The 415,944-nt window shown below is 46.0% G+C and overlaps 14 protein-coding genes and 1 non-coding gene across 21 annotated transcripts; 6 read left to right on the top strand and 9 right to left on the bottom strand.

Annotated features, from left to right (window-relative positions):
• Positions 1–105,049: 105,049 nt before the first annotated feature.
• On the bottom strand, positions 105,050–105,123 carry Trnas-gga (transfer RNA serine (anticodon GGA)). The gene has a single exon. It is a non-coding gene; the product is annotated as a tRNA-Ser (tRNA).
• Positions 105,124–105,533: 410 nt separating this feature from the next.
• On the top strand, positions 105,534–133,935 carry LOC119387893 (multiple C2 and transmembrane domain-containing protein 1). Its single transcript, XM_037655457.2, has 15 exons — positions 105,534–105,754; positions 106,570–106,957; positions 108,269–108,399; positions 113,276–113,468; positions 113,669–113,723; positions 114,649–114,790; positions 115,894–115,990; positions 116,785–116,886; positions 117,869–117,946; positions 119,011–119,130; positions 121,811–121,849; positions 123,037–123,140; positions 125,126–125,235; positions 129,362–129,468; positions 133,596–133,935. Exons 1-15 carry the CDS (start codon positions 105,534–105,536, stop codon positions 133,698–133,700), a joined length of 1,992 nt encoding a protein of 663 aa, XP_037511385.2. The 3' UTR covers positions 133,701–133,935.
• Positions 133,936–139,984: 6,049 nt separating this feature from the next.
• On the bottom strand, positions 139,985–144,567 carry LOC119387894 (60S ribosomal protein L36). Of its 2 annotated transcripts, none has more exons than XM_037655458.2 (4): positions 144,520–144,567; positions 144,197–144,291; positions 143,983–144,117; positions 139,985–140,128 (listed from the first exon to the last, which is right to left on the bottom strand). In XM_037655458.2, the coding sequence occupies exons 2-4, from the start codon at positions 144,287–144,289 to the stop codon at positions 140,024–140,026; spliced, it is 333 nt and encodes a 110-aa protein (XP_037511386.1). In that variant the 5' UTR covers positions 144,290–144,291; positions 144,520–144,567; the 3' UTR covers positions 139,985–140,023. The 2 variants fall into 2 exon arrangements, with proteins under 2 accessions (XP_037511386.1, XP_049269685.1); XM_049413728.1 differs by lacking the exon at positions 144,520–144,567 and adding an exon at positions 144,488–144,511.
• Positions 144,568–144,758: 191 nt separating this feature from the next.
• Positions 144,759–158,840, top strand: LOC119387895 (pentatricopeptide repeat-containing protein 2, mitochondrial). The gene is made up of 10 exons (XM_037655459.2): positions 144,759–144,865; positions 145,128–145,220; positions 145,973–146,111; positions 147,604–147,721; positions 148,077–148,256; positions 150,194–150,307; positions 150,950–151,024; positions 154,240–154,356; positions 155,700–155,883; positions 157,890–158,840. The coding sequence occupies exons 1-10, from the start codon at positions 144,778–144,780 to the stop codon at positions 158,000–158,002; spliced, it is 1,221 nt and encodes a 406-aa protein (XP_037511387.1). The 5' UTR covers positions 144,759–144,777; the 3' UTR covers positions 158,003–158,840.
• Positions 158,841–161,039: 2,199 nt separating this feature from the next.
• On the bottom strand, positions 161,040–163,509 carry LOC119387897 (peptidyl-prolyl cis-trans isomerase B). Its single transcript, XM_037655460.2, has 5 exons — positions 163,206–163,509; positions 162,913–163,035; positions 162,741–162,849; positions 162,004–162,188; positions 161,040–161,389 (listed from the first exon to the last, which is right to left on the bottom strand). Exons 1-5 carry the CDS (start codon positions 163,422–163,424, stop codon positions 161,255–161,257), a joined length of 771 nt encoding a protein of 256 aa, XP_037511388.1. The 5' UTR covers positions 163,425–163,509; the 3' UTR covers positions 161,040–161,254.
• A 636-nt stretch (positions 163,510–164,145) lies between these two features.
• On the top strand, positions 164,146–169,858 carry LOC119387898 (uncharacterized). Of its 2 annotated transcripts, none has more exons than XM_049413729.1 (7): positions 164,146–164,821; positions 165,137–165,203; positions 165,324–165,409; positions 165,646–165,788; positions 165,899–166,010; positions 166,478–166,594; positions 168,010–169,858. In XM_049413729.1, exons 1-7 carry the CDS (start codon positions 164,375–164,377, stop codon positions 168,202–168,204), a joined length of 1,167 nt encoding a protein of 388 aa, XP_049269686.1. In that variant the 5' UTR covers positions 164,146–164,374; the 3' UTR covers positions 168,205–169,858. The 2 variants fall into 2 exon arrangements, with proteins under 2 accessions (XP_049269686.1, XP_049269687.1); XM_049413730.1 differs by having other exon boundaries at positions 165,902–166,010.
• Positions 169,859–170,365: 507 nt separating this feature from the next.
• LOC119387899 (coiled-coil domain-containing protein 124) lies at positions 170,366–179,972 on the bottom strand. Its single transcript, XM_037655463.2, has 4 exons — positions 179,769–179,972; positions 178,606–178,759; positions 176,365–176,482; positions 170,366–171,517 (listed from the first exon to the last, which is right to left on the bottom strand). Exons 1-4 carry the CDS (start codon positions 179,952–179,954, stop codon positions 171,316–171,318), a joined length of 660 nt encoding a protein of 219 aa, XP_037511391.2. The 5' UTR covers positions 179,955–179,972; the 3' UTR covers positions 170,366–171,315.
• Positions 179,973–180,522: 550 nt separating this feature from the next.
• On the top strand, positions 180,523–223,682 carry LOC119387900 (GON-4-like protein). Of its 2 annotated transcripts, XM_037655465.2 has the most exons (24): positions 180,523–180,791; positions 181,569–182,062; positions 182,928–183,083; positions 185,670–185,789; positions 189,546–189,665; positions 190,267–190,435; positions 190,668–190,784; positions 192,575–192,674; positions 193,338–193,494; positions 193,691–193,777; positions 195,503–195,683; positions 196,866–196,998; positions 199,771–199,942; positions 202,393–202,506; positions 203,003–203,371; positions 205,358–205,636; positions 206,859–206,996; positions 210,038–210,190; positions 213,582–213,763; positions 216,032–216,263; positions 218,255–218,386; positions 220,769–220,842; positions 221,545–221,641; positions 223,340–223,682. In XM_037655465.2, exons 1-24 carry the CDS (start codon positions 180,731–180,733, stop codon positions 223,409–223,411), a joined length of 3,909 nt encoding a protein of 1,302 aa, XP_037511393.1. In that variant the 5' UTR covers positions 180,523–180,730; the 3' UTR covers positions 223,412–223,682. The 2 variants fall into 2 exon arrangements, with proteins under 2 accessions (XP_037511393.1, XP_037511394.1); XM_037655466.2 differs by lacking the exon at positions 205,358–205,636.
• Positions 223,683–226,072: 2,390 nt separating this feature from the next.
• LOC119387901 (nucleolar protein 58) lies at positions 226,073–227,802 on the bottom strand. Its single transcript, XM_037655467.2, has one exon. The coding sequence runs from the start codon at positions 227,689–227,691 to the stop codon at positions 226,078–226,080; it is 1,614 nt and encodes a 537-aa protein (XP_037511395.1). The 5' UTR covers positions 227,692–227,802; the 3' UTR covers positions 226,073–226,077.
• A 3,891-nt stretch (positions 227,803–231,693) lies between these two features.
• LOC119387902 (tudor domain-containing protein 1) lies at positions 231,694–303,794 on the bottom strand. 2 transcript variants are annotated; one of them, XM_037655468.2, is made up of 23 exons: positions 303,678–303,794; positions 302,584–302,721; positions 293,253–293,316; positions 291,425–291,516; positions 283,820–283,955; positions 283,370–283,454; positions 283,138–283,175; positions 279,054–279,330; positions 277,814–277,910; positions 276,714–276,855; positions 275,944–276,099; positions 275,134–275,223; positions 272,299–272,496; positions 267,100–267,373; positions 263,522–263,855; positions 260,742–261,270; positions 257,603–257,787; positions 256,795–257,200; positions 254,761–255,054; positions 251,039–251,344; positions 246,736–247,077; positions 245,418–245,687; positions 231,694–232,329 (listed from the first exon to the last, which is right to left on the bottom strand). In XM_037655468.2, exons 2-23 carry the CDS (start codon positions 302,712–302,714, stop codon positions 231,805–231,807), a joined length of 4,971 nt encoding a protein of 1,656 aa, XP_037511396.1. In that variant the 5' UTR covers positions 302,715–302,721; positions 303,678–303,794; the 3' UTR covers positions 231,694–231,804. The 2 variants fall into 2 exon arrangements, with proteins under 2 accessions (XP_037511396.1, XP_049269689.1); XM_049413732.1 differs by lacking the exon at positions 303,678–303,794 and having other exon boundaries at positions 293,253–293,312; positions 302,584–302,705.
• An 8,366-nt stretch (positions 303,795–312,160) lies between these two features.
• LOC119387903 (methyltransferase-like protein 25B) lies at positions 312,161–322,710 on the bottom strand. The gene is made up of 12 exons (XM_037655470.2): positions 322,575–322,710; positions 322,374–322,486; positions 322,035–322,159; positions 321,349–321,464; positions 320,519–320,683; positions 319,711–319,839; positions 318,039–318,083; positions 317,777–317,904; positions 316,396–316,532; positions 315,297–315,426; positions 313,403–313,590; positions 312,161–312,310 (listed from the first exon to the last, which is right to left on the bottom strand). The coding sequence occupies exons 1-12, from the start codon at positions 322,698–322,700 to the stop codon at positions 312,195–312,197; spliced, it is 1,518 nt and encodes a 505-aa protein (XP_037511398.1). The 5' UTR covers positions 322,701–322,710; the 3' UTR covers positions 312,161–312,194.
• A 1,611-nt stretch (positions 322,711–324,321) lies between these two features.
• LOC119387904 (serine/threonine-protein kinase 16) lies at positions 324,322–331,747 on the bottom strand. Of its 2 annotated transcripts, none has more exons than XM_049413733.1 (7): positions 331,376–331,747; positions 330,497–330,762; positions 330,079–330,221; positions 326,894–327,014; positions 325,948–326,043; positions 325,039–325,163; positions 324,322–324,918 (listed from the first exon to the last, which is right to left on the bottom strand). In XM_049413733.1, the coding sequence occupies exons 1-7, from the start codon at positions 331,515–331,517 to the stop codon at positions 324,792–324,794; spliced, it is 1,020 nt and encodes a 339-aa protein (XP_049269690.1). In that variant the 5' UTR covers positions 331,518–331,747; the 3' UTR covers positions 324,322–324,791. The 2 variants fall into 2 exon arrangements, with proteins under 2 accessions (XP_049269690.1, XP_037511399.1); XM_037655471.2 differs by having other exon boundaries at positions 330,497–330,731; positions 331,408–331,744.
• Positions 331,748–331,969: 222 nt separating this feature from the next.
• LOC119387906 (dynactin subunit 2-A) lies at positions 331,970–345,827 on the top strand. The gene is made up of 13 exons (XM_037655472.2): positions 331,970–332,122; positions 332,295–332,369; positions 332,611–332,701; positions 333,552–333,619; positions 335,361–335,453; positions 336,566–336,726; positions 337,225–337,339; positions 341,709–341,774; positions 342,548–342,586; positions 342,906–343,055; positions 343,423–343,525; positions 344,503–344,594; positions 345,734–345,827. Exons 1-13 carry the CDS (start codon positions 332,087–332,089, stop codon positions 345,818–345,820), a joined length of 1,176 nt encoding a protein of 391 aa, XP_037511400.1. The 5' UTR covers positions 331,970–332,086; the 3' UTR covers positions 345,821–345,827.
• Positions 345,828–345,941: 114 nt separating this feature from the next.
• LOC119387908 (60S ribosomal protein L27) lies at positions 345,942–356,459 on the bottom strand. Of its 2 annotated transcripts, none has more exons than XM_037655474.2 (5): positions 356,328–356,459; positions 355,919–356,002; positions 355,395–355,564; positions 346,156–346,266; positions 345,942–346,030 (listed from the first exon to the last, which is right to left on the bottom strand). In XM_037655474.2, exons 2-5 carry the CDS (start codon positions 355,997–355,999, stop codon positions 345,982–345,984), a joined length of 411 nt encoding a protein of 136 aa, XP_037511402.1. In that variant the 5' UTR covers positions 356,000–356,002; positions 356,328–356,459; the 3' UTR covers positions 345,942–345,981. The 2 variants fall into 2 exon arrangements, with proteins under 2 accessions (XP_037511402.1, XP_037511403.1); XM_037655475.1 differs by lacking the exon at positions 356,328–356,459 and adding an exon at positions 356,255–356,273.
• Positions 356,444–386,785, top strand: LOC119387907 (ceramide synthase 6). Its single transcript, XM_037655473.2, has 9 exons — positions 356,444–356,668; positions 365,748–365,978; positions 367,643–367,700; positions 369,187–369,237; positions 371,550–371,642; positions 373,206–373,334; positions 379,096–379,202; positions 383,355–383,511; positions 384,284–386,785. Exons 1-9 carry the CDS (start codon positions 356,484–356,486, stop codon positions 384,395–384,397), a joined length of 1,125 nt encoding a protein of 374 aa, XP_037511401.1. The 5' UTR covers positions 356,444–356,483; the 3' UTR covers positions 384,398–386,785.
• Positions 386,786–415,944: the final 29,159 nt, after the last annotated feature.

Below are 415,944 nucleotides of genomic sequence, written 5' to 3' on the forward strand. Positions count from 1 at the left end.
CAAAATTTCTCAAAGGTACAAAGGCATACTCATCTCTGTTTTTGCTACTAATTTTTCAACAGTCCATTAATACAGGTGAAATTCCTGACGACTGGAGAATCGGGAAGGTGGTTCCAATCCATAAATCAGGTAACAGCGCTTCTCCATACAACTACCGCCCGATATCATTAACCAGTATCTCGTGCAAAATCTTGGAGCACATTCTTTACTCCGAAATTTTTCATTTTCTTGACTCAAACTCGTTTTTTTCACACGCACAACACGGCTTCCGAAAAACTCTCTCTTGTGAAACACAACTAATTGCATTCGCTCATAAGCTTCATCTAATTCTTGACTGCCGCTCACTCGCCGACTGTATCTTCTTGGATTTCTCAAAAGCATTTGACAAGGTTTGCCACAAACTGCTTCTCTCAAAACTAGCGCAACTTAACCTTAGTCCGAAAATACTGACATGGCTAGAACATTAACTCTGTAAACGATCTCAGTTTGTAACTTATAACGATCATACTTCACCCAGTAGCTCAGTCGATTCTGGAGTGCCTCAAGGGTCGGTCTTAGGACCCCTTCTTTTCTTAATCTACATCAACGACTTACCTCAGCGCGTAACTTCTAACATTTATTTGTTTGCTGATGACTGTGTTGTTATCCGTGAAATTACTAACGCCCAGGACGTAACCACATTGCAAACTGATCTTAACGCTATTTCTGACTGGTGTAACGACTGGCTAATGACATTAAACAACAATAAATGCAAAGTCTTACGTGTATCCCGCACTGCATCTAATCCACCAGCATACCAGCTTAACAACACCATCCTTGAGTCAGTAACATCTTACCGCTACCTTGGAGTACACATAACATCAGATTTAACTTGGTCTCTTCATATTAACCACATAGTTAACAACGCTAACCGAACACTCGGATACCTACGACGTAATTTCTCTTCTGCACCCGCATCACTAAAACCGCTTCTTTACAAAACCTTAATCCGCTCCAAACTTGAGTACGCTTCTGCTGTATGGGACCCGAGTACTGCCAAGCTAATCGATTCACTTGAACTTGTTCAAAATAACTCTACCCGATTCATTCTCCACAACTACAACCGAACTGCTAGTATCTCCTCCATGAAACTAACTCTCAGTCTAGCGTCACTTGCTTCATGCCGTTATTTTTCTCGTCTTTGCCTTTTCCACAAAATTTACTTCCATAACAGCCAACTGCGTAATGAACTAATCGCTAAACCATCCTACCACTCCGTTCGCATTGATCACTCCCACAAAGTTGGAATCATTTCCTGTCATACTGATCACTGTTGTCATAGTTTTATTCCACGCACATCACAGGATTGGAACCGCCTTCCCGGAAGCATCGCCGCCATTGAAGACCATCAACTATTTAAAACAACATTAGCTAACACTGTATAAATAGGAGCCGAAGAACTTGTATTTTCCTTACTGCTTGCTGCATTTTTGTTTGCTTTTACTTGTTTTATTTTTACTCACTCCCCTCTGTAATGCCTTTGGCCTTGAGGGTACTAATAAATGAAATTAAATGAAATATGCTTAACCACTATGTCCTCTTAAAAGCCGTCATAGAAGACGAGTGACAGTGTACAAAAAGAAGAGAATAATGGCACGCGCGTTTATTTTTTTATTTTGATATGTTCGGGCTACACCCACAAAAACCTTATACCAACACAAGACGCAGGCCGTGCCGCAATGCCTGGAAACTTCGCCATTCCTTCAGACTATTCTAATAAGATTACAGGCAGGACACGAGTAACGGAATTTATTCTAGAGCGTACGCGAGCACCAGCGATAACGCTGGAAGGTTGGATAAGGCATGCATATAAGCAGACGAATTTCACAGACGAGCAGATTACCGACGGCTGACGACTGTGATCGTCGCTACCAGTGCACAAAGTGCATTGCTTGTACGTTGAGTTAGCTTTTTGGGCACAGGTTCGCCCAATAATGAGTTTCGTCCCTACAAACGTGACTGCCGCCATTCGTCACCGTCACTACCATGTGACAATATGATCGCAACAACTTTACATTTGGACACGACAGAGATCATGTATGTTACGGGTGCTCTGCGCTGAACGTTTCAATGTTTTTATTTCTTACGCACGAACGTGCTTACCATTTACTACTGATCATTGTCTTTACAATTACAGCGTGAAAAGCGTATTTGTTTGTTCCCCTTGTCTCAAAGAACGAAACGTTGCATAGAGATAAACGTGCCGTTTACTGCACGTCAATTGCGCACGCGCCGTGTTGATTATACACAGTTTACCGCAATGCACAAAGACATCGCTTCTTTTCTTTTTTCTTTAACTTCCTGTACGCGTCGTGCATTTCTCCACTGATACTGTACCGCGTCGCTTGCAAGCACTCACATGTCCTTGACCCACAGCCTGGGATCCTCGATTCCAAAGTGCCTTATGAGCCGGCAAAGGCGGTACATCGGTGTAGTAGCCACACTGATTGGCTCCATGCCATAATGTCGACAGTGATCCTCGGCAACATAGATGGCATAGGCACTGGTCACACTCTCAAGGTGACAGTAAGTGTGCGGCGGCCACTCCATGAAGTACACTGCAAACAATGTCCAACCATCTGAGCAAGATATCTCAACATTTTTTAACACGAAAGTGTTTTATGCCGGGGTCCGCTAAGACTTCACGGACGTATTTCCGTCCCGGATAAGACGTTGCAAAATATACACTGACAGTGACAAAGAAAAAAAAGTCGCAGTTTTGCCTCAAGAGCGAAGCAATGAATGCGATAGCAAGAAATTGGAATATCACAGGAAACCTGCAAGCAGCTAGAAACTTGCTGCGTGCTGCTCAAGCATTAAGGACGCAGAAGAAGAAAACACACAAGGGAAGTGCGAACTAACAACTGTCACAGCTCGACACTTGCAGCGCGCTGATCAAACACAAAGAAGGAGCCACGAAAAAAACTCACAGGTATACATAGGACGAGCGCGAACTGTCACAGTTGTTGCTTCAACTAACCCCTACTTGGGCTCTTCTAGCTAGCAGATCACTCCTTTCGCAAACGCGGCCGTAGTAGCGAACAAAGTGACCTACATGTGGTCTACAGCTTCAACGCAAATTTGCTGTGAAAGCACAAGACATACAAAACTCCCCCGCAAGAGATAATCGCGCGAGCATGGTTGACCAAGCCGTGTATGTCAAAGTAGAGGTCGAAGGCGCACATCCCAGCTCCGGCGAAACACTATAGACAGTTTTAGAATTGGGGGCCCAAGAAATTTGCGAGCCGCCAGGACGCATGCGCAGAACGCAAGCCACTTTCTGACACTTCTGCTCGCAATGTCCCAAGACGCTGCAGCGCCTTCTTTTGGGCGGCAAACAAAACGCAGAGCGCGCGACCTCAAGAGAAGAAAATAAAGAAGGCGCTTGGCAGTGGCACGTGAACCCACAGCTGACGTGGCTTCAGACGACAAAGAAAAAACTAGAAGAAATATTATGTGGAATTCTAGGGATTTTTTGTGAACGTTTACGCACCTTACTACCCTAGGGCCGCTTTGAAAATAGCTGTCTAACTATTCGAAACCTATTCGTATAATGTTCTATTAGTATTCGATTCGGTTCTTAGATTCCTTACTCTCACTCCTTTATACAGCTGAACATTTAGCGATGCATGTCCAGTTTTGCGCGATTTACTAAAAAAGCATGTAGGGAAGGGCCTTTCAGCTCCACTAACGTGAAACTTGTGGAGGGGCGAAGCATGCAGTGCGCGCTGGCGTTTCCCAAAGCGAAATCACTGCTAATGGGCAATGAGAGACAGGAGAGATATTACACACAGAGACCCGCAGTCCGCTTTTAGTTAACGTGCACGCTGCGAATCTTTATTGTTCAACTACGCACAAGAGATATCTCCCACGGGCACTACATTGCAGGTCAAGATCCAGTGCCTATATATACGGGGTGGCCGGTGAACGGTTGTGCAGCGCGAGCAATCAGTTTTAAATGCGAAGCATTTCTTAGCGAACTTCTGCGACTTTGAGCGTATCTATCTATCGATCTATCTATCTATCTATCTATCTATCTATCTAGCCGCCTACGACTTTGTGCTCTCCTAGTCGCTTGGTTCATCGAATGTGCACCAAAATTGGTATGGCGTAACATGACTGTATGACGAACATAAATGACAAGTCATAACATGAAAATCATTACACGCATGTCATGTACAGCATGATTTACATGCTACGCTCATGGTGCGCTGGCGGCCGTTTCGCTAGTTTGATATACACCAAAATTGGTATCTTGTGACGTGACTGTGTGACGAACATAAATAACACGAGTTAACATGAAAATCATGACACGCATGTCATGCACAGCATGACTTACGTGGCACGCTCATGGGGCGCTGGCGGCAGTTTCGCTAGCTTGATCTACCCCGAAATTGGTATAGCGCGCCGTGACTGTATGACGAACATAAAAACTCGAGTTAACATGAAAATCATGACACGCATGTCATGTACAGCATGACTTACGTGCCACGCTCATGGAGCGCTGGCGGCAGTTTCGCTAGCTTGATATACACCAAAATTGGCATCTTGTGACGTGACTGTGTAGCGAACATAAATAACACGAGTTAACATGAAAATCATGACACGCATGTCATGTACAGCATGACTTACGTGCCACGCTCATGGGGCGCTGGCGGCGGTTTCGCTAGCTTGACCTACCCCGAAATTGGTATTGCGTGACGTGACTGTGTAACGAACATAAAAACACGAGTTAACATGACAATCATGACACGCATGTCATGCACAGCATGACTTACGTGCCACGCTCATGGGGCGCTGGCGGCGGTTTCGCTAGATTTATATACACCAAAATTGGTATCTTGTGACGTGACTGTGTAACGAACACAAATAACACGAGTTAACATGAAAATCATGACACGCATGTCATGTACAGCATGACTTACGTGCCACGCTCATGGGGCGCTGGCGGCGGTTTCGCTAGATTTATATACTCCAAAATTGGTATCTTGTGACGTGACTGTGTAGCGAACATAAATAACAAGAGTTAACATGAAAATCATGACACGCATATCATGTGCAGCATGACTTACGTGCCACGCTCATGGAGCGCTAGCGGCCATTTCGCTAGCTTGCTCTACCCCGAAATTGGTATTGCGCAACGTGACTGTGTGACGAACATAAAAACACGAGTTAACATGAAAATCATGACACGCATGTCATGTACAGCATGACTTACATGCCACGCTCATGGGGTGCTGGCGGCCGTTTCGCTAGCTTGATATACACCAAAATTGGTATCTTGCGACGTGACCGTGTGAGGAACATAAATAACACGAGTTAACATGAAAGTCATGACACGTATGTCATGTACAGCATGACTTGCGTGCCACGCTCATGGGGCGCTGGCGGCCGTTTCGCTAGCTTGATCTACCCCGAAATTGGTATTGCGCGACGTGACTGTGTGACGAACATAAAAACTCGAGTTAACATGAAAGTCATGACACGCATGTCATGTACAGCATGACTTCCGTGCCACGCTCATGGAGCGCTGGCGGCAGTTTCGCTAGCTTGATCTACCACGAAATTGGTATTGCGCGACGTGACTGTGTCACGAACATAAAAACACGAGTTAACATGACAATCATGACACGCATGTCATGTACAGCATGACTTAACGTGCCACGCTCATGGGGCGCTGGCGGCGGTTTCGCTAGGTTTATATACACCAAAATTGGTATCTTGTGACGTGACTGTGTGACGAACATAAATAACACGAGTTAACATGAAAATCATGACACGCATGTCATGTACAGCATGACTTACGTGCCACGCTCATGGGGCGCTGGCGGCGGTTTCGCTAGCTTGACCTACCCCGAAATTGGTATTGCATGACGTGACTGTGTAACGAACATAAATAACACGAGTTAACATGAAAATCATGACACGCATGTCATGTACAGCATGACTTACGTGCCACGCTCATGGGGCGCTGGCGGCGGTTTCGCTAGATTTATATACACCAAAATTGGTATCTTGTGACGTGACTGTGTAGCGAACATAAATAACACGAGTTAACATGGAAATCATGACACGCATGTCATGTACAGCATGACTTACGTGCCACGCTCATGGGGCGCTGGCGGCGGTTTCGCTAGCTTGACCTACCCCGAAATTGGTATTGCGTGACGTGACTGTGTAACGAACATAAAAACACGAGTTAACATGACAATCATGACACGCATGTCATGCACAGCATGACTTACGTGCCACGCTCATGGGGCGCTGGCGGCGGTTTCGCTAGATTTATATACACCAAAATTGGTATCTTGTGACGTGACTGTGTAACAAACATAAATAACAAGAGTTAACATGAAAATCATGACACGCATGTCATGTGCAGCATGACTTACGTGCCACGCTCATGGAGCGCTAGCGGCCATTTCGCTAGCTTGCTCTACCCCGAAATTGGTATTGCGCAACGTGACTGTGTGACGAACATAAAAACACGAGTTAACATGAAAATCATGACATGCATGTCATGTACAGCATGACTTACGTGCCACGCTCATGGGGTGCTGGCGGCCGTTTCGCTAGCTTGATATACACCAAAATTGGTATCTTGCGACGTGACCGTGTGAGGAACATAAATAACACGAGTTAACATGAAAGTCATGACACGTATGTCATGTACAGCATGACTTGCGTGCCACGCTCATGGGGCGCTGGCGGCCGTTTCGCTAGCTTGATCTACCCCGAAATTGGTATTGCGTGACGTCACTGTGTGACGAACATAAAAACTCGAGTTAACATGAAAGTCATGACACGCATGTCATGTACAGCATGACTTCCGTGCCACGCTCATGGAGCGCTGGCGGCCGTTTCGCTAGCTTGATCTACCCCGAAATTGGTATTGTGCGACGTGACTGTGTGACGAACATAAAAACTCGAGTTAACATGAAAGTCATGACACGCATGTCATGTACAGCATGACTTCCGTGCCACGCTCATGGAGCGCTGGCGGCAGTTTCGCTAGCTTGATCTACCACGAAATTGGTATTGCGCGACGTGACTGTGTGACGAACATAAAAACACGAGTTAACATGACAATCATGACACGCATGTCATGTACAGCATGACTTAACGTGCCACGCTCATGGGGCGCTGGCGGCGGTTTCGCTAGGTTTATATACACCAAAATTGGTATCTTGTGACGTGACTGTGTGACGAACATAAATAACACGAGTTAACATGAAAATCATGACACGCATGTCATGCACAGCATGACTTACGTGCCACGCTCATGGTGCGCTGGCGGCCGTTACGCTAGCTTTATACACACCAAAATTGGTATCTTGCGACGTGACCGTGTAACGAACATAAATAACACGAGATAACATGAAAATCATGACACGCATGTCATGTACATCATGACTTACGTGGCACGCTCATGGGGCGCTGGCGGCAGTTTCGCTAGCTTGATCTACCCCGAAATTGGTATAGCGCGCCGTGACTGTATGACGAACATAAAAACTCGAGTTAACATGAAAATCATGACACGCATGTCATGTACAGCATGACTCACGCGCCACGCTCATGGAGCGCTGGCGGCAGTTTCGCTAGCTTGATATACACCAAAATTGGCATCTTGTGACGTGACTGTGTAATGAACATAAATAACACGAGTTAACATGAAAATCATGACACGCATGTCATGTACAGCATGACTTACGTGCCACGCTCATGGAGCGCTGGCGGTAGTTTCGCTAGCTTGATCTACCCCGAAATTGGTATTGCGCGACGTGACTGTGTGACGAACATAAAAACTCGAGTTAACATGAAAGTCATGACACGCATGTCATGTACAGCATGACTTCCGTGCCACGCTCATGGAGCGCTGGCGGCAGTTTCGCTAGCTTGATCTACCACGAAATTGGTATTGCGCGACGTGACTGTGTGACGAACATAAAAACACGAGTTAACATGAAAATCATGACACGCATGTCATGTACAGCATGACTTACGTGCCACGCTCATGGGGCACTGGCGGCGGTTTCGCTAGCTTGACCTACCCCGAAATTGGTATTGCATGACGTGACTGTGTAACGAACATAAATAACACGAGTTAACATGAAAATCATGACACGCATGTCATGTACAGCATGACTTACGTGCCACGCTCATGGGGCGCTGGCGGCGGTTTCGCTAGATTTATATACACCAAAATTGGTATCTTGTGACGTGACTGTGTAGCGAACATAAATAACACGAGTTAACATGAAAATCATGACACGCATGTCATGTACAGCATGACTTACGTGCCACGCTCATGGGGCGCTGGCGGCGGTTTCGCTAGCTTGACCTACCCCGAAATTGGTATTGCGTGACGTGACTGTGTAACGAACATAAAAACACGAGTTAACATGACAATCATGACACGCATGTCATGCACAGCATGACTTACGTGCCACGCTCATGGGGCGCTGGCGGCGGTTTCGCTAGATTTATATACACCAAAATTGGTATCTTGTGACGTGACTGTGTAACGAACACAAATAACACGAGTTAACATGAAAATCATGACACGCATGTCATGTACAGCATAACTTACGTGCCACGCTCATGGGGCGCTGGCGGCGGTTTCGCTAGATTTATATACACCAAAATTGGTATCTTGTGACGTGACTGTGTAGCGAACATAAATAACAAGAGTTAACATGAAAATCATGACACGCATGTCATGTGCAGCATGACTTACGTGCCACGCTCATGGAGCGCTAGCGGCCACTTCGCTAGCTTGCTCTACCCCGAAATTGGTATTGCGCAACGTGACTGTGTGACGAACATAAAAACACGAGTTAACATGAAAATCATGACACGCATGTCATGTACAGCATGACTTACGTGCCACGCTCATGGGGTGCTGGCGGCCGTTTCGCTAGCTTGATATACACCAAAATTGGTATCTTGCGACGTGACCGTGTGAGGAACATAAATAACACGAGTTAACATGAAAGTCATGACACGTATGTCATGTACAGCATGACTTGCGTGCCACGCTCATGGGGCGCTGGCGGCCGTTTCTCTAGCTTGGTCGACCCCGAAGTTGGTATTGCGCGACGTTACTGTGTGACGAACATAAATAATAGGAGTTAACATGAAAGCCATGACACGCATTTTCCTCAATGACATACAAGACGATGTATGCAGCTCTTTGCTGGCTGCTTCGCATTACATCGATTCCCACAATGCGTGGGATCTGCCGGCTTTTTTTTTTTCAATCGAGAAACTCGCTAGGAGACGCAGCCCGCGTCGGCGTTGCCTCTCGCGGGCCAGGGCGCGTTTTCGTTCCTTGCGAGCTGGTAGTTCAGCGTTCATCGCAAAAAGAACGTTTCCATGGTCAAAGCGCACCGTTCGCTCTCTCGCCACACGGCGAGCGCGAAGGCGGTGGCGCCTTTTCTTGCGCTCAAGCAAATGGAGCAGACGACGATGCACGCCGCGACAGAAGACGACGATGCACGGTGCAAGCCGACACGCCGAGACCCTAAGGTGCTTCGCCCCTAAAACTTCGGTCACCGGGAATCGAACCCACGACGCCTCTCTCCGGAGCGCGCGGCGCGAAGCGACTCGGCCACAAAGCCTACTTTCTTTAGCATACTAACGGCCAGCTATTTATATACACCATCAACCGCTGGCGGTGCGCAGAGCTCGGAGGCACTTATCTTTGTTATCAACAGCGAGATGGCGGTCGTCGCCCCACTCGTTGCGATGCGCGCGCGCCCCCACCTGTACTTTGCCCCATAGAGTTTCCTAAAATTAACTAGAGGGGACTCTGGCGCTGCGATCGTTCAACCAACAAGTTAACGGATTTGCCTAGTCTTCGTACTTGTGGGCTTCGGACGCACCTGTGGCTTTGTTTATTGCTATGTTTTGGTTTTCCTTCGGATAAAAGAATGGATCGTTGTGAACTTCGTGACCAGATTTGAATCGGTGAGCCTAAAGAAGTTAAAGTGGTGAAGGGAAACTGCTGACTTTAGCTGAACTTTGTTTTGCGACAAAGCGGATGCAGGCAACGCAGAGCCAAACGGAGCCGAAAGAACGAAGTTTAGACAAATCCGTGTACTACCCATCATTCCCATGCTGACTAAAGCGCCATGCGTTGCAGCTCCCATAGACACTAGCGCCAGAGTTCCCTCTAGTAAGTATTGTATGAAACTCTATGCTTTGCCCTACAGGGCGTGGTCGCACGTGCGCGCTTTATCTCGTCATGGGGGCGGTTTGTACGACTTGTACTTTCACCACATGTTTACGTTGAAGTTAGAGTGCACGAAGGTCACTTCACTCGCTACAGCGGCCGTGTTTGCTAACGCAGCGCGCTGCTCACACACAAAGAAGTAACTGTGACAGTTCTTATATTTCGCGCTCGTCCTGTATGTGTTCTTTCCGTGCGTCATTTGTGCTTGAGCAGCACGCTGCAAGTTTAGAGCTTCTTGCTGTTCTTCGCGTCACATTCCAATTTGTTGCTATCACATTCATTGCTGCGCCATTGCGGCGAAACAATGCACAATAAACGCTCAACTACCTCTGTGAAGACACGTTCCCGTCTCATATTATACCGATTTCTATGACGGAGAGATCAGCCATGTTTTTATCGTTACCTTCAGTTTGGTTAAGTAAAAATTGCGAGGTGTATTATCTACGTGATTTAACTTAAAATTGGGGGAACAAGCCATTCTGGTATTAAGGCATTTCAGCACATTGACTTGTAAGGATGTCTCGCAAATGTGTTCCATTCTTCATCGGACAAGTTTCATGAGCGATCGTTTCTCTTTCAAACGCAATTAATTGGTGTCCTTGAAGCCTCACCTAACGATTAGCAAGCATTGTGGCAGATTTGTCGCTAATTACACTGCGTGCATGCGTGACCGCTACCTATTGGCAACTGAGAGAAAGGTCCTTTGGTCAGTGGCGGCCGTCTGCCACTCCCTTCTACAAATCGAGTACGCGCCGCCATCGCCTTGACGAAAAGGGCGGTCTCATAGAACAGTACCACGAAGTCTACCCCATTCTTCTTGAACCGTTTATTCGGCTGTTAGGACCGTTGAACCTCAATGCACGACGTCCTCCCTTTAAAGTGCGAAGCACTTGAGGGACCCGGCTTCTCGACGTCCGTATGTCTGTTGCAAAGTCACGCTCAAAATCAAGTAGCAAAAACAGGCCTAAACGAAGGCTAACATTGCTCCAAACCAGTTCAATATAAACTAACACGGTTCATAATAATTTAAAATACAGCATTAACCAAGGATTAACCGCAATAGTTAATTGAAAATTGCTAAAAACGCCTCCGAAATCTCAGGGCTGACACACTCGCCACGCAAGTGAAGGTGCCACCGCTTCAACAAGCGCGCGATTTCTCCGCCCACCGGCGCTTCTCCGGCATTCAGTCATGCCGGGCAACGCATGCAACGGAGCCGCATGCAAGTAACGCGATTTATTATTGGGGGAATTTTGGCATCTAAGTCAATGGTATTGTTATATTCGTACCTCTGTTTATTACGTCCTTGATATGTAATATACATAATAAGTACTAACAAAAGGAACTGAAAACCATGTGCTACGAATACACTACCTTCTTTTTATGCAGTAAATTCAGTCGATTTGTATTGCCCCCAAAGTAAAATAATGCAATGGTGGGACTAAATTTCAAAAAAATATTTCTTGACTAAAACAAAAACTACTTCGATTAAACTTTCTGTGGACGAAGTTGTTAAAATTCTCAATCGTATGCGCTTTTCTGCTTATTTTTTATTGGACCACCTTAGGGTGCTACAGACGTCTGAACAAAGGCCAATGTAGCGTTTTTTCCAAGTTCAGGATTTTATTTTAGGGCCGGTGCGCCGAGCACACGCTAAACAAAAACATTAGGAGATAATACGTTTTATGGAGAGTTCTATAAAAATAATGAATGTATTTGGTCTACAATCATCTTTTGTAAAAAAATTCCTGAAAACATTGCAATTTACTTAATTTTACCTAAGCGCTAAGGAGCGAAAAATATAAAGCTACTCTAAGCAACTGTCCTATAATAAAAGCGCGATGCTCTAAAAACACAAAAAAGCAAGTTTCGAATGAATGCGTGAAACGGTCCATTTATAGCGAATTTTTCTTTCGTACCTGGTTTTCCACCATATCGAGAAGTTCAAATGGCGCTCACGTGCCCGAAAAATTTTTGCCGCTCAGAATATTTTGGGGAAATACTGTAGAACTAATTTCGATATGTGCGTAATTTTCTCAGATTTTTTCAGAGATACTGATTTTTGTCGAACGCCCCGGCTGGGACAGTTGGCATGGAATGACCCAACTTCTTTCTTCCTCCATGCCGAAAATTGGGCCTTCATCAACGTGCTTAGCAGCGCGACACTCCTGCTTCCACAGGCAACAACGATGGTCGTGCATCAAGCGATGAAACGCAACGCTCAAAGGCAACAGTGAAATGCGCCAGCGTGAAATGACCATCGACCTCGATGAAATACCAGATTGGCATATGTCAGAAACGGCTGGTCGCCGACAAGCCCCACGATTCAGAGATCATGGATTACTGAAAAACGGCGCAGACAAATACGCACGTCACCGGAGCACCTTCGGGAGCTTCACTTGCGTTCACCCGCGTTTCTGTACAATCGCCGGCGCCATGTTTTCCCCGAACTATGCCGCCGCTGCCCCCGCCGCCGAAATCTAACTCATGCTCAGAAAGAACTAATACGTACACTTCGGCCTCGTATAGGTCTGCCTTCTTTCTGGTTTCTCGTCTCTCTGCACGTGCCATCAGCCGTTAAAGATTTATTCAAGTTATCCCTAAGGGCCCTTGGGTTGAGGTTACTACGTAGGGGGCAGGTACAGATGCAATGCATGTACAAATACAGGCTTGAACAAATTAGTTAAACAATTAGTAAGATACAAAAAGAGATATAAAAATTGAAACACTGCATGAAAAGGCACACAAACGAATAAATCACGCGATTTCTTCGTCGCGGATATAGAAAAACATACAAGAAGTACACAACCAAAGTAAAACGTGCAGAAACGTTAATAAGATTACGAAATACAATTGCGCAGAGTGGAAACATGTGAATGTTAATCACGGGTGGTTGGTTGAAATTTATCCCAAATTAGGTCTTGAAACATGCTGTTGTTAGTCTCTGTAGCGACGTGGTATGCTAACTGGTTCCAATCCCTTGAATTGAGCGCTGTGAATGATTCAGCATAATGTTTAGAAAGGCACATTAGCTCTTTTACTTTGCTAGGATGCTCAGTGCGAGGAAAGACATAGCAGGCTAGTTAGAGGAAAAAGTCGTCATGTAGTTATGGGTGATGGTACAGTTTATGAAAAAGGAGCAAACGAGGAAGTTTACGGCCGATGCGAATGTTCATGTAATTGAGCGCGATTTTTAATGCAGTGACACTAGCGAAAGGTGAGTGTTTCGAGTGATTAACAGAATACGCCCATTTTCAAGGGCTCCGATATGATTAATCATGCACTCTATATAATGCTCCCAGATTGCAGATGCATATCCAATTTTAGGTCGGATTAACCTAGTGTAACGCAAGTTTACGAAGGAGGCTGCGCGCTCGTTTAACCTTCAGGAATGCCAAGAGGGACGATTAGCAGGAGCAAGAGCTAGTGTTAATAAATGTGACTTTTTCCCCGCTCAGTCACAACGCGGCGCATTAGCCTCCTATAAACCTGGTACGTGTGAAACAACACGTTACACACACGATATTTTCTATCGACGTCGTAGCCAGCTGTACAAACCAAATTCTTGCACCGTTGTACGTATACAATGTAGCATCAGATTCGACTACGATGACTGCATATTTACGGTACTTGTTCTCTTTCACTGATTAAAAACATCGCTAGCGTCCCACATATCCTTTAGACCAAACGAACTGCACTCAATCGCAAGGACTCGGGGGGTAAGCTGATGCGCTGGGCACTTTCCTTATTTCGCGCACAGGGTGATGCCAGTCTTGAATGGATTCTCCTGCATTTCAATAAACCATCTTAAGCAGCATGGGCAAATGCTCATCATAAAGGTACGGTTGAGTGAAGCACGATAGGGTAGCAACAACGTACTCACCACATTTGACTGTTTGTGAACTCGTCGTATCCCTTCCGTATCTCCGAACCGGAGACAAAAGCGCGCCTTTTGTGACTTGACGCTGTTGAAGATCTGGCAAATGGAAAAGATGTCAAACATAGGCGTCGTTTCGCTGGACATCTGGTCTTATCGAGCGTAGTCGCTGTAGAAGCGTCGCGACGCGCCCGTCCTCAAGAACGTGCAGTTCACCTTAGCATTGATTGATTGATTGATTGATTGATTGATTGATTGATTGATTGATTGATTGATTGATTGATTGATTGATTGATTGATTGATTGATTGATTGATTGATTGATTGATTGATTGATTGATTGATTGATTGATTGATCAACGTACATTCCCGTTCAAGCTCGGCGCCGCTCCGAAGGGGTGACATCTCGTAAGCATTGGCCTCCACGGTGTCTAATTGGGAGAGCAATGCCACTGCGAATCCCGTCAAAGCCAAGGCGAACAGCAATCCGTGATCTCTGACCTGCAAAACCAGGGAGGCCGAAGCCGGACGGACAAGGCCGAGGCGAGCGTTTCGAGCAGGCATGTCTTCCGTGATTCAGCTTCGATTTCACTACGCGCGAGGAATGGCGTCAACGAACATGATTATGATGATAATGATAATGTCCCAACACCGCAGGGCACGTACCCACAACGGGCGATGGGCCAAGAATTGGGTACCTGTACTTTTCGCTAACAGTTTGAAAAAAAGAAAGCAATGATAAGAAACCACTGAAATCATATAAGTGCGCATGATTATAAGGGTTGTGCAATTGGGCATCGAGACTAGACAAATGTACAGTTAAGCTTCAACGAGAAATATACATCACTGATTGCAGAACTTACAACGAAAATAATTTTTATTGCTAACAATATGTGAGGACTGCAATCCTAACTTGTATAAAGTTTGTCGCTTAGATCAAAAAGCTAACGGTATCATTTGTGTCACTTAGCGGTTATGGCGCTCGACTGCTGACCCGAAGGTCGTGGGATCAAATCCCGGCCGCGGCGGCTGCATTTTCTATGGAGGCGAAAATGTTTGAGGCCCGTGTACTTAGATTTAGGTGAACGTTAAAGAACCCCAGGTGGTCGAAGTTTCCGGATCCGTCCACTACGGCGTCTCTCATAATCATATCGTGGTTTTGGGACGTTAAACCCCAGATATTATTATATTAATATTACTGTGGCTAAAATTTAGTAACGAGGCAGACAAGGCAAGGCAAGCAGCCAGCTAGCTAGCTAGGTAGCTAGAGATAGATAGATAGATAGATAGATAGATAGATAGATAGATAGATAGATAGATAGATAGATAGATAGATAGATAGATAGATAGATAGATAGATAGATAGATAGATAGATAGATAGATAGATAGATAGATAGATAGATAGATAGATAGATAGATAGATAGATAGATAGATAGATAGATAGATAGATAGATAGATAGATAGATAGATAGATAGATAGATAGATAGATAGATAGATAGATAGATAGATAGATAGATAGATAGATAGATAGATAGATAGATAGATAGATAGATGTACAATGACGAATTAATAGATGGCGCTTGTCAGTGTTTCCTTCCCATTATCCTGTTTAGCACAGTTTATTCTTATTTGCGCGAGTCTGTCTTATGGCGAGAGTTAATTGATTTCAAGACTGTTGGCCTGTCTCCGGGATAAAGTTCATGCTGCTTTAACTGTGCAGAAGAATACGTCATCGCAGGACATCAGTCCCGTTACACTGTAGACAAAAGTTATTTTACGGCAACTTCTCGAACGTGCCCTCGTAAGAGATTTCTCCCTCAGGGAGCAGAAGTCGACGACGTTGTAGCGTGAACGCTGGAGAGCGCTAACCGCAGGCCTATAGCTTTTGCGAGCCCTTCCACAACTATTGTCGTTAATTCCGGAAGCCACATACGAGGTCTCTTAATGAGGGGCCAATCGAGTAGAGGCAGACGCGCGACGATGTATTACATACATTACATACAAAGTTATAGCAGACATCACGATGCGACAGGCATACCCCGACGTGAGCCAGGGCACTCGTGCAATTCCCTCTCGCCTCTTAACACCCCCCCCCCCCCCCAATGACCTCATCCGCTCGCCCACATCGCCCAATTTGAGCTCGTATCGCTTCGGCGCAATTAGTGACCGGTCATCCGTTTGGAAACGGGCGCTGCACGACAAGTAGACGTCGCTGCTTCTGCTGCACAAAGGCCACTTCTTTCCCGTGCAGTTCCTCTACACAGTTACCTGGTTACGGTCGACGCACACCTAGCCGCGCTCGGCACACGATAGAGTGCTCAGTTGAGAATACGCACTAGGTGCATTCTAGCCGTCACATAAACTAGTATCTACAACTCAATCATCGCATTGTGTTTGAATAAAGGGAATGCACTTTAGATGTTGTCGCGTCGTATTTCTTATTTTCTATTCGTATTAGCCTTCTTCGTCCATATTTTAGTTACTTTCTTTATTTTTGTTTTTTTGCGGAATCGAAACGGGAATTAGGAGGACAGAATTGGAAACCATGCGTCTAAAGCGGAAGTAATTAAGAACTGGCGGTAAAGACCGGAACTGGGCCGGAACAGGAAATGCGCAACCGGATGCCAGTTAAACTGCAGCAGTCCGGTTTTGGTTATTTGTTCTGTTCTGTACTGTTCTGTTAGAACTTGATTGCTGTGAAGATACTGAGGTAAACAGTAGGCCGGTTATCGCTTATTTCTTTATCTGTTCTTTGTTTAGTTATCTTGATTTTCCGAATGTTTCGCTCAGAAAACGACATCGCACACAATACGTCGTTCCAGAATATCGGTAGAATAACCACCGAATATTCAGTAACCCACGTAACTCAAAATAAGAAGCGCGACCTGACACAGATCGCATACAACTAAAGGACCCACTTCCATGCTTGTAGAATAGATGCGCCAAATGTCTTTTATTCCTAAGGCTCAGGAATTGGAACAAGCAATTTTTCCCTCTTTATCTCACAGACCTAAAGGGGCGGGGGAACTTAATTGTTACCAAATGGGAATGGGATAGACACTCTATTTGCACGCAGGTGACCTCTCTATATATGTGGCTCTTCTTTTGTGTGATGTGGATTGCTGCCTTGTCTGTAAGCAAATACTGGTTGTACCAACTGGTCCAATTTTCAACATCACTGTGTGCATGTATGACATACAAAAAGTTCATATCAGGTGCATTATTATAACTCAGCAGCAAGAACGAATTCGAAACGTGAATCAACTCGTCCAGAGTTTTATTTCAGCAGAAAAAAAAGTATCCCATCTGCTATTTACAATATACCGGCAATAAAGTCTCAGATGAAAAATAACTTCGCGCTGCTCGTGGCGTACTTCGCCGAGTTCTTCGGAATATTGCGTTCGGTTTGCCGCGACGACACTTACGAGCTTTAAACTGATGACGACGGTAATGACGATGATGACGATAACAATCATGACAATAGTAATTAGAGTTCACTGGCATTCCGGTAATCTGCAATAAGGAGCTGAAGAGCACGTGCAATTACGTTGTCACGCAGCTTCGCCAGATCTGGCCCGCAATTTCTTCGAGTCTTTGCGCGTAACCACGCATATACCGGAGCCTGCAATCATTGCTATAAGGCCTCAAGAGTCGGTGCTTTAGCTGCATAACGACGATAGGTTTGCGTGCACCGTGAAGAGGTTGCAATGGCTGTGCGTGCGTCACTGGAAGAGTCATGCCGCGGTCTGTGGAAAAATAAAAAAGAAAAGAAAATGTTCCACGCCGCAGAAGTCGCTTAAGCCCGCTGCTCGAGTGATTGCAAGTTGTAATAACGCAATAAGGTTCGCGTCAGCTCTCTTCCGTCAGTACAGACAGATTGAATCTTCGCAGCATCGGACAGCAAAGCTGGCAGTTAGAGATCAAACGAAAGCGAATATGGACATAACAAATAAACATGATTGCGTGTAAGTCGCTAGTGCTTACCTCCGCTTCTTTATATCCGGAAATGAAAGAGGGGTGAGCAGGAAGGAGGTGGGGGGTGGATGCGTGCTTGGCCTGCTTATAGTGGGTTGAATCTTCGATTTTTATTATGATCATTATTATTATTATTGCGGAGACTCAAGGCATCTCTCGAGAACCGCTTATGTTACTGTTCTTGCCATCTTCAATCGCCGTTCAGACTGAACCTGTTGCTGGACGTTAACGTTCAGGTTAGATTACTAGCTGTGCCTCATGAAGATATCATGTCATCGAGGTATCAAAATAGCGAGTAAACAACTTACTGAGACGTAATAACACCGTATCTTTATCTCTTATTTTATTTCTGTATTTGGCACACATGTTGGCGGAACGTCATCAGCCACAGAAAAGTAAGTGCATCCTGGGAAGTCATTTTAGTGTCCGAAGCCGGCTTAATGAAATCTCGAATCTTAAGTGCGTACGGACTTAAAGGCTGCATGATGCGCATTTGTTTTGTTTTGTTTTTCCTTCATTAGTCACGATGAAGTCACGAGTCCTTCTCTGGCGAAATTAATGGGACGCTAAATAGAAAAAAAAAAACAATTTTTCTCTTCGTATTAAACTTATTAAATTACACATTCGCAGTACCAAAAGCACCACTCCTGCCGCGAGACGTTTTAGAAGGAAAAAATGCACAAGAAGAAAATACAGGCGGCGACGCTCCTTTGAGGTTACCGCACCAAATGGCAGTGGCGTCATACATATTGCAAGCTTCTGCCAGAACCCACATAATTATATGCCGGTAAAAACTAATTATGTTGGGCTTATATGAAGCCAGTTGTTTGACTTCGGAAGTTTAGGGAATTGTTTTTTTATCTTTTTGAGCCAACGTTGACGAAAATTCGAAAAAAAAAAGAGTGAAATCCGTGACGTCACGCTGGCATTCAGGTGTCGAAGTATCGCGCGATATTCAAAAACTGAACCATGACCTTCGTTTGCTCTTCTATGAACCTATAATAATGAAAATAAAAACAGTGTGTAAATTTATTTGTTGTTTCAGTTTAGTGTCCCGTTGAAATGTTGGTGATTTCAACAAACTGTCTTTGACAGGGGATGTGCGCAGCGATCGACATCAAACTTGCTCGTTGTTGATTCAGTTGAGTTGTGCTGAACGTTAGCCACGTGTGTTTGCCGTCATGATACAATGTAAACTCGCCAAAATAATAATTTCTCTCCCCAACTAATTTCGGAGCTCCACCTACTTCCCTAAGTCCTGTAGAACCTTACGAGAATTTTGACCGTAGACTAGAAATGTGGTGCGACTCTCTAAGGCGAAAGAGGTCTCATCAAATACGAAAGTTGACCGTCGGCGTCCCGCGGCGTCGATGTCAGCACGAGTGATGCAAAAAACCATCATCACGTGATTACGTCACCACATGATGTCATCATGACGCCACAGGTCACCAAATTTGTGACGTCATCATGACGTCATTACGGGACGTTATCATGATGTCATTACGACGTCACATAACGTTACGTCACATGAGGACGTCATTACGTGACATTGTCACTTGGTCAAGGGTGGGCCGATCACGGAGGCAGTGCAAAACAAGGTGAGGTGCAGAAAGCTTGCAATGCCTCTAATCTTGTAGGCAGTGCAAAGCCACGTAAGGTGCAGAGAGCTTTCGGAAGGGGGCGGGGGAGCATCGAGGCATCGACTGAGAAGAAGAAGATGGCTTTGGCCTTCGAGTCGTTTTAGGCGAATGCATAAAAAACTCTGTGAGTTTTTCTTTCATTTATTTTTTTTTTTTTTTTGCATGGCAATGATGAGCGGTTTATGTATGCCCTTGCCCGTACTGACAAACTCGCAGGAATGACATCCACGGAAAAACAATTCCACGATAAATTCTCAAATGAATTGAAGACAAAAAATTAGCACAGCTTGCACCAAGTCGCGCAAGGCTGGGTCACAGCATAGCTGGTGGGCACCTGGCTGGTCTTGGCTTGGTTAGGCCTCTCACCTCTCTCTTTACCATTCATTGCTATACCACACTATACATGGCTTTGCTTGCTTTTTTGTCTCTGTTTATTTCTATTTCTTTCTTTCTCTCTCTCTATCGATTTCTTTCTCTTTCTTCCTCTTTCTTCCCTTTCTTTCTATTTCAGTCTTCCTCCATTTCCAGATCTTTCCTCCTCAACCTCACTTCCCTTTCCCACCCCCTTGCTTCCCCCAGATAGCCGGCTGCGATTCTTCCTAAACATTCATGCCTTTCCACCCTTCTATCTCTATCGCGCTTATTCATTCCAGTGACGGCATACGCTTATGCTGTCACTACGCTTCTTCCGAAAATGACGCGTAGCACGTTCGGCCACGAGAGCATTATTATGCCTTGCATACGCAAAAGCCGTGGAAAGCTCATATGGATTTTCATCTGCGTCATCACTGCCTTTCTCGGTACACAGCGTGCGCTGCTCTAGTGCTTTCCGACGCACTCCTAAAGCTTCGAGAATAGACGTTATAGATGCTTACACGAGACATATGGCTGCTACAGCAGCAGCAGCAGCTGCGGCGGCGGCGAATCCGGGAACCACAATGACGTCGATGAGCTTGCAGTTCCGCTAAGTCTTCTGAGCGCCAGCCCAGCGACCGAGAGGCCCTGGCTTCATTTCCGGATCAACCATCGGAGCTTACAGGCATCTGTTTTGCTGGCGGCATATATTACAAACAATGTCGCCCCATATCTATTATATTCTCGGCTGTTTCGCTGAGTTAGGGGTATTTGGACGTCCCCTTTGAGTCCACGCGTGCGTTAGATTGATCATAAACATCTGTAGATTCAGTAAAATATAAATAGAAAGTTTTCATTACTCTTAAATAGCTCGGTTTAACGCTTCAGTGTCACTTTAGCGTGACTCTAAGGGCAAAATCGTGGAAGGGTGTTGTACGCGTACAGAGGCCGTCACGAAATAATAATAATATTATAATAATAAAAGCTAATGTTCTGTTGCATATACGGTATATAATGTTCTAGTTGGCCCGGGCTTTTGTTTCGCGTTGTTTTTGCACCCTCACACCCAGCATGGAAAGTCGATATGTAGGCCAGTGGAAGCCATCGACAACTGAGGCGTCAACAAACGTAAAACTGAAAAAAGAAAGAAAGCTGCTCTAATAAAGACGTCGTAAAACGCGCGCAATTATCTGCAGCCAGTGTAGCCTCGACAAGAAATCATTTCGCGGACGATGGCTAGGAAAATGTATTGCCGGAAAGTACAACACGCCCCTCTACATGACCCTATAGCTGTTGAGACGTTGTAACTTTTTTTTTCTTTGCGCGTTGCTTTGCCAGTCGGGGTGCCGAGCTGCGATGTGCGCGACAATCACGAAATGCGTGTCCCATGCAGAGAGCGCGCACGGGGAGAGCAGATGCAATCTAAGCGGGGAGGGAGCGCTTCCATTAACAGCGAAACTATCGCCTCCTCGTGGCCTGACCGCTCACTCCATTAAGGTCGCTCGCGGTATTAATTAACGGCCTCGCGCGGTGTCGCAGCCCTGACCCCGAGCCCCGGCAGGCTGGCCGGATTCATTTGTCATCCCTGGTGGTGGTTGTACTATATGGCGGTGCACTGCCGTCGCCGCGGTCGCGTGCCTCCCGCGATGACATCGTCCGCACATCGCGTGTGCGCCATGCGAGCGGCTGAAAAACTGCATCAGACTTTATACCGGCACCTCGCCTCATGGTCGGCTCAAAAGCCGGCGCTAATCTCTTTTACTATTAAAGCGTGATCGCATTAGTAAGAACTCCGCCTTGACACTGAGACATAAATTTGCTGCCCCAAATGGTCTACATTCGCATTAGTTTCGCAAGCAGCGAACCGGAAGCCATCGCAGATTAGAACCATGCACTTAAATCAAAAAGGAAAGAACATGACTGTGGTCTTTAGTAATACTTGCTACTGGCCTTTGTTCGTACATGCTTACCGGAATGCACAAGATGCGCAACCGCAACATAGGCAAGACGATACGCCCCTTTTTGTCTTGTCTACCTTCGACGGTGATTGCGCTCCTTGTGTATTCATGTGCAGTTGTGCGTCTTGTGCGCATCTTGTGTATTATTGTGTAAGGCTGCAGTCCTAACCGAGGAAGAAAAACCGGCATAAAACGGTTCTCTATTAGGAATACTCAAGTGTTAAGCTCGTAAGCCTCTCGTTTTATTATCTCTCTCTAAGCTCGTAAGCGAGTTAATGTGTAGCGAAGTTGTACATCGAACAAGGAATGTCTCTGAAGCAGACGTTTCGACGAGGAAGCTTGTCTTCGTCATGGGCAGCCCTGACGAAGACAAGCTCCTCTGTCGAAACGTCGGCTCCAGACTCAACCCTGACGAAGACGTGGCCCTTGTGGAAACGTTGGCTCAAGCAGAATTTAAGCTTTCACCTTCCCTGAACTTCCCTCTTAAGGGGGTGAAGTATCCCATTGGAGACCAGACTAGGCGCAGAGACGTGCCTGAATCGGGACGCCGATACTCGCAAAGCGTCTGTACCACTGCATTTCTGTCACGCCAGTTGATCGATGTTTGGTCTCGTCTTTTGCCCTACTATACGTGGGTTGCTGCGTTGAAGAATACTTCAGCTTTTCTCTATTCGACGGTTAGCGTCGGTTACCCACAATATTTTCTATGAAGCATATATTTCGATACGAGATTCCTCCGGGTAATTGCAAGCCCTAAAGAAAAGCTGAAGAGCCCTTGAAGTAAACAATAGGATGGGTGTATCTTTTTTTTTTAGCCTTGGAATACTTGTGTCCGGTGGAAATGCCTAATAATGTGGGAGAATACGAAAAAGTTATTGACTATGTGACCACAGGTGATAATTTTCTAACTGCTAGGCACTATTATATGTAGATCATTATTTCATACGTAAAACACACATATACAAAGGGCAAAGAGTAAAAGAGGGACTAAAATGACGACTTTCACTGGGAGGCGCCTAACACCAGCTACTGATTAAGAAGGAAGCTAAACTTTAGTAATCAAAATAACACCTGTGTTTAAAACAGCAACCCTGGAATGCGCAGCAAGACCACAGGAAGCAAACTCATCTATGTTACTTATTTACAGTATAGAAAGCCGTGGGAGATGCTCCTCACTCGGACAGCGTTGGAGGTCCAAAGAGGCCTCTTGAACCAGGCGGAGCTTGTAGCAGGATCACTGCTGTCGTGCAGTAGGGACTCACAAAGAACACTCTAACCCCTTTCTCTTTTTCCTATTTCCTTGCCTTGATTAATCAAAAAAGTTTTTCCACCACTACCACATTCTCCATTTTTAAACGGACTTCATTGCTTATTCTTCGAGGTTGAACACATACAGCGCATAACAGCCAACGTGCGGCTGCCACATTAGCATGCTGCAACGGAGGTGATAAATCAGTCCGTGGTTATAGCCGACCAAATTTGCACGAGAATATCGTGATCGAGAAAAAAAAAAAAGAAGCGTACAGAGCAGAGAGAAGATAGGACACGGAGTCTTGGCCAATCCCCCAGAGTGAGTAAGTGCCATAATTTTGAGGAAACGAAACGAAACGAAAGCTGGTAAAGCTCCCGAATCGAGTGCAGATCTGCCGAGCGCTGAAGGGTCGAGTGTCGCGGGCCACCTTTTTTCATCGAGAAAAAAAAACAAATTCAAGGGGACGGCCTTACGGAGGAGTTGGCTTGCCATAGCTTCAGCCGCGTAAACGTCATAAATATCCTTCTAGTTTCTTTCCTCCTTCAATGCCTTCGAGGCTGAGGCTTCACTCGCTCACCACTGAGGTAACAAGCACTCATTCCTATCACGTCGAGTGTACGTGCCGAAAGAGCGCGCCGTTCCGGTTTTGCACATCCGGGCGCGGTCCAGGAATTCGAGCGGAATTTAAGAGTCCCACTCGACAGGCGGTAGCAGCGACGTGCGCTGCGCCGGATGTCCGATCGATGCGCGTAGTGTGTCATCGCAGCTACTGCACAGCGCGTATCGTCGTTACGACGCCGTGCGTTGTGTCATCGCGCCACACTTTCGTATGAAATTAAGAACAAAAATATCGCTTACAACTCTACTTTAGTGAGCTACTTTCCCTCTGGTCCTTCTACCCCGCCAACTACTCCTATTTCAGCTCGTTTTCTGCAGTTTACGCAGAAAACGTTTCGCACTGCCTCCGCGATCGGACAACCGATCAGGAAGCTTGCATTGCCTCCGATCCTGGAGGCAGTGCAAAACCACATTAGGTGCAGTGAGCTTTCGGAAGGGGGCGGGGGAGGATCAATAATAATAACATAATAATAATGCATTTTATTTCTTCAAATAAAGCAGTACATGTGGCTAGGCCTGCCAAAGCCAATTGGTGGCTTGAGTGGCAGAGCCTGGCAGACAGCAAACAAACCGAACGCGTTACAAGGTTGTAGTTCATGGCATAAGAGGGATGATAGGACAAAAAACAACGTGCACATTAGATCAGAAGCAACAGGGCAAGAGGCAACAATAGATCGACCGAATAAAAAGACGAAGATGGCTTTTGCCTTCGATTCGTCTTAGGCGATAGCATTAAGAGACCCTTGAGTTTATATTTTACTCAGCTTGCGAGATCGATCATTGATTGATTGACTGATTGATTCATTCATTCATTCATTCATTCATTCATTCATTCATTCATTCATTCATTCATTCAGCGTGTCACACTATCCATCCAGAACAAACATGCGACGTGTTGCCATAAGTTTAGCGAGCCTGAGACAAGAAGCTTGGTGTCTGTCCACCAAAACCCTCTAGCGCTGGACGCGAGATAAAATTTAAGCCAATTTTTATATTGGGATGATGAATCGGACGACTTGGTACCGATCCAGCATCGCCAAATTGAAGACAATCACAGCACTTATCGCGTCTTCATCTTGCTTAGTCCGTGTGTTAAACTGGTGCTGTACATGACGCTTAATTAGGCAATTCTGTCGTTGGCCGAATAGTTAGTGAACGCGGTCAGCCAACGGCAAAAAGAGATATACTTACGAAAGAAACACTCTGTAAATTTGCCCTCTGTTATTTTCCATCAAACGGTACTACCGGCTTCATGAACTCTCGAAGTAATACAATCTGTAATTTAACTACACATTTACACGCTGTTAGGCAATGTCGCTAACCAAATAGTGATTTGATTAAATTAATGTCTAGCTCATGATGACTGAGGCGCGCGAGAAAACGGCACACAACGAAAAGAAGTACACGGGACGACGCGCTACTAGCAACTGGAATATTTTTATTCAGGAAAGACATATTTATAACGCAGTGAAAACAAATTTAACCCAACGAGTCGACCTAAAAAACCATATGCTCAGGAAGGAAGGAAAACGGGAGAGAGGAAAGACAGGGATGTTAACCAGTTTGGCATAACCGGTATGCTACCCTGCACAGGGGGAAGGGATGGGGGAGATTGAAAGAAGAGTAAAGAAAGAGAGAAAGAGAGGGGAACACACACGCACACACATAACTTCACAGCGCAGAGCGGCAGTCTCAAAGCTTTTAGCTTAAAGCTTGTTTTCTCCGCAGAAAACAAGGTGGGCCGCATCTGCTCAGCGGTTGGTAAGAAGATAGGTAGGCAAAAGCAGTGTGAAATAAGAGCATGTGCCATTAAGCACGTAAGGCAGTTCGTTCCTTGCGCACGTGGTGTTGTGTATAGAATACCACTGTCGTGCGGCAAGGCATACATCGGGCAAACTGGCTGATGCCTCAACGTGCGTTTGCGAGAGCACAGCAGCTCTTTAATAGGAAGGCCGTTCACGCATCTGGCGATGCATTGCAGGGGGTGCGATCAGGGTAGCTGCAAGCCTGCATTTGAGCAGACAACTGTAATCTACAAGCACAGGGGCTCCGCGGAGAGGGAGATCGTAGAGGCCTTCGTTCCAGAGGGAGGGGCTGGATTGCATCAGTCACCCCTCTATCAGTCTGCAGGAAGGGGAGATAGCCTATCTACAACGTTACTTCACGCAGGCATGCTGAGCATATGGCTTTTTTGGTCGACTGGTTGGGTTAAATTTGTTTTCACTGCGTTATAAATATGTCTTTCCTGAATAAAAATATTCCAGTTGCTAGTAGCGCGTCATCCCGAGTACTTCTTTTCGTTGTGTGCCGTTTTCTCGCGCCCCTCAGTCATCATGAACAAATACCAACTCGCCCAACTTTTTACTTTACTAATGTCTAGCATTCTCTTTTTCGCAACTGGAGCCATATGTGTGTGTGTGCGTGCTGCGTACGTGCGTGCGTGTGTGCGTGTGTGCGTGCGTGTGTGTGTGTGCGTGCGTGCGTGCGTGCGCGTGCACACGATACACGAATAAATCAGAGTAAAAACATTCATTACAGCATTTATTCTGACGTTCCGACAGGAGTACCGGCCTTTGACAACGATCTTTGAGAAAGGCCTTTATTACGGTCTAAACGTCAGAATAAATGTAATCTTTGTCACTGGGGCTTGTTTTTCATATCCTTAACCGAATAGCCAGGAACCGTCAGCCTGGAGGCTATGACGGTTTTCTTCAAAGAGACTTGTCATCTTCGGAACAACTGCTGTTTTTCTCAGCAGTGTTTATACAGCGCACTGTCGCCTCAGGGGGCGAGGATAATGGACTGGCACGGAATAATAAGGTCAGAGATGGGTATAGAAGGGTAAACGTTAAAGAGAAGGATCACTTGTGGTAAAATGAATAGGTAGCGGAGCCTTTGCAGTTTGTTGTGCACGTATACACATAGAAAAAGAGAATGGAAGGCAACCGTAGCGTTTAAGCCGACGTTGACAATCTGGTGCACTGTTTTCTCAGAAAATAAGTCCAGCGTGTAGGATAACGATAGTTCAGGACAAGCTTATAAATAGAAAGACTGAGCAGTAACTGGAGACGTGCAGTTAGGAGGCGAACTTGCCGACAGGAGCACTCAGTATATTAATACATCAATAAGTTTATTTTAACAGCGCACAAAAGGGCGGGACAAAGGAAGCGAAGCCGCAGGGCAACCACTGACGTATCCCAACAAGCCCGCGTCTAGACGCTTCTACAGGTCAGTTAGATTTACTGAAGGTTTTGACAACGAGAAACTAAAGGAGATGGGTCAAATATAAAACAGCCCTTAAATTGACATAAATGCGCTAAATTTCAGTGAACAATTATCGCAAATTTCAGAAGATAAATGAGCGAGAACTAACTTCATTTGTAAAAAAAAATGTGTATGTGGGCTTGGTTGTGCTCCTTCGTGTGAGTGCAGGCCTTTATGTGCGTGTCGTGTTTACCTCCATGTATACACGCCATTGTGTGTGTGCGTGCCTGTGCATGCGCATGTGTGTCTGCGTTGTATATGTGTGCAGCGCGTGTATATGTACCATGTGGTGCGCGTGCGTGTGTGTCCGTGCCTGCGTGAGTGAGTGAGTGAGTGAGTGAGTGAGTGAGTGAGTGAGTGAGTGAGTGAGTGAGTGAGTGAGTGAGTGAGTGAGTGAGTGAGTGAGTGAGTGAGTGAGTGAGTGAGTGAGTGAGTGAGTGAGTGAGTGAGTGAGTGAGTGAGTGAGTGAGTGAGTGAGTGAGTGAGTGAGTGAGTGAGTGAGTGAGTGAGTGAGTGAGTGCGCGCGCGTGCGTGCGTGCGTGCGTGAATGCGAGCGTGCTTGAGAAAGTGAGTGAGTGAGTGAGTGAGTGAGTGAGTGAGTGAGTGAGTGAGTGAGTGAGTGAGTGAGTGAGTGAGTGAGTGAGTGAGTGAGTGAGTGAGTGAGTGAGTGAGTGAGTGAGTGAGTGAGTGAGTGAGTGAGTGAAAGCTAGCCGTCTAGAGTTATTAGCGTATCCGAGACTCCATATCTTTTTGTATAGACGATTTTCTGCGGCTGGATTGTGCAACTAAAATGAGATGGTGCCACCGGCACCGTGGCCTTGGACTCCCCGGAAGGTGGCCTTGGCCAGCGCTGCTGAGTATTTCTTCATCCGCGTCTTGCAGGGGCGTAGCCAGAAATTTTTTCGGGGGGGGGGGGGGAGAGGGGGTTTCAACCATACTTTATGTATGTTCGTGCGTGCGTTTGTATGTGTGGCGTGTATACATACGCAAGCAAAATGAAAAATTTCGGGGGGGGTTTGAACCCCCCCCCCCCCCTTGGCTACTACCCTGGCGTCTTGTCATCTTCTCGGCGTCCCCATACCTCTGTGCGCACGCGTTGGGTGAATAACAGCGAGCAGACGGCAGCGCCGGAAAAAAATACAACATGGTGGCACCCGTCGATGCGGGTTCCTTCGTCTTCGAATTTATCACATCGTCCTCGTGCGATGTGTGGCCTGTAATTCGAAGCCTACGCTCGTATTTGCTTTATAATTGAGTCCTGAAACTTTGGAAGAAATGTACTATTCGGCACTATTTTGCACTATCTGCATGATCTACTCTCAAATCCTCGGAGACAAGGCTTGGCAGGCGTGGCTGAACAAACAGCTGATGTCTAAAGACAAAACATGCCTGATACCTCAACCCCTAAATACACTCCGTGCCCGTAAAAATGTTCTCCGGCAGGACACACGCGCTCTTATCCCACCGTGTGTCTGCTCTCTCCCCCTTCACCTTACCAGGGCGGAGGAAGTCGTGCTTAGGAGGCTTCGGGCAGGGGTGGCCCTTACACCAGCTGTTCTCTCAACATGGAACTGGTCGCATTTACCAGTTGGTGCTACATGCCCGTACTGTTCTGTTCCGGTGATGCAAGCAGATGCATACCACCTTATATGGACATGCCAAGGATTACAGTCGGAACGCTCCCGTCATCTCCTGCAAGCTGGTCTTCGCTACAGTGACGCAAACAGTTATGACCGATGGATACATGGCAACACATTCCACAAGACACTTCTTCACTTCATACACAACACCGGCCTAACGGCGCACATTTAACACAAATATACATAACAAATATCATGCCTTAAGGGCATGTCTATGTCGCAAATAAAAAAAAATATACCTGATGCTTCGTCCTCAGCGTGAGATGACACAAAGCGATAACTGATTTCACCATTATTTATTGCTGTCAAGATGGTGGGCAAATAGCAAGCGCGAGTTCAGATCGGAGCGGGCGGTCGCGTCCAAACGGGTGCTGCCATGATGATTTGTAACCGCAGTAACTGGCGGTTACTGATACAGCAATTCAAGACATACGAAATAAATGCGAAGTAGAATAAACATTATCGCGTATCGCTTTGGTGTAGTACGTGCCAAATAAACGCAAATGTCTAAACCTTGTCAACTTTTACGCGATTACATGTAGAACCATAGGCGTATCTACCGGGGGGGGGGGGGGGGCAAGGGGGGCGCTAGCCCCCCCACTGAGAAATTCTGATTCTGGGGGGGCGGAGCCCCCCCCCCCACTTTCGACAGTGGTTATTGTTGGCTTCAGACTAGGAAACTAACAAGTCAGGCAAAGTTTTACTTGAATGCAGCAATAACGTAATTTTTAATAAAATTTGCCCTACAATCCTGCTGTGACGACTGTCCTCCGTGTGTCAGACTAGGCACTGTAGGATACCTGCGGTGCGGGCTGCCTATCCCACGCTTGTGCGTCTTGCGCTGTAGCATTGCAGAGGAGGCTATCGCTCAGCAGGGGCTCTATAACACTACAGCAATCTGTCATGATTTTATTTTGTCCTGCCTGGCTGTTGTGCCTAGCCAGGACAGCTAAAATAGATTCCCACTTTAGTATCCGCGATTAGCCTGCTTCACTTGGCTTATCATATGGTAGCCTGCAGCGATCGTGGTGGCTTATAACAAGGCAGAGGACTCGAGCACATTGAGAAGCCCAGCCTTCAAGTTTGCCCCGTTACTTGATTTACCTCACCAGGGAGATGATCAGCGTCCACGGTTTTCTGGACTAAGAAGGCTGCCTACCTGCAAAAGATTATGTCTGTTCCTAATAATGTTTATTTCTCTCTCTGCCTCTCTGTCAGCAACGACGAGTTCACAGAGAGTTGTACACGCGCAAAAACAGCACAACACCTTACACTACAACTGAAAGTATCTAATATACACATATGAATCCATCTCGTCCGCTGCTATAAGCAGCCGTTGCCAATGTGATTGGCGGGCAGCCTTCTTAAATTACGTTCAGAAAGAGACACTGCATGTCTGGCTATTCCGAAAAAAAAAAAAAGTTATTGTTCAGCACAGTAATGTGCTGCTTATTGTGAACACTTCATTTTAATGCCGCGAGTTTTCGCAGACTTGTGGCGTCGCGTAACAAGGAGGCGATTTTATGGCACATTGAAAATTTTTTACGGATAGCGAAGAACCAATGATAAACAATACGCCGTATTGAAAATAGTTCATTATTATTATTTTTTACGCAGTCATGCATACGTGGTAATTACGCGGTGGGTCATTTATGCGTTATTTGTTGTGTCGTTTTAAGAGCAGGTGCTGTGAGCATGACCCAGAAAATTTCGACCAATCATGAACAGCTAACGACCTATACGGAAGGAAACAATGCGGGGTAGTTCATCGTTATAATCGCCCACATTTTTTCAAGGAAAATTTGAGATTACACAGTTTACGTAGGCTATTTACTTAGGAGGAACTGGAGGGGAGGAGTAAAGGGCCACTTCGCCGCTTTTCCGTCCACCCCCCCACCCAAACTGGGAAAACTAGGAGGGCAAGGAACGACACCTAGTCTATAAGTTCGTAGTCATTTATAATCTTATAACTATACACAACCTGCTCAATGTGGTTTGCTTAAGTATTAATCGACTGAACTTCTTCTTCTTCTTAAGAAAGACTTTGTACTAGAGGGCTCTAACAGTAAAGAAATTGGCACTCGGCTCATCCTGAAGACTTCTGCGAAGCACCTTGCTTTGTCAGCCACATGTTTTGTTTAATAAGTGAGAACTTAAGGTACTAGAGTCATAGCAGGTTCTTCATACTCACCGTATCTACAACGCCAAACTAAGACTGCGAAGTTTGCTGGTGGAATGCTCAGATGATCAGGTTAAATTTGGGTGTACTTCTTAAAATTCACGGTAATATTTCCAAAATGTCATTAAACACTGCTGTGTGGGCGGCCCAGCCTGCATAATCTGATTATGTAGATTCTTCCTTGATTTGAAACAGTTTTTGAAAGCAAGCCATCTGATCAGCTCTATGAATATAAAAAATCACCTCCAAATCAAATAATATATATATATATATATATATATATATATATATATATATATATATATATATACGGCGGACAGAGTGAGCGACGCCAGCCCCCTGCGCAAGCATGTGACTCGCTTTCACCCTGCTGCAACCAGCTTGTGTGGTCCTGCCACGGCTACTTCGCTGGCCCAAGGCCAATCATCATCACGTGATCAAACGTGGCCGCGCCCGTGAGCCGCTGCAGAAAATCATGCATACTTACTAGAGGCACATGCCCAGTAGCTCATTCTCGTTTTATTAAAGAATATCTGGCAGTGTCAAGAATTGCGGATAATTACTGGAACGGCATAACATATCATCTGTATGCATTGTGCTCACAACAGCGTTTAAGCCTTTTTATGTTTCGTAGCAACGATCACAGGCGTGCACAGGGTTTTGCGTAAAAGGCGAAAAGGCACCATATAGCCACCACTCTACACCACATCACCATTAGTGCGCTTCACAAACATGCATATGTATTTCGAGTGAATCATGAATGTCAGGTTATTCTACTGCAATTTCTCACAACTACCCCCATGAACTACAGCGAAGCGCGTTCCCCAGCTGGATGCCTAACTCATGATGGCCATCATCATCATCGTTTGAATATTTGCACATACAAACTATGAGGATTACCCAAGAACCGGAGGATATAAATAGTATGATTTTGGAAATGTGCACAAACTGAAAGTTTTCAGGCTCTTCGTCATTTCAACTGAGATACACGAGCTTCCGCCTGCAGCGTGCAAAATAATCAAAGTTAGAAAACTGAATTATCCGTCTACGGTGGGGGGAGGGCGGCTATTGTTCCCCTGGTTCGCACAGCGCGCAAAAGATACAAGTGCAGAGCGATACTTAGAGCTTGTGATCGCAGGCGGCCAGACAGAACCACTTTCTCGGTTTTCGCTTATGCGTATAACTGAGGAAAGCCGCTAGCCTAAAATTTAAGAAAGAACGGACGAAGAATTGATGCCCGAGAAAGAAAGTGAGAACAGGAAAGTTTTACGCGCAAGGCAGCGGCGACAGCTTTTATTGAGATAAGGCTTTCGGTTTCGCGAAGTTTTCGTGTACGTAGCGCTCAGCCGACGGTCCACTAACGACCCTTTCCACAGCTCTCCGCCTAATGAAAAGACTCGAGTGAGTTCGGCTCGTTGTTTTGCGCTGCTGCTAGTTAGCTCGGGCATAAAACAAATCATAGATAGTGCGTGGCCGCCGCAAAGCGGTTCTCCTTTTATTTTACGTGGTTGCTGCGCAGTAATGACCCCGTAATGGCCGTGTGTACATGCTGTGAACCGCAGAACTAACTTTTTTCTTTTCCTCTCTCTCTCTTCCTCTCTGTCTCTTTCTTTGGGCCGTGATTTTTTTTTTAATTTTGCCTATCACACGGAGTATTGAGTTCACATAGCCCCATTAAAGCGAGACGAATGGCGTAAAGTTCGTTCAATGTGTACCCATGTCACGTAAAGTCGAGTTAAAAAGTTGTAACATAAACTCTGTCCCACAAGACCTTTTTTTGTTTTTATTTTCTTTCCATGCTGGGAAAGGGGCACGTGAGATCGAACGATGACACTGCACTGTCCTAGTGGTGTATTATCAGAAAGCGATCAAGGCCGTCAGCGCGTGTTTCCACTTCGATTTTCAGAACACGTTTAGGTCGTTTCAGGCGCTAAACACCACAAAGTAATGACTGTATAAATCATATTACCGATAATGTGATGAGGATTTACGTACTGAAAACAGCACGCCATGCATATGAAGATATGTATGGAAAGAGGACATAAGAGTGATGGAAAGAAAGAAAGAAAGAAAGAAAGAAAGAAAGAAAGAAAGAAAGAAAGAAAGAAAGAAAGAAACAAACAAAGAAAGAAAGAAAGAAAGAAAGAAAGATAAGAAAGAAAGAAAGAAAGAAAGAAGAGAAGAAAGAAAGAAAGAAAGAAAGAAAGAAAGAAAGAAAGAAAGAAAGAAAGAAAGAAAGAAAGAAAGAAAGAAAGAAAGAAAGAAAGAAAGAAAGAAAGAAAGAAAGAAAGAAAGAATCGAATGTTGTCACAGAAGTGGTCACTGAGGTCTGTCGAATTAATAATGCACAATAAGGCAGGTGTGCCTCCCTGGTAATTCAGGTAACGTAACAGTGGCACTCTGAACAGAAGCGGACAGCTAAGACTACAGTATACAAACCTTTTCAAGTCACAATATAAGGACAGCTGTCACAGCTGTCCTCGTTGTAACAGTGCTTAAAGTCGTTGCAACAGAAAAAGAGAGAGAACAGAGGTGAAGTCGTATAGGCGGTCGATTAGTTCGCAAAGAGTCACATATCAGGACTGTCTCTTTTTACGCTGATTTAAGAATAATTTCACCGTAAAGAGCGCTTCTGGTGCGCAACGCAACCAGTCGCAATATGAATATAAGCACTACGAACATGACTCTAAGTGAAACCCTGTGACTGCAACAAACATGCGTGTAATTATTTCAAAAAACACTTTATACAGTGGGAGGGGCGCAAGGAGCCAAGCGGCAGCAGTAGCAACAATAGCTGCAGCAACAGCATATGCTTTTAATGAGAACTAACAAACACTAATGCCAAGGAAAGTATAGGTGTTATTTGTAGAAATTACGATATAAACGTGAAGAAAGTAAAGTGCACGAAAAGAACATGTGTGTGTGTGTGTGTGTGTGTGTGTGTGTGTGTGTGTGTGTGTGTGTGTGTGTGTGTGTGTGTGTGTGTGTGTGTGTGTGTGTGTGTGTGTGTGTGTGTGTGTGTGTGTGTGTGTTGTGTGTGTGTGTGTGTGTGTGTGTGTGTGTGTGTGTGTGTGTGTGTGTGTGTGTGTGTGTGTGTGTGTGTGTGTGTGTGTGTGTGTGTGTGTGTGTGTGTGTGTGTGTTGTGTGTGTGTGGTGTGTGTGTGTGTGTGTGTGGTGTGTGTGTGTGTGTGTGTGTGTGTGTGTGTGTGGTGTGTGTGTGTGTGTGTGTGTGTGTGTGTGTGTGTGTGTGTGTGTGTGTGTGTGTGTGTGTGTGTGTGTGTGTGTGTGTGTGTGCTGACAAGCCTTCACAACGGTTTCGTACTTTGCTGTCACAATTTGAGCCGTTGTGTTGCTAACTTTGTGCTTGCCCTGCATATGAGACCAAGTGTTTCGGCCACCTTGCTTGTTCCCAGCATCAGCAGCCGAAGCCTATATGCATATGTCCACAACAGGACGAAGGCCTCTCCCACTGATATTCAATTTATCCTGTCTTGAGCGAGCTCGTTCCATTACATGCCTGCGAATTTTATTTTACCACCACGCCACATAACTATCTCTCATCACTTGCTAAAGAAAAATGATCCATGGCCACAGACACTCTACACTCCCACATACTGACAGCAATGGTTACTACAGTGGTACCATGGATCATGCAGTAACCGCGATTAGAAAGCTGCAGACAGCATACACTCAGTAAACGAAGCGATAAAATGGGTCACGCTTAAGAATCAGTGGGAACATAGCACAACTGTCGGTAATACCGTGATCACGGCTAAGTGACCGAAACGATGTAGCAAACAAAAAGAAAACATATTGATGTATGGGAGTAAGAAGTGAACCAACTGACGTGAAAAGCAAGAAGTAAAGAAAACGGCTCCAGAACCGGTAATGGCCAATCAAGCATACGATAACACCACGGCACAAAACGATCGGGATGACGCCCAAAAAGAGAGTGCGTTAGGCACGCTACAATGATGGTCCTAGCAGGACGAGACGGCCGCAGTATATAGATGTCCAAATGTCCCAATAACGGTAGCGAAAGAATGTCTTACTGTCGCAGGCTTTTCCTATCACACCGTGATGGTCTTTCGTGCCGACAACGCTGGTCAGCACAGTCGATCGACCGTCGTTGTCCTAGAGATTGTTCGCTGAGCCAGAATATCGCGCCAAAAGAGGTCGTCAGCGTGTTCGCGAGTCAACCGAGCTCCGAGTTATTGCTTAGGTGTACCGATTTTCTTTTGCTCGAACGAAAATTTCGTGACGATGTGCACGCGGTATGAGGTGCTCGAGCTCTCCAAATAGTATCCAACAACATAAATTTGAGCTAGTGGCTAGGGATTCTTCATGAAATAGGGTGTCGATACGGAAACAAGAGAGCAGAATCAGGCAACAAAAACACAAAAGCTGTTGTTGCCCGATTCTCTTCTCTTGTGTCCCTATCGGAACGCCTTACCTTCTTTCGTGGTGATTTCCGAATGGGCAGTAAGCAATAGCTTGAGTAGACCAGCATTTTCATCCATTTCTGGTGTGATGCTGCGGGTCTGATAGAACATACGACCAGGACGGTATCCGTCCCGATCTTATCGCACGCTGGCCGCCAGTGTTCACTCACCGGCAGTTGTGACGTAACCAAACCAGCAGCCTCTACGCCTGGCTGCACCGACAGAGGACAACCGTGGTCAAGATTACGTATGCTTGCTCTAAACGTGAGTGCGAGAGTAAAAATGACCTGGTCCTATACCTATACGATGCTCACAGTGATAATCGTGCAAATTTATTTGCACAGCAAATGTGCCAAAGCTAGTGTTGTTTGCCCACGTCAGTACAACCGACTGATAAGGAAAAGATGGCCTTCGCCTTCGAGTCACCTTAGGCAAATACATAAAGAACCATGTTACTACTTTAATAACCTAAGATGTGTTACCAGCTAGCCCAACAGCAAATCCTTTCGGATATGTTTTAAACACCAAACAAGACTGCATAACTCAAGCCTTAAGGCGTTAAGGTGTGTTGCGTGGTTATCAACTTATGACATACACGCATCCCTTCTTCATGTCCTTGTCACCGTCCGTTGATGATTCTTTTTTTTTTGGGGGGGGGGGGGACATTTTACTTGCTTCTGCTGCTCCAGTACAGATTAGCGTAGCCCTTCATTGCAAACTATCATACGCCGACTTTGCTGCTTTACCTACAATAAATTATTTCTATCTGCAACCAGAGATACTAATGTGAGGTCGAATCGTTTATTATTGCGAGTATGATCAAAGAATTTTTTTTTCTTTTTCATTATTGCGCTTAATATTATAAATGAAAACAAACAGAGCATTCTGACACCGCTACAGCCGCGTCAGCTAGAGAAGTAATTTGCGGCGGGTATGGTATACGTGTGGTATAGAACACGACATATTTCAGTGCTGAATTGCGTCACAAAACGTAAGCTCAAGCACGAAAGCACACAAGTAGTGCCGGTCGGTTCGGTTACTGACTACAAAAGATGTTACAGAGATAGATCGCGCGTGCAAGCATCGCTGTTATCGGGAATGAAGCGAGTCAACGCACTATGACATCATGACACCTGTGACGGCGCTCACGAAATTAAACGTGACATGCGATCTTTAAGTATATAACAACTGGCATGCGCAATTACTCACGATAACCAAGCCATGCCAATATGAATACGGCCGCTAATGCTGGTGTTGGCTCTTACGCAAGTACTAGTAAGAAAACGGCCCGATGGAAAGAGACGAAAAGAGTGGCACCCCCACAGGAACACAAGCGCCAACTCACAGCTGAAGTTTCGTTCGAAAGCGCAGAAAGAATATATGCACGCACGTGGCTGCACACAACAAAGCAAAAACCAAGCACAAAAGCCAAATGAAAAGATTACCCACTACTCCCAAAGATTACCCATTATTCAAGGCAGTTCAGTGTATCTGAGGCAAAAAAAGTGAATTGGATGGGACAGTCTTCAGAAACGACGCTGTACTCATAAATTAAAATTGTTTCATGACATCTACCATTCACGTACGCGAATCGACCGCACGAAATATTTGCATGACCCTGATTACGTGTTTACGAGAACGGTCTACGATTTAAAAATAAGAGATATTCTGTAGAAGTGCCATGCATAAGAAGTCCTTTTTTCCCAGTACAATTACAGCCTGGAATCGGCTACCATCAGACACGGCGAGGATAAGTTCAAATGCAGCGTTTGTCCAGGCGCTCCATGATGTTATTGTATAGGTGTAACAATGTTGTGATGTACTACCATAGTTATGATCATGTTTTTCTGTTTACGCATGTAACCCGTAATTTTGTATTATGTACTTTATGTATCCCCCCCACCATTGTATACTGCCTATGAAGGCGCTGTGGGTATTTGATAAATAAATAAATAAATAAATAAATAAATAAATAAATAAATAAATAAATAAATAAATAAATAAATGGTACAATATTTATTTATGCTGCAAGGCGACCAATGGAAAACTGATACAAGAATTTTTTTTTTTATTCTGAACATGCCATGTCTCGATTACTTCCCAAATTGTCGTGCCATTACGTTTAGCAATGATACTAGTTATGTTGGCAACCTAACTGGTATCATTCCGTGTACCTTCATAACGCGTGTAGGTGCGGAGATGCAAAAAGGGAGCGTAACTTGGTTCCGCTTACCTCAGCAAGCCAACCTCCTCTGACGCCGCTCCTTCCGCTCTCCGAAGCCCAGTGCGTGGTGCCTCCTGGGTAGGATTAGGCCGCCGCAGCGCCCGCAGCCGATGTAACCAAAGCAAGCCGACCAATATGTTCGCTTGCCTATCACGTGACTGGGGCCTAATTCGCCCTTGATTTTTTTTTTCTGCGACTAGGCTACAAGATTGTCACGTGACGCTTCCTCCTAGTGTTTTCCTACCTCCATGCTTGTAACCGCAGCGGTGTTACAGTGGTTACGGTGATCGGCTGCTGACTCGAAGGGGGTCGCGGGTTCGATCCGGGCCGTGGTGGTCGCAGTTTCGATGAAGGCGAAAATGCTACAGGCCCGTGTACTTTGATTAAGTGCACGTTAAAGAACCCCGGGTGATCGAAATTTCCGGTGCCCTCTACTACAGCGTGCCTAATATTCATGTCGTGGTTTTGGCGCTTAAAACCCCAGCAATTATGCTTGCACGTTACGAAACTGAGATGGTTTTGACTAAAACAAAATAGAATAAAGTGCTCAGGCTGCTCCGATGCTCTTCAGCATTTTGCTGCGGCTGGGAGACTTTCCATCGTTCTATAATACAATTAAAGAAATATAGTTTAAATGAAAACAACAAAAATGGCGAACATTGCACTAAGTCGCGCAAGGCTTGAAACAGCGGGCTGAGCGATTCTGAAGTCTAATCGGGTTGCTTCTAGGTTGGTGCTAGGCTTTAGCTATAGGTGGTGCTAGGTTGTTGCTTCTGGGCTGTTGGCTTCAGCTAGGTGATGCTAGGAGGTTTTGAGGTTGCTTCTCAATGCAGACAGGTTCGAGTTAAACGACAGACTGTCACCGACACGACACGGACGTCCAAACTCCAGAGACAGAAACTCGCGCTGACACCGAGCGATCGCACCTCTCTCATAGATCTACGGGCACGTCGTCGTTCGCGTAGGGCTTCCATTGCTCCGGGGTCTTCTCGCAGCTGCCGTTGCCTTTCCCGTTCCCTAGTATTCTCTCGCTGTACGTACCGCTGAAGCACTCAGTACAGATGCTTCAGCGAAGCTGAAACGTGCGCCCACGGTGTTTATCGCTGGGTTAAACCCGATGGTTTATAAAAGCTTTTCTGAATTACCGGTTACGTCGGTCTAGAAGTCTTCATTGTCGTTTTCCGCCCGTCTGTTGCCTTCTTCATTTTTAGTGGACCAGCGGTGAGTGGTGGGATTTGCCCTGTGGCACATACTCGTTCATGATGATCACACTTTTTCGTACAGACTTGTACACACCGAAGTTTGTACGGCCGGTTAAAAAAGCTTAACTGTTAAAGAGGAAAGAAACACCCGAAAGAACGCGTGAAGAAAAGAGTCGTTTAATTTGGGAATGGCTATAACAAAGGGGTTGTCAAAAATTTGGCATGGGTCACTGGGCGTGGCAAATTCGCGAGAGCGCTTACATAAACGAAGCATCATCGGGGAACCGGTGTCGGTCCGTATATAACGTTCGAGAAGTGGAGTGGCGTGGCACCGCTTTGAAAAAAAAAATAAAGAAAAATGAAAGAACCACAAGAAAGAGAAAAATACCTCTGAAGGAACGAACGAAGCGGCCGGTGATTAACGATGCTTCGAACTATCTTCGCAGCGATTGCTCCACATTGAAGATAGCCGGACGTCATTAGTCATTCCCGAAACGGGATAAAAGCGCGAACCGAGTTTCCGGCCCCGAGCGCGAGAGGGCGCCCGCTTCTTGCGTTGCACCTGCCCTGCAGAGATGCGGGACCCCTCGAGCTGTCTGTGGACCGAGGTTGGATCATGACGTATAGTCGGCCGTCACGATCCTGTAAAGTCGTTTTTCAAATGCCGCTTCTGCACTTTCCCGCTCCGCTGACCTATAAATGATCGACGAGCGGCGTCTTCCGAGATTCGCCCAGGTTTTTGTTGCGTCAGCCCCGACCTACCTTTGGGCTTCCTGGGAGGGCGAGGCGCTGAAGCGAGCGAGAGGGCGAGGAATGGCAAGGGTTCAGCACGAGAGAAAGGACAAATAGACAACGGAACGTTATGACGCAGAGTAAAAGAAATATCCGGGGAAGTCGCGAGACAGATATTGCGGGAAAACGAAACTAACGTTAAGGGCCTGCGTAATGACAAAAGTGTCTTACACTGAAAGTTTCATTCGCGATAGGAAACTTCAGCCAATCATGACGCTGGGCATGTCATTAGGGAAGCTGGTTACTGTCAATGAAAGCGAGCACTTATGAACGCAACTCGCTGTGAGCTGAGCCCATCGTGTACTCCGTCGTCGGTTAACTAACTGTAGTGATCGGAGACCGCAGCGTCGCACCCTCGGATAGGATTGGGGTTACCTGGAGTGGCGTTTTTCGCTAGAGAGAGCTCACTGGTAAATGTCCAATTGTTTAAAGCGAGGGCAAGTTTAACGAGCAAACAAGAGGGGGGAGCGCACAATATCGAGATCAGAAAAAATTTTCAACAGCAGATCACCAGAAGGTCCAAGCAGGCTTTCGCCTTCAGTCTTGGAAAGATCTATGCATTCCCCGATTTTTATTTTATTTCTTTTGCGCATGTTAACGACGCAAGGACGACCTCATGAAGAAGCGGTCAAGCAGCTCGGGTTTTCTATTTATTTTTTTGCTAACGCGAACGCCGCAAAGGCGAAGTGAGCGAAGTACATGCCCAGTTGGAGCGCTCACTTTTTTTTCTTTAACATTTATTTTCGGCATCACAAGACCTTTCAACAGACATTTAAGTCTTTCGCCTTAAGACGAAGGAATGGAGCTAAGAAACAGATATTTGAAGCCATGCAATGCGCAACACCGATGAGATTCCTGCAAAGCTCTACGACTATAGTGAACAATGTAGTGGAACGAAAATTCCTGCTGAACTTTGGTAAAGAGAGACATTCTTTATGACCGATGTTGGAGCAGGCCATGCCTCTAGTGCACCTGCTTCCAATTAGGTATAGGATGGCGACAGGCGGCTCAAAACTGGAGTTATTAAAGTTCGATGGAACAGGCCGCCATCCATGGGTGGTATCATAGAACTGTCAGCTATTGCAACAATGCCGATAGGGATTTCACTTATGGGATTAATGTACTACAGACGCTTCGGAGTTCACTTTGGCATGCAAGAAGAGTGACAGCGAAGACCCTCTAACGAAGACAACTTTTATGCACGCACTGTTCGCAGCTAAATGGTACTTCGTCGGTTTTATTCACATAAGCGACGAGAAATACCGGTGACGCAATGTCACCAAACAATTAAGCTTGACCAGCGCCATGTCACGTACACAGTCCTCGCAGTCACGGGTATCACGAGGCCTTGTATTGCAGACGTGGAAAATACTCGGGCGATTGAACCGTTGAACGCACCGTTCAATCGACCGTGTTATATCTAAACCTCACGATGCGACCAGGTCTATTGCGGTACGCCGTCAAGAAGCAGCGTAATCAATAGCGGTAGGCAACAAAAGTTCAACAATGAACACCATAAATTACTCATTACGGCTAGATACGTGAGCACTGCTAAGTCGTCTAAGCGGCATGATGTACAATAATGAAAAGCACATAAGTTGGCAGCAATGTAGTTCTAAACAGGGTCTCGCTTTCATTACACTAAGTAAAAATGCCACGTTTTCAACCAAAGAAGTTGCACTTGCTTTCCGGGTTCATCCTCGATCCCACCGTGCAATTAAATGCGCTCGCGAACGCGGCAGAGTTGCGCATGGCCTTGTTGCAGTCGGCAGCGAACGGATTCGGAAATCCTTCGGTGGCGCACGTGACGTAGCAAATGGTCATGAAGAAAACCACCATTTCCGGAAGGTCTTTCCGGATCGACAGCGGAACGCTCTGGTTTTTCAAGGCGCCGAGGAGCGAGGAATGCGCAATCTCCAAAGCCGGCACTTCCGGGAATATGCTCGCGCTACCCTGACTCCTCAAACAGCTGTCTTTGAACCGGAACTCGCTCGTCGAGGCCTGTGAGAAGATCGAGTCGACATGGTTTCCGTCCGGATGCCAGCGCAGGCCTACGCTGTCCAGCGCCTTTACCATTTCCTTGGCCATCAGGAAGCCTAGGCCACCGTACAACATGGCGTCGGTTCCCATAGGATAGTACAGGGGTCTGTCTATAATTCCGACCTGCACGTCCATGCTGTTCAGAATGTAGTCATAGTTCACGTGCGCGGGGATGTAATTCGTCGGCAGGCTATCCGCGTCGCGCACTTCAGCCTTCCTCGGCTCGGACATTAGACGGCGGGCGGTTACCCAATACTCCCTGAACGACTCGCTTCCGCGCGGGTACTCCTTGTAATGCTTCTCGAGCACATCGTTGTCCATGTACTCCGAAGGGGGCCACACTCGCACTCGCAGCGACGACAGCTTGCGCGCAGCGAGAGCCTTGCTTTCGTGGTCCAGCCACTCGGAGCCGTTCATCATGCGAACGGCCGTCGAAACGAGAGTGCCGTACGCACGTTGGATAAACTGCTCGTCGTGCCGAGTCAGCCGGGAAACGGTGGTCAGGCTGAGTATGAGCATCTTGTACACCGCCTCGACGTGCAGTCCGCAAAAAACGGGGCGGTACGGAGAAGCGCGCGATTTGCCGCCGTACGTGAACCAGAGGAGGCCGCTGTCGAACACGGGCGCGTACATCTGGACGAAGAGCCACGCCAGGTGCCTCCGGAGTTGGCGCGTATCGTACTTGCCCAGTAATCTGTCGATGGTTTCCAGTAGTTTCGTGTCGCTCACGAGGATGCCATCGTGAGGAGCGAGGCTGGGATTCATGTACAAGTATTTTTGAAACGCGCCCATCCAATCGTCGCTGGGGATGTTAGCGGTGAAATTGCCGATGTCGCCGAGCGGGAACGAGGCTGGGTTCTTCATCTGGGAGACGAAGCAACTGTAAAGCTGTTCCAGGATGTCCCCTTCCACTGCCCTCGTTTCCTCGATGAAGAAAGCCTCCGCGTGAGTCGTATCGTCCTCGCTAAGCGTGCCGTAGAACCCCTGCAAGTACTTGGCGTAGTCGCCGTCCAAGATCACGCGCCGGTGATGGTTCCGCGCTATGGCTATGTAGTCGCCGGGCTTGATCAGCAGGCGACCCCTTGTCGAATCTGGTGGAGAAAGGATACTGACCGAGATCCAAAACGGCACCTGCCACTTGAGCGACAGTTCCATCAGCTGGTCGAAGAAGGACGGCGCTTGGTAACCTTCCGGTTCTTCCGGCCAACTGAGGCCCAGGAACTGCAGGATGAAGCTCAAGCGCTTGATGTTGGCGCCACCGTCCTCGAAGTATTCCTCGCACAGTTCGTACATTCGACGAGCCTTCTCGCCCGCGGGGAGCACCACGCTGCCGTCGCGCAGAACCGCGCTCAGGCCTTCGAGGTGGGAGAAGATGACGCCGTCCATCACCGACGTGACGTGCTCTCGGTACTGGCGCCGCGGCGACCAGGCCGAGCAGACGTAGGCGCGAAAGTCGTCGCACGGGTCCAGGCTCCGGTTCAGGGCGGCGGTCAGGATGTCCGCGTGCACGGTGCAGTCCTCGGACGAGCACAGCGGGACGCGCTGCTCCGCCTTGTCGCGCGCGACGAACGAGTATATGAGTGTCGCGGCAGTGAACACAATGGCCACAAACACGGCCACACAGATTGCGGCGGCTGCGCGGTAACATTCTTTTATCTTGGCGGGTTGCGAAGGCCGCTTCGGTGGTGACAGTAGCTGCAAAGGGGAAAAAAAACCTTTTTTTACAGGTCGCAAAGCAGATGCAAGCTGGTAATGAGCTACAACGCGCGCGTGTACGATCGCATTCGTTAAAGGAAATCTCAAAGGGCCCTCTCTGGCACCAGCGTAAAACGAGCATAAACTTATCCCGGAACAAAAAGTCAGTTTCACCGCAACGGCGAAACTGTGAATGCGATAGCAACAAATTGGAATGTAACGCGAAGAACAGCAAGCACCTCCAAACTTCCAGCGCGCTGCTCAAGCACAAAGGACGCATGAAAAGAACGCATACAAGGCGAGCGCGAACTAACAACTGTCACAGCTCGACACCTAAAGCGCGCTGCTCAAACACAAAGAAGGACGCACGAAACTACCGCACAGGTATACATAGGACGATCGCGAACTAACAACTGTCACAGTTGTTACTTCTGTGTGTTTTATCAGAGCGCTCCTTTCGCAGACGCGGCCGCTGCAGCGAGCGAAGTGACCTTCGTGCGTTCTGTAACTTCAACCTTGCGGTGAAAACACAAGACGTACAAACAACCCCCATCACGAGATAAGCTCGCGTGCACGGGCGACGACGCCCTGTAGGTAAAAGTGCGGCTAGAGTATACTAGAATATTTTGAGTGGCGCAACCGAAGCCGGTGCACCTTGCAAACCGGTGTCCCCTTTTTTTTGAAGAAATTAGCGGCGGCGCTGGCGTCGCATAATCTTGAACACGGCCGGGGACGCGACACGCGCAAATGAAGGAACGTGCGCGTCTCCCGTCTTCCCCGGTCGGGCCGAGGTATGTTGGCATGCTCTGACTCACTTGCGTTCGCGTCTGCGAGTTGCGCCGCGTATCAGTGACCTAAATGCAATAAAAAAAAGAACAGCGTTTAAATCACTTCTACGCGCCCGGGTGCAATAACGCCCGCATGAACCAAGGCCACAAGATATCGTTTTTTAAAGCTCCAATTTTGTGTGTTTCGATGTGCGGAGAAAGCGCGCATCAAAGTACCCTACTCCCGATGATAAAGAGCGACAACTTCTGTGGTAAAGAAATTTGTGCCGACTTGACAAGCCCCTCGGTGCCGATTGCACTGTGTGTGAATATCACTTTGAGCCTCACTTCATCGAGAGAAACTACGGGCATGTAATTAACGGAGTGGAAGTTCGAGTGCCGAGAGAAAAGCTGCATATTTGACCTGACGCGTTGCCGACAATTTTACCGAATGCACCTTCATATCTCTCCGAGGAAACACCGGCGCTGCGGCCTCGGACAAAACGGCTTCAGCTTGCGTCTGACTATCACAGTGAAAGGAAACGACGTCGCATCGAGCAGGGCACTGCGTCGTCGCCCGACGAATGTTCAACAGTCGTTACTGCGAACGAAGGCGGTGAAACGTAAAGTGAAACAGCGGGTGCGTCGTGGGCTTTGCTTTTGAGCAAGCCGCCTCCGTTGACGACCTGCACAAATTCGCCGTTCCATTGACAGTGGGCAGTGCTTGAATTCCCCGAGCTTAACGGTGTATACGTTGCGTACAAGTTGAAGCACTGCTTAGAGCAAATTTAAAGAAACGGCAGGTTCACAACCGCGTTTTCTAGAACTACATTATTGTCGCGCTTCACCACAGCACGACAAGGTACAATCACTCTGCGCGTCGTTAAAGAAACAATGAAGAAAAATAAGCAGTTGTTCTGTGTACGAATACTAACGATGAGCGAAGCTGCTTAGAAATGGTACGCAAACAACTATGTACGTTTTGAAACTGTTTATCTCTGCCGCGCGCCTTGTTTTTTTTTTTTTTTTTTTTTTTTCGCCGCGCTCAGCGTTTTATTGTCTTTTTGCGCCGGCGCCGCATCTATGTTGCAGAGAGCTTCGATGGCGATGGCGGGGTGCGGGCCTACGGAGCTTCATTCCTTTTTAAAAAAAGAAAAAAAGACAGAAAACTCGACTCTGCCAGGGACTCGCACGGCGCGTATTAGTTGTAGCCGGCACGTCAATGTAGTTCAGTTGCGATGGAGCGTTCATTTCTACGTTCTTTTTGTTCTATCTTGCCGCCTCTGAAACGCACCGGCAAGCAGCCACCTGCGATGCCGGGGGATGCTTTCAAGAGTAGTCGACTGCAGCGCCGCCGCTTTTTTCTACACAAAATGGGCCGCTCCACGGCAGCCGGTCGCACCACTCAAATTATTCTACTACACTCTAGTACAGCTGTATAGAGGTAGTAGGCGCGTGCGCATCGCAACGAGCGGGGCGACGATCTTCAAAGCGTGCCCTTCGCGCCCTTCGATTCATCTCGCTAAAGATGGTGATCAAGAGAACATGCTGAAGCGCTTCCGAGCTCGGCGTACCGCCCGCGGTAAACGGCATATATAAATAGCTCGCCGCTACTATGCTGAATGACTTACTCTCCGTGGCCTATTCGTATAACGCCGAGCGCTGCGGTACGAAGGGTCGCCAGTTCGAATCCGCGCCTCGGATAAATTTGTCTTAATTATTTTTCTTTGTGGCTTTTACATATGTATACATACATACATACACACATACATACATGCATGCATGCATGCATGCATACATACATACATACATATACGGGACATGACGGCAACGGTGACGGCAAAAACCAGCCGAGAGTGTCTATATAATTGCTGTCGCAATAAAAGATGTGTTATAAATGGTGTGGCCTCGTTCTAACAACGTTCCATTTTATTAAATCAACTTTTATTTTAAATGACAATAGGGAAAAAAATAATCTACAGGAGTTCATGGTACACATAAACTACCATCGCAAGCAAAAGTCAAGCACAAATCTTGGCGGCTAACTTGGATTACGGCTAAATCTTCATCTGACTAAATGAAGTTGCACTACACTACGTCCCTTCAAGCCATGCTAAATTCTATAACCGCTACTGTTGCTAATTTCGCAAGGCTGTTGCTTGCATGCGCGTTATCGGGCTAACAATTTTGACAGCCCGCCGGTAACGAGACATCACTCACGGAATCCTTCCAACATAGGTCAGCACTAGGCAAAGCCATGGAGAACAATGGCGCTGCGATAATCGTTCAGAGGGTACGTACGTACACAGGAACGTATAGAGGAACTCCATGTTCAGCTTTTGTGGGAACTATTCTTAGTCCACGAATTTCTCTCATTCGACTGCTTGAAGTGATTTCGGGTCGTCTCGCTAAGGTTAAAATCTCGACAATTGTACCACAAAGAATCCAATTGGCAAGGTACCTTGTCTTAAGATCTGCTCCTGCCGCAATATTCATTATTCGACCAGCTCCGCTAATCGAAACACACTGCAGATTAGGAGCCGAAAATTGTTATCCGGCACCTACGGTAGATAACATTTTATCCGGTGTCTACATTTACTACCGCTTATGGGCGAATCGCGTGTTCATAGAAGTTCGTACAAGACGGAACAAGGACTCACGATGTTCGTGAAGTCGAACACGGCTTTCGGGTCGCGTTTGGCTTGTACCGGAGGCTCCGGGGAACCGCGGCGAGATCTCAAACCGCGACTGCCGTCCTCGGGGCCGCTGCGCATGCTCTCCGGTGCCGACGAAATGGCCGAAGACACGCCGGCGGGTGGCGACTCGGGGCGATTGTCATTGCTCAACTCGCCAGAGTCCATGCTCAAAAAGGTCGACTTCGAGGCGTTCGACTCTCGGCGTGCCGTCGACAGGGACCGCCGCGGCTCCAGTAGTGCGGTCGCTGTGGCGCCACTGGCAACGCCGTCCGTGGTCGTCGACGGCTTCGCAGCCCGCGGTTTCCCTGGCGGCTGAGAACTGGTATCTGTGGTCGAGATTCCGCGCCGCTGCACTGTCTCCGTCGTTTCTTCTTGTGACCGGGGTGTGTCAGCGGTGGTAGCGAAAGTCACCAAGCGCGGCAACGGGCATGCCTCAGAATCGGAGGCAAGCCTAACAGCTTCATAGACCGGCATCATGGTGGCAGGCACGGACGCGCCGACGTTGTCCTCCTCCTGGGCGACCACCTTGACTTCAGCCTTGGAGGCACTCCTTGAGGTCTGACCTGTCGCGGCCACCTCAGCGACGTGCTTAACTTCCGCCTTGGAGACCCTCCTCGAAGTCTGATCGGTGGCGGCCACCTCTGAGACGACCTTGACATCCGCCTTCGAGGCTCGCGTCGACATGTGATGTGACAACGAGACTGGCAAGGAGAGCTTTCTCGAAGGCTGATGCCGTCGTAAGCCCGTCTTGGAGCCGGAGTGCGTCGTCTCTCGTCCTCGGACGTCGTCGCTGGCGCGCCGCTTCGCATTGCTGTCCGCAGCGGTCCTAGATGGAATGCTGCCGACGCTCGCACTGCGACTTTGGCGTCTAAATTTACGGCTGCCACGTCCGGGCGAGTCTGGGCCGCTTCCAGTCTCAGACTGGACGGTCGCCGGCCCGACAGTCACCTCCCAGACTTGGCCTGTAGACATTAGCGAAGGGGTTGTCCCGTCGGCCTCTTTCTTCGTCGAGCGAGACGACGGCCCTTTACTGGAGGCGCTGCTGGAACTCTCGTCGAGGGGCGACTTGGACATGCTGCCGACCGAAGACAAGAAAGCGGACACGGTGGACGTGTGGAGCAACACAAGGAGGCGTCCGTTCCCAAGCAAGCACCGTTCTTCTTCTGGTCACAATGCACGCGCAGTCGCGAGCTGCGCATGCAGTTGGGATGGTAGTGATGATGATGTTACTACAGAATTGCACGTCCCACTTAGGCATAGGCCAACACTCGGGTGGACGAAGTCGAGTGTGGCGTGTCGGCCAGAGGAGCACCTCTTTCCTGCGCCGTCGTTATAGGCAAAAATATTACCCAAAAATGAAACTTTACGAACTTCGGGACCAGAAAAAAGCGTCCTTATTTTTTTCGTTTAATAATGCACCTATAAGAAGGTAGGCTACGCCATAGCCGGCTATGCCAAAATGGATTCCTTACTAAGCTAACAAAAAAAAATGAAAACGAAAAAAATCAAAAGTGCTACGCAAATGCGAATACGGCTGCACGAAAATACCTCTACGGGGACATAACACCGGATGCGTGGTCATCCACGCACCGCTGTTATGCATATAGGGTGGTCATCCGACACACAGCTACGTGATTAATGTAAGTGGTCTCATGAAGGAAGACCTGAAGGAAGATGTAGAAAGATATGAATAAATGCTTTCTATCTCAAGAGCTGATGTGTTGTCTTGCCCCATGGTAGGGTGCCACGTCGGCATAGACAGCCATCGGTAAATATATATATATATATATATTGCTGCCGCACGGATACCCAGCTTCCGCTGGTCTTCCAGGCTTCAGCTGCGAATGCAACCTATCACGACTCTGCCCGTCACGAAGACGGGAGCGGGCGTCCGCATCCCATCTTGACAGGGATGAGCAGAAGGTTCAAATCTTTGCACGTCCTGTGTTCTCACCACTCAGTTCGCGTTGAAGCGATAGACATCACGAAAAACACACCGCTCGCTGCAACGGCCGCGTTTCCTTACGTCAGCGTTTCGTTTAGTTACGCCAGGTCACATTCTCAAGGAGTTAGCTACTAGCCTTACTTTGTAAAAGACTCCAATAACCTGCTATCGCATGCATTTTTTCGCCCTTGCATCAAAACTGTGACCATTTTTTTCTATGCCAACTGATTTCACTTTAATGAGGGGGGATTCGTTCCTCACTTTCGTGTGTGTGTGTGTGTGTGTGTGTGTGTGTGTGTGTGTGTGTGTGTGTGTGTGTGTGTGTGTGTGTGTGTGTGTGTGTGTGTGTGTGTGTGCGCGTGCGTGCGTGCGTGCGTGCGTGCGTGTGTGTGTGTGTGTGTGTGTGTGTGTGTGTGTGTGTGTGTGTGTGTGTGTGTGTGTGTGTGTGCGTGCGTGCGTGCGTGCGTGCGTGCGTGTGTGTGTGTGTGTGTGTGTGTGTGTGTGTGTGTGTGTGTGTGTGTGTGTGTGTGTGTGTGTGTGTGTGTGTGTGTGTGTGTGTGTGTGTGTGTGTGTGTGTGTGTGTGTGTGTGTGTGTGTGTGTGTGTGTGTGTGTGTGTGTGTGTGGCATGCTTTTTCTGGGTAAGAACATACCATGGATAACCCAAATTTTTTTTTCTCCCCAAACTCCTGCGTCGCCGACATGCCGCGTTGGACTTTAAGAACAGCGCAAAAGACTGGAGATCAGTGGAAACGGAAAGGAAGAGAGGAGGGGGCCAGGCGCAGAAACATTCTGCGTTTCTTCCCACAGTAATATATATACATCACTCGCCAAACACGAACAATGTTTCATTTCCGCTGCACACACCCCAAGTCATTTTTCCTCAGTTTTGTATCTGTGAGATAGACGGCGTGTATATCGGTTACTCGCGCTAGTTGCAATGAGCGCGGAATTATTGCATACTTCCGTGAATCCCCCGGTAAAAACGGTCTCTCTCTCTCTCCTGTTAAAGGCTCTATTGCAAACCCGACTGCACAAAGGCGATAAAAATCTTAAACGATAGGCTTCTCGGCGCGGACGCCATGCCTCCTCTTCTTCCTACTTCCTTTCGGAAACGAGATCAAAATCGAGCGGCCCCTGGTTGCTCCATGCTTTATTATTGCGATAGCAATTACATGGACACTCTCGGCGGATTGTTACCGTCGCTGTCATGTCCCGCATACGTATATGTATGTATATATAAATAAAAGCCATAAATGAAAAATAATTCAGAAGAAAAAAATCCGAAGCCTGCGACCGGGGATTCGAACATGTGTCGCCGCGCGCCGCACCTCGCAGCCTTAGCCATAATTCTTCATCGTCATCAGTCGTCGCGTCAACAAAATGCACATAATGCCTTACAGACGTGTAGCTGGTGCCTCGCTTCCCCGCAGAATGACGAATAATGGCTTAGTAGGTGCTTCCCACCTTCCCAAAAATTGTGATTTATGGCGTAGTGGGTACCTTGCTAGTGTACTTGTATTAGTAGCCCCAAGAGAGCTTACAACAGGCTCTAGAAACGCCGCTCTTCCAGCTTTCGCTGTGACTATGCTGCGGTTTCAGCGCAGGCCTGGCGTTTTTTCTTTCTTCTACAAAAAGACAGGCTGTTAGCTTCGTATAATTGTCATCTTTCGTGGCACTATTCGAATACTCTCTTCCAGACGTTGCAATACAACGTACAGCGCCATTGGGCGACGCCACGCACTACTAGCGAGTCACAACTGAACTTCTGCTTCTCACTTGGCTCTGCGCTTGCGGCCACCACGTCATCATCTTTAATCAAATTTCCTCGTTCAGTCAGATCCCACACAGCGGGTGTCTCGGTCCAATGCTGCGGCATTCACCTCGAACACGCATCACGGAATCCACGCTTTTATTTTCTTTCTTTCCTTTTATTCTCGTCGACCGGGCGCTTTGTTTGCACTTCCGCGAGAAACGCACTTCGTTCCGTGCAAGGCGGCTACCGACGCGTCGCAGACTCCTGCCCGATTCGAGCAAGGAGGCAAAATCTGAAACTCAAAGCCTTTGAGAAGAAAGTTTAGTGCTTAGCAGCGAGAACAGAATGATGACATGTGCATCCCTGTACTTTTCCTCGATAGCCAAGGCGGAATGCTTTGCCATTGTCCTTGCGATCAAAGAGCAAAAACGGAGGAAGGAGCCACAGACGATTATCATCTCCAACTCGCAGGAAGCGTGCCTTTTCTTTTTAAAAGGCCGCCTCCCGGTAAGTAAATTCCTACGCTGGAGATTGAACAACAAATGCAGGCTGATCTGGTGTCCCGGACACACAGGCCTGGAGGGAAAGGATAGTGTGGACGCTCTTGCTCGAGGGCTCACGAACCGAGCAGAGCCTCCACCGCACTCTCAGTCTCCTCCCCAAACATTCCAGGAGCAAAACAAACAAGGAGGACAACCGCCCATCCAGAATGGCCACTCGCGAAATTCTTGCACACCAGCGAGGCACGCGACAAAAATAAAGCGCCCTCCACAAATCAATAGATGGAAAGGATGCCATAGAGAGAGAGACATAACATTATTTTTTTCCTTGCTGGGGTCAAGGGAGGCGGGGGCCGGGAGACTAGCCCTAACGGAGCCCCCTTTCCTCAGGCGGCGGCCAGACCTTGGGTCTTGGCGGCGTCTTCGGCCAGCCGGACTGCCCAGAGTTGGTCATCCGGGCACGCGCTGAGCAGCATATCCTCCCACTGCTCAGGCGTGGTTATCTTAAGTTTCGGGTTCTTGCCGTGTTTGAGGGTGTGTCGCTGCGGGACATGTCGGGACATGCCATAGACCTCCGTGGGATTCAATCGGGGGTCTTTCCGAACTTACAAAGCAAAGTTTTTCCAACGCTGTATGGTCACATCTATCCGTGTTGTGGCGGCTCGCCATCGCTCTAGTGGGGATGTTTAAACCGACCACCAAATTCAAGTTACATTTTAGCTCAGTTTAACTTCTCTAACACAGGAGTCGGCAACCTTTTGAGGCGAAGGGCAGCATTGCATGAAGTAGACACTGTGGGGGCAGGACCACAATTCGGGGGAAGGGGGATCTTCTTCTTCTTCTTCTTCTTCTAAGCCTACCCGAATTTTTATTCTTTTACGCACACGAAGACCGCAAAGTCGAAGCTGACGAAGCAGACCCGTAGCTCGCGCGTTAGCATGCGTTTTTATTATCTTTTAAATGCGAAGCATTTCTTAGCGAACTTCTGCGAGTTTGAGCGTATCTATCTATCTATCTATCTATCTATCTATCTATCTATCTATCTATCTATCTATCTATCTATCTATCTATCTATCTATCTAGCCGCCTACGACTTTGTGCTCTCCTGGCCGTTTCGTTAATCGGATGTATACCAAAATTGGTATGGAATAACATGACCGTATTACGAACATAAATGACAGGCCATAACATGAAAATCATGACATGCATGTCATGAACAGCATGATTTACATTCCACGGCCTTGGGGCTCTTGCGGCCATTCCGTTAATTTCATATATACCAAAACTAGTATGACGTGACAAGAGTTCATGGCGAACATAACGACAGGTCCTAACGTGCAAATCATGACACTCATGTCATGTGCGGCATGATTTACATGACATGGTCTCGGGGCGCTCGCGGCCGTTTAAATGAATGAATATGTACGAAAACTGGTATGACGAGACATTTCGACATGACGAATATAACTGACACGTGGTAACATGAAAATCATGACACGCGTGTCATGCACGTCATGATTTACATGCCACGCTCATGACGCACTCGCGGCCGTTTAGCTAGGTTGATATACACCAAAATTGGTATTGCGCGATGTGACTGTATCAAGAACATGAATAACAGGTGGTAACATGAAAACCATGACATGCATGTCATGTATGTCATGATTTACATGCCACGCTCATGACGCACTCGCGGCCGTTTCGCTAGGTTGATATACACCAAAATTGGTATTGCGCGACGCGACTGTATGACGAACGTAAATTAGAGGTGGTAATATGAAAATCATGACACGCGCGTCATGCACGACATAATTAACATGACACGCTCATGACGCACTCGCGGCCGTTTCGCTAGGTTGATATACACCAAAACTAGTATTGCGCGATGTGACTGTATCAAGAACATGAACAACAGGTGGTAACATGAAAACCATGACATGCATGTCATGATTTACATGTCACGCTCATGGTGCATTCGCGGACGTTTCGCGGGCTAGATATACACCAAAATGGGTATTGCATGACGCGACTGTATGACGAACGTAAATTAGAGGTGGTAACATGAAAACCATGACATGCGTGTCATGTATGTCATGATTTACATGCCACGCTCATGGTGCACTCGCGGCCGTTTCGCTTGGTTGATATACACCAAAATTGGTATTGCGCGGTGTGACTGTATGAAGAACATGAATAACGGGTGGTAACATGAAAACCATGACATGCATGTCGTGTATGTCATGATTTACATGCCACGCTCATGGTGCATTCGCGGCCGTTTCGCTGGCTCGATATACACCAAAATTGGTATTGCATGACGCGACTGTATGACGAGCGTAAATTAGAGGTGGTAACAGGAAAACCATGACATGCATGTCATGATTTACATGCCACGCTCATGGTGCATTCGCGGACGTTTCACTAGCTTGATATACATCAAAATTGGCATTGCGTGACGCGAATGTATGTCGAACGTAAACGACAGGTGGTAACATGAAAGCCATGACATGCATGTCATGTATGGCATGATTTAAATGCCACGCTCATGGTGGACTCGCGGCCATTTCGCTCGTTTGATATACACCAAAATTGGTATTCTGCGATGTGACTGTATGACGAACATAAATGACATGTCCTAACATGCGAATTATGTTATGCATGTCATGTACGGTATGATTTACATGACACTGTTATGGTGCGCTTCCGGCCGTTTAGATAACTGGATATATACCAAAATTGGTATTGCATGACAGGAGTGCGTGATGAACATAAATCACCGGTCATGCAGTGTATATACCAGAATATACGTTTCATTGGCATGGTATATACCACATTGTGCATGCACGCGTGCATGGCAAACATGCGATATATGGTGAACTAGATGCCATGGCATGAATGATTTCATTCGGCTCAAAAATAAACAAAGCGACGTATGCAGCTCTTTGCTGGCTGCTTCGCATTACATCGATTCCCACAGTGCGTGGGATCTGCCGGCTTTTGTACTTTATTTTATAGTACCCACTTCTAGACATAAGAAGGGCAATGCCTCGTCTTTTTCATTGCGTCCTGTATTTTAACATGACGTGAATCTTAGCTCGGTCGATTTAATGCTACAAATTTTGGAAGACAAAAATTTCGGTTAGGCTATAGTTATGTGTTCTTTTTTAAATGAGAAGCATTTCTTAGCGAACTTCTGCGACTTTGAGCGTATCTATCTATCTATCTATCTATTTATCTATCTATCTATCTATCTATCTATCTATCTATCTATCTATCTATCTATCTATCTATCTATCTATCTATCTATCTATCTATCTATCTATCTAGCCGCCTACGACTTTGTGCTCTCCTGGTCGCTTGGTTAATCGAATGTACACCAAAATTGGTATGGCGTAACATGACTGTATGACGAACATAAATGACTAGTCATAACATGAAAATCATGACACGCATGTCATGTACAGCATGATTTACATGCCACGCTCATGGTGCGCTGGCGGCCGTTTCGCTAGCTTGATATACACCAAAATTGGTATCTTTCGACGTGACTGTGTGACGAACATAAATGACACGAGTTAACATGAAAATCATGACACGCATGTCATGTACAGCATGACTTACGTGCCACGCTCATGGTGAGCTGGCGGCCGTTTCGCTAGCTTGATCTACCCCGAAATTGGTATTGCGTGACGTGACTGTGTGACGAACATAAATAACAGACGAGTTAACATGAAAATCATGACACGCATGTCATGTACAGCATGACTTACGTGCCACGCTCATGGTGCGCTGGCGGCCGTTTCGCTAGCTTTATATACACCAAAATTGGTATCTTGCGACGTGACTGTGTAACGAACATAAATACTACGAGTTAACATGAAAATCATGACATGCATGTCATGTACAGCATGACTTACGTGCCACGCTCATGGGGCGCTTGCGGCCGTTTCGCTAGCTCGATCTACCCCGAAATTGGTATTGCGCGACGTGACTGTGTGACGAACATAAAAACACGAGTTAACATGAAAATCATGACACGCATGTCATGTACAGCATGACTTACGTGCCACGCTCATGGGGCGCTGGCGGCCGTTTCGCTAGCTTTATATACACCAAAACTGGTATCTTGCGACGTGACTGTGTAACGAACATAAAAACACGAGTTAACATGAAAATCATGACACGCATGTCATGTACAGCATGACTTACGTGCCACGCTCATGGGGTGCTGGCGGCCGTTTCGCTAGCTTTATATACACCAAAATTGGTACCTTGCGACGTGACTGTGTAAAGAACATAAATAACACGAGTTAACATGAAAATCATGACACGCCTGTCATGTACAGCATGACTTACGTGCCACGCTCATGGTGCGCTGGCGGCCGTTTCGCTAGCTTTATTTACACCAAAATTGGTATCTTGCGACGTGACAGTGTAACGAACATAAATACCACGAGTTAACATGAAAATCATGACATGCATGTCATGTACAGCATGACTTACGTGCCACGCTCATGGGGCGCTGGCGGCCGTTTCGCTGGCTTGATCTATCCTGAAATTGGTATTGCGCGACGTGAGTGTGTGACGAACATAAAAACACGAGTTAACATGAAAATCATGACACGTATGTCATGTACAGCATTACTTACGTGCCACGCTCATGGGGCGCTGGCGGCCGTTTTGCTAGCTTGATGTACCCCTAAATTGGTATTGCGCGACGTGACTGTGACGAACATAAAAACACGAGTTAACATAAAATTCATGACACGCACGTCATGTACAGCATGACTTACGTGCCACGCTCATGGTGCGCTGGCAGCCGTTTCGCTAGCTTGATATGCACCAAAATTGGTATCTTGCGACGTGACTGTGTGACGAACATAAATAACACGAGTTAACATAAAAATCATGACACGCATGGCATGTACAGCATGACTTACGTGCCACGCTCATGGTGCGCTGGCGGCCATTTCGCTAGCTTGATATACACCGAAATTGGTATCTTGCGACGCGGTTGTGTGACGAACATAAATAACACGAGTTAACATGAAAGTCATGACACACATGTCATGTACAGCGTGACTTACGTGCCACGCTCATGGTGCGCTGGCGGCCGTTTCGCTAGCTTGATATACCCCGAAGTTGGTATTGCGCGACATTACTGTGTGACGAACACAAATAATAGGAATTAACATAAAAACTATGATATGCATTTTCCTCAATGACATACAAGACGATGTATGCAGCTCTTTGCTGGCTGCTTCGCATTACATCGATTCCCAGAATGCGTGGGATCTGCCGGCTTTTTTCCTCACGCGAACACCGTAAATACGAAGTGAACGAAGTCCATGCGCCGTTGCAGCGCTCTCATCTTTTTCTTTTAAAGACGATATTAAAGACGATAGTCTTTCTTGGGATACTTAAACGGAGAAATTTTGGTCTGTCTTTCTGTTTGTCGGCACGTCACTCGATTCAGTCACACGGCCAAAGTTGAACCACTTGCGCAAGGGCCAGCCATCTTGAACGGCTGACTAGGTTCATACTTGTGTACATTGTCGATCAAAAAGCAAACATTCCGCATATCTGAGGCGCAACATTACTAGGTAAGTATTAGGTGGTGTGTTCCTTTAATAGAAAGTGCATACATACGTAATTCTAAAGACCCTAGTTTCTTAAGCTGCGCTGAAAATGCGACTGCGCTGAAACTTGCCTTCCTCCGTGCCCTCTGCAAGAACTCATTGTTGTGTTTCGGTTTCGGTTCTGTATTGCGCTGTATACGAATGCCATGGGGCGCCGCTCTGGCATTCCTGTTTTACCCAGGCGACGTGTAAATAAAAGAGTGTGTGGAGAGTACTCGTTGAGTGCAGACGTTTCTTCTGCTTCAGCGCTTCGCGCCAAACCACGTGTTCGGGCTGGCTGGCGTCCCCGCCGGTACGGCCGGTCTTCGCCTGCTGCTGCGCCGGGACTACCAGCCCGCAACACAGCACTCATGTTTCCCGGTATATTGCCAGATGGCGTCCATATCTCACGCAGCGCCTCATCTATCGTCTTTAGACGACATTTGCAGCGAAGCGCGCAGATACGCGGCCAATTTTTTTTCTTGCCATTTGTTTCGGACCACACGCGACCTTGAAATAGACACTGAAGGCTTTCGCCTTAGTAAATAAGACGAAAAAAAAAATTCGGCGGATCCCACGTACCGTGGGAGTCGATGTTATGCGAAGCATGCGGCGGGAAGGTGACTGTGGTGTAATTTTTTTTACTGAGTGACACGTTACAATATGACGCTAAAGATTTGTATAAATTTTATACGGACACATATATGTTGAAGAGCCGCATATGTGTTATATAACCAGTTGTTCAGGTTTGGGTAACACTGCCAATGGCAACGTGGGTATTACGAACACCAGAAGCGGTAAGCTGATATGTAGTGCTTATACTTGTCCCGAGAGGGCACGCACATTTCACGAACCCGTGAGCATGTGTGGAAGAAGTTCTTGACAGTTCTTGAACAAGGGCATCATAACCGCGATTAGTGAGCACCAGCAGCTGGTCATGACTTGTTATAGGATCCGGTCGTGATTGTGGTGACGAGGGGTCTATGTGTAGTGAAGTATGTGGTATAGTAGAGCTGTTGGAATTCGTGGATGCCTCGGTCATTTCGTCGACAAATTGTATGTCGATAGAGCCAGCGACATGTCGGAACCTGAAGCCACCCTTCGCGTTGGTTAGGTATAGGCCGTCGAGGCTGGTAGGCCCGGATAGTGCTACGTAGACCAACATCAGTGGATGGTGCTTGTCGTATTCGTAGACTACCTAGGCGTATGTGGCCTACGTAGCCTAGTCTACACAGCGGCTGTCAATTAATCTGGCATCATCCTCGGTCAGCATGAGGCCATCGCCCAGCCTCGTAAGAAATGAACAGGACACTGCCTCGTTCTGGCGGACGAAGTGTACTTTACGGTGCGATGATGTGAATATCAGATGCAACTTTCGTTAATCTATCCCTCCAGGGTCGAGCAATGTTTCAATATAGCTTGCTGAATCATAGGAATACAAACGTAATGTTTATTAGACTGCTATAAAATCGGTGCCAACATTGGAACCACAGACGCTAATCTGATATGACGCCTGTATGGTAGAAGTACACATCGTAGGTGTATCATGTAGTGTTTATTGCTTTCTTGTAAAATTGGATAGTAAGCACCACAACCATAATTGACGTTGCACCGATATTACGCCTGAGAAGGCTGTTTTTCCAAACCTGTTTATGGACCTGGCGTGGTTGAGTGGTAGAATACCGGATCGCTACGCAGAATGCTTGGGTTCGATTCCTGCTGGGATCACAATTTTCATTCTTTCCATTCATCGAGTCAACGCTGCCGATGTCGGTTTTCCTTAATGCTCTAGCATTTAGGTTACCATTGTCTGTTCTCGCCGTCCCTGGGTAGATATAAACTGTCGATCAGCTGTGGCGCATACCCGTACACCACGGCTTGTGGTAAACAGGTATGTGCCACACGTGTCTAGTGGAAAGGGTTTGACGACGTACGCGACAGGATTTTCATGTTATTCATACCATGACCCGACAGTCATATTCGTCAAATCCTCTTACCCTCCCATGCCAATTTTGGTCTACACCAAGTTAAGGAGGCGATCATGAGAGCACCCAGACGTAGGCGGCTAGATAGATAGATAGATAGATAGATAGATAGATAGATAGATAGATAGATAGATAGATAGATAGATAGATGCGTAGATAGAAACACTCAAAGTGCCAAAGGTTCGCCAAGAAATGCTTCGCATTTAAAAGTCGGTTTCGCCGCAACGGCGAATCAATGAATGCGATAGCAACGAATTAGAATGTCACACGAAGAACGGCAAGCAGCTCGATACTTGGAACGCGCCGCTCGAACGTAAAGGACTGGCGAATAGAACACACACAGGACGACTGCGAACTAACAACGGTAGCAGCTCGACATTTGCAGCGCACTGCTCAAACATAAGGAAGGACGTCAGCAAAGTTAGAAATTGGGCTAGTTGGTTGTGCATGTTGGGAGGGAATTGCATTCGTAGATTGACTGTTGTCCCCCTTTCATAGAATATTTTCGCCCTTCAATGTTCTTTTCAATAAATTTAGGTTGATAGTTTGCGCTTGTCGTGTCCATTCCGTTCGTCCGTCCTCTAGCTTTGTTACGTCCCAGTTAGCTGTAGCGCAATTCCCTCCCAACAAATAAGGAAGGACACTCGAAACGAACGCACAGGTACACACAGGACGAGCGCGTACTAATTGTTAAGGCCAAACCCCATATGCGCGAAAGTATACGCGATATTGACGAGCGATGCTATATGAGCGACGAATCGAGCCGTTCGCGCGACGTGTCGCGTGGTCGATATCTGGCGATCGCTCGGTTTTTCAGATTTGGAATCCGTCGCTCGTCGCCCGGAAGTGCTGTGCTCAAGCATCTAATAGCAAAACACCCAAACAAGATGCATCAGTGACGTACTGCTGGTTGCCGCCACTTGCTTATCGACGGGCACCAAAAACAACGTTCATCAACATGGCCAACGGCGACGAGCGCAACGTTGACGTTGTTGAACGCAACGCGCGTTACGGGACCTCGGGGACGGGATCGAACTAGAAGTCCCGCGCCGTCTGTGACGCGGCTTGGCGGCACGTAGCAGCCGTGATGGGGTCGAAGAAAATACTGCAAGACAATGATAGACATTTTGAGCAACATTATGCAACAAAACATCGTATTTTACATTGCATACCGCTAACAACGGGCCACACTTGATACGAGTAAACGCCCTCATGCCAGCAACCGAGATTCATTCAAAGTTCGATGGTATTAGTGAATGTAGTGGAACGAAAATTACTGCTGCGCTTTGGGCGTCAGAGAAATTCTTTCTGACCGATGTCGCAGCAGGCCATGCGTCTAGTGTAGCTGATTCTACTTAGGTATAGGATGGCGACAGGTGGCGCAAAACAGGAGTAATTAAAGTTCAATGGAAGAGGGCGTCACCCATCGGTGGTATAACAGAACGATGTCAAATATTGCAACAATGACGATAGACGTTTTATTTATCGGATGAATGTAGTGTACACGCGTCCGAGTTCGCTTAAGGCCCGAACACACGTACGCGTTGACGCGCTGCAACGCGTACGTGTGTTCGGGCCTTTAGGCATGCAAGAGGAGTGACAGCAAAGAACCTCTGACGAAGACAGCCATGCACGCACCGTTTCGCAACTAAATGATACTTCGTCGGTTTTAATCACGTAAGCGACGAGATATACCGGTTACGCAATGTCGTCAAACAAGCAAGCTTGACCTGCGCCATGCCACGTACACAGTCCTCGCAGTCTCGCGTATCACGAGGCCTTGTATTGCAGACGTGGAAAATGCACGGCTATTGATGAACCGTAGAACGCACCGTTCAATGAACCATGTAATATGCAAAACTCGCGATGCGAGCAAGTCTCGTACGGTACGCCTTAAGCAGTAGTGTAATAAATGGCGGTCGGCAACAAAGTTGAACAATGAACAACATAAATTACTCATTACGACTAGATACATGAACATTGCTAAGTCGTCTAAGCGGCGTGATGTACAAAAATGAAAAGCACATGAGTTGGCAGGAGTGTAGTTCTAAACAGGGTCTGGCTTTCATTACACTAACTAAAAATGTCACGTTTTCAGTCAAAGAAGTTGCACTTGCTTCCTGGGTTCATCCTCGATCCCACCGTGCACTTAAAGGCGCTCGCGAACGCGGCAGAGTTGCGCACGGCCTTGTTGCAGTCGGCCGCGAACGGATTCGGAAATCCTTCGGTGGCGCACGTGACGTAGCAAATGGTCATGAAGAAAACCACCATTTCTGGGAGGTCTTTCCGGATCGACAGCGGAACGCTCTGGCTTTTCAAGGCGCCGAGGAGCGAGGAATGCGCAATCTCCAAAGCCGGCACTTCCGGGAATATGCTCGCGCTACCCTGACTCCTCAGACAGCTGTCTTTGAACTGGAACTCGCTCGTCGAGGCCTGTGAGAAGATCGAGTCGACTTGGTTTCCGTCCGGATGCCAGCGCAGACCGACGCTGTCCAGCGCCTTTACCATTTCCTTGGCCATCAGGAAGCCTAGGCCACCGTAGAACATGGCGTCGGTTCCCATAGGATAGTACAGGGGTCTGTCTATAATTCCGACCTGCACATCCATGCTGTTCAGGATGTAGTCATAGTTCACGTGCGCGGGGATGTAATTCGTCGGCAGTCTATCCGCGTCGCGCACTTCAGCCTTCCCCTGCTCGGAAATGAGACGGCGGGCGGTTACCCAATACTCCCTGAACGACTCGCTTCCGCGCGGGTACTCCTTGTAATGCTCTTCGAGCACATCGTTGTCCATGTACTCCGAAGGGGGCCACACTCGCACTCGCAGCGACGACAACTTGCGCGCAGCGAGAGCCTTGCTTTCGCGGTCCAGCCACTCGGAGCCGTTCACCATGCGAACGGCCGTCGAAACGAGAGTGCCGTACGCGCCGTCTATGAACTGCTCGTCGTGACGAGTGAGCCGGGAAACGGTGGTCAGGCTGAGCATGAGCATCTTGTACACCGCCTCGACGTGCAGTCCGCAAAAGACGGGTCGGTACGGAGAAGCGCGCGATTTGCCGCCATACGTGAACCAGAGGAGGCCGCTGTCGAACACGGGCGCGTACATCTGGACGAAGAGCCACGCAAGGTGCCTCCGGAGCTGGCGCGTATCGTACTTGCCCAGCAGTCTGTCGATGGTTTCCAGCAGTTTCATGTCGCTCACGAGGATGCCATCGTGGGGAGCGAGGCTGGGATTCAAGTACAAGTACTTCTGAAACGCGTCCATCCAATCGTCGCTGGGGATGTTAGCGGTGAAATTGCCGATGTCGCCGAGCGGGAACGAGGCTGGGTTCTTCATCTGCGAGACGAAGCAACTGTAAAGCTGTTCCAGGACGTCCCCTTCCACTGCCCTCGTCTCCTCGATGAAGAAAGCCTCCGCGTGACTCGTATCGTCCTCGCTAAGCGTGCCGTAGAACCCCTGCAAGTACTTGGCGTAGTCGCCGTCCAAGATCACGCGCCGGTGATGGTTCCGCGCTATGGCTATGTAGTCGCCGGGCTTGATCAGCAGGCGACCCCTTGTCGAATCTGGTGGCGAAAGGATACGGACCGAGATCCAAAACGGCACCTGCCACTTGAGCGACAGTTCCATCAGCTGGTCGAAGAAGGACGGCGCTTCGTAACCTTCCGGTTCTTCCGGCCAACTGAGGCCCAGGAACTGCAGGATGAAGCTCAAGCGCTTGATGTTGGCGCCACCGTCCTCGAAGTATTCTTCGCACAGTTCGTACATTCGACGAGCCTTCTCGCCCGCAGGGAGTACCGCGCTGCCGTCGCGCAGCACCGCGCTCAGGCCTTCGAGGTGGGAGAAGATGACGCCGTCCATCACCGACGTGACGTGCTCTCGGTACTGGCGCCGCGGCGTCCAGGCCGAGCAGACGTAAGCGCGAAAGTCGTCGCACGGGTCCAGGCTCCGGTTCAGGGCGGCCGTCAGGATGTCCGCGTGCACGGTGCAGTCCTCGGACGAGCACAGCGGGACGCGCTTCTCCGCCTTGTCGCGCGCGACGAACGAGTATATGAGTGTAGCGGCAGTGAACAGAATGGCCACGAACACGGCCACACAGATTGCGGCGACTGCACGGTAACGTTCCTTTATCTTGGCGGGTTGCGAAGGCCGCTTCGGCGGCGACAGTAGCTGGAGAGAATAAAAAAAACTCTTTACAAGTCGCAAAGTATACGCAAGCTGCTAATGTGGTACAGCATGCTAGTGTACGATCGTATTCATTATAGGAAATCTCAAATGATCCTCTTTGGCCCCAGCGTAAAACGAACATAATCTTATGACGGAAGAAAGATATGCATAGTGAGACCTCGTTCTAACAACGTTCCATTCTATTAAATCAACTTTTATTTTAAAGGAGAATATATGAAAAATAACCTATAGGAGTTCAAGGTACACATAAACTGGCATCGCAAGCACAAGTCAAGCACAAATCTTGGCGCCTAACTTGGATTACCGCGAAATCTTTATCTGACTAAATGAACCTGCACCACACTACATGCCTTCAAGCCATGCTAAATTCCATGATAGCTATTGTTGCTAATTTCGCAGGCTGTTGCTTGTATACGCGCTATTAGGCTATCAATTTTGACAGCCCGCAGGTAACGAGACACCACTCACGGAATCCTTTCAACATAGGCCAGCACTAGGCAGAGCCATGAAGAACAATGGTGCTGCGGTAATCGTTCAGAGGGAGCGTACGTACACAAGAACGTATAGAGGAACTCCATGTTCAGCTATTATGGGAACTATTCTTGTTGCACGAATTTCTCTGATTCGACTGCTTGAAGTGATTTCTGGTGGTCTCTCCAAGGTTAAGATTTTGACAATTGTGCCACGAAGAATCCAATTGCCAAGGTACCTTGTCTTAAGATCTGCTCCTGCCGCAAAATTTATCATTCGACCAGCTCCGCTAATCCGAACACACTGCAGATTAGGAGCCGAAAATTGTTATCCGGTACCTCCGGTAGATATCATTTTATCCGGTGTCTATATTTACCACCGCTTATGGGCGAATCGCTTCTTTCCAGAAGTTCACGTAAGACAGAACAAGGACTCACGATGTTCGTGAAGTCGAACACGGCTTTCAGGTCGCGTTTGGCTTGTACTGGAGGCTCCGGATGACCGCGGCGTGACCTCAAAACGCGACTGCTGTCCTCGGGACCGCTGCGTGTGTTCTCCGGTGCCGACGAAATTGGCGAAGACGCGCCGGCGGGTGGCGACTCGGCGCGATTGTCCATGCTCAACTCGCCAGAGTCCATGCTCAGAAAGGTCGACTTCGAGGCGTTCAACTCTCGGCGTGCCGTCGACAGGGATCGCCGCGGCTCCGGTGGTGCGGTAGCTGTGGCGCCTCTGGCAACGCCGTCGGTAGTCGTCGACGGCTCGGCAGTCCGCGATTTTGCCGGCGGCTGAGAACTGGTCTCTGTGGTCGAGATTCCGCGCCGTGGCACTGTCTCCGTCGCGTACTCTTGTGACCGGGGTGTGTCAGCGGCTACGGCGAAGGTCACCAAGTGAGGCAACGAACATGCCTCAGAATCGCAGGCATAGACCGGCGTCATGGTGGGAGGCACCTTTGACGCCCCGACGTTGTCCTCCTCCTGAGCGACCACCTTGACTTCAGCCTTGGAGGCTGAAGTCTGACCTGTTGCGGCCACCTCAGGGACGAGCTTAACTTCCGCCTTGGACAACCTCTGCGAAGTTTGACCGGTGGCGGCCACCTCTGGGACGACCTTGACATCCGCCCTCGAGGCCCTCCTCGAGGTCTCACCTGACAACGAAACTGGCAAGGAGAGCTTTCTCGAAGGCTGATGCCGTCGTAAGCTCGTCTTGGAGCCGGAGGGCGTCGTCTCTCGTCCCCGGACGTCGTCGCTGGCGCGCCGCTTGGCATTGCCATCCGCAGCGGTCCTGGATGGAATGCTGCCGACGCTCGCACTGCGACTTTGGTGTCTCACTCTACGGCTGCCACGTCCGGGCGAGTATCGGCCGCTTCCAGTCTCAGACTGGACGGTCGCCGGCCCGACAGTCGCCTCCCCGGCTTGGCCTGTAGACGCTAACGAGGGCGTTGTCCCGTTGGCCTCTCTCTTCGTCGAGCGAAACGGCGGCCATTTACTGGGGCCAGGGCTGGAACTCTCGTCGAGAGGTGAATTGGACATGTTGCCGACTGCAGATAAGAAAGAGGGCGGGGTGGACGTGTGGAGCAACGCACGGAGACGTCCGTTCCCAAGCAAGCACCGTTCTTCTTCTGGTCAGAATGCACGCGCAGTCGCAAGCTGCGCATGCAGTCGTGATGGTAGTGATGATGATGTTACTTCAGAATCGCACGTCCCGCTTAGGTATGGGCCAACACTCGGGTGGACGAAATCGTGTGTACCATGTAGTGATGCAGAACTATCGTTAAATTGACTATCGATAGCATCGATAGTTTCTTTGAAGCTATCGATAGTGTAAACAAACTATCGATAGTGCTACTATCGACGAACTATCGTTAGTCCAATCGGTAGTACCATCTGTAAAATTACTAGCGATATTACTGCCACGCGTGTTTATTGCTTTGTTTTGATGTATTCGGGTTTCACCCACGGACTGCTGTTTGACGCAGACCATTGTTTGAGAAGCATTTTGAGAAGCGTTTGAGAAGCGCTATGCAAACACGAATGCAGAGAGAGAGAGAGAGAGGCAAAGGAAAGGCAGAGAGGTTAACCAGGTTGTACCCGGTTTGCTAACCTACATGGGGAGAGGGGGAAGGAGAGAAAAAGAGTATTGAAAGCAAGGAGGAAAGAGCGATACGCGCACACACGTATGCAGGTGCACGAAAATACCTCTACGGGGACAAAACATCAGCTGTGTTGTGTAGAACATGCATGTCATCCGACACACAGCTATGTGGTTAATATAAACTTTCACACAGTATTGGCACGAAGTAATGAAAGAGAAAGACCTGAGGGAACATCTAGAGAGATAGGAATAAATGTTTACTATATCAAGAGCCCATGTGCTGTCTTCCCCCATGGCAGGGTCGCACGTCAGCTTAGACAGCCATTGGCATATTTTGTTGCGGCACGGTTACCCAGCTTCTGCTAGCCCTCCAGACTCGGCTACGAATGCAACCTCCCGCGACTGTTTCCATCACGCGGCCGGGAGTGGGCCTGCGCATCGCATCTTGACAGGTATCAGCAGAAGGTTCAAATCTTTGCACGTCCTATGTTTTCACCAGTCAGTTCGCGTTGAAGCGATAGGCATCACGAAAAACGATTAGCTCTCTGCAACGGCCGCGTTTCCTTACGTCAGCGTTTCATTTAGTTACGCTAGGTCACATTCTCAAGGAGTTAGCTACTAGCCTTACTTTGTAAAACACTCCAATACCCTGCTATCGCATGCATTTTTTCGCCCTTGCATCAAAACTGTGACCGTTTTTTTCTATGCCAACTGATTTCACTTTAATGAGGGGGGATTCGTTCCTCACTTTCGTGTGTGTGTGTGTGTGTGTGTGTGTGTGTGTGTGTGTGTGTGTGTGTGTGTGTGTGTGTGTGTGTGTGTGCGTGTGTGCGTGCGTGCGTGCGTGCGTGCGTGTGTGTGTGTGTGTGTGTGTGTGTGTGTGTGTGTGTGTGTGTGTGTGTGTGTGTGTGTGTGTGTGTGTGTGTGTGTGTGTGTGTGTGTGTGTGTGTGTGTGTGTGTGTGTGTGTGTGTGTGTGTGTGTGTGTGTGTGTGTGTGTGTGTGTGTGTGTGTGTGTGTGTGTGTGTGTGTGTGTGTGTGTGTGTGTGTGTGTGTGTGTGTGTGTGTGTGTGTGTGTGTGTGTGTGTGTGTGTGTGTACGAACATACCACGGAAAACCCAAATTTTAGTTTCTCCCCAAGTTCCGGCGTCGTTGACATGCCGCGTTGGAACGGGAAGGGAGGGAGGAGGGATGGAGGCGCACAGACATTCTGCGTTGCTTCCCACAGTAATGTCTATGTACCACTCCCCAAACACGACCAATATTTAATTTCCGTTACATATACCCGAAGTTATTTTTTTTTGTCACTTTTGTATCTGAGCGATAGACGGTGCGTATATCGGTTACTCGCGCTAATCGCAACGAGCGCGGAATTATTGCACACTTCCGGGAGCCCCCGGGTGAAATCGGTCTCTCTCTCTCGCGCGCGTTAAAGCCTATATGGCAACCCCGACCGCATAAAAGCGATATAAATCTTAAACGATCGGCCTCTCGGCGTTGACGCCATGTCTCCACTTCTTCCTCCCGCTTCCTTTCGGGAACGAGATAAACTCCAGCCGCCACGGGTCGGTTCATGTTTTGTCTTGTTTTTGAAATTGCTCATTTGTGCGTTATACGTGTCTATGTTACGTCCGTGTCCAGTCAGACGCTTTTTTAGCTGTTCTTCTGGAGACGCGTCGCATTTCGTGAATATTTTTTTTTCTCTCTGTCTTTCTTCTCCAGTAAGCTGGCCATTTGATCTTTTCTGCGGAGCTGCAGAAATCGAATGGCCTCACCACATCGAGGCACGACGACCGCGCTTTGGCTTTTAGCATTGCAAAAGTGTCATCTTCGTGGCGCTGTTCAAATACTCTCCTCGAGACGTGACAGCACAAAGTGCAACGGCGTGGGGTGAGGCCGCGCACTACATGCAAGTCACATCTCAACTTCTGCTTATCCCTTGACTCGGCGCTTGCTGCCACCGCGCCACCATCTTTAATCAAACTTCCTCGTTCAATAAGATCCCACACAGCGGGTGTCTCCACCGAGTGCTCCGGCATTCGCCTCGAACACGCATCACGGAATCCACGCCAGCATCTCTTCATCGTTGTTTTTCATTTACTTTCCTTCCTTCCTTTTGATCTCGTCATCCGGGTGCTTTGTTTGCACTTCCGCGAGAAACGCACTTCGATCAGTGCAAGGCGGCTACCGACGCGTCGCAGACTCCTGCCCGATTCGAGCAAGGAAGCAAATCTGAAACTCAAAGCCTTTGAGAAGAAAGTTTAGTGCTTAGCAGCGAGAACAGAATGATGACATGTCCTGTAAGAACACGTCCAATTGAAAATATGGTTATAAGTGGCCCAGTGTATCTGTGCGCCTAAGCTTAAAAATATTTGGTGGTAGTGCTGTTCCCTTTCGGTGCCCTTCCTTCAAACCTATCTTCAACAATCCGTTTTCCCGCGTGTGCGTCACTCTTGGTGTTTTACTTTTGTCGCGACAGCAAATTATACGGACACTCGTGGTAAATTTTCGCCGTCGGCGTGATGTTCTGTGTAAACTCCAAGTGTGACGGTCCCGGCCGCCGTATGCAACAAATGTGAGTCGGAAAAACAAGACATACGGCGGTGAGACGAGAACGCGCGTCATTCCTTACGGAAACATTCGTTATGCCGTCCCAATATTTCAATATATTGGGCTTTCCGAGTCGCCCCTGAGAGCCCTAATAAGGTTCACTGTCTGTCTGTCTGTCTGTCTGTCTGTCTGTCTGTCTGTCTGTCTGTAAGATTCTTGCGAATATATATTACAAATATGGGTAAAATATGTGGATGCCGTAAGGAAATAGACGGAATTATTGGGTTAGAATACGGAAGGTTTAAGCGGCGACTGAAACGTCACTTACGCGCTTCACTGTAAGGGTCGCGTAGTTAACACGCTTAGGATCAAAACTACCGCTTGACATATCCAGCTGTCCAGACGTCAGAAATCCATTCCGTCCGAACTACGCTTGAAAGGCGTGTCCCGTCTCTCCTCCCGTTCCCGGATTCTGTCAGATTTTTCGCATTGTTGTTTTAACGCGATAGCGTTAAAGTGCTCGCTTCGCAGAAATTCTGGTGTCGGTGTCGGCTTCGCTGCTTGTGAGCGAAAAATCAGCATTATCCGTGAGCGAAAATTGGAGTTAGATGTAAATAAATAAACAATAGAAAACGTCGGTTCGAGTGGGAATCGAACCCAGGCCTTCTTCGTGGCAAGCACGTGCTCTACCACAGAGCTATGCCATTGCTTTGTAACTGCGTTCGAAAAGAACCCTATACGAATGTCACGTAATGCGAAGAAGTCTCTTTAACCATGTAAAGTTGCGTGGCAGAAGCGTAGAACCGCGCTAGGCGTCAAGACTTTCGAATTGCACAACGAGTGAGGAATTTTCAAGGCCCACCTATTACAAAGCGCTCAGACATATTTATTCACCACCATCAGCAAAAGCATGAACACAGTTATCAGCTGCGTAGTTTCGCGTGTTGCATTACGGACGCGTAGTATAGGTACTTCACTGATACACAAAAGGAAGAATTATAGCGTAGTGGGCACTTCGCAACTGTACTTGCAGTAGGCATTCTAGGATAATTTTAAACGGCCGATGTTACTCGCACAGGCGTTCCTTTCCTTGCGGCCCGGTTGAGCTGTCCACCGAGAACAGAACACCGAGAAGGGAAGCGAGGCTACCGATTGAGAAGGCAATACGAACTGGGGCCCCATTACGCTGTCGCGTTCTGCTCTTGAGGCGAAGTTCAAGCGCCTGACAATTTTTTTTTTCCTCTATCCCGGCCTGGAGAACTCGGCTACATCTTTATAGGAGTCCCTAAACTGACGTACACTTACGCCACTATTAAATGGAACCAGGCGTGTTTCGCACTGTCGTATCAGAACTTCCCTGTTTCATAACGGCCTGATCCTTTCCTTAGGCATTTAGATCATGCTGCTCCTCCCTCTTGAACGCAGTTTGCAATCATGACCGTTAATAGGAAGCTTTTTGGGATTACCCCTACTATTTTTGTCATTTATATACAGTGAACAGGCATGTTCCCTTTTATGCCGAGCGTCAAGTTGAAATAAACTTGCATTGGGTGATAGAACACACAACTGGCTGCTCGCCGGAATAAAAAACAAAAATAGAGGACGCTCGAGCTCCGCCTTCAAGAGTAGAACGCGACAGCGTAATCGGGCCCCGTACGCATCGCCTTCTCAATCGGTAGCCTCGCCTGGTTTCTCGGTGAACACCTCAACCATGCTGCAAGGAAAGCAGCATCTGTGCGAGTAACATCGGCTGTTTAAAACTATCCTAGAATGTTTACTGCATGCACAGTTGCGAAGTGCCCGCTACGCCATAGTTCTTCCTCTTGCGAAACGGCGAAGTACCCACTACGTGTCCGTATAAGGCAACACGCGAACCTACGCAGCCGCTCACTTTGTTGATGCTTTTGCTGCTGATGATCATGATTAAATATGCCTGAACGCTTTTTAATGGGTGGGCCTTTAAACCCCTCACTCGTTGTGCAATACACGAGTCTTGACACCTGGCGCGATTCTACGCTTCTCCCACGTACCATTGCATGCGTTAAGGACACTCCTCGCATTAGAAGACATTGGTAAAGGGTTTTTTTTTTTTCTGAAGCAGTTCCAAGCAATGGCGTGGCTAGGTAGTAGAGCACCTGTTTGCCACGCAGAGAGCCTGGTTCGATTCCCACTCGAAGCAAAGTTTTTTATGTTTATTTATTTGCCTCCGCTGTTAAAAACAAGGGCGAGTGGGGAACTATCAATGTATTGTAGCAACGCTACTGGGACCAGAAGTGAATAAGAGAGATAAGTGAAACCTCGGTGATACGAATCCCACGGGACCACCAAAAATATTCGTATCACTACAAATTCGTATCACCAGAAAGCATGGAAAATTAGCATGCGACAAAAGAAAGCTGGCGTACATTTTCATTTATTGTTTTTCAGGGCGGCAGCAATGTCAGGAAGAACCCTGAATGATTGTCAGTTGAGTTTTTAGATGTCGGCAATCATAATAGCACTCGTAAATATACGGCCCGTACGCGCGTACTTAATTAATGGACCAGGGGCCTTGTGACCCGCAGTAGCCCCTTCATATTTTAGTATGCTTTTTTGCATGACAACAGAGTACTGCAGCGAACGTAACGAAAGAAGCGCTTTGACACGATTGATCAAGGCCACAAAATTGCAGAACCACGGTCCTGTGTTATGATTTTGTCATCGCGGTTGTGTTGGGGATCTCTCTTGGGAAATTTACGGCCGTGCCCGCACAAGTGCGAACTCAACGATCGCGCATGTTGACGTTGTGAAGCCTGACTCCGCCAAGACCGTCCTCGCCTTCTTTCCGTCCTCGTCCACCTTTCATAAGATGTCTGATGCACGAGGCAGGCACGTGTAAACACAGTGCAACGACAGCAGCCCGCGTCGACGAGTTAGAAAAAAAAACATGGCGCTAATGTCCTCTAAACGCGAAGGCACACAGAGGCACATAAGAGCCTCAAAGATTCGCGCACACAATCTTGGAGGCCGTGACGCGTCTCTGAAGTTTTATTCTGACCGTAAGAAAAGTGTTTTTCTTATACCGTGACTCTGACAATTTGGCGGGGCGGAGCGCATGCCCACGCTTGCGTTCCTGCGCTCGCACGTGCTTGGTGCGTCTTCCGCGACAGCGCGGACAGCACCTATTCGTACCTGGGCGTTAGCGTACGTTCGTATCAAACGTCGCTGGGTGAAAATCGGTTCGCAAGAACCGTACTCCATTACATTGCAGGCCAATGGGCTTTGGCCGGGACCAACGAAAAATTCGTATCACCCCGAAATTCGTATGAACTGTGATCGTATCACCGAACTTTTACTGCATATATTTGGTATGCGGAATGCAGGGAGGTTAGCGCAGAGATAAACAGGCATTTTGCTACCCTGCACTAGGGAAGGGGTGAGGGCTTAGACTAGCCGTTCTTGTAGTTCGCGGCATGTCAGCAGAAGTTGGTGCTGCGTTCGAGCAGCGTTGTGATATACTGTTCTCAGTGACGTTCCACAATCAGCTGCGTCGCGGCACTGCGGCGTTAGTTTTCACTGTGGCAGCCATGCATACAAACTCCTATTTGACTCCCCCCTTCGGTGGCGGCATGACGGGAGAAACAATAAATACGGATTACCACATGTTAAGAGAAACCGCGAAGCTCTCCTTCGAATACGATATACGAAAGGTAACTTAAGATAAGAACACCCGCAACCCCACAAGAAGCTAAATAGACCACTAGCGGTAGACTGCAGACGTCTACAAACAAAGGCATCCCAAAACCCAGTACACCTCAATCGCATCCATACCGACTCTATCCCACACATACTGACACTGCCCCAGAGCCAATACATCTCAACGTCATTCGCTAACATACTTACATAGGAGGCCTCGGTTGCGAACCTGGGCAAAGCAACCTCCTCGTGGACAACTCTGCTTTACCATACACCCACCACCTTTGGGGAGGTCTTCGAAACCTCACCATAGAGCTCGGACCCGGGCATGGATTTGAAAATTGTTTTCCTCTCTCTCTCAATCGCATCTATACCGGACAGTTTCCGAACGCTATAGCTGCAGCCTCTGCAGACACGAAGACGCCGACATAGAACGCACCCTCTGGAAATGGACATCACAGCGAAGTACTTTGACCATAAAAAACCGGACCTCCATGGCAAACGTTGGCGCGTCGCTTTGACTATATCTCAGAGCTTCAAGACCAAATCTTGGTCATCCAGTAGGCCCGTGAAACAGTGGAAAGGCAAGGCATCTCCACGATCATCCGGTTGGCCTATGGCAGGCCGACAATCCGCAGGTTTTCAATAACGTCTTACCACCCCAGCCGCCAATTTTTATTTCATAGTCATTTTCATTACGTCTCAAAGCAATTTCAATATCGCTACAGACATTGCGTTGCATTCATGTTTGATATCAACCACTCAGTGGCACGCAGCCTTTTCGGCGCATCAAAGTAGCAGGAAAAATTAAACCCTCAACAACTCTGCAGCAACAAAAAATTTCCACCCCTTTTATACAGTGAGGACGCCACAAAGTTAGACACGTCTGCCTACTAAGAGCTTCCATCAGGAAGACGAACGTTCCCGGACTGAGAAGCCAACTCGTGCAGCTGTCCGATCACAAGTCCCACTCGGGTCTCAAGTCTTCCAGGACGAATAAAGAAGACGCAGCGCCACGGGCTCCGGCGAAGTCCAATAACCGAGATAGTATACGCGTGATATAAAAAAAGAAAGATTTCAACAATGTAAGGGAAGAGACGGCGGACGACTAACCATAACGGGCGATAGGCGTCTCCGTTGACAAAGACGCATCGACGCCAAGCAGGAAGTGAATTGATGGACGCGCGCGAAAGCGAATAGAAGGAAAGAAAGTTGCCAACATTTCCTCGCGGGTTTTGTGCCGAGCTGCACCAAACCTAACTTTTCCGCACACAGGAAACCATCGTGAAACTTCGACCAAACTTTCGCACCCCCCGGCGCGGTCGCATCCGACTTACCTTTTGCAAAATTCTGGCGCCTGCTGCCAAGGGGCCTGTAGGCTCTCGCGTGCAGCTGCGTCTAATCTTGCCTCTGGGCAGGGACGACAGAAATTGAGTGAGCGAGCTGGAGCCCCGCAGATAAAGGAAAGGAGAAGAGATTCGCTGCGCGGTCACTGCATGAGAGTTCGAAGCAGCGAACAATGTGCTACCGTGATATACGTGCACCCTTGCCTCACGAAAAGCACGCCGTGTTAAAGTGACAGCCATGCGCAGTGAAAACAGCGCACGCCACGCAGTTGCCACTGTTAATTGCGAGCAGCGAATGGTAGACATGTGTAATAACAACGAGGTATCGTACGTCCTCTATCCATTGTTTATGAAAATCGCAGGCGGTTACAGAAGATATCCAGCGAGTCTCGTAAAGCGAAACATTATTGTAATGAAGAGAAGGACGGTGCATATTCGTTCATAGCACGTCCAGTATTTTGATAATTGTAGGCAGGATTAACCTCCTTCTTCTCTCATTCTTTCTCCATATTCTTTTTTTTTTCTTGGAGAGATGAGTCGTGAGTTCCATATACAAAGGCCCGTGATAAAGCTACTTAAATAAAAGCAGCCAACTTCGACAACTCCTTCGACGCAACACAACTACGTCGTCATCCGCTGTGGTATACTGACTGCTGGGGCCTCCCAAACACTGAAAGAGACGACAACCCGAAAAGAACGCTAACGCTGAGAGAGAGAGAGAGAGGAATCGTGTTTATTCCATTCTTCAAAAATGACAGGGGAGAAGGCTTTAGCGTAATACCCCGTTCATACCTTTGTCAGCCTGAGCGATAGCGCAACGTTTAGCATGGGAAGCAGCTTATAGAAACAGGCGCTAATGAAAGAAAGATGCTTTTCAAGAGAGAAGAAGAAATAGTAGAGAAGGAAAGGCAGAGAGGTTAACCAGTTTAGGAAAACCGGTTTGCTACCCTACACATTGGAACAGGGTGGGGGAGATTTAAAGACGGAGAGGAAAGAGAGAGAGAGAGAAAGACAGTACATAACACAGCACACACACACTGTCAGTCACAGTCGGTCACTCTTGCGTGGTACGCGAAATTAGGTCACGTGCTTTTCAAGCTTACGGTAATAGCAAGGTTGATCGCCTGCTGGCATGTGACACACTCTTTCACATCTATCTATCTATCTATCTATCTATCTATCTATCTATCTATCTATCTATCTATCTATCTATCTATCTATCTATCTATCTTTTTATCTATCTATCTATCTATCTATCTATCTATCTGTCTGTCTGTCTGTCTGTCTGTCTGTCTGTCTGTCTGTCTGTCTGTCTGTCTGTCTGTCTGTGTGCGTGCGTGCGTGCGTGCGTGCGTGCGTGCGTGCGTGCGTGCGTGCGTGTGTGTGTGTGTGTGTGTGTGTGTGTGTGTGTGTGTGTGTGTGTGTGTGTGTGTGTGTGTGTGTGTGTGTGTGTGTGTGTGTGTGTGTGTGTGTGTGTGTTGAAGGATAATTGTTGTTTAGTAGAAAGCGATCACACCAGCAGTGGGAACACGTAACCCCACCCCCCCAGACCCGCCGCGGTGTTCTAGTGGTTATGGTGCTCGACTGCTCACCCGAAGGTCGCGGGATCGAATCCCGGCCGCCGCGGAAGCATTTTCGAGGGAGGCGAAAATGCCTGAGGCCCGTGTACTTAGACTCAGGTACACGTTAAAGAACCCCAGGTGGTCGAAATTTCCGGAGCCCTCCACTGCGACGTCCCTCATAAACATATCGTGGTTTTGGGACGTTAAACACCAACAATTATTATTACCCCACTCCCCACATACAGGCACGTACGCAACAAAGGCAATACATATTTCTTCCCTCTATACTGCAGTGAGAATCGCTTAAATACTTAGTTCATACAACGCTTACGGCTTCCGTCACGGTGCACGGTTTAAAGGAGGCCCATGAACGCCGGCTGAACCATAACGTGTTTGTGCCACAAGACGGCTTCCTCTATTTTCTTTCTTTTTTTTTTAATTTGGGAGTTTTTCTTCTTTTCCCGGAGCTAATCGGGTGAGGCGAAGCGAATTCGCCCGGGAGAAAGAAGCGATGACAGAACTAAGGAACAAGAGCAATAAATCGGCACCACTAAACTTGGAATGCAAAACGTTTTGTCGTGTTATGCCCCCCGCCTACGCTTAACGTTCTTGGCTCCCGAATGCGCTGTGAGATAGAACGGACGGCCTCACGAATGGAATGTGTCAGACTGGAGGCAAAAAAAAATGTTCTTCTATACGCACACCCCATGGAATGCTGAACGAGCCACGCGGTAATTTTTTTTTTCTTTTCTTAATCTTTCCTGCCTTGTGAAATTGTATCCGCGCGAATGGTCGTCTCTCGCCTCACTCGATCGAGCTCGACGACAGGCTCCCGCGGAATGAAGGAATTTTCGTGGCGCGCCGTATACGTGACTATACAATACCACCGCATCATAACTTGCGAAAGCGATTTGCGTTTGTTACCTTTGTGTAGTTGTTATTTATTTGTTTGTTTGTTTTTTCCATTTTCGCAGCATCGAGGAGGAGATGACACAGGTTGGCTTAGGAGATGAAAGTTATACTAAGTTTCGTCGTGAGCCATAACTCAACTTCTTGCGGTAAAGTGCGCGTGGGCGAATGGGCCTACGTGCGTGTGTTCGAGAATAAGGCTACGTGGTCCAATGCTACGAATGTAACAATTGAAATTGCCGTGTATTCGAACAAGCAAACGTGGTGATTTGAAGCGCGCAATAATAAATGTGAGACGCGAACCCTGTCCGTATAAAATTGTAATTTCACGCCTTTCACGAAAAAGAAATTGCGACGTTGCAACAGTGCATCCATAGCATCTGTTGCAGATACCAAGGACTTTGCCAGCACGTCAACCCGATGTTTGCAATTCATTTCTGAAAAAAAAAAGAAAAGAACGAATTCCGGTATTTTTTTTAATCGATACACACTTGTTAGAATTTCCTGAATGTCAAGTTTTTTCAACCGATACACACGTGTTCGACTTTTCTGAATGTCGTAACTCTAACCGGCCGAGTGGCGCAGCACATTAGCTAGAACCTAAAGTGCACTCTGACGTCACACTAATACGTTCATCTCACTCGTTTCGCTTCAGACGTGTCGCACGGTGGTTTTTAAGCGCCTAAGCACTAATATGTGGAAGAACTTAAAACGGCGGCACGCAAAAAAAAAAGAAAAGAAAGAAAGAAAGAAAAAGCTCCAACGATTCGTTTGTGAAACGTCAGTGCGTATTCTTAAAAGAACGGTTATCACCACGCCTCGTATTCACTTCATTGCACGTACAAGCTGTTGCAGAAAACGCGCGCTTGCGTACCACGGCGCTTACGGACCGCAAGTACACAATCATGCAGGGTATCATGAAACGCGTCCTTCGTAGCGAAAAACAAAACGCAATATGTTCGAATCGTTCGAATCGGTGCGCATACAAATTTGATATTAAGTTAAAATGTACGCGTGACAATGCTGCCTCAGAAGAGAGGGGAAAAACGTGCGTGCCACGGAAGAATTTATAAGCACAGCGAGGGTCAAAAGAGAACAAAAAAATTGACCGCTCTCAGCAGCTGCGCAATCTTTCCCGGTGCCTTTGTTTGGTGAGCACGTCCGAAGCTCTCGATAGGCCGCTTGAACGAAGTCCATTCGAGCGGAAATAATTTGTAAAGGCGCGCAAGATGGTAATTACAAAGCAAAAAAGTTGTGTAGCCAGCAGCAGCCGCATGCACGCCGCATAAGAAGTAGCACACATCAGTCGTATGTTAAATTCTCGAGCTTTGCGCGGTTCGTCCCTTCCTTCTTTAGCTACCGACAGTGCAATGTGGACTAAAACACGAACATAATAACGATATGCTTATGAGGGACGCCGTAGTGGAGGGCTCCGGAAATTTCGACCGCCTGGGGTTCTTTAACGTTCACCTAAATCAAAGTACACGGGCCTCAAGCATTTTCGCCTCCGTCGAAAATGCGATCGCCGTGGCCGGGAATCGAACCCGCGCCCTCGAGCTTAGAAAAACCTCGACACGAGAACACTGAACAAGCGCCGTCTTTTCGTGTCTTCCTGTCGTGCTTTCGCTCAACTTGCGCTGTCAGAAGCTGTGAGTCAATACCAAGTAGCGCAGTCTCGGTGCTTGCTAAGTTACATGTCACCTTAGTAGTCGGGAAGGAAGAGGGGGGGGGGGGCTACCCCTCAGATTTTTTTTTCAATTTTGCATGTACATATATACACGCACACGTAGAAGCACACGTACGAACAAACACAAATGGTGGTTGAACACTCCCAACCCCCGAAAAAATTTCTGGCTACGCCCGTTGCATTCCTCCTTCTTTCTTTTCCTTTTTTCTCTTTTTTTTCCAAGAAGAGAACACGAAAGATGAGCGGAGAAACACTCCGCTGGACCGAAAAAGCCGGCGGTCTCGACAAACTGTGGCGAAAAGAACGCAAGCGCCTCACGTGAAGAGTTCGCTAACAACCGTGAACCGGCCAGCAACGCTTGAGCGACGAATTCGTGTTGTTTGGAGGATAGCTGACGTATAGCCAATGCCTTTCTTCGTTTGCATGGCTAAAAGAATTAACGTGTTAAGTGGAGGTGGGCACCAGACAAAGAAAGAGTGCGTTCTATCTAACATGAACATATGTTATAATTCACACAGTACGTAAAAGTTTACTGGCTCTGACATGAACGAAATTAGGCAACATGCGTTGTTGCTGCCACAGGCGCTCTTCCTGCCCATTTCTTGTCTTGGTCCTTTCCCCTTCGCGCTCGAATGTTCAAGTACGTTACAGTGGTTGTTGTTGTTGTTGTTGTTGTCGTTGCTGTTGTTGTTGTCGTTGTTGTTGTTGTTGTTGTTGTTGTTGGTCGTCGGATGCAGCAGCAGTTACCGCTTTGAGATATTTCTTTCTCCATCAATACCGCCCTCCAAAACCATTGGGAATGGTAGTACACTTGTGTATATAAGGAACAACAGCGAATAGGCGATGCGCAAAGCGCCGACCACGCCATCTGCCGCCATGGCTCGGAAGCGCTCGCGGGGTCCGGCGAACAGTGTTTCAGCGAGCGTCTACGCGAGTGCACGGATGGATGTGTTTTCCAACGTGATTTACCGACTCTCTCGGGCTTCAGCGATGTCGAAAAATAACTGCTGCGTTGTCGGCTGCTCAAACACATACAAAAACTCGCCAGGAACGCACTTCTACATGTTTCCGGTGCTATTTCATGAGCGAGAGCGACGGCGACGGTGGATTGCGGCTGTCCGACGCAAAAGGTAAGCAATCGCGCTTTGTTTAGGCAGTGTTAGAACGATTACCGTGCTTTTATTTCTCCATTTATGTCGCTACGTCTTCAGCGAATGCTACTACGTTTACATTTGGTCGCCTCGCCTGCATTGTAGACGCTACAATGCACATGAGGTTGTTATCACTGATAAGACGCGATGCCTAGGCTCTCTTGAAAAACGAATGGCGCGAAGCGCTATGCCAGAGAATGTGGGGCAGGTGGCGGCTCCTTTACAAAAGCGCCGTGGAATCACACGTGTGCTGCACGAAATGGGCTGCATTCTACCTAATGATGGCACTGGAATGCGATCACCGGTGCAGAATGTTCGCTGTGCGCTCGCCTCAACTGTATGCACATTGGCTGTAAAACATGGCACCTGTTCGCACTGAAGGCTTTTGACAGGACATTCAACCGATTCAACCTCCCTTTGAATGCCTCGTAACATGACTTCATGCTAATAAAAAACACCCTTGATGTATCCCACTAATACTCATTCGCTTTACACAAGCTGTGTTATGAGTGGGGCCATAGGCGTGCTCACGGGGCGTGGGGGCTTTCCTATTTGTCTAAGAGGGGGGGGGGCGCAAAATCTGCCCCTTCTGCCCCATCTGTCTGTCTGGCGCGGCTAAGACGCCACTCCTCCTGAAGGCGCACGCCAGAAGAAGCCTCATCCATCAGAAAAACCGACATTTTGTGCCAGAACTGTTTCAACCGCTTCAAACAGATCGCCGTAGAGTCTCTGGATGCATCTCATTCTGACGAAAATTTTGTTCCCGAACAAATTGCTGTCGGAGAGCTAAACGTATTCGTGAAGACAACAAAATATATTTTTTTCAGCGAAATTACAGGGGGTCGACGGACATGCACCGACGTTCTTCTCTGAAGACACCCAGCAAATACGTAGCCAAGCTGCTATGACAAGCTAGGTGACCACCAGCTCCGCAGTGACTCAGTCCCGCGCCACTAGCGCAAGCTGCCGAGATATTTTTTCGCAAGTTTATCGTGCTGGTTTCAAAGTTTTACCAACGCTGACCATTCGCGTGGCCGCACCCGTGAAATCCATGCGCCGGCGCGGCAGCGCTCCCTCAAAATCTACTATATAAACACATGGCACGTAAACGAAGCTACTGTGTCGAGAAAAAAACGTTTGTTCATGCGTCAACGCATGCAGGCATTAGTGATCGGGACGTTGTAAAGAAAGCGGTGTACTTACGATGAGCTCCACTTCGTAAGGAAGCTTGTTGACGCTTGTCTGTGGCAAACACTTGGCGCGTATAGTGACATTGTCGTCCCACACAGCTGTTACATCGGACACATGTCCACTATTATAAAGCGCGGCTCCTTTGCGCACACTATCGCCGCAAAAGTAATTATCAGGGACGGGCACAAGCGGCAAATCGCACGCGCGCACTTCCGTCATGCTTGCAGTGAAAGGAGGCGTCCGCTACGCGACCCGTGTGCGGTTCCAACGGTCGCCGCTACGCGGCTTTCAGTGGCGCCCCTATAGGCGCTGCGCATCGCGAATAGGGTGGTTCTTCGAGAGTCGCTTTACGCTTCCGAAAAAAAAATGAACACGTCATTGCTCCTCCCAATTACTACAGCTCCCCTCATGCGCTCCGATTCTATAGAAGCGAATGTACAAACTAGCCGAAACATTACGTGAAGTTTCGTGAGTATAATGTCCGCGATACTGAGTGCTTTCACTGATATGCTTCCTAGGCGCGAATGCTAATATTATTATCTGGGGTTTAGCGTCACAAAACCACGATATGATTATGAGAGACGCCGTAGAGGAGGGCTCCGCAAGTTTTGACCATCTGGGGTTCTTTAACGTGCACCTAAATCTAAGTACACGGGCCTCAAACATTTTCGCCTCCATCGAAAATGCAGCCGCCGCGGCCGAAGCGCGAATGCTTACAACCGGGGTATGATTTGTTCCCGTCCTTTGCTGTGATGCCGCATCCGGCGAAATGCTTGGCCCTCGTGGAAAAAAAACAAGTTCAACAACAGAAACAACAAACAGAACCGCGGTCTCCCGTACTATAAAGCTGTCCCAGCAGGCGTCCCACAAGTGACAGAGCTGACCTATTTGTTGTTTCCCCGCCGGTATAGTGACAAAGTGCCTCGTACAGAACGCGGTGACAAGGGCTCGACCGCTGATAGGCAAGGAAAGTGCTGACACACTCAGCCTTCAGGTCTTGCCGTGTTTTTGTTTTGTATTTTCTCTATCCCAATTTCTGAAGAGAGGCAACGTGCGTAAATCAGGAAAGCAAAGCGCGTGACGCCTATTCTATACTCACTGTCTCTTTACCTTTCCCAGCCTGATGTGTATAGTTAAAAACAAACAAAACACAAAGAGCGTAAGCTTGCCTCAACAGCGAAATGATTGATTGTCGATTACGCGGTGTCTCGTTCTATGGACACTCGTCCCATTTGACACAGTCACTGTTTGACGCAACAGCTCTGCGCAGCGTGTTAAGGGCCCCTAAACTACTCCGAGTTCAAGGACTAGAGCAGTGGTTCGCAGCCATGAATGTTTTGGTGACCCCTTGTGAACCGGCGGAAGGGATGAGGGACCCCTTGCAGTTAGTAAAAAAATAATAGGGGGGGGGGGGTATTGTCAGAAATTAACACAACATGCATTGTGAAATAGGTGCCTTTTGTTTCTCCTGGGCAAAGAATGGTCAAACTAAAGTGCCACGCCAATTCGATCTCGACAGCTTGTCAATACGTTGTGCGTTCTGCAGCCACATTCAACCCGTTTGTAGCTATGTTTGCTCTTCAAATATGCAAGCCTGGAAAAAGCATGCTCGCGTGAATATGTCGTAGAAAGCTGTAACAAACGCTTTACAGCCCAAGTTCGCTCTATTGCTTACAGCCATCTCATGAAAAAGGTGAAACATAAGTCAGCTCCGCCGCAGTACAAAAATGTTATGCGGTGAAGCCTACAAAAAAAATTTAGAAGGGGTCGTTGTCATAGTGTGGCTCCAAAAAACGCGTTTATTTATTGCGATAGCAATTATATGGACAGTCTCGGCTGGTTTTTGCCGCCGCCGTCATGCACCGTGTAGGTATAAGTGTGTATGTATATATATATATATATATATATATATATATATATATATATATATATATATATATATATATATATATATATATATATATATATAGAAGTATAGAAGTCCGAAAGAAAAATTCAGAAAAATGCTTCCGAATCGCGGACTCGAACCAGCGACCTCTCTTCTCCGCAGCGCGTGGCGCTAACCACTACGCCGCAAAGCGCAGACCCTTCAGGTAGCTAATGGCGAGTGTTATATACACACCCTTTTACCGCTGGCAGGACTCAGAGACGGCAGGCGCTTATAAGCGTTTCTTCATTACCAGCGAGATGGCGCGAGGAGCGCAACGGGCGCATTTAAAAGTCGTCGGCCAGCTCGCTCGCTTCTTCTAATATTTGCGCAGGGGGAACCTTGCCCTTCCGCTGTCTGCTTGCGCGGTAGTTGCAGCGTAGCAGCGCGTCCATCCCGGGCCGCTTTTCTCGCTGTCGCATTCATTGCTTCGCCCTTGCGGCGAAACTGTGACTTTCTTTTTTCGACGAAGGGTTTCACGGACCCCCAGAAATGGCTTCACGGACCCCCTGGGGTCCGCGGACCCCCATTTGTGAACCACCGGACTAGAGTGTGGTTTCTTCCACTAATTTCTTCATGAAACACGTGGACAATGTCACTGAGCGTTGAATTTACCAGGATTTCGCGCTTTTCGGCCACACGCCGTTATATCCTCTTGCGCTGTCGAAAACGCACAAAACGAAGTGAAATCAGTTGGTTGCGCACGATGGTCATGCGAGACGAGGCAGAACGAGCATGCGACCTGGCAAGCGCAAAACTCCATTCTGTGCACAAAAGTTGCGGCTTGAACGCTGCACCGGCCAAGCCGCAAGCTCTGCGCAAAAAGGCTACGGAGCTATCGCATCCTTCTGGCGCTGAACTGCTTGGGATGAGCTCTACCTCTACCACGCTTCCTGCCCAACGTATTCTTCATCAACTATTATTTTTATTATTTACGATATCCTCATTGTCCGGCTGGCACTAACTTATCTCGTTGGTGGTCAGGAGACAGAATAATTAACCCACTCGCGAGTCCGGCAAACCGGCAGCCTAATTAACCGACATGTGGGGCACGTAAACACGCGTGACTCGCAAGCATATATAGACTTTCACAGTGTTGTTGCCTTAATCTAAGCGGAACCTTGTTTTCCCGCGTATTAATCAGCCTCGCTAACCACCGTAACCTCGTTCAGTTATAGGCCGCATGCAGGGTTTCTCTAATTACAGCCAACCTAACGAGACCTAACGTGTTGTATAAACATAAACTTACCATTGTTCCGGGATCTGATTACGTGCAAGTTATGCGCTTTTCCTGTTGCCTTCTCCGTCTCGTATCCTGTTAATTTCGCCGCCCTCTGGGATACCTGAGCCCGGGTCATCAAACGGCAGGACACTCAGAGTTTTTACCAACCAACCAAATCTCCTTCGTCTGGATCCAGACTGGTGTCTCGTGGATTCATTGCATCAACTTTACTTTTATTTTTTTTTCTCAGATTTCTGCGCTGCTCTGAACATGGGCCCACCTATATGCATAAAGAAATTTATCCGCTTCGTTTATTTGGCTCGATACCTTTCTCCCTTTATAGATGTTTTGACAACTATCATCACTGCATTTTGTTTCCGCAACAAGCTGCACTTTCCCTGCCTCACGTCAGATATCCTCACGTCACTCTGTCAAAAACGGTATTTACCTGGATATTGTTTCTCTATAACACAAATTAAGCTGACTTTATGTAACGTAACTTCGATTGATTGATTGATTGATTGATTGATTGATTGATTGATTGATTGATTGATTGATTGATTGATTGATTGATTGATTGATTGATTGATTGATTGATTGATTGATTGATTGATTGATTGATTGATTGATTGATTGATTGATTGCAAACTTACAGTTTCCTTCAGCCGAGACGTTCAAAATACCTTCAGAACTTGAGAAAGTGCACGCGAGTATATTAATCAGAGTTGCTGTAAACAGCGAGTGCAGTGCCGCACTGCACTGCACACGAACCGCCTTCAATAAGAGAAACTTCAAAGTCCCGTGAAGGACATCAGGATTTTTGACAGGTTGCCTGGTCTTATACGGCCCGGGTCTACATGATGTACCTGCTTCTTAGCACATGTTCTGCATCCGCCACTATATAAGGCGGCTAGTGGCGCTGTAGTAGTAATCATCCGAAAATGTGAAGAGCGGCGAGACTGAGATGGTATGCCATGCAGGCCAAATTTTTAGACTGAGAACATGTATCGGGCATGAGCTTGGCATCGATTATCTTGGATAGTCGGGCCGTCCTTCATCATTCGTTCCCCATCGCTCCGTAGTCAGCGAGCAACAATATGAATAACTCAAGTTACCTTCTATTTATTTAATTTTAAAAACTACACGAAAGAAAAAAAACTCACAGGGTCCCTTATGTATTCACCTTGCGAGAAGATGGCGAAAGCCATCTTCTTTTTCTTCTCAGTCGATGTGTTTATCCTGCTCCGCCACCCCCTGAAAGCTTTCTGCACCTAACGTGGTTTGCGCTGTCTCCAGGATCGGAGGCGCATCGGCTGGTTTTGCACTGCCTCCGTGATCGGCCCACCTTTGACCAAGCAAGGATGGCATGTGGTGACGTCACCAAGTGACGTCACGTGATGTGACGTCACAGTAATGTCATGATGACGCCACACATTTTTTCCACTTGTGACGTCATATGGGACGTCATCACGTGACGACAATATTTTTTTGCATCACTCGTGTGGACGCCGTCGACGGGGAACGCCTTCGCGTGAAGCCGGTCAATTTTCTCGTTTGATGAGGCATCTAAGGCTTTCGCATTAATAATTTTCCCCACATCTTCGCTTTCCGCTGTGTACCTATAGTCGGGTACAACTTTAGAAAAAAGCGGCAATTGCACCTCAAAGGCGGATGCACACGCGCTTCCACCAATGGGCGCGCGCTCTAGACTGACGTCACGAGCCGGACGGCCGGTGCCTCCGCTCAAGGAGAAGGAGCGGGACTATTTCTTTGCCGCGGAGGCAATCGGCTGCCGCGCTTCGGTCATATGGGCGGGGCCTCTCCTTTTTTTTAAAGTTGTACCCGACTATAGACACCTATATTCACAGACATGGCGGCAGACGCGCTTTGTTTGCAATGACCGCGCAACCACCTATGGTTAACGTGCCCCCTTCGACAATCCGCGGTGCTTCCCGGGGGCCCCTCCTTATATGCAGGCACCGAGGTGCAGAGGACAGTGAACTACCGATCAAGAGAGAAAGTGCATTGATCGACGTGGAACAAGCAGCTGGCGTCTCCTATGGGGCCCATTTCACCGCATAGCTCGGTGACCTTCAGCGTAAGAGTGTGCCGTCCGTACTGCACTTCGTGCTCAGCGGTGCTTTGCAATTCTAAGCAGCGGTGGCCCCGCACTGCCCGAGTTTGCTCTAGACAAACACCTTCGCGATATACGACCAACGTAATGCCTGTTGTGCACTGTAAAGCGGGGAACTGCTCCTGCTACCTGCATTGCATAAGCAAACACTCGTCGTCACCTGTGAGAACTCAGCCAAAAGGAGCCGACAACGTTGGGACGGTAATAACGCCACTGCGCAAGGTGGATTAATTACCTAAACAGAGCTGCGTTAATGGAATGCATGGGCGCACCACAGTGTTTAGACAGGAGGCATGCCGAGTGGTGAGTGGGGTATAATTCCATACTGTTGACATCGAAAAGTTTCACCGAGGTGCACAGGTAGGATTGGATGAAACGGTGCGCCAGACCGGATTCCTTGGTCCTCACTGGTGTGAACGGTCGAGGGTACATTAAAAGAAAAGTTCAAGTGCATTCCTGGCGATTCTACTGAATACTTAATTCAGTAATGTCTGCATAATTCATGTGCTAATTGAGACATCTACGCAGCGCGCGTCAGCCGCAGCATGCCTCAGCTTTTCTCTCCTTCTTCTTTCCCTTAATTTTCTTCTTTCTCTGCCTCTCTTTTCTTCCTGATGTTAATATTTTGTTTTTACAGCGCTAAACATATATTATCAACGGTGAAGAAACAAAACAAGCAGTTAAGCTGGTGAAGACTCAGTTATTTATTGGGCGAACAATGTGAACACTCAAAGTACAAGCTAGTAACGCTCGCAGTACAACGATAACGGCGAGCACGGCCGTCGGTCGTCGATAATCTGATCGTCGATTAAACACGTTGGCTTTTATGCACGAGCGATCGTACGCTTCAGCGTAATCGCTGGTCCTCGCGTTAGTTATAGGAGGAGGAGGAGGATACAACTTTATTGACGCCATGAAATGGGTCAGTAGAGGGGCGGGGGGGATGGGTGCAGGGAAAAGGTAGCCGATGGGCCCTCGGGCCGCTTTAGGTGGCCGAAAGTCCTTGCGCTTCGGCGACCCCCATGGCCCAGCACACTATCCGGAGTTGGTCGTCCGGTCGTGAGCTGCGCAAAGCAGCCTCCCATCGCTCCTGTCACTCAGCCCCCTCAAAGGGGGGATTTGGCTTGTTTGGACAATGGCGATACATGTGATTAAAGTCTCCCACTTCATCAATTCCCAAATTCATCAGGGAATTGTCGTCCCTACCTCATTGTCGTCTCTGCTCGAGTTCGCGTTAGTTATAGGATGAACTACATTACGCGCGTCGCGCGCACAATTTGATTAGAGCATTAGCAAACACTCAAGAAGGTTCCACTGCATTCAGGAGTGACTTGCATCTAGCGATAACACATGCGAGAGTTTTAGCTCGCGAAAGCCATTCATAGCGAAAAGAAAAGGAAGCAACCGTGTCATTATGATAAGCTCGCTCAGAGATTACCGATTTTTGTTTCCGTGACGCACACACACACACACCACACACACACACACACACACCCACACACCCACACACACACACACACACCAACACACACACACCACACACATATATTATATATATATATATATATATTATATATATATATATATATATTATATTATGTTGTTGTGTTGTGTGTGTGTGTGTGTGTGTGTGTGTGTGTGGTGTGTTTGTGTGTGTGTGTGTGTGTGTGTGTGTGCACGTGCACTGAAAATAAGCATTTCCATTGAAAGTCATGTGCCCTCCACACTATTTTTACGACATGGGTGAATTTCTTTTCATGATAGAGTGAGCAGAGAGAGAAAAAGAGGTAGGGCAGGAAGGCTAACCAAGTTTTCTATCACATTGGCTCATTGTTATTATTATATATTTTTCAACTGACTTCTAGTCGTTTCTCTCAATAACGAGGTATTGCAAAACTATTTATTTCTGAGTCTATTTATCTTGTAAGTCTATTTACATTCCTAAGCAAGGTACCGTCCATCCAATTCATGACCGATCGACTGAGGTTGGTTGCACCAAGCAGCTGAGGAACAAACAGGCAACCAACCAACCATTGTTCCGTGGTGCGTAAGTACGCTACGAGATTACTTGAAGAGAATTGGAAGGAAACAGCGTGAAAGACGAAAGTCCAGGCAGAGAAGGACACATACAACAGCGCTGACTTACAACAACAGTTTATTCGTCAAATCACACATTATATACCTGCGCAGTTGAAAACGAAAAGAAGAAACAAAACATGACAAGTTGAAGATAAAAACTAACAGAACCATCACCAAAAAGCAAGCTCATTGCGCGTGCAGTCTGCGCAGGTATAATGCAAGGTTTGACGAAAAAACTTTCGTTGTAAGTGAGCGCTGTTGTATGTGTCCTTCTCTGCCTGGTCTTCCGTCTTTCGCGCCTGTTTCCGTCCAATATGTCGTACCAACTCGCCCAAGCAACCACTTTAGTTGAAGAGAATTGCTTGCGCCATGAATCTCAATCTGTCGTGAGCTAATTACCGAAGCTTCGCTAATTTGCGTATATTCATTTCGTGGCACGTGTTCGGACTGCGATATCGAAGCCGAGCAGTATTCATATTAAGTCAGCGAAAGTTATGCGCGTAGCGCGGGTTTTTTTAGATATACGTCGCCGAAATTTTCGGCGAGGCGCATCGCTGTTTCATTTACGACCGATCAGCATTTGACATTTCGGAGTTCTGAGAACTGTCGTGAGGCACTCATATCAGCGAAACATTCTCGTTGAAAACAGTTAAAATTCTCACCATTGATAATTAAGAATGCTTTAGGAAAATTGCCTCATTCTTACTGGCAGCAACAGAGCTGTGCAATCAGTCACGCAACTATAACGCAACGTCAAACTCGCACATCAATCCCTATGCCACGATTCCATGCATGCTTTCGCATTCTGTCGAGCTAGGCTTTCGTTGCACCGCATACTTCTGCCATGACAAAAGAAATAAATCTCCCTAATTCACCGTGGTTTTTGCACCCGCTTATCGCACGATGCAAAGCAACGCGAATCGAGATCCGCAAACAAGCAGTTGGCCTACCCATTTACGATGCTTCAAACTTCGTTCACATCTTATATTTTTCTTGTTCAGCGTCTGCAGATTGACCGAGCACCATAAAAACACAGCTTCGCATGGTTTCGCGTTAACACCAACACACAAGATGGCGACCACATGCAGACACTGTAATGAAAGTCATGCGCACGCCGCCGCTTGACGCTTCGGTAAGCCATTTCCCACGTGGCGTCCTGCATTTTCGTCAAGCCACGCAGCACTCTCTCGTTTATCCTGGTTTGGCTGCGGCCCGCCGACAGCGTGACTTGGTGAGGTGCTAATTTAAGGGGACGACGCCATCGTGCTTCGTTAAGGTGCTCTTTCCTTCCTTTTCCCTTGCCCTGTCGCCATCGGAGCTAAGCTCGCTTCGACAGAGAGGCATCCCTTGGGTCTCCCTCTGGTCTCGAGCCTAAACAGCGGTGACAGCTCGCCGCGTTCGTGACTCTTGGGGGTTACATCGGTCGTCACAGAGTCGCACCGTCGTGAGTCGAAGTGTGCCGCAAGCCGTTGCGGTCCATGGGAATTGGAAGTCAGTTGATGTGTGTGTACACTCCGGGAGCTCGGGTGACACTGCGAACGTCGTCTGCTCTGGTAACTTCTGCTATACCGGAAGCTCGGATAGTGGGTTGACTTTCTCCTTTGAATTAGAGATGTCGGTCTTTTTCCTCGTGTACTTCTTTCTGTCTTTTTTTTTCCTTCGCTTTCTATGCTTACGTACAAGAATATTTGTTTTTCGACCACGTCAAGGCCGTAGTCTCACCTTGACATCCTGCGCACAGCCTGCCAGCCGGTGATTGGTCAGCTGCCACCTCGTGCAAAGTTCACGTGCCACCTGACCATGGGCGTCAGCAGGATTTTGTCTTGGAGGGTGCAAACCTGTGTTACATTGCTTCTTGGGGGGGGGGGGGGGGGGGGGGGGGAGAGCGTTGGTGTAGTTTGGGTCAAGGGAAAGTGCACCTTTTGCACCCCCCCCCCCCCCCTAGCCGACACCCATGCAACTGACGCCATCTGGCAAAACGAACGCTCCACACTTCCGGCCTTGCCTACGAGCGGCGCTGGCTAACACTCCAAGGAATTACACGTACAGAAATACCTAACGAAGTGGACGGGGAAGCGCCTTCCGTCGTTTCTCAATTGCGTGGTAGAACATCGCACGCAAAATTCGAATGTTGTGGGTTCGGATCCCACCGACGGAAAAGGTGGTTTTTCGTTCACTTTAATTCATTTCAAGTTACGTCATAATTACTACACTATAGTTAGAGACAACAATTATAGTCCCCAGTGCTTTCCTTGGCCTAATTGTCTGTTAGATTCATGTGGTTGTGTCAAACAAAGAAACGAGCCCCATGAAAAAATTGCATGCCTCAAAATGATATCATGGTTTCGGCTCGTACGAACCTCCGAATCACATTCTTTGTCTATAGTTTATCTTGTAAGAAACGTAAGCTTGACACCGCAATAGTGAAGTGTGCTGAAATCCGAATAGCTAAAGAATTTTCAAGTTAATATCAGTAACTGTGAAAAACAGTCATTATTGTACATTCGTCCAAGATCTTGCTTGGAATGTCTAAAAACACGTCGCCACCTTCATGGCCCGGTTAGCGAGAGAGATAGAAAGGGGTAGAAGTCGTTCCTTCACAAAATGCTCTATATGCCAGCCAATTCATAAGAAGAGCCAGTACTCTTGAAAGCATGACAACACATTCTTGAAGCAGCTGTCATTACTAGTATAACGTTGGGGCTCAGAAAGAAAACGTATCTGGCACTCCCTTTACCTCAAACGGCGGTGTGTGAATGCTCTCTAACGAGCTGCTTCCACTCGCTACTTGGCGAGATCATCAAGCTAAGGACACCTTGCAATTGCGAGCGTCCTGTGCCGCCCGCTTCGTTTATCCTCTACCTGCCTGTTATTCACAATGTTTTTAGACCACCGTTCCGTATCCCATTCAACGTCTATATAGAAGCCACCTACGGTCTCTTCCGGGCAGCCACGGCAAATAAACCTCAGCGAGCACTCGGTTCACTTGCACACACGAACGCCGTTCCCACGCGCTCAACTTTAGAACCAAGCAGAACTTTAAAAGTTACTCGTATTTTCCCTCACAGAGCGCTCCGGGTGTGCTTGTGAACATCATGTCCACTAAGCACTCGCGTAGCGTTCGTGTTTGATTACTATGATTCGTTTTATTGAAACAGTGCTTCACTTTGCCGTTCGTTTCTGTGATGTGCAAGCGTGCCGCTACTGTACGGCGTCGATCGGTTTAAAAAAAGGAAGTACAGGGAAAGTGCAGGAGTGGTTCCTGCACTTTCCTACACTGGTGGTATCGCCAGTGCCGATGCCGCGCACAGACTATAGTATAAGTAGCCATGGCAGGTAGGAGACGATTTCTTCGTCGTCATGGCGCACAGGACGCCGCCGTAAGAAATATACGACCGTGATGCTGACGGAAATCGCGCCGTTAATCGGCAACCAAGGCACACACGTCAACTAGAGATGACCCTCGAGAGAATACCTAAAGAGCGTCGTCATTCCTAACGCAATAACACGAGGAGGATGAATGTTTGCTGCAGACGGACCTAGCCTTGCAAACTGCATTGATCCACACATTTCAGCGTTTGCATCCTAACCCGGTGCCACGGAGCAACTCGAGGAGGAGCCGAAGCACATCTCTCAGTTGTCACTGCGGGAACAAGCTGTGACTTGTAGTACATGAGTGTGTGGTCATCTTGCGTTATGGTCTAAAAATGTTTTATCCTCTACGTCGAATTCACTATAAAAGAAGACATGGGCACTAGAGAAGGGATCAAGGCAACACCTCTCTCGAGTATGCGCCATCACGCCCACCTTGTCTTATCATGAATCCGTACCAACTAGCTCAACTTTCTACATGCCGTTCAAACCAAATTGATGACGTATGTGGTAAGTAATATTCGATGTCACCAATGTCACCGGCCAAATCCTTGGTATCGCAGATGAGACACTTCTGCAAATCTTCGGCAATCCGCAACAGTCTACGTCGCCGCGCCGCATTTCACCTGGCCGTTGACGACCGGTACATGAGTGAGAGTTTAAATAAGAGTGCGTGTGTGAAAGTTTAAAGGCGACTAGATGCGAGCACCCAAAGGTATTGCGCATCGTCCAATATGGGACAATTAAAGCGAATGACACAAACACACGCGCACAGCGCTATGTATACGTGTCTATGTCTCATTCGCTTCGTCCCGCCTTGGATGTGCTATAACTTTACAGATGCCATGAATCACCAACAAGGCCGCCGTGCAACCTCAGATGCGAGCGTTGCTGTGTGCGCCTACACAGCACGCATATTCAAGTTTCCCGTTTCTGCAAAAAGAGCAGCCACAAAGCTTGTGTCAAGTTGTAGTCTACGACGTTTCATGGCTCCTTCTTATCAACCACGACGAAGATGGCGCTGCGTTCAGCTGTTCTTCTTACTCCTGAATAACGAAAAAAATATTACGATGCATTGGGGAAATTTTATCGTGTTATTTTGCCCATATAGTGTCACCGACAGCGTTCCTTTGTTCTTTTTTTCTCTTTGTTCTTTTACTTTTTTCGTTGCAGCAAGAAGCAGCCATTCTGAAAGATCCAAGGAATTCGATGCGATTAATCTACGGCTGTCGCATCCGCGCAGAAACGAAGCGCAGCTCTCTCCTTATCTTTGTAATCAATGAATAAAAACCAACGTGAAACAAAGCAACGTGAAACAAAGCATCCGAACTCGTCGTTACACATTACGTCCCTATGCGGCCCACACATTATTTTTTTCTCTCTGCGTGTAAACGGAACGCTATATCGTGGTGGTGGCAATACTTCGAACGCGATCGACGTGTCAAGAATAGACGCCGCACACTATCCACAGTGCCATTGTCTTTTCTTCCTGTGACAAAAAAAATGCTGCATTCTTTTCGAGTACGAAGCCAAAAATTGCTCCATTTGTCTCTTTTACCTCCCAGTGCAAGCACGAAGAGACCAACCAGCGTTGGACCAACGAGCGAGTGGAATGTATGCGGCGTGCTATTGACAACATATAACGGTGCAATCGCGCTAGCTTGACAGCACGTCACGTTAAGGCCGTTAGGTTTGAGTCAGAGAATGTATCCATCTCCAGAGAATGTATTCCGAGCTGTATGCAAGCGGTATACAAGCGGCGCAGTTACATGTTTAGCAGAACTGTGCAGCATAGATCGGCATAGACCATGTACCGACAACAGTGTGCTCACAGGAATGGAAGACAAAATGAGTGACGTGAATGCTACAGAAAACGTTTTATCTTTTTTTTCTGCGACCGTGCAGCGCTGACAAGCCCGTGGGATGCAAAGTTCGCACGCTAACTCTGAGATCACGTGATGCCCAGGTTCCCAGTTCTTTCACGTTTGGCGCACTAAATAAAGGATAGCTCAACTCACAAACACGACGTTCATTTTTTTTTTCAGTACCCATCGCAAAGGCGGTGAACATGACGAACACATGAACATCTCTTGAAACTGCTCGCTTTTACCTGCCTAACTGGTACGCACCATGGCCACGCCCGGAAAATATTGCCCGATGGAGTGTCCTTCACACAAATGTTCATGTTAACTGGGAATATACCTCTTCCCAACGGTAAAAGACGCAGCCACAACTCAAGTCAATCACAAAAGTCCGACACTAAAGCTGCGCAGCCTCCGGCGTTGCCACGATTACATATTGACGACATGCAGGAGATTGAGATACTTCCTGACTTCCAGCCAGCAGTACTCGTTCAGGTCGACAAGTTGTGCCTTTCCGTCGCTCCGTGGAAAGCACTCGACTCCGTGCTTAACGACGCCGGCCATCTTCATGAATTCGTCGAGGCTGTCGTAGGTCTTCCTCGCGCGGCTGATCATGTCCACTACTCGGGAGGCGTCGACGTTCGCTTCCTCCTGTATCATCTCCACGAATACCGGGCAGTATAACATTAGCTCCAGAGCGCGCGCGCCCCTCGGATCCCGGCGTCCCATAACGAAGCGCGTAGCTCGGCTGAGGTTGCTGTAGTTCCTTTTTGCCAGGTCTTGTACCGCCAATGTCATCGCTTCGCATCCTGGGACGCTGGGGAGCTGGACGCGGATCAAGTTGTAGTTGCTTGCCATCAGCGGATTAAAGTAGTCGAAGAAGGCGGGGTTGAATGCGTCCCAACTGACCGGAACTAGAAGCTCGCGAATCATAGGCTTGAACAAAACCAACTCCGAAAGCGCCTGGCAGTCGGCGTCGCTGAGGGGCATTCGCAGAGTGACGCTCTTCAAGCTGCAGTGATTGGCCAGAGCCATGAGAAGGAGACTGTTCCGTTCCTGAGGGTTTGTCGCCAGTGATTCGTAGAACCTGCCTTGAAGAGAAAGCCTGAGGTTCCGCAGTGTCGACGTGAGCGTTAAGTATATGTACATGGCCAACATCACGTGATCGTCCTCCTCGTCAGCGTGGTCGATTACGCTTAGCGACGTCACCTGGGGGCAGTTCACGAGGACCACGAACACCCGGGTGAAATCGCGTCTGCCTATTTCTTTATAGTTTATGGTCACACTCGTCACGAGCGTGCAGCCGTAGAACGCTCCGATGTTTTCGGGAGTTAACTTGTGATCTTCGATGACGACCCTCTGCGCCAAGCCTGCGTCCTGGATCACAAGACATGCCTCCCTAATGCCGGGCCCTTCCGGAAAGTCGCAAACGGACACCCTCCGAAGTGAGGCGTTGCGTGCCACTGTTCGGAAAAGCTCGAAGCACTCCTCTGCTCCGAATGCCGACAAGTTCATCGACAGTTTCACCACGGACGAGTTTTCTGCTATGGCCGATAGCCAAGGTTGCATGGTTCCTCCTCTTTGCTCCCACGAGAGGTTGGCTGTACGTGCTTCCACAATGCGTCCGCAGCATTTCACCCGAGCAAATTCGACTCTGCGCAAGTTCCGGTTTGCAAATGTTTTGGCTAATATGGCCATGTCTTCGGAGCACGCGAGCTGCATCTCCGCGACGAGATCTTGAAGGCTGTCTGCCGCCGAGATGGCGTCAACCAAGTTGGTCAACGCGTTCGTGCCAACGGGACGAGACGCCTTCAGCGTCAGACAGCGTAGAGTGGCATTCTCCTTCACCAAGTATTTCGAGAACGCTTCCGCCGAGCTTGTAGGACCGCACGTGAAGATGCAAAAACTGACGACAAGGTGGGTGATGGTGGTGTTATCAATAAGGGCCTGCGTCAGCGTCATTGAGTAGGCCTTGCTCGTCTCTAAGTGACCAATGTCGAGGCTGGTGAGGTTTGCAGTAAGTCTGAGCAGGTTATCGATCGACCGCAGCTCCAGGTACACCGAGTGCAGCTTGTTGGAGATCCTCAGCTCGCTGATGTGTTTTAGCGACGCTACTGCGTCGCAGACGCGACGTACGTCTGCGGTATGAATAGCTGACAGTCTGCGCACGCTTACACTGCTCAGCGTGGGCATGTTTGTAAGCGCCTTGTGCAGTAAACTGGCGGCGATATAGTCGAGGTCGACGGCAACAACGCATTTGTGCGACCTGAGAAGACTGTCCAAAAAGCAGACGATGAAGCCCACCTCCGAAAGGCTCAGTTCGCTTTCTCTGGCATCCAGGAAACGCCTTCCGGGAATGCTTACTAGCCGCAGGTCTCCTGTGTCCTCATGGTCGTGTTCTTCAAGCTGGACGCCTAACCTACAAATGAGTTGGTTACAAACACTCAGCTGTTCCACCAATCGGCAAACGCGGGCTTCCCTTGTTCTTGTGCAGCGAAACCGTAAATGTAACGAAGCGCCGCTGCCGTCACCGGGCTCTTGCATCAACCATCGACGCGCCAAGGCATCCCAAGGATCCTCCATGACTCGACTCGCACCAGTGGTTCAAGTTCGTGCGTGGACTTCGAAAGAATGCTGGCTTCGAGCACGGCTCTTTGGCTCGAGTCACTGATGTCCAGCTGAGGGCTTTTCCAAACGGTTTGACGTATCGGTAACAACAATGGCGTCTCGGAACAGTCACCGAATCATCACGGAACAAAGGGGGCTCGCTTCAAACGGTCGAAGAATAGAGAAGATCAGCACTCACGGTCGGTTGAACAGGCTGTTTCCAGAATGCAACGCTTAGACGGCTCTTCGAAGCTGGCAGAACGAGTACGTAAGACCAATCGGTAGTATACGACTCGCGTGACTCGCGCGACAGCCGCTCTTCGTTTACGTCTTCGTCGAGCTGCGCGTTTTTTCGTGGCTTCCGAGAACGGCGCTCGTGCGCACCTTGAAATGCATTTCTACACCGTGGCCTCCGCGATGGTTCGTGGGCGCCAAGGAGGTTCAAAAAAGAATACTGGAGTGGAAATTATGTCGTGAAAGCGAAGCTAGACCTCCGTCATCTTACTTCAGGCACAGGACAACGTTGCATATGTTGTTAGTGGGCGTCTTGGTGCTGCTAGTTTTCCTAAGAAACTTCGAAATATAGTGAAAGTTTATTAAAGATCACGTTACCAATACTCATCCGGAGTAATTATTTTCGTCGGGAACAGCGATCTCTAATATCATATTTAACCTAGCGTTTACGTTCGAAGAACAAACTCACACTATTTGTATTTGGGTATCGCATGAGAAGGCCACGTTTTTAACTGGCAAATGATGACTTCACATTTGCTGCTATACTCCGTTTCATAGATCAGGTGCAGCGCTGTAGAAAATATATGCAAAAAGTTCGGTCAGTGAAATGCGTAAATCCGCGCGTCTCACGCTTGGCTTTCATCGTTGTAAACGCTCGCACGAGCTGAGCACGAGCCTGCGCATGAGGCGCCGCGACGGCATGCAAATGAAACACCAGAAAACGAAAACAAAAGACGCTAAGCGATCCAGCAACTGATAGACATCTGCATAACGGAATTTGTTTGTTTCTAAGGCACAAAGTACCTTCATTTTTTACTCAGCCTACGAACGAAAAAAAATCACATTACGGGTGGTAAAATCATTGAACTATTCCTTGGTGCGAACGCGTCTACTATAATAAATCTCGCTAGCCTGCACAGCGTTGCACCTTATGTATAAATCGGAATGTAACGTGCTGTGAGAGCTTCCACTCCGGCGATCGATCGCTGAGGATATGTTCACACTTCTCAAATGCAAGATGTTCGCGGACCGTGCTTCAGGCCTGCTCATGGTGATAGTAACGCGTTTGTTTCATTCTTATTTTTTTTTAAGCGACGCTTGTATTGCCTCCCAAGCTGGCGTTGTAGGTGTGACCGCAAAAAACAAACAAAAAAATTGGGGGACCCTTAAGCTTCGCCTTTAAGAGTTGAACGCGATAGCGAAATGCGGCCCCTAGTGCGCACTTCAAGCACTAAGTGCATACTTATTAATGTGTGTTGTTACACACACACGGACACGCACACAGACACACGCGCGCGCGATGTACCTATAGTAATGGTACAGGTTTTCGATCTAAAGCACTTCCCTGTGCTAGAGTCGAGGCATATTTCTCACAATGTCTCACAGATGGCAGCACATTATCTAATGTTTGCCGTTTGCTTGATTAACGCCTCCTCTAGAACGGAGGCGTTGGATTGATATGTTTTCCGCTAGATGGACATGGTTGTCCATTTTTGGAGCTGTTTGAAAGTTCGTGTGTGTTTTTAGCGGCGATGGCTGCACTAACCCGACTTTTTTTACGCATGGCGTCGCGCAAAAAACGTAGTTTGATGGTCTCGCCAATGCGCCTACAAATCGCCGAATGGGCTCATTTTCGTCGTAACACCTGCCGAACAAAATGCGTTAAGGAGACTCCTTCCGCCACGTGGCATTTATGTAGGTTTTTTCCCGCAGCAGATGCAGGTAACATCGTGGCTTTGTGGTAGGACACCTGCTTGCCACGCAAACGGCCCGGGTTCGTTCCTCAATGGGACCAAAGATTTTTATAGTTTATTTTATTTGCATCTTTCTCGATTCCCAAGAGACGAAAAACCTCATTAAGAAACGTCAAGCTATGAAAGCCTCAAATGCAACAGACAAAATAGAGCTGGCGGAGCTTTCGAAGTTAATCAATAGGCGTAAAGTAGCCGACATAAGAAAGTATAATATGGAGAGAATTGAGCATGCTCTAAAGAACGGAAGAAGCCTCAAAGCTATGAAGACAAAACTGTGCATAGGCAAAAATCAGATGTATGCATTAAGGGACAAGGAAGGCAAGGTCACAAACAATATGGATAGAATAGTTGAGGTAGCGGAAGAGTTCTACAGGGATCTGTACAGCAGCCGAGGCATTCAGGATGATAACGTAAGGAGGAGTAATAGCGCAGAGGAATATGACATCCCACCAGTATTGACAGGAGAAGTAAAGAAAGCCCTAAAGGGAATGCAAAGAGGCAAAGCAGCTGGTGAGGATCAGGTAACATCAGACCTGTTGAAAGACGGTGGAGAGATTATGTTAGAGAAACTGGCCACCCTGTATACGAAGTGCCTCTCGACGGGGAGGATACCAGAATCTTGGAAGAATGCCAACATCATCTTGATCCATAAGAAAGGGGACGTCAAGGACCTGAAAAAAATTACAGGCCCATAAGCTTACTGTCCGTTGTCTACAAGCTATTTACAAAAGTAATTGCTAACAGAATTAATACGACATTAGAGTTCAATCAACCAAGGGACCAGGCAGGATTTCGTACAGGATTCTCAACAATAGACCATATTCATACTATCAATCAGGTGATAGAGAAATGCGCGGAATACAACCAACCCCTATACATAGCCTTCATAGATTACGAGAAGGCATTTGATTCGGTGGAGACATCAGCAGTCATGCAGGCACTGCGGAATCAAGGCATCGACGAAGCCTATATAAACATAATGGAAGAAATCTACAGCGGATCCACAGCCACTATAGTCCTCCATAAAGAAAGCGACAGAATCCCAATAAAGAAGGGCGTACGGCAGGGAGACACGATCTCTCCAATGTTATTCACCGCGTGTTTACAGGAGGTTTTCAGGGCCCTAGATTGGGAAGAGTTAGGGATAAGAGTTAATGGAGAGTATCTCAGTAACCTACGATTCGCTGACGACATTGCATTGATGAGTAACGCGGGAGACGAATTGCAGCTCATGATTACTGAACTGGATACGGAAAGTAGAAGAGTAGGTCTGAAAATTAATATGCATAAAACTAAAGTAATGTGGAACAATCTTGGCAGAGAACATCGCTTTGCGATAGGTGGCGAGACACTGGAAGTTGTAAAGGAGTACGTCTACTTAGGACAGGTAGTAACCGCGGAGCCGAACCATGAGAGTGAAATAACTAGAAGAATAAGGATGGGTTGGGGCTCATTCGGGAAGCATTATCAAATCATGACTGGTAATCTACCACTATCCCTCAAGAGGAAGGTATATAACAGCTGCATCTTACCGGTACTTACCTACGGAGCAGAAACCTGGAGACTTACAAAGAGGGTTCAACTTAAATTGAGGACGACGCAGCGAGCGATGGAAAGGAAAATGATAGGTGTAACCTTAAGAGACAGGAAGAGAGCAGAGTGGGTCAGGGAACAAACGGGGGTTAAGGACATCATAGTTGAAATCAAGAAGAAGAAATGGATATGGGCCGGGCACGTAGCACGTCGGCAGGATAACCGGTGGTCATTAAGGGTAACTGACTGGATTCCAAGAGATGGCAAACGCGTGAGGGGGAGACAGAAAATTAGGTGGGTAGATGAGATTAAGAAGTTTGCAGGTATTACGTGGCAGCAGAAAGCACAGGACCGGGTTGATTGGCGGAACATGGGAGAGGCCTTTGCCCTGCAGTGGGCGTAGACAGGCTGATGATGATGATGATGATGATTTTTTGCTCACGGACAATTTTTCGCTCACAAGCGACGCCGACACCGACGGCTGAATTTCTGCGAAACGAGCTCTCTAAAGCATAGGCGTGCGCAGGGTTCACCATTAGGGGGGCGAAGGTTCATCGCAGCGCCCCCCCCCCCTTGTAAGTCAATGTACGCGGCAGATGTTGCGCCCCCCCCCCCTGTTAGGTGACTAGGGGGGGCGTCAATGTATGGGGCAGGTTTTGCGCCGCCCTCTTAGGTTATTAGGGGGGCGGCCACCCCCCCCCTGCCCCCCCTGTGCGCACGCCTATGCTCTAAAGGGCGAGACAGACGGTACGATTTTCCATGCGATGTGCCGGCCGACGCGGTGGTGAGGGAGAGGGAATGGTGGCTGTCCGATGCTATGAAGGGTCACCATTCCGGTTTCCCCACCGCCGTGTCGGACGTCGCATCGCATGGAAAATCGTACCGTCTGTCTCGCCCTTAACGCTGTCGCGTATAAACGGCGGCCGCAAGTGTACAGAAATGCGGTTGTACACAAATGAGGCCCTCGAAGCTGCGCCGGCCACGTGCGCATCGCGCATTTGTATGCGCCGTTTCCTAATAATTTATGTTCTCTCGATCGTGGGCTTGTCGGCGACCAGCCGTTTCCGACATGGCAATGTGGGCCCGTATTCACAGAAACGTCTCACGCTAAATATTTTCGTAAGAGAACATTTCAGCCAATCCCGATGAGGGACATATCATTAGCGAAGCCGGCTGACCAATGGGAAAACGCACTTGCGAAACAGAAATGTGAATCCGGCCCCTGTTGAACTTTTATCGAGGTAACTTGTCATTTCACGTTGTCACATCCCATAGTTGCCTCGATATGAATGCATGACCGTCGTCGTCCCCCGTGGCAAATGACGTGTTGCGCTGCTGAACACGCGGATGACTGTCCCATTGTCGGCATGGAGGAAGGAAACAGTTAGGAGGGATGATTGCGCAATGCTATGGAAATAAATAAAGAAATAAAGAAATTGTTGTCAGATACGCACTATTGGTGCGAACACTGAGGAAGCAGCGAAGCTGGTGGTGTTGCCCTCCTCCTTTCGCTCCTCCTCGCACTCACTTTCCTTTTCCACCCATTGCCGTACTATATTATATTATACTATACTATACTATATTATACATGGCTATGTTTGCTCTCTCTTTTTTGTGTCTTTTCTTTCAATCTCTTTCTTTCTCTGTATATTTGTTGCTCTGTCTTTCTATCTTTTTCCTCTCTTTCTTCTTCTTCTTTTTCTCTATTTCTCTCTTTGTCTTCCTTTCTATCTCTCTCCCTCTGTACTCGTTCTCTCATCTTCTATCTTTTTCTCTCTTTCTTCCCTTTCTTTCACTCTATTACTCTGTCTCTCTTTCTTTCTTTCTTTATGTACTCCTTTTCTCGTCCATCAGAGTTATCGCATCCCACGCCGGACAAATCCGCGCACGTGTTCTGGGAGCGAAGCAGAACATGAAGAAGAGGACGAAGAGACCGCGTGCCGGTTCATGACGATGATAGTTTTCAGGTCACGCCACGCGGCATACCGTGAAGCTTAACCGCTCCGCTCTAAAAGAAAGAAATAAAGAGAGGCTATTGGGGATAGAGAGCTGTCCTGCGCCACCGGCCACTATATAGGCTAGCGCCTACAAATTTCCGGCTTGAACAGAACGCCTTATTCTCAGCCGTCCTTGAGTACGCTTCTCTTTTCTTGGCATACTCAGACGGCGACATACGAAGTGCCCAAAGTTCACATAACCGGCAGTGACAACAGGATCAGGTTTTCTTCTTTTTTTAGCTGCATGTATAAGGTACACGAGAAAGCCCTTGGAGTCCTCGAATAGCATACGGGTTGGCGTCAAGGGGAACCAAGAGAGGGCGAGGCTCGAGAACTCCCTAATGAATAAAACTCCCATTAGTCACTGAATTGTGCAGTGGCGGCGCGGGCCCGCGGGAGCGAAGGAAAATCATCGGCGCCTAATTAGCGTCAGCGAAGTGCGGGATATTAAACGTACCGAGAATATAGCACTTCGACTCCGGGAAACTCACTGTAATCGGGTACGCCGACATTCTCGCCCCAAATGTAACAAATAGGCAGTAGGATACCGGTAATGTTCTCACGACTGCTCCGGCATCAGGACAGCGACGAACAAGAAATCCATGTTGTACGTGGGTGTAATAAGGGGCGATGATATCCCTTAATCCTGAGCCAATGATGACAGTCGGAAGCCGGTCACGCACGCTAACTGTAGCTGCAAGGTAGCCCCGTCGTCATGACAGTTGACACATGTAATCTAAGTAAAGCCTACACAGAAACGCGCCTCATTATTACACCGCGTTCTAGTATAGATTGGTATATTGTGGCATATTAACAGGGGTGTAGCCAGAAATTTTTTTCGGGGGGGGGGGGGGGGTTCAAGCATGCTTTATGTATGTTCGTGCGTGCGTTTGTATGTGTGCGTGTATATATACGCAAGCAAAATTGAAAAATTTCGGGGGGGGGGGGGGTTTGAACCCCCCCAACCCCAACCCCCTTGGCTACGCCCCTGCATATTAATATAATCAATTTTGTATTTTTGCTGTCACGCTCAATGGCCATCTTTTGTTACATCAGCGCCTCGGAAGCGCTGGTTAAATCTACATAAGTACTTTAACGCGTCCTAAAATGTACCTTGACATATCCTAGGACGCGTCAAGGTACTTATATAGCTTTGGGCAAAACATGACTATTTAGCAAGACCACAAATTGATTGATTGATTGATTGATTGATTGATTGATTGATTGATTGATTGATTGATTGATTGATTGATTGATTGATTGATTGATTGATTGATTGATTGATTGAAGTCACTATTATATACCCTAAAGGCCCTCTGCTAGACGGTCACACAGTGGAGGAAGGCGGAGGGGGTTCACGCAAAGTATTGAAATTCAAGCAATGCATACAAGAAGCAGTCGTACTCCGCATACGCTGCGGTAAGGCATTTCTGCAGTATAGCACCTAAGGTGGAACCAGAAGTACCCTGCCGGAATCATGGAATGGTGCGTCGTGGGAGTCGATGTCAGTGAGACGCGGCGCCTCTGATTCTTTGCTTTTTGGGCTTGTTGGTTAAATGTATGAAAAGGTGTCACCGCGCTAACACACGCGGACGAGGAAGACACAAAGGGACAAGCGCCCTCTTCGCGGACAAGCGCGCTCTTGCGCTTGTCCCCTTGCCTCTTCCTCGTCCGTGTGTGTTAGCGCCATGACACCTGTTGATGTCTCTGATTCGTTGTATGAGACGCTGCTCTTCTTGGCCCCTGCAGACTCCCTGAAGCGATCGCAGACATTGCACGCAATTCGGAACGGTTCTCGCGAAACGGTTGAAGCGCCATACTCAGAGAAAACGCCACTCATAAGACAGGGGCGCCACGCTTTGTCACAAATAAACATATCCCGAAGCTCGCTAAACGCATTCTCGGATAGCAGCCGAGGTTGTTTCGCTACATTCTTTCCTAGCTATAGTTTATCGAGAAACGAGAGGCGAAAATTGGTTCTCGTAAAGTATACAGGCGACACTTGCCGACTTTCCGGGAGAGTCCGTGCACAAATCGGGGACTGCCCCCTGGGAGAAACTTCTCACTCGCTGCGTTCGTATATCTGCCGCGACTCGAGCGCTTTGCCGAGTTCCGAAGAGCCTGTTCGGGGTAGATAAGGCGGGCACGGCCGCAGCGCTTAGCTAAGCGGAGCGTGCTAACAGAACGCCAACAGCGGCGCAGTTAGAGTAGTTAGTGTGTATATACCAGCTCAGTGCGCTCGCGGTGTCGCGTGCTGCTAACGAGCAGTCTCAAGAGAACGTGGCAACGCGCTTGACGCGAAGCTTGACACGAAGGGCCAAGTGTTTCTATCGTTAACGTTTTCTGCGCAATCGAGCAATTATACACTTTACAGGTCATCTGTCAAGCTGTCTAACGAGTTGACATATCAGGCGCCGGCATGCCGCACTGTGGAGAATAGTTTTTAGCGTTCTAATGCCACGTGCCTTGGTCTTTAATATTCTAGGCCATGCTTGCTTCAGCTGCGAACATCATGCAGGATTATCCACATTTTCCTTAGTCCTGTACGCTCAACGAGCGTTAACGACTTCTTGTGCTTGCTTTGTCTTCGTTGCCAGTGCATCACTTGTTTATTACAGTTTCGTGACCTTTTTTTAGCTTTTTTTTATCGCATGTGGCACATAGAATCATTCTATTTTTTGGCCGGATTTGCTAAAGAACCTACCATTAGCTGCACGACAAATCGCAATGCTCATTTAATACTTCAGGAACTGTTTTTCCTGAATTGCTTAATTGTAACGGTTTCGTCACTGATGAGCTTCCACTTAATTATTGCAACGTCTTCCAATAGCAATTTTTTTTAACAGACATAATTATTGGAATGTGTTAGCTGGCAGCAATTCCATAGGGAGAGAAAGACATCGACAGTTGTCCCTCAAGTAACATCTCTTTAAATCGTCCACCATATTCAATTAATGCGCCTGAAATGCTGGTTCAGGACAGCAAGTTCAGGTCTCTCTATCGCGGTATAGATAGCACTGTAGGCTGAACAAAGTGAAACAGTCCGAATAAAATAACCTCAGAAGCGTTCCAGCATTGCTGAAAAGTCAGCATTGGGAGAAATGCTAAATGACACGCTACAGCGACAGGACAATGCGCGTCGAGAAGTGTGAATAGAAATAGAAATGAGAGCAAGCAACCAAGCACACTGAACGGTGCATTTGGTTCAAGTCAACAGAGAGATCATGGAGCTGAACGCAATCGTTCCTGTGGCGCAGCTAGGTAGTATATACTGTCCAGTTCGAACTCTCGCGAGAGACAGGAGCGATGGGAGGCTGCTCTGCGCAGCTCACGACCGGAAGACCAACTCCGGATCGTATGCTGGGCCATAGTGGTCGCCGAAGCACAAGGACTTTCGGTTGGTTGGTTGGTTTCTAGAAGAATAACTCAACCCACTAAGGAGGACCGGCCGTGAATTGCGCGGCAGAGGATTTGTGAAAATAAAAAATAAAAATAGACAATCCTAAAAAGATAATTTGAAGGCAAGCAAAAATATTAGCTGTGTTTACGCCACCTAGAGCGGCCTCAGGTCCCATCGTCTTCCTCTTCCCTGATCCCAACCTCTTTCCTGACCCCACCTTACTTGCTTGCTTGCTTGTTCCTAGAGGAATGGCACAACCCACCACGGGGGATCGGCCACGACTCGTGCGGCAGTAGGATTTGTGAATGAGTAAAAAACAAAAAAAGGGGGGGGGGGATAATTCTAAAGAGATAATTTCATAATTTGTAGGTAAGCGAAAATATTATTTGTGTTTACGGTTTCCGAATTGGATGCTAAAGAGATAGAAGAAAAAAAATAATCAAAGGGAGAGAAAGAGTGAGTTAAATGAAAGAATTAAATAAATAATTAACGATAAATGAAATAAATCAAATATGTATGTACTAGAAACATTAGCATGGCAGTCGTTTTGATTCTTTCATATAGTTCACTACCGCCGCACATATGTCCCTGTTGCAGTGCCCCAGTGCCGACGCCCAGAGAGAGTAATGCCGTTACGGAAAGCTCAAGCCCAAGTTTTCGGAAAGGAGGCTCGAGAAATCTCTGCCTTAGATGTTGATATCTGCGACATTCTGTGAAAAAATGCTCTATGGTTTCTGCTTGCGAACAATAACGACATTGCGGGGAAGGAACAAAGCCAGGCCTGTGTAAATAAAAATTTAGAGAGGGAATTCTGCATCGCAATTTAGTTAATGTAACTTCTAATTGTCTTGTGCCACACCATGAGCTATGCCATGGAAACCTAAGGTGCTGAAAATCTACCTCGTTTAGGACAGAAGATTTTGTGTGTTCCTCTCGAATACAAAAATATCGAAATCGTGCGATAGTGTTTTGGGAGGAGGGCCTTACAACCTTCAGGACCGGGCCCTGAATTGATGCTATCCATTTCATGGTGTCAATAAAGTTGTATCCTCCTCCTCCTCCACGCGACCAGCGATCAGTGTAATAATAATTGCTGGGGTTTTACGTGCCTAAACAAGGGTATGATTATCAGGCACGCCGTAGTGGAGGGCTCCGGAAATTTCGACCATCTGGGGCTCTTTAACGCGCACATAGTACTCCCGATTATTTTTCGTATTCATTTATTCGTTCAAGTTTTTCTTGCTTTTGTGTGTTTCTTCAATACTACTATAATGTTATTGCAAATCAGTCCTGCGAAATCCCACAAGGCGGCGAAAGGGTTCAGAAAGGAAAATTGACAACCACCCGTTTGTAGCACAAAGCCACAGGGAAATCCGTATGTATTTCTCAGAAAGAAAGCTTCTTAGTTGCCGAAAAATTCGTCCTGGTCCGGGGATCGAACCCGGGACCAACGCCTTTCCGGGGCGGTCGCTCTACCAATTGAGCTAACCAGGAAGCTAGCAATTGGCAGCGCGAGGGCGAATTCATCAACACCTTAAAGCACATAGTCTATGTTCTTTGAGTTGTCAAAGCACATTTACAAGAATCTTTCATAAACCACGTCATCTTTCACCTCTACACCAGTGGGGTCAGTACAAGGAGGATTGGGTCAACGCCACCGAGTGCTGTCAGCCGCAATTTAAAGATTTGTCTAGTATCATTGGTGTTTACCTTAAGCATCCTGCCGCCCGTTTCTTGGCCCATCCCCCTTTGTGGGTGAGCGCCATCAGGACGAGGACATCATCATCATCAGCAGCGGCAGCAATGACATCTTCCAAGCGCGAGCCTCGTTTGCTCGCGAAGGGCGGCACAAAACAGACAGAAGCCATCTTCTTCACTGAGCGGAACGCGGTGCAGGTTCCTCAATGCTGGCCGACAAGAGGGACAACATCATGGCCTGGTTGCAGGCGGTGCGGAAGCCGCCGTGGATGTCCGACAGTTCGACACCGTCCGTGCCTCCTGTGCCTCCTGTTCCCCCGGTGCCACCGCTGTTACGTCCCTTCCCGGTATTCAACGCCAACGATGTGAATCGCGGCCAGCCGTTGCCTCCGCCGAACGCGGCATCGGGGTACCAGCTACCGGACAGGTATGTTGAGTAGACCTGACCAGTAGCATAGTGACTGTCCACCTCTGTAGTACAGTGGTGACGACATAGGCGTGCGCAGAATTCTCCATAAGGGAGGTGGGAGAGGGAGACAAGGTGTCACTGCAGCGCCACCCCGGCTACCCCCCCCTCCCCTTTGGGCTTGTCCGAAAGAAAACGATCTTCGCAAATGATGCAGAAATTAAAAATGAAGCCATGACGTACTGCTCACGGCGGCTTGTCCTTGGTACCAGGCTTTTCGAGGATATAAGTGGGAAGTTAGCAGGGCTTACAATGCAACATCAGGGGCCCTTGGCAGGCATTATCGTTAAAGACATGCGTGGTCATAACCCTGCATATTAAACTGTGGTGGGCGGCGGAGTAATGATATGGGACTGACTTGGCGCCCCCCTCAGGTGATTAGGAAAGGCGGCCGCCCCCCTGAAGTCGTTATTGTTTGAGCCGGCGTTTCTACAAGTGGCCTTGTCTTCGTCAGGGCAGCAGCTTCTTTCCTTGGAGGTGTTCATTCCTACACCCTCAATGGGAAAAAGATTAGGAAGAAAACATACTTGTGCTTATTTTCCTCGTGGAAGAAGATCTGTGTACTACTGCGTATGTTTATATATGTAGGAGGAAAGAGAGACGAAACGAGATCACTTGAATCTGCGCATGGCTTTGTTTCGTTTTTATTTCTTCAAGTGAACTTATTCATTTTATTTACTTTTGAGGTGCCGAGCCCGAACAAGTTTCCTAGAGAGTGAAATTCAGACCAGGGATTGTTGCTACACTATAGCAACAAATAAACTTATCACATTCAGCCCGTACGTTTGTCTAAGCAGGCAGGGCGACCGGGTCCGACCGGACGCCGCCTCATCCAGTAGTTACTCCGCTCCCAGTGAAGCGGAGGCCACAAGACAACAGATGCCTTGCCCGCCGACGCCAGCGAAGTGGCCTCTTCGTCCAGTGCTCAAGAGCGCGCAGGCGTACCGGAAGCAGGCTGCAGACGCGGGCAAGCGAACGCAGCAGCAGCAGCCGCCGGGAAGAGCCCCGAAGCTCGGCCCTGTGCCGAAAGCGTTCGCCGCCCGTGAGGACACCGTGGTCAGGTTCCTCTTGCTCAAAGCCCGGGACCTGGACCCCGTGGACGACAGGGAGTCCTGCTACCCTTACGTAGTCTTCAAGCTGGGCAACGAGAAGTACGTCAGCAAGGTGAGTCGTATGTACAGTACCGTCTACTCTTAAAGGGAACACAACACTCGAATGAGCATATTTCATATTGCTGGCCTCCTAACTGCAAGTGCATGCGGTAACATCTTTCGTGCAAGGCAAAAGGTGTCTGAACTGTTAACCACCAGTAGTCTAATGCAAATCTAAGCCACTGTTATTTTGCAAGAGAGCGAAATCTGGACGCGCCCTGCACTTAAGTGTTCCCTTTAACAGTGGAACCATCTTTACCTCGCGTTAATGGCGTACGGTGGTTCTTCGATGGGCAGGCGAGCCCATCGTTGTGATTAAGCTTGAGGTCAACTGTGTGGGGGTGCTATCACCCCCTGTAAAGTTGTTTGCGTCTCATGGCGCACGCGCGCCTCGCGGATTACCCGCAGTTAGCATTAACAGCCGCCGAGCGAGATGTGGCACTGTGCTCGCACGATGTAGACTTAGCGCGGTGGCGCCGGCAGCGCCGCCTGGGAGGTTAGGCCGGCGTGCAGGAAACAGCAGCGAGGCTATTTGGGGTTTGGTAGCGTGCGCGCATAGACGTCTCCCGCGGTGGGTCCGTGGGGAGCGATACCGCGGCTCGTTTCCCGCAGACCCCTCGTGGTGAGTCGAATGTCGGTGTATTGTCGGTGTATCTGTGTATTGTAAAGGAAATTTCAAGAGCCAACGATGAACTACCAACTCGCCCAAACTCTCACGTTAATCTGTGTATTGTATTGGCATTGTATAAGGTTACTTAGCGGGTTACTAGTTATGTATTAGATTCGGCTGTTGAGTTCGCCGTGATGTAAAAGCAGTGTTTAATAAATGTACGCGTGTCGGTTCCACGACCGCGTGGACTGCCTCCGTGTGTTCCGAGAGTGGCTCATCTTCAGACCCCACAACTGTAACGTGTGAAAAAAATATGAAGTAGGGTGCAGCTTTATCGATTCAAACGCTTCAACGGACCGACAACCGGCCAAAACGTGTGAGTAGGTCCTAGTGGAATTTTCCGTGTGCCATGCATTAGTGGAGAAGTGAATGTTCTGAAGGTAAATACATACTCATATGGCGAAGCAGTTGCAAGGCAAGGCACACAAGGTACTACATACGGTTTTAATGCATTCGTACACTAGACGTTTCGCGTATTTTCGGAGATCACATTTGTTGTTTTCTTGCACCGACGTTTGTACTTGCAGTGCTTTACTTAAGCGCTTAGTATTTAACATTCTTCTCTCTATATATGTATCGTATAAGGCAACTGGAAACGTTTGATTTAAGCAGCATGCCTGGACAAGTGTCGTTACCGTGCGCTTGCCCTTGCAGGTCATTGAAGACACTAATGATCCGGTGTGGAATGAGCCGTTCGACATTTTCGTGCCGGTGGGTAACAGCCTCCTCCTTCAAGTCATGGTCATGGACAAGGACCCCGCGGCCACATCCGACTTCATCGGCAGGTTAGGTCACTATTTTGATGAGCCTGACTAAATCTACAAAAATTCCCAAGAACTTCCTGCAACTTTCGTCGCTATAGCTTAGCATCAAATTCCGTTCTAGAGAGCGAATTTGTCTGCTTCCTTAAAGGTTTCAGGACCGCCAATTATGTATCTTATTGTCACTGCTCTGGTGTTTCGAGTTGGCCACCGTTTCTTCGCGGAGCTGTCGAGTACTTGCGTCCCGGTTGGCGCATATATTGTATATATAGCGACGCTAATCATTCGCAAAACATTGTTACGTGAGAGCAGACCCGCGCTTCAGTGGTCGACCTAGTCGGTGTTTTAGTGGACGCATCAGTAAAAATGAACACAGTCGCACTGATCAAGCCCAACTCGGGTCACAGATAATAATCGGCGCTTGTAGTGTCACTGAGCGAAAAAGAGATATACCAGCAGAGCGTGATGTCTACACATGTCGATATGGGGCCTTTCGTGCCTTCAAGCATCATATCCAATTGTGTCAAGGATATACATGCCACGTCCATGAGTTTAAAGCATTCACAACGACACACCTCATCGGTGAAAACTGTGGACTGCACTAGCTGCCACCATAGTGAACCGTTAATACTGCACATTGGGATATTACCTCTATTGAGCAGTGTCCAGAGACACTTCGTGAAAGTCAGAAAGTAAGAACGAAAAAAATGTAAACAAAGAAAAAATTGGGGGCGACCCTAATCCTGGACTTAGGTGCCTAGTGGTGGCACTAGCACCTCGGCGTTCGTGTGCCCAGGTATATTCCTTGGGTTAACGGTGTTTCGTCGCACTTCCGAAGCTGATCACGGAGGCCACGTCGAAAGAGGCGCGTGGTTGAGATCAGCTCCGCCAGGTGCCGCAACGACCCCAGCTGCTCACAAGGAAACCGTCTGATCTTTCTATGAACTCATTCAATTCGTTTTCGTTAATTAACCTGACAGTTAATTGGCCCCTCTCTTAAATCAACTTATGTTCCGACATCATATGTATCCGATGTAACCCCTGAGTCAGAACCATAGATTTCGTACCAGTTTTATTTTAGATGCGAAGCATCTTATGGCGGAGTTCAATCCGGTGGTGGTGTGCGGCGTGACCACCCTTACTGCGCATGCGCAAACCCTCTCCACACACCTTCCCTCCACTCCCCTCTCAATTCCCCCTCTCCACTGCCACTCTCCCTCTCTCTACTCCCCCTCTGAAACGCGGGCTCGACATGCCGAAACGCAATCAACACAATCATAAGGAAAGCATTCAAAGCAGCATTGGGGATTCCGAAAAATGCCAAAACCGAGAGGGTAGAGAAATTGGGCATATACAATACCTTTGAGGAGTATGCGAATGCGGTGCATTTATCTCAAAAGGAAAGGCTCAATTCAAGCTATCATGGTAGAAGAATTCTGGAAAAGATGGGATACACATTGCGACCGCTATATTGTGACGAGGAAACGGTGCTAATAGATGCGGAAAAACGCACACATTTAACTGTGGCACCTATTCCCAGAAATATGCATCCGACGTATCACGCAGGTAGGAGGAAAGCAAGAGCAGACTCCTTACGCAAAGCATTTCAAAATAGCCCGGAAGCCGTCTTTACAGACGTGAGTAAAGCGAGCAGAGGGACACATGTAGTGGCAATAGTAGAACAAAATCACACCACAATGGCGTCGGTAAAAACGTGTTACACACGAGTGGCAGAGGCGGCGGCAATAGCCATAGCCATATCCAACGCAGAAATCAGGGGAGAATCAGTGGTTGTGCTCTCCGATTCACAGGCGGCATGCCGAATGTTTCTCCGAGGAACGCTACCTAAAATAGCGTACAAATTTTTAAATAAACCCATAACAGGAGATCATCACGTTATATGGTGTCCTGCTCACGAAGGATTGGAGGGGAACGTCATGGCAGACCGTATAGCTTGAGGCATCTCCAACCGAGCGACGCGAGGCCATGACGCTGAACCTCTCTCCAATTCGCACGATATCCTTCTCCAACAAAGGAAGCAAAGAAGGGAATATGGGCTTCCACATAAAGACTTGGATAGCCAACAAGCAGGGATGGAGACGCATACAAACCAATAGCTTTCCCAATTTGTACCATCTAAGTAGAATGTATCCCGCAAGATTTAAAGATACCTGCCTGTGGTGTTCACAAGCACCAACACTCAGCCACATAACATGGGAGGGCACCCAGAGGCCCAAACACATCGACAGCCCACACATCACTGAGCAACCATACATGTTTCACAGGCAGTGGGGCATGGCTTGCGCACGAGGACAAGCAGAGCCAAATAGCTTTGCTTGACCAGGTCCAGCGAGCCGCTCGTGCCAGCGGAGCCCTGGACTGAGGGCCCGACCAAACTGCCGGCATTTAATTTAATTTTTTTTTAATTTTTTTTAATTTTTATTTTTTCTGAATAAAGTTTCTTTCTCCTCTTCCTCCTCCCCTTTAGCGGGAGATGGTGTGATTTTTAAAGAACATTTTCTGAATATTTGGAAAACGGGAAGTAAGTGCTCGACCGCAAGTGCTTGGAAGTGAAACAGGTGGGTCACTCGTTGCTCGCTCCACTTAAAGTTGTATAGCACTCAGAACCATAGAGTTTCCTACAATACTTACTAGAGGGAACTCTGGCGCTAGTGTCTATGGGAGCTGCAATGCATCGCGCTTCAGCCAGCATGGGAATCATGGGTAGTACACGGATTTGTCTAAACTTCGTTCTTTTGGCTCCGTTTGGCTCCGCGTCGCCTGCATCCGCTTTGTCGCAAAACGAAGTTCAGCAAAAATCAGCAGTTTCATTTCACCACTTTAACTTCTTTAGGCTCACCGATTCAAATCTGGTCACAAAGTTCACAACGATCCATTCTTTTATCTGAAAGAAAACCAAAACATAGCAATAAACAAAGCCACAAGTGCGTTCGAAGCCCACAAGCACGAAGACTAGGCAAATCCGTGTACTACCCATCATTCCCATGGTGGCTGAACGATCGCAGCGCCAGAGTTCCCTCTAGGTCATTTTAGGAAACTCTATGCTCAGAACATTGCAATAGAAGTAGGCGGAAGAAGTGGTTATATCCGTTAAACGAATAATTTCAGGGTAGATCGAGGCAGTTAGTGTCCCGACATCAAAGGTCCGAGGCAGTTTAAAATGTGCACGTAGAATGGCGTAAGTTCTCCGAGTCAATTTGGCAAGATGTTTCCGCGACAGGAAGCCAAGAAAAAAAGTGTTAATGGCGCTGGGAACCATGAAGACAAAGTAACAGCAACTACAAAGAAGCTTTCACTAATTTTGAGTCCATTTCTGTAGACAAAATACAACGACTAACAGACGTGAGCACAATGATAGACTAATACGAAAGACTTTGGCTTGTCCCTAGTCTCTCTCCTTCATGCATATTTGCTGTTTATAGCTTGTTTCTGAACACGCATAGTTCGTTCGTTGGCCCTGGAAACCTTCTGACGCCTTCGAGAATAGTTAACGAGCCTTAGAAAAGAAAAAAGTTCATTTTGACCAAGAGCCTCAAGAGATCCGTCATCCTATTGGGTGGCCGCATCTCAAATGACTTTTCCTCGAGGTGAAAGGAGACGTTTGCATGATAAAAAAAGCAAAGTGTCTGGCGCAAGAGTGATTTATCCACCACTTTTATTAGCAAGTGTCATTCAGAACCGGGGCTAAGGCGCGTAAGGGAAGAAAATTTACATATTAGCCGCTTTTGTGCTCTTGCTGTCAACGTTGCAGTAATGAAACGCGTGCGCTCATGCAGTGACGATATTAAATATTGCTTGCACATGTATGTATGTATGTATGTATGTATGTATGTATGTATGTATGTATGTATGTATGTATGTATGTATGTATGTATGTATGTATGTATGTATGTATGTATGTATGTATGTATGTATGTATGTATTGTCACGTGGTCGTGACGTCGACGAAGGCAGCAGTCAGCACGTCACAGATGAAACTCTTTATTTGGCCGAACTTGTGGCCGGGAAACTGAAAGGCAAACTACAGCAACAGACTGATAGCGGCGAGCAGAGCGTCGACCGTCGATCAACTGACAAGCGGTGAAGCGCGTCGGCATTTATACATGCGCCGTCGAATATTCCAACGTTATCGCTGGTTGTCGCGCAAGTTCTAGAATAAGCTCGAGTGTTCGCGTCTTGCGCGCAATCTTAACAAAACGATCTACAATAATCGGGAAGCTTCTCGAACAATGAGGCGCAGTTTGCGCTGAGCGTTGCTGACAGTCTTTGTGGGCGAAAACCGAGTGCAGCAAAAGTGATAATAAGAAACGCACGTGGCAGTATGTATGTATGTATGTATGTATGTATGTATGTATGTATGTATGTATGTATGTATGTATGTATGTATGTATGTATGTATGTATGTATGTATGTATGTATGTATGTATGTATGTATGAGGCATCTTTCCGGTGTCACTCGTGAAGGCGGACTTTAAATAAAGTGACTCGAAACGGTGGTTAAATTTCTAGTTAACCGCTCTGTTTGTTCAATATTGTTCAATTTTGTCCAACTTAAAACATTTATGAAACTGCTTTGCACAGTATAGAAAGCACTCACTGTCATCGTTTTATGTGTTCTCGGCTAATTAAAGAGAAAACGTGAACACACTGAAGGAGTTCGACGAGCTTCATCATGCGCATGCAACAATTATGTGTGTAGGCGCCGCTGAATGCACCTAAATCAGTGACTTCCTGCTACCTTACACACCTTTAGAAGCAGTCGCCCATGCTTTCTTGTCGTTGGTATTCGAAGAAGCCAGTGAGCGCCTCATAACCCGCCTTCCCAACATCATTTGTTCCGGGTTGCAGTTCACGCGTAAAGCTGGCATTCGTCGCGCAGGTTCAACATAAACCTCGCCGACTACCAGTACGGCTCCATGTACGAGGTGAAGCAGGACTTGGACGACAACGCCGGCATGATCAAGTTCCGCATGGCCTTGGAAAGAGTGGGCGTTAAGGACTTCGCCGAGGTCTGCGACATCCCTACACGGGCGACGCTGGCACTCATTCGGAAACGCATCTCGGACGTCTATGTGAGTACAGTGGGGTCAAATCTCTCTCGGTCTCCTATACGTCTCATTCGAACAAGGTTTAGCGCTTAGTGACCATACGCCTAGGCGCCTCGCGACTTCCCTCCAGATAATGTACCTCGGTAACGCTTCCTGTAAACGATTGCAGTAAAACAGGCGTATATAGTATAAAATCTTTCCGCATTTCTTTCGATCATTCGCAGGAACGTTGGAGCGTCGGAGGCGAGGTACATGACGTCGGCGAAGTCATCGTTTTAGGTACGCATGTATTCGAGCATGGTCGCAATAAGTGATTGACGTCCTCTGCTCTACGATAGACGACGCCCACGTCAGCAAATAAGCAGTGTGGTATAGACACGCGATGTGTTTAGCCACTCCTAAAACAACTTGTTCAATGCAAAGCAGCATGAGATGACTCGTAAAGAGAAAGACTACGGCAATAACATTATTTTTAAATCCCAATTTAGTTTGCAACTTTGGTATGTCTATGTGTGCTCACTTCACTCGTTCATTTTTACTTAGAAGAAACAGGGGCTTGTTGAAACAGACACACGAGGTGTTTGCCCGCCTCCATCCGGTCCAAAGCGCCCTGGTGCATTGAGCTACAGTTTATCTACATACTCTATTAGTACAGATGGTTCCACAATTTCACATTCTGATCAGTGTCCTATAGACCAACGCCAGTAATACAAGGAAAATGAAAGTACTACACAGTTCATTAGGGTGAGGTAAAAAATTATCTACGTCGAATTGATGGGGATGCGCTCCAGTACAGTGCATTCCCGGTGCTTCGTTGATCTGCTTAGAAAAAAGTAATTTTCGAGTCCTCGTTTATGTATATATTTTTTTTACGTAGATCAACTAGGTAACAGAAAAAGATGCAACTGCTTTATTTAATAAAAAAATTAAGCAGCGATTCTGCTTGATCTTTAAGTGAGCAGGTTGCTTTTAAATTTAGGATGCATGGGAACAACGCAAGAAAGAAACAAAGTTGAATACAAGAAAGGTGGTGTTCCCGTACCATCTCGTGTAAACCCACTCGCTCAACGTCGCATCCTCTTTAAGACCTCCGAGGACGACAAAAGGCGCTCAGAGTTATTGCGCTGCCGCTTTACAATTCGCATTCTGCCCGCCCAGTGTTACGGTGTTCGTTCACTCACTGCTTCGATCGTTCACTCTTTAGCGCACCGGGCCAGCACCATTGCGCCGCCACACAGCGAAAGCAACCTGAATGCAATCTGCGTGGTCGAACTGTCGCCGAAGATGCTGTGGAACAAGGGCGACCCCAAGACCGTCAACCCCACGTGGAGCACCATGTACCGCTTGTAAGATGGACAAATATGTCACTGAAGTGAAATGTGAAAAATGTTTGAACCCGGGGAGTAGCCGGAGCCAACCTTTCCACGAGTGTTCTTGTATTCATCAAGGCACCAACTGCCTACATTGGTGCTTGTATGAGCACGCTTCGTATACTCTCTCCCCCAACCAAAACGAGAATAGAAGCGGAGGGCAAGTGTTCAAGGATTTCTCACTTCTTCAAGCTTCCTTCATCCCCTGAACTTCTATCTTATTTGAAGTTAAATATGAACTTTCCACTGTCATCGTCAGTACATATAACAATGAGCAAGAGTTAATGGGAACACTCCCCGCATGTTCAGATAGTCATCACGCACGTTGCAACGCAGTAGAATACATAGACGACAACGGAAAACGATGAGACGTGCGCTGCAGTGTATACGTGACGCCGTAGCAACTGGCCTATCAGCTTTTCCTTAAGGAAAACTATAGACAGACATCTTGAAGTGACCGAGTGGCGCCTCCGAGACTGCGAAGCGCTGGCAAAGGACGACAAACGTCGCATCATGCTGCGATATCTTACAGAACGTTCTCCAAAGTGATCTCGATTGTTTCACATGCAATTTCGAAAAAAAAAATCATTCTTTAACAAGTATTATCAGCTGTCGAAACGTGTGGCTGCGTGTCAGGAGTGGGCAGTCAGTGCCATATAAGACCACAACGACGTATCTATGCATCGCACAAAATTGAGATATCAACCCGGTTAATATAAACGGCGCAAACGTAAACACCGGTATTTTAAGGATGGCCTCTATATATACGTTGTTTTATTAATGTGTTTAGGTGCCGCCATCTTAGGCTGTTTTAACGTTGCAGTCTTCTATATGTAAGAACTAAATGAACAGTACTATATAGTATATTCATACGTCTGAAAGCGGTGTGAACCGTAATGTAGTTACTGATGCGGTAGCAGCACCCCGTCACATAAGGAGCTTCTCTAACGAAGTCACGCCATACAAGTTAAGTGTGACTGTGACACGTTCACTAACCAGAAGGTGGCCATCTCAATGCCGCCATAATGCACCGGCATGTGTTGTCCGCAATTCCAACCTTCGCCATCCTTCGAATGCAGGAAGGTGACGGACATCCACGCCGTGCTCCAAGTGACCGTGCTCACGGACGTCAAGAAGCAGGAGTTCCTCGGCACCGTGGCCTTCCCACTGATATCGGTGAGGTGCCATGACATATCGACATCGTCGAGAAAAGAAACAGGTCGCGCAGCTTTACGAAAACGGCAATATAAGAAACCGAGAAAGATCATTCGAAGCCTATAAAGCAAAGGTCGTTGCCTCGTTGCCTCACCTTTTTGTAACTGGATCTGGCTTCCTGAGGCCAAAACATATACTAGTACAGACGTTCGCGACAGGTTGAGGCAACGTTACTCGAGGTCTGTGTCTGCTGCAGTAAAATCCGGAGATGGCTCAGGACGTTAAGAATAATGTGAAGATATCCACACAGCAGACAGAACCTTATGAACCTTAGAGAAGCGCATGAGTTGAAAGATGTTCACAGCGTTAAAAAAATGCGTCGCTCCGGCAGTAACTGCGAACTTCGATCAAACGGGCGTCGTCGCGCGCGCGCGCTATCTCGACGGAGATTAGCAGGACGGCTCATACCTTAAAAAGGCTCATACCTCTAAGGCTCGTAAGTGCTGTGCTCTCACTGCTTACTTTTCGTTGGAACGATAGACAGCACGAAGGACGCTTCGCTCCCTGGAGCGGCCGTGTTCCCTTACGCCAGAGTTTTGCAGAGCTACGCAAGATCGGATCCTGAAGGAGTATCCCGATAGCCTTACTTTGTATAACGTTCCAATTTGTCGCTATCGCATTCATCGCTTCGCCCTTGCGGCGAAACTATGGCTCTTATCTATTTAGCGTATTTCTTAGAGCAGAGATGTGTTCTGATATAAGCCAGCTTCAAAAGAGCCTCCCAGTACCGAAGCTGTACTTCCTCCTCTTCCCAGGTGGACTCTGGAAAGAAGCAGTGGTTCGCGCTCAAGGACCAGAACCTCGACAAGACCACGGGAGGATTTATCCTGCTCGAAATAGACCTCATATACAATCCGGTACGTGTGATCCCTCTACATTAACTAAGCTATGCGGCTACTGGAATCATGTCAAGTGCTTTGTCTGTACAGCACGAAAATGTGTTGATCTATCCGGACTCTGCAAAGTTCGTGGAAGTTGCCATTCTCAAAGACGGCAACGTTTTGTTGAGGATCTACTACAGGTCTTGAAAGAAAAAAAATCACACCATCTCCCGCTAAAGGGAACCATGAGGCGATGCGAAGCAGTGTTTCGTCATGTAGAGCCCGCGTTTCAGAGGTGGAGTGGTGAGGGAGAAAGGGGAGAGGGGAAGTGGAGAGGGGAAATGGAGAGGGGGAGGGGAAATGGAAATGAGAGGGGGAAAGGGAAGGGGAGAAATGATTTGGAGAGGGAAAGGGGAGAGAGGATTTGGAGAGGGAAAGGGGAGAGAGGGAGTGGAGAGGGGAAGTGGAGAAGGTTTGCGCATGCGCAGTAAGGGTGGTCACGCCGCACACCACCACCACCGGATTGAACTCCGCTATAAGATGCTTCACATCTAAAAACTGTTCAGGATGTTTCCTTGTGTGGTGCGTATCAGAAGCCTTGTACCCATGCAGGAGTGGCTGACAAACGCAGCTACCGCGTGGATTATTTCGACTGCAAGAGATTGCGTACGGTTATCGTGTGACACTACATTAATGTAGTTCCTTTTTCATATACAATGTATTCTGAGACCTATGACGTCCACGATAGTGTCGACGATAATTTCTGGCTGAACTCAAGATGTCTTAAGCAAGCTACCGTACTTTTTCATTTACTACCAGCATTAGCTAATGTCAACTGGCAATTGGTAATGTTAGTGAAGCTAACACGTTAGCTAATATCGGTTAATTTTAGCTATATCTACTGTTACAACGGCAACATTGTCTTTTTCTTATTTCACTCTCGTTTCAATGAATAAGTTGCCTGCACATTTTCTTCAATAAAGATGGCGGCCATGATTATCCCATCTCATTTCCACAGATGAAAGCTCTGATATGCTGTTTCAAGGACAAAGGTCCCGGTCCACCGGCGCTCAACGACACTGAGCTGACGAGGGCTGTAAGTATTCCATACATTGAGATCTGTACTATATGTGTGGCATTAAGTTACTCTAGATGGCTACGTTAAGCTTCACTGCTAGATGAGAGAAAGAGAGGGCATTCTAATGGGTACTGGAGTGGTTTCGCCTGACTACGTCATGCCTATACCGTAATAATGCGCATGGGCATGATACTTGGCGTTAAAAAATAAGAATAAGTTAATAATCTAAACGCCACAGCGCTGAACACGACTAAAGTATACCTCAGCGAGACCAGTTCCTCGGAGAACGATTAATGTACTGCCACATTCCTTGCATGAGATGTGGAGTCAGCGTTTTAGTCCGTGGGCCAGGAACGTGTCTCAGCTTGAGAGATAAGTCTTTTACAAATACCGAGTGTTGACGCTAAGGCTCTTCTTTCTAGAATAAATAGTCTGCGAGCGCAGATTAAGTGGCTGCGTCTTCCCGTATGCTGCGCGCAGATCATACACGTATGTGCATAACTTTACCCATTCGCGAAAACTTCTTGAATCATCCGCTTGAAAGCTTTACACGTTCGTCATGCACAATGTTATCCAGTTCGCTGAGATAACTGTCGTGCAAAGTTAATATTTCGTCTGAACGAAAAGGAGAGGGGGGTTAAAGTGCGGCGAAAGTTTGAAAGCTAAGCTAGTTGATATCTGAGCGTACAGTTCTCTGATACGCTTGAAAACGGTTGTTCTTCAGATGCATTCGATGCCCCATCACCTTCTTTATTTGATGTCACAATATATAACAAAACTCAAAAACCATACGTACAATAAGAGCGCAAGATGACGGCGTCCATGAATCAAAAATAAACTCGTCTATATACAAAAGCGTTTACAGCGCAATGTTGTTGGAAATACCGTTATAGAATGTAGCAGTTGCTGTATGATATATACCTCCGCTATCCGTCTAACCGTCTACGTCTTATAGAGCTTGCACGCACATCTAGGTTCCATCTATGTTTCGCGGGACTTTTGTTTTGTGTCGCGTGTGTACAGTAAAGTCCAGCAACGATGACTCGTTTAGCGGTGAACGCGAGTGCTGGCGAAACACGCAGGCCCTGACCCGGAACATGTCACGTCTGAAGGCGCTGTACGAGCGCTACAAGCGGATACGGGATTATTTCCTCGGCTGCTTCAACTGGGAGTCCATCCCGCGGTCCATCATCTCCCTCGTGGTAAGAAGCCTCGTTAGGAATTACAACCTCTGCGAGGCGTGGCAGGTTTCTTTTAACGCTTTAGCATTATAAAGGAGCGTAGAAGTGACAAAGAAGCTGCGTGCATGTAATCGCGGTGAAAGCGGTCGTGTATAAAAACAAAGATTTGCGCACTGCTCGAATCGCAATGCACTACCGTGTGAAGATGTGCATAGCGAGTAAATGGCGAGTAGTTCGAAGTGTCCTTCCAAAATGGACGGTCTTTTGTCATTCGAACAACGCTTAGCCTCTACCGCGCGAATGCGGCTCACGTTCATACCCTTAAAGAATGGGTCTAGTTGGTGCACGTTCATGCTGAAATGCGCTTAGTATGACAATTACTGATGGACTCAAAGACGACGAAGACAGAACAAGTGAACGTACAGTCGAGCTGCAGTATATATGACTTGCAACAGGAGCGCGTGGCCTCACCATGCTCAAAAATGGCGTATGACTTCAACTTCCCTTCATTTCCCTAACAAATGATATTTTCTTATTTGGGATCAACGCGAAGAGAGAACAGCCTCTAGTTGAGGAAGTAAAGGCCTGTGGAAGTCATGCGTTTTCTTTTAGTTCGTTAGGCCACGCGCTCCCGTGTTGCATTGAGCGCGACTGTACATGGCGCAAGTGGTCCTATTGTACCAAGTATACGTCCACTTGTTGTTCCTTCTTTGTCGTCTTTTTGTCCTTCAGTATCTGTCATGCTAAGCGCATTCCAACGCGAACCCTCTCGCCAGGGGCGTAGCCAGGGGAGGGGGGTTCAAACCCCTCCCGAAATTTTTCAGTTTTGCTTGCCTATATATACACGCGCACATACAAACGCACGCACGAACATACATAAAGTGTGGTTGAACCCCCCCCCCCCCCCGAAAAAAATTTCTGGCTACGCCCCTGCCTCTCGCGTTTCGAAGAATCTCAAAATGTGGCTTTCGTTTCAAAATCCTTACGTAGCGACTTCGTGCCACGCCATATACGAGTAAGCGCGGACACGTGCATTCAGATTGGCTCCATTAACTATAAGGTTGTTTCGAATCCCGCGTAATAATCTCTTCCACGCGCATGGCGCGCACTGCAGCTGCTCACGTGGCTGACCCTGCAGGGCGAGCCGTACATGGTGCCCTTGATCGGTGCCCTGCTCTTCTTCGCCGAAATGATCGCCGCCATTTTCATCCCTCTCGATGAGGAGAGAGAGGTACGCAACGACATCGTCACGCAGTGGCCAGGTCCACTTGGTCGCTTTGATGTGCCACCACGTATCCGGTGCAGGAATTGAAAATACGGGGCCATCGTGGGCGGAAGACATATTTGTAAATGCTTTCGCTTCACGATGTCTGGATGATAGACAAAGGCAGCAGACGGGACAGGACTCTTTTCGTCTATCGTCCAAACATCGTGAAGCGCACACACTTACAAGTATGAATCCCTGCTAACTCGCTCAAGCTTCTTCTAATGGGTGGGAGAGTAAGCCTCCCCAATTAGCTGGAGTGGGAAGGATGGTCGGGAGGGTACAACAGCGTCACGCGAGCACCGGAAAAAAAAAGTGAAACGACGATGCCTGGCAACTCACTGGTGCTTTACTTCTTGCAGCTGTTCGTTTTCCTATCATTATCGGTAATGCTTATGCATGAAGTACGGTACTAGAGGAGTGAAACGCACTATCATTTCTTTTTTCTCTAGCATAACGGCTGCTATGAGCAATTGCTCATGATAACCGCATTATGTCGCGGTGAATCTTGCCGCTAAAGGTAATGTTGGCTCTGATGCGAGTGTTCGAGTCAAAATTACTTCGAGGTGCACGTTAAAGAACCCCAGAGGGGCGAATTCGTTTCCGGGGCCCTCCACTACGGCGTCCCTCATAATCATACCATTGTTTGGGGACGTTAAACCCCAGCTATTATTAATGAGTCAAAATTACGCCTTTCTGACACACTATATATAGACGCTAGAAACGAAAGTACGCGCATTTCTTAGCCGTAAATTTTCGCGTTTAAATCCGTTAGTGTACTGTGCATTGCGACGTTACTTGAATGTAGTTGCCAGGGCTAAAGGAGATGTGTCTGATAAAATTATGCGCTCATCACGTATAGTGCTCGCTTTCTCAAATGTACCACGTCTTCGTCATAACCATCATCACCGCCACCGCGAGCGATTACATATATGCGAGTTCAAAACGTGTCCAACACTGGCCGAAAACAGTGGTGCGCATGTCTGCAGGTGCACACGAGTGCCCTGCGATTCGGGGTAAAAGCTCGCACATAAAATACGCATCGTCGCACCGGCCAACTGTTGTGCAGCGTCACGCAATATAAAGTTCGAAATACTTGCAAAAAAAAAATCTTTAATGCCATACATACTTATTTTTAGATACAAGCGATGCATCAGAAAAAAAAATCATAATATACAGGATATATGCGGTTTGGTTGGCTGCGTATTTGTAGGTTCGTAATCGGCGGTATTGAAAGAGAGCAAAAGCGCGCTTTTATGGTAGCATGAACAACACGAAGAAACGAAGGAACATGGGCACGTTTCAAGGAAAGACAAGTGACGAGGGCTCGTTCCAAACTAATGTTTATTACTCGCAACTGGAATTGCAAAGGGACGCAAGAGTGAATATGGCACGCGATAGTTATTTTTCTTTTCTTTTTTTTTTCTCAACTTTCAGTTATTTCCAGACGACGGCCAGCAGAGCGAAGAGGACAGCGTGAGTCTTTCGTTCTCGCAATATGCAACATACCGAGGGACAGCGTACTCACAGAGCGTCTCGTAACGTGGCTAACTTTACCAATTTCTCGATGCCTATTGTCATGTGAACCACAGGACGTGAACTACGGAAAGAACCTCGTTGTAACGAACACTGATATAGCGAATTATCGGCTACAGCGAACTAAGTACGAACCTTGCTTGGCCACGCTTCATTTAAGTGACATTTATGCCTTCTATAACGAAACCAAAAACGCGAAAGCCGTTTATCGTACATTTCGATTGCTGGGATAATGTTGCTCAGAACGACGTAAACGTTCCACTAAGTGTAAGGCAGCGGGGATATGAGCGAAAGGTCGGCTTATTTTTGCCGGGATCGCGACAACGTGAACGCGTTATCAGGGAGTCAGGTTTAAAACCGAAAACGCAGTCATTAATCTTAGTTCCTGCTGACGCGGACACCGCTCCTCCTCCTCCTCCTCCTCTGTTTAAATGTCACGTGCATCTCGTAACCCTTACGCGACATGTGCTCATATATCATACGGAATGGGAAGCTTGTGCATATATTACCCCTTGGTATAAAGTTTGGCTACTGTATGTGGAAGTTAATATGAGGCAATTTATTTTTCGTTTTTGTTGTCTTGCTTTTTTTTTAATACAGTAACGTTAATTTCACCCAGGAAATTCTTTTGTGATTATGTTTCCAAGAACGGCGAGAAAAACCGCGGCGAACGCCGATATGGTTGAGCGGCAGTTTTGATCATATCACCAAATTGAACAAAAAACAAAACAAAACAAAAACATCGAATGATGAGAAAGCGCGAGCCGCGGGTTTTTTTTTTTTTTTTCTCTCTTTTATGGATGCATATCTGGCGCAATTGTCTAAGGGTGCCGCAAGCGTATATATAGTACATTTATTCGGATAAACTTTTTCCAAGTCTTCATAAACGAATTCGGGGCTTTAAAATTTAATGATCTTGAATGAAGTATCACGCTCTGTCTACGATTCGCAATGATTACGCACGCGCAGTGTTACGGCATCTCGGGGGCCATGCTTATTGAGTGACGTATGAGATAGTGCGATGGTACGCGTTTTAGCTTGACGTGCACAGATGTGCGCGAAAAAGGGAAGCAGCGTGAAAGACTCTTCTTTCCCCTCTTTTTTCTTTTCTTTCCAATATAACGCAGTCTCGGCAGTCTCTCAAGGCCAAGCTGGTGCGGCTCCAGGAGCTGGCAGCCACCATGCAGAACACCATGGGCACGGTGGCCTCGTACGGCGAGCGGCTGCTCAAGTCAGTGACTGCCAACACCTAACTACTATACTAGTACTGTCTAGTACTGTCTTTGTGGGCTAGTGCAGTGGATTCGCAAATATATTTTAGTTTGGGAACATGCACTCTTGATCCCTTCGCCGACACGAACTTACGTTTCTCTTTTCCTTCTTTTTTCTTTTTTTGCAATGTGAAAGTAAGGAAACATGCGGAGATTAAGAGGTGAGACCTGATGTTTGGGGGTAGGAGGAGGAGATTCTGGTTCTGGTTTTGCAGGGAGGGGGGGGGGGGGGGGGGGGCATGGAATTGTAGGAGTGATGTGACACATATATGTAAAGAGGTAAATTTCGTAAATAATTGTGAGGAGGGATGAAGGGAGGGGTTTTCGGGGGGGGGGGGGGGGGGGTGCATAAATATATTTTATTGCGCCCTCGCTTCCGGAGCTCCTGGATGTAATCGTCGCGATAGAGCTTGATTTTCGCGCGACTTTCCGTAAACGGGAAGCAATGACAATGCAAAAGTGAATGAACAGACGAGAACAAAAGAGGCGTCGTTTTGTGCTCTCCTCGTCCGCTTTTACATCGCCACTACTTGTCTTTTACATCGTCACTACTTGTCACGCCAACAAGGCTGAATATCAGCACTCGGTAAACAGAACGCAGCATGCTAATCCAGAAATGATACTCCACCCGCCATGCCGAAACTGCAATGTGATTTTTTTTTTACACTATACGTATTGGTAGTGAATTGTTTAATGACTGGTACGTCGAAACGAAACTGTACGAAATTCGTCAGTAATGCTGTATACGTTCGTACCTCGAGCGGTTGACTTCACATGTCATTCTGCCCGTGCATGTGAGCAGTTTCTCAAGATCGTGTTAAACTAGGAGGAGGAAGCCATCCTTGGACATCCTGTCAAAGGAGATGCAGTCACCGTTCTGACGCGCACCTTCATCTTGTCACCGTGCACCAATCAACTTTTACCACGTTATATTTAGACAGTCATCACCTTGACTACAGAAACAGAGCGAAGAGACAGGACATCATCGATGGTCACACGATGGCGCTAACAAACAATTGTTTGTTCTTTCAAGCAGCATATAGTATACCGTGGTGCACCACTTGCAAGAAGAAATACACACGGGCCCTTATCCATTTGCCTAAGACGACGCGAAGGCGAAAGCCATCTTTTTTTCTTCTCATTGGAGTGTACTGATCCCCCCCCCCCTTCACACACCCCACCCCCCCCCCCCCAAAAAAAAGTAAAATTGAAGGAGGCTTTGTAAATTTTAAAGTGTGTTCGGCGAAAGCCTGTGGCCATTCGACTGACTATGCCATGGTATCGGAGGAATCCACATTCTTGGGACGCTTCTCCAAACCGCTTGCCGTGGAATTATCACCGGGCCTCGACTGCTGCAACGAGACGTCTGACGAAGCAGCGTTGGCCGCTGTGCCATCACGTGATTGCTGAGTGTGAGGGGGAGAGGCCACAGCTGGCACCGTTCCAGGGCACGGACGGACGGACGAACTCGAGTATGAGACATTAAAGGCTTTCCGCCTTGAAAACTTTCTGCACTCAACGTGGCTTTGCATTGCCTCCGGGATCGGCCCACCTTTGACTAAGCGACGATGTCATGCGATCACGTCATCACATGATGTCACGATCACAAATTTTGGCGACTTGCGACGCCATGATGACGTGATCATGTGATGATGATTCTTGCATCAATCGTGTTGACGTCGACAGTCACTTTTCGCGCTTTATGAGGCGTCTAAGGCTTTCGCCTTAAAAAAAAATTCCGGAAGGGGAAAGCATGTGTATAAGAGTAAGATGAAACAAATCACCTATGTAGGAATGATTGTGGGTGTGAAAGACTTGAGATATGGTTGTTGTACACTCATTATGATACATTTTTATATTATGGTGCGATCAAAATGCAAAAAAAAACTTTTCATTAGCACCCCGACAGTAAAATACGAAGTGCGTCTTTCTTTCGCTCCCTCAGCACAATCATGTTCGCCGATCCGTTCGTCTCGAGGATGTTCCTTGGCATGTTCCTGGCTGCAGGCTTCGCGGCCTACATCGTTCCGGCACGCTACTGGATCCTCATGTACGGTGAGCAGGACTAGTAGAATAATAATTGTTGGGGGGGGGGGGGGTTGTACGTCCCAAAACCACAATATGATTATGAGGGACGCCGTGGTGAAGGGCTCCGGAAATTTTGACCGGCTGGGGTTCTTAAGCGTGCACTTAAATGTAAGTACACGGGCCTCAGGCATTTTCGCTTCCATGGAAAATGCAGCCACCGCGGCCGGAATTTGATCCCGCGACCTACGGTTCAGCAGTCGAGAAGCATAAGCACGAGACCACCGTGGCGGGTGTGAGCAAGGCTCGTACACACGTCGATATGAAAGTTGTTCTTAGAAATGTGTTCGAAAACCCTCAAATATGAGGTAACTGGAATATTTGCGCGTTGATTTCATAATTGCTTTTTTCTGTAGCAACAGACATCCTAACATGACTAGAGACATCAATTACGGCGCTAATTAAAATAACGTTTAATAATTGGAGACAGGCGGTAGGGTCCAATGGGAGAATCGAAGCCCTTCCTGCGAAGAGGCCATTGCCGCTTAAAGTGTTCGAAAAAGCGGCCTCCGGTAATTATTGCGGAGTAATGATCATCATCAGCCTGTCTACGCCCACTGCAGGGCAAAAGGCCTCTCCCATGTTCCGCCAATCAGCCCGGTCCTGTGCTTTCTGCTGCCACGTTATACCTACAAACTTCTTAATCTCATCTACCCACCTAATTTTCTGTCTCCCCCTCGCGCGTTTGCCATCTCTTGGAATCCAGTCAGTTACCCTTAATGACCACCGGTTATCCTGCCGACGTGCTACGTGCCCGGCCCACATCAATTTTCTTCTTCTTGATTTCAACTATCATATCCTTAACCCCCGTTTGTTCCCTGACCCAGTCTGCTCTCTTCCTGTCTCAAAGTTACACCTATCATTTTCCTTTCCATCGCTCGCTGCGTCGTCCTCATTTTAAGTTGAACCCTCTTTGTAAGTCTCCAGGTTTCTGCTCCGTAGGTAAGTACCGGTAAGATGCAGCTGTTATATACCTTCCTCTTGAGGGATAGTGGTAGATTACCAGTCATGATTTGATAATGCTTCCCGAATGAGCCCCAACCCATCCTTATTCTTCTAGTTATTTCACTCTCATGCTTCGGCTCCGCGGTTACTACCTGTCCTAAGTAGACGTACTCATTTACAACTTCCAGTGTCTCGCCACCTATCGCAAAGCGCTCTTCTCTGCCAAGATTGTTCCACATTACTTTAGTTTTATGCATATTAATTTTCAGACCTACTCTTCTACTTTCCGTATCCAGTTCAGTAATCATGAGCTGTAATTCGTCTCCCGCGTTACTCATCAACGCAATGTCATCAGCGAATCGCAGGTTACTGAGATACTCTCCATTAACTCTTATCCCTAATTCTTCCCAATCTAGGGCCCTGAAAACCTCCTGTAAACACGCGGTGAATAGCATTGGAGAGATCGTGTCTCCCTGCCGTGCGCCCTTCTTTATTGGGATTCTGTCGCTTTCTTTATGGAGGACTATAGTGGCTGTGGATCCGCTGTATATATTTATTCCATTATGTTTATATAGGCTTCGTCGATGCCCTGATTCCGCAGTGCCTGCATGACTGCTGATATCTCCACTGAATCAAATGCCTTCTCGTAATCTATGAAGGCTATGTAAAGGGGTTGGTTGTATTCCGCGCATTTCTCTATCACCTGATTGATAGTATGAATATGGTCTACTGTTGAGAAGCCTGTACTAAATCCTGCCTGGTCCTTTGGTTGATTGAACTCTAACGTCGTATTAATTCTGTTAGCAATTACTTTTGTAAATAGCTTGTAGGCAACGGACAGTAAGCTGACGGGCCTGTAATTTTTCAGGTCCTTGACGTCCCCTTTCTTATGGATCAAGATGATGTTGGCATTCTTCCAATATTCTGGTATCCTCCCCGTCGAGAGACACTTCGTATACAGGGTGGTCAGTTTTTCTAACATAATCTCTCCATCGTCTTTCAACAGGTCTGATGTTACCTGATCCTCACCAGCGGCTTTGCCTCTTTGCATTCCCTTTAGGGCTTTCTTTACTTCTCCTGTCAATACTGGTGGAATGTCAGATTCCTCTGGGCTATTACTGCTTCTTATGTTATCATTCTGACTGTCTCGGCTGCTGTACAGATCTCTGTGGAACTCTTCCGCTACCTCAACTATTCTATCCATATTGGTTGTGACCTTGCCTTCCTTGTCCCTTAATGCATACATCTGGTTTTTGCCTATGCACAGTTTTGTCTTCATAGCTTTGAGGCTTCTTCCGTTCTTTAGAGCATGCTCAATTCTCAATTCAGAGTTTCACTTCAGAATAGAGGAAACCGACCTTAGCGTTGACGCAATGAATGATAATCTGACTAGTATTGCGGATTAATGAAATCCGACCAAATCCACCGGCGAAACCGAAACCAAAGTGCAGATGAGCGCCGCTAGCAGACGACCCGAATGACATCATTGTTCACGACAGCGACTGCAGGCGCGCTAGTTCTTCTGCAGTTGTTAACTTATGTGCGCCATGCGTGTTATAATCGCAAGCACAGCCCGCACACACACGCGAGGCAAAGTAAATGCATGGCTGATCACGTAACGACTCTCCGCCATTCCGGGCGTCTCGGAAGAATCAAAACGGCAAATTGGGCGGGTAGGTAATTAAACATACCTCTTGCGATATGGGCAGCGCGAGCCGGACGGAGGAATAAAAGGAACGGACACAGACGAGCGCTAACTGACAACTGGTTTTATTTCTTTCACACATGCGGTTAATCAACACTCAAAAAGAGGATCGCGTGCATGTCGTAACAGGGCGTAATTTGATTACACAATTCAAAAATTCTGTTTCCTTTTCGCGCAACGCGATAGAGGTCTGGCTGACGCACGCACTTTGATCCGCATGCATGTGGTAAGTTTCTACAATCTCTCGATTGATTTGGTTACTACTTTCATACATGATCCTTGTTTTATGAAACATCGGTTCGCAATGACACGTTTTGCAGTGGGCAGCCAGGTTCGTGGTGGCGTAGCGGAGTTCTTTACAGCGGTGTGGTGCTCCCCATAAAACGGGCGTTAAAGGGACACTAAAGAGCAAAACGATTTTTCTCGCATTAGTAAAGTAGTCTTCCACGATACCAAAAACACCATGCTTGCTGCGAGAAGACGCTCAATTAGCGAGAAAACGCGTAAAAAGAAAATACAAGTGGCGGCGTCACCTCGGAATTCCCGCACCGTTTGCCGTGACGTCACATATTTTTGATGGCGCCTGCTTGGGCCTACGTGGTTCCTAATCGGTTAAATCGAAGTACATTGTCCTCTAAGGGGGCCAAAGACTTGACATAACGAGTTTGTGGAAATTTCGTCGAGCCAGTGGCGCCAAAACACGTTAAATGCTCTTTGAAATCTTTTACGTCACGAATTACAAAGTTTGGCGCGAAATTTAAAAATGAAACTTTGAACTTGGTTTTCTCCTCTAATAATAAACCTATGGTGGTGAAATAAACTACACAAGATTTCTCCGAGCACACTTTATCAATCTAAACCAATTCATTGTTTCTCTTTAGTGTCCCTTTAAGGCAGCGCCCCGACTGCCCGAAGTACTTCTTACCACATGACAGTGGAAATTCTTAAACTACTCTTATTGAGCATGGCACGAATTGCTTCTTGTGCTCGGAAGAGTATGGCAGTGGCGCTTTTCCGCGATTCGGTTTCGGTTTCGCCGGCGAAATTAGTGATGATTCAGCACTCTGCTGAAATTGCCAGCGTCCGCTTTTTGTAAGTCTCGAGGTGCCAGTGGGCTCTTCGTCCGAAGGTCTCCAGCTCTCTCATTTAAACTGTCCGCCTGTCTCCACTAATTATAAAGTGAACTTATTTTTTTTAATTACTTCCGCAAACGACGTCTGTAATCATGTTACTATGTCTGCCGCCACAGAAAAATTAATTGCGAAGGCAGCGAGTAAATATCGCATTTAGCTTATATTCGAGAGCTTTCGGACACATTCCTTGAAACGCCCTGTTAATAGGAGCCAGTTTTCAAGATCGTGATCCACGAGACAATTGGGGGTTGATGTTTTAACACGGCTCAACTGTCCAGGACGGCGTTTAACGTTGTGTTTCGTGACGGCGCAGTGCTCCGGAGGTATTCACGAGGTTTCATCATCCGGTTCGGCGGCGTCAAGGAAAGCGGCTATGACCTGCTCAACCTGTTCAACAGGACGCCCGATAACTTTGAGAAGGTAATGTCGAGCACTGCTTCAGAACACAAGCATCCTTTTAAATGCGAAGCATTTCTTAGCGAACTTCTGCGACTTTGAGCGTATCTATCTATCTATCTATCTATCTATCTATCTATCTATCTATCTATCTATCTATCTATCTATCTATCTATCTATCTATCTATCTATCTATCTATCTATCTAGCCGCCTACGACTTTGTGCTCTCCTGGCCGCTTGGTTAATCGAATGTACACCAAAATTGGTATGACGTAACATGACTGTATGACGAACATAAATGACAAGTCATAACACGAAAATCATGACACGCATGTCATGTACAGCAGATTTACATACCACGCTCATGGTGCGCTGGCGGCCGTTTCGCTAGCTTGATATACACCAAAATTGGTATCTTGTGACGTGACTGTGTGACGAACATAAATAACAGGAGTCAATATGAAAATCATGACACGCATGTCATGTACAGCATGACTTACGTGCCACGCTCATGGGGCGCTCGTGGCCGTTTCGCTAGCTTGATATATACCAAAATTGGTATCTTGCGACGTGACTGTGTGGCGAACATAAATGACATGAGTTAACATGAAAGTCATGACACGCATGTCATGCACAACATGACTTACGTGCCACGCTCATGGTGCGCTGGCGGCCGTTTCGCTAGCTTGATATACACCCAAATTGGTATTTTGCGACGTGACTGTGTGACGAACATAAATAACACGAGTTAACATGAAAGTCATGACACACATGTCATGTACAGCGTGACTTACGCACCACGCTCATGGTGCGCTGGCGGCCGTTTCGCTAGCTTGATTTACCCCGAAGTTGGTATTGCGCGACGTTACTGTGTGACGAACATAAATAATAGGAGATTAACATGAAAACTATGACACGCATTTTCCTCAATGACAGACAAGACGATGTATGCAGCTCTTTACTGGCTGCTTCGCATTACATCAATTCCCACAATGCGTGGGATCTGCCGGCTTTTCTTCATCTTACTAGGCATAGGCGCATATTCGAACGCTTGAATATTCGAACGAATATTGCAGTATTCGAATTTGATTTGTCCCGAATTCGAAAACTCTGAAATTTTGAAGTATTCGAAACGAACACATTAAATGTACAGGTGTAGTAAAAAATTCCCATGTCGCTAACCCATGTAACCCTGTGGCAGCGCGGCCAGGAGACTTGACCGCCCCTGTACATTTTACCACATCTGACATCCTTGAAAGGTTGTTTCACTGCATTGTATGTCGCTATGCCGTGAAAGCCTTTTTTCAGGGGAAATTCGCACTGCTGCGAAGTCGCACTTCAATGTTAAATCTACATATTACATGTAGCCGGATAACTTTTCTTTTCTCTGCATTTTTTTATTGAGATAGCAATTATATGGACAGTGTCGACGGGTTTTTGCCGTCGCCGTAATGTCCCGTATGAAGTCCAAATTGATAAGATCCCCCCGTGCATCGTATGTTCTACCGCAGGTATCGTATGTTCTACCGCGCGAGCGGGGGCGACGAACGCGGCCGAAGCAGAGATCAAACGAGCCAGCCCATTTCCGTCGCTCGGAGGGTGCATGCGATAACATCACCCCGCTCGGGAGGCCTGCCGTCGAAGCAGACAGTAAACGCCCCGCCCGTCTTTAACGAGCATGAAAAGACGCGAGGGGGGCGTGTCGCGCGAGCAGCAACTTTGAATCTAAGGGCGCGGTCGCGATCGCTGGCGCGTGCGCTATCTCGACAGTCATCACAGCTGGCGGCTCGTATACCCTTCTACGTGCTGTGCTCTCAACGCCAAGTGACTATGCGGACAGACATCTCTCCCTGGAGCGGCCGTATTCTCTTACACCAGCGTTTTGTAGTTACGCGAGATCGGATGCAAAACAGATAGCTGCCAGCTCACCTCGTATAACACTACAATTTGTTGCTATCGCATTCATTGCTTCGCCCTTGTGAACTTGACTTTTTTTAATTTAAAAGCGTATTATACTGGCTTATGAGGGCTAAGTATAGCAAATTTTAAAAGATAACGTCTTTTACCACATATAACTTGCATGCTACAACTGTTCAAATCCTGCTGCTACCCATAGTTACTTCCACTTTGCTTCGAACCATAACAGTGATATTCGCAATAGCTTATTTGTAACTCTTAAAATTTGTGCAAGTAGTTGGGTCATTACAAAAAACGTTGATTTTCTTGTATAACACGTGATGTACACTGTTCGAACTATTTGATTCGAAATCATTTGACCAAATCACTGTTCGCTTCGAACCTCAAATTTACCATTCGCCCATCCCTAAATTGTACCATATATTTCTCCCCACATCGGCTAAGGCAGTCAGAGCTGCCCCGTTTCGCATTGGTCGATGTTACCAAGAGGCGGTAATTATTAGTATGAGCGATTCCAGTATTCGCCTATTGTATTAGAATAGGCAAACTTTGTTTCAATACAGTCTATATCAGTCACATATCGTAAAACATGTACCTGCATTGCTAGGCTTTAGTTCGCAAAATGTCCAGCAGCAATAGATAGTGGATTAAGTAGAAATCTTATATGACTATAGCGCCACTTACAACACATCCGTTTACTAAACGTGCAAGAATATATGTGAAAAAAATGCGCATTTCATTGTCAATTTATTTCCACTTTTCATGTATATTATTGACCGAACTCATATTACAACTTATGAGCCCTTCTCTGCTCAAAAAAAAATGGTTCGGTTATCGTCATTTCTCAAGATATTCTTCACATACTGCAATTGAAAAAGGAACATCTTAGTGAGCCATCTTATTTGTCTTGTCATACTATTAATCACCGCCATGAGGTTGAAGTCCCCTTTTGTCATACTAACTTGCTTTCTCATTCATTCATGCCGAAGACAGTCGGGGAATACAACCACCTGCCCACCTCTGTCGTCACTATTATGCATTTAGATACGCTGTTGACAATTATTTTATTGTATGCACTAGCCGCCAACAATCGGAACAATCACGTATTACATTGTTTTCAGTCAACACTCCCTTGCGTAACGCCTTCAGTAAATTGGATATATTGATATTAATTAATTAATAACTGAAGCAGGCTTTCTCACCCATCTAATTTGCCCTAAGGTAGGCACGTCACAGCTTACAGCACTGTAGAAGCAAAGACACGAGTTTCGAATAACGTTTGGACGGTGAGTGGAACAGAAGGTGTCTGCCAATTCTATAGCCCAAGGCAGCTCTTGAACGCGAGACATTACAGCGTTTCAACGCAAGTGCCTTTATAGCCAACGATGTCTATATTAGTATCATCCGCCATCTTGATTAGGTCCTGAAAAATGCCTGGAGGAGCGGGATGGGAATCGTTCCCCTTCAGATTTAGAACGGAATAAAACAGGACGTGTTGTGCTTTAACGTTCAAGACTCCATTCTACCCGCCCCCATAGAATGAATACTTGTATGCACTTGTATACGTGCGTATGTATGTATGTATGTATGCATGTATGTATCAGGGGCGTAGCCAGAAATTTTTTTGTGGGGGGGGGGGGGGGGGGTCAACCATACTTTATGTTCGTGCGTGCGTTTTTATGTGTGCGTGTATATATACGCAAGCAAAATTGAAACTTTTGAACCCCCCCCCCCTTGGCTACACCCCTGGTATGTATGTATGTATGTATGTATGTATGTATGTATGTATGTATGTATGTATGTATGTATGTATGTATGTATGTATTATGTATGTATGTATGTATGTACCCTACTGAAAGGTTCCGTATACCATTCCAATAATTCCATGTTTCCTTAAAATTTTCACGGAAACATGTGGCAAATATATGAAATATATGAAATCTGAAAGCAAACATATTAAATTATTGGAATGTTTTAGTAGGGTATGTATGAATGTTAATATGTGGGTATTCGTTTGCATGTATCTGTTGCCCATCACCAGGCAAGGGGGGGGGGGTGACCCCTCCCCCCCCCCTCCTTCTGCCCTCACGGCAGAAAACTCCCAATCGATCAAGTGCTGTAGGAATTTTATTCTAATTACGTACAAACTCAGCGCAGAGCAATTCTGCCCTTCATGTTTGCGCACATTGTACACTAGCATAACGGCATATACTATCTCTCGTCGCTCTCGCAGTCACGGTACAGCACGGCCCTGCCCGACACGGACACTGTTCCGAAAGGCACGTTCGCCGTGGAATCATCATTCTCGTTGAAGTCCCTGAAGCGCCTGTTTTCGTGACCGCTAAAAGCGCACACGACTGCGAGCCGCCAGCATGGTGGTCGGGCGGGGCACGTCTTCGGGACATTGAAGAGGGTCATCGGCACTTCGGGACACTGCACCGCGTCGTGTGACCGGACTGATGAGCCATATGTTTGTGCCACCTTTCAGCTGTGCTCTCGCGAGTTGGACAGAATATTAAGCGTTTCGTCCATCGACTTGCTTCCGCCTTTCTTTTCTTTAGCGATTGAAGAGACGACGCCTGTTAACTTCAATTGGTGGTACACGACCGCTGAGGTCCCGCACGGCGGCGGGAGCCTTGCAGCTCTCGCCGGAGCTCACGCCGGAGGTACAAGCACGCATTAACTTCAACCATAGGCTGACTGGATTCCAAGAGAAGGCGAACGCGCGACGGGAAGACAAAGTCAGGTGGGCAGATGAAATTAAAGGGACACTAAAGGCAAATAACAATTTATGTCAGAGTGAAAGCCCAATGTATGACAACTTCTAAAACGGCAATATTATCAACAGCAGTGCCCTACTTACCGAGAAATTAAGCTAAATGTATCACATGATGAGCGCCACGAGTGGGACATTTTCGAAGTGATCCCGATGACGTATGGAAGTCGGCCTACAATAAATCACTAGTAATCAAACTAGCAGCAGTAAAAAAAAAACATTCCGAGCATCAAAGGTTCCGTTTTCGCCGAACTGCGCCTCGCCCGTCTCAGTGGTAGTTTCGGGATCGCGTACTGCCGTGCGTGTTTTGCGCGCTCGTGAAAGTCGCTCTGACAGAAAGTTCGACAAAATGCCGCATGCGTGTGATATTGCCGGATGCCCGAATGGTGCACAACGCCAGTGCTGCAGCAGGGAAACCGGTGTGTCTTTTCACTGGGTGCCGCGGAATGAACCCTTACGCTCGAAGTGGCTTAGTGTCCTGCCATTGCGCCAGTGTGCTAAACAGTCAAAAGCTCTGCGTGTGTGCTCGCTGCACTTTCGTACTGAGGATTACGAGACCAACCGCAACTTGGTGAAGGCTTTGAATGTGCCCATCCGAGCAAGTCTTTGCCACAGCGCCGTTGTTGCTACTGTGGGTCCCGCTACTTCCGTTCGGCTGCTACTAGTGTCGGCGGCCGCGCAGTAAAAGCGGGCAACGTTGGGCACGGCAGCAGTGACGTATGAAAGTCGTATTTTCAGGCGGGAGATTTGAAGCGCGCTAACGCGATGCGGACCACTAAAAACGTGATTTTATTTCAAAATAAGCACTTCCTTGGCACAAAAGCAGCACTACGAGGTTTCTGGACCGCTATTTCAACAATCAACGTCGACTTAATATTTGCCTTTAGTGTCCCTTTAAGAAGTTTGCGGGTACAATGTGCAAGCAGAAAGCACAGGACTAGGTTGAGGCCTTTGCCCTGCAGTGGTCATATAGTCAGGCTGATGATAATGATAGGCGAGCGCACGAGGGGGGAGAGGCGGGGGGGCGCAAAGTCTGCCCCATACAGTGACTTAGTAAGGAGGAGGGGGGCGGAAGGAGGACCTCCACTTCATTGGCGTAACATTGGGGGGGGGGGGGGTCAAACCTCCCCCCATTCCGAATCTCTTTCAATTTTTCCATGAGCATATATGGAACACGCACACAAGAGCATGCGTAAAGGATGACTGAATGAGCCCCCCTCCCTCACCCCCGAAAAAAGTTTCTGGCTACGGCCCTGCTCCACTTGCAATAACTGTAACCAAAGAGTTCCCCAAGATGTTCTGAAAATCGGAAGATGAACCTTTCCGGCTACCAGGGGCGCAGCCAAGGGGGGGTTTGGGGGTTCAACCCCCCCCCCCCCCCCCTCGAAATTTTTAAATTTTGCATGTGTATATATACACGCACACATACAAATGCACGCACTAACATACATAAAGTATGGTTGAACCCCCACCCCCCAAAAAAAATTTCTGGCTACGCCCCTGCCGGCTACCTGCAAGCCGTTTCGGATAATCACGTCATACTTCTTGTCTCATTAGGCTAGCGTTCTTTGTGCCTCGTACACATACAATCGTTTTGCAACCAACTCCGTGCACTGCAGTGAATGATGCAGAAACGAAGTCTCGTTGCGTGTTCCAAAGAAAGTTCGCTCGTTGCGCACTAGCTTGTAACTAATCTATGCCCGTCGCTTCTATTCACTCAGGGCAATTATAAGAGGAATGGATGACACCTTATGGCTCAATTTCCTGGTTGGCGGAGGCGAACATGCAGCGCAGCAGATGCGTTTGTATCATGCGAGCTCTGCTAGGTACACACGAGGGAAATTGTATTGTTCATGCAACTATCGAGCAAGCTGGGCCATATATGTGCTTTCGAGACACATGTGCCAGCAAGCATAAATTCACTAACTGCCTACGTCCCTTCCATGACGATAACCTCTCGCACACTTTAAGATCTTGTTATTATCAAGGCTCATAGTCGTAGTCGTCAGAGAAAAGTAAGGTCCATTGCATCATGCATGCCATATGCCGGCGTATTGTCTTGCAAGTGCAATGCAACGAAGTAGTGGTTACTACAGCCCAGGGCCGTAACTAAGGGGGGGGGGGGTTGAGGGGGTTCCGACACCTCCCAAAATTTTCTCATGCTTTTAACTTTTTTCGAGTGACACTAAAATACTCGCATGCCTTCACAGCGACCACCAGTTGCTGAAGTTAGCCATTCTACGCACAAACACCCCCAAAAAAATATTCCTGGGTATGGCCCTGCTACAGCCTTTGCCCAATGTGTTTCCTAAATGCACATTAAGCAGCCACATATCCTGTTCTTGTTGTGTGTGGGCCCTGCTATGATAAGAGACATCTGCTGTCTGCAATCAGCACAGCATGTCAACACACAAACTTTATTATGGTAGTTGTGTTATCTCCTTACTATAGCCTTGTGGCTTTTGGCATTCTGGAAAAATTTCTAGGGCAACGAAAACTGTTTAGAGCAAAAACCGCTTCCGGAGCAGGGAAACCATGGTTAGAAGCAGGGATCAATTGGGATTGAACTGTATTTTAGAGCATGCTTGGATTTGCTATTCTTCACATGAACTATACTCGCAATAAAAAATGCCAAATTAAAATCTACTCAAAACTCCACTCCTCTTGCATATGAGTGAACATTTGCAGAGAAAAATTTAAATTTCAGTAAAGTGTCAAACAAGCCTAGAACTGAAACAAATGCTAACAAAATGCAGTTAGTACATATTAGTGACACAATTACGTTACATTGAAATGAATCTGCTGGTACCATAGCAAAATTGACAATTTTGAAAATTACATAAGCTACATTGCAGAATAATTAAAATATGAGCTCACGAGTTGGCAACAACTGTATTGATGACAAGAACTGCATAACACAGTTGCTGCTTCTAACAAATACAATAATGCTGATGCCGCACGATTACGTTATATGAACCTCTTTTGCATGCTACATGTAGCTGAGTCAGCATACTACATGTAGCATGCCGACTCATGCTACATGAAAATCGCATCGTACTGCAAGCAAACAAGTGCAAAATCAAGCTGTTTGTTCAATTATGTGTTAAGTGGTTGGAAGTGAGGTAAGATGTACTTATTTCCGTAACCCATAAGGGAGCACACCGCAGCATCATTAGGGAAAGGGGATAGGGATGAAAATTAGCAAAAAGGAGAGAGCAGCTTCTCAATGTACAAGTACCTACACCACTAAGTGCAAGCTTGCTGTACCTCTCTCCCCATTATAAAATCAGTTAAGTGGCCAGTAGCACTGGAAATTGAACCCAGTGCCCAGCCCAGGTCACACCAGTGCTGGTACTGTATCCACCTAGTCTTTCAGCCTCGCGCGAGTGAAAAAAAAAAATTTAAAAAGCACCTTGTCTACTTTTTCACGTCATTTTTTGCACCATTCACATGCAGCACGCATTAGGGCCATGAAGGTATGCGCCATTGCAATGCCAGCCAAAGAGCCTAAGCGAAACCAGTCTTGGGCAGTAACTAGTTACTAGTAACGCGTTACCGGTAACTAGTTACTTTTTTCAGTAACTTGTAACTGTAACTAGTTACTTTTAAGTTAGAGGAACTTGTAACTGTAACACTGTTACTTTTTTACGCAGTAACTGTAACGGGAAATACCGTTACAGTTACTTCCCCATATCCTATCCACCTTTCACCTTTCCACAGCACCGCTCCCCTCGCAGTTTGGGAGGGGAGGTCGCTAAGTTCAGGTCCGTTTTTTTTTTTCGACATATATATCCTTATGGTCACTTGAGCTGCTAGCTCTGCTCTTGGTGTACCGGTGAATCATCAGGACGCCAAGTTTAGTCTCCTTGGTCCGAAGCTCCGAGCTAATCGTGTTTGATAGGCGGCTAGAAAGCAGCAGAGCGCAAAACGGTTGAGAGTCAGAAATACCGTGAACTAGCGAATCATTTTTAAAACATCTTTGGAACTGATTCTAAGAGGTTAACTCCGACTCGCAGTTTTTTCTCGCCACTCAACTTCGTTCGCGAGCCAGCGTCATCGCACTGTTTAAGTCAAAGCTATGTCCACTTGTCCAGCAGTGTCCAACAAGCCCCGTTTTAGAACGCGTTGCATCAGTTGCTTTAGCAATATCCCGTTTGTCGATTCTTTCCTGCCCGTTTCGCCGATGTTAAGTCGCGTCGCAATCCCCGCATCGCGCTTGTAATTTTCACGAACAGTTGTTCTAAGGAGAGCTTGCGCTCAGCGGACGCAGAGCCCCCCGACCAGGGTCTGATGCACCTTGAACGTAGGCAATAGACACATGGGCGTTGTCTTGACTCGTGACGCACTCCCCGCTCCTTTTCGCATGCGCTTCTGGGTATCACTATAAACGTCCTAGGATAATGCTGTCGTTCCAGTGCATCAACTACGCTTTCCACTTCTAGTGTCCAAGGACGTTTATTATTTGCAAATAAAGTTCATTTTCACCAGCGGTGCATGAACAAATAAATTGATGCAACAAAATGAGGCTTACACAAAGAAGGCTGGTGTTGGGCCATCTTTTTGGTTTCCTTCGTCTATGGTTTTAGAACGCGCAATTGTGACTACCCGCGCATGCCGTCGTATTTTTTCATTAAAGGGGTCATGAACCACTTTTCCAAGTAATGATCTAATGGCCTCAGTATCGGAGTGTACTGCCTCCCGAATCGATTGCCGCAAAAATTTCTCGAATCCGTCAAGAATCAGCGGAGTTACGGGGGTTTGGCGCACGCTCCCAGCGCTTTCTCTCTTTTCTCGTGCCGACGAGCGCACTGGAAGCTAGACAGGGAGGGATGGCATGGGGGAAAGAAGTTACGCCAGCGCGCGTCATGAAACGCGATCGCTCTCCCGCTGTGATTCGCTTGCGCGAGTGCGGCTACCGTGTACTGAGGAGTGCGGCGCCGGCAAGTGGCGGCACCCCGCGGCAAGAAGCGCATCTGATCCGAACGCCGCTCTCGATTTACGTCGGCTATCGGCCAATAAGCATGCTATGTCTCTTGCGACGTACAGCGGACAGACGCCCCGCCCACCGACGAGAGTGAGAACCGGCCTCTGTTTGAAAAGAGGGTGCCTGGGGAAACGGCAACTTCGCGCTCCGCTTGTGGCCATTACGCGGCGCGCACGACTGTAATATTTGGCAGAGCAGTTCATAGCCGTGTCAGCTTTCCGCAGGATGTGTTTTTTCAATCAGCCCAAGGGGTGCTTCATGACCCCTTTAAATAAATCCTATCATTTGGTTTGTGATCTATTACATATTCTATACAGTAACGGAAAAGTAACGACGTTACTTTTTCAGAGTAACTGTAACTGTAACAGGTTACTTTTGGAAAATTTGTAACTGTAACCGTAACAAAGTTACTTTTTTGACTTAGGTAACTGTAACTGTAACACTGTTACTTTTCACTGGTAACGTGCCCATGACTGAGCGAAACGCTCGTCGCGATAAAAAAAGCGTGCTCGCATGTCCGCAAGCAGAATGTGCAGATGTTTTAAAACATGCAGCAACTCAATGCAGGAGGCTTGCCAACAGGAACACAAAGCGGAAGAACATAAAGCGAAAGCTGTTCGTATAGTATTCCAGCGTGTTGCTATCGCATTAATTGCTTCGCCATTCCGGCAAAACTGCAAACCTTTTTCGTATCACGCACAAACAAAGCACTTCTGTTCACACCATTTGTGTACTTGCCCTTACGCAAACAAACTCAAAACCTGTGCATGCTTTCGAGATTATGTTACTGTGTGTTCTGCCAAATTTTTTCTCCATCACAGCAGATGTGACAGGCATGTGTACAACAAAATGGGCTTGCGCATTCTCTTTACAAGTTTTATTACATGGCGCAATAGGGTGTTCACTTGTGCTCAGTCTTTTCCTTGTGAGCCTGTGCCTTCCTCTGGGCCAAGAGGACATTGCTCAGTTCATCACGCTTCCTCTTGCCACGCAGGTGGGTGCCCAACTGCAGAGAAGGACATACACATGGCATTAATAAAGCAGCAAATAAGCCATGAGAGAGATCCAAAATATCTAAAGATCAGTATACACTTCAGTCAGTTCACACACCACACACTCTTTATCACCTGCAGATTAAAAATCATTAATTTTTTTTTTTTTGGCATTCAAACATTTCCTATGTATTGCTATTTATCCACATAGTCCATAAATTTTGTCCTTTTCTTGCAACAGACGGACAGCAACATGCCCATTGCCATTTCTAACAATAGGTTTCATAGGACATTGTATTGTTTCTAGCAATACAAGCAAAGACAGCATTTCACAAAAACCTTTTTTAATTTATCAAGATGCAACAGCCCAGAGGTTTTTGTGAACATTCCCCATTAACAAAAATTTATGACAACTCCAGCTTCCGTGGAGCTTTCCAAGAAACCAGAGCACATAAATCTTACTGCACTCTTTTGGACTTCACTGAAAACATCTAACAATCCTTTGTCACATAGTGCGATGAAGTATTGCAGTATGGAAATAGCTGCTTTGGAGCACTGCATTAATCATACCCCTAACCTGCATCCTGAAGCAGCCTTTATTTATACACCATTAAATAGGAAAATCTATCTTATAAAGCCAATATTGATAGCTGTTTCCAAGTATAAATGAACGTATGCAGGCAAATAACACATGCAAAGTGACATCCTAAGCTATTATAAAGCGTTATTTTCTTTGTAGTAGTTTCCAGCTGAGCCAGTGCCAATTTGGCTGCTCTTAATACTACAAGCACATTAGCAATATACTCCATTATAAATTAATTGGATAAAAAGAAGCTACCAGGCTCCTTTACCATCCCAAAAGCAAAATCATTTTGGTTTACAAATGCATTTCGGTGGAAGCAAAATGCTAGAGGCCAGTGTACTATCGTGAGCAATATGAGCTCGAACACGCGAGCGCGTGGCGGATAGCCTCAAAACCGAGATAGCGCGATACGTGGATGGCGCTGCCAAAACCGGAGGGGAAAGCAGGGGCGCTCTTCCGCTGACTGTTCGCACACCCGCTTCGATAGCGTTGGTGCAAAACGGCAGCTGACTGCGTGCTATTGGCTGCTAGCAATGAAAACACACACAAAAAATATTGCATGAAAAACATTATTAAATAAAAAAGACGAATATCAATATGCTCAGCCAACACCACGTAGATATAATACAAGCATAGCCTGTGCATCACGGCAGGCTACGTCACCGCCGATATCTCAGGAGCTACATAGCTGATGGGTCATTGGGTGTGGCTGTGCGCGTTGGTGTGAATCCGTATCACCGCTAGCGATAACTGACACGTTATAAGCTGCCGGTCTTGCAGCAATGATATTGAGGCGCGAGTGTCAACAGCTAGTGGAAGCGCGGCGCCCTTCCACTTTGTTTCCGGCACTGGCCGCTGCGAATCAGCCGATGCAGAGTTCGAGGCTACTTGACACGCGCTCGCGCGTTCGAGCTCATATTGCTCACGATAGTACTGTGCGATATCAGTACACGTTAAAGGGACACTAAAGGCAAATGTTAAATCAACATTGATCGTTGAAATAGCGTTCCAGAAACCTTGTAGTGCTTGTTTTGTGCCAAGGAAATGCTTGTTTAGAGAGAAAATCGCGTTTTAACAGTCCACACAGCGTTAGCACACTTCAAATCGCGTGCCTGAAAAGGCCTCCTGACGCAGCATTTGCCTTGCCCAACGTTGCCCGCCTTTACTGCCCGGCAGCAGACGCTGTGATTTCTGCTGGGAAGAACACATTACACAACATCACACAGACACTGCATTTTGTCGAACTTTCCATTAGAGCAACTTTGATGAGCTTGCAAGGCACATGCAGCAGTACGTGATAATGAAACTACCACTGAGACGCGACCGCGCGAGCGCAGCCATGCGAAAACTGAACTCTTACAACCCACGCCGTTCTCCACTGTAATGTCAAGTTCTTTTTTCCGTGAATCAATCAGAAACGCACAAGCAGCATTTTATTAAGTCTCGCAATCTACGGAAAGTTCTTTTTTATATCATAAGTAGTTTGAATACTAGCGATAATTTGTACTCTGGCCTCTTGACGTCCCTGGGCTCGTTCCAAAACATCCCACTGGTGGCACATATAGTGTCCTACAAGTACCTTAATTTCTCAATTACTAGGGCACTGCTATTGATAATACTGATGTTTCAGACGTTCTCACGCATTGACCTTTCACTCTGACCTAAATTTTTATTTGCCTTTAGTGTCGCTTTAAAGAACACCAGATGGTCGAAATTTCTGGAGCCCTCCACTACGCCGTCCCTCATAATCATATTGAGGCTTTGGGACATAGAAACCCAGATATTATTACTTTGCTTTTTAAAAAAATGTGAAAGATGGATCTTTGACAAAGAATACAGTGCGAAGTCACACTGTTACAAATGCTGACACAAAATAACATATTCAAGGCATAGCTGGTCAGGCATCAACAGTGAAACAACAGGTCAATTAAGAAACTGCCCTTAGTAGCATTTAAGCATGAACACACCATGGCTGTACCACATAAAATGCAGCAATAAGTTAACACACCCAATTTCACGATAAAAATCTGTGAACATCTTTGCAAACAGCTAGTGCACTCTGAGCAGGAGGCAGCATAACATGCTAGGCTGCTTCTGCATTTAAACTGCGAAACACTGGATGCTAGGATACTGTTTTCCTCGCAGAATTTCACTTCACAGTTTTATGTAGAGCTGCTACAGTTTAACTAGTTTGTAGGTTCTGTGTAGGTGTTCAACCCTTGTACAAATGGCTCCCCGACAGCTGCAAAGAGCTAAATTGCACAGCTCAATTTACTGCAAACATTGTACTGGAGGGAAGCGATTAATGTTCACAACTTGACCATTTTGTGCTCAGCCTTCAGTTTAAGGCAGCAAGGAATCAAAACTGATCTGATGCTCCACAGCATAACGTCACAGCCATTTTGACAACATGGTGTACGGCTGCACAATACTGTTAAAAGGTCGGTGACTGCATGTCTGGCTTGTTACAACTTTACAGGCATTGACAACAGTCAACAGTGTTAAAAGTCCCTCCGAAGAAAGAAATCTTTTATAGCATCCCTTGTAAAATACTGATGCCATATTTCGGCTTAAAAAGGAATATGCCTTTTTGACGACAATGTGCTAATCCTGGAGAAATTATCTCGGTCTACTTCAGGAAACTAAAAAGATCACACTGCATTTTTCTTTTCTTTTTTTATCCGTGCAGAATGTGAGAAATGGCCGCATTGCACCATACAAAAATAAACAATGTTTCATTTTCAGGGGTACTGCCTTCACAATATACTTTTGCCCGAAAAAATTTTTCACTCGAAGCACATTTAAAATAAAACAAGCCACTGCAATGCCGCTTCCAGGTAACGCTAACGGAGAATTTAATAATATCTAGAGTTTAACGCCCCAAAACCACAATATGATTATGAGGGACGCCGTAGCGGAGGGCTCCAGAAATTTCGGCCACCTGGCGTTCTTTGTGCACCTAAATTTAGCTAACGGAGCATTTACAGACCAAAATAAGTAAAGTGATTAAAACGTATGTCGTTGTGCACAACTAAAATGTAATTCTGGGGTCTTTGACGCAACAGACCACAATATGACTGAGGCAGCGGCGACCGTGACAGGGAATCGAACCCGTGTCGTCGAGCTCTGCAGACCACTTCAGCAGTTACCACGGAGGTTGACGGTGTGCACAACTGCCGCTAAACATGCTTCTCGCGGCGTAGCGCTAAACGTAACGCATACGTCTAGCATGTCGCCATGGCAGCCTCCAATTATACACTAGCAGCGAATAGTGTCAGTGCTTACCCTTTTCTTGATGAACTTGAGGGCACGCTTATCCTTTGACACTTTCAGCAACTCCATGGCTCTTCGCTCGAAGGGTGCGAATCCGCAAACCTCCCGGACGAGATCGCGAACGAACTTTGTGTGCTTTGACAGAGCCTGGTCAAAGGAGAAACGGCTATATGTGTAACATGACCGAAGCAAGGAACCGGCACCTTGCAAAAGCAGCAATACTTACGCCCTTTCGTCGCGATGGCCTGGGCTTGGACTCATTTTTCGTGACCCTGTGGCCCTTCTCAAGGCCTACGGCCAATTTGTAGTGCAATCCCATCGCTGAAAAGAAAGACGAATGAAGAACATCAGCTACAGCCTACGACGGCGCGTAAACACAGGTTCGGAAATGCACCAACACAGTGCCAAGTTTCAGCCCCATCATTGTAATTATACGTTATTACAGAAGTAAGCCCTTCAAGGAAACTATATTTTATATGCTCTGCAACACTGTCACTTAAATATGCGCGATCATTACCGATTTTATTTGGTACCACAACAGATTCTCACCTGCTCAGAATGATGGAGACCGCCGAAAAGGCTTCTGGGATCGAATAATGTTAATTCAAACTAAAACTAGCAGCCGAAGTTAACGTATAAAATGTATCTTTTAGATTGTTTAAATATTTATTGAAATGTTAATAAGTTGTAATGAATTATTAAGGTAATATTTTTCTTCGAGTGCAGGAAAGCAATGAATATTTAGGAGAGTATTCCTACTAAAGTGTCGAGAAATTGTGCTCGATGTCGGCGGCTTAGCAGTTAAAAATGGCGGCTGCTCTTGCGAGACATGTGTCTGCTCGCGCGATATTAAGTTCAATTTCAAAGTCATGTATCCTATCTTTGAAAGCTCAAAGTAAGAATTTCCTTAGCCTTATGCATAGTTCACCGCGTAGTAGTTAGTTACCGCACGTCTTGTATGCCGATTGCGTTTTTGTACTCTTTTTCTCTCATAGGAGTCATTCCGAATTTTTAATTTCGTCTGCCGGTACTTGCTAAAGATGTAATAAATCAAGATTTGCGCTTTAAAGATCGCTTTATTTCGGCGCCCCAACTATTGAGCGTTGTGTATGCTTGATTAAAGGGTGTCAACGATGGATTTTCGTGTTTGTTTGCAGACTTGCGACATTTGTACGGCGCGGCGGTGCTGGGTTTAGACAAGTACTTGGAACAGAGAGAGAAAATGAAACATCAATTTGGCGACGCCAAAGGTACAGTAGAATTTCGGTCTGTTTCTGGGGCACGAGACTTCTCTTGAACTCATGTTTTCTGCTCCTGAGTGCTTAGTAACGTTACTTTATTAAGGCGACCGCGAGAATTTGCTTGATTACCTTATCTGGTCTGCACTGGCGTAGCCGCGTGGGGGGGGGGGGGGGGGGAGAGGGAGGAGGAGGAAGGGTTCAACCCCTCCCCCACCCCCCGAAATTTTTTAGAGAGAGAGAGAGAGAATTTATCTACAGAGGCAGAGAGGTCGGCCTGAGCTACCGTTTGCTCTGGCTTGCTACTCTACACTGGGGCGGGGAGACAGGGGAGCGAGAGTGATGAATGAATGACGGTGGTAAGGTAGGGAGATGAGAATATAGTCCCGCTACGCTGGGGCAAATTTTATTGTGTACATGTACACGCACGCGCGAACATAGATTAAGTATAGTTGAATCACCCCTCCCCCCCCCCCCCCCTCCCCAAATAAAAAAAAAAATAACGTGGCTACGCTACTGCTAGTCTAGTTTCTTCCTTACCTGCTTATGGATGTGAACAACCATTAAGCGAAGAGAAAACATGGCTAGATGGAAGGACCAGGTGCTATTCCGAGGTTATTCATTTCAATTATGCTTAAACTGTCCAGTTTTATCTCTCTTTTGATGGATCGACAATTGCATTAGTAGCCAACCATTACTTTGCTGTCTATAGTATGCACCCCGTGAAGATAGCAGTGTTACTCACGTCGTCCTTCTTATTTCAGAGAAGTTTTTCCAGCGAATCAGTCAGTACTTCAACACCGACACTCCAGGGATGGTGTTTACGGAAGACCTCAAGCACGTTGCCTACTTATGCGAAGACAAGGACTCTGACATTGAATTGGTGGTCAAGATGATGAAGAGGTAATGTGCCCTCTTCGATTTGAATGGCAGCTTGCGAACGTGCCTGCAGCAAGTTTAAAGCATGTTGCTGTCTGCACGTTAATTGCATCACAATGTTACTTACTGATAATTTTTTGTCAGTGTCATTTTGCGAACAGTAGCAGTTAGGCACAGTGTTTAATCTTAAGCACACTATAATCAGCCAATTTTTCTATTGCCAGATTTTATATTTTACTGCAAAATGATATAGACTAGTATTATAGTTCACTGCATTTTATATCAAAGTACCATTAGTGTTTCTTTCAGCATAGCACAAAGAATATGGAACCAGGACAACTTTTCCTCATTAACATATCACTCACCTGGTTGGCCATGATAACGCAAGATAAGCATGATGATCTTTAAAGGTGCTCCTTCTTGAGCAAGTGGGACAGCCAGGAATTTTTTTTTTTTAGATGCCACACCCTTGATCATAATGTGGGTGCTGGTTAGATGGGTACTGTCAAAAGATTTAAGATTCATACCACATGGTCGACAGAAATATGGAAGGGCACGTTCACTGTGCACCCCGCCCACCAGCACCCCTGTTCTACTAGTCCTCTCTTAAGCGCACCTCTGCACAGCATAATGATCTGTTCATTGCAGACTATTTCAAAATGAACCATTTGATTGTTGGTGCTGCATTTGATTCTTTTTCATATATTTGAGAGAGGGAGTATGTATCATCAGCTATGACGTGCACATATGTAGCGTCACTGTTTTGATAAGCGTTGAAGTTTATTGTGCATTCACTTTTATTTCTGATGTCGTTTGACCTTGGGGGTACTATAAACAAATGGGCAATGACAAGCGAAAAGATCTCTTATTTTTGTGTTGTGATTAAGGGTAGCATTGGCCAGTCGTTCACCTCCTTCTTACTAAAGCGACTGCAATTAGCCACACCTGAAATGTATAATAAGTGGGCCACCAGAAATGAGAGCATGTGCATTTTCAACATGTACAAAGAAGTGTCCAACATGATGGTTGAAACACTAGCACATTGGTAAAGCAAAAATGTGCTGCAGCATGAAAATAGGGCTGTCGTTTGGTGTCTCCGTCTCACCGGAGGAATCATTGTTTTGACCTGAGATATGATAGTTCAAAATACCAGTGTCATTATGCCTGCCGAAAAAACGGCATACAATGAGCAGTAAGCATTGATGTTTGTAAAGGTTGGCCTGCGGTCTCTTAATGTGCCACCCAGCACCAATTACTGATCAAGAAAGATTGTTTTCCACATGAGTGTTGTCATGTTCTAGGACAGCAGCGTAGTCAGGGTTTTATTTTGGGGGAGTCTTACAATCTCGTGTGCATAATAAGTTCTGTAAGTATACAATAGCAGCAAAAAATTTTCATAGAGATTGGGAATTCAAACTCCTCCCCTCGATGCCCTTTTACCATGCCATTGGACATCTTTGTACCCAACTGCAGGTCTCCATCTCTGACTAGCTGTTGATGCTATTTCACCCCTTAGGTTCAACCAGCAGAACAAGGAACTGCGCTTTGGAACATTCGTCTTCGGACCTGTGGCCCTCCGCCTGTTTTACCACTTGAAAAAACCAGATATCGTTTTACAACTGTTCAAAGACCAGGTTAGTGCACTCTTGTTCATTCAGTGTATTTTTTAGGCTCGTTAAGGCAGCTCATAAGTTTTACCACATTTACAAAAGTATCATGAACGACACCTAGATCAAACTGTATAACATTGGACACAAGTGGGATCAAGATGCAATAACACCAACATACATAGACTGCATGTTCAAGAATCCCAAGTGGTCAAAATTATTTCGAAGCCAGTGTGCCTCATAATTAGATTATGGTTTTGGCACAAAGTGTTTTTCCTAGCTACACAAGTATCAGCTGAAAGGAGAAATAAGAAATTTTGGTTTTGTTTTCTCAGAATGGATGTTGCCAGTGCTCCTTTCTGATTTCTCTCTATTTCCGCAGGAGCTGGATGGCTTCTTTGACCAGTTCTCATCGTACCAGATCGCCATGGACCTCCTGTTTAAGGAGCAGCGCTATCAGGACGTTGTGGACATCTTCAACAGCATGCAACAGAAGCAGCTGTATGGAACCAAGTACCCACGCGAATGCGTCGTCCTTGCCCTAGGAGCCTGCTACAAGTTGGTGAGTGTTGGCACCTTTTTTCTTTTATAGAACATGGCAGGATTTTCTCAGAATAGATTACAAAGAGGATTAGAGAGAAAAATGATTTCAGATGTGTGTATTAGTAAGTTGATTTCCCACAACACTGAAGAAGCCGCGGTGTAGTGAGAAGATGTTTGGTAAGGAAGAAAAGATACTCGTTAATATTTAATTGGTGACTATTGACACATTACTCAAAGAGAGCCAGAGACTGAATTCATAAAGATTCACATACTAGGAGAGCCAACATAAAATTTAAAAAAAACATATTTTGAAATATTCAGCATCACACTGATGCACTGGCATTTGAGTTACAGTGCAAAATTGCAAAAACATAGATTTGACTTCAGGGGCGTAGCCAGAAATTTTTTTCGGGGGGGGCTCAACCATACTGTATGTATGTTCGTGCGTGCGTTTGTATGTGTGCTTGTATATATACGCAAGCAAAACTGAAACATTTCGGGGGGGGGGGGGGTGAACCCCCCAACCCCCCCCCTGGCTACACCCCTGTTCGACCTTCATTTTCTTATCTAATAATCACTTGTCACCATGAAATTTATGAAATTAGAATTTTTAATGTATAAGTTATCACTTTTAAAGTAACTGCATTTTTTTGTTGGCAACACAGTTAAACCACTCAATAACAAAAGCCCTCAAGAACGATATTCTCATGGCAACGAAGAAATGTAGCGTTCTCGGCGACTGTCCAAGAGTTCAAAGCATTTGCCCCCTCTCAACAGCAAACAGATTTTAAAAAGCACTCCCGCAATAATGAAAGTTTCAGGTAGTGGCCCACAATATTTTTTGCAATCCATGAGCTAGTTGGGAACCCAGTTCGAGAATTGCAGCACCGCTCATTCGAAAAGTCGGTCACATACGTTTCGCCAACAAGCATCGGTGTGACCATTGCTGTTTACGTTCAGTTGGATGATCGTGATAATGACAAGATTTTTCTTTTTTTCTTTTTTTTTTTTCTTCTTTGCTGAGAACATTTCTTTGCTAGCGCCTCTGTTGGTAACTACATCGGCACATGAGGTTTCAAGTGACGACAACCGTGAAAGTCAGGTCATGCCGACAGACATTCCGTATACTGCCTAACTGCTTGCTGCCGCGCGTCTCTCCGCGTGCACGCTGAGATCTCCCGCGCTTTGCTCATGTGCAGTGTTGTTTGGCCTTTCAGAAAGATGCCGCCTTCTGTTAAGAAAGGCAAGTAAGTGTGTGCGAAGTTCTTTATGCTTTTGACATCATTCGCACTTTCCTTGGCGCCCATGACGACGAAGCTGTGAAAAGCTTATCAAGTCACGAGGCTCGAACCATTAAGCTCCTTCAAAGGAACGTGAAACAGAGCTAGATCAGTGACTTCTTTCAGTAAATTTTGGTGTTGAGAAGTAATTGGTGGGTGTATTTTTTCTATTTTCGCAACAACGAAATTCTCCCGAGAACGAACAAAAATCACTTCCCCGGCAATTTCGTTATTGAAGGGTTCGACTGTACATGATTGTCGTGATGCAGGAGACGAAAGGCTACATTAATGGCCACCTGACTAGGCGTAGATCACCACAATATGCATTCACCACACAACAGCATCCTTTTTGGTGTTCCGCACACCCAATACTTATGGTTTTTTTTTTTTTTTTTTTTTTTTTTTTTTTTTTTTTTTCATTGGTCAAGCTGGTTTCACCCTTCCCACCACTTTCATAGACGACTCATAGGTGCCCAGTGCTTGTCCGCTGGCGCATGTTGGTGCTTACTGTGAAATGATAACGTGAAAAGGTGGGCTGCTGAATGAGTCGACGCGCCACCTCTGTGACTGCACTGAAAGACCTATTGCCATATTAACGTGCAACAAGAAAAGAAAAACACTCGCATCATATAATGACCTCTTGTACACAAATACCACTCATTCCTCTTTCCGACAGAACACTCGTGAGTCGTACGAGTATGCGCTCAAGCTTATTCAGGATGCCCGGTCTGTGGGAGCTCTGGTGTTACGCAAGGGCCTGGCCTTTGCTGCTATGCTGGCTGTCAATCATGTGAGTTGTTTTTATTATTTTTACACTCTGAGATTTTCATTAAAAGTGTATTGTGACATCGCTGCAAATGTCTAGTGCAAAGGCAACAGAAAGGTTCAGTCTAAGCATGGACACACACGTATATGTAGTAGCTAGTTTCTCGGAATACCAGAATGGAACTGCATAGGAGCAGCAATTGTGAAGACACCTTGCGACTCTCCGTTCTACAGTAATGTATTTATCTCATTGCCTTGTGACAGTGTGTCCTTGTAACAGTTGGTAGAACAGTTTTCATGAAGATGCAAGCCTTTTAATGCAGTGTGTTCTTGACTTATTTCATTATATCTTATAATTCAAAAGATACATGCAAGTACCGAGTCAAAGTCAACATATGCGTACCTATGGTTCTCAGTAATAAAAACAGTAGCTCTTACAACATGAAATAGTAACAGCACGATATTCTACACGGGGACTCCTGTGTATCCCCGTGTAGAATATCACGCTGTTACTATTTCATAATGCAAAACCAACTAGCCCAAAGCTTCACTTTACTAAGTTATAGCACTTACAACTTTTGAAGTGCACTGTATATGCAACTACCAATTCAATTATTGTTGAGCATGTGCGAAAATAAAATGTGTCACTTGTTTTTTCTGTGTGCAGAATGAGCCTAAGGTTGCCATGGAGCTGCTGGCTCTGTCAGCACAGCTCTCTTACATCACAGTCCGCAACATCCGAGTAAGTCCCTTGTTGCATCATCATCATCCTATTTTCATGTCCACTTACTCCCCCGATGTTCCTCGTTTCGTCACCTAACCTTCTGCTATTCTTCTCGACAGCGCTTCTCATCTCTTGGTGCCCATTCCATCACTCTGACCACCATTTTTCTGTCGTACGCATTACATGGCCTGCACAAACCCTTTTTTTTTTCCTTCATGTCAACCAGGATATAAGCTACCCGTGCTGGCTCTCCAATTCATTCTGCTGTCTTCCAATCTCTTGATGTTACATCTATCATTTTCCGCTCCCTCGCACGCTGTGTGGTTCTTGACTTCTTCTTGAGTTTCTTTGTTAACCTCCCAGTTTCTGCCTCTGCAAAATGCACCGATTGTACAGAAAAGCTCCAGATGGGAAGAAAATCTAAAATGAATCATGCAAACCACTGCAGTAGCTCTCGTTTCCCTCAGCTCGCAGGTGGAAGTGCGCCATATGTTCTTGTAATGCCCTCTCGAGCACAACGCTCACCCATAGCAATATATTAAACTTCTGTTTTGTTTTACATTGTCTCATCTTTCCTGCCAGACCTCTGATGATCAGCCCGGTTCAAGCTCCAAGCAGACGCTACTGAGGTTTACCGCTTGCCCAATCCAGATAAATCTAAGACCACGTAACATACAGAACTGACTACAAGGATATTTCTGTAAGTCAGAGTGCAGCTGTGTGACATTAAGCTCAGTCAACCATTCATTGTATCCACTCACTTCACTCTTATGGTGCTCCATTTCCCGTAAATTTCACTTGACATACCACCTTCCCTTCACATCAATGATTACGTCATAAATGTTTCCAATGAAGCGAGGCTTCTTGGTGTAATGTTGGATACTGAACTAAAATTTCATGGACATGCCGCATCACTCGTTCAAAAGATTGCATTTGGAATCCATCATACATTCTTTGTATTTTGCCTATATTCATAGCCATATTTCGTATTGCATATCATCTTGGGCCAACACATATTTCACGCACATTGAACGTTTGGAGCGACTTCAGAATCAAGCAGTTAGACTAATGGCTTTTCGCCCACTTGATTTGTCGTGTAGCTTGTTATTTCCTAAACTTAACATACTCCCATTACGACAATTATTCTGTCATAGACTGTCCACTGTCGCCTATAGACTCATCACACGTGACATTTTCATTGTGTGTATTGATCATCAACACTTAACTAATAGCAGTATATCACCTGGTTTTCCCAGCAAAATAATCTTTTGCCTGCCGCAAGGATGAACTACGGCAGGTTCACAACCCTATTTTTTAGCATAGCTATTTGGAATTCATTTCCTTTAGAATTAAAATCATTGCACAGCATTCATGTTTTCATCTCGTGCAGCAAGAAATATTTTGTTCAGGGAATAATAAACTCATCTTAATTAAGTAATTAACTGTTATCAGTTTCAATATTTCTGCGCTATTTTTTAGGGGTGTGCGAATATTCGAAATTTCGAATATTTTTCGAATAGTGTTTGCTATTCGATTCGATTCGCACTGGAATTTTACTATTTGAACCATTCGAACTTCCCTAAGACAAATACAGTCAACGTCAGATTGAAAATGACCCCTTCAGATTTTCAATATGCTTCACCTCATTACACTCTCGTATTGCGGCAAAGCTGCCTTTCAATCTCCGTTACGGTCGAACTTTGCCAAGAGACAGTCAATGTCCGATTGGAAGTAGTCCCTAGATTTTCTATATGCTTCACCTCATTACACTCTCGTATTGCGGCAAAGCTGCCTTTCAAGCTCCGTTACGGGCGTACTTTGCCAAGAGAGAGTCAACGTTCGATTGGAAGTGGTCCCTAGATTTTCAATATGCTTCACCTCATTATACTCCGGTATTGCGGCAACTCTGCCTTTCAAGCTCCGTTACGGTTGAACTTTGTCAAGACACAGTCAACGTCCGATTGGAAGTGGTCCCTGGATTTTCAATATTCTTCACCTCATCACACCCTGGTATTGCGGCAAAGCTGCCTTTCAAGCTCTGCTACGGTCGCAAATGTTAACTCAAGAAAACGCTGGTTCCAACATGGAGATAAAAGATGTGGCAGAGGTGGGGGCTCAATTAATGCTGTTTTGGACCTGAAATTTGGGTAGGGAGTCCGAAAAATTGGAAGCCGAAGCTTCTTAGCATCCAAAATTTCAGATGTTCTTATATATCGATGTCTACAAGGCAGATTTGGAACTCCGGACTTGTAGGGAGCACACCCTTGGCCGCCACATCAGTTGGGCTTCCACAGAAGTTGAAAGAGGAGGAGAAGCTGAGGAAATGGCATCTTTGCCTATCACGTGTAAAGCGTTGTCGGCAACACTTTGGTTGTGCCAAATCATGTACATAAATAGAATTCGGTCTCTACATTGCCTCATTCTTGATAAGACAACTATGAAACACCACCCCGCCAGTGCCTCATCAGCCTAGCGAAAAGAAACACTTTCATGTTGCTATCTCTAAGAATATGCTTAGGAATCCTCTCTAACTTTTTTTCTGCAATTTCGCTTCGAAGTATTCGAAAAATATTCTAGAAATATTTGAGAAATATTCGAAAAATATTCGATTCGATTCGCACTCACACATCAATATTCGAATTCGCTTCGCACCTAAAATTTTGCTATTCGCACAGCTCTACTATTTTTGTATTCAACATTTGCTTTTGTACAACTGATGTCACTGATAATGAAACGAATGGCATTTGTCATATTGTGCTGTTCATTAATCTTGCCATTTGTTATGCCTGTTTTATCAGTTGCTTTTGATCGTTTTCATGTCATTTTTTTAATAGTGAGTATTACCATTAAGTTGTGTATTGAATTTTAGCGTACTCGTTATTATTCACACATCCGAATACTTTTGCTGTGTCTTTGTAATTACCCCATTCATGTACACACAGGAGGTCCCCTTGTCAGTTTCTCCGAAACTTTGGGACCTCCTGCTGTAATATGCTAACCATGTTACTCAACCGAACTATTCTAATAAAACTTGACTTACCTCCTCTTTCATCCCCCCCATTCAACCCTCTGCAGACTGCTAGGTCAGGGCACACAGGCCCAGTCTGACCGCTTCATGTTAATAAACTCAGATCTTTAGCTTTTCACAATATTGCTGCTAGTCCATCGCCTTGTGGTCCATGCGGCAGACCGATCGCGAAAGCTTCTCGTGACACTTCCTTCTGTGCTCACAGATGATGGCACTAGCAGACCTGGACAGAGTGGACGACGTCTTTCTGACTCTACGGTCTGTCATCCACCAAGACGTGCCCGTGCAGTCACGGACAGAGCAGCAAGTTTGCCAAGAAACGGTGAGTCACTCTAGTGCCATGGCATGCACCATGTAGCAATATTCAAACTTGTGTGCACGCCATTTTTGTGGCACCTGTAACTTAGGTGTAGTTCATTTGCATGAAGTGTACAGTGTATGCTGTGGCACAGCAGAGTTTTGGGTGATTCAAATGCTAGAGCGTCACTTAATTATGTAGATACAGGCAAAGATATTTCACCCTACATAGGCAATAACACTTCTATGCTAGGCTTATTAGCCAAGCACTTTATGCACAACAGAGTCTTTAGTAAACAAAACTAAATGAAAGCAATGATACACATAAACAGGGTGTTTTAGCTATAATGCACTAAGCACTAACTATTTTGCATGAGTAAGACAAAGTACACATTGTTTAGAACCTTTTAAATACAACTTCCCTGGTGGCTTAGTGCCTATGTTATTGCACTGCTAAGCACGAGTTGAATCCTTAGCCCCGGCAGCCGCATTTCAGCTAAGGCGAAATGAAAGAAATGCCCACGTACATAGACTTAGCCACGCATCAAAGAAATCCAGATGGTCAAAATTAAATTGGAGTTCCCCATTATGGTGTGCTCATAATCACATCGTGGTTTTGGCATGTGGAAGCTCCGAATTCATTTGTATTGGTCTCCTAACAAACTGCCAGTGAATTTCTAGTCACTGGTGTTCAATTAGTAAACAAAAGCAATTAACTAACTTCTTTCATTGGTGATCTAATTCTCAAGATGTTGATTTGCTGGTTTTAGAAAGTCAGAAGAGATAGAGCAATGAAGTGTTTCCAGTACACTACACATTGCAGGCTTCTTATTTTTTCCAAGCATATATTACTACAAAACCTGCTAAATATAAAACAGTACCACGTGATGGCACACTTGTGCGCATGAGATAGCAGCGCCATCATGGACATGCTGCTCCTTGCACTTCTAGAAACTTCGTGACATCTCATGGCACTTCCACCAACTGTTCTTCGTGCTTTCCCCACACGCTAGCCACTTGCGAATGATGATCCAGTCGGATGTAGCAGACAGGAGATAGTTGACACTCTACTGTGCGACTCAAATATAGCACAAGGTAGTTCTTCGTTGTGTTAATGAAAATCCAGCTAATCCATTTCCAGCAAGCTTTTCTCATCACATTCTGTTTGGCTATGGTAAAGTGAGAAGCTCCAGCGGAGTGGTCGCTCACCCCCAAGTTTTCCAACTGCTATTCCCTGCTATCGCTGGTTTGCCTGCTTTGGCTGCTCGACCAATAAGTGTAAACGTGCCTTAATGGCATGCGTGATACATGGAACATTTTTTTTGTGCGCATTAGTAGAGACATGTTGGGATGGTAAATCCATTTCAGGTGGACAAAGTCGACGAGTGCCTGGCCCGGTTAGGTGACAAGGAGAAGACGCACATCTTCGAACAGATGAAGCGGGCACTGCGTGAAAACAACCACCTTTGCCAGCAGTCTCTCGACGAGCTTCTCTGCCAGCCATTGCTCACGCGGCTACCACCTAAGGACCGGGATGTGGACCGCACTGCAGGTAAGCTGTTAGATCATACAATGTTCTTGAGACGATTTGAGCAATTCCACTCATAAATGGATTCGGCCTTTTATGTTGTAAAATTGCCCGTCAAATTCGCCAGCCGCTTGTCTCCGTTTGTTGCTTAACTTGAGCATCATACATATTAAAAAATGCCAATTTCGCGTTTACCTTGGTACTTGGGAGTCAGCTCGCAATTTGAAATTACCAGGTTAGATGTGCTAGTGATCTCAGAGGGATAAGTAATAAGGGTGTGATGAAATTAGCATTTGCTATCATTGCTTATAGATTGTTTTGTAAGTAATGGCAGCAATCTTTAACTGCCTTTTTGAAATGTTTCTTTCTTTCTTTTTTCCTCGTATCTTTTTTTTTTGTAAACTGAAGTGAAGTCTTTAGCTCAGCTCATCTGCCGTATTTTTTTTTCCTTCTATTAAGTCCTCTGTGCTAGAGGTCATACAGTGAGCAATCACTGCCCAGTACGAAAAGTTAACCATTAAAAGAGCTGAAGGCTCGCTATCAGTAAAGGATGCTAAAGTGTTCCTTCAGAACTCTACTTACGTTAATGTTGCAGCCATTCAGTTATTGAAGAAAAAACTTAAGTTCATTTCATTCTAAAATGAACTTAAGTTTTTTGATTATTTTTGATTATTTTTTTGTAAACTGAAGTGAGGTCTTTAGCTCAGCTCATCTGCCGTATTTTTTTTTCCTTCTATTAAGTCCTCTGTGCTAGAGGTCATACAGTGAGCAATCACTGCCCAGTACGAAAAGTTAACCATTAAAAGAGCTGAAGGCTCGCTATCAGTAAAGGATGCTAAAGTGTTCCTTCAGAATTCTACTTACGTTAATGTTGCAGCCATTCAGTTATTGAAGAAAAAACTTAAGTTCATTTCATTCTAAAAATTTTGTGCCAGAACTGCAAACCAAAGTGTCACTGTGACATCACAGATTCCAAGTTTCTTTTTTCCCTCTTTCCCCTTTTTTTCTATTTAAGGTGCATTTAGGCTGTTGTAGGCCAGTAAAATCTTTTGCAGCTTGCAAACTTCACTCTTATGTATTTATTTAAAGTAGTACCAACACGAAAATTTTACGTCTTGTTTTTGCTGTTGCAATGAGTCGCTAACAACAGACTTATTACGACTGGAAACCTCATTTGGTTGAGCGTGTGACAGTTAATTATTTGGAGACATTTTTATAGCGCCTAGTCACAGTGTTCCAGTTTTGGAGAGCATCGAGAGAGGTGGAACCCAGTGTGGATTTTTTTTTTAAACACAGCTGGCCACATGAGTATACAAAACACTGACGCACTCGCAATGAGCGTGCCATCGCGTGCACATGAGTACCTCATTGAAAACTGCAGGAAAGAGCACACACAAGGAGCATGGCAACCAACACAAACTCGTGATGTCAATGTTGTGAGGTACTCCATCTTGCATGCAGTTATGCGACACACACGTTTTCAAGTTGATTTAAATATGCTCTGGGCTATATTAATTGGTGATTATTTGCAGATGATATGTGTCCACACAAATCTATCTCACAAGTTATCTTGCATTTTCAGAATCCGTGATGTCAGGGCATGCTGGTGCACGAAACTTGAGGTGGTGTCACTGCCTGTCTTTTATTTTCCTCTCTTTCTTGGCCTACGAAGCTTCCAAATGATTTTTCTCTCCAGTGTCTCTCTAATGCATAAAGAGATGCTCTTTTATGCAGTATCAGCTGGCGCACTGTACACAAGTTGCCACAAAAGCCTTCAGAGTGCGGAAAATAGAAGAGGTTTTAATTTACTTTCAGTCTCAGCATACTGCAAAGGTTCCTCAAGCTAAAGCGATCACCATCATCGCATTACACCTCTCAGTTCCACCTTGAACATCGAAGTTATGAGGGAATTGTTTTTTAAATGCTCGTGTTCTCTTAGAGAACTTCAGTAGTCACCCTGTTCTTTTTTTTTTTATGTGGTTGTGGTGTAGTTAGTCAATCTGGTGTGACCCTTTCCTTTTGGACTGCAGGTTCCGGAATAGGAGGGACGTACACGTCTGGATACCGTGCTCCAATGAAGGGAGCTTCAGGTGTCCGCTACCCAGTTCGACATCGGCAAGGACTGGGAGATGTCGACGATTAGTCGTCACCACATCTGCGCTAGAAATGTTTAGCTTCGATTTGCCCCCAGGAGACTTCTTCCCATTTGTCTCTGTGCCTAGTGGCTTCAGAGAAAGGGCCAACTTTCATAGATTCTGAATTGCTTCAATCGTGAAGTTGGCAATGCATCAGTGTCATTCCCTCTCGAATATACATGCTTGGAAAAATACATGTACAGCTTGCTTGTGCATCAATCTGATGGCACGACAGACTATAATTAAACATTAATGACTGATCTATGAATGAGTGTTCGTAGTCGTTAATTGCGTCTGTATAGCTGGCGCGACACACTATCAGCATGCGTTGATGCATTGCACAGGCATATTCTCTAGCACTGCTTCGTGGCTGCATCGTATTGTAACCTTTGCAAACAGCTGATGAACAGGCAAAGTTATTAAACTGCGGGAATTCATCAGCTGCTACTCTTCGGAATTTTTCTGGCTTAGGAAGTTGTATAAAGCAATTCCAGGGACATTTTTATACAACTGTAGCTGCATAACATGGCAATTTTCCAATTCAGAAAGTGTTCAATACTAATTTTAGAAACTGCAGTATTTATCTTCACCCTCAGTTTTGCTCTTTTGCATTGAAGCTGCCATGAACTCGTTGAATGTTTGAGCTAGGGAGAGGTGTAATAAGACGTGGACAACAATCAGTGCTTTGACTGTGAAGCTTTTGTATGTGTAGTTGTGCTGTCGAGACCACACAAGCCATGCACCGACACGGCCGTCCTCATTGTCTGTAGAAATTCTGTACACAGAATGTAAAAAGCTTGGGCATAGATAGTCATAAAGTGGACGAATAAAGTGATTGCTCAGATAGCTCTCATGTCATTCTTTAGAACTGTCAAAATAAAAGACAGCATGCTAATCAAACAATTCGTTTCGTGGCCCTTCAAAAGACCTCAAGAAGCTAGTCTAATACTAAGAGTTGATCTAGTTGTACGACAGAATTGCGTGTGAAAGGATTGCCCAATCCTTCTGCAACTCGTGCCTCTCTTGACAAACACAGGCTGTTGTTTCGCCATACTGGCTGCCTCGGAGCTCATGTTCTGCCAGCCAGTGTACTGCCCGCTTTGAACTGGAAGACCACACAGAACTGGCTCCACACTATCTGCTCGCTGCAGAAGTAAAGTAGCAAAAAGAGGTGCTTTAGTAGAAAAATTCGATACAATTGGCCAAGCTACTGTTGTATCTCATGTTGAAACACTGCACACTTATATGGCAGAGGCATAGCCAGAAATTATTTCAAGGGGAGGGGGCAATCCAATACCCCTTCATATATGTTCATACGTGTTTGTATGTGTACGTGTACATCGTCATTTTCAGCCTATATTCTGTCCACTGCAAGATGACAGCCTCTCCGAATGATATCCAATCTATCCTACATTGTGTGAACTGATTCCACTTCATGCCTGCAAACTCCTTAATTTTGTCACTCAGTCTAACCTTCTGTAGTTTCCTGTGATGGTGCTGAAGCGCATTCATGAATATGGCTGCACGTAACAAACGTGCCTCCCAAACTATGAACATTGAAATTTGGAAAAATCTCACAGACACATCAATAAGGAAGAAACTGTTAACAGAAGGTATTCTCAAGTGCACGCAAGTTAGGACATACGTACCCACTTCATTAAAGGGATACTGACACGAAAAAGTGCTGCACTATAAAGTTTGGCTCGCGTGTTCACAGGAGGCTCGACTATCGATTGGCAGCGTTTTCTGACCATGCTGATGAAGTGTTGCAGGGCCTCTTTAAATGCCTTGGAACCCTTGTTTTGGTGCTACAGCATGCTGAATGCATGAATCACTGGAAAAGATGGCATTTTTTGCAGTCTTTTTAAAGGGGTGTTGACAGAAAAATTTTCAGTTGTCTTTTTTTTGCATCAACTGATAGGCCAAGCCCTCAAGAGCCTAGAAAATGTACTGCTAAGTGCGAGTGCACCCTGAAAAAGTAATTACAGTTACAGATTTGTATGGCAGAGTAAACTCATCTTCGAAAGATGGCGTCGGTACCCCTTTAAAGATGGTTTAGCTTCAGATGCAGCACTGTGGCAGCAACCAACTTGGAACCACAGAGAATGACAAGCAACTCATATTTAGATTGCAGTGTTAATTTCAGTGACTCGGCTGTTGCAAATTTGGCTTGCTTCAAGGACTTAGTAAATTTGATCAAGCAACTACACACTCTAGACTTCTTTTAGTACCATCAGAAGACACATCTAGACGTTTGGAAAAAAAACGTCTCTGCAACCAGAATTTTAATGGAAAACTAGCCCCAACTAAACAAACCTTATGGAAAACAAGGGAAAGATGGCAGGTTATAGGACTCTTTCCAAAGAATGCCAAGCAACAGTTACAGAAATGTAGCATTAGGAGAGCTTCTGCTGCATCTTATGCCACTATAACACGGCACTGCTCCAACCTCCAGATTAACCAACCCCATTATTCTATGTGCAACACCATACCGAAACAGGGCAATAACGCTCCAGACATGAACTGAAATATTGTGACAGCAGCTTTTCCATGCTTGTCAATCCCAGGCCCAGGCTCTCAGTAACAGGTCATTTAAACGGCATAAAGCAATCAATTAATTCAAGACAATTGCAATAAGAATGAAGCCAATGTGTTCAGAAAGCCCGCCTCGCAACTTTCATTTGCCAGATTGAGATAAAACAAAAGAACAGCAAATGTTTACTACTGCAACCAACAACTTGCGGCTGAGCATCATGGTAATCGACAATTTACTTGGACACTGAAGCAACAAAACAATGTTGACAGCTGAGCCATGGTTGTGTCTATCGCGTGAACACCACACCAACGTGTAGCGCCGGTGTCACTGTCGCACTACTACAGCCAAGACTTGCACAGGGCAGTGATATTATTTGCTGTGCAATTGTACAGCATGGCACTACCGCCACCATCACAGTTAAACCATTGAATCTTGTCGCTTGCTGACAATCGTGGAAACCGTAGCCTGCACTGGCATGGCCATTTGCACTGCAATAAACAGGCCACTCGTAAACAAAGTAACAAATTTATTTACACTGTGTTTTAAGAAAAAAAGCCCCAAAACGCCTGAGCACAGTCTTCACTTAACAAGCCTGCATGTATATGGAATGATTCAGAAATGGGGATTGCCGATTCTTAAAGTACCCTTTGGCAGTGAAAAGAAAAGAGTGCAGTAAATGAGTATGGGATGATCGAGCACTCTCTCCTTGTGGTCTTCCTTTCGCCTAGTCTGTGGCATCGGCACGAGCGGTGGGGAAAGGAACCTCCACGGTTAGCACGCCAGAGTCTACAATAACAACGTCTTTCGTTGGCCTGTCCCTGCTATCTGTGGAAAGCTTCTCCACCTTGCGCACTATGTCCTGTTGACAGAAAAAAAGAAGAGAGCACAAAGTAGTCAATCATAGCCTGCTTCAAGAATGCATGACAAAAAAAAACTAGTAACACATGACAGAGCAGTACAACATGGCATAGCTCCAACACCAAAAAGCTGAGTACTGCACAGAGATCATTCTCTGAAATCAAAATTGCCTGGTACCTGGAGGCCACATGTGTACAGCTCATGCTCGTGCTTCTAAATACAGTAGACTCTCGTTAAACGGAACCTGAAGGGGCCAGGAAAATGTGTTCCATATAACAGGAGTTCGGTTTACCAAGAGACGAACAGGGGTGCAGAATTCAAGTACGAAACCAATAATGTTAGAGTCAGTTGTTCCATTTAAGCAGCATTGCTGTTTAAGAGATTTCAGTTTAGTGAGTCTACTGCATGTTATCAGATCAACAAAAGCGACTCTATGCACACTTTAACCCATGTTTTAACCCAGGAGCATGAGTGTTCACAAAAGGACTTGGTGTGATCATCAAAACAGTATACACCAATTGTATGCACTGTCAAAGAAAATGTGAGAACAGAAGGAGACATGACTCATGGAAAACCATCACTCCAACAACCAAAGCCAAGTGCTCTCAAACTCACCATTCCAGCAACAACTTTGCCAAACACCACGTGCTTGCCATCCAACCAAGTGGTCTTCTTGCACGTGATAAAGAACTGCGACCCGTTAGTGTCCTTTCCAGCATTGGCCATCGAGACCCAGCCAGCACCATAATGCTTGAGCTTGAAGTTCTCATCCTCAAATCGCTCTCCATAGATGCTACGTCCTATAAATAATGCAAGAACGACAGTTTCAGTAAGCTTGTATAATATGCCCACTCCCTAGTACAAACATGCTTAAAGCACTTTATATAAAATAATTTAGACTAGATTGGTTATTACACACCTGGGACACAATATTCACCACTCCTGTGTGCCGTTAAACAGCACCAAAATTTCAGATATGGCAACATTACTTATTCCTATAACAGTTTCGACACTATTTTTCACATCTCCCTGCTTATAGTACACTGAACCGGTTTTTTAAAGTGCTGAATAAATACTTCCTTGCACAATCCTTCTCTTCATGCTACTTTAGCAGCTGCTTGGTAATGATCGAGAGAGTATGCCATAAATTACAATAAGTACTGTGATGAACTCTGTAGACGTATTGAATTATTTTGAAGTCGCACATGCAGTGAAAACCAACATTATAATAACTTATTTTGTGAAAATTGCTACGCTTTGCAGCTTCATGCTACACACGGGCAGACCTTTTATCACACAAGCGCAAAAATAGTAGTAAAAGCACCCTTTAAAAGACCAGCAACCCAACTCACCTCCAGTGCCATCTCCTTTCGTAAAGTCACCACCTTGGATCATAAAGTCCGCGATGACACGATGGAACTTGCTGCCTTTGTAGCCAACAAGGCTACCATCTTTGGATTTCTACAAAATAAGATGAAAGTTTCACGGCATGTGCACTACAAACAGAAAGCATTCACAGCTTACCTCGGTCTGATGCTTTTGGCACAGTTCCTTGAAGTTCTGGACAGTTTTTGGCACAGTCTTGCCAAACAGACCGATTTCTATCCGACCGGCAGGTTCGCCTCCAATCTCGATGTCGAAGTACACCTGAAAATTCAAATACCGTCGAGGTGTGCATTAGAGTTCTCGGCAAACAAAACTTTGGCGCTACGGCAGGGATGTGCTTGCACTGCATCAAATGCACCGGACGCGCTTACACCGCTTGCTGTATTACTCTATGCTTACACGTCGGCAGTGTGCTCACGCCCGAAGCTTACCTTGTCGGTAACTTTAGGACCTTTGACTTTTTCCTCGGCCGACCACACCATCGTGATGAGGGCCAGGAGGCCCAACGTGCCGATGATGAGGTTCATTTTGAGGCACTTAGAAGCGTTTCCTACGACGAAACGTGCGAGCAGTCTCTTCTTCCAGGCGAGCTTGTGACCGTCGGGGTCGCTGACGAAGACGGCGACTGACCTGCTGGCACTCTCTTTCATACGGCAAATCGCAGACTGATGCCGTGCGTGAAAGCACAAAAAGAAAGAAAAGACAGGAAGCGGCCTTCCGTGGAGCTCTTTGATTGGTTGATCGAAAGAGTGTGTGTGTGTGCGTGCAGCCGCGAGACTGGTGAAACAGCTCACACCTTGCTTGTGGCAAAGTTACGAGCAGCTGCGAAAGCTGTGGAAAGTGCGGGTGAAGACGTTAAACACTTCGTTGTAGCGACAGCCTGTACGCACAACCCAGCGCTTCTACTGATGTGCGAGAATGAAAAAACACAACTTGAAGGGGCGTGGCGGGAGGTTCGAAACTCGATTGCTTGACCACCTGGCTTGAGCAAGTAGCTCGCGTGTTTTTGGGCGAACGAGAAATGGTCCATCGCTCTCCGGCATGTATTTGTCTGAACTCATTTTGGAATGAAACCTGTTGCGTTTTTTAAAAGATTAAAGTATGGCAAAATATGCATTCCAGGCCGAGTTTGCCGATTCTTTCGTTGTTTTTGCCCTTGTCTTGGTCGTTGTATCACTCGGATTGCTGAAAACGATGGAGAGTTTATTACTTAGCTATTAGTTAGCTTGATGGTCTAAGAACTACTGCTGCCAGTCACGTGTAAATTAATCAATATTGCCACGTGTGCGTTCATTTTGCCGCCAAATGGACATCGACAGCAAACGCTTGCCGCGCTCTCTGGGAAAGCGTCTTCGAACTATTTCGCCGCAGGCAGTTCGCGCGCTTGTTTGTTTTTGACGAGCGTAAAGCACGCTAAATTAAGTTATTCGAAGTTGCGGTATGGTGGGCGGTAAACTTAGGCCAAAGAGACTCTCACCGGCGGTAGATAAGACGTGAAAGTCAAAAGTTATGCGGCGCGAACTCGTGCGAGCTGACTGAGGAACCTCATACAAGCAAGGAGTCGCTTTTCTTTCATCCCATCCTGACAGCGTACAAGAGAATGCGACTAACTCAGCGAAAGATGTTACCAGTAGTGCACGCACTACTTTCGGTATTCACGATCAACAATGTCGCTCACGCTGAAGACTTGCCGGCTCAGCGTAGTTCATCGATGAATGGCTTGTGCGAAGTGACCGATCTTGAGTTCGACGTCGGTAGCCACAGCTTGAATGCTCACGGTGCTGTAGCGAGCACGAACACATGTGCAAAGTTGAAGCCGGCGTGGGGCATAGAGGACGGAACTCCCGAAGCAAAGATGGACTCTCTATTATGCGATCAAGTTTTCGAAATCGGCTACTTTCTGAAGTTCCAAGCGCACCAGCCACCCGGAATGTTTCTTCGAGACGTGGTGATACCTCTTTTTACAGCTCTCTCCAGAAATGCATCATCAGAAGCCGCAGACGATCAAGGGGTAGTGCTGCCGGCAATTGAACGTGTAGACAGTGGAGTAAGTACGGTTCTTTAGCGTGCCATTTTGCAACAGGCGCTAAATTTTCTCGGGCACTTGCGAAGCAATGAAAAGAATTTGTATGGTTAACATTTCGCAGTGCGCCGGAAAAGCCATTTTCCAGTGTTTGCTAACAAGAAACCAGAACAACTTGCACTTCAACGTATTCTCGGCACACTGTGTAGTGTTGCTTGTATGTAGTCTTTCGAAAATTGTGAACAAGTAACAACCTTGATTGTTTGTTTTTCTTCTTTCTCAAAGTTGAACTGTGGGGAAAAGATCATGTATTCTTAGCACAGAACTTTTCTTTTCTAGGTGATTGATTGGGACACAAACTTCTTTCTTGAATCCTCCCGCATTAAAAACCAGCTGATACAGGCAAGTTCCACTCTCTTATTGGAAAAATAACTTGATCTCTCTTATTGGAAAAATAACTTGATCGGATCTGCTCTGCTTTTCCGAGCTAATTTATATTTTTCCGCTTCACTTCAATTGCAGGCAGTAGCACGTGGATGCAACGTGTTGCCTCTTGACAAGCGTCTCTCGGCTGTCAACAAGACGCTGTGCTTCCGAAAAGCCTACTTCGGGGTAAGTTTGCAAAGCTACTCCTACCACACAACCATTGACATGTGCTTCCCAAACTAGTATATACAGGGTATGCACATGACAGCATGGAAATGCTTGATGCACATACTTTTCGGGCTCTGATGTGCACAATGGAGCTCACTCGCATTTTGCCCCAAGTGTTTCTGTGATCCAGTACGGCATGTGTCACACCAGCCTCCGAGCTTCTCTTGAAGAGGTGTCTATTGGGTGTTTTGCAGGTGCCAGAGCTGGTTGACCAAGAAGCGGCCAATGCATTATTGGCATTTGTAGAGAGGGTCAAGGAAACGCTTGCCGTACACACGCCAAGGCCTGATCCGAAGCATCAGCCAAGAATCGGACTAGCTCTACCTCTTTTGCACTTGTAAGTATGGACTATAATCGTTTGTAAATTCCAGTGCCCACTTTCTTACTGTTACACTAACAGTTCTAATTAACATATCTTGTGTTTGTTTGTTTTTTCACCTCTGACAGCAGAACAACAAATCATGTGCTACCAGATTACAGACGTACAATTGCCAAGAAGATCTCCAGCTTCGCGAAGGCCGTGGAAATAGACTACAGTCGCTTGTCACTAAAAGAACAGGTGTGCTATTTTGTTTCCAATGAATTGATGTGTAAAAATGCTGAAGAAGGTTCTCCTCGTATCAATCAATGTACCGTGCTTCATTAGAAAGTGTCGGATGAGGCTAATTATGCTTCCATAGAGCGAAAATTGGAGGGTAAGAGAAAACAAGGTCACCCATTCACGAGATGATTAATGGTATTTTTCTGGCCAGAGGAAATTGTCTCGGTGAGCTTAAAAGTACTTGTATTAAATAAATCTCACTAGTGTTCATACACTCAATAGCGTCACCAGTAGTCAACAGTGACACTATGATACTACGCAATTTATGTAATCATTGAAATAAAACCACAACATAATAGCAAGTTTTAACTTCTCAATGATTATCTTTCTTAAAGTGGTCAGTAGGTATGTGGACTTTTTTACGATGCATACGTATATATTCCACATTATTTGTGGAACCTTATTGTCATTAAAAAATCGTGCAGGTGATGCAGACACAAGACCTTGATGTGGTGCTGGTTGCTGGCAGTGACATGATTTCACTGTCCAGTGCCCTTTACCTGCCACCATGGGGAGTGGTCGTCAGGTTTAACAAAGAAACTGTGAGTTCAGAAACTTCACATGTACAGAATCATTGCACTTGTATCCCAACTGTTACGAACGCCATGCTGTTGCATCCATAACGAGGTACATCAAGTGGCAGTTTTATTATGCTAGATAAACTCACTGGAGTTGGAAGATGCAGCAAGGCCTTACACAGTATCAGTATCGGGCGAGCTTTTGACGAATATTGGTAGTGGTTTATAATGCCAGGTATTGGTTGCATCAAGCTTTACTCTATTAGTTTCAACATTTCATGTAGTGTAACATCAGTTCTTCGTCCCTGTATGCCAGCCAACAAGATACAGACACTCCTGCTTGTATGTCAATCAGCATGAAAATGTCTTTCTATTCGTCTATGAAGTTACCAAGGCAACTGTAGAACACTAGATGCTCTCCACTTGCATGCAGCGACACGGTTATACCGGCTGTCCCAGCTATCTTTAGCCAAGCGTTGCAAATTGCTGACCTTGCGCAATACAGAAATATTTTGTTTGGTAATTAATTTGTTAATTAGAATTATTTAACTAAATTGCTAAATATTGACTTTAGGCAAGAAATGCGACTTGGAAAGTTTGAGAGTGTCTTCAGAAACCCCCCACTGCATTATTTGCGATAAAGAAAGTCTCACCTATACCATTTTTTCAAAGCTGCAAAGAAAGCCCGCGAAATACAAAAAGAATGTGTCTAGTGCATTCGCGCACAGCGAATATGCTGCTCTCAGCCATGGTTTGAGCGAACGAAATCAGCTGCGGCGGCGACTTGCCAGCTCCGTTGCAACGGTAGGCCGATAAGTTGGCGGTGGTTTCTTGGCTTGCGTGACGGTGCAAGTTGTAGCGAGCGCGGGCCAAGAAATCACCGTTAACTTATCGGCCTACCGCTGCAGCGGAGCTGGCGTGTCGCAGCCGCAGCTGATTTCGTTCGCTTAAACCACCGCTGAGAGCAGCATATTCGCTGTGCGCGAATGCACTAGTCACGTTGTTCTTTTTGTATTTCGCGGGCTTTCTTTGCAGCTTTGAAAAAATGGTATAGGTGAGACTTTCTTTATCGCAAATAATGCAGTGGGGGGTTTCTGAAGACACTCTCAAACTTTCCAAGTCGCATTTCTTGCCCAAAGTCAATATTTAGCAATTTAGTTAAATAATTCTAATTAACAAATTAATAACCAAACAAAATATTTCTGTATTGCGAAAGGTGACTGTCAGCAATTTGAAACTGATTTCACTCGCCTGCCTCTAACATTGTATTTTTTTAACCCTTGGCTACAGATAGCTGGAGCACCTGGTATAGTGCTACCAGTATACTTACACTTGTTCTCAGTGCTGGCAAAATTCGTTTGAGAAATCGATAATTACTGCAATTTGAAGTATAGTACTATAGTCAAACTCGTGCTCTTATTTGAATTATTTCTTCTCAGAGTGGGAAGAAGAAGGAAGACCCCTTTGAACACCTTTTGGAATCACGGGGTGTGCTGCTGACGACGACTGCATCTATGGAAGCTGGCAGAAGCCTCAACGACGTTCCGGTGTTTGGCGACAACACAATCTCAGATATAGAACACATCTTGCGCAAAGCGGTAGCCATTGTTCAGCATAACCTGCAGAAACTCTGACAATAGACCCTGAATTCCTTGTCCTGTGCCTGTCTCAATGGCAATAGGTGCTCACAGCAAGTTCGGTATCTGCATAATTCGAAGGAGGAGAACCAGTAATTTAAAACTTTATCCTGTTAGTGTCAATACGAAGCCAAGGAGAGCATAGGGGAAATCATTTGCTGTACTTGACGTGTCAGTGTTGAGGCAAAAAGAAGTGAAAGTGGACAAAGAACCAACTTGAAGGAGCTAAATCCACAACCTGTGCATTACCCGCAATGCTCTACCATCGATCTACATCATCATCTGTTCCCATACCCATATTCTTGGCTATTTATGTACATGTTCAAAATCTGACTTAGGAGTGTTGTTTTTCCAGCTTATTATGGGCATGCAGCAAGGATTCTGGAGCATGGCAATATTTGCTATTTTTCATGGCCTGTTATTTTTGTGCAATAACCTGCGTGGACTTCCTAGCTAGCTACAACTGCTGTTGCTATCACAGCTTAAACTATTCAGCTAGTTCCGGTGTAATGATGATGTTTTTAGTTTTGCATTATGTGCGTGTTAACAATGACACTGTCATTAATTTTATTACATGTGTGTTCGAACTATTACCCAGTGCAAGTATCAGTCTAAGGATACGAGTATACAATGTACCCTGCAAGGAGCTTTTGCTTGTCTGTTCACCGTTAGTGTTGCCTTACTTTTCGTGCTGTGATGTAAATCGTAGAAGCAGCACATGCTCGGCTGCTGCAGCCTGTTCTTGAAGCAAACTTTTAGCGCCACTGTTTTGGTGTAGTGCTTAAACTAAATTGTGGCGTTTAGCATGGGCAAACTGCCCAGCAGGTTATAAGGGATGCCGTAGTTCATGGCTCTGCAACAGTTCTAGCCACCGAGGGTCCTTCGTATATGCTGCAACGTTTAATCAGCGCATTCGTCTTCTTGCAGTGCCACAAATTTATCCCAAGTTTCATCCACTAACCCGAGCAATGACAGTTTGTGAACTATGCACACCTCAACCTCAGTTTGCCTTTTGCTAGAACCATAAACAAGTAGAAATGATAGCGGTAGTGTTGGTAGCAAAAAAAGAAGTGTCTGCTTGCAATAGAGCTCATTGTTACATGCATAATTGAAACTTCAAGACCTTTACATCTATGTGTTCACACTTGTGCATTAGCTCTGAAACAAATTGTGTTGTAGTGTTTATATAAATAAGATCACTTTGTTTTAACTTGGAAAAAGCAATCTCGTAGTTTTTTTTTATCTGTTCTAGATGGGAGCATACAATGATGTGACCTTGAACATGCTCCAAATGCCCACTAGAGAGAGGTTAACTCAAGAACTGGAGGGCTTACATCTTTTGCCTTAAGATATGGGTTCCTGTTTCTCTTCAGCTATCGCTTGCTATGTACGATACATCGTTCTACTTAACCACTTTTATCTAAATGTTGTGTGTGTTTGTGATCATATTTCTCATATTTTTACAGCCCTCAGGTAGTGTCTACACAAGCAGCATATCTCAGGGAATGTTTACACCCATGGCTTTATGCTCAGAACAGAGAAATATGCATTGTGACTAAGGAACTTTTTTACACCTCCTTAGGCACAGGCCACAATTCATTGGGACCAATTTTTATACATGCAGCAAGAAATTAAACTTGTATACTTGAAAGTGTCCTATCTCTTTTTCTGTGTGTGTTTGTGTGTGCAGCCAGCCACAGATGTTTGCGTGACAGAGGATTCACGAACAAGCTGAATCCACTTGAAGCCTTTAAACATGGCTTCGAATTCAAAGCTTCGGCTTGTAGATTTTGTGACCCAAGCCTAATTAAATTAGCAGCATGCCTTAACAGAACGGAAATTCGCATTCTTGTGGAACACAGTTCCACAGCCTTTCGCAGCCGTCTGTACATACCACAATGAACAAGCAAACACTCCACTTGCACGCACAGGTGTTAGGAAATCTGCGTGAAAGAACGCAAGGCAAAACAGAAAAGAGGACAGGACTTGTCCTGTCATCTCCCTGTCTTGGCTTGCATTCTTTCATGCTGATTTCCTTTGTCATGAATTATTAACTCGCCCAACATTCTATTCTTCCATGTTGGTGTTACTTAGAAGAATGAAGGAGCTAACCTTTCAAATAACACCAAGTCTCCAGAAGAAGTGTGTGCCAGATAGGTCTTGTTTTGCAAGGAAAGCACACGGTGCTCATGCCTTTATTTATCTCCATCACATCCATTCAATGAAGGGCTAAAATGAAGCAACAGCTGGAAAATCTGCTGCTTCTCTTTCCCAGACACATCACTTCAGATATTTATACTTTATAAACAGTGAACACATTGCACAACTGATTCCACCGTCATTAAAGTTGCTGTACATAACTAAAGCAAGACAAGGTCATCACAGTAAAGTAAATTACACAGCAAGAGTAAAAGTGCACATAAGTTAGGTGCCAGGCTTTCAAGGAGTGGTGGAAAACCTTCTCGTTCTATTTCCCAAAAGTATGTTCTACAAGCCAATAGGGAGAGAAAGCTGCATAGCTGGCTTTTCATTGGTCAATTTGAAAATGGGCTTACATTTCCTACTTATTACTTCAAATAACCTAGCTCTGCAATGAATTGCTCTCTCTTAATTCTACTGTTAATGGATAGGTTGACGAAATCCTAGAGTTACTAGTAGCACTATAAGCTCCACTTGAATCCAGTCACAGTGCTTTTTGCTTCTCTACAGCAGATTTTGTATATTGCCTAATTCAAGCATAACCCCAGCATAACCATCATGTTCGGTTTTATAAGTTTCGCTATCAAGATAACTTAATAAGTGTGAGCGGGCACTACCTTCACTCACTGAAGTTTCAGTGCAACAACCACAACAGAAGGCAAATTCATCAGTGTAAAGAAATGAAAGTTTTCAGACTAAAACAACTGTGCTTAAGTTTGACACTGCTGTTCTGAGAAAGTGCTTAAGAAATCCCAGCATCCAACGACTGAATCACGACACTGATGACATCATCTCAGCGGGACCGGTTTCGCCGCTGAGCAACTTGCACCTATTCAGCGAGAAGAAAAGAACCATGCACTTTCATCCAGACAAGCTAAGTGCAACTGAGGGATGTGGCCGATACTGCTGTCAGAACTTGCAGGCAGCCTGTATCTGGTTGAGGGGATTCTCGGGAGACTTCATCCAGTCCTTGCGGATCATCTGTTTTAGCTGGGAGAGCCGCAGGTTCGGGTTCTCGGCCTTCAGTTCGGGAAGCTTCGCCTTTTCAAAGGCGTCATAGGCAACCTTGGCCCTCCTCTCGGGATGCCTGTCCACTGGTGCATCATTCACGCTGTAAGGAGGAGGAATGTTTGCACTGTAGCGATAGTATCGTGATTTGCTTGCATGCAAGTGCAAATCGGAAAGTATGTCGACCAAGGTGGCCTTTTGAAACAAAATGCGTCTACTTCTTACTTTGTTTTTTACTGTGAAACTAACTACAAAGCTTACAATGAAAGGATCAAGGTCTAGCCACTCTTCCTTTATCTCACCGTGCTGCATCACAGCAGCCCTTCCACTGCCACTCTAGAAATAGCATGGAATATCTACTCTCTGAACATAGTGCAGACCTGTTCTGCTTTCCATGGAGAAATAATCTACCATACATTGAAATTGAGGATTAAATTTCTCTCAGCACATATGTCAATGTTCTGTCACATCCAATAGCATAGCCAGAAGGGAGAGTTCAACATCCTCCACCAGAAGTTTTCTTAAGATCCATTTTATGTACGTACTATATCGAAGACACGTGCATATGGATGTGTACACACAACCCCCCCCCCCTTCCCCCCCAAAAAAAGAAGTCTTGTTAAGACTTCTTAAGTTGTATCCCTATAGTTGGATACAACTTAAGAAGTCCAGAGAGGCCCCATGCAAATGACCGAAGCACGGCAGCTGATCCCCTCCATGACTAAAGAAACAGTCCCGCTCGTGCACTTGGCAATGCTCTCTGAAGGCGGGGTCACCGGCCGTCCGGCTCATGATGTCAGCCAGGAGTGCGCACCCATTGGTGCAGGCTTGTATATATCCGCATTTGAGGACAAAATGCCGCAGACTTCTAAAGTTGTATCCGACTATAGTCGCTTCCTATTGACAGGGCTGCCATGTTAAGCCAGAGGTGCAGGTCCATGCACATTTGTTAGAAAGCAGATAGCTCAGATGCAAGTTTCTCAACGCATTAGCCTACAATTTCATCTGCCTGATGTTGCCCTGGTCTTTCTTTGTGACTAATTCAACAGTTTTTTTGTTTTTTTCGTACAGTAGGTGGCTGTAGAGGAAGCAAATACAGTGACTAAAGTAAGAAGTTATGAGATGCTGAAAATTGCGTGCACACTTCGAGAGACACGTCTCGATTGGTGAATAGCATTTCAGCACTACCAGGAATTTCAGTCCTGCTGAGAGCGGACTCTTGAAAGCCAGAAAATACCTTGGTATGAAAGACAGCCTAGAAGCACCTGTGCTATCTGCACGTTACACGGGCAGCATCTACTCATGACTAGTCAATAACTTATCTAGAAACAAGGATTACATTGCCTTCCAAAAGAAAAAGATAAGAAATGGACATCTAGCCTAGTGAATCTTAAGAGTATTTTCTCAGCAACAAAATGGCTTTAACATATGAAAAAAAAAATATTCTGACATCCATGGCATACTATTATGCCAGTGGCAGCACCGCGTACATCAAAGCGAAATCAGAACATAATTCCAATGCACTCCATACAAAGTGTTACTATGAATGTTGAGAAGCGTGCCAGTTTTGCTGAAGCCACAGCTTCTCACAATGGTCAATGGAAATTTCATACCTCTTGTGTAAATCTGGAGTGCGCTATGCTGTTGTGTCGAAACATTATGTTCTATCTTTGTCAAGTTAGCTGAACCACCCCAAAGGACAATTTAAAGGGACACTAAACAGCAAAACGATTTTTCTCGCATTAGTAAAGTAGTCTTCCACGATACCAAAAACACCACGCTTGCTGCGAGAAGACACTTAATAAGCGAGAAAACGCGCAAAAAGAAAATACAGGTGGCGACGCCACCTTGGAATTTCCACACCATTTGCCGTGACGTCACATATTTCTGGCGGCGCCTGCTTGGCCCTACGTAGTTCCTAATCGGTTAAATCGAAGTACATTGTCCTCTGAGGGGGCCAGAGACTAGACATAACGAGTTTGTGAAAATTTCGTCGAGCCAGTGGCGCCAAAATACGTTAAATGCTCTTTGAAACCTTTTACGTCACGAATTACAAAGTTCGGCGCGAAATTCGAAAATGAAACTTTGAACTTGGCTTTCTCCTCTAATAATAAACCTATGGTGGTGAAATAAACTACACAAGAGTTCTCCGAGCACACTTTATCAATCTAAACCGATTCATTGTTTTTCTTTAGTGTCCCTTTAAAAAACAAGTTTCAAGCCCTGCATGTGCAAAACTAATGCCAATGCCATCTCACGATGCAGCCACACACGGGCATTAAGAGGATCTGTAGGTATACAGTGGAACTCCAATTATACGACTTTGAGGGGACCACGCAAAACTGTTGTATAATGCAGCCATCGTATAATTGAAAAACTAAGAACATAGGCAGTGACACTCACCCTTGCCCAAAAAAAAGAGTATAGACCGCCTGAATAAGCCCACGGCACGACCCTGTATTTCTCCAAGGAAGGTACATTAAATTGCTTTTGAAAATGACAGCTAAGCAATTAGTTGAAGGAGGTGTGATCGAATCTTTAGTCTCAACTTTAAAAAAATCGAATCCAACGTGCATCTTTTTTCCAATAAATCGAGCCTGAAAATTGCCTGCGCGTGAAAACAAAACCGAGACTGCGTTGGCAACAGCCTCCCGCCAGAAGAGTCAGATACAGTGTCATCGGCATCACATAATGGCAACGGAGAACATTTTGTTACGGGTTCCCATAGCATGCTTTCGTGCGCAACTGAGCTGTGCGTGTCACATTAGTTTCCTTGAGAAGTGCAATTGGTGATGTGCCGCTGTTATTATAAACGCTCACATCAAGGGAAAGCTATTTTGCATGGTCAAGATAGCTGTGTCGTGTCCTTTTGCGTGCTCTAGGCCCGTGACCTTAAGTGCCGCAAACAAAGGGAGGAGATCTTCACCTGTATATGGACCAGGAAAAGTTTCCACGGGCTGAAAACATGAAAATACCTGGATCTCAAAGATGAGCTTTCCAGCTAGTTGAAGCTAATCCATGTGGATAGAGCTTGTCTAGGTAACTACCCTGGATACGCATGCAATCGACGCCTATCCAGAAGCGATCTTAAAGGGGCCCTGCAACACTTTTTGAGCAGGGTCAAAAAGCGCTGCCAATCGGTAGTCAAGGCTCCCGAGAACACGCGAGCCAAATATTATAGCGAAGCGAGCGGCCTGGAATTTACAATAAATTCTCAAAGTCAGCTGAAAATCGCTCCCTCTTCTCTCGACAAATGATGTATTATTCCGCAATATATGACGCGATTGTCGGCAGTTCCACCATTGGCTGATGTTATAATCACGATAACACCCTCATCATTACCTTCGTTGTTAATTTTGAGTTCAATAAGTAGATAATATGTATGTTTATATTGTGTTATGCCGTTAAAACACCGAACAAACATTAATATTAGCACTTCCGGTCTCACGGACAGCTCATCTGCTCGTAGTTGCGTGGTTGCGTTTTCTTCACCATGCGCAGTGCCGAAATCGTGAATATTTCTGTGCTTTTGACCATCACCGGTTGCCGTTGAGAGTGGCAGCCGTTCGAGTGTTGCCTCGTCAGCTGGAAACTGCATCGTCAGCATGTTCTCACGACCGACCGAGGCAGTGGTGCAGCATTTCTCCGATAACAATGCTGGCGCCGGCTAGTTTAGGATACCTGTGTTCGCTGTATGGCGAGAGTCTCGTTCGCTGTCTGTTCAGTATGTCATCGAGTCGTACCTCGGCGTATCCTCCCCGTAGTCTCACGTTCCCGAGAAACCGCGACACAGCAGCCAAGCAGACTCGCATTTTCACGGTAGCTGCAGACAGCCGGGGGATGGGTCCGCGCCGGCCCGATGCCCCACAATCCTTTCTTCTAGTCTTTAGTTCTTTGTTGTCAGCCCGCACTCGCTGTGCACCCGCATTCGAAGAGCAAACCGCATCGAAGTACCGCCACTGGGAGAAGGGTGCACGCAGCTTTGCCGTGTTGAATACGATTCAAGCGCGAGCAGTGCGACTAGGCGGTGTATCGGAGTGTGGGTCGAAACCCATCTCGGCTGTCATTCGTTCCAAACGCGCACGCAGGTTTGCGTTCATGGTTGGCAGAGCGATGAAAACACTACGGCAGTTTGAGGTGCACACCCAACATTACCAAACCGACTCGCAGTTTTCAAGCACGCGCGATACACGGTGCGATGGGCTACGCTCGACGACGACCACGCAAGCCGACCGGAAGTGGCGCCACAGACCACGTGGTTGCGCCGAGACGCCAGAGAAAAAAAAATGAAGAAAAAAATGCCGCCGGCGCTGACGTAACTCTTCGGCGCCTCCTCGCACCCCCGCCCTCCCTCCCTTCACGCCCCACGCAGCTTTCCGCGCGCTCGCGCCGCTGAGTAGAGGGAGAAAGCTGCGGAACGTGATCTCTATAATTTGGTAACACCACTTAGACTTGACGGCTTCGAAAAATTTTTGCGGCATATGACTCGTGAAGAGTCATACGTCAATAATGAGACTATTCCAATATAACTAAGAAAGGTGTTGCAGGGCCCATAAAAACTGGGTCACAGAAGCCCATAAACTGCCAGGAGAATAAATTTTCCATTCTGAGAAGGCATAGTGTCCCACTCTCTCTACTTTTCTAATCGTCAACCTAGGGGTATGGAAGTTTTTATTTTGCATCCGCGAAAATTTGGTTGGCGTTAGACTCAGAGTAAAAAAGGTGATTTTTTTTTCCTGGACGGTATCGGAACGTCGTCGTAAGATGCGGTCCGGCATAAAATTGCATCGTATAATTGAGGTTTTTAATACGTTATTTCTATGGGGATTTTGCCAGGACCAAACCGATCCGTTGTAAAATGTGGGTCGAAGCAAAACGGGGAACGTAAAACCAAGGTACCACTGTACGTAGTACAGGTGAAAGAAAATGAGAGAATATATCAAAGCTTGCCTTAGCACAGCAATTGCTTCATCAACCGTCCGTGCTTCATTTTCGACAAAGACTCGGTTGATATTTTCTTCTAAGGGCTTCTCATGCAGCAGCACCTCCTGCGGGTCTTTTAGTGCCTCTGCAAGGAAAAAGCATGACTTTACTCTCACTAGCAGTTCAAATGAAAAAAAAAAAACACAAGTCAATTTCGAAATACACACGCTCGCTCATTCCTTATCAGACAAAGCAAATGCACCTGAGAACAGTGTCTTCCTCATGGACCAATTTTCAACACAACACCCTCAAACCCAGCCAGAACTTCTGGTGTCCAGTTCCTTTGGTACAAAAGGAAGTTCGGCTACCAGGTTGTATTCCAGAATTCAGACATATTCAATTATCCCTAAAGGTCCTCGTACTACAACGAGACGGAGGACAGACTAGTGTCATATCCTGTGTGCTTCTCATTCTAGTCCTACATCTTTTAGCACTAGTTAAACATGATTTAATTGACATTTCATATATGACAACATAATGTATGGTTGCAGCTGCAGGCAAAGCTAGAGGGCAGTTTGGAAGGGTTCAAATTCCTCCAGAAACTTTTCAGTTCGTATGTGTATACAGTAGACTCCCATTAAACGAAACCTAAAGGGACCAAGAAAATATGTACCGTTTAACAGGAGTTCCATTTACTCAGAGATGAATAGGAGTGCAGTCATCTGGTATGGAACCAATCATAGCAGAGGCAGTTGTTCTGTTTAAGCAGCAGTTCCGTTTAAGAGATTTCCGCTTACTGAGAGTCAACTTATATACACGTGGACATACTAACGTACATACATATAGAGATGCCAAATATTCCCTTCCTAAAATACAACAGTGTCTACACCCCCGACAGCAGCACACATCTCCTTTGCAGTAAATTAGTTGACAAGAAGCAGAATGTACCGCTTACCCTCCAGCAAAGAAATGGGTTCCGACAAATTTTTCTTTGAAAACACAATTAGAACTCAACTTTTTGTTAGACCATAACATACACATGTAAGCTGAAGTGTTCCCCCTTGCAGATTCACCTGCCTCTGAATTAGGCGTGGAAACCACCACAATAAATGTGGTCATATGAATAAGTTTTGTGCCTCTAATAAATCTGCAGATACTGCCGCAAATGGAAAATCAGAAATACAACAGTATTTTGGGCATGATTACTTTGATTTTTGGGGGGTGGTAGAGAAGTAATCTCTAAGAAACGGTTACATCCACAATAAATGGTCTTTTGCGATCATGAATGTATCTTAAAGCTTAGAATAACAGAGAGCTGAGCTAGTTGGCAAGTGCTCATTCTACAAAGACAGGGCACTTGTGGTGCCGTGACTTCTTTCTTGTGTCCGCGTTTGCACGCCCTGCCTTTTTAGCTTGAATGTATCCTTATATGAACATGAAACTATTTTCCCCTGTATAGTAGCAGTAGATAGGTTTTCTGTGTTGGCTGCAACCCACATACAAGCACAATAAGATTAGAAGCATCATGAAATGAGGTTATCGAATCATATACTAATGAACAAGTACAGACACAAAAGTACAGCTACAATTATGCAAGTTGTGCAGCTAGAAGAATATGTAACTTCAACAAAAATGCACCAAGATGGAGCTCAAGCTAGGAGGAAAGGCATAGAAATTTACAGTAGCACAATTTTCATCACAGCTCTCCTGCAACAACCTAAAAAGTTTCACTGGCTTACATTAAGAACTGGCTGTATGATATCTAGCACACCATTCAAAAGATCAGAACCAAATTTCTTGGTAGTAAGGTAAGAATTACACAAGATGCATATACAAAAGAAGGTCCTGCAGTTAGGACTGAAAGCAAGTGTTTGCAGGCATGAGATTTATTGCAATGTTTGCAGCCAAATTCAACGGTTTCTCAATTTATTAGTGGTTATCAATTTCACCTGCCAGATGTTGCCCTGGACTTCCTTTGCGACTAATTCCGCTATTCCATTTCTGAATTATATAGTATCGAAATGAGCGAGAATGAATTCAGAAATGCCATACCAATAAGCCCACATAACAACTTGAGTTAATTCCACTAGCATTTTTAATATCACAGGTGACTGCAGAGCAAGCAAATACAGCAACTAAAATAAGTTGCGAGATGCTGGCAATTGTACAGCGTCAACAGCAGTAGTTGCTCATTAATCTGTAGAAATTAATCGGTTCTTGCATTTATGAACCAAACACGCACATACAAACTCATTCTGGCAAACTTACTCTGTTGCCTTTCGGCTAAGGCTGCAATGTCTGCTCTTGTGACTTTCTCAACTCGTGCTTTCATAGACTTGATGCTGTTCATCTCTTCATCGTACATCTGCTTTAGTGCCGCCTTCTTCTCGAGCTGCTCTGTTTTCTTCTTGTCTCTCTCCTCCTAGAAAACAAACACCGTGTTGCTGTAACATTCTGCAGCAATGAAGGTTGCGTACAAACATATGGAAATAAGAGGAACATGAACCAAAAGGTTGAGACGCGCAATTGCAAAGGGGCAGGCTGGAATTTGGCACCAGCCATGATGGAGAGTGTGATCTTCAACTTTCGCTGCTACCACCATATTCCTTGCTTTATTCAAGAGCACTGCACAACCACTTGATAGCGTGCGAATTGGCTAAGCTGCAAAGGGTCAGTCATTACGCAAGCCAACATGCAGGGTTCGGTTCATGCAGGCGGCAAGTAATCCTTTCGTCCACTTCACTTTCTTCGCATTTATATCCTAATTACTACAAATAGCATCCCTTATACTTTCCGTGGCATTGTTGTCTGTTAGTTCTCATTAACATGCAGGGTGTAAGTCAAGCGTCCTGCAATTGTGTCGAGAATAGATGCATGTCGCTTATCCTATTGCTTTTTTGTCTTTGCTTGCAGTTATATCCTTCCTTTTCTGGTGTCATTAAAATTAGCACCAGCATGCGCAGGTTGTCGTTTTTACAAGCATTTGATGTAGCAACAATAAACATGCTCTGGTAGCACTGAATTTGTGAAGTAGCTTACACCACAGCAGCAGCATGCAAAAGCTCGCAGTAACAAAGATACGTATGCGACACATTACTAAAATACTGCCTTTCTCATTAGACTCGGTTGTGGAACAGCTTGCGATTGAAAGCCTACACATTCGGACACTAGTCAAGGAAGAGCTGTCGGCGATGTTGCACATTGGCGTCAGCAATTAAAACCGAAAGCACCAATGCGGGTGCCTTACGGCAGGCACAAATCAGGCGCAATGATGACAATGTTACGCTCACTCTTACAAATCGAGCCATGTGTTACCCTGTCGTAATCACGATAACTAGCATAAGCGAATCGCCGTTCTAACTACTAACAACGATTCAGAAGGATGAAGCAATAGTTCGGAGACAGTCCCGAATCGCTAGGGAATTCCTTACCTTCCTTTGTTGTTTCCTGGCTATGTGCTTGTCATCGTCCGCCCAGAGGGCTTCCTCGGCTTCTCTTATTTTCTTCTCCTTGTCAGCTATCTTGACGGCTTCCTTTTTAGCGCGAGCTTCGGCTGACTTCGTGTTGGTGCCAAATTTTTTCGGCATTGTAGAGGGATCGCTGCGAAGAGGCAGCATGAAGGTCGCTTAGAGCCCATTACGTAACAAAAGGAAACGAAAAGTAAGACGCAATACACGGTTCGTCCTAAAGATGGGCCTGCTTCTTAATAATATCATACAATCGTTACACAAGCCAAGCACGGATACGGAGTAATCATGCACACGAACCACGGACTGCTCGAAACGTAAGGCAAAGAACCAGAGCTTTCATTGTCACTCTGACACTCTCTGAGCTTACTTGGTGGGATGGTAGTCCTGTTTCACAAACACCCGTAAAATGTACTTTCTTAAACGAATAGAAGGTGCTAAATTTACTGAGATCTAATGAGTACGCCAATCATTATGTCAACTCAACCAACTCGACTGCTTCAACGCACCAACTATGGAGCTTACGACGCTAGCGACGCCCCTGCGGTGTGCAATTATTATTGATAGAAGCTTTGTTATTGAAATACAAACAACGCCGTTATTCCCGCCATAAGGTTTCCTATTATTATGAAACTTTATAATTTCTACTAGTCATCATCCCTTATTTTTCCGAGTTTTATAGGTGGCGCGACAGTTCCCAACACAACACACAGGGAGAGATTCTGCAAGTGACGCGAATATGTATTCGAATCGCGCGAAACACAATTATTCGCGTTTAACATGTGTGTGAGTTTTGCGTTCGGCCCAAGATTTACACCTGACGCGTGTGCATCACTGAGCATTCGCCGATCAAAGTCGAATAGCTCAAGTATCGCGGTAAAACCGCGGTTGGGCGCCCGGCGTCGGACGCGCCGGTCCAAATCAGAATGCCCAACATTTCCGACGACAGGCCGCGAAGAACGACAACGGGCGGCCCGTCAACTCCCGGTAATTATTAGACGCGCATCGCAACGCACTTATTCGAGTGTTGCATGATGTGTGTGCACTGCTAGAGTGTTTCAAATCGCTGCCTTACAGAGCGTTGTCAGCTGCTTGGCCCACAAGAATTGGCGCGAGTGTGTTTGTTTAGGGAAATTCTGACTCGTTTCCGGTATTTTGTAAATTGTAGATCATGCTTCGGTGGCCCCGGGGATGTGCTGTGAATTTAAAAAAAAATCCTGCGCTAATGTCATTCTTGTGTAGGTCTCGGTGTAGTTCTAAATCCTGCGCTTAATGCAGCTGCACTACCGTGACACTTGAGGAAGTGCGTAGCACGGGCAACCCGGTGATTCCCTTGGCGCTTGCCACCGCCTCGGCAATCACGCGCTTGCCGAGGCGGTGGCGCCCTCTCTTGCGCTGCACGGGTATCAGCCGGATGTGTCGGAAGCGTTTTCACGTCGGAAGCGTTTTTCACGGTAAATTGTTGCAATTAATTCCTGGTTGTTTCTGCAGTTTATATTATTTTAGACTTTTTTAGTTTATTTTGCACAGGTTTTAAGCACTGTTAGCTTTGTTTTAAGCTTGTATTGACCACTGCGTGACCACACAATATGAGACAGTGGGTGGACGATAAGCCGGGCCCCTAAAGTGCTATGCATTTAAAAAACAACCGTGGCACACGGCATTTCATTGCCTATGGTGAAACCAACACCGCGTACAAGTTCAGGCGCAGTATGTGTCGCACGAGTTCTGGCACACATTGTAAGCGTGATCACTTATTTACAGAGAAAGCACAGGCTGAGAACCCACTCCCAGAGACACCGGAACGTCCGCCAACGCCTGATCCCTACCGCAGAAGCCCAGCCTTGGACAGCACACCGCTTGTGATCTGTGAGCAAGATGCTTCGACTGCTCCGGGCGGTGCTTCGGATGCACCTCCCGATGCCGAGTATGTTTGCATACCGTCTTCTGACGGCGAGTACCGCCTGCAAGAGATTAACTTCGAGGCTTCGAGTCCGCAACAGGACGGAGACAATGGTTTGGGAGCGTCCACGGATGCTGCTTTGGAAAGCAGCCCTGCCGACGCCACCGGTGAAGCCACGACGTCGACGGGTCAGCGACGCAAACGTCCGAGAGAAGAGCGTAAGGGCAAGAAGAAACCAAAGAAGCCGAGGGCGGCTCCAGTGCAAGAGCCGTGTGATACGGAACTGGACAAGTTCCTGGAAGACACCGCCGAGAAGAACAATCTCACCGTCACGAATGTCAAGAACATCATACGGGTCTGGCACTTTTTTTTAAAGACAATAGTCTTTCTTGGGGAACTTAAATGCAGAAATTTTGGTCTCTCTGTCTGTCACATGATTCAGCCACCCAGCCAAAGTTTAAGCACTTGCTGAACTCCCAGCCATCTTGAACTGGTAGCTCTGTTTATACTTATGAACATTGTCGATCAAAAAGCAAATATTATGCATATCTGAGGTGCAACATCAATACATAAGTCTTAGGTAGTGTGTTCCTTTACTAGAAAATACATAGATACGTAATTTTAAAGACCCTAGTGTTTCTTAGGCTGCGCCGAAAATGCTAGTGTTTCTTAGGCTGTGCTGAAACGGCTGGCACAAGACTATCGTCTTTCGACGCCATTTGCAGCGAATCACGCAGATACGCGGCCAATTTTTTAAATTTTATTTCTTGTTATAGGGAGGAGAATGGAATTGGAATTATTTGTCGAATTGTTCACCGTGGAAGATGAGCATATTTTGACAGCAGTTCTTGTACGTAGCAGCAGCATTCACTGTAACAGCACAGTGATTCACAGGATACATTGATGGTGTTTGTATTATTTGTGACACATGGTAGCCCAAACCAGCTTCCCTGCTGGTTGTATGACCAAGTACTCCGATACGCATTGTCAGGGGGATAAATAATGGTGAGAGGTTCAGGCACAAACCTGGCTCTTGCACCACTCTAATGTTCATAAATCTTTACCTACATTCCGTTTACCTCTATTTTTAAAGAGCACATTACTGGCTTTTGTTGTGATGGCATTAGGAAAAAGTTTTCGACTTGCTTAAATCAATGTAAAAGGCACTACCACTTGGTGTTCCTAGTAGCGACTTATGTCAGTGCTGTGTTTTCTTCCAGAGGGTGGTGTCGAACAGCCGCGTCTTAGCCATGCTGCAGAACACAATGATTTCCCATGTGGCCGCTGAAGAATCGGGAACGGATCTCAGCTCATTGCCCTATGAGCCAAAGTTCACGAGGGCCAAGGCAAGGGAGATCATGGAGAAACAGCCACATGTAAGTAGGCAATGTATTGTATACAGTAGTGTGCTTAAAGGGACACTAAAGGCAAATATTAAGTCGACGTTGATTGTTGAAATAGCGGTCCAGAAACCTCGTAGTGCTACTTTTATGCCAAGGAAGTGCTTATTTTGAAATAAAATCACGTTTTAGTGGTCCACATCGTGTTAGCGCACTTCAAATCACCCGCCTGAAATCAGACTTTCATACGTCACTGCTGCCGTGCCCAGCGTTGCCCGCCTTACTGCGCGGCTGCCGACACTAGTAGCAGCAGAGCGAAAGTAGCGGGACCCACAGCGGCAACAACGGCCATCGAAGCTTGCCGCAATCGCCGCAATGGATGTGGACGGAGAACTTGACAACGAGACATTGGCTCGCGACACTGAGCTCCAATTCAGTGACTTGAGCCCCGATGAACGCAGTATGCTGCTGAGGGCTCGTAGTGCCGGTGTCGTTGCCATTTTGTCAAACTCTTTGTCAGAGCGACTTTCACGAGCGCGCAAAACACACGCGGCAGTACGCGATCCCGAAACTACCACTGAGACGCGACCGCGTGAGCGAAGCAGGGCGCCGGGCGAAGTGTAGTTCGGCGAAAACGGAACCTTTGAACCACGCATGCTGTTCCCCATGGCAACGCCACAGAGGTTCTTTTTTCCATGAATCAAACGGCAATGAACAAACAGCATTTTATTACTTCTTTTGATGCACGGAAGGTTCTTTTTTTATTGCTGCTAGTTTGATTACTAGTGATTTATTGTAGGCAGACTCTCATACGTCATTGGGATCACTTCGAAAATGTTCCACTCGTGGCGCTCATCGTGTGATACATTTAGCTTAATATCTCGGTAAGTAGGCCACTTCTGTTGATAATATCACCGTTTTCGAAGTTTTCATACATTGAGCTTTCACTCTTACATAAATTGTTATTTGCCTTTAGTGTCCCTTTAATGTGAGCGAGTTACTTTGGTACCTTGCCCATTATTATTGACAGTTCGTAACATCTCGCAATTTTTTCATGACAGGTTCCAGTTTCAAAGACACTATCATGACCATCCTTTTATTGTGCCTGTCGTCACTACTGACACTTCACTCCAAAAGGAATTGCTTTTAACAAGCTCATAGGGGCCTCTAACAACATTGCTAGTTCTGGACGCACAAATATAGTTTTACATGAAAAACAGCTACTTGGCTGGAAACAAAAACCAAATGACATTTATTTTTCAGCCTTGATTACTACTTGCAGACAAAGGAACATTTTTTTAAATCCTTGTATGTACACATATACAAACAGTAGATGTCAACATAGGAAATTGGTCAAGTATAAACACCTCAACACTCGAAAATCAAGTTGAAAGTGTGCTCAGAAAGCCCTCAGTAATACATCACTTGAACAGAATACAACACAACCATTTGAGAAAAGCAAAGAGGCGTTATTATTTTTTTAGGCCTTCTAAAACTGTTGTGCCCATGATATGGGGCACCCTTATGGCTTGCTTACTGCAGTCAATGTCCTTTATAAAAAAACTTTTTACATTCTATAAAACATTCACATTTATTGAAACAGGCTCTTTAATTACATTAAAAATTACTTAGGTATGAGTTGACAAGATGTGGAATAAACACTTTGGTATAAAAACTAAAATGGGCAGTCCTTGTTGCCCAGAAAATTTTCACTGCGGTCTGGTTTAGTACACTGTGATCCCAGTGATTCTTCAGGTCCATCAGGCTATATACAGGTTGAGCTCTGTAATTAATTGCAGCAGCAAATGTGTTGTGCTTTGCAAGCTAGTGTTGCTTTCTGATCTTTAACCTTACATGTTAAGCTTTTGTCTCCTTTAAACATTACTCTTGTACAAATAGGGAATCAAGGCATCATGCAGACCAGCAGTATAAGAAACCAGCAGAACCTTCAGAAATTGCTCTGAGAAATGAATTAGATATTCCGAGACTGTTTGAGGACTACTAAGGCAGTCAAAAATAAAACGTTAATGGTAGAGATGAGTAGTAGGCCTTGTGAAATCTCTGGTGGTGCCTGGCACTAAGATATGTGTTGCACATTAGAGACCATTTTGAATGTTCAAACAGTTTTGAAGATTAAAGCTAGTGCATCCTTTGGTATGTGATATTCTATTACACCTACCTTTGTTGTGCACTTTTGCAAAATTTTATGCGGGTGTCTCACTTCAGGCATCGTTTGCTCTTCACTCCACAGCTTCATTAATTTGTACCAACTGAGCTCATGCAGTAAACAGAATATTTTGGTGTGCTAGTTGCATAAGTCATGGCAACAAGGACCAGGTTACAAGGCTTCTTGCATGCTGGTTTTAAATATGGTGCTATTAAAAAAAATTCGGTTACAAAGAAGCAAACATTGATAGCATGGGCACCAGGCTGTCAATGTGTATCTTCGTCCCTGTTCTTTTCACATCACAATAACTGCACGAGTATGTCTGACTGGCTAGCTAAAACAAAAAATCTTGCACGACTTGTTTAGCAAATTACAAGCTGTTCGTGCGAAAGGAGAGTTTAGCATAAATAGCACTCGGCTACACATCATGAATTCCGGAACTTGCGCGTGTGCAGCTCCTGTGGCAAGTCTCACCGATGAAGCTGTCCGCACCTAGTGGCTCACAGCAGCTGCTTCAGCAGGAGTTCCCTGATGAGAGCAGCTCCGACGAAGAGTATCACCCTGCATCAGAAGAGGTACGTACTTGTACCCTAACATCTGGCTTCTAATTGAATGTCAAAGCATTTGGGGCATTCTTGATGTTGAGACCTTTGTGTGTGTGTGTGTAGATAGAGTTTAAGAGGGGGAGTCTGATTTCTAGGACAAAAGATTGCCGAAAAATCTGATTTTTTGGAAATGCATAACCTCACCAATTTTCATGCATCCTAGATCATTGTTTTAGCCATAACAGCCTTTTATATCACGTGAGCAACCGATGGTATTTTGTTTTTTGCTATTTCCACTGTTTCATTTTTTTTCATAACCTTACAACCTTCTGAGAAGCTTTTCTCTACTTAGGCGCACACAATTTTGATCATTTTTGTCTTACTGAAAAGCTGAGTGTTTAGCAAGTCCAGTTAGGGGCCAAAGATTGCTTTGGGAAGTTATTAGTTTTTAGAAAGGGTGTAATAAGAGGAGCGCTCTTTCTCACTCATTCAAGTGAGAACTTATAAGCTCCATAACTTTTGTTCTAAAAAGTCTAAAACTGTGAAAATACCCTTGTTACACTCATTGATATATGTAGAATCCAGTGACATTTCGTTCAGCAGGATCTAATGCTAGTTCATTAAAAGTGTGATCAAGTAAACTTTTTATGTATAAATAATAAAAAAATAAATGGTATAGTGTACATAAAAACTGAGGTATATTTGATATGAGCACATGAACATACGTAATCACCATCCTAGCTTAAATAATGAAGCACGTAATGCGTAAACCCTCTTCCCCCCTTAATGATAACTGAAGCGATCAAGCTGGCTTTACTGTGTTTTTGGAGAGAATGCTTGAGCATTGCAACTAAGCAGACAAATTGTTTGTGGTTTGTGATGATGAGCTCTAAATGCTGTTGCTTTGTATTAGCATTGAAATACATGCACTACAGCGGCAATGAAATGCCTGTTTTAATTCCTGTGCTGTTTTCAGTGCTGGATAAAAAATGTGCATTTTACTGTAGGGTGACTCCACGAGAGATCGAACATGCCTGTCCGGTCGCAATTTTTGTTTTGCCTGGGTTTTTTATATGTTTTGTGGACACATTCAAAGTGCACGGAACTGAAAGTTTTATTTCCTAGAAACGCTCCCAGCGCGCCAAAAAAATATTTGAAGGTGGCGGCGCGGTCCTCCTGTTTTTGCTCACTGCAATGTTTTCGGATTTCACGGCCGAAATTAGCGCGAACTATAAATGATGTGTCGAAAATTTTTTTTGCTGCTTTTAATACGCATTACTGTGAATTACATTCATGCTTTTTTTACGCCGTCCTCAGAAAGAAGAAAATGTGAAAAAATGGCAAACACGGCCGAAATAAAAAAAGAGTCCTAAGTTTGAGGCGCCTTGGCGCCTTTGCTATTACAAACAGAAACTTGAAAACAAGGTCAAATATGGAAAAGAACACTGAAAGCACCAGTGATCCCTTGTCTTTTTTTTTTTTAATTAGATTAGCCTGCTCAGTGCTTTGTACACCAAGCTTATGCACTGAAATGCAACACAAAGAGGGGCACACATGCATGATCACTGTTAAGGGGGGACCCTGCTTCGGAGACATGTTTCTTTGTTTTTGAGTACATTTTTATGAAACTTTCGCAGCTTACGTATTTTTATGTCCTGATTTCAAATGTGCAATTATTTTCCTAATACGCTTTGCTGCTTTCAAAATATCAAATATTTCATGTATATTGTTGGGAGCAAGACTTATTTATAAATTGTGAGAGTTATAAAGCAAATCAGCATACCACATTACTACTGTATGCAGTAAAACAAGAGTGGATGTTCCAGGCCCATTTGAACAAAAGTTATGGTATGTTGAACATTCCCAGCTTGATCCCAGTTTGACCCAGCTCGACATTGCTCACTTGCCCAATGTTCAACGAACCATAACTTTTGTTCAAATGGACCTAGAACATCCATTCTTGTTTTATTGCATTCCAGGTTATTGTGATATGCTGATTTGCTTGATAACTCTCACAGTTTAGAAATAAAGCCTGCTCCTAGCAATACAAAACTATTTAATAGTTTCAAAATTACATATTGTATTAGAACGATATAATTGCATGTTTGAAATCAGCACGTAAAAATGCATAAGCTGTGAAAGTTTCATAATGATATGCTCAAAAACTAGAGCTGTGCGAATAGCAAAATTTTGGGTGCGAAGCGAATTCGAATAATAAAGATTGAGTGCGAATCGAATCGAATAACTTCGAATAATTTTCGAATATTTCTCAAACATTTTTCGATTAATTCAAAGTGAAATTACAGAAAAAGTTGCAGAGAATCCCTAAGTATGTTCTTGTGAGATAGCAACATGAAAGTGTTTCTTTTTGCTAGGTTGATGAAGCGCTGGTGGGGTCATATTTCATAGTTGTCTTTCTTATCAAGAATGAGGCAATGTAGAGGCTGAATTATATTTATGTACATGATTTGGTGCAACCAAAGTGTTGCCGACAACACTTTACACGTGATAGGCAGAGATGCCATTTCCTCAGCCTCTCCTTCTCTTTCAACTTCTGTGGAAGGCCAACTGATGTGGCAGACAAGGGTGTGCTCCCTTCAAGTCTGGAGTTCCAAATCTGCCTCGTAGACGTCCATATATAAGAACATCTGAAATTTTGGATGCTAAAAAGCTTCGGCGTCCGATTTTTTGGACTTCCTGCCCAAATTTCAGGTCCAAAACAGCATTAATTGAGCCCCCAACTCTGCCACATCTTTCATCTCCATATTGGAACCAGCGTTTTCTTGAGTTAATACATTTGCGACCGTAGCGGAGCTTGAAAGGCAGCTTTGCCGCAATACGGGGGTGTGATGAGGTGAAGCATATTGAAAATCTAGGGACCACTTCCCAACGGACGTTGACTGTCTCTTGGCTAAGTTCGACCGTAACGGACCTTGAAAGACAGCTTTGCCGCAATACGGGGTTGTGAGGAGGTGAAGCATATTGAAAATCTAGGGACCACTTCCAACCGGACTTTGTCTCTTTGGCTAAGTTCGACCGTAACGGAGCTTGAAAGGCAGCTTTGCCGCAATACGAGAGTGTAATGAGGTGAAGCATATTGAAAATTTGAAGGGGTCACTTTCAACCGGACGTTGACTGCATTTGTCTTTGGGAAGTTCGAATAGTTCGAATAGTAAAATTTCAGTGCGAATCGAATCGAATAGCAAACACTATTCGAAAAATATTCGAAATTTCGAATATTCGCACACCCCTATCAAAAACAAAAAACGTGTTTCAGAAGCATGGTCTCCCCTTAACTGATTATCTGACTTTCAAAATTTTTTTTCTTATTTAACACGGAAGTGAAATCAGATGACGCTCATCTGTCACTGCTTACAAGAATACGTAAAAAAATTTAGTTCTTTTATTTTCATAAACATACATGAGGACTGTAGATCAGGTCTTTTTTTTTTTTTGCAGAGATCAAATTTGTAGGTTTATTAGATTTTCTTGGTTAGCTTGTTTCACGCAACAACACAACTTCCTGAGACAACAGCTTCCCAAGTTGGGTCAAAAGTGGTCCAGGCTGCCATGTGCCATGGTTGCATCACTGACGATTCTCTAACCAGCCATGATGTTGAAGAAAATGCTTTCTTGCAATGTTTCTTTCTGGGACATGGTGTAACTGAGAATATTTTATCTTCCTCGTTTTACCAGAAGCTCTGTTGTGCCGGTATGTCACTTTATGCCACGTTACAGTTTGCGAATCACCTCACGAGAACGCCTGGTGTCCGTTCTTTTATCTAGAGTGAAGACGACATCACAGAGCCACCCTCGTCAGTGGCATCAAGTGTACCGTTCTCACCACCTGCTTCAGATGCTTTACTGGACAGTCCGGAAAAGCAAGACCCCAGTGATGCGGGAGCTGTAAGTACATTGTCTGAGTATGCAAGCATCATTTTTGCCGTAAAGCCTCGTATCTCCTGATAGTGGACAAGCAAAGTAGGCAAAAGGGTTTTCATTGATCTGAAAGCATAATTTTCATGGACATGAAATTGGTGCAAAAGTACGACAAAGGTTATCCCCGCAGGCGCAGTATAGGCACAAAACACGAGAGCTTGCGTAATGCAGCAGGCTATGTCTCTCAGAGAACCAGACTCTACTGTTTACACAACAATTGTTCGCACTTGATGAGAAGTTCTGCACATGTTAACAATTTGATTATTTGTTCCGGATGCTCCATTTGTGGTTCTGATGGTAAAATTATGGTTACTAGGACGGGAACATCGCGTTACATTAACCTAAAAACGACTTCTGACACTATTTTATTTGTATTTGATTCACTCTGAAACATCACTGTTCGTACAACCTTACCAGAAAAATCAGTTTTATTCAATTTCAAGCTCGATTCAATTCAGTAAATTAGTAAACAAAATTATAGCGTGACCATTCTATTCAGTGTTTTCATCCATTTTGACTACTGTGCAGCTACGTAGTTGGTTATTCATCCGAATATTTCCACGTGCAGGAGAGTGGTATCGCCGAGCGAACCCGCTCAAAGCTGCCGCTTCACGACACGCCCCTCGAGTGCATCGAAGCCCAGTTCATCGCTCCCGACATCACCACTGACATGTACGACACGGAGTGTGACGACGAGGAGTGGAAAGACTTTCTCGTCTCACTTGTAAAGCCTTTCGGTGAGGACACTTGACTAACAAATTGGTGTACACCATGCTGAAAGTGATGGTTATGCATGGCAATGCCTTGAGACTTGTGTAACACAGTTAGTCTCTGTAGCTACTAGATTACTGTGATGGTTAAAACGTCGTGGTTGACTAATCCAGCCACAAAAAGGCATGGCACAGTTCGCTTCTTTTGGTCTGATGCGCTATGAATCAAGTCAGTGATGCGTGCTCATTCTCCTTGTAGAACAAGAAGATAACCACGAAGATGACGTAGAGGATCCTGAATACACCGTTCAGGAGGAGGAAGAAGAGAACTTCGACTCTTGGGATGTTCGCAATGACCATGCTTGCAAGATACCTCGTGAGCTACCCTGTTTATTTTGTCTCTTTCTCAATGGACGTTGTAATGATAAGCATTTCTTACACCCAGACCTTTATATTGTGTTTCTTTTATAAAATTCATTGGCTTTGTTGCTCTCTTCACTTGCTTGTAAAATCTGACTGCATGCTTAGTTAAAGGGCTTTTAGCTAAACTCTATTTTGACATGTAATACTTCTCTTTCTGGTTAGTCTTCCTACATTACCAAAACAGCACTAGTAATACGACTCTTTCTGAGAATGGACAGTAAGTGTATTAATCAGTTAACTAATATTTAGCAGCATGACATTTCGGAGTCATTCTGGATTTTTTATTTAGTGTTTGGTTGTTTGTTTATGGTGTGCCCTAAACAAATCTGGCCTTAAGTAGAACTCGGACTCGTCTCATGAGGTTAACTACACACTATGAACTTAATAAGGCCTTAATAGTAGGGATGGGCAAATATTCGGGCGTTTTGAATATTCGAACGAATATTACAGTATTCGAATTCACTTCAATACGAGTTTAGATTATTCGAAATTTCGAAGTATTCGAAATGAACGAATATATGTATACATTTGACCGCATATAACCCCCTGTAAAGGTGGTTTCACTGCAGCGTCTAGTTGCTGTGCCGTGAAACAACCCATCTAGGGGAAATCTGCACTGCCGCGAAGCCACACTTCAAGGTTAAATGTACATATTTTTTAAAGTTTAAAAGCATGTTATATGGGCCTACGTGCGCTAAGTATAGTAATTTTTAAATTGTAACGTATTGCACCACTTATAACTTGCACCCTACTGCTATTCAAATCTTCATACTATTCAAGGCTGCTTCCACTTCATTTCAAACCAAAAAAAAGTGACATTCACTCATACCTAGTTCCAATCCTAAAAATATTGTGCAATGGTCATGACAAAAATGCTCATTTTTCTTAATAATGTGTGGTAAATACTATTCGAACTATTCGATTTAAAATTATTCGACCAAATCACTATTTACTTCGGATTCGCTTCGAAACTCAAATTCACTATTCACCCATCCCTACTTAATAGGTTAAAAAAATTGACACTCCACCAGCCTGAGGCACAGTCACCCCACAAGGCTTCAGCCGAGCATCAATCGGTGTGTAAATGCAATGTGTTTAATTGCAAGAAGTGCGACTGTATCAGGCATAAGTACAAAATTCTTAAAACATCGCTGCATCTCTTGCAATCTCACCCCTGAAAATGGGAGTCAAAAGGAGTCCGAAATGCGGCGTTTTTAGATAAACATTTTTGGTTTTGAGTTTATCTTAGTTGTCACAACCAGGCAGATAGATTTCTTCCATATGTTTACCTTTGAATAACATTTGCTTTACGTTTTGCTTTAGTGATTCTTCTATGTTACGTATGCATGTTTTGTGCCAAATATTTTTAAACAAAATACAGTTAAACCTCGATATGAGAAAGCTGGTAAAGTTGGCAAATTGCTTTCTTATATTTCAACATTTCATGCATAGTGCAGTCACCAATGAATTTGTTTTTTACGTGTAAGGAGCCACCGAAAATGTTTTAATACTAGGGCAGTATGGACAAAACTTGTATCGATAACTTGAAAACATATTGAGCAGGTTAGTGCATTGTGTTGTCGTCTCCCTTACGTCTCTGTTTGTGGGCGCTCAGTATGTTTTCAAGTTCCGTTTACCAACACGTCCAAAAAATGGCAATTGTATCGCTAACATCCAAAAATCTATTTTGTTTGCACTGAGAGCCTTGTCAAGCATTGTCTATGGCCATGATTTTGTTTTCAGAGAAAGAAGTGAGTGACTTGATGACTGAGCTCATGCAAGCAGCCACTCGAGAGCTCCTGGACAATGAGGAAGAAGAAGATGCGCTGTTGGTTTCAGTAAAGTAAGTGCTTGTACTTTTGCCAAACAGATGCATACAGATGCATACAAGCTGGTTGCTTGCATTCGGTATTGCGTCACTGCTTTGCAACTCATGAAGAGTTGAGCTTGGAACACCTCTGACCGCCCCCTCTGCATAGCTCAAGGCACGTGTGAAGCAGCAGTAGTTTTGCAGCACAGCACCACGATAAACAGTACTATTCACTATGTACGAATCATGTTCTACGTTTTCCTCCTTTGACGTGTTCGCCCGAAGGAAAACACCCTTGGCACAAAGATGATGTGTTGACATGATCGGCCTTGCCGGAAATGACATGTTCCTAAAAAGGGTTTCTAACTTGTGCCCGTACGGATGCACAGTGACAAGGACAGTGCTGTGAGATTGTCTCACCATCCAGCGTCATGTACTAGTAGTGCATTTTTCGGCTCTGTGACCTCTACCAGAGACGACATCTCCCCTTCCTAGCTGCATGTTTCAATCACCAGTCATAGCAACTGGTGGTACTGTGTATACAATGTACAGTAGTCTTTCAAGGATTTAATCTCGGATAATGCAAAGTTATATCGTAATTCAAACGAAGCTGCAATTATTCTTGGCTTCACATTGTATGTTCTTTGGTTCACTTTAATTCACTTCTTCTGCGCTCTCTTTTTTATACTAATGCAGGCCATCTCCGTCCAAAACTGCCACTGCCACCGCGGCTGGCCTGGCAGACCAGTCGGAGGCTGACATATTTCAGGAAGCGACTGAGAGCGTGCACGACGAGATTCTCGCCCAACCCACGCCTCGACAGATACAGCAGTTAGAAGAACAGATGAGGATGGTAATATATGCACGCACGGTTCATTGCTGTGTGGCAGCACTCCAGAGTGCTGTAGCAAACTGTCAGTGACATTTTTGTGACTTGGTTCACCTCTTCTTGGTTCGAGGCTTCAGTGATTCAGTGATTGTGCTGTAATACTTTTGATAATGCTTGCGTGTGATCTGATTGACCATTTCTGACACGCTTTACATTGCAGCATGTGCAGCTTTTGGCTCAGATGTGCTTGCTGTGCAGCAACAATGAACACCTTGCAAGCAATTTCGAAATGGCCCGGAAACTTTTGGTGAGTGTTACACGGTGCAGAAGAACAGCCTGTTCTGCTACACTTGTTTGAGTGCCAATTGTTTGAGCGTAATTGGAGTGCCAATAAATGACATAAAAATGGAATCAGCATCTTATTCTTTTAGCAAGAAAAAAAACCTAACATGTCTTCGATTCTGGCAATAAGGAAGAGACGAAACTCGCAAACTTTATCGTTAGAGAATCAAACATTGTTTACCTGGAGTTCTTCATCATCGCTTTTAGGCAGCACTTTGTCGCTATGAAAAACATGTCTTCCTCCGTAAGTCAACAGTGTATTTCATGTCCTGCATTTGTCAATAGACTCCTGAACAATCGCAAATGGGATGGCAGCTAACACACAACTAGCCAGTGCGCTAGTCAATCCTGCGATTCGTGCAAGTCCCTGGAACACTACAGTGTGATGCTGCTAGCTAATAACTAAAAATAACTTCTTGTTTCTGTGTGCATTCATAACCAGACTGAAAGCTGCATATTGTAATCATGTGCTATGTTAGGCTTCTTTGGTGAAACAGAAGGGGTAGGCTTGGGGCTGGTAATTGAAGAGGGTTGAGAATTTGTTCTGAATGTACTATCCCTGACCTTTTCCTGGCTTTGAATTGTCAACCCTCTCCAACGGCTCTTCCTAAGAGTACCACTCTTTAAAGGTTCCCTGCAATACTTTTTCAGCATGGTCAGAAAAAGCTGCCGATCGGTAGTCGAGGCTCCCGAGAACATGCGAGCCAAACATTATGGCGCAGCACATGGCTTGGGATTTACAATAAATTCTCAAAGTCAGCTAAAAAGCGCTTCCTCTTCTCTCGACAAAACTGATGCTTACGGTGTGACTGCCATTGGCCACACCATTGGCTGATTTGAACATGGCGCGCTCGGTAGTTACTGCGGCCGCCGCGGGAGGCCGTCACTTGCCCGCCTGCGCAATCACACTGAAAGTACACCGCATGTACGAAAAAAAGGAAAAAAGAAAAAGTGCTCGAGGTGACGAGGCGCGCGTGACGTACCTTCTTCCTCCGTGCCGCCCCTCCCTGCTTAGCTTCCAGCGCTTTCGTGGGGAGAGAAGAGAGAAAGCAATTACAGCGTGCGACAAATCTTTGTAACTCCACTCATACTGGACGGATTCTAAAATTTTTTGTGGTGGTCGATTCGTGAGGAAATAAGCTCCTTAAGTGAAGCCATTCCATGGCTACTTGGAAAAGTGTTGCAGGGCCCCTTTAAAGGTAAAGCTGACATTCACCCAACTGTAATGTGATGCTACCAAGAAAAGCCCATGCAAGTTACGAAGAAATTAGAACGTGGGGTTTAATACCCGAAATCAACACAGCACAGAATGAATAAGACGCTGTACTGTGGGGTTCCAGAATTACTTTTAACCACTTGGGGTTCTTTGATGTGGCCCTAATTATGAGTACACAATAATTTTGCATCCTACTGCAATCAGAACGCACCCACTGTGGCTAAGCTATCTTTTCTTGGAACCTGTGCGGATTTCTTTTGTGGACTCGGTCTCCATTTGGAGGTGTCAGTTTTCGGTTTCATGAACTTAGGTACTTCCACATTGTGCATTTTTGCGCATATAATGAGGAGGTGGCCTAGAAAACAGAATGCTATGCTGCCACCAAGTGCAGGGGTGTGATTCAGTAGATGCTATCATGGCTCACAAGGTTCACTGTTGAGCAGCCCTTGCGATCTGGATTCATTTTAATTGCAGAAAGAGCTGGGACACTTTGCGGCACGGCCACTGCAGCCACCTGGGAAGATATCACTGTTTAACACGTGCAATCTTCCGCAAGCCATCCGGATGTTGGACAGCTTGTCCCAACGTCCCCCAGGAACGACACCAGCCAAGGCAACATCACGCTCAGCTGGTAAAAAAAAAATGAAGGGCCAAGGTCAGTTGCTGGGATTTTGCACGCAGTTATTTTTACTGGCTTAGCCATTCCTTCGCCTATGCATGTGTCCTAGGGATTTCACTTTTGTGACAGGTAAATGCATCTCTGTACACCTGTCTTTCTGTGTCATTTATCGTAGACCTTTGCGATCAAGCTGTAGACCTCTCAAGGTTTGCGTTGTGTGTTTTGAAATGGGCCTGTGTTTCAGAGTGCTCATCTTTGTCACAATTACCCATTATATTTTGCAATACGTCTGATCTGGATCATTTTTGGCCATTACCGAAGCTAGTTCACAACAACGGCTAATACAGAATTGCTGGTGTTGTATCTGCTAAACCGGATTTGCACTGAAAGATACATTTCAGTAAAGTAGTAGTATGTACTGTGAATCTCTTTGCACATCAGCTCTGTCTTGAATGTTTTGCACGTCTGCATTCGCTTTTACTCTGCTAATGTCACCAGGAATAGTTTTTGCAAAATGCTGTAAATTTTGTTAGTGTTCTCGTAATCTAGGGATGGGCGAATATTCGGGCGTTTCGAATATTTGAACGAATATTACAGTATTCGAATTCGCTTCGATACGAATTTAGATTATTCGGAATTTCGAAGTATTCGAAATGAACGAATGTATGCATACATTTGACCGCACGTAACCCCTGTAAAGGTGGTTTCACTGCAGCGTCTGGTTGCTGTGCCGTGAAACAACCCATCCAGGGGAAATCTGCACTGCCGCGAAGCCACACTTCAAGGTTAAATGTACATATTTTTTTAAGTTTAAAGGCGTGTTATATGGGCTTATATGCACTAAGTATAGTAATTTTTCAATTGTAACGTATTGCACCACTTATAACTTGCACCCTACTGCTATTGAAATCTTGATACTATTCAAGGCTGCTACCACTTCATTTCAAACCAAAAAAAGTGACATTCACTCATACCTAGTTCCAATCCTTAAAAATATTGTGCAAGGGTCATGACAATGCTTGATTTTTCTTAATAATATGCGGTAAATACTATTCGAACTATTCGATTCGAAATTATTCGACCAAATCACTATTCGCTTCGAACCTCAAATTCACTATTCGCCCATCCCTATCGTAATCCTTAATATAAAATACAAGATTTGTGAACAGCTTGAAGAAACTATAAGTTTTTTTTTTCTCTCCCGCTCTCTGTGCATAGTACCGAGCCACGCACGAGACATACTGCTTGACAGCCCCGTGTTCATCTATCCGGACCTGCTGCCCATAAGTCGAATGTACAGTCAACTGCACGACCCTTTCAAGAAGGTCATCTTTTTCCCATCGGAGGACCAGTTGCGTAATGTTCTCTCATACGATCTTATGCACAGTAGCCTGCACCTCATTAGAGCACCTTGGAAATTCGCGCTTTTTATCGTACGAGGACGGACTGAGTACACACAAACTCTGAGAGCAACTGCGCTCTGCGTTTGTGTGTACTCAGTCCGTCCTCGTAGGATAAAAAGCGCGAATTTCCAAGATGCAACACCAACTAGCCCCTGTAGCTGCTCTTATTTCATTAGAGCACAGTGATTGAATAGTACTGTTGAACCTGGACATATCGAATCGAGGACTGCGAAACAGTTTCATATGCATCGATAATTCGATATGAGAGCTATAGGCCCCACATAGCACACTTAACTGCACAATAATTATTAATTAGTTCTTTTTGCTATTAGTAAGCTTGATTGCATTACACAACTGTGTTGCATTGAAGCTTACTAAAGCAAATTTGTCATTATGGAGAGCAAATAACACCCTTGCTGCTTTAGCCATCCATATTTTGAGACACACACCACCTTGTCCATTTTTCCTTCATGGCATGTAATTCCTATCAAATTCATAACTTGACAATATATCTGTGAAAACAGGGCTGTTTTGTCAGTATGAGTTCTATTTGCAATTACAGAAGAAGTGGTTGCAGTACTGCTAGGACACGCACACTTTAAAGGGCATAGTGCAGCACAGTGATACATAATATTGAAAGTGGCAGTGAACATTCTATTTATGTAAGCATTGTACAGTGCTGTACTTTAGCGTGGGATTTCCGAGCGTATGTTACAGACAGTAACTTGATATTCCCTGCTTCGACTGCCTTTGCCATTCACCCAGCAGTGGTTAGTTGTTTTGAGAGATTATGATGACACGGCACGTGCGAATGTACAGCTCCTCACACGTGGTGCTTGAAGACTATTTATGGGGATGTTCAGATGGTGAAATTCAACATGCCAATCAAATACAGTGCTGAATAGTGGTGCGGTATTTCAGATTGAATGTTTATACTTAAATTGCTTCTCCAAAGGAACGTGGTTATTACAGTCAACTGCCGATTTTTCGGACGCCCGATTTTCCGGACATGCTCGAAAATTCGGACGCTTTCGCGGCACCGTCACCAGCCCCATAGACTTCAATGTATTAGAACGTCCGAAATTTCGGACGCTGAAGCTATTCCGCGTCCGATTTTTCGGACTTTCTGCCCAAATTGCAGGTCCGAAAGGCATTATTTGAAGCCCCCACCTCTGCCGCGTCTATTATCTCGTAGGTTCGAACCAGCGCTTTCGCGAGTCGATCTGTTTGAGACAGTAGCAGAGTCCGAAAGTCAGCTTTGCCGCAATGCCGAAGCGTTATGGGGTGAAGCAGACCAGAAATTCAAAGGGCCGCTATCGCGGCGCCGTGCGGCGATGTTACGGATAAGCAGCGGAAATGCACGGAGGCGTGATGGCGGCAGCTGGCAAACGCGCCAGGACGGCTTAATCACTTACAACCCTTACGATAAGCATCTCCAGTTAACTGCTCGGTAGTGCACGTGGCATAGCGCAGTTGCGTACGTACTGCACGCATTTAATAGGCGAGAACCCAAATGCGCCGCGCCGCCATTCCTGCTGCCTCTTTGTGCGAGACCGCTAAGTACGCCGCACAGACGCGTTGCCTTCGCGGACGAAACCAGCTCGCCATTGCCGCGCCTGTGTGCGGTCAGAAGCTAAGTGCGCATCACGAACCCTTTCATGATAAATGCGTGCATACGATACAGAAACAGTAAAATGACGGCGTAAGCTTAGTTGGCGATGTACTGCACACAACTAGAAACGATCAGCTTGACACGGCAGCAAATGCTGCGTATCGGCGGCGATTTGGCGGTGTGTGCGCATCGTTTACATGCGCACACGCACGACGGCGTAAGCTTAGTTGGCGATGTGCTGCACACAACTAGAAACGATCGGCTTGACACGGCAGCAAATGCTGCGTATCGGCGGCGATTCGGCGATGTGTGTGCGCATCGTTTACATGCGCACACGCATCGGAGAAAGCCGGACGAGTCGTCCGCTCTTCGGCCACAGTCTTTGTGTTCCGCATCATCGTTCACAAACGCTTCATGCGAGATAGCCGTAATCTATTTCACGCTTTGCTGTTATCAGCGGCGCTCATCACGAGATGCAAAAGTGGCGGTTGGCACGTACGTAAATAAGCGGGGTTCGCGGCAAGTACCGAATGTATTTGCGAGAGCCTGGGCGCGCACCAGAATGCCTGATAATTGTACTGGGAGGCATTAAAGCTGTTTCGGACGTGGCTGGGGCGATTTGACCGCTTCAGCTCAATAAAAAAGCATGAATTCGATTTTTCGGACTGCCCGATTTTTCGGACGATTTCGCGGTCCCTAGGGAGTCCGAAAAATCGGCAGTTGACTGTACTCTACTGCACACCGAGGGCAAAAGAATTACAGAGAGGCTGGAATGGTGCAAACAGATAAGGGTAACCACCAGTACAGCCAGAGGTCTTTAGTGTGTACAGAGCTTACAGAGCAAAAAACCTTAGCACGCTTTGTACAAAAAAAAAAAATCAAAGCTACCTGCACAATTGTGAAAGGTTTACCATTTGTAGTTAGTAGTAGTTAACGAAAACCATCTTAAATTCTGTGTCGAAATGGACCAGCCGCAAGGTTTTACAGCACACATACTAGTTCCACGTATGGCATAGCTCAAAAGTTTCCGCATGCAAATTGAGAGCGACTGCAGGTCTTGTTTCCATTGCGAGATGTGATCCTAGTGTCTGTTTTCTTTTCCCCGCAGCCTGCTAGCCTTGGGACTGGAGCAGTTTGTGCCTCCTCGATTCAGCTCCTTTTCAGTCGCCTACCTGCGTCTCATCCGAACATTCCTCCTCCCCGTTAAAACCGAAGTCCAGATCAAGGTGCACGTGAAGAACATCATTTACAAAAAGCTAGGCGATGAGAATCCCATCAAGGTGCGCTGATGCTTTCTGCTTTCTTGCTTTTTTCGTAGCCTTGAAGGTACTAGTACGCAAAAGGAAAACATTAATTCTAGTTAGAGTGATAGTGTGCTATTTGTCTGGAACTTCGTCAGTGTTCTTTCTGTGCCTGTACACGACTTCTCTCTGTAGAAAACTATACCCAAACTGCCACCGCCACTCCTCAATTTGAATTACCTGCACCCGAATGGGTGAGTTGATGTAATCCCCGGGTGATACCCCACACCCCTCTCTGCGACGCTTTTTAAATTGGCCAGTACTGACACCACTCTAGAGTTACCATTGTCCAAAATAGATGGCACCACTATAATCTTTTGTCTTTATTTTGTCACAAGAGTTCATGCTGTGAATGACAATTTCATTATTAGGGAAGCCCTGCCTCTCAATCTAGTGTTTCTTTAGTGCCCTCCTTGTATTCTCAATATACAATTACTGTTTAGTTTCAGTTCAGTAATAAAAACTCAGACTGAAAACTTTAAGTTCTCCATTTGCTCGAAAACAAATATTCATACCCTGTTCTGTGAAATTAAGGACAGCACTTGGCATAGCATTCATTATATGTTGAGTTTTCTGTGCAAATGTCATGTGTGCAAAGCTTGGTAAGACTTAGGGCCACATTACTCATAATATTTGTCTACCATCTTTTTTTTTTCTTTTCTAGCAACAACCAGAAAATTTCTTTTTCGAAATACAGTAGAACCTCGTTGATACGTTCCCGCTTAGTACGATTTCCCGGCTTCTACGCTCGAAATCGCGAAAATTAAAAATAACCCAATACAGCTGTGTGTAATACGTTCCCGTAAAATACGATTATTCGGCAGCAACGTTCAGCACCGCGGAAAACTGCGGTCGTATGATACGTTTTGTACTCAGAAACTATCATTCAGGTGTGCAAAAAGGGCCCTCTCGTGTACTTGTGAAGCGCGAAGTGGCAGACAGCCGCCGCGCGGCGACGGCAGCTTCTCCGCAGTGCCTTTCCCCCCCTCCGCGCTCTCTCTGCTTTGCACAATTGTCCGCTCCGCGTCTCTTCCGAATTGCTCGATCGCCGCTCTCTGTCGACCACACACCGACCCGAAGGCAGGCGGCGACGCTGGTCGTCAAAATCTTCAAATGGCTTGCCGCGGAAACGCACATGCCGCCGCCGCATCGCCACCGCTGCACAACACGCCGCGACCCGTAACCATAGCAACGCCGCCATTGTGCCCAGTGATGATGGCCGATAATTTCCCCCACACTTTTCTCCCGGAGCGCATTCGTTTTTGGGTTGCTGCGCCCGGCGCAATTCCAGTCGGCGTATTTCTCTGGCTGGGCAATTCTGCCTACCAGCGGGTCGTCAGAAGCTGCCAGAAAAGAATTGTTCTGGAAGATATCTGGAAAGTTTCTGGTTATGAGACGCCACACGAGACGATGCGCGCTCGTCGCCATCTTTTTGAGGACTCGACAGATCAAAGTGCGGGTGCTTGAAGACTTCACCTTTGGTTGCCATTACGCCGGGCGTTATTTTTTAAAGCCCTTCCGCCGTGCGAGATGGTGCGATTACGAGTGGCGGCGAACATAGCACATGTCTGAAGTTGAGACAGAACGCAAACTGATCAGCGCGAGTATGCGACGTAGTATGCGATTGCCGCGAACAGCTGTCGCTTTCGGGGACGCTTTTCACTTTCGCGAGATTTCGCATATCGTGTTGTACCACTGCGTTGTACCACTTACGTGCACTGCGAAGAGTTGAACTTGTTAAGTCTTTAGCGGGGCGGATTTTTCTTCACGGACGGGGCAAGTCACGCGTGATCTTGCGAACGTACGTTATCGTATCCCAAATGCGTACACTCGAGAATATCACTTCTGCTCTTCGGCAAACCTAGCCTCATATTTCCAAGCGGCAATGCAGAAAGAACCGACGCTCATGCGGCGCAAAGTTTCGTCTGCTGACACGGCGGTAGCGTTTCTTTACGTTTACGCTGGTTGTCACAGAGTTCGATTTTGCAATATTCGGGTTGTCTTGGCATTTCAATACACGTGACCACGAGGTTATTTTCGGTCAGGACCGGAACTAGCTGGCTGACCTCTGGCTGCCAGCAAGATGCCAGGAGTTCGAAAATCTAAGAGCCCCTCTATGTTTTTTGAGAAATAAATGTTTTTTGCCCTTGCACCTCAATATGGCCTTGTCAGCCTCAATTTTTACTGGATTCGGATCGTACGTTATCCCGGATCATACGTTTATTTTCCGCGTTTTTTTCGGAAACGTATGAACGTGGTTCTACTGTACTTGTTTTTCATTGCCATGTTGCTTTTTTCTTGTTTTACTTTGGTGTCCATGTTGTGCCATCTCTTTGTTTCTTTTCTTTTTTTTTATTCTGTTCTCTACGTTGCAACGAGATTATCTTTTTTTTTTTTTTTTTTCTTGTTTCTTCCCAACCCAAATGTAGTACTGGCACATACACAAGGTTGCCCCACCATTAGTGTGGGAGCCACACCCGATAGAGCTACGAAGCATCGTGCCTCCAAGCAGGCGGCCATTGGAGATTCTGCCTATGTGGATGGTTAGTTTTCTTCTTTCCATGTTCCTTGGTTCTAAAATGGAACTCTTTGATCCTAGCAGTATTTTGTGGAAACATCATGTGTTGTACAGCACTGTCGCCATCTTGGGCTGTTAATGGCACATTTTTCTAGGTGTAACAGCCACGTGCACTGTAGTACATTTTATCCATATGCATGAGCATGGTTGCATGGATGTGTTCAACACTTCACGACAACATTAATGTGGCGTCACTGCACACGAGACTGAGGAATTGTTAATCTAAAAGCCCGAGATGGCAGTGCTTATGAATCTACCATATATGTACAAAAAATGCCTGAAACAAAAGAGCGAAATTTTGAATGAGCAAGTTAAACTTTTCTTGCACAAAATCTCAGAATGTGGTTTGTTCAGCATGTTCCCGCTTGACTCTTGACTGCTGTCCCATTTGGGGATGTGTAAGAGAAGGCTACTGCTGTGCTGCTGTAGTGTTGATGGCAATCTCACCTGTCTCATTGCAGCAAGTGCAACTTTCTGTACGTCCCACACGGCGGGTGATGGCTCCACTCTCGGGGACGTCCGCGCCGCCGCCCCCTATCCGGCCAGCCAGCAGCACACCTCCCACTGCAGCTGCTGTGGTCTGTTCTTCAAGCAGCCTCCTGGCCATCGGAGGCACCGTCGTGGTGTCTCCAGCGACTGCCACTGGACCGGCGACGCTCACCGTTGTCTCTCCAACGACGCCTCGACACACAGTGGTGTCGCCCCTCAAGCAGATCTCGCCCATCCTGAAGAAATACAGCCAGTATGGACGAAAGATCCTCCTCAAGACGCCAGTCAAAAAGCGACTGAGTTATGACAAAGAGCCTGCATCATCAGCTTCCACCACTCCGGTAAGCACCCATTGTTGTCCAGGCTTGCTGGCCTGGTTCCGTGCTGGTTTGGTCAAAGATAGTTCATTCACATCACTCTTTCAACAGTACAACAGAACACCGGCAAACAGTGCCAACTTTTTGTGCAGTTCATACAGAAGTAGAGTGGATTTCACCAGCACAGCTTTATAACAGCATTGGCCTGTGTGGTTGATGGTAAATGGAACCACCTGCAAGTACAGTCGAACACGGATATATCGAACCCACATATATCAAACTTTCAGCTATATTGAACTCGCAAATTATCCCCTTGAAGATCCTTTGTAAAAGTATAGAAATTCACGTGTTCATATCGAACGGTATTTTTATCCGCCATCGGATATATCGAACGCCAGGCAAGCTGGAAGGTGCGCTTCGGCACTCGCTGCGCACCACGACCTTCGCTATCTTCGCGGCACCGCGCCTCCACCGACACCCGAAACGTTCGAAAAACGTGAGGGCGAGAGGTCTTGGACTGTACTCCTGTTGGTCGCGTTCTCCAACTTGCGCAACGGCTTTTTTTTTTTTTTTTTTTTCTTTTTTTTTCTCTGCTCTCTCTTTCTCATGCTTTCTCCACGTTACCATCGGCTAGGAGAGCAGGAACGAAGGAGCCGGCGGCCTCCTCCATGCGCCTTTTCTTCTTTTAGAGCAGGAACGAAGGACCCGGCGGCCTCCTCTTTTCGCCTTTTTTTTTATATCTTTTTTTCTCTCTCTCTCTTTTCTGTTTTGTAAGTTTTGATCAGCCAACCACAGCCCGCGCCTTTTGTATTTGCTCACTCTGCCAACCACAGCTCGCGCCTTTCGTACATCGCTGCTGCCCTTGCAGGTAGCCCGGGTAGCCATCGCTGCCATCGCGACTGATCGCGAGCGCTTTGTTGGTAGAGTTCACTTCTATGAGTTGTCACATACCACCGCATTCCTCTTTTGCGTGCATGCTGTGCAAAGGCGCTGCGGACTGCTTGAATTCTCAACTTCTTGTGTAGCAATGGCCAGCGTCAAGAAGCGCAAGAACACAGTGGCCAACTATTTCAGGAAGACAGGCTTCGTGACTGCGGAACTTGTGGAAACCGGTGAAGACGGCGACGAAGAGCGCATAGACGATGCGTTTCGCAAGTTGTCGTGTCTCTTCCCGGCTGCCATTCCACCCGAAATATCTGCAGACGATTTCGTGGAAGCGGACTGCAATGTTCAGGCTGTTGCGAGCCTCGCTGACGAGGACATTGTAGCTGCGGTCGCAGGGACCCAGGATGCCCAGGCCAACAGCTCAAGTGACGAGGAAGATCGTCCGGACGAGGTGGCGGCTACACGTGCGTACTCCGCCGCTGAAGTAGCGGCAGCGTTCGGCTTGATTTGCCGTTGTTGCGGCGACATGGAGGGAACCAGGCTGTCGCACCTGGACAGCCTCGATAAGATCGAGGCCAGCGTCTTCAACTTCATTTCGAAGACGAAGAAGCAGGCCAAGATAAGCGATTTTTTTCATGCAAATAAAACATTCTGTTGCATCGTGTGTGCAGAATTAGTTGTCATTCTTGAATGTGCCGATTGTAGGTGATCATCCGCCACTAGTAAGGTCTCGGGGCCTGTATTTTTTTATATCGAATTTTTCATATAGCGAACTAATTGGCGATCCCCTTCGAGTTTGATATATCCGTGTTTGACTGTATTTCCAATTAAAACTTGGCCAGTACATGGCTCAGACACCGAAATAGTGATGTTTCTTTGTTATTTTGTTTCGTTACTTGTCACAACAGCAGTCTGCATATTGACGATATTGGTAAGCTGCAAGTTTATGTTTTGTGCCACACACTGGAACGATGTTGTAGGGCCCCTTTAAAAACATGGAACTCAGTTACGTTGAAGACTCGTGACTTTACAGGTCACTTTCAGGAGAATGTGGGGGCCATCCAGAACGTTTGAATTGCGTGGTTTCAACGCAGTCAGATCCTTGTTGTTTCTACTGGCTGGCAGGTGCAAAACAGCAGTGCCTTGCCCGAAAGGACGTCGTCAGCTGACGCAGTCTCTCAGCCCACTGACACATCGGGGCGAGTTCCACGCAAAGAGACATTGCCAGCAGCTACTTCGGAGGAAGCTGAGGACAACGAAGGAGACCTGGCTGCATTGATGGCAGCCAGCAGCACGATCCTCCGCCGCAAGCAGGCCCTGAGTCGCAAGCGTTCGCGGCAGCAGAAGGATGCAGAGGCCACCTTGCCACTGCTTGTACCTGGCCTTGTAGACTCTGATCCTTTGGTGGGTGGTTAGCAAGAATGGGTGCACAGGAAAGCATGATCTTTCTGGATACTGTGGCTTTTCTTTTTTAAAGGGGCCCTCCAACATTTCTTTAGGTATGTTTGACCGTGCTGGAGTTAGGTGTTTAGTGTTATGTGACAACAGGCAAAAAAAGAAAGCCCCAATTCATTCGCAATACCATAGGCATTTGCTAAAATGAGGAACTTCAATAGGGACAAGCAAGAAGTTGCTTCAAGCTCCAATTTTGGAGACCTTTGTGCATTCCTCTCACCGACTGATCTGAACTTGGCAGCCTGTGTCAAGTGCTCATCATGTACGCATAGAAGCGTGCATGCCAAGGTTCTCTAGAATGTTCCTGAAGTTGACAGATATGCAGGAAATTGGCTAGAAGTGCAATGGTTATTAGCACCTCTTGTAACAGTCATAATCACATAATGCGTCCTGTCATTTGCAGATCATAAGACAAAAAATTTGGTGGTCTCACTGTGCAAAAGGTGAACTTAAGTTTCTCAAGGACAGTGATCCTGCAGTTTGTGTTGCATCAAGACGGGATGATCTTGTGTCATTTCAACACTGTCTAAGAACTGGGGGACGTGAGGTCCATCATAACAAAGACCAAGCAAAAACACTCGGTTCTCAGTACTCACTGTTATCTCATTGGGGCTCAGCATACTTCAAGGACCTCTCCCCTTTACTAAAACCAGCATTTCACAGTAGATACTAACGCATTCTACCTTGTACAACTGCAAAAAAGGCAAAAATTTATACTATAACTAAAAATTACATAGGACAATCATACATTGGTGACAGTTATATTGCATCTCTATACTGTAGCACACTAATGTTTACTAACTCATTTTGGTTCAGTTCAGCTTGCTCAAAGCATTTTTGTGCTTGCATAGCTCATTTGTCAGTACATATACGTGTAAAGCTTTAAAAAAAAGCATAAAATACCTAAATTTTCATTAATTTAAATATTTAAGTGTTCTGTAGCATTCTGATTGCTGTCTGCTTTTAAAATCCAGATTAAAAAGCAGAACATGTTTTCTTGTTGTTCGAGTTTCTGATTCGTTAATAATAAACAAAGACTTTCTACAGGATGGGCTAATGATAAACCTGCACATTTGAAGAATATTCTGAATACATTTACATTGAGTCTTACTGGTATCACGTCCACTTCTGCTTTCCTTCAGTTGTGTTGTTTCTCTTTTGCATCCCTCAGAAGGACGAGCGGGAAAACCAGTTCACGCAGCAATACCTGAATCGAGTACAAGAGGCTCTCAAGGATGACGAAGCTCGTCACCAGAAGTTCATTGACCTTATGAAGACTGCCCACTGTGACCAGGTCAATCCTGTTGAGGTAAGATGGCCTAGTCTGTTTACACTTCTTTTAACAGCGGAGCTGTTTAAGCTTTTCGTTTCGCGTGTCAAGAAAACTAAGCTGCGCCTAGCGCGTGCTCTCTTCTTCCTCTTCTTCATCAGGATTGAGTATAAATAAAGACAGTTTGCTCTTGGCGACATACATTCGAGAAATGAGGATAGTACATTTTTCTGTATCGCCTAGTAATTTGGTGGATAATAAGGCCTGTGGCCAGCAATACATTGAGATTAACAAGATGAATGTGCAAAGTAGGCGTTTCTTCAATGTGTGTGCCTCCTTAATAAAACAAAAGAGAAGTGCAGAACAGAATGGAAAAGAAAGAAACAGAGAAAGAAATAGACAGAAACAGAGAGAGAGAGGACGTTGCTAATTAAGATCGTGGTAATTAAGATCATGCTAATTAATAATTTGCTAATTAGAACATTCTAATTAAAGGGCCCCTCACCAGGCCACATAGCAAATTTTAGTTAGACGCTGGCAGTTGTTGTCTGCCGAATGAAGAGCAGTATGCCGCAAGAATTTTTCAAATCGGTTCATTACGAGCTGAGAAAAACAATAATTTGTAGCGGCGCGAAACCATGATGCGAGGAGGCGAGTTTCAAACCCTTGCCACTCGCCCCGTGTAGCCTTAGCAAGCCAAATCCCTTCCCTGCCCTCTTCACTTGACACACACGCATGAACACGTCATGCACATACATGCATGGTCACGTGCGCATGACGTGCCCGAGCCAGCCCGAGCTTTTCTAGGTGGCATTGCCCGAGCACGCGAGCGGCGTTGCACGGCCGCTACCTTTTTTTTTTTATGTAGCGGCCGTGGGCGCTTTGTCGGCGTTCTCTGTGGTGTACTGACTGTTTCTGCGGGACGGGCATGAAAGTTGAGACATTTGTACGGGCACGAGAGTGGCGGTATTATAAGCCAGTGCCGCATTAACGTTTACTTGGACGCGGTAGAATAAATGAGCATAATGAGTGCTCGAACGCGCCAGAACATTACTTTCGTTTCCAGGGCTGGCGTCTGCTCGATGCGCTAACCGCGGGGACACGAACGCATGGGAAAGGGAGGCACATTAGCGCCACATCTGGCTGCAATTCACGAAAAAAAAATGAAAAAGACGCACACATTCCCTTTGTGTGTCTCATTATTTCTCTCAAGCTTTATTAATCTATTCAAGCAACAAATTACACAAACTACACATGTCGTGTCAAATAATTATTGCATTGTCACGTGCTACTGTTGGCGACGTCAGAGCACAGTCGTCTACGTAGAGGAGCGACGTCACAGCACTACCACCTACGTAGGTCCATTTTCTCATGTACATCATCCCCTCATTCTCTAAAGCGCGCGCCCGCGAGAGGAAGGGCAAGCAGCGTTCACCTTGAAATTTGACCCATTTCCGCGGCGCGTAGCGTTGCAAATTTTGGCAGACGTGATCGTGAACGCCCAGTGTATGCATTGCGCGTGTTAGCTCAAAATTGTCAAACCTGGTGAGGGGCCCTTTAAGACTGCTAATTGGCACCATGCTAATTAAGACCTTGCTAATAATCTAAGTCAACCACTATAACAAGCTGTCCACATTTTCTTTCCACCTTATTTTGCTCTGCAGCAGTGTATTTGTGTAACAGTGCAAAAATAGACACGGGAGAACTGACGGAAGACGAGCACGAAGACATGAATCCTTCTGCACGCTTGTTATCTTAGTCTGTGCTGATAACGTAGGCAGACATTGCGGGCATCAGCAAGCCGTTTGTTGTGCTATCTGATGAAGATGTTGTGTTTTTGTAGAACACAGGCACTCCTAGCCGTAATGCCTCCCATGGCTAGTACTTACTGTGCGCCTGTTTTAAAGGTGCACAAGCTGTGTTATCAACAAGCCACAGCACATAAAAGCAGCTCTTGCTGTTCCTTGCATTTCTTTGGCACTTAGTTTTGCACTGTCGCATGAAATCAGTGCATCACAAACAAATACTCGAGCCTTTGCACGTTGATTTTTTCATGAATTCGGGGCTAATGCCTGCTGTTATGCTAGAAGTTCTTTGATGGTTGAGGTGTTTGCAGTCTTGCGTACCCACGTGCCATAATCTTTGTAGCCATTTTGGAGTTCTAGTCTTACGATGTTTTGGAGGCAAATTCAAGCTAAAGAGATTCATTTTTCCCTATTCCCTGTTACAGTAGGCATATGGCATTGCCTTGTTAGATGGAAGTACAGTATGTCAGACCACAACGTCGTAGGCCTCAGTGGGCATGTCTTAAGCAAACAACCTGAAACTTGTGCAGTTATAATTTGTAACCAAAATTATGTGACCACAAAGACCCCCCCCCCCCCTCCAACTTTTCTGTGATTACAGAGTGGTAGTGTATTTCATTCAGATGTTTTCCTTAACATCTCTTCTCGCAATGAAAAGTCGCTATTGCCCATGCTAATAGAAACTGATGCTGCCATTCATTTTCTGTGATGATCATTGGAAATAAAACAGCACAGCAAGAATCTGCAATAGTGGCACCCTAATACCGTAAAATCCTGAGCAAGTACCCCCCTCCCTTTTCCGTGAGGTTTGAAAAATGAGCCAATGACCGAGCAAGCGCCCCCCCTCCCCTCCCGCCATTTTCACTGTTTCAGTCACTGTTTTTATTTGCCCGACGAGGGCAAATAACGACAGTGAATGCGTGCGTATTCAATAAAGCATTTCATGGAAAGCAAACGCGACTCTTCCGCCGTCATCTTAAATTTTGATCCGTGACCTAGCAAGGGCCCCCCTCCAAATGTTGTCGGATTACCTTTCACCGCAGGTGGGGCACTTGCTCGGGATTTTACGGTAATGCAGTTCATTTCGCAAGGCAGTTGGCAACTCGTTTATTTCTTCTTTTTTTTTTCAGTCAATGTATACGTCAACCGTTAACGTACGTGTTGATATTAATGATTAACATAATTATCTAAAGCGAATAGTTCTTGATAGTAGCTACGCAAGTTCCCAGCTTTTATGTAACTATGCTTTTTCTCTTGAAACCTTTCTTTTAACAGCTTTACAAGAACATCGAAGAACTTCTCCATGACCATCAGGACTTGGTGGATGATTTTGTGGGCTTTCTACTGCCAGAGCAAGCCCTGCAGTGCGGCAAGCTATTGCAGTACCTCAACTTCAGAAAGATACACCTCTTTCTTCGAAAACTAGAGGTACTGTGCAAAGATTTTTATTGAAGCCTGCCTTTCAAGTATCAGTAACGTGCGCCACTAAGTAATTAGGTTTAGCAGTCTTTGAAAAGGCTAACATCCTGCGTATGAATCAGTCACAATTAGGAATAAACCCGAAGCGAGCGCATCCCCACAGCAGTTGCTCCATAACCTGAGTTTACCTGGAAAGTATCAAACAGCACAGCAAGGCTGGATTGCATACATTCCACTTAACAGCCGTTTTGTTTACTGAGAAAGACATGTTGGGTTGCTGCACCCAAATACAAAACTAACCAAATTAGAGGCCATTCCGTCTGAGCCACATATCTTAGGAAATGATTTTCGTTCATGTTCAAGATTCTACATACAGTTTGAATTAACTAGGCATGTGCGAATATACATGCACTTTGAATATTTGAACGAATGTTACAGTATTCGAATTCACTTTGACACGAATTTAAATTATTTGTAACTCCGAAGTATTCGAAATGAACGAATAAGTGTATAATAGACCGCATGTAACCCCCCTGTACAGGTGGTTTCACTGCAGCTTAGGAAAGCTATGCTGTGAAAACACCTATCCAGGAAAAATCTACACTGTCGCGAAGCCCAACTTCAAGGTTAAATGAACATATTACCCTCACAGAATGATTAATAATTTTCTAAGTTTAAAAGATTGTGATACGGGCTTACATGCTCTAAGTATGTATAGTAAGTTTTACAATGTAACATATTTTACCGGTTATCGCTTGCATCCAATTGAAATTCAAATCCTGCTACTATTCAGAGTTGCTTCCACTTCACTTCAAACCAAAAAGAATGAAATTTGCACATGCCTTGTTCCAATTTTTTAAAAAATATTGTGCAGGTTAGTTGGGTCATGACAAATATGGTCATTTTTCTTTATAAAATGTGATATATACTATTCGAACCATTCTGTTTGAAATTATTTGACCAAATCACTATTCGCTTCGAACCTAAAATTTACTATTCACACATCCATAGAATTAACGAGAGCTTGGTGCCATTAACTAATATATATGCTTGCTAGGGCCAAAGGACAAGTTATATCAAATTTTTCTGAATTCACGTGGTTTGACTTCATTGGCCACAATAATTTATAGAGCAGGATTGGGACGATATTGCCTTTTCCTTTTATTCTGGCCTCAACCAGTCTTTAGGTGAAGGAGCTTCCTTTTGTATGTCAGCAATCTTGTAACCATACATTGAAAATAAATTAAGAAACAGCCGCAAGAATGGCAACCACTCGTGGCAAAAGTGTTCATGCAGCAACAAGAACGAAATGTCTATAACATGATGCCACCACAGTGCATCATAGGCTCCTCTTTTATAGCTACGTACTGGGCATGCATTATATCCCCTTCAACGGTGGTGTGTGCATTTGTATCCATCAACTGTAGAGGCTTGGCACACACGTGTTACTTCAACCTGCTCGAAACACGATGTGTACGTGTGTACGTGCTTCCTGAGTGGACAGCTAGCACTTGTTTAACTTCATTGTTCCGCGTATTGCTGCCAAAGACACTGCCATGCTCTACGAGTCATTCGATGTGCTGCTTTCCGGAAGGCATGCCAAAATTATAATTTTTGTTTTATTTGGAATCGATATAAGCAATAACAAGTTGCCCATGTATTTCAAGCTCGAGAGTTGATTATTTTTATACAAAAAGAGAACATGGCTCACTTCAGGATAGGTACATTAGGATTAATTACTGAAAGATGCACAACTAAACATATTACCACCTTCTCTTTCTTGGGGTAGCATTTCAATTGCCTTGGAATAAAGTTGTGCAAATTTGACATATTTACAGACAGTCCATCATGATTCGCACCTAAAGGAGATACAGCATAGACCGCTTATAACGTAAGTCGCCGGAGTCACGAATATCCGCATTATAAGCGGTACAGCACTATAACGAAAACAACCTTCTTCAAAGGCTGCACTTGCGCAAAACGTGTTGAGCGTGTAGCCTCGCTTGTCCAATAATCGACAAATGCGATTCGGGGCGCTTACAACCACTTAAATTTCCTAATGTCCAAAAATTAACCGCCAAAGATCCGCATTGCCAACGAAATGAACACGGGGAAAGAAAAGCAAACAAAACAAAGCGCCATTGCGGAAATTCGCCGACTACGTTTCAGGCCACCTTGAGGTATGCGCATTACATAGAAACTATGTTGAATCGCGACCGAAATTTCGTGTGCTGAACGGTACCGATTGTTGGATTTCACGGGCGCGCACCCGATGTCCAAGACATTACAATCTAATTGGGAACCACCATTCGAGAGTTGCATGTGCCAACCATGCCCTCGTTTTCATTAACGATATGATTCCCTTCCCTTCAAGTGCAGCCATCGCAAGGAGTTTCGTTGATTCCGCACCAAACCGCAACGTTTATCGCCCGTGACCGCTACCGAAAAGCAACCAGCGCTGATTAGGCCTAGCCTCAGCATGTTGTCGTGAGAAGTTTGTCCAAGACAACATGAAGATCGGACGTCGAAAAGATCGCACTCAAGCACTAACCCAAGAACAGCGCGCGTGATACGAAGTTTGTGTTCGCGGCCGGGAGATCAACGGCGACAAAAGCCCGCCAAGCTCGTAAGTCCGCGCACTGGCAGAAAAGGTGAAAGCTCGCGTCATGAAGCCGTAAAACTTTTCAATTTGCGGACGAGGTAACAAACGAGATATCTGTAGCAAGCGTGATAACGACGACGCTTTTCCCGACAGGAAACTTTTAAAGCGCGCTTGATGAGGATGTGATCGCATGTTCCACACGGAGCGCGCGGCCGGCAAGTGGCCGGAGCCTTGCCAGCACCGGTGCAAAGGCTGCTCCGTCGCCTAGGCAACCACCATCCTTCCCCACTCGTCGAGCCCACACAGCGCTGCCGCGGTCTTTTTCTTCTTCCTCCCTTCGCCCCTCGTTCGTTGACTGCGCGTGCCCTCGCCCTTCATAACAACCTCGTCACTCCCTCCCCAGCGGCGTACCTCCTTTGAGAACCGCACTCGCTACCGCGTTTGTCAGAAATATTTTCCTGCAACCGCATTATAAACGGTATTTCATCTTGGGGGACTGCACAATAAGCGGTATGCGTAGACATGGGGTTCTATGAAAGGGTAAACGGGAATCGCAAAAGACCGCATTGTAAGCGGTCCTGCACTATATGCAGTTACGTTATAAGTGGTCTGCACTGTACACAAGATAATAATAAGTACATGTGAGACAGATGCACAGTTCATCTCGTCTTTTCATACATGTTCACGGTTCGCATATTCGGCATGGTGGACTTTCTGAGCAAGCACTTGAAGACAGTGCTCACTCCGAACCTGCCACTAGCAGATGTATTGTAGCGCCTTTCCACTCGTTCCTGGTAGGTTCACTTGGGCCAGCAACCCCAGCAACTGCAGCGACTGCTGCGCTCCTTGCACCAGCTGCAACGCCAGTCTGAGTTGACAGCCGAAGCCGTCTTTTCTGTACTTCAACCGCTACTTCGTGGGCAGAGCCACCTCATGGACGAACTTCAGCAGCTACTACCAAGTCAGGGTGTCCCCGACAGGTGAGCAGTGGTATTCAACGGGACTGTGAAATCAGCATAATACACCAGTCCTGTTGTTTTTAACAATAAATGTAATTTGTAAAACCCTTGCGCATTGGCAAGAGCTTAGAGGGGGCTGTGCTTGTATGCAGTATTAAAAATGAGTGCATAAGTTCAACTGCTAAATTCTTAAAGGAGCACTGACACAAAATTTCGAAGGCGAGATAATGAGTGAAATAGATGTATGTGGAGCCGTACACAACGTCTACGAAATATCAAGGGCCAATATAGCCTAGAACATATTTAAAATCAATTTTAAAGTGCATGCCGCGCGACTGAGCGAGATGCGAGCGCTTCGCGACGCCAACATCAACGCGGCGGATGTGTAAACAAACCTACGTCACGAGTTTGTGTTGGCTGGTGGCTGGTTCGCACCTAAAGGAGATACAGCATAGACCGCTTATGCCGTGCTACCTGCCATTTCTTCCTCCGTGCCTGCGGCTTTGCGTGTGCTAGTTGTGTTCTCTTCCGCTGTTCGCTTGTCGTGCCCGTTGGCAGATGTTATGGCCCGCTCACGCTAGCGGCAAGCCTGCCGCAACAGCGCGGTGCCGCAGAACGTCGGCCGTCGCCGCACGCGCGAGAGCTGTCCAACTGCACGGCAAGCTTCGCCGGCGAGGCATTCGCACCTCTGAAAAACATGGCAGCACTGCCAAAAGCGGTTGTCGTCCACTTTGAATCTATCAAGTGGCCGCCGTGCGCTCTGTAACGTGTAAGTTCCGAACTGATGCTTCCATTTACTTTAGATTCATGTCCTTAAGCTTCGACAGCAATGTATTCGTCCCGATTCGGCGCCGTTTTTGAGAGCCATAGTCAAATAATCGATGCTGTAAGCTTAGCGAGTCGAGATGGGCGCTTCCGAATGCTCGGAGGACATAGATTACGCGTTTGTTAGTTGTTTCTAATCCTCCATAGCTGGCGCCACGTGACCTGGTTCGGCGCCCACCGCACCCACGCTTGCGCGCCGCCTATGTCACAATTTTGCATGTTCACATGGCCAGCTGTGTTTTCCCGGCCTCCGGAGGATGCTGCCTAGCAGCTCGGTGCTCTTTGAAACCGAAACTGCGACTGGGCGCTCTAAAAACGTCTCTAAATAAATAACCGTTGCGCACTCGCGCAAACGAGGTTTGCAGCCGTGATAAGTGGATCATAAGCTATCTATTGCAACAAAAAAAACAAGGTGCAAAATTTTTGTGTCGGTGCTCCTTTAAGTACAACCTAATGAAACCAACTGATAATGAAGCCAAGGAAAGTTATAGGCACATTATTTGTAGTCTTTCACTGTAATGTGGTAATTATGACATAAATGTCAAGAAATTAAAGTGGACAAAAAGACAACTTGCCACTGGAAGGGACCGAACCTACAAACTTCGGATAATGCGTCTGATGCTCTGTAATTTGAGCTACAGGTCATTGTGAGTCGCACTTGAAAAGAATTCTGAAAAGATTTTGTCATCTCATTACACAAGATTATTGACACATGTTGCCGTTACGTCGAAAAAAATGAAAAATGATCCCTCATCACTGCATTCTTCAGATTATGTTTACTCTCACGCGGACGTTCAGAACAAACACACGTAATCTTGACACCTGTTAGCATCTGCCGGCACAGCCAGCAAACCGAACTGCAGGTTTGGATATGCCGCAACTGATGGCAAGCGAACACTGGTGGCCAGCATGCGATAAGGACAGGCTGGATGCTATTGCGTCGTCCGTTCCATCCGACCAGCTGCACCGCACCAAAGATGGCTGCCCTCCTCACGCTGTGAAAACCCTGGTCTACAGAGAGGCTCTGTAGGCCTGTGTGCGATATTACTTTCCTGTGTGCGATATTACTTTCATTTTTGCTTCCTGGTCATTTAAGCACGTATGACAGAAGTGGCCAGTAGCAAGTACAGATCTCTGTCAACATCAATGCTGTGGGCATGCTACTAAATGCTCTGTGGAGGTAAATTGTGCACCGTCAATCCAACAAAAAAAAAAATTACTGCCAGAACAGGCTTGGCAAGTCAGTAAAGACACAAAAGTGAAAGAGGCAGTAAGCTTAGCCTTAATTTTTCTCTTTTTTTTTTGTATTCAATAATGGGCCTTTTACTACTCGATTGATGAAAGTTGAAAGGATAATCAGTCTAAGCTGGTTAAAATATTTAGTGTTGCACTGAACAAGACTGCTGCAGTGACGCATTTAGATGGTGTCGCTTTCAAACGCTCATGTCTGTGGCCTCCTTGCAGCCTGATGGAAGATTTTGAGGAGGTGACTCTGCCCGAAGAGGAAGAGGAGGAAGACGAGGAGGAGGGGGCGGCAGGCAGCCCAGGCGGCGCCGGCAGCAGTTGCGAGGAGTTGACTCTGTCGCCACCCAGGGACACCCCTGGCACGCCACAGTGCCCCTGCACCTGCCACCAGCGCAGCACCGACTCACGCTTCCTCAGCCGTGCACGGCACTGCACCCGTTGTGGTATCAAGGTACAGTCCTCATCATTGTGTCGTGGACTAACCATGTTTGAATTTACCAATAGTATAGTCGTTAACTGGTTGTTTACTAAAACAATTAAAGGAGAGAGGTAGTTTACTGCTAACTGTAGTCCCTTCTGCCTTGTGCAGTCTGCTGTTCACGTAATTCACCAGAGTGACTAAGTAAATGCACTAGACACTTCCTTTTGTTTTTATGCGTTATATTTAGAAATATTGTAGTATTTCCCCCACCTTCTCATAACTAACCAAGAATAGGGGGAAGTTACAATGCCCTTTGACGCATATCAAACAGAAAAACTCACAACAGGTGACCAAAATGAAACAGAAGAGAGAAAAGTGTCAATATACTGAAGGCACATGTAAGTCGTTAAGCGACATATTGCCACGATAGCACAAGCGAAAAGCAAAGTTGATCATTAATCTACAAACCACCGTGATAGTACAATCCAATCAACAGAATACAAATTTGGCACGTGCATCTGCAACTTTATATAAAAGAAGGAAAAAGAGATAAGGAAAGTAGCTCAAGCGAGCTCAAAGAATAAAAACCCACACTCCGTCGAGGCTCATATGTTCTGAGCAAGGCTTGTTCAAAGTTGTCTGCATGAAATACATCTGAAGGCGAATTATTCCACTGAAGAATTAATGAGGGAAAAAAACATGTATACATGTCTAAGCAGTGAATCGAACTAGGTTATACGTGTGATGACGCCTAGATGCAAGTAGTAGAAATCGTCTTGTACATTGATCGTCAGCTTCTTGTCACATAAATAAAACGTAAAAAGTTCAGGCGCACAATTTTCTAGCAACTTTTAAGCACCAGTATGGTATACAGTTGAACCCCTTTATAAGAGGCACGCATGGGGGAGAAATTCTTGCCTGTTATATGAGGTGTCTCTTATAAGCAGGGTACTAAGTTATGCATTTTTCTATCAACCCTTACTTTCATGTAGCACACTGGTGTCTCTTATACCACACGTGTCTCTTATATCAGTGTCTCTTATAAAGGGGTTCAACTGTATATTGATAGGCTAGTCTGTCAACCAAAACTTTCCAAAAATAAAATGTACGGTGCATCTTTAAACCATCTCTTCTTTTTGCTTATTTTTTAGATGGAAAGGATCCGAAACTACCGATGTTCCCTCCATTTTTAATCCGGAAGGTGTTGCCCCATAATGCTTAGAGCAGTGTTTCTCAGCCATGAATTTTCGGGGAACCTTGTGGACCGGTGGAATAGTTGAGGTACCCCTTGCAGTGAGAGAAAGAAAGGTGGGGGTGGAGTCACAACACAGCATGCAGCGTAAAGTATGTGGCTTTTATTTAAATGGGTCTCCGAGTTTTGTGAACCACTGGCATAGACATTTTCAACATGCAAGGACCATGGCTAATGGCACTGGTTATTTTGAAGCATCTACGCTTATCTTCAACAGAGAACCCAAGTTTTATTAATTTATATCTACTCCCTAACTGAGATGTGATCTGCGAATCTGTAAATCTTTTATCGAATTTGAAACCGATGGAAAATATAATACACCTAACTTGAGGCTCAAGATCTTATTTGGGAGGGAGACCACATATGCCTTGTCAGTCCTCTGTTACGTTGTTGTCACAGATGTGAGAGAGGCAGTCTGCTGTCGCATAAAAGCCTCAACACATATGTGTACTCATGTAGTCACATCTGTGTGTCAGTGGCGCAGTGATTGAGCGTTCGTCTTCGGTATTCCCTGACCTAAGAGTCAAGAGCTTCAATTGCACAGTTAGGAACCTCAATTTTCTTTCTGTTTTCATATCACTACTCATGAGCCACACGGGGGTCTCAGTGTGCCATCTCTTGAACCGAACTTACAACATTCCTTTCTATATATTTTTTTTTTAAGAAAAAGTGACGGGACCCTAGTCGCACTAGTGCAAGAACCAACCATGTTGCAACATAGAGAAAGTGCTCTTAAATGTGTGACACTGGCAAATTTTGACTCTCACAGTTCCTGGATGGCCGTGTATTCCTGCAGACCGGAAAAGTTCTCCGGCCAGCGCGTGTGACGATTGGCCGACCGCAGTCTCCCGAGACGGACAGTAACACTTCAGAAAGCCAGATGTCGGAGAAGCACACGGAGGTAGTACCGAAATATAATGTACTGATCACTGTGTGACTTGATCACTGTCCCTCCGTATATATCGTAGCTTCCAGTCAATGCACCAGGGAACTGTGCTCAGTACATTCGCATTATGCCACAGCTGCGTGAGACAGCTATTCCACTACAGCATTCAAACTCCAGAATGGGGGATCGGGCAAGAAACTGCTAGTGTATCCCTGAATTGCATAAAGTGTTCTTGTAATATGCCTGCACTTGATGATTAGAATGGTCATGAGCATATGTTATGTGTCATTTCCATCGAAATTGTTCTTTGAGGGCACTGATTCCTCAAGACAGATTTTTTGGTGCACTGAAAAGATGTGAATAAAATGTTTTCAAAAATGTGAACACATAGCTTCCCTTGTCGTTCTTGCTGGCGGGCAGAGTATTGCGGTTCTACCTTACGTGTTTTTTTTTTTCTATCTGTGTTTCTGAACAAGGCCTTTTTAAATGCCTAAGAGAATGGACTACAGTAGATTCTCCATTATTCGAACTTGAGAGGACCTCAGGATTTTTTTTTGTTTTTTAATTATCAGAAGTTCTCATAAATATGACTCGGGGCAACATACCAACTAGCATTGTGATGTTTATTGTTTCTCAGTGCCACAGCAACATCATAGACAGTTCTGCATGACTGCCAGTTTTTAGATGTCAGTGATCGTACTGGTACTTGTTATTATACAACGCGTGCACACGTGTGTAATTGAGGGGCACGAAATGTGTTGCACCCAGTGACTGATAGTAGCCCCTTTTCATTCTTAGGACGCTTTACCGCATGGCATCAGTGTACTGCAGCGAAAGTGGCTTTAAGAAGCCTTTGGCACGCAATAGACCAAGGCCAAACCGCTTCGGGATTTTCTTTTTTTCTTCTTCTTCTTCTTCCTCGGTCAGCATACAATTGTTGATGCGCGTAGTTTGACTATTTGGGCCCTTTTGTAGGCAGGCGATCCACTTTATTTGCGACTGTTAGTGACATAAAAACAGGAATGTTCAGCTAGACGCAACAAAGGCAACAGATACTTCTAGGCATGGACAAGCAAGCAGTTTGAAATAACCGAATTTGTGCAGTGGGGCAGTTTAAAATAAGCGGCATTGAAGTACATTGGAAACATAGCAGGCCAACCAAAAATTTAAGATTTATTTGAATTAAAGGAAAGTTTGAATTATCGAGAGGCTACTGTAAAACATGCCATATTTTCCTGTGTAAAAGAAGCACCTTTTTTTTTTTTCTAAATTTTTGGAGGTGCGTCTTATGTATGCAAAATGTTGCATGCTTTTCCGCAACCAGTATGCCCATATGTTATTCTCAAGTACGATAAACAGTGCGTGGCAGCATTCGTAAAAAGAAATTTAATCTTCTCATAACAACAGATTGACCGTGACCTCAGATGTCGGCTAGCTACTGTTCAAGCAGTGCATCATCTGTGAAGATTACAGCCACAATAAAGACTACCATCGTTATACACACCACAACATTTCATTGTTACGTTGTAACGCCCACAATCTGCCAGTTAAAAAAAATGGAAGCACTACTTCATTATCATCGATTTCTGTGCACTTCAAGGTGCTTACAAAGGCATGTGAGAATTACTTTGAGGCCAACAATGGCAACTCAGTGATGCTGTCAACTGAAGCGGCAGAACTTTGGACAGTGTGCCAGACATTGTGGCCTTCAATGGCTTCGAGCGACGTGGAATAAATATTTGTTTTCTACGCCTTCAGGCAGCATTACTTAAAAGGTTTAGTTACAAATTTTATACTGCTGCTTATGGATATTCAGTGCCACGCGTGACTACAACATTTCGCAATGAATGTACTCTGTGTGCATAATTGCGTATTATCATGTTGACAGTTAAAGATAGGTGCATCTTGTATATATCTTTTTAGTCGTAAAAGGTAGGGGGTGTGTCTTTTACACAGGAAAATAGGTTAATAAGTTTGTAATTGGTGGGATTGGTTAATATTAACAACTAAGCAAACCTGCCTGTGCACAGTTCTCACATTTCATTCTAATTTGAGTTTTGGGACATAAAACACCAACAAAGAAACAACATTCTAATTTCATCTTTCTTATAATTACTTTTTTTACTGCCTTTTCTTATTGTTCTGTGTTCCTATTTTCATAGCACTACATCATAAGGATATCAAGTCTAGTTGAACCCCTTTATAGGAGACATGGACCAAGGAGCAATTCTTGTCCCTTATATGAGGTGTCTCTCATAAGGAGGGTGTTACGTTCTCATTTTCTGATTAACCCTTACTTCAATGTAAGTGCACTGGTGCCTCTTATAAAGGGGTTCAACTGCATACCCACATGGTGCATTAGACTCGGGTCTAATAATCACTACTTGTTTGATCCAGGCTTCCAAGTCTGCAGTTGGAAAAGATGGAGACAAAACAAACAGCAGAGAAGGCCAGAGTATTGCCTGGACAAGGTACGTAAAAACATTCTTATGGTGTGCCCAAGGGCTCTTTCTGTGTAGGGCACACACACAATAAGCCTGACTATATAAAATAATACACTTCCTCTGACTTGTACTTGTCGATTTCTCTGCTAGTAAATACATTTTAGAATTTAGATTCCTTATCGGTGAAATAAGTTGGAATGCCTGAGCAAAATACTTAATGATAGTGCATTGTGCATGTGTGTGTGTGTTGCTTGCCTTTTTAAATCAATACCTGGTTTGGAATTTTTTAGCATACATCAAGAGTATATCATTCTTCAAAGCTTGGCTATGCTGGTTCTACCACCTGCCGTTGCTTAGTGTACTGCTGCTCAGCATACCTGTAAGAGTGTTGCGATTCTGGAGACCCACTCGTATTGTTTGTCTTTATTATGTGTACAACAAGTACAGACAATTTATATTGTTTTTCTGCTGTAAAAATGGTGATGGCTGTACTTCGATAATTGAAGTATAAGATTGCTTGGTGGGATGGTATTAACAATTACATAAATTAATTGGAACAACTTTAATGTTGCCCAGGACTCATTGTTACAAAGTAGTCTCCCTGTTACATGAAGAATACTACGTAAGCATTGCTTTTCAACCCTGGAATAATGCCTACAGCGTGAGGTCGCTTGCTCTAGTGCCAAAATGCCTCTGTTCCCCAAAGCAAGCTTCTTTGTACAAATGCAGGGAAGATGACAAGGTTCTGTTGCAAGCGTGCCAGCAGCTGGGCACCGAAAAGGGGCTGCAGCGAGCGTCACAAACCTTGGGTCGACCTCCTGAGCAGGTACGCCGTTTTGATGACTCGTCTACGCTTTCTGAGCAAACATGATAAACTCGTCACAGGTGGAAGCAGATTTGCCCTGAAACAGTTTTTTAAACTGTGTTGGTGGTTAGGCTATAACATTATCAAATCATTTGCATGTTTAGTTAGACGACACACCTTGTATCAAGGCAACTACGGGCAATTGGATGGTACCCTCCTTTTTAGTACTGCTTTTGCTCATCAACTCCGCCGAGCAGTCGGGTTCGTGCTGGTACCTCCCGCAGCAGCCGCCAGCCCATGGTAGAGACCTATGTCACCAGGCACCCATACAACGTGCCATGGGCAGGAGTGGCTAAAACCAGCACCACTGCAGCAAAACAGCCATTTGGGCTAGTTGGTAACGGTTCATATCTTAAAGCAAAAAGGCACACTACGGGAACAAGGACATAAGAAGGGAGCACCACTGCGTTCTGTAGCAATCTGCAGAGCCTTAAAATGAAACACACACTTTATGCAAAGTGCTTAAAAATCAATATGCAAACGATGCTAAGTACTTGCCAAACCGGCTCAATGCGTTTGTACAAAATCATCAGAACCTTAATGGATCCCTTTAATTAAAGCTGGATTGAACATGCTGATGCATCTCCGTGCTGGAAGAGGCATCATCCATTGAAAATAATGCTGCATTCTTTTGAGAGGTACTTATCAAGCACTTTCCGCAAAAATTCCTGGGAAAGTTGATATAGCACCTGTATAATTGTAAATGCTTTAAGACATTTAAAAAAAATGAGAGTGTTTCTATGTACATTTCTCTTTGTTGCTGCCTTTGTTAGCATTTACATCACTAGGTATTACCAAATTTAAATGCAAAGCAAGCAAAATAAAATGCAAATGAACTTGACATTCCTGCCCCTCTCATGGAGTGCATGGGGAGGAGGGATGCAGGTGGGCGAGAACCAGCCCCGCAGGTCATGTGCTGTGCAGCGATGGTCATAGCTGCGAAATGCATAGGCAGCCAAACTAGGGTCTGGGTCCGAGCTAGTTGTTAATGGGACATATTGAAAACTCTAAGCACACTAAGACACAGACAGTGAAAAAGAACACAAAGAGCACCTAAGTGTTCTTTTTTGTGTTCTGTGTCTTGTGTGCTTACCATTTTCAGTAGGCAGCTGGTTCTGCCTATCTTGCAGGTAATCTGTGGCGGGTGCAAGCCGAGGTGGCCCGTTTTTTAGTGCATGCCATCTTCCCATGCGCCTAGTGTTTGCAGTCACATAATTTTCAAGCTTCAGAAGCATGTTGAAACAATAGGCAACCCAATGCAGCTTTGCTCTGTCGGAGCAAGAAATTTTGTTCAGTGTAGCATTTAGCTGTTCTTGAGTTCGACTTCATGGGATTTTTCTAGGGATGGGCGAATAGTAAATTTGAGGTTCGAAGCGAATCCGAAGCCGAATTCGAATACTTCAATATTCGTTTGAATGTTCGAAACACCTGAATATTCGCCCATCCCTAGATTTTTCATTTTCAAATACATATAACTTTGCCAAGGGTAGCCATGCAGTTCGAATTATCCATAAATTTGATAAGATTTCGAATTATTAAGATTCGGCTCTAAAGTAGTGAGTTATGTAGCACACGTGTTTCATGCGATAGCGAAGACATGCAGAAATGTTGAGAGTCATGGTGCCCATGTTCAAATCTTCCTATGGTTTCATATTCCAGGTGGCCAGCCGCTTTCAAGAATTGATCCGCTTGTTTGAGGCAAGCAAGAGCGACGACGAAGCAGATTCATGACATTGCTTGCAAACACATCCATTTGTACACATAATTCCATAGTCATATTTTCATCGTTATCATCACAAGCATCACTGAAAAGTTTCCACATAGCAAGCAGGGACTCTTATCATTACAAATGGATGGTTTCTCAGTGTACAGCCTACCTGTATAGTGTTCCAAGTTTCTCTAGTCATCGTCTTTCTTGATCTGAAAACTACCCCATCTTTGGCTGCTAAAGGCTATTGTAGCAAAACATTAAAAGATGATACTTTATCCCAATTCTAATGTGCATCATGTTTTCTGGTGACTGGTCTTAACAATGGATAGCATGCACTATGTACAATTGAGGAGCTGTTGGTGGCCACTGTAGTAAATGTGCTGTGCTTATACTGTTAATTTTTTTACTCATTCATGCCTTACTTTTGAAGTCATTGTGTGTTTACAAACGAGTTCCTGTCTCACAGCATCAAGAACGATGCATTTCTGTAACTTGTGTCATTTAGCCAATATCGTCACAGAAGATCTTAGACGCTATGTGTGCCACCTTTGTTCCTTTACAGAGTGATCTGGCAAGATAGCATTGTGTCTGCTGATAAAAGGTTTCTTTTTTTGTGTGTGTGTGTGAAAAGCTTGCTCCTATACAAAACACTCCATCATTCTTGTATAAATTTCAAGATTCACTTACCCTAACCATTACTTTTAAAAGCCATTGATGCAGATGTATTGAATGCTGGCACTTATTTATATCCGAACTTTAAAAAAACACGGATTAAAAATTTTGTGCTTACCACTGCTCTGTTGTTGCTCAAATTTGATGGATCATATCACTCAGTGTAACACCTGGTGCAGTTGCTTGGTTTTTAAGCAAAAAAATGCCAAGTTGCCTTCCTTGCGGAGAAGCTAACTGCTGCCAAGGCTGCTAAATAAACTTGTGTAGCTGCCTCTCAGTAGTTACAAAGAAGCCATTCCAGATGGAACCTTTCAGGTGTTGTATTGAACAATTTGGACTATATAACCTGATATTTCTGCAAAATATCAGCATGAACAACTAAGTTTTTGTTTTTAAGTGAAATATGTGTGTCCTTGTACGTACTGACACAGTGCTGCAGCACGAACAGCAAGCTTCAGCTAAGCTTTCACAAAGTAGCGCTACTTGTGGGTTGAAGGCCCACACAGTTGTCATTGAAGGCGATGCAGTGTGTTCTTGCTTTCTGAGAAGTGTTACTTGTGCGATCAAGAAGCGTGTTTACCAACTGCCACTCGACTTCAAAGTTGTAGTGGCTTACTTAGAATGGCACTTAGCTGTAAGGATGCTCACTCGTAACCTCGATGGCCAGTGACGTGAATTCAAGTTCAATACAAATAATATGCAGCTCTTCACGAGCCTTACTAGGAGCAACATTCTGCACTTTATAACAAAATGGACTGTTGCAATCTAGTAGGCTGCTACTAGCGTCCAATTTTGTTGACGTATCACCCAAGCTGTGAGCACACAAATTCATTTTCTTTGCCACTGTTAAGGTTGAGTGAAGTGTCATGTTTTGTGTGCGTTTTCTGGGCGTGCACATGGGATGAACGCAACTGTTTGATGTGGTGGCATGAGTGCTGAAGCGTTTAGTGTCGAACAGATGGCCATTACTCAGCACCACTAATGGCGCTAGCTTACAGTGTGTACCACTTCTCCTTGAACAAGCCAGCTAAACCAAGCACCTATCAGTGGCGCTCTTAGCCAACTCCCTTTGTTCCCGGTTTTCGTTCAGCTGTCATCCTGGCTACGAACCAGCCAGCTCAGTTGAATACTATTCTGTAAATATCAATTCTACGTAAGTTATTATAAGCACTTCTTACATTTGCTATTTGGAATGCAAGCACTGCAAGCATTGTGTTTTGCAAAGCAAATGTCACACTACATGTCTAGTTGCACAGGGTGGAAGGGTTTCCCAATTATTTAAAATAGTCTGTGCACCTTGCAGGTAACAGGTATGCAATTTAAGGAGTGGTGCAATTGTGGCACATATGCATGGCTTAGAATGCATAAAATATCTTTTGGAGAGCTCTCTGCACAATACTTATTTTTTCTACATGCAGGCTCTATGCACAAGTACCACAGTTATCATTCTGGTGTGCTGACTTGCCACATATGCCCTAAGCAAAAGCAGCGGGTTATTCGGTTCAAGCAACACTGCGACATTCTCCATTTATACAACCAAGGATGTGCCAAAAGGTGCACAAGGGCTGCATCACACCCGTGAAGCTGTGCAGTGCCACATGGTGCATTTATAAATCGGACCCATTCACATCATTTATGTGCAACGAACTTTTTATGTGAAATAATCAGGCATTTTCCTATAAGTGGCTCGCCCGGATGTATTAAACAGGTGAAAATGCCTGTACTGTTTACCATTTCCCAGTGATGTTGCCAAGTGTCAAGTACCTGATGCGAGGAGCTGTAAGGCAGTTGTACTACAGCACATTTCGAAAGCTTTGTTTGTGCACATCACTGTGGTGACTAAAGCTTTCAGTGCACAATTCCAGTACACTGGAAAAGAGCAGTTTTCCTTGCTCTCCCATGTCACAAGGCCCAATCTTGCCGTTCGCAGCGTCTTTGAAACTTTTCTCAAAAGGCTGTACCACAAGACATTCTTGTAATAAAACAGACCATTTTAAAAACGGAGTTAAAATATTTATTCGTCATCACCTTCAGCAGGCTGATGCTTTTTCTTCTTCTTCTTGGGGGTAACCGGCTCACTCTTGACTTGTGCTGGCGTATCGGATTCTTCGGGTTCCTTCTTCACCTTCTTCTTCTTTTTCTTGGGGGCAGTCTCGGTTTCGACTTCCTCAGTTGTTGCCTCCTCTGCCACCTTCTGCTTTTTCTTCTTGGGTTTGGGCTCAGGCACGTCATCAGCCTCCTGCTCACCTCCTTCTTCCTCCTCCTCCTCTTGCTTAAACTTCCTCTTCGCGCCGGCACCCGACGTCGTGGGCAGCGTGGAATCTTCGGCAGGTTCGTACTGACGCACGAAGCTCTTGTGTTCGTACCTGTCCTGCCTCGCCTTGCCCCGAGCGGTGCCGCTGATTCTCCGGTTACCTCCGCCTTCTTCGAGAACTCGCAAACGCGTCTCCAGCTTCGCCCTGTGTTCGATTCCCAGCTCGGTCCCCGTTCCGTCGTCTCCCAGGGCGTCGACCCTAGTGGCCAGAGCTGCCTTGGCGGCCAGCATACGCGACATCTTGCCCTTCAGCTTCTGCGTGCTCTGACCCACCAGCTGCGCGTGATAGATGAGACCGTACTTGGGCGTGTCATGCTTGGTCTTGAGCGCCCGGAAGAGCGCCTTCTCGGCGCCCAGTATCTGCACGGTGGAGGCCGGGTGCTTGGCCAAGTTGAGCAGCGAGCCGGCGTGCGAAATGAGTCGCGCCCCAACCAGTTCGCCCACCAAGATGGTCAGGTTGGGTGCCACGGCCATCATGCGATTCTTGAGGTACTCGAACAGCTGGGCGCGGTAGCTGCTCATCTCTGTGATCTCGCGGCACAGGTGCAGTATGTTGCGGATGTCTTCGTCGGACACCTCGGTGCCCATGGACATTTCGGCGAGCTCCTTCACCTTGGCCTCCTGATCCTCGGGAAGTATCTCGGATAGGTCTGTCTCGATGGCGTTGGTGCGCTGTCCGATCGTCTGAACGGTGCGCACGTACAGCAGGTTGTCCGTGACCACTTTGGAGAGCTCCGGAAAGTGCCAGCCGTACCATTCCTTGCAACGCATGATGTAATTGTTGAGTTCCTTGTCCAAATCGTCGAGCAGAGAGACGGCTTGGATGATCATCGTGTCCACCTTGTCGGGGCTGAACTTGAGCTTGTACCGGGACAAACTGTGCGCCAAACCTAACGCCATCGCGGTCATCTCTTTCTTGGGCAGTCCCGTGATCAAGCTGTCCACTTGGGATCGAATGCAACGCATCAGCTCTTGGATGGAGCTGTTGGCGACGCAGCTGATGTCGAACTTCTCCTTGATGACGTTTCCGAGCTTGGCGTCCGCCACGGCGAGACTCTCGTGAGCTTCCTTGGCTACAATCTTCTTCAGCGCTTTCTTTAGGCTTTTGCTCATCTTACCTTCGACGGCCGCCGTTGCAGCCGCCAAGGCCTCGGTCATGTCTTCAAACTTTTCGAAGTGCTTGAGTTTCACCACGCGCGATGCCTTGTCCGGCGTCTCGAAGTCTTTGAACAAGTTATCAGTCTTTTGAAGTTTCTTTTCATCCAGAACCTTGAAGATGGCGTATCCCGCCGCGGACTCGAAGAGTACTAACATCTTGGAAGGTTCACTTCGGTCCAAACAGTTACCACAACAAACTAAAAAAGTTTTTCACCACGTGCACTACGTGCACGACGCCATGAAAACAACCGCCAGCATATGAAGAGCACATGCGCGCGGATGAACACGAGAGTGCGAAACGTAGATCCAAGTCGGAGTTAAACGTCAAATGAGCGCAATAATTACGCTAGGGTTGCTGTTTTTGTTGCGTGAGAAATACGTTTAATTAGCAGAAGAAAAATATCGAACAATAAATACCCAGTTTAGTTCTTTTTTGTTAAGCGGAGGAGCGTTTTTGTTTGTGTCAGTAGGTTTTGTAGTGACGATGGCGATGAACTTTTCAGATTGGCCTTCACAGAAAAAAAAAGGTATTTAAAATATAATCTCACTTATAAAGTTGAAATTTTTTAACAATTATGTTATATGTGTGATGTTTTTTTCGTAAATTATTGGTGACATGTATAGAACTGTTTGAAACGTACGAAACCTGTTGAGGCAGTCATGGTCATACTATTCGGCGCTCCATCGTCGTCGACTTTATCACAAAAAAAAATGGCGCAAATTTTGAACGTGTAATCTTGCGATCGTCTTCGGGGCTTATAATCGGCACAAATGGATGAATTTGAGTGTTATCACATTTCGTTATTTTTTGCAACAAGGCACTTTATGAACTGGATGTCCAAATTCTGAGCAAGCTTAACAGCACGGAAAGCAACAGAAGTAAACAAACTACCGTAAACTCCCGAGAGATGCTCCACCCCCGAAAGACAATTCGCCCAAATTTCGTAGCTCTGTTCAAGCTGAGACAGCGACAGGAATTCCTCGCATTTTATTTTATTTATTGCTTTTTACTACCGCAGGGTACATAAATGTGCAGTGCCCTCTAAGGGGAATCTCAAGAAGGCATCGCGACGACATGACAATGAGCGTATTCACAACCAAAGCCTAACCACAAAATTTGCATGCCGGTAAAGCACAAGCTTCACATTTTTCACATCCATGCCAGTTGTTCAGAGGGTTAATATACTTGCTGATACTATCTTCTTGCTATTCCTCCCAGAAGTGTGCAGCAGCAAGCATGTCACTAGGCCAACATCAGTGCCCTAGCGATTCGTGCATCATATAGGTGGTATTTCTCATGAACTTGCCAAAATAAAATTCATGGTGCAACCTCCGAGAAATGCGAGAAGGTATCTCAAAACGAGATGTACCTCGCAAGTGTCATTTCATTCTCCGAAGTGGGACACTTAATTTTACAGCGGCACGATCCACATATCTCTCAGTGTCCTTTCCAATAAGTACAAACGACAGCAATTAGTCGTCTCTAGCTAATGGTGCACTCCTTCTTGTGATTTTTTTTTTTTAATTTCCGGAGCACCAATGGCAATAGGTGATGCATCACATACTTTTAACGAAGGCTGTAGGAAGCAGTTCGCAGTTCACTTGGTGGCAGAGTTGTACGTAACATGTTACAAGTAATCGATTTCTTGTAACCAATTACATTTTCTTGTAATTTTGTAATATAATTGATTACTTTTTCGAAACTGTAATGTTCCGGGTAATTCAATTACATTTTCTAAGATAATAATAATTGTTGGGGTTCAACGTCCCAAAACCACGATATGATTGAGAGATGCCGTAGTGGACGGCTCCGGAAATTTTGACCACCTGGGGTTCTTTAACGTGCACTTAAATCTAAGTACATGGGCCCCTAGCATTTTTGCCTCCATCGAATTATTTTCTTGCATTTGATTACCTGTAATCATTTACGTTTTTTTTTCCTCCTCCCAAAACCAAGTTGTCATCAGTTTTCTACGGCAGTTATCGTACCGAAAAATATGCAAGGCCCCCGTCCTAACAGACGGGGGCTCCCTATAGAGCCTAATTTTTCACCTTTTCATTGGCCTTACCTGCAATGCCTTACCAGAGCGCGAGCAACAGCGAAACACGACGCTTCATAGAGGGCACGGACACTAGCATCAAAGCACTGCGCAACTACGAGCTGGTGTGCAAGGTGTTCCTACGTTATAACACCACCCTTCCCTCCAGCGCATGCATTGAGAGTGTTCAGTGTAGCAGCTGACCTCTTAACGAGGAAACATGGAAGAATCAGCGACGACAACACTGAAAAAGAATTCCTGTTGAATGTTAACATGCAACACTATACCAAATAATGAAGGATGGGAATTTCTATATCACAGAAGTCACAGCAAGCCTCCCAGCCTTCACGCAAGCCTCCAGCCTTCTCTCTACCATGCAAGCCACAGAAATTCGTTGTAGTTTGAGTAAACTTTTGTTATTGTGTTATGGCAATAAAATTTTGAAGAAAAGTAACACAAAAGTAATCGATTACATTTCTGTAATTGCTCAGTTACTTTTTGGGGGCTGTAACTGACCACTGTAATCCATTACATTTTAAAGGAAGTGTATTTGTAATCGGTTACTTATTCTCTGTAATGTGTACAAGTCTGCTTGGAGGCAGTAAAGGCTATTGTTAGTAATTCCAGTGTTTCTACATCATTCCGCTGAACCAGTAAAGGCTATTGTTAGTAATTCCAGTGTTTCTACATCATTCCGCTGAACCAAAAACACAGTTCTACAGCTTCAAAATGACAAATTTCTCTCATAGCCTTTCCTTACAAAGCTTTACCATCTGCTTGAGCACAAGCTACAATTAGCCTTTTTTTTCACCCTCTCTGTTGTATACAATGTACCAACAGTGGCACTAGATGTACCAAATCCAAACAACACGGAAGTTCAGGGAAAGACCGAGGCTTGAAGCGATGAGAAATCGTGAAACAGGGAATCTCACTGGAGCCAACGTTTTGTGAAGTGGACCTGTATTTGTCAAGGCAGCAAACAAAGATAAGTCAACTTGTCTAAACGTTGACTCCAGTGGCATTCCCTGCTCAACCATTTCTCATAGATGTAACCACAATACTTTAGCTTAAAGGGACAATTAAGGCAAATAGCTATTTGAGCCAAGCGGATATATTAGTGCTTAACATTTAAAACGTAGATATTATGGGTTTGTAAGAAGTATATATGGGTAACAATATTATCAATATGACTTTAGGAATGGGAATATTGAAATAAATGTAGGACACAACTTGCAGCTCCAGTGGGACATTCTAGAGGCACGACTGGGCTTGGGAAGCCAATCGGCCACCCTTGGCCAGGCCCAGCAAGTCGCGATTGCCTGTAGGGCCCTGGACAAAGGGCTCCACCCACAGTAACCAAGCAGCTTTATTTATTAAAAGTTTTCTCTCTTCTCTATAGTACTAAACTGATGACGTAGCACCTCCTCAGTAGAATTTTGTTGCTACGCTTTAACTACTCATGATAAAAAGACCATTGCAGCATACAATAAAATGGAATAAAACTCTACCTCTGTATTTCAATTTCATTCTTACAGAAATTACTTTCCTTTAGGCCCCAACTTATCATGGCCACCATGTCAGTTTCTCTTGACAAAAATATGTGGGTTGTTTGCAGGTTTCGTGGCATTGCAGAATACTTGTTAAAGTGTCGTGCTTTGCTGGCTTTGCTTCATCGCAAAGTTCACTCTAAGTGCAAGGTAACAGAAATGCCATATCCACCTAAAGTCGTCACCTCGCTTTCTGGTTAGGCTTTTGCTCTTTCGGCAATGAACCACAATACCACCCTCCAGGCAGTAAAGGGTGGTGTTGTTGCAAGCAACATCACACATCTTTGCTCAGGGAATGGTCAATTTGGATTGTGCTAGGGCTGTGCAAACCTTTAAAACATTATTTCGTCTAAGTTAGGCATTCCATTGGTACAAAACAAGAACTGCGAGGCTTTGGAACTGTTATTTAACAATGCACATCGATTTAGTATTTACCTTCAATGTCTCTTTAAGATATCAAAGGAAACGACTTTCTGTACAAAAAGTCTGTGTGTGTAACAAGACTCCTGGTTTGTACCAACACAGAATGATTCTGCAGGAGTTATTTCTGCAATAGAAGATGCACCTGGAACGGTTCAAAAAGTTTATTTGTACTTTTTGCAACAGAAAAAGATCGCTTTTGTTGGACTAATTACAAAGCACAAAATAACGTAAATGGCCCCAGAGTTATACTTCTCTCGGCTTCATTCAATCAATTCGTTGAGGCAGGTGTCCTCTGAATAAATCTTTGCCTTGCACGGCTGGCTTGAGGTATCCACAACTTCAAACTCAACTTCGATATTGAGTAACTGCTCCACACACTCTTTGCCTACCGACTTGACGCCCTGCAGTGCAACGCAGTTGGCGATGAGCGGAATGGCCTTGAACTGATCGGCAAGGGGCCTGATGTCACCGACCGGTACGAAATCGTCATTGCCGAAGTCCACAAACGACACCTTGCACTTGCCATCCTGAGGTAGGGAAACCACTGCTGCTCTATACCAGAGTCCGTCTGCAGCATAGCGTGCACACACCGTGTCACCAAGGGCTGGTGAAGGCACAGGTGTGTCTGGAACTGAACCATTGATCTCGAGCATCATGGACTGCAATTCGGGAAGCAGGCTGCTCTGCTGCAGATAGAACAACCTGTCGGGGTCAGTAACGTGTGTAATGACTGCCTTGGTGCGTCCGACAGGTAGAGGCCTCTCCGCAAATGTCTTCTTTGGTGCCTTAAAAGAGAAAAGCAAAAAGGAATGAATAAAGATCTCTTTCCTTGTCATATGGAAGAAAGTCGGGTACGCATAAGACGTGGCAGCACAAGACGGATCCATATATTATTATGTCGGTACATTTGGCTGAACACCCACGTCCTACAATTCAGAGTCAAAGGCACACCAGAGCAGTCTTTGATCAGATGGGGGCAAGCAGAGAAAATGCAAAACAACAGTCAAGTGTGAGTGCCGGTCACATTATGGGAATTTGACAATACTACATAGGAACACTGTAGAACACGGAAGTCCAGAAAAGGGCAATCAATATGAAGCAATTGAATGTAGTCAGTGCACAAAATTTCGACCAGCTGAATGTGAAGCGCTCAGGCAAGAGCGCGTGGGAACAACTAGTCAAATACACCATTGCAAAGATTTTTTCCAACATCGCACTATTAAGACTTTCACAATAGAGAGTTTTGGTGCTGGGGACATAAGCGGCTTACATACACAAGCCCTTGCATTCCTTTGTATTCGCCATGGGTGTGGCTGGGAGTACAAAGGAACACAAAGGAGTGTGTATGCAAGTGGCTGGGGTCCCCGGCACTAAAGCTCTCTAATAACATCAAAGTCAAGCGAGTTTTTGGTCAGAAGACTCATGTGAAGGAGAGATTAGATTACATTCTGGGGGTCATACGTGCCCAGGCTGTTGGACATGCCATGTGACTGCATATTTTGTCCACCCGGAATTCTATAACATACACCCAATGCATGGCAGACAAGTGTTTTGGCATTCCACATGTATCGGAATTCAGGCGTAGAAGCTGAGACTGAACTCAAAATCTCATGTAGCTCAGCAGTGCGATCATGGCTGCTGAGTCGCAGGTGAAGCTAGAAAAGCGTAGCACCAATTTGACATTATTTGTTGAGGTATACTCCAGGGCAGTACTCTTACTGGAAATAACCGAGATTTAAGTAATATGAAATTAAACGTGTGAGCATATACTTAGGCCCCTCACCAGCTTTGGGCATTGCAAACAATCGCAGTGTGTAGGTTGCTTGGCAGCAATCATGTCTGCAAGGTATTAAATAATTGCTTGGTGCAGCAAAGGTCAAAGTTTTAAAGAGAAGTGCACGTGTTCGTCTTTTTGGGAAGTCGCAGAACGAGAGAGAGCGAAAGTCACATGTAGACATGTTCTGTATAAGATGCACTTCTCCCGAGACTTTCCACAGGGCATGTATTCCGAAAACTCTTGCGACAATAAACAACTCTCGAGAGACAATGCCAGTATAAAGTATGCTCAATAAATGCAATACATGCAAAACACATGGATGCTCATTCCGTATAGGTGAAGCAGTGTACAGGACTAGGACTAAGAAAGACGCACAAAACTTGGCATTTTATTTTCTGTATTTGTTTATTTAGGACAATACTGAAAATCTCCTAGGGGACAAGGCTAAAGGAAAACACTGCCTGACTGGGCCGTGCCACCCATACAGCAGCAGCAGCAGCAGCAGCAGCAGCAACAGACTGGTCACAGATGCAGAGATGCGATGCCTCATTTAGCACTGATGTGCACTGGTATTTTACAAGCCATCATTGTGACACCATCAAGCACAAAAGCAGGTGCATCTCATTTTTTATAGGTTGCATGCACACAAGCGAAGAAGTGAAGCTGCAAAAGAGCTACACACCTAATTAGAGCATGCAATGAGAACAGGGCCCTTGAGGGCTCTCCATCAATCAAAACATTGTTGGGCCATCGAGAACAAGTAATTTTCAGCATAATATACATTCAAAGAATAGGAGTGGCACACTGTCTAATTCAAACTTTAAAAGGTAGCTTTTTCTGAGAGCAACAGAAGTATTTGATGATTAAGTCCTCTGCTTGGTTTGACAAAGCAAGGCACATAAATAGTGTAGATACAGTCGAACACGGATATATCGAAGGGGATCACGAATTAGTTCGATATATGAAAAATTCGATATAAAAAAATACAGGCCTCGAGACCTTACCAGTGGCGGACGATCACCTACAATCGGCGTATTCAAGAATTGACAACTAATTCCGCACACACGATGCAACAGAACGTTTTATTTGCGTGAAAAAAAATTTTCTTATCTTGGCCTGCTTCTTCGTCTTGAAATGAAGTTGAAGACGCTGGCCTTGATCTTATCGAGGCTGTCCAGGTGCGACAGCCCGGTTCCCTCCATGTCATCGCAACAATGGCGAATCAAGCCGAACGCTGCCGCCACTTCAGCGGCGGAGTACGCGCATGTAGCCACCGCCTCGTCCGGACCATCTTTCTCGTCACTTGAGCTGTCGGCCTGGGCATCCTGGGTCCCTGTGACCACAGCTACAATGTCCTCGTCAGCGGGGCTCACAACTGCCTGAACATTGCAGTCCGCTTCCATGAAATCGTCTGCAGACACTTCGGGTGGAACGGCAGCCGGGAAGAGGTACGCCAACTCGCGAAACGCGTCGTCTATGCACTTGTCGTCGCAGTCTTCACCGGTTTCCGCAAGTTCCGCCGTCACGAAGCCTGCCTTCCGGATGCAGTTGGCCACTTCTAAAAACCAGGCATAGAGTGCCTTTTCTACTTTCCCGTGGGCAGGTGCGCGCACACGACAGGCTCCCGACGTTCACTGCTCCGCCGCCTTTGCCTTGATATCCGACTTGTTCTTCAACAACGTGCTCATAGGGCTCCGTGGTATCCTAATGTCGTCCACCACCGTCGAACTTTTTTCGCCCGCCTCAACACGCTGTATGGCTTTCAACTTTGTCGCAAAGTCAAGGTTCTTGCGCTTCTTGACGCTGGCCATTGCTACACGAGAAGTTGTCAATTCAAGCAGTCCGCAGCGCCTTTGCACAGCACGCACAGCACGCATGCAAAAGAGGAATGCGGTGGTATGCAAAAACTCACGGAAGTGGACTCCGCCAACAAAGCGCTCATGACCAGTCGCGATGGCGGCGATGGCTATCCGGGCTACCCGGCTGCCTGCGACGGCAGCAGCGACAGCGATGTACGAAAGGCGCGAGCTGTGGTTGGCTGAGCAATTACGATAGACGTGGGCTGTGGTTGGCTGATTAAAACTCACAAAACAGCAACAAAAAAAGAAAGAAAGAAAAGGCAAAAGGAGGAGGCCGCCGGCTCCTTCGTTCACGCGGAGAAAGCATAAGAGAGAGAAAAAAAAAGGAAAAAAAAAAAGCCGTTCCGCAAGTTGGAGAACGCACCCAACAGGAGTACAGTCCAAGCCCTCTCACCCTCGCGTTTTTCGAGCGTTTCGGGTTTCAGCGGAGGCATGGCGCCGCGAAGGTCGCGGGGTGTGGCGAGTGCGAAAGCGCACCTTCCAGCTCGCGCGGCGTTCAATATATCCGATGGCGGGTAAAAACACCGTTCAATATAAACGTGTGAATTTCTACACTTTTACAAAGGATTTTCAAGGGGATAATTTACGAGTTCGATATAGCCGAAAATTCGATATATGTGGGTTCGATATATCCGTGTTCGACTGTATAATCTCTTTTTGCAATGTCTTGTATTCTGAAAGAAACAATACCTTTCTCAGCATTTTGTATTCTACTGGCTTTTAGAATTGGGATACTATTTAGATCGCAACAGAGAAAAATATGTGTACAGTGAACTCCCGTTAAGACGAACTCGGTTAAGACGAATTCTCGCTTATGCCGAACAACAGAGAACCGTTTGTTTGGTTTCCCATAGACTACATACAAAAAAAAATTCGCTTAAGACAAACCGCCCAACTGTACACTTCTGTTAACGCTGGCGATTCTGCGAAATGAACACTGCAGTCTTGGTGGGGCATTCAGGCGACCGAGAAAACGCAAAAAAAAGAAGAAAAAAAAAAAAAGGCACTTATATGAGCAAAGACACCATGCACGGAGGTGCTTGGTGTCTTTGCTGTCGGCAGCCGTATCCCCCTCACCCCAGCCTGTGGGTGGGGGAGGTGCGGGCTTTATCAGCAAAGAAAGCAACAAAAAGAGTAGGGGGATTTACAAGTGGGACCCCCAAGCCATTGGGTCCTTTTGTATCCCCCCGCCCCCTCCCCCAGATGGAGTGCAAAGGAGAAAAGAACACAAGAGCTTGGGGCCCCTCCCCCATGGTCAGAGGGGCAAACACAAGGGAAGTGAAGGGAAAAAAAATAAAGAAAAGAGGGGCAAACGCAAGGGGAGTGAAGGGAAAAAAAATAAAGAAAAAGCTACACCAGGAACAAAAATTGTCTGTGCATTACAATCCAGAACCACTCCCGTCAGAGGGGTCAGGTGCATTGTCATCGCCATCACACAATGGAGGCCGAGCCGAGCACACTTTGTGGTCGGTTCGCGTTGGTTCGCGTACGTGTTATATCTGTTCCCAGTGAAGTGCAAATTGTGATAAGCCATTTTGATTATGGAAGTGCACGACAAGGGACGGCTATTTTGTACAATGAATATAGCTGTGCCGTGTCTTTTTCGTGTGCGCGAGGCTTGTGACCATGAGTAACGCAATGGGATATCTTCAGCAGCACGTCGATCAGGAAAAGTGACTACGGGCCGAAAACGAGAAAATATCCGGACCTCGAAGAAAACCTTGCAGACTTTCGCAACTCAGCGTATCATGACTTTGTCAAGGCAACAGCACGCGACCGAGGCGTATCCAGAAGTGATCTTAGAGCCAGCAAAACAAGCTCACAGAAGAAAAGGAACAGCCAGGACAATAAATTTACATTATTTGAAGGAAAATTTCGCTTCTCTCTCTCTCTTTTTTGTAATCGTCAACATAGGAGCGTGCTACAGTTTTATCATTAAAATGTGGTAGCAGTATCTTCATGAAATTTTTTATTTTTGAACCCGCGAAATCAGCTGCTCGTACGATTCGTGCAAATACTCTGCTTGAAGGCATAATTTTTATATGAGCCAAATAAATGCTTTTCTTGTGTTTTTGCCCCCATTGTAAGTCTACTCCATTAGGTGTTTGCAAGTAACATATTTGGATGCACTTGGCAAGTTACCATCTCTCTTTTTGGGGGCACTTCTGATAAGCCGAACTCCTGATAAGACGAACAGATGACCGTGGTCCCTTCGAGTTAGTCTTAACAAGAGTCTACTGTAAATTTTAGTAACTTAAGATACTTTAAGGAGTATCTAGTACGTCTGTCTGGTGTGCCACAGCAAGGTTCCAGTACATCTGAACAACACCACTCCAGCGTATCATCCTGCAAGATGAGAGAGTGGCATCAGCGTTATCACACCTCTGAGAACATCCTACAATACGAAGAACATGACACGACCACATCGCCCATGCGACGACTCACCCGCGTTGCAAACAGAGTGCGCAAGATGTCCGTAATGGATTGCCCAGACCTGCTGAAGATGCGCACACTCGGCGAGGAGGTATGCCTATCATTATGTACCACTATTTCAACGAAAATACCGTATTTTCGCGATTGTAAGCACCTCCCCTGTCTGCGCTAGAAAAAATTAGGAAAAAAGATTGCTTGCGAATCTAAGCCCCCCTCCCTTCTTTTTCTGCGAGCATGGCGCAGTCAATAATGCCGCCATGCGCGCTTTCTCGCCGCCAATCTCGGAAGCCATGTCTTGTGTTGCTACGTTCAGACAAGAGATGGCGGCACAGAAGTCGGCGGCGCTTGGTAAGTGCGGCAAGTCCGGACAGGTTGCGCTGGCATCGCGGGCGCAGGGTCGCGGACGGGCGTCGTGTCGGCGTGCGTTGCTTTGTCAGTTGTTCGTTTGATAGCCCTAACGGCGGTATGAGTGCGAAGAGGGCTTCCTGCAACTTGAAGTTCAAGCGAGCTGCCATCGCGTTTGCTGAAGACAGCGGCAACCACAGTGCTGCAGCGGAATGTGGCGTGGATCGAGCCTGTATTATCAGGTGAAGGAAGCAGCGGGACCAGATTTTTAAGGGCGCCGCGACATGTAAAAAGTTCACGGGACCGCGCAAGGGCAGACATCCGTAACTTGAAGAGGAGGTCTGCGAGTTTGTTCGCAGCGAAAGAAACGGGGGCTTCGCTGTCACTGCCGATGCGATCCAGGCGAAAGCGATCGAGATCGCGAAAAGAATGCAGATTCCCCGCGCGGTGTTTCGTGCCAGCCGCGGCTGGGTGGAGCGCATGATGAGGAGGAATGGGTTTTCTTTGAGGCGCCGGACAACCATATACCAAAAGCTGCCCGGTGACTTTGAGGATAAACTGATTGCTTTTCAGCAGTACGTTATGGATCTTCGCAGACAAAACTGCTACGATCTCGGCCAGATCGGCAACGCCGATGATACGCCAGTGTTCTTTTACATGCCGAGAGCAAGCACTGTGAATGAAGTAGGAGCCCGGGAAGTTAGGGTGAAGACGACAGGATACGAGAAGCAGCGTGTCACAGTGATGCTGTCATCACAGCCGACGGTCGCAAGCTTCCCCCCTACATAACCCTGAAAAGAAAAAACATGCCAAAATATGAATCCTTCCCGAAAGATGTCATCGTCCGAGTGCAGGACAAAGGAAGGATGACAGCTGAACTGATGGAAGACTGGATCCGAGTCGTGTGGCAGCGGCGCCCGGGGGCACTGCTTGGCGGAGCTTCAGGCACGTGATCTATGCTTCTTTTAGATGCATTTCGCAGCCACCTTACACCGGAGGTAAAGACCAAGCTGCAAAAGAGCAACTGCGACTTGGTCGTCATTCCAGGGTGCATGACGCCAGTGCTACAACCCCTGGACCCTGACCGGAAAAAAACGCCAACGGGAAAGCTGCAGAAAGCTTCCCCGTCAGCGATAGCTACGTGGATTTCGGACGCGTGGAAGAGGATCAAAGTTGACGTTGTTGTCAAATCGTTTAAGAAGTGTTCCATCACTAAGAACTTAGACGGCACCAAAGACGATCTGCTGTGGGACACCGAGAGCGGCAGCTCAAATGGTGCGACGGACTCGAGTGGTGCAACGGACTCCAGCGGCAGTGAGAGTGACTGACCGCAGACACAAGTGGTGGGTTCACTGCCTGAACTTATTTTCAGCACTTATATTTTTTATTTTTACTGTTTTCGAAATAAAATGTGAATTATCACACCCATCTCGTTGAAATATTGCCGCGAAAAAGGGTTGGGCGGTGCGGTAATTTTTTCGATTTCTCGAATCTAAGCACCCCCCTCACTTTTAGTATCGCGATCGTGAAAAAAAGGGGGTGCTTAGAATCGAGTAAATACGGTAACTACACCACTGATCAGTGATACTAAGGCATCACTCAGACGCTCAATGTCATCAAGCTGCGCTCTGATGGCCAGTGCTGGTGACAGGCAGAGTTCACTGTCAAGAGGCAACGAACGCAAGTAAAGCTTCATCTAGGCCACCCCAGTACTGACAAAATGCAGGCTGCACGTGTCCTTAGCCATTCCAACGATTCTTGCACGCTGCCAAGTTTTATCCCTTGGTTGAAGTGCGCACACAATCTTGCCAATAGCCACTTCCTGAGGCACATCCGACTCGGCAGCATAGGCAGCTAGCTTTTCTCGTAACTGTTTCAGTGTTTCATTGCCCATAGCCGTGCGGAGGTAAATACAGTCGAACCTCGTTAACACGTACCCGCTTTAAGCATACTGACGGTTAAAACGTAGTTGCGACGAATCCCCGACCGAGTCTCATAGAGCCTAATGCATTCACTGACCGCTTAAACCGTAGTGCTTCGTCCTACGCCTAACGGTTAGTGCGTACCCTGCGTACCGCGATAACTTTTTGTGGCATAAAATTTTGCTGCGCCGCTGAACTTCCGGATGCCATAATGTGCTGCCAAAGGTTTTCCGTCTTTTCGAGAAGTGTGTAGATTGGTCGATCACTGATTCCGACTTCCGCGCGATTGCGGCGACGCCTTTGCGGGTGAGCATCGGGAAAGAATGAAGGTGAGGCGGCGGCCACCGATGAACGCGCCAGCATGTCTTATCGCTGGCAACCTTATCACAATAGCTATCTTCAGATATCTGGTCGGGCACGCATGTGGCACAGCGCTACTTTAAGCCTACTGCACGCGCTGGGCCGCTGATCCCTGCTGCGTCGTTGTGCGGGGCCGTGTTCAAGTGTGCACCGCTTTGTAAAAACGAAAGCAGCTCGCTGTTGCAGAGTTGAGCGTTGCTGGTAGCGGGCGACGCAAAACCTCTTTGCATTGACGCTATCACGCTAAACGCAAGCGTACGGCACAGCAAGCGTAGCGCGCTGTTGTAGCCATACTGCACGCTTTTATTGGGCGATCACCCAAACGCGCTTCCGTCCACTGCCAGGACCGCTAGAGCGTCGCGAAGTGCGCATCGCTTGCAGGAAGTTCGTCATCGCCGCATCTGTGCACGGTCTGGAGCGAAGTGGGTACGAAGAACACTTTCACGACAAATGCGCGCGTGCGCTACAGCAAGCGGCCCGGCAGTGACGGCGTGAGCCGAGAAGGCGACGCGCTGCACGCAACTAGCCAGGAGACGATCGGCTCCACGCAGCCGTACCGCGTTTCACTGGAACTGCGTCCGTTTTTGTTTAGGAGCAGATCGCGGTACAGACGCACGCACATGTACAGTCGAACCCACTTATAACGATCCCACATATAACGATCTATCGGTTATAATGACCATATTTGGGTGCACTTACGATTTTCCTATGCTAACCATTGAAGCTGCGTCCAGATATAGCGAACATTTTTCAAAGCCTCCTACTTTTACAACGAACACTTCAGACACGGTTGCGGTAAAAATACGGCGCATACGAAGCGAAAAAAAGTTAAAACATGCCTTCTAAAGCGTGACAGGGGCACGCGCTCGCGCGTGCTTCGCTCCAGTTTACTCGCGGCTGAGATACCCAGATCGGCGAGCACCGCACGGAGATTTCGGACGCTGCGAGCGACGTCGCTCACTTTCCTGGCGTTTCTTCAGTGGTAGAATGGCAGTGAGGAAAAAAAAAATAGTAGGCAGCATGAAGCCTTGCGGTCAGCTTTCGCACAGTAACTTTCCTGACGCCGTTCTCTGCAGCTACGCCCGCCTACGATGAACCAAACAATGCCTTGGAACGCAAGGCATAACCGCGATAACTTTCCATCGCAAAAAGGTTCACTGCGTCCCTAAACTCGTCGACGCCACAATGTGCCGCGAAAAGTCGTCCGTCTTTTCGGTAACGGCAGAGACCGGTCGATCGGTGATTACGACTTCCGCGCGATTGCGGCTATGCCTTCGCGGATAAGCATCAGACAAGAGCGCAGGCGAGATGGCGGCCGTCGATGAACGTGTCATTATGCCTTATAGCCGGCAACCTTATCACAGTCATCCGTAGATATCTGCTCGGCTGCGCGTGTGGCGTACGCCGTACACTGTGCGGATTGACGGCGGTACGAGCGCGCCATGCTGCCGTTCGCAAGTTCGCCGCCGCCGCCGCATCGTGCGACACCGCTTTAAAGTGCGCGTCGCTTCGTAGAAACGACAGTAGCTCGCTGTTGTTGAGCGGCGCGGGCACCGAGAAACGTCGATGCACTGACAGCGGGCGTATACAGTAAAAGCTCGTTAATTCGACTCTCGTTAATTCGGAAAATCGGTTAATTCGGACACGTCATCTGGTCCCTGTAAATATACGCATCACTCTATGAGACTGGGCGCTCGTTATTTCGGACAGATTTGACCGCAAATCGGATAATTCGGCGACTTTCGGGCCGCTGGCGAGGCTCGAAAACGAAAAAAAGAACAATTCGGAACAAAAGTGAAGCTCAAACGCAGCATCGCCATGGACATCAATTATCGACTTGGCTTGGATTGAGACTGGTTGAACGCCTTTTTTTCGCGTGTGGGTTTTGTTGCTTTGTTCCCGTTGGTGTGCTGCATCGTTGATCGCCGATTTATCGAGGAACGTTTCAGTACGGCTCCTTTAGCTTGATCGTTGCTGGTGCTTTTGTGCTGACTTCTCGTGCGACCGCACTCTCCGCCGATGGCAACGCCGGCGAAGCGGCCCAAGTACGAGGCCAAGGACTTCACCACCAAAGTAGAAATTTTGCGTGCTCTGAATAACGGGCTCTCCCGACAAGAAGTGATGAAGAGTGATGAAAGAGGATCCTTCAATCGGCGGCAAGAAGCAAGGAACGAGTAACCGTACTTTTAATCCCCCAACGTGACGGGAACAGAGCGCTTGCCGCTTCTCGTTATCGGAAAGGTTCAAAAGCCACGCTGCTTCAAGAACATCAACAATCTTCCCGTGGATTACCGTGCCAACCGAAAAGCGTGGATGACGGGTGAAACTTTTGCGGTACTGCAGACATCATGCGAGCTGCTGAGCACCTTGAAGGGCTCAGAAAAATTGTGTCCGCGCAAATTTCTGCTCGAAAACAGACAAGCATCCGCGATTACTTTGTTAAGTAAAGGTATGTTGAAAAAACTTGTGCATTTATTGTGTTTATTTCGGCCATTCGATAATTCGGACATTCGGTTAATTCGGACATTTTTTCCGGTCCCTAGAAATCCGAATTAACGAGCTTTTACTGTACTGCGTGTTTGACTAGTAGGTGACAACTGAAGTGCGCCGCGCATCGTCGTGCAGGGCCGCGAGATCATCGCGGAGACGTAGAGTGCGCGTTGCTTGCAAAATGCGTTTTCGCCGCGTTGAACGAAGAGGCTGCAGTCGCCGCACCCGTGCACGGTCCGGAGTGAAGCAGGAACGAAGAACGTACAAATGCGCGCATACGGCATACAGCAAGCGGCCCGGCAGTGACTCCGCGACCCGAGTAGGCGACGCGCTGCACGCAACTAGCCAGGGATGATCGGCTCCACGTCGCGGTACCGCGCTTCTGTGAAACAGTGTCAGCTCATTGCAAAGGCGGTTAATTCACTCGTGAGCACGCAGCGGGCGTCGCTTCACAACACGAGAAGTCTTAGCTTGTCACCGAAGGGGTTGTTAGCACTTTAATAAAAGTGCACAAAGAAAAAAAAAAAACGGCTTGGCCGCTAAGCGCACGTTTTTAAGGCAGAGTCCATATACAACAAACTACTGATATAACGACCATTTTTCGCGACACTTACGAATTCGTTATAAACGGGTTCAACTGTATATTGCGGAAAGCCGACACTGCCCGTTCTGTCGCTATGTCGGTCACTGCGTATACCGGACTCTGTAATAGTTTCGAAATGCTCCTTGCCGTCGCCACCGTGGGCTATCGGATGGTCGTGCGAGAGTACCAGACTTTTCTCCACTTTGGCAAAGAGAAAGAAAAGGCTTTGCAATGGGTACTTAAGGCAATACTATTTGCTGTGGCACTGTATTTATTTCTTTGCTGGCGGCGATGGCGTGCACGAGGTGATGCAAATTTTACTTGGTGGTTAATGCGTACTACCGTTTAGTGCGTAGTTATGCGGCGTTCCCGGCAGCTACGCATTAACGAGGTTCGACTGTAGAGATGTCTACACGGTGTAGAATGGTAGCCTCAGTGCAACATGACGGCAGCTGCCCTTGTGGAATCTGGACAGTCTTCTCTGAATGATGTAATGTGATGCAGAAACGTTGTTTACCGTCTGCAAACTGCCAAGTCTGTAACTATCAGGGCACAAATGCGGCACTATGAAGAGGCGATACAGCATTCCAAGAGCGTCACAATGTCTGCAAGGTAAACACAGTGACTGCTGAGGCCACCCAAGCAGAAGTCAGTGCCATGCTTTAAAAGTAACTGTACAAGGTGCTTTTAACAACAGTGCTAAAGGCTGCCAAGCCGAAGTCTTTGGAATAAAAGGTGAAGAGCAAATGTCGAAGTTTCTAACAGCTACAAGCCTAAGCCCATAGCCAGGAATTGTGAGGTACAGTATACAACTGTTTTAGCAAAGTACTAGTAGTACATGCTACTACACTAAGTAACAGCTACACTTATTTACCGTATAAACGCGTGTAAGGGCCGCACTTTTTTTTCAAGAAATGAGGGCCTATTTTCAGGGTGCGGCCCATACACGCGACATTTTTTTTTTTTAAGTAAAAACGCACCAGTTAGCGAACGAAGAGCGTTTATTGCAGTATACGACATTTATTGCGACATACGTGCTCAATCGTCGTCACTCGGCGAGTCCTCAGACTTGGAGTCCGAGATGAGATGGCGTGCTGCGAAGCGCCGTCACCCCACAAGCAGTCATCTTCCGTGCCATCCAAGCTGTTAGATATCCCGGCGACTTTAAAACTTCGGGACACAATGTCCGTCGACACCGAGCTCCACGCAGATAGGATCCACCCAAGTACAGTCGCCAAGGCTAGTTCCTTCACACGCAGCATGTCCGTTGTGAGCGCAAGACCATCATTCTGCACTTCAGTCACATAGCGGAGCAAGTCTTCTTCCAAATCGGGAAACTTCCACTGCTCTCCTCGGAAAGCGCCCTTAGTGCTGTTGGTGTTTCGCAAGGCTCCTTTTTGAGCACACCAACGTCGAACACACTTCTCGTCAACGTCGAATTTTCTGCCGGCGGCACGTTTCCCATGCTCGAGAGCATACTCGATCACCTTCAACTTATAGCCAGCAGTGTAGCTATTCAGGTACTTGCCCATCTTGCCAAAACGTGAACGCCGTGTAGAAAACAAGCTAGCACGAAGGTCATCGAACAGTGCAGAAAACTACAGCAAATGGCTGGCTGAACTGCACAAACCGAACAAAATGAACGCCATGCCAAAGTTGGTGATGCTAATGCCGATATGGATAGCGCCGATAGCGCGTTTGTATAGAGATGTGAGAAGCTGAAGATAAAATCCTACTTTAACCTTTGGTTGGCGGGTCTATGAATACTAATAAAAAAGTTAAAATTTTTAGCCCACTTCACGAACATCTTAACACGAATAAAATCCAAAAATATATAAATATACTCTGGTGACGATGATGATGGTTGCGTTTCCTTGCGCCATCTATCGACCACGCCTAGAAGCTTACGCGCGCGCGCATTTTGAATACGTATTGGTTGAGGAAAGTGTGGGTGCGGCCCTTACGCGGATTTTTTTTTTTTTTTTTAGAATATGCACTTCAAAAAAACGGGGTGCGGCCCTTACACGGGTGCGGCCCTTACACGCGTTTATACGGTACTTCTTTAGCTTTTTTTAGGTAAGACAAAGTGCTTGGTGCCACTGACCGGTGGTACATCCTTGGGAGCAGCGACAGTGTTGATGCACTTCCCGTTAAGATTGAGGCGAGCTAGGGGTGGCGTGGCACTGTTGACCAGTTCCACTATGAGTGGCTCCTTGGGGATGAAGTCGTGAGCCCTAGGCGAAAGCACGGGCACACCTTCAAGTTGTACAGCCATTGCACAGGCAGGTTCCATGGCTAGTTCCTCCTTGATTGGCAGCAGCAACTTGGCGGTCATGTTCTCTGTGTTGCCGTAGTCAACAAACATAACCCGCACCTGCAGAGAAGGGCGGCACAGCAAAGAGTTTGCATTATGAGTGGCTTCCTGGCCTTTGCGAAGTAAAGAGCATGGTGTGCACAGTGAGAATGTGGTCATGGACAATCTTCACAATAGAGACCAAACGGCTTGAAAGCACATTACAAGACAGGGCAATGGACAAAGTTGCAAGTCGGCACTTAGTTGTCCATTTTCTTGCCGTGAGAGCTTCCATGGCATTTGGCCTTGTGAAGAAAATCTGGAATTGTCCGAGTAGGGATGATCGCTTCTGATGTTTAGGGTAAGGGTGTTTGGGTGATCACATGTGCAATTGTATTTCAGCGAGTCTCCACATCATTCCCTTCCCACCTCGTAGGGTGGCAGCAGGTTGTAGGACACTGTCACTCGACTCCCACCTCGACTGTGGAGACAATATCGGGACACTGCAAGATGCATGCATATTAGTCTCTTTGACAGGCGGCATTCTTTCCGACTCGTTGGGTTGCTGGATGCGATATTTAGCAACCTGACGTCCTATGCTCGCCTCTTTCTCTAGAGGCAGGAGTTTGCTAGGGTGTGCATTCACCTCCATCGCATAAAAGTGCACCTCTGCTGGCATGACTAACCACCATCTTTCGAGTTGATTGGGTTAAAACCTTTTGGTTTGCACGACAGATCTGTGCAGCATCACAGAGCTCATATACATTATTTATTGTTGTTCCTGTTCCTTGCATAAGCACAGTGAAATGCTGATAGGCAATCGAAATCTTCCGCAAATTTTTCAGTGGCCTATTGAACATCCAATACTAGTGTTTTTGTTTGTTTTTTCACAACACACAACTTTCTTTCTGCCAATGTACCCAACGGCTTGCTCACAACGTATAATAGAAATAGTGAAGATACTTTCGTGGCCAGTGCAACATTACAAGGTTCAAACATATTTGCACACCCCTGACCTGAGTGTAAGTACAAAACAGCTTCCTCATTTCCCCGCCATTGACATGCAGCAGCAACTGCCATAAGATGACCCATCGCAACAGGTGGAAAACGAGAAAAAAACTCAACGTACCGTAGAAGCAGCTTGATCTGTTGAGACCACCCTGGCACGGTACCACTGCTCATCCTCTGAATAAAGTGCCAGTGCGCACTCATTGATTGCAGGCAAGCTTTTGAACTTGAAACCAGGGTCTCGCCGAGCCTTGTCAGCTAGCACTTCCGTAATCTTCAGTAGGTTTGCACAGCGGTTGAGTGGCTGCACATACACAAGGTTTCCCTCCACAGAAGAAACAACAGCATTAAATGGGCTCTTTGGAACTGGACACTCAGATATAAATGCAGGTGGTGGGGTTTCATCAGGGGCCTGCTGTGGATCTTGGGATGCCAGGCCATCAGCTACCAGTGGTGCAGACTCCTGCAAAGAAAGTTAAAACAGCTTTCATCATGTAACCAGTACATAAAATGAATATTGTAAGCAAAACTGGCTGTAAAATAGAATGAATATACCAGTAATTCATGCTGAATGCCACAGCAAATGATACAGCAGCGCATTGTAGACTCCCAAGGAGGGGTATGCCTAGGTAGCAGAGAAGCTTTCATTGTGGCTGTTCACCAGCAACACACACTCCACACTGAAGTCATGTGCATTGCTACTCTTTGGGTCTTCAGTTTGTGTCCAGGAAGTAAACTCCTTTACGACCCCAAAGATGGTACAAAAATCACTTCAATAATATCGTTTGCAGGCTGTGCTTTAATCAAGCTATTCATCTGTTGTAATGCACATTGCAATGCATCTATATTCTCACTTGAGCTTTCGTGGTTGCCACCAGTGCGTGCACACACAACCCGATAGGCTTTTGCAGTACTTGCTGTGGGTGAACTCCTGCAAACCCAAACTTAGTTTCATGCGTACCTACCCTTGGTTCAGCAAATCTGCATAATCTCTCATAATCTCTACATTGTCTATGCACCAGTGCAAACATACTGTATTTACACAATTGTAGGTCGAGGTATTTTATCTAAATTTGAAGTCCGAAGTTGGGGGTCATCTTACAGTCTAAACCGAAACCAGTACCCCCAGTTACGGCGTTACAAACAAGAAATCAGGGACGCTGCGTCATGGGTATAACATTACATTTGCATTCCTGCTCTACCTGTAACATATTCCTTATTTTCCCGTGTATAACTCGCACTCTCAACAAAGACTCGAGAAAAATTTTCTAAAAATGATCCCTGCGTACTGCCGTGAAGCTAGCTCCCTTACATAGCTGTGAAGTACTGCCATGAAGCCACCTTTGTACACCAGAATTAGCATTTCTTGTCTTGTCATGACCCACTCCTCGGTCTTTGTCAGAAAACACATCCTTTGGAAAGCAGACACTGCTATGAACAGCTCAGCCAAATCTTGCAGTTGTGCGCGGCAAAGAGTTTAGATGCGGAGCGCGAAGTTGCCATTTTCTCAGGCGCCCTCTCTTCACACAGAGGCCAGTCCTCACTCTCTTCGGTAGGTGGGGTGCCTGCTGTGTGACATCACACGACAGACAGCATGCTATTGGCCGATAGCAGACGTAAATCAAGAGCGGCGTTCGGATCAGATGTGTTTCTTGCCACGGGGTGCCGCCACTTGCCGGCACCACACTCCTCAGTCTGCTAACTTTACACGGTAGCCACACTCGTGCACACGAATCACAGCAGGAGAGAGCGATCGCGTTTCATTACGCGCGCTCAAGGTCATGACGTGTGCTGACACAACTTCTTTCCCCCGGTGCCAACCCTCCCTGCGTAGCTTCCAGTGCACTCATCGGGACAAGAGAAGAGAGAAAGCACTCGGAGCGTGTGCCAAACTCCCGTAACTCTGCTCGTTTTTGACGGATTCGAGAAATTTTTGCGGCAATCGATTCGGGAGGCAGTAAACTCCGATACTGAGGTCATTACATCGTTACTTGGAAAAGTGGTGCATGACCCCTTCAATTAAGCTCCACAATTTTTTTGTGGGTTACACGCAAGAAAGTAAGGTCATTATTCTACACGCTTTTTTTGAAAAAATTTTCATTTTTAACTTTTACGAAGAAGCCGCTCACCACCGGGAGTGCCACTGCCAATTGCAATAGCGGCTCTTCCATCAACGATCGACACTACCATGAGAGCCGTGCGTGCCATTTTTGAAGTGTCGATTCGTGGAGGAAGGAAAAACTTGTGTCGATTGTTGATGGAAAAGCCTACAGTAGACTCTCATTAAACGGAACCTGAAGGGATCAGGTAATTATGTTCCATTTAACAGGAGTTCCGTTTACTGAGAGATGAACAGGGGTGCAGTATTCAGGTATGAAAGCAATCATGTTAGAGGCAGTTGTTCCATTTAAGCAGCAGTTTCATTTAACAGAATTCCGTTTACTGAGAGTCTACTGTATATTGGCACTCCTGACGATGAACAGCAGCGCAGTGGCAATTTGTTTGAGGTGCACCGGTAATTGATAGCAGAGCTGTTTTAGGCTAGTTTCTCTTTTTTTAATGAAAGCTGTGTTTGGCAAGCGGTCGGGAATTGAAATCTATGTGATCTATGCACCTCGGCCTCCCTGGCCTCCACTTTCTCGCCTTCAACTGTCCCCATGAGCAACGCGTGCCCTTCGGGCAGCTTTTGTTACCAACACTCACAGACACGTCTGAAAAAGGAGACCAAGTACTACTGTACAGTGTGCAGACTTTCTGTCACAGCTTTACATCCATTCTGTGGAGATGGTATTAATATTGCAGGGAAGTCATAATCTTAGAAGGTCTGAAGAACAAGTCGAACCCCCCCCCCCCCCATCTATTTGTCTGTTGGCACCACGGGTTCTTGGACGTTATCCTATTGACATTTTCAACTTCAAATGAATGCAAACATCCAATGCTTATATATATCGGCATTACGGCATGTTTGTGGCCGATTTTATTAATTTAACGAGCAGCAGCGAGTCTGAGGATGCTGTGTTTTGGTCGGACTTTGACACTGAGAGCAACGACTATGCAAACCAGCCCGGAACATCGGTCAGCTTCGCTTTCTGCTTCAGGCCGTCTCAGTTCACGTTTGAGCACCAGCCTACCAGGATGGAAACTTATAAAAAACTGTAAGGAAAGCAAGTGCGACAAGAAAACCAAGCAAAAAACAAGAGTTTTACGGCAAGAAATGCAACGTTACGCTATGCTTTACATCGAGGAACTGCTTTGCCGCATGACATGCTTAACTGTAGTGCTTACAGTAAGATTTATGTCGGGGAAGTCCTGTTCAATAAAAAAGTTTTAGTTTTTCAGAAATGATGCCTATTAGATGGCAGTACATTTTGTATATCTCATAATTTCTGTTATATTCTTTTTCTTAGAAAATAGAGGCGTGTCTTTACAAACTATGTTGAATATTGTCCTGTAATCTTGAATCTGGCAACTTATAGTATCACTCGCATTACATACATCTCGTTAATGAAACTTAAATGAGTAAAAAGTTCATTTATTCTGCTTTTTGTTGATGCATTACATAAAATATTAGGTGCAGTAGTTCCTTCTGCAAAAAAGGATCTAGTGTAACCTACAAAAAACACCTATTTTTCGCACAGTACAGAAAGACTTAAGAAAAACAGTTTAAGTACAAAACAGTTTATAGCATGGGTAATTGGTAGGCCTGTACAAATAGTAAATTTTAGGTTCAAATTGATTTGAAACGAATAGTGATTTGGTCGAATAATTTCAAATCAAATTCAAATAGTATATGTCACATATTATAAAGAAATATGAGCACATTTGTCATGACCCAACTAACCAGCACAATTTTTTTTTTAAACTGAAACGAGGCATGTGCAAACGTAAATTTTTTTGGTTTCAAGGAAGCGGAAGCAACTTTGAATAGTAGCAGGATTTGACTTTCGGTAGAATGCAAGTGATAACATGTAAAATAAGTTAAGTTTTAAAATTTACTTAGAGCATATAAGACTGTATAACGAGCTTTTAAACTTAAAAAATGATGAATCGACGTGAGGGCAATTTGTTCATTTAACCTTGAAGTGTGGCTTCGCGGCAGTGCGGATTTTCCCTGGAAAAGTGTATTCACGGTATAGCACCCCTCCATTGCAGTGGAACCAACTTTACAGGGGGGGTTACATGCGGACTAATATACACTTATTCGTTCCTTTCGCATACTTCGAAATTTCCAATAATTTAAATTCGAATCGAAGCAAATTCGAATACTGTAATATTCGTTCCAATATTTGAAGTGCTCGAATATTTGCACAAGCTTAATTGGGGCTCTAGCGATTTGCTATAAATAAGCAGTCTATGCTATACATCTCACGGATGACTGCAAAGTTTTCCATAACTCTAGGTGGTTTTGGGTTGCCATGGATTACCTTGGGACGAACGCCACGGATGAGGTCATTGAGGCAGGTGCCATCCTTGCGCTCAAGGCGAACAATCGGCACGCCTGAACGCGTCTTGTCCACTTGCACGACTGCAAAAGGCTCCTGCTCCAGCAGGGAAGCAAGTCGTGGGTCAGCTGGCCGCACATTCTGTGGCACTACACCGAAGGTAAATAATGGTGCCTCTGCAAATCGTGGTGGCAGCGGACGCAGCGATGACACTGGCAGCTGCTCGTTGTTGCCAAAGTCTATGAACAGCACCAAGTACTTGCCATCAGGCGACCTCTCAGTCAGCACCTGCACAGGGCAGGAATGCCAGCATGTTATATGTACACTCAAACCTCATTATAACAAACTCGTTATAAACGTTTATTTGTAATACTGTATCTATGACAAGACTGTTCATCATTTACTTCGTTATAACCGATAATTCGTTATATCCGTGTTCGTTTTATCAAGGTTTGAGTGTATACCCAATGTTCCACGCACTATGAAAAGTTAATGTGGACGCCTGCTGTTTTGACTCGTTGCCCACCTGTTAAAGCAGCAAATGCTAATTTCTGCGTTAGCTACAAGAGGTGTCCGAGACTACTGGCTGCAGCCAGAACTTATTACTTGGCGTCTTCTTCCTTTATATTCGTGTCGATTCTGCATGCCCTGCCACATCATGATTTCAGCTTGGAAACCTTGTTTTCCTTGTTTCCAAGTTTTCCTTAGAAACAAGGAAAACTAAATAAATAATATACAGAAGAAAAAGGAATACAGAAAAGCATGTCTTCAGATGCTCTATCCAAACCTTCTATCTGTGTATTAAGATACAGTAGACCAGTGGTTCTCAAATGGGGGTCCGCGAAGACATTTCTATGATCCGCGAAACCATCACCCGCTTTTTTTTTTTTTACATTTTTTGGAGTTTAGTCCGGCCGTGACTCATCTGGAGTTCCGGGACCTGCTCCCGGAACTGCCGCAGCGATCCGCAATCCGCACAAGGTCGTCTCGATCACCTCCTTTCCCTCTTCCCCACACCTTCCCGAACCACGTGTCTCGGTGCCCCGCAGCCACATTATCATATCGCCATTTTCGCCTGGCATCAGTGGCTGTGCCGTGCAGTCTCATCCGGTTGGCCTAGGTCGCGTAGCCATGTCCAAGTTACGTGGCTACAAAGAAAGTTATGTGAAGTTTGGCTTTGTCAATATCGGGGGCAAACCGCAATGCGTTTTGTGCGGTGAAGTACTCGCTCTAAGCTCCATGGTGCCGACGAAGTTGACACGCCATCTCCGGACAAAGCATCCAAGCTACCAAGACAAGGACATAGAGTTCTTCGAAACCAAGAAACGACAATTGGAATCCCAAAAGCGGGATAATCCAAACAAGGTGAGGTCGAAATTATCATAACACAGTTTTACGTTAGTTGCGCATACGATGTTCGCTGCGGCAGCGAGCCTCGATCGGTCGCCGAATGCTTGTTCGACGTGCTTTACGTTAGTAGCACATATGAGGTTCGCGGCAGCCGCGACCCTCGATATGCGTTATGTTCGCTGTGCGTATGCTGATCGGCGGGGCTCCGGCCTCACGGTTAGCTGGCAGATTTTGTTGGTTCGCTTTAGTGCATGTGCCATCGACTTTCCACATGTATACAACGCGTCGCGGGGCGGGCGACCGGTTAAGGCACCAGTTTTAGACTGTCGATGCAGTGTTTGTAGGTTCGGTTCAGCGTACCAAGTTAGACTTTCGTTTCAGCTGGCAAGCTCTGCAGATGCTATCAAGGCAAGCTACATGCTCAGCTACCACGTGGCCAAACAGATGAAGCCTCACACCATCTGCGAGACTCTGCTTATGCCCTGCATGAAGGACGTCGTCGGTGCTGTCATAGGGAAAGAGCATGTGAAAAAACTAGACAAAATACCGTGCTCGAACGACACCGTGGTACGGAGAATCAGAGAAATGGCGTCTGACGTGCAGGACCAAGTAATTGATAAATTGAAGTCCGCTGAGAAGTTTTCCCTCGCCGTCAATGAAAGCTGCGACGTATCCGGGAGCCCACAGCTTATAGTGTTTGTGCGCTTTGTGAATAACTCTGTCATTGCCGAAGAACTTCTTTGCTGTCTGGAACTTGAGACCACAACGAGAGGTCAAGATATTTTCGATGCCATTAACAATTTTTTTGTTTCGCGCGGTCTTCGTTGGGACATGTGCGTAGCTGTGTGCACCGACGGCGCTCGAGCCATGGTTGGAAACTCTGTAGGTTTTTTAGGACTCGTTAAGAAAGTGAACAGTGTAGTAGCGTTCACACACTGTATGCTTCATAGGGAAGCTTTGGCATCAAAGAAGTTGAGTCCAGAGCTTGCGAGTGTTATGCAACATGTTGTCAAAGTCATGAACAGTGTAAAGGCAAGGCCTAAGGCTAGTCGCCTCTTCAAGGTACTGTGCGAGGAGATGGGTGCCGAGCACCAACACCTGCTCCTGCACACCGAGGTGCGTTGGTTGTCGCGCGGAAAAGTGCTCGCAAGGGTGTTCGAGCTTAGAGAGGAGCTGAGTCTTTTTTTGGCAGAAGATAGGGCACTCGGAGATCCTTTTCAGGACTCTTCTTTTGTGGCAAAGCTTGCTTATCTGTGTGACCTGTTTGAGCACCTGAACCATCTTAACAGCAGCTTGCAGGGGATGGGCACTAATGTTGTCTCTTCTGGGAACAAGGTGAGAGGCTTTTGTAAAAAGCTTCAAAGTTGGTTGAGCCGGGTAAACAGAGGCGAATATTCTTCTTTTAAGCTGCTCGGTGGTCTTGCAGGCTCTGGGGTAGTATCTGGAAGTGACAGAGCCACAATCACGGCCCATCTGAGCACATTAAGGTGCCACATTAAGGACTACTTCCCAGAATCTGCCCCAGACACATGGCTTGTGGCCCCTTTTGAGGCTGACGTAGCTTGCTTTACATATGAATGTGTCGAAGCTGAAAATGAGCTGATGGAGCTCCAGGAAAACACAGTGATGAAGGCAAAGTTTGCCATTGTGAGCCTTGAGGCATTTTGGTTGGGGACTGCAGAAATGTTCCCCCTTCTCCATGAGATGGCTGTAAAGCTTCTGTTACAGTTTTCTACAACGTATGCATGCGAGCATGCTTTTTCCAGACTTGCATACTTGAAAAGTAAATACCGAAACAGGTTGAATGTGGCTGCAGATATGCAACTCTGTTTAAGCGCGACTGTGCCACGTATTGATGAACTGTCCAAAATGAAGTGATGTGGCACGTTTGTTTGATGTTTTTGGTAGCAATAAAAGGCACCTGTTTCACGCTCCAGTTGTGTTAATTTACCTACGTACCCCCCCTCCCTCCCTCCCCTCCGCTGCAAGGGGTCCCCCATCACTTCCACCAGTCCACAAGGGGTCCCCGACACATCCATGGCTGAGAACCACTGCAGTAGACTATCTTTAAAAGGAACCTGAAAGGACCAGGAAATTATATTCCGTTTAACAGGAGTTCCGTTTACTGAAAGATGCACTGGGTTGCAGCATTCAGGCACGAAACCAACCATATTAGAGGCAATTGTTCCATTAAGCAGCAATTTCCGTTTACTGAGAGTCTACTGTATATAAACACCATAATAAAGAAGGACAAAGACACTGGAGGGGTAACACAGCAGGTTGCTGACATACGGGCAACTTAGGTGACACTGTCTATGTCAGCCGAGTAACCTTACACAAACAAGCACACCTACCTGGCCTCTGTACCAAGTGGCATCCTCGCTGAAGAGTGCACATACATAGTCCCCCTTGGAGTACTTTGTCACAGTTGGCTCGGGCCGCTCACTCTTAACCCAGGCATTCAGTGCCTCCATCATGGCCTGCAACTCTGACGCCAGGCTCTGCTGGTGTAGGTACAGAACCTCTGGTGTTTTCCAGACAGGTATCATGGGGCACTTGGTCATTGGGAGCTTCCGCTGTGGCACATGCAGAACCTTGGCATCCATTTGCTGGCTTGGCAATGGTTGGGAAGGTGGAGAGGCACTAGGCTGCGGGCAACGTGAACATACTTTACATAAAGCAGTGCACTCAGAACAAAGAATCAATATAATGATTCGTCCATCTCGCAAGACATATCGCAGCTATGGCAGGTGTGTTCAGCTTAAATGCTGAGATTGTCACAAGATCTTCCTGAACAAACCACAGCTCAAAGGGTACAGTTTACAGGTATAGCCGAAATGAAATGAACAAGAGTAGTTGCCAAGAGACAGGCCATATCTTTGGCACCCCGACTAATGAGTTAATATCAACACAGTCAAGCTGCAACTTATGAGCAGTTCTATAACTAAAAACCAAAATAGTTAGGCCAAAAGAAGCAGGCATGAGAAACACAAGCCATGGCAAGCTGCCTTTAGTGGTATAGTGGCATAATGACAAGTGGATCGTGTTTCTCCAATATGAAGATAGCAATAAGCGTTGAAGTATATGTGGCATGTTGCGCACCTTTGCATATTCTGAAGCAAGGATCTAACTAGCAGCAAGTGTAATGCTTCACAACCAATCCTGCAGCTTATTCATTTTAAACAAAGTGCTACATGCCTACAACATTGACAGCAATAGCTCACACAGGTGTGCCTGTTGGTGGCTGTTTTTTGCCGAGACTGCCACAATGCCTCCAGAGAATTTCAATGCTGATCTGTATAGGCACTGCTACACCTGTGCCAAAGCTGGAATTAATAGTACATTGATCTGTGCGTTTTCTAAAGAAAGGGAGACATTTCACAGCATAGTGCAATATCAGCCACAAGCCACAGCACAAGCGCATGTTAGTTCAGATTGCTTTACAGGAAATTTATCCTTTTAATCAGCAAGTCCAGGGTAGTTCCATTCAAGTTCAGGTTGGAAAATGAGCTCTGTGGTAACTCTTACAAGCAACGACCTCCTCTCTCTCTCTTTTTTTTTTTTTCGCTCATCGATATCGCCAGAGATAGCCTTGCTGGTGACATTTGTTCCTTGAATTATTTAGATTGCTCTCAAGATACGTGATAGGCCATTACATTTAGTGCTACCACCTCTGCAGCGACTCATGCTGGTAACTTGCCAACAGCCAGAACACCAAATTATAGTCGGATACAACTGAGGAAGTCTGGAGAGGCCCCGCCCAGATGACCGAAGCAGAACAACCAACTGCCTCCGCGGATAAATAAATAGTCCCGTTCATACACTCGGCTATGTTCTCTGAAGGCGGGGTTACCGGTCGTCCGGCTCATGACGTCAGTCTGGAGGACGTGCCCATTGGTGCAGGCTTGTGTGCATACGCCTTTGAGGAGGGAATGCCACAGACGTCTAAAGTTGTATCCGACTATAGGCACTGATGAGAGTTTTATGTGAAGGCAAATACGGTACTAAGCTGCTACTAAGCTCCTGCAATCGAGGGCGGCCAAGATTCGAGTAAATATGGTAGTAGGACGCGTAGCTCCTGAAAACATCAATCCGCCTTTCTAGCAAGTCACTATCGACATCATCAGCTGCCTATCACCTACATCAGCCAATGGTAGTCGATATGTTCTAACACAGATAAACATGCTTCACTAAAATTAGGTTAAAAAAAGGTTCTACGAGCATGAAGTTACAAAAAAATGAAAGATAACTTTGCTCTACAGCGAATTTCATTATATTGAAGTTTCCTATATAAAACTAACTTTTAAGTAAAATGAACAGGGTGCATCTATAACGCCATACATGCAACTGTTAACAAGATCATGTTCATTATGACAGAACTGCCTTACAGGAGCGGCTGGAGCAGCTGCAGGTTTCGGTGGAGAAGGCGACACCACAGGTTCTCCTGCATTGAGATCACAGTTCCAGGGAGCCAGAGCAAATGTGCCCATCTTTCTGCCATCTTCCTCCGAGGTGGCAGTTCCTCGAACTGTGCCACCATCCAAAGACTCAACCATGAAGCTGAGCAGTTGCCCAACTCTGAATGATGTGGGGTCTGATGTCATCACACGAACAGCAGCAGCAGGCACTGTCAAGTGTGTTGGTTCAAGAGGAAAAATGTCTGTGTTGGACTCTTCGTTTCCGTAATCCAAGTATCGCACTGTGTGCCCACTGGCAGTCTTCTCAGTCACACAGGCCCGGTACCACCGCCTGTCTTCCGATGATCGGGAAGCAACAAAATCGCCACAATTGACCCTGAAAAGGGAACATAGCAGTTAAAATTGAGCAACAACCGGACAAATCACTGCACCAAAGGTGACCAGATGAAAGAAACCATTTAATGAAACCACTTTAGCACAAAATAAAACAGCAAATGAGCACAGTACTACCACACACTACGAGCACTGAAAGGTGCCGCTACTCTGTTTTTTTGCACTGCAACGGCTTCCCTAACCAACTAGCCAGGGCACGAGTTGCCCCTAAGAAGCTTTCATGTAACATGCTTGTTGATAGAACACTGCATGCACCTGGGCTTACTCAGAAAGCCACAGCCTTGCCAGGCACAGCCCATGTACTGGAAGGAGGAGACACTAGGGAGGTAACTTCCCAAAATGGTCAGTGAATAAATACAATCCCAAGTGGAAGCAGTTCACTTACTTGTGAGTCGCACCTTTGTCACCAAGCTCATTGCCCTCGTCTTGGAGCCTTTGTTCAACTTGGATCAAGGGGCCAGCAACACTGGGAGTCATGGTGAGGCACCACACCATGTTCCGGGCAGACACCGTCACTTGCATGGGAAGGCTGTCGCCAGTCTGGACGAGGCTAAGCATTGACTGTAGCTGCTGGGGATGGCAAATGCAAGAACCGCATTTGAAGTCTTTCAACATGTAAGGTGGCTTCACAGTGCACATTGGCATTGATGTTGCCGGTATCTCAGACTAACTGCAGACAGTAAGTTAGTTATGTCCAAACTTAAGGCCACGGCATGCTCTGAAGTGGCAGACATATAGTGTAATACTGTCTAAACCAAGGGCCAATTGCAAAAATGATAAAAACAAAGAAATTAGTATAAATAACAAAAAAACGGGTTTAAAGGGAGACCTTGCTTTAATAAATATTTCTTTATTTTTGAGCGGATTTTTATGTCCAGATTTCAAATATGCAATTATTTTTCTAGTACAGTTAATATTTGAAGTATCAAACATTTTATATACGATGTTAGGAGTAATATTTATTTCTGAACTGTGAGAGTTATTAAGCAAATTGGCATATCACAAAAACCTGGGATGAATACTGTATGCATTAAAGCTAGAATACATGTTCTAAACCCATTTGAACAAAAGTTATGGTATGGTGAACTTTCGTGAGCAAAATCCCAGCTTGACATCGACTCACTCGCACACGTTCAGCGTGCCATAACCTTTGTTGAAACTGGTTAAGAACATCCATTCTTGTTTTACTACATACAGTATTCATTCCAGGTCATTTCAGAGGCAGGGTCGCCCCTTAAACTGTAAATGTTCAATCAAATGCACACCATGCCTTGCTGTCCGCTGTTTTCCGCATGCTAGATGATGAAGTCCGAGTTTTAATACACTAGGACCAATTAAAACCTGCCAAACGGCAAGATTAATGGCAAGCGCAAGAGAATGGAAGCAGCCCACCAACTCCACATCACGTTGGGCATCTGGCTCGAGCATGCACCTGCCGGTGACATCTACAGCGAGCTTTTAACACGAAGGTGTTTTATGCCAGGCTCCACCAAGACTTTCATGACGCATTTCCACGACGGAAATACGCCCACAAAATGCACACGATCAAATGGCAAAGAAACAATTTTTTAAAAGTTCCATATGTGGGAGTCGAACCCACGACCCCTCGGTCCGCAACGATAGGTGATGGACGCTCTAACCACTGTGCCACAGCCACACATGCAGGATGCTTTACGAATGTACCTTTTATCTCTCACACTTTCCACTTGTAGTGCTCTTGTTTAGCGGGGTAGTGTCGCCGTCTGGGAGTGGTAGAGTGAGTAAAGTAATGCATGACCTCCACAATTAGCTCCAGCAACGCGCTGTTGCACCGTTGCTACGGCCGTCCCATTCAGCGTAATTTTGTCAACACCTTACACCGTGAGGTGGCAGGGTTAGCCCAAGCATCAGTCATAGCATCCATCGATATTAAAAAATAGCTATGCGACGCTCACCTGGCTGTCACACCGCATTACCCGCTTGAACTGTCAGAAATCACGGCCAGACTAGTGGGGAGACGAGGCGTGCATCGCGTTTCGAGCCCGGACGTGGTGTGAACTTTCTGTTAACTCTTAAGCGTTCACTGGGATGGTGACCTTACGTGAAGCTCAGTAAAGAAGCTCAGCGTAACGAAGACTGACGCTCTTCTGGCTGTCGCACTACTTTCTTTGATTACACTTTCCCTGTGCGAATGGAACGGCGCGTTGCGGGAGACTGAGACCATGGCTAATATAATAAGACATTAATGAGCACAGACTACGAGCGTTTCGGTAGTCTCATCGCGGTGGAGGCTATCGCTGCAATATTGTAGAAAACTATGGTCAGTGAAATGCAGCGTCCACAGTGATTCGATTTGGTGACAACGCAGTCACGCAATTCGCCTTTGGAGTCTGCGTGTGATGCCTCCTTGCCAGCGTAGGGCCACTTCCAAATGGACTAATGGTGTTCCTCCAGCGCCTACTGTTTCGAGTGCGCAGGCACCAACTGTAGTAGGGAGCGCATACCTTCCCGTTTCTATACTTAAATGACGACACTTTGAAACAGTGCATGTAGAGTTAGTGTTTATGTGCATATATAAGCCATCTTTGCCATTGCACCACCAGCATGGGTTGTCCACATCAAGTGGTGCTGTAGCTGCCAACTAGACATTGTGAAGCTCCCGTAACAATTGTAATAACATTCCCCGCAAGGACAGTTTTCGCTTTCGTGACATGTCCTTTTTCATGAAATTTTACAACAACATCTGAAAAACAAATTACTCACAAGCCCTCATACATATCGCTCAATTGAAGCAATAAAGTCGGATTCCACTTTCACACTAAATGTTGCTATCTCATTCGTACCCAGAGTATGCTTAGGAACCTTCCTCATGACTCGCTCTAACAGATATTAATATTTTTTGAAACAATTGCTATCTTGTGAATATATTTATGGTTGTTTCTTTGTATAATTTTATCTCTTATTATCAAAATTGTTTCGATTCCCGCTGCTATTTTTCCTTTTTTGTCCTGTGGTAGTTTTCGCCAGCCACTTTGTACTTTTACTTTTTTTTTTCTTTATGCTTTGCTGTTTATTGTATTCTTTTTGTATCCAATCCATCTTGCCCATCTTGATAAGACAACTATGAAACACCCCCCCGCCAGTGCTTCATCAAACCTCGCGAAAGAAAACACTTTCATGTGCTATGCTCATAAGAGGAGCTTACGGATATCCTGCTCTAACTTTTTTTACTGCAATTCGCTTCGAAGTATTCGAAAAATATTCTAGAACTATTCGAGAATATTCTAAAATATTCAATTCGATTCGCCACTCACTTCAATATTCGAATTCGCTTCGCACCCAAAATTTTGCTATTCGCACAGCTCTAGAAGTTTATATACACTGACTCTATAGGGCTTGTGGCGTTGCTGCGAGAGCGTCCAAATTTTCAAGGATGTCCAAAAAACTGACTTTGAAAAATTATCTGTTGACTGTGTTAGCCAATATCTGTACAACATTTTGTGCGAGGATAATGAGGAGTCGAGAGACACTCAAAATTTTCTTACTGGAACAGGTGGAGATGAAGCAGTCGCAGGTTTTGAAGCAGCTGGTGTCACTGGTTTCGAAGCAACGGGCGACGTGGATTTCGAAGCTGCTGGTGCCACTGGTTTTGAAGCAACTGGTGACATGGGTTTTGAAGCAGCTGGCACAACAGGCTTTGAAGCAGCTGGTGCCACAGGTTCCATAATGTCCAGACCAGAGTGCCACGGAGCCAGAGAAAATGTGCCCATCGTTTTGCCATCTTCTTGCGAGGTAGCAGTTCCTCGAACTGCGCCATCCTCTGCAGACTCCACAGAAAAACTGAGCACCTGCCCAACTCTGAAGGACGTGGGGTCTGAGGTGAGCAATCTCACCGCTGCAGCAGGGACTGCCTTGTGTGCAGGTGCAAGTGGTATTACATTTGTGTTAGGTTCGTCATTTCCATAGTCCAGGTATCGTACTGTGTGCCCACTGGCCGTCTTCTCGAGCACGTAGGCCCGGTACCAACGCTTGTCTTCCGAAGACTGGGAGGCCACATAATCCCCACAAGTCACACTGCGAGAAATGGCAAAGACTGAACTAACGCCGATGCTTACTCCTTTCCTTGCATTATGCACACAAATTACAGATTAGTAAGAACCTCCCCATTTCGTGCTCCCTTTAAGTACCCTCTTTAATTCTGTTGCTTTTCTCATGCACTGTTACTGTTTCAGGGCCTTATTTGGTTAGTATGCTAAATTGTCAGTACGACGAAGTGAATGAAACAGCAAAAGCGTTCGACATAAAAAGTAATTTAATAAATGCAGACGTGCCATAAATGTTGAGACACTAGCATCCCAGATGTTTGAAACTCCAGGGGAGGAAAGAAAAGGACGCTCAAGCACTCCTACGCCAGTGGTCGCTGTTCTTTCCTCATTCTACCAATAGTAAGGCTAATTGAATCTGTTGCACATTGCTGCTGGGAACAAGCAGCACCACTTCCTATTCAAGCCATAGAGTTTCCGACAATATTTATTAGAGGGAACTCTGGCACTAGTGTCTATAGGAGCTGCAACGCATGGCGCTTCAGCCAGCATGGAAATGACTGGTAGTACGCGGATTTGTCTAAACTTCGTTCTTTCGGCTCCATTTGGCTCCGCGTCGACTGCATCCGCTTTGTCGCAAGACGAAGTTCAGCAAATGTTCAGCAGTTCCACTTAACCACCTAAACCTTTTTAGGCTCACCAATTCAAATTGGCTCACAAAGTTCACAACAATCCATTCTTTTATCCGAAACAAACGCCAAAACACAACCGCACTCTAGACACAGACACAGCCTGTACATACAGCCCCCAGTCACCCAAAATGACATTTAAATACAGCTTCTTTCCAAGGGCAATAAAAGAATGGAACAAACTACCAAGTCCAATCATTTCTTCCTCCATCAGTGCGTTTACTGCAGCTTTAGAGTCACTTATTTTCTCTGTTACAAATGTGTCGTAGTATTTATTTTTAAAATCTTTTTATTCCTGTGTGCACGATGTCATATTTTGCCTCCCTCTTCATCAATTTCTATTATTTATCTTGTTCTCAATGCGCACAATGTAAGTGTACATCCCTGTGTTTATATTTTTTTCAATGCGCACAACGTAATGGTACATGCCCGTGTTCACTGTATGTCTCCATTTTGTAATGTACTTCTTGACCATTTTTCTTTTGCTCGAATTGCCGCACAACATTGTATGTTACCTTCTAAATTGTATGTTTCCACTCCCGTAAAAACCCCCACTTGAGGTTGACAGTATTAATAGACAAACAAATAAACAAAGCCACAAGCCCGAAGATTAGGCAAATCTGTGTACTACCAATCATTCCCATGGTGGCTGAACGATCGCAGCGCCAGAGTTCCCTCTAGGTAATTGTAGGAAACCATGATTCAAGCATTGTGTAAGCCCACAGTAACCCCTGCTGCAGGCACTCCGCCATGTGTGCTGTTGCCAGTATCTGCTGAGGTCTCGCTGGTCAGTTCAACATAGCATTTATGATCTCTGTGTACGTGGCTGATGCAGTAACAGGTACAGCTGCATCAGTGAGCGCACAAGCAGCACTATCTGGCTTTTATTATTATTTTATCTTTTTCCTGTCTTCCTACGCGGCCATCATATGTGAAGATGATGGCAAGTGGAAAAGTGAACCAGCTTTTGAACGATACCAAGGTGGCAGCATTTGGCAGTGAAAAAGATGAGACCATGGTACACAACACAACATAAATAACCAACGCAATCCAGCACAGAACACTGATGTAGCAGGCACGCACTCAGTGAACAGAGTGGGGGGGTTAGAACATGTGACTCGCTACCTGCGTGCAACATAAGGCTACTGTGATACAGTGAAGCGCGTCTTTCCTCTGAAGACGCACAGTTCAGTGGTCCACAAGATGTACAGTGGCCCAGTTCTTACGCTGCCAGCAACAAGGCTATCAATCATCGCGAGACAGCGTTGCCTCACAGTTCAAAAGGGCAATCGTTTTACTGGGTTAGTCGCAAAATCGGGATTGTGTATTGCCACACAGCATTGAAAGTGTTCATTGGCCAGGTTGTTGCAGGCCACCACTTGAAATTATCCAGCAAGATTACATTAGAATAATATGGAATCACAGAAATTATAATTACCCAAGATTTTCGAACAAGCACAGTTCTAATTATTGAGGTTTGACTGCAATTCCTTGTTACAACTGTGCTTTCGGAGATGCGTCTGAACGTTTATAATCTTGCTTTTATTACTGGCTGCCTGGCAGGCTTATTACCAGATGCTACAGTGCACTTACCTACGAGCAGCACTCGTGTTTCCAAGTTCACTTCCCTCTTTCTGCAGAGACTCCTCCAGTTCGACCAAGGGAGCGGCAACCTCGGGGATCATGGTGAGACACCACACCACATTTCTGGCAGACACCGTCACCTGCATGGGCAGGGTGTCCCCAGCCTTGACTACATTTAGTATTGACTTCACGAGCTGGGGATGCTTCAAGCGTGAGGCCACTGTATCTGCAGCCCGGGCCGGAGTCGGCACAGCCTTGGGTATGGGCACAGCTGCAGGGGCGGCTGATGCCATGCGCTCGGCGAGTCCTTTGGCCACTAACTGCTCATTCAAACTCTGTCCACCTGCGGCATGAAGGCGACGACTGATTACATGTTTTGTGTGTGGCTGCTACACTGGCTATAATGCGAGACATAGGTTTGTAAAATTTATTCTGCACCTTTTAGAAACACAGTCAACCTAGAACCCAATCCGTCTGTGCCTTCAGTCGCGCCTGATTCTGTCGAGCTAATGCCACCAGCAGTTTCCACTATACTGCTTTGGCACTCGTCACCAGAGAGATCGTACACTTTTACTGATTGTAAGGTTGTGCATATTGGGCAGATAACTAAAAAAAAACCAGCAGTCAAGCAACACGCATCGAGTAGGACAAGAGGTCCACTGCCAAAGAAATGCACAGAATTTAAAGAATTCTGAATTTATAAAAGGTTTAAAATGTACAGTAAAACCTCGTTAATTTGAAGGCCTCGAGACCGAGAAAAATATCCCAATTAAGTGGGATTCCTAATTATCCGAAACAATGAGAAATCAAAGAAATCAGCCAGAAAACATGACAACACGTTCGGTAGCTCCCAGTACCGAAAGTCATGTTTTCCAGCCTGTCAACGAGGCGCAGCATCTCAGCCTCACCACCGTTGCACTCGATAAAGCTGCACACAACACTCGAGGCATCGATGACATCCGCCAAAGGGGGTGCTCTTCCTTCCCCTCAACTGTTGTCCCACTACTGTGGCACTTCCCCTGAATGTTCCCTGTGTGGCGAACCTCACGCCACCCTTTCCCATATTCTTTTCGGCTGCCCTGCTGATCCTCCCCCGCAGGGAAAGCCTGCCATCTCCAGCTGGGAGGACTGGGAGGTCCTGCTCTCGTCTGGGGACCCGGCGTTGCAACTTGCTGCGGTGACTCGGGCTGCCGATGTCATCGCAGTGAGAGGCATGACCGTGTAGACGTGGCGTAGGACCGCGCAGTGGTCCAGGGACCCGGGGGGTCCAAACACACTTGCTAATAAAGTTTTTCTCTCTCTCTCTCTCTCGGGAGGGCTCGCCATCGCTGTCAACATTAGTGGCCGAATCGGTCGATCTCGCAGCTAGTATCTCGCTGTGTTGACAGAGGCACATGGTGCTTTTCGGCGAGAGCAGTTTTCGACGCCGTCGACTTGCTGGCCTCTTCAATTAAGCCGACCTTTTCGTGCCTGGACAAGCTCTTGTACTTCGGTATCTTTCTTCCAAGCACACCTCAATCAACCAATTCACAGGGAAGAGTGCGCAAGCGGACACAAACGGAGTAGTCGCACCGAATCGCACAATGCTCGCCAGCTGACATCCAAATGACACAAAGACTCTACAAAACATTCAATTCGCTAGGGTGGCTAACATGGCTAACAGGCTAACATCGCTGTTGAGATGATGATGATAATGATCGCAACTGCACATATCGCCGTCTGGCGATTGCTCAAACATGGCGTCTACGACGTATTTCCGGTAAAAAAAAAGCATGGCCTTCGAGACCTGTATTTTAAATAAAAAAAAGGGTGCGCAGGTTTTAGTTACAGCCTCCGAGATTCGCAACACCCTTTGCATATCTTGGAAGTCGCGGCCAAGTGTGCCAATTAACCGGGAAGTGGGAGACTGGCCGCACCAATTATACGGTTAAATTTACATGTAAAAATTTGAGACCGCACAAATAAGACAAATTATCCGGGATTCCCAATTAACAGAGTACAAATTAGCGAGGTTTTACTGTAGTTGTCACCACTTTGCTGATACCAAGCATGTGTACTGTGCTAGCAAAGACTCACTGTAATGAAGGTGCATTGGCCTTGGTTTATTAGTTCGACAACACCAATTCTTTTAATGTTGTGGATAATATATTTAGTTCACAAAAGAAATTATGTTACCTCGCCTTCAAAATAGCTGTGCCATTCTTGTTGTACAGGTCCTGTAACACAACTTATTTCTATGCTGGTCCCAGGGTTCTTGCTAATTACTGTAGATTTTGAACTGTGCTTTTAGTCTAATCAAGAGTGGTCCACAATTGTCTGCAGTCAAGTAACCTGCTCTGTCATTGCCACGCATTCCAGCAAAACTAAGAACTAGGGGTGTGCGAATATTCGAAATTTCGAATATTTTTTCTAGTAGTGTTTGCTATTCGATTCGATTCGCACTGGAATTTTACTATTCGAACTTAACAAAAACAAATACAGTCACCGTCCAATTGAAAGTGACCGCTTCAGATTTTCAATATGCTTCACCTCATTACACTCTCGTATTGCGGCAAAGCTGCCTTTCGAACTCTGATACGGTCGCAAATGTACTAACTCAAGAAAACGCTGGTTCCAACATGGAGATGAAAGATGTGGCAGCGGTGGGGGCTCAATTAGTGCTTTTTGGACCTGAAACTTGGGCAGGAAGTCCGAAAAATCGGGAGCGGAAGCTTTTTAGCATCCAAAATTTCAGATGTTCTTATATATGGACGTCTACGAGGCAGATTTGTAACTCCAGACTTGAAGGGCGCACACCCTTGTCCGCCACATTAGTTGGGCTTCCACAGAATTTGAAGGAGGAGGAGAGGCTGAGGAAATGGCATCTTTGCCTATCACGTGTAAAGTGTTGTCGGCAACACTTTGGTTGCACCAAATCATGTACATAAATAGAATTCGGCCTCTACATTGCCTCATCCTTGATAAGACAACTATGAAACACCATCCCGCCAATACCTCATCAACCTAGCGAAAAGAAACGCTTTCATGTTGCTATCTCATAACAATATGCTTCGGAATCCTCTGCAACTTTTTTTTCTTCAATTTCGCTTCGAAGTATTCGAAAAATATTCTAGAAATATTCGAGAAATATTAGAAAAATATTCGATTCGATTCGCACTCACACTTCAATATTCGAATTCGCTTCGAACCCAAAATTTTGCTATTCGCACAGCTCTACTAAGAACCCACCAAAAAATGACACTTGAGCCTGCATAATGACATTGTACCTTGCACTTTGTACCTTTATTTTGGCAAATTAGTTTGAAAAGGTTGGCCAGATATTGCGGCCTGAGCTGAACCGGCAATCACCAAGCAAAATATCTATGTCTGTATATTGCTGCTGATTCAGCCACCCCCCTCGGCCCCCCTTTTTCGTAACAGAATTTACTGGCATTGCCACTCGATCCTCAGTACTCCTTACTTTGATCACCAGAACAGCTTTTGCCATTCACACTAGTGCTGATGAATCGAGTTGAGAGAGAACCAAACTATTTTCACCACGCTGAGTTTCACATATGGCTAGGGCAGCGAAAATGCGCAGCACACACCTTTCCTTGGCTTTAACTCCACTTCATGGATGAAGCCCTCTGCCAAGTTTTGCACATTGGCAAACATTGTGCCTTCCTGAATCATGGAAGCCAGCAGGGAAAAGGCTTCTTCAGGCCAGCCAGCCGAGGCTGACACTGGACGCACGGCATAAAGCCCACAGCGCACTGCCTGTGCTGGCAAATTCTTGCACTGATCGGGAAGTGGGCAAATGCTTTCAGGGGGTACTTGGGCCACATTGCCGTAGTCGATGAAGTAGACTGTGCAAGTAGGGCCCTAGAAATGTACACAAGTGATCACCAGCCATGAGAACATTGCCACACCTATTTTGACAACATGAAGACCCCGAGAGAAGAGCTAATATCGCACACAACTAGCACTCTAATGAGTGCAAATAACAGCAACCAGGCCTCAAATATTTAAACATTTAATTTTGTACAATGATAGTTCACAGCACATCCTAAGAATGCTTTATTTTGTGAGGGGAAGTAGGGTCCCACAGACGTTAATGTAAATTTTTGCGAGCATTAAAAATAGGCTTGTGCAAATATTCGAGTGCTTGAAATATTGGAACGAATATTACAGCATTCAAATTCTAGGAAATTTCTAAGTATTCGAAATGAACGAATACACACATATAAACCGCATGTAGCCCCCTGTAAAAGTGGTTTCACTGCAGCGTAGGTGTGCTATACCGTGAATACACCTTTCCAGGAGAAATTCGCACTGCCGCGAAGCCCCACTTCAAGTTTATGAACATACAGTAAAACCTCGTTAATTCAAAGTTACTGGGACTGTTAAAAATCTAATTGAGTGGGTTTTTGAATTAACCAAACATACGAAAAGCGGGATGCAAGGAACTTTGAATTACTGAAAGTAATCAGAGGTGGTCGTTTGCTGTTCCTGCTAGTTTGCGGCTACAAGGGTTATGTCTTCCAGCAATACCTGGTCCCAATTTTGCCGCTAAACCGGGGAAACGGCAGGCCTCGCTGCTGACCGCGCAAGAAAAAAAAGGAAAGAGGGAAAAAAAAACAGTCTCGTGAGCAACTGAAATGCGTGCCTGCAGAAAAGACATGCTTCACTGCAACACAGTGGTGACACACGGGCAGCATGTCACCTGCTCCTCGCAGCGTCAGCGCGTCATGATGAGACCATTCGCCCATTCTTTCTGGTAAAATAAAGAATTTAATAATGACCAGTGTGACGGAATTCGCAATGTGTTCTGGGTGGAAAAGATGATTATTGAAGTTTTTCCAATTGAGTCTTCGAAGTAGGCGTTGCATGCAAGTACTCTGCCAGCCGTGCAAGTGCACAAATTGCAGGAACAACCGCCATTCGAAGGTTCGCATACATCGCGAATTCCGTTGGACTGCCCTTTATTAATTTCTCTATTTTGCCAGAAAGAATGGGTAAATTATGACGCGCTGACGTTGAGAGAAGCATGCGTCATGCTGCCCACGTGTCACCTCCGTGTTGCAGTGAAGCACGTCTTTTCTGCAGGCGCACATTTCAGCTGACCACGAGACCGCCTTTTGTCTAGTTTTTTTTCTTGCACTGGCAGTAGCGAGGCTGGGATGCTTCACTTGTCACTCATTAGTATCGCCATAGTCGCTCAAATACTTTTTACTGGTCACGAAACTTCCCCGTCACTCTATGGGAGAGCTTTGTGTGTCGCCAACTTTGACCGCGGGGCGGCGCCACCAGTGTTAGGGGGGCACCCGCGGCACTCGTCGAAGCAGTCGGCGAGGCGACGGCGTGGTGTGTTTGCTTTTGTGTGTCGTGCTGTATCGCGTGTGTGCGGTGCTTTCTGTGCGTCTTATCGTATTCAAACGTGACGAATACTTAGCGGCAACGTGACGAACGATGCAGAAGACGTCCTGCGTGCCGCACGGTCGCTCCGGCGAACAAGGCGCTCGTCAAGGCCAGCGCGGCGACGGCGTGCTGTGTTCGCTTTGTTTGCGTCGTTTTATCGCGTGTGTGCGGTGCTGTGTGTGCCTGTGACCATTTTCGTATGCGACAAATAGTTAGCGGCAGCTTCACGAACGATGACAAAGACATGCTGTGTGCCGCACTGTCGCTCCGGCTATAGGAACCGCTGAAAAAGTATCGTTTGTGTTCCCCAGCGACCCCGAAAGCCGCGAGCAGTGGAGGCGGGTGATACCACGTAAAGAAACGGGCGCATTCTCGTTCAGTTCACCAAACGTTCGAGCATGCGAAAAACATTTCTATAACGAGGACATTATTCGCGAAGACGAATGCGTTATAGAAGAGGTTGCCGCGCGAAAGAGTGAAGCTGAGGGCCGGCGCTTTACCTCGATTATTTGAATGTCTCCCGGCTTACTTGACCAAAAAGAAGCCGGCACCTCGGCAGTTGCCTCACAGGCGGCCGGTCAAGCGTCGTTGGGAGTCTTCGGGGGATTCCTGTGGGGAAAATGCTGTGCAGAGGATCCGCGTGGACGTCTCCGACGAATTGGATGCAGTAAATCATGGTAAATATTGCAGTTTTACGCGGCTTGCTCTTCTGTGTTCTTCGGTACGCGGATTATAACGCAAGTTGAGCAAACGTGATGGATTTCGTAAACCTTTGTGTTTTTCCCCTTGTTCTGCAGAAAGTATGCCGACGGTAAACAAGGCTGAGGACAAAGCTTGCAAAACAGAGGAGGCTGTGTGCAGCGCTTCGGAACAGTTGTTTGTGCTGCTAAGTTCTTCACTGTTTGCCTTCAGTTTCTGCTTTCAAAATAAAATGATTATAGCCAGCAATGTACTGTTTGTTATGAATATATATAATAGATGAAGCCCACTGGCTTTCACCTTTTAATAAGGTGCTAAAAGGATTGAATATTTCCTCTAGATCAAACAGTTGCACAAGACCCTTGTTCAATTTTCGTCCAAGTGAAAGAAGCTGCCGTAGAGCATGGCTGGGAAAATACATTATACAATCGCTTGGCACTTCGCAGAGTGCAAGGGTCCTTAGCCATTTTGCAAGAAAGAAAAAAAAAAGAAACTACGCCATGTGGCTCTGCAATGTGCCTGTAAATCTAAGTACACATGTTTTTGTGCCTAATCTCCCTGGAATGCGAGCGCTTCAACAAGCATGTTTAGCAGCACACCTTAGCTGCTTAGCCACCAAGGCTGGTAAAAGAGCGTTATCAGAGTTTTCGCTCGTATTATTACAATATTGTTGTGATATTCACTTCAGAGTTTTGTACGTGCAGTCTGCCCGAAACAGAACTTAGCAACGCATCGGCCGTCTACAAGTTTTTTCTCTAACGTGGTATTTCCTACGCCGAGCGTCGGTGGCGCACGGAAATGTACCAGTAACGTTTAACTCGGTCATGTATATTCAGAGGAATTTAAGCGAAGTCTTTTTTCAAAGCATGGATAAATCGCCGGGAGAAAGTATCATCGCATAAGTTGCGCGCGTCAGTACGTTTTTTTTTGGTGAAGAGACTGGATTCACGCCCGTCGTACGTACGGCTGTGTTGGTCGCGGTTCTTCCGCTGACGTCGGCTACAGCCTCGTGGAAAATAAAAAGCGTCAAAAAGGCATGACCGAGCAGTCTTTGCTAAATCAGCGTGCAGGGCGTGGCTGCACGCCGATTTCGCCGCGATCAAAAGGAATAGAACACTGCCGCAACCGAACAGACATTTATGGCCGCTACGCGCAGATACGAGTACGCTGCCTATACGCGATGGGTGATCAGTATATAAAAAAGCCACGGAAATATGTCCGTGAAGCCACCAGAGCGAGTCGCCGCCACGGAAACCTCTTGACGCAACAAAAAGCCGTTTAAGCGGCCGCGATGAAAGCCCCCTTGTCTGCACTAACGCCCCTGGCGGGAGACTATGTCCCTATACCAAACTTGGCCCGAAGTTTCGTGACCATAAAAAAGTATTGAGGGACTACGGTATCGCTACACTGCATCGCATTGTGGCTCCTAAGGGCCATCATTTCTGCGGATTTGCGGCTAAATCGGGATCAGGGAATCGGCACATGGCACCCAAAGTTTTCGAATTAACCGGGCTGGTACTGACCGCCGCTTCAAATTATCCACTCAAATTTACATTGCAAAATGCGGGGCCAAAGAAATCCTTCTAATTATGCGGGATTCCAAAATAACAGAGTTCGAATTAATGAGGTTTCACTGTATTACCCTCACATCGATTCATCATTTTTTTTTAAAGCTTGTTATCAGCTTGTTATTTTTTAAAGCTTGTTATACCGGCTTATATGCTCTAAGTATAGTAAATTTTAAAACGTAACATATTTTACAGGTTATCACTTGCATTCTACCGAAAGTCAAATCCTGCAACTACTCAAAGTTGCTTCCACTTCCCTTTGAACCAAAAAGAATGACATATGCGTATTCCTTGTTTCAACTTTAAAAATATTGCGCTGGTTAGTTGGGTCATGACAAATATGCTCATTTTTCTTTATAATATGTGATATAAACTATTCGAATTCGCTTCGAAATTCGCTTCGACCAAATCATTATTCGCTTCGAATTTGCTTCGGACCTAAAATTTACTATTCGCACAAGCCTAATTAAAAATGCTTCCAATGTGTGTGTAATGAGTCCACACTGATTAACAGTGTTGCAGCCTTTTTGCAAGGCACACGTCCTCAAAGTGCACCTAACAACAAAAAATTAAGTTCAGCATTTTTTAAAATCATGTCACTTTGTGATACTGTCAGACCTCAGAACAGATAGGGGAATCGGGAACAGTTTTCTTAAACTGATAAGCAATTTTTGACACGAATTTTTCATCATTACAACTTTCACTAAGAATCATCAGCCAGCACTGCAATCATCTGTGTTGATGCCAGCAGGGTAAAGCAACAGAAGCATTGCACAATGAAAGCTGAAAAACCTGCAAGCATTCTGCCAACAAGCATTCTCTTATTACTGAACGTTCTTACTAGAAAATAAATGCTGTCAAATATGACAACTGTAAATAAAGTTTTATAAAGAATTGACATTCTATGTTACATTTTTAAATGTTGACAGTATAGAAGTACAGTAAAAGCTCGTTAATTTGTACCACATTTTATGAATTTTTCAAAACCGAGAAGCGACAATATGAAATGATTGCCGGAACCCGCATCAAGGTTAAAAAAAAAAATCTCAAAGAAAAAAAAATCATATTTCGGTGACAGAATTCAGGGGTGCAGTCATTACACAGGCAAATACGCTAACTTACCAGTGAGGTGACCCTAGCGCGATACCATTGGCCATCGTCAGCAAACAGTGCTGCGCAATTTTCTCCCTTGGTCGGCATATGGCCTCTGCTGGTTGTGCACGACGTCTGCAAAGTGGCCTGTAGCTGCACCAATTCTTGCATCTCGGAGACGTTTTGGAGGTAGAATTCCGACAGGCTAGTGCCGTAAGAAAAGGCCACCTGTGCAGTAAAAAGGAAGACAAACTTGTCCAGTATCACCGAAAACATAAGTAAACTACAATAGAGTCTCAGTAAAGTGAAATCACTTATAACGAAACAACTGCCTGTCATATGGTCAATTTTGTGTTTGGGTGCTACACTCCTATAGCACAGCTTTCTCAGTAAATGTAACTCTTGTTGGAACATATTTTTCATGTCCTTTCAGGTTTCACTTAGAGATTCTGCTGTGCTGTACCCATAGGTCGGCAAAAAAATTGGAGGTCACTCAGACTCGCTCAAGGAATTTATTTTGCTCTTAGGGCTCACTCGGATTCAGACTCTGTAAACTTTTTATGAACAGGACTCAAGCTCACCAACGTATTACTCAGCCGGACTCCCTCAGACTCGGACTCACGGCTTAATTTCATGACTCATGAATAAGTTTGCATAAAATTTTCTTTTTACACCATGGTGTCAATGCTCTTTAACGCCAATATGTCACATAATCGATGCTCTACACGGCACCTTTTAATCTCTTACCTTGAAATAACGAGTTATCAGTGGTTGCATTTCAGCAAGGACATTTTTATGAAAGACTCGACTCACACAAGATATTTTGATCAAGCACTTCCCATGAAAGAGCTTGCATGAGGAGGTCAACACCCCCCTCCTCCCATAACTCACGCCTCTGATCAATAAATATTGAGGTGGCGTATGAATGCTATGGCATTGAAGTATGTGTGAGCAGACATGAGTATAAACCCGAGCCAATACAGTATAACCTCGTTACAGCGGATCTGTTTACAACAGACATTCGGATATCACATACCAATTTGCGGCGTTATGCCGACCTCCGAATTGGTTCCGTTGATTGAGCTTCGTTTACAACGGATTCTGGTACAACGGACATTCGGATATAATTGACCAAAATGTCAGGCCAGCAAGGTGGTCAGGACTCCTTTAGAGCGGACTTTTCTACCACGGACATACCAAATTCAATAATTTTCGACTTCAAACATCGCTTAGCATACTTTCAGGACGGGAACAGCGCGCCGCGGATATCGACGTACCGATTTAAGAACGAAGGCCGCCGATCTCAGGTCTGTCAATGATCAGCTATGCCTAACTGTAGCGACAAAAAATCGGCGCGCAGCGTGCTTGGTGTTGTGTTTTGGGACGCTGACGCACGAAATTGCTAGCCGCTGCCACCGCTTCTCCAAGCAGTCGTTGCACGGCGAGCTTGGCCGGGGGGTCCACTAACGATGCGCAAAATGCCCATCCGCGGTTATGAAGAGCCAGCGGGCGATGCGATTCGTTGCTTGCGACAAAGGACATTGCGGCTTCTTCGCTTTCGCTTGTCCGCTAGCGCGATGTTCTTGCCCGCAAAGTTCGGATTTGTCTCGTACATTGGCATCGTGAGTGGAGTTAGGCCTAGTTATGACATCGAGTAGAAAACTCTGTCGATGTGCGTGGCCGCGGTGCCCGATATTTCAAAATATGTCATGCTCGATTGCGAGTACAAAGAGCTGTCCCGCGGTGGTCTTCGTCATAAGCTCCGAAGCGCTGATAAGAAGAACCTCTAACAGCGGGTCCAACGAGTCAGCACACGTCTGCGATGTTCGCGACGAGTGCGGCGCGCTATCGTAATTTGATGATTGAGCTTCCACTTGCAGCTGCCAAACTAAAGCGTTCTAAATTATCGTCGACCCATCAACACAGAACTAGTGCGAACGCGTCACTAAGTAGCGCAATTTTCGACAGCCACGACCTCGCGACGCACAAGCAGCAGACGACGATCCCGAAGCGAGCATCACGGCAGAAGCAGCCAATCAGAGACCTTGGATTGAACTTCAAACATGTGCTTTTTGTACGCTTGTTACTGAATGGTGGAGCTAGCTGAAACGGAGAACTTGAACAAGGAGAAATGCTCTTTACGACGAGAACAAAATGGTGGCGCCCGGTTGTGCCGTTGCCGAGCTATAATTTTGAAAAACGCTGTTTCCTTTTTGCTATTTCCGCAATTTTCGCCAAGTCGGCAGACGCGAAAAAAATTTTATAACACTTCTACGTAGTTTTCAGTTAAGATATTTTGGAATGAGATAGAAAATGGGCTACAGAAACTGAAAATGCGATTTTCCAAAAATCACATTTTTTTTTGGTCTCCCGTTAAAAATAAGACCATGTATGTGACTCATAATTCTCTACGGTTATAACAGACCCATTCAGTGTTTACATAAAAGTCTGTTGTAACAGTACTTGGATTTTACATACTCCCTTTACAACAGACCAAAATCCTCTTCACTATGAAGGTCTGTTGTAACGACGTTATACTGTATAAGGCTGATAGTAATGCTGAAGGTGAGTATATAGGACCCTAGGTTGGCAAAAAAATGTGGAGCTCACTCAGACTCACTGAACAAACATATTTTGTGCTCATACTATCCAATATTTTCCTTAACAGGACTCACTCGGATTCAACCTCGCCAATACTCATTTGGACTCGCGGCCCGATCTGAGCCTGAGTGAGTTTACAGACCTATGGCTGTGCCACACTCTTGACATAGCCATGATCCCACATGTAAGGTCCTTTAGTGAATTTGGATCTTCAGCATATGCTGTCGGTTTCTCAGACAAGATATGACAATGAGATGGGCTTACCTCAACATCCTTTCCAAGTGGCAGTATTATTGGCGAGTCAAGGTGGCTTGTGCTCAGTAGATTGTCAACTTTAGAACGCGCCTGCAGATGCTGCAAAAATGTAAGAAAATGAGCATACAGTGGAGGAGGGGGGGCATGGGTTTCTGAGAAAAAAGTTTGTGAGCAAAATTTTTTTTAATGCCATTTTCCAAGTTCTTTATTAATATGCCACATAGTCAAATTTCACGCATTGTAAATTAATATTTGAGCCAGAATATGAATTTTCAGCAGCTCTGTCAGCTATATAAGAGGCAAGGTTTGCACAAACAAAGATTTTCCATGACATGCAACGACGATTACACTCGTGAATTCCTGACAACCTGCATATTGTTTGAATGCACTGCTGGCATCTATGAAATTGAAGTGCATGACTTGTGGTGGTAGCGTCAGAATACAAAACTGTGAAAGAATTACGGCCTCTCTTTGAAGCTGGCTGTCGAGTACGCGGTCTGCAGCGATGTTGTGGAAAGGGGGACCTCACCACATGTAAGTGGCGGAGCGAAGGTCAAACCGTTTGTTGCAAACATTCTTGCTGCGGGCGCAGTGCAGAGCACTGAAAAGTTGAAAGCGATAAACTGCACTAAATGATATTCTTGCAGCAGCGGACATACCACAGGTGGGCATGCCCAGTGAAACATGGCCGGTGCACCTGAAAACGAAACTCGCACCCGCAAAGACTGAAGGGATGAGTCATAAGTAACTCTCACAAACGTTAGCAGCTGTAGCCACCCAATTTTTAAAGATCACTTCGAATCCAAATGGGATGCGCACCTCTTTCACAGCAGACCTCGCTGGTGACTGCGATCCCAGCGGGCTTGTCTTAGGCCTATTTGGCGACTGGGGTGCTGGTTTCTCTTGGGGCTTCCGGGGCAAACCAGCCTGTCCAACTTTACCAAAGGGCTTGTCCTTTGCTCCACTAGAAAATGCCTAGCATGGAAGAGGAAAATAAAAGCAAGTTTTTTTGTCCACAAAAAATGCTTAGAAGGATCTTAAAAGGTTCTTTCAAGAGCACATCTGTGGAACAAACAAGACAGTAAGTACCAGCTGTGCATTAGCCCCAGCATACAAATCTTCCCAGCACCTTACAATGAATGAACTCGTATGGAGTAGTAGAGTTATATGTGCGACTCAAACAATAACTGCAAGTCGATCAGACCAGAGGCATATTTCCCCAAAGCTAAAGCCCAGGCGAAACCAAGACTTGATTTGCCATCTACAGCTTAAATACACAATCCTCAAGACTGCTTCGGCTACTGGAGTGCCCCAAGATGTCCCACAGTTTTCTGGTGAACCTTCTTTTGAATTCCCAGAAGCACATGACATGTCTGTGCATTTGAGTTTGCAACAACCGATTTAACAACCAGTGATCCAGACTATGCGACAAGCACCACCAAAACTTTCAATATCAGCAAGTCTTAAATATGCGGCCGGTGGTGGTGCCATAACGCAGTCCAAATAATCGAGCATCCAGTTGTACCGCAAAAAATTACTAGGTATATAAATAAAGAGTTTCAGTAGACTGTTTACACAAAACTACATACATTGCCCTTCTGACCACCTTGCTGTTGTGGTGATGAGACTCTCTCCTTTGCTAGAGTGTCAGTGTTTCTCTGAACACCTCGTTTTGGAGATGATGCACCCTTATCCTTCTCGGGTGGTTTTGAGTGAGGAGTAGGCAGCAAACTGCAATGAACACAAAGGCAGCAGCTCAGCAAAGAGCTCTTACACAAGAACACGCAAACAATAAAAACATGCTCTACGTTCATCTGCTACAGCAGAAGGGCTGGCTTATTCAGAAAGAACAATTCCAAACGTATTTCTTACAAAAAGACCATGTGATTAGCTGCCAAGACCTCACACGATTGTTAATCTCGCAACAATTAAGTGAGCATAACTCCGTCCCTCTAGCTCTCTTCCACCTAACAATTATAGTTAATAACAATAATAATGGCATTAAAAACTAAGGTACTTCATCATGCCCCTGCTTCAGGTTCACTTGAATGAAAACTATAGATGACAGCTATAGATCTAGTAGAAAGAGACTTCACAAGTTGGGCCATAAATTATTAGTCAATGCAACAAACTGCCAAAGTGAAGATTTTCTAGCCCCATAAATGCTCAAACGGAATGAAGTGAAACAAGTGGTTTAACCTTATACAAGATTGTAAAATAGATTTTAAAAAAAAGTTTGTAGTGCGTAAGCACTGGGTTTGCACTTCAATAGACACGTGCGCTGCTCCTATAGTGTGGATGAGGTCACATGATGCTAATCTGATGGGCTGTGCAGGTTCTCTTATACAAGATTTGACAAGAACGTCAGTTTCTTGTAATACTACTTACAAGTAATAATACTTTTAATAGTAAAGGGGTAAACAAAACTACTAAACTATGCTTCGGAGAGACCTCACTTAGTATTTAGTCATAAGGTAAGCCTAACAGGTATCTAAATGTCCACTACGCCTTGCTCAGTGAACCCTATGCTACTGAGTTGGCCATGGACTCGATGGATGCCTTTTGTTCACTATCACAATGAAGTGGCAACCAGCTGCCAGATACTACATGAAGCACAGCAAGACATTGTCAAGATAACACACACACACATATTTGCATAGCTATGAAGAAAACTTAATGATTGACATACCCTTTCTTTTGGCATATCTCCTTGTGTGCAGGCCAGTCCTTCAACTGACAGTCTGGTGAGCAGTAGTATGCCTTGCAAACATGACACAAGAATTCGGCTGGAAGAAAGATGCAACCAATTCACCACTGATGCTTTAAACTACTGCTCCATTTTGATTCATTCTCCAAGACCAAATGAACAAGCACAAACAAGATCTTAGGGTTACAGTGCAGACAAGAACAAGGACAATGATAAAGACATTGTCATCCCCGTTTTTGTCTGTGCTGTAAACCTAGGATCACGAACTACCAACTAGCCCAATCAACCACCCCGCCAAACCAAGATGCTCTACTAAAATAAATATAACCACAATCTCTACCACGAAAAATTTTTAAAAGCGCTGGCTCTACCACAATTTCAGATGAAAGAAAAGCTCTGCTGTGTGGATATGCTCGCTAAAGCACTACAGTTATTGCACCTGCCTTCCGTGCTAACAGACTATGAAAGCTCAATTGCAAAAAACTTCCAAGGATCCTCCTCACTACTGCGTAAGTGAACTGCAAGGCAACAGTGGTTCATTAGCATTATAGACAGCTACTATGGAATAGTGCTGCACTTTTCCCGTTTTACTTATTTATCCTGTAACTTGTTATTGACTCATGTATGTTGCTTGGTGACCATTTTTCATGAGCTAACACATGTTACAAAGTTATCGATTAGTGCAAGATGGTGTCTTCCAATATGTGAACTTTCTCGAATGTTGACACTTTATGTGCAGTGAAAGTATCTGTATGCAATCAGATTTCATGAGCGAAATGAATAGTGGTGTACAGGTTGTTTCCTACTTTGGGGAAAACTGAGCTCATTGCATCATGATGTGGCGAGCACTAAGTCAGGTGCCGGCAGTGGCTCGCACATGTACAGATGCTTGAGGTGTGGAGCCTTGAAAAGAGTTGCATCTTTTACTAAGGATTGGGTTGCTTTATTCTTCCCCGTCACCACAACATGACAATATACTCTTATCCCCCTGCTACGATGGCCATGCACTATCTGTCTACCCTGCTCATTACTTTCAAGTTGTGTGTGTTTTTGCAATCACTCAGTACTATTATGCCAAGTTAAGTACTGTGTGCCTAGAAAGTGAAACAGAGTAAATTTTTATGCCTTTCACAGGGTGTCACTTTCCAAACTCTGTACATCAGGAAAAACACGCAAACTGTCCCCATGGCAAGTAGAAAAGCAATGAAAGATCAGTGCTCACAGTATTCGCCACAGTAGACACACTTCTGGTCAGGTAGTGCGGAAAGGTCACGGACGACCACTGTGCGTGTCTGTTCTCCACTACTGTTCCCCGTGATGACGATCTGCAAATCTTCCTCAAAAATATCACTGTCACCACCCGGGTGCGATCGGCAGGACTTGAAGGATTCATCAGAGGAGCTGCTGCTTTGGCTGCTGCATCCACTACTGCTGCTACTGCTGCTGTAGACACGCCGCTCGCCCGGCCTGGGACCCACTTCCACGTGAATATTTCTCAACTGCCAAGGAAGAAAAAGCAGATAAAAAGGAAAGCACATTGAGCTACCAAGGCAGAAAAATGTGCCATCCTTGCAGAAACATATTAAGCTTGTTTTTGCAGTTTCTACAGCAATTCACAGCTCAAAAGAAGTATATCCCAGACATTTGTCCAGAACCATGCTGGTGAAAACGCATCCACACTCCTCAGTGCACAAAGCTCAATCGTGGAGCATGCTTTCCGCAGAAAACATCCAACCTCGTGCGGAACAACAAAAGCAGAACGGAAAAAAAAATGCCTCAAGGCCAGGCGTCTTTGCTGCCAGCACGATTCATGGCAGGTGAGGAGCCGCCAAGCAGAGACAACGAACAGAATGTTTGAATAGCAGAGCTTTCATGCATCCTTTACATTCTTTTTAAACCTTTAATTTCGTTACTATGTACTATAGCTTTGCAATATATGCCTGATGGCTAAGCATCAAAATTATCCCTTTAAGCACCCTCCGAGTCTTTTTTTCCCAAAACCACATAGCATATCCTGTCGCCATGTTATAACGACAATAGAAAATGATGGCTCCAAAGCTTCATGGCTGTGCATATCGCAGATGTGGCTGGCATTCATGTACAATTGTAACATGTACGCAATTTGTAAATCCGTACTATATGTATTCAATTTTAGGAGTGAATGAATATGTCAACTCCAAGCAATGTTTCTAGGCTTGGGCAAACATAAAATTTTTCTTTCGTATATTTGACATTCACTTTGGCTCGAACTTTAGTAGTCGAAGTTTTGCAAGTATTTGAAACACACAAATAAACTTGTTTACTTGCGCACAACCATTCTGAGAAGATTCTTTCACAGCAGCTCGTTTCACATCATCATGCAACAACTTTTTTAGGTGGAATAGGGGATATTCATAATACTTGGTGCTCCGGCGACACTGGGCGCTTCTGCCATTTTTTGTTGGGCGGCGTCGCGGAATCGTCTGCTAGCGGCTCCATAAGGAAAAGCCACGGAGAGGTTGAGCAGCAGATGTTGGCGGAGCTTTCAAGCAAAAGAAATGCGGCCGTTTTCCTGGACACCCAGAGCCGAATGGTCAGAGGATCTCATTGTGCTGCCACAAATCGACGAGAACACAATATCGGAGTTCTGCGCGCATAAAAACTCATCCGGACGGCAGCTGCAAGAGGCGCACTGCTTCGCAAAGCCGAACTGCCGTTCTGTAGTGGCGTGCGCTTCTAGGCGTCCAAGATAAGTGTTCGTTGCAGAGGAAATGTGACTGTCAAGCTCCTAAGATAACCTTGCACTGCAATACATCTCCATCATATTTCCCACGGTGATTATGTACACGCATCATAAGCACACGTCAGATGTTGACACCGCGTTGTCTCTGCGCGACCTGAGCAGCGCTGTGCTGCTTTCCTCGGCTCATTTTAGCCGCAAGTATCTCTACACCCTCCGCAGTAGTGTGTGTTCTAGTTTTTTCGAAATAAACACTACATAGAAATATGCATGAGCAGTGCACCGCAAACCAAACAAAAATACTCATCCGCGTTTCAACTGTATACAAAGAGAGCGGCCCGAGTAATGCTCGTTTACGTGCGCACTGGTTGTTTATAATATTTTGTGGTCGTAATCTATGGCGCCGATTTAGTATTGTTGTTCTGGTTTTCTTGAACGCTTTACGTGTGCGCTCATACACATATCTTTGTAAAATATTATGCTCTTTGCTTTCCCATCCCACGGCAGCTTGGGCCCCCGATCAGCGGAAAGATGAGTGTGGTGATCTATCGGACAAACAGCTCCACCTACTGTACGGCTCCGTAACTCTTGGCTCAGTGTTCGCAGCGCACGCTGTACTACGAAAGCAAAATAAAAATAAAAGGGGAGGTATAAGGAGGTGTAAAGTGAAGGGCAGACGCGGCATGCGGACTATCTACTTCGGTGCACGCTGCCTTGCGAAGCTTGCAATGAGATGCCTGTCGGGATCTACCGTATTTACTCGAATGTAACGAGAGTTTTTTTCAAAATCTCTCTGAAGTGATTTGGGGGTCCGCGTTATAATCGAAGCACCTCAAATCGTGCCTTGGCGGTGCCGCCCCACTGGTTCCTTAAAATGGCTACGACAAACCTAGCGATCTTTCAACCTTGTGCTGGCAACATCGAATCCAATCCAATCCAATCCTATTGTTCGCGACGTGTTTTGCGGGCGCTGCCGGGCGGTTCATTTCCTTTGTGCTTCCGCGACTTCGGCTCGAGCAAATGGCAGCGCGACGAGTTCAGTACAATGCCCGCTTTAAGAGAGGTGCAATACTGATGGCTGAGGAAATCGGGAACTCAGCCGCGGCTCGACGGCTAGATGTGGTGGAATCTACTATCCGTGGGTGGAGGCTCCAGCGTGAAGCGCTCTTCAAGAGTGAGCCCGGCCGAAAAGGCTTCCATGGACCTCGTTGTGGCCGTCACACAGAACTCGAAAAAAAAGTGGCGGAGTTTGTGATTGAGCAGCGAAATCGCCTATTGGGGGGCAACGTTGAGCTGATTCAGTGGAAAGCCGACATGATAGTTCGCGCGTTTAAAAAGTGCTGTATATAGAACTATATGGATGGCACGGAGGATGACCTCATCTGGGAGGAAGAAAGTGACAAAGAGGGCTCGACCACCGGCGATGATGGCGATGAAAGCGACGAATGAACAAAATTCACTTTATATTTAGAAACTGGGATGTCTTTGCCACTACCATGTGTAGCAAATAAAGGTACTCCCCCCCCCCCCCCCCCCCCCCCGCTTTACTCGCGTTACATTCGTGTTCTTTTTTTTTTTTTTCGGCACTGAAAAGTCGCCCCTCGTGTTACAATCGTGGTCGCCTTACATTCGAGTAAATACGGTACGTTGCGCCGATCTAGTCTTGTGTGGCGGCACTGATTTTCCGCGAACGCGCGCAGCAGCGTCTGTGGCTCTGCTTACACACGTTTACGTACGTAAATCCTTGCTTTCGTCGATCTTCAACACCGACAAACTAATGTTGATCAATCATGCTCTCTCGCGCGTGTGCGACGTCGGCCGTCGGTTTTACAATGCATATATCGTGATATTGTTCTGCAAGTCTACCTTATATTGCAGGCGCGGAACTAAATTGCACGGAGAAATAAGAACTGACGTTGAAGAGCGCTTTGCAGGCGTCGATAATTTCCGAACCAAAGCACAGTGCCGACCTTGTTGACGAAACAAGTTCGCGTCGGTACATTTGTTTCTTCGTTCAGGTAACTGATAAATGCGATTAAAAATAGTGTTACTTTGCTCCCGGCATTGCCAGGGCTCCCTCGTTGCCTGAACAATGCATGAAGCATTGGGAAGTCATCGCAGAACGAAGATAAAAAACCAGTAGCTAACAACTGAAAGGCTGCGATATGCAACTGGTTTCGATTTTGCGCCCAACAAAACATGGCGGATTGAGCTTATGGGATTGTCGACAGATGGCGCTGTACATTTTGAATATCCCCTATCCCTGCTGTTGGGATGCCACACCTCAAGGGCAAGGTTGCATATTACCCACGTCTCTCTTTTTAAATTTGAGAATGTGTAAACTATGGTGACCTTTAAAACGTATTGTACTTTACTGCATTAAACCTTCACAGCCCACTAGAACAGACCAGGAAAAGATCTGCCAGCTATATACTACTAGATAGAGTATACAGTTATTAATCTGAAAAACGAAACTTTTAAATAAACAGACTCCAGAGATTAAGTTGCTTTCTTTTCGGCACATAAGTAATCAACAGTACATAATTGATGGCTTTCCACTAGAAAACCACTAAGGTAGGTAACTTACATCTTCAGGTGGAAACGGCGAAGACACAAGCCCTCTGCCTGGAAAAGGAAATGCAATGAAAGGAGCAAGCAAAGACCAGCAGCAATGCCATAAATGCAAAAGTGAAAGCAATGAGTAAATACTTAATTCTTGCAATAATTTTTTAACTTGCACAGCCAAGCTCCTGAAGACACATGTGCACAAAACTGCATAAGCCAAAGCATAAATCCACGACAGTGTGGTTTCCCCTCACCTCTTCCAGCACCTGGTGGAGGACTGTTGAACGAAGGCACGCCGTACCTTTCCTCAATCCTCCGACGTACATCATCCAGCTCTTCCTGCATGGATGCAATGAACACAAGTTTTTTCACACATCTTTAACACAGTGTAGACATTACATGACCATAGTTACACTACAGTTACTGTTGCCTCAATTCGTGGCTACCACATTTTGGCACCACGAGACCAGAGAGTGAATAATGAACGATGACCCCCCCAACCCACTGATAATGGATCCAGGAAGAGCTCGAGCCACCCATAAGAAATTAGCGTTGGCCCCAGCAACTTGCCTTCCCTGTGAATTAAACGCCCATCCAAAACCCAAGAGTACAATCACTGCACTCACAACACTACGTGCTTACTATACAGTTAATTAAGCCACCAGAAGCTCAGTCCATTAAAAAGAAAACTTCACAACACTTACCTTCTTCCTACTGTCAAACCTAAATCGGTCCGAAAGTGACATACTGGCAATATTCACTTTCAAATGGAACGGGGGTTTCTCGTGAAACTTTGAAATGGCAGCAAGGGCTTCTCTTGTTGATCGGAAATCCACGAACCTAAAAAAATGCAAGGAACATTTCCGAACCTGCAGCTTCTGACACCATTTTTCTCAGCAACAATTTCACTCAAACAATACTACTAAAATGTGCCTTTGAAAAAAAAATGTTAGCTTGAAAGCTCCCGTGTATACACAGGAGAACAGAGAAATTTTTCTGAACTACACAGATTTTGATGGGATTGATCGCAATAAAATAAAAGATTAAATCTAGTAATTCTAGGAAGTAAGCTATTCAGGACCTCTCTTCTTCTTGACTGCAATGAGTTGCATTGAATGATAAGTTGCAATAAGGCACGCCGCGAACGCTCAACATAAATTTTTGTTTCTCGCCTAAAACAAAAATCACTCCAATTAAACTTTCACAAATAAATCTCCTTTGTTTATTCTTCCAAACGAGACCAAGCGTGCATTTTTACTTGAACCGCATCACCACTCTACATTTGCCTGAACATGGGGCATTTCAGGCATTTTTCAATGTTTATGCCCCTTCCACTTCGAAACTACTCTGTCATCGACTTCAATACATTTTTTTGACACGCTTACTGCCAACTATCCAGCCATGTAATATAGTCCTATTGTGTCTGTAATATTCGTAGAATTTTGAAAAAATAATCAAAATGGGCGCAGAATTGCAGCATTGCTTCAGCACAAAGCACATCATAGGACATAGAGGTGGTCGTCAATGGGTGATAATAAGATAGTGCCATTACTTTTCAAGCAAATAGCAGATATTTAAGGCGTTCTGTGAAGTATTGTATTTTTTTAGAGTATTTTTTCGCAACCTACCGTATATTGCCGATTATTGACATTTTTTTCATAAAATGACCTTCCAAAGTTCGGGGGTCGACCTATAATATATGCGGAATCGTAAAGTCGACTTATCTGTGGGGTCCGACGAAATATCGTCGTCCTCGGATTTCCTGCTATTCGACGCATCGATAACATCAGCCGCAGAGGCAGCGGAGTCGCGGCAACAGCTATCTGCAAACGCGCGCACGCCGCTTCCGGAGCAGGACATTTTTGTGATCTGCCACGACGATCGCGAAAGTATAGCGAAACCACGCGAGGCGAAATTACGGAGCGCGTTTAAAAATCACCGCTGCGCGGCATAAATGCGAGCTGCTTGGGAAACACGGTCTCGAAAGCAACATTTCAAACCTTTGATAGAGGGCGAACGATGCTCTATGAATAAAGAGGAATTTATCTTGTGATGCGCCCTGTAGTTTTGTTTTCATGCAATAGACACGATTCGTTGACAAACCATCGGCGTTCCAGAGAAAAGCTGGCAGCGCCGTGTGGGCTGGCAACACTTCGCGGGGAACTAAACCACATGACCAGTCACATGCGCCCACAAGCGTCTTCGTGTCTTTTTGCACTCACGCCTGTTCGCCATTTCTGCATTTCGCTTTGCTTGCGAGCAGTGGTGTGCGCGATTTGCAACGCTGCCAAACAGACGCCAAGATGACACCGCTACGCCGGCAACAGTATAGCGCTGCTTTCAAGAGGCAAGCGATCCTCTACGCAGAGTCGGAAAGCATTGTTGAAGCAGGGCGCAAGTTTGATGTGTCGGAAAAATGCGTGAGGGAATGGAGAAAACAAAGGACCAAGATCTTCGCGTGCTCTGCTACACGCCGTTCCTTTCGGGTCAACGATGCCTGGTATGGACTGCCAACCGACATGGTCCGCGCGGCGTTTTCCACGTGCAGCATCTCAGTACCACTGGCACCCGTTCCAATGGCGAGCAGCAGCAGTGGCTCACACGATGGCAATGACCGTGACTGCGTCCTTCTCTCAAGCGACGACGAGTCATAAGCAGTGTTTCACGGGCAAATAAATGTTTCTTTGCATCACTCCTTCTTCTGAAAAACTTATTGGTGAGCTATGGCCGCAGCATGAAGCTGTGTTCGGAGTCGACTTTTTTTTCCCCTAGAAGGGGTTGCAAGTTTGGGGGTCGACTTATAATCGGCAATATACGGTAGGTTTCACCCACTAAGGCAAAATTTAAATCACTGTAATAGACAAAAAGATTTTTTTTTCATAAATATACTTTCCGAGGGCAAATAGTGTACTGATATGCACGTCCACAATTTTTCAGCCAGAAGCCGCCACCTGGCGGCTTCTGGCTGAACCGCGCCTAGTGTGGATTGCTCCATGCGTCGTCTGCTAGCCCCACGTTGTGTTTCCATTTGTGCGTACGTCATGCAGGTCCTCAAAAGGTGGTTTGTTCCGTTGCGTTAGTGCAACTTTAACCGCTCATACGTATGCCTAACACGATGTAAAGAAGCATTTGGCCTTGACCAGCCGTATATGTACTGTAATAAGATCAGTGAGTGCACATGTCGAGAGTGCTGTGTGTGGTCGTCGTACCCTCCGTTCATGAGTCATATCAGTGTAGGTGCCGCTCTGTGGTTCAAGCGCATTGCAAAGTGCCCTTGGCGTTGTCCTAAAAATGAGAAGTATTAAATCTCATGTGAATATAGCCTTTCAGCGGCTCGGTGGTAAAAAAAAAGAGGCTCTGATGCACTTGCGCATTGTTGTTTGGTCTATAACTTCGGGACTGTCGTTTATAGGTTACGCGATGAGCTTTAGTTGTGTATGGTCCTGGTCCCACTACACAGAAATATTTCTATGAAGTCATGTCTGACACTTCGGTACTTAAATTGTCCCCTAAGGAGAATAGAAAATGGAATGAGATGGAAATCGCGAAACTGAGTTGCCTTGCACAATTTTAACTTGTGGCTAAATTTATACAAAAACACTCGTGTACTTAGATTAAGGTACGCGTTAGAGAGCTCTGATGGTCAAAATTAATCCAAACGGCGTACTTTACTTTTATGTCGTAGTAATTTCACGCGAAGCCACATTTTTTTTTTCATTACATTATCTTGAGCATTTGTGTTGCATTGTTATAGATTGACGGAAGGCAGCAGACATTATTCGGCTGAAAAAACGTACTTTGATCCCGTTAAATAACCGGGCCTTTGTTCCATTACTGTCGTGAAAGTAATCAATCGAAGAATGTTCCAAGCTGTACAGTTACCTTTGTGTACTGTTACTGGAATAAAAACAAGCGTGTGCGTGTTAAACGTCTCCGTAGTGCTAAAGCGCTAGCAGCCACATAGCTTTCCTCAGTAAACCTGTCAACTGTCCTACATTGGAGAACTGAATATGAAATGCAGATGAATATTTGAGCACGCAGTGCAGAAAGTGCTGTTTGAACTCATCGTGCAGGAATACGGGCTTTCTTTTTGTTGGGGGTATCCAGATGAACATGAATTAAATACTTAATTCAGTCGCACTATAGCAGCGCGTGTAGGTGGAACACAAGCTGAACATGTACACATAAAACAAGAAACTTCATCCACTGCGAAAACACCGACTGTTGCCGAAGGCGATCAACCCAGTTCGTTGGCAGAATGCGCTTCTCTCACAAGTAAGTAATGTTCCCCACGCTTCGTGCATTAATTCGGGAATGAAGAGCGCACATATTACCAGAAAGCTGCAGTCAACGCATTTTGTTTGCCGGAAATCGGGTCACATCGCTCACAACGAAGCGCTGTTGTGCACGTTCGTATACGCGCCGACAGCCGCCTATCCACACTAGCGCGACGACGGTGCTGCCACCTGTAGCCCGATCTCGCGGCGAATAACACCAGAGCAAACGCAGCATGAGGTTAGCACGCGCACGAGGGCCTTGAAGAGCGCACGCGTAGCGCGAGCAGAAAACGAGAGCGGGAGGAGAGAAAGCACGCGTGCGCATGTAGCAAGACAGAATGCACGCAGCCGCAATGTAAACAAACCGCCGGCGGAGCGCCTTGCGCGACTGCATAACGAGATTTCCGAAAAAGGGGGCGCTTTTCAGAAAGGCGCAGCAGTGCCCCCTGGCCAAGGTTTTCTCGTCCATTGAACTTACGACCAAAAATTCGGACGCCCCACAGTACGCTGTTCGATTTTTCAGACTCCAGCTGGCTGATCGAGTGTGACGGCAAACACGACGACAAGCTGTCTGCAATGTTTACAATATTTTCACTAGGTTGCCAGCACCGAAAGGTTGCACTGGCTATAGGGAACCCAAGCTCAAGTTTGCGGCGCGACGATAGCGCCGCGCCAGCCGCGCTGCGGCTCTGTCGGAAACCTCTGAACCTTGCGCGGCCGACTCAGCCCCTTTCACGGTAGCGGTAGCGCACGTGTTCTCTGTCGGTGCACGTTGAACCGAGGGGCTTGCTGTGCGAAGCTGCGCATTTCCGCGATGGCAGAAGCGACCCCACGGAAGTGGACATCAGGTCGGAAGTATTCCTGTGTCATGGGCTGCCCACAACAGTGCAGCCCAACACCAAGGCACACGATTCACGTGTTAAACTGTATCGGTTCCCGGGCGTGTCGCACGAGAAATAAAGGCGGCAAGCGTGGATAGCTGACAGCGCTGTCTCGACTTCAATTTGGCTGTCTGTGTTCATCGCGTTCGTTTCGACTACCTGAATCGGTAAGTAGCGTGGCGCATGCATGCAGCGACTACAGTAATGATTACTCGCCGTCTTCTCGCATTGTGAAAGTCCAGTTACGGTTGTAGGTGAAGCAACTTTGTGTTTTGATTCCCCGTGCTCGTGAGACCTACCCGTCGTTGTTGATCGTTCACACTCGCGCTATACCGTTAGCGTTGCGCGGTTAGTTGAATTCAACTGAACTCGGCACATTGTCAGAAGTTCAGCGCCTGCAATTCATGCGTCTATAAGGCTGCTTTATCATGCGGGAACGGAAGTCCGTGCATTTTCAGCATGCTTTGAAATCGTTCTGCAGGTTTGCTTTGTTTTTGTCACTTTATTAGGGTGATATATATTTAAGCCGCAAAATATAACTGGCACTTAATACATGCTTTGCAAATGCAGCCTTGAAGTGACCACCTTCTGACTTTGTGCGATTTTCTAGCCGCGTTCACGCAGCAAGTTTTATACACCTGTCAAGTCGATATCATAAAACGAGACTGCAAGCATGACGCGAGAGCCGAAAAAACGAGGCGAGCAGTCCATCTTGCTTCACAGTGGTTAAAGCTCAGCTAGCTGCCTCGCGTCTTAATCGGCGGGTGATTCTCCAACGGCACGGAGGACTTGACTCTCTAACCTTCTCAGGAAACAGGGCCACGGCCGTGTAATTTCTTTTTTTCGCACGCCGCAAATGTTTGTTCACGAAAGTACACGGCTGCTACTGTTAAGCATGCCATATCAAAACAACAATCATATGATTCGTAGTCCACACTGCAGAACATCCATAGCGTGTACGGCTTCGTTTCGGAGTGCATGATGACCATTATTCATCTTTAACATGACAGAATGAGACTTACCTCGAGGTATAAGTCCTACACGGTGTAATCGCGACTTGGGAAATGCATTTCGCTTTGAGTCGGGCGTCGCTGTCATCGATCGTCTGCTCTTCACCGTTAACGCGATTGACGAGCCTTTCTCCTTTTATCAAGTTCGCTTTTCGGAAGTGCCTATCCAGCTGTGAGATCTTTTTGAACCCGCACTGCTGGCGGTACATTGTGAGGCGCCGCGAGAGCTCTGCACGTGGTGGTGGTAGTGGTTTTGGAGAGGAAAAGGCGCCTAATTTCTGCAGCCCGGTCGGGAGCATGGCGCAGCGCCGCGAGAGCTCTGCACGTGCACAGAAGCGAGCGGCAACGCGAGGAGAGAAGGGAAAACGCTCGCTGCTAACACCCCAGTTTCTCTTTTTCTGCCAGAGATGGCGCTGCCTGTCAAGAGCAGCAGCGCCGCTAAGCGTTGCTTGGGAAGCCTATGGCTGGAGATCGTGCAAGTGTAAAAATCCACGCATAAATTACAACTGCCGGTCTAGAAGGCTATGACAATGATCGCCTTTTGGCTTTAGCCAGCAGAGGATCCATTGAATGGCTACCACGGCCGAACCGCAAGCCAAGCCACACCTGGAGTCAGCTCGGTGTGACGTTTGAAAATAAACACGCTTACAACACGGACAAAGAGAGAACTACACCACGAGCACTTAAATGTAAACATTTCGACAGAAGTCTGTCTGGCTGGGTGGAAGAATTAAGAAGTTGAAATACCTCCAGCCACAAATTCTTGCCGCGGCCGAAAGATCGACCATCCCGGGAGCAACACCAGGGCGTAGTCTACAAAGTGTCATGTGCCGACTGTCCAGCGAGCTACATAGGCGAGAGTAGGTGCTTCCCGGAAAGAATGCGCCAACACAAAAACGACGCCAGAAAGATGGAAATACAACGCAGTGCCCTTGCAGAGCATTGCGAGAAGCAGGACCACAAAATTGACTTCGAGGGCGCTTCCATCATAGAAACGGAAAGGAATCTGGGAAGGAGGCTCTTACTCGAGTCGTGGCACATCCAGAACACACCTGCGAATGTGAACCGGTCCCTCGGAACAATGCCTCCGATCTACGTGCACGGCCTCCGGAACGTGGGGGAAAGAGAAAGGCGGAGACAAAAACAAGCTGCGACGAAGCCTCCCTGACCAGCACAGTCACCCCTGAAGAAGAGACCAAGCCGACCACGAGCACTGCAGCACGAACTAGCCTGACGTCATTCCGTTTTGGCGTTTGAGGGTTTGCGTTGTCAGTTGTTTCTGCGGCTAGGATTGATCTGCGCCTCGCGCTTTGTGTCTCGCTCTCTTATTTGTTGCTTGACGTGCGAGGCCTGACCTGGTGAAATGGCTCCAACGCCACCTCGTTCTATCTGCGCCGTCGGTACTAATGAAGAAATGCGGCAACTACAAGACACTGAAAATGGCGAAAAAAAGGCACAATTATTCGCCAGGTCAAAGGCGGCTGACCTCAATCTGATGTTCCTCGGAAGTTTTCACCGAGCTGGATTATGATAAGATCATCTGTCAAGTTCTCGAACCAGCGCAGGTGGACAGTGACTCCGATGAAGTGACACCCACACCACTTATCAAATGCGGATTCAGCACAGGCTGTAACAGCCCTATTGACAACCTACAGTGATGGTCAAACACTGGTTGAAATACTGGTCGACTTGGTCGTCTGCGAGCGTGCTTATGTGCAGACGTGCACTGAAAAGTTTTTCCAGCCACTGGGCTAATAAAGATGCTTTTTTTTTTCTGGTGAATCCTTTTTCGGACTCTCGATTACTCTGACTTTTCGGCAGTTCCCGCAGAGTCCGAATAAATGGTCAGCGACTGTTTCATTTTTCGGTGCAGTTACGAATGTATAAATTACTTGCTTTGATTATTCTGTAGCTTAGCAATTTTCCAGCAATTTCTGGAAACAATTATACGTCCTAAATCAAAATGCTGCTTCCTAAGGTTGCTAGAATTCAACTTTTCTCCCCCTCCCGTGTGCAACAAAAGTTATTCAAATCGGTCAAGTGGTTGGGTTTTTCACACAAGGAGCAACTCTAGGAGCACAAGAGAGATTACCACAGGGATGAAGGCTGTCTGCAAACAACAGAAGCAGGCCAATTCTTACCCGACTGTCTTGTCTGGGTACTCCGGCCTTGGCTGGAGCCTCTGGGCGCCGAGCACTTTTCCACAGCCAGAAAACAAATTCCTAAGGCCAGTCTGAAATAAGATTGTTTCCTGCATGTCAACACAAAATACACTTGCACAGAGCTAAGAACACGTCTTTGCCCTTGTTTTGAAGGGCCATTTCCGCAGGGTCCAATTACAAATTTCAGTTATACACTGGAAGTTGCAAGGTGCCACAGGTCTAGGGAGGATTTGATTGAGATAATTTTTCAAAGGAGTTCATTAATCGACAAGTTAGAAGACATTGAATTGTTTTGTTACCATGCCTCCAGGAGAAGCATTCACTCCCAAATATAACACCCTCTTCGTCTGGCTCAGCTAGCATCCGCAAGTGGCACAGCTGATGTGTCTTCCACGGTGCCGGAAGTGAAGGAGCACGTCATGATAACATGACGAGACCTTTCTCCTTTAATTTTTTTTTTTTCCTCCTCTGGCCATTACGATTCACAACACATTTCCAGTGACAGCAGTGTGCACTCCGCATTGGACCAAGTATTAATGTTGCACGTTGTGGTCCCTTACATTACAAGGAGTGCCTGTTAATGCATATCCTACGCAAGAGCACCTATGTGTAACATTCATGCACGCGACAATCCCTCTCGAAGTGTGGCTCCCTCGAAAGGAAGGGCGGACAACTAAATTTGAGTACATGGGCATTCTTGCCTTTCTTTACCCTCATCAATATGCAGCTGCCGTGGCTAGGAATCAAGCCCAGATTCTCAACCCCAGCAGAGGTCCTGAATGGCCAGATATTGATTAGCAATGCACTTCAGTCTCAAGGACCATTTGAATGCTCAAGTCCCACAGGCAATACATCCCTTTCTTCATCACAACTTGCATGTCGCATAGGGATGTTTAATAAATAACGCTTTCTGAATTTCCCATACTTTTCCAGGTTTCCTCAAACCACTTGTTATATATTAGTACCTTCCAAGCCATGAACTACGATAGCGTAGGAAGTTCTTTTTTTTTTTTTTTTTTCAATTAGTTTTGCAGAAGTTATACACTTTCTTATGGGCACATACACAATAATTTAATTTGTCAGCAAAAACTTTTTTCGTAAGTTTTGCGCGACATTTCTAAAATGTAGTACGAGCCTGCAACCACTAACTTTATGAAAAATTGAGAAGACTTCGCAAAACTGAAAAGTTTATGCCCAAAAAGTGGCGAACTCTTCCCTCCGTTCAAAAGCTATGCAAACATGGCCAGAACTTTCAGACCCTCCCCTATGCTTGTGGTGGAGATGCAAATCTGCAAAACCTTCAGAAGCCTTTCTGGCTGAAGAGAACTTTATACGGCATCTGTTTCACAAGGTCGCACATATTTCCTAATGCAGTTTTACACTTCTACTCAAATCTATGCTGTTCACATCGGCTCTTAATATTGTTGCGAATATATTTATAACTTATTTACAGTATGGAATAGTCCAGCAGTCAAGATGGCGGTTGTTATTTTCAGAACACCGACACGTCGTCTGCCTCGTCTTCTCACATCTCACCATAGTCATAGCTGCAACCCCGCTACAATATTTTCAATATTTTCAAGAGAATTACTGGTTTTTTCTTTTCTTTCAGGCCACTAGGCACCTGCTTTCACACGAGTAATTTGGTCCTTTTGGGTAGCAGGAGACTTCTACGGCTGCGTTACATGAAGGTTTTAGTCACTTTACAATCACCAGCACACACCATGCCCATTGCCTCGTCCACATCGTGAGCACATGAACTGGTGCGCTAAGCAGAGAAAGCCCCTTTTTCTGCACAATTCCTCACCTCAGTTATCTCCACAGGTAGATTTTTGACACACAGTGTTCTTGATCTGACAACCTCGGCCTTTCTGGAAAAAAAAGGGGGGAATTTTGTAATTGCAAGATTCACTTGCAATTGAAAATTTGAAATCCATGAAATGCAAATCATTGCAGCACAGTGCTCCGATGCACGATGAACTAATGGAACCCAAGTGGCCTAATACTCATTTTGTTCTTTTCCTATAGGCACCGGGCGGCCATCGTAAGGTGCCAGCAACGCCCCTCGTGAACAGCGCCGCAAGGGGCAGCAGAGACAGCACTGGCATGTGAAGCAGATGACGCGGAGTAGGCTCTGTTACGTTGGGGACCGTATTCAAAGAGAAGCGGCAGCACTTCTTGTTGAACAATCCTGAGCTGTAAGCTATTGCGTTTGCTGTTTGGTGCCCAAGGCAAAGAGAAGTAGTGGCAGCAACAGTGTTTTTTTTAAAAATGCACGTAGCGTTCGACTGTCGAACATGTGTTCAGAGGGGCCGTCGCCGGGCTTCTGGGAGATTCCCACGATGTCGTTTGCGGTCGTGGGCGCATTTAAAGGGACACTAAAGAGAAACAATGAATTGGTTTAGATTGATAAAGTGTGCTCGGAGAACTCGAACTCTTGTGTAGTTTATTTCACCACCATAGGTTATTATTGGAGGAAAAAACCAAGTTCAAAGTTTGATTTTTAAATTTCGCGCCGAACTTTGTAATTTGTGACGTAAAAGATTTCAAAGAGTATTTAACGTATTTTGGCGCGACTGGCCCGACGAAATTTCCACAAACTCATTATGTCAAGTCTCTGGTCCCCTCAGAGGACAATGTACTTCGATTTAACCGATTAGGAACTACGTAGGCCCAAGCAGGCGCCGTCAAAAATATGTGACGTCACGGCAAATGGTGCGAGAATTCCAAGGTGGCGTCGCCACCTGTATTTTCTTTTTGCGCGTTTTCTCGCTTATTAAGCGTCTTCTCTCAGCAAGCGTGGTGTTTTTGGTATCGTGGAAGATTACTTTACTAATGCGAGAAAAATCGTTTTGCTCTTTAGTGTCCCTTTAATGGTCGCCAAGTCACCTAGAAAGGATGACACGTTTCCCTTTCATGTCTTCCTACCGAGGAGCGCCGTCGGAAAATCAAACGAGTCAGGTTCTTTGTGGGGTGATGTGCTTTTAGGCGTTTGTTTTGGTTCGAAAATGGACCAGAAGGGGCACAATGCCTCCTCCCTTTCGGGACTGCAAATGAGACAGGCCCGATTGGCGACACGTAAAATAAACATCTTTGCATTTTAACTGCCGAACTAGCTGTTCCTCACTGCTGTCTGGAGGGCCCCTGGCGAGGAGAGTCCCGACAGTGTAAGTGCACCCATGGCGCTGCCATTTATTTTGCGCTGCGGTTTTAAAGGCTTGATCAGCTGACGTACATTTTCGTGCGTCTGCTCTAGATAAGGGTTGCCGATTGCACGAAGCAGATTACGCACACGACATTACAGAATATATAAAGGTGACGAGTGCAAATTATGCTGCAAGTGCGCCCTGCAGACGAAACTTAATGCGATAAGCTACGATGCAGAGCTAGATATAAGTAGAACCTTTTCCATTTTTCCAATACTTTGTTATTCTGTCTACACAATAACATTATCTCCTAACATTTAAAAAAGGAGAGCGTACGTCTCCCATTCACTTTTCGTCTTTTTTTACCGCAATGCTTCGCCAATTGCACACGTTCCTTAGTTGTACTTGCACACTCCTGTTACCATTTTGTTTTCTTTTCAATGCTTTGCCATTCCTAATATTTTAACAGCTATGGTAATCTTCAGTCTGTATTTCTCGTAGCCTGATGCAACGAAGGCCGTCATTGGCAGCCGGTGCATGAGCAAGGCTGCGGTGTCGCCGGCGATTGCACATGGGATCAGATAGAACTGGACGTACTCCCCAGCTTTATCCATGTTTGCATAGCTGTTTGTGCAGCCTACAGTGCAACATGTCTGCTCGGACTTGGTTCCCCGAGGCATTTGTGTGCGAATATTCGAAAATTTCGAATCACGAATCAGATAGTGCATATTAGATATACCAAACAGTTTTAGAATATTTTTCTAATAATCAGCAATGACGAAAAATGCCCGAAGGAACGAGACATTGAAACAGCGAGGGGTAACTTTTCTTGTTTTCATGACCGAATTACCCAGATGCATGCAGCCGGTGTACTTACAGGACTATCGACGCTATATTGATCACAGGATGAAGGCACTTTTGCTTAAAATAGCAATGTCATCGATGTGACTGTCATCAATCCACTACATGACACAACATCAATGCACTAGCATGACATTCATGATAATGTTAACCGATGAAACTTGCTTAATATTTATGAATCAGTTTTATTTAAAAGCTGATGAAAAAGTACCACCTTGAAAACTATAGTCACTGCTATATTTCAGTGAGCAGTTACCAAAATATTTCGAAGGCTCTATAGTTGCTTCTGTGTACGCGCTCGCCGCAGTTTAAATAATTGCGGCACTTTTTCTCGGTTAAAAGTAATCGTAATGTTCCTTTGTTAAAGCTTGTGAATATTTGTTTCAAATGAAATGTGGTGGAATTCTTGGGCTGTTTTAAAAATTGTTACCTTACCAGCCTAGAGCTGCTTTGAAAACGGTTGCCTTACTATTCGATTCGTATTCGATTCGGTTCTAAAATTCACTACTCGCAAACCCCTACATTTCGGCAGCGCAGGACACAAGTGACGAGAGCACAGTGAAGCTCAGTCAACATCCAGCCCCGTGTCCCCGCAACAAGCGCCTGCCCCTTTTAGGCACCCACATGCCGTTAGTTCGGCGCTTCCACCGATAGAGGCGCCACCAGTCCAACTCTACCCGCGCCCGGTGCCTATACTACAGTGTTTTAAAGGGACCGACAACTGCCCAGAATATGAAATGAGTTGACTCCACTGATGTAAAGATTGTCCGTTGCACTGACTCAAACCAACCCTGTTTTTTTCATGAGAGATGGATTTATATTTTTATTTCTTAATTGGAAGTCGCGAAAAATGACCTGTGGCGCCTCTGGCAGCAAAAACATGAATGAACCGATGAAGCCGGCCACGTGACCGTTGATTGCTCGGTCGACGATTTTTTGTTAGTATTGAAATATTGTTCGTTTCTTTATATTAAAAGGTATTACTCCATAATAATGGACATATAGGCCTGCGGTAGTAGTATGCATTAAAGTGGCGCTGCCTTCGCGTGACGTAATGATCCCATGCTCGTCAGCGCGTCTTGAGCAACTTTTCAGCGTGCTCATGCAACCGTGCACGCAGTTTCCCGGTCGCTAAGATTTTGGAGCGACATAGTTTTGCTACCTACACTTAGTCTCAGAAATGACGCGCGCTGCTACTCGGTGCGGCCGTGCATATGCACAGTTACGTTTTCGATTACTTGGCTTGGCTCGTGTATCAAGAGAGTAACGACGCCGGGACAAGCCATCCATGACACAGGCGCAGGCAACCTTGGGCGCAGGCGCACACAACGCTGTACAAATACCGGGACACATCTCATTGTAACAGCTTGCTATTTTCAAAAATGGTTGGAAAGCTCAAAATAAAGGTGGTTAAGCATAGTTACAGTAACTCCTGCGAAAGGAGAACAACGACAGCTTTCACAAGGGCTAGCGGCATCGCTATCAATTCTCAGCGTTGCTAGAGCAAGCCTCCATGCGTGTTTGCAGCCTTTCAGATCGAAAAATACTGGTTATAAAATAACTACGCGCTTTTCGGATAAACCACTGCAGCTACAAACGCTACGAAAGGGTGAGCTTCCTGTCGCACCGTAAAAAACTTGGTCGAGAAAAATCAGTTGTCGGTCCCTTTAAAATGGCGAGCGAGGCAAAATCAAATTGTATGAAGCATCTGAACATGCTGGTTTGCATGCAAGAAATTTGAGTGCTCTTGCACTTGCAATGGGGCGGGCCTAGGGCTTTGCGCTTTGTTAAACAATATTTACGTCCTTAACGCTAAGGCAATATGAGTACTAAGCAAGAAACACTAAACCTATCAGAAAGGTTTAACAGGCCATTAAACACGACAAATTTAATTAGAGTTGGAATGAAACTTCGTTGTATAAGCCACACTACCTGAAAATGCATATGACAGATCAATTTTCATTACAACTGATAAATAAGGAAGTTTACTTTGCCTTTGTTTCAGTAAGACAATTTTATATCGCACTTTTCATTTATGAAGTACTTTTCTTTTTATTATATGCACTTGAAACATGCTGCTCACAGAAGATTTAGGGAATGACAGGGGACTAAAAGCTGGGCACTGCTTGCAAATGCTCACAACAAACTTATAGTATACATGCAAAAGCGTCACTTGGGTCCTTCATCCATTCATTCACAACAAATATATCAAGATTTCTGCATCATGTAACAGATAAATTTAGTGCGTTCATTATTGTAGTATGTGAAAAGGCATTTAAGGAATACAGAGTTACCATACACTATACCTGTGGACAGCTTTTCTTGGCAATGAAGCTAAGGCTACAGAGCCAACTCGTGCGTGTGCTACCGCTAAGGAAAGTAGCCCCACAATTGCATCCATGTTTTCTACGCAATAAATGCAAAAGAACTCCTTCATTATCTCCGGTAAGTTCCTTGCGACAGGACTTGGTCCACACCTGTGAGAGAGTTCCATTGTTTTCTTTATACGTTGTCATATCGCGTTTTTGTGCGCGAGAAGTTCGCACCTTTTACGTGTATTCCTCGAATGCTAAACGGCGTCTGCATCTTCAGGTGAGTGTCCGCCTCATTCTGGCTCTTCTGTCTACTCGCCTCAGAAACTTGCGACAAACTTTACTCACAAATGGTCGTCTAAGCAGCCAAAAGCAAATGCCATGCAACGCTGATGTCGCCAGCCATCATTTTCCACAGTGGGATGAAAGGCGCGTCAGACTGGACTACTTTGCGTAGGGGAACATGTACAGAAGCTCCACCCCGATAGCTTTCCCTTCATTGCCAAAAAAAGTTATCCGCAAGTATAGCAGCAACATCTTGTGGTGCTTCATTAAAATACGGCTATAAGCTATGCTTTTTTTTTTTTCACTATTTGACATGTGCTATTTCCAAAACAAGATTTCAAAATTCCAAATGTTCCCAATTAACCACTACCAAAAGTTTGCACCAGCAGCAAGGATTTGTTACTGCAATAATATTTCTGGAATATAAAAAACAAAAATGCTCAATGCTGGCCATGACAAATCTTAATACTATATCTTTTGCATCCACAACAAAAAAATTGTAAAATTTTTGTGAATGTGTACGCAACTAGGTTTCACAGTTATACAGATGTTTCAGATTTGGCAGTGACCTTACCGATATATATTTGCATAAGTGAAGCTTCTCACAAAAAATATACTACAGTTTGTGCTAATGCCTATGCCACATCCTTGTACACTAACACTTTTTAAAGGGACACTAAAGAGCAAAATGATTTTTCTCGCATTAGTAAAGTAGTCTTCCACGATACCAAAAACACCACGCTTGCTGCGAGAAGATGCTTAATAAGCGAGAAGAATTTGCCGTGACGTCACGTATTTTTGACGGCGCCTGCTTGGGCCTACGTAGTTCCTAACCGGTTAAATCGAAGTAAATTGTCCTCTGAGGGGGCCAGAGACTTGACATAACGAGTTTGTGGAAATTTCGTCGGGCCAGTGGCGCCAAAATACGTTAAATGCTCTTTGAAATGTTTTACGTCATGAATTACAAAGTTCGGCGCGAAATTTAAAAATGAAACTTTGAACATTGTTCTCTCCTCTAATAATAAACCTATGGTGGTGAAATAAACTACACAACAGTTCTCCGAGCACACTTTATCAATCTAAACCAATTCATTGTTTCTCTTTAGTGTCCCTTTAAAGTTTGCGTTCACAATGCCAGTGTACATCACACAACAAAGTACTTCATCCAAGCCGTTACAGTGTTAGGAGAAACTTGCTGGGACACGAGTTAACATTAATGCTTGTCAGCATCTGTGCAATCATCGCTAATATCAATCACATCTCAATATCAGACTCCCCAGCAAAAAGAAACCTGGCTAAATTGGTAACTATGGCTGGGTACAACTTCAGAAGGCAGGTGAGGCCCCACCCAGATAACATACACATAGCAGCTGATTAACTCCGCAACCAAAGAAATAGTCCTGCTAACATTCTCCTTCAGCAGGATCACAGGGCATCCAGCTCATGTCAGTCTAGAGTGCTCATTGGTGCAGGATTGACAGGCAGGAATGCTACTGCCTTCTAAAGCTGCACCCAACTACAGTAACACTATAATACTTGCTGATCCATGAGCGCCAAAATTTCGTAATATCTTGCCGATATGACTCAGAGGGATAGGTAAATAGTGTGCAATTTTTTCTTGTTCACTCCAAATACATACATTTTTCATGGGATACCCAAGTGCCTTAATTACAACTATTTATATTTCAATAGAATAGACAGCCTGCAAAAAACTACGGGAAAACAGAGAGTATGCCAAACGACAAAGTCCTGAATAGCTCCTTTGCCATGTAATCACCACAAAACTGCAAGCAATGGGAAACAGCACATACAACTTGCTAGGCAGCCAAAATTAGGCCAGTGCATCGCCACATCACCACATTGCCAGTGGCACGTCAAAAGCAACAAATGTATCAAATGACGAAAACAAGAAATATCAATTGACACAAAGTTCTTGTCCAGTCACTTCCCACCAATCGTTTTTCTTCGATAAGAAACTTGCAATGCAGGGATTGTGGTAAATTAGCTAGGTAGTGGCGTATGCATTATTAAAAGCCAAACTGACACTTCGTGCCAGCTGTCTGTCAACATGATCTAAGTGATGTGGTTAAAGGACCCCTGACACCAATACTGAAACGTCAAGATGTTTGTATATGTACTTTGGAAGATGTCTGTGTTTGATAGTCCTGTATATGTGAATACTTCTGGCTGATTATTAGTCGTGAACATCACCTTAAAGATATTTTAATTTGGTTTTAAAGTAAGCGGAGTGCTCAGCTGGCGGCACCTCGAGACATCGCCACAAGTTCATGACATAGACGAAGGCCCCCGAGTGACATTTCACAAGAAAAGCGAGCACTGTCGAAGTCGCAGAATATTCACGGGGCGCTAGTGATGCACAACTATCGATGGTACTATCGATAGCTGAGTCACTATCGAACTATCGATGGTAAAAAATACTATCAATAGCACTATCGATAGCGTAAAATCAACAGCGCGAACTCATGGCAGAATAAACTTGGTTCCCCGAAAGTTGACATGCTTGTGTTCTTCACAAAAGTGCTTCGCTGACACATGATCATAAAGTCAAACTATTCAGCTGTAGCGGAGAGGAAGCTGTTACATGGGGTGGAACTGCGCAGCTTCAAATTTATATTGCATTGTAAGATATCAAAATAAAAAAAAATTATCGAGAACTAAGTTTGTTAATTGTAAGATGTAACCGGTTGCTTTTGAATATGAATTTATTGATGGACATATGTCGCTACTTTCACAGTGGAAAGAATTTCTCTCGCCAAAAATTTGCTCCTAAATTAAGCGAAGCTGATAGTAGGCTATTGCGAATATTTTGGGCAATTTGGCCAGCCAGAAACAGCATCGTTGTTTGCACCGCTATGGATAGTTTGTCACATGATTGTGACGGTGAAGAATGCTGCAGCAAGACTGAAATACTAAGCTCTTTATTTGGTCGAACTTGTGCCCAGAAAATCAAAACTCAACATACAAGTGATACACGCTGCGCACTGATAGTGGCGAGAAGTCGCTGGCCATTGAGTAATCTGATAATCGGTGGAACGCTTCGTCTTTTAGACATCAGTCATCGAACCTTCCAGCGTTGTCGCTGGTGCTTGCGTAAACTCTCGAATAACCTTGAATATTTGCGTCCGGCGCGCAATATTAACAAAATGATCTCAAATAATGGTGCGGTCTGCGTCAAACGCTGCTAAAGGGGTATTCAGACGGGGGACAAATCCTCGGGGGATAAAGGCAGAGCCTACTGACGTCAGAGGAGAAGTCTCCACAAATGTCCCCCACTCACACGGACGGACGAGGCAAACGGAAGGGGAGACCAGTGTTACTTGACTACTCTGGTGGCTTGTACCACCCGTTTGACGAGCTGCAGACGACCATGCAGCTGCAGACTGGACACCCACTGATGCTCTCTGCAGGAGCAAGTGCAACAACGTGGCCAAACAAGAGCCTGAAATTCCACCATATCCCCCACTGCGGGGGGATCATTTGTCCTGTCGGGGAAAAGGTCCCCGTTATCTTCCAAGGAGTCGCGGGGGGGGGGAGGTGTCGTGCCGACTCACTAATCCATGAAGTCACGGTCACGTGATCCGCAATCCCAGTGTCCCCCGCCGATTTCTCCCTCATGAGAATACCTCTTAACAGTCTGTGGGTGAAACCCGAATAAATCAAAACAAAGCGATAAACACGCCTGGCAGTATTATAGCTAGTAATATTACCGATGGTACTACTGATTGGACTATCGATAGTTTGTTTACACCATCGATAGTTTCTTTGAAACTATCGATGCTATCGATAGTCAATTTACCGATAGTTCTGCGTCACTACGGGGCACACATAATACCACGAACGGCACCCGGCGAGGGCTATTGTTCCTGGTCCCTCTCACTGTTGTCGGGCTGCTCTCAAGCTGGTTTTGGCTGCTTACGCCAGGAATGCTTTTCTTTTTCCTGAGGTGACACAATCTCAACAGGCTGAACTCATACCAAGGTACCCATATCGTTTCGTTCTTCACCGTGCGAGGGGCCCCCAATTTGAAAACTGCGCTGTCAACATCACCAAAGCTTGAGCACACGTGATCTTAGGTGCTCCTCCACTTGGGTTGCTAGTTTCTTACAACTGTAGGCGGTAAAATTGGTCCCAATTAGTGATGCTAGCATTAATTATACGATACATTAGAACATTTACTATTCAATTTCGGCATTACCAGACAAAAGGCTACAAATTACAGCAAAAAAATAATCAACAAAAATTCGCTGTCAGGGGTCCTTTAAGGTTGTCATATGGCCAAGGTTTCACTTAATTCGCAATAATGCACTCAATTCCTCTAAGAAATTTTTCGAAGATAATGCAACTCCATGCTACTTTGCATAGCTTCACTCATGCAAGTTGCAAAATAGGCCTCTAAATGATCAAGGGATTAGTGCCAAGGTGTGGCTAGACAGAAATGAGTTCTTCCAAGTAAACAACTCAAGTTGCTGCACTGTGCTTAAACTACAGACCACAAAACTAGCAACATCATTACTCAGAAAACGCTGGCAAACACTCAAGTGGTAGGTTGACACCCGGGCCTTGGTTGTAACTGTTGAACGACACGGAGAAATACTCCTCACTCAGTGGGTCCCAATCGTCCAAAGTACTTAAATCACCGGACATTACGCACCTGAAACAAAATGTACGCTCGTTGTAACCAAAGTTCTCATATCCAAAGCCCAAAATATGGCAACTGACTGAAAATGTATTTAAAGTTACTCGTTGGCAGCAACGCCAACTACTCGTTAAAATCAGCAGTACCTTCGTGGGGGGACGGGTTTATTAACCTTTCAATTCAATTGTTCAAACAGCTGCAATATCGAGGGTGAAGAGAAATTTCGGAAACGTGATTCACGTTATTTCCGGAAAATAGCAGGCCACGCCAAACACGCGTCTCAAACGAACAGTAAATTTACAGCAGCGAGAAAATAGACGCGGTTACTCGGCGTCAGGGCGACGCTATCACTGCATATGTCCCGTTTGATTAATGCACGCTGAAAGTCGCGTTTGGCATCTATAACACCGTCACACGGCATCCAAAAGCTCCGATGCGTGCGTATGCACTGCACTGACGACAACCAGAACTTTTACAACGCTTGTCACTATGCGTGTGCTTCGACAAACGCTACGGAACGCTTTAACAGGGGGAATGTTGAACGCTACCATGCCAGATAACCAGCCTAGATTCGATACTCGTTCACACGGGTTATTCAGACTAACAGTCACGATTGCTAATGGTGTGCTACAACGTTACCGCGCGCACAACGCTGTTTCTTCACGAATCGTTACGATGGACTCTCGACTTACAATTAACATGCAGTTGTTTCTGCAGAGCCATGACACGGTTCACAGCGCACACGATTTCGCCGGCAAGCCTATGTTCTCATACTAGCTCTTGAAATTTCCGCCTGCAAAGAGAACGCAAAAATTCGCGATGTGCACGCGGGTAGGTGATCGTCGTGCTGTCACACAAAGCACGTGCTTTTGTGAAGAAAAACGCACCAGGAATGTTACGTTTGTAAGTTCTCGCAAACTACATAACATGCAGAAAAGAAACCGCAACGGCGTTTACTACAAAGTACGTACCACAAAGAGTTCCTGCAAAAGCGTAATTACGCTCGTAGAAACGCATGAGTCTACATCAAAACAAGCTCGACGTTCGGCGGTTCGGCAGCATGCAAAAAGCTTGGAACCGACAGACGAATGCAACAGAAAGAGCGCGTAGGCATATATAGGCAGGAAGCGAAGCATAGAGATGAAAGCAAGCGGAGGATTGCGATAGGAGCATAGGAGTGGTAAGCAGCGCCGTGGCGCCCATGGCAGTTGCACGGCCGCTGGATAAAAAGCGCACGGTTAGGAGGTGTGAAAAGCGGCCGCGAAAACCGGTCCCCAAATCGCGCCGATGCCGCAAGGGGCGCTGTACGCAGGGGCGCGGGGAGCCGAGCAGACGACGTGCCGCGTAGCGCTGCTCATGTCCGGCAAACCTGTATCGCGCTATTAACTTGCAACAGTTTGCTGCGTTAATCGTCTTTTTCCTTTTTCCTTTCAGCGGGTGCAGTAAAAAAGGGCACACTGTAACATCTTCCTCTCCTAGCAAAAAAACAGCGCGAAAGCTACAAAGACGAGACAAATGAAACAGGACTAGCGATGTCTCGTCCTTGTAATTTTCGCGCTGTTTTTTACTATGAATGTGTACCAACAAGTTCAGGTTCGTACGCTTCTCATCTTCCTCTCCTTCTTTACTGATTTCCGTGAAGGAATGCACGCGAGAAAGAACATATCGGAGTCAGATGCGGTGCGCACCAACCAGCAAATGTCGATTGGTGTTACTTCCTTGAAAGAAATAAATTCGTTACACACAATATGGATAATTTCAGAAAACATATGAAGCCAAGGGTAGCTAGAAAGTTAGATTAGAAAGTAAACATCGAGTAAATGAAAATGATAAATGAGCAAGCGGTCACACTGTCAGATGGAATTTATGAAAGAGGTAACCCTCGCGGTAGTAGATATCTAGATGTGAAGTAATGCAAAGAATCGATCCAGACAAAATAGATTTGGAACAACGAAAAGGGAAAGAAATATAAACCATCGCGGTAATCTTTTCGTCATATTTATATAACCGAATACAGCATAGCAGACATCCCTCTGAATATAAAAACAGTAACTTGTTGTTAATCATATCTTCTGAAGTGTAGCTACGAGGTACCTTTTTTTCTCATTGTAATATCGGCGACAGAATAAAAGGAAGTGGTCTGTTGTTTCAATTGATTGCAAAATTTGCACAACGGCCGGGGACGCCATGAGACCAGCATTATATAAATAAAAATTCACTCGCTGAATTCGACAGCGTAATCTGCTATAAGAAACTTCTAATTGTCAAGATGCACACCGCTGTTTATTCCAGCAATACCTTACATGTACAAAGTTTTTAAATTTATTCAGCGATAATTTGCCAGTGCCGCTTTGCAAACAAGCATTTCTATACCTTAAAGCTGTCGCATAAGCCGTATCTGGTAAATTAGGAATCAGAGGTCCACATAGAGATACTGAGGCTCATGAATCCACCATTTCATTCAAATACAATCCGCGGAGGCCCGGTACCCTCAGCAACCAAATTTTTTTGTAAGTTTGCACGTATTAGATAACGAAACATGCTCAGGAGTGTTCAATTCGTTGCCGTATATAGGAAGTGCTGAACGTACCGAAAGATAATCTGTAACTATAACTGCTGTTCATTCATTTGGCGGGAGCTTGCTAAAACAACAGCCAATATTTCTGGGATTAATATAGGTGTATATATACGATGATAAGAGGAAGATAGAAAAAAAGCGCTAATTTCTGCAACCCAATAGGGAGCACGGCTAAGCGCCTCAGGTGTCTGATAGGGAAGTCGAATTGAAAAAGACCAGTGAAAAGAGCGAGAGAAGATGCCTAACCCAACGTTACTAGAATGGTAACCTGGCCTAACCTTGCCATCTATCGATGCATAAGTCGCGGTTTTTTTTATTGACATAATGAGTTGTATTGCTGATTGTCATGTGAGCAAGGTAATCGTGTACTGGTCGTTTAAATATAGAAATGACATTTGATTAGCGTTAGGAGAAAAAAATCACAGCATATCCACGGATTGAATGATGATGAGTGGGCGAAGCTGCGGAGGTTCATCGGTAAACCGTGAATCTTCCGTGAATTCTGCCCAGTACATCATCACCGACGTGAGATCGGGCGCGTTCGATGAGTTATGACGACTTGCAGCGCACTTTAATTTTACATGTACGCTGTGAATTTTCATTGTTTAGAAAACCATTGCTTAGAAAACATCTGGCGTCTTTCGTTAAGCAGCTGGCGTCTTTTCGTTTTGCTTTAGAAAACATCTGGCGTTCTTCCGTTTTGCTTTTACAAAACATCTGGCGTCTTTCGTTGGTTTATTTCATCAATCAACGGCGTTTTGAACAAAATTTTTATTGTTTAATCACGCGCAGGAGAAATCTCACCAGGCACTACCTTGGAGGTAAAGAATGGCTGCTAATGGGAATGAGAGACAGAAGAAGTCGGCTTTTAGCTAACGCTGCGAATTTTTTATTGTTCAACAACGCACAGGAGAAATCTCCCACCGGCACCACCTTGCAGGTCAAAGCGTAAGACTGGTTACATACTACGCTACGAGGGACGAACGGGTGCCGCTATAAGGAGCTTCGCCCCTAAAAAAATATCACGACATTATGTGCGAAGGATGAAACTGAGCTTACTTGAAGAGCCAGCTATGTTATATTTTTACATTGACTAGTTCCAGCAGCGCTTATGCGAATATAATCTGAGGGGTGTGCACTCACGACCAATGTGCTTCACAGAATAAACTAGGTTTTTAAATGAAAACATATAATGATTACCTCTGATGCGAACTGTATATCTTTAAAAATGTACGTTTGAAGTGTTGGCATCTCTGATCTAATTACAGACCATGCTAATCGCGCTACCAAATCTAACACGCTGTTCGCAACGATCATAAGAAGTCCAAGGCACAAGCGCAAATCATTCCTTTCTAATAGTATTAGAGGTTTCATTTTTTAAGCTGCGTTGCCAGAGAAAAAAACAACAAGAAAACGACGCCCTATACTGTGATAGGGCGGACATACATTTTGTTAATCATTATCATTGTATTTCTTCGCAATTCAGTTCTTTGGTTTCAGAGTTTTCGTAGCAGCCAGGGATGAAGCACCAGCGTTCAGTTCTCTTTGTTTTATAGGGAATTATCACCACAGCTCACTAATGCATGACCCGTGTACAATAAAGAACGCGTAAACGGTGAAAAGAAAAAATCACGCCGCGTTTCCTTGTGGTAGCCTTCCAACGGACAATCTGCGACAGCGGCGGCTGTACCCGCGCCGCTTGCACCAGCGCCCCTGGCGGCATCGGCGCGCAGAGGGACCCTGTCTGGCAAGGGAAACGCGCTGCGCTGAGCACACCTCCCCATTCTAGCCACCTTAGCACGGTGGTTGTTGTTTGCTTTCCTTAAAGTCCCTAGATTTTTTCCCCCTTATAGGGACTTTAGGTAGCTTTCCTGTTTTAGGCATTTTAGGTGCGAAGCACCTAATACGCTCGGACTGTCGGCGTCTCCTCAACTGAACCCGTCACGGTGTCTTCGTCGGCCGTCGCGGTGAAGCCGGTAAAGCACGGAGGAAGGAACTTTCCTTCCTCCGTGCGGTAAAGTAACTAAGACGGCGCGTTCGCTCAGGAAAATCTGTTTCTGCGATCTGCGATGGACGACGTTGAACTTCAAGCTCGCAAGGAGCGAGAACGCGCGCTCGCCCGCGAGAGACAACGCCGACGCAGGGCCAATGAAGGTGTACGTGCCCAACAAGCAGTGGCCGATCGGCAACGCCAAGCCGACCCGGAACGGAAGGCCCGGCAAGCAGCGGCCGCTCGGCAGCGCAGACAAACCGACCCACAGCTGAAGGCCCAGCAAGCTCAGTACAAACGTCGGGAACGGCAGGCTAATCCGGATCTTCGACAGAGCGAAGCGGCAGCTACACGCCAACTCAGAGAAGACAACCCGGACCTTCGAGTAGCAGAGGCAGACGCTCGCCGCGAAGAACGTCGTCTGCCCGAGGTGGGAGGAGCCGACGCACGCTTCAAACGTGAGTTCCTAGAACGGAGCTTCGGCCATAGCTGCAAAGTGTGCCACCGCATGTGCTTTGACAATGCGTTGACGAAAATCGGCAACATACGAAGTGCACGGTCGAGAGACAACGCCATCGCAGTGCTGCAACAAGAATTCCCAGCAACATCGCGAACAGATTACAGTGAGTACGTGGTTTGCTCAACATGCAAAGATTCGTGGATAGCTGGGAGGATCCCCGCAATGAGCGTAACGCACGGCTACCTCTACGTTCCCAAACCAAGCGATCTAGCCGCACTGAACCCTGTAGAAGAACGACTGATCGCTCCACGACTCCTGTTTATGAGCATCAGACGCTTAACGCATGACAATGGCCAAGTCGTGAATGTCCCAATAGATGTACAGAAAACACTGCATAGCCTTCCTCGAAACATAGCCAACGAAGCAGCCATAGGTGTGCACATAAAGCGGAAAGCCCGGCAACACCTCGACGACGTTGAACTGCAAGCTCGAAAGGAGCGAGAACGGGCGCTCGCCCGCGAGAGACAACGCCGACGCAGGGCCGATGAAGCTGTACGTGCCCAACAAGCAGCGGCCGATCGGGAGCGCCAAGCCGACCCGGAACGGAAGGCCCGGCAAGCAGCGGCCGCTCGGCGGCGCAAGCAAGCCGACCCCAGCCTCGTCGAAGCCCAAACGGCAGCCGCACGCCAGCGCAGACATGCCGACCCGGAACTGAAGGCTCGCCAAGCAGCGGCTGCTCAGCAGCGTAGGCAAGCCGACCCCAGCATCATCAAAGCCCAAACGGCGGCCGCACGCCAGCGCAGACAAGCCGACCCACAGCTGAAGGCCAAGCAAGCTCAGTACAAACGTCGGAAACGACAAGCTAATCCGGATCTTCGACAGAGTGAAGCAGCAGCTAAACGCCAACGCAGACAAGAGAACCCTGACCTTCGAGCAGCAGAGGCAGACTCTCGCCGTGAGGAACGTCGTCTGGCCAAGTTGGGAGGAGCCGACGCACGCTTCAAACGCGACTTCCTAGAACAGAGCTTCGACCAGAGCTGCGAAGTGTCCATTCATCTTGTGCATTCCGCATGAAAGCTTGAAAATAATACTATCTTACAAATTTTTCATGAATACTAGCTTGTGTTTGGTACCTGCACAAACCGGATTGATGCAAAAGGGGCTATCAGTTTGACGCTGACATATTAGCTGGAAAATTTGTTCCAACGTACGCGACCTGTAGCAAAACTTCATCAGCTGGTGGCTCCTAGATGGTGTTCACCAAATGCAAAGGTCAATATGCTAATTTGCATTAATTCTTACGAGCAAATCATTGTCAGTGTTTGCCTGAATGATGCATCACTTAATTTAATTGTATCACGAGCACTAAATCTAGATCCACAACTTCGTTTTGCGCCAAATCATAGTAGATGGTACACAGAAAGACGAGACGCGTGTTCTGTGTTCTATCTATTTTGATTTGGTGCAAAACGAAGTTATGGATCACCCACACCACCTAGCCCAGATTCACACTCTACTAAAGGAAATCTCGATTCTCATGAATACCTGACCATATCAAATCACCATTTCTCGAGCACAGTAATAAATTTTACCTGTTTCTGGCATCCCTTTGGTCTTGTGACAAATATTAAAGGAGCCCTGCAACACTTTTCCAAGTAACCATCGAATGGCTTTATTAAAGGAGCTTATTGCTTCATAACTGACCACCGCAAGAATTTTTAGAATCCGTCAAGTACGAGTGGAGTTACAGAGATCTGTTGCAGCACGCTGTAGTTTCTCTCTTCTCTGGTCCTGACGAGCGCGCTGGAACTTAAGCAGGGAGGGATGGCAGGAAAAGGGAAGTTACATCATGTGCGTGTCATGACCTTCATCACTTTTTCTTATTTTCTCCGAACGCGCACGCGGGCACGTGGCGGCCTCTCGCAGCGGCCACGGTAACCATGCAGCTCACGATGCTCAAATCAGCCACTGGCCATGAATTTGGGTATATGACATCATTTGTCGAGAGAAGAAGGAACGATTTCTAGCTGGCTTTGAGAATTAATTGTAAATTCCAGGCCGTGTGCTGCGCTATAAAGTTTCGCTCGCATGTTCTCAAGAGCCTAGACTACCTATCGGCAGCGTTTTTTGGACCATGTTGAAAAAGAGTTGCAGGGCCCCTCTAACAATAATATTTCTTAAATACAAAACCCAACTAGGGCGAAATCTCTGTCCTGAAATGCCACATTTTCTGGAAATGCTAATTTTTTCACGAGGGTGGAGATAAAGCTAGTTGTACGGAAACTTGATTTGCATGCTAGATTAAAGCACAAAATCAAAATGTAATGATTATAGTATTACTAGCTTTTACAAGAGAGAGTGAAGTTCACACAGCTAGCATAATTCTTAGGTCGAGTTTGTCAGTTCTAATGAATCTATATTGAAGATGAAAATCCTGTTGTCATATTCAAGAGTATTTGTTATGACCATGTGTTCATTAGATGTCAACTAATTTATTAATATAAGCGTTTTATACTTCTACAAATTCCCACTACTATTGCAAATCTCGCAATTTTAAATTATGCAATACATCATAAATTTATCTGATGAAAACTGAGAGCCTCTGAGGAGTGCAAGAGACAGCTCTCAAAATATATGAAAATACAGTTGAATCTAAGCAAATTATACTACTCCTCAAAACGAATAAGTCCTTTATTTGGTTTGTCTGGTATTTGGGTAATGGAAAAAAAATGTTAGTTAAACAGAACCAAACTTTGAACCAATTCTCTCTAAACGGAACCACAGATGTGTGCTCTGAAAGATTTCTTTCCCAAAAGAATGACAATCTGGAATATAGTCTTGCGACATTTTTCTTCTATCCAGAAAGCCATTTTTATTAAAACGTTACAAGGACTCTACCTGCATGACTACGCGTTATTTGGCCACCGGTTCGATCAGTAATAACTATGTTTCTTTAATAAGTCACTAGCACGTCCTAGAAACCGACGGTAACAGAGCCTAGTCCACCCAACAGCTGCCCACCACATCCCATACCATGGGACAAACTAGCTGATACATTCGCTTCATTATTCTTAAAGGGGTACTGACACAAAAATTTTGCCCTTGCATTTTTTCTGCTACAATGTGTTGCTGGGGGCCTGTTAGTCATAACACGGCACATCGTTTGCTGCAGCGTACAACAGATAATTAATTACAGGCTCCTCATTACCAACCAGTGTCAGTTTCAGTTTCAAAAACAACAAGCCTCCGGGTGCAACTATCACCACCTAGCAGGTGCAGTGCTCGACACGTCAGCACACAGAACTGCGACGCACTTCCACGCGGTTCGCGAGCAGCCGCGAAGAAGTAGGCTGCTGGAGCGAACGCAGCAAAAAAAGGTTGCAGTGGCTTAGCTCGGCTATGCCAGGATAACATAGCGTTAGCAAAGGTTCAGCTGATTGTTCTTAGCTTTCCTAATTGTCTAGGATTAGCTTGATTATCATGCTTACTGCTGCTCCAATGACACACACATGGTATACATATTATGTGGCACGTATATTTATTTTGCCAGGCAACTACTTCGGGATCCAATGAGTTAAAAGCTTCTCCGGTCCTCTGTGCCATTGAGCAGCATTTGCGCTCTCCTTCTCCATGGCTAAACCACACTGTCAAACGCCAGTCAGAAGCACTATCAAGCGGCTCCAGCGCAGTGTCAGACAGTGACTGCACAGCTAAGGCGAATAGCTGCGCGTGCGCCGGCGCCAGTACGTCTACCTCGGCTACGACGTCACTCCTCTGGAAAGCGCAGACCGGCGGCGGCGGAGTGCGTGGGAGGTGCCGGCTCCAATACGCCAGCTGTGTGGCATCACTAATCTTCGCGCATGCGCAGCACGGCTCTTGAGGAGCCACGCGAAACTGGCTCGGCTAGGCCAGTGTAGCTAACGCCACAAAAAAATGCCGGCTATGACGCCATCATAACTTGTTGCAGCGTGGTCACGTGAAGGAAGTAGGGGTCCCCAAGGGTCCCCTTTGAGGGTGTCAGTAGCGCGAGGATGTCGATCGCTCACGCAAACTTCAAAATTCATTTAAAATAACTTCGAAGCTATATTTGTTGTTGGTATTTTGCAGATGATATACGCATGTTCACGGGAATCGATCCCATAGGCTATCTTGGCCACGAAATTTTGTGTCAGTACCCCTTTAACATATCTAACAATGTCAAGAGGCTGTAGACAAATACTAGTACTAGACACCTTTCTCTGTAAACAGAACTCCTGTTAATTAAACACATTTTTCCAATATGCTGAGGTTCTATTTATTGAGAACGTACTGTCAAGAACGGTATGTTAGTTGCTGGCAGAAGTATTGACTTTTCGGTGACAATCAACCCCGAACACAGCAAAAGGCCCACACTTGGATTCAAGAAGCACCACAAGAAAGCAGCATACCACCTCAAAAGTTGTAATTTATTATCTGTACACCTATACATCTTTAAAATGCTGCTCGCCTCTATGACTGTTTTCTTTGAATGCCAGCAGTACCAGGTTCCTTGGTGAGAGGCAGGGTTCAAACAGGGGCAAAATGCAGCTCGGTATGCCTGCAGAGCAACAAAATGGCACTAATGTGGAGGATGCCCAGTAAGCAACTATTAACACTCACCATCAGGTGCAGCAGTGTACACCGCTTCTGGCACGCAATGTGTGTATCAGAAGTGGTGGGGAGGAATATAGACAATATTTGTAACGAGCTACACAACACGCAAATACAGAGCCATTGTCAGCCTATTTCCAAGTGTACTGTGGGGATGAAGGCCATTTATTAGGCTTGTGCGAATAGTAAATTTTAGGTTCGAAGCGAATTCGAAGCGAATAATGATTTTGGTCGAATAATTTCGAATCGAATTCGAATAGTATATATCATATATGATAAAGAAAAATGAGCATATTTGTCATGACCCAACCGACCTGCATGCTTTTTTTTTTTAAATTATAACAAGGCATGTGCAAATGTCATTCCTTTTGGTTCAAAGGAAGTGGAAGCAACTTTGAATAGTAGCAGGATTTGGCTTTCGGTAGAATGCAAATGATAACCTGTAAAATATGTTACGTTTTAAAATTTACTATACTTGGAGCATATAAGCTGGTATAACAAGTTTTTAAACTTAAAAAAATGATGAATCGATGTGAGGGTAATATGTTCATTTAACCTTGAAGTGGGGCTTCGTGGCAGTGCGGATTTCCCTTGGAAAGATGTATTTACGGTATAGCACCGCTCCTCTGCAGTGAAACCATCTTTACAGGAGGTTACACGCGGACAGTGCGGATTTTTCCTGGAAAGGTGTATTCACGGTACAGCACCCCTCCACTGCAGTGAAACCACCTTTACAGGGGGGTTATAAGCGGACTAATATTTACAGGGGGGGTTATAAGCGGACTTGAGCTTGTCCCAGAATTTTTTTACAAGCAGACATGCTTCTGACACTGACAAGTTGTAAGTACTACAAGTGCAATGCGTAGATGGAACTTGTGCAAACGGTTTAATTTATAACAAATAATACTTTATTTTCATACAGTTTCTGGTGTTCATTGTTTTGAACACTAGTGCATATAAGCAAGCTCTCAACTATAACATTAGTTACCCATTCATTTGAGCAACATGAAATCGTAGCAACATTAAAAATAAGACTCACAGCGATCCCAGAGGTACAGCATGCGGTCGACGAGGAGCAGAGATTCGATGACGGGGGCCAGAAGGAGACGTAAGGAGTAGAAGATGACAACACGCTGCCACTCGTTCATTGCAAGCTCTAGCTCGGGCAAATCCAGATCTTCATCAGGCAGAGGCAACGGAAACTTCTCCAGAGCTTTTCTCGCATACCTATAGAAGCATGGCCACACGAACGGAGAATCTGCTTAGATTACACTTGGATATCTTGATTGGTTCCCAAGGCAGCTTCAATTTCCTTAAAAGTGAGCATGACCGCATGGGAGCACTTTATAGTCGTGCCAAGTGGGTGCCTGTGATCACGGTGGAACTCAATTGAGATTAGCCATGACAGAAACAGCACAATGCAACCGAGGTATTACTAATGAGCACTTTATAGTCGTGCCATGTGGGTGCCTGTGATCACGGTGGAACTCAAATGAGATCAGCCATGACAGAAACAGCACAATGCAACCGAGGTATTACTAATGAAGTCCAACTCGGCAGTGCATATGATACATTGTACAATTTAAAATGGCACACAGCAGTACATTTCTGAAGTCCAATGGCTACAAATTTTAGACCGTACACTAAGCCTAGTTCGAGATAAAATAGATATAGAGCTGCCTACACACCAATTTCTACTTTTAAGATAAAAGTCGATGTGTCAAGAAGTAACAAAAATAGATATTTTTTATACTGATCTCAATTAAGAATGCCACCATTGTTACATGCTGGAAATGATGCATGATCACGAGCACACGGCTGCTCAGCACAGTCAAGACTGGTTGACTAATACATAATTCCTCATTTACAATCAATTAAACTAAGAAGAAATCAGCATCTACAATGTGGGTGCCATGAACTTTTACACACAGTTGGTGACATCAAACAGCAGTGAAGCAACATCAGTTTGATAACATTAAGCAGGTCTCAGTTTAGTTCTAGCCATATATGGGCAACGAAGGTGAATGATAAAGAAACAGTTGTAATATAGAAAGCATTAAAAAAGAGAGAGATGCAATTACAAAGTGACAGTCCTGAAATAAATGTAAGTGTTAAAGAATACACTGAGTGTAATTCCATAGCCACCGACAGTCAAGAACAACTGCACAACATGCCGCAGGAACCATACTGCAATGGGTGTGCGCACATGCTTTGTGCAAGTGCTCAAGACACAGATACACCTAAAATTCAATCACGAAATGTAAGTCTCTGTAGATTGAAAGCACATATATGTTATACCTGTCACTACTTATGAACATCATGCAATGCATGTGGACACGTCTCATTTAAGCCCTTACATTGCCCCCTTAGAAATTTTCAGTGCAGCAGCACAGGGCTTTTACAGCTGTACAGTACTCACGGACTGAAATAATGAAAGTGTCATATTGGCGTAATTTTGACTAGAACGCGTAGGTCATAGCCAACATTATCTTTAGACAGGGCCGTAACTAAGGGGGGGTTTAGGGGGTTCTGACACCCCCCGAAATTTTTGCATGCTTTAACCTTTCGAATGAGACTAAAATACTTGCACGCCTTCACAGCAACCACTAGTTGCCAAAGTTAGCCATTCTACACACAAACACCCCTCGAAAAAAATTCTGGGTACGGCCCTGTCTTTAGAGACCAGATTCATTTCAATATGACGTGGCTATCTCGAGCAATTGCGCATGCAAGTCGTTATACTAAAAATTTTTATATCGAGTTTGAATTTGTGAGTACTGTACTTGTAAGGGACAAGTGGTATGTAGCATTGCTTCAAATGGTCACACTGTCTGCTTCAACGGGTGACAATTTCAGGTTTTTCATAACCTTAAGAAAGCTAACATCAGAGCAGAGAGTTCATGCAACTGAGTGATTACAGAGAAAATACCCACTGTGAAAATGTCAAATTAGCAGCGTGTTTGACTGATCCCAAGCCGCAGTGCCTCTGGTCTTCGTACCGGTCCACTATCAGTCTCTCCAGCAGGGCTCGATAGCAGTGGATTTTCAGTGCCAATGGTGACTCTGTTCACACAAAATGACCAGCAATACGACAGGTCACTGGTTGAACACCCAGCTTACTCTGAATAACAGTACTCAATGCTGTGCAGTATTTCTAAGGAGCAGTAGTGAAAGCAACCCTTTGTGCCCCAATGCCCAAACGTCACATACCAAAAATGAAACAAATGACATTTAGTGAAAGTCTGCAAACACTGCAAGTATGAGGTGTCAGCAATAGATAAAGTGCACAAGATTTGTGCCTTTTGTGCTTCAAGTAAGATTAAACTAATGCAGCAGCCATTTTCATTTCAGCACTGCACTTTTTGTGCTGCATGGCAAATTATATACATAACCCTTTGTTTCCAACCGGTCAGAGTGAGAAGTTTGTATACATTATGATAACAAAACTGGTTAGACTGTGCCAAGCAGCTGTATGGCATTCATTCAAATGTCAGTTATGACTTCATAGCTTTTATATGCACACAGTTAATTAGGTCAAGCAAAAATGCCGTATTTTCTTTATACAGTCTGAATTCTACATTATTGCTCATGTTTCCTTCTTCCCCCTTTTTGCATGAAAGATCAGGAACGTTCTACTGAACACTATACAAAATCATATTTCATACTTTCATATTTACTTTCTTAAATTATTTCCTTCTTAAATTTGGTATAAGCTTTCTATTGACAGTACTTACTGCTTACTATTCATATTTATACAAAATATGAATAGTAAGCTGTAAATGTACAGTCAACAGAAAGCTTATATCAAATTTAAGAAAGTAAGATAATCACACTAAGGACTAACGGATTAACATGCCAGGTAGGAACTAATCACTCTTTTTCCGCCAAAAAACCACTCACACAAATGTTGCTTTAGCACAAGTGTCTATGTTGTGCTACACAAACCTGCCTAGGTGGGCCAGTTTCAGCTTTCTACGCGTTGATAAAAACAATTACAATAAAAAACAGAAACCGTGCAAGAGAAAGCCTTACCTTTCAATTTCCTGGTATAGACTTCAAAAGCATGACAAGCAACCTCTCGTGCTTGGTAGCTGAGTGCAGCAACTTTTCCCAGGGCGCAGACATGGCTGCTCATAGGGTATGCCGTTGTCCTTTCCATTCCTTCACAGCTGGAAAATTTAATGTCATAGGATGAAACCAACTTAATTCCAAAATGCATCATTCGAAAGTACAGTGGTATCACAATGATAATAATTCCAAATCTGTATGTGTAAGCCATACAGATTCTGCCGCTGTAGAATATTGTACATAATAGAGCCTCACACATAGTCATTATTTGGTAATGTTAAAATGTGTTTTTTGCTTGTTAAAGCTAGATAAAGGTCTCGGCAGCATCGCGTTACACAGGACTCGGTGGCAGACAACAGCACTGGGGGCATCTCCTCGTGGCATTGGCATGTCATGGGTTGGACGGCCCGTGACTCCGCCGTTGGAGAATGTGGCCGAGAAAACGAGTGGAGCAATTTCTTTATTCGTGAGTGGGACAATTTCTTTATTCGCGGGAATGCTTAAATCACTTGGGTGGGTCCTCTCCTGCCTTCTTAAACTGTATCCGACTATAGGTCTTTGCTTTGTTTATTTGTCCTTCAGTTACAGCTATGACGCGATGTAAATGTTTATCACCTGTTATGGTTGAAAAAATCCACAGATGTCACAATGAGCACACCACTAAGGCAAATCATCCATTGGAAAATGCATCAATGGGTTTGGATGGAAAGGCCGCAACGCACTGTTTCTACTACCCATGACTGCAAACTTTTGCATTTAATTGCAAAAGTTGCTCCTGCTGCTTCTAATAAATGATCAGAGGTAGCAGAAGTGCTCACTGGTTGAGTGATATGAAAAAAGGTACATGTTTATTCATCAGCTGCTTTTATTCGAAGGTTGTAAATCGAATAACTTTTCTTTGCCTGCATGAATTCTTGTAACTGTTTTCGCATTCATCTCGAAGTGACACAAGGAAACCATTGTAAAGCAGAACTTGGCAGGCAAGATACAGGGGCAGAACCCCTAGAATGGTCAATTCAATGCCAATAGTAACAAACACAAGCTATGTATTCTATATAGCCCTGTCACAAGCTACAATAGAGTATTGTTAAACGGAACCTGAAGGGACCGGGAAAATATGTTGCGTTTAACAGGAGTTCCGTTTACCGAGGGATGAACAAAGGAGCAGAATTCAATTACAAAAGCGACCATGTTAGGGGCAGTTGTTCCATTTCAGCAGAAACTCCATTTAAGAGATTTCCGCTTGCTGAGAGTTTACTGCATAAGCAGTTTGTTTCAAGACTGTTTTGAAGTGTTTACTCATGACAAAATGTTCTGAAAGGTAACGAAACTTTAGATCACATACCTGTCTTCGTTGAGCTTCATGTAACAGCAGCCAACGGAAACAAGGCCCTGAGCAGCCGGTGAGTCGGCAAAAAGCTGAATCATCGACGGGCCGAGATTTCCACACGTATGAAGACCAACGAGCACAAACTGATATTGGTAAAAGAACAGAAAAAGAGAGACAGGAAGAAACTGCTTAAAAAGGTTGTGCAGATAACTAGAGCATGAGTTTGTTTGTACATCAAGAATCGAATAACACGAGAAGGCAGCAACTATGTCCTTACATTTTCCACACCAGACTTCGCTCTTCCCCATGCTTTTTCTGCAACCTGAAAAAAAAAAACCAAGTTGTCATATTGTGAAATTATATAACTACAAGGGTAACACAACACGTTTGTTTGGTATCTAATGTGAAAAATGGTACGCACGCATTTTAAACTGTAATGTTATTCATTGTGAAAAACCATGCATAACCTGAAAATAGTAACTCCGACAGCAAAAGCTTTTTTGGCAGTGCAAAATACAAGAAAAAGCTACATATCGTGGAACCAGAGCAGATTATCCACGGATTAGCCATCTGCGTCCACGACAAATCCGGATTCGGTCCACCGTCTGAATGCACCAGTATTGATTCAATAATTCCCCACTTAACTAAACTTCAGTAACAGATCTAGACTCCAGGTTGGGTGGTGAAGCCGCAAACATTTTTGTAAATTCTGTGCTTAAAAACTTCTGCTGTTCATGTTGCTATACCTCCATGCAACAGTACTATATTGTCACAGGGTGGTGACGTGGACGAAGGCAGCAGTCGGCTTTTTCAGGACTAAACGTTTTATTTGGGCGAACCTGTGCCCGGAAAAAATGAAAAGGCAAGGTACAAGCAATTTACGCTGTACACTGATAGCGGCGAACAGGGTGTCGGCTGTCGGTAATCTGGTCTGCGGTAAGGCGCGTCGGCATTTATACATGCGACATCAAACATTCCAGCCTTATCACTGGTGGCTGGGTTAGTTCCAGAATAGACTCAGCTGTTCACGGTTCCGTGCTCAAGCCTAACAGATGATCCTAAAATAATCTGAAACGTTCCCAGACATCCTAGCAAGGTTTGCACAAGGCAGTATAGTAACATGTGTAAGGGTGTGGTAACATAAAAACACAGAAAGAAGTGTATGTGGCAATATGCAGAAAATGGCATGAGCATGTGTTCATGGGTAGCTTTAGCACTCTTGTCAACACATACTGTCACATGGTTCGAGCTGAGTAAAAAAAGTTCAAGAAGTTGAACTGAGCAGTAATAAAGCGCACAAAGGCAATACGAGGTAATTATTTATGCATCTGCAAGTATGAAAAAACATGCTCTGCAATCAAATTGCAAATGGCTGACATCAGCTAAAATGTTCTGAAGTCTTTCAAATCTATCATTCTTAAACAAGGTGAGGATGAATGGAAATCACTGGGAGAGGCCTTCAATCAGCAGTAGACCCAGATCCTAACTTGTGATATGGCCTTTTACAATTTGCACGACATTCCGGTCGAGCTAAGTCATTGTGTGCTAGGTCATGGATCCTGAACCCAGAGGCTACAGGTATGTACTCAGCAACAACATTCTGTATTGACACAAATTTCCCCTTGAAGACATGCAAGGTCTGTCACAGTGCAGAAATAATGAAGAAATTATGTAAAGAGCTATAATTACATGTTACTAACAACATGCCACAACAATGCCTTAAGGTGGCTTCAAAAATCAGTTACACACTCTTAGTCACGATCTTTGTTTCTTTGTTGATAGGCAGCTGTCCCACTGTTCCATAACAAAACATGGCAAGAGACCCAATCATAAGTAAAGTGAAGTAGGTTTGTTAGCAGCGTCAGAAACATAAATAATAATAAAAAATTGTGTTGAGCTCACCCACAACAAGGTTCAAGAAGAAAAAGCAATAATATCAGGGGAAGTACCTGTTCTAGCTCAGCAGGTGTCGTAGCCATAGAAATTTCCAACTCCACATGTCGAGGAAGATAGCAAGATGAATCCGTTTCTTCTGCCTCAGTCTCCATTGTTTTTTTCTTCTGAACATGCAGTGCTGCCTGCGCAAAGCAAGAAGAAAATGTGAACAGTCACAAAGACTGCTGTCTGATCAAGCCAGGGTTGTCTTATTACTAAAGCCTACCAATAATCTTAAGTTTCCCTAGAGGTGTCTAGCTCAACATGACACCAGGAGTTGTTGTGATCTTTATTCCTCAACTTTCCTTAATCAGTTATCTTCATTACTACAGGCACAAAACACTTCAACTTAGGAGACGGCACAGTGTTGTGCCATACATTATTTATGTAGTCTTTTGAATGACATACCACAAAGTTCTTCAGCTATTTTCAAAAACATTTCATCAGAATCGCTTCTGAAACTCAATTCTTACATCTGTAAGTGAACAGATTCATTTGCTGCTGAAGTTGTACCACATACATCTCCAAGGTGTGTCTGTTCTGTAGCTTTATACAGAAGAGATTGCCATTAGCTCCGGTCTACCAATTGACCCAGTTGTGCTCAAGATGCAAGACAGTGTCACGAACACTATGAATGCTCCATGACTTTGCAAAGCACAACTTTCATTAAAACAGAGGCATCTTCTAAACAGCTATTTATTGCCTCAATGGTGCAGCTAACAACATGGTGCATCAATAAAACACCAGACGTGAGTAAATGAGATGGCTTTCCACATTTCCAGATGCACGCAGTGTACACAGTGAATGTAGAGAAAGGCACACCTGGTTGTCAAATCGCTGCGCTGATGTCAAGTGGCTGTCAACCAAGTCCACGGTGGCGACACGCAGCTTCTTGTCGAGCGCCAACAAGCGAGCCAGATGGCCTTGCCCCGATCCGACGTCTAGCACGTGTGAGCAGTCGCACTTCTTTGCAAGCAACTCGACCACCTGGGATGCGAGATCAACGGTGAATACAAAAGAACACGCAGTTGTTGACAGTGGAGTTACAAAGAGGCCAAAATGTGAATGTTTCCTGTGCTAGCATGCACAGGTGGAAGGGAGGGAGCACAATGATTTGTTACACAGCTGAATATAAGAATGACTGAAAAAGAGAGCGAAAAGTGCCATCTTTTCCAGTGCCCATGCACTCAGCATGTAGCACCGAAACAAGTGTTCCAAGGTATTTTAAGAGCCTGGCCAGCTTTCAAATAACACTGCAATAATTTGCACATGCCACTGCATATGCAAGATCAGCCTCTATGTCGACACACATTTGTCAATATTCCAGTATCCGCTCCCTGAACGTATAAAAAGCTACAATGTAATCGCTAAATTAGCTACTACAAATATTCCTGCTACTTTCTCAGCAGAGATTTCAGGGCCGTCAGCTCAAATGAAAGCGCGGTAGCTAAAGTGTTGGTTCTACCTAAGTTAAATACCTGCAGTAATTTGTGTGTTGGAGATGCTTGTGTACTTTACTTCAAATGGATGCTAAAAATACAGAAATGCAATTTATAGTAGTAAATACCTATACAAATGTCAGAAATGTTACATATGCTATATTCCCGTGTAACAGTTAGCAGTAATAGGTGGGGGGGAAAAAGCTTGCATACCATTGCCAATCTAATGATCTCATGCTGTTTCTTTAGTTTTACATGCTTCCTGAAAGCATGTGTCAGGTTCCTATTGCCACAGCGGTGAAAGACTGGCCACTGTAGATGCTTCTCATCTGATGGAGTAAAGAATAAGATAAAAGAGGAAAGGGGTTAATGTATATGTTAATGACAAAACTAGAGCTTAAGATGCAAGATTAAAGGTTTGATTTTTTTTCTATTTGTTCGAATTTTAAACTTTCCTGGGTGGTACTAGCAGCTGAACAGATTTACATAACTGCCTGCCAATTTTCAATTTAATCCAGGATAAGTAAGATGGGTTGGATGTGGTGCTGCTGCGCAAAATATCTAGATTTTATCAGCAATGTCACGACCAAACTGCGAAAAAACTTTAGAGACGCTTTTAAAACGTTGGGCGAAATAAACCAAATTTTGCTGGCGACAATGTTATATGTCAATAATATGGTTGACCTTGTTCTAGTAATATTTGATGCCACGGAGAAACGGTTTACTTTACTTCGACTCCGCCGAAGGTAACTCCAGGACGTTGTTTTATGTCTGCGCATGTAGTTACAAAACAATAAAGCTTCCTGGAGTAATCGGCGCATGTAGTTTGGCAATTGTAGAATGCCGTTACTTGATCTTGCAAGAGAAGTGAAATGCACCCATTGTGGCCATTCGCTCACCGGCGAAGTCATTTGGAAGCAACAGCGGGATATCAGCTGGGGATGCAATAGGGCATCGACTCAACGCTAGCAGCCTCGCTGCTGGCGCAAGGCACATCAGCGACAGCGGCCACACCGAACGCCTCCTGAGGATTAAAAAAAAAAAAAAAAACGCGAGCTCAGAGATCCGTCAAAGCTACTACGCTTCTTTGAGAAAAGGACACCTCTTGGAACTCACTAAGCAAGACAAGTTCAAAAGTAATGCAACAGCTTTGCATTAAGAATCTGAGAATTAAGTCGGATGAACATATGGTGCCCTTGAATATAACAAAAACGTAAAATAAACTTGTATATACGTACTGCGCAGGCAGTCCTGTCTCCAGCCAGTTGGAAAGATCGCTTAAATCGATGTCTGACAATGCCTCCTGCCACGGAGGAGGTAGTTTATGCCATTGCTGTTCAACGAAGTAATCCTGCGAGCACGCACGCATTAACGATCATCCGTGAGGACGCCGAGCGAAATATTCGCCGTTTTTACATAGGCAGGGTGACGGTACTTACCAATACGTAGGCATCGTTCAGCCAGGAGTACTGAGAAAGAAATGTGCCCAAAAGTGTGGCATACTTTCTGACATCCGAAACATGCGCCGCGTCGCAAACAAGCGGGCACATGGCGAACGTAAACATCTAGTGATGATGATGACAGAAACTACAGAAACTAGAAGGTGCGCGTAAAGTTAGATTTTTCTCTGTTGGGAAAAATCTATGGACTTTAGGTACGCGCTCACGCACCTCCGAAAAATAAAAGGGCAAGAAAACAAGTAGTGTACGATATCAGAAGGCTGGAAATCTACAGGCACGTCATTTTCAGTTATATCGATCATCTCACCACCAGGCCGACCAGGCTGGAATGCGCGACTTTACAAAAAGAGTCGCGGCGACGCTAATTTATTTTCTTTTTTCCCGGATTCTTACGTGCAGAGAATTTTCCTTTTTTTCGGGCAATTTTCAGCCGTCATTTTGGGCGAAAGGAAAAAAAAAAGAAGGATCTGCGATATTGCAGGGAATTTTAGGAATGGTGAAATTCCCCTATGATGCCCAAAACACAACGGTGACTGTGTACTTATGGCTTAAGCAATTGGTTCTACGGCATGCAGCATGCAAAAGCGTAGTCCTTTAGATTTGTTTCTGATAAATATATGGGGCAATTTCCAGTCCTCTCTGGGTGTTAGACTAGAAACCCACATTTGAACAATGCACTTCAGCATATGAGTTATGTACGAAGGCCATGCTTTCTTGTTATGCAGGAGCGCAGGTGCTAGTCATGATAGTAGTCGTATGCAAGTGAGAAAGATGCATTATATTGTTGCGAATGTATCTACGTATGTATGTGTGGGCACTCCCGTTACTACCATAGTGCAGGAAAATATTCTGGGATTTTGTTTGAAGTATGAGGGGAAAATGCCCGAAATAGGGAATTTTCATGTCCCGGAATGAGAATCCTTCGGCGTAGTACGGAACATCACTGGATCACAGGTCATGGCAACGGTAGGACGGTGGTCAAGGACCCACTGTAATAGGAACCGAGATACCTTTGGTTTGTGTTGCATCACACATCGACGTTGAAACAAATGAACGAAGACCGCAGTCGGGTGGTCCAACCTTGCATACAGCCAGTCCTTGTCACAGGATGACATGGAACAGTGAACTCTCAAGCGACGGTTGTTCACATGACAGTGCCGCGCTAAACTACAAGACACTGCTGAAACATGGCCAGTCCCTCCCTTAAGAAGCTTGGAACCGGGCTGGTTCCGAACGTTGCGTTTTACATTACTTAGGCTGGAGTTTAATTAACCTTTTCTCAGTTTACCTTCACAACCAGACAGACTTCTGTCAAATGTTTACCTTCAAGTCCAACCATAATTAATATGTGCTGTTATGGCATGGGCAGTATAGGTCAAGAATTCCGTTTTCCTCAGGGCTGGCGCCTGGATTTTTTTATGGGGTTGGGGCACCCACAAAAAGTGAGTTCCTTCAGGGGGCCAGGGAGGCTGGGAACTTATGCACTCTGCTTTGAATAGTTAGCAGCGGGGGGCAGCTGGCACCAGGGACGGTGCCAGCTGCCCCCCGCTGGCACCGTCCCTGGTTTTCCCTGATCACAGTCAGCTGATACTAGTAATAATGTAGGCAGCGTGCCACTTGCACCACCGATGTTGCACCAACAGGAATAGCATTGGAATAGAGTTGTTGCATTCGATTCTGCAAATGTAAGCTTTAGACAATAGAGTGTAAGCACAATAATATGCAAACAACAAGGCTCCCTTTATTTCAGTCTCTCCATAGCAAACAAAACATCCAACGGGAGATCATAGCATTGCAGCGTGCATGCAAGCAGGCAGCAACACCTTGCAAAATAACAAAAACTCAACACGCCACAACACCGATACTAAAAAAATAAAAACACCAGAACAATTGCAGGTAGCACATTTGCATCGAGCACAGGGGTACAGTCGCTGCTGCTGAAAGCAGTACAAGCGTCCCAACTGCCTTCACTCTGGCATTCGTGTGGGGCTGCGTTTGCTCTCCAGCTTGTTGCCTTCTTTATTCCAGGCATCACGCAATCACACCAACCCAAGTAACACGTATCTCTTCCTGTCCGCTGGGTCGACATCTTAGAGTCGATAGCCACCTCACGCCATCGCTCTGGTCCAGGCAGTAGAAGTGGCAAGCGCACAGCCGATACGTGAAGTGTCCCACTGTTGGAGTGCAGCCAGGAGATCACACCTTATGGTTTGCCGCAGCAGAGAGGGCTGTGACTTGCTCTAAGACGCTCTCAATGAAGGGCCTCTGCAAGCAGTCCACTTCCAACATTGTGCGGATAAGTCCGTGAAGCCCTCCAGAGTATCTGAAACACACAGCGAAAGCAAATTTTTTTGTTGTTTGAAAGAACAGCAAAAAAACAAAGCGCCAGCACCACAACGGTACGGTTCCCAGCAGAGCTCAAGTTGGCTGTGCCTCAACTCACGGGCTGTCTGAAGGAATGTCGACGTGGCCACTGAGTACGGCCAGGGCTACACTGTCACCTCGCTCGTGGGCAGCCTCGAATGGGGACCGGAAGAAGCACATGGCGTAAAGGCAGCAGCCAAGAGACTGCAACAAAAACCAGGCCATTCGTTATCACATTACACATGACTATAGACTCTCATAAAACAGAACCTGAAGGGACCAGGAAAGTATGCTCCGTTTAAAAAAAGGTTACTGAGAGGTGAACACGGGTGCAGAATACAAGTACGAAACCAATCATATCAGAGGCAGTTGTTCCATTTAAGCAGCAGTTCCGTTTAAGCGATTTCTGTTTACCGAGAGTCTACTGTATATGATCCAATAATGCATCTGTGGTTCTTGTACTACTTGATACTACTATCACCATCACCAACAAGGAGCACTGTTCGCCCGGCACGTGACGCTTGCGCTTGAGCGACCTCAGGTTTGCCTGGCTCCGTGCTGATGTGGAATAAACATGTTCCACAAATGTTCAACTGACTGAGTGTCGTGCATTGTAGCAGTTCTTTGTCATGCACCTAGGTTGAAGTATGTAGCCATTTTTGCATTATGCCCGAACCAAAATGCTGCTTCAGGGCCGGGAATCAAACCTCTGACCTTGTGCCAAACAAAATGCCATAGCAAGTGTGGTGAGTTACTGGTTTTTTCTTGTACTAAAATAAAGGCCGAGCACATGTTGCTTGCTCCTCTGACCTGAACACATCATGAACCTGAGCAATATAACCAGTCTTCGGGGATGTGTGCATCAGAAGGACCATTTATGGATGTAACAGAAACTTGCCTACTAAACTAGCCTGACACACAGTCATCCCTGTACAATGATGGACAGACTTCAGGGCAGAGACATAGCATGGCCAAAGTTAGCACTTACCCATATGTCAACTCGCTCATCTATTGATGTACGGCTTTCCACGTTGAACAGTTCAGGAGCCCGGTACGACATGCTGCATTTTTCGGTGGCCAAGTCCTGGGAACATGACACGAAACAAAAGTAGCTGTAGCTCAATTAATGCCAGGTTTGTCATACAGTCAAGCAACGATGTAACGCAGCCATATTTTCAGGTATAAAGTCTACTAAAAGTGAAACATCCTATTTCAGAAGCTTAAAATACTTCATGTTGAGCAGCCACTTGTAGCAATCCTGGCAGCCAAGATGTTGTTAGCAAGCATTCATGGATGAACAAACTAACAAACTTACAGAGTGAAATACAAAGCAAACAATAAAGTTGAGATTTGTTACATGCAGCAGGAGCTGGCATCCTCTATGTGCCACCAAAGTTATGAATGTGCCTGGGGTGGCCAGATGGGGTGGGGGAATACCTTGGTATATAATAAAACACGACATGTCTGCCTGGCGTAAGCTTCGCACATGTGGCCAATCCAACCCATCCAATGCGACTTGAAGCATGCATTACAGGCCCATGCATAACAAGATGCAGAAGTGAAAATGTAATAATCGAATCTAGTATTTTCTTTCCTTTAATTTCCCCTTCAAGCAGCTTGTTCATCAGGCCAGAGACAGTGTCTCTCCAAGACTGAGCATTTCCCTATAAGATTTTATGTTCTCACTACACAGCTATCAAAAACACCAGGAGACCAACTCACAAGTTTGCCCACAATCTATGACAAACTGTGCAAGCATATTCTGAGAACACACGAAGCATCGAAATGTGCTAAACGACGGAGGCAAAAGTTAAATGGTTGGACATGAAACACTTCATTTTATGCAGAAAGTGTAAATGTGCAAGCTGGGTCTATAAACTTTTGTTTATGTAAGTGAAGTTTCCCACACACTACTGGGCAGCATCGTCACTCACCTGCAGTGCCATGGCCTCACTGGTACGGCCAATATCAAGCCGAGCTCTTCCCATGCTGCCGAAGTCCATCCACACGGGCACGTCGTCGTCACTGAGCAGCACATTTGCAGGCTTCAGGTCCCTGCAAAAAACAGCAGCAGCTTAAGCCACAGTCACGCTTTCCGTGTTGTACATGTTCAGCGCTGAAGAAGGCATATTCTTGATTGCTTGTCATGGTGCCTCTCAGTCTCTCTCTCTCTCTTTTCATTCCCTTCCTCCCAAACCACTGTTCAGGCGTCCTCCAATTTGTGAAACAGTTGTTCCAGTGTTCTTGTTCTCAGAACGACTTCATCTTGCTTAGCTCAATCTATGGGCATTGGCTGATGTCAGTTGGTTTCCGCTGACAATTGTGTCGTTTACAGAGGAGATGAAGAGAAACAGCAGTAAAAGGAAAGAAGATATGAGATGAGAAACAACCAGGCGAGGACTCACACAGACTTCAACTTATGCTTCACTATAAAGAAAAAAAAACAAACAGCATTGGTCAGTGTTGATAATAGAAGAGACATTTTACAGTTGGGACCTTCCTTTTTCTACAAGATATCAGAATGTCTAGAGAGGTAATTAAAAATAATAGGTGATTACTTTAATGCTCATTCACCTTGAAAAGTGTATTTCAGGGGAAAGAAGTCTCTAGCACACAGGCTCTATGGCAAGACCCACCTAATTTAATGGATAACTGTGTAGATCGTAAAAACTACTACAGGCTGAAACCTTTTAACTACCAGGTATGTTCCCAGGCAAAGTGAGAATTCAGATTTATTAAAAATATTGTTTCCTGAACACTTTTGTCCCTGATAGTATGATTGCAAAATTGAAGCGACGCAGCAATAAAGTAGTGTTTTCTCAGCAGAAATTGTAAGGCTATCAGCATCTCCAAGATATTCGGCATTGACCTGCGCTACAAAATGTATGAGTGTTCCAGGTAGAAACATTTGCTAAAAGTGTGCATCAAGCAGTTTGAGATTATATTAGATATTACGCCCCTGCATTACTTTAGAAAGTTCTGGGGATAAGCAGCTGTACAGTGGCACTAGCCTTAGGACCTCTGCTAACGAGTTATGATTTCACTGCCTTCAACTTGAAGTTCACACATATGTCCAAAAGTGAATGATTAAAAAGTTAATTTGTGAATATTTTTAATTGGCCACATTTTATTCACCTCTTCAGATAATTCAAATGACCAAGCTGCATTGTGCTAAATTCTGCGTACAATACTTTTTTTTTTTCAAACTAAAAAGAAAAAGTAAGGCAATAGCAGCACTTTGATGGACACCACAGAGTGTTTATGACGAGGGTTCTCAAACACGCACCTAAATCTAAGTGCACAGGTGTTTCTGCATTTCACCCATGTCAAAACGCAGTCGCTGTGGCCAGGAATCTGACTCTGACCCTCGTGGTTAGCAGCGCAAGGCCGCACCTACCAAGGCATTATGACAGGTGATAAGCACTACTTTGTCACTGTTTTTATGTGGGCTGCAACGTTTCCAGCTGCATTGCTGCTTGACATGTTTATCATGCAGCGCCTAACAAAGTGCAAGCAGCTTGATCACTGATAAGCACAGTGTATGCTGTACCATGTTTTTGAAAAACTACCACGTGAGGACAGTCTAGTGTGCCAATAAAGTGTGTGGATATACCTTTCTATACAACGTCAACTGTTCCTTTAAAGGATTATCAACACAAACATTTTACGTCTTGCTTTTTCTGTTGCAAGAAATCGCTAACAAACCGCTTATCAAAGCTGGAAACATTGTTTGCTTGAGCGCACAACGGTTAATTATTTGTAGATATTTTCACAGCGCACAGTCGCAGTTTCACTTTCAGAGAGCACAGAGAGAGGTGGCACGGAGTGGTGTTTTTGTGTAAACACAGCTGGTCACGTAAGCACCGCGTTAACAACTGCGGGAGGGAGCATGCTTAAGGAGCATGGCAGCCAACACAAACTCGTCATGTAGGTGGTTGTTTACATTGGAACCAATCAGGTGTTGGTGTCGCAAGGTGGTTCGTTTCGAGGCACAAGCTTTAAAATCGATTTTATGGACATACCCTGTCCAGAACCAGATACGATGGCGCTACCTGAAAACAGTGGGCCTTCATCCAACGAGAATACCAGACCATGATTCGTGGCTCTATGGGTCCAACCATAGAGTACTGTTGATGTACATAGCGGAAACCGGCCTTCATTTATATATTTAATTGTGTATGCAGTTGGATGAACTTTCTAAATTAAAAAAAAATATATATATATGTTCTAGGCTATATTAGCTGTTGATATTTTGTAGATGACGTGTGCACATCCACACGAACCTATCCCACAAATTATTTCACGTTCAAAATTTTGTGTAAGCACTCCTTTAAGGTAAAATTATATAAACAGCCTTGTGTAGGCCAGGTATTTGTCCTTAAGTGAGAAAACTATAAGTTACATTGCATGCTTGTCACGAAAAACACACACACAGACAATGAAGAACTATGCAACGCAACTTAGCTTTCTTGCTTGTAAAATATAGACTTGCAGTAAGAAATCATATCAGAACCGTGTCATAAACTGAAATGTTACTGCTGATTTTTGCAGTATGATCTCCTTGAGGGTAGCAAGCGATTTTCACACTCATATCGCGTAATTAAACTGTAAGCACACTGTGCTTGTCAGGTGACCAGGTAGGGGTGTAACATATCAATACAACACATAAAAAATGTGTTTCGATAGGCTTGTTGCATTTCTGACAAACTGAAAGCAGTATGCGGCAAATGTGTAGCATATTTTAAAGCTGCTATAACACTGTAACTCTGCTGTGCATCCTGTACAGAGAAAACAAAGATTTTTAGACTTGTCTACCCAAGCAAAATGTCCGTGCTTCTACAGTCGATGCCATTAAATCTGCATTAAAGGTAGTCCTTATGCACAAACTGTTCAGTGATAAAAGTGATCGAAAGTCACGTTTTCAAGACTGCTCTTGTAGTGCACAATCACATGCGTACATATCTACTTGCTGCTGCCATGAGAATGGTGTGGCTGTGCGTCAGTGGAGTGGCATACAACGTATACCGACACGGGTAGGCACTTTGAAGATGTCGTCAGCACTACGTGGTCTGGCGTAGTTACCTCGAATGAAGGGTAACAGTGATATCGAGTCACGCACCTGTGTGCCAGGGCGACTGGCGTGGCACTGTGGATGGCCTGAACGCCGTGGCACATGCCCGTGAAGATCTCCAGCAGCCGTCCCTCGGGCATGTGCTCCCTCGACCGCGCTCGCATCGTCAGCTCGTCCTGGAGCGTTCCCCTCTGCACAGAGCGCGCAAGGTGAGAAGATGCGCACCTGCGCTGATTACACGCAACAGCTGCCTGATATAGCCGTTTTCGCGATCGCTAGCGGCGCGGTTGTATATTTTCTTATCGACGTAAGCGAGCATAGCGCAAAATAAATTGCCAGGCAAGCCAAAAGTCTACCACGTAGATCCTATACATCTATACAAGTACTTATAGAATAGCTAGGACATGCGCTCAGGTTTCTGTATACCCTTCCTCGACAGTATTTCGTAGTGCCTGCGTGGACTCACTCTGAAGTAAGGCAGCAGGATGAGGACTTCGCTGGAGAACGGCTTGGAGAGGTCGTGGCACGGAACGAGGGCGGCGTCCACGCATCTGACCAGGTTGGGGTGATCGAACGACTTGTACAGCTCGGCCTCGCGCATGGCGTCCCGTTCTGACTCTCTCGTGTGGCACGGGATGCGCTTGAGCGCGAATAGCCGCTGGCTGGTCGCGTCGTACACCAGGTCGACTACGCTGAAGCCCCTGCAAAGGCCACAAATATACTTGAGTAATGCTGCACGCACGACGTCGTGCGCGCAAACCGGAGAAGGCTGTACGCACGACGCGGCGTAGTAACGCCATCTAGCGCCGGGTGCCAGCGTGACAGTACAAATACAGCCCGTTAAACCATCCGAACCGAATGGTCGTAGTGGCGCAGCGGCTAACGTGTCGTGCTCGGAACTGCGAGGACGTTGGTTCGAGCCTCGCAGCTGCCCTTGTTTTTTTTTTTTTTTTTCTTTCTTTTTTTGTCGCAGTAGTCTGTTGACAGACTGAGAAGCGCTACGCGGCTCGTGGGTTACGTGCGCCCCAGTGACACGGGCACACCACGGACTCGCCTGCCCCGAAGGGGCAGGCGCGCGGGCTAAACAGCGCGTGGCCGCGACAGCGGCCAGTAGCGCGTGACCGTGACCCTGCCAACCGGCCATTGAGCGTTAGCGAAATGGCCGCACTCGCGAAGCGAGGGCGAAGCCACGATTAGGTTACCGCGCCCGAAGGGCGCAGAGGGCCTTCACTGAGCAACAGGAACCCGCAGGTGCAGCACCGTCGCCGCGTCGTGCGTATAGCAACTTCCGGTGTTTCCTGCACGACGTCGTGCGTATAGCATTACCCAATATACTTATGGCGACCGGCTGGTGGGAGATAAACAAACCATACGAACCCTTCTCCCAGTCTGCTCTTGACCACGTATCTCTTGCCGTTGATGCACACAGCCTCTTTCGTGCACGTACAGCCCATGTTGAAGAGGATGCTGAGGCCCAGACTATTCATGCTGTTACGGTGGTTGCGAAGGCGTCGACAGTCCGTAATCGCGGGTGTGCCAGCATGATGGTCGACTGCGGAGCCTCGGAAGTTTTCAAGATGACCACGCGGTTTCCATCTTGGGCTAGAAGCCGCACTCCGGGCCGTCACTCACATTGCAGTAAACAAAGCAACTCCGCACCGACGCCGGTGTGTCGTCAGCTGCTGCTCTGCGCGGCGAGCACAGCCAGCTGAGCCGACGACATGACAACACACGAGTCGTCCAAGAGGAGACAGCCTGCGCTTCAGTTTCGCTTTCGCTCAACAACCTCTAAGTTAAGCATATTGCGTGTTATATATTGCGCACAAAATATTTCGTTGTATAAACATTATGAGTTCCAGATTTTTTGCGTGAGTTTGTACTACTAGTACACTGTAGTTTGTACACTGCGCTCGACTGCACGTTCTAATCAATCGGCATCCAAAGCTAGCCAATCCGGAGCCAGTGCTTGTGGAGTTGTGTGGTTGCTGTGGGTAAATTAAAGTGACAGGTTATTCATTCTTTGCGTTCAGCTCGAACCTCGACCGGCTCATCCGAAATGGCAAATCCGAAGTACGCCGATCTTCCCGGAATTGTAAGTGAACTTACTAAAGCTGCGTTGTTTTAACAGTTTCCATTAACAGTATTTGCTTGCACCTGCGACAGATGTTGCTCGGAAACGACGGATTGTTTTGATGCTTGAGGGAGGAAAGTGCTGCGTGGTATGAAACTTAAAGCGCTAATCACCGTGTCTTGCTTCTTCCCAGGCGTACGAGCAGCCGGACATATACGAGACGGAAGATCTGCCGGAGTCTGATCAAGTGATCTCGGACGTGGGCGTGGTGAGTGAAACTTTCGGCGGAGCCTCTCGATTCTCCGCGATCTTTCATCGGTCTGCGACTACTCTTGCACAGATAGATCGAGCTTGTCGCTGTGTTGAAACTGTACCGTAACGATTGTTCCTACTATATAGGTTGTCTCGTTTTTAATGGAGTACACGTTGTTTACGTTGTAGGTTAGTGATGTGGAGTTTCGTTTCGACGTTGGTACCCGCCTATACCCGTTCTATTTCTATCCCTGTAGGACCAGTCCGACAGTGTGAACACGTTGGCGGTTTCGGTAACAGAAGCCTATGAAAAGTTCAAGGGTTGTACGGTAGACTCGTCGACCGTCGGTGAGTTATTGTACTGTAGATGAACTTAAACCTTGTCGCCGATTGCTCCACTCTGGGAATTTAACATAATTGATTTCTGCGGAAATCCACGTGATGGAGGAGGGGTGAAAAAAAAAGTTTCTGTTGTGCTGAGCATTTTGTTCATTTGGCTGTCCTCTCTCCTAATCTGTGGTGGCAGCTGCTGTAGGAATATGATTTGAGTTTGGAGCTTTGTTAAGGAAGGAAGAAGCCATTTTGTTGCAGCTTATGGAGGGCTTTCAGTAGTCGTGGCATGTAAGAAATACAGAACACATCAAATGGTACGTGCTTCATTCATTCATTCATTCATCCATTCATTCATTCATTCATTCATTCATTCATTCATTCATTCATTCATTCATATGAATGAATTAATGAATGGCATTGTGCCATCCATTCGTTCATTGTACCATGTCGTTGTGTGTAAAGCATGTGGTCAATATGAACACAGAGCCTTCTAGTAGAGCATCTTTCATAGCCGAACCATGACTTTGGGGCGTTAAGGCCTATTAGTGAATGAATTTTATAGATAAAGGTTTGTCCTAAAAGTTTCAGGGTTTTGGGAATACTGGATTCTAATAATTTTCGTTCTAGACCGTCAATTTCTAAAAGTGTCGTGTGCACAACTCTCTGTGTATTTCTCCATTTGCGCACGAGGAGCTGCAGTTCATTTCTAATATCTTTATTTTGTTGATGTCCTTTAGCAATCAGAAAAGGCTCATATGTTGTATGTTATGTGTGGTCCATCTTTGATCAAATTGAGAAAAAAAAATGGCAGTAGTTCAGAGCCATTTCCTGAAAGTTGAAGTATTATTGGATTCAACTTTCACAGATTTCACAGAGGGCATCTCAAGGCAACCAAAGAAGGGCTACCATGTCACCTCCGGTGAATGGGAAATGGTGAGTTGGGTTGCTTGAAATGGTACTTGATATGTGTAAAACCCTTTACTTGTATTGTCCATGATTGCACACAGTGTTATGTTTGGCTCTTCATCAGTATACTAGCACCATCTGGCAGTGCTATCGTGATTAATAACCGTGGTGTTACTGAGGTGACCCTAGTGTACTGATTATACCCAAACACATCACCACCTCACCAAAAAGAAACTGACTGAAGGATGAGGTAACTGTATGGTCCCTTTACAACCTTACATTTTCACATATAAACTGTTGAAAGATGACCAAATGATACATTGCTCGAAGGCAAGGTAGATGGTGGGCTACCTAATAGCATCTTCGTACAGATGGAATGTTCAATCTTCGAGTATCCTCTTTATGTCTGTTTCTGCATTATCTCTCCTATGTTCTTTTACAAAGCAAAGTATGGCCAATCGTTATTCAGCATGAGAGGCAATGAAACTCTTGCGTAATAACATTATCATTACATTAACAGACTTAAAACCGACCGATTTGACTGATGTATCAAATCAAGATAACGAAACAAAACCATTAACTGCAAGAAAAAGTTTTATGTTAAATTGTGTTGCATGTATCTTGAATTACTTCTGATTGGACGTGCGCTGCAAGTTTGAATACTATGTGTGGTGTGTTTCAGTAAAGTGAGTTATAAGGTAGACAACCAAGTGCTTGCCCTCAGTGTCGGTATGCTGTCATGTAATAGGTTCACTTCTTTCATTGTTTTAAGCAAGCATCCAGGCGTATTTCACAAGTGGCCGGATATGTGCTTTTATAATACGTCAGGCATTAAAATTTTCTCTTATTCTCGACATTTGTCAATTCTTTAACAGGTTCTTGCTAGGAGACTGTGTTTTTTAAGATTTACAAAAACTCACTCAAGATGTTAAAATTCTTAATCTGTTCTGTAGCTGTACACCTTTCAAGTTTCTGAAGGCGCAATAACTGCCGTGAAACTAAGCAGCGCCTTTTGCGTTCAAACTACGAAAACGGGCTGTTGATAACGTGAAAAAGTTTCCCAAACCACTGAGGGCCAGGAGAGCCTTCAGGGCTTGATTTCAGATAGCTAGGAATCAAATGCTAACTTGTCATGCAATGCATTATAGTAGTATAGTATTGAATGCTTAAATTATTGTGGGAGGAAAATGTCACATTCTGAAGCCTCTTGCTGTTTTGCTTTGCTCGGAGTGAATAAGTTCATAAAATGTGTGCACATGCAAGCATGTGCATGAAAAAGCATATGAAAGCATGAAGTCCCACCATATCTTTGCACAATACCCTGTCATGCAGTGTGTCACAAACGTGCTTGATTAGAAGTGGAATTTGGCAATAATAAGTCCTCCAGCGGGGCAAACCAACACATCCAAAGAGTAGGCCCTAGGTAATTAGAAATGAGACCACTTGCAAGCGATCAGGTACTATATACAAACATCTGTAATAACGACTGTCTTTAAAAAACCTTTTAAAATCGTCTTAAGTTCATTTTGCATGAGGCACTGTGTCTTGAATCGGCTGTAATTTGCACGAATCGATAAAATTATGGCTGCTTAGAGTTTTCAACTTCTATGACTTTTCTTTCCTTCCTAAATAGTAGGCGGGCACTGTAGCCCTTTTGAAGACAGTTGTCAGCCTGCTTGCTTTCTCCCAGCTCTCCCTTTCTCCTCTGCATATGTCTGTTTTGATATATGATAATAATAATAATAATAATAATAATAATAATATTCAGGCTGGAGAGAAGGAGCCTGAAAACCTGCAGCAGAAGCACCAACGACTCCAGTTTGAAGTTCGTGAGCTGCTTAACGAAGTGCAATCCATCAAGGTGAGAATCTTTGCATTGCATTCTATAAGTACCTCAGAGGACAGAAGAGCCTTCTGCGAGAAGCTTTATAGTGTTACGTAATTTGTATTTTCATCAGACCCTACTGCTGTTCTCAAGAACATCGGCCATCAAAGTTTTCAGTCGTGAATAAGAAAAGAAAAAAATATTCTGGTGCTACCTTAAGCTGGATGTTGATGTTATATGAGATAATTTAGGATGACGCGCAACTCGTGGTACAACAAAAGGGCTTGAAGTGAACTGAGTTGTGTGTGAAGGAAGTTCTAAACTGTAGCCTGGTACAACTTCAAAGGCAGGAGAGGCCCTGCCCAGATGACCAAAGCACAACTGCCAATTGCCTGCACAACTGAAGAAATAGTCCCGCTAATGTACTCCATGATGTTCTTCGATGGCGAATTATCCGACCATGAGGCTCGTAACGTCAGTCTAAAGCGCGTGCTCATTGGTGAAGTCTCGTATTCATCCGTCTCTAGTTGGAAATGCCACTGACTTCTAAAGTTGTACCCGACTATAGTAAAAGCTGCATTGCTACTTTAGCAGCTGTAGTGGCTGCGCATGCCCCACAGAATGATTTGGACAGAGTGTCGTTAACAAAACGCACCTTGGAAGCCTATGGCACCATTCTTCACTGGTGAGCTTTTCGTGTCGGGTACATACTGTTGGATTGTTTTATAAGGCTGTCGAAACAGCGGAATACGGAAATATTTCAATTTGTCAGTTTGAAAGTGACAGTTGCAGAACCCTTAGTGATTATAAAGAACACAGACCGACGGCATGGCTGCCCTCCTGTTTTACCTTTAACGCCACAATTATCTCTGTTCCTTATAGTGATCATAAATATGCTACTTACTCTTCTTTTTTCAAAGTAGGACAAGAACAATAATCAGATGAAACATTGCATAGTGTATCGCATGTTTGTTCCTTCTAGTATCTCATTCTTGTGCTGTTTCAGTTAAAGTACAAAACCTAGAGCTGCCCCAAGCTTTCACGAATGTTGAATGCCGTGCTCTTATTGTACCTAAATGAACCTATCATTTGCTGCAGCCTGACTGGGTTCACTTGTAGTGAGAGTTCGTGGGGCATTGTCTACGCAGGAAAGTGCGCAGGAAGGAGACCAAGGTGGCCTGGCAGAGCCAGCCTACCTATTGCAGCAGGCGCAATTTATACAGAAGATGCTGCTGGACTTGGACCTGGAGCGCGTGCTTGGGGCACCGACCTTGCAAGCACTGTCTGACCCTCAGGCTGCTTTGCACAGGCAAGGCTCGTAATGCACTTTCTAATGCCACAGTTGGGGTCACGTGGATATCAATTTGCAAAAGGTAGGAGCAACTGGAGCGCTATAGTATTAGGATGTTTGGTGTGTAATCGTCTTGTAACACGCTGAATGTGACTGAAAGACCGCCAGAAAACTTAAAGGCACACCAAACAGTGTTGCACTTCGTTGTTTTTGTCAGGTACATCTTTTCATTTTCTAGTACTAATTTGCCAATAGCACTCGGGGCATTGCAAGTGCTGTCTTTATAAGATCACAGGCTTGATGAGCCTGCATGTTTGATATATTTGAGCCAAATTTGTGCAGTTGTTCTCAATTTTTAATAAATTCATTCTGACTAAAATGGAGTCTAAGCCCTGTGGTATTGCATTGTGCCCTTCTCAAGCATTGCGAGGGCCCAGCTGTTGCTCCGACACAATGTGCAAGTCAGCAAGTACTATGTCAGAGCTTCACGATTTGCATAACTGGTGATGCGTGCAGTACCTTGGTGAGTCAGCTGGAGCGACTTCGCTCTGGTCCCCCTCCGGCCACTCCTCCGGTCAAGGCGAAGCCAGCCACGGAGCCCGTTCAAGACGCAGTACAGACCACAATCAAGGTGAAGGCACATTTCATGTACTTGCTGCAAAGGCATATGTGGGCATCATGCAAAGCTGTGCACTTAGCCCTTTCACGCGCAGAGCTTTGTCTCTTCTGGACAGCCAAATTTTCTTGAAAAATAGCAAGATAAACTTAGAAAGTACCATAAAACAGAGAGAATAGGATTTCTCAACAAACACTAAAGAGACTCGGCATGATAAATGCATTTAACTGCCATGCCAGCACGGACCGTTCCCATGGCACTCTGAAAAGCTGCTTTTTTATTCAATATTATAATAGTAAAAAAAAAGCATTGATAGACAAGTCAGTCTAGACAAGTGGCGGGAAGTCAATCATTGGACTGAGATTGAACAAAGACAACATGTCAATTATGTCACACCTCCCTTTCCCCCTTGACATATCACATTGACTTCTGCGACGCAACTCCCATTTTCCACTTCCGGTCTTGCGCACCTATCGTTTACAACTTCAAATTATGGTTTAGTGACTTCCAGTCTGTACTTGACCTGCCTACTTACATTCTTAACCTACTTCCTTCCTTAGGTTAGCTTACCAATGCTTCTTGTCTGGACAACTTGAATCCAGTCGGAAATTGTCACTGTCATCGTGCCTGGTGATGCATCGTCTTCTAAAATTGAATGCTTCTGCTTTAAATAAAACTACAGTACACTCTCGTTAAACACAACCCGAAGGGACCAGGAAAATGTGTTCCATTTAACATGAGTTCCGTTTACCGAGAGAGGAAGAGGAGTAAAGAATTCAAGTAAGCAACCAATGATGTGAGGGGCAGTTGTTCCATTTAAGCAGCAGTTCTGTTTAAGAGATTTAAGAGACTGTATTCAAGAATAAGATGTTGGATTTTCCTGAATATCCGATAATGATGGAATGTGGCTTCGCTGCAACTATTAGATTCTTCCTGCCGTGGAAGAGATGCCACGCGTGTGGTCCATTGGGTGCTTCAAGTAGCCTTAGTTGGCCAACCACAAGCATCAGAGCTGAGATGCAGAGTTTCTGCTGTCTTCTTGGCTCTTTTTTTAGGGGCGAAGCTCCTTATAGCATCACCTGGTCGGTCGTCGCTCCATCCGGCGTGCCCCCGCCGTCGCGTCTCCCGTATCATTCAATAGATGGCGCTGTCCCATAGAGATGAATAGAGTCACTGGAAAATTTCAGAATACCGCAAAGGTAGGCTGCACGCGGGCAACATTGGGCGGCGGCGGCCATTTCCCTTTCGGACCGTCCGGCGCGTTGGTAGCGTGTGTTGAGAAGTGACCGATCTTTTCGCCTCGATGCCATGTTACGCTCGGCGTAACTGCAATATATGTGTGTGTGTTTCTTCAAAAGGATATCACAAGTGATTTCGAGTCATCGACAGTCATGAATCAACGGCGCGGTAAGCGGTGTAGCTAATAAAACGTGCGGCGAATGTTGCCATGTGCTCGCGAACTTTCTTCGTGGCTTCGTCGGTCTCTTTTCGTTTCACGGCCGGGTGTGTTCGCAAGGTTCGGAGCTGTAGACATAGTTGCATTAGCGTAATGACCGTGCGAGATGCCATTTACTTCGACACGTGGTGAATGTTGACTGTTTGCGCTAGCTTTGCAGTCAGTGTTCAGGTTCACTTCATAGCGCATTCGAGAACATTATCGAACATCGAGAACATTCAGCATTGCGTCCTTCGACTGATCGCTGACGCATACCTTACTTGCGCACCATGCTTGCTGTTCAGCTGGGTGTTATCTGTAATAGAAGTGGTGTGTGTACGGTAACTGGAAGTTGTGCGTGAAGTATTTGTCTCGATCAGTTCGGAACGCCAGCAGCCGAACGCACGGGCGAATCAGCGTGCGGTAGGTAAGGTGCATCTTATTTTGTGAATACATTATCATTTCCTAACAGATACGTAGAAAATAGGCCATCAAAAATTATTGATGTCACTACTCAGTTGTTTCATTTTCTATTTTGTGTCTCCTTACTATTCCCAACGTTGCAGTGCATTTGCAAATATTTTACTGTGTTCCGACAAAGTTCTTTTTTTTGGCGTTGCCAGCGCACTCTTGTTAAAACTTCCTCAGCGCAGTGCTTTATGTTGCACATCCTGAAAATTTTTAAAGCGCATGCTACTGTAACATAGTATGTATATAGATATTGGGCTCGCATGAAATCGATTCCCTCAATGCGTGAGAAGATAAACAGGTTTTTTTTTTTTTTTTTTTTTGCTGTGACCATTTCTCACTCACTAAACAGTGTTGTAAGGGTACGCTCGGCGCATTGCAGCATTAGCAACATTTTTTTAAAAAATAAAATGCGCCTAATAACATTGCCTTATACCAAGTTTATCAACAGAGTTCCACACTACAGTTTTGCGCAGTGGCAAACGATCATGCGACAATTGCCTTCAAGGTATACAGTAAACAGTTATTATTTTAATGAGTCTTCGATTTCGCTCTCGTGCGTGACACGCTTATAAGTCGAAATGCATGCACAATCTGTTCAACAGATTGAGATATAAACAGCCAAGCAAAGAAAGGTATGTATTATGTAGTTTCCAATATCGCTGAACATAGCGAACCGAAAAGGTGAAGTATCCTGTTGCATGAGAGCTTCTCCAGCAACGTTTGTGTAGTTCACTGCAGAAAGGAGTGTTCTTCGTGGGGGGCGAATTCATTCCGCGGCCAACTATGCAGCCACATACAACGATGCTCTTTGACATTAATGTTTCCCACATGGAATGCAAAAATATACGAAATTCCCGGAGTAGCTCACCAGCAACGTTCTGTTACTGGTGAGCTACTCTCTGGCATCTTCATGATGCGTTTAAAAAAGCGACAAAGTACTTCTAGGGACCGTGGTACTGCTAAATGTCCGGCCGCGCTCTGCATTCAACGCACCTGCACCCAAAGCGCTTGGAAGGGATATGGCAGCGAGAAGTCACGTGATGCGAGTAAGCCAATCGCGGCGGCGGCGGCGCGCGGAAAACAGATGCGATACTCTGAAATTTTTCTAGTGACTCTAGAGATGAATGCCATCCTGTGCCTTTCCGCCAATACAAGAGAGTGGCTCGAACGTGGACAGCGCGCTGTAGACAGGCTAGCGCTTGGCTGCCACGGGCGAGTTGCTGTAGAGGCGATTCAGGGAGACATGGGATGGTCGGCGTTTGAGGCCCGTGAGGCACAGAGCAAAATCGCCTATGAGGCGCACCTCCGCAACATGGACGATACCAGGTGGGCCCGGAAGCTATTCCGATATATCAATATTGTTGGCATCCGGACACAGTGGTGCGCCCGTGTGCAAACCCTGCGCCGAAAATACGGCTTCCTGGCACGCACTGAGGATGGGGCCACCTAGCGCAAGACTGCCATACGGACCTTGGTACACCAAGCGGAAAACGCCCAGTGGAGTGCGAATGCACAGAGAAAGACCACGATGGCACTGTACTGCGAGCACAAGGGCGAAATCTCCGCGCAGCCACTATACGATAATAGTGTCGGCAGTACGCTGCTCTTTGAGGCTCGGGCGGGAGCGCTACGCACACTGTCGTACCGGCGACACTTTGACGGCGATCCAGACGTACAGATGGCACTTTGCAGGGTCTGCGGGAGCGAGAAGGAGACGACAGAACACATAATTCTCAAGTGTACGCAACTGACGCCACGACCAACAGAGGGCACCATGCTCCCACTGGCACTGGGATTTGAGTCATCTGAGGACCGACGCTACAATGCAGTATCGGTTGCGAAGGCCCGTCTACGAATGTGGTGGACATTAGTGAGACAATGACTGCAATCTCCGCCCCGTTCTGTCTTATCTTTCCTGCCTTTCCTTCTTTTTTCCTTTTTTTTCTCTTTTTCTTCTCCGGCTAGGACGCGATCATGCGTCCACCCGATCTAAAGGCTACGGCCACAACTCATCATCATCATCAGCGGCATGCAAACTGCAGTTGGGTGACGGTATACTAGATGGCGCTGTCCCATAGAGATGTGTGCAATATGTGTGCAAAAAAAAGAAAAGAAGAAGAAGAAAAGATTTAAAAAAGAAGAAAAAAGCAGCGGCACCCTGCACGCTAGATGGCGTGCAGTAATCAAAGCGGCGTATCGCTTTGATTACTGCTGGGCGAAACCACTGAACATTTCACGGTGTAACCATGATTGCTTCAAGAGCTTCGCCCAAGCTCTTCATCATTCACCCATGGATATGCTGTAATTTTTTTTTTGTATGTGATCCATTGCTTTCTTCTGGAAACCCCATTTTGTTGAGCATTAATGTAATAATTACTGAAGACTCATGGTCGTGGTGTCCCGTGGAGGTAGTGTTTTGTTTAAGAGTTTGACGGTGAGTGTTTTTTTTTTTGTTTTTTGTTTTTGTTTTTCATTCAGGTGGCCAGCTTGGAGGAACGCATCAAGAAGCTGGAAAACCTGGTTGGAACCGATACTCAAAAGCTGGTAATTTGAGTGCTTACTGCTTGCTTGTAGTCTACTGTTGCATTTACCGTGTCTACCCTTCAGGCTTAAACAAATTAATTAATTAGCCAGACTTTGCAAGAATAGCATGCCGATGATTGCTATGTTCGAGCTGAAGTACTAGTGCTGTCACATCATGTGGCAGAGGCTAATGAGATAGGGACTTGTCAAGTATGTAGCTGTGTGCAGCCATTTTGTATATTGGTAGAGTCAGGTGGCATCGATAATGCTTGAAACAGGAGATTGATCAGCCACATGTGAACATGCTCAGGCTTGTTACTGCTTAGCGCAGTCACTAATGTGAGGTTGCAGTCTTTTTTTTTTTTTTTTTAATCATCTTGAGGAGCTTATGTCATTATAAATAGTGTCTGTACCATCATTGAAGGGCTCTGCATGTTGTCAGGCTGCGACATTTGGTGCGAGTGTAATGCTGCTGAGGGCATCAAATGAACCTTCAAGCTGTTTACAGTGCACCTTTCGTCCTGTTTTCTTTCCTGGTTGTTTAGGAAAGGTAGAGAAATAAGGCTCTGTGAATTCGTTCAGCAAAAAAAAAAAAGAAAAGAAAGAGAGGAGGAGCGCTTCTAGCTAGCTAGTGTTTCCTTTGGTAGAACAATAGTTCATAACTAGATAGAGTGTGCCGAAAGTTGATTAAGATGGCAGCTTTCAGCAGTCATGCTGGAGGTCATGTTTTGTGATGAGCATTTTAGGCATTTCTCTTGACAGTCAGTTGTGACTGTTTCAATTTTTTTTTTCAGTCAATGCTTACGAGTCACACAAGTGGAAACTGCCTCACCGTAAGTGGCATGCATACGAAATCGTTACTTACTTGCCACTTCCTATGTACTAATAGTGCTGTACTGCTGCAAGAAGTCGAGTGTGACTTGCTTGCCCATCAATCCTACTAGACTCGTGTTAGGTGTGGCATTTCCAAATCACCGCACAAAGTTCAAGCAGCTGCTTGTGTTTCCGTTCCTTGGTGTACTTTGTTTTCTTTCTGTTTCTGCAAGGTATTGTAGTGCTGGTCACCCTCACTGAAGTGTATAGACTGTCAGTTTCCACATAGACTGTAACATTCAGCTGATTGACTATCTTTTTTTTTTCCCCCTTGTATAGGACATTACGCAGCTGCTTTCTTCACGGCTACACCTGCTTGAATCGTCGCACCTGGACCAGGTGGAAGCGAGGCTGTCGCTTCTCCAGCAGAAGATGCAGCAGTGTGCCGACAAGAAGGTTGCCCTGGAAGAGCTGGACAAAAGTGGCAAGGTATTGCAACTTTTGTCAAATTACAGAAACATTTGTGCACTTTGATTTAGGTTCACATTAAGTAACCTCTGGTGGTTAAAATTAATCTGGAGCCCTCTACTTTTATGTACCTGATAATTGTATTGTGGTTCTAGCACGTAAAATCCCTGAATTAAATTTTTTTTTTTCAGTTGGCGAATTTTTCTGGAACATTTTAGACTTCACTTATACTAATTAATTCGTTACATATGTATAGAGGTTAAACTGTACCTTATGCTTTGTGTTCCGAGTCCCACTTTCTTGCATTGTTTTATAGTGCATTCTTGTGGCGGAAGCGTGTCACTTTTGTTTACGTTGCACTTTGTTCCAAATGTTCACTGATGTGCAGGTGAATGAATTGTACGAGCTGCTGAAGAAAGCAGATGCCATGGGGAACTCGCTCAACCAGGTAGTGGAGCGGCTGGTTTGCCTTCAAGGAGTGCACGAACATGGTCAGTAATGATGCACTCACAAGTTGTAGATATTATTGTTTTGGAATTCCATGAGCTTTGTAGCCGCGAGCATAACAGCATTAAAAATAAGTACCCCTGTTGTAAAAGAGAGAGATTGCATAAAGGTTGCATTCCTGCGTCTACATAAGCATGATGCTCACGTATTGGTCCTTGAGGAATTGCACTGCACTACAGTTTTAAGTGCTTTTGCTTCCTTGGAGAAGAAGCTCCTGCAAAGGCCAAAGGTAGTCATTGCTGTCGGCCCGTAGCACAAACACATATGGTGGAACACTGAGAAAACATTGAGAAAACAGAGTGCCTGGTAGGATTTACATGTCTGAACATGTGCAAACCACGAGTCTGCTCGTGGCACGACCGCAGGTCTTCTACCATAGTTCCTGCTAAACTGTAGTGCACAAATCTACATAGCCCATTATATCTTATCGTCAATAAAGCAACTGCGCGTTACAGAGCAAAATAAAAGTGATTGATCAACTGCAAGACCACCAAAAAATGTAATGGATTACGTACAAGTCTGTCATAAACCAGCATCAAGTTTTTGAATATTATTTACAGTTTTGTCCCATTAGCTCCCATGCCTAGGTAGTCACTGTCACACTTTACACATACTGCAAAAGGTGCAAAATACTATGTCTAACTGGGGTATCACAAATGTGCTTATTAGAGGCATCGTCAATCTTTGGTTCATTTCTGGTAGCTTTAAATCAACAGCAGAAGATGCTGTTCTGTATAGAGCAGTCTTATGGCCCAGTGCTGTGTAGGTGCATGACCTATAGAAGCCTGTATAGATAGTACTAGTGTACGGAAATAATAGATTTACCCAAGATTTCATCAACTTGAAAGATGAAAGAAGCGGATGTTCAGCAGGAACACAAGAGCCTCCGAGAACCCTGCCGTAGATGTGTACACTGCATTGCTTTGCTCAGATTACAGCTTGTGTGTGTGGTACATTGCAGCACTGCAGTTTTCCAAGGCAGTCTCCCAACTGGACCTTGTGCAACAGCACCTGTCGCTAGCGCTCAAGGGCAATGAAAAGAATTTGGCAGAGGTGAGTTCACCAACTCTGAACTAGCGCCTTCACTGTTGGCAAAAGTAGCCACAAATCCATCAGGAAAGACGTGCTTACTGCAAGGTGTTTATTTGCTATTTGTCACTTGTTTTCATTACATGGCAGGCTTTCACATGTACAAATGCAGTTGTACTCAGTCTATTATGACGAAACTGCACTGGCTGAATGCACTTAAGTTAGCTTAAAGTATTGGAAATGTTTTAGTGCGTCTTCATGGCACAGAAAATGCACTTACAAAGTTCCTGAGTGAAGGTCTTCGAGCGATCTTAGTTTTATAATGCTTTTGCGAGATTTCGGCCCACAAGTCTTGCACTACTGCTATACCATTGAAAAGGTGTTGTGCCGCAAGATGCTGTGCTGTCACTCTGATGTCCCTTCACTCTTAAGAAGTTTGACACCAACGTACTGAAGTGGTTGCACGTTTTTATTGAAGATGCCTTTTCTGCAGTTATGTTGAGAGAGCCAAAATTTTGATCGCTTATGCCAATATGTACAAAATTCAGTGGAATATTGGACAGTGTTGTTTTAATACTGTGCAGTCAGAAACTGGCACATTATTCCACTTAAGTGCCTGCGAGCATGCTCCCAAACTGTAGGACTATTTTCATGTGCTTACAGATGCAAGTCGCAGGTAGAATAATAAAAATTAAGAAGTTTGTTACTTTTGGTACCAAATTACACTAAAGAAACAGGGGGACTTGACAAAAATGCTTTGTCAGCTTTAGTCTTATTGCAAAAACCTGTACGATCACTCTACAAGACACTTCATGCATTCAAAAATTTGCTTTGCCAAATGGAGTTTAGCTCTAGCAGCTCATCCTTACAAGGGGTGCCCAAATATTATGCAGTTTGGAATATTACTGTTTATTGTATGTGTTTCTGAAAAAATAAAATGTCAAATTGGCAGGAGTGCTCGCTTACCAGCATGGCATCTTGTGTTAATAGTATGTTGTCCCTGCCAGTGGTCTCTTGTGGTGCTCAACACAGCGTACAAACTACTTGGCAACTTTCCACGGTTTTTGCAACAGTAGTCGTAACAGGTTTCTCCGCTTGCTAAAGGTTTTTATGTGGGCCAACTCAGTTCAATTGACTGTGTGTGTATGATACTTCGCTTTCAGGCACAGAAGAATTTTGCAGAGAACATGGAGACCATAACGAAGAACTTGGCTTTGCTGGAAACAAAGATGGCTGCCCTGAAGAAGTGACACCCTGGCTGATGTTTGGTTTTCCAGTGTGTATTGAAGCAGCTATGTAATGTTAATAAACTATGCCACCTCGTACATAAGGATCTATCCACATGAGAATATGCACACCATGACACAAAGAGAGGGGAGAAATGTACAGCTTTTAATATAGCACACGTCTTTTAGAAGCGCAGCTTCTGGAAAAACCATGGGTTCTTCTTTGACTTGTACCTGGAAAAGCAAAGTACGAGAAAATGAGCAGTTGTAAAATTAAAAGAAGCAAGTTTGATGGCAATTTCTTTCTAGTGTGTAACAAAAAGCTAATCATAAACTGAGCAGGCGGTACAAGTCCTCACCTCTCCTCAAACTTGGCCTTCACCTCACGTCGAGACTTGCGCCTCTTGGCAGGGTCCTTCCAAGTCTCCTTGTTGACGACAGACTTGTCGAACGGGATTTCCACGGTGTACCTGCACACACAACAGGAGACATAGTTGAAAACACTGCAGTATTAACCCAATGGGATACAATAACACCTAGTGCATATAAAATTTGGAAAGAACATAGCTTCTGTGAAAGCACAGTTTTTATGTAGGTGATGCCAACTGCAATCCTAAAATGCTTTAAGCTCGAGCCGAGGCTTGCACGTCCAGCAAAATGTGCAATCTTGGATGTCTTTGCAGCTGGCTAATTGTCTCGGGAAACTGCAGTAGACTAATTGAAAACCTTGTAATGAGAACCTAAACGTAATTTCCAAGATGACCAAAAGGCGTTGTCATCCTAGACAAAGAATTTCCCAATTAGAGCTGCCACCCTGCCATTCTGTGAAGTTCAAGGCAAGATTATGATGTAACTGTTGAACTCCATAGCTAGTGCCTTGCCAAAGAGCAGTCGGATGCGTGGGCCGACACAGCACACTAGATTTACTGTGACAATACCCTATAGCAGCAGTGTTTCCTTTATGCCATACTCACTTCCAGTCACACCAAAACGCACAGGCAGCTTCAAAGCCCGCTCGCATCCTGCACCCAAATAAACGCAGATAAATGCATACATATTGCTGCATGCACAGGACCTAATACTCCAAGCTAAAAATAAGCAGAACTACTGCACACAGTTGGGGAATGGCTGTCACGTACTCGGTGTTATGCTGTAAGCATAGCGGATAAGTAGTTGTAGCGTCATACAGTAAGTTCCCACACGTAGATCAAAACAGGCACACACATATTCAACCACGAAAGTAGAGCAGCTGAAAACAGCAGGAACAGTTTCCACGATTCTTAAGTTGTCCAGCCTGAATGAATCATTAGTTCGAGCGGAGGGGAAGGGAAAACAGAAATGATAATGAACAGGGGAAGCACTAAAATAATTGCAAAATGGGTCGGCATCAAGTAAGGATTCCACGCTGACACCATTCATTTTCACACATAATCTAAGCTTAGCATTGCTCCGACCACATTATCTGCTGGTTCAGCCAGCTACAAATCAAGGTTTAAAATGAGCAGAATAGAGTGAAAGGAATGGCTGCATTACACAGACAACCATGCACTTTAAAAGCGGTACTGACACCTTTTTTCGAAGGAGAGTTTAGTGCTCTGCCATACAAATCTCCTGTATGCAGAGACGGCTCTAAGCAAGTGTGAAGCTCAGCAAATGCGGCTATTTTATATTGATATTAAAGTCAATTTTCACGTGGCACACCTACCAACATTGACACTAGTGTGACGTCAGGCTACAGTACTAATTCTGGTGACATCGCGCAGCAGTCTGGCTAGTTGTGATGACGTTGGGTACCAAAACTTCCAAGATGGCCACTTGTGTGTCACTAATGGAGCCACGGTGCGGCCATGGAAACATCACTATATATTGTGCAACCACGTGACAAGAAACTCATACCTCATTGTGACGTCAGGGTGCAGTAGGAACCAGAACAATCTTTTAAAAACATACTGTAATTACTTTTTCAGGGTGCACTCGCGCTTAGAACACACCTTTTCTAGGCCCTTGAGGGCTTGGCCTTTTATTTGACGTGAAAAAAAAAAAAATCTACAACTGAAAGTTTTCGTGTCAGTAGTCTATTAAAAGAGCCTGCAACATTTTTTCAGCATGGTCAGAAAACGCTGTCGATTGGTAGTCAAGGCTCCTGAGCACACGCAAGCTAAACATTATATAGCGCAGAATGCAGCCTAGAATTTACAATTGTGGGGGTGCTATATCACCCTGTAAAGGCGACTGCCGTAGCTTGGGCGCGGCCGCTGTGTTTGGAATGCACGTGCTTTGCGCGTAAGCGGAGACGATCGACCAAGGTCGGATGCGCTGGATGTAACCAGAGTTTAGCGTGGTGGCGCCGGCATCGCCGCCGCGGAGAACTTAGGCCGGCGCATAGAAACGGCAAGAGTCCCTTTTGGGGTGTCGCGGCGACTCACCACGAGGCCCTCGGGCTCTCGTGGTGAGTCGTGCATCTGCGGCGCCGCATTTGTATTGTATTACCTTATCTTATTGTATGTCTTATATTTAGTTTATTGTATGTCTTATATTGTCGTATATTGTGTATTGTGTAGACAGGCTGATGATGATGATGTCTTATATTGTGTATAAGTTTAGCGTGTTACCAACTTGTTTACTAATTCGGCCGGCGAGCTCGCCATATATTAAAGAAGTGTTTAATAAACCTCCACGTTTGTTGCACGACCGCGTGAACTGTGTCCGTGTATTCCGAGGGCGGCGGCGTTATATCGCTCAGACCCCACACTGGCTGCCCAACGTGGGGCCCTTGGGGCATCTGATGACAGCTTTCGCGGTTCGGGGCAGCATTTGTGTGAGCCGGGTTAGAGTAAGCATAAGGGGGGATTTTCATCTCTAGTGTCGGTGGCGTGCTTTCTTGAGAGCGAGGAGATCGGCTGCTGTGGCGTGTTTGAACTTGTCGGCACGCTAAGTTTTTTTTCTGTTTACAAGTGGTTCATTTTTTATTTTTAAGAAGGTCGTTGAGTGTCGGTACGAGTCACATGGCCCGCGTCCTGGGAGAGCGAGGCATAGAGCACGTGGATTGTAGGCAAGCCCGAAGCGAGTGAGTACGGAAGCCTCGTAGGTTGTCAAGAGTTTTCTGTAAATAGTTTTCTTCTGTCTCTTTGACTCTGGGAGTCGCGGCTTGTGTATCCGGGTAGCCAGGGGGCACGGGTGTCGTTGCTGCTGGTATTGCGGCTCGACGCCGGGGCATCGTGACACCGGGTGGGCGCCAATCGCTCGGTAAGCTGCTGTGTGCTGCGAGCGCATAGGGCCACCTCACAGAGCTGATGTCTCCTCGCGGCTGCCTCTTCTGCGCCTGTGCGGGTGCTTGTTTTGGATGCTGGTTGTTGTCGAGCGAGTCGTTAGGCCTAAGGCTCCGCGGAGCTGCCTGTTGCACGTGGGACACAACCAGTTGGATCGTGGCGTTGAGGTGTTGCACTCCGCTTCCCTCATTTTAGCTTGCGTGGCACGATTAAACTGAAAAAAGGCAACCGTTCACTTGCATTTGCCGTCTCAGTCACCGCCGACGTCGTTGCCAGCCGGACTGCGCCGTTTTTTCGAGTGTTTTGAATGTACGCAGTGGGAGTTGTAACCCGCCGCTGGTTGTCTGCTGCACATCGTCTTCACAGCTGGCCGACATGCCCGTGACCTGCGTAGCTGCCTTCAAATCGGCGCCCTCATGAGTGCTGCCTGCAACCAGAAGACGTGTCGGCGCGAGCGACGCTCTCTCGCGCCGATGGCCACATTGCCTTGGCGGTTCCGGGACTGAGGTCAAGCCAGTGCAGTGGTGTCGACCAGCGGCTGTGTCACAGTGCACGGACATTCTGTAGCGACATTTACGCCACTTGTTCTTTCGTACAGCTTGTGTAGCTGTTTGTTTTTAAGTTTTTTTTTTCCGGGATATGTGTTTAAGGTTGGGGGATGTGGGGGTGCTATATCACCCTGTAAAGGCGACTGCCGTGGCTTAGGCGTGGCCGCTGTGTTTGGAACGTACGTGCTTTGCGCGTAAGCAGAGACGTACGACCAAGGTCAGGGATGTGCTGGCTGTAACCAGAGTATAGCGCGGTGGTGCCGGCATCGCCGGCGCATAGAAACGGCAAGAGTCCCTTTTGGGGTGTGGCGGCGCGCGCGGATGGACGTCGGCCACGGTGGGTCCGGGGGGGGACGGTACCACGGCTCGCTTCCCTCGGGCCCTCGTGGTGAGTCGTGCATCTGCGCCGCCGCATTTGAATTGTATTATCTTGTCTTATTGTATGTCTTATGTTATGGTGTATTGTATGTATTATATTGTGTATAAATTTAGTGTGTTACCAACTTGTTTACTAATTTGGCCGGCGAGCTCGCCATATATTAAAGAAGTGTTTAATAAACCTCCACGTCTGTTGCACGACCGCGTGAACTGTGTCCGTGTGTTCCACGGTCGGCGGCGTTTTATCACATCAGACCCCACACAATTAATTCTCCAAGTCAGCTAGAACTCTTTCTTCTTTCTACAAATGATGCCATATACCTGAATGACCACACCATTTAATAAATGTGCACATATTCGTGTTGGTTGCCCAATGACGTGAATGTGTCAGTGTGTTATACAAGCGAGGCTTCTTTCAGACTCCACAACGTTACGCAGTCATTTTACACTGCAAACCTGTCTACCTTATACAACAAGACACAGGCCATCAGTAAATTCTCACCAGTTGTTTGTAAAGGGGCGCCCTGCCCTGCGATATTTCTACAACAGCATCCTGCAGATTTTGAGTGTGTGTAGTGTTGAATACGGAGATGAACACAAAAACTAATTACTTGCTGCACGAGAACTGGAATTATTAGTCTTCAATGTTCAAAACTCAAGCAGACGAGAGAAAACGTTCCTTTTTTGCATTTCACTTTCCCAGTGACGTCACTGGCTCCTTCCAATCACCATGTGCCTCTTATAGAGACATACTGGAAGTCTTGCCTCATGGTGGTCACTGTCTAGTAGATATAGTGTTGTGCTGCAGTTTTTTAAGTAAGATATTTAAAAACACAAATCCTTTAGCATGCGTTAACGTATAAAAATGTTTTTATATTTACCGAACAATGGTGTGGCCAGCTTGGACCAAACGAATGTTACATGCAACGTGGCGCACGAAGTCAAATGCACAGCCACAGGTGTCACTGTCGCATGACTGATGCAAAAAAATTATCACTGAGTGTCGTTGTAGTCAAAGCAGATGGTGGTCTCCCAATTCAAATAAAATTGTGAATACTTCATTGTTTTGTGTTCTGAGCTGTGCTACAATATTGTGATATTTCACAGTACCAAAACAAGCAAAGAAAATTACATTCTTAATTTGTTTCGCAAGGCACCTTTAAGCAGCAAAAAGCATTACTGTGCATGTCTGAGCCACAGCACAAAAATTTTTACATTGTGTTCAGTTTTATGTTAGCAGTACTTCCTGTGGGGCTAGTTGGTAGGCCAAAAAAGACAGGCATTGGTCCTGTTTTCGTTTGATGTTCAGCTTATTGGTGCCTCTCTGTTTTGTGGAGTTTTAATGTCTCAAAGCAACACGCAGATTAAGAGAGACACTAGTGGAGGGCTCTATATTACTTTGGACCACCTGGGATTATGCAACAAGTACCCAACCAGTGATGCTACTGGCTTAGACCACTTTGGAGCAGCTTTTGGAGCAGGCAAAATTGCGTTTTGGAGCAGCAAAACTAGCTTTTGGAGCAGGTGGTAATGAAGTAATTTCAAAGACACGCACTGTATTCATAACAGACAGCCAATAAAAAAGCAATATTCTGCACGAATTTCAAGTGCAATAAAAAAATTAAAAGAACCCCGAATTATGAATATTAACCTTTTCATCTAACCTAACTGCAATTAGTAAACAAAAAAAGTGACGATAAACAAACACTGAGTCACAGCACCTTTTTACAAGTGACTAGGAAACATATCAGTTATCACAGATGAGCTTGTACATAAATATCACAGAAACAGCTCACTGCACACGATATAGAAACATAGCATTAATAAAAAAATGACTGAAGACAAAATGAATATAATAAGAATTTCTACATACTTGTACACCAAACATCACAGAAACAGCACATTAAATATCACAGCAAATTTTTCCGCAGTGATAAATAGCATCAGACTCAACAACAAATAAATAGGCTTTTCACAAAATAAGTTGACTCCCGCATAGCAGCATGGCAAATGATCAACTACAAAAGCATCGACGTAAAACACTCAGTACACTGGTATACCAATTCAGGGGTACCATTCACGCACATATTAAAAAAACAAATGCAAAATGACTACCAAAAAACTTCTCTTTCGGTGCTCCAATAAACTAGTGTAAAAAAAGACCAAATGAAAACTGTCACAAGCACAAAAAAGATTAGAATAGCAACTTTTAAAAAATGGTCAGAAGTGCGCAGAAAGGTCACTTGCGGGCAGGCTTCTTTTTTATTTTCAGCCATTTTTTGAATGGCCATCTCAAGTCGAGATTTCCCTGAAGCTAAAAGAGAATTTCCACTTTCAACTTCGGCAAAGTCCTTTGTTTTAAGACCATGGGCAATCAGAAGTTCAGCATTTGTGAGCATCTTCTTAGCAGTCTCCACTTCCTTTTGAAGATCTTGACCTTCGCTGCTTGGGCCTGCTTCAGGCTCCTCACGTGGCCGCTTAGCCGACTGTTCTTTCTCCAAGGCAAGGCGTTCAGAGTACCTCTTTGAATTTCTCACCACCCTGAGAATCTCAGGTGTAATAGTGTAACTACTGGGGTCAGAGCCAAAACGCTTACCATAGGACACAACATGGCGAATGCCATTGATGCTATCTAGTGTCAGCTGAGCCCTGGCCTGCAGTAACTAGCGATTTTCGCTGAAGCCTCTTTCTACATCAGCATTGCCGTGGGGGATGCCGCGCATGAACTCCAGTTAACGTTCACGCACCTAGCAACTCATTGGACTGAAGCAGCATGCACGACCGCCAGCTACCGCAACAGTACAGGGCCAACCGACAAAGCCGAGTATGGTTTGACTTGGCTCGTATTGCATCCTGTACACTTTTACAGCGCGATGTCGCACTCAATGGGGGAACCTCATGTACAGTCAACTGCCGATTTTTCGGACATGCTCGAAAATTCGGACGCTTTCGCGGCACCGTCACCAGCCCCATAGACTTCAATGTATTAGAATGTCCGAAATTTGGGACGCTGAAGCTATTCCGCGTCCGATTTTTCGGACTTTCTGCCCAAATTGCAGGTCCGAAAGGCATTATTTGACGCCCCCACCTCTGCCGCGTCTATTATCTCGTAGGTTCGAACCAGCGCTTTCGCGAGTCGATCTGTTTGAGACAGTAGCAGAGTTCGAAAGTCAGCTTTGCCGCAATGCCGAAGCGTTATGGGGTGAAGCAGACCAGAAATTCAAAGGGGCCGCTATCGCGGCGCCGTGCGGCGATGTTACGGATAAGCAGCGGAAATGCACTGAGGCGTGATGGCGGCAACTGGCACACGCGCCAGTACGGCTTAATCGCTGACAACCCTTACGATAAGTATCTTCAGTTAACTGCTCGGTAGTGCACGTGGCCTAGCGCAGTTGCATGCGTACTGCACGCATTTAATAGGCGAGAACCCAAATGCGCCGCGCCGCCATTCCTGCTGCGTCTTTGTACGAGACCGCTAAGTGCGCCGCATAGACGCGTTGCCTTCGCGGACGAAACCAGCTCGTCATTGCAGCGCCCGTGTGCGGTCAGGAACTAAGTGCGCATCACGAACCCTTTCATGATAAATGCGTGCGTACGATTCAGCAACAGTAAAGTGACGGCGTCCGTCGGCTTAGTTGGCGATGTGCTGCACACAACTAGAAACGATCGGCTTGACACGGCAGCAAATGCTGCGTATCGGCGGCGATTCGGCGATGTGTGTGCACATCGTTTACATGCGCACACGCATCGGAGAAAGCCGGACGAGTCGTCCGCTCTTCCGCCATAGTTTCTGTGTTCCGCGTCATCGTTTACAAACGCTTCATGCGAGATAGCCGTAATCTATTCCGCGCTTTGCTGTTATCGGCGGCGCTCATCACAAGATGCAAAAGTGGCGGTTGGCACGTACGTAGTTAAGCGGGGTTCGCGGCAGGTACCGAATGTATTTGCGAGAGCCTGGGCGCGCACCAAAATGCCCGATGATTGTACTGGGAGGCATTAAAGCTATTTCGGACGTGGCTGGGGCGATTTGACCGCTTCAGCTAAATAAAAAAGCATGAATTTGATTTTTCGGACGATTTCGCGGTCCGAGTCCGAAAAATCGGCAGTTGACTGTAGTTAGTTTCATTTCTGAAAGTCGGAGTACACCCCTTTGGCGCAGGCTTGGCGCAGAATCGCCAAATTTTGAGGAAATGTAGCAGGTTGTAGCAGCCAGGGCACTTTGGCGCAGTCTGGCGCAATTGGCGCAGCGGTAGCATCACTGCCAACACAAAGTACGCAGCAGTCCACCATCAAAGGAAACATCGGAGCACATGGCAGCACTAACACCAGCTGCAATGATCTCCGATGTTCCCTTTAAAGGGACACTAAAGGCAAATAACAATTTATGTCAGAGCTCAATGTATGACAACTTCTAAAACGGCAATATTATCAACAGCAGTGCCCTACTTAGAGAAATTAAGCTAAATGTATCACATGATCAGCGCCACGAGTGGGACATTTTCGAAGTGATCCCAATGACGTACGAGTCTGGCTACAATAAATCACTCATAATCTAACTAGCTACAATAAAAAAAAGACCCTTCCGTGCATCAAGAGACATAATAAAATGCTGCTAGTTCGTTTCTGTATGATTCATGGAAAAAAGAACCTCTTTGGCGTTGTCATGGGGAACGGCACGCGTGGTTCAAAGGTTCCGTTTTCGCTGAACTGCGCTTCGCCCGGCGCCCTGCTTCGCTCACGCGGTCGCGTCTCACTGGCAGTATCGGGATCGCGTACTGCCGCATGTGTTTTGCGCGCTCGTGAAAGTCGCTCTGACAGAAAGTTCGACAAAATTCCACGTGCAACGACGCCGACACTACGAGCCCTCAGCAGCATACCGCATTCATCGGGGCTCAAGTCGCTGAATTGGAGCCCAGCGTCGCAAGCCAATGTCTCGTTGTCAAGTTCTCCGTCCACATCCATTGCGGCGATTGCGGCAAGCTTCAATGGCCGTTGTTGCTGCTGCGGGTCCCGCTACTTTCGCTCTGCTGCTACTAGTGTCGGCGGCCGCGCAGTAAAGGCGGGCAACGTTGGGCACGGCAGCAGTGACGTATGAAAGTGATTTCAGGCGGGTAATTTAAAGTGCGCTAGCATGATGCAGACCACTAAAACGTGATTTTATTTCAAAATAAGCACTTCCTTGGCACAAAGGTAGCACTGCGAGGTTTCTGGACCGCTATGTCAACAATCAACGTCGACTTAATATTTGCCTTAGTGTCCCTTTAACAGTGTACCACTCTGTACATGTGTCTATGCATTTTGCTGTTGCACGTTGCGGCGACTGCTGCAAAACAATGCTCGTTTACATTCTGTTAAGTGTCTGCTCAAGCCAATGGGGCAGCAGCAAACATGTCCTTTACTCACCGGGTGGGCATCAGGTGGTTGTAGTTGTACACCTTCAGGAAAGGCTTGATTTTGCTGTACTTGGTCAGCTTCTTCTTGCCCATTCTCCGTGTCACCTTTCGTGGATAGCGGTCGATGCCTGCCACCAGGGCATGGCCGTACTGCTTGTCTGGCGTACCGTCATCGTTGTTCTGCAAACAGGGACCCGTACGTTACGGATTTCACGACACTACCCGCGACTAACAAGCAAATCTCGTGCAGTGATCATTTAGGGTCCCATGCACAAGCAGTCAATGCATCAATGCACGGTATTATGCTTGGCTGTCGAATAAACACGAGCACCGAAGGCGAAGCTTTTCACCTATTGTTCTGTTGCGCTTAGAAATGCCACGTTAAACGCCTTGACCAAACTTCACTTTCAAGCACGCATGAAACCTCTCTAATGTCAGTAGGCTACAATGTGTAATCGCGCTGTCACGTATCACCCACTACTAAAGTACTTCGAGTGCTGGCAGTCATTTCAGAATACACATTTGCAAGCTTACCTTAACAATGACAGCTTTCCTGCCGGCGTACTTGCCGCTGAGGATCAGCACCACCTTGTTTGGTCGCATAATCTTCCCCATTTTCTGCAATCAAAAGTAAACGGGTTTAGTGAATGGCAATTTCACGAAGCCAATGGAAGCTTCTCAAGTGAATTTCGACAACGCGGACAAGCGCAACCCCGCACAACTGCTAACAAGCACGAAAACGGAGCATTTGATAGGTAGCTGCAGGTTCATTCTCATGCATGCTCCGGCACCAAAACTCTAGTTGTACTCCAACTCCACAGCCCGATGAAAAGCAATTGTGCACAAAAGTACTTCTTTATTGAATGGTACCAGTTATTTCAGTGGTTTTGCACGGGAAAGCAGCGCCAAATTTCGGATTAACGAAGATTGAAAATTCACCTACGGATTATACGCGGTCCTCCTCACGGAGATCGGCGGACGAAAAGGAAGTGGCGATCTCTAGCGGAAGTCTCGCCGGTTCACGTTCTCTTCGCTCGCAAATCCCGCGGCGTCTCGCGCGGTGCGTGAATAAGCGCAGCTCTTCACTCGAGAGTCGGAAATGGCGGGGGGTGTTGTGCAGCGGTTTGGGAAGTGGTTTTGGAATGAAGATGTTTGGTTGCCTCCGAACTTCACATGGGCGGACATTAAGAACACGGAGAAAGTAAAATACGCCCAGTTTGATGACCTGTACTACGGATTCCTGGTGGCTCTAGTACTTCTCGTTATACGCTATACGCTCGAAAGGTAAGGCCTAATCTTTGACTCTGAATCGGCGGATTTGTTCGGTATCGCCCGAACTCCTGTGTTCCGCGATGTATTGCGCTTGTTTCATTTTTTGCCCGACGTTTATGCTCGAGCAGCTTCGATCGGGGCATCGCTTGATTGACCGGGAACGCGTGCGGAGCACTGCGCGGACGCGCAGTAGTCGAATAATCGGGTCGTTATTTGTCGTAGGTGCGAACCCACGTTTTTGCCGGTTGCGTGGGGCAATGTTCTCTGCGGGCGGCTCGTTCCACCTTGCCGTACCATTGTAACGGGGTGCATCCGTTTGACTCTGGTTTCACGGAAGTTGTTTTGCGCGCGTTGCAGCTTGGGGCGTCATTTCAGTAGGCGTTTCCTGACTCATTCATTTCGTGATTATCGATGAGCAAGACTGGCTCGTGCCGATAAGCGGTGCCAAAGACCGGCTTGAGCTCGTGTTTGCGGATCGCGCACGCAGCTGTCGCTTGGGCGTGTCGGCGTGACTGTGGCGGCTGCCGCCCATTCTCGTACGATCGCTCACGCGTCTCCCGTTGTCTTCCAGGAAGACTTTAAAACGTTGCCCGGATAGCGTCTAGTACCGGTCCTCAACAAGTAACGCCCGGAAGCGTCTTGTCTTCCGGCACTGGGATATCTGGCCGAAAAAACGGGTCTTTCAGTACCGTTCGACCGTAGATTTAGCGCAACGCCGCCGATGTTCATTCAAACGCAGGGCCCCCTTGCGTGCGTTCGCAGTGGATTAGAGAAGTTGGGATTCAATTTCGCGAGTCCTTCGCTCGTATAAAGTAGATCCGCGCCGACTGAAGGCCGCGGTGTCGCGTTACTCGCTGTTGGCGATTGTATATCCTTTTTTCGCTGTAGCCCTGAAAATCAATCCGAACGCGTCCCTGATTCTAGCGCGCATTGGCTATCGCCACAAGGTCCGTTATGCTGTCGTAACGTTCGAGACGCTTCACGTTTGGTATGCAATTGATGGACTGGTATCGAAATGTGTGCGTGACCTCTAACGGTGTGTGTACACTCAGGATTTCCATTTGGGGACGAGGACGTCTTGACATTTTGAGGGCGCCCTAGCTCGGGAATGGTGCTACGCTGCGTTACCAGGCCGGGGCTCTCCTGAGCTTGGTCTAAAGAACATGGTCAAAAAAAAAAAGAATGAGCGCACGGTAACAGCAAGTGGCATCCCCGCAACGACAAATTGCCGCGAAGTTCTTTCTAGAAACTCAAACCAACAAAAAAAAAAAAAAGTGCGCGCGCGGGGAAGTTGACGGGCGCCTGCGGTTGCACCGGGCTTCCGCCTGAAGCCCATGTCCATCACGGTTCGTTTTGAGCAGCGCTTCAAATGCGCATCACGACGGTTCCCAGTGCATTAGGCTGCCCGTTGTATTTTGTTGGCGGCTGAGGCGACGTCGTCGGCTTGGCTCTGTAGTACAAGGAATTACGACGGTGCAGTCGCGTGCTCGCAAGGCGAGGTGTCCTTGGCGTTGCGACGCTCGCACCGGCCTTCCGCTGAGGCCGTGCAATTGACGACCCTCCCAGCTGTTTGCGGAAATCGGGTTCTTTCGTGGGCGCCGTTAGCGAAGGAGACTGCACGTGGATCGGCTTCAACCGGTTAGCCTTCTTTCCTGAACCCTCGCTTATCGCGCCGTAATCAGATCGGACCGGTGGTAAAAGCGTGCGCTCCACGGAGTGATCTGCTGAAAGCGAGAGTGATACAGTGTCCGAGAAACGGTTAACGGCCCCTCTGTACGGTGTAGGCTGGTTTGTAGTTGGCCCCTTTGTGTCTTTCGAGGAGTAGCGCAAAGCAAGCGTGGGTCGTTCGTCTTAGCACCGTGATCTGTGCCTCTTACAGGGAATATGAAAACCCGCCGAATGAATTAAAAGATGAGAAAATAAAGATGGATGTACGGTTTGCGTCACTGATGACCCCCTGTTGTATTCGGTTCCGACAGTGCCACGCTAGGCATAATAAATGTGAAAACGCACGTACTCATACACAAAAAATTTACAGACATGGAACGGGAATGAGCGGTTTGCCCTATGCTCACATCACTGATAGCTGGTCTGGAGCCCCACTAAAGTTACAGTAGCCTCTTAGTCACTTCTGCCACCATTGTGGACCCTGTCCCTGTGGGCACGAGTGCATTGCAGTTATCTGAGGCTCTGGTAGGGCCAGAATCTTCGGGCCTCGTGAGACTTATTTGCCCTGTAGGCAAGGTCCCGGGGCACTCTAAACAACATGCCTGATGGTTCCCTCAGATTTGCTGGACCAGACACAACACAAGGGCTGCCAACTCCTGCAAAATTTTTTTCAGTGAAGCTTGGCTTCAATCATAACCTCAATTAGGTCCTGAAAGTTGTCCACAGGCTGTGATGAGGTGCTGTTTGTGAATGTTGGTCACAGTATTTGCAGTGGGTGCCTTCTAGGCATGTGTGGTGTTGTATGGTTGCACATTATGATCTTTCATGAGAGCCCCACACTTGGCCTCTTCAGATTAGGCACCCACCCCAGTTAACAGTAGCATTCAACTTTTACAATGCTAAAACTGAGACTTGTGCTAAGGTATCGCGATATAACCTGAAGTTAGTAAGTGCAGGCGATACCATGTGTCAAGTGATCAGTCTATTTCTTTCTACTGGTTTCAGAGAATACTTGTACTTTGTGGTAGACGTACCACTGAATCGTCAGTGATGATAAAAAATTGATGCTTTGCGGATTTTTAATGCTGCTTGATGACGTGGTAATCCAGGCTACAAATTGAAGGCAGAGAAAAACATTTGATTTAAATTTGTACTATGTTTTCAGGTTAAATAAAGAAGTTTCATTTTAACAGTCTGTAGAATTGGACTGTTCCACATACGTGGAGTTGGTTGCATTCGTGAGAGACTGATTTGCAGTAAGTCCTCACTTTTAAGGTTGATTGTGTCACTAGTTCTTTCACTTGTGCCATTTATGGGACCATACATTCGTAGTGATGTAGTTGCATCAGTCTGCATGATTGAGCCCTGTGCTGTGGTGCAGCCTCATTAGAAAATGTATGGCTGCCTCTGGCAGCTTTACTCGGTCCTATGCTTCGCCACCATCTCCAGATTTCAACATAAGATCTTTGAACACATCACAATGGGAACATCCGTAGTGCAACTGCGAAGCCATCTGCCGCGTTACCTGAATTGCTATAGTTGGAGCGGCAGTGCAATAAGCACAGCACTGCTGTTTCACTTTATACTTTATGAGTGGAGGCTGCCGTCAATGCAAGATAGTAGATAAACTGTGTACAAGTGTTGCTGGAATGAGCTAAAGTGCATTGGACATATTCCTGCATTTTCACGAGCAGCTATATTGCACGACAACTGTATGTTCCGAAGTACCAGCCCCATCCTCTACGCATTCTCTCCCCGTGAATGGAATGAGCTAACCTATTCCTGGCCTGTAACACTCGGCAATAAAAATGTTTTATACATCTGCTGCTCAATACTGGAAGCATGGACAGGAAATGCTATTAATTAAAAGTTTGTTAACTAACCAAGTTTTAACGATGGGGTACTCTTTTAGTGGTTCGAAATTACAACAAAAAAGGATGGCTAGGGCTGTATGTAGAATTTTTTATAAAAACTTATAAAAAACTGCTCCGTCGTGCTGCGCGCCCCTTCTTGTTTGCCTGCTAATTCCACGCTTTTGAAACGATGACCATGTTTTTGCCATATTCTGAAAGGAGGAAACTGGGCAGGGTAATTGGCTGCATGTCTTGCAAGGCTAGATCCACCTGCCGTCGCCGACTTCCTCCTCCTAAAGACCTTTTCCTACCCTTATATAGAAACTAAATTTGTTCTAGCTCTGCGTCATGCTCTGCATGCAATGTTTCTATCCTTCATTTAGAATTCAGAGTACTGCACACATTAGTCATTGTTTGAGATTGCTGATAAGGCATATTATTCTTTCAGGAGAGCAATGTGTTTTCGTTCACTTGTGCACTGTGGCATCTTTTTGCCCTTGGTGATACTTGGCTGCAATGAATCATGTCTGCACCCTTTGTTTTGTGTAGTACTCAAGTTAATGTTTGCACATCAGGTAGGTGTGAACTCGGAGGAGATCTCATGTCCTTTGTTAAGGCAGCTTGCTTCTCCTACCTCTCCTACCGTTCTCCACTGTCTGCAGTTCTTGCTTTCTTTTATGTGAACATTAGAGTCTGAGGAACGTCTTGGATGTCCAATCTATCTTTTGCCATTGGTATAATAAATAGTTATCATAATTTTCACCTGTGAAGGTCTTTGCTCACTAAACTTGTGCGTGCAATCGCTGAAGCTTTTGTAGCAAAAATTACGAAGTGGCAGGCATCTTATTCTGTACTATGTTTATTCTTGCTAAGTAGTATCGATTCCAGCCTTCCATCACTACATTGCCGTTAGCTATATTTATGAGATAGGATTTAGTGTTGTGTGGCCAAATTAACTTTTTGCGCACTGGATGGCTAGCTGACTAGCAATGCAAGTGGCACAGTGAAAGGAAATATGTGCAATTTACTTTTCTGGAATGGTTCCATCTGCGCATAACAAAAGCAAAATTATGCTGGCAAAAAGACATACATGTATAAAGACAGGAGCTTGGTGCACGAAGTGGCGTCAAACCAATCGTAAAGCAATTGAATATGTATGAAGAATGTGCCAAGTGGCTCAGAAGGCAGGGGAGGTACCTTGCGTTTATGTATGCCAGAGCTTATTGCGCTGATCCATGTTATTTTTTGTGGGCATTGTGTATGTGTGAATGGTAGCTCTTCCATGATAAGTGATACTACATGCAAGCCAGCCACTTTCAGTAGTCAATTAAGTAAACATTCCTTGCCATAATTTGTTCAGTTATGTGAAAGCTGGGACTAGGCGCTTGCACTTGGGCCAGTGCACTGATAGTTGAGGTTACCATGTGTGGTTTCATTCTGGGTGGATTGACATGTAATATGTTGTTGGAAGTATATTAGTTCAGTCATACTTGCATTAAAAGTAAGATCATCAGCCTGGCATTGATCGCTTCTCAAGTAGATGACAATATGTAACTTTCCTTACATCAGTTAAATGTGACTGCTGTGTGCAGTTCATTCACTTAGCTGCATGTTCTGCTTTAGAGGTTATTGAAAATTTTTTAAATTTGCCGTATATAGGGTTCTGAAAACAGACATACCCACCATGCCAGTGCACAGACATTGAGGCACCAAGATATCTCTGGCCTTCGGTCTCGCAGGGTGGCGTTGACCTTGCTAAAATGTGTAAGAATACAGCCAGATTCTTTGGAGCCGTGGTACTGGCACAGAGGTTTTAAAAATCCAAGAACTGCAGAATGAGCCAGCACATGAGTCATAAAGTGTACTAAATCCCAAATGTTCATTTGAAGCAAAGGTAGTGAAACTAAAACTTTATTTTGGTCATATCATGAGGGCTACCAGTTCAACCGAACAACAATTGATGCTAGCCGAAGTGAAAGGTTATGTGATGGTTGGATGGTGTTCTTCAGGCCATAAGGAACCATCCAAGTAAGTGTAAGCTTAAAGAACTTGTACTCACGGTGCCACCAGTAGTAGTCAGCAACTTAGTGGCACCGGACAACCACCACCACCACCACCTTAGTTCTGCGTTTGTTGCACAAGTGAAACTGGTCTCGTGGATAAAGATGTGTCGCCATTGAATGCTATTCGTCAAAAGGTCTGTGTTAGCTGTCATTCATCGCACGGATGGACACTTGGGCAATTCTCTCCCTCCTCCCTTCCCTGTTTCTTTTCTCTAAATTGATATTTCCAAACAAAAAAAAAATAACTGTGAGCTAGTTTGGGGGCTTTGGAAAAGTTCTGTTTCGAAGGAACATGTCCGTGTGCAGCTGCATGTCGTGCCTGCCATGACCTGACATGTATCCTGTGTTTTTACTGCTCTTGCACCTTCCGAAAACACTTGAGTGACATCCAGCTGCCTGGTATTCCCAAGCCTGCTTTCTGAAATTTCGTTTGGAAGCACTTTGCCATTGTGGCTGGCTGAACCGGTTTCCATCTCATTGGTGCTTCAGTTCTGCGTTACCTAAAAAAAATAAAAATAAACAGCACAGTAGCGACGTAGGAATGCATGTCTCATCCATTTTCTAATATATTTAGATTTCTGTGTAAGTTGTATACTTTTAGAGTTGCAACAGGACTGCGCAGTATGTTCTGTGACAGATGGGAATAGGGGTCAGCTCTAGTAGAAGCAATTTTGCGCTTCACCTGTTTTGCTGCTGGCAGTTTTGGCAGGTCATGTTTCCCTCATTCTCTTGCCTGCGCACCTAAAGATTAGGTCGTGGCTTTTTTTTCCTTCACTTCATTTTGCCGCACATCTCCATCGCTACATGTAATTTTGGCAATAGTGACAGCTGTTTACCCGAGGTTTTGTCTGTTTCGATATTGTGAAGCGCTATCACGACACAGGAGGGGGTGGAATGTGACCTAGTTGGGCAGTATGCAAGTTTCCAAGGTGTGCTCTGTGAGCATTTGCACAATGCTATCTGTACAATACTCTATCACAATCTAAGAAAAAAATGTCATCTCTGCCCACAACCATTGCTGTCCTTGCCACAGAGAATTAGCATAAATGCTCCATCCATTAGCACTTACTCATTTTGTGGCGTCAATCACTTCTCGAGTGTTCAGGATAGTTGACATCCCCGTACAGACACATGTTGTGTTGCTGGTTTTAGGTTGGAAACTTGAACGTCCTGGTGAATATCATCAGGGATTCTGACATTGCTGCTCAGTAAATTGTTATGTTTTAGGTAGTTACGACGAACCTTTAACTCTTAATATGCAAAGTATTTACATTAGCCGAGGAAAAGTATTTGCGGTTCGAGCGGAAACCAGCTAGCATGACTGTCTTTCACGGGTGAAGGCAGGCGCGCCTCGGTTCTGTTGGCAGGGCTTCCATTTTTTTCTGAGGTTGTAACAGGCTGTAGTGGGGTCGTGTGAGCCCCCACTTGGAATCTGTGGGGAAACAGCGCGAAAGTGTTTGTTGTACTTGCATGCAGCATTCCAGTGCTGAAGCGCTTTTACTCTCCTCTCGTTGAAAAGATCGGTTGTATGACGACGTTGAAACGTTAAGACCAAGTTTTGCAAGATTTAAAGAAAGGGGAGGGTTAATGCTGTTATATTGTCGTTTTTGAATACTGCCCACCATGCATAATGATTATATTAACTGTGCTCATATTATGCTTTTACCTATTAAATGTGTCGTCTCATTGGCCTTCAAATATTCGTGTTGTCAACAGGATTCATCAGCAACTGGATGGTACTTAATAAGACGTTCATAATAAGCAGCCCGGCCATTTATGCACCCTCAGTGCTGAAGTTTATTCACATACTGGAGCAAAGTATAGCGTGAGATAGGTAAAGTGTTTTCCATATTTGACACTTCAGTAGTAACTTTACAGCAGTTTTCTTTTCCGGGGCTTTGCTGTGAACAAGCCATTAAAAACATTTTGCTACTGGGCACTTACTAGGGAGTAAGCTTATGAAATATAAATACAAATGTAGCTTGTTAATGCATTCTCTTTGGGAAGGGGGGGGGGGGCAAGATTGATAAGACGACGAAACAATGGTTCGCCAGAAGCCATGGTTTTTGTATTTTGTGCCATCTTAGTTAGGGCAATAAATGACCTCCATGATCACTCTCCTGCTAACTGATCTTGCAGTAGTACTACTGGAATTCCAAGCAGTAGAACTGAAAAAGCCAGGGGACAAAGTTGGCTAGCATGCTTGGAGATTGGTAGCAATGTTTTAGCTGTGAAAGCAGTGAACAAACATATCTTTGAAATGTTTATGATTGATGTCAGATCACTTTACATAGTGCTGTTGCAGTAATCTAGTTGCCCCATCGTTCTTGTAGGACCAATTATTTTTTCTCCTGACTACACGGTCGACAACTTGTCATTGCATCATTGAAAGGTTTTTTTTTTTTTCCTTCATCCTGCTGTCTTGCTGTAAAGCAATTTCCGAATGAGTGCTGTTTTCCTCATTGTCTTTCTTTCCTCTGGTGACAATGGCTGAGTGACGTAAGCCCTGGACATATGCCACTGATATGATAGCCTTAATTGTTCGAAGCCCTTTGTTCTTGGTGCATCTTGCTAGCAGATTTCACGCAGCAGCTTTTTCGTAGGCTCCCTGTGAATTGGGGTGGGTGTCAATCTTCATGATATTGGTTCACGTACTTGTGATAGATATCTCGGCCATGAACCTTGTGTGGTTGTCGGTCACTTGGATTCAGTATATAAGCTTGCGGCACGTTTGTGTAATAAAAAAAGAATGATAGCCAGGTACGCTGTGAAAGGCGTGTAAGGAGGTTTTGACACATATAACCTTATCTGGAGAAACAAAGTAGCAAATGTTGCATCGCCAATTTCAGTATGCACAATTTGTGAACCAATGGTGTTACGGCCTCATGTTTACTCCCTTGAGAGCCTCTAACGGTTGTTTCAGTGTGTGCTTGGCCACCTTAATGCAACCCAGATGTTTTCATAAGCATGGCTAGTTCAGCAGGAACGAAAGAAGGGGATTGGATAACCTTAATGCAACCCAGATGTTTTCGTAAGCATGGCTAGTTCAGCAGGAACGAAAGAAGGGGATTGGATAAGGGGTCATTTTCTTTCTTAGACGCAACCTGATGAAACCAACAGACAATGCAGCCAAGAAAGATATGGAGGACATAATTTGTAGTCTTTAACTTTAGTACAGTAATTATGACACAATTGTAAAGAAATTTAATTGGTCCAAAAGACGACTTGTTGCAGGTCGAGGCGGAACCTACAACCTTCAAATGAAGCGTCCGATGCTCTACCAATCGAGCTATGGTGGCGACCGCCCTCCCGTCCACTTTATTGGGTATTTCTGTGTGTGTAATCCTGGGAGTGTTAGCCAGCAGCCTTATGAGATCATGTTCATTACACTCTCAGCAGATCTGCATTGACACGGGCAATACTTGGCCGACGTGATTACATTTTTCACTTATGTGCTTCAATTTCATTGGTCACCTGTTGTGGCAATGTTTGCCTGTCTTCTTGCAGGCTGGTGTTTTGCCCACTGGGTGTGCGGCTAGGTCTGCGGCAGCGGGTGCGCAAGGCCCCCGACAACCATGTGCTGGAGAAGGCATACCTCAGCAATGGCAAGATGGGCACCCAGCAGGTGCAAGGGCTGGCCCGCCAGCTCGAGTGGACAGAGCGCCGCGTCCAGCGCTGGATTCGGCAGCGCGTTCTTCAGGAGAAGCCCTGCACCCTGGACAAGTTCACCGAGAGCACGTACGTTGACTGCTGGCTGCATACTTGCCACTTATCTGGGAAGGATAGCTCCTGTTGGTTTGCATCTCCTTAGTTGCGGCAAATCGAAAATTGGTAGGATTCGATATAAGCACGTACAACAGCGTGATGAAGCTGCCCTCATAAGGTGGCTCAAAGTGCCCTAAGCCACGTCTAACGTTCTTTTTTTTTTTTTTACATTTCAAATAAACACATGCATCAAATTCAGAACGCTCTCACAATCAAGAGTGCCGAATGCAGCAGCACTATGTGCTACGGCCACGCCTGTCAGGATGAGCGCTGTTGCCTGTCATTTCTTTCCTTGCTGTTGTCCCTTTCCTTCAGGCTCAAACTGAGCTGTGCTATAGCAATACAACACTCATCCACAACTACTACACCGCAACTGAATTTCGGCCTCTGGGTGGTTCCTGGGCCCTTTAACCCTTTCACTGTCCGTTTTTTTCCGGCTGTGATGCACTGCCATTGTCAGCTTGGTTTCAGGAATATCAGGGAAGCTTGAAGCACAGAGAAATGGCTAGTTGTGAAGTCAAGATGACAGATAGAGATGGAAATGGGATACACCAACCTCGTTTACTGCTGATAGCAGCAAGCGATACGACGGCGAGCAAAACTAAAGCAGCGGTCGAGTCATGTTTCTGTCTATTGGAGAGACAACGGCACTCGTCCCTGAATTTGACGCGCCGTAGCAGTCATGCCAAGAGAGAGGGGGAAAAAACAAATCTGCAAACCTGCGGCAGGCAGATGCCAGAAGAACCCTTGTACCCGTAATCGCACGAGCGTCGCGTGGTCGCTCAGCCCGAGAGAGTAGCGCGTGCAGAGCGACCATACCCCCCAGTAAAGAATGGTGGGCGTTGTTGCTCCGTACTGTTCAGTACACGTACCAACGCAGTGAAGGGCGAAAATACATGCTTCCAGAGGGATTCGACAGACGGTGCAACCATTAGAATGACTCTAAATCACGCCAGCCTTGTGCTTCAGCGCAAATTTTTGAACGCAAAATGGAGAACGTACCGGTACGTTAGTGACACTGTTGGTAGGCGGGTGGGGGGGGGGGGGGGACACAAAAATGTATCAATACATCAGTGACAGCTAAAGAGTTAATGGTTGTGAAATGGGAACAGAATATACATTGGCACTTACATTACCTCTGTCTGCAGGTCAACAGAAGACATTTATATATAGAAGCAAGATGTAATAGGAGTTAGAAAGCTGCCCTTCTGTGCAAAAATGCCCTGGCTGAATAAAACAATTTTGTCTCAGTCAAGTGAAGTCGTGTCACTCATTAATATTAACCCTGAATGTCAGGATTAATCGTGTAGTATCCCTGAAATAATTCTCCACGCATCAATGCAACTTGCTGGAGTAGAGCCGGCAGTCTGGTAGCACTGGGGGGAAGCATGCACTAAAGAGCATGGTGCTTACTTGATTTGAGCTGCAGTTCAATATATACAAACAATTATTTTTATATCTTAAAGTGGTAGTCAGTTAAAATTAGAACAGTTGTTTTCATATTTCCTCATAGTATTCCATTAAGGGATAATAATTTTTCAGTATGGACAATTATTTAAATGCATTCAAATTTGCTAAAACTGGGTGTGGCTATGTAAATCAACTGGTGTTTACGGTTCTGTTTGCCTCGATTTCAGGTGGAGGTTCACATTTTACTTCAGCATATTTTGCTATGGATTGTACACACTATCAGATGTAAGTTCATGTATGTTGGTATATTCAATGATGTTAGTGCATTCTGATAGATTTCGCCATTGGTTTCTTTTTTTTATTCATGTCTCATAAACAAGGCATCTAAAGTGCTTCTGGGAGGGCGTTTAGGGGATTGGTTATTTCCGGATACTCCGCTGCCGAACCAAGTGCCTAAAATAGCAGCCTTGCGACAGTCTTCTTCCAGCTCCCATCCCTAGGCACTTAAAATGGCACTGCTAATCTTCCTCTCAAACTGAAGGCTCCCGAAGGTACATCACTGCTTTTGAAAGTTGGCTTGTATTACCGACTAGTGTATTATGAACAAGAAGGGGAAGCAAGGGATCCATTTTCCTTAGCCACAGCCATTAGAAGCCAATTGATAAGGAGGCCAAGGAAAGCATAATCGAAGTCTTAAGATTGATCATCCAAAGGAAGTGTCAGTGAAGAAAGAAACAACCTGCTGCCTGTGGGAACTGAGCGGTATGTTTAAAAGTTAAGACAATGTGTTTGTTTTAAGGGGGTATTTTTTCTTAACTTTTTGATCGATTGTAATGAAACTTCCAGAGTTTATGTACATTTGTGTGCTGATTTCAGATGTGTGATTATTTTTCTAGTACGATGTGTACTTTTTAAAATACAAAATAGTTTCATGTGCCCATTGCGGAGCAAAGTTTTTTTTCTAAACTAAGAGAGTTACACAGTAAATCGGCATATCACAATAATCTGGAATCAGAACTGGGTGCAGTGCAACAGAAATGGATGTCCTAATAAACCCATTTGAACAAATGTTACAGTATGTTGAACATTCACGAGTGGAATCCCAGCTTGAAATTGACTCAGTGGTGAATGTTCAACATACAGTAACTTTTGTTCAAATGGATTTTAGAACATCGTAGTTGCATTGCACTCAGTTCTGATCCCAGATTAGTGTGGTATGCTGATTTACTTTGTAACTCTCTCAGTTTAGAAAAAAATCTTACTCCCAATGGGCACATGAAATATTTTGTATTTTAAAAGCTACACATTGTACTAGAAAAATAATTGCATATTTGAAATTCGGCACACAAATGCACATAAGCTCAGGGAGGTTATGTACATTTGTGTTTACAAAATTGACCCACTTTTTATCAAAAGTGAGAATCTGTAATCACTGCTATACATCTCGTGTTATACCTAGAATGAACTGTTCGCACACTCGAGTTTACTTCAAAGGTTAACCTAAACTGAAAACAGGTGGGTTGTTAGAAATGTTTTACAAACTTCTCCTCACGATCTGTAGAGCTTGCAAGAATTAACCCATGTAGAGGCAGCTTTACTGCAATCTTTCCTTTCCTTTTACGGCAAATTCTGAATTACTTTTCGTTGAACAACCTAACTTCAGCAATTTAATTGTTTGGTGAAGTTTACTTATTGAGCTAGTTCATATGCTTTTGCTGGGGCCGAAACACGTTCACAAGTTTCCTCTGCCTCTTGTTTTCATTTTCAACAGAAACCATGGTTATGGGACACGATGCACTGCTGGTACGACTATCCTCACCATGTGAGTAAGCTTCTTTGATGATTTGAGAGTATTCATAATGGCCTTTAGGTTTTCGCATGTGTTGCAAGTACACCTGAATTATGAAATGACACCTGTGCTTTTGGAACAACAAACTTCAGCCCTTGCCGTTGTATCCTCAGATTTTTGAGCATCCAAATGCATTGTTTGGTGACTGTGTGGAATTCGGTATCACAATGCAAACTGACAAACAAATAAGTTGACAGTTAATATTTGCGTGTAAACCGTGTTTTTATTACGCTGTGCACAGAAAAATACTGAATAGATTTACATATTAGCTGTGTATTAAAGAATTGGTTGTTTCTTTAGGTTGTAGCCTCTTTTAGGCATTCTTTGCAGTTATCTCAATCTTAAATGTAAGAAGCCTTGGGTGTGGGGCATCCAGCACAGGACAAAATAGTGACATGGACTCGACACACAGCACTGTGTCTGATCTGTGTTGCTTTTTAGATGCGAGGCAGCTTATGGCGGAGTTCAATCCGGTGGTGTGTAGCATGACTACCCTTACTGCACATGCACATCCTCCTCCCTCCTCCTCTCCTCTTCTACGCTCCCCCCCTCTCGCGCGCCTCATTCTCTCTTGCACAACGCTGCGATGAGCGCCAGCGCATGCGCGTCCCCTCCCCTCTCCTCTCCTACGCTCCCCCCTCTCGCGCGCCTGTCAACCGCGTTCCCCGCTCACCCTGTGAGAATGGACAGCATTCCTCCTCTCCTTCTCCTCCCTCTTCTCATCTTTATCTCCCTTTCCCCCTTTCCCCTACAGGCGCTGAGCCGTGCTCCCAATTAGGGTTGCAGAAGTTGCGCCTTTTCCTTTCCTCAACCTCTCCTCCCTCCTCCTCCCTGTGAGAATTAACGGCCAGGCTAGAGGGAAGACACGACGCGCGTAGCATTCCTCTTCGCGTTCCACAACGCTTTGAATGGATGGATGTAGCTTACGGCGCGGGACTTCGCCCCAGCTTAAGAACCTGGCGAGCCAGCTCCTAAAAAAAAGTTACGCCATCTCCCGCTCAAGCGAACCATCTCCCCGCTGCTTCGCATCCACGCATGGTTCCCTTTAGTGGGAGATGGTGTAATTTTTTTATCATGTGTTGTTGGGTGCACTATGCTAAAGGGCCCTAGTGTCACATACCAACGAGCACAACATGCAGCTTTAGTATGTCACAGTAACGGCCCACTGTGATGAAGTTCAAGGGAAAGCCACTCTTACTTTGTTATAGTATTTATTATTGCATTGTAACTTAAAAGATTGTCAGCCCTTATAATGGACATTGGCTGCTAAGAAAACAGAATTCTTCTCTTATTAACAACTAGGTAAATAGAGGCAAAAATCTGCTGCACATTGGCAAAGGATTATCTGCATTCTCTTCACAGCAAGATCATTGCTTCCTCTAGCGTGACTGACAGGGGGGAGTTTTAGTGCTGGGGAACCCTACCCATTGGGTCCCTGCATTCTTTTGGGCTCTCCCTGCTTTCTTCGGTTTGCCAGCTGTACCCAAGGAGGGTACAAAAGAATGCAAGAGCTTATGCAAGCCACTTGGGGGGCCTAGCACTGAAACTTTGTAATGCTAATCCATCATCTTTGTCATGCGCACTCTTGTGGTAGCATTATAGAGGTTGTAATGGTTTTTGGGTGTGCTGCTATAGTGCTGCAAGCCTCCGGTTTCCTAAAACACTTGTCACGTTACACAAATGGCGTTCCTTTATGCTGGCATCCGATGATAAACTTTGCACTGAAATATAGGCTTTCAGTGCTCTGTTGTTAAATTCATGAAATGCTGAGAAGACTAGCAATATCTGGGAACACGAATAGTAGTCTTAACCCATAGCGATTTTGTTTTGCGCGGAGTGCTCAGTAATGGTTGTGTGGCTTTGTTTGAGGCTGTGAAGAAGGTCAAGAGCAAACAAAAAAAATGAAATGGATCATCATAAAGTACTTTTGGCTGCATGTGTGGAGCAGTTTATTGCAGCTGCGGATCAAAGTAAAATTTCTGAGCATCTCACCTTTTACTCAGTTTGCTGAATTGGGAGGGTTGTCCTTAATTCCACTTGTTACCTGATGCGAGTATATTCCTACCTCTTTAGTGTGATCGCAAGTTTGCCGTAAGTTAGTTGTACACACATGGCTGGTCACTGCAGCAGGTTATTGTGTTGCAGGTTGATTAGCTTTGTTAGAAATTGTCTACACTTGTGTATGTGGCTTTTTGGAGTCCCTTTATTTATTGTTGCATCAGCTATTCGATGTTGCATTGTTCAACTAGGACGTTTTGTTTTTCCCTCCTCCTGTCATTCTGCAGTCCGTCACCAATGACCTCTGGTGGTACTACATGATTGAGCTGGGGTTCTATGTGTCACTGACAATGTCACAATTCATAGACACCAAACGCAAGGTAAGGGGTGGTACTTCTCTTTTTTTTCTCTCTTTCTCTTTGAGTGTTTACTGCCACTTTAGTTGACTCTGGCAAGTGCACCTATGTGAACGAATCCTACTGCAGAGTTGTGCCGAAGCTTCATTACGGTTGAGTGAAGCAATTTTCTGATTGAGAAAAGTGTAAAATGAGTTGATGCATGAGGACTCTCTGGTTATATAGTACATAGTTGCTCAGTACAAATGCATTGTGGACCTTTGAAATAGGCATACTGACAGGTGACAGCTTTCCTTTCCCCATGACTTGGCCTTCTCATTGGTTTTCTGTTTGTTTACACTTAAAACTGTGTTGGCATGAGGAGACAGAGAGAAGGGTTGCCATGTGTCACTATGTCAATGTATCGTTGTGTAGTAGCAGGCACTATGTCGCCTGATTTGTCAGAAAGTGTTCCCGTGTATGTGCTCTTGGGATTGAAAGCATGCATGAACTTGGATGGAGTCTTTTTTTTTTCCCTCTTGCTTTTGCAGTCTGGCATTTTGTGACACAAATGTTCTTGAAGAAGTCTTCATACATTGTAATTAGGGGTGTGCGAATATTCGAAATTTCGAATATTTTTCGAATACTGTTTGCTATTCGATTCGATTCGCACTGGAATTTTACTATTCGAACTTCCCAAAAACAAATACAGGCAACGTCCGATTGGAAGTGACCCCTTCAGATTTTTAATATGCTTCACCTCATCACACCCCGGTATTGCGGCAAAGCTGCCTTTCAAGCTCCGTTACGGTCGAACTTTGCCAAGACACGGTCAACGTCCGATTGGAAGTGGTCCCTGGATTTTCAATATGCTTCACCTCATCGCACCCCCGTAATGCGGTAAAGCTGCCTTTCAAGCTCCGCTACGGTCGCAAATGTATTAACTCAAGAAAACGCTGGTTCCAACATGGAGATAAAAGATGTGGCAGAGGTGGAGGCTCAATTAATGCTGTTTTTGACCTGAAATTTGGGCAGGAAGTCCGAAAAATCGGAAGCCAAAACTTTTTAGCATCCAAAATTTCAGATGTTCTTATATATCAACGTCTACGAGGCAGATTTGGAACTCCGGACTTGAAGGGAGCACACCCTTGTCCGCCACATCAGTTGGGCTTCCACAGAAGTTGAAAGAGGAGGAGAGGCTGAGGAAATGGCATCTTTGCCTATCACGTGTAAAGTGTTGTCGGCAACACTTTGGTTACACCAAATCATGTACATAAATACAATTTGGCCTCAACATTGTGCTTCAACCTAGCGAAAAGAAACACTTTCATGTTGCTATCTCATAAGAATATGCTTGTCAACTTTTTTTTCTGCAATTTCGCTTCGAAGTATTCGAAAAATATTCCAGAAATATTCGAGAAATATTCGAAAATATTCGTTCGATTCGCACTCACACTTCAATATTCGAATTCGCTTCGCACCCAAAATTTTGCTATTCGCACAGCTTTAATTGTAATGTGTTGCCAATGCAATCTCTTCGTTATACCTTTGTGGGTAGTCAATACAACGCGCGGATCAAGAGGGCGGGGCTTCTCTCCTCCTGTGCAGGACTTCTGGCAGATGTTTGTCCACCACATCCTCACCATAGTTCTGTTGTCACTGTCATGGGCCTGCAACCTGCACCGCATAGGCAGTCTGGTGCTCATCGTGCACGACTTTGCTGACGTGCCGCTGGAGGTGAGGACATCGCTACTATGAGTTTGCCAAGGGCTCTGTCAGAGCTGTATTGCTACACTGAAACCTCATCATAACAAATCAAAACGGCAAGTTGGGCGAGTTGGTAGTTGACCATCGTTTGCTGAGGGCAGCGCGACCCGGATCTCAGTCCTCAGTCCGGGTCGCGCTGCCCTCAGCAAACGATGGTCATCATAACAAAGTCGCATCTGACTCGAAAATAAGTTCGTTATATCCGAAAATTCGTTATAGATGTATATTTGTAACACTTCATCTATGGCAAGACTATTCTTCATTTACTGCGTTATAACCGATACTTCGTTATATCCGTGTTCGTTATATCGAGGTTTGAGTGTACATTGTGTTGTGGCTATGTTTGTATTGCCCTGCTCCAGTCAGCAGCTGACCAGAGTAGCCAGTTATTACAAGTGTGCAATTTTCTCTAATCTGAAGAGAGTATTAATAATTAAATAAATGTAAGGAGCTGCATATGAGTATGATTTTTGACAAGCAAACAGATTACTTGTTATGGAATAAGATTTCCAGTGCACAAGTTTACGTGGAAGCAAGCATTTAAGTAACAAAGCTATTGCATGCTAGGCCATTTAGGTCGAAATTTTTATAACGTTCCTTCTTCCTTGAAACTCTTGCTGTATGAATAATTTAATCTAAATGGGAGTATGCTATCTGTTGTGGGACGCTACCTATGAAAAATTCCTGTCGTGCATGTTGCCACGTGCCTCATGCACGACAGGAATGACCTTCCCGCAGACATTGCAGGCATTAACATTTGAGTTCTGCAATGCAACAGCTAACATTGTATACTGGTGTGCTATTTAACTTACTGTTTCTACTGTTTCTTTTCATCTCTTTTTCTTTCTTTTGCTTTTACCGCTCCCCTGTGTAATGCCTCTGGCCCTGAGGGCTATCATAAACGAAATGAATGAAATTTGTCCACTAACTCTGGTGGTAGCAGTTGGTGATATGCCAGCGACTAGCACGTCCACTTGTTTTCTTGCAAGTCCAACAAGCATGGGTGCTTAGTGCATGTCCTTCATTCTTAGTGCAGTGACACCCCACTGAATTAAAGCTGTTCAGTACTCCTGCAACATCCATGTAGAAGGTATAAAATTATATGTGTGCCGAAACATGAGAGCCCAGTATGTCTACTGTAATGATATCAACTAATAGTGTTCACATGTACACACACACACACACGTTTTCTTCAAGTTCACTTTTTTGCAGCGCCTTAGTAGCTGTGGTGTACAATGGCACCATACTACGGGTGCAATCATTACCACTGTAGTGGGGGGCAAACTGCAGATTTGGTGCACACTAACCTCAAGTGGTCTAGACTAGTTCAGAGCACTCCACTGTTGTGTCACTCATCCCTCACTGTGCAGTTTGAAGGGGTCCGCTCTATGCACGGCTGGTGCAGAAGCCTAGCTCCGGTCCCAGCCGCAAATAGTCGTACCGTGCACGTGTCAACGTCCCCTTCCCGTAGCGCGAGTCATCGCAGCTACGACGGGTTCGGGCGAATAAGGCAACAGGCTAGAACAACAAACAACACTTTATTGCTACTGTCGCAATAACGCGTAAATGTCGCGTAGAGGGATAGTCCACTCTAGTAGAAAACAAAGGGTAACGCTTACACCTTCGGTCGATGGCCGGCTGGCGGGTCTTGGGGCAGTGAGGTGGTACCTCGCAGGTCAGCATAGCAAGAGAGGCCGTCTCTCTCTCTCTGGTCGGCTGTTTTATTCACCTCCCGTCTCCCTCCCCACCGCGAGGGTTGTTTCCCTCGCAGGGGCAAGGTCCCTTTCCCTCGAGCAGGGACGCAAGGATTGGCGCGAGGAGCGGCGGGAAAGAATGGGGTTGCCCGGAAAGGGGCGACGGTGCTCCTCTCCTAGTAGCCCCTTGGCTCCCGCCGTCAGTTCGCGATTGCGCCAGCGTTAAGGAAAGGAAATGGGCGCGCGTGCTCTCCCACAAGTTACAGCACTTTAAAACAGCATAGTAAAGCTGACCTAATTTTCGCATTCTCTATTGGCACATGCTTGAAGTGAAGTCCTTACAAGGCACATTGAAGTCCTTTCAAGGCACACGAGCATTCCTTATTGGCTGACAGGCTGTCATTGGAAGGTTGCCTCTAAATTGGGTCATACCAGAAGTCCTCAGCAATCAGGCTATGGTGCGCCTGCACAAGGTTCACTAATTAATGACAGTAAGCATGGTGTTTGTGTCTACAGGTAAAACATCACAACTACTGCACTTATCTACTCTGCGACATCTGCACACTCACCATCTGGTATTGTCATCGTGATGATACTTAAAGGGGTACTGACACAAAAATTTTGACCTCGCGTTTTTTTGCTGCAATGTGTTGCTGGGGGGGCACATCGCTTAGCGTACGACAGATAATTAATTGCAGGCTCCTTATTACCGACCAGTGTCAGTTTCGGTTTCAAAATCAAGCCTCCGGGTGCATCAATCACCACCTAGCAGACGTAGCGCCCGATCGCGTCAGCACCCAGAACTGTGACACACTCCCACGCGGTTCGCAGCAGTCGCCGTGAAGTAGGCTGCTGGAGCGAACGCGGCAAAAAAAAAAAAAAAAAAAAAAAAAAAGAGAACGAAAGAAAGAAAGAAGTGGCGGCTATGACGTCATCATAACTTGTTGCAGCGTGGTCACTTGAGGGAAGTAGAGGGGTCACCGAGGGTCACCTTTGAGGGTGTCAATAGCCCAAGGGTGTTGATCGCTCACGCAAACTTCAAAATTCATTTAAAGTACCTTCCAAGCTATATTTACTGTTGATATTTTGCAGATGACATACGCATGTTCACAGGAATCGATCCCGCAGGCTATCTCGGCCGCAAAATTTTGTGTCAGTACCGCTTTATAGGGGGGGGGGGGGACATGGGTCTTAAAGCTCTCCTTAGTTGTTTTGAACCAAATTTGTTTAAAGTTGGCATGCTTGTTTAATTTATTCCCCCTTGTCTAAAGATGCAGTTACTTTTTCTCTAGGTTCACTATTTCATTATATAATTAATAAAGCAATATTTTTGTTCTTATTACAGTAGACAAATAACCACCTCACAAAACTATGCAAATGACATGTGCACCAATAGCTGAAAGCACAAGGCTCACAACAAAGAAAACACTTTTATGATTGTGTCATTAATTTTTACCGTAGTTTTGAACATGGCCATGCAGTAGTCAAACAACACGCAAGTTTTGAAAACTTCAAAACCAAGATAATTAAAATCTGCTTGCTATGTTGTGTGCTGCAAAGCCTTAGCTTCATGCTGCAAGAAGAATTATTGTTCTATCTCTGATAGCCACTGATATATCTAGGAGGTTAACATGACTCCAGCCAAGTTTAAGGTGCCGTGTTCGCAATGCCCAGCTAGCTATATAGGCGAGAGCAAGTGCTTCCCAGAAAGAATGCGCCAACATAAGAACGACGTCAGGAAGATGGAAATGCAACGCAGCGCTCTTGCAGAGCACTGTGAAAAGCACGACCATAAGATCGACTTCGACGGCGCTTCTGTTCTGAAAACAGAAAGGAATCTGGGAAGGAGGCTTGTGCTCGAGTCGTGGCACATTCAAAACACGCCGGCAAATGTGAACCAGTCCCTAGGAACAATGCCCTCGGTTTGCGTTCACGGCCTCCGAAACGTGAGGGAAAGGGAAATCCGGAGCCGCGGTGGAACAAGTCGGGGAGAAGCTTCCACGACCAAACCAGTCACCCCCTGAGGAAGGGGCCGAATCGGTCCCGAAACGTCGGGACTCTTAAACTTGGCTGGAGCCATATTAACCTCCTAAATATTCGACCCAGCCAGACAGATTTCTGTCGAATATATCTGTGTGCAAAATTAGTATTTTAGAAAATCAAGAAAACAAAAAATATATCTGTGTGCAAAATTAGTATTTTAGAAAATCGAGAAAAAAAAATGTGGCATTTCGTTGTAAAGAGTCACAAGTGTGTAGATGTGCACTCGCAAAACATTATTTGGCTACAACTCGTCGACCCTCAAGGCAGTGAAATGCGAGTGTGGCATGATTGAATACATTGTTTTAGTGCCAACAGAGGCAAAAAATCTGGTGTCCTATATGGTGTAGTGTTGCTTTGCTTGCCTTTTCGTTGTTCATCATTGCCTAATTTGCCTGTCATTTTAACCAACCCCAGCACGTACAGCCTCGCGACTCTCAGCTGTATGCACCGAACACCACCATAGGTTTGTGCACTGCAAGCTCCGTGCAGGGTGCAGAGTCCCTGCTTGTCTCGCACCGTGCCCCATTCACGCTGCTGCTCAGGAGAGCTCGGCCCATCACCTTAAACGGATGGCGAATGCGCTTGCAGCGAGGGAGACCCTAGGCGACACTCTCCAGATGGGTGGTTTCCATAAGAACCAATCATAAGTCACACAATTGTACAGGGTACCAATTAGCTAATACATGTTACACCTATAAAACAAACAAAGAACCAAACAAAGAACCATTCGGTCAGCGCTCCTGCGATCGCGCAACCAAGAACAGAGGAAAACAGAACAGACAAACGGTTCAAAGAAACGGACAGTGCACGATCATGAGGTGCTGCCTCGGGACTTCGAGACTGTAGAATGAAGCACGCGCCTGACGAGACACCGTAACCACCAGCCGGCGACGAAGAATAAAGGATCGCCAGCGGCCGGATAGGCCAAAATGCACACGCACCCTCCGAGGTCCCGAAGTGGTCTCCCCAAACCCCATCTCGCGGGGCACTGCTTGTGAGGCGAGCGCAAGCAAGGCCAGAGTCCCGCTAAAATTGGGCCAATGGGACACTGTGTTAAACCTTTGAGGGGAGAGGTTTCAGTGAAGTGACAGTGATTTACGCCTAGCTGCCACCCATTAGGTCAGGAAGAGAGGGACGCAAGAATTCTCCAAGGGAAAATGGCGTCTAGTAACTGGTGTGGACGCCTGAATTCCCACAATGTTTTAACTTCAGAGACGGGAAACATAGCAGATAAGGAGAGTAATATATGCAGATTCCAAAAATGCCATTTTCGAGAAAACGGTTTCTTGATCTTTCTTTCTTTCTTTTTTGTCTAAAGACCCATGTCCCCCATAAAATGTACATGAGGCCACATACCACAGTATTGACCTTCACAAAATTGGATACTATGCATCACTTAACCAAAGCACGCATATGTCTTCAGACAAATTTCTCATGCTGCTAGAATTTGGGAGCTGCCCAACTGTTCGGGTGATTTTGTGACCTCTCTTGTGCCCAAAAAGATAAGTTGGTGACAGTGTATGAATAGTAGTGGCTGCAGCAGAACTGCTTTTTTTTTGTGAGAACACCATTTGTGATCATAGGTCGTCTGGACTCCCGACCATTTTTGGAGAAGCATTTGAGTGCTTGGGAACGTTTAGGCCACGCCCAACGCATTTTAAAGTGCCTATTAAGGTTTCTAAGCGAGACAGGTTTTGATGCTAGTCTTTAGAGCATGTGCTACGGTATAAAAGCTTTCGCGCATGGTACACGTCCCTGCGCAGGACGGGGTGTGTACAGCGACTCTTTGTACTATACCACAGTCACCTATCATCATACCTCTCTTTCTCTTCCTTTTCCCCTTACCCTTGGGAGGAGTAGCAGGCTAGAAACCCGCTTTCCCGGCCGACCTTTCCTCCTTTCTCTTCATTAAACATCTTCCATTTGTGGTAGGCAAAGGCCATCAATCAGCGCAGGAAAAATGCTAAACATGACTTTCATTTCTTCCCATGCAGGCAGCTAAAATGGCCAAGTACGTAAAACGTCAGCGCCTTGCAGATGCTGCCTTCGCTGTGTTCACCCTCTGCTGGTTGGTGTCCAGGCTGGGGCTCTACCCGTACAGGTGTGCAGACATGGAGCATACTCCTATTGTTCTTATATACTGTGCAATCGGTACAGAATCATGAATTTACATCTGTAAATACTGCCTCGAAACCACACTGAGCTTGGGAACGCAGGTCTTTACAGGCTAAATATCGCGAGGAAAACGGACGTTTTGAAGCTGACATTTTTTTAATCTATACAGCTCTATTACTGAGTGAAGTCCCAGCTTAACATTGACTCACTCACGAATGTTCGGCTTACCGTAACTTTTGTTCAAGTGGGTTCAAAATATCCATTTTTGTACTAGCACTGCTTCTGGTAACTGCAACAAACGAGGAGTTGCTCGTTATTTGATCCCACTGTTGGCAATCTTACACATTTTGTTCTCAACTTTTGCTAAATTTTAAGTGTTGTTTTGTGGAAAAGCAAATTTGGAAATGTTAGTGCAAAGTATAAATGCGGAATCGCACACAGTAATGGAACGAGAGAGAACCCTTCTTGTGTTTGTCTGGTTGGCGCTTTATTCCTTCCGTATGAAGAAGTGACACGGAGAAGTACCCGTCCGTGTTACTTCTTGTGGTCATCTCATTGGGGCCCATTACATTACATGCACCAGCCAGCCCAGCAAAATGTTCTTAATTAACATTGTTGATGTTCCTTCTCCGGTGCTTTGGCGATGCCTGTAGTAGTTGGTTAGGATTCTTGCAAACGTGTGCTTAGTATGTACTATAGTGAGCAAAGTCTTTTTGTGCATTTCCAATAACTGCTGTTCCACCTTTTCATGTATGTGCATAGTACTTTCTACGTTTATCATTAGCGCTTCAGTCGCTATGTTGAAAAGTTCATTTAGCCTGCTCTGGAATCGAGCAGAGAAAGAGCTATGCATATTCATTGGAACCATAGATACACTTTGACTGGAGTCTGTGAAACGAAAAGTTGGGGTGTTGGTTCATGAGGATGAGGATAATAAGCTACTCTTTCAGGTGACATCCTCAGCGATCTGATAGCTACGCTGATTGCGCCAAACTGCACCAGGAGGGGAAACCTGCTACGTTCTGCTACACTTTTGCAAAAATCTCATAATTTGCGCCAAGTGTGCACTAAGACGTCGTTCTTGTGGTCTATAGGGGAAAGATAAGACTGAGCATGCTTGCAAACCATATTTAAGTTAACACTAACTTTGAGTGGTCATCGGAGCATACTGGCGAGTGCTGTGTAGTTTTCGTAGTTGCTAGGCACAACCCTGCCAAACAATTCGGATTGGCCCATACTGCGTAAAGTTTTCTGCTACTACTCCTACTAGACCATACTGTGAAGTTCAATAAAATTGTTTCTAGCTGTTGTGGACTAAGCTAGAGAATAGTAATACTTAGTGCAATTATAAAAGTTTTTGGATGACAGTCTTCTATTTGATTGATTCCATTAATTACAGTACTTGGATAGACTACTTTGTTGTAGTTTGTTTTACAAAAAAAATATTGTAAGACTATTTGTTGTAATATACTTCCATAAAACTTCATGCAGGGTGCCTTTAAGTTATATCTGAGAAAGGGAAAAGGTTATACATTCAAACCTCATTATAACAAAGTCGCATCTGACATGAAAATAAGTTCGTTATATCCAAAAATTCGTTATAAATGTATATCTTTAACACTGTATCTATGACAAGACTATTCTTCATTTACTTCGTTATAACCGATAATTCGTTATATCCGTGTTCGTTATATCGAGGTGTGAGTGTATCTGACCATACAGTCACCAGACATTATCAACAATTCCGTGCGCTGCAGTGGACTGTGGGATTTTGCTGAGAAACCATGGTGTCCCAGCATCCCGGTATCTCGATTCTATTTCCCGATCGCAGCAACTGTTTGTGTTTGAGAAATTGTCAAAGTTAAATACAAATCCTCCCATTGCGCCAAATTTCACGGAGCAGAAGCTTGATTTCGGGCATAAAGGACCAATTATTAAACCCTGTACAGTCGAACCCGCTTATAACGAACTTGAAAGTGTCGCGAAAAGTGGTCACTATATCACTAGTTCGTTGTATATGGACTCGCCTTTAAAAACAAGCACTCTGTGGCCAAGCCGTTTTTTTTTTTTTTTTTTCTGTGCACTTTATTAAAGTGCACCCAACCCCTCCGGTGACGAGCTAAGCCTTTTCGCGTCGTGAAGCGACGCCCGCTACGTGCTCACGAGTGAATTAACCGCCTTTGCAATGAACTGACACCGTTTCACCGAAGCGTGGTACTGGCACGTGGAGCCAATCATCCCTGGCTAGTTGCGTGCAGCGCGTCGCCTACTCGGCTCGCGGAGTCACTGCCGGGCCGCTTGCTGTATGCCGTATGCGCGCGTTTGTACGTTCTTCGTGCCTGCTTCACTTCGGACCGTGCACGGGTGCGGCAAGTAGCCTGTTCGTTCAACGCGGCGAAAACGCATTTTGCAAGCAACGCGCACTCTATGTCTCCGCGATGCTCTCGCGGCCCTGCACGACGATGTGCGGCGCACTTGAGTTGTCACCTAGTCTAACACGTAGTATACGCTCGCTTTCAGTGCATTGTCGTTTTTCGGTGCCCGCGCCGCGCAACGACAGCAAGCTACTTTCATTTCTACTAAGCGCCGCGCACTTTAAAGCGGTCTCGCACGACGCGGCGGTGGCGAACTTGCGAACGGCAGCATGGCTAAGCATGGCACGCTCGTACCGCCATCAATCCGCAGTGTACGGCGTACGCCACACGCGCAGCCGAGCAGATATCTGCAGATGACTGTGATATAAGGTCGTTGGCTATAAGTCATAACTGCACGTTCATCGACGGCCGCCACCTCGCCTTCGCTCTTTTCTGATGCTTATCCGCGAAGGCATCGCCGCAATCGCGCGGAAGTCGTTATCACCGATCGACCGGTCTCTGCCGTTACCGAAAAGACGGACGACCTTTTGCGGCCCATTGTGGTGTGGACGAGTTTAGGGACGCAGTGAACCTTTATGCGATGGAAAGTTATTGCGGTTATCACTTCTTGCATTTATGCCTTCTTATGTTCCAAGGCATTGTTTGGTTCATTGTAGGCGGTCGTAGCTGCAGAGAACGGCGTCAGGAAAGGTTATCGTGCAAAAGCTGACCGCCTTCATGCTGCCTCTTTTTTTTTTTCCTCACTGCAATTCTGCCACTAAAGAAAAAGGCTGGAAAGTGATCGACCTCGCTCACAGCGTCCGAAATCTGCGTGTGGTGCTCGCCGATCTGGGATATCTTAGTCGCGAGTAAACTGGAGCGGGGCACGCGCCCCTCTTACGCTTTACAAGGCCTGTTTTAACTTTTTTTCGCTTCGTATGCGCCATATTTTTACCACGACCGTGTCTCAAGTGTTCATTGTAAAAGTAGGAGGCTTTGAAAAATGTTCGCTATATGTGGACACAACTTCAATGGTTAGCATTGGAAAATCGTAAGTGCACCCAAATATGGTTGTTATAACCGATAGATCATTATACGTGGGATCGTTATAAGTGGGTTTGACTGCGAGGGTCCTAAAGATTCTCCCTATGAAGCACAACAGGCACTTCACTGCACACGTCCTGAAAACACGAACATTGTCAGAACAGTTCTGGATAGCAAACAGAATGCATAGAGAACTTACACAGCTTGGGCTTGCGGTACTGTAACTAAAGCATCAGGGAAAGTCATATTCATTCGCAAATATGAGATGAATTCCTGGAAAATGCTGAGTGGCTTGAGGTCCCTGGACTTAAAAGAAACACTGAGGGCTATCCTCAGAAAAGCGAGAGCAGTAACTTGTTTTCATCTTTTGGAGTATTCTAAGTGAACGTGCACATATTTATGCATAAATGGATTTTGTTAAACATGTAGTACAAAACTGCTCCAGCTTAGAGACACGTATTTGCGTTGGAAAATCTATGCTTGGTAACTGCCTCGAAAGGTTATTATGCTTCTCCGGAAGCTGTGCCAAAGTATCTTCGGTTGATCGCATCACTGCGTCTTGAATTTACCACCCTTTCAGTAAGTGCCAGGATGTCTAATCGGGGCATTTCAGCAGTCACTTGTAGTTCAGTAATGTGCGAGAGCTTGTGTTACTGCTGGGAATTTTTGTGGGTGGGGCATGTGCCACCATTTGGTAGAAAGTGCTGGAGAGAGTGATGCAGTGTCTTTGGCCTTTGCAGGGTCATCTACTACACTATGTTTGAGGCAGTGAAGGTGATTGAGTTGTTTGCTGCCTACTACATCTTCAACTCACTGCTGGTCGCCCTGCAATTCCTGCACATAGTCTGGACTTGGATGATTGCTCGAATGGCGCTGCAGGCCATTACAAGCAATGGGGTGAGTAGCACGCCCACATGAACCATCCACTCCCAAAGTGAAACGATTTCGCCGGAGAAGCTGAATTTGTATATTGTAGCGGGGGTGGGGGGAAACAATTGTCACTGGCATACACCATGCAGGAGAAATGGGATTATACTTGTTTGATTAAAGTGAGGCAATGACGGTATTTAGCATTACAAAGGAATCCCAGTGGTACTCATTAGGACTGGAGGAATGCACAAAGATGCTAAACACAACCATAAGTCGGGAAAAAAATGTGCAGCTCACTCAGACTCGCTCAAGAAATATAATTGGCGCTTAGGGCTCACTCGGACTCAGACTCACTAAAATATTACTCGCCCAGACTCGCTCATGGCTCGATCCGAGCGTGAGTGAGTTGACTCATGAGTGAGTTTGCCGACCTGGGCTAGAGACCAACACATTTGCACTCAACATTCTCCATCGTGTCCTGGCCATTCTAAGGTTTAGCTGTTCATTTGCTCATACCCCTCAATTTGCCTGCATTCTAGGCTACATTGCCTCTGTTCCTCACCCTTACGTTCATTAATTAATAATAACTTTTGGCATGATTGTCACTTCAGAGCGAATTTGCGACTGCTTTAGTTATTTCTTGGCTCTCCTATACTTTTTAGTCTGATTACATGGCTGCGGAAGCAGGTGTAAATTTTATAGCTGCATGTGGTGTTGCTGGCCCAAGCACCGGCAAGCATGTTGCATTTTGAAGGAAATATAACGCATTACTGATGGAGAACTGACTTGGCATACACAGGTCAAGGACTTGCGCAGCGATGATGAGTCAAGCAGCCAGGAGGACGAGAAGACCTCTCAGAACAGCCACGAGTCCGGCGACTTCAAGCGGCATAAGAGCCGTAAAGCCGACTAGAGCCGAGCCAACCATCAAGAAAAGGGCCATGCACGATCCCCCGTGACAACTGCCGGCATGCATAGACACTTGCGGCTCTGCACCCCCCGTCAGCCCTTCTTTTGTTTTGTTACCTTTCGCTAGCTTTTTTTATTTTCCATTTCATTTTCTATTGTTATTTTTCGATACCTTCAGATGCCAGTTACAGTAAGCTGTGTGGGGAGGGGTAGGCCTAGATTATACTCGAAGAGACTGCAGTCTCAGGGTCATTGGGTGTGAATAAGAACCGTGTAGTGTCTCTCTTGTACGTGCAAGGGAGTTAGGGGGGTCTGCTATTTCCTTTTCCTGGCTTGCAACCACGCTGCAAAAGCTTAAGGTCACACCATTGCTGGCCCATATAAAAAAACGAACAAGTTATTGATGTCAGTTAGATAGCCATGATTGAGGTTCAGTGCATATGGCCTCTGGAGGACTTTGCTCAAGGCTCAGAGTTCACTGTACCTTATGGCACCTTCAGTACTTCGCACCCGCACCGGTGTGCCACTTTTGTCCAATCATTGTAGCACCTGGGCACCCCAGTGCACACTGGTGTGATTTTGTCATACACTATTAGTACATCCAATGGTTGCCTTCATAATGATGCAAATAATCCTGCGTGCATCTGCAGCTATTGGTAGAGCCATGTCATGAAAATATTCAGGAGTATGATTTTTATTAATATATATACTTTACCTCCTTTTGACTTTATGCTCTCATAAACACTTCAATTCATTGTGGAGCAGAAGATTGCTTGAAAAAGAAACTGTATGCTTATTTTCATAGTATTGAAATGTGCCACATGTATTCAAGCAGACTTGAGTAATCATTATTCAGAGTGCATTTTATGCACCTAGGTGCCAGGCCAGCCTTTTACTCTTGCAGCGTGGTTTTCTGATGTCTCGTCTGGGTTCCTTATTATGTTGGGCTGCACAGCAGGCAAGTCTGTTCTCCCGCCACCGCACGCGCGAAACCTCTCTGGGCGCCACAAACAGTGGCCACTTCCTCTCTACGTGTTTGACTTGAGCGGCTGTCAGTGTGGTGTATGGGCTCAATTGGGTTCTACTTACCCTCGTTAGGCAGAGGGCAGCTTGCATAGCCTGCAGATGTGACAGTCTGTGGCAGCATTCAGTGCCATAAACTCTAATATTATGTTTTAATAAGCCTTTGCCACATGCCAGACAGGCTCCACTACGAGCATGAAAGTGATCCTCGAGGCACAGCAGTTTGGGAGGCCCCGAACGCGGGGAAGTGGTCACGGCGTGAGTGGTGTCCCCTTTTTTATTCGAGACGGCACCGCGGGTGGTGCGGTGTGGCTGGAATGGGGACAGCATGTGACAAGCTGTGTGGATGCCCGCGGGGTGGCCCCTCTTGCTGCCAGGAGAGGTGGGCCGCTTCCGATTCTTCTGTCCTTGTTCTCTGTCCTGTGTGCTGCTGCACCGTGGGTTGGAAGGTTTTCTTGAACAGCAAGGGTGGGCCGGACCTGGGGGCTTCTGCCGTGCAAGCAGTGCTGCTAGCGTTCCAAAGGAAGATCACTTTTTGTCGAAGGTATTGCAGTTCTCCAATTGCGAGGTCAATTAGGACTCTTTGGAGGCCACGGTGTGTTGCTAACTTGAGGAATTTAAGTTGGCAAAGGTCGACAGTGTGATTTGCATGAGGGATCAATAAGTACTAACGGTTCAGTTGTAGGAAGGTAGCAATGGACTGTACATTCGTCTGCTGAATGCTGCATACCTTGCAGGACTGCTTGCGTGGTGGGGTCCCCTTTTCAGTTGCTGTTGGTGCGTCCGTTTGCTCGAGACGGGCTTCTATGTGCCTAGTGCAGCAGGACTTCTCTAGCTTCTGTTTCAATGACAGCACATATCTTCAGCAACCCAGGAGGTCATAGTAAATAGTTCTGCAGCTTTTGCCAAGGCACTCCCCAGAGCTTGTCACCTACTTCAGATCTGGGGTGCTTTGTGTTTAGCTTAGTTGCGACACTGCCCTGGGTGGAAAGGAGGATAGAAGCTGCAGGGGTCGGTCAGGCTACTTTAATCTCTCTCTGAAGGCACCACCGTGTCCTCTTCTCTGAGCCTGTAGACTCCGAGCCGTGTTGGTCTATGGCACTTCACTGAAGCGGGCCCTTGAGGAGCGTTGTGGGGGGTAGTGGGCCTGTCGCGAGAGTCGTTTCTTAATCGTGGCAGCAGCTCGCAAGAATGGTTGTGCCCCGTTTATGTGCAGTTTTGTTGTGTGCCAGTGTTCTCCCTCCTCTGTATTTCATTTTTGTCGTTTACCGTTCAGTAACGAAGCTTTTGTCATTGTCTAACGTAGTGGAATTGGAACCAAAGAGTATTTTTGTATTTCTGCTGCTGCAACACATGTACGTTTTTCTTACCTGCTTTTGCCTGTGTGTTTTCTTTGGTGCATACCCTGCACAGTCGTCATGTTTGCGCATGCACAGACAAGTACTTGGGGGTTGAGTGGGCCACGCCTGTTTTGTTGGTTGCGCCTGTGTACAGAGAGAAGTCATTAGTGTGTATAATACAGATTTGTATGCTGCCGCCGGCTGTGTAACCGTTTGGCGGCAGCTGCTGTGCTGGACTGCGTTGTGTGTGTCGTGCTTGAGCCCACATGCCTGCTGCGGCAACGTGCATCCATAGGAGTTGTTTTTTTACGCCACGGGGGATTCTGTGTGTGCAGTTCCTTTTCTGTTACTGCCTGTATGTACCACGGTCACGCCGGGAGTACGGACGAGAGAGGAGCCCACTGGTGGGTCGAGTTGTTCGCCAACCACAGTTTTCGCGCGCCTTTTCTTTTTGAAGCAGTGCTGCTCTTGCCAGTTGCACGCGACATGTACCGCTTGTGTCGGTGATAATTGGTGACGGACCATCGTCGGGCCACACTCGTCCGCTGCATCCCGACAAACGTGTGCACCTGCCAGCACGAGCCGTTCCTCCGTGTGTGGTGGCGTTACCAGAGTAAACAACGCCATTTTCTAGGCCACGTTGGCGAATCGCAGACAGCACAGCTCCGCCCAGTTTCAGAGCGGCAGCCATGTGGGTGGGGGGGAGTCTGAACAGTGTTTTACACCCTTTTGAATACAACACTCAGATATACATGATGCGGGGTACTGTTGTGGATGTCGCCGAATTCTCTGATGGTGGTAACTCGAACCAATCAAGAAATGCCATAGTTAGACCCCTGTATGTATCTGGGCTGACACGATCGCAAATTAAACATGACAAGATTAGTCGATGTCTAGAACAGTACCCCCTGTCTACATTGAGAACGTAAGCCGAGGGCAGAACTGTGCTGGATGTGAGTGTTAGAGTCAGAGGGAGGCCTGCTTGCAGTGTGTGTGTGGTCCGGACAAGCATTCCTGCGTCGCACGGCGCGCCAGTGCCGCGTTTTGTTTTGTACCGCGGGTTCGCCGTTGCTGCACGCCCCCCAGCTTGTGGACGGCGTCTCTGGAATAAAGGCGTTAACCCCCCTGCCACAGTACAGCGGGTGAAGCAAGGTGCGTCGCACACGACCGCTCCTTGTGTGAAACTGATTGTGTCCTTCTGATCGCTTCATTTTGTAGCAGGTTCCATTACAGACTGGTGCCAGGGATATTGGTACGTTCTTGTGGAGAGTTTTGGGTGAATATAGGGAAGGATAATGAAAGGCAAAGGAGACTAGTAGTAGTAGTAGTAGTAGTAGTAGTAGTAGTAGTAGTAGTAGTAGTAGAAGAAAAAAAATCACAGCATATCCACGGAGTGAATGATGAGTGGGCGAAGCTGCGGAGGTTCATCGGTAAACCGTGAATCTTCCGTGAATTCTGCCCAGTACATCATCACCGACGTGAGATCGGGCGCGTTTATACTAAAGGTTCGATGAGAGTTATGACGATTTGCAGCTCACTTTAATTTTATATGTACGCTGTGAATTTTAATTGTTTAATCACGCACAGGAGAAATCGCACACACGCACTACCTTGGAGGTCAAAATCCAGTGCCTATATATACGGGGTGGTCGGTGAACGGTTGTGCAGCGCGAGCGGTCGGTTTTTTCAATCAAGACGCTGCCTGCGTCGGCGCCGCGAGGCAGGGGGGGGGGGAGGACCGTAGGAGAGGAGAGGGCGATACATATCACGTACTGTACGGGAGATCCGTTTACGCCGGACAACGGAGACGTGACAAGGTTAGACTAAGAGGAGCTACGCCCCTAAAACTTCATGTACAGAAACCAGACAGGCTAGAACCCCAGTGCCCCACTGGTTGCGCAAGGTTCCCCATCAGGGGTGGGGGGGGGGGCGAAGGTTCATCGCAGTGCCCCCCCCCCTTACTAAGTCAATGTACGAGGCAGATTTTGCCCCCCCCCCCCCCCCGTACGCACGCCTATGCCCACAGGGAATATAGGGGTGAAAAGCGGAGCCTGTGCGGCAAGGTGGCACACTACTTTAAGCTTTGGTAAACATAGTGACCCCATCCCCCACAAACGCACTGCCGAGGCAACGACGTCGGCCTTTGTGCTCCCGTGCAACAGCCCAGAAACGAAATGCACCCGCTTAGAGCACTGCACGGGCCGATTTTTCCGGCCCGGCCCGCAAATGCTATGCTCCGGCCCGCCCGAGCCCGGCCCGGTGTTCTTAAATGTGGCCCGTACCCGGCCCGGGCCCGAAAGGTTTGGGCCCGGCCCGGCCCGTTTCAGCTAGTTATGCCTTGAGCATAAAGGAGGCACTGTCCAACCTTCGGTTATTGTGAAGATACCTGCCGCACACAAGATATCTTCTAGAGATTGTTTTAGGAACTTCTTTCAGTGTCACGACTTTCACTGGTACTGTGCATACTTTCGGTGAATTACGCGCGTAACACTCTTGCGAAATGATTCCAGGGCAATATAAAATATAATTAGTCATAGCTGGCTATTTCATGTACGCACGCAGTGCTAACCACGCAATCTCATTTTTGCATTTCAAAGAACAACTACAAAATATAATACCTGCATAAAGTGGAGAAAAACGCATGGCAGAAATTTTTAGGTTGAGTCTACATCAACTGCATACGAGCTAGGGCTGTTGAGTAAAAGTAGCAAGTCTCCTGCAAACTTCATCTATTGCACAATGCAATGAAAAAAAAAAAAATCCGGCAGATCCCACATACCGTGGGAGCAGAGAATATCTACCACTTTAGAGAACGGAAACTGTACCTTTGACTGTAGTACGGAAATAAGGGTAGCGGCGGCGTACTGAACTGTAATAGAGCGAGGCGAGATGGCGCTGCAAGTACTATCATCATCATTAGACAAACGCGTTTTTGCGGTTGGTTCGCCCGGCCCTGGTCGCGCTACTGCGCTTTTTGCTCCCTATGGTATTTTGTTCTTTGTCGTTGCTAAATCGCTGCTCGCGTGTGTAATATTTATCGCCAGGTGACCAAACTGGCCTCGACTGGCAAAAACAACGTCAATCAAGTAAGGTTTGCATCGTTTATTGTGAGTGCCCAAGCTGGTACAAGCAATGTATACAGTCAGGTCCAAGCAAAACAAGTCACTCATACACGTCGAAAGCTTTCAACCCGTACGTGTGTAATCAGTCTGAAAGCTGACAAATATGTGCATATAACTGAACACCGAGATCGCTGAAAGAACGTTGCTCTCGTTGTGTAGCAGCGTCCGAGTTTTAACAGCATAGCTTTAGGACAAGGGTCTTATCCTTCCTTTAGTTATGCGGCGCTTGCCAGGTTGTGTTGATCTTTGAGTGCATGGTGTGGAGTCGGAAACGAAACGTGCGCAACGCCGACAGATAGTTGGCGCAGTGAGAGCAATGTAGTTTTGATTAATCTTTTACGTAAACAATCGCGGATGCGTACAGTTCTGCATCTTTCTCGCTCTGCGATGTCACCTTGAATGCGTTACAAATAAGGAATATCGCGTTGTGTCTACAGGGCAGGCACGAATTTCTCGGCCGTGAAGCCATACCATAGGTAGTACGTATTCAGGTAATAGGTGGAAGAAAATATTTCAGGCTCGTTTTGTTCCTCGATATAGTTCAGTTACACAGTTTCTACAGCTAGAATTTCTTGGCGCTAGTAGTAATCGGACTGCTGAGTATGCAGCGTAGATGAATGCTAAAGAAACAGAGATATAAGGCGAGTGCTTACAGATTCTAGAAGCACAATTCTAAGAAAATAAGGTTTAGGCATGCAGTGTACATCTTCGTTGGCGTTCGCACAGAACACTAAACAACTGCTCAGCCGTAAGCACAATCTCTGTATCACATAGACATGTCGATAGAACTTGAGCACTCTGTTGCAAGCAAACACTCACGAAATCAAACTGTGGAGCACGATGTGAACCTGTGCCAATGCTGGATAAATAAAGGTCATATATATATTGCATACTTGTTATTGTGTTATTTACTTTTTCAATATATTTGGGCTTGGGAGCACAAGTATGTATTCTCCCTGCTACTTTTAGAAGCTCCGGCTTGAAATACTGTCACATGCGCTCCTTTCTTTCTATGTTTTATGTTATTGGCCAATTGCACGTGTAGTTACTGCATTGTACAAACCGTGCCAGAATGTCTGGGAACATTCCAGATTATTTTAGGATCTTCTGTTAGGCTGGAGCGTGCAATTGCAAACAGCTCAGTTTATTGTCGAACTAACACAGCCACCAGTGATAATGCTCGAATGTTCGATGCCGCAGGTATAAATGCCGACGCGCCTTGCCACAGATCAGTTTATCGACGGCTGACGCCTGTTCGCCGCTATCAGTGTGCAGTGTGTATTGCTGTAGTTTGACTTTTCGTTTCCCGGCCACAAGTTCGGCCGAATAAAAAGTTTCATCTTGGACACACCGACTGCTGCTTTCGTCGACGTCACGACCCCTTGACAATACGTAAAATCTTGTAGTGTGGCTGTGGATAAGTCCAAGTTCATGTATGTTTTAAATTACCTCTTCGATTTCCTAGGTTTTTTTCTGTGACAGTAGTTTACAGACTTTCACTTCATAGTGGTAGGTGCTACAACTGCGACATGTTAATTTAATCAAACAGCAGAAGTAGGTGTGTTCAAACAAATTTGGCACGTTTCTCTGCTATGCAAAAAAGAAAACACTACCATACTCACTGAACACAATCTCACTCATCACGACAACGTAAACGTGCTTGGTGAAGCTGTGCTGGAAGAAGTGCTCGTCACACTTATAATTTGTTTATTAGCTGTAAATAATTTGAAGGAGCCCATTGAACATATGTGCAAAGGCTAATGTAATTGAGCACAGCCTTGTAAACTTTGTCGTATCTTTTTGTAAACTTCTATGATCTAAACACAGTTAATTAAGGCAAAACAGTTTTGAGCATAGTGTGTAAACTGTCTCATAAGGCACAACTAAACGTTGCATTTACGTTGCGCGGCAGCTGTATTTTCGATGGAGGCGAAAATGTTTGAGGCCCGTGTACTTAGGTTTAGGTGCACGTCAAAGAACCCCAGGTGGTCGAAATTTGCGGAGCCCTCCACTACGGCGTATCATGATTTTGGGACGTTAAACCCTAGACATTATTAGATGTTGGAAAGACTGTTAATTCCCCTCACTGCCGTGATGTTCGTTTTGTAATGTGATTTATAATTTAAAAAAAACTGACCCTACGTTTCGAGACCCGTTTGGTCTCTTAGTTTTTTTTAAATTAAGAAGACTAATGATTAAATGTGGCTGGAGAGCGTTTTTATTCTTATAATCTTGCCCAGCCAGACAGACTTCTGTATATTTATTTTTAAATTTATAATTTCTGATGATTCACATGCAAAGCATGATATGATTATGAGTCATACAGTAGTGGGCAACTGTACATTGATTCTAACTGACTGGAGTTAAACAAATGCAGTTGTAGCCTTGAAGAAGACAAGACTGCTTGTCGAAACATTTGCTCCAGCGACACCTCTTGTTAACAAATTCTTCGTCTCTTCAAGCTTCCGTCTTTCCCGGAACTTAGACGCAGATCTAAGCACACGAGTGTCTTTGCATTTCGCCCCCAATGAAATGTGACCACCGTGGCTGGGTATAAAACCTGCGTCGTTGAGCTCAGCAGTGCCACGTAACGTAACTAATGCACGGAGCTAGTGCTCAATTTCAACGCTATTGCGGTGTAGATTGCATGGCACAGTAGACAGCTAGTACTTGTGGACGATTGTAGTCACACCTCCATGAGATGCCTGGTAAACCATTCACAAATACAGCATTGCAAGCGTGAGGTTCAAGATGACCTGTTGTAGCAGACGTTCACATGTTTCGCCGCACTTGCAGAGTGGACATTCGGGGGTAGTCATCCTGTCGTTGCCCGGCAATCCTGGAAAAACAATGACATCACCAGATATTGATAAGCATTATCAGTGCATATTAAACTTTGCAAAAATAAACATATAAACATAGTGAACAAAAACAGCGGTTTGTTATACATATATGTAAACGTACCTTATAATGCATGTTGTTTCACTCGGGCTAGCTTCTTTACAGGCGTGTCATGTAACAGGTGCCTTGCTCATTGCACACAGCTGTTTCTTTGTCAGACCAGGAGGCTATGACAGAAAAAAAAAATTTCTTATTATAGTGCCGGTTTCTTTATCACAATAAAGTGAATGTGCACTCACAATTATGTGAAGCTTTCGTTGCACTAAATGTGTAGTAAAAATAACCTAAACTGACAACAGGACAAATGAGACCTCTAAACCTGGCTTCTCAAATGCGACTGCGGCAAAATATAACTCGTATCTTTTTTGCACTGATATGCGGGCTAGTTACGAAGATGCATGCGAGACGTTGGTGATGCAGTTGCCTTTCTTTATTGCAGCGGCCTAGTTAATGTGAACCGAACGATAAACTCAGCAACTTGCTCCCACTTGAAGCCACGCCGCAAGGATCGCACGTTTTCTCAGCGACAGAGTTTGACACGTTGAAAATATTAATATTGCAGTGCGTCGCCTCCGTGTGACACCCACACGGTCATTGGTAAAAAGCTGAAGCAGTGGGTTTTTATACTCACCGGTTCGTATATTCTCGGGCTTGAAACGAGTGTTCATCCGGTGAACGCTTCAACGGTCCCTTCGTTCTCCCGAAGTCTGCTGAATGCGTTTCGCGAAAGCATTTCAACGAGTCAAAACAAACAGAACGAAAGCGAGTGTCTCGGCCGGCAGTGGCTGGAAACTTTTACAGCGAAACGAAAGAGCGCGAGACCCATCCGAATGCACCGTGAACCGTTACCTGCCGTTACGTTGCCTCTGCCGCCGTATATTTTGAAATGAAGATAATGATGCCGATAGGCTGCTGACAACTACGAGTCTGTTGGAGCAAAAACTATTACAAAAGATTGATGACGTGGTAACTGGCAAGGCAAGGCCACTTCGTATAAACAACAATTTGTTTATTGACGTGTAACAGTAAGCAAACGACTAAACTTCCTTATTTCAAAAATATTTTAATTTGAAGTTTGGGCCCGACGAGGGCGCCCCTACATAAAAAGTCAAATAGCGCGAATGGCGGCCACCACAACGTCGCCATCTTATCCTAACGCAGAGGTTAGTAGATCCACTCCCTGTGTTTGAAGCTGGAACTCGCCGCGGTCGATTTTTTCGCCCTCTGCGGCGATCGCTGGAACTTGCGACTTTCCGGGGCCTGGTGGGAGTCGATGTTATGCGAAGCATGCGCCGGAAGGTGACTGTGGCGTAATTTTTTTACTGAGCGAAATGTTACAAAATGACGCGAAAGGTTTTTATAAATTAGATACGCACACATATATATTGAAGAGCCGCATACGTGTAATATAACCAGTTGTTTACAGTTGAGTAACGCTGTCAACGGCAACGTGGGTATTACCAACACCAGACGCTGTAAGCTGATATGGTGCTTATACTTGCCCCTTATGATGGAGAACGCAAGCACGTTTCACGAACCCGTAGGCATGTGTAAAAGAGGTTCTTGACAGTTCTTGAACAAGGTCATCATCACCGTGATCAGTGAGCACAAGCAGCTGCTCATGACTTATCGCATCCGGTCGCGATCGCAGTGACGAGGGTTCCATGTGTAGTGAAGTATGAGGTATAGTACGCGCGTTGGAAATCGTGGATGCCTCGGTCATTTCGTCGACAAATTGTCCGTCGATAGAGCCGGCGACGTGTCGGATCCTGAAGTCACCCTTAGCGTTGGTGAGTTATAGGTCATCGAGGCTGGTACACCTGGATAGTGCTACGTAGACCAACATCAGTGGATGGCGCTGGTCGTATTCGTAGACTACCTGGACGTATGTGGCCTACGTAGCCTAGCCTACAAGGCGGCTGTCAATCAATCTGGCATCATTCTCGGTCAGCATGAGGCCATCACCTAGCCTTGTAAGTAATGAAGAGGACACTGCATCATTCTGGCGGACTAAGTGCGCTTTAGGGTGCGATGATGTGAATATCATACGTAACTTTCGTTAATGTATTCCTCCGGGGTCGAGCAATGCTTCAATATAGCTTGCTGAAATATAGGAATACAAATGTAATGTTTAATAGACTGCTATAAAAGCGGAGACAACACCGGAACCAAAGACGCCAATCTAATATGACGCCTGTATCGTAGGAGTACATATGTAGTGTTTATTGCTTTCTTGTAAAATTAGATAGCCACCACCACAACCACAACTGACGTTGCACCAATATTACGACTGCATAGGCTGTCTTTCCAAACCAGTTTATTGACATGGCGTGGCTCTGTGGTAGAATACCTGATGGCCACGCAGAATGCTTGGGTTCGATTCCTGCTGGGAGCCTGGGATCCTAATTTTCATTCTTCCATTCGTCGGGTCAACGCTGCCGATGTCGGTTTTTCTTAACGCTCTCGCATTTAAGTTACCAATGTCTGTTCTCGCCGTTCCTGGCTAGATATAAACCGTCAAACACCTGTGGCGCATACCCGTACACCGCGGCCCGTGATGAACGGGTATGTGCCACACGTGTCTGGAGGAAAGGGTTTGACGACGTACGCGACAGGATTTTCACGTTATTCATGTCATGACCCGGCAGTCATATTCGTCAAATCCTCTTACCCTCCCATGCAAATTTTGGTCTACACCAAGTTAAGGAGGCGATCATGAGAGTACCCAGACGTAGGCGGCTAGATAGATAGATAGATAGATAGATACGTAGATAGAAACGCTCAAAGTGCCAAAGGTTCGCTAAGAAATGCTTCGCATTTAAAAAAACGTGCTCTAGCTGCTTCTGGGAGGAATACGCCTGGCTGGGCAGCGTTACATAAATTAAAGCTGACGTGTTGGCGCCTCGGCAGGCAACTGCACCCAACCTACACTACGTTTTCGTGTTCAAAACAACAAGGTTCTTTGTCCCACCCTTCTTCCCCGAGTCACCGCCACCGCCACTCGGGGAAACGAGTGTCTCTATGGTCTGGCGCATCACCACTAGTGTCTGGCGCATCAACAACGGCGTTTGCCCTGGGTTAAGAGTCGCTCCGCATCTTGCACTTAAAATGCACGAAAAACAGCTCCTGAGATATTAATGACTCACAAGTCGTGTTGGCCAGTCTACGGGCATGCGAGCGTAGCTGCATACTCGGAAATGTTTCCCTAGATACCAACGCGCACATCTTATATACACTAATCTAGGCAGTTTACCGTTGCTTTCCTTACACAGTACCCAAGAACGTCTTTCACTCACTATAATGGCGGAAGCTTATATTAGGAGTTTCTTGAAATCCCGAGTATATATATATAGCATACCGATGGAGCAAAATTGTAGACGTCTTGTACTGTGCAATTTCTGTGCACGCCAATGCACTACAGGTGGTTTAAATTACCAGGAGCCCTCAACGACGGCGTCTCATATAGCCTGGGTCGCTTCGGGAAGTTAAACCCCACAAAACAACAAAAGCAAAGCCACACAACGTACACACCCAATTATACCTATACGTATGAGACCCGGGCCTAATACGGGCCTGGCTCAGGCCCGAGCCCGACCCGAGCCCGAAGATCAAGGGCCCGAGCCCGGCCCGGGCCCGATCCACGAACCCCTTACCTGGCCCGGCCCGCGGGCCCGGGCCCGTGCAGTGCTCTACGAGTCCCGCTCTCCTCTGGATATAAGTGTCTAAACGGGAGCTCTCGTGTGGGCTTCTTGGCAGATGGTACCAGGCTTATACAGCTATTGAATTAAAATTCATACAGCCATCTCGTTAGAGTACAAGCGCGCATATGGCACTGCATCTCGTGTGTTAATATACAATGGTGCAAACATTTGTTTTCTTTTTTGAAGAGGGAGAGGGTGGTTGGAGCCTCCGTTCCCTGTCTGGCCAGTGCTTGCAAGTCTCTCATGTTTCAGCTTGTGTCGATTCGGGACGTTGACTGGCAGCCGGTTTATTGCGATTATGGCTTCTTCGGGAATATGTTCGTTTACTGTAAGAAAGGCCGACCCGCCATTTTTGTATCCTAACGATGAGAAAACGCTCGTGGCTATAGTCGTTAAATAGTTATAGTACTGTCTAACCCGTGCAGTAAGCAAGCTTGGGTCATGGTGCAGTGCGAAACCGTACGTACATAGGCGTGCGCAGCAGGGGCGTAGCCAGAAATTTTTTTCGGGGGGGGGGGGGGGATTCAACCATACTTTATGTATGTTTGTGCGTTTTCGGGGGGGGGGGGTTGAACCTCCCCCCCTGGCTACGCCCCTGATGCGCAGGGTTCCCTATCGGGGGGGGGGGGGGGGCGAAGGTTCGTCGCTGCAACCCCCCTACTAAGTCAATGTGCGAGGCGGATTTTGCGCCCCCCCCCCCGCTTCTTTGGTGACTAGGGGGGGGGTCAATATAGGGGGCAGATTTTGCGCCCCCCTTTTAGGTGACTAGGGTAGGCGCCCCCCCCGTGCGCACGCCTATGCGTATATGTGCACGGAGATGGAGTAGTCGAAACGCCTTCACCGTTCACAGTGAAGTGAATGGTTCAGTCGCACTTGTTGTAGGCATAAGGCTGTGCAGAAACGGATGGTTTCTTGTGCAGATTTGGTGCTATAAGTTTGAAAAGACAGCTTGCCTCCGAAGTTACTCGAATGACTTTCTCGAAACGCTTGAACTCAGCTAGGTTATATTGGACAGTTTCCGCCCGCCACGGTCGTCTACTAGTTGTGGTGCTCGACTGCTGACCCGAAGGTCGCAGGATCGAATCCCAGCCGCGGCGGCCGCATTTTCGATGGAGGCACATATGCTTGGGGCCCGTGTGCTTAGATTAGGTGCACGTTAAAGAACCCCAGGTGGTCGAAATTTCCAGAGCCCTCCACTACGGCGTCTCTTGTAATCATATAGTAGTCTTGAGGCGTTAAACCCCACCAATTATTATTGGACAGTTTCCGCTCGATAAGTGTGCTGTGGTGCTATAGTTTCGTATTCGTGCACTTTTCAGAGCCCGATGAAAGGAGTGGAGCAGCGTTTACCAAACAGACAAGCGTACGGCGTATGTTTTACCAACGCCTCTTCTAGAGGAGGCGTTGGTTTTACGCACTAACGATCGTGTCCATGGGCGTCCGGAGGGCGGTGCAAGGGGGGGCAGCTGCCCCCCCTTGGAATTTTGGATAATAATTTTCTATGCAGTAGCAGTAAGCTACACAGCTTGATTAGCACACTCCAGTCCCGCATATCCGCGTGAAACATCATTCAGGATTACCAGCCAACTTTGCACGTTACACACTGCTATGGACTAATCTTGCCGGTCATGTCATGGCAATGAAACAAAAGCTACCTATGCTGTATGCCCCCTTCCCCCTCCCTCTGCTGATGCACCCCCCTGGAAAAAGTTCTGCGGACGCCCTTGATCGTGTCTGCAAAGCTGCCAAGCCGCTAGACGCGGCTATAGTCAAGCCGACAGCTCAGACGAAAGCTCATCCTCCCTCCCTTCCTTCCAGACGAGGGAGCGCTTCTCTTTGCCTTTAGCGTCCCCGATTATGACGTGACATCGGAGAGCCATTCAATGCGCAACGCTGTAAACTGGTATAGTGGAACCGGTGGAACGACGAAAACGACGCTGTGTACAGTGCAGTGAGAGGGGCGGTGCATGACAAACGTGACGCAGTTCCTCGTCACCAGAAAATGGAAAAGGTAGGGAAGAAATGTCGTCTCCGGACAATTGTTGAGGCGAAGATCGAGGGCGTCCATGATTGCATGCAGTGAAGTGCACCTCCTGACAGCATGGTGTCGCGACACATACCCAGTCTAATAAAAATTTTGCGATGTGGCACTGAAGAAACGAGTTCGCTTCTGTTGACCACCTTTCTTCTATAGCACCGCACTGACCGAGAGAAGACGCTTGATACGCAGAAAGCCTTATTATCGCATCGATTCTTATTTTCGAGGCATGATGATCGAGCATCTTAACCCGGGAATTCAGTTGGCCTACGTGCTCTCGCTGCCCGGTCTGCGAGCCATAAATGGCAAGCTGGATGCACGTTGAGCAGGGTGGCCTCCCACTGTGCCCAAGTCAACACAAGCGCTTTAACCTGCACAAACTATTACCATTTATCCAACGCCACTATGGCCGCACTGCGATCACACGAGAGTTTTATTGCTGCGTAAAATTTGGTACTGCACGCACAACCCCCATCTCAGCATCAGCAGATCCACGGCACAAAAAAAGAAAAAAAGAAATGCAGATTTCGAGCCGCCTTAGAAGTTTCCGCTAGATGTCGCCGTGACGACATAGATAACGTCATAACATCGCCTGCTGCGTGATGTTAGCGGTAAAAATCAACAACGCTTATGTGCTAGAGGTACCAGATGCTTAAAATGGCATGTTTGAGGACATTTCACTGAGGCAAAAATTCAGCAAAATATACAAGGCTGAAATCCGTGGCGTCACGGTGTCAAGTCAAGTGCTGTGGATCAGGCGCGAAATTCCAAAACTAAACATTGATTTTCGTTTTCCCCAAAGAATATTTTATCGGTCTGAATTGGTGTGGTGTACGTCCCTTTAAATGGAACTTTACAATAATTAAAGTACTGGTGTTCCCTGGTGAGAAACACCTCGCGGAAGCCCTCCAGGGCATTTTTGTAAGTACTTTCGAAATTAACTGTGTTCCTTTACTGTCAAAATAATCATTTTCGACGAACTGAAAGCACAAGATAGTCCACAGTCGCAGTCTCTTTGCAGAAAACCGAGCACCCGCTTCACGCTGTCACCGCGTTGGAGACCCCTGAACCGGCTTCTTGCGTGAAAGGTAGTCACTCGCTCAGTGCAAACTATGTGAAATATCTCGTTAGAGTAGACTGCCTGTATAACCAAACGGAGCATAACAGAAAGAAGCCTCAAGCCAGCGATCGCACGGGTTCGCGACGACTGACGGTGCCTCTGCATGTATGAGCGTCTGCATGTATGTTCATACTGATGGTTTCGCTTTTGCTACGAGCGCGTTTGGGCACCGCGCTGTGAACTTTAGGCCGCAAAATATGAGAATTTGTGAGTAAACAAACTACTGTTGCGCGGACGCTATCAGAGCAGTTCAATAACAATTTCCTTACAACTGCGGCTTCGGTGCGCATGGCAACTTTGTGACCTGCCGTCCCGACGATTCAGTGTTCTTTTTTTATTTTTCGGTCTAAATTCGGGTACGTTTCAATGTCATTTGACAAGTTGTCTCGCACTGCGTATTTGGGTATTAATCGGTCTTCTCAGCGGGCAAATGCCGCTGCTTCTGTTTCTTTATTCAGCGCATTCGTTTCGTTTGGTGTTCACACAAAACGTGAGCAAATGCGACGCCTTTTTTTTTATGCTCCTTAATTATCGTTCCGTTTGCATTCCAGTGAACTTGCCGCTCTCTGTCAGCAACAAATTCATAGACCAAAGCTCACTTCGAGATTGCTGGTGGAAGGAGAACCAGTCTACGAGACTGAGCATGTAGTAGCATGAAACTCCCAGGAAAAGAAAGAAAATACAGTAACGTTTGCCGGACTTGTTCCGCAAACGTCGGCTGTGAACTAGGACCCACATGAACTTGAAATAGCGGTGAATAAAATAGAAGGTATTGCAGCAACCAGCAGCCGCAAAACAGGATAGTAATTATTTAGCAAGTACCCCAGCAATTTTGGCAGCAGTGTCGTGTCTAACGCCAACAGGGTGGCATCTTTCCCACGTAAATAAATGAGGCTCCAAGAAAATACATGGGTTTGGCCGGTGGGCCGATAATCGGTGGGCCGATCACGGAGGCAATGCAATATTTATGTAGCTTATGAAGCAATGCATGCCTCATCAAATGGGAAGATTGCCCGTCGGCGTCCCGCGTCGGCGGCGTCAACACGAGTGATGGAAAAAATAATCGTCACGTGATGGTGTCACCATATGACGTCATCATGACGTCACAGATCGCCAAAATATGTAGCGTCATTATGACGTCACATAATGTGGCGTCACATGATGACGTATTCACACGTCATGGTCGCTTTGCATTGCCTCCGTGATCGGTCACGGAGGCCGTGCAAAACCGCGTTAGGTGCAGAACGCTTTTGGAGGGGTGCGCGGGAGAATCAGTACATCGACTGACAAGAAGAAGATGGCTTTCGCCTTCTAGTCATCTTTAACGAATGCATAAGGGACCCTGTGCGTTTTTTAATTCAACGTATCTAAACAATGACTTGCGCATCTGCAGCCGATTTTGTGGACGCTGAGCACGGGGCTGACGATCAAGAGGTCGCATTGGAGTGTTCTGAGATGGCATCGCACGTGGTAAAAGGTAGCGCTTTTACCATCCTGTGGCAGATAAGCATCATTTGCCGGTGAGAAGCGTGCGCGAGCCATCCTCTCAGTGCGTGCTGTGTGCTACTCACCGAACATATCGCAGGCCCGACGCAGTAACAAAAGTCTTCGTCGCGGAAGTGCTTGTTGCACACAAGGCTCGTAGCGGATGGCTACTTGCCGGTTCTTAGCTTTACAACCCATGCTTCACGCTGTTTCTTGTTCCGCGGTTACCAGTGCAGGCTGCCACTGGGCTCCTTTGCGTAAGCGCGGCAGTGCGGCACCGAGCGGTAGAGCCCCATGTTCGTCGCCTTCGGAGGCAGCCGCTTTATTACAATGGTTTCAATTGAGTAGAAAATGACAGAAAACTTCCGAATTTGAACAGACCGCAGCGCATGTGGGACTTGAAACTCGTTTTCAAAGCGCGCGGCAGTGCGCCACAAGTAGCCGACGCGGCCGCTGAGACCACGTGATCCTGCCAAGCACGTCACGCCGACGGTGGCGCCGGCGTTTCAGGTGGTGGGCTTCGAGGCCAGTACTGTTCCCGAGGGCCGAAGGGGCTCCAGCCCCCTCCTGCCGTCCGCTTCCGAAGCCCCTGCTACGACGGCTCGTCTCAAGTAGCCAGTCACGTCGAATTCCAGTTTATACTGCAACGTACACTCAGCCACAGAGGCACGGGATACACTGAGAAGCGACGTATGCCCATAGGCGTGCGCAGGGTTCTCTATTAGATGGGAGGTGCAAAGTTACCGCAGCGCCCTCCCGCCTACCCCAATGGTCGAGTCCGAAAGACAGTAAGCTTCGCAGTAGATGCAAAAGCGACAATTGAGCAACGACGTGCTGCTCACGACGGCCTGCCCCTGGTCCTCGACTTTCCGGGGGTAAAAATGGGAAGTATAAGCCATGCTTAGAATGCGATATCATAGGTACCCGGCCGCCATTGTCGTCCAGAACCTGGATGGCCATAACCCTTTACATTAAACAATGACGTGAGAGGTCCGAATGAGTGAAGACGGAGGCTGACTTGGCGCGCCCCCTTATAGGATAAAGGGGGGGGGGGGGGCACCTCACCTGTGCGCCCGCCTATGCATATGACATCGAGGCGCATTTGTCGCGGAACACGTGTGTCCCATATCCTATGCCAAGCTTGTGCAGCTCACATACACATGGCATGACGAGAGTTGCACGCCGGACGGGCAATCGATATATTACGCGGAACCTGCTTATCGGAGGAGAGTGCCCGTCTTTGTATGACTTCCCGCTGGCCTCGTCTTTACCGAGAGCAGCCCAATAGATCCATAGTTCCGCCTTCGGAGGCACCTGACCTGGTTTTGCATTCCCTCCGTGATTAGTGCGTCAAGTGTTTGCGGAGCTTGATGCGCCGGTGTCAAGCTAAGTGCCCTAATTATATAGTGGCCTTATCAGCGAAGAAATTCGCACGAGGACCGAGAAACAAAACTAAAATTCAAACACCCACGTACGGAACATCGTCTCTGCATCGCACTTGCCCCATTCCACGTCAAGCGCTCCAGGTGTTGTGGCGACCGTCTCAGATTGTCTTGTCCTTTTATTACGGTAATATTCGATGCTTTTAGCGGAGCATTTTTCATAAATATGTTTATCCAAAATTTCTTTCTCGTCACGTGATGTACTTTCAATGTTCACTCTGTGAGTTCGTCGTTTAGAGCGTTTGATAAATGGTCTTCCTCGGCAACGTTTGTTGGTAATAAGAACTGGAACGTTTTATGTATCCTGAATATCCACAAAATTGCGTTATACTAAAATTTTTTTTACCGAGAAAGTAACTCAGATTTTGTTGCTGCTTTTAATAAACTTCACAGTTTTAGACGTTCATTTGATCAGGAAGAGTACTTCTGGGCCAGTTTATACTACACGTATTTCCCGAAAAAGAAAGAAAGAAAGAAGAAAAGGAAAAAGAAAAATGTGACAATCACGCCGATATTACGGTTTTAATCCACTTCCAATGGTCATTTTCGCGTGGAGAGGCTCCTATAGTAAAGAAACGTACATTTGATACGCCTCTCTATTGGCATTTCAGTTCCGCCAATATTTCGTTTCAATTTTGGTATTAGGCGGGATGTGAATTTTCGAAGTTGGCGTGCACCTGCAAACAGTTGGCATACAGTTCTGCATCACATGGCACGGCCAACGCCGTGCGCAACGTCGGGCTGGTAAGAGCATTCCGCCGACCCATGGGGGCTCGACTGCCTTGGCATTCAAATTTCAATAATAATAATTGTTGGGGTTTAATGTCCCAAAACAACGATATGATTATGAGGGACGCCGCAGAGGAGGGCCCCGGAAATTTCGACCACCTTGAGTTCGCATCCTCCACATCAAATACCCACAGTTCCTTAAAATAAAAATCTGAGATGGGCGCTAGCACACTTGGGATAGAATGGCTCGATTCCAACTCGCTCGGAACAGCACTCGATATCTCTGTCAACCGCGATGCCCGTGTTTTGGTGCGGGGACCGAGAACTGGCGCGTTAGACTGCTGCCTTCTACGACAAAACCGCGTAGAAAGAGAAGATAAGTTAAGAGAAAGTAAAAAGGGCTGGCTTGAAGAGCGTGTCCTTATATAGCCTTCTACTCGTTATAACCGTAGCAAGGGGGACAGATGCAGGAGACTGTTTAATCGCACAATTAGTTACTGTGCACACTTCACGTTTCCATGTGTGTTACATTACTGGCTACTACGCCTTACGGGCAACTGGGCCATGCTCATTGGTTGTTGTATTCATTGGGCTGTGACTAGATTGCTAAAGTATGACTCCACGCCCGGGGAAATAACTGACAGTATACGCCTCTCCATTTTGGGCTGAGCGGTTCTCAGGTCCTTTATTATCACGCAGGAGGGTGCCACCCAATACAGATGGAACACGAGGTATGCATGTTCCTGTTATATGTTTTTAATTCGCTTTTTATGCACTGATAAGTTGCATCATACCAATTAATTGACGACTCTTTCTTTTTCTTTTTTTAATGGAGTGGCGTGGCTGACACTCCACGGACCGCAAGATTCGCTTCTTCGGGGGATATTAACGGAGCGGCATAATTTCCTCTGTAACTGAAAAGGAGAGATAGGAGGGGATTGTGAACCAAGGAGACCACGAGCCCTTTGACACGGCGTGACGAAGAAAGTTGCTCAGCGCGAGGCGGCGAATTCGTCCGCCTTCATTGTGGCCTTCGAAGGGAGTGGTTGGCAGTTTTCTCGCAACCTTTCACCGTGCCACGGGTTCTCGCCTTTATTACGCAGCCCTTGAGTTGCTGCTGATGGGAACTCCACAGCGTCGCCTGTCTTATCTCTAGCATTTCCGGATATTCGATGACTGCACGACTCGCCGTACTGATGAGGGTGATAATAAGGCATCTGCCAACCTCGAGAGGACTGGCCATGACTCGGGTGATTTCCAGAAACGCATTAGGTGTGGACACACACACACACGAATAAAAGGTTGTTAGCACACAGAGTCCTTTTCTTGGACAACCGTTTGAAACGAGCAGTAAAACAAATGATTTATGGGATCAACAGTGCAATCGTTTACGTTCTCGAATAAATTTCTCTGGGGCGATGCGTGTGTTCCTGTCGGAGTCTCGTAGCACAGGACCCGGCTTATCTTGCCGAGAGTGTTCTCGAAGCTCGAATGGTGGCAATTGTCTTCGATTAAGTACGACCTCGTGAAAATGACAGCTCTACGCAAGAATAGATTGGCGGGAAAGTGTGCTCATTATCACGGACACTAGCGGCGCTAAAACACGGGACAAGAAGGTACACACAGACAAGGCGCTGACGTCTGTGTATACCTTGTCTTTTGTCGCTGCTTTCCGTGATACCATGTTGTGAGTTTCCTTATGTGCGCGGTCGCTTAACTTTGTCCCATGTGCGATGAATTAAGTCGGGATGACTGACCGCTTCCATTTTCCTTTCTGAACATCTTTCACACTTGCCTCTTTTGACGCTCCTTCTTGACGTAAGCGGCCGTAGTCGAACCAGAAATCTTTCCGGAGTCAATGCTTCGACAAGGATAGTTTTCCTCGCCAGTGCGCAAATCCCCTTGTCGAACCGTATGCTCCGGAGACAGCTCTCACATAACAAGCACAGCTGACGATCCAAATGCCCCTTCTTACAGTGTCAATATCTGTCTCGTTTGGTATCCCTTCTAGACAAGCGACGTATTTTTCGTTGCCGGTGCTAAATTCATGGTCATTTAGCTATATTTAACGTCTGTTTCATTCAAGGAACACTTCATGGCTTAGAGCCTTCTTTTTGATTATAAGCACTTCTCTAGAGCGTCATATATGCTCACTTTAGCTCGCAGTTTAAGTTACAAAGACAGCGGTTTCCAATTGGCCCGAATTTTTGGTTTTGTTTGTCGCGGGCATGAGTTACAATGAGTGTTGCATGACATATAACAATACATAATTTGACGTAATTCTAATTACCATGAGGAAACTCTAGCTACGCAGAGCAGCTATACCAAAGTTGTTCTTAGTGTAGGAAGGGAGGCCCCATATCGACTGGACAGGCGTTTTGTGTCGTTTTATAATTTTATCATCTAGGGCATATCCTGCGCTAAAATCAAGGAGTGTCAATCGCCTGACTACGCCCTATAGATGAATATCAAGGCACCACGTTCCCAAACGTCCTCGTCGAACATAATGAAATATTAGCACATGTGGACAGTGCGTTTTCCAGCTCATTGATGAAGACTTCTCATTGTTTCCTTTAAAAAATCTCTGACATATTTGCAGTTAACATTGCAAGTTTTCGTTAAAAAATGATGTCTACCCTAATCTCTCTCATCCTTGAGAAGACCAGCTCCACGTAACAAGAAATTGGTACCATCCTTAATGGGCTATCTAGAGTATTGCTAAAAGGAGTTGAAACCACCACGCCTGGATGCACGAAATACATGATGCCGTGAAGCATCGAAGTGGCGCATACCGCAGTCACTTCCTTGTGCGAAGTGCGACGCTACCAAGTCGGGGTGCAGAAAGAGGTTCAACAGCATGAAGTCTAGGCGAAGACGTGCCTCGACTCACCCTGCGAGTCACTGCGGTAAAAATAACAAGCTACAACAAGCACGCAAGTGGGAGAAAAATAACGCGAAGGAGCGACAGCAAGCAGGTAAAGAGAATGAGAACAAAAAAAGCGAAGGAAAGCAGGGCCGGTTACCGGATTCTTGTCAAGGACGGGGATGGTGTCGAGCGTGCCACTCTGCTATTTGTAAAGTGACAATGTCGACCTACCATTGCGCGTGTTACGAAGGCGTTGGCCAAGTTATAACGTCTTATTTACTAGGAGGTTTTTATCGAGAGCGTCAAATAAACTGTCATGCAATGTATCGTTATTCTCTGGCATGTGGGGCACGTCCGGTGAAGTCGGGCCTATGGCAGTGCACGCCGACAGAGCTATTGGACTCGATCGAGCTATGTATACGTATAGATATATAGGATTGAAGAAGGGTCGCCACCGTGCGTGCTTCTGGCCCAGCCAGCCATGCATCCACGTACTATCGAGACGCGCCTCAGGGGTTGAGGACGGCGTATCCGTGAAGCGTGGCGGAAACTTGCCTCGCTATCTCGACGGCGGTGGCCGCGCGGCTGCACGCGGCGGCGGGCGCGACCGGACGAACTGCCTCTTCCCGGGCCGTTTCCTGAGCTCGTGTCACCCCGCTTGTCAGCTAGTGGGGCTGGGCCTGGCTGTGCGCGACCGCCGTGCACTGTCGACGAGGAATGGCGCACACAGCCGCACGCCGACTCGAGCTAACCAAAATGCGGCCAGCTACTTTCCTTCGATCGGAGCGAGAAACTTCAGCTTCAGTTCTACCGGCTCCCTCTTCTGTTTGCCGCTTGCCGATATCTTAGTAGTCTAGTAACGTTGCCGAAGACAGCACCCCAATGTAAACGGCGACACGATGACTCGGACTAGACGTCCAACGCCGACCACTCACCACACTAGCGGGTCTACAGAGCGAGTCAGACGAGCCTTCAGCCACTGATCGAATGAATGACGGAAGCAAAGCCGAGACTAGGCCTCCTCCAGAGGCGCAGCCGCTATTCTTCGATCTCCGAACAGAACGCTCGCGCCGCAAGAATAGGTCCACGCGAGACCGGCCGCCCGCGCGGTTACCTGAAACGGCGCGACGTGCCTGCTTGACGGTGCGGCGTCGACTGTGCGCTGGGAGAGGGGGCGGCGTCCGAACGTGGACTGGCGCGCGCTAAATTTACGCCGCTGCGGCCGAGCGCGCCTCCGAAGGGGGGCATCGGCAGCGGCCGGCCCAGAATCGGGAGTGGCTCTCGGCCCGCGGCCTCACCAAGGCCTTTGCAGGGCCGGTCGCTGCACTCGCGTGGGCACCGGCAGCCAGACGGCGGGCCGGCTCGTTTGGCGGTCGCTGCTGGACAGCCGACGCGCGCGGAATGTCGCCGTGGAGTTGCAGTAGACAGGCGCTTCAGAAGCGTTGCCCGCTCGGTCAGTAGCCCTACTAGTCCACGTGTTTGAAAGACGAACCGTGGTCGCCGGATCTAACGAAGGCGTGTATATACATTGGTGAATGTTTGGCTGCAAAGCACAAAACTCCTGCCGCGTTGGCCGGATGGTTATACGTACTGCTAGCTAAAAGGGGCACGTGGTGGCAGGTTCGATTCTCTACCGCGGTTGCAGTTCGATGGGAGTGGGAGCTGAAGAAAAAAAATAATAAAAGGTGCTTGTGGAGTACCATTAAAAAAAAGACAAATTTTGGGTACCACAAAGATACGTGCGCATTATCTGTAGCAACTCTGGTGACGACTCTACCTTTTGACTTGCGAAAATTGCAAGCCGTTTGGCTTGAGTACTTAGATAAACCATATTTTTCTGCCATCCATTTCATGCGTATTTGTTACTTCTTCACTTCAAGGGGGGGGGGGGGGGGGGGGGGGGGGGGGGGGGGGGGGGGGGGGGGGGGGGAGGTTGGCGAAGGTTCATCACAGCGCCCCGTCTCTCTACTAAGTCAATGTATGGGGTAGACTTTGCCCCCCCCCTCTTATGTGACTAGGGGGGGCGGCCACCCCCTGCCCCTCCCCCCCCCCCCCCCATGCCCATGCTTATGCTTATGAGGCAATCAGGTATTCGATACGCTGATTTGATATCCCGAACGTTTTATGTTAATCTTGAAATAAGAACTACATTTAGCCAAAATATTTTGGGGTATTTCAAGTGTATACGAATATGCGAAAAAAGTAAAGGTTTTTAAATGTCACATCTCACATGGTCGATATGTTATAAGAAATCGTTGAACGGGGAATGTCGCTGGAGAGAGAGAGAGAGAGAAATGACAGTTATTTGCGCTCGTCGAGAACGACGGGGGAGAAGGCTTTGGCGTCTGCCCCTATTCATATTCGTCGGCCGGTATCCCTCGAGACTCGCCGGCGGTCAGGGCGAGACCGATGTCTTTGCGTTGTTCTTCGGCTTCGTGGCTGAGTAATAAGGCTTCCCAGCATTGTACAATTGCAAAAATTTCGACAAGTGGACTTGTCTTCATCAAGGCAGCAACACATATGTTAGTCATTTCGATTGGAAGTCACAAACAGCAACGGCAACAAAATTAAAAATGCTTACGCTGGCCAAAGGCGTCTTCACAGAGGCCATACTATATGTATGTCCGTGCGTGCGTTTGTATGTGTGCCTGCATCTATACACATGCGAACTTGAAAAATTTCGGGGGTGGGGGTGGTTATGCCAGTGAAGACGAGGTATAAAAGGAAGCATATAAAGGCGGTAATTGGGAGGTTCGTTGATTTAAATACGCAACTTCTCACTTCCGACGTCGTGGGTATGTAAATGTACATGTTGTGGGGAGTGTATGTAAATGTACAGCCAGCGGAGTGGAGAGGAGGTTCAAGCACCTCAACCCATCCCCCCCCCCCGAAATTTTTCAATTTTGAATGTGTATACGCACGCAGGGTTTGACAACGCGTATACGCGACAGGATTTTAACGTTATTCATGTGATGACCCGACAGTCATATTCGTCAAATCCTCTTACCCTGCCATGCCAATTTTGGTCTACACCAAGTTAAGGAGGCGATCATGAGAGAACCCAGACGTAGGCGGCTAGATAGATGCGTAGGTAGAAACGCTCGAAGTGCCAAAGCTTCGCTAAGAAATGCTTCGCATTTAAAAAATTCTGTGCGCGCCCCTGGTGAAAATTATGTAGTTACGTTACGCGCTGCCGTGAGCAAGCACCAAATGTGACACAACCGGTACAATGGCGCACTGACTTCGCAAAGTACACCGACCGCTCGTACATTCTCGGCGGTGATACAGCGTTTCATTTATAACTGTGACCGTTGTTTAAGCTTCCGCACCGGATGCGTCTTCACCGTTTGTATAGTGTAGATGACAATGGTATCACAACTAAACGTATCTGAAAGCATATCGTTCACATGGTTCCATTTATTGAGGTCGTATATTGCAGTTCAGCAAGCTATGGAGATCTGTTTTCCTGCGATGTCTAGCGCCGCAATCAGACAGCACAAATGCACAACATGCCATTTAGGGAGAAAGTATCCGGGCGCCTTACTGTTGCAGACCCGCTTTTTTTTCGCTGTGCACTCACTCACTCACTCACTCATTCCCTCACTCACTCACTCACTCATTCCCTCACTCACTCATTCCCTCACTCACTCACTCACTCAGTCACTCATCACCTCATCTCACTCACTCACTCATTCCTCACTCACTCACTCATTCCTCACTCAACTCACTCACTTCATTCCCTCACTCAGCTCACTCCCTCACTCATTCCCTCACTCGCTAACTCACTCACTCATTCCCTCACTCACTCACTCACTCATTCCCTCACTCACTCACTCACTCACTCACTCACTCATTCCCTCACTCACTCACTCACTCATTCCCTCACTCACTCCCTCACTCACTCCCTCACTCACTCATTCCCTCACTCACTCACTCACTCATTCCCTCACTCACTCACTCATTCCCTCACTCACTCACTCACTCATTCCCTCACTCACTCACTCACTCATTCCCTCACTCACTCACTCATTCCCTCACTCACTCACTCCCCACTCACTCACTCACTCATTCCTCACTCACTCACTCACTCATCCCTCACACTCACTCATTCCCTCACCTCTCATTCCCTCACTCATTCCTCACTCACCTCCCTCACTCACTCATTCCCTCACTCACTCACTCATTCCCTCACTCACTCACTCACTCACTCACTCATTCCCTCGCTCACTCACTCACTCACTCACTCATTCCCTCACTCACTCCCTCACTCACTCACTCACTCACCCATTCCCTCACTCACTCACTCACTCATTCCCTCACTCACTCACTCACTCACTCATTCCCTCACTCACTCACTCATTCCCTCACTCACTCACTCACTCACTCACTCACTCATTCCCTCACTCACTCACTCATTCCCTCACTCACTCACTCACTCATTCCCTCACTGACTCACTCACTCATTCCCTCACTCACTCACTCACTCATTCCCTCACTCACTCACTCACTCGCTCACTCACTCACTCTTTTTTTAAATTATTTAACAAAACACTTTACAGATCGAGGTGTACAGAAGGAAGTCTCATAAAAGCTTAAAAAGTACCTCCTGTACATGGTATAAACCAGCGCCTCCTCTAAAATAGAGGAGGCGCTGTATAAACATAAAACATAAAAATTGCTTAGGCAGAAACAGTGGCTGAATCAATGCAATAAAAAAAAACGACGTGTCATTTTAGGCTACTAAATTTTCGATTTTGCTTGCGTATATATACACACGCACACATACAAACGCACGCACGAACATACATAAGGTATGGTAGAATTCCCCCCCCCCCCCCTCCTGTCCGGTAAAAGATTTCTGGCTACGGCCCTGAGTCCTGACCGTCGGGTCAGCATTTGAGCACCATAACCAAGATCACCGCGGCGGGTATAGTGTCAAATCGAAGAAATGATTTCCGATTGCGTTTCGATCGGACTCGAAGCTAGAGATTCTTAACCATTAAAAGCAGACCGCCTGCATGTGCTTTATTTCCGGTGGAATGTTCCTCAATGATTCAACCGAGAGGTGGTGACGCGGCGTTGCCGCCATACTTCGTTTTTGTCGGAAGTTGTACGTAAATTGCTCTTTGGTTGAAGTTGCTGATAAGCGGACGGGGAAATTGCGCGTTGCATGGTACAATAGACGCCTGACGATAACGCGAAGGGGCGTGTATACACATCCGAGTTATCATCGTGCAATGCTTCGCGAGTGACGTATACATGCTGCTTGTTATCTGTAAGCTGTGTGACCGTTATGAAAGATCTCTCGTGAAACGCTCGTGCGGTGGTGGGGCCGCAGCGCACGGAAAACGCCGGCGCCCGCGGCTTCCGTTCCTCTAAGAGAGCAGTTAATCGCTACATTTTTTTTAAGCGAAGCTTTAATAACTCGCAGATTTCAGCGGCGGCGTCATACGCGAACAACCCGCGTACGAAATGCGGTCCTCGAAGTTGCGCCGGTCACATGTGTGGTTGTATACGCCGTTCTCCAATAACTGATGCTCTCTCGATCGTGAAGTTGGTCGGCAGTCGGCCATTTCTGATGTGGCAATCCGATCTTTTATCGAGCTTACGTGTCATTTCACGTTGCCACATTTCATTGTTGCCTGGATATGAACGTATGACCGTCGCTATTACCTGTAGCAACTGAAGTTTGCGCTCCTAAGCACGTGGATGAAGCTCCGATTCCCAGCATGGAGGAATGAAAGAAGTTAGGAGGGAGCGTCGCGCAGTAATAAAGAAAGAAACAAATAAAGAAAGAAGGAAAGAAATAAAGAAAGACGGAAATAAATAATAAATAAATAAATAAATAAATAAATAAATAAAATAAATAAATAAATAAATAAATAAATAAATAAGGAAAATTATACTACGTCAGGAACGCACACGCCAAGACTCGCTTGCCCCCCTTTTCCAAGTAACGGCCCCTGAATTTTTTTTTATAATAAACATTGAATCATCATGTACATGTACATAGACAAAACATAAACAAGCGGGACAGTTCCTCGTTGCGCTGTAGACGCTCCGAGATGTTGCCACACGATTGCATGGCTCGCATTCAACACCTTGTTCAGTAAATGTTGACATGCCCGAGCGCCCTCACGGAGTCCCTCGCAACACTGATCTATATGTGTCCGTTAGGAGTCCTTAAACCGCACGAGTCAACCAAATCACTGAACGCACGAGGATGCGGATTCTCCTTTTCAGGGCACGGGAGCTGAGACGGGGCGAAGCTTCTCACTGCGTGCCGCGGCACGTGCGATACCATGCAGGCCAAATTTAGGCGATCGCTCTTTCGTGTCCAAGGTGGGGTCCCCGAAGATCGCGCACGTATGTACTATACGGCGTCGTCGTCGCCAGGCGAAGCAGGTCGCCGCGGCTGAACGAGGAAGGGCGATCCAAGGCCGTCGACGCTTGGCCGCCGGCGAACAATGCGCGCACAGCGTCATTTGCATGCGACACTCTCGCCCTTCGCGCGCCCTGGCTCTCGCCTTGGCGCACGCACTGTGCACGAGGCGCTGCCGTAGCACGCGAGTCGGCCACCGCCCGTTTCTCGTTGGCAATGAATGCTACATACTGCGAAACTGGTACGTCTGCGGCTCAGGCTTTATAGCTTGCATGCATCGATTACTCGTCGGTAAGGAAACGGCGCTACTATACGTTTGGATTGATGAGGTCAATTAACGGGGCCAGAACAGCACGAAGGCTATTATTAGACGCCGCTGCGGTGGGCAGCGGATTAATTGCGGCCATCCTTGAGAAGGTGCGCGTTGACAGCTCTGCATGTGCACGATCGCTTTTGCATTCCCACAGGAATGCGGCCACAGCGCGGTTGCGGTGGCGTTGTTGGGGGGGGGGGGGGTTACACCGGGCCCGTACCCCCCCCCCCCCCGAACTTTTCCCCCCAAGGGATACAGAGCACAAGATGACACTCGACCCCACTTATCTGCCCAGACCCAATGTCCGATCAAGGAGGTGCACCCGCACCCGACAAAAATTTCTGCCTGCGCCACTGCGTGGTCGGGAGTCGAACCCATGGCCTGGCACCATGTGCTGCAGAAAGCCGTAGCCGCTGAGACATTGCGGTAAGATAGTGAACTGCAAATTCGACAATGTATTGTTTCATTAAGCGAAAAACAAGAAATGGGGGCATTTAATGGAAGCTGTGACAGGGTTCTATTTATACACTCTATGTCAAGTTTTACGCACTACTCTAGTTGGAAGGTGTTGGAAATAGCTGGGATTCACTGGCGTAGCCGCGGGAGTGGGGGGGTCAAAGCCCGCTGAAAATTGTCAGTAGTACATGTGTATATATACACGCACACATACAAACGCACGCATGAACACATAACGTATGGTGAACCCCCCCCCCCCCCCCAAAAAAAAAAAAAAATTCTGGCTATGCTTAGAATAACAGAGAGCTGAGCTAGTTGGTAAGTATTCATTCTAAGAAGGACAGTGGTGCAAACAGGACACAAGAAGAAGTCTGGCTATGCCCGGCTGGGAATCATACACATTGGGGAACCAACATCACAAAAATAATGCGCACACACTCGAAACGAAGCACAGCGACTCGTTTGTCGACGCCGAGATTGTCCTCGCGGTATACGTTGAAAAATTTGTACACAAAAAGCAGAACGCCAACCGGCCTGTCCAGTGGCATCGCAACGGGCACCAGGGGCAATCTGTGGACCAAAAAGTGTGCACAGCTGCAAACGCGATGAACGCGCCTTTATTTGATCGGGAAGACAACATCCTGTCTAAACGAAGACGGAGCTGCACAGCTGTGTCGCGCGGATGCACGCCCTGGAAGTTGGCTTTTCCTCCGTACGTCCACACCTCAGTTTAGAGGTTCGTTTCCCGTATCCTGCGGCGGCTGGGCGCTCCCACTTTGGCCTCGATGTATTGAGGAGAGGCCGCCTGTTTCCGTTTCACTTCTTGTTCTTTTTTTTTTCTATCTTAATGACATTAAATTACGGATAAGGCGCTGCATTGTGTTTATATTTCGAGATTATATCGTTACCCGCGGCCTACCGCGTGCTCACGTTTCTATAGCTTGTACTGTGAACACGTAATCGTTCTGTCGAAAGAAAAAAAAAAGAAAACAGAACGGCCTTTGTCTTCTAATACTCCGCTCGAATTATCTATCTCTTTGGAAATTTCCGTCTAAGTTCCCTGTATCCACTTGACCTCATAGTAGGGCAGTAAACCCGACAAAGGTTGAATATAAGTGGTATATAGATGCTCGCCTCTATACCTGCTTCTTAGTGCTATTAGTACAAAGCATACCCAACGCGATCTTTGCGCGTTATGGGCGCTTCTTCTGTCTGCCGGTGTCAAACGTCTTTCGCGGTGCTCTTCAATACCGAGAATGCAAATACACATTTCTCCACCAACGCGGTTCGTTGCAGCAGTGCTTCAGTGCTAAGTGCTAGGCATCGATTGTCAGAATGAGATGGGTTCTTCCGCAATCTATTTTTTTTTTATTCCTTGATCTATGTGCCGCTTGAAGTCAAATATAACACACACACACACACACACACACACACACACACACACACACACACACACACTCATGCACACAAACAAACAAATAAACAGAAAGGACATGATGAGTGGTTTTCAGCGCAAACGACGAAACACAGAGAAGAAGGAGGAACACGAACACCAGCGCTGCTGTTCGTGTTCCTCCTTCTTCTATGTGTTTCGTCGTTTGCGCTGAAAACCACTCATCACGTTTAGCGCAATCCAACTGGCCCAAATGTCGGCTCTTGTGCAGAAGGGACATATATGTGGGTAAAGACAGCGAGCTGAGAAGAATTTGATAATAATTATAATAATTGTTGGCGTTTAACGTCCCAAAATCACGATATGACTGTGAGGGACGCCGTAGTGGAGTGCTCCGGAAATTTCGACCACCTGGGGTTCTTTAACGTGCGCCGAAATCTAAGTGCACGGGTCTCAAGCATTTTCGCCTCCATCGAAAATGCGGCCGCCGCGGCCGGGATTCGATCCCGCGACCTTCGGGTCAGCAGTCGAGCACCACAATCACTAGACCACCGTCGCGCGGTTGAGAAGAATCTCAAGTACCTTCTAATATCGAGATGATTAAATAATATCTCTGTATGTGTGAATTGACTCTGATCGTGTTCCGCGCATGACTGATGTGATCCTGTGTGACATACGTGCAGCGAGTCCTTGTGAATAGAGGGAATGCATCGTTGGAAATTCAACGCTATAGCTCTGCTCATTTATCTGTCCGTTCTGTTGTTGCTGAAACCGTTCAGAAGGAAGGAAGGAAAACGTGAGACATATCATTCAGGATACGTGGCAAAGGTTGGCGAACGAGGCACTCTGACACCAAGCAGAGCCGCGGTATTACATACCTCCGAAGAAAGCGGAATGGCCTGACAGGAGCACTTGACAATGGGTGTGTTCGCCACGCGTGTCTCTTATCTTAGATCGCAATGAGGCTTTGCCGCCTCTTGCTCGCGCCCATATAAGGCAACATCCCGGTACGCCGCGAGAGCGGCGTTATCGCTGACGCGCTGAGCAAATACGCGGTCGTCGATGGATGTACAGCATATGTTTTGATCCTCATCTGAGCTTGTGCGAAATAATTTCATCAAATGCCTTAAACTGTCCTTGCGTTTGGCTCATATTTCCTCACGTAACTCCGGCGAGGCTGTCAGCTACTGTTCTTTCGTTAAAGGGTGTGACAAATCTTAAATATAATTGAACGATTTTG

The sequence above is a fragment of the Rhipicephalus sanguineus genome, chromosome 3 (assembly GCF_013339695.2).
Source record: "Rhipicephalus sanguineus isolate Rsan-2018 chromosome 3, BIME_Rsan_1.4, whole genome shotgun sequence".
In the NCBI taxonomy this organism is placed as follows: domain Eukaryota; kingdom Metazoa; phylum Arthropoda; class Arachnida; order Ixodida; family Ixodidae; genus Rhipicephalus; species Rhipicephalus sanguineus.

Excerpts from the sequence above, each read along its gene's own strand:
- LOC119387901 (XM_037655467.2), bottom strand. The coding sequence starts at position 227,691 with ATGTTAGTACTCTTCGAGTCCGCGGCGGGATACGCCATCTTCAAGGTT.
- LOC119387902 (XM_037655468.2), bottom strand. The coding sequence starts at position 302,714 with ATGTCCGGTGATTTAAGTACTTTGGACGATTGGGACCCACTGAGTGAG. Across the intron at positions 276,856-277,813 it reads GAGATATGCCAAAAGAAAGG|TTTGCTGCCTACTCCTCACT; the intron begins GTATGTCAATCA and ends TGTTCATTGCAG. Across the intron at positions 247,078-251,038 it reads TCCGTGGCGTTCGTCCCAAG|GAGTCTGCACCACTGGTAGC; the intron begins GTAATCCATGGC and ends CTTTCTTTGCAG.
- LOC119387900 (XM_037655465.2), top strand. The coding sequence starts at position 180,731 with ATGCCCAACATTTCCGACGACAGGCCGCGAAGAACGACAACGGGCGGC. Across the intron at positions 196,999-199,770 it reads TTTTTCCCATCGGAGGACCA|CCTGCTAGCCTTGGGACTGG; the intron begins GTTGCGTAATGT and ends TTTTCCCCGCAG. Across the intron at positions 218,387-220,768 it reads TGTCGGAGAAGCACACGGAG|GCTTCCAAGTCTGCAGTTGG; the intron begins GTAGTACCGAAA and ends TGTTTGATCCAG.
- LOC119387893 (XM_037655457.2), top strand. The coding sequence starts at position 105,534 with ATGCTGGCCGACAAGAGGGACAACATCATGGCCTGGTTGCAGGCGGTG. Across the intron at positions 114,791-115,893 it reads TGGAGCACCATGTACCGCTT|GAAGGTGACGGACATCCACG; the intron begins GTAAGATGGACA and ends CTTCGAATGCAG. Across the intron at positions 125,236-129,361 it reads CTACTGGATCCTCATGTACG|TGCTCCGGAGGTATTCACGA; the intron begins GTGAGCAGGACT and ends GTGACGGCGCAG.
- LOC119387908 (XM_037655474.2), bottom strand. The coding sequence starts at position 355,999 with ATGGGGAAGATTATGCGACCAAACAAGGTGGTGCTGATCCTCAGCGGC. Across the intron at positions 346,267-355,394 it reads AACCACCTGATGCCCACCCG|GTACACCGTGGAAATCCCGT; the intron begins GTGAGTAAAGGA and ends TTGTGTGTGCAG. Across the intron at positions 346,031-346,155 it reads AAGGCCAAGTTTGAGGAGAG|GTACAAGTCAAAGAAGAACC; the intron begins GTGAGGACTTGT and ends TTGCTTTTCCAG.
- LOC119387899 (XM_037655463.2), bottom strand. The coding sequence starts at position 179,954 with ATGCTGCCTCTTCGCAGCGATCCCTCTACAATGCCGAAAAAATTTGGC. Across the intron at positions 178,760-179,768 it reads CCAGGAAACAACAAAGGAAG|GAGGAGAGAGACAAGAAGAA; the intron begins GTAAGGAATTCC and ends TTTGTTTTCTAG. Across the intron at positions 171,518-176,364 it reads GAAGCAATTGCTGTGCTAAG|CGTGAATGATGCACCAGTGG; the intron begins GCAAGCTTTGAT and ends TCCTCCTTACAG.
- LOC119387895 (XM_037655459.2), top strand. The coding sequence starts at position 144,778 with ATGGCGGCTGCTCTTGCGAGACATGTGTCTGCTCGCGCGATATTAAGT. Across the intron at positions 154,357-155,699 it reads AGCAAGTTTGCCAAGAAACG|GTGGACAAAGTCGACGAGTG; the intron begins GTGAGTCACTCT and ends AATCCATTTCAG. Across the intron at positions 155,884-157,889 it reads GGATGTGGACCGCACTGCAG|GTTCCGGAATAGGAGGGACG; the intron begins GTAAGCTGTTAG and ends TTTGGACTGCAG.
- LOC119387907 (XM_037655473.2), top strand. The coding sequence starts at position 356,484 with ATGGCGGGGGGTGTTGTGCAGCGGTTTGGGAAGTGGTTTTGGAATGAA. Across the intron at positions 356,669-365,747 it reads ATACGCTATACGCTCGAAAG|GCTGGTGTTTTGCCCACTGG; the intron begins GTAAGGCCTAAT and ends GTCTTCTTGCAG. Across the intron at positions 373,335-379,095 it reads TTGCTGACGTGCCGCTGGAG|GCAGCTAAAATGGCCAAGTA; the intron begins GTGAGGACATCG and ends CTTCCCATGCAG.
- LOC119387904 (XM_049413733.1), bottom strand. The coding sequence starts at position 331,517 with ATGAATAGTCTGGGCCTCAGCATCCTCTTCAACATGGGCTGTACGTGC. Across the intron at positions 330,763-331,375 it reads TGTTTATCTCCCACCAGCCG|CATTACTCAAGTATATTTGT; the intron begins GTCGCCATAAGT and ends TCGTGCGTGCAG. Across the intron at positions 327,015-330,078 it reads CCAGTCGCCCTGGCACACAG|GGACCTGAAGCCTGCAAATG; the intron begins GTGCGTGACTCG and ends TGTTTTTTGCAG.
- LOC119387906 (XM_037655472.2), top strand. The coding sequence starts at position 332,087 with ATGGCAAATCCGAAGTACGCCGATCTTCCCGGAATT. Across the intron at positions 336,727-337,224 it reads CCTCAGGCTGCTTTGCACAG|TACCTTGGTGAGTCAGCTGG; the intron begins GCAAGGCTCGTA and ends TGATGCGTGCAG. Across the intron at positions 342,587-342,905 it reads CAAGTGGAAACTGCCTCACC|GACATTACGCAGCTGCTTTC; the intron begins GTAAGTGGCATG and ends CCCCTTGTATAG.
- LOC119387894 (XM_037655458.2), bottom strand. The coding sequence starts at position 144,289 with ATGGGATTGCACTACAAATTGGCCGTAGGCCTTGAGAAGGGCCACAGG. Across the intron at positions 144,118-144,196 it reads GGCCATCGCGACGAAAGGGC|GCTCTGTCAAAGCACACAAA; the intron begins GTAAGTATTGCT and ends TCCTTTGACCAG. Across the intron at positions 140,129-143,982 it reads TCAAGTTCATCAAGAAAAGG|TTGGGCACCCACCTGCGTGG; the intron begins GTAAGCACTGAC and ends CCTTCTCTGCAG.
- LOC119387903 (XM_037655470.2), bottom strand. The coding sequence starts at position 322,700 with ATGTTTACGTTCGCCATGTGCCCGCTTGTTTGCGACGCGGCGCATGTT. Across the intron at positions 322,487-322,574 it reads TGAACGATGCCTACGTATTG|GATTACTTCGTTGAACAGCA; the intron begins GTAAGTACCGTC and ends GCGTGCTCGCAG. Across the intron at positions 322,160-322,373 it reads GAGACAGGACTGCCTGCGCA|GAGGCGTTCGGTGTGGCCGC; the intron begins GTACGTATATAC and ends TTTAATCCTCAG.
- LOC119387898 (XM_049413729.1), top strand. The coding sequence starts at position 164,375 with ATGCGACTAACTCAGCGAAAGATGTTACCAGTAGTGCACGCACTACTT. Across the intron at positions 165,410-165,645 it reads TCCGAAAAGCCTACTTCGGG|GTGCCAGAGCTGGTTGACCA; the intron begins GTAAGTTTGCAA and ends GGTGTTTTGCAG. Across the intron at positions 166,011-166,477 it reads GCTTGTCACTAAAAGAACAG|GTGATGCAGACACAAGACCT; the intron begins GTGTGCTATTTT and ends AAAATCGTGCAG.
- LOC119387897 (XM_037655460.2), bottom strand. The coding sequence starts at position 163,424 with ATGAAAGAGAGTGCCAGCAGGTCAGTCGCCGTCTTCGTCAGCGACCCC. Across the intron at positions 162,189-162,740 it reads GAAAGGAGATGGCACTGGAG|GACGTAGCATCTATGGAGAG; the intron begins GTGAGTTGGGTT and ends CATTATTTATAG. Across the intron at positions 161,390-162,003 it reads GCAAAGTTGTTGCTGGAATG|GACATAGTGCGCAAGGTGGA; the intron begins GTGAGTTTGAGA and ends TTCTGTCAACAG.